This window comes from Botrytis fragariae (genome assembly GCF_013461495.1).
Source record: "Botrytis fragariae strain BVB16 chromosome Unknown tig00000223, whole genome shotgun sequence".
NCBI classification, from domain to species: Eukaryota; Fungi; Ascomycota; class Leotiomycetes; order Helotiales; family Sclerotiniaceae; genus Botrytis; species Botrytis fragariae.
This window is the reverse complement of record NW_023501001.1, coordinates 226794-774055: the sequence shown is the minus strand read 5'-3', so window position 1 is coordinate 774055 and position 547262 is coordinate 226794. Positions and strand designations below refer to the sequence as shown.

Genomic DNA, 547262 nt, shown 5'->3' with positions numbered 1-547262 from the left:
CGCAATCGTCACTTGAGGGCCACCTTGATCTCCTTCCGGCTTTGGTAAATCATCCTACGTCACAGCAGGATTAGCATATGGATCAAGAATATCTTTCACATGAGACAAGCCATAATGGTATACTATCATATTGGCTTCGAGCAATTTTCCCCATCAGAAAGAGTGAAACTTACCACCTCAAAAATAACTTTGATCATCAAACTACAACTTGGACAGACTCCAATGTCTTCGCCATCTCTCAAATCAGCAATACCGATTTCAAATCGATCGCCACATGGACATGGATAATGATAAATTTGTAGGACTGGATCATAAGTCATATCCTCGATCTCGATTTCGTCGTAAATATTTTCGGCCATATTTTCTTTCCTTGTGCAATGATCTCCGAAGCGTACAGTCGCTGGTTTTTTTTTAATGTGTAAGATTTATTTTCTCTGAGGGGTCATAACGTTGTGGTAATGATGGCGGGGATCACAAAATTGACAAAGAAAAAATTGGCTCGGATTAGGTAATCAATTGTTCGGGACCGTGGCCTCTGATAATCAGCCCCCGCTCTAGCTAGTCCGCCAACCGAGAATGCTTAGACCTCCAACTGTTGGTTTCTGTTTCCAGAATCAAAAAGGCCATCCTATTATACAACACAATGCCCAAACACTCAACGCATTCTTAGTTCTAGATGCTTTGGGCGGCTGTGTCTTTCAAAGCAAGGTTAGATATTACAATGTCACGCAGTTCCTCATATCATCGAATCCTCTGCATCTTATTGGGCATCCTTTTTATAGACATAGCTGTGCTAGTTATTTCTTATTTGCCTTGCTGTCAAACCATCATCTGATGCTCACCAAAGAGTTTGATGTCAAAATTTGTTATCAACGCCGATTTGAAATAGATCGGATAGGTCTCACAAACCGACCTAGCTCAGATGCAGAATATACACCAGTTGGTGCAAAGTCATTCAAATCTGGCAAGATTCTGAGCGGATTACAAAAATTCTGCAAATTCTCGTTGGCTTCTAAAAGACTGCGATTAGCATGCATATCTCATGGAACAACGATATTGGGAACTTCAACCGTTTATTTCTTAGGACAATTGCTTAGCTATCTTGGGGATTGTCTCTGTAGGTACAAGTATTCCCATCTTATTTTTCGATCATCTAATAATACACTTGTATTTTAAAAATCATGCAAGTGCAACCACTACCGAATGAGCAATCGAAACTTTCGTATGTAGATGAGATGAGAGCTTCCTAAATGTAGGAAATTCTGCTTATTTTCTCATTCGTCATCTATCCGATTAGTCCCTCCCCCTTGACATTAATCTCACTCTTGTCTGATATGCAGTACGCCACTTATGACCCCGGCATGACTATGTCCTGCACGCCCTTTCGTTGCGGCCCCAGAAGACTGCCTATTACCATGTCTAGTCCTGTCAACGGCCAACCATTGCGGCCTTAGCCGCATACCTCAGCCATTTTCAAGGTGGGTTCGAGGGGAAGTCTACGGTACATTGGCATTTAACTTTAAATATTACCTGCCAGTCCTCGCATGTTTTTCAAGATTTACAGTTTCACGAATTATTTGTTCAACGTCTCCAATCAAGAATGTCCGAAATGTCAGATTATGTCAGAAAAAGAGCTTCCAAGCCTAAAGTCAGATCAGGTTGCGTAACTTGCAAGTATGGTTTACCAATCCTTTATTTCTAGCACAATGTTGACTTGATATACCCAGATTTCGAAGACTTAAATGCGATGAAGGGAAACCAGCTTGTTTTCGATGTTCTAATTCTGGAATTCGATGTCGTGGTTATACTATACAAGCACCAATATCATCGAAAAAGAAAGAACCTGTTCGACAAAGCCTAGTTCCTATACGTCCGGCACCACCAACTTTACCAAATCATGAACCCTCTTACCTAAGTCTTAGCGAGCAAGAATGGCTATACTTTCAAGAATTTACATCTGCAACTTCTACCGATCCATATGGCATGATCGCGGACACAACACGCCGTACAGCCAGATCGATCGAGTCATTCTTTTGGACCGAAGTCGTTCTCCAGGAAAGCTTTTCCACGCCATGTATTCGTCATGGAATTGTAGCTGTTTCTGCTCTTGTGCGGAGCTTTCAGATGGACACTACCAGCTCGCAACAAATTCAAGATCATGAACAGTTCGCTCTTAAACAATACGGCAAAGCATTGCAGTCAACGAGAGACTTCATAGCAGATACAAAAAGTACAGCTGAACGTTCAAGAACACTCTTTATTGCCGCTACCATACTAGCTCACTTTGATTGTTTCTATGGGAATCGAGATCTAGCAACTTCTCATATGCAATGTGCCCGATCATTGCTTACGAAAGAGACCTCAAAACTCCTGGATTACAGGTTCGTTAGTATCTTGATGAGTCTCGATAGTGTCAACTACTCCACTATGGGCTTTGAATCGGAATTCTCTTATCGCCAAGCTATATTCGGAAAAGAGCAGATTTATATCCCGGAATTCTTCTCTAGTGTAGAGGAAGCAGTCAAAACTCGAAGTATACTGGTCACAAGAGCCAACAATCTCTATATAGAAATGTTCAAATATAGATTCACACCGAGAAGAAAAATTCCTCGCTCGGCCATCAAGCTGAGAGACTATTATGTAGCGCAATTAAGACAATGGGATACTGTCTTCCGTCGATCTACATGGATGTCCGATTGCAAACCTGATATTACTGGACATCCAGTGCTGAGGCCAGAATCATTGAGAATGCGAATATTAATTAGTATCATCAAGCTTGCCACAAGTCTCAACGAACCGCAATCGGTCACGGACGAGCTCCTGGAGCCGTTTCAGTATATTGTCTCTTACACGCGAGACATAATAGATTATGAAAAATATTTGTTGCGAAGTACTTTTTATCTTTCCTGGTAATATTGTATGATATGCTCACTGAATTCACAGGCAAACCATCGTTTAATTTCGACATTCGCACCACGATACCGTTATTCGAAGTCGCATTGTACTGCCGCAATTCGCCGGCATTACGCTGTGAAGCATTGAGACTGCTACTTTCTTCGCATCGGCGAGAGGGTGCATGGGATAGCCGTGTGATTGCAAGAATCGCTATATGGAAGATGGCTCTCGAACGACCAGGGATGGATGAATCTGGAACGATCCATGAAAATGCAAGATACTATGGAGAGTCTTTCGAGGTCGATCGATGGACTAAAGAAATTCGAGTTACCTGCAGACAGAATGACGAAAGTTTGCCTGAAGGCTACCGAATAGTGACAGACATACTTCAATATGGGGAAACAGCAGATGAGCTCTTTCGCTCGAGTCTAGACCAGGTTACACCTTCGATTTTCTCGCCATAATATCTGATTACTATCTCTTCTGAGATTGTTCTGTTGTATTCACGCAGATCTATCACTAATGTTAATGCCAATAAATTTTATAATCATCTTCGGGAAGCCGTAATCTCGCTTTCAGTCGTTGCCGTTAGTTCCATCTGCATTACATGTACAGTCCATAAATTTCAGATAGCTTGATCGATTCCCTGATCGAAGGGGAAGGTGTTGTCAGCATGACACACAGAACAAACCAACATTACTGCTTTTATCTTATCAGCCACCTAAAAGCTGTCAAGGTTTAACTTCAGTATATTGAAAGGGGTACATGTAAACATTATACTCGCAGATTGAATGGGGGGGGAAGTTACAGTAAACAATATAATCCGCCATTTTCATGATTATCAGCGTAGCTTTGGTCGGCTACTTATTATTAGCTGTTGGGATTTGATAGAAGAAAACGGTAATTAGCCTTACCCGTCTCAGATCTGTCGGTAGCAGTCGCTAAAGCTTGATATGGGCATCCACCACGGACCAAGATCGCTTCTGCATACGACTTTGTGGGTTAGAGAAACTTATGCTTGTCACAGTCAGACGCCAATCACCATTTGGTGTTATCGACATGGATCATAACTCCCATCTGGAATAATTTTAATACGCCAGATTACGAGTGGTCTTTCTCCAGTGTGCACATATGTCATTCTGTAGGATTTACTTATCTACACTGCCGCCAGAAGCGCCACATTTTGTGCTGTGCAAAGGGGAAAAAAGATCTGGGTAGAGCAGACCCCAAAACATACCATATGAACGCTTCATGAACTAACTCCTCGGTATGACAAATTTTGCCATAAAAGATAAGTTATTTCGGGACCGAACAATCGTCCTGCCTTTCAAAAGCCCAGAAATCAATCTAACTCTTGCAACCTGCAATCTCTGATCTGCAATTCTAGTATTGGTAGCACAAATGCAGTCATTTTCACATTGGGATGCTCCCTTATTCGCATGCCAGGTTTGCATACGCCTCTTACGCGCAGACTGGGATATTTTGATGGCTAGCTCCACAATAAATCACATCAAAATGGCATTTAAACGGGTGCGACGAGAGTCCGTAGCACTATAATTTGATGAACCAAAAAATTGCAACACAGCTAATCATTCTCTGAGTTGAACTATGATAGTCGCTCCCAATTTAGGACCTCAAATAAATCGTGCAAAATTGGAAGGGATTATCAAAACTACCACTTGAAAACCCTGTACCACTAGGAACAAAAGTAACATTGCTGACATCCGAACCCGAATCTATCGGCATGCCGATGGCTGTATTTGGATATAAAATGCAAGTTCACGCCGCAGCTGATCCTTACATTCAAGTGGCATCACTGATGACTCGAATACCACGTTCCATTGCATGTGGAGCTTTGTGAAATGGTTGTCAGCAGTAGACCTTGTGGAGGGCCTCTTTCAACATATCGTTTCATGTGGTAGCTTTATTACTGCTGGATAAATTGTCAGATGCATTTACAAGGTGGATCCTCGCTCTCAGTGTCCAAGTTTGGAACTATCAGACCACGAATTCGGACCCAGCAGTCTGGTTCACCTATTGAGTACCGAGCTTTTAGTTGAAGAGGGTCAACCATTCCAATTTTAGTACTCGTTCCCGCCTTGGCCACGTTGTCAAATCGGCCCCCACTTCGTCAGCGCTTCCGGGTAAATCGGACTGAGAATCCGGTTGAAGATGTATCTGGGGTTGAAATTATCACCTCAAGGTACTCCCTTCTAGCAAAATAACGGTTTCTACAAGCTAGTGTTTTTCATGTCATTGCCGTCTCGAAACATGGTTTTTTTGTGTATGTAATGACATTCGTTTTTGTTTCCGAATTGGATGAGAAACCTTGTGCTTTTGCACCCAGTTCTTGATCATCCCCTTTTAACTTCTGGATCCTTCCTTTGAATTCTCTCTGGGGTAGTATTGAACCTCCCCCCTCCTTCACCCCCGTACCCCATGCATATTATTTCCTTCATTATGTACATTTTCAAAAAGGCCATGTCTGACTGACAGCAGGCAGCAGCTGCATCGACTATTAAGCTGCAATCTTGTGATGGATGCACACAGAATTTCGCTGTCGATGTCATGCTGCGAAATGAAATTGGATGATACAGTATGATTGTCCGGATTGCGTTGATACCGATAGTTTGGTTGAACATCCAACAGTACACAGTTACGGACATGAACCTTGATTCGACACGCGACCGATCTAAAAATATTTTGCAGTTGGCCGAGAATTGGCCTGCTCGCCACCAGCTCTTATGATTCGGTGTGGTTATATTCTTCTTACCATTTAATGTTGGTCTTTAGGCTTAAGTAGTGTACAAACATACGCTGAGGTCACGTCATTCAATCACTAAGAGTTGTGTAGAATATCTGATGTAATCACACACTCTCCCGTCACATATAATTTCTCCTTATATTGACAAACAGCATGGATGAATAGAAGTCTTCAATCGTCACCCAAGTTGAATCCATTGTCATTCACACAGTGTATCGTCTGTTTCTAACTGTTGCGAATCTTGAGAAGAAGCACCCAATGGCAAACCTCTCGTAGATGCTGCTTAGGCTCGAGAGATTTCTCGAGCTGTATGGAATCTGACAAAACGGCTAGCACAGTAATAAAAGCTGTATATGCATTTGGGATCTCGGTCCTTCCCGTAAGCCATGTCATACTCATATCCCATTTCTAAGGTCTCAGTATTCTGGCCCCCCGCATCAAGACTTTTGGGATTTGTTCACCGTACTTTTCATGCCCTTCAGGCAGCAGTACATGCTTTCCGCCAGGGTACAATCTGACCTTCAATTTTGTATCGAGCGTATTCATCATTATACTTTTAGGTCAGCAATTTCGAACATGCGGAGAAACTTGCGCCTGCACCTTATAATTGGTCCAATCTATTCTAGAATCTTAGATGCCTCATTCCTTTCCAGGGGCAATTGTGTGGCAATGAAGATCCAACAACTCTCCTACATCTTCGTACTCTGGCCAATACTTTCACTTGATATCCAGCAGGTAGAACATTATCAGGCATCTAGGACTATACACTTATCAATCAACAATGGTAAGTGCACCCGATATCTCAGCAAGTTTCGGAAGACATCTCTTACCTCCGCGCTGCTGTTCGTAAAAATGCCAACAATACTCATACAAAATACGCTTGGGGTCGACGGTGTTGAAGAGACCAATATCTCACTGCTTTAGAATACATACACGCGATCGGTGGATTTATCGTGTTGGCTACACAGCCTTGTGCTTCCATCTCGTGTAACACGAGACAGAAGTCATCAATACGTCGTACAGAAATAGGCGCTACACCTCGGTTATTCTTGAGGCTTAGCCCTGCGTTTCCTGCGCAGATAAGCAGACAACGATTGTGGAGCTTGGGAATGCTTTCGTATTTCTTTTGTTGTGATTATTAGAAGTTGGATGTTGTTATCGCGATTATTCGCTGTTAGTGTGGATTCTGATTTCCTGATGCTCTTTCGGTGATTGCCCTGATCATTTCTGTACATGAGTCAATACGTAGTGAGAATCGATCAGAGACTTGGATGTCTGTTTGTATTGTAAATTTGGATGACTGAGATTTTACTATGGTTCTTTTTTCGTGTATGTTCTGTTGAACGCTGTACATTAATTCGAAGGATAGCTCGTGCTTATGATTCAAAGGCAAGCAAGTAAATAGCTAGTTCTACGCGTATCCATCAAGTAAAAAACCATCTCCTTTTCCACGAACCCCCGCTGGAAACCCAGTCACATCATCGATAATCCCCCCCATGCATCTCCTTAAGCGCCATTGAATCCTCTGCCATTCCCCCAACAGCCTCGCTCCAAAGCTTCCGCAGTCTCGTCCCAGCAACTCTCAATTTCACCCCCTTCGACATTTTGGTAGATTCTCGTTTGCCATTTCTCCATCTGGATTCCTACTTTGGGTGTAAATGGAACCTCTGGGGAATGTATGGCGTGTGATTGAACAGGTTCGGGAACTAGAGAAAAGATAGATAGTTGGAGCACTGGGACTGTTTGTGTCGTTTTGTACACGGGGTCAAGGGATGGACCTGTAACTTTGATAATTTATGATATTAGCATTATGATGACGTGAGTGTATGTATGAAGTCTATTGGTAGGACTATATAACTTTGGCCTTTACCAAATTTCTTTATTGGGGTTTGACAACAATCATGTGGTGTATAATCGTGAAGTTATTGAGTTTGAGGGTTCTTGGAATACTGGTAAAAAAAATGAAGGGCATGCGTTCTTTTACCGGGGATGCAAGTCACAGCATAGTCACAGCATATAGGATTCATAAGGTTTCGCTATCAATTCACTCCACCAATGACAGAAGCTGTTTTGAAACTGTGTAGCGTCATTGAAATTGTTTTGTAATTATAACACATCGTCTGCCGAGAGCCCTGACAACATTCGCAAAACTCTCATGTGAGAAATCATCAGCCTAGATACCACTTCCAATCTGTCATTGCAATATGTGAGTAAATAGCCGCCGTTCATGAACTACCGCGTTAGAGAAAGAAACTAGCGTGTGTCAGTTGAGTGTACAGGAACCTCGGCTTTCAAATTTTAGATGCTGAGATTGAGGGAACAGGTGAAATCGACTTACCAATTGAAAGATGGTGGTACAAGCCATACCGAGCTTTGGAAATTCTCATCTGATACTGGAATCCGAAGCTCTACCAGTCTTCTTCCTCTTCATTCCATGGGAGTTCCTTGTCTGTGATTTCCGTGCAAAGAAAATAATTTTTGAACTTTCCTTGACCTGCTCCAAGTTTAGAAGGATCAAGGATTAGATTACTAGCCAATACCTTAGTTAAAATCTTATCGATGTCCCCATCATAGTGTTTATCGTAAAAATTTCGATAATAAGCGGCGAGTGACGGGGAGTACTGGAACACAAAAGAACGTAGCTCTTGATGCATTACATGCTCTGGGCGGAACAATGCAATCGGTCTTAACAATTCATGATTTGCTGTAACAAGTTTGTCGCAAATATTTCCATATGCAGCGAGAACTCGGATTCGAAGATCCATATCGTCTTCTGATATGCAAGGATCGCTTTTCCACCGACCAGCAACATGAATCATGCATTCTTTGTACAAAGTTTGGTTTCTGAGTTGGTAGGCAATCTTCAAGAGAGAACCAGCATTATCAGGTATTCGCTCGATAAATTTCGGGCTTCGGAAAAATACTGTATCCAATGTCCTTGAAACGACTGGCAGGGCACCATAAAAATCTGCAACCTTGGCCAAAAAGTTGATATCATTAAAACTGGTGAGTGTGAAGGATTTCCCGTACATGCAATCAGTCATATGTTTAACAGCAATGTACCAATGATCAGATCCGGTGTCGACAGGCTTATCACCTCTGCCCTCGACCTGGCACCGGTTCCATTAGCCTCAATTCAAAAGTGAGATGTGAACTTCGAGGATTTTTCCAATTTGCAGCGATCAAGAGAATGAAAATGGTTGGGATAAACTAACTTTGGTTGCGACTTCGAGGCTTGGAACATCGTCAGAAGTATCTTGAATGGTAACGTATTCGTATTTGAAGGTTGCATTCGCAGAAGAGGGGGTTTTGTCTGCTGAGTCGAGGAATTTTCTGAAATAAGCCGAACCAAGCTTCAACATCAATGAATGACAATGGATCTCATGGCTGAATACATGGAGCTTGACGTCGACTTTATGTCCAGGTAGCTTGTAGACTTCGGTCATCTTGAAATCGAGTGACCCTGAAGAGTTGTTATGGAGCGAAAGTGTTGTCCATTAAATTTTGAGCGCGAAAGTGTTATGGGAGGTTACATCCAATTACCCCTCATTGTGAGGCCAATGGGGGCCCTTCTCGTAGACAGGGGTGAGCGAGAACGAAGAGACTCCCTATTGTGATTTCACAATAAATTTCACACCACTAAATGAAATATGTAAAAGAAAGCAGTGAAAATCATGTTTATGCAATTCAAGGGCTAGCACGGCAATGATAATGACAGGCAGTGATTTGTGAAGCCGGAAGTGAGGATGGGGAGAGTGCAAGGCAACTCAACTTCATCTCGGTATACTTCTAAGTCGCATTGAATTGAAATCGAACAATCTAATATTGTATTTTCGATACATCCATTGAGTTTTGGTAAAAGCAATTGAAGCACAATTGCATGGTATCTTTCTGTACATTTCTAAAGACACAAAAGTCGACTGAACTTTGAGGGTGCTAGGGACAAATATACATTGCAGACTCACCACACATCTCCTTTATGCATTCATCTTTTCCATCCTTACAGTCAAGCAAAACAACCACTATTCAACGGCTCAATCAAAGCATTGCCTGTTCAGCCACCCGCCGACATATTCTCTTGCGCATTCATTGCCTTATATCTGCGCCATACTCTAACAGCCACTCGATCCCCACCAACATACTCTCCAGGCAATGGTCGTGCTCAACCTCACCTCTACATCTATCACCTCTACATCTATATAGATTGGAGCATTGCCTACCTGTACGTATTCAGCAAGTAAGATCCGCACAACGCTTCTGTTTCCGCCCCTTGCAGCTCTAATCGACGAGGGGTAAATATCCGCAGTGGTCGGATCCTCCTGAGGGAGAGAATCCACCTTACACATTTGATGCTGAACTAGCTATATCAAGACGTCTTAGATTGCAATCGTCAAACCATGTGTCGTAGAGAAGAATTAAGCACGGGCGATATATCTTTCATCAGACTGGATGAGGGCAAATCGTCCAAGATTGACCGAACAAGTGATCATCTCCTTCTCCTGATGCTCAGTTTACCTTGTAAGACGTTCTGAACAGATACTTGGATTGAAGATGCAAGTGGGTCTCTCTATCCATTGGATGGCCTGTTCGTTTGCATCATCACGATTCAGTATGAGTCGGGAAGAAGGATAAGCAGGGGCATAACGACCTACGAAAAGAATAGTATACCAGCTAACATCTGATAGCAAGTTTAGAAACATGTCTGGTATGCTATGTAGCATTGCAGATGATTCAATATCGAAAACTCGATGATACCATAAAAGATTTCCCGGGGAGTGAGTAGGATACTAACATGTTGATAGTACACCTGAATTGTCACCGAGTATGATTTTTCAATTGTTGCTCATCGTGAGTTCTGAGTACAACATCAGACTTGGTGTTGATTTCATTTTGAAGGAGTGAAGAAAGCGGGTGTAAAACAATGGAGGGGCCATGCTTAATGTATGATCACGTGATATTAATCCTGGAAGACAAAAATTCGCTTAATCTTAGCCTTCACACTAGCTTCTCGCACCGTTTTCATTTTTGCAAAAGTTCGATTCGAAATTCTTCAAACTCTCACGACAAATTCTTCGACGACAACGATTGTAATTCGAATCCATCAGGTCAGTACTTTACCAACGTCTCAACGTCCATTTGTATTACGATCGAATATCGAGAACGAAATCGGAACCAGAATTTGCGGAAAAAGAGGGCTGTCGAGTAAAAAGAACAAAAAGATTGGGAATAGTTGCACAGTGGATAATTCAGATGGAGTCAAAAACCTTCTCCAATCGACTGCACACCATATCACATATCAATACTTCTTTCGCACATCTCCTCGGGCATTTTCCCCATCGCATAGCTGGTTGCGCATTCGATTCTTCGATAAGACATTTCAAATACTGGCATTGAGAACAAAATCACATACATATCGGTTCAAATTTGGCTAATAATATTCATACCACAGAATTAGCAATCATGGGTATCAGCCGTGACAGCAGACATAAACGCTCCGCCTCTGGCGCCAAGCGATCCCATTACCGTGCGTAGTAGATAGCCCATATATCTTGATTGATATATGTTCCAACCTGAAAACTAAGACTTTTACAGGGAAGAAGCGCGCTTTCGAAGCCGGAAGACAAGAAGCAGGTACCCGTATCGGAACCAAGAGAATCCATCTCGTCCGTACCCGTGGTGGTAACCGCAAATTCCGTGCTCTCCGTCTCGAAGCCGGTAACTTCTCATGGGCCTCTGAGGGTATTGCCCGTAAGGTCCGTGTGATCGTTGTCGCTTTCCATCCTTCCAACAACGAGTTGGTCCGAACCAACACCCTCACCAGATCCGCCATTGTTCAAGTCGATGCTGCACCATTCAGACAATGGTACGAGGCACACTACGGCCAAAACTTGGGACGTAGACGTCAACAAAAGGCCGGCCAAGCTGTCGAGGAGCCAGACACCAAGAAGAGCAAGTCCGTTGAGAAGAAGCACCACGAGAGATTCGCTGCCCAAGGAAAGGTTGACCCCGCTTTGGAGAAGCAATTCGAGGCTGGTCGTCTTTACGCCGCAGTCTCATCCAGACCTGGACAATCTGGACGTGTTGATGGATACATTTTGGAGGGAGAGGAGTTGGCTTTCTACCAACGCCAATTGAGAAAGTAAATCATCTTCTATGGGATTTGGGATGGGTTGTATTTCATTGGGATTCATGGCATGGAGTTCCTGATATGGAATCATGCGAAAAATGGTTCTCTACAATAGGCTATGATGAATTCAAAAGCAATAAGAATACCCCCTTTGCCATTTGCTCGTACAATTAAATTAAGCATTTGAATGTCGGTGCAATCGTGAATTGTGTGAACCCATTTTCAATGATTCTATTTTGACATTCTTCCTCGCCCACATGCCGATTTTAAATCATTTTATTGACCAACACCCATCCGATCTTCGAGACAATGTTTTCGATATGAATAAAAGCTGGGGAAATCGAAATGATCGACCTGGACCTGAATTGGCTGCAAGACCCTTGTGTAACCATATGTAACCCATGTTCCTCCCCGCATTTCTTATCAACCTCGTGATGTTTCTACTCTCAATGGCCTTCTCCAACCTGCCAGGAACGAATCCATACCATTTCTCTTCTTTGCATATCTAACTTGTGCTCTGTAATTTTGCCGTTCAATAAAACATCTGATAAGTGATAAAGACAGGAATCTACAGCTTGGTATTGTAAGATTACAATACACCGCCTCTCTTCATTCTCGACATCATATCCTCAATCGCATTATTTCGGCAATCCTTCACATATACCAATTCTTTACATAATAATGCCCATCTCCTCCCTCGCACCGCCACCTCCCGATATTCCCGGTCCCTCTTCTGCATCTTCACATTCGCGCTCCCACTCAGTATCCGCTTCAGTCTCCACATCAACTCACTCTCATGCTCAAAGCAACCCCTCTACCTCCTCTCTTCCACCATTGCCCCCCTCTCCAGAAACCACCCGTCAAATAGCTGAAGCGCGCACTGCTCTCAATGCATCCATCCAAAATATTTTCACGCCTCACGAACATGCGCTGAAACTTCGAGCGCAAAATCTCCATCAAAATAGCAGCGCATTGACGAAACAGGAAAACGAATTGAAGAAAGAGATTGGGAAGCTAGGGAAAGAGGGGGATAAATTGGAAAAAGTTGTTAGGGAGGGACAAAGGAAGGTGAAGGAATTGGGGAATGTACAGAATTGGGCGGAGGTGCTAGAGAGGGATTTTTTAGTCGTGGAGGAGGTCTTGAGGTTGGTTGATGGGGAGAGTGAGGGATGGAGCGGGAGTGAAAGTGATTGGAGTGAGTATGAGGGAAACGAAGGAGGTGAAAGAGAGGGAAGTGTAGGTTCGAATGAGAGTGATGGAAGGACTGGGGAGAATGTCGATACGCATATGACCGATGCAAATGCACATGGCAATACTTCTGCACATGAAACAAATGGTACCCACCCCAATGGCATTGGACAAGACAAGGGGAAAGGAAAAGAAGGAGAAAGTGGAAGTATGGAACATATGGAGGCCATGGATACCGAGGAGTCTTCTACATCAACGAATGTATCCAGGTCTGAGCCGTCCTCTAGTTCCATCCGAACTTCGGCTTCGGGGATGAGTTGAGTGAGATGTTAGAACGAGCTGATTTGGTTTGGGCTGGGTTTGTCATGGGGTTTCCTGGGTAGAGGTGTAGAGTGGAGCAATGAGAACACTCTGGTTATGGGTCGTTTTATACGGTGTGTAGATTATTTGGAGGAATGTTTGGCTTTAAGAGTTATGTTGCAAAACAAGTGTCTTGGATTTTTCATACGAGCGTGCTTTTTATCTATTATCGACTATTATGAGTGGTTGTGTTTCATTCCATGATCGACATCAGAATCTCCCAATTACACGAGCGATTTCCTTCAAGCAATTATCACACTCATTATCTACAATCATACAAATATATATACAATGCCTCTCTATACCAGGCATCCTCTCCTCTTCAAATTCTCTCCTTCCCCTACAAAACCTCAAAAGCATCATAAATCACCCTCCCTCCATTTCTCCCACTACTAGCAACCCCCACAACCCGATTCAACCACCCATACTTTCCTGCATCATCACATTCAAATGTGAGGTTCAAGCGCATCTTATAGTCATGAGCAGTATGCTTATCTTCTTCTCCAAGTGCCTCTAGAACATCTCGGGGACCAGTGCGTACACCGGTGGTACGCAGGTAGATGCAGTGATTATCATGAGTTAGAAGATTATAGCGGGTATCCAGGTGAGCTGTTTGGAGAGATTGGGAAGGAGTGTTTTGAATGGTTTCCCAGTCGCCGCCGCCGGGGAGAATGGTGCCCCGGAGATGAGGACCTTCGAAACGGCCGCCTAGATAGGGTAAGCTTTATTTCATAAGTTGTGGAGGAGACAAAAGGTGGGAAAAAGTTAGGAGAGAAGAAAGGACAAACCTTTGAAAATTACAGTAGCGCGATTACCATGTCCTCCATCACCAATAGGGTGAAATTCCTCCATGTCACATTCGAGATGGAAGAGGAATTGGAGGGAGGGGGTAGGAAGGGTGTATTCAGGTTTTGACCCTATATTTGCTTTATTAGCATGGGATATACAAGATTTTGACTGATGGGGTGGAGGCAGTATTGGATGCTAGGGAATGGAATTGTGAAATCTCAGAACGGACGAATACTTGAGGACAAGGAGGGGAAGGATGAAGTGAGAAGGGTGTGGTTTTCTTACATTCTGTATTTTTCAGAGTAGATATATCATGAGCCTTTTCTACCTCGCCGGCTTGCACTCTTTTTTCTTGAGGATTTGACATTGTTTCTTTTTTCCTTAATCCGCTTTAATTCTTCAAGAGTCTTTAGAAATCCTAGATATCCAAAGTGTTTCACTGGGTACTAATAAGAAGATCAATGTCGAGAATATTCTCTCCAACTATATGAAATAATATATCCAAGAATAGAGAATCTCGAAATATTTGATTCCCAAAATACAAAGTCAACAAGAAACTCAAGAGTTAAAGCAGTCATGACGTATCCTAAAGTCCCACTTAGCACATGGTCTAGATCCATTCGTATTGATCGGATCTCGGATGTGGCGGAAGGAAGCTAATGTCTGTTTTTCGGGCCGAGGAGAAGCTAATGTGGGATGTTTTCCGGAATCCGAATTTTAGCCTGTGGTGAGAGAGAGATAGGGGAGTTGGTAAGTATAATTGATATGCGCAGTTTCAATTTGAGGGGAATGGGAGGGAGTGGTTTGGAATATGAATCGATTTTTTTGTTTCATTCTGATCTTCGGAATAACTATACTGACCTCTTGGAGAAGCGCTTTTTCCTTTCAAGGGTACCCATAAAGTCCTGTCATAGTGCGTGGTCCTTAATAGCCATTTGCATTTGTACCCACCTAGCTCCGAGCCACTCCTACCGTTTTGGTAGCTTATATCAGCTTTGTATTCACGAACTATACAAGCAATATATCCACCCGCTAACGAAACACCATCCTCAATTCTTGAGCTCAAAATGTTCTCTCCTCCCCTTCGGTCTACATCACCGACCATATATTTCAAACCATCAGATTCATTACTTCTACTAGCAAATTTAACACTCCACTAGAATTAAGGACCTATAAACTTTACAACGGAGTATCCATGATTTCCATAGATACGATACCTCCAAGTCCAATCACTTCAGCAGACAAAAAAGCTTTTACTCGGTGCATCTTCGACTTCGCATCCTCAATCCCATCTAAAAATCTAACCTAAAAGTTTCTGCACGAAAAAACGCCCGATTCGTGATCTTCATATATCTCAGAAGCACTTTCCTCGTCAGACTCATCTTCTTATGCAGGTGTCGTGGCTCGGGAATAGATATAGCATTTTAGCTTGACTAAAATGTCACGTACTCAGAATCTCAAGGCAGCAAAAGGCGGGAAATTATGAACCGGTAACGTATCTTTGCCGAGAATTATCTTGCATATCGCGGACACTGCTCTTTTCCAATCAGGAGTTGGTAGCAAGATCATAATCACTCGGATGTTTAATTTTCGAGGAGTAGGACATAGATTAGCGGAGGGAAGACGTTGAAAAAAGGCATGAGACTTGTGAAGTTGGCTGGCGGTTATGATGAATGTGATATTGAGCAAATCTGGGAAACCATTTCTGGCTCCGAAGGCTAGATAGGATATGGGGATGGTCGTGAGCCAGAGCTTGCGGTTTGTGATGGGGATGAAGGGATGGCAGTAGTGGGAATGGTTTTGCTCTTATGGGTGACAACAGGATAAATGTGCGAACTCAGATGTAGATACGGACGCAGATAAAAGCCATTCCCTTCTAATATTCAAAGAACTGCACTATTAAAGCAAGCACTCACAAAAGCTCCATCACCATAATATACTACTCAAAAGTAGATGTGAGGAGCACCTCCCTATCCCCCCATGATAGAGCTTTACAACAAGAACTCCCCCCAAAAGATCTTTTCCCTCAGTCCACTCGGATAAGTAAATCCATCTATTCAAGACACCATTCCCAAAAATATAACGCCTCACTACTCACTCTCTGCCAGCTGTACAAATCCAGGAGAAAGAGCTCCAAACAATTCATAGCTATATAATACATACATGCCATCAAAATGACACCGCACAAAGCACTTTGATGCATTGCATCTATTCTGATAAACCCACTCACTCACTCACTCACTCACTCAACCCCAATAATCCATCTATTCAAAATTTCGAGGTCTCTCAGAAGTAAAATACTAACAGTATTAACAGAACCTCTTTCTTTGTGTGAGACTTTCTTTCCACCAGTGACAATAAGATATCAATGGCTATCAACGAACTACACAGCAGATGGAATAGATACTCAAGAATCTCAAAGAGAAACTTTCTCTCATTCTGAGAACTTCTCAAGATTCTGGCATCTGATATAAGATACTAGAGTCAACCACATCATCCCATCCCATCTCTTTTCTCTTGTCACAAACAAGAGACCTGAAGTGAGACAAGTTGTAATCACAAACAACCCCACACCACACAACTTCAAAGCAAGAATGTTATACTTAATAATAATAATAATTAATATAAAAATAATCTTTTCATCTTTATTACTTGATTATCGCCATATTATTCAAAACCAGACATCTCCCCAGACAATCTACTTAGTGATTCCCCATATCTCAACCTCCCTTTCCATCCCAATCCCAAGAATTTCTACCTACCTACCTATCTACTCATTATCACTTTTCGATAAACCTACCCACGATCAAAACTCAAAAGTTCAGTTTCTAAAACTGATATAAACTGCTGTTAACAAAGAAACAAATGGCTAGAGCTCCTGGAACTCCGAGATCGCTTAAGTCGAAATTTAAAGGTGAAGTTTGGAGTTCGGAGGTAGATGTTTTTGAGAGGGAGAGAGAGAGGTCTGTGAATAGTGTGACTCGGGTAGGTTAATACATACAATGTATCTATCTAAAAGATTCTATACTAGTTCATGTTATGTCATTGATAATGATGTCTTGTTATTATGAAATAGAGTAGTATGAGTATGAGTATGAGTATGAGTATGAGTGTTAGTGTTGTTAGTGTTAAAGAATTTAGATTTAATTTAGATTTATATCCACATGCAACACATTCACTCTCCTCAAGACAATATCTACCTGGGTATTTCCTTTAGACAACAATACCATACCATACAATCTCTCACACGTACACAAAACCCCAAGTACGACAACTCATCTAGTTTAGTAAATACAAGACTCCCATTCCATTACACTACACTACCCTACAATATACTATACTCTCTCCCAAACCCGTAAATACATACATAATAGATATCCTGCACAGAAAACCAACTCATTATAACTCCCATTCACTCCCCTCAAACTTCTGTCTCTGCCCCATCCATTCCATATCATCCCAAACCTCTCATCAACATCTATCAACCTCATCTCATAAAAACTTCCAATCACCATTTGAGCCACTCTTGTATCACCAACCAGACAGAGAGACAGCCAGCCAGCCAGCCAGCCAGCCAGACCACACTTATCTTTCTTTCTCTATTTCTTTCTTCCTTTTATATCACTCTTCTCCCTAAGAACCAAAAACCAACAACCATAAACAAAAGACAAAAGCCAGAGAAAAAGTCCAACCCTCATAGTTCAACTCCCAGTCCCTAAACCAAACCTCCCCTCCCTCTGCGACATCGGGGCTCTGATTGCCAAACCACCACCACCACCACAATTTTTGAATATAGATCCGAACTACTTTTTTTCGTTTCAGTATAGACTTTGAATAATTCCTCCCAGTTTGAATCCTATTTATTGCTGCACCTGCTGCTGTTCCTGCTGCACTTCTTTACAATACGATACAGTTCAATACGATACGATCCATACAGCTTCAAGATTGAACTTCTTTTTCTTCTGCTTGTTTAAATCCTGCGATCCTTTCAAGTATTCAAAAGAGCTTTCTGATTCTGGGAATTGAAAAGGTGGGCTTGATTACTGCAAGAAAGCAAGATACAAATACATACATACATTTTCAACATCAAAGAAGCAGAGGCGCAAGAACAAAATTCTTTCTATCTACTTACCTACTTACCTACTTCTCTTCGCAGCCCTTTATTTGCACCATTCAAATCCACGTCGATTTGAACAACACAAAAGATGGAACCGATCAAAGGAAACATCCAAGGCACACCCACCCCCCAACCACCAGCAGGAAACAATGCGATGTTGAAGCGCCTCCGAGGCAGTGGATCAAGCGGTCGAAACCGACCTGGTTCTAGAGCTCGCCATGCTCACCAAAACGATGGTACCCCTACCGCACCAGCACGACAACAGCCACCGTCTGCTAATGACTTTCCACCATTGGGTTTTAATGCTTTGCAGGATGGGAATGTTTTTGGGAATGTAGTCGGCGATACAAATGCTAGACCATCTATTACGGGTATCCTAGCCAGACCTACTGGTGCGACAAGTATAAGAGAAGGAAACCAATTGGGAGGTGGTGTTGGCATGAGTATGAACCAACAAGCTATAAACCGACGAGTCTTGAGAGCGAAATCTATCTCTGCGAATTATTCCGTTCCCACTGGAGAATTCATGGGTGGCAAGAAGGGAGAAATGCCACAAGATGGAGCTGGAGTCCCATCCTACACAGGACCTCCTCAATTATCTCGTCGTGGAAACCCACTTCCTGCTCGTTCGGACGCAAGTGGAACTTCGACAAGAACCAATAAAGTCATCGCTGCGTATCAGGCTGCAAATTCCGCACCGAATCCTCTCGCCATGACACAGGCAGCTGGAACATCCCTCACCCATCGAAGTGATACCTATGAAGTTGGAAAGAACTTCGATCGTCTCCGAATTCAAGGTACTCATCTTGGCCTGACAACATCACCATACTTTCCCAAATCCACCGAGGACTTGGTGAAGCATCGAGAGGAGCGAAAGAATGACGCGAGGGATGAAATGAACGAGCGAATTAAGAACAAAGAGGAGGTCATGAGATTGAAGAGCGAAGGAACTTATGTCAAGGTTAAGCCTGCTTTTAGAGGAAAAGCATTTAGTGACGAATTATCAAGCATGCTCGCTCGGAAGAGTATTTGGGGACATCCAAGCTTGGACGAGGAATCACCTGTACGAGCAGACTGGCCAACTTTGGCGGATTTCAAACAAGCAGGAATGAGAAAGGCGGGTTTGCCGTCTCCGAAGTATAATATTGGGTATGAAAATGGAATGGCGGGAGAGGAGATTACATCGTTCGCAATAGACAGAGTTGGATGGGGTGGGAGAAGAGCTGATGAGGACGTCATGATTGAAGAAGAGGAAATTATGGAGATCGGCGAGATGAAGGGTCTCTTCGAAGCGATCGATGGATAAACGAACTTCTAAGAATGGCGCCTATGTAACTGATTGGAAATATCACCCTGGCATGCATTGCATTTTCTGCACAGCGCGGACAAGCATTCAATCAATGACGATTAGCGAGCAATATAGTGAGGTACTGAAGCGAAGTAGCAAGCGGCATAGGCATAGCGGATGTGTTCATTTTCATTTTCTTCCTCTCTCCTTCCCCTTTCTTTTGTTTTGAATTTTTTTGCGTTTCTTCTCAGGATGGGCTAGAGGTAACAGGAAGACAGCGCGGGCATAGTGTATCTCACGAAAGGACATGGCTAAGGGTGACTCTTTTAACTTCCTCTTTTAGCAGAAGGATAGATACTTGTGGACATAAGCTATAGAGAAACTCGGGACGTATGATCTGTACCAGACAAAGCAGGCAAGAGAACAGCTAGCAAGCAGATGACAAGAAATAATGAGAAGATATTCAGACCATTTCCTTGAAGATGGGATGTTGGGAGTAAAGTGTTTATATACTTCTTGGTGGATGAGTTGTGTTCTGAGTTAGATGATAGAGAACTGATCCAAGTTTGAGACAGAGTTTGATATCAAAGTCATACATCTGAGATCGCCGAGACGATAGAGATATGTCCTGACTCCTGAATCCTGGGACTGTAATTTGAGAAAGATGAAGAGGTTCTTCAAGTAGATCGATCTCTCGATTTCCATAACTCATGAGTAATAAAGCAAATAGTAAATCAAGGTGCTCATCAAACATAAACTCAAAAGGAGAAGACTAGAAGAACAGATGACAATGCAAGAGGAGAGGCAGTCAAAAAAACCTATCGGAAGAATAGATTTTCCATAAAAGTGCACAGACCATTAAGTTCACCACTGGGTGCATGGAGACTAACAAGACATTTCTCAACTTTTGAAATTTGTAATAAATGTATTCTTCAATTATTTGATACCAGAACTTCTCTATTTATTGTTCAATCAGTGATGAATCATTGTTTCAGATTTTCAAATTATCTAAATCTAGACTTCGGAAGATATTAGCAACTAAGTTTCCTGTCCTGCACCCACTGGTAAACGAATAGATTGGCTTAGCCACAACCACCCATACCCGAATCCATATCTATACGCATAAGTATTTATATCCCTATCCATCTCAATATTTCGAATTCATTTCCACTCCAATTTTAAAGTCAATAATATACCATCCTTTACCTACCTAGATATCGGTATTGCTTTCCAACTGAACGCATAGGAAGCATTTACTCAGGTAACATATCAAGCTTCAATACTATTGAATCTAATCCCTAATTTAGGACAGTTTGTTAAATAGAGCTTCAATAAGTTCTGGCTGACTCACCAGATTTCGCAATTGCATAATGCTAATGAATCAGATATGAAAAAAAGGTTAATATAACTTGGGTACCTTGCCGGTTGAGACTCAAAGTGTATGGGCCTGCTAATTGCTAGCCAGACTACCTCTTTCACGTTCACTTCCACTTTCACTTCCACTCCCACTCCATTCCATTCCTTCTCCTTCCAGATCTAATATGAGAACCTTCTCCTCTATATCGACTCCCTTAACCCGTGCAATTTCCACTCCAGTTCCAGTACCACTTCCACTATCACTTCGCGTTGACCTTATCTTACTTCCCCTTACAACCGCTCCTCTTACTCGGCTATCCACTGCCTTCCAATTAGTCATTTCAGCACGCTTAGTATTCCGAGGCTCAATGAATAAATGCAACTTTAGTCTCCTCAATCGAATCAGAGCGGACTGTCTGCTGCAACATCGTTAGTCTTGGGTGTTTGTAATTGATTATCTCTTAATATAAGCGTAAAGTCGAGTATGAAATCAATGCAAAGCTCCTCCTCCCACCGCCGCCTCCCGTTAGCCCAGTAATATCTCAACAAGCGACTCCATCAGAAAAAAACATAACCACGCCCAATATCTGCGAACCAACAGCCAAAAACAACCCCGATTTGACATGTTGCAAGGGGTCAAGTAGAACCCTACTCTAGAAGTGACCAGGGTTAACAACCATGGGAACTCCCTATCAATAGCTCGAGAGCTTCACTTAAAGTTCTCCAGATTATCACTTCGTTTTCGGCCACTACGTTCCTGTTTGATCTTTGACTTGTACGACGATGATTTCAGATGGTGCAGTTCCCAGGAGTTTTCAGAAGATTTTAAGCCTTGCCGAAGCAGAGGGTACAAAGAGGTCGATAGTGTCAGAATAGGTCATGTGTGAATTGGCAAGACGATACTGGGTTGGAAATGGAAGTTGGCATTGAGGATTAGGTCATGTAGAGCACGGACCAACCATCAGCCAATTATCCAATGGTGTATGAAATTGCTTTTGCTGAACAATAGTTTGTAAGTAGACACTTTCTACTGCCCTTGATTGCATTGTTATTCCTCTTGCTTGTGAAATCAATTTTCATCTTGGTAAATCAAAGATTGAAAGATACAGCAGCAAATTAGAATCATATACTTGAGTGATAGCAGATTATACCAGACAATACTGCCACAAGTTTAATCTCACCACTTCTGATTTGTCAAGATAGTACGCCGCTTTATGTACCTCAATACAGCTTCCGAGCATGCAAAGTCTTATCAATCTTACGATAAGGGATAAGCAAGGGAATAACAAAGCAGATAATGACTGCTCTTTGCTTGTTCCACTACCCACCATCAGGCTTGAAAAAGAGAAAGTAATACAGTCCATCACATCAACAAGACTTCCAACACCATTATTAAAAGATCACTTCCTCTTATTTTCCAACAGTGTGATAAACTGTTTCTTCAAATTCTAATTCCTGCCTACAACTCTGGTTCATTGATCATTGATCGTCCTCATCTTATTCCACATAACACACGCATCCTTATCTAATCAAGCAAATATGTACGGAGTTGCAGCCGGAGGAGGTCCATTGAGAAGGAAAGGGGAAATGTATTCTGCGGGAAACGATGTATGTGAAATAATTCTTTCAGAACTCTCAGAACTTTCAGAACTCTCTATTTCAAGATCTCATTCACAATGATCAAATTCTTGATGAATCGAAGCAATCCATCAAAGTCAAAGTTTTGACTTGATCTACTCATTCCAATGATAAGATCGTGAACGCAAAGAAAGATGGTGCAATTATGCAACCATGCAACCAGACAGATCTTAGACTTAGATCTCATCCACGTGATGCAGAGTCTAGTTTTGGGAGTCTAGGTTTGAAGTGGCAAGATCAGCGGTGAGAAGAAGCCAACGAATGAACCAGGCGAGCCAGACAAACTTGCTGCATTTGAAGTAACTTGCAGGAAAAAGAATTTTCTCGACCTATTGGTAAAGAATTTTCCTGGCTCCTATACGAGTGCATCTGGGGGCTCAGGGAAGCTTGACACAATTGACACAACTATGTGCCAATGAGAAGACAGGACGAGTAAGACAGACCAACCGACAATCAAGAAGACCATTGAGAGTATGTTTTTGCGAACTTTAAACGCTCATTCAGACTTTGTGGGATGGGGTGGATGGATAAAAGCTAGCAAGGCCTTTTCCCGATGAACCCAACGTTTTGGGAAGAGGTTCTAGATGTCCCTGTATTAATCATTCATTCCACCATACATGACATGACCAGTAATTCTGGCGTGGTAGTTGTGATGAATTGAGGTCGTTGGTCTTGGGTTGTAATAAGAAGATGCTAGGTAGCGCATTAAATTCCGAAGAAAAAAGAGGATCTCTGGTGGAATAGTGGGAAGCCAATCCACAATGTGGTTTCGACCCAAATATGATGATTCTCCTTTTTTTTTCCCTTTACCCAACCGGCCTCGAAGCTATTTTTGAAGTTCTTTTCTTTCTTTTCTTTGGGAAGAGAGAATATGTTGATCCTGAAGAGAGTGGCAGATTAGCCGGTTAATAACCAATTCCCGAGGTCAATAATGCAATGCCACCTTACTTGTAAACCATTTTCTCAGATGTCAAACCGATCGAGGGGTCGAAACAAGCCTCTACATTCCTCAGCCTTGTGCGGGGTTGAATTATTCTGAGGTTACCTCGTTCATGGCCTACCTAGTACTGAGTGTCTGTCTACCTTTGCAGCATTTTCCAATTGCAGGAAGGATCAAATGCTCTTGTACATCCAGATTCCCAGTGGATGCAAAAGTTGGACTTGCCCTTATAAAGTCGTCATAGGATGAAATTTCTCGTACATTACGCATAGCACAGCAGACCAGACCAGGTTCAGCTGTTGTGATTAGAAGTGGAATTTGTCGGAAAACCGGGATTTTGGAGGGGATTCCCGATGTTTTAGAATTTAGAAGGGCCCAAGCACACACACTCAAGCATTACTTTAGGTACCCTACAGCCTACAGGGGCTCTTTCCTCCCCCTGATTCTTCATTTCCTTCTTTCTTTCTAGAAGGACAGGACAGGATAGGATAGCACAGGATAGCACAGGACAGCGCAGGATAGGATGAAATCATAAATTCCTTTTTCTACACTTTACCAAAATCAAACCTCTCTCGATATATACACAAATACCTCACATCCTTCATCCTTCATCCACTCTGCTTATTTCTTAGTTGACTTGGACACAAAAGACATCAAAAAGCACCATTCGGGAAAATCTAATTCTGCTTCTCCCCGTGTAAAAATAGCTTATCCCTCCGAACTCACCCGTTCCTTACCTACCTTAATAAACTAAAGAGACCGCCGTTGACAACCTCACGCGATCATCTTTTTCTCTCTCTTCAATAATTTGCCATTTGAACCTTTATTCTACTTCTTCCTTCTCTTCTTACGTTGAATTTTGATCTTCAAATCCGCCGATTCTTCACAGCAACCATGACGCGATTCAAGACAAGATCTAATGGCCTCGGTGTACAGGTTGAGGATACTCAAATCTGCGTGGTAATGGTCGGTCTTCCTGCAAGAGGAAAATCGCTCATTGCTCAAAAAGGTACGTACAAACTTCAATCGATTTGGGAATACACAAACGCTAACATCGCATACTTTACAGCTCAACGTTATCTCAAATGGTTATCCATCGATGCTCAAGTTTTTAACGTCGGTAACTATCGTCGAAATGCAACCCCAAATCCGACTGCCGATTTCTTCGATACAACCAATACAGAGGGCGAACGGATGCGTAGAGCTGCCGCTGAAGCTGCCGTCAATGATATGATCGATTGGTTCAAGAATAAACAAGGAATTGTTGCCATTCTCGATGCTACGAACAGTACAAAAGAACGCCGGAGATGGATCAAAGACCGTTGCGATGCCGAAGGAATCGAGACCCTCTTTGTCGAATCGAAATGCGACGATGAAGATTTGATCATGTCAAACATTCTAGAAGTCAAGACAACATCCCCAGACTACGCCGGCTCAGACCCGGAAAAGGCAGCTCAAGACTTTAGGAATAGGATCAAGAACTACGAGAAGGTTTACGAGACGATTGACGACGAAGAGAGTGATCTTACTTATCTGAAGATCATGAATGTTGGAAAACAAGTCATCATCAATCGAATTCAAGACTATCTTCAGAGTCGCGTGGTTTATTACTTGATGAATTTACACATTAAGCCGAGATCTATTTGGCTGTCACGAGTAAGAAATCATTGGATCTCATGAAATCTCATTTTGCTAATGATATATAGCATGGAGAGTCTATGTACAATCTCGAAGGAAAGATTGGTGGTGATGCCGAGTTATCCCCTCGTGGAGAGATGTATGCCAAGAAATTGCCTTCATTAGTACTCGAATCAGTAGGAGTATGTACTTTCTCATCGAGGTCTAGTTCTAGTCGAATCCCATGACTAATTTATGTAGGACAATCGCCCTTTAACGGTCTGGACTTCAACTCTTCGTCGCACTATCGCCACTGCTCGTCACCTTCCCAATGAGTATAATCAGCTTCAATGGAAAGCACTCGATGAGCTCAACTCTGGTGTTTGTGATGGACTTACTTATCAAGATATCAAAGAGCGATATCCAGATGATTTCGAGGCCCGTGACGAGGATAAATACAACTACAGATATCGTGGAGGAGAGTCTTACCGCGATGTTGTTATTCGTCTCGAACCCATTATCATGGAATTGGAGCGATCAGAGGATATTTTGATTGTTACTCACCAGGCTGTTCTTCGGTAGGCTTTGTTTTTCCGATTACTTATGATCTACTAACAATGTGTAGTTGCATCTACGCCTATTTTATGAAGAAGCCCCAAGATGAATCACCCTGGATGGCTGTACCTCTTCACACCCTCATTAAGCTCACCCCGCGTGCGTATGGTACAGAAGAAGTACGTTACGATGCACAGATCCCTGCTGTCAGTACTTGGCGTGGTAAGGGTAGTGTTGCAAAGCATGAAGACCCTATTCCTGCTTCGGATATTGCAACTAAAGTTGGTATGTATTTTTACGCCTATTTCAAGAATTTCGCTCATACCTTTAATAGTGGCAGACATTAAATGAGTTTCCAACGGCACGCCTTCGTTTACTTTCTGTTATACAACCAATCTTTTAAGCGGACTAGCAAGTCTCATCTACACTATGATTTTTGCCTAGGTTTTAATGCATAGCGATTTGGCGTTACATGATTCGATTTTCTCTCTGGACCTTTTGTTATAAACGGAATGTCGACACATTGTTTCGTCTTTCCTTTCTTTGGTTTTTGTTTCACGTCATATGGTAGATATGGACTCAGATGAATGGGTATTATTCGGAGGATTGGAGATGAAGACTTTGTCACATTCGTGGTGAAAATTCGGTTGGGCTTCGGCATCGGATTTTTTTCTTGTATCATGCTGTTGCATGGTTGAAATGGGGTAGATGGGAGGATCAATACGATAACAAGTGGTGATGAGGTACAAATGGGTTGAGGAAATTGCTTGAGCTTTGGGGAAAACGAGATACCAAAGAGCGAATTTAGGCTGAGCGCAGAGGAAGAAAGATGAAGGAAGAATCATCACAGTTGTCTGCAAATGAGATGAATCATCATGGCTTGTGATTTGAAAGCCATGAAGACAAAGCTTGATAGCAAAATACATTACAGGGTGGAGGAAACTTATAATTGATTCCTCCTTCTTGCACTATTTTCACTGGGGATTGAAAAATCGAGACAAAAGGTCAGAATGAAATCATGTGATGTCAATATAAGTATCAATGTGATTGAGTGTAAAATAAAACAACCTCGGCACTCATCGGTAGATGCACGGGTAAGGTAAAGTGATGGTTAACCGCCGGTGACCCTGGTCTACTACAGGGCTGGCTGGCTGTTTGTATCGGTATATTTTATACGAGTACCCATGAAATGCGGAAGTGTTTATTTGCGAAGTACAAAGTTGGAAGTTGGATGTAGAGTAGGTTGGGTAGGTTAGATATGCGCAACCGTGGATAATCCGTTGAGGGGTTAGGTTGGAGGGTTTGGGTGTGGGTGTGGGTGTGGATTTGTGATTGTGATTGGGGTTTTTGGGTGGTGGGTTTGGTGTTGTGGGTTTGGTTGTGGGTTTGGAGGTATATGGATGTGTGGATGTGGGTGTACGATTCTTGCGGTAGGCAGCGCGTGTAGATTGATTGATTGATTCGTGGATGTACTTTTTTTTTTTGAGGGGGGGGGGGAGGATGAATCGAAGTTGGGAAGTTGAGATGGTTTGTAGGGATGGGGGTGGGATCGGGTTAGGGAATTGGTGACTCTGTAGTATCATTAATACATACATACAACTGTTGATTGATTACTTTAGTTGAGTTGGGGCTGGTTTTGGGTTCGGGTTTGGGTGTTGGGTGCTTGGTGCATATTGTATGGTCATGTGTATGTGAGAGAGTGAGTGGCTCAATGCACAAAGTACTCGGCAGTGAAGTGAAGTAAATTGAAGTGCGCTTATTAGCTTGACTACCTTGGCCTAGCTTGATTGTGTTTTTGGTATGTAATCATAACGGTATGTTGGTATATTGATAGGTTTGTAGGTCTTTATGGGCAGTTGCTGGATTGTAATCTGATTGTTGGTAGACTGGGTGAGGTTACATTCTATGCACAGGATGAGGTATGTACCTGGCTCGTCTGGGGTGTATAAATATACATATAAATATAAATATTTAGGTTCATGCGCAGCACGCAGCGCGCAGCGCTTATGTCGGTGCGTGAGTGCATATTCTTTGCGATTTTTCTTGTGTATTATTGTATTGTACTATTGTTTTGGTAGTGTGGGTAGGGAAGGGGAAGGGATGCCGGTTTCAGAATTAGCCGCTTGGGACGCGGGATGTGATGGGTTGGGGGGTTTTTATGGGGGGTGTTGATGGGGATGTTGGTGTTTCGGAGGGTTTGTAGCTTGGTATGGGTTAGGAGGGGGAGGGTGGTATTGTGTATGTGAGATGGGAGATGAGATGTTGGAGACTGGGGGCTGGGGACTAGGTATGATGGATGAATGGTTGGTGAGGGAGATAGGTGATTGATTGATTGACTGATTGATCGACAGCTGGGGGAGAGGGGAGGGGGGAAATGCTAGTATGGTAGTATTGTAGTATGACGAGAGACTGAAGTAAAATAGATTAGGGTAAACAGAAAGAAAGAAAGTATATATACACGAGATGTTGGCAGGAACACTAAAGCTATGATATTGAATAGGTCTGTGTACGTTATAAAACCCTCCGTTTCATTGTGTTTCTTTCAAGTGGATATCCGTATCCAAACTCTATATACCACCAGTTTCGAGCGCGTTACATTTTTGGGAACTTTATTGTCGTATTTATTTCCTTGATTTTGTTTGTTTGTTTGTTCTTTTTCGGTTTATATATATATATCGGATTGTTTATTGGGGAAGGATTTGGGAATCTTTTGATATCGTCATTCGTCTTATCTTTTTTGTTCTTCTATTTCCATCTGATATTAAGTAGAGGAGTTCGGACGAAGGAACAAAAGATAAAATCATGTATTCGCATTCGTCATGGTCGAGTTTGGCGCTGCTGGCCAGCTTGTTGGGAAAGATGGATGCGTATCCTACACAATCGTTTCTTGGGATGAGTTCGCCGGAATGTAAGTTTTATATTTCTATACTTACACTTGTACCCTAATCTTTTATTTCCCCTACCTCTAGTCATCTCTCAAAAATAAACTAACATACATTCCAGCGCTCTCACTTTCCACCCACCACCAATCACAATCACAACTACCACCCCAAACTCCCCGTACCCTCTACACAACCCCATCTTCCTCCTCTCCAGATCTCCACCCCTCCCGCTCCGGAACCATAAACGTCCGTCCACCCATCTCCCACTTTTCCACCTCACCATCACCCATTTCTATCCCCTTCACTCTCACATCCACCTGTCCCAACCTTCACCTCGACTGGACCTGTCTCACCACCGATCTCCTCTCCAATCTCCTCCTCCTCTACCCCTCCGGCCCAACTTCTAGTCCCTATTACACATTTTCTCCTGGCACTCCCGCTCAAGACTCATCCTCATCCTCTTCCTCCCCATCACAAGACACCTACACCATCTCTTCCAGCATTCTCCTCCCCACCAAAACCGAAGGAACAGAATTCAAGTCTTCCCTCTACATCTTCATTTCCCCCGCTTCTCACGCAGGCATCGCGGGGATATCGAAAGGGGAATGGAGAAGTTTCATGGGGTTGCTTCATGGGGTTAATAAGGGATTGGAGAGAGAAATGAAGGGAACGGGATGGGGAAGTTTAGCGATGGAAGGGGAGTTTCCTTTTCTGAAAACTCCTTACTCTGAGAAGAAGGGACGTGGGAATAGAGGGGCGAGGAGAGAGAAGTTGGGGCCTTCGGATATTATTTTTCCTTCTTCTTCTTCTTCTTCTTCTTCTTCTACTTCTCCCTCGGAGAACGAAGAGGAAAAACCAGCATATCCACGTGATGTGGTCAAAAACTGGGAAGAAGAGGAACAGGAATTGAAAACGAAGAGAGAGGGAAAAGAGGAAGAAGAAATCTCCTTCTCGTACAAGATTACGTGGGTATACTACGGAATAACGAGAGATGAGAGCGGAAGGGAGATATTACGAGAATGTGCGCAGATGCCTGAGGGAGTAGAAATGGACTTTGAGAGTGAGGGGCCTGTGAAGAAAATGAGTGCTCCTGAGGGGAAAGGGCAAGAAGAGAAAGAGGAGAAGAGTAGGGATTCGGACGTGGTGCAACAGGGAGAGGAAGAGCAAAGATGGAAAATAGATTTATAGGGTACTATTATGACATTACTTTGGAGATTATTAGATGGGATAGTCAAGATCTTTGGGGAAGAAGGAGTATGGTGTACTTATTACTGGGTTTGTTATATACCCAAGTAAGGATTGTTATGTATTATGTAGGTAATGAGTAAAAGAATGTATCATAAACTGTATCGATCGCGATGTATATAAATAAAGTGGATATAAATATGGCGTATATGGGACGAGGGGATCTGGTTGGTGCATATCAATTTTTATGTCATAGAAGTGATCTACATCGTCTCTGCTAAATTCATGAGTTTTCAACCACAGCTGAGAGTGTTCAAATTTGTGTGTGTTCTAGCTAGCTTGTGGACAACGAAAGCTCAATGTTTAATTTTTTTTATACAGAAAATGAAGCTTTAATATCAGGAAACACTGGCGAGATGGCGTCTTAATGTCTAGGTAGATAATTTCCCTTATAGAAGAAATATGATATGAAAATGACAATCCAATTTCAGAAATGGGCAGATAAAATAGGATTAGTATATGTGCAAAGTATATGCATTCTTCGCTCTCCTCTCATTTGCCCCCCTTGACTGATTCCCTCCCTAAACTCTCACTCACCTCTTCCCAACATCAATTCCTCATACCTCCTCTTCACTTCTGGCATAGCTCTCAGATGCGCCTCCAACTCCTCTTTCTCGTCCTCCAATTTCAATCTCTTTTCCGCGTCCAATTTAGTAAAGATATATTTCCCCTGCCCGTCAAATTGCAATATCTTACTATGATACTTCCATAAACTTCTACGATGACTTACTGTCATCAACGTGATATCTAATGCTTTGGCATGTTCATACATGATTTTCTCCATCTCTAGAGTGACGCTACTGGTGCATTCATCCAGGATAGCATATTTGGGGCGATTGTAGAAGAGACGAGCCATAGCTACGCGTTGTTGAAGGCCACCTGAGAGGACATCACGCCATTCGGCTTCGGCGTCCCAACCATTGGGGAAAGCAGTCACGAGGTGATCGAGATCGAGGATTGAGAGGATGGAAAGGAGGTCAGAATCAGTTATGCCTTTGCTGCGCATAGTGCGGAGAGAATCGGGGTAGATGATTTGCTGTCGGAGGGATCCGGCGCTAAGGTAGGGTCGTTGAGGCACGTAGAAAACTTGGGAGAGAGGTGGTTTGCGAACGGTACCACCATAGACTGGCCATAAACCTCCGAGAATCCGGAATAAAGATGATTTACCACATCCATTTGGTCCAACTACTAGAACATGATCACCACGTTTCATGGAAAATGATAATTTTCGGACGAGAATACTTCCACCGGGAGTGATAATTGGCCTAAGAATTGTTAGCAATTGTAAATTTTATGTTTAGATAGAACATACACATCAACAAATTCAATATCTTCACTCTCAATGACAGTACCTCTGCCTCTCATCAACTCTAGCTGTTCTCCAGAATCATCGTCAGATACTAGAGTTTTATCAAATCGTCCAGCTTTGATATCGTCCATAACCTCCATGAGAGTTGCAACTCGTGAAGTATATCCAGCCAATTCGGTAACCTCTTTGTAAGAGAACATTACTCGACCGAAGGCATCGGAACTAGATAGCAGTAACCTTCGATTGGTTACGAAACTTTCCGTTCGGTCACCCATAGTTGCTGCAGTTGCACCTGGTATCTTAAAGAATACCGGAACACTACAAAGGATAAGCCCCAAAGCTCCCCATACGTATTTGATGACGAAATCCTATAGAAATTAGAACTGGCTTCCAAAAAAGAGATTGCGTTCCATACCTCCATTATCCCATGTGTGAATCTTCGTCTCAATATGTCTGTCGCGATATTAGTTGGTAGTCAGGAACAGCGTATGAGGATACTCACAGTTTACATGTTTGATAAGTGTAAAATAACCTTTATCCAAAGTGTCTTTTTCCGCTTCATGTCCATTATACAATGCAATCTCTTCGCTGTAATCTATCAATCTTGAATGCTGGAACCGGAATTCTCCTTCTAATCTTGCTTCATCTGCCACAAATTTACCAAAAGGTGGAGTCAATGCTCGCATGACATTTGCTGAAAGTTGTACCAGTAACGACATGAAAAGAAGCCCTTCGCCACCAACACTTTTGGAAAGAGAATAGTTGTAAATTGCCATATCTAATGCTGGTTTTGCAAGATTTCCATATAACTCCGCCAAACTATTCGCAAATTTTGATACATCCACAGTTATTAATTGATCTGCATTCTTTATTCGATCGTCGAGAGCGGAAAGTGAGTAAAATGTCATATTGGATAGATATCTATCGTGAATGTAATCTGTCAATCGTGTTCGATACTGAAGGGCAAGCTTGCATTGATGATATGAGAGCTGTAGGCATAATGTGTTAGCTTGATTACCGCAAAATGCAATATATCACATACCATAGAATTCGTGAATGTCGCAGGAACCGCGATCAACATCCACCAAACAATCCCAATCAAGAAATCCTTCCCTTTCCCTCTTACTAGACTTGAAACGAGCGCACCATCCATGGCAGCAACTTTCAGACTGATCAAAGTTCTAATGACAAGGAAGATACTGTGACTGACAAGCAATCGCATTTCCTTACTCCTCCATCCAGGTATACATATTCTCAAAAGCCGTATCAGGTTCTTGAAGAACTCCCTATTCAACTCGACCTTTTTTCTTCCGGCTCCCTGCGCGCCATTGCCTAGTGCAACTGGACCTCTTCTTCGTGATTCCGCATGACGAATAGCTGCAGCCTTTTGTTCAGAAATGGCAGAACGAATTCGATTAAGGAGAGCGAAGAATAGTGTCAAATAAACCGTCCGTGAAATTTTCGTTCGATGCTTAAGGTATAATGATGTGAGATCCGATATTATACTCTTGATCGTTCGATCGGGTGGCAGGAAATTGAGTTTGGATTGCGCAGCCATTTTGATGAGCTTGTAAATAGACTCCGGATATACTGTTGCAAGCAGCTCAACGAGTCTGCAGATTAAGTCGCTTCATGAGGAGGTACAATGAGTTAATGATCAAAGGCCCAGATAATATTTCAGGTATGATGTCGTCGCTGTGCATTTAAAAATGTTGCCATTGTTGTATTGCGTTGATGTTTCTGTTTCCTTGGGTCCTCGGCGCATCTTCACATGCCAGCCCGCTTCCGGGAATGGAGAAATCTGGGGTAAAGGTACCGAGCTACTGGCACGTGACTATAATTACAGAGCGTTTGTTCATGAACTATTTTCTCCTCCCTAGATCGTTCTGAGATTTTTAAAATTTAGCTAGAATGTGTTCCTTACTGTCAATTACATGCTAAGCTCATCAAGTGTCTATATAAGTTACACTTCTTGACGGTCTGCTATGATATTCTAATTGCGGCTATTCTGGCATCGATGAAGGGGTTCGAATCACGCGGAGATTTATGTTGTCTACTGTCTTTAGGATCCCAGCAAAGATCCCGTGAGAGACTCAACTCAATTCAACTCATTTCAATCGTACTTCAAACTGGCAATGAAGGAATTAATTCTTTCTGGGCTCATGACTTCGCTATCTAATAGTGTCGCCACATATCCACGAAGGATGCATTTTCTGGAGTCGCTCCACGTACACAGCCGTCCTGTAAGGTACTCACTCTGCCACAATCTAACACCCAACCAAGTGGCCGACCGTAATCAGCACAGTGAGTGTACAAATAGGTATTCTCTGACGTGATACCATTATTCTTTTGGAATTTGTGTCCCGTCAACTTTTTTACGATCAACTTCCACTTCTTTCGCTAGGATTCGAAACTCGTCCGCTTCATGGGTGTGTTCCTGTCAGCCACACATAAAGGTCACACTTCCATCCCTTGACACAATATATATCCTCAAGCAGAGCGGCCTCCCGTCATTTTCATTTCTTTTCCCGAAAACTTCGATATTATTCCCAACTTCCAATTATGGAAGCAATAGGAACCATCAGCAACATTGCTGGCATTTTATCCGCCGGAATACAAGTTTGCGAGGGGCTAATCAATTATTACAATGCCTGGAAAGGTAGTAAAAAGGAGAATGCCGAAATGATTAAGTCTATCGAAGGCCTTTTGGCGAACTTTGCGCTACTGAAAGCAGTCTTACAAAGTCCGGCTTTCGATAAGACAATGACGATAACTGTGGAGTCTAAGATTTTGGACTGTGAAGACAGTATCGCAGAGTTGGGCGATGAATTGAAAAAGGTCATGGTCTGCAAACCTTCTGTCGTAAATGCAGATGATCTGATCGTGAGAAAAAGTCATGACAACCAGCGCTTTAGAGACAAGATGACGGAACAGGGAAGAAGAATTTTATATCCGTTCCGGAAAAGTACATTGATGAGGTTACAAGAGAGCATCGAACACGTGAGGAGTAACCTGGTTTTTGCTATGGATATTTTGAATTTGTATATCTTGAATCCACTCAATGTTTCAAAAAAGCTAATCGCCGTCTAGGTCTACGGTATCGGCGACTGCAGAGAAAGTCGTCGACATTTCGAAACAAGTTACAACGATTAGTGACAGTGTAGACGCTATTATCACTCAACAGATGGATAAAGAGAGTTTAAAGGTTCTGAAATGGTTATCAGCAATAGATTGCCACTCCAAGCAACGTGAAACATTAAGTCGAAGACAAGAGGGCACCGGAGAATGGCTTTTTAAAAGCCAAGAATATCAAAATTGGCTAGGTGGAAAGGATAAGTTACTGTGGTGCTCAGGCTCCCCCGGAGCTGGCAAAACAGTGCTTACCTCTGCCATTATTGATGATTTGGAAACGAGATTTTCAGTATCGAATGTCGGAATAGCATTCATATATTGCAACTACGCAGAGAAAATAAGCATCGCCGAATATCTCACTAGCATTATACAGCAGCTTATCCGACAACGATATGTAATACCGGATTACATTCTTGATTTATATCACAAACATAGGTCTATGGGAACCAATATTAATGCCGCCGAAGCTGTTCACTTGCTGCACACATTAATATCCGAGTTCCCTCGCTTGTATATTGTGGTTGACGCCCTAGACGAGTGCGAGGAAACTAAGAAAACAAGGACGAATCTCATTCGGCAATTACAGAATTTGCCCTCGAATGCACATCTCCTCCTTACTTCACGTCGCCTCGGGGATATTGAAGAGAAGCTATCTGACTATCCGCATCTCGAGATTAGAGCTAGTGATGATGATGTTCGAGTGTATTTGGAGGCACGCATAGATATGGAGGAGAATATCCTAAAATTTTGCAAGAAAGATCCGACGCTACGAAAGACAATCGTTGGAAAAATAGCTGAAAAAGCTCATGGAATGTCAGTCAAGCCGAGACCCCCTGCTTCATGACATATGCTGATCTATCCAACTAGGTTCCTTCTCGCCCATATGCACATAGAAGCTATAGCTTCAGAACTGAAGGTCAGTCGTGTTAGAAAAGCGTTGACTGGCCTGCCAGAAATCCTTGACAAAACTTATGACGACGCCATGAAAAGAATCATGGAGGGGCAAGAGACGAACCGCAAAATCTTGGCCATGAATATTTTGATGTGGCTCTCTTGTGCAAAAAAGCCCCTGACTGTGCGCGAGCTGCAGCATGCTGTGGCTATCATGGAACTCGACCCTGATGAGAGCGAATTAGATGAAGATGATTTTTACGATCAAGATTTGCTTTTGACAGTCTGTGCTGGTCTCGTGGTAGTCGACCCAGAAAGCGGTGTTATCCGTTTGTGTCATTTTACTCTCCAGGAATACTTCGAGCGCCATCGTGCAAAGTTCTTTCCTAATTCTGGTGTGTTGATTACTCAAGCCTGCATCAGATATCTATCCTTGGACAACTTCAAAGAGCCCGAACGTCCGGACCGCGAAACAATCAAGACTCGACTCAAGGAGTATTCTCTATTATCATATGCGAGCCAGTATCTCGGTGTACATGCTCAAGGTGCAGCGGCACTAGAGCTCATGGACGATATTCTACATTTCCTCAACCAAAGAACGCTCGTTAATGGTGCATCTGCTGCTATGATGCCTTTCAGCATACGACATACGATCGAATTTCCTCCGCCAATTGTCGCTGCTGCTATGTTCGGTTTGCCAACAATCGTCGGCGAATTGCTTAAGGGAGGAGCAGATATTGAAGCAGTCTGCCCCAAGGACTTCACACCTTTGTTGATAGCAGCGGAATTAGGCCACTTTTCTGTGGTTCAACTTCTCATCCATTTCAAAGCCAACCTTTTCGCTAAAGATTATCAACAAGAAAATGCTCTCCACAAAGCTGCGCGAAAGGGACATGTAGAGATCGTAAAGCAACTTGTTTCTGCCCAGCCGTCTTTGATTGAAATTCCATTTGAAGAGCATTTCAACAAGACAGCACTCCATATTGCCATCGATCGCCGGCATGAAGGAGTTATCAAAGCTTTGATAGAAGCTGGAGCTGACGTCAACGCATCAGATGAATTGAGTTTGACTCCATTAATGAAAGTGGTAGTAGATAATCTTCCAGATGCCATTGATCAGCTTATTTCAAAGGGAGCATACGTTGATGCGAAAGGGTTTCGCGAACATGCTGCATTATCTATGGCAGCGACGGCAGGAAATATTGTGGCCGTCAAAAAATTGCTAGCAGCAGGAGCTGAAGTTGATGCTGGCAAGGATACTTTCTCTGGTACCGCATTGATTCGTGCCGTCAGCTCGGGCCACAAGAATGATGTCCTTGTTGCCAAGGAACTTCTTCTGCATGGTGCGGATGTAAATGCTGTATGTAATGGAGAAACAGTTCTCATGCATTCTGCTTTGCACCCTTCTGTCATGAAACTTTTAATAGAGGCAGGTGCTAATATCGAAGCAAAAGATGATGAGGGCGAAACCGTGTTACATAAGGCTGCAAAGGTTGGCCGTGATGATAGTGTACAAGTTCTCATTGAGGCGGATGCTAATCTCCATGCCAAGACTTTCGAAGGAAACACAGCTTTGAATTTGGCTAGGCAATTGAGAAATAGAGGTCCGCATCCAGAAGTCATTGCTTTGTTGAAAGGGGCGATGAAAAAGAATCCTCTTGGTACGGTCGTTTAGGCGATGAATAAAATGGGAAGTAAAGAATTCAACCAACAATAATAACGCAAACTGCAGAGAGCGCCCTCTAAGAATCAAGGATAAGAGAATAGATATCTTCAAACTTGGTCTGGCCGCGTTACTGCGTAAGCTGTTCCAGGCACTGATTTCTCTCCAACAACCTTCGAAACTCAGCTACAATTGGTATCTATTGCGGTCTCCCTTTATTGATCCAGAACTAGACAGGTCACGATATCTAAAGTATATAGTTACAGATGGAGACCGAGAGACTTAAGTCTGAAACGAATGGATGGCTCTAGTTGAACTAGGGCACTGTTATCAAAACAAAACATACAACAAAGCTTCTCAACAGTTTTTGAATTCTTGAACTGATTAATTCGAGTGCAAACAGCCTGTAGTCATTGGAAACCAAAGATGAAAAGTCCAGCTCAACTGTGAACAGTATATTGATTCTCATCTATGCCTCGCAAATCTTCCATTGCTATTAGCCCAGTATAATATTTCTCTTTATAAAAACCCTATGCTTCTAACAGAATTTCTATCTATACATAATGCAAAGCAAACTATCAAAGCTTCATAATAATAAGAGCTACACACTTCATCATCCGGCATCCTACATCAATCTTTTCTACGGTAAACAGTAAACCGTAAGCCAATAAAATAAGCCTGCCCCCATTAGTCAGATTCTCCCAACCAAATATTCCATCCCATTTTGTTGCACATCTACATTCGGCCCTTTTAGACTTCGGGCTCATTAAAAATATCCTGGAAAGTGAGAGTGAAAGTAATGGAAGGATTCTTTGTTGAGGTTGAAGGATCAGCAAGATTGTTTTGTTGCATGTCTATATTCGGGCCTTTTGTCACTTTTGGATATGGGATGGGCTGAAGTTGAAATCTGGGGTACAGATTGTTTTGTTTTGTTTTGTTGCACATCTGTATTCGGGCCTTTTGAGAGTTTGGGTAAAGGGTGAAGTTGAGGTCTGACTTCTAGATATAAGGAGTTGGTGTAATAATGGGGGATAAAACTTTCTGTGCTATGTCTCATATTTAGTATCTAAAAACCTCCATGACAAGCGATGGACATTTCTTCAAAGCAATTGAACTTTTGGGGGAACTTCGTCATTGTAGGTGTTTGAGAATTGTTTATCCTTGGAACCTTTCATGTTGTCTTTGATATATACCAAAATTTAAGATTACCTGTCTTCACGAAACTTTCTTATATTCTTGAGACATGTAGAGGATACCCATAAGCACCATATTTTCTGATTGAAGAAAAAAGCACAAATCTCTTCTCTTACTAAAATCCAAAATTGCACAATCTACAAAATCCCACCTCTATCCTCAGCCAACAAATCCCAAATTCCTTCGATCTTCTGCACCACTTCCTCAGACAGCGGTCCGACAGATATACTCTCAACATTCTCTCTTATCTGAGAAATTTTGCTAGCACCCAGAATAATCCCATCCCCATCTCCCAGTTTCGAATGATGATAAATCCATCTCAAGCTGGCTTCTCTTCCAGAGATACCTAATGGTGCTAAATTATTCTCTAGATCCTTCATCGCTTGTTGCAATTTAGGAGCTCCGTAGAGGTTTTGGAATGCTTTTCCGAGTGGATGATCGTCGCTGAATCTGGTGCCGTTGGATTTTCCCGCGCTGTAGTTTCCGGTCAGGAAACCAGCCGCTAGAGCTCTGATATGATTTTGATTAGTAGTAGGTCGAATAGGAAGAAGACAAGCGACCTGCCTGAACGCAAAGAAAGACATCGAATTGGCTCGGAAGATAGGGAGCAATTCTTTCTCCATGCCTCGAGTTATGAGATTGTAATCTCCTTGATATACAGACGGTTTCACGAAGCCATTTTCCTCGCATACCTGGATGAAATCTTGGAGTAACTTAGGGGGGAAGTTGGAGACTCCGAGCTTTGTGTAATTAGTATCTGGACTTGTTAGATTCATGAATGGTACGGAGAGCTCACTCTCTTGAAGGACCCATTTTTGAAATGATTGTTGAGGACTTCTGCTTGGTCCTTCAATGGAGTCGTCGGGTCAGGTTGATGACAGTATAAAATATCGACCTTGTAGTAAAATAAATCAATACCGTTCAAAGACAGCAATTATATCAGGACAATACCTGATCAACGCCCAAACGCTTAAAACTTGTATCAAGCGACTTCTTTATAGCCGAAGCTTCGAGTTCACCGCTCCCGTAGCCAAGCTTTGTAGCAAGAATTTTCGTACTGATAGAAAAGCCTTGAGATGTAGCTCCTACTCTTCCAAGAAGCTCTTCGGATCTTCCATGATTTGTGGGTGGATATCTTCCTGCGGTATCGATCTGGGAAATATTCAACTCTTTCAAAACTTCGAGAGCATCTTGGACGGATTCTTTGGTGCTGAAATCCATCCCAAAGGATGCAGCACCAAATATGAGAGAGGGATGACTCATGATTTTGTGCTGCGGTGGATATCACTAGATGATGTTGGCGAAGAAAGTGAAGTGTCTGATTGGAGCGAATGCGATAATATAACATAGGATAAAGTTTCAAAATTAACAATGAATATCGAGAACGATATGCAAATGTGGAAGTAAGAGAATACAGATAAACTCTTCATGAAGCACGTATGATATATTGAATCCCGGAATTTCTCTTTGAAAATCGGTGGAATATCAAACCGTTTCAAAAACCAACGATTGGCCAGCCCAACTGTTGGTCCAATTTTCATGTTGAATTTCCCGCTTCAGTTCTGGATTCTTGAGATGTTGCATGGAGCTTGTATTTCGGAATTATCGATTCATCTGTACATCTGTAATGGAACATGGTAAGAATAGTATAGAGTATTCAATAAGTCGACTGTGACTGTGGAGGGAAGTGAACAATGTAGTGGATCACTCGGTCGCTGATTAGTCAGTGCTTACACACATGTAATTCGACCGCAACATCATGAGTTCTCACCATATGCTACAAAGCCTTTTCTTGTTTGGGATGACTTCGAATGTAATTCTTGGTATCTTTTCTTCTTCACGAAACTTCGAGTTGCACTATTCATGCTTCAAGATTCAAACTAATTCATTGTTTATTATTATTCTGAAGATTTAGGATCCCGTTTGGATAAGTCAATTTCGAATTTGCATATGCAAAATTCCGTGGGATCCCAAAACCATGACATTGGCATCTCCTGCCTTCGCTAAACACTAATTACACCCATTGCGCCCATTACACATTATTTGTTCCGAAAATGGCAACAACTCCTTTTTGCAGTCCCGAGCATGTAGACCACGAAACCCATTAATGCAGCAACATTTGATTGCGCCATTTGACCTCGAGATGAATCGAAAAGCACACGATCCCAGTTAGTTATATATCAAGATAAACATCACTTCTTGCTACAGCTCGATAGCCCTCCAGATCCCTATCCCAGACCCTGCATTCTGGTAGGACATGTACCTCTCTACTCGATATCGAATCCTTCGCCGAGTCTTTGCCTGGTTTGTAAATCTTCGAAGCTGATGCGTTCAACTTTTGGTATTGTAATATGGATGAACTCTTCCTTTCTTGCAAGCCACTCTTCTTTATTGTCAATACCTGCAGCTAGTCTTCTCCACTCCAGTTTCAAATCATCTTCGGTATTAGTACCAGGCCTATAGTCCAAGAATCTCCACCATATCTTTTTGACCTTCCAAAAGTTTACTAATGTCATCATCCAGTCTGGGCTCCAGCTCCAATCCGATTCTCCACCAATAGCCAGAAACTTGACTTTCTCGGCCATTTCGTCGATAAAAGCGGTGTCTAAGCTGATATCATCTCTTTCTTTACAGTATCTTGTTTCAAAGAGATCGTTCAAAAACACATTGTAGTTTATATTGTATCGATCTCCATCTTCGTATCCCCACTTGCTTTTTGAGGCGATCATAATGGCTCGGAGTCGTCTACCGATTAATTCTCCTGGCTTTTGCGTGAAGAGTCCCCACGCACGACGGCTTCGAAAGTGAAGAGTATCAACGTTGAAATCGATGCAAACTGTCAATTTTTTGCCTCGGTTCAAAAATTGATAATGTTTCAAGGCTACTTGTCTTGAAAACGAACAAGTATGTAACAATGCTGGAATGTTCTGAATAGCAACAGCCCTCTCAACCTCCAAGATCATGTGGTGATCTTTCGGATCATGAAGTCCCTGCTTTTCTCTAAAATGTTTGTCCTCTCGCTTTTTCTCCCAGGTTTTCTGGGATGATTCTAGTTCCAGAGCAAGGTCATCCCAGATTTCAGAATCTTCCATCTTACTAATTTCAACATCGATGGTGATGATCCGAGGACCTGGTAAAGCGTACGTGAAAATCCTGGTGCTAACCTCAAGGGGAAGTCTCGAAAATGAGTCAGGTACTTGGGCAGCGCCTTGCGCATGACTTTGTGGTACTTGAGTAGACATAGTGATTGGCAAGCTTTATTTGATTTAAATTATTTCGGGTAGGAGTTATGAGGATATGAATCGGCCATAAAGTCTGGAAGTCCTAGGGTATGATCACGGTGAAGGGTGATCACTTGACAAGTAAAATAATATTAGGGTTTGGGACACGAGATTTCGAGCTCGAGGTTGAAACTCACAGTATTCTTGACACGTTGTAGAAATTTGGAAATTATGATACAGCTTTCGTGCAGCTGTTCGAACCTGTATCTTGGTTGATATGTTTTGATGTCGCTTAGAGTCTCAGAATGTAAAGAATGTTGCAAGAAATGCAATGATTTCGAAAACTTTGCCGGATTGTGAGCTGAGATTTTGGGGTGTGTTTGGTTAGAGAATATGAATTGAGAGAATATGAATTGAGAGAATAAAATAGATTGTGAGTGGGAGCTAATTTTTAGTATACCTCCACCAACCCCCTTTGGGGCTGACAAATACCGCAGTGACGTAAACGAGATAGATCTCTATAATGACACGTATTATTTTAATCACGAGGTTCTTTCCAATTCATGGTCCGCACATGATAGAAGATCAAGTTGGCATACATCACCTACTCATTGGAAAGTAGAATCCAACAGTGAAGAAGGCCTCGGCTAATGAGGTTGACAGGTTAGTTGGTATGTGTCAAGATTAGGAATCCTCTCGACATTTTCTTGAGCGGCTCTATCACTCCGTCGACCATGTGACAATGATGAAGGTAAGTTCAGGATTCAATCTTGCCTCAAAAGGCATCTTTCTGCCAGACACAGATAGAGCACAATGCTTCTGTCGAGGTTTGACGACGTAATCAAGGTCAGTAGAATGTGCGAACGAGGGTTGGAAAATATGATTGGATTGCTTAGAAATGGTCAAAATCAATCTGAATTTCCCTCCCATCACGAATCAAAACTGTAAATGTACGTCTAACCTCGAATCCTTAAGCTTTGCATTCACTTTGACCGAAAATATCACATCATTCCTTCTGGTCAGTTCGAAAATCCAATGCTGAGTATTCTTTTACTACTGTGGGAACTTTGTACGTCAAGCCAGTGGTTGGGCGTTCGATTAGAGACCTGCAAGACTTGCAATACTTCTTCAGAGCTTCAGGGTCAAATCTGTTCTATCATTTGGGGGCGTAAAGTGTTGATTCGAAAAAACCCAACTCTAAGCGAACTTCATCCATATGTACATACCATATACAAAAATACTACGTAGATATCCGCGTCACTTTACACCGAAAGGGGCAAAAAAGAAATTGCGGACAAACCAATGCAGACTCCATGTTAATCAACCCAATCCACCGCTAGCGTGAAGTGTTAGACATATGCCAGGGGTGTCTCAGCGAACGGTGTAGGCGGATACATCACGTATTCTTTCAAGGTTGGAAACTTATCAAGTAAGCCATGAAACTCATATCGTTGAAGGGCTGAAAACTTATTGACAATATAAAGGGCCAAAATCATTGGGTTTCTGATGTAGAATGCACAAGGGAAGAATGTATTCTTTACAATATAGGGTTCTTGTTGGTCACAAATATCTTTTGATATTCTTCTTAGAGGGAAAGTTTCTTGGATAAGTTTTCTTCACTTTTGATTTATACGTCTAATGCTAGTTCTTTGATCAAAAACTTCTTGAGCCTTCCCATGTTAGTAGACCATCCCGATACAATATTGATCTCTTCGTTAGATCTCACTATCATCCATCACTCCCAGTACTTACCAGCCAAGCTCAATCCGAGGATCCCTCTCTCCAAACCTCTCTATGAATTCCTTCTTCGACAAAAATTCTACCTCCTCAAACGCCTTGTATGTCAAGTGTCTCATGATATCCTCTTTGAACTTCCAGCGGTCTTCCACCCATTTAGGTCTTTTCTGATGTAGCGTATCCGAGACCAAATGACTATCCATTCCCAACACCAAACTATCGAGCTTATTAAAGCCCCAGTCCATGTATTGAAGTGCTTTTATTCGCAGTTTTTGCATTCTTTGAGTCTGTTTGACTGCGAATTTTTCGGCATTGATTTTCTCGGGTAGTCCAAACGATTCGGTACCAATTGCAACGTTTTTGATGTAATCATCTAGACGTTGTCTCGGATTCATGTCTAGACATTTTACACAGGGATTTGGACGATGCCAACCCCGATTATTATGTCTGCAAACGACACATCGAAGATGTAACGAGATATCTACCTCATCCTCGGGAATTATGACGCGACGGTTTGCTTCCATCGCAAGTCGGATGGATGTCTGATCCGTCTGCACAAATGCGAATTGTACACAGAAAGTGTTGAAAGTGAACCAATCCGAAAAATGAAGTGTATCCAGGTCCTCGCGAAAATAGACCGGTTTCTCGGTTTCGAGAATAGACATCAGGAAATGACTCTTTGAATAGAGTTCTTGACCAGCGTATTGACCTTCTTTGTTGACGTATAGGGAAGCGGGAATCTTGTACGATGGTGCGGGTTGTGCTGTCCATGGGAATTTAACACTCTTTTGGAAGGAACGAGTGTTTTGATCGTCGGTAAGCTCCATGTGATGTAACAATTCCGTAACGTAATTACAGCGTGAATTTTTCTTAGGATTCTCGCCGGTATACTTTGCGATGATGGTGAGACTGTGTGGTTCTCCAAAGTCTTCTTCATCTTCTGCGTGATATTTCCATATCGTACAGCGAACTTCTGCTGGAAAGTCGCTGGATCGATGGAAAGTTCCAGGCTGAGAAGATAGTTGTGCTATGTTATGTGCATAGTTTATGTTTGCAGAAGCCATGGCCGCTGTTATTGCAGGTCAGTTGAATGTCATTGCGAAAGAGAGAAAAGTGCGAGTTACGTACGTGTGATGGTCAAGCTTTGCAAACATTATTTTGCAGGAGATGTGCCATACAGACCATTATGCTGTCCACTTGATTAATATGTACATTCTGCGCCCTCGGCATATGCGGATTGATCCATTCCCATAGAAATATCATTGTCCATCTCAACTGTGTTGGTCGCATTTACGTCCTCACCAACCCCATCTATACCACTTCCATCGATATTCATATTGTCCATACCTTCCATCGCATGAGTACAAAGACTTGTACTGGCCATTTTTTGTCGAGTATTTGCCCGTTCAATGCAACATCGGCTGAGCTTGGTGAAGGACTTATTTTGTGTAATAAAACGTTGGGATTTGTGGGAGAGATCAAGTCACTGAAAATTAAAAGCGAAATAAGATAAAGTCCTGTACTAAATTACTTCTGTGATTGGGAATCATGTGATTATCCGAAAAGTATCGTCTGAATTGACAAGTATATTAAACGGGGATCCAGTGGCGATAGAATGAAGTAGAGGTGCATCAGGTAATGAAAGTACTGATGTAGAAGCACCGCACCAGACAGCATGATGAATCCAACCCTTTCAATACCTGATCTCTGGTTGAGCAATATAAGATTTGTCGTTTGAAACTCAAAATTGTGTTGGAAATATTGAAATTTAACAACAACGCTATTCCCAAAGGATAATGACTGGATTGTCAACTACACGCCTTTATTGCTGTCCAGCAGTAACACCATATCGGAAAACCACCCCATATAGATTACCAAGCAAGCCGCTCACCATTCTCCCAACCGCCAAATCTCCCAATATCATATCCATACAAATATAATCAGTCACCATCACACCTATTTTTATGCAGGTCATAATGCGCCTCTAGACCCCAGCAAAGATGTATAAAATCTTGCCAGCGGCTTCTCGAAACGAGTGATCTAGACTTCACATCTGTGAGAAAACACTCATCAGTATTGGAAGTATTTAAAGCGTTAAAAAACTTTCTCACGAACCTCTAGACAGAAGCGTATTGCCATTGCGCCGAATTTTGAGATCTATAGCATGGATCGTTAGTATTGGCAATGCCAAGATCAAGACTGGGTATACGGACCTGATTTTGTACCATGATATTGTTCAGAGTCTGTGGATGATTCATGTGGGTCGATATTTGTTGATTCACCTTCATCTGCATTGTCCCTACTCGAAGCAGCAAACTTTAGAAGATGTCCTGAACTCTCGAATTCGGCATGCTGTCCATTTATGCGACGGAGAAGGTCTCCAAATTTCTTGATCAAAACTTCAGCTACATGGTAAGAATTTTTGTGTTCAATGCTGGTGGTTACAACAGAAATGTCTCTAGGATGTGCTCGTCGCTTATAACTTGACGCGAATGGACTTGGCGGCAAATGTGGCGCACGATTCAGACCGCCAGCTGGTCCAAAGGAGATTGCTTGTACGTTGCTTGACATGATGCCAATACCGATCAGAGCTGGTGCATAGATACCTAGTGCCGGAAGGGTGGCTATAAGAGCGATATTTTGGATTGTTGGGAGAAAAGATAATGTTGATATAATGGAGGATTGCTTGAGGTGGGTAGTTGTAAGGATTCCAGCATGAGACTCCATGAAATTATGTGCAAAAGAAAGGCCGAGGCCAATAAAGGATAACGATAGTGGGAGGATGAATTTCATGTTGAAGGGTGCTTGATATACTGCTGTGGTAGAGCTTTTATTTATCCGTTCTTCGATGATTTGGGTTGTCGGATATGTTTCGGTTGAAGATTGAAAGTAAGAAAAGAATGAAGAAAGTGTCCTTGAAATAGCTCAATAAAGAGATCTCCAAAAGATTACATGTGAATGAAAATGATTCCGAATTCCATGATTTCTATATATTTTTTATTGCCTAATGCCTGTTGGTCCGTTGCTTACAGCAATTTGGTTTGAATCATAATTCAAATGGGATTTATTAATCATCATTACTTTCTTACAGAAAATATTTCGTAGATGTGACTGTGTTTCAATACATCAAATATAAAAGCATCATGGCATGAAGCGAGCTCGAAAATATCTGTCCCATTATTCACTGAATTCCATTCGTAGAACGAAAATCATTCGAAGAGTGCGCCCGATCTCACCCCAAGTCGAGATCATTCTGCACTGTCCATGGTTCCGTGTAAAAAGGTCGAATGGCTTCCCAAGCTAGTAAGATCAAAGTCTAAAGCTTCGGGAACTTGATTCCTGCCCCTATATATTGTTTGGCGAGGTGTTCACTGCAAGATCCCGATCAAGGACACGCTTGTTTTGTGGTGGTTCTCTGGTAATGCTATTGTACATCGAAGTACCAAGACCAAGTCAATCTTGGGCAAGGATTGTGGGTAATGAGAGGTCCACAGTGTGAGAGAGCTGAGTGGCGCGTAGTATGTCCATGATTTTTTTTGGGTATATAATCATGGTAATTGAAACGGCAATGTTGCATCGATTGCACTTGCTCTTTCTCGAGCGAATAGTTGATAACTCCAAACTTCAAGTGGTATCAGTGACCATAGCTCCTACTGGTTCTGGTCTTGTTGAAAATAGAATCTTCCATTTCACGATTTCAACGATTTCCAATTCATCCCCAACCTCTGACTCGGACTCTTGCATCGAGACATCACCATTTGTCTGTGATGATATCTTAGGGTCCCTCTTCCTAATAACAGCATAAGCCTTTGGAAGCTTCTTGACCTCTCCCGTGAGTCTTTGGTGCTTGCCCACGTAGAGATAGACACGCTTCATCCACTTGGGATTATCTGGATTTTCTGGGTCATATTCGGGGAATATCAGGCGACCAATCGGAGTCTGGAAACTTTGTTCTGAAGAATTTGAAATTTTCGATGGGTCATCATCCTCAATGTCCGGTTCTGGAAGATTTATCGTTCCTTGAAGCTCTAGCAGTGCGAGTCCAGATGGGGTTTGAAGAAGCCTCGGTAGTGGGTTTTGTATGGTTTCAATTGGTCGATCGACACTCGTATGAAGGGAAATCATGATTGAGACTTTTGAGATGATAGTTTGTGCTCGACAAAAGATTTAATCACAGTTCATTATTCGCGCGACGCAAAGTCAACAGCACAATTATTAAAATCTCAAGAAATTATCGAGCATGTTTGTAGGGCCTGGCAGAATGTTTGACCGATCCGATGCTGCAGATCACATGATCTCGGTTGTTGATCCACATTGAAATTTCGCGCTAAGGATACTAGCGTCTCGCACTGAGAATTTCGAACTTTCCAAAATTTCGAAGTCTTCATTCCTCTCAGCGACAAATCACCGACGACAACCTCGACCACTTGACCACTTACCACCGTCAAGATGAAGTTGGTATGTATTCCATTATGCTGGAATTGATTGATTGAGTATCTGCTAACAAACTTTGATTGATAGAACATTTCATTCGTACGTTTCGAACCCATTTAAATGAACACGATCGAAGAATTCGAACTGACAATATTCAACAGCCTGCCAATGGCAGTCAAAAGCTCATCGATATCGAAGACGAGCGCAAGCTCCGTGTCTTCATGGACAAGAGGTATATCTTTTTCGCGACACCGAACACACCGAAAGAATCTAATTTTTGTTCGACAGAATGGGCGCTGAGGTTCCAGGAGACTCCGTCGGAGACGAGTTCAAGGGATACATCTTCAAGATTACCGGTGGTAACGACAAGCAAGGTTTCCCAATGAAGCAAGGTGTTATGCACCCAACCCGTGTCAGACTTCTCCTTTCCGAGGGTCACTCTTGCTACCGCCCACGCCGAACTGGTGAGCGCAAGCGTAAATCCGTTCGTGGATGCATCGTCGCCATGGATTTGTCCGTTCTCGCTTTGAGCATTGTCAAGCAAGGAGAGAGCGACATCCCAGGTGTCACCGACGTTGTCCACCCAAAGAGATTGGGCCCCAAGCGTGCCACCAAGATTAGAAAGTTCTTTGGGCTCACCAAGGAGGATGATGTACGTTTTCCCTACATCATTCCGCCCATCACTCTCAACCGCTTCGTGCTGGTGCTTGAGGATGGAGTGTGAGAAGTAAATCCAAAGCGTAATGCTGATATATCTGGGTTAGGTCCGTAAATTCGTTATCCGTCGTGAGGTTCAACCAAAGGGTGAGGGCAAGAAGGTCTACACCAAGGCACCAAAGATCCAACGTTTGGTCACCCCTCAACGTCTCCAACACAAGCGTCATAGACTCGCACTCAAGCGTCGTAACGCTGAGCGTACCAAGGATGCTGCCGTAAGTTAAACCGTTATCCTTCAATAACTCGCCAACTGACATTTTTCCAGAACGAGTACGCCGCTATCCTTGCCAAGCGTGTCTCTGAGGCCAAGAACGCCAAGGTTGATGCCCGCAAGCGCAGAGCTTCTTCTATGCGTAAGTAGAGGGTTTTCACGATGGGTAATAAAATGGTAGTCTTTCTGGATGTTTGGCGAGTGGAATGAATTCTCAGCCGGGTTCAACAGGTCAAAAAAGCATTATACCAGGATGCTAGATACCAATTTAAAATGGACTGCATATTACTACTTAGGAAGGCGTTTCTGGAATGCAAATGATGTGCTATTAATATGTTTTGATGTTCCCATATCTTATCAAATGCAGTGGATGGTTCCTCCTACTGAAATCTTGTCCTTCGGCTTATCCTTTTTGACCATCTCCCCCTTCCCGACTCGCTTCACTTTGCACATATTAGTCCTACTCTTTGCCATTCTCCCATCCTCCAATCCTGTTGCTCTTGCCCACCTTTTCCTTGTCGATATTATGCCGAACTCTTACTCGGTTGGTACTGTTTGAGATGAATGCTAGGCCAGAATCTAACACATTGCCGAACTGGATTAGTATCGAATCCACATATTCTTCATTCAAAATCTTTTACTGACGATGACTTGAGGATTGTAACGCCTCCAAATGAAACATCTATTGGAAAGAGAACAAACGAATGATCTGTCTTTCCAATTTTGTTTGAAACTCCATCTTTCACACAATTATCATGGCATTTGGAAATTCCATTGCAACTTTGGAAAGGTTGCTTGCTTGTAACATGGGTTATAGAGAACATTGTCAAGTAGAGCCAAATACAAGGAGCCCAGACAGACAATCTAGATGTCGTCTCTTTTCTCTTCTCCCCTATCAAGGCACATGCGTGAGTACCTACCTAGTCACATACACATACACATACACACAGCAAGAGACCGATATTGATGCATTTACATTTTCTCTGATTCCCGCGCACCTATGTATATATGGAAAAGACCCCACGTAACATATTTAAACGTACCTATGTAAGTGAGTAAGCCCTCTACAGCCCCATGCAAAGCAGATGTTGCATTGCAAAAAGAAGAAAGAGAATACCATCTTCTGCAATCCGCACTGCTGTTTTTTCCTTTCCTAGTAAATTTCTATCTACATGCCTACCCACAAACCCCAAGTTAAACCCAAGAACCCGTTTTTTTATCTATCTTCCAGTGTCTTTGCTACCACATCTTATAGCCCCTTAATCCATAGGTGCGTGAGTGAACAAAAAGCTCACACTCTCTCCATTATGCGTCCTCCTAATTGCCTCAGCCAACGTCGCACTGATATCCATAACTCTCAATCTTCCACAAGTCTCCTCCTTTCCTTTTAGAGGAACTGTGTTTGTAACAACGACTCTGCTCAATTTACTCTTGTTTAATGTTTCGATTGCTGCTCCGCTCAGGATTCCGTGAGTTACGATAGCGACTACTTCCTTGGCGCCGTGTTCCATGACGGTTTCGGCGGCTTTGACGAGGGTGCCGCAGGTATCGGCCATGTCGTCTACGAGAATGGCAATTTTGTCTACGACGTCACCGACAAGGACCATGCGGGATACTTCGTTAGGACGAGCGCGCTCTTTGTGAATAAGGGCAAAGCCGAGGTCAAGACGGTCGGCGATGGAGGTTGCTCTGAGGATTGCGTTAATCATTTTGATCCTTGTTTAGAAAAACTTTGCCCCGTCTTGTCCAGATCCTGCATCTCGCAGATATACTGGTACCCTTTCGTAGAATATGAGAAGAAATGGCTCACCTCTTAGCACCACCGGCATCCGGACTAACAACCACACACTTGCTAACCTCCAAGTTCTCTCTGATCCATCTCAAAGTACTTGGTTCCGCATACAAATTATCGACTGGGACATTAAAGAACCCTTGAATTTGACTTGCATGTAAATCCATAGTAATAACATGATTACAGCCAGCCGTTTGCAACATGTTTGCAATAAGTTTCGCAGAGATGGGAGCGCGGGATTTATCTTTCTTATCTTGACGTGCGTAAGGGAAGTTGGGGATGACAGCTGTAATGCGACGTGCGGAGGCGGTTTTGCAAGCATTGATCATGATGAGAAGTTCCATGAGTCCATCATTGATATCGCCGGGTGCGGTGGATTGGAGGATGAAGACTAGAGAGTAGAATTTAGAAATTTGACTTGGAGTATGCGATGGGATGATGGACGAGGAGAACTAACCATCTTCATCTCTGACACTCTCTCCTACTGTGACGCTGGTCTCTTGATTTGAGTAGTTCAAGCTCATAGTCTTTGCAAGCTCAATGCCCAATCTGCGGAATGAATTTCGTTAGCATCTTCTTTTACATCTCAATCCTTAAGATTGGCACTTTAATAGCGCATCTCCCGTCAATAATTCAGATATTCATTCACAGATCCAAGCGCTCGTCATCCCACCATCCCGAAGCAAATATATTTCATCTGATCCCACCAAAACAACCCACTCATCCCCAATAACGAAAGCAAGAAATAAAAATAACCCACCTATCAGCAACCAACTTCGCCAACTGAGGATGACTGTTACCCGTGAGTAACTTAATAGAATTTGTCGCCATTTTATCTTCTTTTCTTCTCTGTTTCTTTTTATGCCTTCTATAATTCCTTCGACTCGTTGACTAACTCTCGCAGTCGCAGCTATAGACAAGCCTCCTCTCAGATGCGCAATCGTACTTGTAGTCGCAAATGCAGTCTCCAGACTAGGTAGCGCACGTTTCCTTTCGCTTCGTCCTATTCGTTGTCCGTTCGTTCGCAGATTCCGTGTAAGGTTTACAGTTTTCCTGTACCTGCACAATAATCTCTAATGCAAATAATTTTTTTCGAGTGTATATTTGTTCTGAAAGGATCAGAATCAATTTTCAACGTCCTATTGGATCCCTCCTTCTAATATGCGCAAGTTCGTCCTGTCGGTCGTATACAGAAATTCAATCAGTTCTTATGATTGAGAATATTCTTGACGTTACTGTGTGTTGCGTCGAAGTCAAATGTCTGAAATGCGAACTATGAAGAAAAAGGAAGCCGTTGAGTAAGAAATGAATGAACCCTTTGACATTGACATTTGAGAGAAATAATTTTTGCGGGGTTTCGAAAAAGATAACGTCCGTGCCGAATGATCGGCTTTTTCCGTTTTCTAGTCCTGTGGTAACCAACCACGGCCAATCAAAACTCCATAACATCATATTATGAGATTATGTACGAGTACCTATGGTAGAGGGATTTTCGTTATATACTAGGTAGTCACGTTATCTTATTTTCACATTTTCAAACCAAATACAGTCAACATCTTTCGAACTCATCAATCTATGATAATTCCGTATGCTAACTAAAAGCTATCTAGTTTTTACATCTGCCATTTTTCCCTTTTGGAAAATTTTGTCTCTGATGGGTCATCTATCTAATCCTCCTTCCCTGGGAAATCATCTTTTAAACGACCTGCACTTCGCTTTGAAAGAATCCTTCCCCGAAGATCTCAAACCAAATATAACCATCCATCCTCATCCATCACCTTATCTGTCTACCTAGTATCGCATAGTTTCATATCCTCCAACCCATAAAAAAGCAAACCTATCCTCCGTAGAACCATCGCTCTGGTTATTAGAAGACCACCTTGTCCTCATGAATATCGTCAAAAAAAGAAAGCTTGACGCCGCCAAATGCTGATCAAAAGCCTGCCATGCATGATATCATAATTAAAAGGAAAAAGATGTTTGACCTTGCAATCGATGTTTATGCAAAACCGAAATATTCACTGCCTGCTGTAATAGCAGTAAGAACTTGCGCGCGAAGGGTCTCATAACTTTCATATTCTGGAAGATCGAGTTCTAGAGGTTGGGTTAGCATATGACTAGATATATGATTTAGGCAGTGTAACTTACGGTTGAAACAAGTATGAGAAGATGGAAGTCTTTCTTTGTTGCCATAGTCTCGGTGAATATTGAATCGACTAAAACCATTCATACCCTCAAGCTCTTTGAAACCGTTAAGGGGTACTTTACTGGTTCCCGTGACGAATTGCAGCAACTTGGCTCGCTCTTCTTTGTCAAATGAGCGAATGGCACGCCAGAACCACTGAATTTGTGGAGAAGATGCCGAGTAATTGTGGTATTCAGTGTTACTCTTCCAGTCATCAACGTCAATTTCAGGTAGTCCAGAGATTAGCAACTCTAATTCCTGCTCGTTGAAAATCGAGACCAGTTCAGCAGGGATAATATCATGGAAGCCCTTCAAGAATTCATCTAACTGTGCTTTGACAGATCCTGTAAGTTTCCATTCGACCATCAATCGAACATACTCGTGCTTGTTCTCCTCCGTCACTGGAACATTGCGTCCATCTTCAATGAAGTCAATGGTCTCGACAACGCCAAATTTGTCGTTATCGACGGAGAAGGTTTCGGTAATGATATCCGTGATATCATTCTCAAGCATCCATATGAGTGACTTATAATAGTCAGGATCCAAAGATTCCATGTCCTTGACTGAAACAGCCTTGCCTAAAATGCGCTTGTAAACTGCTCTGCTGAAATGGCAATCGAGAACACGACCTTCATATAGTGCCTTTCCAATGATACGACCGATGAATTTGAAGAACATTAGATGCTCCTCGTTGATACTACTCAACTGATTTGGATGGAAAGTAGTACGATCAGAAGACACGGGGATGAAAAGAGCATAGCCAGGGTCGAACATTTGCCTAGAGAGAACTTGGAACCATTCACGAGTGACTCCGCCTGCATCTACACCCTCTTCTCCATGGAAACGGATGCTTAACTTGCCATACTTCATTTGATCAGGAGTCTGGAAGTAGAGGGATTTGAAAGAGTCGTGGAATACCTGCTCTCGACGAACAGACAATTGTAGTGGAGGAACTGCACGAGAACCTTGACTTCGGCTGTGAATGCTGCGGCTGAAGTAGTTGCGCTTGTTATCGAACTCCAGAACCTTAGGATTCTTCACCAATAGAGAGAATGTACCAGACATGAGCTTTGGAGTATGTCGGACTAGGTCGTTCAGAATCTTTCGATGCTCTTCAGTAAATGTGAAGAACAAGTTCTCCATTCGAGACTCCGGAACGGGACTAGCAAGAACCATTTCCTTACTCTTTGCACTTCGACTAAGTGGTGTGTCCTTCAAGGTAGTGTTCTTGCAAACAACCATGAGGGATTCGATCAAAGGCAAAAGAATAGTGGCGACACTAAGCATGTGATCTTGTTGCCTAATTGTACTGAGACAGGCACTTAACTTCTCCCACATTGGGCCAAAGGTGGAGTTCTCATAAAGGCTAGACACAAGGTCTTGCTTTTCAACAATCTCAGAGGAAACCTCTGCTTCACTGGCTGCATCGTCCTTCTTTTCGCGCTTAGGATCAAACAAATGATCTAGCGCAGTGAGAACACGTAGAAGTTTATGCTGGTCTGATGCCGGTGGCGAGAACTTGGCTAATGCGACACCCTGAATTTCAGTTCCGGTTCTGGCTTTCTGAATCTGAGGAAGAAGGTCCTCGAGATCTACTAATATGACTTCTCCCAATGCTCGAGCCTTGGCGATAAGTTCTTTTCCGAAAATGGCCTTCGCGCCAGGAATCGTTGAAAGATTCTTAATGGTTGATAATGTCTCGCGGAAGGTCTTTGAATTGCACTCACAGCAGAAGATATTCGTAACCAGGCGAAGATTGTGTTCCGGAACAACGGGAGGAGTGAAAACATGAACTTTTTTCTGTTCTTGCTTAGAAGCATCCTCGGGCTTCGAAGATTCAGTATCCGGAACGACAGAGGCCTCATCGGCATCAGCGCTTGTAGGAATGACGAGTGCCGGAAGTACTGGTGCAGATGTTGCGCCAGCGGAAGTATTTTCTACAGGAGCAGTCGCATCTGATACTGCCGGTGGTTGTTCAGTAGACTCACTCTCACCTGCGGTAACATTGTCAGGATTAGGTGCATCGGTGGAACCGGTGGCTTCGGCCGTTTCGGCCGTCTCGGCTGCAGTTGCACTCGCCTTGGCCTTTTCTGCTTCTTCGATAGCTTCTTTTTGCTTTCGTTCCAGCGCAATTAGAGGGCTAGTGATAAGATTAAGCAAGAGTGAAAGTTGTTCCATGATGGTTGCGCTCTCCATAATTAAATCACGATCTAGAAGACTGAGCAAAGAGTTAAGAGCGTATCTTGGGGCTTTGCTATCCTTTCCTTTTCCCTTCCGACTGAGACTTCGCTTGAGCCCACCAGATGGCTCGTGCTCGGTCAAGAAGAACGATGCGACATGCAAATTAGTTTGAGCAAGATAGACCAAAGCTGTCAAACATTGTTGGACTACCATGAGTGGCGATGCCTCGGAATTTGTCTGTGCGAGAGAGCCGAGACCAGTAAGTGTTCGTCGAAGAGTTTGTGTTGGAGTTTTTGGATCCTTTTCTCTTGGTTGCTTGGCTCTGACGGACAAATACGAAAAGCTTCGCTCAATTGCGGTCATGTCGGCACTGCCATCCTGAAGGATATGAAGAAGGGTGCTAATGAGCTCGGCACGGTTGTGCTTGTTCAATGCTACATTTTGCAGAACTGAGTTGAGTGTGCTTCGGAAACTGCTGTGTTGGAAAATGAACATCAACCGCAAAAGTGTTGCTACACCTTGTTTGTCCAACATTTGAACGATTGCCCGACGAGCTCTTGGTTGCTGAGGAGCCCCTCGACTTTCTTCACCAGGAGCTGGACGGCGAATAACGCCTACAGGTGCTCTTCCAGGGTGGGCAGCATGATCTGGCTGACCTCTGCGTAATTGGCGTGCTTGGGCAGCGAGGTCCGGAGGCAAGGATGCCATGAAATCTTCATCTCCTTCCATCAGAACTTCTTGTCTAAGAGCTGGTGGGAAGGTTGCAAGAATACTTGGAAGATCCATGTCTCCATTTGGTGGAGCTCCGCCAGCTGCTGCAGCAGCCTCTCGTCGTTCGTTACGTTCACGACGTCGGCGTTCTTGTGCTTCTTGCTGCATAATTTCCTCTCGAATATCATCTGGGAGAGCATCAAGGAATTCCTGTTCAATGTCGGTTGGCTGTGAACCTGTCGCAGTGGCTTGTTGACGTCGCTCGGCAACGGCAGCCATGATGACTTCCTCACGGATATCCTCTGGGAGCTCTGCAAGGAACTCTGCGTCGATGCCCAGGTCTGTGATATCATATGGCGTGTTTCGAATCATAGTCATAACTCTAGGGCGATCAGCTGCTGGAACCTCTGTTTCTTGTGCTTCTGCGCTGGTAGCTCCTGGAATTTCACTCTGGACACCCTCCATGGCATCAGTTGCGTTGGCATTATCCGCCTCGACGGGCTCTCCAACGGATTCATCGGCCTGAGCACTTTGAGCAGCCGCCATCTCAGCTGCAGCTCTTTCAGCTGCCTCTTTCTCTTCGGCCTCTTTCTTCTCTCTGGCTGCCTTCTCCTCTGCCTCCTTGGCTTCCCTAGCCAGCTTTTCTGCTTCTAGTCGCTTTTTCTTCTCTTCTTCCAACACGCGGATTCTTTCTAGTTCGGCTGCTTTGAGAACTTTGTCAGCTTCAATGGCAGGAGGTACGAGCGCTGCCATGATTTCATTCTTGAGCTCTTGAGCGTTCTCAACATTGCTGGGTCCAAAGAGTAGCTTAGACTCTTCTGACCATCTTGCAGCTGTACATTGAGTAGAGAAAGATGTAGCGCTTCCAGGTTCGCTGGTATCGCGGTGATTTTCGTTACGAGGACGACGTGTTCCAAACATTGCTTCAAGTTCTCTAGGCAACTGACCAGGACCAGCGGTAATATGAAACTGTAAAGCTTGTCCATTACGAGCGATTGATCCTGGGATACGTAAGGATCTGATCATGTCAAGGATTTGTTCAGGGCTATCACCGAAAGCACGTCCGCCAAGAACGCTACTCATGTCTATTAAGCTGCCGCCGGGTCCCGGTGCTTGAATCCAGCTGCCGATTTGAGGTCCTCGATGGCCAGGTCTGCTTGAAGCGCTTGGGCCATTACGTTGAAGTAGAGGGTTTGTGCCGTCATCCATGGAATATGGGGGTGGAGCGCCGGATCTATGTGCTCGGTAACGGAAATCTGGTACTAAAAGTCTATCAGTCCTATTCTGTCTTTGAGGGCCATCCTCGATTGCCGCCAGGTCCGAGACGGCTTGTCTTTCTGCGAGAAAACTGCTCATGAGTTCTGATTCTAAGAGTTGTAACCTACCACCAAGTGGATCGCGCGAACCTCCGGGAAGGAATGGGAAAGGACTGGGGAATGCATGGCGATGTCGGCCTTGATGTCCACGGTGGCTGATGACCATTGGAGGCTCAACATCTCCTTCCCAACCAAAGATAGGACCAGGGCCGTCCGCTTGATTTATTAGTTGGACCGTAGAACTTGGTCTGATATTAGACTGACCTGGGTATGCGTGCTCAAAGAGCATCTCTTCATCCATATCATCCTCATCGTCTTCATCTTCTGTAACAAGTTAGTAAATCTTCATGGGCGTATCTTTCCAGACGAAGCTAATTTCAAGCTTACCTTCTTCTTCGATTTCTTCCATGTATTCACCCAAAGGCTCTTCCTCATCATCTTCCGGATCACCGACGCCTTCTTCTTCCAGACGTTGAAGCATTTCAACGGCATCTTCCTCGTCACCAGCGCCGGCAAGCACACGAACAAGGTTTCCAATGGGGCCCATATCACCCATAGAATGAGAATGAACGTGTGCATCTTCGTTGTCTCCTCCTGGTCCTTCGTAGCCTTCTTCGAAATCTTCCTCGTCGTCTTCCTGCATGTCCTCGTCGTTTTCGCTTTCCCAGTCATCAATATCTTCGTCTTCGGCAAGCTCTTGGACATTTCCGGCTTCATCGAGAATTTCAATACGAGCATCATCTTCCTCCATACCGTCAGAACCATGCTCGTCATCGTCATCGTCATCTTCGCTATCATCGTCATCGTCATCGTCATCATCTTCATCTTCGTCTTCCATAATGACTTCGACGTCGACACCATGATCGCCAGAAAGACCTTCGATAGGACCCATTCCATCTTCATCGTCATCTTCATCACTGACATTTTCCTCATCGTCTTGCTCCATTTCCTCTTCATACTCCATACCATCATCGTATTCGCCTTCGTACATGTCCTCGTCATCTATAATTATTAGCCTTTGTACATTAAGTATGATAATTGTTTACGCTTACCATCTTCGGAATCAGATGATGTATCGCCCTCTTCTCCTTGCTCAAACATACCCAAAGTCGAGTTTCGGAATAGATCAGGGGTCTCTTCTCGGTCGTCTTCGAGATCCGACACTGAAGTGGCAGACTCAATGTCGTCATCGTCAGCTTGTCCTGGAGGTGAAGAAATAAGTGCGTTTTCACTAAGATAGATAGCGTGATGAGTGAGCTGCTTCAAGGGCCGCAGAATATATTTGACAGCTCGCTTTGCGCCAGGAAAGTTCAGATCAATGTCTGCGACCGAAGCAGTCAGGGCTGCAATGTATCCTTTCTCGTACATGATACGCTTGAGTTGCATCTGGGATCTCTTGCTGACAGAAGTATCTGCAGTTCCTAAATTCTCCTTTCCGGTCATAATATGCATCATGAGATCAGCAAGTGAGAGCATCCTGGCATATTTAATGTCAAGAGGTTCGGTAGAAGAGCTTGCGTCTTTGTAAGCCTTGAGAATATTCTCTAGGACAAAACGTCGAACGAACAAGAGATCGGGTTCATCTTCTCCATCACTTTGCTCTCGTAGCTTATCAAGAATTTGCTCTCCAGTCTTGTTCAACAGAGCAGTGATAACAGAGTCGGCCCAGTGCGATGTGGTTAGCTTCTTACGAATAGTGGTGGTTTCTGGGTAATCCAATGTTCCAATAGGTAAAAGATCAGAAAGAAGATAATGAAGCACACTGGATCGAGGCTTCGAAGGCGTCATTGCTTGTGGAGGAGCGCTCCGCTTGAAGTTAATGAACTCGATCTTAGTTCTATTGTAAGCAGCCAAAAGTTCTGTGAGACATTGCAGCAGGAAGCATCTGTAAATGTAGATGGGATGTTCCTCGCCTTTGAATTCCTGTTTCGTGGAATCCTGGGTAGATTGCCCATCTTTGGGCACCGGTGAGTCAGGTACGGATGGTGCACCAACCATGGCGACATCTCCATGTTCAGGCAATGTAGGCTTGTCGGCATGGCTGGTGGTTGGACGATCTTTGTCTTCCACATCTTTATAATTCAAGAGTTCACATAGTAGGAAGTGAATGACACCATCTGGATTCTCGACTACGGGTGTTTTGTACTCTGGAGACACTGCCTTTGCAACGTCCGGCATATCAGTATCAATAGCCTCAGTAGATGGTTTAAGATCTTGAAGAGTAAGGTCTTCTGTGGCTTGCACGGTTGGCTGGACGGCATCTTCAGAAACCTTGGCAGTGGATGGACTTTCACTTGGAGGATCACCCTTGAGGACTAACGATGGTGCCCGAGCTGTCGGTTCAGACGATGGGAAAGGCCATCCTGTATATTTGACCATCTCGTTAGTTACTTGAACAAATAGTGTCGGGGCACGATTGGCGAGGTGTTGCAATCCTCTCAAGTATAATTGAAGGTCAACTGGGGATCGCTGTGGTCGAACATTGTGATCAAAGAATGCCTTGATATCCGATCGCATGATCTGTTTAATAGTCTCGTCGTCCTCAACTATGTGTCTGAGGATGAGCAAAAGAGGGCTGTGAATGCGAGTTGAACTGGCCCCTGCAAGCTGCTTTGCCATAACAAACAATCGCTGGATGTTTTTCTTCTCACCCATGCCTTGCGCAACTGAGCGGGTACGTGTCAATATGACAAGGATTCGAAGTACAGCAAGTGCGAGGGATTCTTCTCTTCCAATTCGTGGAAGAATATCCAGAATAGACTCTAAAAGTTGGGATCTCTCTTCATCGGATACTGCGAGCTCTACATGCTCAAGGACAGGTGCCACAGCCTTTTCATTTTCATCTTTTGGTGGTGTCCACTTAGCCTTTCTTGGCTTGGCGTCTTCGCTCAAAAGCATTTCAACAATTAGAAGAATCTGTGCGATCCAAGGTGATGGTTCCTCGGCGGAATGCGAAGGGGATAACTTGACGAAACTGAGCAAAGTAGGGAGATTTTCCTTGAGCTCTCCCAGTGCAGCAGCGTAGAATTGTTTCTCACGCAACATTAACGCCAATAAATGAGCATAGGCAGCAATCTTACTACCCTCTGTGCGAACATCCTCAGCACCTGCAAATGACATTAGAGCGACAACAAGTGTTTCGGCGACAATCTTCCTCAGTCCGGAGTGATCTGGAGATTTATTGACCACGGTAGTAATCAAGTCAGATATTTCAAAGGTAACGTCGCCATGAGCATTGATGACATCTAAGCACTTATCAATCAAATTGTCTCGAATAAGCTTTCGTTCATCATTCAAGTCATCAACGGTGACTTGCTTGAAAGACGGCTCTTCGACCTTGATAGATTGCGTAGGCTTCAATGCAGAACTTTCGCGAGGCGCGCTTGATCCGGCGTCGTTCTCATAGCCAGGGGCGAGTTGGCTCATCATGCGATTAAAGCCCTGAGGAGTGAAAGGATCGTTTGCTGGCTCAGGGGCGCCTATTTGACCGGATGTCGGAGCTGCAGCTACTGTTTGAAGTGAGTTAATGATCGCTGTTACATCCGTTTGGGTGGGATCAGTGGCAATGGATTGCTCATTTGGGCTTGCTGTTCCAGTGGATCCACTTGAAGGTCTAGAGTTACCAACAGGCTCGGGAGCAACCTCGATATCATCGTCAGGAATTGGACAGCGCCCGCGAGTTCTTTCTCTCTTGTGTTCCTTACAATAGTCAGTTGAATTGGTAAGATTATTAAAGCAGCGATACAGGGCTTCCTTGGCCAAGTCTTCATCATAACCTTGTTCTTTGAGCGTGGCCACACTGTCAGAATTGATTTTGAAGGCCTTTCGGAGAAATTTTGGCTGTCGAGCCGATTGATTTTCAGTAGTTCTCTTGATAGCTCCAGTTTCGCCTTCAGTTGAGGCGATAGTACGAATTACTTCAATGAGTTTCTCTGATATTTGGCTCGGAGCTTTTTCAATCAAATCGGATTCCCACAAGCCTCGGACAGTAGGAAGAATTGCCATGCGGAGCTCTACCACGAACTGGCCGGGTGTGAAAGAGTCGGACCGAGAACGATCGCGATCTCGTTCACTGCGAGGTATCATAGCCACAGTTTGCGGAACTTCTATGATATGCTTGGAATTGACAAGAATTGCATACAGGGAAAGAATCTGTTTGGCACCAATGGTCGCCAACTCAAACTTCATGGTCTTTTCGGGTGTCTTATTTTCCCCTTGCTGGTCGCTTGAGTTGTTGTTGCCAGCACGGATTTCAGAAGTAAAAGCTTCTAGAATACGATTCAGGGTAGTAAATCCAGAACGCTCCTTGAAAGCTTGCAAGACAATGCTAATGGTTTGTATCTGACGATCCGCATGACGAGAGGCTGGAATGCATTGTTAGTCATGATCATGATTGAGGGAAGAACTAGAAATTGATACTTACAGTCGACTAACATATCTTTCAATACATGTAACAATCCGATCCAATAAGAGTAGTTGTCGATACTATTATCATCACCTGGACGTGCCAATTGTTTGAGCACAGACTCAGACAAAGCTTCGGCGATAGTGGTATGGTTTTGTCTGTAGTATGGATCAGGATTCCTCCTGCTAAGAAGGACTTTGCCAACGTTCTGAAAAAATGGGCCAATAACTCGAGGCATTCTACCAAGGAGGTAACGCAACGTTCCAAAGTTCCGGAATTGCGCAGAATTGTTCAAAGCTCCAAGGCTCTGAAGTTCTGAAGCGTTCTGGGTTGATTGACTCGCTGTCTTCGCGGGTGTATCCGAAGTGGAATTTGCGTTCGCAAGCTCTGTTTGCAACGCAACAGGCAATGCCGTAACATCAACAGACGGAGATGAAGAGTCAGGTTCGACAGTCGATGTTGAAACGTTTGCAGCGGGCGGAGGTGGTTCTGTACTAACGACAGTGTCTGGGATCATGTCGCTAATTCCATTGTCCTTGATTCGTGCTGATGGTATTTGTTGCCAGCTCTTTGGAACAAGTCTCTGTAACAAGATTTCTTCTTTGAGGGATGCGCCTAGGAGAGGGCCAAGGGTTTGAATCAAACGGTTGTAGTGATCAGCGAAATTCATAGAGTTGAAGCCGGATGGAGTGTTCCTGTGGCTGTATGGAGATCCCTGTATGGAAGCGGTCAAATTGGCAACTAATGAATGAACATTGACAAAAGCTTTCGCGAAAGCAGTGCCTTGAGCCAATGTGTTTTCGTCGGCATGGTCAAGGCTTTGACTGTCCACAAATGGAGCAAAGAAAGATGTGCTGAAATCGTGTTTGGCAAATGGCTCAAGGACATCTGCGGCAGCCTGAGCTCGCTTCAAAAGAGATGGAATCACGAGATATGGTTTTTGCTCTGCGAGAAGAGCAATAACATTTTGCAGATTTCGCGAAGAAATTCCGTCTCCAAAATTTGCTGGCAGGCTTTGAGATTCGGCGAGATCAAGCACATACTCGATTCCACCTCTAGCACAAAATTCGCTACGAACCGATGAGTTGTTTAACACCGTGGCAAGAAAAGAAGCGACAGAGGTAATGTATGGTGTCATGGAGATATCGGATTCTTTAGTTGATACTGGAGTGGACGCAGTGTCATCGGCATCGCGCATCTCAACATCACTGCCACTATCAGCGGCTTTCCCCTTCCCTTTCGCATCTGAGGGGCTGCTTGAAGCGGCGCCTAGTGGAATGACATTACCGACGGAATCGTGTTCCCACAATTTAGCGCCAGCTCTATCTTTCTCTGCCTTTGTTTTGCATAAATATCCAACTCGGACAACCATGACAAGGATGGCATTGATGATCTCACCCTTGAGAGTTGGGTGGTGACGTGCCAATTCATCGAAAGTGGCGCCTAAACTGGATGGCAACTCTCCATTGGCCTCCATACATTTGACATGCTCAGGGCTCTCGAATATCTCGAAGAATGAACGCAGAGCATGAGAGGCTCGAAACATCTTCATACCAGTGTTATTCAAACAGAGCGCACTAAATGCTTGAGGGATGATATTGATCGTCTCTTGGGTTGGCATGATGCCGCGGGCAAGAGGGCCATCGCGAGGAGCTTGAAGCATCGCTAGTGTTGGCGGTTGTGTGGTAGTGAGATCAAAAAGAGGTCCATCATCATCATCGTCATCGTCGTCGTCATAGTCTTCCTCTTCATCATCAGATGATGCGATATCCCCGTCAGGTCCTTCGAGAGGGATGCGTGCGGAACTACGCCGCCGCCTACTGACCTCCTTTTCCTCCTTGGGTTCCTTGGGTGGTGGTAACAGAAGTGGACTACCGGTGACCGCCTCGAGAAATCCCTTGCTCAAACCAGCCTCTGCAATGATTGCAAAACTCGTGGGCTCATTATTGATAAAACCATTTAGAATGCCAACGGCGTTAGTCCAGACAATGGAACCAAAGCAGCGGCCGTTTCCAATGATTTGACGCAGACTACCAAGCAGTTGTGAAGAATCGATGAGATTGCGCAAGATACGATCAAAGTTACCGCCGTAACTGTTCGCAGATGACATCATATGATGAATGAATTTGAACAGCCATTTCAAGATTTGTTGTTGGTAGAAAGGGACTTCATAATCAGTAGATGGTGAACGATGTTCGACTGGCATTACATTGCCGGATTCTGTGATGCCTGAGGCAACTGTTGTCTCGTGAACAATCAGATCAGAAACTCGATCAAGGCCATTTGCATTGACCAATATCTGAAAGGCTTCACGAGCACTATACACTACATTGTCCAGGAATGACAAAGTTTTCGGTTGATAACGCTGGGCCACAGTGGTGCGAAGTCCAAGAATTTCGATCATGATAGGTATCAAGCCAGCTGTGACAAGACCCTCTGCAGTGCGGGGGTATTGGCAGAGACTGGTCATGAGTGAGAATAAAGCGTTTCGCCACTGATCCTTTTCTGTCAATTTATCACCGAGGTCTTCCACAGCCATCTCTGCCACAGCTTTACGGATGACATACAACATTACTCCATGATTTATAGTAGTGTTCAGAGCTTTGCAGACATCTTGAAATTTTGATGAGATACCCGCGATAGCCTCGAGTGTTGAAAATGCCAGTGTTTGCATGTATGTAGAGACAGCGATGTCACCTTCGGCCGGTGGGTGCACCAAATCAGCAACTTGATAGATGAATTGTAAACGCTTTGGCTCGTCGCTATCTTGTTTCATGATATTCTCAAGAAAGACTGGTTCGGCGTAGACATTAGCCATGTTTGCAACGGCAAGCATTCTAATCACGAGAGCCTGTTGTCGAGTCTCTAATGAAGAGATGAGAGCTTTTGCAATTCGAATCTTTGTAAATAGCTCATATTGCAGATCTTGGGGAAGATCCAAACTATACTCCTCCATCAAAGAATAGATATCTGTGGATCTGAGCTTTGCTGAAGAAATCTCTATGACTTTAGCATCCTGTCGTTGGACGTCGTCCGTAGGCATTGTTGGAGTGCGTGCCAATACTGGGGATGTTTCTTCGGTTGTCGAAGATCTATTCGCGCGTTGAGCGTTCGGGCCAAGGTTAGATGATCTGCGAACAGGTGTTGGAGTAACGGGCGGTTGTCCAGAAGGGATAGAAACAGTCTCGACTGGCTTCAGAGCATTTTTGGCCGGCTCGGATTCAGTCTTGGCTTTAGGATAATAAGTCATTCTGACATCGCCCCATTCATCCCAGCTTGCTTGCGATTGAGGCGAAGCAGTATTAACTGAGCTCCTACGAGGACTCTTTGTGTTTGTACTGACCCCCGATCCGCCTTTGTATATGGAAACAAGATCATTTGCATAGACCACAGTTGTTGAATTCTTAGGGCTTACTGGAAGGTTGAAATAGGCCTTATCCTTCTCCTTGCCTTTGGCTCCAGGTGTTGTGGGATTGGGTGTTGTTGGGTGTCCCGAGCCTGGAGAACTAGTGGTAGTCTTGCTGAAAGGCAGTGCCAGCTGAAGAACTCTGTTGAGATCGATATTGTAATGCTCTGCCAATAAATGCTTGGTACTCCTAGCAGATCCGACGCGCTTCATAGCAGAGTTGTATCTCTGTGCTAATTGGGATGTAACAAGAAGAGTATTCTCGAGTAATGACAAAGACGTAGTATTGAGCAAACTCCCCAGATGCGGACTACTGGAATAAATACTGCGATTGCCACAATTTTCCAGAAGCATCTTTGAGAACTTCAGGATCGCCTCGATCAATTGCCTATCTCCATCTTCTCCATAGCCCAGCTCCAACAGGTCGTAGGTCTTCGTGTCATCCGCTGCTGCTCCTACATTCGACTTCAGCATCTCACAACCGAAGTCCACCTTTTGAGGACCATCTGCTAGATTATATGTTGTGCAAAATCTTTCAAGTATCACATCGAAGCGATTCAAGAGAGAGATCCAATGATAAAGGTCGCCACGAGGAAAAGGCCATCTTGTAGGAAATTGTGCGAGATGTTGTGGAAGGAGGGGCAGAGATATGGAGCAAGCGGTTTTTCCGAATTCGCTGACGAAAGGAGACTACACATATAGGGTCAGCTTGACTACGCAGATTGATCAAAGAAAAAAAGGCACTTACTAAGGTTTCAACATGCTTGGGCTGTATTGTCTTAATTATTCTGACCATGATGACGGCAGGCGCGGCAAAACCGCAGGTAAATGAAAACGACCCCCTCCACTACCTCTACAGGTATTATATTTCTTGACGACTCAAAAAAGGAGTGTGGCGATATATGGCAGGACCAACTGTAGGTAGATGGCGTTTGGTGCGTTTGCGCCGTGAGAGTAACTTGACTTTTGAGGCAACTATGTACAGTCGCGCGAAATGTGCGAAATGGGTAAGTTAAACAAGGCTAGTTACCTGCTCGCAGATAAACTTTTCGTACAAAGTGCAAATAAGAAAATAATGTTAAAAGTGTACAAGGTCGGGTTGATTCTTTATGTAGTGCGAGGTACTTGGTGAAGAAATTGAAGATACCGAAAGAGTGATGGTGTTGAAAGGTACGGTGCAGGCGCCTTTCAATACTTTGCCGTATCGATGAATGGAGATTTTTCCCGATTTGATGACGCTGGATGGGAAACACCAGACTGTTAATGGAACATGTATTAAGTAGTAGTAAAGAAAGTCTCTTCGAGTTGTTGAATTTTGAAGTTCCCGAGAATTTCCAAGAACGAAGGATTTAATTATTATGTTGTGGTGGTGGTGCTGGTGGTGCTGGTGGTGGTGGGGTTGAGGTGACGGGGGGATTGTGTTATGGATTTTGAGTTTGTTCTGGGTGGAAAGGAAGTTGGAGATGTGATGGGATTAATTTTTGATGAAGCTCTTCCTCGTTGAAGCTCTTTTGAGACCGCCGCTTTTACTAAGCCTTGGTTTTTTTTCTCAAGGCTGAATATTCACTACGTACCTACGATTGCTTAGGTAATGAATCACCACTACGTCAGTCTTATTAAAAACTTATTAAAATGGATTGAAATTCCTTTTGCTTGGTTGGATGTTTGAAAAGTCCGAATACATTTATTATTACTATTAAAAAGACACAAAAGAATTGCAATATCAAATTCTTCTATCAATGCTAACATTTAAGTATTGACTAAGCAATCTACTAACATAACATATAACATGAAGTGAATGAGGATTTTGTGATGATCTTTCTTTGATTCTCTCTGTTCTTGTCATCTCTCGTGTCATTTTTCAGAAGGCCTCAAGAAGCTTTATATTGGTTGGTAGCCTCGTCTAAACCTCGAAACAATTTATCGATTCAGCCTCGCTTGACAAGGCTTCCACAAGGTCACACATTTGGGACCAAGAACAGAACAGGGTACATGTACCAGGTAGGTAGATAGATATGGAGATGGAGTAGAGATTTGCAAAACCCATTAGACTTTGATATGCAAGAACTCAATGGATGAGGTACCATGTACCTTTTATAATCGGTGCTTTTGATGCTCTATCTAACATATCTCGGCAATGATGATCGATTCACATAGTCTGCCTCCACGGCAGTGGCCCTCGGAGAGCCAGCGGAGCGTTATTCAATCATTATATAATGGATACCTATAGATAATGTAGACTTTTGTTGTAGGTCAGGTGGTTTGACACGTCCCAGATACTCTCAGTACAACAGGATCTTTAACAAGGATCAAAGGGCTATAATAGAATTTAGTATAACTCTTTTGTTGTTCAGCGAGACGTTCTCAGAAGTGTCGTCAGTCCCGTTACTACTGTACGTAACTCTCAGGAAAAAAGAATTTGTATGGATGTACTAGATAGGCCGCAATGAGAATACATGACATAGCATAGCATTATTCATTTTAACAGTAGCTATCAATGACGCTCCGCTGGCCCTCTGGGAGCCACTGCCATGGAGGCAGACTATATGAATCGATCGATGATATACCTAGATAGAATTGATAGGTGGGTGGGTGTATTGTACGGATGAATGAGCGGTCGACTACTCCGTATGCATAATCCCGCTCCACTCAACAAATCGGAACAATATAAATTAATCAGAGAGGTTGGATCAAGGGATACCTACTAGGTAGCGAATTGATCAGGTCATTATCCGTACCAAAGTGAAGTCCTCGACCATTTCAATTGGATGCTAACAAATGGTTATGTTAACAAAAATATTCCGAAACATATAAAAATATGTTACTATTACCTGGGTAACACTATAAGCTGTCCAACCAAAAAGAGGAAAAGTTTCAAGTTTCATAAATCCGATCTAAAGATCCAAAGCTAAATTATCGATTAAGAAAGTTCTCCTTTAGAAAAGATCAAACGGATGAACCTATCAAATCCATTCATTATCTTGTAAGAGGCTTGGATACTCTACTACCAGCCTACCTAGCAAAATAGAAGATGCTACTATCAAACTAGAGACTAAATGAGCTAGATTAACCCCTGAAGATGTCGTTATGTGGCTAAACTTACATGGTTATATCCACCAGATCTTGGGAGAAATGTTGAGTTACGTATCAATTGGGTATAGTAGCCTCCATTCTTTCCCCTCCCCTGTTGGAATTGGAATATCCATAGTCTACTCTGTCTGTCTGTCTGTCTGTATGTATGTCTGCATGCATGTAGCAACTCAGTTCTGAGTGACTTGAAATTCGGAGAGTGAGGCATGAGAAAGAAGATATGTATGTGTCTTCCAATCCTGCCATCTTCTGAAATTCACATCATGGATGCCAATGTACGAGTCGGGAGATAGGGAGGGAGGTAGGGAGGGAGGGAGGTAGGGAGGGAGGGAGGTAGGTATCTAGCTAGCTATCTAGCTTTGATATCATGTTCTTGACTCCACCAATCTACCTCCTGTGTACCCAGGTAGGTATTCACATAACTCTTATCGATCCTACATTCCTATATCCTCCAAAGAGTATCGAGAATATCGAGAACGTCCTTCCCGCTCATTTGCGTTTGCCTTCCTTTAAACTCTCCTTCCCCCCTTCCCTCCCACTTAGCGACAAAGGAAAATAATTCTCCGAAGCGCGATCGAATCTTGTATCACCGGTACTTGGGTACTTTATATGAACATACCAAACGAAAGGAACATAGGATTCTCACACAACCACCAAGCCCTCCTTAACTTTGGAGATGGGAAATCATATGAATCATTAAGATAGACATGACTTATGTGATTCAAGTCAAACTTACTTTTTACATCTGCTTCTTTTGGACCCCTTGAAATTACATAAAAAAGAACTCCACAATTCATACTGGGTACAACGAATCCACCGGTCCCTCTTCGATATTGTACACGAGCCTCTTCCTGAGTTCCTATGCATTGATTGATTGATTGCTCTCACACATCTTGAGTTCATCTCCCAAAAAATACAAAGCGGCCGCATTTGGTTTCCACACACTCACTACCTCTAACTTCACCTACCTACTTAATATACCTTCTTGACATCTTTGATGGCATTGAATAAAGCACCTTCCTATTAAAACCACCTCAACCAGACCAGTCATTACTACCCTCCTCACCTCACATTACGAGCAACCTCCTTCCTCGATATACATTCTTCTCTGATATTAATGAAAAGATGTCGGATCACGAACATCAAAAACATATTTCCGATTCTGAAGAAGATTCCATAATGGATGAGAGAGAAGAAAGAGAGGAGAAAGTAGAGAAAGAGGAGATAGAGGAGCAAGAGGAGAGAGTTGATCAGAGTTCTGATCATGAGAGTGTTCGTTTATGTTCTTTATTTACTTTCAATCCCCTATTCGGCCTGTCCTCCAGAGTTGCACAACAGCTCTACCTTCGTTAGACTGCAACCAACCAATTTACTAACTCGAACTTTTCTGGTAGGACACCTTCGAGGATGCCAATGATGTTGAAGACATTGCCGACACTCTTACCTCCCCAGTTGAAAGGACCAGATCTTTAACGAAACGAAGATCATCATCCATTAAGAGCAATACACAAGATATTAGTGCCGATATCCCATCGGTCCCAACAGTACCACTTCCAGAAACGAATGGCGAAACGAATGACGAACAAACAGAATCCGATAATCCACTACCTAAATCTCCCCTTTTAACGTCTCATCGCATGTCCGCTACATCCCTCCATAATGTGAATCTCGAAGACGGTGATGATTTTGGATCGCCTCCACCGCCTCCTCCTGTTTCGAAAGGTAATTAGGCCCGCCGAATATTTAAACAGTGTGGAAGAGCAATACTGATACACAAGATTTTAGTAGCACCAGATGAGACAAGACCGGATCAGCCACCCGAATTACCTCCAAAGCCCAATACCATAACTCCAATGCAGGGCCTTTCTGGAGCCCTTCCAGATGTACCATTCTCACCGCCCCCTCCTCCACCTCCTCCTCCCGCTCCTGCCAACCTCCCTGCGCCAACACCCGTCACCAGAAAATTAACCAGTCCATTCTCGTGGCTGTCGAGAAATACCTCGGCCCCCAAAGAGAACGTCAAGTCACCGCCATTACCTCCATCTCACGCAACCGAACGTAGACATACTGCTTCTTCGATAGCAACCATTAGCAGCAATCCCGAAATGATGCTAAGCAAGTTGGAGGAGGGTAGTGACACAGATGCCGCGAATGGAGTTAGACGACCTGGGAGGAATAGTTTACGGGACAGATTTAAGCTCGTGAGAATGCGAGAAGAGGCTGGCATAACAGAGTTGCCTGAAGAGAAGGATGAGGCAGGCAATACAGCATTTGGGGGTCTCACCAGGCAGGGTACAAGTCTTGGTTTGGGATTTACCGCCTCACACGACGACAAAGACCTTTCTCCCTTATCTCCGGGTCCGCCTACGAGTCCTAATCCAGTCAGTGTCAACCCCGCATTAGCCCCCGGTACGGCATCTGGAGTTTCTGCAGGCCCTTCCGCAATGGGTGACCCAGAAGCACCGGTCGATTGGGATTTATGGCAAAATGTCGTCTGGGAAGGGCCAGCTGCAGTAGCAAGAACAAGTGCGGAAGAACTAAATCACGCTATTGCAACTGGTATACCGCATGCTATTAGAGGTGTGGTATGGCAAGTGTTGGCGGAGAGTAAGAATGAAGAGCTCGAGGTTGTCTATCGGAATTTGGTCAATCGAGGTACAGACAAGGACAAGGACAGGATGAGTACATCTAGTGGGGCACAAAGCAATGGATCAATAAAAGAGACTGTGGTTTCATCAGCATCATCAATACATTCCGAGAAATCTACTCCCGCTACGACAATCACCAATGGAATGAGATCTCCCTCTCCCCCTAGTGAGAAGGACGTAGCCGTGTCTTTGGCTGAAAAGAAGAAGAAAGCCAAAGAAGATGCGGCGGCGTTGATAAAACTCGAGAGAGCCATAAAGCGGGACTTGGGTGCTCGAACAAGTTATTCGAAATTCGCTGCAAGTGCTGGACTACAAGATGGCTTATTCGGTTTATGCAAGGCATATGCTCTTTATGATGAAGGTGTTGGCTACGCACAAGGCATGAATTTCTTAGTTATGCCTTTGCTTTTTAACGTAAGATACAAACCCCTTGTTTCCAAATATTCTCTAACATTCAATAGATGTCCGAAGAAGAAGCATTCTGTCTATTAGTACGACTTATGAATCAGTATCACCTCCGAGATCTTTTCATTCAGGATATGCCAGGTCTACATAAACATCTTTATCAGTTTGAGAGATTATTGGAAGACTTTGAACCAGCATTATATTGCCATCTCCATCGACGTCAAGTCACACCTCACCTCTATGCCACACAATGGTTTCTAACTCTTTTCGCCTATCGATTTCCATTACAACTTGTGCTTCGAATTTACGATCTCATTTTAAGCGAGGGTCTCGAGGCTATTCTCAAATTTGGAATCGTACTCATGCAAAAGAATGCAGCTCATCTACTTACCCTCAATGATATGGCTGCATTAACTACTTTCCTGAAGGATCGACTTTTCGATGTTTACATTGATGCTTCTCCTTCAGCGGGATCAATTCTAGAATCTGGTTTCTTTGGAAATTCAGGAGCGAGTATCGATAAGGAAGTTTACCGAGCAGATCATATGATTCAAGATGCTTGTGCCGTCAAGATTACTCCCAAGATGCTGGAAACTTACGCATTAGAATGGGAAGAGAAGACCAAGATAGAAAAGGATCGGGAAGCAGAATTAGAACACCTTAAATCAACAAATATCTCTCTTACACACAAAGTTCGACGTTTAGAAGAAAGAGTCGAATCTCATGATACGGAACACGCAGCTTTGGCGACCGAACTGGTTCGGACTAAAGTTGAAAATCAAGAGATTCATGAAGAAGCCGAAGCTCTTAAAGAACAAGTTAAAGAACTGAAAAATGTAATTGATAAGCTACCGGAAGAAATTGAAGCGAAATTACAGAGTGAGATGGATAGGTTGATGAAGAGAAATCAAGAAGTTCATGAAGAAAATCAAAAATTGGAGGATGAAATGAATGAAATGGAACAAAACTTGGTGGAAACAAAAATGAAATATGCTGAGGTATGTTGTTGCCCCTTGTGATGATTGATGATTGAAGTACTAACAAGGAAATAGATGAATGCAGCCCATGAAGCTCTAACTCGTAAATGGACGGATTTGAGGAAAGCTTTGGGTGATTAATATCGTTATTGAGAGATATCCTAAATTATTAAATACGACTTGTACAGTTCTTCTCAGTTGGTACCGATACCTTTGAAGTCTTTTTTAGGGGGAGGGGCATAAATGCCTATATTTGAGGAAAGAAGGAATAACGCTCTCTCTCTCGTTTGGAAGCTTGCTGGATTTCTTGCTAGATGGAGGGGAGTGGATTGGGAATAGATCAGATTACACAGGTACTGCAGCATTGGTACGCGAATGGTATAGGATTTGGCGTGGGTCGTAAAAGTACCGGAGAAATACTTTGGGTGCTTGCTTGCTTGTTTCCTCTTTTTTTTCGTTTCAGCGAGATGTTAGGAGAGAGGGAAATTAAGGACGAGTATGGATGGGGAAGTGGAGAGAGGAAGGGGTGAGAGGAGAGGTGAGAGGAGGAAAGGAGGGGAAGAAATAAAAATTAAGAATAAATGATCAATGATATCCCTATTTTTATGTGACTTTTTTGTGGACTTTGCTTTGCTTTGCTTTGCTTTGCTTTAAGTGGGTTTGGGTTTTGACTTTGATTTTGATCTTTGGTCTTGAGTGTGTGTGTTTGCGGAATTGAAATGAAGTGAAGTGAAGGACTTTTTAGCTGGACTAAACTAAATTGCTTAGGTGGCGAACGAGCGAGTTTTTAACTGAGTGAAGGTTTGGTTGCTGTTTGAGCTAGGGTGGGTTGGAGATTATGGATGGATGGATAAGATAGATAGATGGATATCGACAGAGTTCCCTGTGAGGTAGGTGTTGGGAATTGAGTATGTGTGTGTGTGTGTGCGGTGTGTGTGATATCTCTCGCTGTGTGGGGTGGCTTCAATTTGGGGATGAGGATTGAGATGGAAGTTTGATGAAATGGGAGATTAGGGGAATGGGAAAGAGGAAGGGGAAGGGGATGGGATGGAATGGGAAAGCTCGGAAGGATAGAAGTGGAGTGGAATGGAGTGCAGTGGAGTGTTGGGATTTGGGATTGTTGGGTTTAGCGGTGGGAGGTATTTATTTACTTGCTTGGCTGGGTAGGTATTTGGTTGGTTAGGTAGGCAGGTAGGTATTTGGCCAGGTGGCTGTTTATAAGTTCGTGATAATGTGTGATATTGAGTGAGGGGTGAGAGGTGAGGGGTGAGGGGTGATGGGGGTTAGTGTGGTGGTTGGGTGGTTGTAGGATTATGGTTGGGTGTTGAGATTTTGAGGTTTTGAATAGGGAGGAGGGAGGGCGTGAAAAGGGGAAGAGGAGAGGGAAGGGAGAGGGCGAAATATAAGTGTATCTAGGTAAAGTAGAATATGAGGCTTGGGCTAGTTCTGCTTCGAGAACTATGGTGTGATATGTATGGTATGGTGAGAGAGGTGGGTGTGGTGAGTAGTGAGTAGTGAGAAGTGAGAAAATATATATATAGATCTCGGAGATATAAAGAGATAGAGATGACTCTGCTAGACCTAGATATTTCTGTGTATATGTATCCATGTGTATGTAAAGGGAAGTATAAAGAAGATCATCGCTTGTGAGTATGATGTATGATGTGCGTATTTATTGGAACTTGAATTCTTAGATTTGGAACCTAAATAAATAATTACATGACCAAAGAATAAGAAACAAAAGATTAACAATCAAAATCGACTTCTTCAAGACTTGAATTTGAGTTTGAGTTTTCTACATCGGAACATGGTATAGTATAGGCATTACACAAGATCATTGAAACCCGATCGTAAACTCTTGATTAAATCTTTGATTTATCGTTTTGTCAGGGTACAGGTAAAGACTTATATAGTTCCATAAGGGCAGAAGAGCTATGGAAGAGAAAGGCCCTACTTATAAGAAGTAGGACATGTAGTTGGCGCCGTGACACTTTTTCTCTTTGAGTTTTCTTTTTTCTGCTAGAGTTTGTTTTTGTTTTCGACTATCAGATTGTCTCTCATTTCTATTGATTCTGTTGTTTTTTCTTGATTCTTAGTTTTGGATGGAGATTTGGATGGAGATAAGTATAAAGAGAAATATATACAAGTACGTATATGTAAATCTCCATCTCCATCTCTATCACCACCAACAAAACAAAATAAAATGAAATAACACCATCATCATCATCATCATCCATAATAAAATCGTCCAAATTGCCAAGTCTATCATCATCAATCAAATCTACAAATACACTTCTTTTCGGGAGTTTTCTCACAAGTGCCTGAAGAGTGAGCTGGAGAGAGGAGAGGTAATATTTGTCTAATTATAGTAGATCATAGATGATAGACATCAAAGGATGAGTAGATAGATAATACATTAGTTTTGTCATACTTGTATATTGAGATATACATGTATTTCTATTCATATTGTTCGGATTAGATGGATAATTCCTATATGTAAACCATTCCAAATTTTCCATGCACTTTTTATCCTGTGATGTTCACGCCATGAGACTCACCGGCTTGCCAAACGACACCAGAAGTGTTGATACGTTCTATTCCCCATGGACATGTTTTGAGGAGACTCAGCTCTAGTCACAAGTCAAAGATTTCATCAGGGTAAAGTAAAAGCTTCGGTGAAATTAATTCAATTCTTCATTGAGTGGCTACCATAATACTATAATCAACAATTGATCAAACGTACCAGATATTTCTAGCTGTATAGATAACAAAAGCATAGGGTATAATCATCCTCTTCTTTCTTGTTCTACCTCTCCTCTCATAATTCTAAACAATCATTCAAACAAACCCCCATTCTCTCCTAACACCTTCCCATTCCCCAGCCCCTACAATCTCTACCTCTTTTCCCCTCCCTGCACCCTTCCCTTCTAAATCCTTCCACCTCAGATCTACCTTCGCAGCCACATTTCTCTCCCCGTCTCTCTTCAACCCCTTTCTTCCAGTTCCAACTCCTCTACCAACATTCCCCTCCCTCTCCCCCAACACTCTCCCCTTCTTCACAACCTCCTCCTTCCAAGCCCTCCAATCCTCATACTCCTCTCTCTGTCTCGCAACCCAGTACCCTGGTGTACTCTTTGCCGGTCTCCACTTGCCCCTGTCCGCTTTTATGGCACCCAAATCATAAATTCTCGAATTTTCTCCCGTAGCCAACGTCAAGAGTTCGCTTAGCACATCTTGACCTTCTGCTATGACCAATGCTTTCCTCTGTTCCTCAACGGATTTAGATTTAATCAACGGTTCATCTAACCAAGACATATTTTCGCGTTCCGAAAGTTTAACCCGACGATTATCTTCTCGGAGATAACGAACTGCAGCTTGCAGACTAGCAATTTCAGTCTTGAGCGCATCCATTTCCCTAGCAGTAGCAACAGCGCGTTCCTGGCCTGCTTTAGAACCAGATACGACTTCACCCAGTGCTTTACTTTCATCCGCAATCTTCTTCCACTTCTCGCGATCAGCTTCCATAGTTGACAATTCTTTGTTTTGAAGTTCGATTGCTTCAGCAAGTTCTGCTTCACGATGCTTGGCAACTTCGATTTTGCGCTCGAGTTCATTAATACGTTCGTTTTTCTTGGTAGCGTCTCTCATGCGACTCTCTAAAAGTTCTATTTTAACAGATGATTCTTCGAGAGTTTGATCACGTAAAGCGATAAGACGGAGACGTTCATGATTGTCTTCTTTGAGACGACGGAGTTCTTCTTGGGTGTCAACGGTTACAGTCTTGGAAGATTTCAGTTCTTGAGATCTGAGAATCCAAGGGGCTGTTGCAAGCTCAAATTCTAGGGTTTTGTCGAGATCGGATGTCAAGGTTGAGAGATCGATTAGTTGATTGTTGAGAAGTTTAAGCTTATTCGAGTAAGTAGAGAATAAGTCGGATTCATCAGTTGAAAGTATGTTTGAAGTGGTCTGGTAGATAGTACTTTGAACCTCTACATATGTGTATGGCTCGGCTCTACCTTCTTCATGTAACACCGTGAACAGGTCGTTTCCTACATGACGTGTGTATTCTGTAAGTTGTTGAGTTGCCAATTCGCATTGCTCAAACGATTCGATAGTGTCAGGCATAAGTGATAATGATCGAGCTTTCATGTCTTCAATCTCTCTGACTGCTTTTCCGACAATGACCTTTGCACTGCGCGTCTGGGTAATGACTGCCTCGGTCTTCTTGGAGAAATGTTCAAAGAGCTCATCATCTTCCTCTTGACTGGGTATGATAGTTTGGACCATTGTTCTCGTAGATGAAATTGCTGCTGCAGCATTTTCCAGCTGGCTCTGCATGACAAGAGTACGCATATGAACTTCGTCAGCATAATTAGCAAGACTATCCCCAAGGTGAACCTCTGCAAGATGAGACATAAGAGCAATAGTACGTTGCAATTCGCTAGCACACTGCTTTTCCTTCAATTCGTCTCTTCTTAAGCCATCTATCCACCCATTAAGTGCTCTCTCAACAGGTTCAAGTTCGTATAGTGCGCCCTCGTATTTGCCGAATTCCTCTATTGAGCAGTGACTGATGGCATTGACAAAACGGCTACACATGGCACCAACCCATACGAGTTTGTCAAGAACATCACATCCAGCAAATATATCGTCCTCATGGCCGGTGGGTGGCTGTCCGTTTACTCTCTCCTTAACAAATCCGTGTAAAAGATTTGCTTTGAAAGCCACACGTCGGAACCTTAGCAATGCCAAAACCGAATCCCTCTCTGAATTAAATTGATCTGGTAAGAATAATTGAACGATTGACAAATGTTCCGATGCCTCCTGAGCATCTAAGCGACGTAGTTCTAAGTCGATTGTCTTCACCTGTGTTTTAGCGGCAGAAACTTGGAGCTTCATATTCAAGTCTTGCATTGCACGTGTTCGGCTGTTCAATTGTTCCGATTCTGTCTCTGTGACGGCGTGTGATGCTCTTATATCTTCCAAGTCGCTTTGTAGACTAGTGACTAGCTCACGGAATCTTGACAAGGTATATTCCATATCATCCAAGGTCTCATCTTGTTGGGCTGCTCGTCTTGCTTGCTCATTAATAATGCTTTCCTTGAAGTCGATTTCTTCCTGCATCTCCTTCTCGGTTTCGACGTGATTAATCTCGAGTTCATCGTTAAGTTCTTTCAAGCTTTCGAGGTCCTCAATTGTAACTTTCAGTTCCTCAATTTGCTCACTCATACTCATATTTCGATCAGTCAGTTCCTCAATCATGTCTTCGGCACCTAGAGCATTATCGAGTTGTTGGCGGAGATCTTCAATAATTGCTTCTGACTGAGCAAGTTTTCCCTTCACCACATCATAATGTTCCTTAACACTACCGAGCTCTCGAACGTCTTCTTGTAGACTCTTGATTTCGTCTTTAAGCTCGGCCTCAGCTTGTTGTGTCAGATCTCGAAGCCTGAGAAGAGCTTCCGTTAATCGTTCATTCTTTCTCTCCAATTGCAGATAACTTTGACTAGTCTTCTCTTCTGCACTCATTTCTCCTCCCAATTCTGCATTCTCTTCTCGCAATACCTCGACCTCCAACTCCAACTCTTCAGTCTTTTGTTTCAAGGCATCCAATTCAGTTCTGAGCACTTCGGCTGTTTCTTCTGCCATTTCCCTATCCAGGGTTGCCATTTCAAGTATCGATTCATGTTCGGCTTGCATACCTTCCACTTCCTCAAATCTAGCAGCAAACTCTTTCAATTGTTTTCTCAAGTCCGTTATTTCTTGTTGCTGAGGTTGATATTTTGTCTGCAACTTCTGAATAATTGCCTCGAATTTCTCCTTTTCAGCTTGGACATTTTCCAAACCTTTCAGCTTCTCCCTATCCTCCATTCGCTTCTTCTCCATCACCCTTAGCTTTGTTTTCAGGTCTTCAATCTCTCTGCTAGCCGCCGTGCTCGTTGCAACACGCTGTCCAGCTGGTGATCCTGCTGGCGAAGCTTCTCGCCCGGTCCTAGTAAATATGGGGCTTGAAGCTTGCGGAGACAACTGATCCGTATCACTCCTCAGTGAGGGTGACAGCAATCTATCTTCATCAACCGTGTCATGGGTACCATCACTGACTTGACTAGACCCTGATGGTGCGCGGTCCGGAGCAGGTCGAAGTGTGCGTTTAGGGGCCAAAGAGGTGGGACGAGAAGCAGTCGTCCTTGTCGCAGGTCCCCCTACCCTATTTGCCACACCACTACCTCCAGCTAATGGTTTTCCTCGTCCTCCAGGTGGAGGTGGTGGGCCCATTGATGTTCGACTCACAGATGATGGCCGAGGTCTTGTAACGCCGGCAGAGGGCGCACGAGAATTCGCAGGTGTTCCGGTTCGGGAAGTTGAGGCAACTGAAGTACCTGTGGAGTATAGTTGCTTTGTAGGGGATTTTGTGGGCGACTAGATGTAGGATTAGAACTTGTATGGCATCAATATGAACGTATACATACACGAAGGCCTGAAGGGCCAGAGGGATGTCTTCCCATGGGGCTTGGACTTGGAGCATTCATGCTTTTCCTCTTTACGCCATTATCTGGCACAGAGTTTGTTCTTCGTGCCGCCGGGGCAGCAACGCTGCTTGGTCGACCAGGTTTCTTTGCTGGCGCAGGTGCTTTTGGAGGTGGTGCAGGTCGATCGATAATAGCAATAGTAGAAGGGCGAACAAACATTCCTTTGCCCATCTCGCACTGAAAATATCGCCTTCCCAAGACACTGCCATCATTTTTACCCCCTCCATCCTCTAATTCAACTCCGACCCAGTCCCCTGAAGCAAATATTGGATCCGTCCCTATCCATAGAATAGTTGCTATAGCACCATTTCCAAGCTCCACTGTTTGGCCAATTTCGAGTTCGGCCATGATGTGCGAATCATCTGAGAAGTATTGAAACTGTAGTTGGATAGTATGCGTCTAGAGAAGCTGCGGGATTTATCGTTGCTAAGTAAATAATCGAATTATTGACAAATAATTGTCGTTGTCGCGTTCGCGTTGAAACAGTTTGTGGTTACGTAATCATGAAGTTGTCCGTGCTGTTGGTAGGCTCGAGGTAGGTGTTGTTGGTGCGACATTTGAGTGAAAGAATTCATAATATGCAAGTCAATAATAAATTCACTTTAATAATAAATTTCCCCTTTGGAAGATAACAATTGTAGGCAAATATTTCTTATTCAGTCTCTTTTAAAATATATTTCAAAGTGATCACATCATATGTGCATCCCCGCTCACCCCTTAATCAAGTCCCCCCGAATGCAAATGTTTACAATAACACATGTGGTTTGTCTGCATTATGGACGCGGGAATAAGTAAAACTTGTTGTAGTCGAAGACTATGGTATCATTTCATAAAACTCCGTCTCGTACAAAATTGTAAAAGAAAATAATCACATTCTACCCTCCGCACTTACACATTTCACCACACTATTCCAACTACAAAAGCATGATAGCAGCACCCACAACCGCGGCCACCGCACCTCCCAAACTATCTCCTCCAATCCTCTTCTCGCTTCCTGATGTGCCCGTAGCGGCACTGGGGGCTGTAGTTGTCGCCGTAATACCACTGGTGAATGGCGCGATTGCTGCACTAGTTGCGCCCGAAAAGGCAACAGGCTGCTCAGTCGCAGTAGGGTTTGTAACGGCAGTTGTGTTAGAGGGGTTGAGAACGTTGTCAATAATGTGCATGACTCCGTTAGAAACAATGATGTCGGCACCGATGACTTCGGCGCTGTTGGCGAAAATTTTGGAGTCTTCTGAGGTGACAGTGAGGGATTCACCCATGAGCGATGGGAAAGATTCATTGGCTAGCCCGGTGGAGAGGAGAGTGGAGTAGCCGACCTATGAATGGGTTAGTTAAGAAGTAAGGAATTGCGAGAGTTAGAGAGAAACTTACAGTGCCGTTGAGAACGTGGTATTCGAGGATTTGACTGAGTTGCGTTGTAGGTAGAGCAGCAGCTGTGTTCCCAATTCTCTCAAAAGCTTCATTGGAAGGAGCGAAGATAGTGACATCCTTGAGGGATTCGACTGGTGCTATGAGGGAAGTAGTTTTAAGAGCACCCGCAAGAGACAACAGGTTTGAGTCGATGGCTGACATGGATGCCGAAATAGGGATAGTAAGAACTGTATCAACGATGTGCATCACGCCTCCATTGAACATGATATCCTGATTCATGTTAGTTTGTTTTCGCAACAAGTCCAAATGACGAAAAGAATTGAGTAATTGCTTACAGTCTGTGTTGTAGTACTTTTCTCTTTTAATCCGGTAGTCACAACAGCATTTGAACCAACAAGCGCAACCTGTACTACCTGTCCACCTGTGACTTGGGTGTAGCTCTCATTCTTCAGAAGAGTTGGAATGAACTTTGCGTCCTTTGAAAACATGCTGGCTGGAAATGTACCGTTCAAAACATGATATTGAAGAACAGCAGCAACAACATCGCTTTGGCCAGCTGCGGCCTTATTTGCAGGCGTCGCAAGGAATTTCGTGAACGCCGCGTTGTTTGGTGCCAGAACTGTGATTCCTGATGAAGTATTGGAGGAGAGCGCGCTTACTAGTGCGGGCTGTTGTCCGAGAAGCACTGCGAATGTTAATATAGTAATGTAAGAGGAATACCATACAACTTACTGGAAAGAGTAGATAGAGTTTCGTTATTAGCTACGATCGCTTGGGATAACGTCATACCAGAGGTGCTAGCAGCAGCTACCGAGGCAGTATTATTTGTCGCTGGGGCGTCAGTGATCGATGCAGTGACGCTTGAGGCGAGGAGCGCCAGCGAGAAGAGTGATGGTGTATACATTATTCTGAAAGAGATTGGTAATAGAATCAACTATTACTCAACTATATTCTGCTCTGCAAGTATTAAAAAGGAATAAGTAAGACTGGATAATTATCAAAATCACCGAGCAAAGAAACAACAAGAGGGACGGAGAGGAGAGATATAAGAGATACTAGAGGGAGATCTCCCTCAAGGGCAAAGCGGAATTGGAAACGCTCCGCAGAGAAAAAGTGCACTTTCAAGCACATCTTCCCGACTAAAACTCTTGAGCTATAAGTTTTTGATGCCGGAAAATCACATATGTGGTAGATTTTAGCATAGGGAAAGTAGCACAGACACGAATTGAGTGTGACAACTAATTACAGTAACAGGGTTGAATGTTTGAAGCACACTTGCAAAACCCTAGAACCTCCACATAAGAGGGGTGGCGATTGTTGGTAACAATTTCTAATAGAGAAACACACACTAGAAAGCTTGAATTACAATATAAGGATAAAAAAATAAGGTTAATTGATAGCTAGAGTGTATGTGAAACGAGCTGTGGTCAGATCTCGAATGCGGGGTATGATAGGTCGCATGAAATGTCAAAGCCCTTCAAACACGAAGAGAAACCATTGAAACGAACAGCATTTGACTTTGGTCAAGGATCTTATTCGATTCTTGTATGCTGCTTGAAGAAGAGCCATCAAGAGGTATCTGAAGAGCAGATTGTATGAAAATGATCAAGAACTGCCATCAGTTTATGTAGGATTTTTCGAGGAGGGGAAGTTTGAGTTTATTTCATCCTAGCCGACTTTCAAAGATGCATTTGTTGCGAGCTCATTTTGGAGACCAGTGAACTGGTCGAGGAAAAAAGCTGACACCTAGATACGTTTATGATGTTGGGCTGAGCACTTGTCTCATGACGAAAGACTGAAGCATACCAAGAACATCGAGTCTTGGAATCAGCATGTTTGCGAATTAGTTGGGTCAAGTAAACGTGGCCATTTAGAGGGAGCAAGTAACCTATAAATAAGATTGAAAATCAAGAAGAAACTTGGTAGGATGATTCATAACATTATTGGTATTCGCCTGACAAGCAAAACAGTGTTATGTGCTCTAAAGTGTACTTGGAGTTAATCTTCAGTCCGTTCCAAAAACCCACTGGAAACGATGCTGGCGATTTGTATGAGCCCTAGGGTTTTCATCCCTGGCAAATACCGCCATACCATCAAATTTCCCATCGTCCTGAGAGATTCTTCTATCAAAATCTCAAGACCATTAACCAGTAAGTTCCTTGATGAAGGCTCCTGGGGCAGGAAAGAGAACATTTCTCTTCTTCTTGTACTTATCGCCGAAATCGACACGGTATTGCTTTTCCTTCTTAACAGCCCATTGCTGCATTTGTGCTGTCCCAACGATAGCGAAAATGACCGTACTCAAACTCTTAGTCACCAAGATCATACCAATCCACGCGAGCGTCTCGAAAAAATAATTAGGGCATGTTACCATGGAAAATCCGTAACCCTGGGGAATTCCACGTTCAGTCCCTCCCGGCGAGCGAAGGTTGGAGAGAGTAAGATGAGTTTTGAGATTAGAAAGCTCGCCAAAGAGGTATAGAGCCACTCCAGCCATATTCAGATAGTCAATCTTCGAGGATGAGAGGGCAGTGTAGGATGAAGGGGCATATATAAAGTAGGCGATGTAGAGACCGCTAAGAAGCCAGTAGTGAGCGCAGTTTTTGAAGATATTTCTAGCTGGCATTGTAGACAGGGAGAAACGGTGAACGAAGACGGTCTCATATTCGCGTTTAAGAAAATGAAGAACTATGAGCGACATAGAGAGCAGCTGAGAACTCGAGAGGGGGGCAATGGAGGTGGTAGGATGAGAGTAGATATAAGGGCGGAGGAGGGGAAATCCAAGGTGGATTAAGATAGGACCGAGGTATTCGATTATATAGACGGTACGCCAGCCTAATTGAGGACCTAAAGTAGATTATAAATGTAAGTTATGATGCTTAGAATCGAGTGATGAGTTGCAGATATATACCTAGGTCCTTGATCAAGATTTCCTTTCCAGTGATCACTTCTTTATGTTGAGAAATGAATGCTTTCCTGTCTTTTAAGATCTTCTTCTGTTCTGGATCGAAAATACCAAATCTATTGGGGTCCCAGCCGCCGGCTTGCTTAGCCAACTTATCTTTAACATCTTGAACCGTGGTCGTTTCGTCGATATCAATCGAGGTAGGGAGACGTTTGATGGGGTTTTTGGGAGCTTTGAAGATTAGCTTTTAAGAATGTTCAATGGCAGCAGAATGAACAACTTACAGCGATTTGTGACCTTTAATGTGACTGCCATCTTGGAAAAATCGACAATGTATGATCCGAAGGGATTGATCAAGATTGCTAAAGATTTGAGAAGACGGTGCTGAGCTCGGGGGAAGTAATAAGTGAACGAGGTGAGCTTGCTTGTTGGCTGTCGATCTTCAAAATTATTTGACTTTTGACTATTGACCAGGCCAATTGGTCCAGGCACGGAATATCCGCCACCAATTCACCGATCATGATGATGATCATCGTAGGGAGATCCAACGCACCCTGCCAACTGTACGGTCTAGGCCTAATTAAAACGATACTTTGGCAGTACTCTGTACTCTTGTGCTCGAGATACTTTGAAGTCTAATTAAACTCATGAAAGCAAAATTATAGACCAGCTCCCTAGTACCTCTCTACAGATCTATCTAGAAAGGATCTAGAAAGGTATAGATATCAAAATCAAGCTACATGAAAGCGGTGAATGTAGATCATTCATCACATGATATGGTAGACCCAAAGTTTGGTTTAGTATGTTTCATTCCAGTCTCTCTCTCTCTCTCTCTCTCTCTCTCTCTCTCTCTCTCTTCCCCCCCTCTCCCTCCTCCTTTTTGTTGACTCTCACTTGTTCTCATTGTAAATATAAATACCTATTTCAATTCGTTTCCCCCTCCTGTAACCCTCTCACTTCAATTGGATGGGCATATCATACCGAGTGGTTCAATTGGTTGATAAATCATGAGGTCTATCAAATACAACTTTACCTTGCATTACAGCCCTCCACAATCCTTGCTCTGCAAGCCATCTTCTCCTCACGGTTCTGCGAGAAGACAAATTCGGATGTTTTGAGCTTCAGCAGCCCCTGAAAAGAGGAGATTGAGGGGTTGAGCTGCTGCGCAGTAGCCAATGCTTTTTTATCCACGAAGCACTCAAGTGGGACTTCTTCACGTCCCTAGAGCTTCATTTTCAGTAGCATCAAAATTACACCAACACACACATCCTGCAAAGTAAAGCAAATAGTGTATCTGTTGTAGGGTTCTATGCCGTTGGCAAAATCCTCTCACTTCTCCAGATATCGGCTTGCGGGGTCGGGTACAATGTTGTGTTCTCAATAAACCAATCATATATTGGAGTAGGTTTCAAACTTTTTAATATCGTCTACCTTGTGACATGAATTTCCGTGTATGAGCCAAGCAAAACACAAACCTGAGAGATCGTTCGATTTTGAGATCCGAATCGAGCTATCGGAGAATGTTATAAAACTTTTTGTTTGACCACCAAATCTCGATCTAGAGACTCAATAATAATATCACGTCCATACATTGAATCTTTGGGATAATATCGAGTAGTGTGGCAACTTAATGATACATCAAGTGCAAGCATTTCCTATCAAGTAGCGCGCCATGTCCAAATCTGCGACTTTGCATACATTCAGGTCTCACTCAATCTGAAGATTGTCAACGCATTGTCCAATGAATTACTAATATTTCAGCCTCTGGGCATTTTCTGAGGTAACCCTTCAATTTGATATTCACAGGTTTTGATTGGGTTACAATGAAGGGGACATCAATTCCACTTTCTCTTCAAGCTGCAACACGGCAGGAGCTATCAAATCGAGGGGAGAGCTTCCCTTCCCCCTCAATTGCTTACCAGGTAGCTCAGCTTACAACCTCTTTCTTTTACTCCTTCTTACATTACTTTTCCTTTTCCTTTTACTCTCAAACAAAGCTATCTATAGCCTGTTCTTCTCCTCTCGTTCGAGGGTACAAATCATACATATACTTCAGTAGCACCTTGATTCAGCCCATACCACGCTCTCTCCTCTCTTAACGCAACTGATAATCAGTTGTTCCCAAGTAAGTAATAAACAGCACGATGCACTCTAGCTTCCTATTATATTGTTGTTTACATTTGTCGTGTCTTCAGACCAAAACTAACGCTCCAGTAGAGGCTAATCCATTGATCCAATTGCAATGATGAGACGCCTTTCGAGTGTTTTTAAAAGTAAAGACAAGGAAAACACTAAATCCTCACCTGCTTCTGCCGAAAATGGAGCAACCTCATCAAGCGGCCCAGCGCGTCGTTTGACTTTAGGTGTGACTAGAAAGTCCACTAGTGGTACTGCAAGCTCCAATCCTCAAGTATTCGAAGGTCCCGATCATAGTGTAAAACGCGCTGGTATCGTAGGAACTCTCGAGTCACTCGGGAAAGTCATTAGCACAGCCAATCGTCCTTTAAACACCGAGACTGGGGATGGCTCATACGACACAAAACAAGAGCAGTCGGGTTTATGGGATGATCTCAAAGCATTGCGAATTAAGGATTTGGAGACATTGCAGATGACTATAAAGCAAGAAATAGGATCTTCAAATCTGGCAGATGATAAGACCATGTTAATGGAGAAGCTTATTCAGGTAAGGCTGACCCTCGACTTTCGACATACAAAAACTAAGACTCGATAGTTGGTTGCCAACCTTCCTGGAACCTCCAAGACTCGAGTTAAGCTTACGGAAGTACTTGTTGATGAGCTATGGGGATCCTTGGAACATCCACCAGCTTCGATGCTTGGTGACAAATATAATTATCGACAAGCCGATGGCTCGTGAGCATACCGCCAGAACCATTCAGGTTATTTCTCCAACTAATCCTTATTCATAGATACAATAACATCAAGTTTCCCGATATTGGAAAAGCAGGCACAGCATACGCTCGAAGTGTTACTCCAAAAATCGTTCAGCCAAACCCAAAACCAGATCCAGGCCTCATATTCGACACAATTATGAGTCGAGAAAATGGTGGATTCAAGCCCCACCCGAACAACATTTCCAGTATGCTTTACTATATTGCAAGTATTATCATTCATGACTGCTTTCGCACCTCACACGAAGATTTCAATATTTCAATGACTTCCTCTTATTTAGATCTTTCTCCTCTGTATGGAAGTAATCAGGATGAACAAAATAACATGCGAACACTAAAGGATGGAGAACTAAAACCGGATTGTTTCTCTGAGAAGAGATTATTAGGCTTTCCTCCTGGAGTTGGATGTATTCTTATTGTAAGTTGCTTATATGAACCGTAGACCTGCAACTAAAGCGTAATAGATGTTCAATCGTTTCCACAACTATGTAGTGAAACAATTGGCGACAATAAACGAGAATGGTCGCTTTACACCCCCCAAGGACAATCTATCAGACGACAAGAAGCAAGCAGCCTGGAAAAAGTACGATAATGATCTCTTTCAAACCGGACGGCTTATTACTTGCGGTCTCTACATTAACATTATTCTACTCGATTATCTCCGTACAATTGTCGGTTTGAATCGGGTCAATTCTACCTGGTAAGAGTTGTTTGAATGGAGACAAGAAATGTGTATAGCTAAAACTCAATAGGACTCTTGATCCTCGGATCGAAATGGAAAGAAATAGCAAGCCCGGAACTGCCGCTGGAGTCGGGAATCAATGTGCCGCTGAATTTAACCTGTAAGCCTTGCTATTAATTGCCTTCTCATAATTAAAGCTAATTGTATGTAGCGTGTACCGATGGCATTCCTGTATCAGTCAACGTGATGAGAAATGGTCAGAAGAACTATACATGAAAATCTTTGGAAAGAGCTACAAGGAAGTCACTATGCAGGAGCTTCTCATTGGTTTGGGTAAGCTCGAAGCAATGACACCAGAAGATCCCCTGCAACGAGACTTCGCTGGTATGAAGAGAGGCACTGATGGAAAACTCAATGACGATGATCTTGTCAAAGAACTGACCGCCAGTATTGAAGACTTGGCTGGGTCATCAGGAGCAAATAACGTTCCCGCAGTCCTTCGTGCTGTTGAAATCCTTGGGATGGAACAAGCTCGTGCATGGAAGTGCGCAACTCTAAATGAATTCCGCAAACACTTCGGCCTCATACCACATGAAAAGTTCTCAGATATTAATTCAGATCCAGCCGTCTACGAGAAATTGAAGGTTCTGTTCGATGAGCCCGATTTGGTCGAACTTTATGCTGGATTAGTTTGTGAAGATGCCAAGGCGCCAATGGATCCAGGTGTTGGCATTGGACCGACCTATACAATTAGTCGTAGCATTCTTTCTGACGCTGTGACATTGGTTCGTGGTGACAGATTCTATACCACCGACTATCATCCAGCAAACCTTACGAATTGGGGTGTCACTGAAGTCAAGTATGATTTAAACGTCAATCAAGGTTGTGTTTTCTACAAGTTGTTCATCCGAGCTTTTCCAAATCATTTCTCGCATAACAGCATCTATGCCCACTATCCTCTTACGATACCGTCTGAAAATAAAAAGATTATGGAGAAACTTGGCCGTGCGAATGACTACAGTTGGGACAAACCAGTTAAGGTTCCAGAACGAAAGAATATCGTCACCTATGATGGAGTCAAGAGTGTTCTTACTAACGCGGAAGCATTTGGCGTTGATAATTGGCGCAGAGGTCTTGCTTACCTCATGGGAAAACCAGGTATTTAAGCTCGTTGCGAAAGCTACACGCTCAGTACTAATATGAACTTAGGTGCCAATTTCATGTTGGCTGGTGATGGCGACTTCTTTGCCGAGCGTCGAAATCAGATGAAGGAATGCCTTTATCAAGACAAATGGCACGAGAGTGTCAAGAACTATTACGAAAGCATTGTCCCAAAACTTCTCAAAAGATGGTCCTACAATATCGGTGGCACGACCAACCAGGTTGATGTCATTCGCGATATTGATAATTCCGGTGAGAATCTCGTCAACTTGGTCCCTTTTGTTTTTATCTAACACTGCCTAGCTCATGTTCACTTTGCCGCCAACGTTTTTCACCTACCACTCAAAAGCGAAGATAATCCCAAAGGTGTATATACCGAGCATGAATTGTACATGGTGTTGGCTGTCATCTTCATCGTAATCTTCTTTGGTGACGTCGACCCAGCCAAAACCTTTGCACTACGTGCTGCCGGTCTTCCGGTCACACAGGATCTTGGTCAACTAGTCGAGCAAAATGTGAACTTCATCTCAAAGACTAGTCTTGTATCAGGTATCGTTGATACTTTCATGGAAGAAAACAACGCGCTTAAAGATTATGGTGTGCACATGGTACGCCATTTGTTGAAGGCTGGCTTGGGTGTTCATGAGACTGTGTTAGTATATCCTTCATTCATTCATTATGTTTACTAATATTTTTAGTTGGTCACAAATTTTGCCAACAGCAGGAGCGATGGTAGCAAACCAAGCACAAGTTTTTGGCCAAGTTCTTGACTTTTATCTTGGTGATGGCAAAGAACATCTCCCGGAGATCAACCGTCTTGCAAAGCTCAACACAGCAGAAGCAGACGATATCCTGTTGCATTACCTGTTGGAAGGAATCAGTAAGCTATGTCTGTCTAATCTGTCAATACCACTTACTAACAATATATAGGAATGTACGGCACATTTGGTGCTTACCGCACATGTCATCAAAACATTACTGTCAACGATGGATCTCGCAAAGTCGATTGCAAGCCTGGCGATTCAGTCTTCGTCAGTTTCGTATGTCTCTCCCTCTGTAGAACTTATCAAGATAAACTAACAAAACCTCAGGTTTCACTGGCCCAGGACCCTAAAATCTACCCCGATCCAAAGAAAGTTCGTTTAGATCGTCCAGTTGATTCTTATCTCGTCTATGGCGTCGGTTCTCACGCTTGTCTCGGCGCCGAAGCTTCACGCGTAGCTCTTACAGCTATGCTCAAATGTATTGGCCGACTTGACAATTTGAGAAGAGCACCTGGTCCTCAGGGCGAAATGAAGAAGATCCCAAGAGAGGGAGGATTCTATGTTTATATGGATAAGATGATGGGATCTGAATTCCCCTTCCCGACGACGATGAAGATTTGTTGGGATGGAGGCTTGAATGAACCGGTACCGGTGGTGGAGAAGGGGAAAGGAAAGAAGAATGGCGCATGACCAGCTGGGAATGATGCTGCTGATCCGGAAGATTGGAATTGCTGGTGATGATTTGAATGGAACAGAATGGATAGGCTGCATTGAATTTGAATGGATGAAGAGGGGTCTAAACACGGACCTCCTGGGGATTATTTACTTGCAATTTCTTTCGCTTATTGGTCTGATGAGTTGGATTCGAATTTTGATTTGCGATAATTTGAAGGTTGAGGTGGCGAGGTTCTGCTTTTTATTTTTCTTGCTTCGTTCGATACCTTGCTATTTAATGCTGATTTTATTGAACTTTGGCGGAAGTACCTAACTTGGAGGAATTTAGCTAGCAATAATATCTTGCATTTTGGTTTCGTGAGACTTGTTCATTTGTAGATTGGTGAAAATTGAATATTTAGTGTTGAGTGTGTGGGTTCAGTATTGGGAACCTGGGGAGGATATGAAAGGAGCGGGGGATTTTCATCTTCATCAAGTCTTCATAGAATACAGGTGTGTGGCTCATATCTATGGCTGATTATTTGGATCCTGCTGTCAACGTAAACCAACTAGAGTGGCACAGATAGTCGTGTGTCTTTTTGGCATAGAGGGAAAAGTTTTATTGCGTGTAGGAGATCTATTATCTCGTTTATATTACATTACTACATTAGCACGCTAGTAGTATCTTACTAGGCGAGTGTGGCACCTAGTGCCGTTTCTAACACTAATACGCATCCGTGATGAGGTTTATGACTCGTTTGAAATTTTCTCTAGGTCTCGAGTGTGTGCATCGTGTGCATTTAGCTTGTTGGTTCGGATGAGACATGGATGCATCGGATTTATTCTTTCTGTTTTTACATCGTAGGGAGAATGAGTCTCGCTTGATTGATGATCTGTGGTAGCGAAATAGTTCGTCAGTTTATTGTGTAGGTGTTTTGTTGTGCTATGCCGGGGGTCATATAGAATGGAGATCCAATACTAGAGCGATAGAGAGTGAAAGATGGTATTGGTGAGATGCAAATAGCAAGGTCATGTGATTGTTATTGTATTGGTGTATAATGTCTGGCGGAGCCAAGGCTTTTGGCCTGGGGTTTGGAGACTTCCCTAGGAATATGAGGGTATTCTAAGCGATGGTCTTGATTATATAAATGCTTTCTGTAGGAAGCAGATCTGGCTTACATAGAGTTTGGGGTGGAAATACAATGGTCGATGACTTCGAAGAGCCGGAAAAGCAATTTTAAATACTAGAAGAAAATGATCAAAGATCTGGAGAATCAGATATATATGTCTACCCTGAAATGACACGGAATTTTATTGGTGTGATGATTTGGAAGGCATTTTCATTTGTTAGTTTCCGCTTCGAGGTGGGCAAAATAACGATTATTATGGAGATTGAACCACAAAGTGGAACTTTCGCGATAGTTGGAAACATGATGGTATTCAGTCGTATGTTTCAATACCAAGTTCAAGAAAAATGAAATATAAGCCCATCATCATCATCGTCATCATCATCATCATCAAGCTATCGTCGTACCTCATTGTCTCATTGTCTCATAAGTGATCAACCCATACCCAGCGAAACTTCTCACAACACCAATCCACATCAACTATCCAAGAGACTTGAGAGAAGCATATGTTTGGGCAATGCTAACTGCAAGTGATGCCATTGCTAAGAAAACACTGACAGCCCCGAAAATTATAACTCCCCAGAATGTATAATAATTGAAGGAATCTCGACTGTCTCTCCAGAGTTGTCGGAAACCTCGCGGTTTTTGCTTGTCCGTGTATTCTCGGAGTATTCGGACACGATGTTCAAGATGACCAAAACAAGCGTAAGGTATTTCAGATTCATTTCGTGCGGCGGATTCAATCTTTGACGAAGACAAATTGTGATACGAGTCTAGGAGGGTGTATTCTGACGAGGTTATGGAATCAGTATCCTTCCACATCTTTGCTGTTGGTTCTTCGCTGCGAGTACTTATGAGTCTGTAAAATCTCTTCGAGTCCTTTGAAGAGGTATGTAGCATAAACCAAGTTCGCTTAATGCTGTGATTCAATCCAAACGCATGGGAAACAAGTGATCTAGAGGATGGTTCTGGATCAAATACATCCCGTGTGTTCATGCTTTCAGATTGGTATGCGTCAGTAAATTCTTTTGAATCACACGAAGACAGACTCCCTTACCAATATTCTTCTGGACGCCCAGCTGGATACCCTAGCAAAGTATGTCTGATCCATGCGAGTAGTAACTCCTTACTTTCAAGATTGAGAAGAAGGTGCTCCTCTAGTACATCTATCCAGATTAATTTGATACCTCCGAGTTCTACTAAAGATTCTGTGTTTAAATCGTCAATCCTCAGGTGCTTTTAAGGGAGGCTTTCTAATCTGTGAACTGGGAGATTGATCTGCTGCTCACAGAAATAGATAATGATCATGAACTCAGTCAGTTCAAGCGCAAGAACGGCTTCAATATCGATATAATAAATCCACTCCTGGAATTTTGATTGAAAAGAAACTTGTTTAAAGACAGTTTCTAACCTTATGTAAGTATTGAAAATAGGAATGATATCTGCAAGCAATAAGATATCATGTAATTCACTACCTATCTCCCGATGAAGAACTCCAGAATCGTAACAAAACTCAAGCACGGATCCAGCTTTCCGTTCACCGGAACGACTGCCATATTTGCATAGTAATTCGGCACAGCAAATTCCAACGATAATGCAATCTTTCGAAGCTCTGATTGCAATCAAACGTCTTCGAAGCCATGTTTTTTGTAATGTTAGAGTCCACTGGCGACGGGCAACATTCGAGAATTCGTCAACCCAAAAAAGCTTTTTGTAATACTTCTCCCATGCTATTTCGAATGATCTTTCATAATCTTTGTCAGAACTGGCATCCCAATACTGGCGAAGAAGTTCACAAGTCGTGTCGTCTGGAAAGCCACTCAATTCATCTGCGTCAATCGTAAAAATCACGGGCGATTCTGCACTTATTTGTTTAAAGTTGAAAGGATTTCTCCGGGCTCTATCCAAAAATTGATCAACAATTTCTCCCTGGGCTGTTGTAAACCACGGCTGGTTTCTAAATTGTCGACTTGAATTATTGCTATATTGTCGACGAAGTTGGTCATCAGATTGTGACCCAGAGACTCTACCTCGTGAGGAAGATATTTCAACGTTTCGTTGATCTAGATACTCAAGTTCTGGATCATTATCTAATGCTTCATATTCTGGATCAGAACCGGCAGTCTTCGTTCTTCGCCGATTCTCCCGTAGAATTTGAATACCATGTTTCAACCACTCTTCTAGTTTTGCAGAGGGAAGCGTAATCGAGTCTTCAGCCTCGTTCTGCGAAAGTTTTTCGACACTGTTTGCGACTACCGATGATGTTAGATTTTTCGATGATGATTCTGGGATGTTGTTAGGAGAAGTATGCTGAGGTGTATGTGCATCTAGAAGATCAGTCAGTATTTTTGATAAGAACAAACATACATTCCGTCTATTTCCCCTACCTAAGGATGGTATCTGAATGCTTAGTTCGTCCTCGCCATCCCCATTTGGTATGCCTGACTGGCTCCGTTGGCTTACTGTTTTAACACTTGTCGATTTGATATCTATATTCACCATTCTGAAAGTAGCTTCAGTTGAATGAAGGAAGCAAAAGAAAATAAAACTCAATCTCTGAGAGCCTGATAACTCGCGAATAAGATGGTAACGTAACTCGAGGCTCCCATTGTTCACCCGCCTGCAGTGCAACCAATTCATTTCTTCAACCAGTGATACAAAATCCAGACTCTACATCGCATGCCCCTCAATAAACGATTGACACACTTCTTCAAGTACAAGATCTGCTCTAGAATGTAGGTGGGCAGATGAAAAGATGACCGGGAATATCTGAATATTCACATCTCAAACTCCAGGTACTCCCTTCTACTGCAAACCAAGCAAATCAATTAATACTATATCAATATACTATCACCCTATCGCAAAATCGTGTAGCTTGTGGCGTGAGATACATTTTGTTGAACTAATGAATCACAAATGAAAAGGTTCGTGGAAATTAGTTGTATTGACTAGGTTGTGTGAAAGAGGAGAGCTCTGAATAAGCTATTATATGCTTAGTCAGTTACTATACTGACGACGTTCAACACATTGTATCAAACTAATATCAGATAAAATCCAATATGCTCCACTTGAACCAAAATACGATTTCGAAGTGCCTTGTCGATGTTTGATTTTTTACTTGAGTGTTATGCACTAAATACATAATTATGTACAATATTTACAGTCCCCCCTCCCCTCCCAATCTCTCCATACCGCTCCTTTCAATTCTTCCTTTCCCCTCTCCATCACCTTCTCAACCTCCCAGTCCCTCATTTCCCAATCACCATCCCAAAATCCAAACCCATCCCCCAATCCTCTCAAAAAACACGCCCAAAATTACACCCAAAATTACACCCAAAAGAAACAGAAGAAAAAACTCAGGATACATGTACGCAAGTACATATGTATGTATGCATGTATGTACTCTATGATTATTAAGCAACTAATGTAAGTTATTTAGGTATGTAATGTGTGGTATCTCAACTATAGGCATTTCTCCCAGGTATATCGAGGACCTGAGTATTTTGGGTATTCAACTTCGACTTCTCTCGGGTATTTTCATCTCCTCTCCCCACTTTATTTTCTCCCCTTTCCTTTCCCCACCCTTCACTCCTTTTCGAAAGATAACCCTTCGCACGCACTAAGAACTAAAAAGTGTACAAAAGAACAAAAGGCATGATCACCCACTACGAACCATTCTTCCAGATCCACGCTCCAGCTCCGCGCTCAAGACAAATGTGACAAAAGAGAAGCCAGATAGCGTATAATATGTGCAAGAAAACTGTATCCGTCAAGGGGTGCGAGGGTCTCCATCCATCCATCCATATCCATCCATATCCACCCATCTATCCCTCGTAAAAAAGAAAAAAGATCCACCTATAACATAACATAATTGTTGGATCATGTTATGTTTGTTGTAGATCGTACCCAGAAAATCTCCCATTACTCTCTTTCTCTCATTCCCCAGTATCATGACATCTCTTTTTCTCTGTCGTCATCTGCACTTTATTCCTCCGTTAAATCTCCACTCAACCCACTTCCCACCGTACTCGCTTTTTTCCCCAACCTCAACACGCTAAACCTCTTCCTCACACTTCCACCAAATCCACTCCCATTACTTCCCATTCCAATACCCATTCCCATTCCCAGTCCCCCTATACCTTGACTGCTACCTGTTCCTGTGGTGCCTGGTCTGCGTTGAGAACTACTGCTTCTCCTTCCATTAGCTACGTTACTTGTAGTATAGTTTCCCTGAGGAGGCTGAACCGAAAGATCGCTCTGCGTTACCCATTCCTTGGAATCTTCCATGCTATGCGACAAATCGTTCTCTTGAGAAATCGCAAAATCATCTACAGCTTCTTTTCGGCCACGGTCCTTATGGGTTATGGAAATACCGTTCATACTTAATCCATTCCCACTAAAGAAGCTCTTGCGATTTTCTTTCTTCGAAGGGCGATTTTCTCGATCGTCGCTTCCATTTCGATTGAGGAGGAACGAACTGAGACGTTTAGAAGCACCAGTTGCGCGGGTGTGATCGGGACTATCGAGAATACTAGTATCGATAGTACCGTGTGTGAAAGATTGGGAATGAGGAAGTGCCAGATGTCCCTGTGAGTTATTCATGAAATCTCCCTTGGATGATGAAGGCGAAAGTGTCCAGCCTGGAACGAGGCCTGGGGAAGTATTTGAGAGAAGTGGTTGGGGGATTTGTAGAGAGGCGAGCTCGGACGCGAATGTTTGTTCAAAATCTGTATGACATGTAAGCAAAAGAAAATTATGAAGGAAAGATGAGGATTTACAGTGCTGCAGATCATCCTGGCTAAGAAGATTAGGCGATTTTGCAAACATAGCCAGGCATCTTTTGATCATAATTGCATGATCTATCAACGCAATTTTGAGGGCGTTTTCTATCGGCCCTAGCTCTACTGCTTCCCCTTCTTCGTCCTCACCCTGTATTGGATGAGGCAGCAATTCTCTATATCTCGCTATACTTGACTCAGAATTAGGATCCACGGATATACTTAATGCTTCGACTAAGAGTGGTGCAATGTCATCCTCGCCATCTGCAATCCTCTTTTCCACGGCAGTCATCTCTTGAGTTTTGCGAATGATTCGTTCAAGAGCTGTTTGATGAGCATCAAGCTTATATCTATCCACGGAAACAATCTCGCTGCGGCGAAGAATTGTTGGAAATGTATCTACAGTAGTATAGATTATTTTCTCAGCTGAATGATCACTGATTGGGCCTGAAGTAGTGCGACGAGATGTGGTAGAGAAATAACGAGGATTTGCGGAAAGTAGATAGTCTCGAATGCCTTGAGGGACTTTTGAACGTTGGAAGACGTGATGAGCAAGATCTCGATGCGGACTTAACGAGGATATTTGCAAAAATTGGCCCTCTACATCGTCCACATCGCCAGCAGTGACAATCTGAGCCGAAGGATGTTGCTCTTGCATGCGATCTGTAAATACCGAAGTTCGCTCATTAGGAGATCCCTCATACACAAATTCCTTATCGCGCAAGCTTTGAGGAAAACCCATTCCTCGGTAGATAACACGGAAGTACTTGGGAACGATTTTATCGGCCTTGGAAATTGATTCGTATATTGTGGCAATTGCTCGTTGTGCTCTAGCCAACTTAGAGAAATCGAAAACGTTCTCTTCGTATTGATATTGCAGTTCTTTGTATGCGGACAGAGCACTACTCCATGCCTCACCCTCTTCAAAGTTTTTGATCATGTCGAAATAAATTCTTTCCTTCCGATCGAAGTGAGATTGGGCAGGGAAATCTGGTTCGTCCAGTGGAGGCAGTATTTTTGAAGGATCCCATTGGTATAGGTCGGCATGAAGACGCAATGCAAGTCCGGCTTCAGTGTGGTTTCCAGCATTTGTTTGCAGCTCTGCAAGTTGATGGACGTATCGAATGAAGATATCCTCCTTCTGCATATCTCGAAGAAATTCCATTAATCGCAAGCGATGAATCATATGAGAAGCTTCACCAGTGACGTCCGTACTATTAACTGCAACGAGAAGATCGAGAAATTCATCAGTGGTACCAATGAGATCTTTTATAGCGTTGTAAAGCGGATCATCTGGATTTCGGGACAAGTTGTCAAACAAGGTGAATAGCTCATTGATAAACAATTTCTGTAGAATGCTTTCTGTTAAGGGCTTCGATTTGAAGAGCTGATCTAGGCACTCAATTATTCCAGTTTGAATGGCGCTTAAATCTTCACTCAAAGTCCATTCGCTGACAATCATGGTCTGTAGAACTTCCACGGCGACGCGCCTAAGACCTTCATGCACACTAAGGCACAGCTCGAGGATGGGTCCGACTAGTGCAGGCACATATTGAACTTGGTAACCTCCCATTTTGGCCAATGCGTATTTCTGTCGCTCTTCAGGGGTGGTATCCCAACCAGTGAACTCCCACGTTCGCCTCAGAAGCTCTGCGCCATTTTCACGCACATCACCGGCAATTATCCATACTGCTCTTCGTTTCTGCTCGGGGAAGGTTTCTAGTGCCAACGAATCACTGCCGACGAGTTTGAGTAAAGTAGTGAAAAATGCTTTCCACAATTCTGTGTTATACTCTTCCGCATCGTCAGGATGGGGCAAGAATCCGTCCAGAAGAATGCCGGCCAAATACTCGAGTGTTTTGAGTGTTGATTTGTGGTGGAAGATGCGGATGCTTAACCAGTTTTGCGGAAATGCCTCACATTCTAATATGCTTAGATGAATATTCAAGAGACCCTCGATTAGAGTTGCCATGTCGCCTTGTGCGAGCTCAAGCTGCATACCTGCAGGTAAATTTGAGATGGAAGATAGTACTGCCGAAAGCTCAACAAGTGCTTCATCGAATTCCGCTTTCTCAGCGATAACTTTACTGGGGAAAGGATACGCAGTGGGGAATAGCAACGACAAGCGAGTCTGCGACTTTACTTCGCCTGTACGAAGTGTAAGATATGAATCGACGATTTTAGGTATGTATACAGGAATTTCAGGGCCCAAATTATTCATTTGTATTGCCAAAATTGAACAGCAGAGTCGAACTTGCTCCCTCCATTGTTCGGTGACCTCTGTTGTCTTACCCCAATGCGGTAAGATCCACCTAGCCGTGTTCGCAGCGATAGCCTTCATCTGTTCGGGTTGAGTAAATAGATCCAGTCGAGAATAATTAATGATTAAAACAAGTTTATACAATATGAGTTTTCCCTTCACCAATGCACATGAATCCATGAAGTCAATGGCAATATGCAAAATCTGCTCTCTGCTGAGTAAGCCGGTAAGCTCTGGGAGCCAAGTATGAAAATGTTGCACAGCCAATGTTTGACTTCCTACCAAAATGGGTGCCGTGGTTCTCATCATCCCTTCAAGTGCCTTGAAAATTTGGCGGAGTTGGCGGCCAAACCCTGAACTCGAACGAGTAATCCCTATGTCTGCTTCCTTCACTTTCTGCTGCCCTCTCGCATGAGTGATGAATTTTAGAATATGTCGAACCACCTTAAATGTAGCACGTAGTTTCCTCGAGGTTTCTGGATCAGAAGGACTGGCAAGCAAGCGGGTGAAAGACCTTACGAGACAAGGTGATGCGAATGGGTAGTTGAATCGAGTTTCGGCATATTGATCAACCAAAGGGCCGAGATTGAATCGTCGATCATGTACAATGGAAAGGACTGTAACTAAGGCACTAAAAATGAGGTCTTCATAATCATCGTTTCCGGTGTGTTCGACGAGTATTCCAAAAATCGCATCGAATACATCGCTAAGTAACTTCACAATCTCAATCTCCGAGACAAAGACTAGTCGTTGTAAAAGTTGCTGCAAATCTCCTGACGGCTGATCTTTCCACTTGAGTATCCGTAGGAGCACTTTGTCCTGTGAGAACTTTGTACTGCACAGGTATGTTTGAATACGAAGAGTCGCGATCGGCCCAGTGACAGCCTCATCTTTCCCACCAGCATTCCATGGCAGGGTGAGATAACCACTTTTCCCAGCCGAACTGCCTCGAGGTAACATGGTTGTCTCATCGTATTTGTACAGAAGTAAACAATGGTGCCCGTCTCGCATGAAGGCCTGTTGATCCCAAAGTGGAATATGGCATATAGCAAGGGGATGATTCGGTGCATCCGCGAGTACCATCACCAGATGGCAATTTGGAACCTCTTGCTGTGGTATAGATAAGCGCAGTGTTTGACTCCATGCATCGCCTCGTTCGGCTGCTACTGACTCCCAAGAACTTTGTCCCTCTGCATTCGATGATGGGTAAATAGCGCCCTCTAGCCGCTCTCCGCTTGACTTTCTCACTTCCATAGTTACTTGAAGATTTGATCCTTCAAACGAGGAGGATACAGGCATCGCACTGCCAACCGATCGTGAAAGAAGAGCTTGTTTGGGAAGAAAGGCGTCATCGATAGTGACATAGATATCCGATCTTGGCTTTGTTGGCGCTCCTGAAAAGCCCATTTTATTCGTCTTCAAGATTCCTGATAGTAATGTTGGAGTAGACTTGATCAGTCCATCTGCGTCTGGGCTGTTGAATGCTTTCAGGTATACCTGTAGACGTTCCGTCCTTCGGGACTTTTCATACTGACCGGATTGGCTTGTCATTAAATCACGAATTACCTCTTCCCATCCGTCACTTAGACTTGGTTTCTCATGCCCAGAAGCAGCTGAAGGTGCCCATATACTCATGACATGCTCAGCTTCATCTTGATTTTTCAAGAGTGAGCTCAATTTCAGAGCTCCCATACCAACGGTCTTCGAGATAGTTTGAGTTAAGATTCCGGGCTTAGTGTCTCCACCATTTCGTGACGAAGAACTTTTATTGGCACCATCTCGACTAGAACGTGATTCGGCGCCGGTCTCGGCTTCAGAGAGAGACGTAAGCTTAGTCGCGTTGGATGGAGTCCTGGTCTTTCCCCACATCAAGCTCCTCCTACCTGCCTTAGATGCAGCGCCAGCAGATGTAGGTTTCTCCCGATCCTTGCTAGAACTGTCCCTAGAGAATGAGTTGCCCCTTGATCCGCCGCGAGAAGGAGGTTTGCCTGCTGAGACTTGTGACGACGATTGCACCTTGACTACAAGATACAATTCGCCTTCCGTAGAAGGGAGATCTCCGATGTCAGTGGATGCGAGGTCGGTGAAGAGAGTTCTCATTTGTCCCGATTTTCCTACACTTGCAAGAGAAGCACTAGGAGGTACGTCCACAATATAAGTTTCCGAAAGTGCCACACCTGCCGAACCCGGCTTTTTGGTAGCTAGGAAAAAGGATAGAGTTGTGGATTCCGTAGACACTCCAACGAAAGCCTTTACGTCCAACAAAAGATGGTAGAGTACCAGATTTTCGTTCTGAACCGAAAGTTGTGGTTTTTCATCCAACAAACTCATCATAGATTGAAGTCTAGTGACATCCACTGCCGAATCATCACCTGTGAGAACCCTACCGTGGGCAGCAGGATCTCGAACAATAACCTCCCCATTCAACAATTTGTTCCCCCTCACAAGATCCCATACTGTTTTCTCCCTCAATGACTGAAGCTCGTGCTTTGTGCAGACATTATGCAGAATTTGCCTTCTTGAAAGATCCAGAGTTTTGACCAAAGCCGACATCTTGTCCAACTTGTGATATTGTCTCGAAAGCAAAAGCTCGTGTAAATTTGTAGAGTGCCATTCTCTTAAACAGGATGCAATTTCGTCCACTAATGGTTCGGAGGCAGATGTTGGTGTCTCGTCTCCAATCTTCAGCATAGGTACTGGAGCTGGTGGCTTTGGTGCGCCAGGTTCTCGTTTTGCAACAATTGATAATCTGTTTGTATTTCCGTTCATAAAAACCTTGCTCTTCGGCTTCTTCTTCGCAGGTTGTCCGTTTGCGCCGTTGAGATCTGCGGATCGATTGGGCTGATGAATCTGGGCGCCATTGATAGAACTAGAGCTCTTATTTGCCAAAATGCCATTCGTAGATCCATGCCCATTGACAATGTCACCATCCTCCGTAGAAACCTGACTTCCACCCTCATCATCTCCTAGAACCTCCCGAACTTCTACGCAACTGGTTGGAAATATCCCAGAGAAGACCCTAGCTTCAAGAGTCTGCCCTTTTATACTTGTCAAGCCAGCCAGTAGATTGGGCGGAGCAACTAAATATCCTCGAAACCATTGTGAATCCTTCCCACCTTGTTCAATTATGTACAATTCATCCCCAAGCTCAAGTGGAAGATCTGCGGGCGAGGAAGCAACAAATGGGTATGTTGCGACGGCGAATGCGATGCGTGGAAGAGGTTGCCAGGGCATATTATCAACTGCGCATTGGGAAGAATGTGGAATGCGGTAGACGGCGCGACGAAGCTAATTAGCAAAGGTATGTCGGCGATAGATGGGAGGAAATCTGCTTCATCAGGAGAATTTTCTTCTTCTTATTTTTTTTGTTTCGCGTTGTTGATATTTCTTAGTAGAATATTGAAGTATGTACCTTATCGTAGCGGCAGAAGTCAAGGATCAGGAACGAGGAGTCGATAATTTGATCTAGTGGCAGTGAGGGACTTGAATATGATAGAGTAATAGACTTTAGGATTCAGGTCAGACAGTATCTGAATTCAGTAATTGATCTCGTTGTCAATATCATTAACTTTTTTCTGAAGGTCGGGGTAAGTGTTCTAGGTAAGGTTTGGAAGGGGGTAATCGTTATGGTGGTAGGTATATTTAATGTGCGCTCAGACGAAGATTTATTATTATATTTATTAAAATGCAGATAATGCAAGTCGGTGATTATTTGGAAATTATATCTTGCTATCTCGAGAGACTCGAGGTCACACTTCACTCATCACCCTCTTTTGTGTTCAGTGAATTAGGAATTACCTGAGATCTATTTCTATATAGAGCACAAGGCTGAACGATTTGTATTACGAATTTCTACGAATTTGCTTTTGATTTGTTGTCTCGCTATTGCTATTATCGTCTATGATTCATAATTGTTCCATGTAAATAGAGCCATTATATGATACATCTCTAGAGGGAGAGAGAGGTATTTACGGAAGGACAAGCTTTCTGTTATTACTCTGGACTGGTCTGAGATCTTGGGATACTAAAAGTGCTTCCCCTGAATATCTACTTGACCATTGTTGTATCATGCATACCGTTATTCAAGGCTGTTTATTCGATAGTATCTTCTGGTAACCAGTTTGATAGTACCATTGCAGTTAGGTATGCTTCCTGTAGTATACACTCGTTCGTTTGGTCGCTCGTTGCGTTGGTGGTTGAATATTCCGATTCGTTGGATTGCATTTTGTTCGCTGCCCACCCATTGCTACTCTGATCCATTTTTGTACCTGCTACCTGCCTAGGTAGGCACTTACTGGATGGTCAACTATACTATCTTCTCAGACCTATACATCCATGGCCAAGCGTCACAAAGTGATACATATTCTTGGATGCCCATTCCTTTCTACTATCCGCTTCTTGGGACTCGTATATGGACATTTCCAGAAAGAACAATGAGCGAACACTTTTGCTTGTGGCTTGTAGATACTCACTTTCGTCACATCGGCACATTTCCCCCCCTGTTCGGATAACGAATCCAACAACCTAGCAGCTTAGTCGAAAAGCCACTCTCACTAATTTCATGTCGTCCTCTAGCTGCAGGGGGAACCACACACAGACTGCAGAAGTAACAAGTTGTCAGGGACGGAGCCCTACTTTCTTAGTACCTGGCCCTCTTTCCTCCACGTGTGTGTGAGACCATAGCTTTGAGGTACAACATATTTTGGAACTGTACAAGAGATTAAGGGACGTTTACATCTGTTTCGAGAAGCTTTTGAGTTGGGTGGGTAATTAGTCCTCAGCTTTTGGTTGGAGAATATTATCACATCCACCAGGATAAAACTGTGTGGAGGCTAATCATATTGATCAACGCCAGGTTGACCTGGTACGAGAATTTGCAGACCGTTCTCGAAGCTGTTCTCCATCTCGGGTTGGGAATTGGTGTCGATCATGAAAATATATTGTTGAGAATATATCATCTGCGAGATTCATCCCTTGGATAGCTACACAAACAGACAAACACATTCATCTCTTCCTCAAACTAGTCCCTCAAGATGGAACGAGGCAATGAGGATAGAAACAGAACATCAGGAGGATCTAGAGAAGGAGGATTCCCACGTCCTATTATGGTGGGAATGCCACGATAGTAAAGAAGTTCAACATTAAGGAGGGACTTCAGGGAGGCTAATTCTTTGATTTAACCAGATAATCATATCGTACCAGTCGAGTACCTCGCTGTGCAATATTTCCTGCAAGATTCTATGTATGGATTTTCCGCAAGTAAACGGGGACTTCGGAAAACGAAACTCATGTTAAGATGTTCTTGACCATTTTAAAGATCTCTCGGTGTATACTAGGAACTAAATAATAGAAGATTATCATTGACAAGGAGACAAGTTCATGATTAGCATTGCAGTTGAAAATCACGAGCACAGAGGGCGTGTCATCGGGATAGGTACACCCGACTATAACCGAGGTTTCACCGTGAACCTCAACTATTTGCTCCCGAGCTCTCCGTTCAGAACAGCTTGCACGACTCCACAAGACAGCATCGTTTGCCATACTTTGAATCTTCCATAGATCTCAATAATCACTGCCAGCACACCCGATCTATCTGAGTATCATGGCTTTATCCGAAAAAGATGCTGCTACCAAAGCTCGCATCATCAAACACATGAACGCAGACCATGCTGGTTCTCTGTCCCACTACTTACAGCACTACTGTCAGCTCTCCAAAAGCGAAGCGTCCAAACCGACCCTTCTCGATATCACCCTCTCCTCACTCCGAATCTCTTCCAAGTCCGGTAAAACTCACACGATTCCCCTTGATCCTCCCATGACTTCCTACGCCGATGCTCGACCTCGATTTGTTGCTATGGATTCCGAGTGCCGTGAAGCTCTCAACATCTCCCCATATACCATTACTCGATACGAGCCCCCGAAGATTTTTTTCCATCGATTAATTTTCGGCTTGTGTTTAATGACGATGGTTATATTTGTTACGAAATCGCATATTGTACCTGGTACATTCTTCTATGACAATGTGTTGCCATGGTTTCCAGGCGGCCCAAAAATGTTCTTGTGGATTTCTGATAAGATCGCTCTCCCGACTTTCGCGATACATGTGGTGGAGGTTATTTGGATGGATAGAAGCAGACTCATGAAGTACAATATCGAGAGGGGAAGTTCTATGTGGTGGAAATGGATGACAAGCTGTTTGATTGAGGGGTATGGAAGTTTTGCCAGGATCGATGCTATGATCAAGCAACAAAAGAAAGAGAAAGAGTCTAAGGGAAATGGTGGACATTAAGATCTTTGCCAGACGACATACAGAACAATTCCACGGAACGGCGAATTCTATGAGCTGTAGGGACATACTGCGAAAAGAACGATGACCAACACAACATGGAACCATGGCCAGAATATGATGAGAACATATTTATTTTTTGAAATGGAAGTAAGCTAGATACCCTTGGAAGTTCCACAATCGACAATGTATTACTTGCCCTTTTACTTACCAGTGTTCATCTTGTCTTTCTTTCAGAAGAACCAATATCAACTATGGCTTTCACAGAAAGTTCATTTTCACCCCTTTGCTTTCTTGGTTTCGGGGAGGATCATATCGACGTTGACCTTTAATCCATGCGTCAAAGCTATGAGAGTCGCTATCTATGCCTAATGTTACATCAGTGTCTGATACCCACCCCCGCAAAAACTTCTTTAACCATGCGAGCAAATCCCAAAAGCATGTAACCATCCTACCAACCAACAGATCCATGTAAATTACAGATATCTTCATCTCCTGTTATCACGGTCGGTGATAGCCATGATTGCCTAAGTTATGGTTGAATTAGGATTCAATGCGGCTCTTTCATGGTTGGCGTTAAGCTCAGCCTCCATTTCGCGCTTCCAACAAACGAGAGATATTCTGGCTTTCTGAGGCTGTTGAAAATACTTGGAATTGACCTTGAAATGATATTAGAATCAACGTGTTTGGTGCAGACTCGCTGGTTTGCGATTACTTTCCTACTTTGTGTTTTCAGGTATCTGAAGTCTGGTACTTTCTTTTCAGTCGCTGTTGATATTTGAAGATTTTTTCTGCTCGTAGATTTCTTGTCACTCAGACTGCATCCGCTTCATTGTGATTGTTCAATTTCATTCACGTCATTCATTCATTTGGGTTCTCTATATTTCCTTCATACCAATCAGCACTTTTATACATGTCTTCACTCCTTACGACACTCTTCCGCAGATCCCATTCCAGCTACCACCCCAACTCCTCTTCGACATCCATATCTACTTCCTCAAAAATGGGTTCATGCCTCTCCCTGTCTTCAGGCCCCTCTCCAAAAAATAGCACCTTTACATCCACAGCCTTCGGGCGCTCAGCATACGTACAAATTGAAAAGCAGGACGAGGTCAAGAGATCGTTACTGTTAAACGAAGAAGATTATTATTCGGATGAAGAAGACGTGGGGTTCATGGATGTTCCCCCTAGGAAGTATAGATTGAACAGGGGAAGATTGCAGATGCAAGAACATGAGAAGACGGGGAGGAATGACCCATCACAGGATGATTTTCTTTTGAACAAGACACTCCCTCCTTCTCCGGAAGAAGGAGACGAGCCGCCTTTCGAAGGTATGATCAAGGTTTGGAGTTCGGAGGGAGAGGGAAGATGGATGTGGCCAAGGGGAATGGGGGTTCCGGTGGTGGTTAGTGATGATTATAGGAAGTGGAGAGAACAGAGGGATGAGAGGGTTGGAGGATTAAGATCTTAAGTTGCATTGGGCTTTGTGGTTCAAGAGTTGGAGGTGAAGACACAAAAGGGTTTTGGCACACAGGGCATTGATTGTCTAATTAGGCTTCAGCGTTTAGGAGGTAGGCTAATTTTTTACTCTGGGATTATTCAATTTTATATTACATGCAAACTTCAGTGGTTTTGGTTTTGGTTCTAGAGCGTATATTGTCATCCAATTTTGCTTGAAACAATTTGTTTTTTTAATTTGTTGTAGGTATACGGAGGCTTGCATTGTAATGATTATGGTATAAAGACTATGGAATCAACAGATATTTCTCTTGATGACGAATGCTAGCTAGTGTTCATGTAGCACAGTGAATCGTTTCAATATTCTCTATTTCTTTCGCATGTTTTGACTTTCTTACCATATTTCTGAATTCTGTTCGCTCGGACTTACCGATGGTAAAGAATGAATGCCACAATTTTCCAATTCATCAATTTCAGGTGCGAAAACTGCAGAGCCTACCCAGAGTTCTCATTCACGATGAAGCACTTGAGTAGACCACCTGCATCACTAAAATCATTTCTTGCAGGGACCAGGGCTATCAAATTTGTAACTTGATAAGAATCACGCCGTAACTGTATTAATCTCGCATAAAAGTTGGTGAGAGCGGTACGTTGACCCCGAGCGTATTCGTCTAGTCGTGACACAAACGAGAATGTGCTCTCGTTTTCAAAGACTACAAATCGCAACCTCTAACTACCTAGGCAGTGCCCACACTTCTACGGGAAGGATTATTCCTAAGAAGAATCGCGATCGTGATCGTGGAGCATTGATCTCCGAGGTACAATCTCTTTGGGCCTCTTCATTACTACACCAATCATGCTATCAATTCCTCAAACCACCCAAACCAAGATACGTCATAATGGAATGATTCTTGGGTCTACATGCGGGCAACAGAACACGAACACAGGTCAAGCGCGCGGTAATACAGTGTCAATCATCACGTGGGTCTCGGGCCGGACTCGACCAAGAGATGCCGGCCAGATGTGGCTGATGATGGAAAACCGAGTGCTTCTCTCGAGTTTCTGTAGGCACGCCGAGAATTTAAGGATGATATGAAGTAACTTTTTACTTTCAGTATGGTCGGTCCTCGTGACATCGTCCTCAGGGAAAATCCTCGGACCTCGAGAAATGGCGGTGCAGGAGTTGCTTTCCTTGTTGGTGGTATTAGATATCTGGGCTATCTGGGCTATGGGTTTAAGGGTTATGAAAGCTTATTGAATGAGTTTATAGTTTCTTGTGGATTCCAGTGGAATATTCAGGGATCTCCTTATATTGTTCGCTAAAATGCTTCCACATGGGTCCCGCAAATCATCCAGAACGCGGTCTCTACCACGGGACGGTCCCTCTTCTGGTGGGCAATCAGTGAATCATCATACAGCCTCGAGAGATGTTAGCTCCGAACGAGCAAGTTTCTTCAAAGAGTTTGGACAAAGCGTTGATCCAACCCACCGCAGACCTGTGTCGTCAAGTCCTTTGGAAAACGGATATCGTAGTGAGAGTGAGGGAAGTCGGAGCGGAAATGATACCCACGGGGGGATGAAATCTAGGGGTAGAAGTAGGGGAAGTCAGGACGGATATGGTACAGACAGAAGTACGGTATCTAGGGATAGAAGTAGGGGAAGTAAGAGTGGCTATGGTTCTGATGGTACCATTAGAAGTAGAACAAGGAATGATTTGCATAGTAACTCGGACTCAGCAAATCGTTCAGGTCGGGCTCAGAGTCAGAAACCACGATCATCTTCACAAGCGTCGTCAACTCGTTCTAAGAGAGCTGAATCGGCTACCTTGATACCAGGTCAAGTTTATCGTGAATATGACGTTCACAGTGAACATATAAGATTAGGAAAGGAGGCTATACCTCCTGACCATGGACGAAGAGCTGGGTCAAAAAGTCGTCAGGAAACTCCCGAGAGGGGAAGAAGTACAAACTCTCATAAAACCACTAGCGCGAGATCAGTATCATCCGACGAGGTGAAACACTCGAACGGTCAGCTGGATATACCTAAAAACGTAGCAAACAAGGTCCAGATCAACGGTAAGTTATTTCCAATCTTTGATCACAAAAGAGATATTCAAGCATCTAACATTCATACAGAGCCAGTCTATCACCCTGAAGGAGAGGCAGCAGAATTGTGCGGTGACGTGCAGGAGGAGGAACAAAAAATTAAACGAAAACCAATCAGGGGCACAACGCAATCACGAGGGGCAAATTCGAGATATACAGAACCAAAACTGAATCACCATCGAAGTGGCAATGAGAAGGGTTTAAGTGAAAAATTCAGTTTCGAACCTATCCGGCAACCTCCAGGTGAAGAGCAAACAAGAGATGAATCAAGAGATGGAGCGTGGCAGAGATTTGGCGGAAAGGACAGAACGAGAAACCAAATTTCTCCAGCTGATACAAACAGAGGGTCAGCAAAAAAAGAAGACTTTCTTGACATCCGTGAAGGATGGTTGAGAGGTAAAAGCCACCCAGATAGTACACCGAAAGGGCTAGTAAATCAAACGAAGTCGACACCTAAACGTTATTACGCAAAGAATAAGGGAGATCCAAGCCCCGCAAGCGATAAGGGTAGAAGTAGTTCACAACACTCAGAACAATACACTCCCGAAAAAGACCCATTCGCTGGATACGATGCCCCACCAGAGAAAACAAAGAAGAAGAAGGAGAAGAGTCCATCGAGGGTATTCAGAAATTTTTTCAATAGCTGGCGAACGTAGAAGGGAGGTTTGAGCAGGTCTTGAATTACCGGTGTTCTGCACTCTTTTCTGATTTCGAGAGACTGTCAGGGGATCTTGACACTTTTATCACTGTTTTACTTTTAGCTGTTGGGTTTTTTGTTATAAGCTAGTCTAGTATGTGTTGAGCGATTGGGGCACTGTTAGTCTATGTAGTGTAGTTGACATGTTTGATTCATTTTTCAAAAATTGATTGTTGGACTTATTGTACTTTTTCCCATCTTATATAGAGGTTTTGTGCCTTTTATTATATCAATGTCCTCAAAGTGAATAGATGAAAATTTCTGATCGGATTTCCTAGACCTGATTCATAATGTATACAAATAAACAGAATACTCAAGTAATAAAAACTGATGAGTCGTAGATGCACACCGCACTATTATTGAAGATATCCTCGCTTGTGCGATAGGAGAACATGACAAACTTCCCGCACAGAATTTAGAGAGGACGATTCTTCTACGTTAAAGGATTTATCATTCAATCATGTTTGATTGAGAGCTCTGAATCTCAATATTAACGAATGTTCAATCATTCTTCATATTCAGATAGAGATATAGGACTCAAGATTATAATCGACTTGATCTCATGTCGGTGACAGCTGTATCGAAAAGTGCCCAAGAAATCCATTTTAACTCAGGATTATTGACGATAAAAGATAAGTTGTGTTAATGAGGAGTGATGCGATGCTTCTGCAATTGGTTAAGTATTCACAACTCAGCTGTATTTGCTATTGTGGATGTGTGTATTGGATTAGGGATGTTCAAACAGACCGAGAGTGACTGGTAATGTACTAGGCTTAATCCGGTGAAGTAGGTTCCGAGTTTACTGAGTTTAAACGGTAGCAACGGCCTTCCGAGTATATAGATTCGAGCATTAAACAACTCGTGGTAGACAGATGATTACAAATTGATACCTAACCAAATTATCTAGCAGTTTACATACGCACCCCCGAAACAATTATCTTTCTTCGGGATTCATTACTGAGAGCATCAAGTAGAACAAGTTTAAGAACTATCTATTCCCAATATAAACCGAACTTCATATAAACATACATGGCCATCCACACGACCAAATTTGGAAGCACTGCGAAAGGATATAGTGTGAACTAAACTACATGATACCTGATTGATGGATACATGTTAATATTTTGGCAGTATATAAACAGAAACGGTTGACCTGCAAGCCACTTCAAAAAAGACGTGAAGCAATAACAAAACAACACAGAGACAATGGCATTACAAAACAGTCCGATAAATGCATCAATAAGAAGGAGGGTTATTAGCCGGGTTACCATTAGCCTGCGTTCTTGCCATGTAATCGAACTTTTCAATGATATTCCGCAACGGACCCCATGAAGCGTACCGCATGTTGTGTATGGGGATTCCTCTCGCAAGACCGTAAAGAATGAGATTAGGCTTCGTTATCCTGCGACCGATATCAAAATCGATTTTGGGGGGCACACCTCGATACCATCTCGCGCGATCGCGACGGGACAGCTCTTCCACGACTCCGTAATTGCAGTGCTTGGCAATGAGATTTTTGTATTGTGTAGATCCGCTCGTGTATCGAAAATTGTCGCTTTGCTCCGGCCACATGGGTGCTATGTATTGTCGACTTGGGGCGACAGCCAACTGGCCACGATGGAGCTCGAGAGCAATCTGGCCGCGGCGATTAGCGATCATCTGAGCTTGAGTCATGCCAGCAGGAATGTGTCTGAAAAAATCGAGGCGATACCCCATTGCGATCATGAGAGCATTATGACAGACCATTGCAGCACTGTTTTGTGCATCTATGACAGCTGCAGGTCCAGGAACCGGATTCTGAGCTGATGCATTGGTTCGCATCATCCAATGTTTTGGGTTAAATTCGTTTCCACTTATTGAAGTACCTCCCATGTAGGATGAAAGGAAGTTCAAGATATGACCGATAAGCTTTTGCTCAACAATATAGTGTCGTGGAAGTGGGGGAACGAGATCCGGCCCAGTAGATTGAAGTCCGTTGTAGTCATCCAAATAATCGATGGTTTTCCGTTTAGGTGAAATTACTATCAGTGTGTGATGCCTTAATCCTGGTCCAAATCGATCATCTACCTGCTCGTGGTCAGGGAGTGAGCAATTACAATTATTGACTTGGAAGAGATTTTGAAGAAAACGAAATAAGGAATGTGGGATTTTCATCTGGTACTAGAATTTTTAAACTAATTACGAACCACTTGCATAAATATATGAGATGCCTGAGCAGCGAGCGTTCTAGATCTTGCGGTTTCGTGAGAATGTAGCATCCTAGGAGTAACTCGAAAGAGACCGTTCAACATTCCCCCTTGAACCGCCATAAACAACCCTGATGTCTGTCATAGTCAGATTGTCAGTGGCTCTTCACCGGGGAATTCTTGAAGAGACGAGAAATGAGTACTTGTGACCAAACCAGGATAACAAGGAATGTATTTGGGGAAAAGAGAAAGCAGGGCTTGGGATCAGAGAACAGACTTAGGTATGATTGAGAGTAAAATATAGAAAAAGCTTACGAACATTATAGACCGTCTGAGTTAGTACATCCCATGCGGCCGGGTCACGAATGGTTTGTGCGGGATACGTTCCTGGAGGTGGCATCCAAAGCTCTGCCCCGATAAATGCACAGTAGGGGATGTCATTTACATCATTTGCCGGGCGAGGACAGAGAGAGTTCACTCTTTCGCAAAGCAATCGAAGATATTTGTTTACTGCATATGCTGTGGGTATCCACCATGGACCAGGGGGAATAGGGTTCCCAGGTACTCCGGCGTATCCAGGCCCACCCCAACCAGCAATGACCAGAACTTCATCTCGTGTAGTGACTTTTCCTCCCTGACCAAGATTATCCGGAGCGACTTGGACGCGGAGTGGTACATATGGTGGAATAGGAACAGGTGGGTGGATAACTGTATTAAGTTCCACTATCTCCGCAGCGGTCAATGGACTAAAGAGTCCTACTGGAGCCTGACGGAATGGCATATTAATCAGACAATACGATAGTTGCGCTTGAAGTAAGAGCAAACACGCTGGACGCGCGGAGTTGATTCATAATAGAATATCAAGGACAATGAATGTCGGTTCTCGACAAAGAGTTCGTGTGGCACATTGCCAGATTTAACAATGACTTGATCGAAAGGGGTTTACTTTAAGTCTAGAATGCCCGCATGTAGACCCGCTTCGCGAATGAAATTTGGTATCAAAGAAAAACTCGGAGAGGATATTGGTTAAATTGTTTAAATAACCATTAAAAGGACCCAAGGTCTAGTAAGAAGTGAGAATTGCAGAATCTTATTATTCGCAATAAGAACAGTGGGAAATGAGATCCAAATAGGAAGCAAAAGGGATCCAAATCAAAACTTTTGAACTTTTATAAGACGGCGAAGTGCATCATTGTCAATTGCTCTTTACCATGAACTTCATAGCTCGCAGCTTACAGGAGAGCGAAGAACATGCTTGGAACGATCTAGGCATGGTATTCGACAACCATCGTGTTCGATAGCTGGTACTGTAAACCTGCTTTGATAGAAGCACATTTTGTTGACTGAAAGAAACAGCAAAAAAGAACTCAACTGGGCGTTGGTTGTATGTTGTGTCGAGTATTCTGAGAACTGGTGGACCTTGGAAGATGAGTTAATCAGTAGTTTGACAGATACCTTCCGACAGTGCTAGGTAGGTATGTATACTGTAGGTCACAATGATTATGATGAGAAGATAGGAACGAGTGCAGCGAGGACTCAGGGTTTGTGAGCCCCTATCCATGAGACATTATATAGAGGGTAATACGTATACCCAGGGAGGTTTCCGATGTTGAAGCGAAAAGGAGCATGGGATGGAATACATTAGTTGTCACGTGAGAATAATTTAGTAACGACACAATTAGATTGATGTGAATCATGAAAAAGCAGAGCATCTGGAGAATATATGTCGGAGAGCTAGGTAGGCATGCTTCCGTGAACCTAGAACTACTATGTACTTCGTACTAGATTCGATGATTCGATGATTTCATATCATCGGAAGGGATTGATAAGATAAAGGAACTTTTTGTAAGTTAGTGACTTGGGTATGAATGGAAAATAAAATCAATTGTCCGCAAAGAAAGTTATCGGGGAATATTCTTCTTTTGTATGAATTATATTAAAGGTGGAATATAGTGGAACAGAAGTAGGATTAATAATGTTCGTCCACTCAAGTATCCCCTGTACTAAACCATCTGATTCATCAATTGGAAACAAGAGAAATCGTTGAAATTGGGTTGTCTACGCAAGTCTGAGTCTAAATTGAGCGATTGGCTGTTGAAATATCCGGATTGAGCTCTGAAACAAATTCTAGAATATCCCATAATCAATGCTTTGACATTTGACTGTTATTTACACAGCGAGTTGATGATCGGTCCCGAATACTGAACGAAATATCCGGATAATCATTTAGAATCTTACTCTATTAAGCTTTCTAATCACCAACATCAAGCTTGTTAGCGACTTGGCATACATGGCGGATCTAAGGAGCTGCGTTAATTAAGGGGAAATATCACATATCTGTTACAACACGAACGTACCAAGACCTGTCAAGCCTCTCAAGCCTTTTCTAAGCTTTGCTTAAGCATTACACAAGCTTCATACGAGAGATCATATATATGAAAGCCAAGTCGGGTGTTCAACATCAGGATCTCTTGTGCGCAGCGTATGCGTAGATCTCAAGCGTTTGAGATTGGCGATGTTTAACGTCTGATGAACAGCCAGCACAGCCATCACCGGTATTCAAGTAAAGTAGCATTTCAATAAGTTACGCGTACGCTGTAAACATGGTGGTTCCCATCAGCGGCTGTTGGAAATCAGGGGTATATTATCAACTTAACCAATAATGTGGTACAATTTCTTTCGAGAATAAACGGCAAACCAAACCCCCATACAAACAAACAATTAGAACCATGCCCCCCCCCCCAATAACTCTCCAAATGTGTATGTATGCAAGTGCATTAGATTCTTTACCCATTTCTCCACAACTTATATTAAAAATTCTTTTTGGGAGCAACTTTACAATCAATTCAATTCTCCGAAAAGCCTCCTGTAATTTCCTCCATGTAAGCTCCAGCGGTAGCAGACGAGTGTATCTATCCGATGACATAGACCCTTGTATTAGACAATTTCTTCCATCGTGCGTCTGTATATAACTTCTCATTTCTCCGAGCTAAATCATACCATCGAAGTATCATCACTCTTTACATTTACCTTCTTTTCAATTTCATACCTTCCTTTTCGTTTTACTATTAAAACAATTACATTCGTTGAACATAAACTTGCCGGTCAAAATGCGTTCTGCGATCATCCTCGGAGGCTTGGCCTCAATTGTTCTCGCTTGCGACAACCCAGATACTGATGCTTGTGCCAATGCTTTCACTGTTTCCTCAGCCGCAGCTGGTCCTTTCTGTGCTACTTACACCCAAGCTGCAAACTCAGCTTCCACTGGTCTTCCCGCTTTCGCTACCGCATGCGCAAACAAGCCAAAGAAATTGTCTAGCGCATGCAGTTGTCTTCAAGTAGCAACCACCTTGGCTACTGTTGCCGTAAGTACTCCCTTCCAGAAGGAAATACTCGTGTCTTGAAAACAGGGGCTAACTCGTCATTAGAAGAGCACAAGTGCCGCTGCCGCCTCAGGCGTAGCTGCCTCAAGCGCCGTCGCCCCAGTTGCTGCTAGCTCAAGTGCAGCAGCCGCCAGCTCATACGCTCGAAGCTCTTACGTCAAGTCTGTCACTGCCTCAGTCTCTGCTCTAGCCCACAAAGCAACAACTGGTGTTGTTGCCAGCACTTCGGTCCCAGCTGTTGCATCCGCTGCAGGTGCAGGTGCTGCAGCCATCACCTCGGCACCAGCTGCTCCAGCTGGATGCACAGCTACAGCTTACGCTGATATTGCTGACATCATTGCTTCTTGCACAAACATTGTTTTGGACAACATCTCTGCTCCAGCAAGCTCCACCATCGATCTTCAAGACCTCCAAGACGGATCCACTGTTACCTTCTCCGGAACCACTTCATTCGGAACCACTGCCGACTCTGACTTTAACCCAATTGTTGTCAAGGGTACCGATATTACCATTACTGGAGCTTCCGGACACGTTATCGATGGAAACGGAGCTGCATACTGGGATGGAGAGGGTTCTAACGGAGGAACCGACAAGCCTGATCATTTCTTCGTCGTCAAGGATGTCGTCAACGGTGTTATCTCCAACCTCAACATCCAAAACTGGCCCACTCACTGCTTCGACATTACCGGTGCCCAAGGTCTCACCATCTCTGGACTTACCCTCGACAACTCTGCTGGAGATGCTCCTAACTCTTTGTCTGGTGATGACCCAGCCGCTCACAACAGTGATGGATTCGATATCTCTGGCTCCGACTCCGTAACCCTCGAGAACTGTGTCGTCAAGAACCAAGATGATTGCGTTGCTGTTACATCTGGATCCAACATTCTCGTCACCGGAATGACCTGTTCAGGAGGTCACGGTCTCTCCATCGGATCTGTTGGAGGAAAGTCCAACAACACCGTTTCCGGCGTTACATTCTCTGATTCCACCATCACCAACAGTCAGAACGGATGCCGTATCAAGTCCAACGCTGACACCACTGGTACCATTGAGAACGTCACCTACTCCAACATCAAGATGTCCAACATCAGCGATTACGGTATCGATGTCCAACAAGATTACTTGAACGGTGGAGCTACCGGTGAACCAACCAACGGTGTCACTATCTCCGGCATCACCTTCTCCAGTGTAACAGGTACCACCACTGACGATGCATACAACTACTACATCCTTTGCGGAAGTGATTCTTGCTCCGACTTCACATTCACCGATGTTTCCATTTCCGGTGGTGGAGAGACTTCCACTTGCAACTACCCATCTACTGGATGCCCAGCATAAATGATTGATTTGGAGGAGTGATGAATTTGAGGCATGAAAAGCTCAAGCTTAAGTGAAAAGGAATTCTGGTGAGAAATCAGCCATTGATTGGCTGGAAAAACACGACATTTGTATATATATATATTTAGTTCTTGTATAACATTCGAGATTAATTCTTTCTCTTGAATATTTAGATCTATTGAAAAATTGATTGATTCTACAAATTGAATAATAAATTCCCTGGCCGATATTGAGTGCAAAGTGAAGAAAAGTTGAAAATGGTTATGCTAGGCCCACGAGTCAGCACAAATGACAAACCTCTATCAGCGTATCAACAACATTTTGTTATCCATAAAACAAAATACCGTCGATCAATAAACCCCAAATTCAAATCTCACCAATCACAATCAAATTGATTCACTCAATACTGCCTATCCATCTATGTACTTCCTACCTTCGTACATCTTATTCCCTCAAAAATCAGCAAACAAAGCCGCTCCCAAAAACCCCATTTCCAATCCAAACAACCTCCGAAGAGATACAAAAGAATAGCAATTTCCCAAGCCAAAAATTCCCTTGCCCTCCCTCTCCTTCCCAAACGGGAAATTAAAATAAATAAGTCATCACCCCAAGTCCCAAGTCCCATCTCCAAATCAAACCCCAACTACCTCCCACACCCACCCAGCAGCAAAAAAAGCAAAAAAATTATGACCTACGCAGGGATCGAACCTGCAATCTCTTGATTCGTAGTCAAGCGCCTTGCCATTGGGCCAGCAGGCCAGTTTATGATAAACTGTTTTTTGTTGAAAGGAGATACGGTGTTTTGTGATATAAAGAAATTTTTTGATGTGTGCGTTGAAATAGTGGGATAATTTTCTGCGACCAAGCGATCTGATAGGTGGGGGTGCGTCGGGTTTTGTATTAGAATTTTCAAAGATCCGTTTATCCGAGTTTACCCCTTCATTTTTCAAATTTGACGTTTTCATGATTGAATGTACGAAGTAACAAGTTATGTAACTACCTAATAGATACTATTGTCACAATTTCGAATGATTATCAGGCTCATCAATTTCTGATGTCTGACACCTGACATGGTAATGGTTTGTGTATCAATACCTAGGTAGTCACAGATTAAAATACTTCCATGTTGCGCTCCTCGATGATAATCACATGGCTTGAGTATTTTTGTGTTAAATGTAAATAGAGGAATCTTTCTTTTGAGGAGAGTATTGGCTGTCAGCAATTACAAGAATCGACTCAAAGATTCAGTCATCACAATCATCACGATTTTTGTAAGCAGTTGATATAGGGGTTCATGAGTGCCTCCGAGAAATAAGTCGCAATTTTCATGCATGCTATAACATATCAAAATTCCATACATACACATCATATTTGACGAGGTATATGCAAAGCTTTTGATATCCTCCGATATGGCCTTAATTTTTTTTATTGGCAATAATGTATTGTCATAAATATAAATGAATGTGTTTCCTGTTTCCTGTTTATCTACGAAAGCAGGATAGAACGAAAGATCTTTCTCAATCAGAGCTTCTATAAGCAGCTCATGCAGTAAGCTGAACATCAAGTCTCTTGAATCCACCCTTGTCAGCAACTTCCTGTTGCAAAACAACCATTCTCTTCTGGTCACCAGTCGGATCAGCCGAATCGCCTTCAAGCTTCCATTCGAGGAATTCGTTGGTGTAGTTGGGACTGAAATCTTCATTCAGAACACCAAGACGTTTACCATACTTGGTGACCTTTTCCCAATCACGTCGAACGTTCTTAAGATCTTTCGAGAAATATGCGTAAGAACGCTCAAAGATCTTACGGTTGACAGGAGAAGCCATTTCGGGCTTGATATCAATGTATGTCTTATAAGCGTCGGATGGAGAACCAAGAACGTGGTCAGTCGCTCGTTTGACGGCCTTCATGAATCTTCGAATCTTCTCTGGATTCTGTGCAATGAATGCGTCATTTGCTGTTGTCAATTAGCTAGGGACTCCAAGTGTTTGGACTGGAGAACGCACCAATATACAAAATGGAACAGAAGCAACAACACCCAAGCTCGGCGAGCTCATCAATACGGAGCATTTGAACATCGGAGCGGGGGCGACCTTGATTTGCGAGCCACTCTTCAAGTTCGACCATTTGTACGTTTTCCAATCCGATGCCGGCATGAATAGTTCCCTCGATGATAGCCTTTGAGACATTCATGCCGCAACGAACAGCTTCATAATCAGTTGGCTCCATTCCATAGTGCTTGGTCAACTCATCGATTTGGATCTATGATCGAGGCTTGTTAGATTGTTATCGCGGCTGGAGTATCCAATGCATACTTTTCCAAATTCTCCAACATATCCAATCTTCTTTCCTTTGAGACTGCGAAAGTCGGTGGTAATTCCACTATCCTTCAGATAGACCACCCCGGTGAATGGCTCATCAAGCAAAGAGCCGATTGAGGTAACAGGGAAGTCCCGAGCTTTAGCGGCAAGAGTATGGATCATGGCTTTGAAACCCATATCGACTTTTCCGGAGCCGATGATTTCGGTAACATCTGGTTTACTCAATTAGCTACCACTCAAATAAAATAATTCGAGTCTTTGATTGCTAACCACTAGGATCATTAGGCTCAAGAAGAGCTACTTTGATTCCTTCATCGGCGAAGTATCCAAGCTTTTGAGCAAGATAGACGGGTGCATGATACGGCGTTGCGTGCCTATTGAAAAACAATTTGTTAGATTTCTCCTTTGCTTCAAATGAGCTCTTCCAATCACTTGAAGCTACAGTTAGATTTATGTAGCCTACCAGTTCATCAAGAATGTGATTTTATCAGTCGACATTCTGTTGATCGGGTAGCTAATAAATGGTTAGAAGACTCGCATGGGGAGGGAAGGGGAAGCATGTCCTTTCGCTAGAATTATCTAGATCAAGTTCATATGTACGGTATAATCTCAGATCCAAACTCTATCCATCGCTGACTTGAAGCCATAGATGGGCAGAATTTGGAACACCCGCCATGCCTTTGTTACACGTTACCTTGATCTGAGGATGATTCATAGCGTGAGAGAGCCACGCTTCGATTCTTATCGAACATACTGAATCGATTTGATGCGGGTAAGGTAATTGAGAGTTGAAGTGATTGGAGTTGAAGTTGGAACGTTCGAGTTGTGAGTATTGAGAGAAAATAAAGGAAAGGAAGAAAGAAAAGATAGAAGGGTAACTCCATTATAAGGTACAGCTTGTGGTCAGCTTCGGCCCTAGTGCGGGGTAAAATCAACGTGCACCCACCATAATGCAGAAGCCAAGATGATCTATTGATCCCAACAAAATCAGGTCCTACCAATGAAAAGCTCAAGGTATGACTAAATCCAATTAAAAGTGCAAATCGAGAACATTTTGCCGGCTAAATGGATTGCCGTCACCGTACATAAGGAAGGTAGCTCCAGATATGAATTGTGAACGGCGTCCCGAGTACACATCGAAAACCTAAATTTGGTCTCGTTTACACGTGATGCAGGCATTTGGTTTTGATGCCCGCATGTGGTTCTTGCAGTGCTTCTGCTCTAAGTCCAGGTCCGCCACCTGAGGTCGTACTGCGTCGGGTTAGTGCTCGGAGACCGTTTTGTGCTACTTGTTTAAACATCGCATCTGCAGCAGCGATTTCAATGCTTCCTCCGAGCACACGCGCCTGGGAAGCAATACCAAGGGCGGCAGCTGAAGAGAGCGGATGAGTATGCTGGATTTAAGTCTTCATAGTGGTAGAAATGTGACACGCCTGAATTTGTAGAACCTGCGTTTATCGTGGTGCTGACATTACATCAATCCTACCACTCATTTCAGCGTTAGGTGAAGTAAACGGAATGCCCACACAAAATTTGCAGCTGACATAGTCTACCAACTCCTAAAGCAATAATCACTTGAAAGATTTAGCATTTCGGCTCCGTTGCAACCAGGAATATTGACTATCAATGACAAAGTAGCACCCCTTTGTTTCTCAAAAACTGCGTACTCATCATCTCAATTCGCCAACATACACTGTAGTATAACATTAATATAAGAATCCTCTTGCTGTCTATAAGGAATTGATTGTTAGAATCAGCACCGCGCTTTAAAAGCAAATCGACCATATCTTCATGACAGAATCAAGCCGCGACCACTAGAGGATTGCGATTCCATCTGTCTCCTATCAGCTCCGGCGTCAAGCAAATTTTGTACAATCTCCACATTAGCCAACCCTGCATAGTATCTTAATAAGTCCCCGGACTTGCATGGAATAAGCGAATCTTCAAAGAAAGAATCCGTATATTAAAAAGTTTCCCAGGTTTCGAAGTAGAGAGAAATAGATAGGTCAGCACCTGTATCTGATCTTCTGAGCACATGGCCATAGGGCTGGCCGCAAAAATCCAAATCAATGGAGATGGATCGTGCAAGCGAATATACAGCGAAACGGACCATGTTCATATCTCCTCGCAACGTAGTTTCCTTGATAGAGCCAGGCTCTGTCTTTGCTCGCCCCCGATCATCGTGATGTAGATAACGAGGTGGGATTTTTTCAAAACCAGGCAAGTGCTCTTAAAAGAACTTCAGCATGCTGGCATTTCTAGCTCATGCAGCAGGTTGTATTGGAGAAGGAAACACACCCACGCCGCTGACGGCATACTTTCTCCCACACCAAAGGACCAAACTAATGTTAAATAATCGCAACTGTTAGTGACATTGAAGATTAAAGCCAGTACCTTCATTTGGGCTCGATTCCTGACGAATCTCATGCCTATCGTCAATGATCGACGAGTCACAACAAGGAAAACCTGACATCTTGAAATTGACAAACGATTCCAAAAGCATGCCAAAAAAACCGGCCCTAATTGCTGCTACCGAGAAAAACACGGCAATTTTGACTCTGGCGCAGCTTTGATTTATGACGTAACAGGGGACAGTACGCAACATCTTACGGTCCATGTCAAGTAGATATGAGTGGTGTAGAGTTGCTGATAATTTATACGTCAGTCTGGCAATAACGGTTCTTGGATAATGAAGTCCTCATATGTTGAATATATTCTTCTGCTGAGCAATTTGAATCTCTGGGTTAGACGAATCTAGTGGCTTGCTTCTTCTCTTATAGTGAATTTCCCAGAATAATGCACCTTGTTATTTAATTCATTTCTAGGAGGGGGGGAATCGGCTTTCTGGCTTTCTGGCAAATCTCCATGTATTGATATCTTGCTATACTTGCATCTCTCATCTTACAATGCAAAGTTTGAGCCAGCACATCATTTGCAGAGGGAATTCTCGCGATTTTCTTCAGTAAATGATCGAGGCCTAGAACTGATCCATGAATGAGACTTTAATGTAGCAAACAGAATAGTGCTATAAAGATTTGACTGATTATTTTCAGACCGGACCTCAAAATGTTTCAAACACTTAGGTAGTGTAATAATTAACAAAAGTTTACTCTCGCTTCATGATGCGCAATGGAGTGATAACTCCAAGGAAACCTCCGGTCTTGTCTTACTGTAGATTTAGTTCCAGATTTAGGAATCTCAGCACGGCCTGGAATTCTGTGTTGAGTAACAGCACATAAAGTTAAACACTTTCCAGTCTATTCTATTTCATTAAAAAAAGTTAGGATTAAAGACTAGAATCGCGTATTGAGCAACGCAACGCGTATTCATCCAACTGTTACAGATACTTAGCGTTGACCCTAAACGAGGAGCGCCGAAATCGAATCTATTTAACCTAAATGGTTGATTCATAATTCAGCTACAACAATGTCGACTGTTCAAGGATATACACTTTTTCGAGCAAATGCCACTAACAGAGTGACCATAGGCAACAAAAATTTAAATCTTGAAACAAAAAGTCGCGTTTGCTGATTTGTAAATTCGATTCGACTTCCCTTTTGGACTTCACTTAGGGATAACTTGGCTTGCAATGGATTGTGTGCAAGGAAGCCAGTCTCGATGTGTGCCCTCCAGCCTATGTTCAGAACATCTTGTAACATAAGCCGGAAACTTGTTGCCTTGACTGATGAGTGATGTACGGAATGAATGTTGTCGTAAAATGCACAAAAAAGGTGGCACACTGGCGCCTTTTGTGAAACGAAATACAACTCGAACAGAGCCATGCGGATGAGCAATTTTTTGACACAACAATCTTCGTGTGAATTATAAATCGATTAATCCCAAGCTTAGAAATCCTCCTATCTATAGGAATTGTCCATGGTATATACAAAGCAAAACCCGCAAATCCCTCTCTTGATATCCATCGTTCGTATTCCAAAATCAGAGATGGGAATGTAGTCGAAGCCGAGTTCAAAAACCGGAAGTAACGCCAGGAATGTAACGATGTGGTCAAACAATTGAATGATCCACCAGTCGGAGAATAACGAATGCGGCTGTAGCAATAACGGTAATGGTACGACGACCCAAAGGGTGTTAAATATGTGATGTTGTGTAATAATACTGGTAGTATTCATTCGGTACCTGCCGGTGGAACATCTCCATCTTTTGTAACAATTACATAGTCAGCACTGGTCCTGTCCCGATCAACGAGTTCGTATTCACCTTCGCTAGCACCTGGGGTAGGTGGTAGAGCTCCTGGGATATGTGATGCTAGAGCTGTTGTGTATGATTGTTCTGGCTTTGGTGCAGCTGGCCTGGATGCGAGACTCTCCCCGCTTATTCCAACACCCCGCGACGTGATACTGTTTTCAAATTTTGGTTCTAAAGGGCTTATAGGACCGTCTGTAGACTGTTGTTGGGAAACCGATTTCCCTGGTGAGAAGCTTCCGGGGCTTGCTGCTGCTTGTTTGGCCTTTAGTCTTTCCTCGGTCGCTCTAAGTCTGGCTTCGAGTTCCTCGAGTTCGGATGTTTTTGTAGATATTTCATTCTTCCTGATAGATAAAAATATGATCTTAGTATAGTGTTGTTAAAAATAATGTTGTTGGAAAGAATGCAAGAATTATGAGGCCATACTTCTCAGAAACTATAGCGTCGAGGTCCTCGCTGCTGTCAAGCTTGAACAAATCATCCAATGCGAGAGCGAATGATCGTGCCATTTGACTAAATAACTATTAGTCTCATAACACAGCTTCCAAACCCATCAAACCTACGACTGTGGCCTGCCAGTTGGCACAAATTGACTATCGAGTTCGGCGTCGGACATGATTGATTGTGAAGTTAAAGTATCTCGAGCTATCTAGATATAGGGCTGTAGCTTAAAAGGTACCCCGTAATTGAGATCTTCGGGTACGCAGCACGAGATTGAAAGTTGGAGGTTGGGTATGGAATGTTCTTAGAATGGAAGATGGAAAAATCGTCTTGTTATGATAAGAGTTGGATGGTTTCTGGAAAAGTAGAAAACCTTAAGATTAACAGATTCCGACTTCTTCTTGTATGTGTTAATGAATCGTAATAAGTTTGATGCGGATCTCTTGATGCGGATCCTCTGCTTTCATAGATTGGAGGTTGGCACCTTAAAGAGAAATAATAGGGGCTGCTAGACTAGTGTCATGTGAAATTAATGGAGAAGCTTTTGGTTCGTTCTTTCCATCAGCTGGGGGTTACAAATGACGAGGAGTGGATATATATATGATCAAAATTCAGGAACAATCTTAAGAGCTTTTGGTTCATGACATTTAATCAAAATATGAAAACGTCTAACGAGGTGAAATTGTCTCGAACGAGAGTGGTAAGGGAGTAGTCAAATGGAATGTGAGGAATGAATGCGTATAAATCCTGTCAACTAAAGCCACTCAAGTAAATATAGATCTATGAAAATAGAATAATCAGACCAGCTCTATGCTGGTAAATTGATGTATTGAAAAATTAACAATAGCTAGATAACATTCAGATATTTGGCATGAAGATCATCATTAAGCAATACCCAAATTGGAAAAGGTAAGGTTTCCTATGAGGGGCAATATTCCTAGAAAGTTTTATCGGTTCATGAAGCAGATGAAAAGCAAGTTCGTAAAGCATTGATGTGGCTATCAACAACGCATAAAGGTATGTCTTCGGGAAAAGGATAAATGGATGGGTAGGATACTGGACATAAATAGGGCATAGATTGAAAGTATATTTGAATAAGATGACAGGATACCTCTTCAATGCCATGCACACATTAGAACACTTTTATTCTCCCTTTCTCGAAGAATTTCTCAAAGAGTTTAGACGACCCCTTAATGCTAATAAGAAGCGACAATTTCAACTTGGGGAAGCATTCTGTTGAAAATACAAAAGCTAATAAAGGGTGATAGGTAGTCTTATTGACAAATAGCAGAGTTGGGTAGGTAGATAAATAGGTAGGTATCGGTACTCGAAAACTTTATAGTTTACTCCAACTACGCTCATCGTCATAGATATCGGTAGATACCTAGGTACTAGATCGATAGTAACTCTTACTGTCAGCTCAAGGCGGTAGATAACTCTACCCGTCATAATCTGAGTTATTTGGGTGAATGGCTGAACGATCTACAGCGCTGTTTTAGGTTTATGAGAAGGGTAAAATCCTTGACACTGGTGACAATGCTGAACTCAGTACACTGTATATGCGAAGTAAATATAGTGCGGGAGTGTAGCCGGCTTGACCGTGAAAAGACTCGCGAGCTGGAAAGAATAACATAATCAAATCACTATGTCCATGTAATACACACTCCGTGGGTAGGTATGCAATCTTCTTACATACATAACTTCACATGTGTACACTGTACATCGCACCTTTCGAGCTATTGGAATGCTTCACCGACGATTTCCGACAGGAAAATCGCAAAGAACTGGGGGATCTTCAAATATACCTAAGTAGCCGACCGAAAGCTGGCTTTAAATTCCGAGTCCATTTCCATTTCCACTTCCACTTCCATGAGATCTGATTTTGCTTGGTTTTGTTTTTTATTTTGATAGAGGCACGTGACCTCCTCTAAAAAAAATTGGGCTAGGAAGCTACCTAGTAGGTATTGTTGTGTTCAGAACAGAACATGCGAATGTGAAATGGTATGAATAACCTCATACTCATAAATTTGATCATAAATCAATCAATTGTTGTCCCCATCAACCACGACCAAATTTCCTATCAGTCGCGATCAATTACAACTCTTGATAAAGATTTAATCCTTCAGTAGGTTTTCGCATCGTTTACATCGCTTTAAATGCATCATTAATTATTTGAAAAAAGGTGGTCTTGATACTCTGAACCTTTTATCAGTTTAATCGCGAATTTGATCCACCTAACTTTCCTCTTCTTCGTCGTGGCTCCTCTTCACCCTCCCAAAAGTCGTGGAAATCCCCTCGAAAGCTGGCGAGGAGGATACCGTGGCATGAATACTACTACAGCCTATACGCCTCTTGAATGTTTATTGTTATTTCAATCTTTAGTCGCATATGGCACCGATCCAAACTCATTTACTCAAATTTCTCAACTTCTGACCAATAATTCCCTGGTTAAGGATGGGGAAACATACGATGCTGGAAGACTGAGTGCGGATTTATTGGGGGATTTATATTTACGACTTCTGCGAGACGAATTGAAGAATGATACAGAGCTAGATGTGCAAGAGGAAACTGGACCGTCGCCGTCAAAAAACGAAAACTCTCGAGTCCACATTTGCCAACTATCAAAGATGCCCAACCTTATCGAGAAAAATTGCCAATTTTAGTGGAGAGGTTATATGAGCGGTACAAAGATTACATGGTACGGGCGATCAGGGAAGATGAGGAAAACTACCGGGCTGTTCAACGAGATATTGCGGCAATTGAAAGAGGAGATTGGGATGAGAGAATATTGAGAGAAGAACGGGCGGTCACGGAACAGAATGGGCACAAACAAGTTGCGGATGCTGGCATGAAGCCGAATGGTACCACTAGCAATGTTCCTATCACAGAGGAAGGTATATCGAAGGAATCCAAACCTTTGGATAGCAGACTACAGGATCCACGGCCGACAGAACCTAGGCGTCTGGAGCCCCAGCTGCCACAAATCAAGTCATTTGAGATAGCTATTCCTCAATCATTACCTCAAAATGTAAGAGAGCAATCAAGAACAAAAGCGTCTCCATCTCCCGGTCCATCTCCAAGAACCGAAGGCCGACCAGAAGGTTTGGCTATCAGTGATGTTTTAAACACTCAAAATTCCACCCCCGTTCCTCCCCCCAAAAATGTCACGGAACAACAGCCTCGAAATGGTATGCAACATGGGGTACCACCAATGGCTCATCAAAGATCAGGCAGTCATGGTCCACATGGTCCATCTCCTTTGCAAACCCAGGCTCATTCGCCACAACTTGGTCCTCCTCCTTTGCAATGGGAACCACCATTTCACCCCGGGGGTCCCAATCCTCCACAGTTCCACAACCCTCAACCTGGATCGCCGCATCCATCTCCACACTCTCAGTTTTATCCCCCACCGTTCCCTTCATATCCTCCTCATTCGTACCCGCCCCCTAACCATCGAAATTCCCTACCAAGTCCACATTTACCTCCGCCTCATCATTCTGTACCATCATCTCCACTGAACCCACAATATCAACAAGGCGTTCTCTTACCACCCCCTCATACAATGGGTAGACCTCCAAGTACTACTGGCACGCAACTAGATGCGTTAGCGGACGTTGCTGGGCAGCAATATCGTGCGAATTCTGGGTCTCCTATGGCTCAGCAAGGACCTTTACCTCCGGTCTCTTTGCCTCCGGGGTCTATGCCACAAATTCCACCTCACATGCCATACACACATTCATTCCCACCTCCACCTCCACAAAGACCTCTCTCCTCGACTGGCCACCCTCCTCCACAATGGATCCCTCCCTTCCAATCACCACCATACCCACTACCATATCAACTTAATGGACCTCCAAATGCACGACCGCCATTTCCCCGACCAGAGCTTGTTGCTCCGGAGAACAGGCAATATAATTCACCTTATAATGCAAATCAAAGTCCACGGCCTTCTCTACCCATTAATAATTCAGTGCAGCCAAGACCGCAACTATCGCAGCCTCATACTCCGTTGTCTCAAGCACCTCAGACATTCATGACTGGGAGTGGCACTAAATGGACACCAAGACCATCCGGTGCTACTCCACGATTACCCAGGGAGCCTTCTCGTCCACAAGCCGAAGCTCTTAGTCCTATATTAAAACCTAAAGTATTACCTCAATCAGTAGAAAAGTCTCCACAAAAGAAATATCGGCCAAAGCAGGATCCTGTAAAACCGGGCAACACCAACACACCGAACACGTTACGCAAGCGAGCTGGCAGTATAACCTCAACTCCCACTATTGGCCCATTTAGAAGAAGTCAGTCGGTACAATCACATGCTGACGAGCTCTCTCTGGATAACGAAGGTTCTGGTCTTCACTTCAAACAAGAAGTCGCAACACCCCGTAGCGTTGGTGATGTAGCCGATATAGCGACTGATGAAAGTACAAGTCGACAATCCAAAATCCCACAATCACCTCGTCAAGCAATGAAACGAAAACGTCTTGATAGTCCCGAACTTAGGGAACCCCGTGGTCCACCCCTGTTCGTTTTATGGACTCGTGCATTCCCAAAGATTAGTGTATCTGCCTTAGAATCAATTAGTGGTCATCGAAACGCGAGCACATTTGCAAATCCCGTCAAGGAGAGAGATGCTCCTGGTTATAAAGATCTCATTCTTCGTCCACAAGATCTTAAATCGATTCGAACGGCTATCACGGCTGGGCATAAAGCTGCGGCGGCTGCAGCTGCTGCTCTGGCTACGCCAGATGATCAAGGCCAATCAAGTGCATGGCTGCCTATCGCTGAAGATCTCGTTCCTCCAAAAGGCATAATAAATTATGCTCAATTTGAAAAAGAATTGATGCGTATGTTTGCCAATGCTATTATGTTTAATCCTGATCCTGATCGTGGATTTGGTAAAGCATTTGAGAGTAAGAGGAAAGAGTCCGAGAGGGGAGCAGTGTATGAGATTGATGAGAATTCATTGGTGAAGGATACAAGAGCTATGTTCATGGATGTCGAAAAAGACATTGGAGCACTGAGAAGTGCAGAGAGGAGAAGCGAAGAAGCTGCAGAAAGAGAAGCTCTTGGTGGACCTTGGGGTATCAGACATACAAATAGTCATGCTGCACCTGATGATGATGATGATGATGACGATGATGAAGTTGACGAGCTAGCCGGGGATGGAGATGGCGTTGTAGGGAACGGAAGTGGCACGGTAAAAAGAAGAAGAAAGGCTTAGGGTAATGACTTCGCTTTGTGGTGTTAGTCGTCCCTCAAGGGAGATGTAAATATTATTGTGCCATGAGACATACGTTAATAATGAAAATGAGAGACATTCTCATCGAATATACTGGTTTCTGAGTTTATTTGCTAGTAATACGGTGCGACTGGTGATCAATGACAATGTTTTTATGGTCGAGGAGAATTTGAAAGACTAAAGTAGTGTCATCTTGCATTAAGCTATGGAACAATGCGTAGAGATAGAATATGGGATGTAGGGGTCAACTATTGATGGGAATCTATAGATCTTTCCTAATAGCATGAAATAATTTACGCAAACCTCACTGGAGCCCCAATAAAGGAACCTCATGAAGAGTAGAATTAGAAGACTTAGTCAAGTTTTCGCTTTTTATAGAGATTGATGGATACAATGGGCTTCAATAATGAAATGTGATGAATTTATATTTCAGGAATCAGTATATCTGTTGCGGAATTGAGGAGCATGGATTAGGGAATATCAGAGAAGCGGAAATGTTAATTGCTTGTCAGAATAGGGGAAGAAGTATCAGAAGAGGAAAGATAAGTTCTTTCTCTTTGGGATCAGTTACTGTTTCTATGCTTCACCTAGCTGTTTCTGTATACTAGGCATATGTTTTGCTAAATCGTTATGAGAAAGTGATCCTGTGAGATTCGTTGATGGCCCCTCTTTTGAGAATAAGAGTTATTCGCGTATTGCTAAGCCCTTGCTCATCTGACCGAGATCACTCAAAATGACATATAGGATTTTTCGTCAAAGGAAAGATATGTCTTTTCAACGCAGCATTGGAAACCTTCGCACATCTATGTTCGAGACTCAAAGGGTAATCTGACATTACATTTGCCATTATACTATGGTTGACAGAATTAAAGACACAGAACATGTGGACTGCATCGATGTTTTGAAAGCTGCAACCATCAACGAAGACTTGCAAGGTACTATTGCCCTGGAAAGGTTTCGGGAGTAGCTTTTACGCTGGAAGTCTCAAGGAAATGTGCGTAGCCCGTTGCTATATGAACAACACCAAAAGCGAAACTAGCAGGAGTATTGTGATATCTGAGAAAAAAAAGTTTCGAGTACCTAGGTATGTAACAATTCGGCTCGCGAAATTTGTCCGCGCCTCTTGAATTTCAATTCCATGAACCAACGCCTCCAATACGTGAACTAACGCCGATGTCAAACTTGGACTAAGGCCTATCTAATACGTGGACTAAACGACAACGATCTTTCCAATTTAACCATATGTACTGCGAAGCTTCTAAGAAGCAATTCTGTAAATCTATACACTCGATCTGTGGAATTGCCCCCTCTCCGCACCTCTAAAATCAAAAAACAAAAGGGCATGGAAGCTTAGCTTTCCTCTGGCGATTCATGAAGTACAGAAAGCATAGAGCTCATTGAGCTGACATCACTACTATAGTAAGACCTAGTAACAATTAGCAACTACTCACACACAAGTTTACCACCAAATTTTTAGTGAAACCCACCTATCGTCACCTCTCCGGAACATTCTGCTATCCGGACTAGTTGCATAATCTCCATTTGCATCTCTTTCCCTATACCTTCCTTCATATCCATGTTCGTTCTCAATATCTCTCATTTCCCTTTCCATATACTCATTGTCACCTTCCAGCTCGCTTATATCCTTCTCCAGATCGCGTAGTTCCTCGGTATCACGATATCGTAAATAGTCTGCCTCAGTCATTACTTTCATTCGTGGTATCAAATCTGTTGTGAGATGTTTTCGTTCTTCAGATTCAGAATTTCGGCTCCGGCTATGACAAAGTTCTTTCTCTCTGTGCATTGCGTCGCGTGAGTTGGATCGTCCACGTTGGTTACTATATTCACTACCTGAAGAATGGATTAGCATGCACTTTCCCAGGGGAATAGTGGAGGAACTCGTCACTTACCAGACTCGCCAGAAATCATGGAACCAACTTCTTTCCCCTCATATTCCTCCTCGACCTTACTCGACCAGCAACCCATATTTTTAGGTATCCTGAAATTTCTAGGTATGGAAGAGTCTTTAGCTTTTGGGTATCAAACATATACAGTGTTGTGTTAGCAACGTGAATAAGAGGATCAAGCACCGGGCTTCAACTAAAGAGTCAAACATCTTCATGAGAAGCGGCATGAGAGATGTAGATATCACCAACATCATTGAGAAAAGGCTGACGCGGTTCAATTTGGGTCGAGACCTTAATCATGGTTGTTTATGATGTTGGATGTTGGGTTAATCGCAGTGTGGCGATGTGAACAAACGCTGGCCATTGTCACGACCTAATTCACCAAGATGTGTTCATTGTTATTCATTAGACCTCCAGTTATACATGATAAAAAATCGAATATTGATGGATGAGGTCATTGGAGTAATACATCTATCTATATGTCATAACAAGCTTTCGGAATAATTTATGAAATCGTCCCAAGATGTTTGTTAAGATTTACGAACTTTGGAGCTTGAGCATAAGGATAATCATAAGGATGTTGTCGGGGTCTAGGTTTGAATTTTAGCGCTTAGGTAAGTCGTTTTACAGGTGCCTCGAGAATGAACGGGCCCCTGAAACGCGCTAAAACTTGCCGATCAAAAGCCTACAACGCAAAACATTCATTTTTCACCGTTTGACTAACATTCTGTTCCAGCTTTCCAGAGTTTTCCGGTTCAACAATGAGGTCAAGGAGGAACGCATAAGAGCGAAATTTTGAGCAAGGACATTGAATTTCCTTCAAGGAATCGAGATTTGCCGCTTCAAGTTTGTCAAGCCACATCGATGCATCCTTGAATATAGAACCCGCGCGGCGACCAAGCACGATGAAGAAATTGGACTGGACGCGAATGTCATTGTCTGCAGAACTATTACTGTCGCGCTCTAGATCCGGGAAGGTCTAGAATTTAAATCATTCTCAAGATCTGTGCAGCTTGTCAAACATATGACAGCACGGATTATACTTTTTGAAGGTGTTGAGCAAAGGCTTTTTTATCTTCATCCGTGGTAGTTGCGCACATTTGCGCGAGTTTGTCACATATACTAGAGATGATAGTGGAGTTTAATCTCTTGGCAAGCTCTCCGTCCTCTTTTCAAATTTCTTTTCATTGGTAGTTGCAGCCCATGATGAATATTGTGGGGATTGTTTCCGATGAAAGTTTCATCTGGACTGATAATGTGCACTTGGTGATTTGAGTCAGTTTGGTAGTGGTGAGCTCAAACTTGCTCATTGCAATTGGCTGATGTCTTGGCAATGGGTTGATAATTGAAGGCTTCCTATTTCTCGAGCTCGATCGTTTACTTTTGATATTCGACTTCATTGCTGGCAATCTATCTTCCTCTTTGTAATACCGACATCCAACAGACATCATGGAGGCCATTGAAGCTCGCCATATCCAAATGGCGGATAATACGTCAACCATGGAACCACATTGGGGATATGTTGCTCGTGTATTGCCCTGTACGAATGATGCTGGTTCATGTGAATATCTGGACGCTGTCTATGTAAGTCATTATGCCAATTGCACTGCTTTCAGAACAGTATTCTATGTCGCTTCCGACAGACTATCTCTCATCCCTTCTGGCAATATGACCAATATCCATCATTTTGACACTGACATTCTCTAGCATGCACACGATATATCTATGCTCTACACTTTTATCTTATGGGCAGTAATAGGAGGCATTCTGGTTATACTCACTACTCTACATTTCATAAAACCTTCAGGGCAAGCTTCTACCAAAGCTAGAGACCCAGAGATACAAAGTAGCGCGGGCAATTCATCCTGGTACTATCGTGCATGGCGTGGAACAACGGCTGCTTTCCGACGATATCTTCTTCCAGAAAACTTTACCAAATTCTTTGGACATGTAACCAGGTTGCAGGTTTTGATACTAGCAATAATGTTAGGTTACTTACTCATCTTTACGTGAGTATTGTGCCCCTTTGAAGAGAAGTTTTGTACAGTAGTAATAATGTTCGACAGATTTGTTGGAGAGACCTACAAAACATGGATAACTCCTGTCAAAAAATCGACTCTGTTCAATACCCGATCTGGCCTCGGTGGTTTCTCCGACCGTTTAGGGGCATTCGCGTATGCATTAACACCATTCACGGTACTTCTTAGTACTCGAGAATCAGTTCTAAGTCTCGCAACCGGAATTCCTTACCAATCGTTCAACTTCCTACATCGCTGGATCGGACGTGTTATTTTCATTCAATCCGCCGTACATACGTTTGGCTGGACACTTGTCGAAGCACGTTTATACCAACCGCAACCGACTACATGGCAAACTTTCATTAAAGAGCCTTATATCATCTGGGGTTGCTTTGCATTATCATTCGTTTGCTTCCTATATGTTTTCAGTATTCGAAGAGTTATCCAATGGACAGGATACGAGTTCTTCAGGAAGACTCACTATGTGGTGGCTTGTTTATATATTGGTGCATGTTGGGGCCATTGGCAACAATTGAAGTGTTGGATGATTGCCTCTCTCGGATTATTCTTTATTGATCGAGGGGTGAGGATCTTGAGGACTTTGCTAATTCATGTTGGATATTTTGACGCCAGTGGTAACGCAGGTAAGCACTTAAATTTATCCCTGATCATTGGTTTCACTTGTTAATTAATTTAGGCCTCGGATTCCACCCTGCTCAATCGACCCTTCAGTACTTTGATGATAAAGACGGCGGCGTCATTCGCTTGGAATTCGACTACAAACACGCCCCATGGGCTCTTGGACAACATTTCTTCCTTTGCTTTCCAGCTCTTAGTATCTGGCAATCCCATCCCATAACTGTGGCATCAGTACCCTCAGATCATCACACATACATCATTCGCTGCCGCTCAGGCGAAACTGGAAATCTCAAAAAGATAGCCTTAGATGGTCAACTCACTACTCCTGTAATTCTCAGCAGTCCCTACGGAGAACAGTTGTTAAAACCATCAGAAGAACCAACAAACATCCTAGCTATAGCCGGCGGAACTGGTATTTCATTAACCCTACCTCTCGTTTTGGCGGCTACTGCCAGCGATGCAAAAATGTACGAAGGGCGAGCCATTGACTTTGTTTGGATTGTGCGACGGAGTTCGTGTCTAGACTGGATCCGAGAGGAATTAGAGGAGGTGAAAGGGAGAGCAAAGGATACGGGAATGAATCTTAATATTCATGTCTACATTACACAGGAAGAAGATCCCGAATCGGAAGGAAAAACGGAAGAGGCTGTTATCAACGATGAAAAGACAATCATGGAAGCGGGCGATAAAGCCATGGCAGACTCGATATCAAGTTTGAGTTCGGAAGGAAGTTCCGGGAGGTTCAAGGTTTCATACCTGGGTGGCTGCAAATGTTGTCATCCTGATTTGAAACAGGTAGTTAATAGCTTCATGCAAAAGAGAGCGGGGAATGCATATAGAACGAGGGTCATTGCGAGTGGACCCAATGGTATGGGAAAGGATTTGAGGAGTGCAGTTGCTAAATGCAATGATGGATGTGCGGTTCTGAGGGGGGAAAAGAAGGGTGATGTGGAGTTGGTCTGGGATGCGAGAGATTAATACCAGCACGTAAGGAAGTTTTGGGACAAAAAAGCATATTAATGGGGCGTGGAAGATAAAATATAGATATGACTTTATGCATTATGACTCTATGTATAGCTTGTATTTTCAAAATTATAGGAAATAAAAGTAAAGCAATTAATTTCTTCAAAACCGCGTCTATTTTCTTGGACCAACGTCCTTTGACGTGTGTAAAGTGGCGATCGCGCTAATAAAATGGAATCATGTCAAAATCTGCTGAACTTCTGAAATATACAAGTGCTCTCTCCATTGGCTGCTAGCACAAACCACTTCAGCCTCCTCCCAACAACAAGGTTACATTCCACCTACCAATGACTTCCGCAGAATCGGGAACGACAAACTTTTATTCGATGACTCAATATCACGTCTCAGGGAGATAAGCGATTACTAGGTATGCAACACACAAACCAACCTCCTCGCCTATTTTCAACCCATTTTAGAACCTTCAGGTTCACCATAGGGTCTGTGGGATTAATGCCGGTCTACCGGATTGATAAATCATGGCCCTTTACGAAAGTATCCGAGCAAGAGCCTAGATTCTGCATCGATTCCCTGTCTAATTACAGAAAATGACTGCGAGAATGGAAAGGTGTGGGGAACCAACATGCCCAAATAGGATTTGAGATGACCGCTTCTTCTCCAAAATGGGAAAAAGTTATTGAGAAATGGGTCTGGGGTTGGTTTGAGTCGTATTGATTCGGTAGTTTAGAGGGGATGGAGGTCTGGATGAGGGTTTGTATTACCGAATGAATGGGTTTTATGAGCTGGTGGGCAGGTGTGGTGGGGAGTGGCGATGGGATTTTCCGATGGTGCATTAGGATGGCGGAGAATTGGGAGGATATATAGGAGATTATCCTTAAGAAGTGGGAGCAGCTCTTGGAGTATCTGCTTTGGGCAGTCATCTTTGAGTTTCCTCCTCTCAAGTACTCAATTTGATGTCAATCTCATTACCGACTTATCATTACACATTCGCTATTGTTGAAACTTCTTCTTTGTGATAAACCACGAAAAAAGCCCACCTTTGAATCTAACTACACTTATAATCACAAAATGGCCGTCACTTGGAAAACACTTAAATTAACTCTCTTAACTCGATTCAGAACTACAAGGTAAATGATCCATTTTTCACTTCCCACTCACATCAAACCGCTAACACCCAATCAGCTCCTCTTCTTCCACATTCTCATTCTCCTCGTCTGAAGACAATGAAAGCACTCTCGATGATGAAGCCCAAGCACTAAGAAAAGAACGTACAGGACATAGTAAGTTCTATATTTTCTCTTCGCCAAGCATTGTGGTGATTCTGACGCAAGTGAAAATAGGCTGCAAGAAGAAGAGTCACCTGGAGAAATTGGAGAGAGTTATTATTTTCTGTAGTTTGTTTTGTTAGAGTTATTTTTCTTTTGGCTGGAGTGAGGGTTTACTTTCTTGGACCTGGGCTTGGGATCTCGATCTCGATCTGGAGTTGGGATTGGATGCGCAAAATTGAGATGATACTTGGCGCAATGGGTAGGCTATGAACGGCTAAGTCATTATGGGACATGAGGGATTGCATCAAACTGGCACGGCATGATTTAACAGGATATTGGAGTTTGGACTGGATGAAAAATTTGGGTTTCAGATTCCTTCTAGATCTGAAACTTCCTTCTGTGATTTCTCTCACGTCGGAGAATTTCTCAATGTATTTACATCCTCAAACCATCATTTTCTTGTCCCCCATGAATGTTGAAGTCAAAAAGCACTACTTCATCCTCTTACATTTACTTTGCGAAGGTGTTTATTTCCCTCGTGGCCTGGAAGAAAAAAAGAGAAGAAAAAAGAAAGAGAAAAGAAGAAGAAAAACTTCTCAACACATCAGTGAATAAATTCTATTCAATACGATGACCGGTGCTTCTCATTTCGGTAAAGGTTGTTGTATTGATTTTTTGCGCTTGTAGTAAACAACCTTTTTATTGCCTACCATCAACCTCCCAGGAATATACAAACAAAAATATCACGGTACAGCATATTGTATCGGATAATACGATCAAGCAAACATTGTTTGTTTTTTCATTGCACAGTCAGATATCCTGCCCACCATAGCCAGAAAGATACTTTTGGCAGAAAGTGTCGCATAAGCCCCTACCTGCAAGACCAATGGAGCCAAACAATCTTCACAGAGGTATGATTCCATCAATCCAGACAATGAAGTCGAGAGAAATGATCGATCAACAGGTCGGTGGAGAATCCTCAGTCAGAGGCTATCCTCTTCCCGTTGATCCTTCTAGCAAATTTGCATTCGATCATTCGACAAAGTCGCAAGCTTCTGTTGATGTTTGTCTCCCTAGATCTATTGACTGGGAATCAGTTGAAGGACGAGGCTCTAGACTCTTGGAAGACTCAGACATCGAAATGGAGATGGAAGTTGCAGGCCATGAAAATGGTGAACATATTGATGGGGTTGTTGAAAGTGTTAAACCACGAGTTCGATTTCCGGTAATGACACAAGGAACTATCAATCCCATGGCCATTACACAACTTCAAGATGAGCTTGAGGATGTCAATAGAAAATTGGATAAGCTGCAAGCAACATCTGTACCATTAAAGGATGAAATCACCCTACCAAAGAGAATGAGTCTGCCGCAATTGATGGAGATGTTTCCAGCAATGGGAGATCAGATCAATGCTAAGATGAACCAGGGGTTGAATGATGCTCGCGAAGAATACGAGGTAAAACTCAAGAGGTTGCAAGATGATCACAATGACGAGGTTTTGAGAATGGGAGCGATTGCAAGCGAGATGGAGTCAAAATTGAACAAAGCTGAAGAAAAATTGAGGGGCTTGGCAGTGTTTGGCCAGAGATCCCCAAATGAGTCGTTCGGTAATGTCTTGCCTGACATTCAAAACTCTCATGGCCCTTCAAGAAACACTACCAATAGCAGACAAGACCTTTGTCCACCCGCACAGATTGTCAATTCTCAAGCTCCACAAGCGTTTACTTTCGGTTCTCCTACAAACCCTTTCCGAAATAACGGATTGGTAAACAGCGATGGTTCTTCTACTCATTTTACAAACCCTTTCCAAAACAATGGATTGGCAAACGGCAATGGTTCTTCTACCCCTCTTATGAATCCTTTCCGAAACGAAGGATTGACAAACGGCGATGGCTCTCCTTCCTCTTTCGCAAACCCTTTCCGATTGGCAAACGGTGACGGCCAAAAAAGGGGATGCGACGAGCCTGTTCAACCCGAGTTCGGCAGAGATGTCAAGAGAGTGAAGAGAGAGCAGTTTTGATAACTGGAGAGAGGACTTGTGGCGATTTGGAGGAATACCTATATCAGGGAGGCAAATATAGTGCAAAAGCACCGTTCTCATTTGATATAAAACGGGAGTTTGGATAATTGTATCACCAGCTTGATGGTTCCTGCCGGCTTCAAAATTACATTTGATTATATACCACTAGCAAAGTTTGAATCTTGCAGGGATTATACAGCTGGGCCTAATGAGAGGTTAATGCTTTGGGAAGTGGGAGGATTTAATGAATGCGTAGGGCATCGAGAACGAGAAACCTTCTAGCTTGCCAACGGACATAAAAGTGGAGGATTGTTTGATCCAGATCGGGGTAGTTTGGCAACTTCGTCAGGGCTTCATCTGTCTCTACGTCTGAACAGCTCCTTCAATGTCTCAATCAACACAAGACAATCAAGTATTAGGACTCTCTCAATCAAATTGCAGAGTTTGTGTGATTTCATGACCGAGTGAAATGACATATCTGAGATTATCAATCGTGTAGCGTGCTTACTGCCTGGCTGTCTACTGTCTGATTCTAGAAACGGCAGGGAACCAGAATTTTGGAATGCGGTCCCATATGCAGATTGCCAAGTGACACTTCCCCTTAAGAATTATTCTCATGTTTCCCATAAGAGTCGTTCAGTATAGGGATTGTCATTAGCATTATGGTATGGGTTTGATGTATAGTTAGTTGACACGTGCAGTCGTTATGGGGCGTTAGTATATTGATGCTGCTTTAATAATGTGAAAAGAGTGACTTTAAAGCAGCCAGATGGGCTACCACGCCACGAAAATACCAAACATACAATCATTCTACAACGAAGGTATGAGATTGTGCAAGTGTACCATTGAGCCTTCGATACAATAAGACATGATAGATTCAAAGCAATCTCTAGTCTCACGTGTAAGAATAATGACCGCCATTTCGGATCTTCACCGGAGAACACAGGTGCTTTTCTGGCATTTCCTTCGCTCTTTCCATATTAACGGCATAGCAAACGTGAGTCTGTTAGACGTTTAGTCTTTGGGCTCTTTCCTATTGTAGTAATGGGACTAGGTGAAATGGCTTTCTCTATTGCGAAAGTTCATTTCTCATCTCTGAATTTCACATCGTTGAATCTATACAAACACCTTGGAAATGTATCTCGCATTACCTACAGCTATTCTTTTCCCTCTTCTTCACAGATAACATAATTACTTCTTTCCAGTTACTACTATTCATCCCTATTCCAACGTTGGATATAACGAATTGCCTATACATTGCTCACATCAGACCTGCCTCACCTACTTTCATTGTAAATCCGTGGCTTACTTTGCAAATCACTCAATCAAATTCTTATGAACTATCTAACTGAGTGCCTTCTATACGCTGGAGTTATATTAGGGTTTGAACCAGACTCCGTACTCACTCTTGAACAGAACGTGGAACCAAAATTGACTGCTGGTTTATATTCCGAACCAAATTTCCCCTTGACGACCACCTACAAGTCTTCAGCTACTAGCCCACCCCTTTCACATATTCAACCCTGGTCGTGGTTTCAATCTCAAACCAAAACGCATCGAAATTGTCCGGGGTAACTGGCCGTCTTGGACGATATCTCAAGTTCTGTAACGAGAGGATTTTGATCGATACAACACAAGTCATAATTCAAATGACGGCAATATCGCCATACCTCAATATTCGACCACTTAAACACTTTGCGCAGAACAAGTGCTTTCGTATCACTAGTTCTCACCCAACAACGTACCGTGCAATATATCATTTATGGTCAACACTAGCAACTCAACCAACGCCACGGCACCCATTAATAGTACCCTTCAGGCCTGGCATGACTTGCAAGGGCATGTTATCGACAAGAAATATGACGCTGGTTATATCTTATTATCATACTTGGTTAGCCTGGTGGGCGCCTGGACTGCATTTGAGCTGCTCAATCTGAGGACAACAAGAAAGGGTCGCTATAATTGGTATGAATCCACCAATCTCTTAGGAACCTATTATATTAAGTTGACATTAGGACGGTTCTCGTGTTCGCTTCGATAGCAATGGGAGGTGTTGCTGTTTGGTGTATGCATTTCATTGGCGACGAGGGAATTATTCTTGGTGGAGGTGATCCTACTTTACAAATTTCATACACTAAGTCTTCCACTTCTGAATCGTTCTTCCTACCAGTAATAGTATTTTTCATCGCATTCTGGACTGTTGGCTCCAACGAAACGATAGATCTGCCCCGCGTTGGTCTAGGTGGCACTTTAGCAGGGCTTGGAATATGCGGTATGCATTACCTTGGACAAGCTAGCATTTCGAACTATGCGTGCTTTTATAATATTGTATGGGTCATCATTTCCGCATTCATAGGTATTGCAGGCAGTGTAGGATCTATCTACCTATTTTTCCTGTGGCGTTCATCCTGGGCATCATGCTGGTCGAAGAAGGGTATCTGCGCTTGTTTACTTGCTTTTGCCATATCCGGATTACATTGGCTATCATCTGTTGGAACACACTACCGTCTTCACAGTCGCCCAAAACCTCCGATTTCGAATCCGACCGAGCATTTTGCTATAATTGTCGCTACAGTTTTGGTACGTTGGACTTCGCAGATTCTGTGGTCTATACTGATTAATTTAGACCATAGCCGCTGCCCTTGTCAACATAACATTGAAATTAATGCTATTCACCCGAAGACAAGGAAGCATCAACAGTTCTCAGAAGCTCACTTTGTTCGCAGCCATATTCGATAAACATGGAAATGTGTTGATTGGTCCACAAGGCAGTCTGCCAAATAGAAAAATCACCAGTTCTTTCATCGAGGGCGTAAGGGAACTCATGCTCTTTACTCTCGTGTTCCTAAATGCTAATTAATTTTAGTCATTAAATGAGGTTTTCAACACCTCGCATCCAATATTTCTGTGGATATTTAGAGCGGCGAACAATTGGCATTGTGTTAAACATATTATTCCGGCAATGCGCCTCAATATCAGTGCTCACATTGAAAAGCACAACCTTAGAAGTAGAGAGGAAGTTAGTCTTGTGGATGACGATGGCGACTTAATTAAGGATTATTCTATTGTGTTTCGAGAGCTTTTCTGCATTGCAGCTGCTGATCTTGCGAATGATCTTCGTATACCCATGGAAAAACTAGGCCCTTTGTACGACGATGTCATTGGTACCGGGCAGAAAGTTCCATTGTCAGCAATCATTAAATCTCGTGTTGCTATAGTAAGTGACTTGATCGAAAAAACAATTGGGGATATCCAGCACAAGATCAAAGGTGGTCGCCGCGCCATTAGAAGGCCGAGGAAAGACGTCGAAAAAGATGCAGGGGCAGGAACTGGACAACTACTTTTTCTTGTCAAGAAAGCTCAGCGACGTGAAGCAGAGGCTTTACAAGCAGCGGGATATCGGTTTGGGAAAATTGAACAGGTTCTATCGCTGCTATCAAACACCATGAAGATTAAGGATGAAAATCTTACCAAGCATCTTTCGGAATTATGGAAGTTTGCAAATCAGGATGAGATGTTGGATCCAGGTTGTCATCTTGCATGCTTCGCAATTCGAGCTTCTGTCCGAGGAGGATTTGATATTGTTGTCAGAAAAGATGCTAAGAGTCAGCTCCCGACTATGACCTTGCCTTTCGAATCACTGGAGCAATGGCAGATGGACTTCTTGACCGCTATGAACACCCTCAATGTAACGGAGTGTCAAAGGTTCTTAGCCAAAGCAGTCAAAGCAAAAGAGCTACCTACAAGGGAGAAGACATTTTCCAATCAGCTGCTCACCACGCTCCAATCGCTGAAATATGAAATCGGAGATCCCATCTTCAGTGAAGCATGTCTCATATCTAAACCAATCGAGGCTCCATGTCGTGGAGCTTCCGCAAACCACAGGCCTGGGGTAGGAATTCTAATCGCCTTTCGACTCATGGTACCTATTAATACTCGCCGCGCGCCAGGAAAGAAATGCGCGTTCGCGCCACTCACCCTGTTTAAATTGCAACAACGTGTTTACAAAAATTCTTTAGATCATTCTTTTTTCGTGCGTGCAATATATCGAGAGTTCTCACCGATATTTGCAGCAACATTTCGTGATAGGTCACAAGACAAAAGACTCCTATCACAATGGAGACCTGCCAGATCTGGAGAAGAATTCAAAGTTGAGGTAGTGGAGGAACATGATCCGTTCGGAAACTTTATCACTAGAATCAGGCCCAGCAGGGAGTTGCAATCACGGCCTACTATGGAACGATTGAGAACACTCTGGGATGTAAGTCTCGGCCGCTCTAAAGAAGAAAATGGTTCTAGTGATAGACCAAAACCAATACGAGCGGCTTCGTATCAATCCATGGGGATCCTGGTCAGTACGGAAGTTGAGAGAGATGTGAAGCTCAGCTCGGATAAGAAGGACAATGGAAAAGGGAGAGGGTTTGAGGCCAAGCAGGGAAATAGGGGGGTTACGGCCATAGTCACTGAGGATGTTGAGCCGCTGACGTTTGTGGATGAATTGTTTCAGAGTTGTGTCAAGAATACGGGGATGCCTCATTGATTACTTGAAGACAATGAGAAAGGGGGAGATGGGATGTATGGATGTGTGGGTGTATGGTCGTATGCATATCTTTCGTATTGTGGTACTACTAGATCAGATTAGGTTGCGCTTTTAGGCGTGAGATCGGAACGAAATTGGTATTGTACCTTGGCAGCTTTTACGAATAGAAACCTATGATTTTTGGAACTTCGAGTATAATATATTCTGAGAATATCCATCTATTTTCCTTCAAAATATCTTGATTGATGCATTTGTGTCTGTTACAATGAAACAAATGAGAATGTTGGGGCGATATCCGCATCAAGGTTCTAACAACAGTCAATGGCTCTAATTGAGCCTGGTGTGGCTATGCTCTCGCTAGATCACTCAAGACTAGTAAAAACACCATTTGGAAAAATAATTAGATAGATATCTAGAGCTGGCATGTCCTTTTCATCAGCACTGTGGAAAGGAGGTATGTTTATTTAGTGTTGGGGGGGACGGCATTTTGATATCATCGAGTACTGGGAACGGATTTATTAAATGCAGGTGGCACGGATGTACGGCACGAAGTAGGGAGATGAATATTCATCGTGGGTGGATTCCACGTGGCAGGTTCAGATGGAGTGGAATCTATGATGTGATTTGAATTGAGCACCTAGGTAGAGTTTTGGAGGGAACACACTAGAGATGGGTTAGCTGATGTATTCAAGTGAGGAAGTGGAGGATGGGAAGATTGGGAGATTGGGAGGTATTGATGGTTGGAGGGGTAGGTACTAAGAGGTGAGTGGGGGATGGTGTATTGATTTTGATGGTTAGGTGGATATTGTTGTGAGAGGTGTGTAGTGAGTTTGGGTTGGATGGGGTGGATGGGGTGGATGGGTTGGAAAGGTTGGAAAGAAGAGTTTTATCTAGTATCTACTAGATTGAAGAAAAGAGATGTGTATAGAATCACTGATGCTGAATAGCGCGAGAATCACAATAAAATTGATTGAAATTACAAAGTCCTAATCAGATTGTATTGAAGGAGTTGTATCATCGAAAAGTCAACATGTGCATCATGACATTAAAACATTATTGATGGAAATGTACGAAACTGAGCATGGAGAAACTTTATTGAATTGAATAAGCACAGTAAATTTATAAATTAAACGAAAATTCTCAACTCTGAATACATGATTTAAGCCTCGACATCATAATAAGAACTAGGGTAATACGCTGGGGGGGCAACAGCTCTTCGACCAGCACCCTTAGGAACAAATGGGGTGGTCTTGGGTCCTCCTCTTTTCGTCTTGTGTTTGTTTGCTATATGGCTTGCACATGACTGTTTTTGCACATAACCACCATCTTTTTCATTACAGTACGGGCAGAACCACGCAGTAGGTTTACCTGATGATGCTTTTGGTGCTTTTGATGATTTTGGTGCTTTTCGTGCTTTTGGTGCTTTTGGTCCTTGTGGCGCAATCATGTAACGAGGTTCTCGAGGGGGTGTGCGAGAGCGAGCATTTGCTGGTGGAGGGGATACCTCCTGCAAAGAGTCATCGGAATCTTGATCATCATAGCCTTCACTATGTGATTTATTGTAAACTCTCCAATATTCCGGCCCAGCCATGTCCAAACCAGCCGAGACGTCCCGACTTTTACGAGTACCAGGCGATTTGTAATCATCATACATGCCTCTCGCTGCGCCACCAAGAGGAGGATTAATTAAACCCAAATGTCCATCTTTTTTGCCCTGTTTTTCGTCGAATTTACGTATCATTTCCGATACCGTTTGCAACTCCTGTCTTGTTTCTTCATCGCTTCCTCCATGCGCCACAAGGTATATTCCCTGTTCTTCCAAGTCTCGATAATATTGCCAGCCCGCAAGAGGAAGTTCATTCTTCTTCATAAGAGCGCCTTCCCACCAAGCATAATCTTCCCACGGAAATCGCTTTGACATATACTCAAGATCTCGAGCAAGATATGTCATATTGTTGAAGAAAATTTTGTATTCAGTATCAACAGCAATTCGCCAATCGAGTCGTGGATTCTGTCTTTTCTTCTTGGCTTCAGCTGCCCTTATTTCATCAGGGTCTCGCGTATCCTGCCTATTTTGTTGATTTCTTTGACTGTCTCGCCCCATTATTCTGTCCCAAAAGGCTCGCCTCTCACTCGCTTCCTCTTCCTCTTTGGCTTTGGCCTCTTCCCTCTCTTGTCTTTCCCTCTCTTGTTTCTCCTTCTCTTGTTTCTCCTTCTCTTGTTTCTCCTTCTCTTGTTTCTCCTTCTCTTGTTTCTCTTTCTCTTGTTTCTCCTTCTTGTCTTGTTCCTGATTCTCCTTTGCCCTCTTCCGCAATGCCAATGCTTGAGCTGACCATGAAAATGCTTGTGGTATTTTCCCGTGCGTACTATGGATCAAATCATAAAAGGCTTTGCCCTCTGGCGGAAGATTCGCTTTCTCAAAGAGATTACCCTTCCACCAAGCCCGATCCTTCCAAAAAGTGGGGTCATTGTCAAGTTTCTCTACGGTGGTGTTTATGCCAGCATAGTTAACTTGGAAAGAAGGATCGCCGCGTATTCGCGGGTCTTCTTCAATATCTATGTTTGGATCCAAATCAAATTCGGAAGGCTGGGCTCTTACTGGAGATTTTGAAGCTCCAGAAGGTTTGTCCGTATCCCCCGGTGGTGGAATATTCTTGTCTTTATTGCTATCAACATCCATTGGTTGAGCACTATCTTCGTGACCCGCAGCTATTTCTGGGGTATTCGCTCTGACAGGTGATGCAGAACGGGCTCTTTTACGGCTTCTCTCTTCAACAGGCTCAGGAGATCGATCACGTTTACGAACATTTTGAGGTAGTAGTGTCTGTTCTCCCTCTTTACCACTAACGGCTGCCCTCTTTCGTGCCATTTCCGCAGCTATTTTAGCTCTCTTCTCTGCACGTTGTTTGGCTATTCTACGGTCTTCTTCTTCCTCCTCTTCAATTTGAAGACGGATTTCCTCTGCTTCAGCAGCCTCAATATCAATCAGTAACTGCTTTCTGGCTGCTTCTGCGGCCTCTGCTTGTCTCTGCATCTCGACTTGTCTCTCATATTCCAATCGTTGTTTCTCTCTCGCTTCTTGACTCTTCGCGCTGTCGGGAAATAGGAAGAAGCGTTTAAGCCATTTATCTGCTCTGGCTCGCAACGTCTCAGGCTGATCTGCGGGCGGCTTGTATACCTTGAGGCTCAGATCTGAGGGAGTGTAGTCATTAGGTTGCAATTCTTCCTGTGGTTCAAGAATTACGGCGGGATCACCCGGATTATATCGCACTTCTCCTGGCAAACGTTGTCTGTCAACGAGGTTCAATGCCTTGCCACTCAATGCTTGGAGTTCCTTTGCATCAATTCGATCCCTGGGGTGATATGAGAGGCATTGTAGAATTGTCCGAATAAGCGTTTTCGAATACTCCTGTTGTGTTGCGATAGGCTCTGTTATTAGATCTGCACCAAAATGAAGCTTCAGCCCTTGATCAGTAGGCGAGTCGGAGATGCCGATGTTCCAAGCACTTTCCCCGAGTTCTCTTCCTGTTATCATGTAATATAGCAGCGCACCTATTCCAAAAATATTACAAGGTGTACCAATGCTACGTCCCTCCATGCCGGGATATTTTTGCTCCTGATAAAAATGTAAGCGCGGGATCTCGTCATCAGGTGGTAATTACAAACCGGAGTTGCCCACTTTGGATCAGCACGTCCTCGGATACGAAACATCCAAATTTTATCCATAGGGTCGCTGGGAACTACTGCTGCATTTTCGAATTTCCCAAGCTATAATCACATTAGTGCCATTCTCTCACATGGATGCTTTTACGTACTAAAAACATTGTGCCAGTACTGTCATGCTCTCTGCTAACAGCCATTTTACAAAATACTAGATGACTTAATGCCTGTGACTGCCTCAAAAGATGATGAAATGCTTACTACTTTCCGGTCTTATATCGAGATGAACAACTGATTGATATTGTTCTCGGCCTCGATGATTTGCATCTTCCGTATGACCGTGCTCTAGTCTCATACAGATCTTCGCCATACAACCCATAACGCTCCATAGATCATTCTCTGAAAGATATTGTTCGCTAGGAAGACTCATTAGAGAGTGGAAAAACTAATAATTCAAAAGACTTACGCAAAATTGTTCTCTAGCCACTGATTGAGATTTCCTTGGTCATAATAGGTTGTGTATGTCCTTCCAACTGTTTCAGGGGCAAACTCGTAAACATACGCAGGATCGAAGTTATCATCCGCACCAGTACCCGCGTCTTCTTCGTATGGCCTAGTCGGTAGAATTATATGATCGGCATCGCGACCATGAGGTTCTCGTACGTGATCGAGAATGGACGCACCATTTTGTAGCCTTGCTTTTGCTTGAGCACTGGATGCTTGTTTTACAACAACTCTCTGATAACGTATAATATGACCATGGTCCTCGGTACGCCCCTTCTTGAAGACCGCAATGCCCTTCCCTAAAAGCTTGTCCGGGATCCATCTAGAAATGGGCAAAGTGTCGGCGGCCGCATTGATGTTCCATCCATAAACGCGATTCATCCATTCCTCCCCTCGTTTCTGATCCTTTTCAAAATCGGAGAATTTCTCCCACTCTTCAGTGGTTGGAGGTTTCCTCACACCCCTAAGGCCTCCCGGATTAAATCTATTGGGAGTAACGGCAGCCATGTCTTTGCGCAAATCTAGAAGAAAAGTTAAACTGCAAGCTCCCCTCTTAGATATTCTTAGAGAGCCATCGATAATGGAATTGATATTGGCCATGCATTATAACAAATCAATGAAAATTTAGCGAACAAAGGTCTTGAACTTGAAGGAAAGAAAACTGCAAATGAAAGAAAGAATTCTCTTTTCTTTACATTGTGATCTGAACCCGCATTAGGAAATTTCAATGAGGAGATAGAAGTTTGTCGAACAATAAATTCCACCGGAATTGGATGATTCTCAACCGGTGTCCATTTTTGTTGGTAAACATTCGTTCGATCAACATAAGTAACATTATCTGATTGGTGGACTCAAACTTTCAGACTAATTGAAGAACACTCCATGGACTATACATTGCTCGCATGTTGCATCCTGATTTGGATGAGCACAACCACTCGCCGTGCCAGAATTTCATTTGGACGAAGGAAATTACTCATTCTGAAATTGGGTTCATCTTAACATACGCACTCGCTGTATGTGAAACGATATACAAATCAAATAACTAACAAAGACATGATACGATGTTGATTCAATTCGAATGGCGTGTGTAATGGAGGTTTGAAAAAGTTGTAGTTGAGTTGAGGTCTTCGTGGGGGTTTCAAAGCTGTTCTGAATGGGGTTAGTACTCGACGAGTGATCTGATTGGACTTATCGAGGGCCATTCCGATCGAGAAGGCAGGTATTGTTGTTTTACCTCGTGACATGTCATTTCTGCCTCTAAAGTAACATTTGCTTCACTTCCAATTGTTGTAATCTTCTGGAATTGGGTTTGTTTATTAACTACTAGGTAGACTTTAAATTACTACAACTCCCCACCGAAACCCAATCATCAGATTTACCAGCGCAAAGATCAACCCCGTGCAACAAATTATCACCAAACTTATTAACCCGATCCCTCACCCAGCAATCCCACATCTGTGCTGTTCAAGCTAAACTTGTACTTCGCCTCCAAAACATATGGGCCATCTTCTGGACCCCAGATTTGTTTTCTGCCCCATTCAGGCTGATTGATACCATCAATCCAGTCCTCAACTTCCATGACCACACATCCATATTGCTGGATTGTACGTGGTCTATCTGAAACATTGAAAAGTCCTTGGGTTTCTTTGAGAGCCATGGATCCGTTTTGTCCTCCGCAGGAGTATACCTGGAAAGCATCTTGGTCGCTGTAGACATCGACTTGGATACCAGACCAAGCGGAACGGAGACGTGCAACGGGAGATGTGTGCCATGCAGCGCGAGTGGATGGATCACGGTTGGTAATATAGGCTGTATCATAGCCGGTACAGTTTGCGCCACAATTTCCTAGTAAATCTGGGTTGGAAAAGTTGGCTCCAATTTGTTTTGGAGTGCTCCAGAAATCGTTAAGTGATTGGGGTTGATTCGCGACAATGTCTCCAGTTGGAATGAGGATACTGTCTGTTCCGATTCGTTGTCCACCGTAGGGTAGATAGAGAGAGTGGTTGAGAGCAGTGGCCGTCTCGTTGTTGGCGAAGCCATCGAGGTTCCAGTATGTCTGTTGATATGTTAGACACTCGACAAAGAAAACAATAAAATTGTTTGGAACAGAAATAAACTACATACGTGCGAACTCAACATAATAGGAGTCTTCTTGGTGGTAGCAATAGCAATCATCTTGAATGACCAGGTCATGTTAGTCAAAGTGTAAGTGACATAACTAACAACCTCTCCTGGAAATCCTTGATCTCCATCTGGATCTGTGAATCTCGATATTAGTAAACCATGAAGATCCGAAATCTAAAACTAGAGGAAACTCACCAGTCAAACTGAATGTAATGGAACTCGTGGTATGAGCAACCACAGTCCAATTTCTCCAATCCCAACCATCTGGACCACCATGCAACGTATCAACTCCCGCCGGGTTATCCGCTGTCGGATTTTCATTCGGCAATACATTATACGTCTCTCCATCAATAACAAAACTCGAATTCTTAATACGATTTGCGTATCTTCCTGGTACACCACCAAAATGTGGATGTTGTCTATCTACTCCATAATAGCTTGCATTATCGAAACCTCCGACGATATCACGCTCGATACCAGAGGTATCGTTGATGAAGAGATTGGAGATGGATGCACCATAGGCGATGAAGTTTGCACGGATACCCGGAGCAGAGAGCTCGTATTTGCCATTGGCGTTGGGACCGAGGGAAGAGCCCGCGATGGTGCTATTTCCAGCTACTCCAGTGTAAGATTCACCGGGAGATTGAGCTGCAGTCAGGCCTGCTAGCGCGCCAAAGAGTATTGTCGATATCATATTCATTGGCGTCATATTGTAGAGTTGTTTTACTGGCAAACGACTGTTCAATTGGATGTGGAAGTAACAGCTTAAGAAGTGGCGTGGCTGCGATGAAGGAGCAGCTTTGGTGATGTAAAAGACGATGTTGTTTTCGGGGGGAGAGGCTTAGGAATATAAGACTATGTCGATTAAGCCGTAGATCGCCGTCTCCACAGTGAATTTAATCCAATCACTCAGCTATCTGGAGTGAATGATCAAAGAAGCTTCCGGTTGACGATATTCTCAATTGACCCGACGTCTAATGTGCACAGGATACTTTCTCGAAGCGTTGCGTCGCGTACTAGAATCGCACGTCAATCAACAAACACAAAAGTTTCCGAACAAAGGCAACCAAGCAATTGTTTGACAACTCGTCCTGAAATATGAGCGGGAATTACAACTCTTATATCGCATTGATACCCTAGCTATACGACTGTGGTTACTGCCTCACATGCATCTAACTACATCTACTTCTACCTATCCATAACACCACATATTTCTCCATAGACTAGCATGCAGTGAAAGCTAATCCTAGACAATTCACCTCTTCCCATTCACTTCATTCGTTAATTCATCGTTTCCTCCGACCAAATGATGCGGGGATATAATCGCTCACCTTGTACTGCAGCTGGTCGGTCAAAAGACAGACGTAGGACTAACCGTTTATACTTTCCTCTCCGACCTTCCCAGCCTGCTGCTATAAATCCTTTCCCCGGATCCCGAATTATCAATACACAAACAAGTTCCTATTTAACCATATAAATGAATCCAGGTACAATCCTTGGCTTACCTTGAAATCGTCACGCAAAAGCTTGACTCCTTCTCCTTGTTCCTGCCCATCCCAATTCTAAAATTTCATGTCGTCCCGATCCCAAGATTGTGAGTGGTGCGTTTAAACTTCCTCCCGCCATCTTTGTACTGTTTACTGGTCATCCTCGGTACTAAAGAATGCGGGGTTTGCCCAACCTTGTGTCGAGATACTGGGGACCCCAGATCACGCCAGCTACCAACAATTATTAGATTATAGAGAAGCTTTCATCCGTATATCTGAATGGCCAGCATTCCGTTCACATGTCCGTTTGGCATATTAGTGACCTGAAGCTTGTATCCCCGCATCTCTTCCCCTGTACTATTCGCGCGCATAAACTCCCCATCTTTTCTTTCTACCGTCCACGGAAAATCTTCTGACCGATAGGTCAGCGCGATCCAACAATTTGTACCCCATATGCCATGTACCTAGATATGCAGGTATGCGTTCATATACTTGTTATTGATGTTGTATCGCATGAGCGTCGTACCACACTGGCTTACGTGATAGTTGGAATGATGGACGAGACGAGTGACTTTTACTTACAATACCACCTGCAGTAAGTTCTACATAAACCATGCACGTATCGAAATAGACAAATATGCTAAAAGATTCATTGTAATCCGCCGCATCAACTTTCATTCTTTATAATATCTACACAGGCGCGCTCGATTCAAACAAAGCAAAGGATTTCCGAGAGATATATTTGACAAGACTAAACACGCCCTTATACACCTCTAGAACTAACTCTCCACTACACCTTCCCACCCAGCATATTCATGCTCATGCATCAATCAAATTCTCCTCTTGCCCATCTTTCGCCTTGCCTTCCTCACTGTTGTCCTTTGTATCCTTGTTGCCAGCACGTCCCTTGCCCTTGCGGTCAGCTGCAGATCGTTGGTAAAACTCGGCCAAAACCTTTTGTGGGATACGGTTGAGCAATTCCTTGGGGTAAATGCGGAGTAAGCTCCATGCTTGATCGAGAGATTCATAAATGGTTCTGGATTCGTAGGCAGATTGTGAAATAAAAGTACGCTCGAATTTCTCCAAGAACTCCAAAGATAGCTTATCCTCTGAAGACAAAGCCTCTTCACCAACGACAGCCTTCATTGATGCTGCATCACGACCAATGGCATATTTAGCGTACAACTGGTTAGAAACATCACCATGATCCTTTCTAGTGAGCTTCTCTCCGATAGCAGACTTCATAAGACGAGAGAGCGATGGCAAAACGTTGATGGGTGGGTAAATACCACGATTGTGTAATTGACGATCGATGAAAATTTGTCCCTCAGTAATATAACCAGTCAAATCGGGAATAGGGTGAGTAATATCGTCGTTAGGCATAGTCAAGATAGGAATTTGAGTAATGGATCCGTTTCGACCTTGGACACGACCGGCACGTTCATAGATGGTGGACAAATCCGTGTACATGTAACCTGGGTATCCACGACGACCTGGGACTTCTTCACGAGCAGCTGAAACCTCACGAAGGGCATCACAGTATGCGGTCAAATCTGTAAGAATAACCAAACAATGCTTCTCCAATTGGTAGGCGTAGTATTCGGCGGTGGTAAGGGCAAGACGAGGAGTAATGATACGTTCAATCCTATGAAATATTAGTCTGGTGGCCTACAGTGACAGAATTACATAACACTTACGTAGGGTCGTTAGCCAAATTCAAGAAGAGAGTGACACGCTCAAGACTTCCGTTCTCTTCGAAATCCCGGGTGAAGAAACGCGCAGTTTCCAAGTTGACACCCATAGCTGCGAAAACAATCGAGAAGTTCTCCTCATGTCCATCGTGTGTGCCTTTGTTTGTGACACCTTGTTTCTGAACCAAACCAGCTTGTCTACAAATTTGAGCGGCGATTTCGTTATGCGGTAAACCTGCGGCAGAGAAAATAGGGATCTTTTGTCCACGAGCAATGGAGTTCATCGTATCGATGGCAGAGATACCAGTTGAAATCATTTCTTCGGGGTATACCTAATATAGATTAGCCAAGAATGCGAAATCCAACATGCTCGTCTTACTCTTGAATATGGATTGATAGGACTTCCGTTGATGTCCAAATAATCTTCTGCCAACACCTTTGGTCCCTTATCAATCGCTCTTCCAGATCCGTCGAAAATTCGACCTAACATATCCTCAGAAACACCGAGTTTCAGACTATGTCCTGTGAATTCGACGGTAGACTATCAAATCATTAGCAATAGTCGCAGATATTGCTTTAAGAATATTGCCATACCTTCTTCACATCGATACCGTGAGTGCCCTCGAAAACCTAGCCGCTGGTTAGTATAAGTGTTGGTTTACGTCGAATTCTCAATTTCGTACTTGGACAACTGCTCGATCACCTGTAAATTTATAAAATTAGCAAGTAATTCAACACGATCAATGGCACAAGCATCGCATACCTCTAGCTTCCAACACTTGTCCTGACCTCTGTGTGCCATCAGGTAGCGTCAAGCTAACAATCTCATTGTATCTTGGAAATTTGACCTGCGACTTTATCAGAATACGCTCAAAGACCCCCTATCTATCGTCCTCCACACTCACATTCTCCAAAATAACCAAAGGACCATTGATACCACCGATAGTGTTATACCTGATTCGAGGCGTAACACTGTACGACGACGACTCTCTTGGATCTCCCATTGTGGCGATCTGGTAAGCGATTTAATCGAGTTGTAAAAAAGATAATTAAAGAATATGCTTCAGCTCATAAGAAGCTCCAGCGATGGTTATGCTGGTTGGTTTCGTAGATGACGAGCTTGGTTTGTTTGAGAGGTTGGAGAGCTTGAGATGCTTCAAAGTGGAGCTTAGCTTGTTTGAATCGAGGCAATTGCGATAAGCGACAAGGTTGGTCAGTATCACGTGATAAACTTGCTCCTGGCGGCAAGTCCAAGTGCCAAGTTCTCTCTTCATTTGGGTTAAGGAATCAATGAAAAGGCACTTTAAAGTAGGCAGTAAATGCTATTTATATTTATTTGAGGCCGTTATATCACTCAGCAAGTCGTATGGCAGTAAGCAATGCTATGCATGAACTATTTCACAATCGTGCTCCGTTTTCCCCAATTCCCACCGAACGCCAGTCATCCATCTCAATTTGTCATGGAACAGTTTTGAACCTTCTGAAGGTACCCATCGCGTTAGTTATGTATATCATTTACGACTTCTTGCACCAATCACTGCCTTTCCAACGCTGCTTGCATTCGGCTTCCCGATCTCCCCAGTAATCCATTGTCCAATATCAGCCAATGCATCTAAATCAACACCAGTCTGCATCCCCATGCTCTCTAATAGGTAGACCATATCTTCCGTGGCTACATTTCCAGTAGCCCCAGGACTATACGGACACCCACCTAGCCCCCCAACACTACTATCGAAAGTTCTAATGCCGTGTTCCAAGCTTACAACAGTGTTGATCAACGCCTGTCCATATGTATCATGAAAGTGCATCGCGATATCCTCATTCAGTATTCCAGCTGATTGCATGGTACGTAAAAGTTTTTGAGTCTTAGGTCCTGTACCCATTCCAGTTGTATCTCCAAGATCAATCTCATCTGCTCCCATTTCCAATAATTCCGTCGCTATTTCCGCCACTCGGTGGGGATCTACATTATCGCCTTCGAATGGACAACCCAGCACGACTGATATGTAGGCACGAACTCGCATTCCGGCTGCCTTTGCACCTTGTATGACTTCTTCAAATCGTTTTAATGATGTAGCGATGTCACAATTAAGGTTCTTTTGTGAAAATGACTCGGTTGCTGCTGCAAAAACGGCCATCTCAATGTATGGCCTGTTGGGAGACGACTTGAGATTCTCCGGGCCATCATCAAGAGGTACGTCGGCAGTATTGTATGCATTTCGATTTTGAGACAGGATATCCAGGGCTTTGACAAGACCCTTCCTATTAGGTGCCAGGAAGGAGTATCTGAGTGGACTGGTCGATTCATTATGTTTTTGCAGAACATGTTCGAGAATCTCACTCGCATCTGCCATCTGCCAAAATTCTATAGTCAGTTACCGTTGATCTAACTTTCAGGACTCAGCTTACTTGTGGCACCCATTTCGGCGCAACGAAAGAACCAGCTTCAATATCTTGTAGGCCCGTCTTTGCAAGCCTTTCAATCAACCTGATTTTCGTTGCCAAAGGTATAACTGTTTTCTCATTCTGTAAACCATCTCGGGGTCCAACTTCCACTAATTTCACCCGATTGTCACCATGTTGTTGATTCCCATTTGTTTCACCTACCAGAGGATCGACTGCTGTTGCGAGGCGTCGCAATTGATGAAGCTGTACGCTAGCATTTCGGCATCGAAATATGCGCCGTGATAACATCATGAATAAATTTGCATTGTTCAATTTACTTATTACTGGTGGTTTTGTTTTGGAAGGAGAGCTTGATGGTTCGTCTGGGGAATTGTGCGGGGAGAGCTTGATATATGGGCCGATGTTTAGCCGACAGATTTCTGGTACGGACCAGCCAATAGAGAAGAGAGGACTAGCATTTTATCTCCCATAATATTCCGCGAATAACCGCCCAGTTCTTCGAGTAGACTCTGGCACTACTTGTGTCTCCTTGCAAGATTGTAATAGCCTCTATATTGATGAATAATGTACATAATCGTGAATTGCCCTCGAATTTTGTATATTCGATCCCCCTTCACTGGATCTACTATTAGAGACGAGTCAATAAGTACTCGATATCTATCGTTAGAAGTCACACATATCACATACAAAAGCAAGTAACATCAAGATTAAAAAGGTATAAAAGTTCTATTTTCCATTTTCCATATCCATTAACTATAGTTAAACGCTTCAAAGTATCTCAAGAAACTCCCCCCAAAAGTTCAGCCAATCACCCATTACATCATTGCCGCACCATCGATACCAATAACCTTTCCGTTAACCCATTCACCATCTTGACTCGCCAAGAAGCAGACAACTCTGGCAATATCGATGGGAAGACCGACTCTGTGGAGCGGCGACCAGGTAGCGGCATACTCATCGACTTCCTCATCGCTGAGGTTGGCACCGTTGGGAATGTATTCGCGGCAGACTTTGTGGTACATGTCGGTACGGATTCCACCGGGAGCAATGCAGTTGACGGTAATTTTCTTGTCACCAAAGTCTGAAGGATTGTTAGTACGGTACTTGGTGTATGGGAGAAGAGACAGAAGATAAACATACCAATGGCCATGCAGCGGACAAAAGTCTCAATAGCACCCTTGGAACCAGAGTACACAGTGTGTTGAGGAACACCCTTAGCTTGACCAGTGATGGAACCCATCATGATCAAACGACCTCCAACTTCCAAATTCTTGTAAGCCTCTCTGGCAACGAAGAATTGACCTCTAGTGTTGATGTTCATAACACGGTCGTATTCCTCCTCAGTGACATCCTTGATATGTCCAAAGGTAACGACACCAGAGTTGGAGCAAACAATGTCGAGTTTACCCCATTGCTTCTTGGCTTGAGCAAAAAGGTTGATGATATCAGAGACGACGGAAACATTTCCTTGGAGGGCAACTGCCTCGGAACCGGCCTTCTTGATAGTGTTGACGACTTCTTGGGCAGCGACATCAGAGTTGGCGTAGTTTACAATGACCTTTGCGCCGCGACGACCGAGCTCACAGGCCATTTCGGCACCGATACCACGACCTGGTTCGCAATGTTAGAATAGAATTTGAGGAGGAAAGGTAAGATTGCATACCTGATCCAGTAACCAAAGCAACTTTGCCCTTCAAGCTGGCGCTCTCGAGACCGAGAGGACCTGGGACCTTTGTGTAATCAACCTTCTCCTTAGTGCCATTGGCGGCTCCGTTTGATCCGTTTGTAGCAGACATTTTGATTGATGTTTTGGAAGATTTGCTTTGTGAAAAGAGTACGTGAAAAGAATGGGTATCAAGAGTATTGCAAGATTAAAGCAGAAGACAATGAAGTAAAGATAATGATAATAAAGATTCTACTTCCTGAGAACTTACGGTCTCTATATATCATTTTTATGCAGCTAAAAATATCAACAACACAAGTCAAGTGAAGTCAAAGCAGACCTAAGGTAAGCCGTCACCTCAATGCGTAAACACAAGGATTGACACTTTCCATATCTGATCTCGCTCTATTCAAAGTCCGTGAGAAGCGAGCTTGCGAATAAGACTATAATTTCCTGCATATTAGAAAGTGTCCGTCGAACAGCGATGATCGTGCTGGACGTGCTGATACATATGCGATGCGAAGAATAGTATGGCTTGTGGTGTCAAAGTTTGGATGGTTTTGCGGCTGATGTGGCGGATCCGAGATGTGATGTTGTGCCGCCATGCCGAAATAGTAAAGTAGTTTACGGACTTCCAGCTTCAAATTGATGAATTGATAGATAAATGGTGAGGTAAGATTCCAATCATTAAGCCATGGCATATTATTGCTGGGGAAGTGATAATACAAGATGTAATCAGCTCGGCTTTTCCATATTGCAGAGTAACCGAGGTCACTCTGCAAAAGCCCCTTCATCGACGTGAACGAGAGAATTTGATCATTGGATATCCATATACTGACTATCTGTAGACTAGAAAAGAGTATACAACTGTCAATGTCGTGTACTGAATAAAAACAAAATAAAACTCCATTTTTCCTGTAGGGTCAAAGATAGAAGTTAGCGGGGGTCGATCATAGTCCGTGCATGGGTCCATTCCCACATGTATTATCCAATAAATAAGCTAATCAATGTTTCATGTATCAAGACCTTCTCTTTGGCTCTTCAAATGACTTGGTTTGGGTCAAACGCCCGCACCATCCTGTGGGGTTGTCCGATCAATTGAAGTTATGACAAGCACCACGCACTACACACTACTCGGATACACACTACTCGGATTGTTCGTCAAACGCGAAGACCGAAACCGAAAGAGAAAGAGAGGAAATGGAAGAGGTATGTTTCATGAGATGGCATTTTTGATGACGTTTGTTGTGATTTGGGTGTATTCTTCTTGCGATGCTATATTTCGTCATGTTTAGTTGCAAGGTGAAGTTAGAAAATTGTCGAGCTCCTCCATTCGAGACATTCATCCATAGCTGCAATTCCTCAAAAGTCATGTCTGTCATCTTCGATCCTTTGGCACCAGAGGCTGTGGTTCAATACAAAACATGAACGCCCCGGTTGTCTAACTTAGTGTATTAATATGATATAAGTAGATGCAAGCCAAAGAGCTCGAGTCGCGATACTTCGGGCTTCGTGTGTTCGTGTCATCAGCGCCTAAATACTCCGTAGTCTTGAATGATCCGAGCCCACGTCCACGTCCATTAGCACGGCCCTACGCTTCGGGTGCTAAGTACTATGCACACGACGAGATTCGAGCTTTCTTCTTCTAGAAGTCTCTTATAGAAGCTCTAGGTAATCAGACGACTTCTTTCATTCGTTTGACTTTGCCCTCTCCCGTATTTGAACTTGGCAACGCTGGGCGATGCTGGGCGGTGGAAATTGCCACGTGACGTGTGTCTTGGAGGACATCTAACTGGATTCCTAGGGAATTGGAGCTGTTTATGATGTGTAGACGACGTGTAAACCGGTTCATTTCAAAACTTTGAAGTAGTGTGTTGTTCAAACTTCACACAACTGTTGGCTCTGGATATATTGTGAAATATGGCTGACGCGTCTCATGAAAGCGTGATTTAACCCGACCATCTGGGAAAATCTCAACTGGTGCCCGTCGTCCCTCTTCAATGATTTCGATTTCGATTACACAAGGTTATCTTGGAGGTATAGATCGCCCACAACGTCATCGGTTGGTATGACTGTAGACGCGTTGGCGACACAACCGTCGTACGATGATACACATCGCGGCAATTCTGTCAAACAAGACACAAAAGATCAATCTGACGTAGAGAAATGGAGGCTAATAAACAAATAGTGTATTTTTGGTATCGTAATGTAGAACCAATCAGATATCCTAGTGCTGGTATATAGAAGTATGAAGAATAAATCCGTCTTCATGTGCTTTTGAAAATCCCCACCCATGGTCCAGTTCCCCCTGAAAAAAATCCTGCGATTGTTCATGTTTCGTTCGGGAAGGGCTTTCTACCCCATACAACATAACTACAAGGATTAGCATGGCATGATTTATGTGAAGATTAGAACTCACACAGGAATATATGCGTGGATATTCCTATTCCTCCCAGATTCCTTTGCGCTGAGAAGTAATTCCTTGACCTCTGCCTCATCCATATTTGTTCCCTCTACTACAGTCCGCGCGGTTGAATACAGCCATCGCTTTATGTCCTTTTGCATAAATGCACCAATTCTCTTCTCTTTTGCTCCTATCGGCCAATCATTTATCGGATTGTGGTAGATTGTCTCTGTTACCTCTTCGAACCCAATATCTTCCAACCACTCCATGTATTTGGGAATATTAGTCCAAGGTCTTTTGCCGACCTCGGCAGCTTCAACGCATGTCTGGAACCATTTGGCAATTCCACTACTTTCCATTGAGTCGTCAATGGCATCTAGCGGCAGTTTCGCATCAAGAATCTGGAAATAACCGCCAGGCGCAAGAGCATTATAAGCCGATCTGAAGACCTCTTTCTGGTCAGTGAAACACATCATCAGATCACGCATGTGGATGAAATCAAATTCTTGTTCAAAGTCCCAAGTTTCTTCGGCATCAGCAACAACGAATTTGCAATTTTCGGGTGTACTGTTATATATTTAGCCAAAACTCGTTAGTGTTGAAGAATTAACTTACCTTTCACGTGTCGAAGGGCTAAGGTCGGTTCCAATGACTTGCGTATTTGGGTACTCAGTAGCTGTCCTGGTTAGATTTGAATTCCGACAATTAAGCTTGCTATTACCTACCAAATTCAACTGCCCATATCCCATGTCCAGTCCCAACACTAAGCAGTAGTTAGTAACTGTAATTTATAGTTTCAAGATGGAGAATTCTATGATGATGTATCCGAGTGTAGCAAGACACAATCGGCGACTGAGTGATGGGGAACACGGGATCAAAAAATGATGGGCTTTACTGACTCTAGGACATGCTTCACCTTTTCTGGATTTATGGGTGCTAAGAATATGTTTTCATCCAGCATAGCTTTCAGCATCTGGTGCTGAAGATCTAGTCAAAGTGAGCTTCTGTACACCAAAACAAACACTCATATATGGTCAGAATGTACTCACCTAATCTATCTTGTTCGAACTAGCAAAGTACATCTTTCAGCCAGGGCATTCTTCGAGTTGGGGCACAACTCTTACCTTATCGATAGGTAATTTATATTCTACGAGGGTTACGTTAATATCCTGCATGGTGCTATGTACGGAGGATAAGACGTAAGACTTACTTGTATCTTTATCTTCATGAAACGTCCTCGTTGTATCCGCGCCATATTCTTCTTCACTATCGGAGTAATATGTATCGGCAACCTTGAAAGCATTAGCACGTCCTGCATATATTATGTAGCTGAACAAATCCGGAGGCTACGAACCGCGGGATCAACTTCTAGCTCAACGGCCGTCGTTTCTGTAACCACAATATCAAACCCGAACATGACGGCGAATTTTGTGTGTACTTCGTATTAATGACTAAAACAGCGTGCAGAAGTAACTTTTTGGAGGGAACACTTGATATGTATGAATGATATTGTGGATGCAAGAGTTTAAGAAGTTGACGATGTTTATCAAAGGTGGGATTTCAAGCCAATTTTCCAACGATTAGAGCAAGCGATGAAGATCCCCAAAATGAAAATATCGAATTCTAATTTCTCTTACTCCCACTTTGCACACGCAGCAAAAATAGAGTTTGAAGCTTTTGTGGTTCTCGAACGCTACCGATAAAAATATGTAAGACTGGCAACAGTACTGACCACTGTTCGCAATGCAATTAAGATCGAACATCGGTACTGTACTTACTGTATTTCAATCAATATTTGTGCCGTCTATGAAGAGACGTAACTTCCCGTAACCCTGGTTCCGGGGATGTATTTCCTTGCACCCCATGGTTCAAATTCGGTACTTGGCGTGGGCACAACGGACGCTCGAATCAAAATGGGCCAAAAAAATCTTGATAGATTCGTTATTTGAATTTTTGGGGATATAGACTAGTCATGTATAGACAATCTAGATACATTACTGGCCCAAGTAGTTTGCTCGTAACCGATCAAATTGTAGCCTTGAAAATTGTTTGGCGATGAGTTACGATACCACCAGCCCACCAGGTGCCATAGCACACTCACACTACAAGTTGTGGGGGCTCGAAGTTCTAATACTCAAAGTTAGGCACTAAAAGTGGAATCTATTATATATCATCTAAAAAAGACATGTAGCTAATGCTATGGCTAATGCTATGGCTAATGCTATGGATGGCTAATGCAATGTAGCAAAACGTGATCAGCCATGCTCGAGTTGTATGTATGTATTACATGTATGCATGCGAAGCAGAACGATGGAGGCTCTAATCAATCTTGCATGTCGTCGAATATATGCAGCCTCCAACTATCTAACTCTACTCGAGTAGGAGCACCTAGTCAGATAAGGCTTGTTAGGGGCTTGAATCGCTAGACCTTCCTTCTCACTAGATGCATTTGAATCACCAGAGCCACCCAAATATTTGATTGCTGTCAATTCCATTTCATTTATCTAATCGCATTAATCGCATTAAAATCGTCTAATCCACTATGGTTAACTCAATGAAGGTAAAACTAATCTATCGGATTACTGTACGATGAAATTCTTCCGGAAGGTACGGACGGAGTATACCCATCATTAGAACTGTTAATAAAGAATAAAAGCCTGAATAATCTCTTCTTTTTTTCTTCATCTCCTAACACGGGGTGATATTCTACCAAAAATGCATCATCTTATGTTCCAGTCGGAACCCTTCAGGATTCAAGCCCCGATTGTGGGCAGGACCGGTCAGCTTCGATCAATCAATTTACGGTAAAGCGCCACCATGCTGATTGCTTCCCGTCTTGTATTCTTTGAATTCGCCTCATTCTCAATCGACATGAACAACTTCACTCACAATCACGTATGTGGACAACACCATCGACTGTTTAATTGAATCTTGGCAACAAGGGAAATTTCGGGATGGATGCTTCCATGTATAGGTCTTTGACGATTGATCAATATCAAATACGAGTCGTACATCTCCTTCCAAAATTTTGCACTGAATCAGATCGTACCTTGAACGTGCATATTGAATGCGAATTGAGATGTGTAAGTTTTACCGACAGGCCTCCGTATGAAGCTTTGTCGTATCAATGGGCTTCACCACGAGATCGCCGGATGATCTTTATTAATGGGCAGAAATGTCTAGTTCGAGCCAATCTTTGGTCCGCGCTCAATCAATTAAGGAACGAACATACAGAACGGATCCTTTGGGTAGACGCACTCTGTATCAATCAATATGATACATTTGAGCGAAACCATCAAGTGGGGCAGATGAGCAAGATTTATGAACAAGCGACAAGAGTGATTTGCTGGATAGGCGTTGATGAAGGGGTAGAATTTCCTTCCGCTCACAATATCGATACGACGGAATTCGTTCCATCCATTGCGATCAGGACTCTTCAAGCTCTCAGTCGGTCAGGTAGACGATCAGACCAAAAATTACCTACCACAGGACTACCCTATTCGCTTTTGCCTTCAAGCCCAAGTCGCTCTCTGGAATCATTATGTCGATTGTTCTATCGCCCATACTGGAAACGACTTTGGATCATCCAAGAGTTGACTCTGGCCAAAGAGATATTGGTTCAGTGCGGCGAATATAATTTCGAATGGAAAGATCTCACGCGATGTTGTGATAACCTAGAACAAATCTCTGAACATTGGTTGACTATTCGAGACAAAAAAGTATACAGATTAGTCTGTAAAATCAAGGATAGTATCCCATGCCGGTTACACCGGCAAAGGAAGGAGAGACAAACGCACGGGGAGCAAGCACATCCACTTCTTGAGCTCCTCTTTACATACAGCGAAGCACAATGCGAAGATATTCGTGATAAAGTTTTCGGACTGCATAGTCTTGCCCATGACTGCTGTAAACGAGAAATACCTGTCGACTATGGAATCTCGATCCTGGAGATATGCTCAAGGGTTCTAAACCATCATTTTTCCGAGCACCAGTCACCGCTATTTTACACAGCTAGGCATACGACCGCGGCGCTACATAGGCTTCTAAAAGCGCCCAGACCAGATGAATATTTGCAGCGGAAAATGCTAAATTATACAGCCAAAGCTACACTGAAATTCAATGGTACTCTAGAGGGCACCATCTCATGGCTAAGTCCCGCATCTGATGATCTACCACTTACAGAATGGGTTCTACCCCATCAAGGCCATGAAACGATTATCACAGAAGTCGCTCAGATCCATGAAAAAATGAACGAATTCGGATTCACAAAAAATCTAGACACATACCGGCTCTCCCACATCGGCCTTGCCAAATATAGCCGCGCAATTCCACAAGGTAATTCGTATATCGAACTAGACTCGCCCATCACAAACAACATTTCCAGCCCAAGCGAAAAGCCACCTTCAAGTTCTTCCAACCTCGGGAACAAACTCTTGGGCTTCGCAAGTAGCAAGATACAACAAGCTATCAAATGGCGAGATCTCGATATTATGTTTCGTAAAAGCCTTGATTGGACTCCAATTATTGGAGGAACGGGCAGTAAAAATCGTGTGCGCATATCTATTTCTAGTGAAAATTTGCTGCATTATGTACCAGATAATGCAGGCACGGGTGATCTGATGTGTCAAATTGATGATAGTGATACGATACTAATATTGAGATGGGATGCTAATGGAAAGGAGGGGAATGGTAGGTATGTGGTTGTGGGAAGAGCAAGCGAGGTACCGCATGCGGGGAGGAGGGAACAGGAAATCTCGAGGTACGGAGCGAGGGAAAGGGTGAGAGTTTGGTTGGATGCTCCGACGTTGCAACTGTTGAGTTGGGAGGAGGGCTAGTTTATGAGAGATTTGCTTTGGGTATTTGGCTTGAGATATCTGATTCCTGGCTTTCAGCGGGATATGACTATTATATGTACTCTAATGATTGATGAAATAAGGCTTGGGGGAAAGTGTCAGTCAATCAGTGAATATTGGAAGCGGTGTTTACGTCAGGGTGAAAGTTCACAATTTTTCACTCAACAAATTATGCCTCACATTTCTCGTAACAAAGTCAAGAAATGAGAATATGCTGCAAAACCCCCCACCCTTCGTGGAGCATTCCTTCTGGCATTTTACCAATAACATCTCCCCACTACAACACCATACAACATATATCCAAATCCCACCCATCCCCCAACCCAACACTCTTAAACAGACCTACCAACAGCAATACCAAGCTACAAAGATAAAAATAAAAACGTCCACAATCTCACATATAAACATTCCAACAGTTACCAGTTATCCACTAACCATATTTAGTCGCTCGAAAATAAATAAGATGACCTAAATATAAACCTAGTATTAGAGTGTTAGGATATCGGAGTATCGCATTAGTACCCCATAGTCAGACGAGATATCGTTGGCTAGGTACCTAACGTAGGTAACATAACATACAGTTTATTGACTTGCTGACACTGCGCATGTGGAAAGAGAGGGAATATGCTGTATTTGTAGGAGGGTAGTAGTAATAGAGTGAAATATATATCCCACCAATCTCTCCAGGGTGGAGTAAAATACATGTTCCCTACCGTTCCGTGTCATCCACAACCAAGCAACCCCCCTCCAAAAAATGACCACCACCCCCTCCACACTCTCAAAACCGTCCACCCCTCCCCCTCATAGTCCTACAAACCGCCTCCTTCACCGTCCCCCCCAGCCCCGCCTCGCAACTCTTCTACGCCCCTCTCACCCCCACCCCCCCTCGCCCGCCGCGACGCCATCCGCGTGCTCACATCTCGATCATGGATGCGTCACTCGCTCGATAAATACAGTCGCTAGCTCTACGTAACGGACCCCAACGATTAAGACAAAATCGTGGGTGGAGGGTGTTGGCGGATTGTTGTTGAAGATGAGAATGCTAATGGGGATAGAGGTGAAGAAGCAGTTGATCCGTGGTAAATCCCGGAGGGAGAGAAGAGAGAATATGCAAAGGGGACTTTTGAGATTTGGGCGAAGATTAAGAGGAGAGGGAGAGGTGCGCATTGTGCTATGTTGGTTCTTATGTTTTGGGTGTTCCATCTTGCTATATGATGAGATGAGAGTGAAAAAATGGAAAAGCAACTAGTACAAACCCAGCCGTCGAAGTTATCTTCACCTCTCCTTCTCATCGCCATCTCGGAATCGGTAATTTGATTCTATCGCGGGGTACTTAGAAAGCGGATCAATTCGGTTTAGATTGTTGTGTGGAGGGATATGTTTCTTTATATACCACGCGAGGGTTTGAGAGGATTCGGGATGTGGAAGTTGAGCCGTACAAAGAAGAACATTTGAAGAGCGAGGAGTGGGAAAAATTTGATGAGGAGCTGGTGGAGGTTTTGACGGTTATGCGGAAGCCTTGTAGGAAGGTTTGATGATAGATTAGGAGAGACTGGTTATGGTTGGTTGTGGTGAGTTGCAGATTGAAGGTTGCGAGAGAGAAATTCTGACTGATCTGGCGAGAGTGAATATTGAATCTTTGTTAGCCGATGCACTTTACACTTGCGATAACGAGAACTCTAGGTGCCGTGAAATCAATAACAGAGATTGTTAGTAACAAGTGTTGTGTTCTCGTCGGACGATGAGGGTTAACTATAACAGCATTACTTTGTCAACCCCTTGATTTATTCATAGCAAAGTACTAGACACAAGAATCCGTGAATTTTCTCATACGAATACCTAGGTAGCCTTCACCATGGTACAAAACAAGAGATGAGCTGTCTATTTGGAAATATATGCTGGTCGCAATTTATGAAAACTAAGTAATATGATGGGCTTCACAATGAGATCACAGCAGAGATTATTTACCACGGCTGGGGAAAGTGTCAAAGTCAGAAAAATCCATCAAATGAGACCAATACATACTCGCATTTAATTAACATAATTATATTGCGATAAAATGCTATCGGTAGGTATATATCAAACATTCCAACCCATTTTGTATACGCTCAACGCCACTAAACGCCGTTCTATGCTGTATGCAAGCAATCCACTTGGGTACCATAAACTTTCAACACATCATTAATTTGGCGAATCTACTTCACCGTGAACCTGGGCTCCTTGTGGCTCCTCTACTGGAGAGGTAACGATCCTCATTGCTTCGGCCAGAATGCTGAAACCCTCTTCGATTTCTTGCTCGGTGATATTCAAGCTTGGTACAAATCTCAAAGTGTTGGTTCCAGCAGTGATAATCAATAAACCTCTCTCTCTAGCAGCTGTGACGATAGGTGTAGGGTCTTGGCTAAGTTGTAATCCCAAGTGTAATCCTTTGCCCCTAATTTCTTTGACCAGTTCTGGGTACTTGGATTGTAAGGCTTGGAAATGCTTCTTAAATATTTCTGACTTCTTGAGGACATCTTTTTGTAAAGATGCATCGGATAGTCGAGAGACAATGTAATGAGCTATCCTGGATCCTAGTGGATTTCCACCAAATGTAGTTCCGTGATCACCAACCTTGATCTTTTCGGTTACATTCTTATTGACAATTGTTGCTCCAATGGGGAAACCATTTCCGAGTGCCTTGGCGGTAGTAATGATATCTGGATGAGCTGATTTTGGCAATGAAGCATGGGCCCAGAAGGTTCCAGTTCGCGAAAGTCCACATTGAATTTCATCATAAATGAGGACTGCACCAACCTCACGACAACGAGCTGCGAGTGCGGTAAGGAATTCTTCGGTGGCCACGATGACACCACCCTCTCCCTGAATTGGCTCTACTATAACACCACAGGTCTTCTCCGTAACCAAATCCTTAATAGCATCGACATCATTGTATGTTCCATATTTAAATCCAGGTAACATTGGAGAAAATGGTTTTTGATATTTAGGGTTTGGGGTGGCAGATAATGACCCCATGGTTCGACCATGGAAAGAGTTCTGAAATGAAACGACTTCATGTTTGTCTCCTGATGGATCGACGACCTTTCCGGTCTTTCTAGCAAACTTAATGGCAGCTTCATTAGCTTCACTGCCCGAGTTGCAGATGAAGACAGCTTGGGCATCGTGCATTGAATTCGATTCGAGAGTTTTTTCAATGAGAAGTTTGGAGAGGGCCCCGGTCCATGGATTATGATATAAGTTGGAAGTGTGCATAAGAGTTGTTCCCTGATGTAGTGAATGGGGTCAGATGAGTCACTTGAGGGAGAGTGAGGGGCAGAATTTACCTGTTCTAACATTATCTTTGCAATTTCTGGATCACAATGTCCTAGAGCATTGACTGCTATACCCGCTGTGAAATCCAAATATTTCCTGTTTTCCACATCCCAAAGATGGCATCCGGCTCCCTTCACAAACATTGGTGGTGGTCGGACGTAGGTGGCAACCATATATGGAGCTTGTTCTCCGATGAGATGTGCTGTTTGCGAATTTGGTGAAGGATCTGGATGCGATATATTGGCCTCACTCTAGATTTCGTGTTAGTAAAGTATGAAATTACTGGCACATCATGGAATGCCTCAATAATGTGCTTAGATTCAGCCCTTACATTTGTAGCATAGGCCATTGCTTGTGAGGCATTTCTTTGTATATAGCCATTGATCACCGGCGATACATTTCCAGCTTTCAAAGCAGCTGTCACTCTTTTTGCAGATAATCGAAGAGCCATTGTGAGTTATATGAAGAGGGAGAAAAGAAAGAATGTTGCGTTGAAAATTATATGTGACTCCCAGTAACAATGAGTCGTACTGAAAATATATATATATATATATATCAAAGGATGAAAAATGATACCGGGGAGTCAACAATCTAAGCGTTATCGGAGCTAATCATGCAATGCAAGGATAAAAAGTTTACTACGGAGTAAGTCCCCATGGAAATAGAATTTTTACCTAAATTTATTGTCAATTAATATAGAACTCTGCAACTCCCTCATTTTAAGGGCGTGAATTCTGTCATTATATACATTTTATATGTCATTGCTCTCTTCTGTTTTACAAATTTCTACCGACACCTTTCTTGACCCTGAGATATTTTCTGCCACCGCCTTATCGTTGCTCTATCTACAATGGGACTAGTGTATCCAGCCCCACCATCCAACATTAGGTGAGGGCCTCGAGGGCGTGAAGCTAGAAGATTCAGGTGGCTCAAGCAGTAAAACCACATTCATCCCTCTCCCCTCTAAATTTAAATACCCCATCAATAATATACATTGATCAAGTATCATTCCACCATACGGAGAAGAAGTAAGAGATTTGCATGACTAATATCATCTTGAGAGGGTCGGTCATGTCTTTGTGAAGAGCAACTTGAGGAAGAGGAGGTTCGAGACAAGTAGGGGCTTGCTCGTTGTGCTTCTGGGAAAGAACGTCGATCTATGATTTCCTTATACGTCTTGGCCAAGTCCTCCATCTTGTCCTTATAGAAGTCGAGATTATGGGCTCTCGATTGTGGTTGCAAAGTAACTTCCACTAGTTCTTCATCGCTGTCCTCGAAATCCGAATCATTGGCGGAGAGGTTTTCGTCTGATGAAGCTGGTGAGAACAAGCCGGTATTTGAGGTCAATTTGTTTGCTGCTCCGAGATTTTCGAGCGGTTTAGGTTTTGATTTTGAGCTACCTCTCTTTGATGATGTTGAGAATGACGCAGAAGGCGGTTCTTCTCCATAATTTGATAGGTAATGTTGGAGTTGCGGGTTTTGAGCACTCGTGGAGAATCCATTGTAGTACAATGACTCTCAAGTGACGAGTCTAGAATGAAAGTATTGGTAAATGTGAACGGAGTGAGAATTTCGTGATACCGTCTTATTATTTCTTTATACACATTTTTACCGCCGCATGACAAACAGCGTTTACCAACATATGGACTGGACCCGTCGCGACCATAGCGCTGAACAAAGACTTCAGGCTTGTACCTTCTACAGCCACAGCGTCACCTCGTATGGTTTGAGCCTTTTTCATTACTGGCTAGTGATCGAATGGAATTTAGAAGCCTTCTATAAGGGCCAGGCTTCCTGCATGCCAGAGAAGAATGTCTAGTGTTAACCGCTTTTTTTTATATGTTTCATCGATCCCGCGCGTCAATGGCGGCCTCATTGGCTTCTCTTCTTGTCAGTAGCCGCGAGTACCCATTTTTTAGTGCGGCTTTGTAGAGCTTTTCGATATTTGACCCCGGATTGCCAGACCAGCCAACCTTAAATGCTATGAGACATCTTGATATCTCATCTGGCCTGTCAAAAATTATAATTAATCGCTCGCATTGCTGGAACAAACTCATTCAGACGCTTCCTTCAGCTTCATCATCGCACATGCCAATGTAAGGATACGCCAATCACTCGACGTTTAAAGCTCGCAGAGTTGGAAGCGAATTGTAGAATGATTGGCAATTCTTATGCCTGATCTATAGACGGTCTCAGGAGCTCGAGGCGGCAATCTATCTGACAACTGAGATCTTGACCAAATGTAACTTTGGGCTAAATAAAAGAGCGGCCTGCAGGTTATGTCAGATTGATCAACAAAAAAGTATTATTAACCAGCGGAAAACTATTTATTCGCACGATCTGTTATCAACCGCATCGAAAGGTATGCTTTATCGAAAGGTATGCTGTTTGGTAACACGAGGAAAACCCGTCTTACTCCATACATGCTCTGACACAAGGCTTACCCCGCATTCACAACTTCACCTCCAATAATGCACGCTTAGCCAATTGAAAGTTGTTTCTGAATCTTCGTGCCGAGCCAAATGCCGCACAAGGTCCATTGTGGCAGCACTTGAAGTCACACTCTGTTTTACCCGGTGTAGTCACCACTTGCACATCAAGTGCTAATTCCACGCCTAATAGAAGAACAGATACCACAATCTATCATTCATATAACTATTATGTTTAGCACTTTTTTCCGATCATTCAACAACAATGCCTGCCTCGTCCAACTTTCCAATATCCTCTTCACATGAAAAACAGTCTTCGATAACGGCCAAGAAAGTAAGCACGGCCGCAATTGAAGTCTCTACTTGCCAAGTAGATCCGTCAATTGAGAAATCTCTGCTTAGGAAGCTTGATCTCCATGTTGTTCTTCCACTCATGATCTTGTTTGTTCTCGCTTTTCTCGACAGGGTCAATATTGGTAATGCAAAGATACAAGGGATGACCCAGGAGTTAAAGATGGTGGGGAATGATTTTAACGTTGCTCTCATGATTTTCTTCCCGTCGTAAGTTCCTATCTTGGCTCTTACGGACCTAGCCCTGAAACTGCAAGTCAAATTGAACTTAATACGCCCAAAGATAGATATTCCAAGTTGATTCAACAATCAAGAATATCATATTATCGAACTACGTGAATGACTACTGCTAACCAAATTTAAAGCTACATCTTCTTTGAATTTCCCTCCAATCTCATCCTTCGTCGTCTCCCACCATCACTTTGGTTGACTATTATAATGACCCTTTGGGGAATTATAACAGTTTGCCAAGGTCTAGTGCGTAGTCAGAGTGCATTGGTTGGTCTGCGGTTTCTTCTCGGACTTTTTGAGGCTGGCTTCTCTCCTGGCGCTGTCTACCTGATTTCCATGTACTACAAACGTTATGAATTACAGTGGCGCCTCAGTCTTTTCTTTGCGGCCTCGATTCTTTCTGGGGCCTTTGGAGGTCTCTTTGCTTATGCTCTAGCTCATATGGACGGCATTGGGGGCTATAGTGGCTGGCGCTGGATCTTCATAATCGAAGGGCTTCTCACCATTGTTGTTGCTCTCTCCTTCAAATTTCTGGGCATCCTAGTCGATTGGCCTGAAACTGCATCTTTCCTCACATCATCCGAACGAGAAACCTTAATCCGACGATTAAAAGATGACATGGGAGAAGATACTCAGCTTAACACGCTGAATAAAAAATCGTTGAAGAGGATCTTGGGTGATTGGAAAATTTATGTAGGAATATTCATGTACATGGGAGTTGTAAATACTGGTTATGCTACTAGTTTTTTCATTCCGACAATCATTCAGGAAATGGGATATACAGCGATTGGTAGTCAGGTAAGAACTATCCCTATATATTGTGTGGCTGCAACTACGGTATATTACCCTCAACCCTCTTGACCTTGGTATCTTTTGCATGTAAATTTTACTAAACCTGCGTATAGTGTCTTGTGATAGCGTATTTGACCGATCGTCTTCAGCATCGCTTCGGCTTCACGATGGCTGGAGTCGCGGTTGGTATCATTGGCTATGCGATCCTTCTTTGCCAGTCGCATGTCTCGACCGGTGTTAAATATATGGCTTGTTTCTTCATAACTACAGGCGGGTATATGACGCAACCAGTCACTTGGGCGTGGGTTGCTAACGTATGCCGTTTTAACTTTTTAAAATCCCCTCTCTATTGACGTTCCTACTCAATCATTCCATTCTTATCACCTCGCAAACTAAACCAATGCTTACTAATCCTCAAAACAGAATATGGCAGGCCACTATAAACGTTCCATTTCCACCGCCCTTCAAATAGGCGTGGGAAACATCGGCGGTATTGTCGCATCAAATATCTTTATAACAAATCAAGCGCCAAAATACCCTGTGGGATATGGGGTTTCTCTGGGAATGTTGGTTATGTGTGGAATTATGTGTACGGTTTTCTTCTTCGGATTGAAGAGAGAAAATGGAATTAGAGATCGAGGAGGGAGAGATTATAGGTATAGGGAAGATGGGGAGAGGAGGAGGAAAAATATAGAAGAGGGAAAGGAAGAAGAGGGGAATTGGGGGGATGATTGGCCTGGGTTTAGGTTTGTTCTGTAGGTGGGTTGAAAGGGTGTTTAGCATGGGATGAGCTGTTTTTTTGGTTGACAATTTGGTAGAAAAATGTTGGACTTATGTACACCAGTATTCAACTGACAATTGTGCTGAAATACGCTCTCAGATGTTCAATAGATCATGTTGAAAGTATTTACTCTAGGTACCTATTCTTCGTAATTAAACATCTCACTATCTCCTTGTATGTTGCATCTCTTTCATCTTCTTCTCCCATCTACTTGCCTTTTGTGCCGAGACTCATCGCCGTGCCAAACTCACCGAAGGTCTTACAAAATATTTATTATATATGCATGCTTCCACTTTAAAGCAAGATGCCTATCTCAAATACCAACTCCGCCCCTGAAATTCAAGTCCGTGGATCACAGCCCCGTTTGAATTTGCGCCCGTTATCGCATTCCAAGGAACGTCTTTTTGGGATGCAAATTCTGTTTCGGGCGGAGAAAAGGAAAGAGGATGGAATAAGGCGTCTAGTAGTAAGATAGAGGTGGAGGTAGGGTGTTACTACTTGGAGTCATTGGGTTGGTGCTGTATGAAGAAGACGAGATTGTTGGGGAGTGAATTTTTGAATGGTGGGGGTGAGAAAGAGTAGGTGCCGGGAAGGATTGATACTTGGTGGATAGAGAGGGGATTGTGAGGAAAGAGGGGCGAGAGGGGTGAGTGTCGATTTGTTGTTGGATTTGCTTTTCTAATTTGTACTTTTTGCAGCCAAAAGGCTTTTTGGGTAGCTCAATATCGAATGAATTGGGGCCCGTAATGTTTGGGCAAAGAAGTAAGAGGAGGTTGCTTTTATATAAGAAGCATAGATACGAGGTATCAAGGAATTGGAGGTTGGATTCAAGAGAACAGCAAAGATAGTCGAAAACATTGAAAGAGAGAATAAGTGAAAGAATCAGGAATATATCTCAAAGGTTCGAGACAGGGAGATTTTGTTGATGAGTGATTTAATAGGTTTTGGGAGTGTGAGGTTCCGTCTGTGTGGAATTTATTCACTCTTTCATCTTGGTAAAGTGTTCCGTCCACGCTCATTTCAGGCTTGTAAATAGACATATCAACATCCTTTCACCTTTCATGATGCAATAATGACTTGACAAAAGTTTCCATTGGAAACTCTAAGATTCCATAGTGAATACAACATAATGAAACTACTGTACAATATTGTCTTTCGAATTCTTCAGCTAATCCTTTCTTGACAAAACCGTCACAAGCAGTATCATTCACTCATTGTTCGGCCCTAATACCTCCGAAATTACATGAAGTCACAAGATAGAATTCGAATTCGGCCGTGCTGGGAACCGAATTCGCACAACTGCAGTAAGTTCAAGTCTATTTAAAATTCGAGAAGAGACTTTGCCTTTTGGATTCGGAGTTCTCCAACAATACATCCTCTTTAGGGTTGAAATCGGAAAGTCTTTCAGCACAACTTACTCGATATCAGCATTCCTCGTGGCCATTATTCGAAGAGAGAAAGACTGTGGTCTTTATTGATAAATTTCAGCAAAGGGAAGATTTTCAGTAAGTTTTTTCCTTTCGCTCATGTGAAATTCTGCAGAACTATAAATTCCAGATCTGCTCGCATCAATCCAGCGCTGAAAGGTACCTTAATTACGGACCAATAAAGCTAACAAAGAATATAGTCGCTCATTCTTTTCACCACTCGAGCCTCACTCGTCAATCATTCATTGAGTTGAACTCCACACAACAGAACCTGATCCAATTTGCCGGATATCATGGCGGAAAACTTCAAAGGACAGGGCAAGAAGCCATGGATTCCGCCTAATCTTGCGGCAGTACCATATGGACCAGTACCAAAAACGCAATCGACACCAATTGATCAAATGCCTCCGCGGGACCTTTCAAATCAGCAACTCCAGCCTCGATTTGGCATGAAACCAAGACCCATAGAAGAGATGCAACCTCGATCCAGCATTCCAAGTCAACAAATTCAGCCTCCATATATCATGAAACCAAGACCCATGGAAGAAATGCAGCCTCAATCTAGCCGTCCAAATAGCCCATTTCGACGTCGAACTATTATGGAGCCAAAGTCTATGGAAGATATGCGACCTCAATCCAGGCGTTCAAGGAGCCCAAGACCACCTCGACGAACTGACAAAAACCCGAGGCCTATTGAAGAGATGCAACCTCAAACCAAGCGCTCAATTAGCTCACTTTTAGGTCGAAATTTAATGGAGCCAAGATCTATTGAAGAGATGCAACCTCAAACCAAGCGCTCAATTAGCTCACTTTTAGGTCAAAATTCAATGGAGCCAAGGTCTATCGACAAAGTGCAGTTCACGCCCAGATCTATTAAAGAGATGCAACCTCAAACCAGGCGCACAATTAGCTCACTTCGGCCTCTGATTGTAATGAAATCAAAGTCTATTGATAACACTCCAACCCCGGGCGAGATACCAAATGTTCCAAAGGTTTCACTCATGTCGTTAAAGGCCTGTCCAGCAACCTCTACTGGAAATGATTCCACAAAGCAAAAATCTGGAAGACAAACATTTTATATGTTTTCTGATCTTCCGTTGGAGCTTCAAATCATGATTTGGCAATGGTATGGAAGAGTCCACGCAGACAGTAATCCGAACGTCATCAAGATCTTACGCTGTTTCAGACCTGTGCTACAAAATTTCACGGTGAGAGAGAATCCATCAGAGCGGGACTCATACTTTGCTATAAGTTACAAGCTTCCTCCCATCTTTTATGTCTGCAAACTTACTTTCAAAATTGCGAAAGACTTATATGAGAAAGAATTCCAAGTAATTCCAATGATTAAGGATGATAAACAGTTGACATACTTCAATGAAGACAGGGATATCATCGTTTTGGAAGATGCTCATGTATTGAGGGATTGGAGATACAACCGCCAGACTGAAGCTGAATTCGCCGGATGGACGCAAACAAGCTTATCTCGGCCCGCAGCCGAGAGAATCACAAGAAGAATCAACATGAAACATCTCGTTATTGGTGGAACAAGCCTATCGCATATCGAGGCGAGGCAGCTGGCAAGATTTTATGATTGCGAGTCCATAATGTTGGGGGTGCCCTATTTGATTCGCAGCAGATTCTTCTCCACGGAGGATAGAAGCCAACCCGACCGTGAAGCTATCTCATTTCTTCGTGATCGACTCTTACGCTTCTGGAAGGAGGAAAGACGAGGTCCTTTTGTTAGGGAAGACTATCGCAGAAAGCCCACCCGTCCAGTGGTAGTTGAGCCAAGTTGGGATACGACTGAACGAACAATATCCAACCCAATGTTCTTTATCTGTACCGGTGACGAGATATCATATCAACTGGTATGTAATATACTTCAGAATATCCTCAGTTTCTTATCAGCTCTGAATTACTGACACATGTGTAGCACCGTTTACATCCTGCAATCACGAATTTCATGAGACCAGTCCCAGAAGCTAAGAGCTCTATCACTTTCATGAACGGTATGAAGTTCTCACATAAGCATTCTAGGCTATTCGAGTACCCATGGGAGTGCGTTCCAAAAAAAAATAGCTAGGGATTTCTTGAAGGTTCATTAGCCTAGGGGATAGTGTGGAATAGCAAGCGTGCTTGCAGACTTACCATCAGTCGGCTTCATTTACTTCCAATTCAAGTCCAACATTGCGGCAAACTTGAAATAACCCCGAGGAGAACAAAATGCTTTGGAGTTGAATGGATGTGGTTGAGTTTCCTTAGGATATCTCCCGAATTGGAGAGACTAATGGCCTTTCACTAAGTTTCATTCATTGACGGGAATAGCGGAAGAATTCTTTTACTGGGTAGATCGAAAGACCACAGCACGTCCTATTTTAAATTTGACACCCAGCAATCTGTGTGTTTGTTACCTGCGGCGCAGAAGACCTTTGTAAATAGCAGAATTACCTTAAAATAACTTTTTGAAATTGCGCTCGTGAGAATGCGATTATGACTTGAGCTTACCACACCTTCCAATCATTACTTATGCTCCAGTTATGAATCACCTTTCCTAGTAGTCCGAACTAAAAAAGGCTCAATAGATTCCATAGAGTGAAATAGATATTCCATGCATACACTCGAGTATTCAGACACGACTTTGCACGAAGCCTTGGTAGTTCTACGGCGCCCACTAAGGTGTGAAAGACATTTACACAAAGTGAGCCGTTCTTTTTCATTGAGCATGTTCACTGAAAAAATGTCTTTTGGTGACTCTTGTAGATGCATAGCTCTACGTTGGTAGCTATTGTGGTACTGCGTGAAATCGTTATAATGCGATGGGTGAAACATTATTCATATCTTTAACCAGAATATTCACTTCTTCGTTACAGCCCCGAGAGATGGTACAGCTGGTCATGGACTCATGGTAGGTATGGTTAGGAATATCCATTCTTATCATAAGATAAGCCATTGTTAAATCTGGGGGATTCAACTATTGCCCTTCAACAGTCTCGGCTAACAAACTTTGTTCTCATGTCAACAGTTTGTAACAATTTCAATCTTCTTGTTTCTCAACTCAGATTCTCCACACTTTTTTGACAATCTCAACCATCGCGCATTTATACATTGACTTCTCATACAGTGTCCACGACTTTACCTTTTCGACCCGACAAAGCCATTCGTCATAGCTAGTCACTATCATTTGCATTACGAACTTCGAACTTCATCAAGTTTTACACTATTACTTCCAACATGGCCATTCTCACCCCATTTACGGTATTCCCCAAGCTATCTGATGATTTGGAGAATAGTTTTCCTTGCGTCTCTTCCAACATATATGTACAGTCTTGCCATGGAGACTACAAAGAATTTCCCTCACTTGAAGTCACTCGTTATGAGAACCGATGGCATTCGCTCCGAAGCCGTTTTGTGCTACAGTGATGATTTTGTTACCTGGTGCAAGGTTTCGTTGGCCTTCTCTTGTAGTCCGAATGAATCAACCATGGCATTTTGATGAGTGGAAAGCAAACAGAGCTTACAGTCAAATGCCAGAATTGAGAATTTTGGCGGCAGATGGAATGTGGAATTCTGTAAGTTTGACGGAACATCTTCCTATATGGATGACAACCACTAACGTTTTCCAGGGCTTAGCACAGCCATTTGGTCCTTCCGATAAACCGCCCAAGCGTCGACGAAGAAATCTCAAGGCAGAGACAATTCAAACGCCACCAGTTCGTCGATCAGATCGAATCAAGTCCATGGAGACAAAACAATATCTCGACGACTGGATAAATGCAAAGAAAATGCTCTCATTCAAGACCTTACTTTACAAAGGAGCCGTGGACTTTGGATTCCGCGTTGCGTCGTACAATGTACCACTCTAGTGACCACTTGAAGCGTCTCAGAGCGACCTGTTATTTTGAAGGTATCCAGCCAATTTATTCAATAATCAAGCATTATTTCCTTGCTCCGCCTTCCTCATACAGCTATACCCACAGCACCTCGAAATATCTCATTGATTTTACTACTCGCAAATACAAAGAACCCAGCATTTGCGTGGTCTCGAGCCCTTCCAGACTTCCTTTCTTCGAAATTGTTCTCGTACCACTTGTAGCTGCCCAAAGGCTTATCTTGCTGTAGTTGTGTCTTCCATATCGCAACTCTCTTATTTGTGGTCGATATCTTTTTAAAGCTAGATCCGCTGGAACCCTGAGCTGAGGAATCTCTTTTCAATACGATATAATCCACGTCTCCTGGCGTAGAACAAAAAAAGTTTAACGGGTTGTTAGATTCAAAATTTCCTTGATAATCAAAATTGCATTCTACACATTGACTAAGTCTGTTGATGCGGCATATTTGATTGACATGAGATCATCCGGGCAATACACCAGCAGTACCATTGCAGATTCTCAACTCCTATTCTTGTATGTAAACTGAGAGATTTGCTCCAGAACTAGTCAATGAAACCAGGATCCATACTTTCGCGTATTATAAGAATGAAAACTGTATTTCCCGTCTATGTTGCGTTCCATCAAAACACCAAAAATCCCAGACCCCTCACATACACCCATTATTGTTTTCCATTCTTCGAGGCTCATCATATACACGCTCATACCCGAACCCATGAAATATGACGCCTTTTTCACTGCCACGACTTCTTTGTAACCACACATTGTTAACAGGTAATCCTGGAGCCATTCTCTGCAATCTTTATTCGTCCACTTTGTTTCTGGGGCTTCCTGAAATTTTCACCTGGGAGCTAGTATATCATATTAGTAAACTGGGGAGTTTTGGAAATCTTGGGCTAAAAGCGAAGATGTACTTTTTGATGGGTATTTACCACTTGGGGTAGATAACTTAGATGAGCCGGTATCCATGCTGATATTCATGTTTGAGAAATCGAAGATGGGCTTTGCACCGCCTGTTTGCGAGCTCGTGGGTGCAGTGGAGTGATAAGGGGGAGGATACGTAGGGTCTTCATTTGAGTCTTTGCGAGATGAGAATAGCTTGAATGGGCGGCGATTACCAGACATCGTGAAGAAATGTTTGTATGTTTTAGTAGGTGGCAATTGAATATTTGCTTAGATTTTACATAAAATTAGTAGACAGGAGCCAGTGTAAGAGCAGAGAAACGATATGGCACGTAAGGGGAAAGCAGACTTTTGAATGAAGTGATGTAGATTCTAGTTCTAAACTAACCCGAATCCAAGGTCATAAATTCATAGTGTCTTCCGAAATAGTGATAGTACATCACAAGATTGGCATACATAGTAGAAATTTACCAGATCCTAACACTTTCCAGTTCTACTCCAACACTACGCATGACGACGTAGGTGCTATGTGGTCATCTTCCCCAGAATTTGATGAGTTAGGCATGTATACTAGAAGAAAAACAGGCCGAAACCTTAAACTAGCATCGCTCGGCAAGTCTTTGGTTCAAAATTCATGATGCACTGCCATACCAGGGTCACTGAAAGACTCAGACGGGTTTCTTTCTTCGAAAATAACGGCCGAGGAGACGTCTCTATTGTGATGCGTTGTATTTTCGCGCGGCATAGGTATTTTGATTTCTTACTCAATACACCTGATGGAGCCGGGATCTTCACGTGATAGCATATCCCAAGATCGTCCGACCAACGTGTTCGTTAGCCTCTTGTACCAACATAGATATCCCACGAACGAAGACTTGGCAGTTCATAGTAAATAAGCTAGAATCTTTCCTTGGATCCTTGATGTCCTAGAGTCGTATGCTAGATTGGTGCATGAGAATTACCTCTCGAGTTTCTAAAGAAGACCATCTGGAATCTTTATATATAGCCAATTTCATGATCATCGGAATACATCATTGTTAAAACCCCTTTTAAATGAAAGCTGATTCTATACTACATAATTCCTGAACCAAAAGAATGCCAAAATGGCCCACACATGAGAAACATAGCCTCGACTTTCTATTCATAAACACGACCATCTATTTCTAAGGCTGTCTATGGGTAAAGCATTATTCCACCAACAACGAAAGCAAGTTACATTGTTTTTTTTGGTCTATGCTGATTCCAAAGCTTTCTTGGAAAGTTTCTTGGTGTTGTATGTAGATTCGACTTCAAAAACCGAGTCAAAAAAAGAAAGTGTCGCGGTTGTACTACTCCTAACCATTGTTAGTAAGTTGTGGATACAGAATGTTGGAAGTAGGGGGCTCTTGACTTACATTGATCGCTGCTCACCTCGTTCCACGGCATCTAGAATATCATCAAACTTGACAATACGAACTTCAGGGGATCCTGGAGTGGCAATCCCTTCCCTGATACGGTCAGCTTTGGCGTCGTAAGAGAGCCTCTTCACCTCCTTGTCAGACCAGATCTCCTTGTATGTACCCCACCAAGTTGGCGATCTTTCTGCAATGACTACACGCTTGATACCATCCCAGATGCCCAATATCTCGGTCAAGACATCTTCCTCGCTCTCGCCACTACCCCACCCGGCATTCATCGAAAAAACATTTTCGACTTTTTGGATCTCTTCAGAGATGACATCATCTTCCCCCGATAGAATTTCGAAATGCTCACATGTGCTACCACCAACAAGACTTACATAGTCTTGCTGATAATTGAAGTAGATAGGATTGCGAAGAATACCTTTGAATATAACTGAGTATCTTTTGAGTGCTTCTTTTCTAGAGTCGCGACAAACGTGCAGAACCACCGGCATAATATAATCACCCCGAAACCCTTCCTCTCCTGATCCATCCTCGGCGCAAGGTTTAACACGAACAATCTGTCGATCATCCGCAGCCGCAGCCCAGATCATAAGCTGAAGTTCCGCCGGTAATCTGGGAAAGAGACAGAATGAACGCCGGGCTTTGAAATAAGGATCCAAATTGTGGTCGACGCCGATAATGAGAGGATTGGGAGGTTCGAATAGCTGCATGTTGCGAAGACTAGTCTCCATTCGGAGAAGATCGAAGGTTTGTGGGTGCATCTCTATAATATTTTGTAATTTTCTGCAAGTAGTTGTTAGTTTGAAAAGAATGCGCAAGTGTTTATGGGAAATCCACGCGTTCTTGTACTTACTTTGATACGGCAGTACAGGGTCACAAAAAGCGTAGTAGGCACTCATCTGATTTGCTTCCCACCGCCGTAGTGACAGGATAATTGTTCTTTTAAAATATGCCTTTCTCCTTTACAGGTATATTTTGTTATGGAATTCAACGACTCTTCAAGTAAATAAGAGAGCGGCGGTGCTCTTATTGTCTGACCTGTCACCGAGGTTTCACCGACTCATAAACACGAGAGATCAAAGTGAATACATAAATTGATAAACATGAAGATCCAAGTGAGGCAGAGCAGGGATTAAAAGTTTTGATTCCAAAGGGCTCTCAAAAGTCAAAGAATTTCAGAGCCTCAAATTTACCAACAAACTTGCTTCACTATCAAGTTGGCACATCGGCGGTTGTTGTTAATTCGAAAACAACAACATACACAGATTTTACAGTTTCTTTGCAAGCCAAACAAGCCATGGCGGTCACTACACTGGAGAGATTCACATGTTTTCCCAAACTACCTCTCGAGCTCCAGATGATCGTCTGGTCCTTTTATCCCTATGTTGATAGACAGATCATTAATATCACAGAGGCACCGGAAGCAGTTTACGGTATAGGTCCATACACCAACCGCTCTAAAACAGGAGATAAATTGAATCCACTTGCAGTGGACTTCCCAAACGCAATGTTTATCAGTGTGAAGTACATCGTCCCCTCACCTTTGCAAATTTGCCAACAGTCCAGAAAGGTGGCTCTTCAGCATTACCGACGAGTCATTGCTACATATGGCGATACCAAGGAGGGTCCAGCGCCTTTCTACATTAACTCATATCAGGATTCTATTCTATTCGAGGACACACTGGCCATTTCACCACACTCCCACCTTCCAACGATTTCTTTTTGGATGTTTAATGGAAGAACTCTTTCAACTCCCGACGGTGAAAACATCTGCACTTCAGTGGCCACTCGTTGGGCTGGGAGCGAACCTCCAAATGTGGATCATCTTCTGTATACGTTATCCAGATTTCCAGAAGTTAAACAATTATACTTTCTTGATTGCCCTTCTGGACCCTTCCCTGTGTCACGTTGGTCGAACTGTAACATACAGTGGATGAGCAGGGATAAAATCAAGGAGCTTGTCAAGCAATGGATAGAAATTTTATTGGATTTCACGAAAGATGGAACGCTTTCTGATTGTGCACCAGACTCAATAGATTTAAAGAAACGAAAGGGCATCTTCCGGAGCAGTTGGGCGTTGCCACTAATAAGCTGCATTACCACCGAAGAATTCTTTTCTCTCAGAAACACGGAGGCTGAATGATTGAAGGTGAGTTGGATTAGCACTGATGAACTTAAATTACATCTCCACAAGACCAAATCTGAACTGACTATATCTAGTTAAAAGATCTCTCGGCGAAAATTAAAAACGTGGTGGGTCAAGTAGCAAGAGTATATTGGCTACCTCGTTTCAAACATGACTTCCGCGAAATCGTGGCTTTGGTTGTTTTTCAGTGTTCATCTTTTTCATCTTTTTTTCTTTTCAAGAAAATACTTGAATAGGAAGGGTTAAAAAGATTTTGTTTTCAACAATGGTTTGGTGCGCTAAATCTAGGGGGAGGGACCATACACAATGAGTGTGGCAGGCAAGTCTTAGCAAGCAATTTTTTCGGGAGCACAATTTGGAAAACAGAGTTGGGTATGTGGAGTTGCAGCCTGATACACCTGAATTGCTGAATAGATTCATAATTTGAAAATATAATCGCTGCACTTACTTTTATAGAATTGTGAAAAGTGAGACACATATGTTAATTTTTAAGCCTTTGAACCTCTCGACTTGTTTATCGTAATAAAATGTGATGATCCTATAAGCAATAATAGTTGAAGACAATGATTACGGCAGCTGGCTATGAGCCATTGTAGGGGCATGAAGTGGTAGTACAGTACTGCCAAATGACAAATGCGGATTTATGCACTTCTACGGCAAGTAAAAATGGTACCATGACTTCATCCAACATCCCACTTACTCAACGAACTGGACGTACAGCTGACTCTGAGTCTCATCTCCTTGAACATCATCTCAAAAAATAGGCGAGTCAATTTTTTTAGCTTGATGTACCCATTCAAGAAGAGATTTTTATCGACACTGTGTGTATCAATATAGAAACAAGCATTACAACTCAAAATGGCATCTCTGGCACATCAAATCAAGATTCGTCAGAGGGATAAGAGGATACGTAATTTCCTTCTGAAACAAAGAAGAAGAAGAGAAGCTGCTCTACATGTTGCGCGCGAAGAAATCTTCCATCATTCCTTGTCTGGAGGATGCTACTCCATTCCCGAGTACCAAGATTTCATATCTGTCCCCTCCTCTGGTCTACCTCTGCGAAGAGTCTTCGTTTCTATGTTCTACAAGAAAAACCCTTCATATCAACGCTTCTCGGAACGTTACCAGCCAAAATATAACTCATGATATGGGAATTTTCATCAAACAAGCCGATATATATGAGGCACCGATATAGACCCCATCAGAAAGAACTCGTTCAATTATCACAAGGATTAACTAGCATCTAAACTAGTAAAAGAATGACTTTTGCTATAGTGTGACTATGTAGGACATGATGGTTCGTGCCGAATGCAAAGAAAAAAAGGGGGGGGGGGTTCATTAATGACTAAGCTGAAAGACCCACACCGCAGTACTACATCAAAAACTACTCCCGTCTATCACCAAGGTATTTTCCGTTAACTGTTTCATCTTCCACGTATCTGGTCCATTCATAGTACTTGTTTATATGGTCTGGGATATTTGCGTTTCCTTCCTCGAACTAATTGACTCCCGAGGATATCGCCGCGTTACGACTTGCTATAGCTTTTACGCGATGATGAATGGCAGTGTAGGTGAGCTTGCAAGATGCAGTCGAATATGTAGGGTCGGAAGCAAGGTCAGAAGCCGATAAGACTAGCATGGAACGAAGAAGATAATCATGCTGGTACAATATTAGTGATCCACTCAAATATTTTAGCTAAAGAAGTGGCTTACATCTGAAGCGATGCTTGGTATCTCATGAGTCCACACGGAGTCATTCCAAATAGGATGATGCGGGTATGCTTCCTGAATGAAGTGGTGAAAAAGCCGAAAGTCTACCATGCTAAAAACTGGGCTGGTGGTCTGAATAGGGCGAGGAATTCGTGAAGCAAGTGAGGATCCATGTATTGAAATCCCAGAGCATGACCGGCCATTCACAATTGAGCCCTCTGTGGTCGCAATAGTCACAGATTGGATGATTTTCTTTGCACTGAAGCTCATATCAGTATAGCGGATATTGAGGAGGCTTCAGATTAATACTTTGATGCGGGCTTTCTTGCAATTCAGACATCCTGTTCTAGATTTCTTGTGCCCCTTGCGGGCCTTCCTCTCGCTGCTAACGAGTATCTGAGACGGAGCTTCCAGCGAAAAGTTTTGTGGAGCCAACCTAGAGTCACTCTTGTAATCTTCCATAGTCAAATACTCAACATAATCTGGTTATAGATATTTTGATGTTAGAGGTCTCTGTACTTGCAATGGTGAGGGAAGAGAGGGTACCGAGGCTTTGTGAACAATCGAAGCTCGTGTAATCTTGAATTAAGCTCTTTATAAGCATAAAAGCCGTCTAATTCTCCATATCATTCTACAATTACATAGTTCTCAGCCCCAGTGATAGATTATGCCGCCTAAAACAAGACGTGTCAGCTGGTGAGATGTTGTGGCTGCTTTGGCTTGTTTAGCGAGAACCACTCCAATAGGGGAAACACAACAAGGTTATTCCTTGCATCACATTTCCAAGTGACGCTAGTCTTCCAAGTCCACAACATTAAGGTCTAGATCCGTCAACGCCGAACTCAGAATTATAACAGAAAAGACCGAATAAACGGTATACGAAGTCGCAATTCCAGTGTCCGCAGCTCCCCTCCAAAATCACAGGACATGATGCTGAAAAACGAAAAACGATGATCACATGACTTGAGATCCGCACATCAATGCGAACATCACTTCGATTGGACTTTCCCTAGACATTTTAATCTCAGCGAAACTACACTATACTCATTGGCCAAAGATTTAGCTATGTTATACGATAGATCTGATAGCAATCTCTTCAATGGAGACTGTTAATTTTCGAACTCATGTTTTCCTTAATGCAGAAGTTTACATATCCGCAGTTGTTGAATCATCAGCTTAATTGTCGTCAAAACATCAAACATGCTGCTAGAAGACTACTAAAATTGGTGTTGATTGCTTGAATGCTTTCACTCAATTCTATTTTTGAGGTCATAGATATCTTCTCTGATGTTAGCTTCACGGAAGTCTGAGGTCTAGTTGACCCCTGCAAACAAATCACATTAAAAATGGCGGATGTACAGCCCAGTGGCATGTCTTGAATATAATTTCCTTTTCATCAAATTTCTTTCTAGACTTGAATGGCAAGCAAGAAATTACTCACTTTAGAGTGAAGAGATGAAAGAAGTTGGAACCTTTCTCAAGGCTTAGACGTCTCGTCTTGTCTCCAAGCAATCATATGCAAAATTATGAGGGGCTACCTTCATCTTGTCTTCTTAGTCAGTCATGTATACCTCTTAACTGTATGCTAAGAGGTTGATTCATTAAATGTATAGATCTAATCCCTACTTCAATACTTTGAAGCCTTCATGCCAAGACCTGATAATAAATATGTTGTTCTTCAAATTTTGTTTCTTTATGTTTGATAAATGAGCAAAATAGGGACCTAGCTCCTAATCCTGGCTGTATAATTGTTTCACAGTCCAGCGTTTTGGTATCCAACTGTTGAATTATCAATCATGTGTTCATGAAGAGGGCACTGTATTAGCTAGCGAGGCGCTAGCGCTTCTTATACAAGTACTAGCTCCCCATAATCAAGAATGCTCGAGAACAATTACAACTAGAAAAGACTAGAGGACTTCACACTTATCAACAAAATTGATACCAACACCAATATTTTCGAAAAATACCAGAGCTTACGTATTCTGAACCATCAAATATTTCCTCTCATAGTGTTTCAGCATAAACTCACCTTTTCAAACACAAGTGTTTTGGCAGAAAAGCCGAAAATCGACTCTAAATTGTATTATAATTTTCGAAATCCTCGAACTCTTACAGCTCTTTTAGAATACTATTGCCCTTCCTTGTACATTCAAGCTAGCAGTCAACTGGTCGACCGAAAGCCTACGCGAACAGACTATCACTGTTCTGTATCAATACGATCCATTCCTTCGGTGTGTAGAAGATTTACTAGCGCGGTAAATGTGAGCTTTAACCTTAAGTCTTGCTCTATTGATAAGATCTATACTTACGTGCCTAACTAGCAGCATGAATTCATAGCCTCTGCCTTTATCTCTGAAGCAGACAACCCATACAAACGGAGATTCATTGACAATCTTCCAGAGTCTTCCAACGGAGATGAGTCAAGTGATCTGATGGAGAGATCTATAATGTCCCTGAAATTGTGTTTGTTTGTTCTCAATGCGATCCAGATTTCTCCAAAGCATGTCAACGTTCATGATCTGTGGTTGGGATAGCTATTGTGGGAGAACTAGGGGGAGGGCTCCGAGGGGACTTATAAGAGGCTATTACACTTGAGTTTAAGGGGCTATTATGAGGAATGGATTCAGTTTGATAGGGCGAGCTGTATAAGCTTTTCTGTTCAGCTGTACTATTGATGTCAACCGTTGAGCAAAACATCCAGATATGCAATGTCGGCGTTTTAGAATTGATTCATAGCACTGCAGCAAAATAATTTTAAGTCATTTCAACATTATTGCTCCTTCTTTCCTTGCCATACCAATTTCTGCAAATATATCTATACAATCATCAAAGTAACTTTGCAGCTGTTGTTCCTCATTCCCAAACATTCCGAATAACAATATTTCTTCATTATGTCTTCTACACAACAAACACAATCCGAATCATCGAATTCCGCCAACACTGACAGCACTGGAACCTTTAGAAGTCTTCCTCGTGAGCTTCATGACATGATATGGTCTCAAGTTCCAGTAATCCCAGGCCGATCCCACTGGTCAGACCGGCGAGAAGCAATTCAAAATGAAAATCAAATATTCTGGAAACCCCAACAACCGATCTTTGAACGCAAGAGCCGTAATCCTTTCCTCCAACAGATACATGTTTGATCATAAGATCACAAAGTCCCAGGTTGTCAACACCGCGAAGGACACCTTTATGTTCAATGGGATCAGTTCAGTTAGACGAGCATAATCAGCATACGGGAGCTGCTATCACCAAAACTGGTGCGGTGGACTCGGAGCCTGCATGCTATCCAACAATACAGAACCTAGTCGTCACACCGTTGCTAGATTTTAAAAAACCCGGGCCCATAACCATATTTGATCTGGCTCGACCGTCTTCGCAAGGAAATTGATTTTAACAAGTTTATCTTGGGGAAAATCCTACGCGAGCTTCTAGAGTCTGTCAGCAAAGTACAGACTCTTAAAAAGACAGATCTTTTGACTGAAGAGGAGCAGATGCCGGGATCCGGACCTGTTGAGCAAACTGATGGTCGGCTCATGGATCTATTTGCAGAAGACGATGAGTTGCAAAGTCGCTATGGAGAGAGGCTTAGAATGCCAGAAGTTGTGTGCCTGACGATGATGGAATTTCCTGAGGAACTGGGGAGAGTAGATCGCAGATATGGTAGACCTTGAGGGTCTCATAATTGCGCTGGGGAGATTTGATGTAGTATGAGGGGTTTAGAGCTTTCGGATAGATTCTATATCTGATTTTATCATAGTGAAATGAAGTACCATCATTATGTAGCAAATATACAGATTTCAGAATGGAACCATATTATCTCGTTATTTCAATCAAGTGAATTCAGCATATCAAAAAATAGAATCACTAGATCGTGGTAAAAAGATGTGAAGCGTGTGGCGTGATATGTGACTCTCACCTCAATTCACTTGTAGATTACCATATTACAGCGAGCCCGCGTATGTATAAATGATCTAAGTATGCTCTGGGATACTTTATTCCTAAGATCTTCGCAACAACCAACAAAACTCCGCAAATGGCGACTCCAGTCTTTAAGTCGAGATGAAGGCTCGAATCCTGTCGGAATAACAGCATAGCTGGACCCGAAATTTTGGAGCCTCAAGAGCACCGGGACAAACGACGAGTTTCCTCCACAACTAATCGAAATCAAGAAGTACGATGTCAAATTTGAAGCACTTGCAAACGGACAGGCAAGCGATTACAGTAATCGGAGACCCTGGATCATTAATTTCGAGGTCAAATCCATTCGCAAATCACAAAACTTCCCAAAATCGGTCAACTTCATTCCTTGTGCTTTGCATCTTTCACCAAGTTGCTTCAAACTCGACTACAAGATTAAGAATCCAATGTTCTTTCGTCCTTCTTGCGACGTCCTCTTTTTTCGGGAATTTAGTCACTTGTTGGAGTATGCTGTAGCAACGAAAGGTATTGTTACTAATCATACTGCGTTGGGCCTGGTGACAAATGAGACTTTTCCAAAAGTCGAAAGGTTGGTGGTAGAATTCGAAGTTCGTAAGCCAATAAATTGGACTTTTCACGACGTTTTGGTGGGGCTTTTCCCAGTTATCAAGGAGGTTGGAACACTGAAGGGACTCATATTGTTGGTGGGACGACAGTCCCTTCGAGGAGGTGAAATAGGAACCTTTCGCATCGATGAAGACCTAAAAAAGCCCGTTGATGAAAGCCCTGGTGTATATTCACCCCCAGTAGGTGTTTATATGCCCAAGGTAACTTGTATGACAATGGAAACCTTCGAATCGACATTTGATTGGTATGAGTTAGGTCAAACGGACGGATGAATGGTGCTTATACCTGCACTTGGGTTAAGACTTCGAACACTTTACAGCACTAGAGTGGGTAGTGGTTACTTCTGAATTATGGCTGGGCGAGATTTGCAGCCAGAGGGTGATGTGGCGAGACTAGAAGTAAGAGATGATACGATGGTTTCCCTAAAAGAAATGATCTGGACTACAATTTATTTGATGTGCAAATGCCGTATATCCTGTGACTTTCGGATCTTTAAGTTCTTTTTGCAGAGGTATCGTGTACAAACTCTGGAACAGGCGTGGCAATGGACGACTCTCAAATCGAATAAATCGAGTGCCCATAACAAATTGAATCTTTTCAATGACCCGGCAGTCTTATCAGAACCAACATATACAGCATAATTTAAGCATATACTCTGTGGCTACTACTTTCCGGGTGACGTCAAGGTAGGCGTCTCATTTATGTTGTGCCGATTCGATGATTTGGGAGCTTCCGGATCCATCGGGTTCCATGGACATTTGATTACTTTCTTCCTTCACATTTTCTCGAATAACATTCACAGCAGACTGTGTTTCTTTCCATGTTGCTCTAAGATATCTTACAGTATTCCAAAGAGATACCGGCGGACTCCGGGGCAGGACCGGGGGAGAAATAGAGCGAGCAAGATCCACGCTTACAAAATCTCCACGAGTTTCCCTTTCAAGCTGCAAGATTGTTATTTGTCGTCTGCAATAATTGCTATCATATTCAATCTTATGGAAATTTTTATCTCTTCAAATCACCAAACTTTCCCAGGAATTTATATTGTTTCGAATATCAAAAGGCATTTGAATTTGAGTCCACCAGGTCTTAGTCATTGAACTACTTAGCTGACTAAGCCCGAAGAAACCCCTGCACGTACCTGTTTCTAAGCAACCATTGTTCTGTCTTGCTTTCGAGTAAACAGTATTCATTATCATCAAGCATATGCAGACTAAATCAAGCAAACTTTCAAGAGAACGATTTTATCGCTTGGGAAAATTAAGCCAAAGGAACTCAATCACAAGGACAACTACATAAACCGCCAATTCACCATACAATAACTCCGAGAGTTCGAAAATCTAAGAAATTATGTCTGAATTGGAAGCAACGTCTAGAAGCTTCATGAAAGTGCCAGAGATGCGACTTGCAATCTGGGAAGCCTTAGTCCCACCACCTAGGCGAATATACATGCAAAGATCCAGCATGTCTCTCGGGGACAATAGATGCTGGGTGGCTAAAGTCAACTCTGATTCCGGGTCTCCCACAATTCCAAATCCTCCTGTTCTAATTGGGATATGCGCTGAATCCCGGGATTATTTTATTCGCGAGAAAGGATACACTATATTTAGCTGTTGCCTCATGAGCCCAATATACGTGAATTATTCAAAAGATCAGCTTTGGTTCGAGTCTTTATCTCGTCTTTGGGGTTACGCCAGGAACGTTTCTTATCAAGATCGCCAGGGAAGGCGCAACAGCCAAATGAATGAAGAAGTTTTGCAATTATCCAGAATTAAAAAACTTGGTATGAGCTTGACTGACAAGGATAAGATAGGGCGGTTCTCTGCCCGTATAATGATTCATATAATCAAGAGGCTCCCCGAATTGGAAGAGGTTATCTTTGAGCTTCCAAAAGATAGATTTGACGATTACAAAGCTAACGTAGATGGAAAGTTAAGCAGTTTCGAGGAAAGGATACGGGGCCACAATATCCTCGATCCGAGAGCCCCTCCACGGCTTATTTTCATAATGCAGGAAGTTGTAGCTCCTCCTGAAGATATATGAGCGCAGACTTCTGGAATTCATGTGGAGCCTTAGAAATGAGAGGGGAGGATGGGATACCTCGTAGGTGGTGGGATGCAGCAGTGTGATGAGTGCTCAGAGACACTCAAGGTCTCGGATGAAATCATATCTTCAATGTGTGATGCACGATTGGAACGAATCATTCGAACAAGTAGGAAAACTTGAGACTATCGAACTATCCAAAGCAATTGATCCAAAACGCATCAGCAACGACCATAGCGAAGCATTTACTTTGTTTACCAGCCTTGGACCCGAACTTCGTATTGCCATGTGCGAGCTAGCAGTGGCAGCTGCAACACCTACTTTGTTGGAATTGATATATCCATTTCCATATGAACCAGAACACCCAGAGGATTGTTTAAAAAGTGCAAAATGGGCCTACCGCCAATTGATCACAACTTCAAATCTTTTGATGAATCTGAATACTACACGTTTTTCAAGAGTTCCGAGACGTGGCATTAAGATATATGGCCTATTGTATGTTCCAATTATCAGCCCAATGCTATTCCGCCCCTCAGTCGACTTTCTCAGTTTCCATGATATGCATGACATGAAAGAATGTACAGATATGGGCACACCATATAAGTTCTACCAAAACTCTGGGGTCAAAGTCAAGAGAGTTTCTATTGCTGCTCATCCAGTCTGGCCAAAATGACCCTTCCGCTCTAGTACCGTTTTTCGGCAAGAGCCCGTGCAAGATCCAACCCGAGAGATATGGAAGCTCATCTTGCTTTTCGAGGATCTCGAACACATTATCTTCCACTTCCTGGACATTTGGTTTTACGAAAATTCATGGAAGCAACATGGCCTACCCAGACCCCGAGTTGAGATGAGGTTGCAGAGGTTTCTTGGAGACCATGCGCATGGACAAAAAACCCTACCGATTAATCTATAAGGCTATCCGGATGAGCACAAATCACTGCCCGATAATTCAGCGCACCCATTACCATCACCGCGAATGCCAAAAATTGCATACATGACCTTGGATGAACTTTCAGCTGCTCATCTGAGGAGACAACCGTATATGTGATTGCTCTCGCGTTGTACCCAATTTGGCATGGTATTACCCCTCGTCCAGCGAAGACTTCGAATGCCAACACAGAGCTCATAGTAATTGAATTAATCATCAAGGACGCACTCTGCACGCTCTTGTAACATCTCGCTAGGTAGTTCTCGAAGCTGGAGGGTTTTATCGGGTTTATATGGGCCAGACTTCGAGGTTATCTATGTATTATAGTTCATATTTGATCATGTGCCAAAAACTAGTCAGGTGTTAGATAATGCAAATTCGTTGGTTTTCGACATGAATAGATATTCCATAGACTAAACGGCTCTTTAATTGTGATTGAACGTCTTTCTCGTGCTAGAGTGGACAGAATCTTTCGACTTGAGTGCTTTTTGGAGTAACACTGTTCAAGGTCTAGCGGTAGTCAGGAATACTAGTAAATATGGACCCAACAATGCTGCTACTATTGCAGCCTTCCTTGAAAGTAGGACTAGCGCCAGAACTTCTGTTAAGGAATATATGCTGGTACGTGATACTTCAGAAGATAGTTGGAGTCAAGGACATGGTGAAAGATAAAGAAAAGTGTTTGAGGATGTTTTGGGTACCTCTGTGAGTTGTCGGTCGAGGTAATGGAAGAGGCAATGCTCGAATTACACTTGATGACTGGGGGATGTAGAGCACTTCTACGGTTACAAGCTGAAGATCTCGTGAGACGAAGCTATAACCACACACATCATGGCTCGGATCTATCGCAACCGCTTTTCGCCACCAGCATGGCGCCACAATCTAGTGGTAATTTTTCATGTCCTCGGGAAGTTGGTGATGCAAGGCTCATCAATAATTCTACATGTCCCAGTGCTTTTCTTAGTATCAGCAGCCAAGAATAGAATATTGCTCTTTTTTAAAGAATTTCCTGCGTGATAAAACTTTCTGCCGTAGTATTTCGTCTCTTAACAAAGATTAGCTAGAGTCTTTAGAGAATTCGTTGCTCTGTATCTGCAGAAGAGCTTCTCGTCCATGTTGCGCTTCGGTATTATTGAGTTGAGCTCGTGGAAATTACAAGAAGCTTGCAGTAGATCTTCTGCAGACGAATGAACAGATCCGTATCTAGAACAGATATCCTTCATTTTATTGACATACCATGAGCAACAGATGCGATATCTTCAGCGTTCGCAGCAACCTTGTTCAACTTAACGTGAGATTCTTTAGTAGTTTTAATACTCTGCAAGATTTTGAGTTTGACGAAAGTTGCGACGAATGTATAGTATCGAAATGTTCCATTATGTTCGTTTCTGAACCCTACGACAGTAGGGTTGTTAGTCGGCTCCTATTGAATACCCCCGAGAATCTAGGCTCAAGTTGCGGCGGGAAATTTGGTAGTAGATATCTGGGTACAGTGCATAGTATATGGCCGACAAGCTATAGTGTTATCGCCCACAGAGTTATTGACGCGCATTGAATCAATGCATCTTCGCTATTGCTCGGAGTTCTGTAGACAGAATTTCACATTTGGTATTTGATTGTCATTCTGGGATAGTCTAGATGGGTCGTTTATAAGGAGTCTGCTCAAATATATACTGACGTGATGTTAGTGAGTACTCATGGTTCCAGGAGCAAAGAGTAATGGAGACAAAGCTTGTAATCTAACTACATTCGCGGTGGACAAAATCGACGGCAGATTTTGTAACTCGATGTAGAACAATGGAGATGGAATATGTGCGGGCAGGAATAGTGGACCAGACCCAGAATGCGCGAATCGGATTCGAATGATTTCGAGGAAGTAGTCTCGCAGTAGACGTCGATGAATTCCTGAAGGATATTTTCTTAAGAATGACTGGCATTTTATTGCGACTGGTCGTCCGCGTAGGAGGAGCATTGGGTTGAGTACAGTGTTTCATCTGTGAGAAGCAGTTGTCGTTGCTCTCGATTGCTGATGAAATTCAGTCGAGGGCACTAAACTGCCGCGAAGACTTCACGAATATTCAAAGCGTGTATTTCTTGAAGTTCCCGTAATACATTCCAAGATCCATTCATTCCGTATGTCTTTCTTCTTTTCACGGCTCTTATTATGATCCACCATGATTACTTCTGGTGCATCTCTTCATTTGCGTTAGCTGGGATGTTTTGAATTAACTACCTTTGTTATCGAGCTAGCTATCTTGGCAAAGCTTCCTGAATTTGGATACATAACTCCAACTCCACTACCCTTCGATATTTTTCCTTTGATCTTTGAGTAATAAAGTAAGTTCATACAAAGATCCACAGCTTTATAAATGACCTTTTTGTCTCCGTAAGGATCAAGCATAGCAATCAAGCGCATAGCAAGACTTCTGTGTACTTCCATGTGCTTTAATCAATATAGCACGCCACACCCCACTCTCATGATTGTAGGCTCTTCTAGTGCATCCATGATTCTCCTTATTGTTTCGAACAAGCCTACAAGCAATCATGTGCACATAGTCAAAGGTTTCGCGCATCTAGATCCGCGGTCTCTGCGAAGGTGTGGCATCTATGCAACAAAAGTCGAGAGTTCCATGGTTTCGAAGTAACAAGGACTCTATACCATCTTTTGTGTTGTAACCATGCAATTCAATCTGATTCGTCACACAAGTAATAATATGATAGCGCTTTGCTAATTCTGTTCATGATTCCTTATGTAGTTGAAGTCTTATTTTCGCTCTTATCCTCGTGAATTTGTCGTGGAGTCCATGGAGATCTGTAAGTTGAATTGTTAGTGAGTTTATATGAACATATTGCAGAAGAAACTATCAAAACTTCAAATATCCATGCATATGGCTTACGATAACGCTTCTTGAGACTTGGAGAGTCAAACACCAAGTGATTCTGTGAGAATATAACCTGCTGTGTAAGGTTCGAGAGCATCTAGGACTCTTCTGGTAAGTTCAATTGATAAAAGATGCTGACAACAAAACTGATCTCGGTGACATCTTCAAATCAAGTCAAAACGACCAAAACTTGGCTGAAGCTTAAAGAATTTACACTTGCGTATGTGTGTTTACAGGCGAAAGAACACTGAGCACCTTTTTTCTCTTAACGAATCTTTTGAGTCAAGTCAATGATATCTTACAATTTATACCTTCAATTAGTACTTGTAAACTCAAGTTCTGTATCATATAACAACTCTTGACTCTTCAAGTTAAGCAAATTGGTTGGTCTTTCAATTAATTTCTCGCTTCGAAAGGGGTAGGAAACATATCCAAACTGAACTACCCCAAACAGCATTAAATTTTAAATACAAACAAGATACACAACTAGAAATTCAATCAATAAATCAAAAATTTCCACTGATATACGAATGGGTACTAGCGCAATCTGACTCGGTTTCGCTCAGCCCTCGCACACTGTCAATTTTGAGTCCAGCAGAACAATCTTCCACGCCGACCGCTTTTCAAAACGCGGAATAAGCTATCGATTTCAACAAAAATCAAACACACGCGACTCTGTCTTTCATCTTAGCAACATCTCTTCTGCCTTACTGTATCAGATAAATTGTGCTCAGTCTAGATATATTCTTTAGAGGCCACTAGCTAAGTATAATAAGCCATCATGGATAAAACCCGTCAAGACTCCGTAGGTTCTATCTTGTTTATAAACGGAAATACTTTGTTTGTGAGGATATAACTAACTATTTAATGTAGGGTTCAAATGCCCACAGTGTTACTGGCACACCCACTATCCAACAAACCAGTCGAAGAACCCAAACAGGAGCTGCAATTAGAACACAAGTCGCAATTGCAACGCAGTCAAACTTTTTTGAGCTTTTTGGAGAGTTCCCGCCCGAATTGAAAACAAAGATCTTGAACATCGCCGCCCGTGAGGTTCCTCGTACCATCGAGATGATACCACAAGGAAACCATCGAGGATACACACCTGCGCTACTTGGAGTCAGTCATATGGCCCGCGAAGAGGCTTTGAAAGTTTACAATGCGTTGCTACCAGGATCTCCACAGCCTGTCTACTTCAACCCGGACAACGATACCCTTATATTGAATATTGCACTAACGATGGCAACGATTTTTCGAATAGCACCACCTGTGTTATTGTCAACTGCATTAGCACCACCTGCATTAGCACCAATCGTATTGCCACCACCTGGATTGACGCCAATTGCATTGCCACCAATCCCATTACCGCCAGCTGCATTGACGCTGATTGCATTACCACCACCTACGATGATTTCATTTTCATTAACAGCACCTGCCCTGGATAGATTTACGTTTGTCGAAATCCTTGACCCTAGTAACATGCCCGACGTCCCGGAATGGATGGCTTCCATGGGAATCAAATCGTTTGTAGTTAGGTTAGGATTTTGACCCGTTTTTGGAAAGATCTCATGGCTCTTGTTACACGTTGGGGCTATAAATACGAAAAAATCCAGCTTTTTCTGTCTCTTTCTTGCCAAATGGAGTATTCGGGAAAGCTTCGATCATACCTGATGGTCTCATTGGCACAATCTATCTTGCTCAACCATTCACCGTTCGTATTTCGATCTCAATCAGCACAATACCTTCATTCTTTCAAAGCAACGGTTGCTACCTCGTTTTTTCATCCCGAGCCGTGAAATATGTTTCATCTCTAATCAACCACGGCAGTGCTCTCCTCCTCTCACCAACTTCCAAAAGTTTTTTCAGTCTATGACTATTTGGATTTCCGGAAGTATCAGAGACTCACTGCGCAAGTTGAGTACTGGCATGGCAATTTAGGAGGTTCAAAACAACATTGCAGTCAGCGAAGAACATCCAGACAGTATTTCCAGGAAGATTCGATGGGAGAAAAGCATAGTTGGTGAGACTCTCAATACCACCAGCTTAGTCATTTACTTTTTGTTCTGGATTCAGCTTTCTACAACATAACATCTTTGTCGCTTCGACGACAGGTACCAGATATTCTACTTTCCTTGCTTTTTTGTCAATCATGGATATTTTTGCTCAGAGAACTTTTCTTTGTTGTGCGGTTTATGGTGCTAGAAGGCGTCAGCTAAACATCCTGTAACTTTCAAATTACACATGACAAGGCACAACGGTTCAGAATGAATAGGCCTTTAGCGTCTCGTTCTATTCTTTGTATGTATTCCATAGGTCTCAAATAAACATTTTAAAGAATTCATGCTTCCAATTGTGCAGCGTTAAAAGCGTGGCAGCTACCATTGATTTTGCGGTGTAACGTGAAAACTCAACGCATAAAAGCCTGCACCCTGTCAAGACTCTTGTATCGACAAATAAGTCTCTGGTTAATGCCACAAAGTCAACTTTTTATGTTCGGCTGCATGATGGAGTATGTGTATAAAAGGCTAAAGATCAGGCTGGGAGCTGCCTTCGGTGTATTTTGAGGCGAAGCACACGGGCGCTTGCATGGCATATGTTGCACCAAATATGCACATGCAATTAATGCACAAGGCTATGTTTAGGCTTCTTAATGAGATTATTTAGGCAGGCATAATTAAATGGCATGTATTAAAACTTGCTGAATAAATATTGAGCCTGAGAGAACAAATTGCGTACAAAATCGTGGATCTTCAAAATCCTTCTCGCTAAGCAAGTTGGGCAGCTTAGAGTTGTAAAATTTCGTGATTGTTAGAAGTATATGCATGTGGTTCGAATCGATTTCTGGTATCCCTGAAATTTCGAATACCTCTTGATCATGAGAGTATGCCCAATGAATACACGAAGAGAAAAATTTATTGGCATATACCCTGAGAGTGATAGACTTCCACCTCTTAAAGCTGGAGCTGCTATTCCCCTCCAGTTATTTCCATATCTATGGATATTGCGAAATCCGCGGCTCAAAATGACTTGAACTAGACGATCTGTAAAGTCACTCTTGTAGGTTCAGAGCTCTCGCTACGACTCAGGTCAAATTGGTAATATATGTGTTCCATGCTGGAGGGTTGGCTCATCACCACCGCACAAGCTACCAAACATGTTCATTGCCCAGTCCCTCACGCCTTACAAGTAATATGTTGGTAAGTTATGTGTGCCAAAACTAAGACCGAGTCCACAGTCCAGGATTATCGGAATCCATTGAGGAAGAAGAGTTGAAGATATCTGAAGAATCGACGAGAAGAAGTAAAACATGAGTATACAGCATCCAGGTGCCAGAGCGCGCTCCTGAGTGACTGTTAGTAAATGAATTAGTCAATGAGGAACCTAGACTTACTCGGTGATGTCCAAGATTCCCAGAGAATTCATTCCAGTACTCAAAATAAGACCGACAGGAAATAGGAGGAGCCAGAGGAGGAAGACGCTGTACGCATGTTAATTCCTTGATACGCTCTGCATCCCATAAGACGGGACTGACCAGACGGATACAAGGCTTCATCCTTCGCCCTCTAATGCCATCGTCCCTGACAAAATATTGACTGGGGCGAAGAAGCATTCGAAAAGGATGATAGCAACTAGAATCCCTCTTCTCCCTGGAGAAAGAGGATGAGTTGATTTCGGACTATCGTGAAAACACTCGGTATCGATATCTACTGAATGGCCTTCGAGTATGTTTTCAAGTGGAGGCAGAGATATTTCGGATATTGTAGCCATCTTTGAAGCTTAGCCGGATAGCAGCGAAGTTGCATAGGAGAGAAAGAATGCCTATAATCGCAAAATATCCGTCTAATTGATGTGTAATACGGGGATTGATGATTTGTGTTTTGTAAACAGCAAATATATGAATAAGAAGGTGGGAAGTCAAGGTATATGACAGGTCAACTACCTAGTAAAATAGATATAGATGTGTGTGTGTGTAGTTTATAGCGCCAAGATTTGAGTGAAATTTGATATCTTGAGTGCACAATTCTAGGTGACGGTTTCGTTCATGGGGAGCCATTCATCGCATCTATTGGGCGAAAGAATTCCTTATTGCTGAACTCGTCCGCACAATGATGCTGATAGGCCGGGGCTCAAATCAATGCGTCATGACTGCTCCTTGCCCCACTGCAGTAGGGTGAGAGATTAAACACAAGGCTTTCTTGGGTACCAAGAGGCGCCAGATCTTAAGTCGTGAAGCATCTCCCCTTTAAATATTCCTATTCTCGAGGCTCAGTGGTCGGTAAGGCTTCTGTCAGGTTTTACTACATAGTTCATGCTGTGTAAGTTTAGGTTTGCTCTAACACAGCGTCTTCGCACGGAACACCGCTCCAACACGTACACAAAAAGTATTGTCTCGCAAATTGCGGAGCCTTCTTGATTCATTCATATACCAGCACTACACCCCAGAGAGAAGAACAATATCAAGGAACCAGTGGAAACACAGAAACCGACTTCGATTTGCAAGCGATATCATCGAAACTGAAACGAGCAGTATTCCGTAAGGTCCGATAATCATTGATGCTGAGTAATGTTGTTGACTTTGTAGTAGTACCAGTTTAAGAGTCTTGCCCATGGGAGACCTAGAATATATGCTGAAGATGGAAAATGGGAAGGCAATGCACCAATGTGGTGGCTTCCATTTGTGTCAATTTTTACCCCTAAATGCATCCCTCTCCACCGAAAAATGGGCTTTGAGATCCGAGCCTCTATCAGCCGATATCAATTCAATCAGTCATAAAATGGAACCCCGGATACAAAATTCCCATACTTCGATTTTGACCATTGTTTCCCGCCGGCCATCATGCCATTCTCTCTCCCTCTTGACTCTCGCACTCCTAAACATCGACTCTTCACTTCTCATGAGCGCAACCTTCATCTGCCTGAATTATAGCAGAAATTTAGAGACACCCAGCTCGACTATGTCCACAGTAAGTCTTTCCCGAACCCTCACCAAAGAGTGACTCTAACAATTGCAGATCATCACTCTCATTTTTGACTCCTTAGACCTTCAATTCAATTCTTCACACGACGTCATCACATTCTGCAGCTTCATCCTCGCGACGGGTGTCTTTACTCTCACAACATTTTTATGGATGACACATGGACCCGACTCTTTATGTCCCTCGTGGCTTTTGCTAGTTCAAGCCTATGGATATTGGATAGGTTTTAATCCTGTGGAGTTGGTGCTATGTATCTTCCCCTTGAGTTTTAGCTTTTGGATGATGCTCAATTGGGCAGTGGACTTTCTCCAGAACCGAAGAAACGGACAATATCTTCAACAGGTAGAGGGTAACGATAGTGCGGTGTATTTAGTTTGAGGTGTTGTGGGTTTGAGTTTCTTGAAAACAAGGGCAAGCGTTCGGTTTTGTTTGTCGCCGTGAGAGGTTATGCTTATGAACGGGCATGTGAAACGCTCGCGGGACCAAATACCGTGTTTGACAAGTCTTCATGAATATATGTTGCGTAGAAAGGTAATTTAAGAAACTGTTTCGGATAGGTATGCCTTTTTGAACTTTGTGTATGAAATTTTTGTCTGGGTGTATCCTTCCGATTTCCCTGATCCGTTTCCTCTGACATCGAAAGTTTGAACGTGCGAATGAAAAATCAATTACTGGATTCCCAAACATGATTTGAACTTAAGAAGTCTTCATATTTCCCAGAATAAAATCTTCTTCCAAAAAGTGACCGATATAATTTACTCGGTCGACTTTCGTAAAACGACCTCAAGACCATCCCACCTACCAGCTCTCATAGGATCAAGCTTCCTCAATTCCGAAAGCCAGGCTTTACAATCTTGTATTTCATCATGTTCAGGCAGGCGCATTTCCATTTCACATACAGCAAGTGTGTACTCAAACAAAGCATCAAAAACCCACTTACAGTCCTCACCTCCATCAAGAAAATCCCTCAGATTAATAAGTTGCTGCTTGATATATTCAATACGATCTTCTCGAGAGAAGTTTGGAGTTATGGTTGCATGACCAACAGACTCGGTGAGAGTTGACATGAGAAATTGATGATAGAACCATACAGACTGATCATACGGATATGCATCATTCCACATAGCTTTAGTGATAAGATCAAACTCTGAAGAAATATTAGCATAACTTGTAACGCAATATACTGGACGTAAGTGTACCATCATCCAAAAACTGCCGCCTCTCAGTCGCGGTCGCCTGCCGCTCGTCGAGCAGTCTTGGTATTAGTTTACTTCGGTTGTGCCAAGCCGAGAAGTTTTTCAACTCCGCGTTGATCATTCTTGTAGTGTATGCAAATTCCGATTCGACCATGCTTGAGCCATTCAATTTGGGATCTTCTAATTGTGAAACAACAGTACGTCGGTATCCCCAGCCATGGAAGTTTCGACTATCTCTTGTCAACATCTTCCCCACTAAGACAAGTTCGCGCTGCCACAATCCTCTCGCAACATCGCCAGCCAATCTGTCATTTGCTTCTTTTAATAACCACAATCGATAGTTCCATATCCAATAGCATTTTGGCCAGCCCAACATCAATGGAAATATAAAATCTAAGTCTGCCTGTATCAGATCAAGAATCGTAGAATTCTTCCCAGGATTCAGGAGGTGCGGGTCTGCCCGGATCTTGGTCAAGTCCTCGGAAGACGCAGAGGTAGAGGAGGATGAGATTACGCCAGACGTCGAGTTCTCGGACAGCCCAGAAGAAGGCAATTGGGTATCCAATTCCAATGATGATTCCGATGATTTCGAGAATAATCCATGAATTAGCAAACGCCTGCGGATGTTCCATATCGTATAGTATTCGGGATTCTTTGATAGTAGTTTAGAAGTTAGGTCGAGTACCTCACGGGTATATTGGCGCTCTGCAACCTTTCTAAACATTAGAAATACCATCAGTCAGCTGAGTATTGACATACTTTGAGCTGAATTAGTTCCACCAAAGCTTTGTATTCTTCAATATCCTTTTGTTCCTTCAGCTGCGCCGTTATTGATTTTTGTTCAGTCGTCGCAATTCGTGGCATTCCATGCTATAAATTTAATCAGTCTCAAGTCACCACGAAGTCTTAAGAGACATACGCTTGCCATCTTGAGAACCTTTCCTTCTATTATTGGAGGCGACAAACTGGCTGAATGATAGTTGGCGGGCGGGTGGCTGGCAGTTCAGCCTTGTGAGATAGCTCTTGGAAAATGCGACTCATGAATTTGGAAAGTGGGGCCGGAGTCTTGTCATGTAAGCTCCGATCGAGTGTATGTCGGCTCAATATCGGTTCACGTTGTTAGTCCTTGCTTCCAATATTATCAATATCTCTCGTCCCATCTCGTCTTTTATTTTCTGATAGTTCTCTTTTCTTCATATGTCCAACAACGGGACCAGAAGGATTATCGCCATTCTTACAGTATTACTAACTTCAGCAGTACAGCAGTACATCATTGGCAATGCATGAATTGAATGTTTCTTAGGGTCGTCTTATTTGTGCTATTATCTCACCATAGGTTTCGCCGGTGCCCTTATCCGGTCAACGTTCTTTAGCCATTGACAGGAAGAAGACGTAGGGTAGCTTCGAGGAATTTTCCCCTGGACTACGGATCTACCTATTCCTCCCTTTTCTTTCGGGAAATCAGCGTGAGGTCTAATATTTCTATCTACTTTCCATTGTTCTTTTTCGCGAGAGAGTGTCGATAAGCCGCTGTTCCTTCGCATCTTATCATTGGCCTCCTCGATTGTCACTCTTCATAGCATTGCTATGTCTTCTTTTTATAATGATGGGTGGATCAACAGCTCTCCAAAGATTCTTTGTTCTCCGGACGACTCAGGTTATGACAGTTCATCTCCCAGACGAAGGTTAAGTATATTAAGTGGTGAGCGACTTGTCTACCTTTTGATGCATGTCATTGTCTTATATATTTGCAGACACTCATTCGACTCATGACTCTGTCCTGCCACGGTTCCGGGATGAAAATGGGAAAGAATGGAGAACGAGTCTTTCCATGCGGATCAAAAATGTGATCAATGGAGTTCCTATTGACCAAAATCTGTCAACCATTGCTCCAAATAGTCTTCGGTTTGATGGATCATCAGATAGCCCCAAAACTCCAACTACTTTATCCTCTTCTACAGTACCTCGACCCAATACCAAGTCTAGACCAACTCTTTCGAACACGCTTAGGGCTCGAACATCGGTCGACTCGACCCCAACCAGAAAGTCCACTAGCTCCTTGCATTCTCCCGATCGATTTCTTCCTGTTCTGAAAAGATCTGATTCTGCGGCACAAAGCTTTCGTGCTAACAAAGATCCTGGAAGTCTCTCGCCTTATGAAAGATTAATGAGACATAGTAGTGCAAGCCTTGATGCTTTTAACCCACGTCGACGTGCTACATCACCAATTCCACTAGCTTCTCGACCCGATTCCAGAAGAATTGTTTCTGCAAATCGTGGCCGAGGTATGCAATAGATCAGGGGTAACAATTGTTTTCCATTCTGATCATTTTATAGGTGCTACTGCCCTTATTTTTCAGAGAAGTGCTCCAACAACACCCTTTGGGGAGAGGCAGGTAAGTGCAAGTTTGATTTCCATATTTCCTATGCTCTCTTTCCTCATATTCAGCGAATAGCTATGCAAGATGAAAAATTGAGAAACATTCATCTTTTCTCTGCCGTACTGATTACCACAGGTCAGTGTAGGGACCGTATGGGCCGTCGGAGGAGTGGCTCCTGTGAGCGCTGGCATCTCAGATGGGCGCGGCGGTATGCTAGGCAGTGGGACTAATGCACCATTGTATACAACATCCTTCTCCGCTTCACGTCCAAAAGCACAAGAAGACTTTGAAAAACATGAAGACAGGCTGGCACAAGCATTGGATATTGACCGCACACAACGCGTTTTTGAGTTTCGAAACCCATTAGCCACTCCACTCATTACCCCACTCGATTCTAGGTCCAGGAGGCATATCTTTGACACCAAGACTACATGGAATGGAACAGAGTGGGTGCTTGGTGGACCGGAGCAAAGTCCGTAATTTTGTTTTATGCTTTCCATATGTACAGATTGAGATTCTGATGAGCATACAGAGCAACAATTGCCGCAGGAACCTCGCACGCTTCCTGTTGCTCCTTTCAAATAAGTTTTACATTCGCTGCTATATTGTCTTTACTGATGTTCAGCACAGTTCTGGATGCACCAAATTTACGAGATGACTTTTATTGCTCGGTTCTCGCATACTCTGGAACAAGCCATACACTGGCCGTTGGCCTGGGCTCATTGCTTTATGCATGGTCCGAAATGGCAGGAGTTCATTTGCTTCACGGCGGAACTTCAAATTCTTCTTGGTTGACATCGCTAGCATTTTCATCCACACAAGGAGCCAAATCAATACTTGCATTTGGCAGGTCTGATGGATCTCTGAGTTTGTTGTCACTCTATGATAGTCTATTGCCTAGATTCGAAGTCCAACAGCCCTGTCCTATAGCCTGCGTCACTTGGAGACCTTCGATAACAATGCGACCTTCGCGAAATCCACTTGCCCCGGGTATGATGGTGAAGACAGAAGATCTGATTGTCGGAGATGAACAAGGGAACATATATTACTATGTCGTTGAATGGCCTGATGCATGGGAAATAACTCGCGATGGCTGGTCTGGCTCTATGACACTCATTGCCAAAATCTCTATTCACACCCAACAAATATGCGGTCTCTCATTTTCCACAGATGGCTCATCATTCGCCACTGGAGGTAATGATAATCTTTGTTGTCTTTTCCGTACAAATGAAGTCACCCGGCCTTCTCGTGGTCAACTAGGCACCGCAGAAGAAGTATTCCTTTCCACAGCAGGTATGCGTCGCATACATAGCGTAGCGGGTCAAAGTCGTGTCAAAGAAATCACTTCCGGGGCCGAGAAACATCGTTGGGTTCATGGAGCGGCTGTCAAGGCTATTGCATTTTGCCCCTGGAGAGATGGCCTTATTGCAACCGGCGGTGGAAGCAATGATAAATGCATCCATTTTTTTCACACATCTTCCGGAGCCTGCCTAGCTACCATCAGTGTAGCAGCTCAAGTTACTTCTCTTATTTGGTCCACTACTCGTCGTGAAATTGCAGCCACATTTGGGTACGCGCAACCTGAACATCCATACCGAATCGCCGTCTTTAGCTGGCCAGACTGTAAACAAGTTGCTGCTATTCCATGGGAAGGCGAGCATCGAGCATTATTTGCGATTCCATATCCAGGTGGCCCAAATGAAAGCCATAGTAGTAGGGAAGGGGGAAGGGCCTTGACAAGAACGGCCCAAGAGGGTTGCTTAGTTGTGGCTAGTAGTGATGAAAGTGTTAAGTTTCATGAGGTGTGGACAAGTAGTATGAAGGCTACTAGTGGAGGTGAGGGATTACTAGGTGGAAGTGATATCTTGGAGGGTTTGGAGGGGATTGACAAGGAGGGTGCTGTCATCAGATAAATTTGTGATATGGCATGGAGATGGAGGATGGCGAAGCGCAGATGACTGTTTAAATAACGTGTAAGGAGATGACGTATACAAGAGTCTGTACATCTGTGCGAAACAAATTGAAATAAGATAAGGAGAGAAATGAAGAGGGATGGGGGAAGTTACTAGATGAAATAAACGATGAAATCAGAGAGATCAAGGGATGGAGAGATGAAGAGACGATACCACACCTGCTTTTCTTTTGGAGGTTGCAGACACGAGTACATACAAATTTGCGTATTCTTCTGAATCAAAACAAACAAATATTCATTACCTGAAACTGTACTTTTAACTTCATATGTCTGTTCCGAGAAGTATGAAAGAGAATGTTGAGAAAGTGCAAGAAAGAAAAATGAGACAGGTCACTGGGGGAGTAGATTGAGCGAACACATAACAACCTGATGTAACGGTGAGGGAAGCTCACCGGAAGTAGCTACAGAGGTGGATGATTATAATGATGATGATTACGACAATATTGATAAGGATAACAATGAGAGAAGATTCTACCCTTTAAAGGGTATTGCTTACCTAGGTAGGTAGGTAGGTAGGTAGGTAGATACTTACAGAAGGAGATAAGATAAGTACCATGTACTAGATTGTCAAGTTGGATTGGCATGTATAAGTCTATGCATGCATCGGCATCGATGCATCTCGATGTGACTCGGTGGGAAAAGCGAAATGAGAGAGAGGATCGGGATACTTTGATGAGAAGATGAGAAGATGAGAAGGTGAAAAGGTGAAAAGACGAAAAGGAGTATTGTATTAGTACTTCGGCACTTCATCACAGAAGGGAATAAGTACCAAGTACTGAATTCAGTATATATAAGATAGATAGTTAGTTAGTTACCTATTATATTACTCATTGTAAAGAAATTGAGATTTGTAAGTCTGTAAATCTGCGAATCTATAAATCTGTAAGGTGAAAACTCACCGGGAGGAAGTGGAGTAGGGTTAAAAGAAGAGAGAAAAGGAAGAGGAGAGAGGATGAGACAATGAGAGAATGAAGAAAGATAAAAGCAGATCAAAAACACAATAGGGATTCACCGGGAGCTGGAGGCAGGAGAGGTTGGAGGGGTCACGTGGTTTGTCACACATGATAAGTACAAACATCTACGCTAGTGTCTTGGCGGGGTGCACCGCACCGGGTTAGTGGTTTTCAAGAGTATACTCGTACTCAAACTCGTATTATCTATACAGCAGGCTCATCTTCAACGTTCGCTTTCACACGCCCACACATCTATCTCTATTCAACACACACCATGAACTTTTGATATGTTTTTTCAATTTTGTGTTCATCTATCTACGGAGGTATGTATCTCAACGCTTCGATCAATCGATCAGTAGAAATCCGCCAGATCGACATGTGCCTCTTGGGCTTACTTGCTGTACTAGCTTCCACTTTGTTCACTCCTCCACTTCTCCATCGGACTGCTGTACCAACGTACTATCTCTCCGTATTTTGCAGCAAGCTGCACTATCGACTGCTCAATCCCCAATCCCAGCATGCAAAGTGCTTAGCAAGCCAGTAAACATTGCTTGAACATCAAGTTGCCTTGGCAAATATGATGATCCGAATGTTGAACTCCAAACACCTTGCTCACGTGGAAAAACAACGATGGGTGGTATTTCTTGAAAGCAAAAGAAAAAAAGAATGTTAAAAAAGAAGAAAAGGAGGGAGAAGCATCCTCCTCGCAGACAGGTGTATGCTGAGAGATTTCTTGGATACTTCTTGTGTTCCGGTACGCCAGGCTGGCAAGAAGGACCCTGATTTGAGATGCTTGTAGACTGTTTTCTCGAGCATCTCTTGAGAGATTTGGGAGAAAGATCTCCCAATGGTAGTTTGGTCGTTGCTTTGCCCCTCGACATGCGGCATATCTGTAGAGACGCTATCCCATGTGTCGTGTTTCGTATGCGTAAAGTGGAGATGGTCATTGATAACATTTCCAGGGATTTTCGACACTGGATCGAATCGCGAGGAACGAATGCTCGGTATCATCGTTTTGTATCTGGAGGATTGAGTGTTCCTCAATCTAAAACGAAGTCGGTATGATGTCATCAACAAAGTCGAAATGTAAGTCCTGTAGTGCTCCCAGAATTGTTCCTGCCTTATGAAGCTTTTGGAGAGAGTTGTCATTCTGGATGAGACTGGCTATCTTGCCGCAGCTTTTCCTGCGGATTTGGAGAATATTCATACATTAGATAAAGCACATTAAGGTACGTCAATTCCCTCCGAAGATTACATTAGTTGTTTGCAGGAGCAGATGCAGACGAATCTGCATCCACAACTCCACCTGCGCCAGCATCTGGAGAAGAATCTCCACCAGTGTGGATAGTCTGCGCTTGGGCTTGTGTTTCAATTTTAGCCGCGGGGACTTCTACCACCGGAATGGCTTGTGCGGTGGTTTCCGGGCCCTTTGATTCGGCTGCAGTCGGGACGTTTTCGTCCTGCTTTTTGCTTTCTGGGACTGGTGTTTGACTGGGTTGTTTTGATTGACTTTCTGGCTGAGAGATAGCTTGATTTGGGGTTTGAGTCGATTCGACATCCTTGACAACTTCTTCTTCGCGACTTGAATCTTCCGTGGGCTTTAGGTCGAGATTTCCTGTTCCGGGTGTTTCCTTGGGCATTGAGGCTTGAGGAGCGGGAGCGGGAGCTGTTTCTTCAACTACCATCGGTTCTGGTATTGAGGCTGAAACTGGCAAATTATTTTCTCTGTTCAGTGGAGTACCGGGGTTCACAGCTGGAGCCTGAACACGGCCCCATTCCAAAGTTGAATTGGCATTGTATTTATTGTCGGAGATAGGTGCGGAATTTGAAGAATCTTGCGCAGTGTCTCCATTTCCTGAGGCATTTGCTTTGGTAAAATCCTGCTGTCATCAAGTTAGTGATAAATTCGTATCTGAATTCCAATGATTGAAAGAACACTACTTACTCCGCGGGCTAGTGAAGAGTATGAGGCGACTGGTGAAATTTCAACTCCTATCGATCCCACCGATGGTTGGGGAGCTGAATCCTCTCCGACGTTGATGCGCTTTGAAGAACCTCGAGAATTTCCCTTCCACCAACTTCCCATGCCGACACCTCTAATCTCCCCATCACTCAAAACATGCTGTGCATCTCCATCACCTCTCATGTTGCTTTCTTCCATTTCTAGGTCCTCTCCATTTCCATGGTCCATAATTCGCTTCCCACTTCCGTTCATTTTCGTTTCCAGCCACAACTCGCGATCTCGATCAACTTCCTGGTATTCTCTATCCATGTGGTGTTTCATCGCAACATTTCCGCGCTCCATTCCATTAACTCCTTCAACCCACCTAATGTTCATGATCAAGTAACTCAAACCGTCGTGAGCACGAGTATTCTTGCCTCCCCATTCACGACTCTTGATACCATAACGGATCGTGCTGAAGTACTTGTCAAGACAGCCCAGAACAAGTACTGTGACATGGAGATCGCGATTGTTACGAACTGGCATAGGACCTCTCGCAGGAGGGCGGTCAAAAAATTCATCCGGCCCATCAGCCATCGTATCCAGTTCTGGCTCAACAGATATTCCTTCATCTGCTTGATAAAGATCCAAAAGTTTGACATCAATATCGTCGCTCCATTTTCCGCAGATCCAACCTTGATGAATTAATGCCGCAATGATGTCCGAGTCATCCGAATAGACATCAGTACCCCATAGATTTTTCCGAGCTGTGATTTGTGCTCTGCTTGGCGGCTGAAGATGAACACGGGAAATCTTGACTGTAAATGTACAATTGATCAGGTTTTCGAAATTTGCGCTGCTTCTATTCGTACCAGCAAAAGCGCGATTGTAAGGCACTTCGCCGGTAGAGTTTGAACGGTACAATGAGAGATTTGCCTGGTAATATTCGCCACCAAGATGGCAACGAGGGTGCTGCGAAGCATCATCAATGATCTCTTGTGAATGAACTCGGTATTTGGGCATATGGAGATGGCTGTTCATAGGAGGAACTTTCGGTCCTGCAGAATTGTGATTTGGTCCTGCGGAATGGTGGTGATGGTGATGGTGATGATGAGAATGTGGATTTGAGAGATGATGATGCGGAACGACAGAAATCTCTCCGTGAGGTGGAGATACATCACCATTGGTTCTTTTGACGCTTTTAAAGGGCGTCACCGATTGAGATGAAGGTGGCGGGATGTGATCCAAAGCACCGGCGACTCTGTGTTGGTGACTAAACAGGTTAGATGGATCATTAAAAGAACAGAATGTGGGAATGTGAACATACGTATGTCGATGTGCAGCATGTTTTGTACGCTTTCCTCTGCCATTGGGAGTCTGTCGTCCAGTGCTGCTATCGTCATCATTTCTATCTTCCTCCTTGAGCTTACGGCGTCTACCAAATGGACGAGGCATTGTAGAGCTACCATTTTCAATAGGCGAATTATGAGCAGAAGGGGAATCAAGATCTTCACGGCGTGAGCCCGAGAAAGGCAAACCACCAGTAGTGGATCCCGCAACAGGACTAGATAAACTCAAAGCCACTCCACTTCCAATGCCAGGAAATATTTTACCAAACTCACTCTTGATACTAGGTTCACCAGCGGGACCAGGTTGCTGTGATTGTGCACCTTGTACAGCTTGAGGGATGGGTGAGACTCGACCTCCCCTGCGGTTGTCTTGAACACTTAGAAGTCCTCTTTGGTTCTGATGTTGCTGCATCATTTGAGGGGGTGCTTCTTCGACCAATCTTCTCTGCGGGGAATCATGCTGCGGGTATTGGGGATTAGGCGGCATTGATCCAGCAAATGCGGACTGTTGAGCTTTGACTTCCGCTCGCTGTCTTGCTGCAACTTGCTGTTCCTGCTGCTGCTGCTGCTGCAGCATTCTGTCCTCAAATGTTTGCTCAAAATGAGGGCCTGGACCCGATGCTTGTTGCTGCTGAGAGTGTGGCGGATAATGAGAGACGTGAGCGTAACGGGGATCACGTTGATCATTATTAGGGACAGGTTGATAAGCAGGGTGAATACCGTACTGAGGGGCCGCGCTTCTTGGCTGGTCGTAGACATTGCCATGTGGTGCATAAGATGGTGGCGGTCGCTCATATGTCGGTGGTTCAAACCCAATTCTTTGTTGTTCATGTCCAGGACGTACCCAAGTTGCTTGTTCGCGGGCGTCTGGTTGACGGCCATAGATTTGGGGATGATTTCGTTGAGACATCTGGTGTGGGTACTCTCCGTGTATGCCAGGTCGTGCCTGTTCCTGCATGACCATAGCTTGCTCCCGCTCTGAAGCAGACCTCTCCCTCTCCCTGTGATTTAACATCATGGCGGCTGCTGCTGCTGATTCCCTCTCCGCCCTATCTCTCTCTCGCTCTCGCTCCCTTTCTCGTTCTCTGTCGATGTGCTCAAAGACCGGGTCATGTCTACTGCTGAAACCACTGGGTCTCTGGTGGATCGGCTCTCCTCTAGTTAAAGTCTCCATCCCTCGAGGGTCTTGCTCTACTCTCCTACCACCCAGTTGTGGTTCGCCATGAAACGTAGAACGATCTCCAGGGCGAGACGTTGAAGAATGATATGTCATTGGCTGGCTGTTTGGTCGTGGAGGCATGTTCATGTTGCTACCTCTCATGCCTTGCGAGTCGCGCCGATCGTCCGGATGCTGGGCGATCGGGTTCTGAGAGGGTCTGTGACCGTAATGTTGAGGAGTAGCGTGTCGATGATCAGGCGTTCCATATTGTCCAGCACCTGGTGGTGATCCTGCAGAATTCGCCCGGTGATCTCGATGTTCATACCGTGAATCGGGAGTCCGAGGACGTCCAAAAGATGTATAGTCATTTGCCGCTGAGCTGACGCGCGGTGAAGCATGCGTCGCACTCCCATACATCGGAGGGGGTGCCGATGTAGTGATTGGGGACGTGTACTGGTTTGGCATCTGTTCACGAGTAGTCGGCGCTGGGCCTCCAAGTAATGATGAAATGGACATGTTACTTCCAGCAGTGCTAGGTGGTCTATTCAAAGGCGGTGGCAACTCTCGGCTACTTGGAAATCCGACCGGGGGCCCAACAGACACTGAAGGTCCTCGAGGATGTGGTGGTCCATAACCGTGTTGGATGGGTCCTTGGTGTTGTTGTTGTTGTTGCTGTTGTTGTTGTTGTTGTTGCGGCGAAGATGGTGGAGGCATACCCCGTCCTACAGGAGTCGAATGCCCAATCGAGGAAGAGCTCGGGTGTCTTGAATGACCTCCTCCATGCAGCGGCGGTCCTTCTTGATAACGCGGTTGAAAGTATTGTCCATCAGAAGTTCTTCGTTGATGATCCGGGTATGAAGGCTGGCCACTCGGTGGATGCGACGACGGTGGGTATTGTGAAGGCTGTCCGTTTGGCGCCGGTGGAAATGTAGAACGAGCGTATGGAGAGGCCGTATTCGTATTCCGCGAGAACGGTAACTGCGGTGGTCGACCTTCCATGACGCGAGGTTTGTCTATTTGTTATGGAGGTTGAGAGCTATTCGAGTTCTGCTTGAAATGCGGAAAAGGTGGAAAAGGTGGAAGGGGGTCGAGAGAGTTCTAGGTCCGAACTAAATAAGGAAACGCACAGGGTTAGTGCCGGTAATGGTTATCTCCTCTCAAGGGGCGAAGGTGGTGAATATGCCACTTACGATCTTGAATCCGGGAGGACTGACGAGGGTATCGAACAAGAATTGACTAACAAACAATGAACCCCGCTAATCAAGTACCCGTAGTGAATTCGCAAAGACGTATTTGTTGAGATCTGCTAATTAAACGGATGAATATTGTGCCACAGATAACGGTAAAAGGGGAATGATGGCGCAGGGACCTGTCGTGGTGGAGGGTGTTCAAGAGGAGGAAGACTTTTGAGGGTATCCAAAATAAAATGAAATGAAGCCAAATACCAAACAATCCGATATCGATCGCGTTTATTAAAAGTCAGTAGTATATTCATCCAGTGGAATATCAACCATGTTAATATTGAGTGAATTATAATCGAGATTGAAAATCGGAACCGAAATCTTCCTCTCCAGTGATGATGAAGGATGTTGATTTGGAGTGGTGAAGTGAAGTTAGATTTAGAAACCCAAGATCTCGGTGTACAAGAATCTTCTTTTCCATGAAGCTTTGATGATGAAAGTCAGACTAGTTTAATCGATTTTAGTTTGAGTTTTAGTTTTAGTTTCCTTTTTTTGATCAATTAGCGTCTTACTCAATTAGTGAATAATGGAGAGAAGCAAGTCTGCAGATGCCAGGATCAACTCACTAATGATCAGTGTGAGCTAAGCTAAGCATTGACCATTCCGAAATAGAACAAGCAGGAAACCCCGGGGGGAGGGACGTTCTCACGTCTTTCTATGAATCAGTCGACGGGAATTTCCACCTTTGGCCTTTGATTTCCATGAGATTGATGCCTGCTGAGCTCCTGACACCTGTAAGCAAAAGGGAAGTTAAGAGGGGGGGGCTAGACTGGATTGAGGTTAGACTTGAGCTTAAATCCTCAAAATGGGGTAAGGAAAAAAGGGCACTAGGATTAAATCCAATGATTTGTTTTTATTGTGATTTGGAAGGTGAGATTGATTATGAGTAGGGATTTGATCGAGATTCACTATGTGTTAAAGAATTATCTATTAAAGGAGGGATCTATTAAAGAATTATCTACTATAGGAAGTATCTATTAAACCAAGTCTCTTCTATTATCCATCCATCCAGGTAACCAACCTACTTGGGTAACTTGAGAAGGATATTGATTGCATTTCCGACCTTGCCGTTTCCTACCTAGGTCCCCAGACAGCCAGGTATCCCTTCCCATATGTTTCTTGACCGCACATACCCGTCATGTTGACACACACACTAGTCCGTACATTGCCTACACTACTATCACCTACTACCACCACCTACTACCACCACCCACTACCATCACCTACGCACTTCAAAGTTACAGTGTACATCCTGTCTTCACTTGACCTCACTTGGCCACAGAAGATCTTGGACATACCTCCCTCGGTAGAACAGCTTGACGTGTCTGTAACTTCACAATACGACGTATACCAAATAAATCTTCAAGTCGTTCAAATTCACACATCTACCAAGAACCGAATCAATAATAACCAATAAATCAATAAATCAATAAATCAATACACAACCCAATCTATCCACCATCAACTAATATAATCACCAAATCAATCGCCAACCGATCGTGCCAACCAAAACCTAAATCTACTCCAACATGCAAGCCAAGTACCCGCTCGCCATTCCCTTCCAATAAAGCGCGTCATCAATACTCCCCTCATCATTATGTACATGAAACTCTGAAACACATCTCAGCAAACAACGCTGCATACATATATACCTACATACATACATACTTCATCCCTACTATACAAACACACACCACCATTCCCCCTCATTCACCCTTTCCCCTCAAAAAGGAAAAGACATCCCTACAATCCCCCTTTCTTCCCACTTTCCTTACCCGAGCAGTGAATATCTGACATTCACTACCTACTCGCTAATCCGTAGACCAGCATTGCAACTTGGTTCCTGAATATTCAATGTGTTCGCTAAGGGTCGAGTGAATGTCTGGTGTCTAGCCGCGTTCGATCTATATGCAAAGAGAGCTACTGAGGATTCCCATTCAGAGAGCTCCTCACGGGGAAGAAAGTGAATTTTCATTGTGGTGATATGATATGATACGATATGATATGATATGATGTGATATCATGTGCGAGGTGGAAGTTTGACTAAAGCTGGGAGTTGTGATTTCTACATCGTATCGAATCTAGAAAGGAACGAAAAGAAAATGGTGAATAGAAATAAATATCATCATCATTATCATTATCATCAATCTGGACTTCTTACTTACTACTACCCAAATACAATACGGACGGAAAATGTGGAATTACCGATTATGTACCGGTACCTGAACATGCCACGCTTACCCTTGCTCACTCATCCGTCCATTCCCATTAAAAAATTGAGACCATGATCACAGCTTTCCAAGGTCCCTTGAGAAACTGCTAGGGGGATGGATGCGCTCGATACAACAGATAGATACCTTATCGCTACCTTATCCACCAAAATTCAAAGACATTCAATGTGAGACCTTAATCAGCAAGCATCACAAACATATTTGGGTTTGCTTGTACGATATACAATTGCAACATTTTCTAATCTTCACCATCATACTCGACATGAATGATAGGATTATCATCCAACGGCAATGAACAGATCTTCCTCATCTACCGGTCTATCGCTTCCACTTCCCGGCTCTCCAGGATCTTCATGGGCCATGTATCGAGCTAGATTGGCGGCGATTTTTCACGGCGCAGATACGTCGGTTTTGATCGCTTTTTGGTTGTTTGGTATGCGCACAACAGATTGAGTCGCACAATGATTCTTGGGTTGACACTTGTATAGGTCTGATCAACAATGTTTTGTATGTGATTATTTTGTCGGCGGCGTTGGATCTGGTTGGTATGTTTGAGTTGCTTCCCCTTTTTGACTGGATGCGCAATCTGAACTTTCCACTTGGATGTTTGGGATCGCAAGGTGTTTTTAGTCACTAACTCTTCATATGACAGGTCCTGATATTCCGAAATCTGTCGTTTTACTCGCAGACGTTCTACCTTCTTTTGTAACTAAACTCGTCGCTCCATATTTCATTCATAAGATTCCTTACTGGATACGCATCATCGTCTTCTGCTCCTTATCCTCGGGGGGTATGCTCCTCATAGCATTAACCCCTGACGACAAATCTGTATCGACAAAACTATTTGGTGTAATACTTGCGAGTCTCAGTAGTGGCTGTGGAGAATTAAGTTTCTTGGGTCTCACGCATTACTATGGGCATTTCAGTCTGGCAGCATGGGGGAGCGGAACAGGAGGGGCAGGTTTAGCAGGAGCTGGATTGTATGTTCTTCTGACAACTATCATTGGACTATCTGTCAAGATCAGTCTTTTAGCTTCTGCTTTCTTGCCTTGTATAATGCTTCTCTCATTCTTCGTTATATTACCTCAAGGACCGTTGAGAAGAGCGTCTTTGAGGAAAGATTACAACACACTCCCTGGAGAAGATTCGCTCAATCAACCTCTCACAACTTCAGATATCGATGATCTACCACCTGATTCAGCAGCGGCTTCTTTACTTGCACCTGGTCCCGCCATCGCATCAGAAGCCTACTCATCACACTCCCCCGTCCCTCTTCTCCGGGATTGTCTCATCACAAACCGAAATCAACATTCCTTTATAATCTCCACCGCGCCTCTTCTCTTTTCTTTCCTTACATGCTCCCTCTCCTCCTCGTCTACATAGCCGAATATACCATCAATCAGGGTGTCTCTCCTACTCTGCTCTACCCTACTCCTTCCTCGGGAAATCCCTTTTCTCACTACCGCTCCTTCTATCCCACATATGGATTTATCTACCAACTCGGCGTCTTTATTTCCCGCTCCTCTACACCTTTCTACCGAATCCATAATCTCTACATCCCGTCATTCCTCCAGATTGCAAATCTTTTCCTCCTCATTTCGCAAGCGTTATGGTTCTGGATCCCAAGTGTGTACATTATCTTTGTGGTGATTTTTTGGGAGGGACTTCTCGGCGGAGCAGTGTATGTAAATACGTTTGCGGAGATTATGGAAAAGGTGGGAGAGGCAGATAGAGAATTTAGTTTGGGAGCGACGAGTGTGAGTGATAGTGGGGGAATTTGTATAGCAGGGTTTGTGGGGATGGTTTTGGAGGTTGGTTTGTGTGAGTGGCAGGTTGAGAGGGGGAGGGGGTGGTGTAGGATGACTTAGTGGGGAAAGGGGATATGGTGAGGGCGGGGAGGATTAAATGATGAGAGAATGTAGAAGTGAAGGATGGAGAGAACTAAATGATGAGGGGGTCACCGGGGGTCACCGGCGTTAGGGATTTTTTCGTTTTATATCATGCATGCATACATAGATAGATACCTTTCAATTTGAGATTTTGTCACTTGTCCAATCATTGTTTTATAGATTCATCTTGATCTCTATCTTGTTACTTTACTCTTGCAAACACCTTGTATTTAACCCAATAGAGGTATAGTATTCACTCACTTGCTTGCTTTCCTGACATTAAGCTCGTGCTCGGTTGGTTATGAGGATTCACCACCCTCATCTCCTCGGTATTCTATGATTGCCTTGCTGGTTTTCTCTTTCTGATTTCCTCTTTGATTCTTGGGTTTGATATTCGGGTTTGATACCCTGATTTGATACTCTGGCTTGATACGTAGAAATTTAAATCATCCCGATGATTTGCAAGCGAAGCCATGTATCTATGGATGGATGAATGATCGATGTATGGGTGCAGGAGTTGGTGAGTTAGTGATTTAGTGATTTACTGGGGTGATATGGTGGTGACGATGGTGATGATGTACTGGTGGTGTGTTTTGAAAAGAGAAAAGAACTCTTGAATTGAGGTTTAGATTTGGAGTAGGTGTCAATATTGTCGTTTTAATGTACAGAGAGGCTAGTTTCCAAACTTGCGCCGCAAACTTGTAGATACAGAATGCTTATCACATGAATCAACAACCAATCGCTACCAATATTTGGGGTCTCAACTGTGATCTTCTTCATTGATGTCAAAACATTAGAGTTGTTCGCTAGAAGAAGCGTAGCTATCTATCTATACACAAGCACAATCATACAACACAACCCTCAAAACCAAACAAAACATGGAGATAGATTCCTCTTCAATCTCAATTACTAAGAATCCAACTGTTAGCAAAGGCTTAGATGTGACCAAAACTCCAATCCTACATGCTATCTATCCACCTCGAGTTACGCTCCCCAGATACATCTTCCCAGCCCAATGTTAGTTCTCCAATCAAATCGCCAATCGAAGTATAGTAAAAAAGGAGGATGAGGTAAGATTCATGAAAAAGACTCCAAGGTGTGATGTGAGAAACTAATAATAGTTTCCCCATCCCTGTGCCTCAGCCTTTAGATCTACAGCCCCAGCCATTCTAGTACATGGCACCTTTCAAAAAAGTCGATAAGCAAGTGTGATGTGTAACATCCAGATCGATTGCATCCGTGTGTGCGGTGCGGGCGGCGCTGCTTGGACAGATGCGATGAAACGACTATGTTTGATAAATAAAAGGGTAGGTGAGGTAACATAAAGGTAATTGATAATTGTCATCCTATATTTTTACTTTCATTCTCCTTTTTTCTTGGTCGTGCTTGTATCCTTTCCTTCTCTCTCGGTCTTACTTTTTCTCTCTGTTATTTGTTCGTCGCATTCGAGAATTATCAAACCCCTTACATATTACGATATTCAAAATGCGTTCAACGTTTCTGCTTCTCGCAAGCGCAATTACATGTATGCGATCAGCATGTGAAGCTGCGTATGTACCAGGAGCAGCTTTCGATCGATTCTTTACTATCTGGCTCGAAAATCAAGTGCGTTCTCATCCTCTTCTCCCATCTCCCCTTTATATCTCTCAAACCCCTAACCTCATTCTAGGACGATTCAAAAGTGGAAGCCAATGCCGATATCCTCAATTTCACCGCACAAGGCATTCTCCTTGAAAATTACTACGGACTAACTCATCCTTCTCAACCAAACTATATCGCATCAGTCGGTGGCGACTTTTTCGGTCTCAATCATGATGAATTTGTACGCATACCGCATAATGTGACGACGGTGGTGGATCTTTTCGAAGACGCGGGAATCACTTGGAAGGGGTATTTTGAGGGACTGCCAGGACCGGGATATATGGGAGAAGGAAGTACTGCGCAGGATGGGAAGGGATGGGATTATGTTAGGAAACATAAGTGAGTTTAAACCCCGAATTGCTTTCAATTAAATAGTCTGCCTCCACGGCAGTGGCCCTCGGAGAGCCAGCGGAGCGTCATTCTCTTTAGGGAAATGATCAAAAAGCCAATGCTAATATGAATAAATAGTCCTTTTGTAAGTTACGATAGTATAAACACAAACGGTTCACGACTTCAAAACCTCCTCTCCCTAGACGATTTTTCCACGACCGTTAAAAGGGATCCAGCGTCCTTACCACAATATGCACATATATCCCCAACATGTTGAATGATGGACATAATACCTCTCTAGCATATGGAGCCAATTGGACGCGATCATTTCTTACTCCTCTTCTTCAAAACGAAGCATTTATGAATAATACTCTCATTCTCCTTACTTACGACGAATCAGAGACCTATTCCAAACCAAATCGAATCTACTCCGTGCTTTTAGGGGGTGCTGTGCCAGCAGATAAAAAAGGAACTGTTGATACCACAATTTATTCGCATTACAGTATCCTTTCCACCTTACAAAACAATTGGGGTCTTCCTAATTTGGGTCGCTACGATGTTGGTGCTAATGTCTTTGATCTCTGCGCTTCGAAAACAAATTACACAAACATAAACCTCAATATGACGGTTCTCAACAACTCTTTATCATACCCTGGATTCTTAAACAACGATCCAGCAAAATGGGCACCAGTCCCTGTTCCAAATCTCCAATTAATAGGCGCAGGCGAAAAGGGTGTAGATGATTACACACATGCCGAATGGGTTAGTGCTAAATCAGAAAATACACCCTATGATGGAAGCGGAGAATTCTTCGACGGCGGAAACGGAGTAGCTGATGAGCGAAAACCGGTATATGCAACGCAAGGAGCGAATGTGATTGCTACAGCCACAGTAGCACAACCATATAGCGCGACTGCGACGCCTACGAGTGCTAGTACAAGTATGAGTAGTGCGAGTGCGTCGGCGAGCGCGACAAAGGGGAATGGAGCGGAGAGGAGTAGAAGTGTGGGGACGGGGTGTGGGAAGGAGGTACTGGGATTGTGGGTTGCGTTGGTTTTTGCGATTGTGATTTTGTAAATTTGATTTTGGTTTGATGGGGTTGCTAGAGGGTTCATGGTCTGGGGTGGGTATGTATTTTAGAGGAGTTTTCGGTTGTATATCTAGGGATGGGTTATGATGGGTAGATACCAATGGGAATGGAATTTAAGGCTCGTTTTCAGAACTTGGTCGGGAAATTTCGGTCTTTGAACCTTGGTGATTCTTTTCCCTCATTGTCGAAGTGTGTGATATGTTGCAGGACCGAACTGATTCGTGTCTTGTCTCGTTTTGTTTTGTGGTCCTGTGGTTCTTGTTGCTAGCGCAACCATCTTCCTCTTGGGGCGAGTTCCTCGAAGATTACAAGATCCGAGGTCCTGTACGTCTTCCTCTCAGGGGTCATCGCACTTGTCGAGTATCGCTTCTCGACACAGGATGGAGAGATACATCCTGGGAGTACATCCTGGGAGTCAGCATCTCAACTGTTTCGATCTTGGCGCTGCTCGGTCGGTACTCTTTCTCTCGTTTGGATTCTCGAGCTTGTTATTAGTGGGTGCGTGCTTTTCTTTTGCATGGTGGGGTGCTTGTTGGCTTGTTGGCTTGTGGGATTCGTGTGTTCTTTTGGGGTGGGGTGGGGTGGGGTAGGGATGTTGTATATGTGCTTGGGTAGGTGATTCTGGAGTCTACTTTTTGATGATTTGATTGTTTGGTGTTTGGTGTTTGCGGTTGCGGTTGCGGTTAGTGCTGTGTGTACGTGATGTTTGGTGAGATGAGATAGTTGTAGTGAGATGAGGTAGGTTAGTCTCCGTAAGACTAGACTAGGTGCCTGGGTAATCGTCATAGCCTTCTCTGAATTTTGAATAATAGAGTGTAGTACTGAGTACTGAGTAGGTTGTCGCTTGTCTATAACTTTATAGACTGATTTAGTTTAAGCTTAGACGCTTTTTATTTCGTTCTGTATTTCGTTTTTTGTTTTGTTTTGTCGTAGTTTGCTGGCTTGAGATTCTGAGATTCGAGGGCGTGTATGTATGTATGTATGTATGTATGTATGTATGTATATGATGTTGAGTATAAGATTCGTAGCTTATAGCTTGTAGATAGCTTATATAGATAGATAGTCTTTCGATGAATCTTCTATCTAATGTCCTATAGATTTTCTATAGTCCTCGTTGTTTTCGACTCGTCGATTAATCTTCTGTTATTCTCGTTCTTGTCGTCGACTAGTCTTCTATTGGGGAATATGAATGGATTCATTATGACTCGATAGTTTATTCTTATAATGCTTTCGTAATAGCATTATTCGATAGTTGGGATTTATGAGAACTCGACATTTTATTCTCTACTCCTTCGCTCGTTCCTTAAGCGTGTACCGCTTTTGTATCTTCTTAGAGATAGTCATTATATCGATCTTTCAGTCGAGCAATCGATTCATTTCGTTACGCTCTTTCTTAGTCTTGAGATATAATCTTTCGATATCTTATCTTATAGATAGTCTCGTCGGGATTATCATCTCAAGTGGTAGATACATCTATATTATATTACATATCCTCGTAGAATATATTATGTATACTCGTAGTAATATACAATATAATATAGAAGCGATAGAGCGATTTTAAGACCGATAGTCTCTCTCGTTTATCGACACTTCGTATCTAGATTACGTGGAAATAGATAGTAATAGTAGTCGTATTTAGAGGAATGCATTCTTATCGAAATAAGGATTCGGACTTACTCAACCGTTGAGGTTGAAGCCGATAGCAGTATGAGTTACTCTACTGGATGGATCGTAGGATCCGTATCGATTTCCTCGTCTTGGTAGTAACATCTTCGTCGATGATTTTCGTCGCTTTCGGTCTTGGACCCTCGGTATATTTATTCTCGTCATGTTCGCTTAATCGTGATATATCGAATCTGCTCCTGTTTAATCCTACTCCTATTTTCTTCATTAGTACTTCTAACTTCTCTTAAACTTATATACTCTACTCGATCTAATGAATCCTTATCTTCTGTGGTTAGTAATCTAGTAGGATGTCTCGATGGCTCTCTACTCTTTCTTACACTGCGCTTGTTTTCTTTCGATTCGTTGTCGTATAGTTATCTTCGATTCTTTCTTCGTGGTTTCGTGGTTTCGATTTTTCTTGTGGTCGTATGTTCGTATATTCGTATGTTCGTATATTCGTATATTCGTATATTCGTATATTCGTATATTCGTATTCGTCTTGTTGTTTCTTCTTTTCGTCCCTTTTCTTCTCTCATTTCCTGTATACCCTGTATTTCCTGTATTTCCTTCCTGTATACCCCTCCTTGTAAGCCCCTATATACCCCTATATACCCCATAGGTTCTATAGGTTCTATAGGTTCTATAGGTCCTATGTTCCCTGCATTTCTCATATTGTCTTATTCCCTATGTTACTTTCTTCCTATATCCTTCCTTGTATTTCCCCTCTACCCCTCTATCTCTTCCTCTTCACCTCCTCTTCACCTCTTTCACTTCCCCTTCCCTTCCTTCTCTTCCTCAACTCCACTTCCATCGCCCCCTCCCGTATACCCATAGACATCTTCTTTCTAGATTTTCCACGCACAATGACTTTTGTCCCAAAAATATTTTCCGACAAATTATTTGCACGTATTTTTTACATTGATTGGACCTTTTTTTCCAAGACACTCATCCTTGGAGTTCCGAATACTAAGATGTGAATGCCTCACCGGGGGTAATCTCTTTGATTCTATTACTCACCGGAGAGCAACATCATTAACCTTATTACTCACCGGTAGTAACATCATTAATTACCTTGCTCGCCGGAGGGTAATATCAATAGTCTCATTACTCACCGGTGACAACATCTCTGATCTAGGCACTCACCGGAGAGCACATCGTTAATCTTATTGTTCACCGGTAGTAACATCTTTGATTCGGTTACTCACCGGGCGTTCATCGCTTTGGATTCAATCTTCATTCATCGGAAATAATTTTTTGTGTGGGAACTTGCTTTTTTGGGAGGGGGGTAAGGGGTGGAAGACAATGAGGAGGAAGATTGGAGGATCGGAACTTAGAGAAGGGGTAGTGATGAGGGAGGTGGATGGAAGGAGTTTGTATGGCACTCGATGTGGTAAGCTTTTCATATCAGATATTCTGTTTGAAAGAGGTGGTGATTACTAGAGGCTTGAATCGATGATACGCTAAGTGTATGTTTCTTTTCGTGAAGTCTAGTTGTATAAGATACATAAAATATGCGCCTCATAGGGTTTGTATATCAGCTCTTCTACTCTTCCCTGTCCCTTTCCTCGACCCATCTTACCCACTCACCAACCCTCTAGGTCTCAACCACCATCCCCCAATAACCCCCGCACACCCCGCCATACAACACCCTGTGTAAATAACCATATCCCTATACCTCTCAACCCCATACCCTCCAAGCACCACCTTCTCCCCCAACAACCCCCCACTAATCGGACCAACCAATACATTCCCCACTCCCTGCAAACAAATGAAAATCGAATAAATACTCACCACACTCCCCGGGTCACTACAAATCAGCTTCCCCATCGCCACTCTCATCGTACTAAACCCATATCCAAAAAATCCATACATGATTCCATACGCGATAAGCAAACCCATTGATTTTGCAAAACCCCAGAGTACGAATGAGGAAATCGTCGCCATGATTGTGCAACCCACCGCAAGAGCATTGACGGAGAAATTCTTATCAGACAAGTAGCCACATGCGAATTGGCCCGCGACTTGCGCTACACTCATGACTGCCAAAATTGCAGCTCCTTGCGTACCACTCAATCCGATATTTGTAGCGAAAGAAGGGAGATAAACCCCTGGGTAGAAAAATCCCATTCCGTAAATCAGTGTTGCAGATCCATAAATATAGAAAAGTTTATTTTTCAGAAACCCCCAATTTGTGCGTGCCAATCTACTGCGTTCACTTGGTGGCAATCTCCCTTTCAACAGCGGCAGCAAAGGAACCGTCAAAATCGTAATCCCAACTGCGATAATCCTCAACGCGGTTTTGTATCCATATTTCTCGAGCAAAAATTGAATAATAAACGGCATTCCCGCGCCACTCACTCCACTCGCCGCACTGATCAATCCAAACGCCATCCCCTTCCTCGCAATCCACCATTCATTTATCATACTTATGATAGGATATGTGAGGATCAGGAATCCGCAACCGTACATTACGCCCTGAGTCCAGATCAATCCCTGCACGGAGTCGCAGAAGGAACCGGCTACGAGACCAAGGATGCAGATTGGGAGGCCGAGCCAGATTTGATGGGTTTGGTGCTTGGGAAATCGTTTGGTGAGGGAGGCGGAGAGAGGGGCACCGAGGTAACAGAGACCTTGGGAGATGGTTCCGATGAGGGCAATTTGGGATTTGGAGGTGGTGAATTGGGGGAGTGTGAAGTAGTAGTCTTGGAAGACTCCAAAGGAGATGGGGAAACCTTGAGTGGTGGATGTTAGCTATTCCTCGGTTACGACTTGATTAAAGCATGATAGTAGAACGAGCGAAGAGCATAGCGAGAATCGGTATAAAGTTCGAAAAAAGGAGACAGAGAAAAGAAAAACAAACCCCATAAGATTGCTTCGAACACAAATGCCGCGATCAATAATCTCCAAGCTGCCGGACCTCCATCTACAGGCTTGAGTTGTTGATAAACTCTTTCCGGATCCTCAGCTTGAAGTTCTGCTTCCGTGTCGCTTGTACTTCTAATTCCATCTCCTATCCTCCTGGCATCTGCATCTATGTCCGTTACATTTGCTGATTCTAAGTTTTCAACATTGGAATTTGTGAGAGAATATGAAGTTTTATGGTTTTGGTGCGGATTATCGAGCAATTGAAGTTCTACTGGTATATTTGATTGTATCGCTGGAGAAGATTCATTTTGATGATGAGAAGTATGTGACGTCATCTCTGGAAATCAATTGATGTCCTATAGTATCAGAATAGAATAACGAATTAAGAGACATTGAAGACTACATTTTGATTTTTGAGGATTGACCTTATCTATGTATTTTCGGCCGACTGATAGTAGAGCGTGTAGGGTTCCGATGACGGCAGACATGACTAGAATGGAGCATTTTTCCATTTAGCCCATAGATAGCTTTATTTGTGGATTGTTTGTAGGGCCGACAATATGCGTGGTGGAGTTCGTGGGGATGATGATTAATTGACATTGACACGCCCTTCATGAGTAATAATTTGTTAGTTGGTCAATGCGGAATCTTTAGCGAAGGGGCTCATGGAAATGTTTGTATGATTTAGAGATACATTATATTGAACTGTATATACCCTCAAGTATCTATATACAACAAAAAGATGGTGTATCTAGCTGTTTATCCAAAATTGTATGGGTTGTCATAGATGATAGATCGGTCCAACATATAGCTTCAAATAAGCGCCTCATCTAACACCCTACCTGTCTATCTCATCGTCTCCCTCATCGTTTTATCCAACATTCCAAAAGCTCTAATTGTAATCCGAGTCGAGACAGCAACGCTCAATATGCCTCATCTCTTCCCATTGATATGAGCTTCCCTCCCGAATTCGGCACACCAAAATGATTCATTCTTCCGTCGCGCTCCAGACTTTCTCAATCTTTTTATCTCCCAAATCATTCGATTCATATACTCCTCGTCTCCCCCCAAAAAAGCTATAACATTGTGTTCCTTTTAAGCTGTATGATTTGTGATACTATTTCGCTCGCTTGCAAGTTCTTTCTAAAAGGGAAGGAGCCCTTAAGCTATCTATCTACACATGACTTTGTTGATTGATCAGAATGGCACAATAACAACATGGCTTGATTGATACTTACTTCAATTTTGTAGCAAAACTTGGCGATAAAAATCGTTTTAATGTTAACCTTAAACTCCGCTTTCCGACATTTGCGATGGTTCTTCGTTATCCGTCTCATCAATCTCGTCATCAATCCCGTTATCCGTCTCGTCATCCGTCTCGTCATCCGCCTCGTAACCCCTCTCGTAGCCCCTGGCGCCATTTATCGCCTCTACCCTCTCAACACCCCACTCAACATCTTCATTCCCTTCTACTACCCTCGCCCAACGAAAACCTGCCAAAAATAAATGAATCCTATGTTCCTGGATGTAGGGTGTAAAAATTTCACGCGTTATTGGGTAAATAGCACATGCGTAAATCAAATTCTGCTCTACTTCTATATCCAAATCCAAGACGTCTTCTCCTAATTGGAGGGCCTGCTCAACTAGATAATCCCCTGGCGAACACATAAACTTGATGACTCCCTCGAGTTTGAGAGCAGAAGCTGGAAAGTCGGGAACACGATCACTTATAGCTTCCTCGTAACTTGGTAAATACACTTCTTCTTCATATGATGGTGGTGATGGAGATTGAATTGCTTGATTGAGGCCATCCGAATGCTGCTCGGTTGACGCGACGTTTTGCAAAGACATCGACATTCTGACAAGCGGTTTAATATAATTATTGCTAGTGGATAAAGATATATTGGCTGCTGGCAACAGTAAAGTTCGAAAGCAATTTGGGCGCTTTGATGCTGATAGATTGAATGATAAGAATGTATTTTGATGTAGTAACTATTCCGATTTTCGAAAGATGTTCTAAGAAGCTATATCGAATAACGATTGAATGAATTGCTCAATAGATACGGTCGAAGGATACGATTTTTAGATTCTTATTTCGTCAGATGATAGTATAATGTGGATATTCAAATGTTTGATATTCGAATGTCTGATATGTTGGATGATGGTAAGTAATGAACCTGGAGTGTTGATTAATCGAATGGTAAATTTGTGCTTTTGACAGAAAAAGAAAATTGCTGAGATACTAAGGAGTTCTTACAGGAAACGAAGTAAAGCTAGGGAATGCTAAGTTAGTATTTGATCTAGAGTGACAAGCGTTAACTAGTGGCTGATTATTACTACTAAATTTACCTGGAAAGTAACACTAGACTGCTTCTCGAGTCTTCCACCTCAATTAAGCTTTTAGGATAGTATTCCTATGTCACATGGATAGGGTGCATTCATACATTCTAAATCAGTAGTGAAGTAACAGAAGGTAGCTGTATGCCGAAATTGAAAATTTTGACGATGGAGTAGTAATAAAGGGGTGAAAGTAACAGTCAATATTTCACTCAATATGAGAGACAATCAAAGTATGGATTTACACAGAAGATACTATTCGAATCGTTGCTCAAGTACTTGACTCCAAACTTGAACTTCTATCTTCATTTGAACTTTCTCCAAAAATTGATTTAATATCTATTTTTAAACTTGTATCATTCTGGTGCGGACTAAGGAAATTTATTATCACAATTATTTGTTATCATTTGTTGAATGGATTCACTGTCCTAAATGTAAACTAGCTAGCATTAATCATGAAGAGATATATTTCTCTTGATTACATATTCTTAATATGATAGTCATTACAATGCAAGCCTCCGTATACCTACATTCTCGTTTCTTTCATTCGTCTCGAGGATTCTCGCTTAGAAGCTTCCGCTTTCGTCTCAAATCGACATTAACTCTTGAACCTTATTCACAAAAAGCGTCTTTCCTTACAATCACATCAACCTCCAGGTCGCTCTTTCTTACATCTTCTCAAACACCGGGGAGAATGATCATTATCACCCTTCAAAATGAGAGAGACTAATAAAATGGTTTGGAAGATGGTTTCGAATGACTTGAATAGCACTTAGCCCTTGGAGCTTGCAATTCGAAATAATTACATGTTTTCTTACTTCTTATCGTAAAATAAATGAAAAACGTCATAGGAGTTTAGCTGGACTACCTAGTAGATGAACTAGCTCAGCTAGTAGGTGATCTAGCTCGGTTAGGGATGTCAGATTGCACTCCAAGGGGGAAACTATTATTGCTTGTCGGGGGCAAATATCAATATCTAACAAATGAGATAAAGGATTATTTTACGAATAAAATGATTCAAAGGTTTCATTTGATCGCGATGAACATGAAAATAATCAACGGACACACAAAAGAAGCATTGAAACAATCAATTTATGGTCCTGCAACTATTCAGTACATGATCATAACCCCGTTGACTCCGGGAGTCATATGTAGTCACTCAAGCTTAGATGAAACCAAGGATCAAGCCAGAAAAAGGCATTTGCAGATGTGCAACAGAATTAAGAATTGGAGTAAGTACTGTCATCGGTATTTGATGGGGGCGGGGATGATTGGGCAGTCAATAATGGACTAGTTTACTGGCATGTCTCCCCGGCCGGACCCTGGCAAGTTCAAGAGATGGGTAAAGTCCATATTTGTATGCACATAATACCAACTCTAATCAGAACCTCTATCATAGCACTTGCAAGGATTATTTCACCCCCCGTGCCATTCTTTTTCTGCACTTCTCAAAGTCCAAAGATGACCTATTAATTGATACCAGTGCAAGATAATTTGGTATTTCGACTCGTCGACATGCATCGATCGATTAGACAGGTCAAAAATTGACGAACTGAATGGCACAAAATGGATGACATGCTTCGGATGAGGCAATGATAATTTACTGGCCAGCCATCCTTTGCATTCCCAGAAACTAACAATACGTAATTGCAGTCGCAGATTAATACTCAAGTCCCAACCGGTTCAGATATGGCAGTCACGCCTAATGAGCTCAGTGCAGATGCCAAATCACCAGGGATTGAAGGCCTATTACTATAGTAACTGCACCAGAATGAAACCACTTGCATCACATCTTGTGATTGAACTTGCAATCAGGATCATATGATAGAGCCAGCTTGGTTCATTTTAACTTAGGGTATCAATGGTTAAAGTTGAAGACCACAACGTAGGGGCTTATAAGTAAACAGATGTTTTCGTAATCGCAGCCAGAATGCTGACTCAAAACCTGGTCAGAATGGTAGCTTCAGGAAACAAGGGTGTGAATTACTATGATCGTTCTGCTTCTAAAGCATTCGTATTGATACCAGGGCTATCATCTTTATTTTGTGCTGATTGACATAGCTGCTACGAAATAATGGCATCATTTCTTAATCATGAGAAAAGTGCATGTGAAGAGACGGTATTTCAAGCCATTTGGGCACGTACAGAAGTGATCATGTGTCACATTTGAAGTGTGTATAATGAGCCTGCACGAGATGAAGTTATTCAAATGATTTCACGGGGAACTCCGTGTAGATGATCTGTTCCAACCCTGCAAATGAGGGGACTTCACGGGGTACATATGTTTACATCAACATCTTCACTTTACTAAATATTTGAAACCAGTTAATGTAGGTATGTCAATTCCATGGATGAGATGATAATTTCGATATTCTTATTCTGCTAATATCACGCTTCTTCATATATACCTACTCAACCTTCGTTGGCAATGCCATACTCGTGATGTTCTGTCGAAAAATAGGCTGTATGTCTGAAAATCCACGTTGTCTGTACGAATGTGCTGTATAATCGAACTACTAGAAGTGTTTAGGTTTTGATACAATTGTTTCAGCTGTCTCTCTATTGGATGCTCAAAGCTAACCAGTACTTGTTTCTAGCTAGCAGCGTGGAAGTGTTTCTTTACTCACCAGACTGGTACGAACGAGAGTGATATGGTTGAAATCAATACGTGCAGATTGAATTCAGATTGTCCTTGCTGGGCTGGATGGAAGACGAGTCGAACTTACCAATTACAGAATGAGCTGAACCTACCGAAGCACTCTTACTAAAACAGAGAATTCAAGCTTTTAGAGTTCTTGAAATAGAGCTGATCCTTGTTGTACTTCCCTTGGCTGCCAGTAGCTCCGGGTATAGTACTTTTTAATTTCTTGGGTGGGGGGTAGTCTTGATTCGAATAAGTTAGCGAGAGTCATATGTACTGCCAATCTTGGATGGATTAAAGACCTTTTCGAAGATGAGAAAGGGAGATGGGGAGTAACTGCACTGCATACCTCCTTGGCCTATTAGATATGCAACGAAACTGGTAATTTTCCGGCGAAGAAAAACTAGGAGTAGGTAAGCTTTTTCACTCGAAAGATCATGACAGAGTGATTGAGTGGCTCCAACTAGCTTGGCACTGATTCATGTTAGTTGGTTTTAGCGGATGGGGGATACGGCTGTGTAATATATATATTTATTGAACTATATCCCACCAGATTAAGCATCTTCATGAAAAGTCAACACACAATGGACCCCCTCGAAGATGGATTTCTGGGTCGTTATCAGCGGGACAAACAAGGAGATTTGTCCGACCTAAACGAATTACCCATTTCAAACCCACTTCATCCATTGAGACTAAATTCTATCCCATCACAGATTTCTGAACCGCCTCGCGTACCTAACTCAACATTTCTTCGGAAATTCATGGCCAGATCTATCCTCTTAGCTATCGCATCACCAATCATTCCTCAGACATGCCATTTAGCAAACCTACCCAAGGAAACATTTCGTATCATACTAGGACATTTACCCCCATCCTCAGCTTCGTCGCTAGCACTCACCTGTAAAGGGTTTCTCGCGGCAGTAGGAAATGACCCTTTCAAGGCACTGTCGAGGGATCGTTGTGAGACATATGTTCTTTTATGGTTCATTGCAAAAGACCTACCCCGTCAAAGTGTCTGTCATTCTTGCAATCGACTCCATAACAATGAAACCGCATTGAGATGTTATCGAGATGGAAGAAACGGATGTGGAGAATCTCAAAAGAGGCACAAAGCTCTGAAGTGCCGATTAGACACTCGTCTTGACTGGGACTACAAAGAGTTGATAGATGAAGATTTTAGTCCAAGGATTTTTAATATGGCTATGAAGCATTCGCTCCACTATCCAGATTGTGAGGAATTCTTGACTGCACTGTCTGGAGAGTGTAGAGCTAAGAGTGATTGGCGTGGTTGGATCGAAGAATCCCAAACAGATTGTCGAATTCTCCGGGGATCCTTCATTCATCGTACACAGATGGTTTGGATCACACCCACAAACAACCGAATGCCATTCGGTTTGACTATGGAACAATGTGCTCACACCAGGGTATGCCATATGAACGGGATTATTTACACAAGGTCCTATGGTCTTTCAAGTGGCGACGACGATGCAGATTCGCAGAGTCTTTCGTGCGATTGGGACTCCCCAGAGATTACTTTGAATGTATTGAAGTGCCGTCGTTGCTCTACACAATGCCAATTGACCATGAGACCCTTGCCCGTGGAAGGGTCAGGAATGGCAATTTACATTACTAGATGGGTTGATCTGGGATCCGGCACATTGGATGAGAAATGGCAAAGATATTTTCAACGAGGTAGATTCGAATTCGAATATCAGCAGCAACCAGATTCGTTATTTTTGTCTTCGGTATTCGAGAATGATGGTGGATTTCGAAGCAAGATAGAGGATCAACGCTATGCATCATTGTTCCATTCTCCAGTGCCCGAGAACTGAGAGACACAAGTATCAGTGGAATGAGGTGCAAACGCCACGATCTCTTCCAACAACCATGGTCGTGATTACTCATCATTGTCTCTTCAAATCCCGTGGTTTTGATTCGTCGTCGCTACCAGAATCTATCAGTGATTCTGTGCCGCGGGGTAGTTTTGGACCCAAACACGCCAAACACGCCAAACACATATTGGTGAAATCTGAACATTCAACCGTATCACTCAAACATATAATTGTATATAGTCAATAGATAGCTTCTCTATATATTACAGTTATTATTACCTATCTAGGTATATTCCTGGGTACTGTTATCGATATCTAATGTTGAACCCCCCCTGCATCGTTTTTGACAATGTGATGATTTCCATACCTATGCCCCGCCATTATATAAGCCCGTGCCCTTCGAACTTTGGGTCTTGAATTTTTGATAAAAACTTCCCAAACCGCAATCAGATCATATTCTTCATATTGAAAACTACTACACCCCCTTTATAGATAACAATATGGAGGATGACCGTGCAGAAGTCGATTTGGGGGTAGCTGTCGATGTGGAAAATATTCTCGAAGAGCCAGTGGCGCAACGCCAACCAAAGAAACGTTTCGTGGGAAGAAAGCAAGCTGCGGAAGCTGCTGCACGCAATGGCAACAATACAACTCCTGGGACAGTGATGCCATTCAAGGTCTGTAACTCAACATTCTCAGATTTATTTCCCTAGCTAATGTTACCCATAGTTGCGACTCCTAGAAGAATTCGAACATTAAATCAAGTGCCTCCCGAAATTTTGAATGATCCTGATATCAATGCTGCCATCGCTCTCCTTCCACCAAATTATTCCTTCGAAATACACAAAACTATACATAGAATAAGAATGAACGGATCAAAGAAAGTTGCGCTGCAGATGCCTGAAGGTCTACTCTTATTCGCAACCACAATTTCGGACATTCTCACACAATTCTGTCCTGGAATCGAGACGCTCATAATGGGAGATGTTACATATGGAGCCTGTTGTATTGATGATTATACCGCTCGAGCTTTAGGCTGTGACCTGTTGGTACATTATGCGCATTCATGTTTGATTCCAGTGGATGTTACAAAGATCAAAACTCTCTACGTTTTCGTCGATATCAGCATAGACACGGCACATTTACTTGCAACTCTGGAGAAGAACTTTGCCTCAGGAAAGACCATCGCCATGGTAGGAACAATTCAATTCAATGCGACATTACATGGTGTTCGAGCGCCGCTCGAGAAAGCAGGGTATAATGTTCTCATTCCTCAGATTTCCCCTCTTAGCAAAGGCGAAATCCTTGGATGCACATCTCCTCAACTATCAACTGATGGTGTCGATATTATTCTTTATCTTGGCGATGGTCGTTTCCATCTTGAGAGTGCAATGATCCATAATCCGTCGATACCAGCTTACCGATACGATCCCTATTCTCGAAAACTCACTCGTGAAAGTTATGACCACAAGGAAATGCATACTCTGAGAAGAGATGCGATTGAAACCGCGAAACCTGCAAAGAAGTGGGGACTCATCTTAGGTTCTCTTGGTCGTCAAGGAAATCCACACACCATGACAATGATTGAGAGAAAATTGGAAGAGCGAGGAATCCCATACATCAACTTACTTTTAAGCGAGATTTTCCCTGGAAAACTAGCTATGATGAGCGATGTCGAGTGTTGGGTGCAAGTAGCATGTCCAAGACTCAGTATCGATTGGGGATATGCTTTCCCCAGGCCTCTGCTCACGCCATACGAAGCATTGATCGTATTGGGCCAAAAAGAAGATTGGGCAAAGAGCAACAACGATGTCTATCCTATGGATTACTATGGAAAGGAAGGTCTTGGCAGAACCAAGCCTATCTCGAGTATTCCAGTTGCTGGCTGAAACCCTGTTTTTGCTACATACTCAAAACCTTGCCCTCCCTCTTACTGCACGATATTATATAGTTGGTCAAATTGCCCTCAATACTATGATAACGCTCGGTGAATTGGGTTCCATATATCTACCAATATACCCCCAAGGACACTCTGTGGTGCCATCCCATATCCGCTAGACAGCAATCGGCAAATTAAAACTGTCGCCATGTTTTGAGCTACCTCAACTGGTATACGGAAAATGACGAATCCGAAGGGTCCAACACGAGGGGCATTTTGCGACCAAATTTCCCCGAGAGAGGTTCAAAGAAGCTAGTTCCGAAGCTGTACCCCTGCCTTTCAGAAAGCTATTTACTTCCGCATATCGCTCGTTGTAATACCTCCGAGGTGGGTGAGACTACTTTACAGGAACAAATAAACTTGTTCCCAAACTTGTTAGTTTAAAGGAGACACCAAACATACCCACAACAGTATCTGCGCTATTGAAGATACTGCTATTCAATGACACTGTTACATCTGGCAATGAAAATAGAATAGTAAGGTAGAATTCTCGGGTCGTTGACCAGTTTTATGAGGCTTCAGGTCATTCAGTGAACTTCATGTTACGATGTTTGGATCGATGACTGGTTCATTGGAGGGCACTTGGGGTTAGGACTCAGACTTGGCGCTATTGCCTTCAAGACTAGCTACTGGTGTTGAAATTCCGAGATCGACATGTCGTGGGCTGGCTGAGCAGGCCGAGGACATGTTTGGAAGTGCATGTATGGGGATGCGAAATAGCATATAGTTAGCAATGAAGATAGAATAAGTATTTTATAATGTGATATATTTCTTGAAAGTTATGAACTTGAAATCCTCTAGTGCATAACAATCGATGTAGAAAATGCGGCTACAAGTATGCCGTGAGTACACAATCCAAATACACAAGTTCAATCTCTTCGAATAGTTTTTCTTTATGTCTGCTAGTTCTCCCTTTTTGATATGATGCTCGCAGTTTTATCAACTCGCAATTCGCGACACGGCGGCAGATATTCGTGATGTTTGCAAGAAATTTTTTGCGCCGGCTGTTGTGCAACGAGCGAGCGAACGAGGTTTAGGGGCCCGCTTTCATTTAGACAGATAACTGATTGGGTTGATGAGATGATATGTTATTAGACGAAGAAGATTACTCATTCGCAGACTTGAAGATCATGCTGGTCTTCGTATCTGGGGATTGGGGATTGGTGGTGTGGCAAAAGTCTTACTTGGATGCGGATTTTGAAGGAAATAGTCAGGTAGGTAGCATATGTTGTCAAAGGGGGGGTATGAGAAGGGATTCTGAATGATTTTGAGACGAGGGTCTTACTTGTCCTGTGAAAAGTGGAGAGTCTTTCACAGGGAAACTTAATGTGTGAATTTGAAAATGCACATATGTTCAGAAGACGGAAGTTCAAAGTTAGACGCTTGATTTGTCCAGTGCTCCGTACGTAAAGAAAATGATAAGTAACGCTAAGCCTCGCTATCAACCATACTTTCAGAAGTAGTGAAACGTCCTGTCTAAACTAGTGATCATCAAATCAAAGGCTCTTCCACACATAGCCGCATCCCAGAAACTTTTCTTTTTAGCCATCAGAGTGAATTCTATCCCTTCGATAGGCATCTTTCTCAGACTCGGAAGTGAGATCAGATGACCGGATAGGTGATGCCTCGAAAATGCAGAAGATTTCATCTCGATATCTTCTCTTCGCCAAAAAGCTCCAGAGATCTTTCAATTCATCTGGACTATCGACGGAGAATCTTTTCTCGGATAGCAGCATCAAGTCCAATGAGATATTGTTCCAGCATCGAGATGCCGTTTGATAGGCGTACTTTTCGGCGGTTTCTCCTGCCCAGTGGATGAAGATGGATATATCTCCTTCTATGCACGAAAAGTTTCGAGAGAAAGCTTGAGTATTGATGATCTGTATGAGCGTAGTCGAAATCGCTGAGAAGTCTGGTAGCGGAACGATTCCAAGAGGCGTATTGCAAAGAAAAGGAGGTGAGCCATCTGAAATATTCATAGCTCGAATTTGTATACCAGGAGTCATTGAGGATTGAACGCTTGATGAGGATTGATCAGACATTTCTGGAAAGAAATTTGTTAGGTCTGTGAAGTATGATTCAAGAGAGCTATAACTCACTGTTTTGAACTCCAGGGAGATGATAGATATCCCGTCAAAAGGATTGTATTGCTTTGAATGAGGGGTCCATGACCAGAAAATAGAAGAATAGGTATGATATAAAGCTGGAAAAGTATTCAGGACGCTAAGCTCAACAAGTGTACAGCCACAAATATTCACTAATACAGTCAGATTGCGTTTGCTTGACCCCGAACAAAAACGTACTTGATCCTACTGCTGAATGTTCTAAAACAATATAGAAAACTTGATTTAATGTTTCAAGTGGAGTCTGAGTCGAGGGAGGTTTTGTCAATAGAAATATTTCCAAGTAAAACATGATAAATGGTGCCTGGATAGTAAAAATATCCGGCTGCCTTCCTGATTAATTGCTTTAAAATGATGTATTCGCTACCCCTCGTGAAGAGTCTTGACATTGGATTTTTCAGTGTGGTCCATGAAGGCCATTGGGGTGTTTTTGGGGATGAGTGGCCTATTAAGAGAGCAATGTATCACGTCGCGATAATCCCTATCAGCCAGCAATTCGAGGAGAAACTCGAAATTAATCCTATACCGTGGACCTTTCTCAATTTTGTACAACTTCATTGTTTTACCCCAATGCCATTCCACCTCTTGCATTTCAACCATTCCGACCACTTCGACCATCCGTCGCATTCTGGTGGCACATCTCCATCCCAAACAACAAACACGTCGACGATCTCGGGACTCGCTTCCAAAAGAGGGACAAATTGAAGGTCGATAATTCGCTGGAGATTGTGCAGCATCTGCCGCCAGTCTTGAGGAGAGTCTATATCGAGAAGACTTTCGCAAAAGATTGGGGGCCCGCGACCCCTTCCACTATTGCAGCCCCCTTTCTCGACCAAAGTATCGAGCCAGACTTGCACTTTTAATCCACGATCAACGAATAGTGCCGATTGAGGCCTGGGTGAAAGAGACTTAGATGACGGAGATTCGGGTGAAAGAGGCTCAGATGAAGTGAACTCAGATAAAAGAGCCTCGGGTAAAATAAGCTTAGACGAAGGAGACTCAGATAAAATAAACTTTGGTGGAGGACTCTCGGGTGAAAGAGACTCGGATGGAGGAGATTCAGATAAAGGAGACTCGGGCGAAGCAGATTCCGGTGAAGTAGGCATATTTATGTTTATCGAGAGAACAATTAAGTAAACGAAAATGACTCGATATATAAAATGAAAGATTAAGATACTGTTATAAACTTTGTGATTGTTGAAAAAAAAAAAAACCACATCAATGGGATATTGAAGTAGGTGTTCTCAAAAATCCATAGTTTTCCAAGCATTGAATCGAGGCTTCCGATTCCGGGTGGTAACTTGCGCTATTGAGATCACCAACTCTAGAAAGATAGTTCTATAGCCATTTAGGGAAGGAATCAAGTGCAGCCTGACTCCCTCGCTATAAGCGTTGAGATTTCTACTCTTGCATACTAATATTCTGCGTCTTTGTGCCGGTGAATGTTTCTGATTGTATACTTTCGTTCTTCGAATTGTTTTGAATGATTCCTCTTTGAAATGAATACCATGCATGCAGACTTGATCAACTTTGTCGCTCTTTTTTCTTTGGTTTGGGCATATTCTCTGTGTCCCGAACAAAACAATAGCCTCGAAAGTTGACATACATGATCTTTGGTACTGGAATAAAAGCCAAGCTTCAAATAAGTTGTGGAGTGACAAAAATAACGAGCGGCAGCTTGGGAATGTGATGATCGCCGACATTGAAAAGACTCTGGAGCACCAAAATTTGAGTAAATTGCATCTGAATGCCTTCGAGGCGAGCTCAGAAAGAGCGTGATAAGGTATTCGTTCTTTGGCGATGCAATTTTCTCATCTCGGTATTGCGTTGTTTGAACCAGTAGATCGAGTAACATTGGCAAAAAAGATGGCCATAAAGTTTTTCAATCTCCCAGGACTATCTCGTTTTTCTTTATGATGATAGAAAATTTGGAATTGCATTATGCAATCTGGTCCATTCGAAGAAATGAATCATTCAACCTTCCAGTTTCCCTGACTTTTAAATCAAAGATGGTCCCATCTGAATTGTGGTCCATGATCCCAAGTAGTTCTGGTCTTTTCTTAGTAGGGAATGATCTCTTTGCCATTCACTTCCTCTGGAAAAGATACAGATTACTGGTTATGATGCGAGAGATTTCATGACTGAATAAGCCGGCATGCTTTATTTGTAGTGCTTTACAGTATGGTTCATATAAAATTCCCTGTAGATTTCTTCGAGAAAGCAAGCCATTTTGATTTTGGCCAAGAAGGATACCTCCAATGGGCTTGGCTGATCAAACTCCGGCAATGGGACACTACATCTGAACAGGTATGATTGACAACATTGGGCGCATCTGAAGAGCCTTAATTTGTCTATGATACACATCGACCAGAAAAGATTAGTTCGCTCTGGACTTACGAATTTGCCAGGTTGATGCAGGCCAATGGATCTCGACATTTGGTGAGCTAATGCTATGTGGTTCGCAGCTACTTGATGATCATAGAACTTTCTGGTAACAAAACTCTGAGGACTGTTAGACACACTCTTGTCCATCTGCGTGGGAAGTCCAAAAGAGATCAAGGCCTAAGCCCAGACCAAATATTATCACCAGTACTAAGGGCCGAATGTTTCGGGACAATTAGATTCACTTACCAATGTAAAAAGAGCTTGAATGCTGGCGGTTCTCGACTTAAAAAGTGTGTCCAAGATTGGGAAAAATATCTTGGCATTATTCAAGAGCTTTAACATGAGGTCTCCATCTTTTGAGCACCCCCCCCCCCTGCCATAATATTTGGATTTGGCTTTCTTTGCGAACTGTACTTTTGTGCAATCAAAAGAAGCGTAAGCGGAGCTCTGTCCATAGAATCTGTCGTCGCCAGCAGCATCCATGAATCTATGTGAAGATCGGTCATATCTTCTTGGCCGTGGGCCTGGTTGATTGTTTCCAAACGGATCATCAGGAATAGAAGCATGAATAGAAAAATCAATGGCCTCGTGATGTGGAGAAGCAGTGAAGGTGGATGATGCGATTGATGAATGTGTGCTATTTAAATGCTGTGCAATTTGAGAGACAACACTTTCGATACTAGCTAGCCTGGTATTTAGGCCATCAAAATCTTCAACCCGGTCCAGGTCAATTTATGTTCCCCCACGAAGGTCTGAAGGAGGTTGACTTACAGCTTTTTGGTAACATTAGGTCTTTTCTCCTGATTTGAAAATTCACATTGGCGATGAAACTTGGAACAATTTGTGCATTCCGGGAGTAAACGATCACATCTTACCTTGCGCTTTTTGCATTGATCACAGACTTGGCCACTTATTTGAGTGTTCCTCGTGCGCAATTATCCCTCCATCTCGATCTGCTAGCCACGGCCGTTTGTATATCGAAGATAGGCTCTCCCGTGTTAAATATGCGGTGAACAGTGTATTGGTATTGAGTGATAATATCACTATCTTTCTAATTTGACTTATGTTTAAGAGTAAACACATAAGAATCTGTGAGAATGACGTTATACTCAGATCCCGTGAATACCAGACGTGAAATCCAATATCATTTTTGCACTTGATATAGTTATTAGTATACTGGAGTTATAAGGGAACAGAAGTAACCTTTGTCATCATTTCATCATTAGCTAACCTTAAAGCCATGTATGCATAAAACGTGACCAGGCGACAATCTCGTTTCCCTCGAGCAACGTCGCGTCTGTGACCACCCCGCTTCGTTCACACTGTACTGCCACCTCTTACAATAATGTCGAGACTTGTATCATGTACCTACAAGGAAGCTGTAGTAGATGCCCTAAGCACTCGAATTTCTTATTTCTTATTTAAAATTCTTTCATACTACTTTTAATGATATCAAGAATCACAATAACTTGGATTGAAGTATACGTACCAGAACTTACATTTTCAACTACCAAGTCAAAATCAGCGAAACCTTCATTCAATACCCTACTGTTATTATCAAGCATCCACCAAATATGCCTTCACTCCGTCGCAGTAAGCCCCCAAAGTGTCCCCTCCTCGCCCTACCTCGCGAAATTCGGGACGAAATTCATCGATATGTTCAAATGGGACAGCGAATTGACAAGCCAAGAGTAACGAGCTCTGACTATCTCAAACCAGACGACAATACAATTTGGCCTAATGTTCATCAACTCCTCAAGGAATCCGAGTATCAAGAACGAAAAGATCTCAGGGAGGTTTTCCAGTCAGATGCCGAAGACATACTTATATTGGCTTGAACGTGCGAACAGCTTTACAAAGAATCAAACCAGGTTTTCCACAGTGAGAATGCGTTCTGGTTTGCTGGCACTTGGAGTTTGTATTGTTATCTATATATGATTGGCGAGGAAAAGCGACTGTGTATTCGCCATATATTTTCCGATTCAGTGGACTTCAGAGAGTAGATGCATTCAAGTTACTTGGCGAGTGTAAATCGTTGAGGACTCTCAAAATAGGAGTCGAACAGGATACGATGTCTGGTAGTAAGCAACCAAAGTTGGATTTATTGACGGCAAGAGGCCTTTCTACATTGAGGAAAATAAGAGGGATGGAAAATTTGGTGGTAGATGTGGTAGAATTGGACCGACCATCCAGACAAGCTTACTTGTTCCCCTACACAGGATCGCTGGACTTACCTTCAAAGGGTCCATATTTCAAGCCGGAAAAGGTTCAGGAATTTGCAAGGATGTTGACAGAAGAGATGAATTGGAAAGAGGAGATGCCGGAGCAGAACAAGATCTAGGACGTATCATTAGAAGAGGAAGAGATTCTGCAGTCGGAGCTAAAACCCAACAAGTCAAAACCATTTGAAGTTTCCAAAACTCGAACTCTACGCTCAAGTAAAGTCCAAAAGTCGACATCCACACCCAGGAGAAGAAAAGTGACAAAAAAGGCGAAGATAAGTGGAAAGGGGAGTTGAACTCGCCGCTTTGGCCTCTCAGGATTGATTGACCGTGGGTGGTGGGACATGGAAGTCTCAAAGAGCTAGCGATTAATGATCGTATCAACTTTCGATATACAATCTGCCGTTGGTCTTTCGTCTACATTTACTTGCCTCCCGGTATTGCTTCCACGAAGCTCCTCATCGACTGTCATTCATCACCTCCAACATTTCTTTTCAACCCATCGCTGTAGGAATGATTCGGACACGAACCTCATCTAACCCCCCCCCATGCTACGATCTTACGATCCCAAAGACTCACAATATCTTCAACCAGAAAATTTCCCTTTCTCCTTCAACAATCCACGATCAATCGATGCGCAAGCAAAGGTCTCCCGAGCCAATCCACTAGTTCCAACGATGAGGAATGGCGTCGAACAACGTGTAAGTGAATCACCAATAAATATCAAACCAAATACTATCTCCAATTCCACTCTTTGGTGAAGGCTATACAATCTCAACATATACGACGACATTAAAGTGCTAAATACTCTTATGATCTATGATCTCTTCTCGCTCATGAAAAGAGCCGTTGTATGTCTAAATTGGAATGCGATTAGACGGAACGACACACATAACTATCGCAGAAGTCTTCACGTGAGATTATTAAAACTGCAATCTCATAGAATGTCATCAAATTAATCATATCAACCTAAATCAAGACCCCTCTTTCACCAAACAGCCTCACGTCATACACATGACACCACAAACAAATACATTTCTGCACTAATGACGAATTCGAGCCTAATAATATCATCTCATTCACCATATATCATTTTGATATTCTCAAGATTCAGATTCCTATGTAAAAAGTATGTTGCAAAAGATCCCCAACGCCACAAAAGGGATATGTCTATGCCCAATCCGTTTTCCCATCATCATGCATGCAATGCGAAAAGTGAAGTTATATTTTCTAATGGACTAATCGACTAATAATCATCACCGCGACTGATCACCTCTTTGCAGTTTGGTCTGAGGACGATTGTCTATTTCTTGTTAGCGAGTGTTTCTTTCAACGGGCATGGAAGAGCTTACATGTTCAAATTGCGCGGTGTAAGAGCCCTTTTTATCGACAAGAGGTGGGTAATCTTGCACAATACCATGGGAGACTAATGCGTTTAACTGTTTTTGTTAGATGCTGTGCTAGAAGTATTGGTGAATACAAACTTACTCCGAGTAGGTATTTATCTTGGCCTAAACGATCCAAATATCTTCTGCAGAAAGGTAAGGTGCCAAAGTTCTTGTTGATAACATTAAGAAGTTTGCCAGCCGATGCGATACGTAATGGAACATTAGGGGCATCAGCAACCTTCGCGTAATGAGAACATTCGAGCTGTAACTGATTAATATCTGTAACCAGGAGGTTTTCATATATGAACTTACATCATCTCGAACATAACCATTTCCGGTACTGCCGAAAGTTTCAATGGCGAAAACCTCTCCTTCTTCCATCTTTGTCTGGTCATTGCTCTTAACAATTGGGACACTCTTTCCACCATGGATTTTCCATTGTAGAATATCATGACCATTCAAGTTTCTAATCGGCTTGACTTGATAAGTTTGACCCTTGATCTCAACCTCGTAACTCTCCATTGTCTCCTGAATGTGCTCGCCAATTTCTCCCAATCTCGCATCAATTCCGGCTTCCTTGATTCCGGTATTGGTAGCTTGCTTAACCGCCTCGAGAAGATTATCGTACATGGGATCAAATGCAATAGTAAAAGCACTATCCACAATCCTACCGTTGATGTGAACTCCGAAATCGACTTTCATGACATTCTCATAAGCCAAAACGGTCTTGTTTCCAGCGTTCGGACTGTAATGAGCAGCAATATGATCTAGATTGACACCAGTTGGGAAAGCGACACCACCCTTAATATTGTCTCCCTCCTCCAATCCAGGGTGACCAGTCAAAGCTCTCACACTGTCCTCGATTCCTTCCGCGATTTCCGTTAAGGTCTGCCCGGGCTTAATGTTGGCTTTAGCATATTGTCTGACCTGTCTATGAATCTCGGCACCCTGTCGATACTCCTGCAAGAAATCGTTGTTCATGCGATCCAAATAACGCTTCTCTTCGCTTGTAGTTCGATAGTTATTTTCGTCTCTATATTCGACTTCCTCTCCAACAGGGTACTCGCCGCTTGGAAACAGGTTCGACAGGAGAACTCGTGGAGGCGACGATTGGACTTTAGGGTTCGCTCCAGCCTTCTTCTTGGGCTTCTTCTTCCTCTTCCTCTTCTTTTTTGCTCCTCCTTCCCCGGCACCTTCACCATTTACTGGCTCCTCTTCATCGTCATCTGAATCTTCGGCCTCGGCTTCGGGTTGCGCGTTTCCATTTGCCTTTGCTTCGGCGGCTGACTCCATTACAGCATTGGGGTCCTTCACTGTAAATTTTGTTAGATCGTATTCCCCAAGAATAGAGAGTTATAGCGCAACCCCCCCCGAAGGAGGGGTTGATTTTTACTTACCCTTCAAATTCTTCAACGCGTCAGTAACCTGTGCTGCCATCTTGAATCACCTTACAACAAGACCCTCGAGTCTTGTTTCCAATGCTACAGATGTATGTAATTGACCTTTGTATTAATAACAAAAGTCCAGCCGTTGGCAAAATAATAATTAATTGAAAGAGAAATCTAACAATTGCTTTCCCCGCCAAGGTGGTGATGGGTTAACATCGGGATAAGATGTCTCGGTTAGTAGTAATGTTTGGGCAGACCCCTGTCAATCACTGGAAATCTATGCCGTCACTGGCATTCCAGGCTTAATATATTAAATGTAAAGTTCCCATGGAAGCTCTCTCATTTCATCATTTCTTTTCCCTATAATTCCCCAATTCAACGATGAGGAATGCCACTCTTCTTTCGCCCCTCTCCTTTTGTCGTCCCACGAATTCGACCACAGCGATTTTCTTTTCATAGTACCGCTATCTACAGGAACCCCGCTCAAAACCACTACGAGACTTTGCAAGTCGCTCCAGATGCTACACCGGCCGAAATCAAAAAGTACGATCGCCTCCTTTCTCATTCTCAATTGACGCCAATATACTAACTCAGTCTCCTCAAGATCTTTCTACGCTCTCAGTAAAGTTCATCATCCCGATCACAACCCCTCCGACCCCTCTGCATCAAAACGCTTCGTGAAAATCTCCGAAGCATGGGCTATCCTCGGTACTCCAGCCAAGCGACAGGCCTACGATCGAGAACACCATATACATTCTCATGCTCACGGTCACGGTCATAGTCATGGAACGGGCCATCGTCCACCACAAGGTTCCTATTCGTCTAGCGGGCCAGCAGGTGGTAGACCGGCTAGCGGGTTGAGTAGACGCCGAACCCAGTTTCGTGGGCCGCCGCCTAGTTTCTATAGAAGTGGAGGATGGGGAGAACACAGTGCGAAAAGACGAGCTGCGCAGGATAATGGTGCGCCAGGTGCGGAGGCTCCACCGAAGACAGAAATGGGCGGAGGGATGGGAACGGGTCAGATGCCATGGGGCCCGGAAGGAGATATCCCACACTTTGATAAAAGAGCACATACACAAACACATGATAACGTGGATAGAAGGAGGCGACGCCGGATGAGTGAACATTTTATTCCGGCGGACCGAGAAAGGAGCACCTTCGCGAATTTCGTCATTCTCAGCGCAGTAATATCTATGAGCGTCGCTATACCGTCATACATTTATGAGAGGGTGACGAGTGCTGGAAGGCCAAAAAAGATATAGTCACATAAACATTGACCCAAAAAATATACCATAGAATTATCTATCCTTAATGCACATATTTCGGTCAATTACAATAAAGACAGTCACTCCGTTGCAATGCTAAAATGCGCGTACCACAGAAAATGATATCAGAATTACACCTCTATTCTACTATCGTACGGCCAACTCCCAAATCTCGAATAATCCTGCTCTATGACTCGAATGTGAAGCTTGTACCGATCTTGTGGGTAGCTTGGTCGAGCTTTTGGGTATCGAAGGAGGCACCAAGACCAAGGGTGGCACCAGGTCGGAGAACAACGTTGTAGGCAACAGCGGCAACACCACGGTCGTTGATCTTGACCTATAATTTCCTTGCATTAGCGAAATTTTTGAAATATTTCTGCACAAACTGCTTACCTTGGCGAAGGAGAGTGGGTCAAGTCTGTACTTGCTAGCAACCTCGAGACCAACAGAGTTGGTGTTCTTGGAGTCCCAGGTAGCCTTGGCACCAGCCTCGACTTGAGTGTTGACCTTGTGGTAGTATGAAGCGGAGAAGACGCTCAAGTTGTCAGCAGCAGTGATGGCAGCACTGTAAGTGGGGGCAGTGTATCCAACAGCGGCAGAGTAGCTGGTGATAGCTGCCTTTTGGACATCATAACCAGCGGTGGCACCAGCCAAGAAACCATCTTGTCCGATAACAGCGTCAACGGTGGCAGTTGGGCCCTTGAGGAGATCGAAGAATGCGCGTCCGTGGAAGTTGGGTTGCTTGAAGTGAAGGTTGACCTTTGCGCCCTTCTTCTGGGTGGTAGGAGCGAAAGAACCGAGAATCTCAGCCTTGAGACCCTTGGCAATGGTGTCGTTGATCTCAATCTTGGTGTCGAGAGCGTTGAGGGTGTTCCATGTTTGAGTAAGAGTCAAGCCTGTTCCGCCGTCATACTGGATTAGTAACTGTGCACAACCGGGTTGTCTGATGAGAAAGAAACCAAATGGACTATGAACGGGGAAATATTGTAGAATAAATTGTTTAAAATATATACCAGTTGGCTTGTCTGTGAACTTGGCCTCTAACTGCACACAGGAAACTGTCCATCAGCGTTTGTCAAAAAATTTAATTATTTCCCGTGTTTTCGTACCAGACCACTTGTGGCATTGTCGTGGGTGCTCTTTCCAGTCACTTTGAATGCGACATTGTTTGGAGTATTCGACTTAACCTCAAGTGCGGCAGCAGTGAGGTGGTAGAAATCTTTGTTGAGCAACTGGTTGACATTGCGGTTAGCTTCAAATATTTTGTAAACATGCGCATCTTTAGAAGTATCTTACATCGTTGGACGCCTTGGCGATATCGGTGAAAGCTGGGACAGACATGATTGAAGAATTAGATGAACTGAATTGATTGAGCTTTGGGGATGGAATTCGACAAAGTTGTACAGATACGGAAGTAAACGAGGATGAAGTTGAAGAGGACGTGGTTTTTTGTTCCCTAAAGAATTTCGAATCGTGAGGAACCAAGCGGCAGAAGTCGGACATGGAACGTGGGATTGTTATTGGTCCAAATACTCATGTGCCTCCTTCCATATGCGACCCCCTGTAAACGACATCCATTCATGGTTCCGTCTTATGCAACAAACATCTTTCACCAAATGATGAAATCTCTCTCATTCAACAACGCAAAAGCAAAAAGGATGTTACAAGATCGACCATTTTCACGTTTTGGAGTGGTATTGGATTCGTTCAATCTTCAAATACACCTCAAAAATTGACGCCAAATGAGATTATCTGTTTGTTTATATTTGCAAGCTTGATTCGCAACTTTCTACTGCAATGGAGAGCGAAGGCAGTGACACTGAGGGGTTGTGAAACAATTCGCAGTTTTTTACTAGCATTAGAAGGAACCCGCAGTGCTCATCCATCCATGCCCCAACAAAGTCAAAGTATATTTAAGCCATAAAATAACATCAAACTCAAAATTCCCAGCACAGACTCAAACCGTTAACTGTGCATAAGATGGAATTTCGTGGGGATTCAACTATCTACTAGGTAGGTATCTATCAATGGTTTCATCCATCTATTTAACTCCACAATCTTTCCACTTTATTGGTAGCTCAAATTTGGAGTCCACAAGATGCTCGAAAATAAGTGGTTATCATTTTTGTAACCTTCCAATAGATACAACATTCTGAGAAGGAAAATCTTCACGCTACAATTACTCGTCATACTTTTCGTTGTGGATGGCGATAGCTCTTCCACTGGGGTCGGTTTGTTTAGACCAAGTTGGGGTCCATCTCATAACACTCTCTGCACAAGATGGTGGGAAGTGCTCATCGAACATTGTTCGGTACCAGTAACTATTACTCCTGTTAGTATTTCAGTTCTCGTTGGATAGAGCAGAGAACTTACGCTTCCTTGGTATCTGGAATATCGGATCCCCATTCAGGCTTGGGGTTCTTCATCATCTCATCGGTAACGTGTAGTTCAGCGTTATCCTTGAGAGCATCGATCCATCCGTAACCAACACCGTCACTGAATTGCTCCTTTTGTCTATAAAGAATGTGTTCTGGGAGGTATGGTTTCTGACTTGGATCATCTGATGTGTCAAAAGCCTTTCGGAGAATGTATTTCTCAAGACGATCCTTAGTGATCATCTTCTCTTGTGGGTCGATGTTCATAGAAACTTCGAGGAATTCCTTGTCGAGGAAAGGAACACGAGCTTCCAATCCCCAAGCGGAAGTCGACTTGTTAGCTCTCAAGCAGTCAGACAAATGTAAGTTTTTGATTCTGCGGACGGTCTCTTCGTGAAGAGCTGCCTTATCTGGTGCAGCATGGAAGTATAGGTAACCTCCAAAGATCTCGTCGCTACCTTCTCCACTCAATACCATCTTGACACCCATAGCCTTGATCTTTCTCGAGAGAAGGAACATAGGAGTAGATGCACGAATAGTTGTTACATCATATGTTTCCAAGTGGAAAATAACATCAGAAAGCGCGTTCAAACCATCATCAATGGTGAAAGTCATATCATGATGCTTGGTACCAAGGAACTTGGCAACTTCTTTCGCAGCCTTGGTATCAGGGGAGTTTGGTAGACCAATGGAGAAGGAGTTAAGTTGAGGAAGGTAGGTGAGAGTCGACAATTTGTTATCGTCATCAATACCAACAAGTCCTTCTCCTTGGTCCTCGTTTGCGGTTGGTGTTGCAGTTCCGCTTCCGCTCTCAATTGCAGCTAGCGTAGCGGCTTTTAGGCGTAGAGACTCTCTTTGAGCGATGGCAGCCACCAAACTCGAGTCGAGACCTCCGGACAACAAAACTCCGTAAGGAACCTCAGCCATGAGACGCTTACGAACAGACATTTCAAGTGTTTCTCTCAAAAGCTTGTAATCAATTGGGGTTGATGGAACGTTCTTTGGGTCCCACCAAGATGGCTCGAAATACCTTGTTGTCTTTTCGGTTTTTGAGTCATAAACATGTCCTGGAGGGAAAGCAATGATTTTGTCGCAGACAGGGTGCAAACATTTCAGTTCAGATGCAAAGTATACGGCTCCTGGTGTCTTGCTCGACCATCCTTGGTAGAAACTGGTAATGCCAATGGGGTCGCGTGCAGCAATTGTGCGGTCTTGCTTTTTGTCGTATAAAACAAATGAGAACATTCCGTCCAAATGTTTTGGCGCATCGATATCATGTTCCATGTACTAACAAATGTTCAGTCATGAATCCAACTCTTTCCTTCGAATTTCTCACCAGTGGTATTATGACTTCGCAATCGGAATGTGTCTTGAAGTGGTATTGGTTCTTGAGTCCCTTACGGATGACTCTGTGGTTATAAATTTCGCCATTGACTGCGAGTACGAGGGTATCGTCTGCGTTGGTGATTGGTTGCGCTCCACTCTCTAGATTATTGTCAGTCTATGTATATCAATGCAGATTTCAGCGGTGAAAACTTACCAACGCCAACGATACTCAAACGCTCATGCGCAAGAACTACAGTCAATCGATCAGTCAAAGCTCCTACAAGACCCATTTCCCTAGGCGCAACGTACTTGTGTTGTTGGAAATAACGTTTCCACCTAATTATTATCATCAGTCTCAAGTCCAAACATCCCTTTTCACCATAGGTGACTCACTCCAGTCTGGTCCACGATGACGAACTCTAGATTTCACAGTCAGTTCTCCAATTCCAGCTCCCTCCTTCGAACAGAATCACTCACTGCTTCGCCATTCGCAAGGCCGTAGGCTTGAAAGCCTTAACATCTGGGTGACTATACAATTGTTAATTCTCAAAATCCATCGCGGGGCCCCCACTATCATTAAAAAATCGCATTCCCAATTGTAAATAGAGACAATTGATACATACCAATGACAAGCAAAAATACCACACATCTTGAATTCGTATATGTAAATCCGTTTAATGTGAAATGTAAAATAAGCTCTAGAGAAAAGAAGTTCAAAAAATGGGAGAGAAGAAAGTTATGTACCCAAATAAAAACTGCCTGTGAGTAATAGTTTCGATGCTCAGTGGTTTTGGTATGTGCATGACTTACCTTGGCTCCAAAATATTACAAAATTACCTTAGCTCATGGGCCGATAGTCGGATGTGGATTGTGGCAAGGATACCGAAGGTGCATTATGTGGCTTGAGCCCTTTATTTTACTGATAGCGATTCAGTAGAACCAATGATGTTGCAGCATTGCTAATTTTGGTGTCAATTGCCTTTGGGTGAGTAACAGCTAGATGTCGAGGTTCTGGAATTTTATGATATCTTTTCCTAGAGGAAATTGCTTGGCGGGATACAGTCATAATTGTGGGTGGTAGTGTTTCTGGAATGCTAGACTATGGGCACATATGTATGGATCGATCGATGGATAGACGCAAGTAGCTTTCTCCACGAGGTGACTCAAGGGACAGAGGAGACTGGTAGATCATAACACAACAAAGTAACGAAGAGGTGGTATAGATTGAAAAAGCTCATTTTCTTCATGTTTTTCCCATGTCCCATTGAGTAGATAGATACTGTAACTCATCTAGGGTACTCAGTAAACTTCTTTGACCAAAGCGCTGCATCAAAGTAACGTATTTCCGCTGCTAGGTACGCCCGTATTGATATCCCCTTATGCTTTGAAAGATTATGTGCCCAATGAACGCCAATACTTCCCGCCAAATAAATCCATCGCCTTTACTATCGCATGTGCATTTCCCTGCCCCCCTAAGGAGCTGGATTGTCTTTTACGATGCGCTTGATCTTATTCTCGTACGCGGACTTGTCCTTCTTGAAGAGATTGTAGGCATCGGCTTGGGCAGGAGAATCGGGGTTGGGGGTATCGAGGAGTTCTTGGATGCCAAGGAGGATTTGCTTGATGGTGATGGCAGGCTTCCAGCCTTCTTCTTCGTTCAAAATCGAAAGACAGACTGTGCCAGAGGGGTAGACGTTAGGGTGGAAGAGAGGTGGTGTGAATTTGCCTGTTTGTTTGTTAGTTCTAGATCGGATGTCAAATATGGAAATAATGTGAAGTCGCATACACTTTGGAGGTTTGGTTGGGTATTCTATAAATTGTATATTAGCGCAGATCCATAACTATGTCGTGAATGTGAGTAAAAGGACTTACCATCTGGAAAGATAATATTCAGCTTGAAAAGACCTCCCTCCCATAGTGTGCCAGCCTTGCCAGGTACACCGCAGTCCCAAATCTTCATATCAATGGTGTTCGTGGCGGGGTTGCGAATAGGCTTTGCAGAAAACCCAAATGGATGATCCTTTCGCCATTGCTTACTGTAGATCCCATTAGACTTCGTTCCAGATTTCCAAACTGTGCAAACCTTACCGTTCCTCCGTGAGACGATTGAGACAGAGCGTCATTTTGAAGATGAGGCTGGATTTTGTTCAGGAAAGCGCAACTCAGAATTTGAGATTGGAGAAGACTTTGTCAAACTGGCTATCGATAGAGACCAAAAGCCCAAAGAGTTAATGCTACTTTTTGTATTTCTACAAACGCAGAAGAATAAGTTGTTATGGAAAGGTTTGGTGGTTGCTAGCTACGAGGCTCAAGATTCGTTAATTTATGAAGCGTCCAGACAAGGCAAAAGAAAGAAGTACAATTCACTAGCTCGGAGGACCCCCACTATCAACAATGCCCGACACCAGAATTGACAGCCTCGGCCTAGTCTTCTCATCTCATGATCTTCATGCCTAATGTACGTCGCAAGATGATTTAAATTCTTAGAACCCAATATTCAAATATATAAAGTCTAAGTTTTCGCTGAATATTAGACTACCTAGACATACCGTTTCCGGCGCAATCATACCCCGCACTTTCCACATACTGGCCGTATTCATTTCGGCCTGCAGAAGAATACCCACCTTTGAAGATCCCAGCAAAGGATTTATAGAGTTTCCTCTAGCATCTATTAAACATGGAGTCGAAACCTGGGGATCTCGCGGGACTGGCAGAGTCTTCGACAAAAGCTTTGGTTGGCGAATCAAGTACAGTTTCTGAAACACAGGCTGCGGATGCTACTGCGGCGTGGGAGGACGTTCCAGATCCGGACGAGGATGATTTAGATGATTTAGATGGTACATCATTTGATCTAATGCTAGATATGAAAATGAGATTCTGATAAATTCTTAGACATGCTGGATGAGTTCAACGCTGCGAAGCCAGAATCGAGAGCACCAGCACCAACCTCCACAACAGCAACCTCTGGTCCCGAGAAACCACCCGTCGCGGACGACCCTCTTCTCGGCGGCGGTGAAGAACTCACTGACGATGATTTCGCAAAGCAGTTACAAGCCGGCATGGCCGAACTAATGGGAGAACTCGAGACATCACCAGAAATGCAGGCACAGTTTGAAAGTATGCTGAAGGAGATGGGTGGATTAGGGGAAAATGGACCAGCACCTCCACCGCCATCTGCGCCAAAACCCGGACCTTCCAAGACTAAAACCGCCCCGAGTTCAGCTAGTGAGGAAACATTCCAGGAAACTATTAAGAAAACGATGGAAAGAATGCAAGCTTCTGGGGATCAAGCGACAGCTGCAGCAGCAGAGGACAACTCGGACGATTTACTAGCGGAGATGATGAAGGCTATGGGAGCTGGTGGTATGGACGGAGAGGGCAGTGAGGAGGATTTCTCGAAAATGCTTTTGGGTATGATGGAGCAGTTAACTAATAAGGAGATATTATACGAACCGATGAAGGAATTGGATGATAAATTCCCCGCGTGGTTGGAGAAGAACTCTGCCAGTACTCCAGCAGATGATCTAAAGCGATACAAGGAACAGCAAGTTTTTGTTAGGGAAATTGTCGCTAGATTCGAGCAAAATACCTACAAGGATGAGAATGCTTCGGATCGAGAGTATATTGTAGAAAGAATGCAAAAGGTGTGTATCAGCTGTCATATCATATCGCGGCGCGCTGCTAATTATTTACAGATGCAAGCAGCAGGCTCACCACCAGCAGATCTGGTTGGAGATATGGCTGCAGCGCAAGAAGCTTTTGGGGCTCCAGAAGAAGGCTGCCCAACACAATAAAATACCCATATCTTAGTGATAGTAACTCGTGTATATTAACAAACCAGTGATACCATGACCAATAATCTCAAAATCAAACACCAAATGATTCGATCCATTTACCATACCAAAACACCGACCAGGCCCTAGCCGTTTGAAACACCAACGCTAACAGCAAAACCCTCCAATCTATCATAAACAATATCGTGTCAATATGTATCGGTATGCACCATTATGTACCATATTCAACTCATCTCCGTGTCCATCATTTCATGGTCTCCTGACACATCCATGGACTGGTTATCTTGATACGAGATATACGATTCCTGTTGTATAACGTCCATGAAAATGGCGTCGTAATCACCATCGTCGCTACCAAAGTGGGTATCAGGCGAGGAACTATTGACATGTCGCTCAACATCCATAACAGTCATATTGTGTTGGTCTGAAAAATGTTGGAATTCTCCTCGCGCCCAAGCAGTTGCTTCCTGATCATCAATTGGACCAATTTCTTCGTCGAGTGTCGAGACATTCTCATACGCTTCATCCAGAGTTTGTCTTCTTTCGGCTTCGGTCATAGATGACAACAAAGCGTCTAATTCTTCTTCCTCGTTCCTTGCCACTTCCTCGGCCATGATCTCATCTGCAACCATTGTTAACCCAATTCCAGCAAACTCATTCATGAATAAAGTCTTAGATAGAATAAGCATACCGAGACTTAAATTTCCAGCGCCGTAATCCTGTTGCATCTCCTGCTCATCAGCATCAACAGCCCAGCCCTGCGCATCTCTAGCTTGTCTTTCCGCTCGCCTCCTTTGCTCTGCAATCCAAATAGTTCTCATCATCTCATCATCACCGCCTCTCGCTTTCCATCTTTTATCCTCCGAATCTTCTCTAACCCTTCTCAAGAACAGCTTTCTTCGTGTCTCTCTTCCATCGCCTTGTCCATGCAATAACGGATTCGTCTTCGTTATTCTTTTCGAAAATGCACCTTCTCTATTCGGTGAATGTTTGTTTGAATTAGAGTGGGTTTTATCAGGACTTGAGGTTTTGGAAGCACCAGATTCAGGTGACATCATGAAACTAGTTTGAAAATCTCCAGCCTGCTGTATCCTCGTTGGTAAATTCGCGTTGCGGGGCTCCAGCGGCGATACGGGCGGAGAAGATCGTAAAGGTGATGAGGATAATGGCGATGGTACATGAGGTGAATAATGGCGTAATTGCTTGTGTGCGCTCACAGGAGTCTGCAACATACTGAACATGATGGTGGGATGCTGTGTGGATGGAAATGGAACTTATGATGTTCTTCCATGCCAATTGATATACTAATGAGACAAAACGCGCCTGCAGGCGGACGCGACCCGCGTATATGGCCCGCACCGCTGATTGTCCAATTGAGGTAGCGATTGGTAGAGATTACGTAAGCGGACTCGTTCTAGAATTTCGGTCTGCTTTTATGGTCGCTGCAACCGCGGTTCAGATCAGAGGAACGATGTTGGAATTAATGTTGGAATTTTTGTGTTGAGGCTTCGCTATTTTCCCAGAAATGATTTCGACATCACCTTTCTTGCAATCGAAGCACATCTTAATGCCTAATTCTTTGCATCCATCGATAGCATTTGCTACATTTTTCTGATATTCAACAAGCCAGATATCTTCAAACATCCAGATATTCGAAGTTAACTAGAGGTCCCCCTCTATCAACCTGCGGAGAGCCTCGAACTCAGCCCTGCTGAAGAAATTTCCGCGCTCTTCTGATCAATAATATCACTCAGCTGTCTAGGCATGGTTTTCTCCAACCTACCCTTGCAGAGTGACCATAAAGATGAACCTCTGCACCCAAATTAGAATGGAACTACCTGGATGCCGAGCGATATTAAGTTTTTGTCAAATTCCTGTCAAATGAAGAGTTCTGGGCGCCTGTGGGGGGCGAATTCTCTTGGCTTCTTAGGCGGTTGGCAGTATATTTGTTATATCGTTATCCTTAAGAACAGGTCTTCGTACGTAGCCTTCCAACAAAGTGTCATCTTTTGGGGAAGCACTTCAGTGCTTCTCAAAATTCGCGCGCACTATACTCTTTATGCAACGTTTGCCGACGCTTCGAGCGTATTTGGCGATAGTCTATTGTCTGGCTAAGTTTGCGTGCTTAAGTAATCACCTAATCCATTGTGTATCTTGCTCTACATGTTTGATTTCTGGTTCATGTCAGAAATCGTGAGACTGTTGGAGACTGTCACTGCCAGTGTGTTATTGGCATATTTAATATTCGCTATTTTGATGATTTGCTGGTTTCTCATCCTGAATGGGTTCGGGGCTGAGAGGATGGTGACCTCTGAAGTCTGAAAATGGTAGACGATGAGACGGCATGAAGTACACAATCGATATCCGATTTGGTATCTCCTAGCCATAGCTCCTACCATTTTTCTTTGTACTTGCGTAAGTGGTTGAGGAGAAATTTGGTTGTAAGAGGTTCAGCAAAGTAACCCGGGGTGTATGTAAGTATCATATGGCAGAGTATTTGACTCATTGTTGACCTTCTATGCTACATATACCCAGGTTTACAATATTCTGCCACATACGACCATAGACTGAAGAGAATTGGGCATCCCGTCCGCTCTGCCATACACAAGCTTCAGATCGGTGGATTAGTAGTTGGGTGGGTGACCACCAGCGAATCCCCACTGTTGTATGTTTTTGCTTTTTTGGAATGATGGGTCTTTTTGGGTGGATTGCCAACAGAAAGAAGGATGAGAAGGATGAGAAGGATGAAAACAGCGGGTGCTAGAGCTCTGTTGCGCAACGGAAGGGAAAGCACTGCCAATAGCCCATCTGTTGCATACTATAAGGTTCTTGAGTACGAAATGATTGGTAGCTACTTGAGTGGTCTTTACTATTGCCGTTATAAGTGCTTTTTGTCTCGTCCAAGTGGCAACACAAACTCGGTCACTATGAAGAGTACTCAAATAGTGGTCAGAAGCATATTCTTCACATTTTCTAGAGGATATACAATTAATCTTTTGCTATGTATAGATGCAACTCCGACCATGGTACGCTGCATTGTCTGTTTTAAATCTCATTAATTATGATATTGACTAGGTAGTTAGATCCATCTTTCTCGTCTTCTGGTTCTATTGAATATGCCAACCCTATATCTTCCTCGTACAAGCGTCTCATGAACTATCACCCGGCCCGATACAATCTTGCTTGAATTATCACTGCTTTATGGCATAAGTTCTTCTATACACATCGTTCACATTCTCCAAGTAGTATGTTCCAGGAGCCAGGAAGTTCACATCGCCAAGAGGCTTGAAATCCTTAGCTCCGTATGCATTCTTCCGGAGAGAACAAGCCTTGTGTCAAGTTAGTATATTATCTAAACGGACTGAAAGCTAAAGTCTCACCTCTTCGTACTCTTCGGGCGTCGCGATGTGTCTTTGCTTAAGACGATCCATCAAATTGACTTTTTGGACCAGGTCTGTAAGATCACCGGTAATTTTCATACCAAACAGTGAGCTGGCAATGCCACTTCCAAACTAGATGGTGGATTCGGGTCAGTAAAATGCTTTGGGGGGTTGAAAAAAGATGAATCCATCTACTCACACTGAACAAGCCGATGGTTTTGCCTTCTGCAGCTTTGAGATCAATGTTGCTTATCAAGCTAATGAGAGAAAAGTACAAACTTCCTGTGTACATATTACCGCATAAAGAAGGGCCAGCAATGCACGGCTCGACACGCTTCTTGAACTCATCCTTTGTGATTGACACAAGAGTCTTTTCCAGCGTCTTATCCTTGAGAGACTCCGAATGGCTCAACTTGCGAAGTTCATCGGGAATACCTACCCACTCAGCATCATCGGTCGATATGAGACAGTCATTGTACTTAAGTCGACCGAACGATTTAGACACTAATTTGCAGTTTGGAGTATGGAATGCCATGTAATCGAAAAGTTCAAGAACCTTCTTGGGCACGCTGCTGGGCTCATCGCAGTTGCGTTTGCTTCTAGCCTTAATTCGCTCAAGTAGATTCTTGTGGCATGCATCCAAAGCGCCAATGTAACAACCGATAGATTCATGGCCGTTCACAATAGGAAACTCGACTTTAGTATCCGGCTTGTAGAAATCATAAGCATGAGTCATGTAGACACCTTTCAAGCCCGGATCGAGAGATAACAGTGCATTTGGACCAACAAGCATAGCAACCAGCTCCTCCAGTTGGTCGAGAAGCGGCCTCTTTGTAGAGGGCTATATCGGATGCAACAACAATGGCATCTCGACCATCCCATGAACGAGACTCTACCCAATTGACCGCATTGAATAGGGCATTCGTACCACCGTAACAGGCGTGTATCGTGTCGATTCCTTCGAGACTTGTGTTACCATGTGGCTCGAATAAAGTAGTGAGAACTGATTTGACAGATTTGGCTTTGTCGATGGGTGATTCAGTTCCGACTTCAAGACGCCCAATAGAATTTGGGTCAATGTCGAATTTTCGGAGGAGTGAAGAGACAGCTGTTAGAGCTAGGGAACAGACATCTGGTAAAATTCGTGAGTATTGCATGATGCTTGAATTGGCTGATGAGTTTCAATGGTACGAACTTACCCTCTCTATCGGTACAAAAGTTCATATACTGAAGGCCCAATCCAATGGTATATTTACCAGCCGAAACACCTTGATGTTTTTCAAACAATGTTTGATCCAAACACTTTTCTAATCAGCATCATGAAGTAACTTTCGTGGGAGTGCTTGGAAATTTACCTGTGCTGGGACATAGATTTCCATGGCTTTAATGCCAACGTTCTTGGGGTACGCCATTTTGTGACTATTTCAGCTAAACAGATGTTTCTTCAAGGTAGATTGGAAATATAAGAGAGATGGAAGTGTATGAATTTGAAATCTAAGACTTGAGCGGCCTCTATTAGTAGTCGTCGCTCTCCAATAGCACTTCTTTCATCGATGAGAGTTTTGAAGTCTGCTAAGCCTGAGATAGTTAGGCGGGACATGAGGGGGCTTAGCGGTCGTTAGCGCTGACAACGACCTCGTGGAGATACCCTGCCGATGCAGTATGTCTTTTCGGGTTTGGACCTATTTTCACTTGCAATAAGGTGATGGCTGGTTGAGATATGCTACTATTGTCAACAGGGCGGAAGTAGTATTCCAACATCTGCTTCATACGAGATTATAGATGAATGAATATAGAAAGTCGGAGATGTGATAGTAAAATGTGATTCCTCTTCTGAGTCATCAATCTACAAAGCGCAACATTTGAATTCACCAAATCCAGTCCATCCAAAAATATCTCTCCCATTCTGTTAGAGAATATCATATACAGATAAGAATTTACTTTTACTTGCTGACCAACTTCTCTTTTTGCACTGCCTTTTGCACGATACACCTGAACCAAACTGTACCCTGAATGAGATGAACATCTGTATCTTATAGTACATTGCAACATCCAGGAACCGTTTCAGGGGTCCGGCTCACCAATGATCTCCCGAGAGTACCGGACAACCGGATGAGCGGCTCGTGTGTTTTGTTACACATACCAAAAGGATTTTGTTGAGCTTTTCCAGTTTTTGCCTGTTCCTCAGCCATTGGTCAATCCATGACGCGCTGAGCCATCTCATAAAATATTGTGAAATAAACTCTCATGACGTCGCGATATACTCAAGGGTCAAATAATCCCTGGTCTGCTGAAAGATGAAACTTAAGTGGGGTCTTTATCCGAACCCCAGCCCCATAAAATAAAAGGGGAAGCTACCCCCGCCATCTTCGACACCTCAAAGAGGAAATCATGGAAGTGTGAACCAATTTATGAACATCCATATTGCATATCTCCAATCATTTCAAAGCTTCTTGAATAAATTGATAGGTCACGGTCTTTATGGACTCAGTTAGACTGCACACGAATTGAAATTCTAACGCTGTCTTTATTGTTGAGACGAAGAAGTTGTAAAAACAGCTCACTTAAAGCACCTATCACAAAGCCACGATTGTGCAGAATCATAGTTACTTATCAAATTGTTATTTAGCAGCTAATCTTATTACTGCTCGTCTCATATCCTCCAAGCAAATCCATAAAACGATTGCATACAGAGAAATGATTTACCAAGAAATATGCTCAATATATAGGCATAGCAAGACTCGAACACACATCTTCCGTACTCACGATAAAGCTCTCTGATAATCTGATCTTTGTCGTCATCAGCAAGGAGCTCTCTACATGTCTTAGCTGCACAAGACAAGTAGATTGCTTCGAGAAACTTCCTCGAACTTCAAACACTTGGGAAGTGAGTCATACTCAAAGCGGTTTTTTGGTTTTCGATCTATACTCCTGTGATCTGTCTGTATATTCGTACTCATCTTTGGTGATACTTGAGTTAATCTAGTCCAATGTACTAACAGTGGGGGCTAGGTGCAAGATCCCTAGGGTTAGGAAGGGATGTTGTGAGATTTGGGAAGGAAGTATCACCCGGAACACACGTCATACTTCTTTATTTGCATGGAAAGAGTTTAAGTTGATTGTATCTCCTATCCTAGAGACGTGAGATGATAAAATTGACAGTCAAGAGTATGGAGACACGATGAGACTAAGCGAAAGATGATAAAACAGAGCCTAGAAATCATGGTCAAATGACATATACTGCGTCAAATAGCAGTTGCATTGTAGAGAATCTCTTTCGAGTCTAGAATTCTTGATTTATAATACCGTATAAAATCTTCCCAGAATTTGTTTCCCAACAATGTATTCACATCTTTGATTCACAAGAGTGTGTTCCATATCGCATGAGATTGTTTAGAGCTATCAAGTTTTGGACAGATGAGACAATCACTTTTATTTTTAGAATGCTGCAAAAGTCAGACATAACTAGACTATTGCTGCATGCACGCAAAATATCTGCGATGAGTTCACTTTCAGTCTCGTTTCTACATTGCACTTCGCATATAGTATGCATTTTAACTAGACCATACCTTCTACCATTCTTTGTTTGATGTTTGATCTCAACATGCTGCATTCATTACATTGAATGACCAGGTGATCCCGTCATACGATTCAAAAAGTCTCGCATGATTAAATAGATGAAAGAAACAGATTGAGATTTCTCATTGTCAAAAGCCCATCCAAACATACATACATACTAAACAAAAAGCATTGAAATAGAAACCATTGAGCAGACCAATGGCAAAAAATGGAGATGGATAGAATCGAACTATCGTCTCATATTCTAAAGATGAAGTCACTACTCATAAGAATTGCTCGAAAAGCACATACCTATGAATTGTCCGAAAGACGCGCAACTTAGCTCGAAAAGCCCACCTCATGATACATGTCTTACCACTGGACCATATCTCTAATATATATTGATCTTCTCGTCAATATCGATCAATATGCCACTGGAAGGAGAAAAGCTTCGAAGCCTCGACTTGAAAATCTCAGAAGCAAAACCCCCAACTACCATCTATTTGGGAATACAAATATTCCACACCTTGGTGTCACGAGAAAGATAATAATAGAGATGGATAGAATCGAACTATCGTCACCTGTGCTCACGGCAGGGTCAGGACCCACGCATCCCGAGAGACTGCGCTGGCTCATCCAACCCAAGCTATGTGGCAGGTGTCTTAACCACTAGACCACATCCCCTTCAGCTTTGATATCCTTCTTTGGCTTGCGTTATCCTATACAACTTGGTGGCTTATATCTAGAATAAAGGGAAAGGGAAATAATAAAGCATTCTGTTGGTCTGTTAACTTGCCTCGAAAGGCAAATAAAACCAGCAGCCATGCACTCCACAATTCCCCTTCCTCTGCCCCTCGTTTCCATCCTTCGTTTCACTTTCCACCCTAGAATCTTCCTTAAAATCCAGTTTCAGAGGAGAGAGAAAAATAGAAAGAGAGATGGATAGATTCGAACTACCGTCAAATGATCTCACGGCAAATCTTAGAGAATCGTGCCGAGTCGCTAGTAGCGCCTTCGGCCTCTCTACCCTGAGATTTAACTCCGAGAAAGATATCTTATCCACTAGACCACATCTCTTTTCTAATCTCTTTGGTTTGTCGAATGTTCATAAAGTGTATGTAGTGTAAAAATGACAGCATCTAGGATTTTCTTCACGCAACTAGTAGAAGATTCCACCTTTGAAGGTCATGGTTTTACAGAAACATTAGTTAAGATTAAGCAAGTTTGACCTAAATACCCAGGTTTGTGTTGTCATGAGGCTCACGATTTTCAGAATATCATGCGGTCAAGACAAAGCTGTTGTGGTTTGCCCAGTTTCACCAAAAACACATAAAAGGTTATAGGTAGAATTTAATTCTGTCTCTTAAAGATAAAAAAAATTCAACATAGATGAAAACTGAAGGTTTAGAACTACAAATCCTCCTGAAGTATCTTTCTACATAACAAGACTACACAGCAACCTCGCCCCCCCCCCAACCAAAGTATACTTTTCTCACTTATTGAGAGTAGATCAAGTCTCACCATTCCCAGGCGTACCCTTCTCTTTCTCAACCCGACTGTCAAGAACAATGTTCGAAAAATACATAATAGTAGGAATTTGCTAATAGCCACACACCTAGCGACTAATTCAACAATCTAAATCTTGTATATCTTGCAGCGAATGAGACAAAATACCCAACTAATTCCCCAATCAATGGAAACACTATTGAGAATGAAGCGGCATTTGTCGCGGATGCCACCACTTGGCATTGATGTTAATTGTACAGTCGTCGCAATTGATTAAGTAGTCATAACAGACTCGTATAGTTGTTATCAGACGATAAAGATGAACTTATACTATTATACCAAGCAGATGACGTGTATCGATAATTCGAAGATATTTCTGTATTTACAAATAATCCTCCCTATTGATCTGTGAGTATACATAAATGTCTGAAAAGGGCGAAGGATCTTGAGTTATAAGTGGCTCCGTGAGTTTATTTCTCTCCAGTGTGTACCTAGCATAACTCTCGTCTTTGTTGTGATATTTACCAAACATAGCAAGTGCTTCTTCATTTTCGACGGGGAAGGTGGAGACATTCCACCAAAGACATTCCATGAACTCTGTCTCGAGGACTCGTTTATCTGACAATCCTTTCCAGATCCCCTCCACTGAACGCTTGTTCGAGTAAGTGGAATGAAGCTCTAGAAACTTTTCTATCAAGTTTGGCAGCTCCATACTGTACCAGCCGTCTTCTGGGAATAGCTCATCGGGCTCAACAGGATCGGTCCCTCCACCGGGGTAAAATCTACCAGTTTGCATGATAATAGTAACTTTCTTGTTAGAGACCCGCTGTCCCAACAATACAAGAATTTCCTCTAAAGTCGGGTTGATATTGTCGACGCAGCCATATTTGAAATCATCTATGAGGGTGGCAAAGTCTGGATGCCTAAGGTATATTTCTTCATTTGAAAGCTTCAAAGGATGGTGGATACGCTCTCCACAGTAATTTTGCCACACTTGATCGGGTCGCTTGCCACATACCTCCAGCATTGCAAGAGAATTTCGATTGTCAGTACCAATGGTCTTCAGCCAATGAACAACAGGATCCCAGTTATGATCTCCCTCAAAAGAAAGTGTGTTCCTATTATAGAAAACTATGGCGGGCTCGTGGCTCACCACCTTGCTACAGAGCAAAAGATCGATGGTGAGAGTAGAAAGGCTAGTGAATGTCTCCTCGTGGCTAACAGCATTACGAGGTGGACGAGGGTAATCAAACCCAGGAGCAATATATTGAGCCAATTCTTTGCAGGTATCTTGCTCCATGATATTGCAGTTGAATCTTCAAAGTCGTAGATCAGCTTACAGATTAACCGAGACGTAGCTTGAAGTGTAGCTGAGAAGCCATATTAGCACAGAGCAGAGATGATGATAAATACTACGCCGTATAATGAATAATAAATGTCAGTGGGTCTTAGTCCTGAGGCACGGTCCACCCAACTGTCACCCTTGAGGCTTGAACCCCTTGTACCCCTGAAAATCGATCCAAAGAACAGTCCACAAAGCTTCGAAAAGGGTACGAAACTAATCTGGTAGCGAAACGTAGTCTCGAATGATCGGTGAATATTATTTATCCAGTTTCTCCAGTTCAAAACACCTTTTATCTACAACACCACGCCACCATATAGCCATATTCAAAAAAGTTGTTAAGAGTGGCATAACAACAATCCTTCATCATGCCGCCAGTAGCTACTTCTACGATTACAACCTCGGGATCAACCACCCCACGATTAAGAACCAATGGAGCAGGAGGTGTTTCAGAAAAGAATGAAGATGCCCCTCCACGACAAGATATTGATGTGAAAGAACATGATTTCTTTTGGACATATACCGAGGAACCTCATCGAAGCAGACGTTTAGCTATCATTAAAGCTCATCCTGAGGTAACTATCTATCTCAATTCCCTATTATTATCCCTCAATCAAGAACAGATACTAATCCCATCCCTATAGGTAACTAAACTCTGCGGACCTGAACCCCTCACCAAATATGTCGTTCTCCTCGTTGTATCAATCCAGGTCCTCTGCGCCTACCTCCTCCGCAATACACCTTTCCTCTCCTGGAAGTTCTTCCTTACTGCCTATATCATTGGCGCAACCGCAAATCAAAATCTATTCCTCGCCATCCACGAAATATCTCACAATTTGGCATTTAGAAACCCAAATTTGAATAGGGCGCTGGCGATTTTTGCAAATCTTCCTATTGGAATTCCTTATTCTGCTTCTTTCAGAGTACGTTTACATCTATCAAACCCCTCCAATTTCCCAAAAACTAACAAATCCCCAGCCATACCATCTTACCCACCACAAATCCCTCGGCGTCGACGGTCTAGACACCGATCTCCCCACCCGCTTCGAAGCCCTGTTCCTCGATTCCCTCCTCGGAAAAGCCTTCTTCTGCACCTTCCAAATCCTATTTTACGCCATCCGCCCCATCTTCGTCTACGCCGTCCCTTTCACCTCCATCCACATCATCAACATCTTCGTACAAGTCGTCTTCGACATCCTCCTCGTAAAATCAACCAATTCCTACAATTCCCTCTACTACCTCATTCTCTCCGCCTTTTTGGCCGGTTCCCTCCACCCCTGCGCCGGACACTTCATCGCCGAACACTACGTTTTCGAGCGTCAGCCCCTTGCGGCCCGCGACCCAAAAACCGGTGTCGAAATCCCAGAAACATTTTCTTATTATGGTCCTCTCAATTTCTTCACCTACAATGTTGGATTGCATAATGAACATCATGATTTCCCCGCTGTTCCGTGGACACGTCTACCCGCCCTGCACGAGATAGCCAAGGAGTTTTATGCAGAGTTGCCAAGACATGAGAGTTGGATTTATGTGATATGGCAGTTTGTGTGGGATAAGGAGGTTGGAATGACGTGTAGAGTTAAGAGGAAGGAAGGAGGAAGGAAAGTCGGAGGCTGGACACAGCAGGAGATCCAGGCTTAGATTTCTACTTTTTATTTTCTTTTAGATTTCAGACAGAATGGGATTCGAGTTTTAGAGGATTCCTTCTACGAGTGGAAGGAGGGACGTAATCCTTGATTTGAATTTGTATATACGATTATGAGATGAGAAGAGATGAGTTATAGAATGCAGTTTTCGGCGTACACATACTTAAATTTCTTCAAATATACTAGAGATACTTGATATCAATTGTCACTTCTGCAATTGTCTTTCGCAACTTAACTGAGATTTTGTACCTTACCTCACTAACTACCTACTGTGTATCAAATGTAACTCGCTACCATTCATTCCAGCACTCCATTGTCTACTCGCTCTCTGTCGCTACATACATCCGATACCATATTACCGATTTGGTTCATTCCAGCATAACCCAGCCCAGTCCAGCCAGATCCAGGTCTTCTGGCCTCTTCCCCATCTCTCTTTCCTTCACCCATGTTTTTGGGCGAACACTTATGTGGAAGCCTCCACACACCGCAACAAAAGAAAGAAAACGTAAAGGAAAAGTAAACTATGTCAAAAGGCTGAACTCGTCTGAAAAAAGCAATAGAATACAAGTGGTACATTCGTAATGCAAAAGCTGTGGCGAGAGGAAATCGAAAACGAAAAGAAAAAATCAACAGCAAGGAAAATGTAAATGATTGGAGGAATCGTCGTAAAATTAGAGGGTTCTTCTCTTGTACTTATACTTTCACAAAAGTACAAGAAGAAGAACGAGGTCTAGAACCCAAGAAACCAGTACCTAAGAGCAACAGCACCCGAGAGCACCAGAGACACCCAATATTGATTATTTCGCTTCGTGTCTGTCCTCTTATACAATAATGGAAGAGAGAGGTGCAACGCTATAACCCATCAAAGCCAGAAACCACAACCCAAAAGTCAGAATGCGAGCAGACAAGCACACCCAACTTCAGGTTAAAAGAACAGGTATGCGAGTAAGAAGCTTAGCAAACATAGAGCTGCGACAATTTGTACAGGTACACCCTCTACACCTTGCAACTTGGTAGCCATTTCATTGACTGTCTCATTTGACGTTTCCCCATTTGCCACTTTTCTCATTCTCATACCACCTTGTTCGGCGTAGGATGCGATAGTCTTCTTCGCTTCGATGAGTTGGGCTTGGAGTTCCTCAACGGAGGTAGGCATTCCGGTTGGGGCGGTGACTGCGGATGCATTACTTTCTCTGCCGGTACTAGCTGCGGGGTTGAAAGCAGAAGAGCGAGCGTCGCCGAGGTTGCGAGTGCCGATTGGCTCGTCATTGATACTGACGGAGGGGGCTGGGCCTGAGTTCCCTGGTACGACACGGTTTGCTGCAGGGGTGAAATGTTCTTCGGGAGATACTGATCGATAGGCTGGAGGGGCAGTGTCTGGGGTTGAAAGCTAGAGATGTTGGTGTTAGTCAATTCCGTTTCCTCGGGGATGGTACACTAGGAACCAGAACATACCGCACTATTTGCTCCATTCACACCATTTCTCAAAGGTGTATTGGCTGCTGCTCCTGTCGACTTTGGTGGGAGGAAAACAACTCGAATCTTCTTCTCTTGGATATCCTTCTTATCTGCTCGGTCGACATGCTATATGAAATACAGTTAGTGTACATCCATGTGAGGGAAAGTCCCTATAGATTATATATCGTGGGTACTGTACGTTTGAGGGCGAATCAACAAACTCCTTATCTGGTGTGATCTCGACAGACTGAACTAGGAATTTATCTCTGCACTTCGCATCGAGAGGTGGCTCATCCTTCATTGCCTGTAAAAGAACTATGCCAGCAAGATTAGCCCGAGCCACGTCCTGTTTGCCATCCTAATCGGCGCATACCAGTGACATCTATGCTTCTTCCCGGCTCCAATTTACCAGAGTTTGGTCGCACGCAGTATCTATTCGCAAGTATTAGAACGATATTTCGAAGGTGTGAGGTGTAGTAGAACCAACTGTTTGGGCGCAGTGGTCTTGACCTGTTGAAAATAAACCACATTAGCACTTCTAGAACGGCCAACGACATAGTAGCAGATTTCCCTACCTTGAAACCAACAGGAGTACGATTAGGATTTCTGATTCTCAATGTTTGCGACACCTCAGTGGTAAAAGGACCTGCCACACGTTAGAATTCCCCATCTCGTGTCTTTCCTTTCCTCGGAGTAGAATAATTTATGATAGCGTACGGTGAAAGCCAAGCTCTTGCGAATCGATTTCGACGGACATGATGGGCGTATTACTATTGTTGGATCAAAGTGTTCAAAGTCTTTGTGAGGTTGTGGGATTATGCCAGAATAATATTTGTAAAGTTGAGGAATTATTTATTAGGATGGGGTGTGTTTCGCTCGAGGTGGTTGATATGTAATGACGAGGGTCCGAGAGTGACAAAGAAGGTGATGGGTGGTCGTTTGTCATTCCCTGTTGGATTATTGCGGCCAATACATATGATACATAGGTAGACGGGTAGATGGATAGATGAGAAGAGTCTCGTATGTAGGTATTTGGCAACTTTTCAGAAACAAATAACAAATTGTTAAGAAAGGGGTGAATGATGATTATTATTTGATTAGTTTGATTACCTCCAGCTACCTATGATAATACTGGATTGGCATTTATACCTGTTTTTACGAATAATGAAAAAAATCATGTCTTAATTTGACTCTAATTATTTTCATGAATTTTGCCATTCCTGTCGATCAAACTTCCAATGTCTTCAATCAATAGTCCAAGTCAAGCGGGCAAATGAACGAGCAAAAGTACCTGTAATGTATAGACTCTAGAGTGAGTAAGTATACCATTTGGCCGGAGATGAACATCTGGACTATTCGGCGATAACTCGAGTAGTGGATTATATACACTCAGCTACTCCGAGAAGTGTGTGTGTGTGTATGTGTGTGTATGTATATATGTGTGTATGTATATATGTGTGTATGTATATATGTGTGTATGTATATATGTGTATATGTATACGGGTAGGTGGAAATCTAACGTCATTGAAAGATTCATATCTAATCAATCAATTGGATCCTTTATAGCCTCTGTGCTATTCAAACATTCCATCACATTCCGGGTGAAGATGTATAGGTGCATAGATACAAGTGTATATATTGCTTCAATTCAATCTAGAACATTCAACTAATCCATTCCATACCTTATTTCTACCTGGCTTCGAAGCTTCCTTATTATTATCATTGATCTTCATATATAAATAAATACGGCAATTCAAAGAATTCCAGTCAGTTAATCAATCAAATAGATATCGAATACATTCACCCCATATTTAGTGCTTTCTAGTACGGCCCACCTATCATTATATTATTCCGCATAACCCTGAGCTCTTGCATCTCGTCATAATAATACTCGACATAATATTCCCGACACTTTTACAAAGACACAACTTTCATACAATTAACTTACAATAAACCAACAAACCGAAATACTCAGTAAAGATGTCTACACCAAGCGATCTCCAACAACTTCTCGACATGGGCTTCGACAAGGAAAAGGCCGAGATTGCAGTCAAGAAGACGGGCGGATGTATGTATAATTTCCAACTTGCATATCCCTTGTACATGATCTATGTAACCCCGCATACTGACTATTTACTACAGTAAACGGAGCTTTACAATGGCTTGAGGATAACCAGGACAAGAGCATCGAGGAAATCCGAAGTGCAGAAGCTGCTGCAGCACCAGAATCCGACGAAACAAATCCCAACATCGAGCCAGCGCCACTCAAGGATGGGGAAGAGGCAAAGTCGATGGTCTGCACCGATTGTGGCAAGAAGTTCCGTTCGATGATGCAGGTTCAGTTCCATGCTGAGAAGACGTAAGAGTTCCCTACCACACCTTTTCATGCGAGCATTTACTAATACGATTCCATAGTCAACATGAGAACTTTGAACAATCTACAGAAGAAATCGCCCCCTTGACCGAGGAGGAAAAGCAACAGAAGCTCGCAGAGCTCCGAGAGAAGGCAAAGGAAAAGAGGGCAAAGCAAGCCCTTGTTGACAGAGAAGAAGCTAAGCGCAATGAGGTTCGTTTCTTACTATTCCTAAAGATATCTCGACTCCACAACTGCCCCTCCACATCCATCTACCCCGCATCACACTAACACGTTATTCTCCACAGCAAATCCGAATGAAGTCCACAAAGGAAGTCTCGGACGCCAAAGAGAAGCTAGCAAAGGACCAACAGATTAAGGAGGCACAGGCTAAACGTGCCGAGAAAGCCGCTGATGTCCAGGCCAAGAAGCGCATCCAAGAGAAGATCGCCGCCGATAAGGAGGAACGTCGCTTGAAGGCCGAAGCTGCCAAAGCTCTCCGCGAGGGTCGTGCTCCTCCAGCACCAGCAGCAGCTCCAGTAGCCGCCCCTGCGGCTTCATCCGGCGCTCCAAAAGTCCACACCGAATCTCGATTGAGATTACAAACCGCCACCGGGGTTATGACAAAGACCTACCCGGTCGATACCACCCTCTTTGAAATCTCCCAGCAACTCGAGGCCGAGCTCGGCTCGGTGACTAGTTTCACCATGACCTACCCGAAGAAGACCTTTGAAGGTCCAGTCGATTTCGGGAAAACCTTGAAAGAGGCTGGGTTGATTCCTTCTGCTGTCCTGATCGTTAAATAAAGAACAGACTGAAAGGGGGCATCGGGGGGAGGTCGACGGCGTTCATGGAACGAAAACATGCATGGTTGGTGTTTGGGCGTGATGGCGTGGAACAATTATATGTAGAGTTCGTTAAAAGAGACTATTATTCTCTTGGTGCATCTTTTATACATAACAGATTAGGCACTTTATATGTCAAAAAGCAAGCGGAATTTGAATATCAGCGAGCATTTTCGATACTTCACTGCCCTGAATTTATGCAGAGTGATCTTGTGAATGATATTGTGCATAATGAATATGAACTTGCCTCGAAACCATCAAACTTGGTCCCGCATTTAACTGCCGGTATTGAGATGGCCAAGTTTCAACCTCTTATTGCACGTAGCAAGAGTTATGTCAGTGTCCTATTAATTTCCATTCGCATCTACAACAAGTGAGCATATGGATAAGTTTTGCAATCGATCAGTCAAAAGAAGCAACAATAACATGATATGAATTCTGCGAATAAACATGTCCTATGATATCTTAAAGCACTTTTCACAGCACAACCTGATGAATCCTTAACTTGGCCCTGATCGGCTACCAACAAGCAATGAGCGCAAAAGTGTGCTTGCCCAATGTACAAGAATACGCAGCGAACTCCAGATATAGACAAACCCCGTCATTGTGGAAAGTGCCTTGCTTGGCATGTCCATTCCATCCATTTCCAGCCCATCCTTCGACCCATCATAACGCCTCTGATACCAATCAACTACTATTTTCATTATCAGATCCCATCTCCATGTCGATGCCTCATGTACGTGTTTCGTCCTGCTATAGGAGCATTTGCTTCGAAATCTACATCCCATTCAACCTCTGTCTCTTCGCATCCCCATTCCCATGCTCATCCACCGCCATTCCACTACCATTCGTCTGTAAATCTGTCAGCGGAGCTCTATTCGCTTCCGGCATCGGCCTCTTCATCATCGTAGGTGGTTTATAACTGTTCCTATTTCCCATATTCATCGGACTCGGGCTACCAGGCGCACCAATTCTTCTCGTGGTATCTAATTGTGAATTTCCCAAATTTATATTCCTGTTTCCAGCGACAACTGGACGAGAAGCTGGCTGAGCTTGTGGTGGACCAGTAGTAGGAACTTGAGCCTGAGACGCAGGAACGGGTTTCAAGTCGCGGGATAGTGGTTTTGAGGACTTCTGGTCAACGCCTGGTGTACGCCGAATAGATGGTGATTCGAGGTTGGGGTTGAAGGCAGGGAGGTTGAGGTTCGCGGGGGGGCTTGGGAGGGTGTGTGTTCTTGAGGAAGGAGAGATGCAGCGCGAGCAGAGGTAAAACCAGCTCCTGGTGGAGGCATTTCATCGGTTATGTCATTGGTGCGAGATGGAGATGGGGGACCGGATGCTGTTTGGGGTTGAGGTTGAGGTCTATTGGGTTGGTTTAAAACGCGGCCAGGGAACGCGTTAACAAGATTAGCAGGACGATTGGGTTGGACTAGATCTTGAGGAGCCCGAGTATTAGGTCCTGCTGCGCTGATCGATCTTGCGAGACCTGCATTGGGTGTTCGTGGTGCCGGTGGAGGATGATTATTGCGAGTGATCATTGGGTCACCAGCTTCTGGTGGTCGATTTGGTTGAACTAACGGTCCACTCTTGATCATGGGAACTGGAGGTCCCGAGGGCCCAGAAGTTCGGCTTTGGTTTGGTAGCCCTGTATTTCCCGAGGGCACATTGTTACTGTTTCTGGCATTGTTGAGATGGTGTGAAGCAACCCGTGGGGGAGGAAGTGCAACTTCATCTGGGTGAGCATTCGGATCTGCAACGTTGAAGTCGGCATCGTCAAAGTCTGGAAATCATCAGCAATGTTTTACTTTATGTAATTAGTATCCTTCATACCTCCGAACTCATCATCTCCTATCAATGTGTCATCGCCTAATTCGATCGTTAGTTGTATATTTTGCCACCACATTTTCAAAACATACCTGATAAGCTTGTACTCGCCGGTCCAGGACCCTGAGCCTTTTCCGCGACCTTTGGTGCATCAATCTCTTTCTTCGCGACTATTTGTGGAGTAAACGTCGAATGTCTGTGTAGATTCTCGACGTCCCACTTGACAGGCTGGACCTTAATCTTCGTAACCTTGGCCAGATAATCCTTATCATAGATGCAATTACCCAACACATTCCCAAAATTTCTCAATGCCCTCTTCAACCCATCTGTCGTCCCCTCTTTCTTCGCCTTCTCAAAGGCCGCCGCCTTGCCCTTACAGTTCTCGATATGTCCATACCCACATCTTCATGGAAAGTGCCATCCTTCAACGTAACTCTAACAATGACCGAGAGTCCTAAACTAACTTTTAAAGTTGTAGCATTTTCGTCCACAAAGTCTACTTGTGTCTCGATGATCTGGCTCGACCAGCCATTGAATCCGAAAACCTCGTTGGCAAGCTGAATACATTTCTCCGCTGCGATATAATGCACCTTATTTCCCGACGGTCCTGCTCGCGATGATATATATTCGGGTCCTAGTTGTTTCTCTAGTCTACTTTGTAATGTAGCAATCTCTTGTGCTGTGTATTCTGATATGCGCGGTTTGACCTCTTCGAATGGGTTCGCGATCGCTCGTCCACTGTGCTGTTCGCCTGGACTGAGGATTGTTAGTTGCTGTGTCGAGAAACTCAATCAAAGATACGTACGCAGGCATTTTGATGATTAAAGCTCAGCAATCGTTTACTTGTCAAACTTCATAGGGGCTAGAAGGTAGATTAACTATGGTATTATGTCGCGACAAAATTGATGGTGTATTGTATTGTTGATGATGGCGATGGAGCTCAAAGTCGCGTCATACATCTTTGATACACGCTAAATCCACGGTATCACGTGTAGATAAATGCACCGGTCGGCAATTGGCTCTCACGGTCATATCAGATGATAAAAAGGCGGGACTTCAGATTGTTATGGTATTGTATGATCTCAAAATACTGACCATTCTCCCTATGTTACTAAAGTGAAAATGACAAATGAATTACGCCTATTGAATTATTGCCACCACCAAAGTATCCTCCACAAATGTACAAATGAAAAAACCTATCCCTCAAGTACCATAACTCCCCAACCATGCTTCCCGATGGACAGTGAAAGGAAATTGGGAATCTTCGTAATCTTCGTGATTATTGCCGTTTGTCGATGACCATGATTAACACAAGACGCCTGTGCGGTAAAATTCCCTCTAATGCCCCTAAGACTCATCGATCAATTGATATGACCTCCTCTATCCCATATGTACGAACACTCCTAGTATCAAAATGACCCGAACCAAGAAAATATGATTTGAGTCTACCAGCGAGCTCCTACTGGTACACTCTGATTAGCACCATAGCGACCTGAAAGGAGTTGATTGCGGATAGAATCTGGATCTCCAGAGCTACCTCCCATCCAACCAAGGTTTGTACCAAGTGCATCGACTGCCATCTGCATCTTTCCTCCACTCTGATCATTATGCCTAGCAAGTGTTTGGTCCCATCCACCAGAATGAAGCTGAAACCCTCCCCCACGCTTAGAGGCTTCACTGATCACCAAAGCCCAAGCCCTTGAAATTTCATCGTACGCATTGTCCTTGTGATGTTTATGAGACTGACTGTCCCAGTTCGGAAGACCATGAACAATTTCGGTGGCACTATCGAGGAAGCTGAGAGAAGTAGCGGTTTGTTGTTCGTTCGGTGGGAGGTAATGCGGTGTGAAATCGACCAAGGCATCAATAAGATTTGTGAGCTGTTGCTTAACTCGATCGTAGGCATAATCGGATCCAGGACTGCCACCGTAAGGAAAAGCTTCCCGTAATTCGTTTTGGTATTTGTGAAGGACGCCAAGAGTGGATTCTACAGATGGTCTTGGTGCTGAAGTGACAATTTCCGAGCCGATCTCTGGGTGTCTTTCGCAGATAGTTTGAAGAACCGCTCTCAACGACTGAGCATCTAGGGTTTCGAGAAGACGAGGGAGGTTGAGAGGTCGGCCGGTAATTTCGTTAGCTCGAACTTTCTTGGAGGGTCGGGGGATTTGTCGTGCGGCCAGGGCGGGGCTATTTGTAGGAGAAATAGACATTTTATCATCGAGTCCATCGTCATCGGCTTTTCGTTTTCGACTGCCCATTCTGAGGTTTGTGTGCGGAGAGACTGTAATTCGTTGTCAGTATTAAATGTGAGAATGGTCGCAAAAGGGGGGGTTCCTTACCTGGAGTGTGAATGGGGTTACGGTGAGGTGATGAAAAGAACGACGCTTGAGTTGGAAGCAAAACGTTCATCTTCGCCGTAGAAAAATAGTGATACAATTTTGCTTCCAGTCTGAGTAGCACTCTAGTTACTGGCTTTTTCGAGAAGAATATTTGATGTATGAAAGACAAAAATTGCTTTCTTGAAGATGTAAGAAAGTAATCGAGGTCTGTTGTTAATGGATTCGGGTAACCAAGACTACCAAAGAGGCGCTATAATAGCTCCGACGCTAACACAATTACACAGCAGCAAAAATGAAGTGTTCCCGGTGTCAGCACAACATATAAAAAATACCTCTTGTATAAAAAAGTGTGATTATGAATGTTCCAAGGTTTAAGATTTGCATTGTGTTTGAGTAAAATGTTGCATTATCACGTTATATTTACAAGATGTTTTATATAAACCTACCAGGTGGGTACGCTCACAAAGAGCCGTACTAAGCTGGCTAGTATCGATCCTAGTATCTACTAGAAGTTTAACTACCTACTCGGGTTCTTCTTCGTTCATCCATCCTATTCCAATTTCGATCACAAAAAAGAAAAAGTCTTCATAAAGGAGCAGACGAGAGGGATACTCGAGAGAACCTGGAAGTTAAGCCTGCCATTCACACGTGCTGTGCAACCATTCGTCCCCACAAAATGGGCTGCAAAAAGCTGCAAGCAAGCAAGCATTTTGATCCGATATTACTCCATCCTTTATTAGTGGTGCTTCTACCGTTCGCTCTATTGGTATGCCTACTAGGGAGGTAAGGTTAGGAATGAACTTGTTGCACATGGTGGCTACAGTATGTACCGGTTTCTACAATATGAAATTTCGATCTATTCTAGAATTATCAGCTTCCTTCGAGTTCCTACTAATGGGATCATCACCTGTTAGTGCACAGAGTAAGATCTGCGGTACGGTATCTACTAATTTTGGGTCGATGACCACTCCTCCTGAATCATCTAATTCCATATAAGGTTATCTAATAGATTCATTAGCCACCACTGCTAGGTAGAATCAACAGCATGGGCTCTACGCTCTTTTGTGGCTGATGAAAACCCTCATGTTGAAGATGTACGATGTACAACTTATGAGGATATTAGAAGACATATTCACCAACCGATGGATTCAATTTCTGTGATTTCTGACAGGGTCATTGTTAGCTAGATGGTGTATTTGCCACCCTTTCGATTTACGGCTAGGCGGGAAAGGAGAGGCCGAAAACACTCATCTGAGTGGGTCTCCTAGGACCTAGGTATACTTGAAATTCCTAAACATAAATCACTTCATTCGTCACTTCTTCACCAACGTTACATGCATTGGGAGCAACCGGCGAGAGATGCGGTATAAGACGCACTCAGAAATGCACGAGAGAAAAAGACAAGAAGCATCGGGTCTAAAAGGTGCAGTAGTTGGCATTCTTTGCAAAAACTCTGTCTGCAAGGTTTTTGTAAATGCTATATACTGCTTCACAGTCCAGTGTCGCCTCTAAAGACAGACATATTCAGAATTTGGGAATATGCAACGTAGAGTCTGGAAACTAGAAGCTCGAGATACTAATCAGAGGAGATAGTAGCTCATTGTGCTTATATCCCGTTCCAAAATCTTGTTCGTGCAAATTCATCTCTCCTTCACGAACTATCTTCTCGACCTTCTTGATCAAGTCCTGAAATACGACCTCCTCGTAGCTAGGAGACCAGAAGTGTAACACCACGCTTACAACCAGTGCGATTGTGACACCAGCAGGTATTACAGCCGCCGCCATACCCAAAGCTTCACTCAGACTCGGATATCGAAAAAGTTGAAATACAACAACACAGATGATGAAAAGAAAGATCGTATACTGTTGATAGGAGTGATGTGAATTCGCTCTGTACATTGACATAGAGCATATGCCGTACATGAGGACCACGTAAACAAAAGTTGTGGAGCTTGGATGATCGATACTTGGGAACCCTGTGAGATTGCGCTAGTATAGTGTGGGAATTTAGCAAGCGAACAACGTAAGTAACGGAACGACACAAAATAGACTTATGTTCTTACATGCAATATCGTCCCCTTCATCGTTGGTAATGAGGCCTGTACGATGTATCTCGACAATGCATACGACGAAACGATCAGTCCGGGTACTGCGCAAAGATTGATGCATATTCGATTCCTTCGATGATTGCTCTGCAATGCTGGAGTTCGGTAGGAACGCACAATTTGCCGGTGGTCGATATTGCATTTTGCATGTGTCGACGTATCGTGCCAACGGGCTTCGTTGTCTGCAAACCAATGTTTCTTCGTCGCAATAACTCTATAGACAGAACTTTGCAAATTATCCTTTTCTCCTTCCTGGTTTCCGCAGAGTTCATTTCTCCAGACGTTGATGAGCCTGATCAGGTCAGCAAAACGATTTCGTGGGTGTTTTCTGGCGATTAATGGAAAGCCATCGTTCCCAACGAAAACTTTCCCTGTGGAAGATGGATAGGTTCTTCCAATTTGAATGTATTGTGTGACCTCTTCGGTTGGTAGCAAGGCAGCTTTCCACAGGGATTTATAGGGGTTTTCAGTATGAGGGTATTGTAGGAGCTTTCCAGTTGAAAGCAAGGCAGTGTTTCCTATGAGGCCAGTACAGCTTCTTGTAGCATGAAGGTACCGAAGGAACTCTTCGGTTGGTAAAAAGGCAGTGCTTCCCATGAGGGTAATACAGTTTCTTTCAGTATCACCCTTAACAAGTGCAATGTGGATTCTGCTATATTGTTTTATTCTTTGTCTTGTGTTGTCAAAGTTAGCCATACCTCCTTTCGCATAAGAAATGGGTGTATGATCATGCGAGTGATGATATTCCTCTCCCTTCGAAGGCCAGCTATCACGACTTTGAATAAATATAACGACACGGCGCGATTTCAGGCAGGCAGTAGTGACGTCGCTGTTGCTCTTCTGGATAGCGAGCTGGGTAGGCTCCGTCCAAAACATCATGAACCCCAGGCCCATTCCCCCAAAATCTGGACACGATGCCTGACAATCTATGTTTGTCGATGGCAAATTGGTGAAGAGGCTCGACAAAATTGTGAATCGTTCTGAGAAGCAGTCTGCACGAACCAAATCAGTGTACACTCTTCACATTCTGTATATTCTCCCTATTGTCATTCTGCGGATGATAATTCCACGTACCAATATTCGATAACTTGCAAGGAAGAATCTTTGAGGATATCCTGATTCTACGATAGCTGGATTGTAAATCGATGCGAGAGGGTTCGAACGACTTGATAAGTTGATTACATATGATAAGGCTTGCTCAGCCTCAATGTTACCCTACCCAATCTAGTCGTTACCTCCAAAGATGCTGCCCACATTACTGACAAAACGCTCACCTCTCGCACCGGGTATATCTTCTTTCCACTATCATCTCCTTCACGCAGCATATAACCAGCTCACTCCATTGCTGCCAGTCTATTATTCATCATTTCATCAACTGCGTGACGAATCACTATATTATTAACAGCGGAATAGCCTCAAGCTCTTGCTAAACTGCCACGGCTGGATTTGGAGTCAAGGAAGACAACACACCCATCCACATCGGTATGCTTAGCATTCTACCAAATGCGTATACAAATCATCCAGGTATAGAGCTGATTGAGATTAGAAATGAACCGTACTAAACAAGACGTCGGCGATCCGTTAATACAACATTTACGAAGAAACACCAAGACAACGAAAACATGGGCTTGCATCTACTGTCCGGATAGGGCAATACTCCTTTCGAAATCTGATTTGTGGATGCATGCACAAAACAATCACCAGGACAAGCTCCCAAGCACACCAGAAAAGTCCAAACAATTCCGTAAATCATGCGAAGTGAATTCTGTCTTGAAATATCCCACAAGATTATGCGAAAAAGGGCATCTACACGATGAAGCAACAACAGAAGGTCGGTCAAACAAGAGGACAGCTGAAGGGGGTGGTATACCAGTCGATTTAGTATCACCGTTCCGTGAAGACTTGGAGATTCCTCCGCCTCCGCCTCGAAAATATCGTGCCAAACAGCGCCATGATAATGAAAGTCCCCACAGTGGGCCACGATTCCCGTTCGAAGAGGATAAATTCTATTCTCAGCGAGAAACAAGACCTATAACACAAGAAGAGCTCGTAGCAGAAGTCAAAGGTTTTTATGCTAATCTCGTAATGGTCGAAGCCAAGCCCATCGAGGTTGATGAAGGGCCGTGGCAAGCTCTCATTAAAATGCTTCATACTTTATCTGAACAGCCTCTTAGCTTCTTTAGAGGCTGTCATCGTTTTCCTGATATTCCTAATTTACGTAGACTAGCATCAGAATTTGCTATACCTGCTGAAGTGTGGCAGCGTGGTACATCTTCCTTGCTCAAGTTCATCGGAAATATGCCACCTATCCCATATGATACAACGCTTGTGTTGGAATTCATGACACTTTTCACCATGGCTAAAGAGTATGACCTGTTTGAAGATTTGGGTTCCAGCCCTGGTGACGAAGAGGAACACCATGAGCTGTCACTTAGCCTCAAAGAACGAAAAGAACGAACACCATGTAGAGCTCGTGAAATTCTTCCCAACAAGATTTGGAGCCACAATCTATCATCGCCCCGAAATAAACCAACGAATGAATCCACGAAACATCGCGACAATGAGGTTCACAATGCTAAGCTAAAAACACACTCAGGTCGAGCAAGGAGTAAGGAACCATCGCCAAAAGGTCTTCTCCTGACACTCACCAGCCTCCTGGGTACTTTGCTCGCCGCTCTTGGCCATAAAAAAGGACTTTTTACAAGTCTCCTCATGGCAAGCGTTGTCAGCGACGTATCGGGTAGGGCAATACCGCCCGAGAATAGCGAGACAACGATATCGCCGACATTTTCTAGCGATTCAAACCCATTCCAAAGCCTGATAGACAAGAACAAACTCTTGTTGGATTGGAGTTACGAAGCAGGTACCGCAATGTTTTTAATTATCGCATGCGCGCTTATCCGAAGATACTTTTGCAAAGAAGAGCAGAATCGACTTCTGAGCGCTACATGTATGGCTGCTTCAACATCTCTCTTCGCATATCTCCGCGATCGCGAAGATATAACGGGTGGGGTCCTCGCAGGGTATGTTGTTGGTAAAGAGTTTCTCTTGAATATTGTATAGCTGACTTGTGTTTGCCTCCAGTGTATCTTTTGCGGGAGCTGTCTTTACTTGGAACACATTTTCTATGGGGGTCAAGAAATATAATTTTGGTGCCCCGTATGTTCCTCCTGTTCTCCTCAATGTTCGTGGCTAATTTTTCCAAAGCTATATCATCTTTGGCATGATTCTTGGGATGGCAATTCTTTGGAGAGGATATCCGTACATACAGCCTTTTATCGGCTCTGTAAAGATTGATGTATTCATCTTACCATCCATCACATGTTCGTTTTCGATACTAGAGATGGTAGTGAAAATTCATGACGATATAATCCGCTGGATTAGACGGTAAAAATCCCATCATCCACCCATCACGGTTCGAATACTCGACAAATGGTTCCCCAGATTTCTGTAAAAGATGGCATTCTCAAATGTACGTCATGGAATCGAGGCATATCATGATACGCTACTTTGCTTTTCGTCACAGTGTGGTCGTGGGTTCAGGAGGTCATTTAGCTTATCCAGCTCGTACCACTGTAGCGACTTCGTTACTGCCTATCCACGATCTGATCACCTTCCCCTCTGAGTCTGAATCAAACGTATATGCCTCATACGGCATTGATTTTTCGCACCTGGCTCGAGGATATGGAAAATAAATGGCAAGCATGGTGGATTGGCGATGGGAAGGAAAGCCCCTCTGCTTGAGCGCCGGAAGCAAATACATTGTATAAAATCTAATCACAAACATAACAAAAATATATAGAAGCAACAAGTTGTACCATCATCGCACTGTAAGTATCCCCATAGTGACTTGTCATTCTCCAAACCAAATTTAAGCATATTACCAGCTACCAAAAACAACATTATGAAACATCACCTCGCTACTCCTCAGCCCTCTGTCCCCTTCCTCCAGAATCGAACCATCGCCTCTCACAGCTACCGACACCCGCAGCGAGAATTCTCGTGCGAGCCACCACCAGAAAAACTCGAAATCTTCCCCACAACACCCAAGTAACCACCCCAAACCACTTCCGAGAATTCCTAAAATCTCAAATAGACGAGAAGACTTCATTCCCGTATCCTCATTCCTCTTCCCTCTCCCTTCCCCCTTCTCCCACCAAACCATCAATTCAAATCTACGCACCCAGAACTTCAAGCCCTCGCATCGAAATCACACACAACCATCCACATCTTTTATTTTTTTTATTTTTTTTACCTACCCTCACACACACTCATACCCTCAAAAGACAAACGCAACATATTATTAACCCTTCAAATCCATCCCGATCCCGATTCCCATCACAACCAAACCCGCAACCTCCTCCGCAACAACCCAGTCATTCACTCCTCACCCCATACTCCCCTACCCCTTCTCTGCCATCAACACACAAACCTAACCCACTCTCCGTTTCTCACCCCCGACTCCATACCTTCCCCATTCCTATACCGAAATTTACCCTAACAAACACATCAAAACACCATAGATACCGCATAGCTTCCGATCTTCTATAATATCATAGATTCACAGTATACATATGGTTCATTTCCAAGTTTCTAAAACTAAATCTTATTAATGTGAGGGCCCTGAGGTATCTTAGGGAGAGCCTCGCTAGCGAGATTTACTAAGACTTGATTATTCTACTTGTTCGTCTCTGTATCACTCAATTGTAGATTTGAATCTAATATTGCATGGCCATTATTGGAACTGTGATCTCTAGGTGCCGAAAGAACTAGGACATCATGGGTGGGGAGATCTAAGAAGATACAGTTCACAAGGGGAGAAGGTTTCACGGTCAAGATGCAACATAGTGTTCCGCTGGTATATTTGGTATTCGATGTATCTTTGAAAATGCTATAAAAGTTCCTTTGGGAGTCTTCGCTGTGCCAGGGAGCCTCCCTTATTCATTCTCCAAACTCCTCGTTAAAATGCATTTACAATTAATATATCGCTACCTTGCCACATTTATCCTACATTCGCTTTGATGCCAAGCTCTTGTTGAGTCTGGCCTGAATGGCTTCTTGTTGCGGATTCTGACGATTGCGGACTGGGGACAAGACTGTTCTACTGACAGTACTCTCATTCTTCTGGGGGAAGGTGTGAAAACTGGCGCAGTAGCCTTCAGCACATCATCGCTATCTGTATCGACAGGTCTTCCATTCAACATGGTGGATCTGGAAGGAAACGGGCGAGACGGTGTGATAGCTACGGCGCTCTGAGGAGAAAACAATCTGTTATCTTGTGGCATGCTCGATGTCAACTGACTGTAGCTCGTCGTGGGAGTTGATTGTCCAGTACGAGATGAGCTTTTCAAAGCAGGAGCCTGGCTTGCCCATCTAGACGTTGATAATCCACTCGCGCGCTTCTTTTGGAGAAGCTCTTCAACTGTAGGGCTAGTACTGCGCTCTGGAACCGGTGAAACGTCGGCCACTGTGCCATTATCCTTTTCAGCCTTAAAGTCCAAATCACTAAAAACTTGGGCGAGTCTGTCGACGTCTGAGTTTGTCACAGTATGCTTACTTCTAAGAGTACCCTGTTCCACTACCTTTGGTAAGTTCATCTCATTTTTCATGACCTTGGCGAGAGTATTTGGATTAGTCTCTTGAGACTTAGACTTTTCAGTTTCGGAGGCGGAAGCAAGACCTTTAGGTTCATTCTTGGAAACCTCGGAGCTTTCAATGTTGGTCAAAGTTTCTCGTGGCTTAAGGGGTAGAGATTCTTGTTTCTTAACAACTTGACGTGCAGTAGGGTTGTAACCAGATGAAGCACGAAGAACGGTTGCTTGATTAATGACATCTGGCCTAGCGTACCTAAAAGTGCTCAGACCTCTGTTTGATCGAAGCTTGGGAGGACTATCGCCGCTTCTAGAGTCCATCTTGTCTTCTGATTTGTTCTCATCGGCCGCGGACAAACTCTTGGATAAATTAAGAGTAGCGGATTGAGGAGCGATGGGGCATTTTCCACTAGACTTATCAGAGTTATCCTGGTGATGAGCATCAAATGATGGCATTTTGACATCATTTTCAGCAGAAATAGACAGAGACAAATCATTTTCGATGCTTTCAATGTTATCGCCTGCGGAGGAGAGGCTCTTGCTGACGTTGATTGGTGTTTCATGCTGTACACTGGAAGACTCTGGAGGATTGGAGGCGCCTGATGAGGCTACAAAGCTGGTCTTTCCTGGTGCATGCTCATCTTGTCGAAAAGTCTGTGAAACTTCTTCAAAGCTGAGTTTGCTGCTGAAATTAGTTTTCAATTCAGAAGGTTGGAGTTTTGTAGCAGTGGCTCTGGGGGAGTTCTTGTATTGTAGCTTATGCCCAGAGAGGTACTTTTCGAGACAATGTTTTGCAGCGAGTACTTCACTGGTCAAGGTGGCATTTGGTCGCATCTTCATCATCTCCTGGATCGAATAAGCCACTCGCTTGGGTCTGGGAATAACATTCATGATAACTGCAGCAGGCTTGGCAGCTTGCGTAGGGCTGATAGTTTCGGTGGGTTTGGTAGCTTCAACAATTTGAAGAGGCTCCACAGGCTTGACAGTATCAACAATTTCAGAGACTTCAGTCAATTCGACAGCCTGGACAGAACTAGATTTCTCAGCGGGGATAGCAGTCGCCGATTGAGTACCGTTATGGAAATTTTGAGCCATGTCGAGAATTTTCTTGGCGATCTCCTTGATGTAGGCGTCAATAAACTCCTGAGGAAATCGTAACAATGTTTCAGATCTTGTTAAGAAGTCCGAAACAAGTCCTTCGGTGACTGACAAGATAGGCTTTGAGCTTGAATAACGAGAGGATGACAGTCCGCCAATGAAAACATTTTTGGCATGTTTCATGAAATGCGCATCGTTTTCAAGTCCTACGTTCTTGGCCAAGTGAAAAACGTGATCATAAAAAGAACCGCCGTGATTTGCATTCAGAACCTGGAGTGTACCTTCAACAATGTCCCCTTCCATCAAGCTCAAAAGATCCTGGAAGTGGGAATACTCTTCAACTTCATTATCCTCAGCTTTGCATTCCTCTTCATGGAGTGGGACAAGAATCTCTTCGCTATCAATCAAAGTAAGATCAGCAAATGTAGAACTGCTGATTCTGTTCTTAAGATAACTTTTTTCAGCATCGGTCAACTTTTTTTCTGCCGATGATGAAATGGGAGACAAAAGTACGAGTGGACCCTGGCTTTCTTGTTCTGAGGAGTGAGGAGAGTCACCGCTACGTCTCAACTCTGAGAGTCTGAAACTATGATAATTAACAAAACTCTTTGCTATACCAGGCAGCTGAAAATATAACTTCCAGGTGGGTATCTTTTCTGTCGTAGGATTGGCCCGATATGTGACAGTGTTCCCAGGTTTCCCATCCTTCATATCGACTTTGAATATCGCAGCCTCTGACAGTAACTCGTTCAGAATAACCTCGTTGCCAATTTGAACTTCGAGGATTAAAGGAGATTTCTCATCGAGTTTGATGAGTCTTGCAGTTCCGAGTTTGAAAGTACTGTTGTTCTTGCAAACTTTGACAGGTTTCTCAATGACCAAAGTGCAAACAATGACTGGTATGGGGTGGATCATTACATCATCTGTTATTAAAGTCAGGCGGGCGGCAACAGTAGCATGTTGAACAGAATTGGCCAACTCGGAAGCATTTGTTGGGATTGCTGGTGATACCGATCGAACAGAATGGCCAGACTCCGACGTGTTTGCACCAACAATTGGGATGATCTGTTGAGCAGAACAAATCGACATTGAAGCGTTAGAGTTAACGGCAGGTACGACTTGCTGAAGAGATGGGATTGACACTGAGGCGCTTGCAGTATTGGCATGTGTAGCAGATCGACTGAGGTCATCTGATCCAGACATGTCAACAAGTGGAGCTGAAGGCGATGCCCACCGTGAATCCGCAAGGCTACCTTGGGGTGCCAATTTAGAAGCTGATGGTGGTACCAAAAGATCATCATCGACTTTGTTTTGTGGTGCAGAAACAACAGGCTCGGGAGCTGTTGCAACTGGGCTAGAGCCGATATTATTGTGCGAAAGAAAGGTTGCAGGACTCGTGAGCTTGAACCTCGAATTTATAAGTCGATTTGCCAGAGGAGGAGCAGCACGAGCGACTACAGGAGACGCAGCTCGGTGAACTGGCTTTGTAGATTTGGAAGTCGATTGAGGCGCCTTGAAAGAGCGGCCTTCAGTTCGATTCTTTCTGCTGAACTCAGCCTCGCGTTGTAAACGAGCAATTCCAGCATCAACTTTAGCATGTGATTTGCCACTACGTCTTGCGTCGTTGTAGTAAGTTTGGCTGGTGACTTGTTAGTTCAAAACGAACAATTCGTTGTGGCTTTATAATTTGCAGGAAATACATACCCGGAACCAGAATTATCAGTATTTTTACCTCTTGCTGCAAGATTTCCGCGACCACCCCCAGATGCATGACCACCTCTATTTGAAGCTCCACCCCGACCGTGCCCTGCAGAATGGCCACCTCTGCCACTGTTGCTTAGGCCAATACCACCTCTGCGAAGTCGATATAATTGTCCACCGGCAATATCGTCAAGGTCTTCAACGCCAGGATCAGCTTCGTCGAGGTTGAGGTCTAAAAAGACAAGTCAGCATGCAGACAGATCAAGGACAAGGTTTCTGGACATCGAACTTACTATGCCAAGCGGAAGCAGGGTGTTCTGGCCTAACTTGTCTGTTGATGGATGACAATGGTACCATTGGGACGTTGGCAGCTCGATCTTCGAGTGGCAAGGCATCTCTGCGACCAATACCAAGCTCTTCCTGCAAAACAAAAGGATTAGAATGTTGAAGCATATAGCAACACAGTGTGATATAATAAAGGGAACAAGTACGCGAGGGCTTACCATCATAGCTTGCCTGATCGCCTCCATCTCAGCAGCTGATCGTTCTCTTTCCGTCATCTTGAAGATGATAATATGATCTGATACTGCAAGGTAAATTCAAGTTAGGCAGGGTTAACAATAATATACTGTTATTGGCCTCGATCTCGTACGCAAGCATGAATGTTTGGACATACCTTCAACAATGCGCAGGTTGGATGCAATATTTGAATCTGTAGGAAATAAAAAGGTGACGAGATTCTGGGGGAGTTTTTGAGGTCCTTTCTGAATTGAGTATGAGAGAGGTTGTTTGGATTTTTCAAATTACCAGGAAAACAAAACTCGGTAACCAAGTAAGCTAAGATTATCGAGATTATGATTGGCCAAGTTATTGAATGAGGAAGGAAGTGAAGTTGAGACGAAGGTGCAGGGGAAAGAACGAAGGAGAGGAAGGAAAGAATGATGAGTACGAGGGATGGTCAGCTGGGACTGAGCCCACAAAGTCATCAAAGTCATCACAATCTTTTCATTTCGTTGCAGTCTTTGAATATGCGTGAATTTTGTAATCTGCACGAGTCTCTCAAACTGTACGAGTCCCTCAATTCCTTCCAACCTCTATAATCCCTTTTCGTGTCTCTCTTGATTCAACCCAATCTGGGAATTCAATTAAGTCTCCTCATTCATTTCAACCTGAGGTCCTGGATCCATTTGAGTCTTTTGGCCTGCTACAATCTCTCATCTCAATTCACTCAAACCTCCAAGTTCACCCGAATCTCTACTAGTCCTTCTAGAATGCAGGGCTGAATTATGTGAGGTTCGAGAAAATTGTAGATTTACAACTTCATTCTCTCTCCCTTTACTATGATCAAAAATCGCATACGTACTACATTAAAGCAGAATAGAAGTGTAGGAAGTAACAAGAAAATAATGAGAAAATAAAGACAAAAATAACGCATGATATGTGTTATATCTGTTATCCTTTAATTGCCTTTTCTTCTTCTTCTTTTTTCTACACGTTACGGGTCTAATGCTAAGGGTGTCAAAGATACTTCTTTATTTTCGTCTTTCCACAAGCTTTTGTTTTCGTTCCCATACACAACATGACTAAGCCTTGATATACCTGAAAGTCCTTGTGAATCAAAAAATATCATTTCAATTATATGTTAATGCTCATGCTCCTCATAGGGTTGTGTATCTATCCATCCCAATGAGCGAGGAGCAATCGAGATAGACCACTGCTTTGCTTCCATGCTTATGTGCTAGCCACGTCTATAATTGGGCACCAGAGATGGACTACTCTCCTAGACTTTCTCTCGTCTCAAGTACACTCTGAGAGATTATTAAAGCATCCAAAGTGGAGAATGTATGGAAGACATTTGGAAGACAGAATATGCTTGTGACTCTGGTCTGCTGCCGGTTTCTACTTTAAACTCTGTCTTCACTCCCACTCTCTGTAATAAAGTTATAGATTGCTTTATCCTCCACTTCCTATGTTTCAAAATCTAGAACCATACAAGTGACATTCAAGGAAAGGGTTCATGCTTGATGGCCATTGCCTTCTTCATGATTGACTCTGGACAATTTCCACTTTCAGTTCCTTCAATACTTGAAAGGCTGTTGACACGCAAAGAAGGATTGAAAGGGTGGCATAGACATCTCATAGTGCCATTAATGTTGCCATCTGTCTTATTCTTTGCTGGATTGGTGACATAAAACAGGAGAACTACATGGGAAATGCCACATGTGTTTTGGACTCGTGACAATATCCCTGTGATATCTGGCACAAGGAATATAATGATTGTTTGCAAATCTATCTTCGAGAGAGCAAGTACATCTTGAGAAATCAAAGCCTTCGATCACAAGTTTGACATTGTAAAGATGTTACAACAGTGTTTTTGAAGAACAGGAGAGTTGTGAAGGAAACCTTTCGACTTGGGTGAAGTCTAGAGGAAGATTGTGGGGTGAAAACAAAGTTTCAAAGTGCTCGAGCCCCCTCTCGAGCCGCTTTAGTTCTTCAATAGTTCTTCAATGTCTCCCTCAGTTTGAAAATCAAGTCCATTCAAAGCAGCATCCTAGAATTCCACGAATCGGCTACATTCCGAATGTCAGGAAGAATTTCTTATTAGCGATATCGCAATTCTAGATAGAAGAATTCCTGTCTGCCTTTCTGTGAATAGTTTCAATCTCCATCCCCAAAACCGATGAGATTCGCAAATATGAGGTCGTGCGGGCTTCTCAAGAGCAGTGGTCTGGCTATCAGAGTAAATACACATTTGTTTCCTCAGAAATTCATACAATTGACTCATTACATAGAGGACTAATATCCCAACCATTTTAAGACCGATAAGCGGACGAACTTTGGCAACTGTAAATACAAGCACTTCTACATACAAACCTGACATCGAATCCCGAACTCCTCCTTACCCAAAACTTCTCAAACGACTCCATGAGGTTCGAAGAGTATTAGGGTCCTCAAGGAGTTTGACTCTTGCGGAAAAGATCCTATATTCCCATCTCGATAATCCCGAAGAATCACTCTTGACAAATACCGACAATGGACTTAACATCAGAGGAAATGCAAATCTTAAGCTCAAGCCAGATAGAGTTGCTATGCAGGATGCTTCCGCACAAATGGCATTGTTGCAATTCATGACCTGCAAGTTGCCTTCCACAGCTGTCCCAGCCAGTATTCATTGCGACCATATGATTGTTGGACAGAGAGGAGCAGATGTTGATCTTCCAGAGTCGATCAAGGGCAATAAAGAAGTTTTTGATTTCCTGGAATCAGCGGCGAAGAAATATGGTATCGAGTTCTGGCCACCCGGAGCAGGAATCATTCACCAGACTGTGCTGGAAAATTATTCGGCACCTGGTTTGATGATGCTTGGCACAGACAGTCATACTCCAAATGCTGGTGGATTGGGAGCTATCGCTATTGGTGTTGGTGGAGCTGATGCCGTGGATGCAATGGTTGACGCACCATGGGAATTGAAGGCGCCAAAAATTCTGGGAGTAAGACTCGAAGGGCAATTGAGTGGTTGGGCGTCACCTAAGGATGTCATCTTACATCTGGCAGGCAAATTGACTGTCCGTGGTGGAACTGGATATATCATCGAATACCATGGACCGGGAGTTGACTCATTGAGCTGCACCGGAATGGCTACAATATGCAATATGTATGTTCTCTCTTCCTTTTTGAACATCTATTTCACTTCGCTTCTTCATGAGTCATGGCTAACAACATTCATAGGGTTTGTTCTATCCTTTCCCGAATATCTACCTCCTTCTGTATGGTTTATCACTAATGATATTTAGGGCGCCGAGGTCGGTGCTACCACTTCTCTATTTCCATTTTCTAAACGCCACGTCCCATATCTCGAATCAACACACAGATCCTCCATCGCATTACAAGCCCAAACTATCGCAGGAAGTCCTTCGCTCCACAACTTACTGAGAGCTGACGAAGGTGCTCACTACGACGAACTTATCACTATAGACCTATCCACATTAGAACCTCACATCAACGGGCCAGCCACACCTGATCTATCAACCCCATTATCACAATTCGCTAAAGCTGTCAAAGAAAATAACTGGCCAGAGACCGTATCCTCAAGTTTGATTGGTAGCTGCACGAACAGTTCATATCAAGATATGGCACGAGCACAAAATTTGGTTAAACAAGCATCGGCTGCAGGGCTTAAGCCAGCTACTGATTTCTTCATCACACCTGGTAGTGAACAAATTAGAGCGACTTTAGAGCGAGATGAGATTTCATCAACATTTACCGAAGCTGGAGGTATCGTGCTTGCTAATGCTTGTGGGTAAGTTCTATCAATCCTTTTGTCGTACTCGGTGATTTAATTTCCCGTTACATGACTTGTTACCCTGCATTCTACTGTTCAAACAACTCGAAATCTCCAGTTCCACCCGAATTCTCCCCTTGATAGACCGGTACGGAAATTCAAATCTGAATTGGGGAGCAACTTTATCTGGAAGTCCAGCATTTGCGGGCGTTCTAGAATTTGTCGAATCATTCAATTTCATTGAGTGTCTATTCACGTGTCTTATCTCCTTCCCAAGCCGATCCGAATAGATTATTTTATATTATGGTTCTTTCGTGATGAAGTTACTAACTTAATGAAGTCCATGCATTGGCATGTGGAGCAGAACCGATGGAGTTGCTAAGGGTGAACCAAACGCAATTTTCACCTCATACAACCGAAACTTCCGAGGCCGAAACGATGGCAACCCAGATACCATGAATTTCCTCGCTTCACCCGAAATTGTTACAGCCATGTCATACGCTGGAAGCACTTCCTTCAATCCACTCACAGATTCTATCATTACTCCATCTGGCAAAGAATTCCGTTTCGAGCCACCTACTGGTGCTGAACTTCCTCAGGAAGGGTTCGAAGAAGGAAACAAGGAATTTTTGCCATCGTCAGGTTCTCCTGCGCCTGAAACGGAAGTTGTTGTTTCTCCAACCTCGGATCGTCTAGCTCTTTTGGAACCATTCGCTCCATTCCCACAAAGCGATTTGGAAGGACTTCGTGTTCTCTACAAGGTCACCGGAAAGTGTACTACTGACACCATTTCTGCTGCTGGTCCTTGGCTTAAATACAAAGGCCATCTTCCAAATATCTCGGCCAACACACTCATCACAGCTATAAACGCTGCTACGGGTGAAGTGAATGTTGCCTATGATGTGGATGGTAGCACTTCCGGTATCCCAGAACTTGCTCAAAAGTGGAAGGATCAGGGCAAAGAATGGCTCGTTGTCGGAGAAAGCAATTATGGGGAAGGTTCCGCACGTGAACATGCGGCTCTTCAACCCCGATACTTGGGAGGCCGAGTCATTCTCTGCAAGTCATTTGCACGTATCCATGAAACAAACTTGAAGAAGCAAGGTGTTGTGCCTCTTACCTTCGCTGACGGAGAGGATTATGGCAAGATCGACGCACTCGATGAGGTTAGCACGATTGGGTTATATGATATGTTGAAGAATGGCGGAAAGGGTGAAGTTAGTTTGCGGGTTAAGAAGCACGAGTCGGGAGAGGAAATTATTCTCAAGACTAAGCATACTTTCAGTCCTGATCAAGCTGGATTTGTTTTGGCAGGAAGCGCATTGAACTTATTAGCAAATGCAAAGAGGTGATAGGATTGTAGAGCTAAAAAGGAACTGAATCAAAACAAAAGCTAATTACCCCAGAGTTACGTATTAGTTGGTACTTAAGTAGCATGGCTTCCGGTCTTTGAATCCTTATATCAACCTTGAAACTTGAAAGCTGTAAGTCACTTGACATTTCGGAAAGTGTAAATGGGATATCTAACTAGATGTATATCAGTTGCCGAGTAAAATTATGTACTTAGAAAACAGTCAGGTACCGCACGAAGATGGCTATCCCCGTCCCATTTGAGCCTTGGATTCTAGGGCGCCTCTGTTACGTAATAAATTTCCCCGCAATCACCTAAACACCAGCCTGGGATAAAAATCCCGGCCGCCTCCGTATTTACCAATAAAACTTCCGAGGTCTGTTGATTCGGAAAACATCCAATCATATTTTCCATAATCATTTGAACAATTGGAGCCAGTGAAAGAGAGAGAAAAAGAGAAAGAAAAAAAGCTAAAACCTCGTCGCTCTTTTCTTCCTTACATATTGGTGTGTATGTATGGTGTCGGTTCCCGTTTCCTCTCAGCTGCCAAGTGCCTTATCAACTATTTATCAATTTATCATGTCTTCCTCAATGCCAAGGTCAAACGGAAAAGATAACCTAGGAACCATTATCTCTCAAGGGCTCCCTAGCACCATCTTGGCTCCAATTTTAACATCCACGGTATGGAATCAGTTCCACTGAGCTCACGAGTTGCACGATAACAGCTCTGGGCGCCCAGACGCTTGTTGCGTGCTACAACGTTGATATGTTGATATCAATAAAAACGAGTAAAAGGAGATAAAAGGCCCGGTTTTACCCCATACGGTACCCTTGCAAAGTGTGATCGGGGTGGAGTTTTTCTTGGTGAACCGCAAACATGCGAGGTTGCCCGAATCCACTCTGCTTCTATGGTACTTTGAGAATGGGATCTTGGGGGCGGACTTGGCGGGACCGTAATCTTGATTATTATGATTTATTATCAATTTTCGAGTGGTCTTAGTTCTATCAGTGAATAAATAAGCCATCGGGATGGTCATTTATTATACCTAGTGCGTACTAAAAAGTTTTAGGTCGACTATCATACGGCAAATCTAGACGTTGTTAATTCTACCAGGAGCCTCCTAGCGCATACCCGATGCTGTCATATAGATAGTTGAGATCTCCCACCCATTCGTTGATCTTCCTTTAGATTCTTCTGAACATCATCCTTCTACTCTCCTCCTTTCTCCACCTCTTCTTTCCAGACTTTGGCATCTGTCTGTCTTCCTTGCGAAAGGATTTTGATTTCAACAGATATTTCCAAAGATGGCGGCACACATTTCACGAGATTACTCGCCCTCGAGTGCAGAGAAATCAAGTTATCCCATCGAGCACGAACGAGCAGGCATTCAAGATGTCGGTGAAGATAATGATCCAAATCACAATCTTCATCGTGGTTTGAAGTCTCGACAGATTACTATGATAGCAATCGGTGGTGCTATTGGAACTGGATTGATTATTGGAACGTATGTATTTGCTTTCTTTTCAAAGAATCTGTCATTACTTCCTTGCATGATAAGTCTTGCGAGAGGCGTTGCTGACACAATGTTACAGGGGAAAAGCCCTTGCTCAGGCAGGTCCTGCGCCACTCTTGATAGGCTATTCGATTGTTGGGTTACTGTGCTTTTTGGTCATGGCGGCTCTCGGTGAGGTAAGTCGTTTGTGATAGCCTTCTGAAATGAACAAGTGCTGACAACATGAAAGATGGCTGCTTGGTTGCCTTTGGCAAGTGGATTTACCGGTTATGCTACCAGATTTGTTGATCCCGCTCTAGGATTCTGTTTGGGATGGTAATTTTAAAGTCTCCCTATGCTCAACTAGCATATGCTAACAAGCTTTAGGAACTATTGGTTCAAATATATCATCGTCACTCCTAACAATCTTACAGCCGCATCTTTGGTTATACAATATTGGCTACCAAGAGACAAAGTTAATCCCGGTGTCTTCATTGCTATATTCTTGATTGCCATCGTCTCTATCAACTATTTTGGTGTGAAATTCTTTGGAGAATTCGAATTCTGGTTGTCAAGTATCAAAGTTATTGTGATCCTAGGTCTCATCATCTTGAGTTTAGTCCTTGTATGTGGAGGAGGACCGGATCATCAGGCAACTGGATTCAAATACTGGAGTGATCCTGGAGCGTTCCACGAATACATCTTGAGTAAGCAGCTCATGTACTCGAATAGTTGAGGTACAATGCTAACATCATATAGCTGGAAACTCTGGTCGATTTCTCGCCGTCTGGTCTACTTTCACTACTGCCGTCTTCGCCTTCTTAGGTACAGAACTCGTTGGTGTAACAGTAGGAGAAGCTGCCAATCCACGCAAAGTGATTCCAAAAGCTATCAAGCTCACTTTCTACCGAATTCTCCTTTTTTACGTCGTGCTCGTCTTCTTCCTCGGCATGCTCGTCCCATACAATTCCAAACTCCTTCTCGACAGTAACACAAAGAGCAACAGTGCCTCTGCATCGCCATTCGTAGTTGCCATCAAGATCAGCGGCATTCAATTCCTCCCCGCTATCTTCAATGCCTGTATCCTCATCTTCGTCTTCTCAGCGGCAAATTCCGATCTGTACATTGCCTCCCGGACACTTTTCGGTCTTGCCTCCGAGGGAAAAGCTTTCAAAATCTTCAAACGCACCGATAAACGTGGAGTTCCCATTTATGCCCTTGGACTCAGTACTGCATTCTGTCTCCTCGCTTTCTTGGGTGTTAACACAGCTTCCTACACCGTCTTTGGCTACTTTGTCAATCTCGTCACTATGTTCGGTCTCCTCACCTGGATCTCTATCCTCATCTCTCATATCTACTTCGTACGCGCTCGCCGTGCACAAGGAATCCAGAACACCGAATTAGCATACGTAGCACCTCTCGGTATCTATGGCTCCTACGGTGCTCTTGTCTTCTGTATCCTCATTGCCTTTTTCAAGGGATTTGCGCTATTCTGCTACAAGAAGACCGCCAAAGCGGGCACCACACCCGTCTTTGATCACTCAACTTTCATCACGACATATTTGGCTATTCCATTGTACATTATCATGTTCTTCGGATACAAATACTCAATGAAGACGAAGATCTTGAGGCCTGAGGAAGCGGATCTCTTCAGCGGAAAGGCGAGAATTGATGCGCAGGAACAAGAATATTTGGCGCAGGAGGCAGCTAGACGGGGTAGTAATGAGGAAACAAGGTGGGAGCGAATTTATAGGTTAACGCTTGGCTGGGCCTTTTAGATTCTCGGTAAAAAGAGGACAGGAGTTGATTGGAAGTAAAGGGTGGATGTTTAACTATGATTTCCAGATATGGGATATGAAGATAATGAATTTTATGTAGACAGTGCCTAAAAGTATATTCTGTAATATAAACAAAAAGTCTTTATGCGAAAGTCCCAACAATGCGTGTCATTGATAGCTACTGTGAAGAAGAAAACGAAAATTACATCAGGACCACCTCACTAATCTGATAGCACACAAACCGAACTGCCCCCCTTTTCCTTCATTTTCGCATAATCCGAATACAATCCTTATCCTTATCCCTATCCGTACCCACACCAACGCATCTCACAAGGCCAAACCCACCAAATACACACCCCGTATTCGGAAGAAGGCTAAATCAAGTAACCCTGTAAAATCTATCCTCCCCCCCCTTCAGATTCATCCGGATGCTATCACGAGTCCCTATCTACACACATGCTATCCTAGCTGTCTAGCTAGGATCTCCCATCACATGGGATAAAAATCTCTTTGTTGCATATCGCATATCCCAGAATTACAAGGGGAATCCTGACGGGTTTGGGTGGGAGATGGATTGGATAATGTGTCGTGTTGGATGATGGGTAGCTTGATAGGTAGCTTAATAGGTAGCGTGGTGGGATGGGTTGGGTTAGCTCCCTTCCCTACTATCTTCCCTGCTCTATGTCACACGTTGCTTGCATATATTCTTTGGTACTGTTTATTGTACTTAGCCACTCGGGAAACAAGACTTGAATCGTGATTTCCTAACGGGAATTTTGTGTATCCGGAAGACTCGAATTGCGAGGTAACCTTGTACATGTACTGATGTAGTTAATATTCTCGATACGTATTCGCTTCCGCGAGCTCTTCTTCGCTTGCTGCACGTCATTTGTATCGGTATTAACAAGTTACGTCACTAGTTTAATATACTAGCACCTTCCTAAGTTAGAAGATCTTCAAGCAGCCAATTATATCTATCAGAAATTTGGGCTGCATATTGATATTCATGACCTCTTCTGCTTGAGTATATCTGGAGTATAGTAGTCTAATCTTGGACGAATTTTCCCCTTCTTACATGTTCCAGACCGTCTTGAAATTAACCAGCGGACTGGAGCTTGAATAATTTAGATAATCAATCCGATCAAGTTATCCAAGAGAGTGCCAATGTGGAATACGGAAGCGCAAGCGGGCGATGCGGTGATAGAAAGGGTATTTCAAGGATGAGAGGTGAAAGCTGAAATGCTTTGATCATAAACCATCGGTCAAGTCTTGAAGAGAACTTTTCCATTCGTATTAATACCTAATCTAAGGCCCATCACCCTCATAAACCTCGGCCATGAATCCCAGAGCCCTTGACTATGCATCAGACAACATAATCGTAGCGCATGATTCTCCTTCAGACTATTACCCAACGCAACACTCACAACGACAAATTCGCAAATCCAGCAAAAATCCCCACATCCTCTACCTGATCCCTCACTACTCCCGTTTCTTCAATTTTGGTCTTCTCACTCCACTCTCCCCTCACCGTCTGCCTCTCAATATAAACCCTATGCAACACATGCCTCTTCACATCCAAAATGTCAAAACCAAACGCTCCATTTTCTATAGCCATCTTCATGTTTTCCTCTGGAACATCCCTACATGTCTCTTCTGCAACCCGTTCTACGAATCCGTTTGCTTCTTCAAGTGTGGTATATACCCCGGTGACACTGGTTGTTGCGAGAGATTCTGCTGCGACGGGGACTGCGTCGTGGAGCACCATGTAGACGTGTTGTCCTTGGCTTGATTTTTGGGGAGACATGGAGGGGGTGCAGGTTAAGTAGCTCGGTGTTTGTGACGGAGATGGATAGTCAGATTCCGAGATTGAGTAGGCCATGCCGTCAGATTTGGAGGGGGTTGTTGTCATTGAGATGATTGCTTGTGTGAATTTGGAGTTTTCATTCTGCAAGTCGTCTTCGGAATCGCAGGCAGCAAGCACACGGCGGGTCTTCATCCATGTGTCGTTGGCGACATCTCTGGCCAAAGGCTGACCTATCCGATGCCAATCTAATCTCGCTGGGCGATGGAGACCATGGTAGGAAGTCAATGCAGCTGAGGGACGGTTTTCAGATAATGATACTCGGGTTCATTATATGATACTTCGGTGTCTAAAGATGGCAAGTTCTCATCTCCGGTTGGTGCTGCATAAGCTTCGTCATATAATGGGTTCAACTGAGCGCCATCCTTAGGGCCTTGCTCGATCGTATTATACAAATGTGGTAAATTTACTGAATTCCAATCCATCATGATGCCAATTTCGATAACCAAAAATGTATCAAAGAAGTATTATGTTGATGTTTGTGTATGAGTTGTATTTCGTTCGTGGAGGTAGCAGGTTTGAGATGTCATAATATAGCTTTAGCGTCCTTCCTTTATTGGGGTTTTTACTCATGGTCTCGCTATTTCCTTCGATTTGGAAGGTAAATTTTCTTTCCAAGTTGAGTTTTAGCTCAAATTTAGTCCTGGAAATGCTATTCTGATGAATAAAATCAACCGCATACCTTCCAAAAGAACCTCTTTTCCAAATTACAACACTCAATATCTTAGTTTTCAGCGACGAACAAGCTGGTATTAGCACAGTATCAATCACTCGCTAGAACCATGAAACGTGTGGCGAGAAGGATTCTTCCTAAATTCTCTTGCTCGCTCTGGGAACCACGATCAGAGCATACGTTGAACATCTGCGATTAGCAATTTGCCAGGAGGGTTGGATCAATTGAGAGGGTATATATGTAGGCTGGATACTCGTCTAATTTTCACTGATAAACTTCTCGTCAGAAAGTATAGATAACCGTGAGCATGCAGAGAACCCGAGGAGTGGCAGTCATAGCCCAGTTCTATACGAATTAGTCAACGTACGATCATTCCAAGAGACCAAACACTGGAAAACGGAACAAAAACCTAACTTAGGTAGTACACTACAAAACACAACACAAAATCAACTTAGGTAGTCTCTGCTTACTGAAATCGAGTCCTACAGCTAGTATTGAAAACAAATCCATATTGAGAATCCATAGTATTATGGGGAATAAGATTGTATACTGTTGTCTTCACTGGTCCTCGTATTCCTTGTTCCGGTTCGAGAGATTAAAGTCGAAATCACCTATCTTCTTCCTTCCTTCACGTACCCAAAGCTCATTAAGTCCATCAACCGTGCCATAACAATGATCATTGAATTAGACCAATAACGCCAAAGGGTTCATTCGAGTAGAGACCCACTTTTCCATTGCCAGACTAAGGGGCTAGTTGTGTCAAAAACGAACAAATTAACAATGAAGGACAACTTTTCTTGTCAGGTAATTGAGGTCACCCAAATATGAACCCAATTCAAAATCTTGTAGGAGATATTGACTGGCCAAAGCCCGAAATCATTTTGCCGTCGAATTACTCCTCCATATCCTCCACTCCCTCTTCTTCTTGTTTCTCTTCCACCAAGTCTTCATCGCCAGACTCAACACCCCATTCTCGCTGCCTTATCGAGCCCGGTGCTCGTAGACTATGCTTCTGCACATAAAGACTGACTTCTTCCCCTTCACCAGCATCACTACTATGCCACTTCACCAGACCATTACGCTCTGTGACCTCAATGCCCGCTTCTTCAACATCGTCATACAAGTGAATATACTCCCGATTGACAATTTTCTTCAACCCGTTCGTCGCATCTTCAACGGTTGAGAAGACGCCTTCCACAGCTGTATGATCGCCTCCAAAGGAAGTTTCATGCAAAACAACATAGACATATTGCTTGGGTGGGGCATCCGACTTCTTGGCGCGCTTTGTCTCGTGCTCATCGGAAGGTGCGTTTGTAGAGCTTGAAGCTCTTTTGGAAGAAAGTGTGCTGCTGGACATGACTGTGCCTGTATACTTGATTGACGGCGGAGTTGATATTATGCCTCAGTCGGAGAGGGTACAATCAAAGTTTGCAATATTTATCTGGGATGCTCATTGATGCACGGGCCAAAACTCACCTGTCTCACTCAGTAGAAGGCTCATCAGGAGAAGTATTTGTGGAACGTCTTCACCGGGGATACACTTTCTTTGTCAAAATCATCATGCACAGAGTACAAATGTTCATAATTTGCCATCCAATCAGCATGTTCGTATATCGATGTGCTACCAAATGTGGCTAGCGTTGATATGCGGGGTCCCAAAAAGTGCTTCGAAGCTTTGAGCACAACTCAGTGAAAGTTGGGAAGATAAACAATTAATAAAATTGACTCATGAATTGACTCACTATCAACATCACATACGTATTTGAAGTGAGATCTGTAGGTGAAGGAAGTTACTATAAATTATCTTGGGACTCTAACAAAAATCATCCTATTTACATTTCTCTTCTTCCTTCTCTCTCACTGAGCTCTGATTGATCTCCCAACAATTTCTACTCAATTGACATATCTCCTTACTCACCAACAGAATGACTCTCAATTCGCTGCGCCCTGGATCTCGAGCTCTGCAGAGCTTTAGCAGAGCCCAATTGCGATCTTACAGCCATGCATCAACGCCTCTCACCTCACCCTTCGCGCCCCGTCATCTTCTCTCCATTGCAGACCTTACTCCCTCCGAACTTACTACCCTCGTTCGCTCCGCACATTCGCACAAGCTCGCACTGAAGTCTGGCGCCGTTCCTACATCTCTCCTCAACTCATTGGCTGGTAAGGTAATTGCCATGCCCTTCTCTAAACGCAGCACTCGTACGCGTGTCTCTACCGAATCTGCGGTTACCACAATGGGCGGACATCCAATGTTTCTTGGTTCCGGGGATATTCAATTGGGTGTCAATGAATCATTATACGATACCTCAGTCGTTATTTCGAGTATGACTGCAGGTATTGTAGCTAGAGTAGGGCCTCATTCAGATGTTGCTGGTCTGGCAAAGTGGTCGAGTGTACCAGTCATCAATGCTTTGTCTGATGAATACCACCCCTTACAAACTATCGCCGATTACCTCACAATCCACGAAGCATTCCCCTCGCAACCTTCTAGAAGCTCGTCACAAACTACACCAACTTTGGGCTTGGAGGGAATGAAGATTGCTTGGATTGGAGACTCAAATAATGTTCTCTTCGACCTTGCAATTGGAGCAATGAAATTGGGCATCAACATTTCCGTTTCATCGCCAGAGGGTTATAAAATCCCCGAGTATATGCGCAAGATTATCCAATCTGCCGCAACTACAACAGATACTCCAGGAACACTCACAGAGGTTTCCGTGCCAGAGGAAGCTATTAAAAACGCAGATGTATTGGTGACTGATACATGGATATCTATGGGTCAAGAAGAAGAGTCAGCAAAGAGATTGAAGGCATTTGCAGGTTACCAAATCACAGAGGAAATGGCAAAACGAGGCGGCGCTAAGGAAGGATGGAAATTCATGCATTGTCTACCCAGACATCAAGATGAAGTCAACGATGCAGTATTTTACGGCCCCAGAAGCTTAGTCTTCCCAGAGGCCGAAAACAGAGTTTATTCTGCTATTAGTAAGTCCACACGTTACCTTTACTTTATGAATTCTGTACTAATCAAACATAGCTGCTTTGGAAGCATTCGTAGTCAACAAGGGTAAAATCGTATGAAGGCATTTGAGTTAGCATATATACCAAGGCGCTATCTGGAGTACAAAATAAATAGTAATTTAGGAATCACAGAGTCATATTATAATCCATGGCTCTTGTTTGAAAGGGATATTTTGATCTCATAATTATGCTACCCGCGCTCAACTTTCCCAAAGTTTCAACACCAAAACCCATCTGGGTCACACCAAAATAAAGCACGAGATCCATCAGTCGAGAATGAACTTGCCCATCCTGAAGGCTACTTTGTTACCGGTGAAAATCTCCATAGTAACCACCACATAAGTTCCGGTCAATTAAATAAATTCCACCACCATTCACCAGATAGGACTCTTCATCCAGCAAGTGCCCCGTTCCTAATAATTTATTTTCCAATCCCTCATCCCCCACCTTCACCAGATAATCAGCACTATCTCCCTCCGAGCACAGCACATATGTGAGCATTTCTCCTTTCATTGGGTTCCTTTTTGATCATAACTATGCTACTATGGATCAAAGACGATGACTGCAAAAGATGTAACCATCAGATGCTAAGGAGGCAAATGTCGTTGTTTCATTACAGTAGACTTGTTCAATCGAGCCATAGATGAGGGAAATTCTTTTAGTAGAGGTATTGTGACATTGTGTCTTGCGAATCTCTGACCCGAGACCAATAGAGTGGCATTTTTCTAGCCTGTATTCTAGGGAATCGGCCCTCCGGTTGAGATATTTGCAAATTGTGATTCGACATGCTGCGATGATCGAAGTTGATTAGAAACTTCAGAGTTCCATCCAGGTAACGTCGGTTCGCATGGGGAAGCAAGCCAGTGTTTGTGTTACCACTTTTAATGAGTATGTTTCAAGTTGGTATTTTCCGATATAGATGGTGTTACGAGTAGATTTAGGGGTCCGTTATATGAACACCCGTCCTGGTACAATACCTTGAGGCTGCCTGTTTCTCAATTGACCCAAGATAATTGTTTCATAATAGGTGTAAGTCCCTAGTGTATTCACTATCAATGGTTGGTAATCCTTGCAAGACCCTCTCGACATTCGTTTCTACAAAGTCCACCGTTTCCAAGAGCCTGATGGCTCTAGGATTGTCTTCATCAATCGATTCATCGCTAAACACATCGTCAACGTCACTATACACCTCAGGATGGTAGCGGACTATGAAATCATACACTTCCTCTAGGAGCGTGGTAGGCCGTCTCACCATCTCCACTCTCCATCTGTCAACCACTCGTTGATATCTTTGACGGGCTTCTGCATCGTCATCCACAGTCTCGTAGATTCCCAGGAGCTCGGCTACATTGAAGTACCCTTCCTTGCTCACGTCCCTATCTAGAAGTTTACTCAAGGAGCGATACCCTGCATCGTCGTCGTGGATCCCAAATTGCCAATTCCACACCCCTTCAATTAAGCCGGCTAGCTGACGGCCAATCCAGATCCACGGTGCGCGACAATTTCCACACGTAATGTCGGGCTGTCCATCCCGAAAGTTTGTGTCGGCCCAGGTCCAAATGCACTGCAGATGAAAGTTCTGCCCACACTGGCCTCTACACCACGTGATAGATCCATCGCCTTCGAGATTCTCGAGGCAGATGGAACAAGTTTCCTGTTCCTCGACCGACTTCTGTGTACAGAATTTATCTGTTGACACTGGACCCATCCAATCGATTTCATCTCCCATCATGCATCTGAGCTCAGCCTCCAAGAAGGCAGATTGGTGACGAAGTGGCGCCGGTAGATTCAGGAACTGCGTGAGGATCTACGATTGAGACTGTTAGTCATCGCTCATTTTTTGATATGTCAATAAATAAAAATACCTACAAAGACAATATGAACGCAGAGTATACCTCTATTGCCTTCATAACAATTGCAATTTGGCCTCTTTCCTATGATGACCACGTACACATTACAGCTGGTACCGAGAACAGCGAACTGTCTTGAGAACTCAACGTCATCTTCGTATCCTACAGAATACCATTTGTCAAGACAATGTAGCTTCTGAGTTTGAGCATCCTCAAGCAAGCGTTGGAACTTGACGGTAGGTTCCGGTAGAAACGGTTCGAGACGTTTCTCTTCTACCAACACAATTCTGTCGCCAATATACGCCTTGGACATGGTAGCTGCACTTTCTTCCTCATCGCTGGAATCATCAAACATGAGGCTAACAAATTTTGGGGCTGCGTTGGGCTGAGAATTTTGAACAGGTGGTGCTGCGACAGCTGGAAGCACACTTGGGGCTGGTGGCAACGCAGCATCATTTTCTTCTTCATCGCTCGAATCTTCCCACGTGAGATCAATGTATGGTGTATCTCTACGCATCAAAGCATTTTGATTGGATGGTGCTTCGATTGCCAGGAGCAAGCTTGAAACTGGTGATGAAGCAGTCTCCGAGCCCTGATGTTCGACGACTGAAGCTTCATTTGAAGCAGGTGGTGCAATAGCTCCTGAGTTCCAAGTTTCAACAGGGCCTGCTCGTGTGTGAACAGAATTTTGACCTTCGCCTCTGCGCCTGACCTTCGAGGGGCGTTCATCTCCACTAGTATCGGCATCATAGTCGGATATTTCCTCATACAAGCGGCTTTGCGGAGTAGACTCAGGAGATTGACGAGTTGTGCTTGCTTGAACTGTATGGTTAGCTCTTGAGGGAGAGCTAACTAGAACTGACTGGGCTGGAGTCTGAGAGGGGGCGCCAATATTGGCAAAAGTGCTCGAAATTTGCTCTTGCTCCTGCCTAGACATCGTGCTGCGACCAGAACGGATTCGAGATTGCCTGCTATGAGTAGGTGCCATTACGCTTCTAGCTGGCGCGTCGATAGCCATTCCAGACTCTATATTATCAATTGAGTTAGAATCACCGGCTCTAACCCTTTGGGCTTGTGGTTCTTCGTCATCTGAATCCAAATCTGAATTGCGCGAGCGCTTTCTAGTCTCTGGAAGGGGAGCCAATCGGGTATCGATGTCCATTGAAGGAGTGGTTGAAGAGGAACTGCTGACTGCGGTCGAATTGGAACTGCGACTCATTCTGGATGATTGAGAAGACATTTTTTTATGATGATTGAATCTCTCGAGACGAAGAAGGAGGAAGGAGATTATTGTTAGATGTTTTATTGGGAGAGATATCAGCGACTGAGTAACAACTTCTTGAAAGATGTTATCAAGAGAAAATTGGTATCTATCTGGACGTAATGCGAAAGTGTAAAATTGATTTGTAGAAGAATCTTAGTTGATCAAAAGTTGTTTATAGACGACTCTGGATGCTGTTCAGATACTTAGAATACTGTGTCAGAGAGTAGGAGGAAAAGAAACTTATATAAGACATTGTGGGAGGCCTGGTAGAGAAAATCATCAACTGACAGTACAGCCAGTGCTAGCGTATATGATTCATTGGTTCTGGTACGGCTAGCTATGGATGGAATATGGAAGACCTGATTGAAAGGTGAATATATAGAGGGACGGATGGCAGTAGATTTGCACATCCAGCCATATCTACAGTTGAATAATGCTACTGGTAAGTGAAATATGCCTTTTCTTATATTCTAGGAATTCAATCAGTGGTGACTCGGAACCGGACTTTCGGAAAACATCGTCTTCTCTCCTCGCTCAGATTGCAGGTATTTAAAATATGATTCTCCTATGGCGTCAGTTATGGTCGGAAGCTCTCGCTTTATCAAAATGTGCTAGATTGACTTCAATTTAGACATATGAAAGAGTAATCAGTTATGCTAAGAGTGATTTTGAAATTGACTTGCCCATAAACGTAAAATCGAGGTTTTTGTTCGCATCTTGCCAGGAGGCGCCATTGCAACGAGCGATCAGAATCAAAATCAGAAACGAATTGGCAACTATTTCCCCAACTTACTGCCAGTTGTTAGTTTCAGTAGAGCATTGGTATCTCGTCATCATTCTACAGTGGTTAGAGGTGATGTTGCACTTCAGGTGTCCAATAGGATGGCATTTTTGAGATTTACCATCATAAGGTTCTATTCAATGTGTGAACCTAGCAGAATTATGATTGTGACACTAAAGATACCAGTATGTGGAATGACTGATTCGCTTCTGATTTCATCTTTAATCTAATATATAATATGTATTTTAGACTCATATTTAATAAATTCAGTACCTACAATATCGATTAGTTTGTTCAGCTAACCTCATTGTCGCCGGTAGGGTTAGAGTTAGTCTAAAACCTATATAGTGACCAAACCTAGACAATAAGGAGCTTCCCAAATAATTTCCTCTACAACCAACTTGATGTTTTATTGTAATGATTCGTACCACCATCTCCTTTTCGAAGCGAACCTCTCCTTTCCTCCCACACCCCACCCGAACTTTTCCCGAGAAGGGCGTATGATATGCCCTCCACCTCTATCAATATGCACCGTCTCAATATCAAAACCCCACTTCTCCCCTCTTCATAAACCACATCACCATCCCCAATCCCAATCTCAACCGTCGATTATCTTCTCTCTCAAATGTCCTTCTTGCGCTTGAGGTTTGTACCTGGCAAATTATATCCTAAACAACTTACCTCTTATACTACCCGTCCATACCCAGCAGTAAACATTAGGAAGATGTCTTCAGCAGCAGCACCAGTGGAGAAGTTTGAGTGGTTGGTTGTGTTACCTGATAATGAGGGGGCGTTGGAGAGAAGAGTTAGTGTTAGACCGTGAGTTTTCCTGGGGATATGGTGGGTTGTGTGTGGGAAGTTTCGTACGAGAAATTCCACCGAGATGCTTTGTTTTGAGGGACTTTGCAAGAGAAAGTTGTGATGTGAGCTTGAGATGTATAGGAACTAAGGAATTGATAGCAAGCATTTTGAAGGTCTAAAGACCGGTCTTGAGTCTGGGTTCTGGAAGATGGGCGGTAGGTTTCACCGTTTTCTCTTTACTACGTCGTCCTTGAAGACATTCCGCTGAAAAACTCCACCAGGCGCCTTTCTCTCCGAGCCTCCCACCGGTGACTCTCCTCTGAAGTTCCAAGGAAGTTGCATGATCGCTCTTGCAAGCAGCAAGGAGGAAGTCATTGAGGTATTGAAGAAGGATATTTATGCCGAAAATGATGTTTGGGATTTCAGCAAGGTATGTTTTGTATCACTATCGCAAAGTTTTGTTATCACGGGTTACGAAGTTATGGGCATGGGATTGATTACTGATGTGTGTGCAGATCCAAATCTATCCCTTCAAGTGTGCATTCAGAAAGGAAGCGTAAAGAGTTAAGGTTGATTTAGTTGGGGCAAATTACTTATGAGGTTTTCGATCGAGCGCGATATCGATATTTGAGCCTTCTACAGTATTCAAAACAGCTAGGACAACAGAAGGATGTGTTGGTGATTTAGTAAATGAATCAAGCCATCATCAAATTTGCTGCGTGCCCTCTAGTAAAGGAACTGTATGGACATCACTCTTGAATGTTCCGGACCAAATTTTGCTTCTTCTTTTTGAATAACCACGAAGATTACGGCTGAACAGTCCGACGGCTGACAAAAGATGTAACATGGAACTAGTGTCCAGAGCGAAGAAGTAATGACAATGGATTAATGCTAGTAGGAAGATTAGGATATCCCAAGGGAATTTTGAGATAACACAAAATGTAAGAAAGATAGTCGCAAAGGGCGCCAGTGAGATGGATGAATGAAGACTTGTGAGATGATGAAACAGATTTGGAAGAAGTGAATGCTGTGCGGGATATGGGTGGGAGTAGAAATAACATGGAGTGCCGACACGTTAGTAGTAGTCAGCGAGGGCTTGTAGACAAAAGATTGCAGAACACCACGAGGTCGACATTGCGGATTGCTGGTGTAGTGTACTCATGCAGAAGACTTTTAGAAATTCCTGTTCGAAATTCTTGAATTGGATTCTTCGATCTGTGTCTCCAAAGTACATGTCTTGGAAGCCTCGAATGAGGCTAGTTTGATATCATTCTTTGACATCTCAGTCCACCTTCATCATACATAATCACGGCGTGTTCATGCACTCGGCAGTATAGATGGAACCAGGTTTTTATCTTTCGGAAGAATTCATGAATGCTTGCTGATTTATGGAAGCTACCCTACCAGCCCAATATTGCACCGAGGGAATATAAACCGTGGCCATGCATTTGAAAGTACGGAGAGAAAAGGTGAGATAGATATTTAATCGAAGAGACCGAAACCCATATCCTCGTCTGACTCCTCCTTGGCTGTTGAATAGTTAGTATATGAGATCTGCAAAATGCGCGCGGTTGTAAGAATTATCGTACCCTCTTCTTTCTCTTCCTTCTTCTCCTCAGCTGGGGCAGAGGCGTCACCGCTGGCAGCGGCACCAGCAGCAGCTGGAGCGGCTCCACCACCGGATCCGACGTTCAACAAAAGGTCCTTAACATCCTTTCCCTCGAGAGCCTATTAATTCCAACAATCAGCACTGCCCATAGTTGCTCATTCCTCAACTCAGATGTGTGAATTTCAATCGCATACCTTGGCGAACAATGAGGTCCAGATTGGCTCAACATCTTCAATACCGGCGGCCTTGATGAGGGTTTGCAATTTGTCGGCCTATTAATATCGAGTCAGCCACTTATCCACCCAATCGAGTATTCTCGTTTCTCAATCTCGAGAATATAGGAATTCGTACAGTGATATCGACACCGTCATCGGCGAGGATCAACGCGGCGTAAGAGCTGGCGAGTTCTGCGTTAGACATTTTGAATATCTAGAATTGATAAATTAGCAAGAGGCGCAGTAAATGAGAATGCGACTGCGTATATGCGACATACCGACAGATGGTTGTTTTGTCGGTAGGTTGATGTTCTTGAAGTCGTCGATGGAAAGGATTAAAAGTTTGTGGTGGGAGAGTTTTGGGAAATTCGAAAGTGTGCGTGACTAATATCATGTCAGGATTTAATTGGGCAGCAAGCGATAATTTACGGGGAGCCACTTTGACCAATGAAATACAGATGCAACTTGTTATTATCTAATCGTCTTCTATCTTTCATTTCTCCCATTTCCAACATAAAAATACAAAATACATAATAGGTAGGTATGCAGATAAAAATACTCTTCCATCAATCATCATGATGTCTCAATGTTGCTTCACATTCGTCGTCGCTTGTCAAGGTACTGTGATATGGTGATTTTACACAGAATTATAACATCTCTCAACGGTAGGTGTATGTAAGGTACACATGATATGCGATTTGACCTTATTGCTATCGCTGGTTTCACAAGCAAAAAATCGGTATCAGAATTGGTTCACCGTAAATGCAAGGCTTAGATTCTCTTTGTGGAACTTGCCCCGCCTTCCAAACCATCCAATAAGGGAAATATTATGACATAGCCAGTAGCTCTTTACTAAGAAACAGCCTATTGGGATCAACACTATTCTATCGATTTCTAACTTACTGATTCAACAATAGCGAATGATAGTAATCAGCTCAATCTACATCATCAGTACTTCGATTATTTGCAACTTTCTACAATACGAATCAAACGATTAAAGTCTTCCCACAAGATACAAGCAAGTCATCAAAGTCCAGACCTCAACTCAACCAACATTCATCATGACTGATACCCCATCTCATCCGCTACCCCTTGATCCTCGCGAGCAGCCTATATTGGAAGCGCTCACTTCAATACGGGACGAATTGACTCTTCTAAAGCAAGATAGAACAACGTACATCAAGGCTGCAGATGTGCTCGTCCTGCAAGGCAAAGTAGTTGAACAAGTTAAACTTCTGAATGAGATAAGAGCCGATAAGCCCGATGAGCAAAACCGAGGTTAGTAATGAGAGGTAGAAGGTTGACATATAATGCAGTTACTGATCGAGAACCTGACAGTGGATCGCGTGCTGGATGGATGTTTTCAACTTCTCTCCCTATTCTTCATGACCATTGGCAAAACCAACGAAGCACCCGCAGCCTATTCTCTCACATCCACGATCAAGCGACTACTCGACCATCTTACCGAAGTCGATCTGTATTGCGAGAAGGATTTAGCACACGTTGCGCAGACTCTTGAGAGGCTAGGAGGCATAGTGAAGAATGCTAAGCCGTCTTACTCCCCCTTCCTTCTCACTCTTCTCGGTAACAGAATCGATGTCTGCCAGCGATCATTGAAGAACTTGAGCAAACGACTAGAGCGAATCGGTGCAGACTTGTTACCCATTCACGAAAAGATCATATCGATATTGAGATCAATATCATTAGCAAATACTAGGGCTAAGGTGAGATAATTGCTATGGTGGTCCCCCTCTTCGGCTTGAGTGAGAAATCATTTGAACGCCATGCTGATTATGATCTGGGAATTAGTTTTCGACAACAGAGGTGACAAAGCTGCAAAATCAAATAAAAGAGGTTGATTCTCAAAGAGTTGATGGAAAGTTTGTAACAGCCTCTGGGGAAACACCTCCAGGAAATGATGAAGTTTGTGAATATCTAGAAAGGTGTTTGAAGTGGGCGGAAGTTGTGCTGGAAAGGTTAGTTTTCAGATATATTCTCAACCTACAGTTCGCTGACGATCAATCAGGAAGGGACAATTTCCAGAAGCCTTTCAAGGGCCATATTCCGTTCTAGTTGAGATTCGAAACAAACTAGAGAAGCTATCTTTGACCCAAGCCTGGTCATTGAGGGAAACTGATTTGTACGACTTTCAGCGACAATTGGACAGAATCGACGAGAGCAGAGTAGATGGTAATTTTGTTGATGCTGAAGGAAAATTTGCCGAATTATATGTCCAGCGGGTATGCACATTAACTACACTTATCTTTTTTTTTTTTTTAAGAAATGCAAACTAACCAAATTAGACTTTACTCTATTTAATTCGACGTAGCTATGCTTATATTTACTTTCTCATGGTGTCCTCCGAACCAGTTTCTGAAGCACTTCTTCCGGTCTATAATCAACTTCAAACTCTGAGGCGATGTCTCATTGAAGTCAAAAATTCCGGTGGAGTCAGTTCTCCAAGAGAATTGTATCCTTACAGCATGAAGGTAGGATATCCTCTAACGTTCCTGTGTGCCTTGACTTAGCTGACACATCACTCAGTTGAATTCAATCGACAACATGCGTGTAGACGGCAAATTCATGGTCGGGCCAGATATTCCTGAAGGCCAAGGCAGCGTCACTGATCTCCTTGCAGAATGCTTTGAGCTTAGTTATGACCTGCGTGTGGCCGCGGAGACTGAAAGTGATGCATAATAAAATAAGTATTGCTTTATCATTTTGGGGAGTCTGGTGGTATGCGCAGTGACTTTGACAGTCCCTGAGGCTGGGGGCGTTCCGGGTTATGATTTGGGGTATACTTTATCAATATTTTTAGGTATGGTGAAGTCTTTGTAAGATATCTGGATCAAATACAAGGTACAGGTGCAACACCAGGGAACTTATGGGGGATCATCAGTGTATGGAAAGTCACTTATGTGCAAATATGACAAGGCGTACAATGGATCAGATTTGATTTCATATTGATGGCGATACTAAAGTGAATTGATGTGAAGTACAATTGATACTTCGTAAAATATGGGGAGAGTCTAGGGGCTTCCGGGTTTTGAATACAACTCGGGTCCTTCAACTTCTACCCCTTCTTCTTACCCAGCCATCGCAACGACAGAGTACTCCCATTTCTGGTGTTGCCAACCACGTGATCCACCAACCTCAAATTCCATTTGCCGCAGAGGCGTACTTTCATTTCCATCGGTTTGAATTATGGATATACGGTACCATCTCTCCCATTTCTGAGATTTACAGCAAATCTTTCGATCTTTGATGTAACCAAAATTACTCCAAGTTGCTCAGAAAGCGATAGTTTGTTTGATAACCATCTGTAGCCAGCCCCGAGGGGGCTCAATATGAGGCTCCATAATCGCTCCCCGTTGCTTTCCAATTCTACTGGGACCAACCGGCCAACAAGTTTGCGTAGCATCACTATAAAGTCTGGAATCAAGCATGTTGTCATCCCAGTGCTTCTTCCACGAAGTCTGTGATTTGTGTAACTCCGTGTACGTATACCACAAGTTCCAGCTTTACGAGAGTTGAAAACCATTGAAAGAACCTCATCTAGCCCTCATAACACTAACATCCTCAATCGCCCCATCTCCACTACTTTTCGCCCCTCCTTGTCCTTGTCCCTCCCCAACCATCTTTTCAATAATTTTCGCTTTTGCCACCGCCCTTTTATACCTATCATCGAAATCACCGACCGCTTCTTCCGAATTCTCTGTCGACAAACTTTCTGCTTCCGCTAATGCATGAAATACCTTTACATGTTTTGCCAATCTTTCATTTTTGGCCAGTTCGGACAATTTGAGATCATGTGGTCTCTCTCCTTCCTTTGTCTGACTCTCCCGCTCGAGCTCTGGGCTTGAGGTTGTGGGAATTTTGGACTTTTGGAAAGAAGGAGTTCGGTTGACCCATACGATGGATTTTCCGTGTAATCGACCCATTTCAACGTATTTTTCAAATCCCTTTTCAAGTCCGAAAGTCCGCCCTTCTATGCGACCGGCGGTTATACCTTCGGAGAGTCCTTGATTGTAGCCGGTGGAATAAAATTCTTCCTCGAGGTTGAGAATATCTTCAAAAGGATCAACAGTAGCCATTTTGGTGCGTGATGTGATTTGATGCACTCTTGAGCAAATTATAGAAGCGGACGTTTGAGAATCGTATATCAAAACCCGCAATATATTACTTCGACTCAGGCTATGATTAGAACGAAACTTTTCCTTCTGATTTAGATGTGTGTTCTTGAATATTTTGAGCACTTAGACTATTTCCTGGTAAATTTGCTTGTTAATCGTGAGGTGAAAGAAAATGCGTTCTTTCGGATTTTCCATAGAAAGGTTGGATTATATAAGCAAGGGACCCCGCCACCAGTGGGTACACCCACTTGTGCGTCAAAGCCTGACTCACCCGAGTAACATTAATAAAATCCATAGCGGGGTTCTTTCTCTTGAGGTTTCCTTCCCAACACAACAACCAAAATGACGACTCCAAATATTATCCTACCCGAGAAGGGCAAGAACAACATCTTAATCACCAGTGCCTTACCATATGTGAACAATGTTCCTCATCTTGGAAATATTGTTGGCAGTGTGCTGAGCGCCGACGTATTCTCCCGTTATAGCAAGCTTAGAGATCGCCCAACTCTTTATATCTGTGGTACTGATGAGTATGGTACTGCTACGGAAGTCAAGGCTTTAGAAACAAAGCAGACTCCCAAGGAGCTCTGTGATGAATTTCACAAAAAACATAAGGATGTTTACGACTGGTTTGAGATTGGATTCGATTACTTCGGAAGGACGACTACGGAACAGCAAACGATCATCGCACAAGATATCTTCATGAAATTACATAAGAATGGGTACTTGGAGGAGCGCACAACTACACAGCCCTACTGCGAAAAGCATCAATCTTTCCTTGCGGATCGTTTTGTTGAAGGTACTTGCCCTAAGTGTCAATACGATGATGCCCGAGGCGATCAATGCGATAAATGCGGTAGTCTCCTTGACGCTTTGGAGCTTATCAATCCTGTTTGCAAGGTCGATGGTGCTACTCCAATTCCACGCGAGACGAAGCATATTTTCTTACTTCTCGACAAAGCCCAACCTGCGATTGAGGAGTGGTTTAACAAATCAAGTGAGGAAGGAGGATGGCCCAAGAATGGTATCAGTATCACGAATTCATGGCTCAAACAAGGGCTGCAAGGACGAAGTATTACTCGAGACTTGAAATGGGGAACACCAATTCCTTTGCCAGGTTATGAGAACAAGGTTCTTTACGTTTGGTTTGATGCTTGTATTGGATACCCATCGATTACTGCAAACTACACAAAGGATTGGGAGCTCTGGTGGCGCGATCCAGAGAATGTTAAGCTTTACCAATTCATGGGCAAGGATAATGTTCCATTCCACACTGTCATTTTCCCCGGATCTCAATTGGGAACTGGAGACAAATGGACAAAACTTAACCATCTCTCCACAACCGAATACCTGAACTACGAGAACGGCAAGTTCTCCAAATCCAGAGGTGTAGGTGTTTTCGGTGATACTGCAAAGGATACTGGCGTCCCACCATCCGTATGGAGATATTACCTATTGTCGAATCGACCCGAAACTGCAGATTCACAATTTGAGTGGGCAAACTTCATTCAATTGAATAATTCTGTCTTGCTAAATAACTTGGGTAATTTCGTTAACAGAGTTGTCAAATTTGTCAATGCAAAAATGGATGGAGTCATTCCAGAATTCTCTCCAGAATACAAGGACGAGAAGTTCGATGCCCCTGCTTTCATCGAGGAGATCAATGCTCAGTTGAAAGACTATAACAACGACATGGAAGCTGTAAAGATTCGTGTCGGTTTAGATCAAGTCATGAAGATCTCCACCAGCGGAAACAACCTTCTCCAATACCGTCTAGATAACGCCAACCTTGCCGAGCACCCAGAGAGAACTCACACCGTCATCGGACTCGCTCTCAATCTCGCTTACCTCATCGCATCCATCACATCACCTTTCATGCCCTCAACGTCCGAGTCCATCGTTTCTCAACTATCAGCCCCACTTATCTCCATCCCAGATAAATGGAACCCAGCTGTTCTCAAGAGTGGTCACAAAATCGGTAAACCAGCATACCTCTTCACACGTATTGATGAGAAGAAGGCCGAAGAATGGAGAAAGCAATATGGAGGAACACAAGCTTCTAGATTAGCGGAGGAAGAAGCCCAAGCAAAGAAGAAGGCGGATAAGGCGAGAGATAAGGAGAGAAAGAAGGCAAAGAAGGAAGCGGAGAGAGCGGCTAAAGCTGCTGGAGGCGCTGAGAAGAAGGAGCCAGCTGCTGGTGTTGAGACTGAAATCCCTTTGAGAGGAAAGGTTGCGGAAGAGCAAGCTCCTCCTCCTGCAGCTGCACCATAAAGAATTACCAATAGATGTTTATGAAAAGAAATGTGAAGTTATATTTAGCGAGCGATTCGGTGATGGGGGTGTGCAGATTAGAAGAGAGAAAAGGAAGACTCTTGAAACCTCTGATATTTGGTAGCGAAGTAAGGTTTACAAATCCGGTTTTGCTTGCTAGAGAGCAGAGAATAGCATTGGTTCACAACAACCATTGGAGAAAAACAAATGAAAGACTGTAAGAAATATAAAAGAGATTATAAATATTGTAAAGGGATTAATTTTACAAGAGCACCGTGAGCGAATGTGAAACATCTTAGATTGGATTGAAAGGTAATTTTATCATTATCATACAACTCCCATCATCATGCGGGCATCATTAACTAACTTGCGAAGAAAAGACCCCTTTCCTCCAAAGAAGTACCATTCCAAAACCATGCATCCGTATCCGCCATATAAAAAAACAAGTGACTATCTCTCGCGTCATGCGTTTGAAGCCATATCATCATTACCCATTAACGACATCACAATTTGATATTTTGCACATGTCTTAGCTCGCTTGCGAGCACAAACATCTCGTTCTTCTTGAAACAGTATTTGGGGTATTTATTTCCCGCCAAACCAGCTGGAAATACCGCTCTTAGCCTTGGCAGCTTCGGCTTCGACTTTACGGTCTACTTCGTCGATCTTCTTCATGGTGGTTTGGGCAGCGTCGTTCTTGTATTGCTCGAATTTTCCTTCGGCTTTGGCGAGCTCGGCGCGGGCTTGGTTGGTCTGTGGGTCGGGAGTTAGTTGTTTGTGAGAGTGAGGGTGAGAGAAGCTGTGTATTATGGGGGAGATAGTTTGGGCTAAGGGAATGAGAGGCTAGAAAGGTAAAGATGATAGACATACAGCAGAATCAAGCTTAGCACCAGCCTCGGAACCCCATTTCTCGGCTTCCTTTTGAGCTTGTGTGGTGCGACCAGGTATCTCGGACTTTACTTTTGCGGAAGCACGGGAGAGATCACCTATTTGGGTATTCTGATTAGCTATTTGCTCAGTGCGAGGCAAGAGAATGTTATGTTGTGAGATGAAGGAGTTTGAGTGCTTTGAAATCGTCGATATTCGGTGGCGATGTTGGATGGAGCGGAGGGGGCGTTATGAGGCAAAATGGGAATAGGAATACATACTTTCAAATTGCTTCTCAGCAACCTTGGGACTTCCGCCTGCGCTATACAAATAATAACCTACACCACCGGCGGCGGCAAGACCAATGTAGAGAGGAGCGCGGGAACTGCGTTGAGCCATTGTGATATGTTATAGATTGATTGAGATGGAAATTGAGTGTGTTTGTTTGTTGGTTGTTGAAGAAGTTCTGTTTGCGAGTACTAGGTAGATGAAAGTATTGTAATGTTAATGTTCAAAGGAAGTAGAAGGAAGAGGGAGGTTCTTGAAATAAGGGAAGGTGGTACGGGAGACTTTTGTAGGTGACGGTTTGATTGGTGAATTCTTGTTTATGAAACTATTACGACGTTGCTTCTTCTTTTTCTCTTTTTCTCTTTTTCTCTTCTCTTCTTTTCGATGATATGATGTTTCTTGGATGATGAGGGGGAAGTGTAACGTCATAGGTTAGCTATCCTGGTCAAGACTGGATGAAAGCTCGGGATGAAAGCGGCGTGGGATGTGGCGGTGCTATTTGACGGGGCTTGTGCTTTGGTAAAGGTTGTTGGTCTATTTGCTTTGTTCTTGTGCAAGGAGTGGATTAATGTCATTTTGGTTGGAAATGTTATTTGGAATACTATTTACTGGGTGGTCGGTAATAGATGGAGAATAGTTAGTAACTAGGTAGCTATCGACATCGATAGAAGTCCATAAATGAATACATCAAAATGAAGATATACATGTTTCATGCGCATTGCCGTCCCGCAAAAGCAGCATTCAATCTCAAGCCACTTTCCCGTTCGTCTCACTCATCAACCATGGAAGATCTGTACTGGGATCAGAAACAGATACGGATACCAGGATGCCAGAGTGAAGTATCCTAGCGCGTCATCAAAACGGGGGCGCGCAAGTATCAAAGCTACCTACCTACCTAGTACTTATTAGTAGTTAGCACCAATGATCTATCCCAATCCGTTCTTCCATCTTCTTCAATTGATCCAGACTGAGTCTAACTGCTGAGATAGGTAGCTGGGCTGGGTAGGTAGGTACTTGGTAGTTACCTGGTACACACTTGCTCCGTACATGGTTTTGGGACATTCACTTGAACACCGATTATTCCAACAAAATAACTTGGAACAGACGTGCAACAGAATTCCATTCAAAACTCTCTTTTAATAGAAATTAATCAAGGAATTGCTGCGAGATTTACTATCATTACACTGTGACCCATGAGCTTGGCCGAGCTATCAGCAATCTAGATTCTAGGTTCTCAATACGAGCATCTTTAACCAAAACAAGACCAGCTTCGATTTTAATTTTAATTTCAATTTCAAGGAGAGGTAGACGACCAACCATCCATCCAGCCAGCCAGCCAACAGAAGCGCAACTCAATCCAACGGCTATGCAGTTCTCGTGAAATCGAGAGAATGTCCATTTTTCAATCCAAGAATAAGAGACCTCAACCACTAACTGATGCTGATTATGATCATGAAATCGGATTAGTGGATCATACAGATCCAAGTGCGGTTCAAAGTCGGAGTCGGAGTCGAAGTCGTTCAAGAAGAGGGCAGGTCAAAACTGATGATCTGCCAGCGATAATTGTAACAGATTCATCGTCGAGGGATCGAGCTGATGAGCCATTGAGGAGAAAGAGGTCTTTGAGAGCGGAGTTGACAAGGAGGAAATGGAAGAAATATAGGGACGCGCATGTTGCTGCAGATGAAATCGAAGATAGTCCTGTTAAAGTCAACTCGATGGTGTATGCGATTATTTGATACCATTCATGTGTGCAATTTACTAACTCCATCTTTGCAGAACCATACCTGCAGAAGTCTATGATGCCGTTAACGATGAAGAAAATCGGGGCCGAAGTCGAAGAAGAACAAAAGCTCAACAGGAACGGGACAAACTGCCTTACGAGATTGATATCTTATATGAAAACGAACGAGGGCTGATTCTATGTGGATTGCATATGTTTTCTGGTCAAGCATTAGGGGTCCTGGATGCCGCGCCTTGGTCGAAGATTACGAATAAGCCCAGCTTGACAGATACTTCGAATGCTCAAGTCCCGGATCCAAGTTGGGAATGGGCGTGGCCAGAGTGGATTGTCAATCATGATGACGGGGTAAGCATATCTACAATTCGGGATCCGGATCACTAGGCTGGAATTTGGAAAACATACTAACTGTTAATGTGAATTAGGTCGATGATGAAGGGTGGGAATATTCTTTCGCTTTCTCTAAGAAATGGTCATGGCATAATGCCAAATGGTATAGCTCATTTGTTCGAAGAAGAGTATGGATTCGAAAGCGAGTCAAAAAGGGTCATATGCCACTACATGCTCACATGCTTAATGATGATTACTTTACTATACATCCAGTGAGTACTCTTTCATTGTTTATTACCGTCAATCAATTGAACACCGAATTCGAAATCACCACCATCTATAATTTTCAGCAATACTGACTTCATTCATCAGCCACGTAGCAGAAGTCGCGCGACAACTCTTACAGGCCCCCATGCTTTAGAGGCAGATGGTCGAAGTCGGAACAGTTTAGCAGCCTCTAGCCGCAATTACGAAACCGAGTGGAAGGTCGAGGAAATAAGTAATATTGCAACTCTAATGAAAGTGCTCCGAATTTGTCGAATCGATAGAGAGAAAATGGAAGCAGTGGAGAGTTTTATCAAACATGGGGGCGAGGAATTGCATTATCTAACAAAGCCCGAACACATGCACGAGATTATGAACATGTTTATCTTTCAGGCGAGTAGGCGGATTTTGCTGGCGAGATTGATGAAAGAATTTGAGGAAGCGGGTGGGGAGATTAAGGAGGGGGGAAAGGGGGATGGGGACGAGACTGAGGGCGACAGTGCAATTATGAAACAAAGACAACGTGCCAAGAATCTGGAAGCAGCACTTAAAGCCGCAGACGAAGAAGTCAAGAGATTGGAATATTGGAGTGATGTTCGACGTATGGCCGAGAAAGGAGAAACGATTGGGGCAGTAGATGATGAAAAAGGATGGGATGGAAATTGGGAGGGCTTGGATGGGAGTGGGCCCAAAGATGCGAAATTTGATGGGAAGGTTATGGAAGGGGAGGAGGGGGAGGAAGAGGAAGAGGGTAGCATTGAGGGGAAAGAAAATGGGAATAGTGATAAGAAAGACAAGGGAAAGGAACGTGCTCAAGATTGAACGGGTTCGCTTAATAGATATCGGAAGCGATGAATGGGTTTATATACATATGAATGGTTCAGTCAGACACACGAAATGACGGATCGGTGGGTCTCGGGATTGGCGTTTCTATCTCTTCAATACCTTCGATTGAATTGGAAAGGAGGTGCATAGCGTTTTGGGTTCTAGACTGGACTGTATATTTTAAGGTTGTTGGGTAGTATTGGATACTAGGTAATTCGATAGGAGTTCAAGGGGGAGGATGGCAAGGTGGATGATTGGTAGGATGGGAGTATGAAATACCCGGATAGGATTGAGATAGGACGAATGGAAATGAAAGCATACCTACTCTTATTTCAAAAACAATGATACGCTGTATAAGAAAAGTGTGGTATTCAATACATATATTCGTTCATTAAGCTCGTCTACAGCCCCTTTTATTTCGCCAAAAATTTCTGGAAAGCCTCATGCTCAATCGCAATATTGCCAACCGCCTTCAACTTCTTTCTTCCCTCCTTCTGTCTATCCAACAACTTTCTTCTTCTGCCAATATCACTTGCGTGTAACTTTTGCAACACATCTTTTCTAAACGGTTTAAGCGTTTCTCTCGCTACAATTCTTTTTCCCGCTTGCGCCTGAATAATAACCTCAAACATTTGTCTGTCAACATGTTCTTTGAATTTCGTAACCCATTGTCTACCTATCTTTTCCGTCTGACTTGTGTGTACTACTCTTGCCACGGCATCCACTGGACCTTTATTAACAAGCAGTTGGAGTTTCACAATACTACTCCTGCGGAAACCTGCATCTTCATAGTCGAGACTTGCGTAACCTTTCGTTGCACCTTTGAGTTTTCCGAAGAAATCGTCCACGAGCTGGGCGAGGGGGATGTCGTATTTGAGAATTACTTGGGTGGCGGTGAAGAAGGTCAGATCGACTTGTTCGCCGCGGTTTGATTCGCAGAGTTCAATTACTTTGCCGAGATATTCTTCGGGGAGGGTGATGGTGGCTGAGACGTAGGGTTCTTGAAGTTCTTGCACGCGTTGATGTGTGGTTTCTTGTTCGGGGAAGAGGGCGGGGTTTTGGATGATGGACTCTGTCCCATCGCGCCAGATGACTTTGAAGGGTACGGTGGGTGGCGTGATGATGATACTTGCGCCGTGCTCTTGACGGAGACGATCTTCGAATACGGAGCAGTGAAGAGTACCAAGGAATCCTAAACGCCACCCTGCACCAAGCGCTTCTGAAGATTCCTTTTGTAAAGTTACACTTCGGTCATTGAGGACGATTTGGTTGATGGAGTCTTCCAAATGATGGTAGTCGCTTTGATCAACTGGGAACGCTGCCACAAAGACCATAGACTTTGGCTCCTCGAAGCCAGGATATGCCTCGACTAAATGCTCTGAGCCAACAGTGGTATAGGTATCACCACTTAGAGCCTCTTGACTTTTCTTCATGCCAGGGTTGAAGTAGATGTATCCAACCTGTCCAGCTCTCAAAATAGTTTGAGGTGTCTGATCCGGATACATAATTCCTACTTCACCCACGAAATACTTGATTCCGGTTGCAAAACTCACAATTTGGTCACCAGCCTTGATCGTTCCATCGAAAATCCTAACCAGTAGAATAACGCCCTTATAGTTATCGTACCATGAATCTACTAACAATAACCTCAGTGGCTTAGTATGGTCGCCAACTGGTGCTGGAATTTGTTTAATAACATTCGGAAGGATAGCTGGAACATTTAATCCTGTCTTTGCGCTGACCAAAACTGCATTCTCGGGCTCTAATTCAAATGCTTCTTCCATTTGCTGTAATGCCCTCGGCGAGTCCGCAGTCGGTAAGTCCACCTTATTAACCACTGGCACCAATGTCAAACCCTGTGAGAATGCCAGATAGAAATTCGCAACCGTTTGGGCTTGTACTCCTTGACTTGCATCTACTAGTAACAGCGCCCCTCCGCAACTGGCATAAGACCTCGATACCTCAGCTCGAAAGTCCACATGTCCCGGTGTATCGACCAAATGTAGTAGGTAATCTTCCCCTTCATGATTCCATAACATACTACATGTTTGCGCCTTAACGGTAATACCTCTTTCCCGTTCCACTTCCAGCTTATCCAAGATTTGTTTATCGCCACCAGGTTGGATCGTGCCTGTTAATTCGAGCAATCGATCACTAAGTGTACTTTTCCCATGATCTACATGTGCTACGATGCAGAAGTTCCGGAATCGTTCAATAGGTATAGCTTGGATGCGACGTTCTAAATCCCCAACGATTTTCTTAGCAATAGCATATCGTGTTACCGATGTGGTGAATGTTCGAGGGAAGGAGAGAGGAAGGAAGTGGGATGCATATTGAGATCTGATAGTGCTGGGAAGCCTAAGCAGGTTCAATGGACATCGCTGCATTTGTGGAGTGGGCTTCACAGCATGAGGACGCGGGGTTGAGGATTGGGGAAATTTAATTTTGGGGATGCTTTGCTTGCGACGGAACTTTCCGAAACGGCGGTCGCTGAGGCAACCGATTAATTATTTTGGGCTCTTTACTTTCTTTTTATCAGAGACACATAGTTAAGAAGGCCCGCCAGGTTGTAGAACGAAACTATTTTCCCAAACTACAGTCAATATGTCGAGCACAAAGCCAACCACAAAAACAGCTACAAAAGCAACCACAAAGTCAAAAGATAAGTCTGACAAATCGGACAAGGCAAAAACTCATAAACTCTCTCTGAAAGGTATGTCAAACTCCGTGGAAGTCAATTGCAGGGTTAATAAGTTATAGGTTCTTCGAAACTCGTTGCGGAATTTGTGAGTACTGGATGTTCAATCTGAAGAGGGGAAACTAATCTGCCCAGTTCCAATACTCAATAAATACTATCCTGTAAGTTCTAGCTCATCTGCCAATGGTCTACAAATCACTAATAGTTTCACAGCTTTCAACGAGGTGTATACCCCGCAGAAGACTTCTCAGCGTTTGTCTATCCAACTCACATCGTAGTCGATGAACACTTGAACTAACCATCTTTTAACAGAGTCAAGAAATATGGCCTCACAATGCTTGGTTTGTCCTCCCTATACGATATTAACATTTCAGCCCCTCACCTCTCACTCCTCCATAATCATCATGCTATACTTCAGGACTAACTCCACTTCATCAGTTTCCTCGGATGACCAAGTCAAAGCCTACATCAAGAAAATCATGTCCCAACTCGACAAATGGATGGTAAATGGAAAGATTACCAAACTTATCGTCGTAATTACTTCCAAAGAAACCGGTGAAGATGTTGAACGCTGGCAATTTGATGTCGAAATCTTCAACAAACCCTCCAAGAAATCATCCAAATCTAAATCTTCTACTACCCCATCCACATCTGAAAACGCACCCACAGAGGGGGACGCACCTGCACCCGCACCCGCGCCCGAGAAAACCGAAGCAGAAATCCAATTAGAAATTCAGTCGATATTCAGACAAATTACAGCCAGTGTTACATTTTTGCCAGAACTAGATGGCGCATGCACATTTAATGTTCTAGTCTATGCGGACGCGGATAGTGAGGTTCCAATGGAATGGGGAGATAGTGATGCGAGAGAGATTGTGAATGGAGAGAAAGTACAACTGAGGAGTTTCAGTACGGCTAACCATAAGGTTGGAACGATGGTTAGCTACAGAGTAATGGAATAATGAATCGGGAAGGGACTGGGAAGGAGTTATGTGTGCTATATGAATGGATGGACAGGATGAATGGATCGGCTTTGGATTTTTGTCGTGGGTATTCGCGTGGGAACGATAGGGATCTGTAAAGTTATGGATGAGCTGGAGATGATATATAGGATAGCTAGGACTATCACTCTCCTTTACTTTCACCAATGGAGAAAGATTTTTAGGGTGCAAAAATATGGGGTTAGGCGATGAATATTATGAATCAATAGAACAAACGCACTTCTTACTTCCGAATCAATTTTAGATGTGGTTTTCGCCAGAAGAAAGAGACTATTGAGCTCTCACAGTTGTGAATCTGAAATATCAATATAGGAGATCTCGCAGACGCTACATCTAACCATCTCTACTAGCATCGCCTTTCATATAATATGGGAAAATCTCACTAAATTGACTTTTGAACCTTCACATCACTTCTTCACTTCCTTTAGACACAGTTATTTATACTCATTCCTTTGTCGCAATGTCGCATAGAGATCTATAATCCAGACCACCGATTTCCTTCAGAAACTCACTTGATATCCCACCACCAAATCTCCGAATTATCTCTCGTTATACATCTCATAATAACGACCACACGAGATGCTGGAAAAGCCTACAAACAGTCTACTTCATCTCCTCAACCTCTTGTCGCATATCTTATTTTTCAACGTCGTCCGTTGGAAAGGGATTTGCAAAAGTGTAAGAATCATATCTCTTATTTCCACCCCTCAGATCTGACGTTGCGTATCTCGATTGAATTTCAATTATGAGAAAAGTGTCTTTCCAGATTTTTCTGCTTCTAGAGAGGTCTTATATATCCCATCTCTCGTTTATCTAACCTGAAGACCGAGTATAAGAAGATACTCACCCGCCAGCCAGCCAGTTCATTCTGATTTCCTGCAGCCTGCCAAATATTGCATCACCATCCAGCCTGAGACGAGAGACGTTGAACTTCAGAAATTCTGTACCTCAATCAGTAAGTTGGTTCGCCTTGTCAGCTTGGTATACCAGATGGATTGTTATGGTGACCATGAAGGCGCATTTCTGCGAACATATGTACAGTATTTGCAGACCACGGGACCATTGCAGTGATTACAGGAGTACCTCAAAAACCGAAGTGAATTTTGTATTTTAATAATTTCATTTTTCATTTTTCATTTTTCATTTCTCGTTGATTAATAATGCTACGTTACAGTGGTATCTAGTTATGCTTTTGAATGACTCATCTCTTCGTAGTAGTGTTTTTAACTCTTTCAATGTCCCGTCTTTTACTGTGTTACAGCCTTAATTCCTTGGAGTAATAGACCAAAAACCAGACCCCGTGCAATATCTTCCCTTTGCAATGCATCAAACACTTTCCCTAATGCTTCTCCGGTAGCTGCTTGTCCCATCACCCCCATTAGGGCAATAGGCATGCCTCTCTCTAGTAGAAGCTTTCTTGCTTTAGTCTTCAACTTCTCTTTTTGCTCTGCAGTCATCTCTTCTGGCCAGGCTTTTAATTCGGCTTCTGTAGGTAAGCCATTCTCTCTTAATTTCTGAATGGAAGAAGCGATACCCGCATCGGAAGTATAGGCCGAGATAACGGACTCTTGTAAGAGACCTTGAATAGAGGATAAAGAAGGGTTTCCTGGACGAAGAAGAAATGTTTTCGCGGCAGTGAGGAGTGTGCGTCGGAAGGTCCAAGCAGAAGACAGTGTATATAGTTCTGTTATGATAGCGAAGAGGAGCTCGATTGCTACTTTGGTTTCCTCCTCATTCAGTGGGGCAGTTTTCTTCTCTTTTGATAGTATAGGTGTTTGGTTTTTGTCACTGCCCAGCATGTCCTCGTTTAATGACTTCTCGGTTAGGGCAGGCTTTTTCTCATTTGCTGGTGTAGGTGCAACGCTATTGTCATTGTTAAGCACATCTTGGTGCATTGACTTCTCGACTGGGGTAAGGTTTTTCTCATTTGGTGCTGTGATTGCGCCGTTATTCTCATTCTCCAGTCCAGATTGATTCAATGACCTGTTGATTGGGGTGGTATAATCATCGGGCATCTCAGTAGGTGGTGGCGGCAAATGTAACTTGGATGTTGATGGAGTTTGACTAGGCTCACGACTGTTTGACGGGCTGTAGGCGGTGCTCATATGGCTGCTTACAGATGATCCTCTGGTTCTAATACCAGACTCCTCCTCAGCGCCTGGAATAGAACCACGACTTAACTTTCGTCCGAGAGATGCAGTCTTTCCAGGATGTGAGACAACTGAAGCTGCTTTCATGCTCTCCTCGCTCAATCTACCCCTTTTTTGTTCAAATGAGGAACCGTTTGATGAGGCCATGCTATCCACTCTTGACAGAGCCGGTGTTGACATACGATTTTGGGATTGCAAGCTACTCTGAGATGCCATACTATCCACTCTTGACGGTGCTGGTGTCGAGATACGGTTTTGAGAGTGCAAGCTACTTTGACTGGCTCTCTTTTGTGCAAGTGATCCAATGTTGCTGAAGACTCCCGTGACCCCGGCAGCTGCCCCCTTCGGAGCGCTTTTAAGTGTATCAAAAACGCCTTTACCCATGTTCTCCAGAGAAGACGTAGGCCAGTTGAAGCCAGCTTTTGTAGCCGTTGCCGGCATTGTCCCTTGATCCTTTTCCAAGAACCGTTTCATGCCCTCGGTTTCAGCAAGTGGCTGGTGAGTGAGAGCATCTTTCAGATATTGTTCCAATTCACCGCGTAACAATGGTTTGGTGAGGGTCTTCCAGTTTGGTAAATCTTGGTGTTTCTCAATGAAAGTATTCGCACCCGAAACTTTAGCGATTCGTCCAAGTACCTCATGTAAGGTCTCAAAATCCGAATATCTTCGGACAATCATCCATCCGGGATGGATCGATGACTGTGGTTCAATTTGGACCATATAGTCCATTGTAGGTTTGTTCTTGATCCTTCCTTTATCGGAAGCGACCGAGTCATCATAAATAATGATGTTCGCATTATGTAAGGTTAGAGGCACTGGCTTGCTTCTCTGAGGCGAGGTTTCATTTGAGTATAATGCGGCAGGTGTGGGGGGCACGATCTGGTCGAAGCTGGTAAACGAGGAAGTGGTCTGCGGGGTTGTAGGCGATAGAGCTTGCTTCGAGTCAGGAGACATAGGGGATCTGCTGTTCGTATCAGATCCAGATAGAGAAGGTCTTGAATCTGTGATAGGGGTGTGAGGCGGAATGCCGTTTGTTGATGATACAGGAACCGATTCCGGTTGTATATTCTCTTTGACATTTTGATCGTCAACAAATTTATTTTCTTCGTCCTTGAAATCATCGATTTGTGCAAGTTTCTTTGCATCCTCCGCAGCAATCAACATGCTGAGTCTCTTCGCTTCTGCCATAGCTTCATTGTTGGCATCTTCATCCGATATTTGCCTTTGATGCCTTTGTTTCTTGGGGGATCTAGCAATACTAACATTTCCGACGTTGCCATCAATGTCGGAGAATGGATCGTGGATGTTTCTACGGTCCATGGCTTCATCAATTGCCTGTCCCAATCCAGGCTCTCCGTCTTCTAAGAGGTATACAATCCATCCGTTGATAAACTCCGGCTTAGAACAACTTTTTAAAGTCATTTCTAAGACAACCCCGGCTAAGATCTCCCTTAAAAAGATTCTGGCTGGTCCGGATTCATAGACTGACTTCTCAAGGAAGCTTCGCAGAAGATCGTCTGCTGCCATTGTAAACTTTATTTTCTGCTGCCTCTCATTCATAATGTTGGCCAGACTGCTATCTGGTTTTGTACTCAAATAAGCGGTTACCATCTCTCCGACAGGCCGGCTTGTTCCTGGGGTTGCAGAAGTTGCATTCGCCAACTCATTGAGAAAGACAATGGTAATGGAAGACGAGTTGGTAAGGAAATCGAGGAATGTGTCGGCAGGTCGCTTTCTCGACAAACGCTGAGACATCGACAGAATGAACCTCGTAAGGGTTGATTTCGCAGCAATGGGGAATGCTTCATCGTTTGGAAGTATTGGACTGTACCAATACTTGACATAATCCCGAATGACGGCATCAACCAAGTCGTTCAACGCAGTGGCAGTCTTAGGTCGGAAACTCTCGAAGTTGCTCCCTGTGCCAGCGTCAACCAATTCGTACTGAATGTCTTTTGACTTGACTGCTTCTTCTCGCACAGCCAAAGCACTTTTCTCCGTAAAAATTGTATGTAAGATGACACCGCCTAGGCCCCCAAGGAGGAGAAGAAACAGTCCATCGATTATTATGTATATGCCGAATGATAGGGCAAGAGCTGCCAAAATAAGCTGCTCGTTTGAAGCCGTAGAAACAAATCGTAGTAATCGTGTAGTTATGTGGTCGTCGGTCGCGACTTCCGCGACCTTGGACTCGTTTGTTGAGTCCATTGTGGGCATTCAAGTAGTTGTGTTATCTGACAGTATTGTGTTGTTTGGTGTTCTTATAAAGTTTGAACCTGTTATGTTGATTCAATGCTGCTGCGGCAAAAGAATCAGAAAGTGCGAAGTTCGAAGGAATGCTAATGCAATGTTAATCCAAAGTCATTCTACTCGCAATGTCAATCGTCATTGCCTAGTTTAGCGTAGCTTCTATCTCGAATAGCTTCATGTACTAGGGGTACTAAGATTAAGGACAAATGTCAAAAGAACAGAAAGAGTGTTCGAGACTCACATTGAAAAAGTAATGGGCTCCATTTTGAACAATAAAATGTTGGTTTTGGCTACTGTGTACCTTCTTTTTCGACCGCGGACTTTGAGGCTGAGTTGAAACAAAATGGCAACTCAATCTTGTTATCGCTGATAACACTTAGGACCTCGTACCTGCTCTCGAGCTGCTGTACTTTAGAAGTTGCAAGCCTTATTACAATTGCATACATCAATACTACCTAGGTATCTTTTCAAATGGCTTTTCCCTCCGATGTTCCATGTTTTTCCACACTTGATCATTCATTCCATCTAAAAACAGACATTCAAATTATCACTTCTGATGACTATTTTCTGTAGCCATGATCGAGAACATACGGTCCAAGCACGGTGGAAGGAAGCCTTTGAAACAAGAATAGAAACGTCTAGCTGGATAAATGTGTAAATATTGAGGTTTTGATGGATCGTCAGGGATGATTTCCCCTTCCCTTTCCCCAGCCCTGTAGCTAGAGAGGTAAGGGAAGGGAAGATTACCCTTTCCCTTACTAAAAAAGCTTGAGTGAGGTTAGGTACTACCCGAAACAAGAGAGATGCCGAGTATGGAAACTATGTATTTACCTATGAACAGAAATTCTATATCAAATCAACCGATCAATATATCGGTGCAAGATTTCAGCCTTTCGAGAGAAAACATATACTTCTATGATATACACCGACTTGGATGAGATCAAATCATTAGAGGAATATCAATCGAAATTTAGAAAGTGTCTTAATTACCCTTTCCCATCTTATTAGTGGCTATCGATCGGTCTCTGCTGCTACATATCCCCGTCGTGATGTAGATCTATCAATCCTTCCACCAAAATCAATTTACGCGCAAACGCGAACTCTCGTCTTATCTCACCTCAACGCGTCAACCAAATTCATGACATTGAAATCCAAATGAAATCCAATTCATCAAACAATCTTTCATCCCAAATTTGAAATTTAAACAAATCATCTCAATTACTTGATTATCTGTTATTGTGTCCTCTACTCTCTAAATAATCTCATCTTACCTTTTTACTCCAGAAGACCCCTCATTGATAAGCTGATTCATCACTCCCATACAACAAATCAGATTTCAATTTAATCCACATCTTTCAATCTCAATCTCTACGTCCCCTCAAAATGCCAAAACGAGCCCGCGCTGAACCTGCCGAGACTTACGACTCTGATGGTGGTTTCGTATCCGATGATGATGGTGCTGTTCGCAAGGTAACCCCTCTCCCAATCCCAATTCCAATTCAATCTAGTCATCCTCAATCTCTTCCATCCTTCTCTTTCTGGCATCATCCAACATCAATTCTGAATACATTGCCACTCTCTATTCGATCCCACCTCACAAATGTCCAACCCTAGCTAATACACCCCTCAGTCCAAAAAATCTAAGACCACCAAAGCTACCAAAGCCACTACAGCAGCTAAACCCACTTCCTCCTCCTCCGCCATCTCTCCTTCATGGGATCTCTCCACCGGTCGCACTCCTCGCAAAATTGAGCTTTCAGACTTCAAAGGTCAAACACTCATAAACATCCGCGAGTTCTATGAGAAAGATGGAAATGTTTTACCTGGAAAAAAGGTTTGTCTTATTGCCCCCCATCCACTCCCCTTCTCAACGCAGTGCCACAAACACTGTCTTTGCAAATTTTATATGTGTGAAATCTTCAGAATAGACAATTAGAAATAGGAAAACAAGTCAAAAGCTAATAAAGAATAAATAGGGCATCTCCTTAACAGTGGACCAATACAAAAACTTCCTCAAATCCATCCCCCAAATCAACGCCAATCTTAAGAAAAAAGGTATTGACGTTAGTCCTGATGAAGAGGAGGCAGAGGAAGACGAGGAAGAAGTAGAATTGGATGATGAAGAGGAGGATGAAGAAGAAGAAGCCGTAGAAACAGACTCAGAAGCCGACAAAAAATCCAAGTGCAAGAATAAAAAAGTCAAGCCAGAAGCGCAGAAGGGTAAGAAGGGCAAGAAAGAAAATATTGAAGCTACGAGTGATGAGGAAGAATGAGGAGTTCGAATCTAAGTTCAAAAGATTGCTTGGAAGGGATTTCTTACTTTCGAGAGACACCCGAGAAAGGAAAAATTGTCGCTTCGAGACATAGGGGCCAGATTCAAGGGATTTCGAGGGCACCTCTCGGAATTGGTTGATGTTGCAGATTTGCTAATGTTTCTGTTATTCACCTCACTTCATTGCCCTTTTCATATGACATCAAATCATGTGAAGTGTGCATCTTGCTATTAGCGACCCGAGGATCTTTAGAGTTGTGAACTCAGGAGCTTATCTTGAAATGCTTGGGATGGTTTCAAAGGAGATTATTTGAGAAACACACGCGCAAACATACGCACACACACTGTTAGGTTTCGATGAGACTGCAATGATGCAATGATACTGAACAATTTTATGTACCCTAATCAATTAATTCATTCAATCATAAAGCTCCTCTCATGTATCTCCATGCTCCAAACTTCCCACTACCACCACCTTCTTATCATCTCTTTCCAGAATCTGAGAGATCCTCTCACGACTGCCAGCTCCCACTAACAGTAGCAGTCGTAGCACAACCTGTCGGAACAGTATAACTTCTATTTGGATCTGCCTCCCAAGTAACCGTCCCATCACTTGCCACATTGATAAACTTATACAACACCGTCGTGCCAGCTGGTAGATTGACCGTTACGGTCCACAACGGATTACTAGCCGTATACTTCGCGGCGCTCAACGCAATCGCCGAAGCCGGTGTCCAAGTTCCCAATTGGGAGATGGAACCGGAGAGTTTGATCGTTTGGCCAAAGGAGGTAGTGACCAATTCATTGAAAGTCACAGCTACCGAAGTGGCTGTTGCGCATGAAGAAGTGGTGGTCGAGGTAGAAGTTGTCTTGGTAGTGGCGGATGTACTGGTTGTGGGTGTACTTCCTCCGCCGCTGGGGGTTTGCGATGCGGGCCAAGAAGTGGCCGTTGCGGTGGAATAGGTTCCGATGGCCGAGGTAGCGGAGCAGGTTCCTGGAACGCTGGAGGCAGATGGCTCGCCCCATGAGTATGGGACGACGCCTGCGCGACGGGCGGCGGCAGTGAGGAAGGCGGCGTAGGACCAGGTGAGGTCGTAGGCTGAGAGAGGGGCGCCGCCGGCTTTGTTGAATTGTTCTGAGAGGGAACCGTTGGTTTGTGCGTAGGTTGCGACGATGTTGACGTAGCCGTCGGCGTAGGTTTTGATGGCGTTGTAGAGAGTGGTGTAGGTTGATGTGGAAGATGCGTATGTTCCGGCTGTGATGGAAGAGCTGAAGTCCTTGAAGAATGCTAGGGAAGTAGCAGTTACCGTGATAGAGCCAATTCTATTCCAGGTGTACAATGCATCATATAGTTGTTCGGCGGCAGCAAGAGTATTGAGATACCAAGGATTACCATTATAGTAAGAATCTTCTGGGTAACGTCCAACAGAAACGGCAACACCTTCGGCAATTCCAGAGTTGATGCTGTAGATAGATCTGAAAGAATCAGTCACAACTTTGTGATTCGATAAAGCGCGGTCTGAGCATGGTTGAAATGTGGTGGCATCACATGCAGCAGTAGGATCAAAGGTCTGAATAGAACTCAAGATACTGTTTGCATCTTTTCCGTTTCTTCCGCTGTTTTGGTTGATATTGGAAATGATGTATCCCGAAGATGAACTCCAGAAACTCTGGAGGAAGCAAAGGACTTGTGGGGCTCTGAAAAATGGATTAGCACGTGTATTGAAACATGTTCTTTCATGTATACTTACTGAGAATCACAATAGGTACAGCTTTGACCGATTTGGGCGGCCAATGCACTACCTTCAACAAGGGCACGATGTTGAGCAGCAACAGTGAAGAAACTTGATCCTTGAACTTCTTCCCAGAGATCGAAGCCAGTTTGGTTCCCTGTAAATTGAGTCAATCAAGGGCTTCAAGAAAAGAGGGTCATCTATTTTGAGACTAGTTTAGTTTTCTTCACGTCGACTTACAATATTGAGTAACATAAGACAGATCATTTCTGATGATTGGCCAAACAATATTTTGCACCGTGGAGGTATATCCATTGGCAATCAACCATTTTGAATAGGTAATCATAGCAGTAGCACGTAAAGCGGGTCCATCTCGTTGAGGTCTTCCCCAAGACCCTGTATAGCTCACATGTCAGTCACCATCAGAAGAGAGTTCTCGAATTTTCTCACCTGTGAATGCCGATTTATCCGCATTGAACTTGGGCTCTCCCAGACCACCAGATGATAAACCACCTGAAGGGTTTGACACGGTTTGAAGTCCAGCTTGGGAGCTTATATAATTCTCAATCTCCTGTTGAAGTGATGCAGAATAACTGCTGCTGATAAATGTGTCAACGAGGGCTTTGAAGACCAATGCGGAGTCTCGAGTCCAAGTATAAAAATCTGTTTGCATATCAGAATTCCGTTTTTTCAAACAAGTTCATGAAATACTAACAATCTGGATTCACTTTATCAGGTGAAGCAATCACAATCCCCGAAGCTGCTCCTGAAGCACAAGCTCCATCTGAGCCGATATTACATAAAAGATTTCTGAAAGCAATGGGACTTTCAGTGGCAATAAAAGAATCTACCGAGCGTTTTAGGATCTCGGCGCGTTGCTCAACTTTACTAGGACCAGGTAAAGCATAAATAGTTTGGAGGGCAAGACTGCCAACCAAAAGGAGGGGGGCGAATGTATGCATAATGGGTTGAACAGCTTGAAGGATCGCAGTGCTGTTGAAAGTGCTGATGGAGTTGAGAGAGGTGAGGGAGGTAAGCAAAGAAGCCATTGCTATTTATATTGGTGAGAAGGACTTTCCGTCTAGACCTAAGTCATGGATAAACGTGTGTAGGACCGAATTGTGCCTCTGGATACTAGGTGTCTTGACGCATCCGAAGTCTCCAGGGTGTTTTTTTTGATAGTATGAACGGCAGGTAGTTGAATCAAGGTAGCACTGTAGGGATAAGATGAGCTAATCAAGGGAGGACAGAATTTTGCCTTTTTGTTTGTGTAGCTGCAAGGTACGGAGGCAGTCACGATGTTGCGTGCGGTACGGAGGTAGAACCGTTTTGAGATACTTTAGGCGCAACGTTATGCCGTTCAGTATGTGAGTTTTTGAATGTGCTAAATGCTTACCATGAAGTTGAATAAATTAAATTCCCTGATTTTCTCCCCTTCTTCTTAAATGCTCAGTAACAAGCTAGGGCCTTTTTCTCAGTTCATTGGTACGCATGTAAAAGTGGCCCCTGAAAGATCGTGTCTAGATGTGATTGAATGTACCTACCAAATAGTCAATGATTAACCGTACTTAGGTAGTCTTCAGACAGACGGGATGACAACTATTTCGTTTAGTGAAAACAGCTGAAATGTGCTTGAAGATCTCAATTGATACATGCGTTAGTCTGCAATTACTAACCTGGGCAAGATGAAGTGTGTATAACTTCATATTATTTTAAACCCCGCAGTCAGCAAATACATTCTATACCTAGTAGCTACAGGTACCAAGGTACGTACTCGCTCGTAGGTATTCGCTAGTCCGGGGTCCCCACACGAGCCATTCTCTATCTAATCGGGCCGTCCCTTGTCTGCAGCCACAGCCTGAATTCAACCCCGCGCTGCGCCTGAGCACGTTTTTCTGCTTTGCATTTGATGTGCGGTACCTACCGGTATGAGTTTGGAGATTGGTTGGTAAAGATCCTCAATGCAGGTGTATACATGATCTGGAGTTGGAGTTTGTTCTTGGAGTTTGTTCCTGATCTTGTGGGCGAGCTTAACAGATGCTGAGATTAAGGAAGAGTAGATTTGTCGTACCATTGATACTTTGTACTCTGTACAATATAAGTATGCAGTTGCATTTGAGGATCCTGCGAAGATCTCCACCACTCCTTAACATGAACCAAATGGTGGCTAGAGAGATCGGGTCCTTGAACGATTTGGAAGCGGCATAGACAATTGCGGGATCGAAGGATTTTCCGCTATCCGATCGAATGACGAGCCATGACGAAAAAACACCAAGTAGAAAGGCATTCTGCAAGACAGGCTCATCTGGAAAGAAACTAGCAAGTATACCGAGGTTGAACCCCGAGAATCAAGTACTTTCTTTGATTGAGCAATGTACCTTGTAATTGATACCCGAGGCACATAGCTTTTGCGTCAATCGAGAAGACTGGCCGCTTGTCGGGTACATACTAGGTATATTATTCTGCATGCATGATTGACGGCCCAGTGCTTGAGCGAACCATGGGCCTATTGCTGTGGTCATAATACAGATCATGCAAGCTCGAGCCAACCAGGTCCAGGTCCAGGTCCAAGTCCAGCTTCCATCTTCAGGATAGAGGTTTACGACCCGGCTATGAGAATCTCGTACGCCAACACAAGAGATTGTACTCGAGGTAGGGCGGAGAACTACCACAACGGTACGTGATCCCGATGCAAGCACGGCATTGCATGGGAAGTTACATGTCACTCGATGGAAGAAAGTTTGAAATTCAATAATTGATTATGTATCGGGCCTTTTCTCTGCACAAGCAAGACTATGAAATACGTGAATGTCTACCTAATACTCAACTTGACGCGCAATACGCATGTATATCATTATATTCCATTCGAGCGGAGTAAGAACCGGACGAGGATAACGCCTCTTCTCAGTGTCCTCGCAGATATTCCACCACTCATTTGTACCCTCCAAAAGTCTCTCATAGATCTGCGCAATCGCCGTATAGAGTCAGAAGTGTCGTAGATCGTAATCAAGTGTTGCTTCATTATGTAAATTCCCCAAGATTGAAATGTAGACGAGAGGGTTATTCCGCAACCTCAAAGGCTAACAGCCTAGGCAAACAGATTTGGAATCTGACGTCTTCAGTACACTCATCCACCGAATCAGCCGAAGCGACTCAGGTTTCATAAGGACCGATCATTCTGAGATTTGTCGATCGGATATTGACATCATAAATTACCTTGGTAGGTTGATGGCTCCATAGACGATCGAACTGCCTCAGCATGCAACCTTAAACCATCGCTGACGAGCAGTTCTGGTAAAGGGACGCTGGACACAAATCTGGTGTTTTTGTGAGAAGAAAACCGAAAACTTTTTGCGCAACGAAAAACTTTTGTAGCGAATCTATGGCGCTAATTTAGCGTGGCTTTTGAATCACACTAGAATGCATTCGGTTAGAGCTAATTTATCTGTCAGCCTCACGTTCCAACTTCAACTTTATTAATATCGCGAAACTCGAAACAATTATCATCAATCAATTTCTTCGACATCTCATATCACGTTATATCAAGATGGCGGACGCTATATCTATTGAGGAGACGAATCGTATTCGAGCTTCACTGGGAATGAAGCCTTTAGCAGTGCCAGGAGCTGCAGGTCCAATTTTTAAACAGGCTCCATCTGCACCAGTAGAGGATGCTGGCAGTACTTTAGAATCGCGACAGGCTGAAGGCTATGACAATTATCGAAAACTGCAAGAAGCTGAAGAAACTAAAAGAAAAAGAGAGGCTAAAGCGGAAGCCATCAAGAGAGCGCGAGATACAGCCAAACGATTTGCGAAGCTCGAAGGCAAAGGTCTGGGAGAAGCCGATGACGATGGCGATTTGGATGCCAAGGCATGGTTGATGAAACAAAAGAAACGACAGAAGGAGATCGAAAAGGCCAGAAAGAAGGAACAGGAACTTGCCGAGGCAGAAGCTGCTGCAGCCGCCGAATATACAGCCAAAGATCTTGCAGGCGTTAGAGTCGGTCATGAACTAGATACATTTATTGAAGGAGAGGATCAGGTTCTCACATTAAAGGATACCACCATCGATGAAAACGAGGAAGAGGGAGATGAGTTAGAGAATTTAGATTTGCGCGAGCGTGAAAAGTTGTCTGACAAGCTGGAACTAAAAAAGAAGAAGCCCGTGTACAACCCGAATGACGATGATGATTCTGGTGATAGAAAGATTCTAGCCCAGTATGATGAGGAGATCGATGGCAAGAGAGGAAAGAGGTTTACTTTGGATGGTATGGGTAGCACCACTGAAGCCGCAACAGTAAATTCTGCCTCTACCTCGAAATCAAAAGCCAAAACCTTCAGCCTCGATATTTTGAGTAAGTTTTAGGATCCCAACTACTTGAAGTTCTAAACAGTACAGCCGCTAATATTTCATTTAGAAGACGATGAGCCGAAATCCGATTACCTTGATATTTCAGACATCAAGGTTAGAAAGCCCAAGAAGAAGAAAGCTAAGTCAACGCGACAAAAGGCGGTGGATGAAGACGACGTGTTTCCAGAATCTGAACCGGCTGCATCCAACGGAGATAATGCTGATGCAATGGATGTTGATCAAGGCTCCAAGCCGATTGTCAAAAAACGAACTTTCGAGGACATGTCCTTTGTTGACGATGATGATTTGCAAGCTTTACTTGCTACCCAACGAAGAAATGCACTAAAGAAACGCCAAAAGTTACGACCAGAAGATTTCGCTCAGCGGTTAAGAGATGAAGCATCAGCAACTCCAGCAGATAATGAGGAAGGTAATGATTCGGGACTAGTTATTGATGAAACCTCGGAATTTGTTGCGAACCTTCAAAAGCCAGTCGCGCCAGAGCCCAAGAAAAGATCTGTATCTCGACCAGACGCCGTTACCTCCATGGGCGCCGATTCTGATGATGATGGGGATGTCCAAATGAACGAATCGTACGCAAATATCGAGGATGATGAAGATAGACTCGCTCGGATCAAGCGTGAAGAAGAAACCAAGGATGCCATTGCGAATAATGGATTGGAAGAGGAAGCCACTCTCGAAAAGGGTTTGGGCTCTACTTTGAAACTCTTGAGAGAAAGAGGTATTCTGAAGACTTCAGAGTCTGGTGATGTGGCCACAATCTTCAGAGAGAAGCAAATGTTTCTCGCAGAAAAACAAAGACGTGAGGCAGAAGCGGAGAGAAGAGCGAAAGCTCAGAGAGAAAGAGATCGTACCACAGGTCGTTTGGATCGAATGTCTGCTCGTGATAGAGAAGAACATGCCAGACAACAGAATACAATGCGAGACCAACAAGAATCGAGGCAACTCGCTGAGCATTTTAACAAGGAATACAAGCCTAACGTGGAGCTCAAATATGTCGATGAATACGGAAGAAATATGAACCAGAAAGAGGCTTTCAAACATTTATCACATCAGTTCCATGGTAAGGGCAGCGGAAAACAAAAGACGGAGAAATTATTGAAGAAGATCGAAGATGAGAAACGAAGAGAAGCGCAGAGTTCACTAGATGGAAGTCAAATTGGTGGTATGACGGGAGCAGCAGCACAACAGTTAAAGAAGAACAGACAAGCTGGTGTGAGATTGGCTTGATCAGATCAGTTCGAGCGGGGACTGAGGATATCTATCATGGTGCAAAGGTGCAGACTCCTATATTGTACTTAGATTTTATTGCAATGCTGACAAAGTTTTTGAGAAGATACGAATCTTGTGCCCTTGGAGCACACTGTTTTGTGATAAGATGGTAAGTCTATTTGTGATGTGTACTAACTCTAGTGTTCTTTTGACGTTTACTTTGTCAGAAACGTGGTAAGTTGTGTTATATCTTGTCTCCGCCTTGATCATTATATATCGACAGAAAGGGGCTTGCTTACATTTAAGCATTTCTTTCTGGGTTCGTCCCCTCCTCTTCGTTTCCAATCAAGACCTGATCGACCCATGACGTTATTATTATGTTACGTGCTTCCTCGCTAGCGAGGGAGAGCCAAATGTCTAGTGTGAAAGTAAATTTGTCTACGTTTTTATACCATGGACTCGAATCATGATATTAACATTGCACACGAATGTTCTGTTTACATATCTTCATTTGCATTCTCACCTTCAATACTTGGACCGTCTATCTTGACGATCTATATAACAGATACGTATCATACATATACACCGATGTGCTCTGGGAATTAACAAGTGCAACATAGCGGGTAGTATTAATATCGTCTAAATAGAATTAATTATACAGACACATCAAACTGAAGTTCTGCTCAACATCCTTTTTCAATCCGTCTCAACTCGCTCTCGGTTGCGAGTGGCAGTAGGTAGGTCCTTGAAGTGGTCGTTCATTTTCCTGAATTTGTATTATGTATAGCTAGCTGTGTTTGATAAGTTTGAAGGTTTTATGATGATAGATGGGCGAATCTTGAGATTTCGGTCTTGCATGGAAAGTCTTGAGCTGGAGGGGATACGCTGGGTTGGGGGTCCGTAGGCTAGCTGGGGTCTCTTATGCTGATGTATAGGTAACTGTAACTCATCCATCTATTTCTCTCCTCGTGAAATATTCATCAGTGTTATATAGGTGTTGTTCACATGGTACATTCCTAGGTACACATACTCCAAGGTCTCTTGACCGATTCCTCACAAAGAAAAAAGCTCATGAGTCTAGATATTGGATTCTAGATACCTACCTCCATGTTTAACACGCGGCAGAGCTACTCCATCTCCTACTCGACTGTAGCATCGTAGGTCCATACAATCTATACTTCACAATTCACTTTCGGGTTTCACAATTTGCTGAATTTGTTTTTGTATCAGCTGTCTAGGAGAACAATTGGATTGGTGAGTCTAGATGTTAGATATCTGGAGATGTGGAGATGTGTAATGGAAGAGGAGAGGTGAGGACTATTGGATACGATTATGATTTGTATTAGGTAGATTCTGGGGTGAGTTGTGGATCGTAGAAGAAAAATGGGATTGGGTGGTACTGTAAATGTGATCTCAACCAGGTATGCCGTGTTACGTTTTGTGTGATTCTGTGAACGCGTTATTGTTTAGACGCTCGAGGACATGAGGCGTTGGAAGATGAAGGTCGATTCTACGATACTGGAATCTGGGGTGCGAAAGCATTTTAGACGCGCTGTTAGAAATGCAATCTCAATTGTTGAATCATTTCATGTTTTTAGTTCATTGCCTGTGAAAGCTCGCACGCTCATTATATATACGCATCATGCCATGCCAGATCAGATCATGCGCCCAATTGCATTCTTCTCCACCGCCCATCTTCCTAGGTATCATTGTAACATCCTTCTGTTCTATTCTCTTCTCTCCATGCACACCTATCCAAGTCCTAACTTTCTCCCATAAATCGACGCACTGAAGCTCTCTCCGAATGTAGATATTCACAATTAAAATGGTATCGCGTTTGAGACCTGTCCATTGATGTCCACAGGTGCTCCTAACATTCTAATGTGCGCACTATTGTTAGTCGTCATCATTTCGACGTTGGCTTGTGATAGATGGGTGATAGATGGGTGGGGGAGAACCAAGAGCTGAGAACCTACTTTTTACCCACTTCCGTAGCGCAGCAGCCGACGAAGAGCGAGGCTGGCCAGCATACTAGCTATAGTATTTGTTTTGTCAGTTGAGAGCAAACTTGTAGTGGTTGCAGTGCTGGCTGTAGCAGGGAGACTTGTAGCTCATAAACCCGTTGCTGGTGTGGAATGAGGAAGGAGAAGGGGAGGGTATTCGTCACACTCACAGCGCTGAGTACTCCAACTCCGAATCCAAGTGTGGGACCGACTATCTTAACATGACATGGGTTTTGATCGGTACCACATTGGATACAGACAAATGGAATTCCAAAGTCGCACATTTTTGGGTTAGGTTGGGTTTGGATTGGAAATTGGAGGGAAGGAAAGCGATAGGATAAGGTGTGATGATGAACTCGAGCTAAATGTGAAACCTTCAGGCAATTCTGATTCGGGAGACTGGATCAATTGATGGGTATTATCTAATATGGATGGAAAGAGATGGGAATTGTGCAGAATTCGATAGAACGTAATCAATCTGCAGGAGGAGATGAGATGAAAAGAATGGATGAGAAGATGGGAAAGAAAGATGATCAGATTTGCATTGACTAGATGGATGCTGTGTATGTTATTAGTACTTACTAGGTATAGCTGAAGGAAGATTGAGTGTCTTGGCTATTAGAGCTCTGGAAGACTTGAAAACCTTGATGAAAGTAAAAATCATCGTATTTACCTACTTATTCGCAGGTGCCTAGGAAGTAGTATGGTATGCTTAGATCAAAGAGAGGTTTGGTGAATTGCATTACTAAATTTATTATTAGCTGTTCTTAGCTGTTCTTACTGACGTAGTGATCGGCCACTCTATTTTCTGTAATGTTTTACATCAACCGGCATCAGTTCGGAAGGGGTTTCATTGGTTGAGGAGAGCACAGGGCATTAGATCGGTCTGATTCATCTATTTCGTCTGAATGTCTGGGGATGGATGTGTTTCATCTGGGGATATGTTTCAAGGTTCACAAGAGGATTTGCCTTTCTTTTTTCTGTGCTCGAGTAGGGAGAAGCGAGAGAAGTAGATAGATGGGGATTTTCAATGAGAATGTGATCATGGGATAGAATTCAAGTCAACTATGAACATTTGTGAAGAAGATTACTATTACCCCAGCGTGACTATCTAGATACTATGCGGTAGGTAGGTATATACCGAGTAGCTAGTATGTAGTCCACAGGATGCAATTCCAAGGTTGGGGGACAACTAAGAGATGGATAAGAGGTGATGATCTGTTTTGCTGATAGGTAGATTGATATCTACTCGAGTACTCTGTACTATCTAGGGACCTAGGGACCTAGGGACCTACCTACCTTGAGTTGGTAAGTAGAATGAAATTTGGAGTCATCTATCAAAGAATGGGTGGACATTTAGAAACATTCGCAGCCATTTTGTCCAATTGCCCATGCATGATCAACAGAGAGTGTGTTGGTGATTCGAACATACGGACGACGGAGGTAAGTGTACACGGTACATTCTCTTTCTCTTTCTCCTCCAAAAGTGGAGTGTGAGTGAAATGGTTCGAGGGAAAATTGAAGACTGGGTACTGGTTAGATACTGCTTAGATACTGCTTAGATAGACCTCGATAACTTGTAAATTTGATAGATACCCACCTACTAGACCTGTAGAAAGGTCATTAACTTTTACCTACAGCCAATCAAGTAGCGCTATTCGATAAACTTTACCTAATCATTACAGTCACGTGATCTTATCCGGACCCTCTATCGAAAAATAAATCCCGATGTACTCCCCTTCCTTCCTTTCCGCATCAATTCTGACGTCGAAAATCGACATCTTCGCAACCCTCGCAACCTGCGAATCATTCGCAACCATACCGCAACGACACACCACCTGCATGACATATCGCTTTCACACTTCACATTAAGAAGGTGAACGAGTTGTTTTTAGCAGCGATGACTTCATCACAGATGGCAGAGGCCGTTCCTCAACCTGTCGCGCCCGTTGCATTAATGTCTACAGGCATTCACTTCGACCCTGATCATATCGAAATGTTCACATACCCCAAACCTTCTCACGATAATAACAGCCCCGTCTTTGCGGAACAAACCAAGTCTGTTGCCGCTGCAATGGATACAACTCTTCCTTCGAATTCAGCCCAACCATCGACAACAAGTCTCCTTCCCGAGATCAAAAATGCAAGCATTTCAGCAGAGGCACTCAATACTACGAATGAAATGGGAAATACAGGATCGGAAAACCATACTGAGAACAACATTTCCGCACAGCCCAAAGTGCCAATCGATTCCGCAATGGAGATGTGCAATGCGACAATCAAACAGGAGTCGCATGAGAAAGAGGCCAACGATACCAACCCCGAAATTTTTGGACAGGCTGGTCCGGAATCAACAGTTCAACCCACTCAGGAACAACTACCATCGTCAAATATTGGACCCCTTGCCTCATTTCCTCCTTATAACACGACAAATGCACTTGTAGACCCTGCGAATATATATGGAGCAGATATGAATTTAGATGGCAATGTATGGGCTTACGACCAAACTATGGACTTTCCAAACGTCGCGTCCAATCCAGACTTTTATAATCGACAACCTTTGATAGACCCGGGAGTGCAGTTGGATGGTTATGCAAAGCTGGCTTTTGATGATTCGGACTTTTATATGACCACACATGAATTGATCATTGGTCGTGATCAAAATGGGTATAACAATATGAGAAGATATGAGAAGGAACATGAGGCAATGAATACATCAGAATTCTCCTCGTTTAAACCAACCATGCAGATCGAAAGTCATACTGGTGGTATCATGGATCCTTGGGTCAAATTGGCAGACAGGCGAAGTCGCAAGGGGAAGAAGAATAAGGGCTCAAGGTCTATCAGTGGCAACAGTGCTACTGCTGGGTCACTTTTGCCTCCTGCAAATGGAAACATGTCACTTCAAAACCCCGATCCGCATAGTTGTCCTGTCCTCCATGTACATCCTCCATTCAACAAAGGTGTAGCGGGCTTCAAAGCTATATCCAGAGAACACGTTAAAATATTTTATGATGACCATCAAGATAGTTTCAAAGTAGAATTCCTTGGTAGAAATGGAGGTTTCGTGGACGACATATACTTCGAGCCCAAGCAGATAGCACCATTAGTAAGTGGTAGCAAATTGCAAATGGGTTTTGTTTTCTTTAGATTTCTGTTACCAGATGTCGTGATCGATGACACAGGGTTCCAGTACCATGAAGAACCCGAAGAGGAGGCGACGGCTACTGCGACAACAACTTATTCGGAAGGAGGGAAAGAGATGAGTCTTAGTTTTGATGATGCACCACGAGCTGGTGATCAGAGGTCTACCGATAGCGAATGCTCTTCAGATAACGAAAACGATTTCGGGGTGGACGAAATTCCTGATAACGAAGTGGACAGAGTGGAGGATCTCGATCCTTTGTACCCCTTAGGAGTAGCAATTGACGAAGAACAAGACGCCGAGGAAGCAGAATCCCCTGTTGACAACTTAACGGACAGTAGCCCACAACCTACAAAGAAACGCGGACCAGGACGTCCGCCTAAGAATGGTGTTATGTCCAAACGGGAACAACAAATTGCCAAGAAGGAAGCCCTGGAGAGAGAGAGAATTCAAGAAGAAGAACGGGCTCAAGAAGAGCAGAGAGTTGAAGAACAGAATCAAGCTACAGCCTCAAAAACTGTACCTGGTAAAAACAAAGTTGGTAGACCAAGAAAGCATCCACGACCAGATGTTACGGAAGAAGGACCACCACGACAAAAACGCAAATATACCAAGAGACAATCGGGCCCCAAGACCCCTGAGGAGGCTGATGAGGACAGATTTGATGACGATGGCAATTGCATACAAGCCAAGAATGGAAGCTCCAGAAAAGTCGCTTACGTTTTGAAAGAAGTTACACACAGAAGGGAGGACTATACCGCGGATCAACTTTCAAGGCCACCAAAGAATTATCTTCAGGTCATTTTCGAGCTTCTAAAGGAAGCAGAACAGCCTTTGTGTCTTCCACAAATCTATAACGAGATGGAGGTCCAGTATCCGTATTACGCCTTTCAAGAATCAAAGGGGTGGCAAAGCAGTGTGAGGCATAACTTAGGACAGCATGAATGTTTTGAGCGTACTAAACGTGCTGGTAAAGGCTGGGCTTGGACTCTGAAACCCGGTTCCAGTTATCTAAAGGAGAAGAAGAAGAGAGCACCCTCACCTCCAGTTGCAGGTGGAAATCAACCAATATATCAAGCTGGCCCACCAGTTTCTGGCTACGGTCAGCCTCCGCCTGGATATATGTTGAATCCCAATTTATATCATAATCAGATGAATCCACATGCACAAGGAGAGTATCAGCAATACCAGCCAGGCCAGCCGTACATGGGCCCAAATCCTCACTATTCTCCTTATCCTCCTCAGGGTTATCATCCACCTCAAGGTATTCAGCCACCTTTCATCCCTCCAATGGCACCTCAATTGGTACCTTCTGCGCCTGCTTCTTATAGCTCCCCTTATGCTCCGAAGCCACCTGCTGCTGGAACACAATCTCAAAGCACTCAACAGCAACCTCCACAGCAAAATTCGCAACAACAACCTCAACAACAGCAGTCTCAACAACAACAGCCTCAACAGCAACAGGCCCAACAGCAACAGCCTCAACAGCAACAGCATTCACATCAACAGCAACAGCATCCGCATCCTCAGCATTCACAGCATCAACACCCATATCCACAGCCTCAACAGCCTCACTATCAACCACCGCAGCCACCGAAAACGAACCAAGCACCAGTGCAGTCACAGCAATCGCAACCACCAACTGGCCACCAAACCCAGACAGCTGCTCATGCTGCACCACAAGTTACGCACGGAGCTTTACCAGCCGCAACTCCTCAAAAAAGAGTCATTCCTCCTAACCTGGTCGCTGCAATAACCGCATATCGTAACCATGTTGCCAACTTGATCCGAAAACGAGCTCCAAATGATGCTGAGGCAATTGTTGACAAGGCCATAAATCGAGTCTATGATGGTACCGAAGAAGATCGTTCTCTTGATAGCACTGAACATGAGATGAAACTTATCAATGGTGTTCTCAACATTCTCAAGTTGCCCCCTGTTCCTCGTGCACCTCCTGCCAACCAAAACCATGCTCAACCACAACCTGCTGTACCGCAACAGGTTCCCCAGCCGCCGATTAATCAGAACAAGCCTCAAGGCAACATACCTCAACAACCTGGAAAACCTATTGGAGCAGACCTTCCAAAACAAACGATCATGCGACCATCGTTTTTTGGAACCCATCAAAATCAATCCAGTAACTCTTCTGTACCTAGACCACCATTGATGACACCAGTCCTACAAAGAAGCAATTCGGGATCTGCTCCTACACCTTCCAGACCAAATACAGCCTCATCCTCTTCTGTGCCATCTAATCCCTCAAATCCACCACCACAAACCGCTGTTTCGGGCAACAATAAAATTAGTGGTACCACGCCACCTGTCGCAAGCACAGTCAATCAAACCATTGCACAGCCTGTTGATCAGAATGGAACAAACGAGAAGGGAGCTAATCAGAGTGGAACGACTCAAATTGGAACCAATCGACATGGAACAAGTCAGAATGGAACAAACCATGGGCTCAAAGCCGGTGAAACTTTGACAGAGGCGGGTTTCGTACGAAGTTTCCCTCATCCACCAATCTCCAGTTGATGGGACACGTTACATTACGTAACATTTCATTCAGATATAGAGTGAGTATCTGATAAAGAAAATCAGTTATTTCGATTCCACTCAGTTGGGCAAGCACGCCCACGTACGGAGTATATATTTGAACTTAAAAGTTTTTATTTCATTGCACAAGCACATGATGATTATACGAGAGGAAAGGGTTAATTTCAATTTTTAATGCGGTGTTGGGAGCAACGGGACAATTTGGGTCTTTGTCGCTTTCGTTGATTTGAAATGGATTTGGCCAGACTTGGCATTGGGATTGGACATTGGCATGGGCGTGGGTCTGGGCATTAACGTTATACGAAGTGATGCAGGGCGTATGCTTAGCGAATGTATTAGGGAAAGAGTAGGCGTTCTTATAGATATCCCATCCGCGAGATGATTAGCATATTCTAGCATACTCGATCCTGCATAGCAGCGGTGGTTCTTTTCTTTTTGGGAATGGGAACTTGGAGCTTAGCCACAAGCATATGGGGTGGCGTTTTTGAATTTTGTTTAGTTTTCTTTATCGTGTCGATTTGGTTGTTCTTTTATGAACAGATAGTATCGAATGCCTCTTTTGGCTCTTTACTCGGGCTTTCAGGTGCCGGTTTTGGGTATCGCACGTAGCTTGGCCGGGTAGCATCTAGCTCCGGATTGGGGCAAAGTGTTGACTTTGATGATTCTTTTGATTTCTTACCTTGTTTGTTGGGTCGATGACCCAGGCGATGAGAGAGAAATTGGAGAATATTTTCTCGAGGTCTAGCGGGTGTTTTAATACAGAGACATTATCTAGGTACACGTTTGCGAATAGGGAAGAGAAGAAGCAGAGACGGAATGGAATGGAACATGTACATATGAGTCAATAGGAATGTGTTTGTTAAGTTTTATGGTTTTCAGGGCCATATGAATCGTCTTGGGTGTGAGCATGTAATTGTGTATGTGTGATGTGTTTGAATGATGATGTCAAATTGTAAAATTTCCATCCTCATTTCCTAACTACTTCATACTGTTGTCTCTTTATGCCCTTCGTCGTTCTGAACATATATGATGGATGGTTTTTACTGCATACCTACCTACTATTTGAGACTAAATGTTTACTTCTCACTACTTTGTGGCTTTGTTACATGTAATGTTGTGGGTATTAATCATATGGTATTTTCTCTTGCAGGATGGGATAGATGAGTTTGTTAGTCTCAAGGAAGTGTTTAGGTGATTACTGGGCATATGATTGGGAGATGGGGAGAGGCATGGGGGAAGATGAAACGGGATGGGATAGAGTGAGACTTGAGAAAATGAGATAGAATGAGATAGCGATGAATCGGATGATGTAGAATATCTATAACCTTTAGATGTTGGAGGAGAATTTGACTGGAGTGGATATAGATAGATATAGGTATTCGATTGTGGGGTTGTGAGATGATGGGTTGGAGTGTATGGGATGGGATTGAGTGGGAGGGAAGGGAAGGGAAGAGATGGCATGGTGGGAAGTGATTATACAGAGTGTCTAAGTAGATTTATCATTTGTGATGGTTTATTTGGGAATTTTTGATTGGATTGTATGGTTGGATGGTTGGATGATGATGAAATGGGGATGTGAATTCGGCTAGGATGGGATGCGTACTTTAACTTTGAGAGAGGGAGTCGAATTGGAAGTTAGAAGAGGAAGCTAGAAATTAGAGGTCGGGAAGGTAATCAATGGAAAGTTGTGAGAAAAGAGCGGATACAATGCTCGATGACATGAGTTTGTATCATCTCTGAAGAATGAGCTTACTTGGTATATATGGAAAGGGTGATATAATAGTATGACACATATTACATCGTACGTTAGGTGAACACCTATTGCACACTCTTACTCACCCTCACCCACTGATCTCTTGATGCGCAGTTTTGAGCTTGCGTACATATATCAATCAGAAACCAGATCTGCTTTGAAATTTAGCATTTGTCTTGTTTTACCCTTCACAGATATTCATCGAAGCATTTGATTCGGATTATCCTATCCACTTCCGAGGAGCTATGTATTCGTTCTACTTATCTCTGCAACCCGAAACCATGTCATTGGTAGAAAGACAAGAACATTGCATTCTCATTACAGATATCGTCATCAAGCATAACAAACTTACTCAATCCATATGTACCACTTCATCAACTTATTTTTTTCTCCATCAATAAGTCCGTCCCCCTTTACCCTGCCTCTTCTCTCTACTCTTATCCTTTTTCTCCTATATTTCCCTACCTCTTCCGACCCGACCCGATATCTTACCTCATCTCACCTCATCCCGCCCCATCTTACTCTATCCCGTACGCTCCGAGATCAGAGTACCGACCCTGCATATGCATGCGTCAATGCCGTTTCTTCTGCGAGACGGCAGAGTCTCCGCACCAGTGGAAGGAGAATTGTATATTAGAGTTTACATGTGGTGTTGTGGTGTACCCTTTGGATTAACATTCTGTGCTATATTTGATTTCTTTAATGGGTGCATATACATTTTTGTGATACCGTCAGATACATAGAACAGATTTCCCGTGCATAAAAAGCTACGCAATAGGCGCGTAGATATAGTGCATGCATGCGTGCCGCGTTGGCTTTTGATTGCATAGATACATTTATACATACCTAGGTATGCAGTATGTACAGGGAGACGTGAAATGTATATGTACAACTTCCGATGAATAATATGTGATAGGATTTTTACTTTGCGGGGATGATTGCCCTTGAAAATGAATGGGAGTTAGCTACTTTATATACCCTGCATATTTGATCTCTATCGGTTATTCCATTACTTGTCAAGTGGCCTCGATGCAACAATACTTTGAATGAGATCGGATGAACGGAAATCCTTGGCATGGCAATCATATCGTGTTGTGGTTCATGTCGGTGAGTGCATTGATGTCGTGGTCGCTGCATGACGAGCCGCCATTGACTTTGCTGATTGCAGCGCTTCGAGACGGGTACCTTCGAAGTGGGCATCATAGTTTTTTATTAGAGCCAGCTGCATCATTGCTCTTTAGCCACAATTCAAACATCCTTGATCAATAAACGGCTTATATAGCCTGACAACCAATCAGTCAATTATGGGTTCTGGGTAATCACCTGACTTGATGCTTAATCTCGTCGTCAATTCAAACGCTGATCTGATTGAGACTACTAACACTGCTCCAAAGCTGGCTCCTGGAACCTGATCATCGCTATCTACACATAAAATTCTTAAACATATAACAAAACGATCTCTTCTCTTACATGATCCATGGTTTTGGAATGCTAGTATCGCTTTCCGTGCTATTTTACATTCTCACTCTACCTTCATGATGCACTCATATTTGGGGGCCAAAAATTGATGAAATGTCGTGGAGTATCTCGCGTTGCACCAAAAGAGACAGCTTGTCATAGGTGTAATTCCACCGCATAATTCTCGGGCGTAGCGAATTTCTGCAGAGTCAGATATAAATCCCGGAAGTCGGATCACACATGCATGGCCGGGAATTACTATGGTGTTGGGGAAGACCGGTTCGGTCGTTCATTATCCGCGTTGGCCGCGTGGAAGGGAGGAAATTTGATACGACGACATGAAAAAGAAGGGGTCGACTCAGACCCAACGATCAAATTCTCTGAGAACAACGCAAGTTCTGCGTTCAGTAATAGCTGAGATAGGAAGAATCTGAAGACATCTATTGGATGCTCGGATCCGGTCAAACGTATCACAAATAACTGTGTGTAATCCAATTTATTTGTGAAAACCGGCATTGAGGTATCCTGAGTTGAATGATCAGAAAAGTCCATGCTCTCATGGCCGGGCAAACCTTCCCATGATTTCCTAGTATGGCCACCTGATGATGCCAATAGAATAGGGCTCTGGATGATAGTTACTGCAAAAGGACAGAAGACCAATAGGGGAGCACTTCATCACGTGAATTGGGTGGTGTTGACAGTTCACAAGTTGCAAGTAACTATCTCCTCTCTCTGTGTACTGCGCGGAGAAAGCTTCGAAATTGTTATCGAACCCCCACGAACTTTGGGTTGATCAGTTGTCAAATACTTCTGACGAATATGATATCTATCCTGAGCTTCTGATGTTTCTTTAAACAGGCGAATAGAAAAGAGTGTTCCCTTCATAGACTACAAGATTCAGTCAACTTCGCCCAAACTGCATTGCTCAGGCCTGCTAATATGGTGAAGTGGAATTATTAGAGTCCCAGATAAGTCAGCAGGCATGGGACACCAAATAAGATGATGGAATGAATGTTTTGAGCTGGTATTCGAAAATAAAGGAAGGAATTAGGCGATCGATTTCCAATGGCCGCGAAACACCAACTTCGGTAGACAAGGACAAAGAAAGAATGCGTATCTATGATGGGCAAGTAATCAGGGAAATTGTGAAGGATGGAAGGATTGATTTCTCGTTTGAAACACGCTACCCATACAAGGCGAGACAATCTTCTTCGCCAATTCTCGAGCTTGAGTGATAGTTAGCGGATCTGCGATAAGAGAAAGAAACCCTCCGAGAATTAGACTATGATCAGCGATCTGCAGATATAATACCTCCTTCGTCGACTTTCTTAAAACAGGTATGCTTCTCGATCACTCAAAATTCAACATTTCGCTTTGAATCCCAAGAGCAAAATTCAAGAAACACCAAACTAAATCTGGATCTTCGATGGAACCCAACTTGATCGGCCAAAGAACTTAGGTTGCATGTGAAAATTTTGAGAAGCATTTCGTAGAATTTGATTGATGTCCTCGTGATATTGTTTTTTGCATTAAATCTTCCTGCTGCAGTTCTTCGTAACACGACTGTATTCTTGCTGCAATGTAATTAGCCTCATATTCCAGCAATGGAATGCCACGAGAGATACGCATCGGAGGCGGTTTATAGCGTTGTATTTCATTTGCACGGTTAGTAACCTTTAGTATCTTATGATTACTAGGGAGTATGTTGGAACCAATGGGGTATGAGAAGACAAGCTCGCCAGTCCGCCTCAACAAGGCGATTTAGATATTGGCTTCCAGACACCACTATTGCCCGGAATTTTATATTGTATGCAGACCTCTCTGCAGATAAGTGTAAGGTTGCTGCGACCTTTGATTCAGCTAGTCGACTTAGCAGCAGTCTATAAATCCACAAAATTGTCCGATTTCAATAAGACGTTAAATGAGGGGCGTTGATAGCTCCTGATATCTATTGCCGCCATCTCCTTAGTCGTAACAAGGCTCTTATAAAATGTCCGAACATTCATACAAAAGAGTGTCATAGACCAGTGTATATGGTGATACACAACCAGTCCATACCCCCTTAAACCTCTTGCTTTACACTCTTCTTCCTGTCATACCATCGCCAAGTGCAATGTCTTCTCAACTTAATCGATACTGGATACCCAATTTTGATATCAACAAGAGAGTCATCACCAAGGAGATCCAATACTATCTGGGACCAGAATCCACGTTGAGGCCATATACACGAGACGTACGTGATGATAATTTCAGCTGTCAAATAATCATGCTCATAGGGTGCATAGGGAGAAGACGGATATCTGATTAGCACACCAGGAGAATGCTTGACAGATGTGAGCACCATTATGTACAACAAACCATCTGAGAGTCTCGATTAATCTGGTATATAGGAACAGATAGACGATATCTGTATCAAGTCGAAGGAGCTCTGGGTAAAGCAGGCAGCGGCTCGAGCCAAGAAGGAGTCAGACAAGCAACTAAAGCGGCCTCTGCACCAGCCAGTTGTGATCTCACGGGGCTCAAAGCCCCGTTCCTCAAGATCTCATCGTCCGGATCATAAAAGATCTTGATAATCGAATGGCATAGACTTAAAAGAGGACGAAAACGATCCTAACGATGCAAATGTCCTGCGCGTGGATATTTCAACGAGAGCTAAAGAGTGTGGCATTGTACTTGTTCCATAGAACAAAAGGACTCGAAGTTTACTACAGGGCAAAGATACTGAACCGTTGCGGAAGTAAAAATGCATAGCGCTTGCATACATCTTATTGTTGCTATTGATATCCGGGTTTTTTATGTAGCCTTCTTCGCATCTTTTGGAGGTGTGCTTGTTGGCGTATAATCTGCATATCCCTCTACATATCTGCCATTGTTCCAGTATAGGAGAATTCATATGTTGGCACAATTTTCCTCGAGATGTAAGAGCCGTGAATAGACATCAGCATCCACAAGCCATTCTTGCCAATTGTGAATTTTTTTGACAATACAAACCAAAAGTGCCATTCCAGCCATGGAGGCGATCAAAACTCCTGTGACTGTTTTCGCCGTGTCTACCACTAGAGTCATAATCGCTAGCTATGACACTAGTCTTAGTCGTATTTGATGCAGCCGACATTAGGACTCGTTTGAAGCCTCACAATCCCGGACATCTAGGTTGAGATGAGGCTGCATTTCAAATGCGACCGAATAGCATGTTAGGCTGAGGTGATCTGCAGCCAAGAACGAAGCGAGACATTGCATGTACTGTAGTTGCAGCTCTTTATCCTTGTACTGAATTTGACAGAATTTGGCGACATAAATTTTGTAATAATTGTATTGGCAATGTAGACTTTCCCATCGTCCCAAGACAACAATTAGTGTTCCATTTAGTGTTGGAATTTAATCTTTTTTTTTAATAACGACAGGAGCGAATTCTCAAGACCGACTTAACGAAGCCTTTTGACCTCAACACAAACTGAACTCAAAACCAACAGTGACCACATGGGGTTTGGGTACTCGATGCCGTCTATTTTCTCATGTGCCCCTAGGGCACTGACTCACTATAAGTCCTAAGAACTTTGATCTGAATCAGTTCGTAGGAACAAGAATACTAAGACTCTGTATATGGAGACTATGCTGAGTTTCTCAGGAAAAAATTGCGATATCTGGAAACAGTGTGTTTTTCACTCGAGTTCGGGATGGCTTGTGAGGATCCTCATATTTGGTTCGAGACTCAAACAGACTTCAACAGTTCATTTCTGCAACACCGTACTGCAACTTTGAAGGTCCTACGTGTCCAGTGTCAAGGCGTAAGGCTTCTTTCATATGCATCGAGTTGAATGGGACCAGATGACCACAAGGCAATTGCTTGAATAGCGATATCAGTCCCTAATCTACGAGTTTTGATATCTTGTGGTTCATCTGTGTCTGCTACATAACCCAAGACGTTGACCCACTCTCCAACCCGGGTTTCATGGTGGGTTAAGCTATTCAGCAGAAGTTGAACATTGACAGAAGCTTTGATCCCGTTGCCAATGGGAAAGTTGTGTTCCAAAGTAAGAACAGCAGAGCCCCTGTTGTAACTTATCACACTATATAAGTGCAATGTCAGTTTATCTCTTTTTGAATTATGAACCTTTCCAAATTGCTCTGCCGAGTACTTGGGGAACTCTCCTTACAACTGGTGACTAGATAAGATCTGACAGAGAATGTCTGTTTTTTCGCATAAGAGAAAGGAGAGATTACTGATATACATTGTAGACAATGAAATTTTTGTTGAAAAGAAAGAGGAGTAAATTAAGAGGGATGTTAATCATACCATCCTAAGAATCGAACTTTATCCCCTTCTGAAAACTGTTGAAGGTCGGCAAGTAATATGAGCTTCGAAGGGTTGGGTCCCGAATATTGTTTTGACATATTATTTGTTCTAACAACCAACTCAGAGAAATTGTACTATGGGACTATGAAAAAAAAAGGTATTGGTGTTGTTGTTGATTCTTGTGTTAAAACTTTACCTGACATGCGTGAAACTCGAGATCACCAGATGGCTGGGCTAGAACAAAACATTACACGTGATTCCTGTTTGATCTTGCGCTAACCTGATATAGACGAGGGGACTAGCGTCATCATCGACGCCATGTTACCACACTTTCATCATTCACTTCAATCATCTATGCGAAACAACCGTAGACAACCACAAAAACATTTATAGAATTCAACCAACGAAACACACTCGACACTACTGATTCCATCTCTCACGGCCAGCCAACTCGTCTACTTGCCTTTACCGTCTTTGTCCGACAAAATCGAGCTCCCCACTATCAAGTTCTGATAGCAGGTCTTATCATCAAACCCTAATCATTAGCCGCTACTTCGATCGATTTCGAGCCTTCACAGTCTCCTCATAATTTGCGAAAAAGCGCTGGGGACTTGAAAGTCCTGCCAACTCAACGATTTCGAGTCTGCACAGTATCGTGAAATATGTCGGGTGTTTGGGGCTGGTTCGGGGGAGGGGGTGCGCAGAAAGCGAAGGACTCCCCGAAGAATGCTATCTTAGGACTACGTGCGCAGCTTGAGATGCTGCAGAAACGAGAGCGTCATTTACAAAGTCAGATGGATGAACAAGATGCGATAGCTAGGAAGAATGTAAGCACGAATAAGAATGGTATGTTCTATCTCTCCGGACCGTCTATATAGCAGCTGCTAACATTTGGCCATTTCTTAGCTGCGAAGGCTGCATTGCGCCGGAAGAAACAACATGAGCACACTCTAGATCAAACTATTGCGCAGATATCGACATTAGAACAACAAATATACTCGATCGAAGCAGCCAACATCAACAAGGAGACTCTCCTTGCCATGGAGAAAGCCGGCAAGGCAATGGCAGCTATTCATGGCAAACTCGATATCAACAAGGTTGATGAGACAATGTACGTTTTTTGTGGTTCGATGAAGATGGAGATAAAAGCTAACATATATACTTTTAGGGACAAACTTCGAGAACAGCATGCTTTGGGCGAAGAAATCGCTCAAGCTATTACGAGCGCACCTCTCGGCGAGCCTATAGATGAGACTGAGCTCGAAGACGAATTGGCGGATCTTGAACAAGAGCAGTTGGACAATAAGATGCTAAAGACTGGTTCCGTACCAGTCTCTGATGAAGTTCATAGGTTGCCATCTGTTGTGAATGGAGAGGGTGAGTTTCTAATACCATTATCATTCTCTTGTTGAAAGTTACTAATGGCTCATTTTTCAGTCAAATCCAAAGCACCCGTTCATGTTGAAGAGGATGACGAAGAGGAAGAGCTTCGAAGGCTACAAGCTGAGATGGCCATGTAATTCAAGAACAATAAATCCAATGTTGAGTGAGGGGGTCGTTGGGCTTTCTGGTTTTATCAGTTTATTTTGTGTATGGGGGGAGGCGTGCGAGATTATTTTGGGAGGGCACTGGCAGCTTCAATTTTCAATTTGCACAAGAGAGGATATCGGGAGTTTCGAATCCATTAACTGCGACGGCGTTTGGGATTTGTTGTACATCTGTCAAACGGACACCGAATACCTTCTATTACCAATAAACTAGAATAACATCTACCAACAATGTAATGATGCATGTGTTTACCAATACCTTCCTTGAAGTTCGCTCACATGATAGTCATTCACCGATCTGATACTGTGGATGGATAGACAGATACACACATACATACATAGGTACATGAAAGCTAAAGTAGGTATCCATCACGTCAGCCTCGCTTTTGAGTCATGTTTTACTCTCCTGGCTGAAACATTGGGGAGTCGACGACTAGCAAATACAAGTAGCAAAACACATCAAAATTCTCTTTGAGAGGGAATGCTGTTGTTCTTAAAGACTTAGATTCAGAGTTAATCCTAGTTGGCCCAGTTCCTTCGGATCAATTTTTAGTTGTCGAATTAATTATAGAAATTCTCTCTGTTCAAGCCGTCTCTGAATTTTTCTAGCCACTCGTTCTTGGTCTTTTTGTACCCACACCACCAACACAACATCTTGTGCATCAGTGCATCAGTGCATCAAATATATGTAAGGTCTCACCATAAGTTATAACCCCTCATTTTCTAGATGCTTGAAGCAAGTTGAATTGACATATCGGTATCATCGACGGAATCGCCAAAAGAGCTAGATCCTCACCCCCTTGAAGATTATCGTACATCGGATACCCGGGCACCCAAAAGGATGGGTACAGTAACTCAGTAAGTACTAGGCGATAACTTATGTAGGTAGGTACTTCATGTAATGTATCTGTACTGACAACTCATCACGTCGCAAACACTATTCTGGGCATCAGCACCAAAGAGTTCCACTGGTGTGGCAAAGGGTTACAATTAAACAATATCGTATGGATGACATTGGATGCCATTATTATTTATTGGGGGTCCGCAGAGGGGTTTTGCTTGTTGTGATTTTCTTACTTTTCTTTTGCTTATCACATTCTGATTTCTGTCTTAATTCCACGATGATTGACAGAGGATAAAGCTGGATATATAGGATGATCATTTGCTTGTTCGCTGGCTTGATTGGCTTCACTGGTAGGTAATCGCAAGCATCAAAAAGATGAGGCAGGTATATAAGGCGACTGACCACGTTGCACAACCCACCAGGTCAATCTGCACGGCGCCGCGAAACATTTTCGGGTAGCAGTCTCGTACATCAAGATATTCAATGAATTGATTGATTGATTTGACCAGTAGGCGTGGTCGCTGGTAGGTTATTCAATACAATCATCAATCATCGTCCCACATCATCCAATGACATCTACCCCGTTTAGTACGACGTAGACGTATGAATTGAATGGAGGCTGCAAGCAGCAGGGGTTTTGGCCCATTTTACCGGATTTATTCCTGCACATTACAATTTTTTTCCTCTGGATTTTGAATTTTCTGACTGCACGGTCTTGTCCACTTTCTCATCAATGTGCAGCTTGGTTGGGCTGCACTCGGGGCCCTGCAACATAGATCGCGGATTGCCTCGAAAATCACATTTGATTATTATCATTGATTTGATTGCGACGTGGCTGCAATGTATCATATTGGGCCAATAATGGTTGAGCACGACCATGATTTAGGCAAATTTCTCACAATGCTGTCGACAAACATTGGCAAATCGTGGGATTACCGTGGGACTTCTGGCCCATCTCTATCTTATGCTATGGGAAAAGAAGTGATACTGTACTCTCTTTTGTCAATGACTTCCTTCTTGTACCTACCAATGAAACTAATTTTCGTAGGAAATTCCGTTCTTGTTTCCGAATCTTTCTTTTAGTCTTGATTTTATTCATCATTCTATTTTCCTATAGGCGAATTATTTTTCGCCTTGCCATCTGCTGATATAAGTCATCTTGGATTCTTCAATTATTGTCCCGTTTTCCATTCCAACCACGTTGAATCGATTCTCGGGTGGTAACCAAACGTTTGTCACCCAAAGATTGGGCACCCGCATTCAACCGGAGGCAACCCCCCTCGTCATTGTAGACCATGGGAAGAAAGGATCAAAAGAACAATAAGAAGGACGTTCAATTCGTTCATCACGTAGAGGATCCTGCATCTTCTGTTGCTTGTGACGAGGTACACACACCCTCAGTATGAATATTTCTTTTTGTCCAGCCAGAACCACGGCCATTGGTAATAATTGGTCCTCAATCCAGACAACTCAGTTGGCGAAACCTTTAGTATTGGATACATCAAATATTAAAATTGCCAGATATTATGAGGGGAAGACAGGTAAGCTTTCCTGATTCCATGTCTGCATCTCGAAATTCCATCAAAAGTCTACAATCTTCTCCACAATTATTGTTTTTAATCAATCGAACAATCATGAATGTTCCACTTCCATTAAAAATGCAACATTGAATGCTCCCATAAATCTAGCTTTGCATTGCTAACCAGAAACACAGACGATGAAGATGACGAGGAGGGCGAGGGTAATGATAATGATAATGAGAATCAAGATAAATTAGAGGGAATACCAGAGGAGCCAATAGAAACACAAGAAACAAGCGATACCCCGCTGTCTGAAAGTGAGGATGGAGACTCACCTTCACGGGAGGAAGATATATCCAAGGAGGAAGGGAATGAAGATACATATGACTTAGAAGAACAACCTCGGTCTCCCGAAAGCGACAAGCCCCCATCGACAACAGGTGAATTGACTGACTCGAAGTTGATAGAGTCGACCGCGACTCCAGAAGAAAGTCTAGCGAATGATAATACAGAAGCAGGTATGGAAACATCTTATATCTTGGAGTATAAGTATCATCTTCACGTGTTCATGAACGCCACTTGATCGATCTCTTCTTTTCATACATAAGATTGCATTATTGACTTTGAAATAGTGCCGGAGCCAGAATCGAATGATAGTCTAGAAAATCCTTCCGATCCTACTCCAAATACATCAGATGACGTCCCCCCTTCCATTCCAGACGCTCCACCATCAGAAGACAAACGGGACGACAGATATGCACTTAGTAAAATAGAATCCTGTCAATCGCATCCGTCAAATCATTCAGTTCGTTTCGCCGACGACATAGCGTCAACAAGTTCCAGATCAAGAGACAAGAGGAGCAAGAGGAGCAGTAAGGATAGAAAGCCACCTGTGCCCGAAGTTCCAAGCAAACCCGAGTCTTTATTGAGTAAGAGAGTTAAAAGGAGCAGGGAAAGCTCACGGTCTACTGAAGATGGACTACGAGTACCGCCAGAAGTTCCCGAACCGCCCCAGCGGAAACATGCTGAGCTCGAAAAACATTCGAGGGGGAGAAAAGGAAGGCAAAGGACAGGAAAGAGAAAGGCGACGCTAAGAAAAGTAGGAGCAAAGGAAGGGATGCTTCTAAAATGGCATTAGTGTCAATACTGAAACCTTCGGAAACGGCAATACATGATGAGTCCATACCAGCTGAAAATAGTGGTGATGAAGCAGTCCAGGAGCCACAGACAATTCCAGATCTTGTTCAGCCAGTATCAGGTGAGTACTACTATTGCTTGATGAATTTTTGGAATATCCATCTGCGGTCAATAATCAGACGTTATGAATGACATGTACTAACTATCACCTCAAAAGATCCAGGCCCCCCACCCCTACCCGAAGATAACCCAAGTGAGAATATAGAGGCCGAAGGAATAGTACCAGTACAAGAGAACTTACCAACACAACTTGAAGAACATCCAGACACCGAGGAGACACCATCAACCAGTGATGTACCAGCTTCAGATGACGTAAAGGAAGAAGAGGGAAACGTTGCGAGCATGCAAAACAATCAAGCCGTCTCCGAGGAACATGTAGCTACAGAAGAGGCGTCCACAACTGATGTGCCAATAGCAGAAGATTCACAGGTGGGAGGTGGAGAGATTCCGAGCACAGAAGACAATCCCGATGCCATTGAGAAACCTCATGTTGATGAGGAAGTTCCTGTTACAAACGAAACGGTTGAAGTTGATGATGATAAGCTCATGACTGCAAATGGGATCGAGATCAATGCGGAAGAGCCCAACAGTGAGGTTGTTTCGGAAGCTGCAGTGGAAAGTCCTATCGATGACGAGGAGAGTTCTTTACCAGATGAAAACGATTCACAAGATCCTGAAGTAACTGAAAAGAGCTCAAGCAGCGAAAATATTCCAACTGGTACCGAGGAGATGTCAGCCCCTGGGGAAGAGGCCTTAGAACCTGTCGAATCCACACCAACAACTGTCACCGGCGAAGAAGTTCCAAGCCCCCTGCAGACACCTACAAAAATCGATGAGCCTCAACCAGAGGATAATACTCACTCTAGTGATGACCCGGCTATTCTGGAAGAAAGTGCACATAATGATGAGGAAGTACCACCTCCCTTCGAAGATATATCCGGGGACAAAGTTGAATCAAACTCCCAAGCCGAACTTGATGCGAACGAGAAACCAATCGAGGAAAAATCTTCTGAAGAACCCGTTTCTGAAGAAGCCTCCGATCCAAGCGAGCCAGTATCCCTACCTGCCCAGGAGCCAGTAATGATCGAAAGTGATGTTCAAGACGAGGAGAAAGAAGAATTAGATGACGCCAATCATGAGACTTTGGATACTCCAGAAGAAGTTGTTCCAGACCAAACAGGCACAGAAGATTCAAAAGATGAGCCTATTCAACCAACCGAAGCCGAAACGCCTAGTCCCGAAGAAGCTGGACCCGAGAGTGTTGAAATTCTGGAAGAGGCAGATAATCATACCGATGAAGAATCTAAGCCAAAAGAACCTTCTCCTCAGCCAACCGAGGACAACCAGGCGGAAACAGAGCCTAACAATATCGATACCAATATTCTGACCCCTGAGGATCCGACTGGGACTACCGAGACTAATGAGCTGGCAGATCACGTGGAAGACTCTAATGTCGAGGATGATGTCACTCAGGAATTAGCACAATCAAGCGATTCTGATGACAGTCCAGCCATTGAAAAAAAGGTTGCTGGAGATTCTACCGAGGAGAGTTCTGAAATCAGCCCAGATACAGAAAGCGTTGAAACCAACGATGACGTCCTAGATATTCCAGCTACAATCGAAAAGTCACCTCAGAGCCAAGAAGATGCTCTCGTTAACTCCGAAGCTCTGGAATCTGATGCAAAAGTCGAACAATTGTCAATCGAGAGCGAAAATGTTCAACAAACTCCAGTCAAAGACGAAGCTTCGGAAGAGAGTCCTTCGGATGATTCACAAGCCGTAATCGAGGGAGATTCAACACCAGAAACTTCCGTGGCAGTTGAAGACATGTCTACTGATACGGGAGAAAGCAATGAGAGTCCAGAAAACGAAGAAACGCCGATGACAATTGATCAAACCTCCAACGAGACAGAAAGTGCTCCAGACTTACCGGAATCTGAAGAAAGTCCAACAGAGATTGAGGAATGTCAAGAACCACAAGCGAATGACGATACGGTAAAACAACTCGAGAACGGCGCTGTACCGTCGGTGGTTCAGGATGACTTGGAGCCGGAAAATGTCTCATTAGGAGATGTTGAAGATGTTCATGAATCATCCGAGGATGACGAGATAGCAGATTTACTCATGCCTGAACAGGATCCTGTAGTGATTGAGGAGACATCCAACCATCCAGAAAACGTGCCGATAGAAGATGCTTTAGACAAGATAGAAGCGATCCAAGAATCTCCAGAAGCCGGCCTAATGCCTGAGGCTGACAATGAAACCATTCCTGTCAATACAGAAAATACTTCGGAACAACCAAGCGAGGAATCACAAGTTGAATCTGGAGAGGAACAGCTTTCCAATGAAACTCAAGAATTGCCAGCTAGCAATGAACAGCAAATGGAAATCCATCAAGATCCTCCTCAAGATCCGAATGAAAGTCTCGCACAAACAACTCCAGATAATACCAATCCCGAGCCAATTGAAGAACCTCGAACCGAGCTTCCTTCTACCGAGCATGATGACGAAATCGAGGTGAAAGAGTTAAAGGAATCCGATTCAATCGAATCGGAAAACGAGGCATCAAGTTGGGATGGCGATTCAAATGATGAAGATTCAGAATCTGATAACGAACACGAGGACGAAAACTCATCTGTTACCGAGGAAAATGGCCCTGAAACGGCAGGGAGTGAGGAGGAACATTTGCATGAGACGGAAGAAATAAATGCTCCGGTTCTCACCAACGAATCAGATGAAGTCCATGTTCCTTCCTTGGATAATGCACCCAAATCATTGGACGGAGAGGCTGATGTTCAACATGATGAAACAGCCAATATAGATAATACCAATAATCCTATTCCTGGAGAGGAATCCGTCGAGGACATCCCCGAGTCCGTAGAGGAGAACAATCAGCCAGCTGTAACAGCTACCGTTGGAGATCCCGATACTCCTGTTCACGAGGAAGAATATACCGAAGACCCGCAGGTACCCGTTGCGGACAACCTTTCCGAAACGGTGGTTGAGAAGGATGATGTTCAGCCAAGCGAAGATATCGATATTGCAGAAGTTCACGAACCCGAAAAAGAAGTTATCGAAAATACAGAGGCCCCTGCCATTGAAAGTCTTCCCGAATTAGTCAGTGAAGGAGATAAAGATATCGAGAAATCGGATACCAACCCATCCCCGGAAATTGACAATCCTACCCAAGAGTTAGGAGAAGACCCAGGAACACTCGTTATCGAAGGTGATACTCCCAAGGCAATTGTCGAGGAAGAAGGACTAGTACACTCAGAAGAAGCAATTCATGATGAGGAGACCGAAATTCCAGTGCCCGAGGGTGAATCTGACCAGAGCCCGGATGCCCCTGCCATGGAACCTTCCGAGCCAGTCAGCGAGGAACCCTCGGTTGAGATCATGGAAAATGTCCCGTCCCAGGAGCCTGACAGCCCTGTTTCTGAGCAAGGGGCAACTGAGGTACCAGAAGTCTCCGTCAATGAGGAAAATGAGCCCGAACCAGTTGTCGAAGACAAAGAACCTATTCAGCCCAAAGAAAGCGTCTCAAATGAAGATCACAACCCTCCAGTCCATGAAGAACAGCCAGTTGAAGCGCATGAATCTCCTGCAGGTAAGTTGACATTAAACTTTCTTCCGCTAACTCACTTGATTACGACAAGATACTAAGATAGCAATAAATAGCCCCGGAAGAGGTAGAGAGCGATGATATCACTGGTGATGTTGCTGCTAGTAAGTTTATCTACATTTTTTCTTAACATTGTGCTTCGTCTGGTAGGAATGAATCCAGGGAAATAACGAATTCTATTAGTCACAGAAAACGAGACCCAAGCGATCGATGACCCCCATCCACCCGTGGAAGAGGATAAGCAGATTATTGAGAATGTAGAAGCTCCAGTTGGTAAGAAGCCACAAGAGTTTGTAATCAGAATGTCCGGCGTACTAACAACTTATTGAAAAGAACCAGAGTCTATTCCCATCGACGCTACACCTCTTGAGACAGTGGCAGATAAAGAACCATCAATAGAAGCGCCCGAAGAGGAGGAAGCTCTAGAAAAAGATGCTGGTAAGTACTGCGTGGACTTGGGTATGTTGTATCATGAAATGTGGCTGAAAAAAATGTCTAGATCCCGATTCAACACATATAGAGACTGTTCCAATCGAAGAGCCTTTGACTGAAGATCTTCCTACTGAGGAGCCCCTTGCTGAGAATCCGCTTACTGAAGAGCCCGCTGCTGAGAATCCTCATACTGAAGAATCTGCTACCGATCCAATCCAGGAAAATCCAGCTGGTAGGTGTTTGATAGCTCATTTCTCTGCCATTCCCCCAAAACAAATTACTCACACCAAGATACAGAACCAGAGCCTGAGCCCACACCAAGCGAGCCTATTTCCGATCCAGCCGAGGAATCAGCTCCTTCAGAATCTCCTATAGAACCAGAAGCCAGTAAGTGTCCCGGAGGATTTGAATTCCTCTCAAACTGGGCTTTGGATCCCCTACGCCGAGCTTCCCCAGAAAATAACAAGCTTATCGATTTATCTCCAGCAGCCAGCGATCCCCCTTCAGAGCCTGTGGTTATGGAAGAAATTTCCCCTGGTAAGTTTCACTTTTTCGTCTCTTGTACACGTTATGATAAATAAATTAATGCGGGGTAATTAGAACCCGCCCCAGTTGATAATTTCGAGGAACCAGTGATTGAAAGCAATCCCGAGCCAGAGAGCGTTAAGACAGAAAGTCCTATTGGTAAGTTATGTGTTCTCTTAATATTGTGTACACATGCAACTCTGCATACGTATGTCCACGATCATTTGACACGTGTCGAATCTCATACTTCACGACAACGCCACCTATCTATTTTGAATATATTCAAAACTATATATTATACGGCGTATATTCTATTGGCAAATTTCTGAGTCAATCTGCTTCAAATAAATTTCCACAACCCCAAGATGTGTTTCAGAGGTCCGGAAATTTCGAGAACTTTCATGCCAAAAGATGACAAATCCAAAGTTTGAAAGAACAATGGGCGTTGCAAATGCAAATCGATCCAATAAACACCTCTCAGAGATGAAATAAAAGTGTCCTTACACACAAACTGACATAAAATGTTTCTAGAACCCAGCCCAATCATAAAAACTCCCCAAGCACCTACCAAACCCATTGAAAATTTGGAGGATGGGGAACAAGCACCACCTGGTACGTTAGATCTTGGAGACCTTGGATCCATTCTCGTTTTGGGTCTAGAATTTACAATAGCCCAATGTTTTAGAGATAGTGTGGCCCATTTCCAATTTCCCCTTAATCCTTCAGTCCCTGACGCTAAGTTTTATGCAGAGTCTGAACCTACACAACTTGATGTCGTTGAACCAACTGAGGAGATTCAGGGCGAGGAACAGGCTGAGGTTGTTGAGACAACAAATGGTGTGTTGTAATTACCTTTACGGAGTGAATATGTACTGACGTTGAATAGAAGATCCGGCAGCTCAAGAATTAGTCGTTGAGCAAGCTGAAGAGGCTGTAGCTCAAGAACCAATAGAAGAATTGGCTGTTGAGCAAGTTGAAGAGGCTGTAGCTCAAGAACCAATAGAAGAAGTACTGATTGAGCAAGCTGGAGAGGTTGTGGTTCAAGAACCAATTGAAGAAGAAGCTGTTGAGGAAGCTAAAGAGGTTACGGTTCAAGAGCCAATCGAAGAAGTAACCTTTGGGCAGGCTGAAGAGGCTGTGGTTCAAGAACTTGCTGGGGAGCCAGCTACTGACCAACTCCCCGATAATACCACTAGCGAGGCGCCAATACTCGATTCATCTACAGTTGAGACTGAAAAAGAGCCGGTTGTCCCGGAACCAACCATCGAAGCACCGATTGAAGAACCCGTCGTCGAAAGTGCCCAGGAATCAGTGGAGGTATCCAGTGAACCAGATCTCGAACAAACCGTCGAAGAAGCCAGCGTTACACCGCCGAACGAAGAGCCCGTCGCCCTAGTGGCTGAACAGCCGATTGATGAGACAGTTGATGCGGAAGCACTACCTTTAGAGGAGCCAGTGATAGAGGGCGCTGTTGTGGAACAAACTACAGAAACCAAAGAGGCACCCGAGGACTCTGTCGAAGATCTATCGTCTGATCCACCTGCGGCCCCAACAGTAGAAGAAGTCCCCGGGACTAAAGAAATTCTACAGGAAGTCATTGAGGAGTCCCCTGCTCCCTCAGATCCCATACAAGAGCAAAGCGAGTCTCCAAAGGAGGACAAGCCAAAGGAAGTCGAAGACTTTGAGGCTGTTGCCCTTGCTGGACTTGCAGGTGCAGCCGCAGGTGCAGCGGCGGCCAAGGCCTTGGACGACAAGGACAATGACGAACCAATAGCTGATCAGCCTTTGGTAAATGAGCCGGAACGCATTAAAAATCGAGAGGATAAAGGAGCTGAGTCTCCCTCAAAATCGGACAAATTGGATAAAGACAGACGCAGACACAGGAGCTCGAGGCACCACTCATTCAGTAACCACAACTCAACCAAATATGGTGAATATCCACCTTCCAGCAGACCAGAAGAACAGCCAAGACGCCGAAGACATTCTCACAGCCACAGAACCAGTGGCGCAACTAGTGATAGAGAAGAGGATAAAGAGAATTATCGTAGCCACAGATCTAGTCAGAAGGAAGATGATAAAGAGAGACCAGAACGTTCTCATCGCCGACGATCTAGCCATAGGGAAGATGAGCCCGAGCGTTCTTATCGACGTAGGTCTGGCCGTAAAGAAGAAAAGGAAGATAAAGAGGAGCCAACCCGTGGTATTTCTCCAGCAAAGCAATCTCCAGATCGTCGAGATAGTGCTATTGAGGGTGTGGACGATGAACGTGAACGTCGCCGACGCCATCGTAGAGACCGCAATCGAGAGGAGCAGGAAGAGCACGACAGGAAAAAGGAGGAACGCCGAGCAGCTAAAAGAGAGGCAGCAATCAAGGCCGAAGAAGCCTTCAGAGCAGAAGAAGCACGAAAAGCTGAGGAAGAGGCACGAAAAGCTGAGGAGGAGGAAAGAAAAGCTGAGGAGGCATTGCAAAAGAAAAAAACTGAATCCATTCCGTTATCCGCCGCTCCAAAGCGGTCAAGATCACGAAGAGAAAGCATTTCAAAGTCATACTCAGTCACTCCGCATGAAAGTGACGGTATTCGATCCCGACTTCTTAGTCTCAAGAAGCGTGTTCAAAGCGAAGTTACCAGTCCATTTATAGCAAACGACGAGCCACATATCAAGGAGAAGCTTACCCCCGTCACACGTCCCAGAAGAGACTCCATTGTTGATGAACCGGGCCTTCCTCAGTTCGATGTTACACCAGAACGCCCGAAGATGAGTTCTAATACGAGAAAATCATCTCGATCATATCCACATCAATCTCACTCGTCGTCTCGCAGAGAGTCTGAACGAACTCATAGTTCTAGGAAAGAGCCAAGTCGAGGAGATTCTACCAGGGAGAAGTATAATACGGAGGAGGAGAAGGAGGCAAGAAGGGCTCGCAGGGAGATGAAAAGACAAGAAAAACTTGCCAAGGAAGAGGCGGAAGCAGAAAATAGACTCCAAAGAGAGAAAGACGATGAGTTGAGGCGTCAAAATCGTGAGGAGAGACGAAGAAGGCGAGAAGAAAGAGATAGTGAGGAACGCGAGGCCAAGGAGCGAGAGGTTAGGAATCGAGAACTGGAGGAGAAAAGTGACAAATCATTGGAACCATTCCCCGAAAATGATGTCGACAACGGAGAATCGAAACCTAGCTCGAGGCCAGTCACTCGGGAAAGACGACCGACAAGACACCATTCGAATTCTTATAGTTCACGAGGCTCTCGTCCAGAAGTACCCACATCCCGAGGCTCTCGTACATCGGAAAAGCCAGCGGAAAAACCAAAGAGTGCTTTCAAGAGCTTTATGACATTGGGGAAAAAGGTCTTTGCTTCGGAAAAGCATTGATCATGATATGTATAACGGCCATGATGATATACGGAGTTCTTTTGTTCGATTATTTTGATTTCGATTCTTGATTGGTATTATGTTTATGATTGTGGAATACACATTTGATAAGTTCTGGCTGGTGATCTGATTCTTGCGACGATGTTATAATATGGTGGTCGATCTGTGTTTTCAAGTACATAATAGTGTTGAGCAAGATCTAATGGGGTTCTTGATTTCTGTCAGCCCTTTGTATTTCAAGTCTCCTTGGTCATATTTCATTTGTTAACTGTAGTTATTGAATGTACTTAACAATCTTTGGGATAATGGATATTAGAATGAATAGTCTTTTCTTTTCACATGAAGTTGAGCAGTTTATCGTTATGGTAGCTTCAATCTCTTGGTCATACTTCGTCTTCCTGTCAAAATTCAAATTGTGGCTCTTCGATTCACTTGTTTGTGCATTCAACCTGGATTCAAATACGAAGAAGACATTCGTTGCTGGTGTGGTACTTAGTGTTATTTGGAAGCCATTTCGAAGCAAAACTGCCTGCATCAGGGGGCCCTTGAAAACAAACTCCGCGAACTCCAGATTGATGAGAATGGACTAATGTGTGGCGAGGAGAGCAGAAGGGTAACCCCAATTTCATACCTAGTCTTTGGCCCTTTGATTATTTACAACCAAACGTTCCTATTTCTTATCTGAACGTAAAGGGATGTTTTCTTTCTCTGAACGTATTGGGAAAGTATCGGACGAATTGCCAATTATGTTAGAAACTTTAAGTATACTTTCATCTGATATCGCTTCATGATTGTTCTAGACCGTGCTGCTCAGGGAAAGAAAGAAAGTGGCCAATTTCGCGGAGTCTTGAATCAACACCGTCAAATCCACAAACCCACAACTCCACATATCCACCTGCACGTCCATTCTTCGTACTACGTTGACAGATTGAGATCATTCCTAGGACATAACCAATATAAGACGTTCTTTCTATTCCTTCATGATTTGTCAAGTTTCAATTATGCATGCATTTATCTGCTTGCTTCGTGCTGTTGCCGACGGCTATTGAAGAGCGACGGAAACCGACCCGTCCTAGTTCTTATCATCGGCGATGTTAACGGAGGAGTCATGCCTTTAATATCGCAATCTTGTGGATTCATTGGGCTCTTGGTTTAATGAGTTTAAACCGTCTTGTTGGTACACTGTTGGTTATGTCTCGTTCTCGTGTTCGAGTAGCATGTATATATATTGTGGCGGATTTATCATTTGCGCCGCATTTCCCAGCCGCCTTGCTTTCTTAATTTTTTCCCTCATGGAATTCGATTTGTCGTTATGCGTCCAGCGTCTGTTACCACTTGCATGGCTATACCCACATTCGTACGGATATGACATGTACAATTTTCTTCAGTTAGAGTTCATGCTTACGAGTTCTTTCGGTACCAAATTGTGTACCCAGTAGTGCCAGTTCAGTGTCACTGTGACAAGCGCTTGATGTTGACCTGGAGATGATTTTCCGGTATTGACCAGGGCGAAAAGGCAAAGGGGCGGAGAAGACAGGGCAAGACATATCAGCGCTTTGAGATTTCTCCCTGATCGTTCCGCAAGGATAAGTTTTGATCGTCGCCTCAATCAGGAAGTTAAATTGCGCTCAAATGGTCTATCCGGAATCCTCGTTTCATCCGAATTTTTACAATCAAGTAAATACGTACCATATTTGTTCCCCTGGATTCCGCTTTTCAATAATAAGTTGGAGATGACAGCTGATATTGCTTGATCCGTTTGTAGAAGGGAAAAAGTACGAGCACATTTTTGATATGTGTCCCAACATCTATCAAGCCACCAACATGCCTTATGCCTTACACTGAAATCCAATCCAACTCTATTGAATCCGGACTTCAAACTTTCAACCCCTTTTCGTTTTTCACCCAATACGATCAGATATTCGTCATTATCGTGATGATCTACAGTTTTCACTGACCATGCCGCACGTACCACAATCTTTACAGCGTCTTCACCACAAGGCCACCCACAAGCCTGGGGTATATAAAAGGATTGAATATTTTCTATCAAAGCTAAAAAGTACGGTCCGTCATAGATAGAGTCAATTTGTGATCACACAACTGACTATTGGAAAGAATTTCGGACGCTTCCTACCCAGGAAGATGCTCATATCTTAGAGCCATGTAATGGATTCTTCAATCTACCAGCGGAGCTTCGGCATGAGATCTACTCATATCTCTTCAAGAATTTAAGATGTCGAGATGATATCTTCTCTGAAGCAGAATGCCACGACTTTTTCGTACATGAAGGAGCAGTCTTATTCCGTGTGAACCATTGGTTCCTGAATGATGCGGCTGAATTCTTGTGTCGGATGAACCCTCGATTTATGTTATATCGACCTTCCCTGTGTCGTTTTGTTTTTTCCATCACATATGATTGTGTTCGATTTCTGAAGAGTCTGGAGTTATCAGTACCATCTCCCGAGACCAAACTACTGGAGCCGATCCTCGAAGAGATCATAACCTCTAATGCTCCATTGACCTCACTGACTTTACATCTCACTCCTACGTTTCCGGGAAGCTTAAGTTATCCATGGCCAATGTATATCATTCCTAGATTGCAAGTGGAAACACCAGCAAAGGAACATTTTTACAACATTCATCCTCATTATTTATCTATCGAATATCATTCGCAAGCTGCTGTGGATAACTGCCACCGATCCCCATTGTTGATAGGCAAATTACAGGATCTTCGATATCTAAAGATTACGGGTCAGCCGGAATTCGATGTCATGTTTGAACTTGCCATCGTGAAGCTTCATCTGGGAATGATGGCCGCCGCTAAATCCGCAGGGACATACCTTGCCCTATCACCGAATAATGGGCCTCGTGGTGAAGAATGGTATTATGAAATTTGGATCATTCCAAGTAAGTCATTCCTACTATTGGTCGACTTTCACAATCATCGTTGCAATACTTTCACTTGGGGATTAACATTTTTGATGCTGACATTGTGTATAGCCTCGCGTCACTCGAAACCAGCAAGTCTTGCATCGCATAAGCTCTTAGAGTGCTGATGTAGACATCTCAACTTGTACCGAGGACTTTTACAGACTTTACCTATGCTAGAAGTATGCCCAAGCATTATGGCTCTCACCAGTAGCCCATTTCCTCTGCCTTTACCTGGAAGAGATGAAATACTCTACATATGAAAGCCACTTTTGCTCTGTGTCTCTAATCACGTAAGACTAAAGAAATTAAATGAAAAACGCCGCTTCACAACTACTCGAGTATATCAACGATGAACTAGTGGGCTCGGAGAGTTCTAATTGCTGACCACTTCCGCCTTGGTTCATTCATTATGCAACTTTCGCTGATAAACAACAGATCACGAATCATCAACTGATGAGATCAGTCTGCTGATTTGCGCTGAACAAGATAATGAAAGCTTTGTGTCATCGGGCGCAACAGCAAAGTGCCTTTCGGAAGTACCATAAAATGTGTATATATTCTATGGTGCCACGTAAGACGTGAGCCTCATCTATACTTCGACAGATGACAATTGAAAACATCACAACCGAAGAAAGCCACATTTCGATAGGAAACAGCGACAACCTGGGAATGTGACAACGAATGAAATTCCTCTGAATCCTACACAGACCCGAGCATCAGTGTACCGATTTTCCATCCTAAAAACAGATTGCCATCCGAGGGCCGTCAAGCTGACCCGATTCATGCCGGATTTAAAGTCGACCGATTCCATCTTGAAAGATATCATTACCACCCTGCACCACCGAATCTACTATGCAATTCTAGTCGCAAATAAGCGACGACTTCATGAGTGTTATACGTTATTGACAGGGCAGATGATCGACGCAATATCATAACGTCATTATTACCCTAACATTAAAGGATATCCGAGAAGTTCTCGTTCTATCTCAAGTTCTCAGGAATCTTCGTTTCTTCAACCTAAGAAGTTATTCTTCACATCTATGAAGAAAGCTTCGCGCATATTCATCCGAACTTGATATATCTATCGCCTTTGATTAGCGAGACCATACCAAATGATATCTGCCGAAAATCAGGGGTGGATAATGATGAATTGGTTTCACGATATCATCTTTACGGTAGATAAAAGGGCCTGCTAAGACCAAAAAGACACAGTATGGACTTTTCAATATCCATGGTCATACTTGTTTAATTAGAATCTGCTCGGAATCTATCCACGATCAACTATCCTCGAATCGAGACTCGATGCCCAAAACCCGATACCAGCAACACTATCTTAGAACCATTCCACCGTTCGCACATACAACCTGTCCGGTACACCATTGACTATCACTCGTACACAACATACCTACAATACCCGCAATCTCAGAAGTATAAGCCGGTCTACCTCCAGCATTTGGCGCGTCATCTACCAAATCCTGATCATCCAATTCCGGCCTGATCTTACTTCCAGGAGTACTTTCAATCCAAGGTTTCAGCCCCCTCCTGAATTCTGCAGTGGTACCTGCCCACATATCCGTCTTCACTGGACCTGGATTAATAGAGTTTACCGTTGCGCGATCATGCAATTCGCGTGCCCAGGTTCGTGTCATGGCATCTACAGCTGCTTTGGTACCACCATATACCGTTTGGCCCCAGAAACCCTCGGAACTAGAGACGGAACCAAGATTGATGACGCGGCCGGATCTATCGTGGGGAAGATAGTCTAACGCGGCTTGTAAGAGAAGAAGGGGACCAAGCACGTTGATCTTGTATTGCCAGTTAAAGTCATCGATTGTGATGTCTGGGATGGGTGTGTTTTTAGATACACCTGCATTGTTTACCAGGATATCGATTTGGAATTTTCCAGAGGGGTCTGAGAAATGAGATTTAGTGTTGCTGATGATGGTTTCTGCGCCGGATTTCTCAGATACATCGGCTTGGACGATGAAAGTTTTGATGTTGTGTTTTTCCTCGAGCTTCTTGGAGAGCTCGGTGGTGAGAGTGGCGGAGGAATTGGATGTGTAGTTTAGGACAAGGTTGGCGCCTTTTGATGCGAGGTTTTCGGCAATTGCTGCTCCGATTCCTGGGGGTTTGTTAGTTGGTGTTGGTTTTATAGGATGTATCACTGTATGGGCAGGAGTGGAAAGAAGGCTTAGTGAATATAGAGAAAGATTTGTAGAATAGAAATGACAACAAGCAATTGACCCACCTCTAGAAGCACCAGTAATGATAGCCAGTTTCCCCTCTAAGGGTCTATTCGAAGCCATTGCGTAGTTTTTGATGTGAAGTGGATTTCTCGAGCAGTTTAGTCTTATATCACAGATATAGAAGTGATAAATGCACTTTTGTCTTTTGATTACTGGATCGCTTGATCAATCAATGAAGAAGTAAAACGAACAACAAGAAAGAAATGTCTACTCAGCCTTTATATATGTGTAACAAATAGTCCCAACTTCACTCCATTGACTACCTATTTACCTTCCTCATACCCCCACCACACATCACTTGAGCATTCTATGGTGGGGTTATACATAATTGTCGGCATAGAAATCCCCGGGGTCCATTTATCATTTCCTTAGTTCTTATCGGTTAAGCGCACCAGTTACGTGTGGTTTGAGAGGAAGCTTTGCATTACACAATACACCAATTGTTGACCTGTCAAACCGAGCTCTAAACAACCAACCAGCTATCCCATTCGAATCACTCACAGTCCTCCACCGAAAAAACAAAATTGGAAGAAAGGCCGTCGCATTAATAAATATGGATATCAGACTATTACGATCCTCGGATATTCCGCATGTTCAACATGCCAATATCACCAATCTTCCCGAAAAGTTCGTCATTGCCCTCCCCTCTTCCCTCTACCCCTCCAAACTAACCCTCTCTAGCTATTTCATGAAATACTATCTCTACCATGCCCTCTCCTGGCCACAACTCTCCTTCGTCGCAGTCGACGTCTCGCGTCCCCAGAAAACCCCCTACGATTACCCCCGCATCGTCGGCTACGTCCTTGCGAAAATGGAAGAAGATCCTGCGGATGGCGTGCAACATGGTCATATTACCAGTCTGAGTGTTATGCGCACACATCGTCGTCTCGGTATTGCCGAGAAACTAATGAGACAGAGTCGTATGTTCTCCCTTCTACTCTACTCTCATTCTCATCTTCATTCTTTACCCCCCTGGGAACTGGAACTCGGATGCAAGATAGAAATGAGACCCCAGCAACAAAAGCACAAAAGCTAACCATACCAACCCAACAGAAAAAGCAATGGTCGAAACCTTCTCCGCCCAATACGTATCCCTCCACGTCCGCGTCTCAAACCAAGCCGCACTCCGTCTCTACCGCGACACCCTCGGATTCCAGACCGAGAAAATCGAAGCAAAGTACTACGCCGACGGCGAAGATGCCTATTCGATGAACTTGGATCTATCGTATATACGCGAGCAGATACTCGATGAAGAGGAGGGGGATGAGGGAGAGCCTGTCGGGAGCGCAGGAAGCGCAAAGGATGTAAAGGCGATTGAGGAGGGGAAGGATGGCGAGGCGGCAGAAAAGAAGAGGAAGGTCAAGGTAGGGAGGGGATTGGGAGTGGGAGAGTTGGTGGAGAAAAATGAGGCGTTGCCTATCAGGGAGGGGAAGTGAAAGAGATGGCGAAACTATTTTGCGATTCCTCGTTTTCGAGAAAGAGGAATGCATGAGGGTTATTAAATGGATGTGTATGGGATGCTAGGACTGCATATATTCCTGGAGTCTAAAAGTCATTTTCATCATGCTGGTTTGTGGTGGCTTTATAGACGGTATGACGAAATACCTAGGAAAGGTGCTGCTCTTGTGGAAACATGAATTGCAGTTTGCATACCTAGTATATCATGGACGCCCGAGGGAGAGGGAGGAATCTTCTCTCAAGCAAGATTACTTATACAGTCTACATATAGATCATATGGATTGAGAATCAAAAATACTCGATATTTTGCATCGTCTTGTTCCTTTGAAATGTATATGAAACTGGCTCGTGAAAGATCAAGAAATGCGTAATAGCTTAGTCCTTGAGTCCTTATATGCCCTTGCTAAACTTCTGATATAGCTATATCGAAGAATGATATCACGAGAATACTTTACGCATCTGTATACTACATTCCATATATACATTTCCCTACTCAATCCATCGCAAAATGCAAAGCGCCAAAAATCCATTTTCCTATAAAATCACAGTACTGCTACACTATCATCACACTATATCATGACGAGAAATGAAGATTTCTGTCTGCTTGAAAACCCAAGTATTCATTCAACAGAATAATAAGAAACTAGAACTACAAAGATACCCCATCACCAGTGCCAATTTCTCCTGGAACAGGCGGTGCTGGGTCAACAGGTAGTATGGGGTCGGGTTTGGCGGCCTCAAGAGATTCGTTTGGTGGGGGAGCTGCGTTGATGGGAGGGTTTGCTTCGATGGGGGAATTGATTGGAGGGTCGTTTGATGGGGGTGGGATCGAGTCGGTTGGTGGGCTCACAGCTATATCTGTGAGTGGAGCTGCTTCGACTGGAGGATTTACCTCAGCGTTTTGAGAAGGTACTTCTTGGGTGGGAGGAGAATCCGTTTCCACCGTTGCTGGGTTTGCGGGATCTATGGGTGGTGTTGGGTTGGTAGGGGGGTTTGGCTCAGCAGGAGGAAGTGGTTCGGCGGGAGGGTTTGGATTTGCGGGTGGTAATGGATCCGTGGGAGGATTTGGCTCGGCGGGGGTAGCTGGCTCCGGAGCTGGAGGTTGTGGCGGGGGAGGAACAGGGTCCTCGGGTTTTTGAAGGCCGATATCATTTACTGGCTTCGGGGTATCAGATGGAAGTGGAGGCGCTGAACATACTTTCGGATCTTTTGCAAACTCTGGACCTTTGTAAATAGGGTTTGGGTCTTCTCCCAATACACTCTGTGATTTGATCAAGACTGGAATTACAGCTCCTGTCTTCAGGGAGAATGTTCTATGGCCGATAACTCGTAAGATAGTGTTGATCGCTCCAGAATGGGAACTGAGTGAGACGAATGTACTATTATCATTCATGAACAAATCACCCAAGAGAGCTTTGAATCTTCGGTTTTCTGCCTCATGGGTTTCTGAGTAATTGGCGCGCCAATAAGGATCTTCTTCTGGGAAATTGGATTCAAATTTCCAAGTGGGGGCGAGGGCGTGGATATAAGTTCTCGAGCGGCGTCGATCGCAAGTATGAGAGGAGATACCTTCACGGAGAAGTTCTTTAATAATAGGTGTGAATGGAGGAGAGGTGGGTGGAAGTGATAGATTGCTGAATGTAAGGGAACATGTTTCGAGACAACGTGTCAGGGGTGAGACGTAATAGGATTGTGGTGGAGATGCCTTTTGTGTAGTGATTAGTTTCTCCCAGAAATCGTTGGCCACCAGAGCTTGGGCAACACCAGTGGGAGCAAGTTGAGCATCGGCCCAGGTTGAATTTTCATCTCCATCCAAGTGAGAATAGTAGCACTATGGAGGTCAGTAAGGATCGCGTATTGAGGGCCAGATAGAACATACATCCCATGCTTCTTTTCCAACCTCCGTCTCTTTTATATTATGATAACCTTCCCCGTGACGCCCCACTTCAAACTGTCAGTTGCATATCATGTGATGGCAGTAGTGATCTTGAATACATACAGTAAAGAACTTTGTACTGAACATTCTTAGGAGTTTGATTGTTGAGTTTCACAACATGATTCTCAAATCTTTCCCATTGAGTCTTCTGTCTTTCCGGGTCAAATTCTGCATCCGTATCATATACACGATCTTTTAACCCAAAGTTCGACTCCTGAGTAGATAGCCATGTCAGTCTGAAATCCAACAACATGAGTGTGAATTATCTTACCGTGTAACTGAAGGTTTCCGAATTTGTATTCTGATCATCTTGTAGGAAATATCCTACTACATTTCTAAACTCCATATGTCTAGTCTTTGGTTGTACTTTGTTATTCATCATGTATAATGGAGTCAGAAAAAGTGTAGCTAAAAATAAGCAAGGTCTAGAGTTTTGATTGTTAGCTGATAGCTGATGAGCTTAATGATTCTCCGTAAAATAAGATGCAAATTAACACAAGCAAAATAGAATAGTAACAAAGAAGTACCTGGGTACACAATGGTCCTTAAATAAAGAAACCCAAACCCAACTTACACAATCAAAGATGCTCTCCAACAACCTGTTCGTCGATAAGCATATTGGTATGCATTGGCAATACTGCTTGCGCCCGACCTTTCATTCGACCTATGACCCAATAAAGACTCCTGGTCCTCCATATCTTACACCTTCACTCAACGCCGGCTTCAAAATTCACAACCATCCGAAATCCAAATCCTAAAGTAAAAACGAACACCAAAATGACATGATACGGAATCTTCGGACCAAGAGATAGTATCGGCGACAATGAGAAAAAAGGGGCTCTAATGCTTTGAACCAAAATTGAGTTTTAATGGGAAAAAAGTGCCAACCAAATTCAAATGAGCATCACGTGTCAAAGGAATGAATTGTGTTAAGTACAGGATACTGGTTTCACATTGAATATAATTTGATTGGTCTACGCTTGACGTTTCAGAGTTGTTAGGAGGAGTTGGGATGAGTGCTCTGGAACAGGAGAGGATTACTTCTAGGCGCGTTGGTATTTTGTACGTAACCGCAACGGCACAAGATTATTAGTGCCTAAGGCTGAAATCAAAGTGACGCTGTTTTATGATTACTGAACGGAAACTAATAAAGCGGCGGTAACTAGCCACAAAGTCAATTCAAAAACTCGTGATTTCCATTCCAATCGTGATCCATAACGCCACAATGTTAAAGTTGGAGAATCAGGTCCGTGTATGATGTCACTCCAGGATAAATCTGGTTGTGAATGCAAAAGTTGTGGGGAAATTAGCTCAGAGCTCTTTTTCAGAAAAGCAAGCTCGAGGCACGCAAGCAAGCAAAGCTTGAAAGTGGAGTGGAGAGTGGAACCAAATGAGGGAGAGCTCGGAGGGGAATCAGATCTAGACAGGTAAGGTACATCGTACATTGTACAGAGAGGAACGGGAACAGGAACAGGAACAGGTATGAAGTATACGTAGTCTAGCGGTAGTGTATGGGCCGGGACGACGAGTTTGAATTTTCATGAGAGATTATTGGTGGCGTCCAAGATGTGAGTGATTTGTTTTGCTAAGGAAAGTACGCTCGATCAATCGAAAAGGATTTGGGTTACGAGAGATATACTTGCATTGGATACATACTTCCATTGGATACATACTTCTATTGGATATATACTTTCATTGTAGATACGATTCTATTGGAGATATACTTCCATTGGATAACACTTCGTACCTCCAAAGGTATATATCCATCCTAAGATAGGTATCCTCATTGAATGTGTCAAGTAAACTGTATACTTGGTGCTCTACATCAGCTACTGCTATCTGTACGCTCTCGAGTCTTCACATCACATCCATGATCCATCTGGAATCTGGAATCTGGAATCTGGAATCTGGATTCTTTGTAGATTATTCGCAATATATTAAAAGGCTCCACCTCAAAATCCCATGCATTTGTGAACCCAGAAAAAGTGATTTCCCGATCATTCTCATATTTTCCACCTGTTTGTTACTCCACAATCATGCCAACCTCTCACAAACCCGGTCTTCATCTGCCTTGGAACTCTTTCCATGACGTGCCTTCCCAACTTTATCCGTAATGGCTTTAGCTTCCATTCACCCCGCTACATAAATCTATTCTTTGTCCCTCCCTTCTCTCAGATTTCTCCTCTACTCATCAATACAAACAAACAAATCAATCTCATCAACTCTCAATCAACAAGAACCTTTAATAAATCTTTTCAATCAACCACCACTTTACAATCACATCATGTCTCTTCACTGTACGTACTCATGCTCGGGACGCCTTTAATGGGAGATGGCTTGGAATGGAACTGGTGATGCTGGAGCATTGTGAGAGAGCTTTGAAATTGACACATTGAGCTTGGGATTTGTTCCATTGACACTTTCCAAGTTGAATGTCAAGAGAATATCCTCACAATGTATCCTCACAACGCATCATCATACCATCACCACCTTCCCTCACCTAGCTCCCGTTTTTTCTTTCAATTCCCCTCTACCCCACCAATTAGCTGCCACTAACGCCTACTCCTAATAGACCTCCCACCAGTTAAGCCATCGGCTATTGCCCTCGGTACCATCTTCAACCACGCTGCATCCCTTGCTGTCCTCGGCCCAGTCTTCGGCGAGACCTACCACAGAGCTCAAGCTGCCAACTCCAAGGAAGAATTTGTTAAGTCAAAGGAGGCTGCTTCCGCCGCTGCGGCATGGGGAACTTCCCTTGTCGGTAGCGCCGTCCAATCATATGGTGTTGGTGCTTTGATCAATGCCACCGGTACTCTCTCATACAAGGGTGCTGCATACTTGGGATCTTTGATCTTCATGGCTTCATCTGCTCCATCTGTACGTCATCCATCTTGAAACATCATGCATCAAGAACAATCTACTAACAACCTCATCAGTTCATTGCACAAGTCACCACTGAGAAGCGACCACTCGACACTGTTGCCGTTGGAGCTCTCGCCCGCGTTTTCGAGACTGTCGGTCTCTCTCTCTTCCTCACCTGGTGGGGAACCCACACCAACCCATTCGAGTAAATGTATTACGCTTTAATATTGGGTATGATCGTTGGGAAGGATTAACGGAATGGGGTTATGGCATGGGAAGGAAATGACGTGCGGATTGGAGTATTCCGTTTCGTCTGTGTATTATCTCGACTCTGAATCAATTCACTTTTATGACTTTATGATTTAATCGTCAATAATTGCACAGCTTTATTAGGCAGAATATGAATTTTTTTCAAACAAGGACCTCTTCTTTTGGGTGAATCATATATGGTTTTTTTTTTTTACACGTGTGAAATTTCGTTTTTTGACATCTGAAGTGTTTTCTGTATTCCATTTCTAGACTCAAAATGTTCGACTAGGTACATTGAACTGAATATACTAATAATTGCTAAGCTAGATGGTATCAACAAATCATTGAAGTAATGAACCTCTCCACTGTCACCACGCAGCACGCTCATAAGCTCACCCCTCGAGACCCTTCCAAATATATTCCCAAATTTTATTTTATCTGTCACATACGACCATAGACTGAAGAGAATTGGGCATCCCGTCCGCTCTGCCATACACAAGCTTCAGATCGGTGGATTAGTAGTTGGGTGGGTGACCACCAGCGAATCCCCACTGTTGTATGTTTTTGGTTTTTGGTTTTTGCCTCCCTTGCTCGTTGATTTTGTGTGTTAAGGGTACTCCGGTTGGTGGGTGTATTAAGGTAGGTAGGCAGATGTCTTTTGGACATTTGGATTTGGGGGGAGAGGGATGGAGTTGGGTTATCAGAGTGGAGCGGAGAGAAGGGGAGGGAAGAGAGGAGAGGAGGTGACTTTTTTTATGGTAATTAATTGATGGTAGTAGAGGACTACTGCTTTTTTGCGGGTGAATTTGTGTTGTTTGTTATTCTTGACGCGCGTCGTTGTTGGTTTTTTTTGAAGGAAAAAATAAAATATGGATGATATGATAGTGTGTTTGTTGTTAGCGGCATTGGGAAGAATATTTCTGGAGAGAGGGGGGTTCATCTTGGACTTGGGAGTGGGTGGGAGAGAAGGGGGAAGGGAAAGGGGATTAATAGTAATAGGTAGTGAGAAATTACAAATATAGATATTTATAAATACGAATGTCTACGTTTTTATGCTTGGGGTTTTGGGGGCTTGGGATGAAGATTGAGATTCAAGGTAGGGAGTATCTGGGTCTCGTAGAAAACTTCAATCGAGCAGTAGATTTCTGATGAGTAGTGATAAGTCAGTGGTGGAAATCTTAGGGATCACCGACTGCCTACTACTTACTACCTACTGCTATTGCTAAAACCATGATTCACGTAGTCTTGAAGTGGAGAAATGGGGGGCTCGCTAAGAGTTATTATATGTGCTGTTTGTTATGCTTGGGTTCGCTACCTACTTGGCGGGCTGGGAGCTAGGAAGAATGTATTGTGTATATATGGAGATGCTTTGGTTTTTGTGGAAGTTTGTTTCTGTTTAGCTTGATTGATACGTAGGAGGGTGTGATTTGATTGGGTTGAGATGTGTTTGTTGGTGGAGGTGAGGTGAGGTGAGGTGAAATAAGCTCAAAACGTGGGATCATGGACCTATCTGGTGTTCAATACATCCCCCACTCTGACCACTTGTCCCGCAAGGTCAAAATTGATTGACGACATGTTGATTGAGGGGAAGAAGTTTTGCATACCGCCAATATTGTGTTTATGGGTCTTCCCTTTTCTTCTAATGCCTGTGTGAATCTTGTCGTGACAAAGTGCATATACTGTAGCATACTGTTTAACCATCTGCATTTTGCTGGAACACTGACTTCGCTTGAGATATTTGATCCTAGAAACATGAGATTAGATTTGTAGAGTTGAGATTTGTCTTCTCGATGTTGATTGGGGTATAGCTTCTGCTGCGATTGAAATGATGACCCTTAGCAAGCGGTACATGTTAATATTCAATTATCAAAGCAAAAGATATTCTACAGGTATGGTATCATTATTGAACTTTGCACTTGCAAAAGAAGTCATGATATGAAAGTGAGAAATCAACTTCCATATCTTTTCATGATATCCTTCATCCCCGTGCAATATGCTCCGAGCATTGGAAGCCCTACAGCCAAGTATCTAGTGGAAATAAGAGCTAATGTATTGTAGATTGCTTAGGCATAGACATTTTCCATCGCCGTCCTCACTTTGCGCTTGCTAAGTAGGAGCTGTACTTGGGTTGAGAGGTAACACAAGATGCCTACCCGACGTATCCTTAAGATCTTGGTATACATTCTAATATATACATACTAGGTGTGATATATTACTAGTGCAAAATAGTGAACGGCTATGTTGCAAGTGAACAATGAATGTAATAAACGTATAATAAGTTTAGAAATCCGTTTGTTTTAATCCCAAGGTTACCTAAGCTCGGACCATTCATTTTTCCGGCTCAAGATACGTTTGACCTTACATCACCGACCAGACCCTCAAGTAGCTCCCAATCTCCAAAAAGACACACTCCCCAAAAGCACCTGGAAAATGCGTCTTTCAACTATCAGCGTTTGTTCGCTGCTCTCCCTTCTCCCCTCCACTCTCGCAACTCAACTCATCTTCACAATCCCAACGACTCCCCAACTAAACCCATCAACTCTCCCCCCCTCCACCCACGCAATCCTCAGTGCCCTTTCTCACACGCACACCGCGCCTCTCACACCATCCAATTCCTTCTCTTTCCGCAACCTTACTAGCGGCTCCTACCTCCTCACCGTTTCCTCTCCAGCTCACGCTTTCATTCCTCTCCGCGTCGATATCCATCCTGCATCCTCCGAGTCAAATCTCATTCCCATCGAAGCATTTACCACTTTCCGCGCCAACGAATGGAGCAACAAGGGAGAGATCATCCCGGTTTCTAAACTCGGAGATGATAAATACACAACGGAAGTCAAGCCACTTGTCGAGAAAAACTATTATCTTGAGCGAGTGGGTTTCTCGCCATTGAGTTTATTGAAGAATCCCATGATCTTGATTGCTGGATTCAGTATGCTTATTGTGTTTGGAATGCCTTATCTTATGGATAATAGTACGTATATTCTTCTTGAATTTCTGGGAGTAGGATTTCAGGCTTCACAATCATGGCATATAATATATTCTTTGTTTTCTGTGCTAACAGTACATCTTTTACAGTGGACCCAGAACTCAAGGCGGAGTTTGAGGAGCGACAGAAGAGTGGTGGTGGAATTACAGGCGGTGCCAATGGCGCCAATCCATTGCAAAATTTCGACGCGGCAGCTTGGTTGGCTGGATCTGGTGGAAAGAAGGAGGGGGGTGCTGCAAGTGGTGGAAGAGAGATTATTAGATGAGCGTAGTGTCTGCATCCGTGGAGTTTTGTTGATACTCTAGCTGATTGATGAGAGATGATCAACTTTTTGGATTGTGATAATACCTAGGAACCATGGACCGAACCACGACGCGAAAAATAGACACAGGAAAGATAGATTTGTTAAGACAACAGAAGAATGGGGTTTCTTATATTGTCGTTGTTTAAGCTTAAATTCCTCGCGGTATAGGGACATCTATATCAATTCCAGATTCATGCTTCGAGAAGCTACCAGGAGCGAGAAATCGACCCATCACATGAGATTCCATAGTGCTTTGACGCAGGAAAATACTTACAATTGCTGATTTATGATGCCGGGCGGCTCTCGTCAGTAGACCTACTCTTGTATCAATACAGTACTTAGTGAATTCTGGATAAACAACTCTCAATGCATATCTTACATTGCAGATCGTATCTTAAGTGGACAACGATAGAGCAGACCAGATGGCACTAGTATCAAGCATCCAATTCCAAAGGGTAGTATGGGTGATTCTGCAGTTTCTTATCCATCTTACTATTCATGACAGCGGCCGTTCAAACAAAGCTCATGCTGAGGCTACCTGAGTAAGCATTTCATACCTGGGCAATAATTATGAACCGAAGTGAAGTCCTCTTCTTCCATTCTCCTATCTCCTACTCATGACTACGAATCAGGCTCGCTAAAAATTGAAATCTTAGGGGGAACCCCCCCCCCCCCAATGATTTCAATGTATAGTGTTCAAGATATACAAACTAGAAGACTGGATTATCAAACATCAGAGTTTTCAGATGTGGAGTAGCGGTTGTGTTTGAGAGGATATGGAGACTTAGTGCGCTACTAGCGAGCTGGATACTATCCGTTAGCAGGCTGGAGTATACTGTTTGGGGGCCTGAGTCTTGAGGCGGAGCTGTTCCTGTAAAATCTTGGGATAAAGTATGAAGTTATTTAAGTATTTCCTATTTACCTGATCATCCCATTGAATTTCCCTTCTAAAATGATACATGATATCATCCTCTCCTCGGAATTTTGAATACCCACCCGGGACCTGGAATTTCAACACCTCAATCAATGATCATACAACAATCTAGAATCCAATCCCCAATGACGATATACCCCAAGATTTCCGCTTCCTGGAGGATCTTCGTAGGATCTGACCCGATGGATTGGTAACCAGATTGCTGGGTCGGCGGCTACCAAATCTGTATCTCCACAACTTTTTATATGAATTTTCATGTCTTAGTTTTACACTAAGTCATCTCTGCTTTGGTAGCACATGCATCTCTTTGCATTATAAAACTTAAATCTTGACTCTATCTCTTCGAGTCCCGGTACGTCAAAATTCAGAAACCCATCGTTTTGCACTACCATGAGTACTTTGCCGCAGCGGTCAATCTCTCGCGACCTCGCTTATCCTATGAACTCAACATGTTTTGTTCTTCTGAAACAAACAAAAGTCCATGGAACTCGACCGCTCAGCCTTCCTGAGGCGCTAAGAAGTAGCCGGGTACGGGGTTCTTGGGTATCGGATACGTGTCCCTGGGATTGGATAAAGGCACTTGGAGAAGTTGGTTATGGGATTTGTTAGCGGCGATGAGAAGGGTTTGGGTTTGAAAAATGGACACTGGACGTGCCGTAAGACGGGTGGTGGTATTGTGTTGGGTCAACTAACTTCTTCGTGATCCTTTGAATATTGGCCTGTGTATATAGATGAGGAGTATCTCTTGGTTCTTCTGCATTCATTTCGTCCTCTTCTTCTTGAGAAATAGACGTCTGTTCACTCCTTAACTACCCAGTCGCTCTTTTTGAATCTGAAAATTCGTCTTCTTTGAATTGTTATCTCAGCCTCTCAAACTCTCGAACTCTCAAACCTTCCCTACCACTTCGTTTTCCTCAAAAATCAACAAAATGTGCTGCTGTTTCGGATCCCGCGGGGAACACGTCGAGCCCGTCAAGAAAATCCCACAGCACGAATTCGATGAAAAGAAAAAAATGTACGCATCTAACAGTCATCGAGTAACCGTCCCTGCTAGCCTGGATCATTATAGAAATCGTTCGAGAAGCAGCAGCAATTCTGGGCGAAACGGATATCCAAATCGACCATCGCAAATCGGGCATAGTAATGGTGGATATGGCAGTGGTAGTAGCAGAGACTCGAGGGATTATCATGATAGAGATACTACTCATGGATATGGTCACGGAGTACGCCCGCCACCATCATTGGGGACTAGAGCGCTGGGGAGTGGATTGGATACATCGCGGGTCAGTGACTACCGGAGATGAATAGAACATGTTTGAGTAGTAGGGGATTCTCCATTTGTCTTTGCGAGAGGAGAGAAGAAGTCAAGAAGACATGTTCAGAGAAGAAGATACGATGCTGGATATCGATCTGCGATACTTCCATTCAAATCTTCGAGCCTCTCGGGAAGAAGTCACCACACCATCCACCCCTTGACTCCAAAGTATGGACACATCTGCAACACTGTCACCCACGAGCTGGAAACTCAGAAAGATATCAAGAATGAGAGAAAGAAAACCGCTTTGAGTGATGTCCGCATCAAGGATTATTTGGAGAATATGTATGTTAACTCCGCTTCTTACAATTTGTTTCATGGGAGACGATTGGAAATTTTGACGTACCATTTAGGAGATTGATAATATGAAGTAGGAAAGTTAGAGGGAAGGAATATTTTGTAATCAACCTTGTGAGCTTTTTTTTTTGCGTGATGATATATTTGCACTGAAGTCCTCGGATCAGCTTTTTAGGATTGAGGACGAAAGTTCGCAAGATTTGAGATGTTGATGAAACTTTCTTCAACTCTAAAGAAAAGATAGTTGTTGAAAGGAAGGCATTTGAGAGAAACATCAGATCTCACAAATCAATTACCCTCAATTCTTGAACAACAGCGTTTTATATAATATATAATTTTTTGACTAGCCCACCTTTCCGTTACTAGTACTACTTCTAAGTCTACCCGAACCCTTCTTTCTTCCTCCATCTAAACCATACAATCCACCTGCAAAAAATACCAAAAACGCACCCACCAAGGTCCCAGGACTAAGTCTATTTCCAAACAACCAAATACTCAATAATAAACTAGCTAATTTCCTCACATTCAACACAATCGTGACCGTAAGTGCAGAAGATGCAGCGGCAAGTAAGTTAACTCCGCGTATGCATGCATATTGCGTGAGCACGTTCATAGCAAGAAAGACGAGTTGGCTTGGTAGATAAATTTGTGAGAACTTGGAGACGAGGTCGGAGGGGAGCGTTTGGACATCAAGGAAGGGAAGGCTAAGCGGTGCGGAGGAGGCAAGCCTGAGAAATTGGCGATACATGGAGGGGAAGAAAGGAGCGAAAAGTGGCAGTGCGAGAATATGCGAGTAGAAGAGGTTTTCTTTCCAGTGGGGTCCGTATTCTTTGTAGGTTTCTTCCGTGTAAAGACCCATTATTGCGGAGAGCACTTGGGCAATAAAGAGGATAACGAGACCTGTGTTGAAAGAGGGTATGTCTGCGTCTACTTTTCCGTCCTGCGAGGGGATTGTTAGTGAGCTTCGAGGGTATGAGAAGCGTGATAATACCTTAGACTGCGCATCGAACATAGCTGCTGTGACCACTCCAATTGTCAAAAGAATGACAGCTATAATTTGTATTCTAGAGAATCGCTTCCCCCATAGATATCCCGCAGCCAAGGTTGTAATACTACCGCCAGATCGCAAGATGATGTGCATAGGCACTGATATATTATATCCGAATGCATGATTGTTCATGACATTGATTGTAAAGAATAAAACAATATTGATAATCCATCGACGTATAGGGACACGATTTGGTGTGAGGAAGAGCGGGGGTCGACTTCGATCGAATTGGGAGATGTAGCTGGTCACAGCTACAAAGATGAATTGAACAAATGTCATAAGAGTTCCTTCAGAAAATTAGAATGGCATTCGATGAGGTGGTGCATGGAGGGGATGTACCGCTATCTTTCTCGACTCTGTTTTAATCACTGTCAGCGGGGTACTCGAAACAATATAACGTCAAAAGCAAGGGAGTCAAAACTTACTTGACAATGGCTTCCAAAGCGAAAACCTAAGTATGCAATGAGCTCCTCATCCTTTCCAATTTTCTAAACGTGTAGGAGCACTCACATTTGAGCAACATCCTCCGAAAATCAACCCAAGCATAGCACCCACTGCCAGCCATTGCGGAATTGTTTCAATAAACATGCGCCCCGCCATTGCAAGCAATTTTGAGGACGTAGATCTTTTATCATTAATTCCATACATTTCGGCCTTTTCCAATGATGGTGCAGCATTAATAACCTTTGGGGCTACGACATCTCCATCGGCATTCGAAGCTTGCAAATCTCGAAGGGTGGAACGACGCCGTTGGGCCGGCATAGATGCTTGCTGCTGGCTGCTAGCAGAATCAGCTCTGCGTCTTCGAGCCATTCATAAATACGCCTTTCTGACTAACTGAATGCGATCAGGGGGAGGCGTTTCCGTGTTGGATTCTAAGAATGGAGGATTTTTGAATGTGATGTTCCAGAATTTTAGGTACCGATGTGACTGAAAGCGGTACGGTGGAATATGATACAAAACTGGATAGTGGCTCAGCAACAATGCAGTTGGCATCAAAAAGAAGAAAACAATTTTAAGAAGATGTTGGAATCTGACACGTAGAATAGAGGCACACTACTGTATTTTTATTTGCTTTTGATAATCCCCCAATTGCAGGTGCGCTCTGCAAGGATAAGTAGGTAGGTACTCCGTCGATTCTAGCTTTCAGGTTTTTTTCCCTATGTGCTGTCTAGGTAGTTGAATATTTTGTGGAGGTAAGAGCTCAAGACATTTATGCTAAGTAAACAACATTATAATCCCTATTATAATCCCTAGACTGGTATAGCTGAAAGAAGTAGTAAAGGACAACGTGGAAGTAGCTACCCTGAGTACCTTCAGCTGAGGTAGTAGCAGTTTAGCATGGTTGTTCTGGAATCTAGAGCAAATATACCCCATAAATAGTATCATGGTCCCTGTAAGTCCCCTGAAATTGGCGTCTAATTTTCAGCGATTGCCGAATAACCCCGGTAATAGCTTAATAAGGTTATTTAAAGCTCTTCAAGCTTAAGTACTGTTGAAGAATAATTGTAAAGTATTTTCATGTGCATAGGTGGTTAGATACAATCCCCTCGAGATTCTTATTCCACTGACATTTAACTAGCTGCAGCGGAAAATGGATGGAAGTCCATTCACAGTATATATACCTATCTAGCTGTATGCTGGGGATAAATGGAAATGCAAATTCTCCTCCTCCTACAGTTCAAAAGATCTTTGAAGAGAGTAACATTTCATCTATGAAGCTATTTCTGGTAGTTAGCGCCCAGTGAGCTAACAAAATTTGCATTATTATTTTGATACTTCGGGGGTTCTTCCTGATCAGGAGCAAGTGCGGCTAGTGCTACAACCTACGAATGTCACCATCTTCCATGAGCAGTCCCCAATACTCCCTCAAATATTGGAGCACTTCTTTCATCCATCAATGATCGAATGATCGAATGATCGAATGGGCTGACCTCAATGATTCCGAGAAAGTCTTCCCTTCCACAGCTTCAGACCATGTAATCAAGTGATGTTCAAAACTGCTCAAATATGGTTATCAACACCTCAAGATATCTGCAATATTTTCACACTCAATCTACCAAAAAACTCCGTATAAACCAACAAAATTTCATACAACACTTTTCCAAAAAAAACAACAAAGACAACCTGAAAGAAACCCCCTAAAATCTAACCGAAAATCACCTCAATTGAAACCCCTCTCTAAAGACATACCCATCCAGATACCAAAATCACACCACAAAACCATCATAAACATCACCCAAACACTTCAATCAAAGCCGTCCCTTTCTATCAACAATACTATAGTCCTTCCACAAATTAACCCCCACATTACCCACACCATCTCCCTTAATTCTCGAAGCGATGATTTGTTTCCGTGCTAGCCATTCTTCCCTGGACTCAGCGCTCCCTCTGCGGAGTAAATATGTACCATCATCATCCTCTTCGATGTTATTATCTGCATTTTTCAAAAGAGAACCATGCTCTTCGATAGAAGATGTTCGACGAGTGTGGGTATGGAAGTGGGAAAAGGGATTGGAATGGATGTGAAAGTGCTTGTGGGATTTAGTGGAGGAATTAGAAGAAGCAGGTTGGGAAGTGGAAGTGGAAGTGGATGTAGATGTGGAGGCTGGAGAGGAGACGGAGTGGTGCGATGATGAATTGCCCATTGTATTTTCTTTGTATGAGTTACGCTTCTGTGAATTGGATCAATAAATTCGAAGTAGATAGATATTATTCAAATACCCAGACAAAAATATCAACCAAAATACAGAAAGAAAAACAAGCATGCGCAACCTCTCCATTCCATCCCCAATATATCCCTCCCAAAACCTATACGTCCCCATCAAACCCCAACATCTGCATACATCACCAGCCATCCCAACACCCTCAAACAACATCAAGTTCCTCCCTCGCAACGCCCTCGTCCGGGTCTTCAGCCCTACAACCATCTTTTCACAACCACAACATCGCCAATGACCCATCTCTTATCACGCATGAATACTAAATTGTAGGGCTACAAGCGACCGTGGTTATATGAAGTTGGTCCGTAGGCGCGCGACTACCTGGTTGCACGAACGTCCCGAGCATGGTAGGAAGAGAGACCTGGCCGGTTGAGGGATCGCTCCAACACCTTTCTTCGATCGATAAGTACGATTTATACAATAGAGGCGGTGCAGATTTTCGGGGGAAAATTGGAGAGTAATGATATCATGCGAGTGTTCATCTGCGTAGCATCGAGCGAACTCGGTAGCTGTAGTGAAGGATTTACTTCTTGCGGTCTACGTGGTGTCTTCACACCATATACTTCTTTTCTCTTACTTGTGATCGATTTTCCAGATATAAATCTTTTTACATGGCATTTCTCTTTTCTTTCTCTTTTCTGATATTTGAAATAATAATGATAATCTTCTTCCTCTCCTCATTCCTAAAACTCAGACTGAACACTGAAGAAGACGATGACGAATTTGAAGAATGCCTTCTCGGGCATATCATTAATCAAACAATCTTTGCGCGAAAGCAAAAAAGAACTGGTAAATTGTAGTTTTGAAACATGTATATTATGCTCGGATTATAAACCTATACTCAACACGTGCGCATTTGTAGGTTATCCGATATGCTAAAAAGAGCCGTGGGTATAATGTTCCTTTTGAGCGATGAGGTCGCTACTCATTGATCTATTACACAGCGACGTCGCCAACTATCTCGAGGCTTCTTTGCCTTCGCTCCTGAGAAAGCCCTAGAGTGTCTACTACACCATGTTGCGCATGGAGACCTAACACCGAGAGAGTTTAGGGCCTACATGATGAAGTCTGCCGAGATCTGATCATCATACCGTTTCGTAGAAGCTCCCAGCCATAACGATGTCTAATGAACCCATCCAACGCCCGTGTACTCCCGAAGCATCGCTCTAATTCCGATACCAAGTTTATAGTCGTACCTATTACTCAGATCCTCCCGCAGTCATCGTCAACATTGCTGCTCCCAGAAGAACCCACCAATACCTGAAGTTCACATTATTAGTACATCTATCCATCCATCCAATTGGCCCCTTCGCAAAACCCAACAACAAAGAAGGACTCACTTCTGCAAAAACGACTTCTCAGGCACCTCCTTCTCCAGCTTTCCCTCCTTGCTCAAAACAACCTTAGGACCCAAAACTGGTTCCTTCCCCTCAACCATCCGTCTAATCTCCACTTTCGGCGCAAAGTCCCTCGTAGCACCCGCATCTATAACACCACTCTTAATCGTAACCCCCAACACCGCACCCTGCGAATCCAACGTCAAAAGAATAGTCGGTCTGTAACCCTTTTCGAAATTCGACAACGAGAGAAGAGAAGTGGAGCTTTTGAAGACAGAGGTGGCAGGATCGAATATGCCTATGCGAGCGAGATTTTCACTCGGGTTACGGGAGTCCGGTTCTGGAGATGAGGATATCTCGGGAAGAAGATCGGTAGGAGGATCGTAGGATGAGAGGGAGGCGGAGAGGGTAGAGGGGTTGTAGGATATACTTGCTAGCGGGTATGCGGAGGCGGAGAGGAGGGGTTGGATGTAAATTGTTGCTGTATCAGTTTGGTCTGTGATTGCAGCGGTCAAAGGGAGGAAGTGTGCGCAGAGCGCGAGGAGGAGAGTGGCGGGCTTCATGATGGTGGTTGGGTTATCGGATTGGATTGTTGGAGCGAAGCTGGAGATTTGAGATGAGAGCTTCGTGGAGCTATTGTCTGGGGAAGGCTGTGATTACGTAAGATGATAAGCGCGAATGTTCGAGATTCCATGCTGTGGATCAATTTCAACATTAGATGTATGGATTGTACGACACAATGTACGACGTTGAGAATTCATTCAGTTACGGCCTCGATTCAAGAAATTTGATATTTGCCTATAATGTTCCCAGACCATTTCGTGTTTCTTCTTTACCAATTCGACATAACAAGACTGTTTGCCTGCAAAAGCAACAGCTTTTCATAAGATTTGGCAAATAATGCCATTTGCATTTCAACTTGAGTATATACATGATTCCCTCATAAACAGACAAAACCGAGGCACCCCTTGATCTATTTATCAATGCCGTGTAAAAATACTCCTACCCAACGCCATAAAACCAAAGAATCAAGGCGAAAGAGAAAGGGGTATTATAAAACGCAATCAGGGTCCTTCTGACCGCGAAGACTCTTCATGTCCAGACTCTGCCTTATGATTTGGGGCATCTGACTCCTTCGTGTTACTCATATCTGCGTCAACTCCAACCTCGGCTTGCTCGGGGGTATCAGGCTCGTCGCTTTCTTCATCGTCATCTTCTAATTCATCAGAGTCATCCGTCGTATCTCCTTCCATTTTATAACGCTCGTTTCGCTCAATTAACCCTTTGTAATAATCGGTCAACATTTCTGGCTTTGGGATTATTTTCCAATCAACACGGTGTAGAAATTCAAGCTCCAGTAATCCTAACTCTGCCAGTTTGACACCACCAACTCTCGCATACGTAGAATTGTTCCAGAAAATGTCTGAAAGTCCTTTTGAGGCTACCGTCGCTGCTGTGATCAAAAATCGATGAACAGTCAATGTTGTAATTGTAAATGCAGGGTATGATGCGCAAAGTTGATCAATATAATAAACCATAGAAAGTAAAAGAGGAGGTTTCAGGGTTGCATGCTTTGCAAGCCGCGCCAGATAATCAAGAACAGAAATCCCAGGAGGTGATCTAGAACTCATTAGTAAAGAGGCATCCTAATGCAATATGAATATACATACCTAGAATGAAAGCGTGTTAATACCCCGCCTTGGGGAGGAAGAGCGTCATTTCTTTGAATCAATTCCGCGATCATACTAGCTATAAGAATGACCATATCCTCTTCCTCACAGTGCTCATACTGTCGAGGCAAAATCTTCACGGACGTTTGAGGTTTTACTCTCTTCGAGAGAGACTCCTTTTTACTGGAAGTATTCGCATCTTCAATTGCCGATTGGCGTCTCTTCATGCTTGGTGATTCCGGTTGTATTGGCGGGTTTATATTTCGTAATACATTGACGTTGGGTTGCTCTGGCGCAATGGTGGGTTCTGGAGGAGGATCTTCTACTTTCACTTCCGCGGACGGCGATGCTCCATCTGCCATCCTAGAAGGCATCATGGGAGGACTCCACTGCGTAGATGCATCAACATAGACCCATTTCTTTGGTTGCGACTGGGGTGTCGATTGCTGTTGTGGTTGTGGTTGTGATTGTGGCGAGGGAGAAGGTTTGTTTGCAGCCGATGTTCTGCGCGACAGTGAGGGTCGTGTCGCAGTAGGTGCATAGTGATAGAGAGTAGGAGAAGCTTGGGATCTGCTCAGTGATGGCGACTTCAACATATTCCTTTTTCAAACTGAATCATGATCAGTGCCTTCCGACTCTGGTCTAAATTGGCGGAGTGGAGTTGAGTGAGTGGGTAAGAACGATGGAGTGGGGTTATGATAGGGCGTGGTGTCAGAAATAGCTGCGATTCGATACTTTTGATGAACGTGGAAGGACCCAAGAGAGAAAAGTAGAAATGTACAGTCTCATAAGGTTTTGTGTATACCGACTTTGCGATGTATCTGTATCTAGCAAGGAGGATGTCAAGGGCCAAAAGAAGCAAAGGAGCAAAAGAAATAGTCAATAAAGAGAAAGAAAAGTGTTGACCGGAAAACTCTGCTCGAGAATGATTCCGGGTAATTTTTAAGTACCGTACCTGAATATGTGTGTGATAGATAGTAGGTGACGATGACTCGTGGTACAATAATGCCTTCTTCTCTTTCTCTTCCTATCGAGTATTTGGTATTTAATCTATCTGATCATTTTATATCATTTTCGTTATCTTATGTGAATGTTCCGTAAGATGCCTTGGACTACCTGCCACTACCACTACCTCCCTACCTCCCTACCTCCCTACCTCCCTACCTCCGATCCATGTGAAGAATTCCAATCCAATCCCACGCTTGAGGTCAACCCCAGACTCCAGAGTAGCGCGTCATCCATCAGTAATAGCAAAGAAAGGGTGTTCGGTTCAGAACATGGAACATGTCTCCTAGGCGATCTACCTGTCTTGTTCACCGTACCTACCAAGGTCTCTCCATATTGTAATAATTATTGTACATGCCGGATTCTTCTTCAAGCGATTGATTGTGCTGTTTTTCGATATTTGTCTTTCAACAATTGCATTGTTGTTATTGTTGTTGTTAACGACTTCTTTGTAGAGAAGGTAGGTATTGTGCGAGATACAACTCATTCGTCATTAACCTTAGTTCTAATGGAACCTTATCCTTATTAACAAATTCCCTATCCTATCTGCGTACAACATTCAAACATTCTTCTATCCAACCTACTGCTAATAAATCGACCACGAATCACACCATCTTACCTGTCGAACACAAATCAATTCAAAAATATTTCTTGCTACGTCTAATAACTTCCTTCGTCATCGGGTGCTATTTCGAGATAGTTTTCCCTACATTCACAGGTTTGAAAGTACGATATGGCTAGAAGTTTAGCCACACAAGGATGGCCGCTCTTGATTCGAAATGCCAGGTCTACCTCGGAGCAGATCGCCAACTTGAAAGGCCTTAAGAATGAAATCGTTGGACATGCTTTAAAGAAAGAAATGGTTGTAACCATGGGCCTTGTGGAACCTGTCGTACGCCTATGTTTCAATAAGTCGGTTCCCAAAAATCAGGACGGAAAGGCACACGACCATAGTTATGCGATCCGACCATCACAAGAAGAGGAGGAGGAAATGCTTCGACTGCAAGCTCTTCAAGTCTTAGGAAGCCTTGCATATGGTTAGCAGATTTACTATACTCATTGTACCTTTCATTAACATAAACTAGGTGGTCCAGCTTTCCTTGCGCCATTACACTATGGCTCTGCGCTCCCAGCTATCCTATCGAACTTTTGCCCATCGAATAACCCACCACAAACAGTTCTCGCAGCACTTCGGGCCTTAACCAATCTTGCAGAATCTGCAATGCTTGCCACAAGTGCACATCCTATCACCATCAAATCTCTGGCAGCAGCGTTATTTACACGCCCGCATCTTGCCTCGCTAACCCGCATCATTTCCCAAACATCATCATCACACATTATACAAAATCAGATCTCGTTGGCGGCATCACTTATAGCTCGAATATGCTTGCAGGAGTCTCACCAACAAAGTCTAGCAACCTCCGGCGTTCTGGATGCTTTGGCTGTGAAATTAGCCAGCTTTGTTGTGGCTCAGGGACTGGTTATTCCAGGTGCAGATATTATTGCGCATAGGGACGGACTACTGGAATACTTCCCCCAAGCTTCGCCCTCAAACGTCAGTTTTCCGGCAATTTTAGAGGCTCTAGCTAGTATTGTAGCCGAATCCAAGTTGAGAGCTTCACAACTACTTTATCACCCATCAATTATGGCCGTATTCCCATCGATTCCAGCAGGGGAGGAACCGGTCCCGCAACACTCGAGGGCTGCTTGGAATACGTTCAATACAGCATGTTTAGGCTCAAAGCAAGGCCAATTGAATGCTATTGATTACCTACTCCCGATCATTCCACAACATCCAATTAAGAGCGCACAGGCTTCCGCATTTCCGCCACTTGGTTCATCAAGCTCTCGGGAACCTCCCAATGGTCGTGGAAAGTCTAGTTCTGCCTCCACATGGGGCGGCGCCCCGGATCGCAATGGTTCGCCACCGGAAAGTCAAGTGGTTCCAGATGAATCTGAAACCCCCATGGTTGCATACTTGATATTTATCATGAGGTCACGACAAGGCAAGGAGAGACTTATGGCTGCATATCTGCTAACAGTTCTGTTTCGAGCTGGTCTTATCAACAAAGTCCGAGAACCGACATTAGCTTTGTTAGTCGTGCCGCTTCTTGTGCAGATGTTGAATGAACAGTCCACTCCAGTGAGGTCTAAGGATGCTTCTCATGATCATGAAACGTTGAGAATTGAGTGGTCAATCACAGAAATGGCTCCACGAATATTATCCTTACTGATTACGGATAGCGAACATCTCCAAAAGGCCACTTTTCAAAACAAAGCAATGCCCAAGCTATCTAAATTGATAAAATTGGCTTATGAGCCTGTACCAGACAGTGAAAATGCCCAATTCTGGTCACCTATTCAGTCGAATGAGACCGAGGATTATGTGGAACAAACCCCATCCTCACGTCTTGGCGATGCTGGTCAATCTGCTCTCCTTGTCCACAAAATAAAAGTAAGAGAAAGCGTGTTGAGAGCTATAGCCTCTCTTGTTCCTTTCAAAGAAGAACACCGAAAGTCCGTCGTGGATAATGGTATCATTCCTTATATTGTCGAATCGCTAAACCCTAGCCCCCAAAAACCATCAACCAAAGTCAATGATAAAGGTGACAAAACAGAAAAGAAACCCGAATCAGGCGACGTTGAGGGTAAGCAGGATGGTTACGGGATCAACCACGTGGGCGTCCTTATCGCTGCTTGTACCGCTACCCGCGCCTTGGCAAGATCGGTCTGTATACTTCGGACTACCTTGATTGATAATGGGGTGGTTGCACCAATTTTTCCCCTTCTCACTCACTCAGATGTCGAAGTCCAGATTGCCGCTACAGCTGCAGTCTGCAATCTTTTGACTGACGTTGCCCCAATGAGAGAGGTTTGTACACATCCGATGCTATTATTACTTCGTTACTAATCTATTCGCAGAGTTTCATGGAATGTGGGGTACTTAGGATCCTTTGTGAACAGGCGCACTCGACCAACGCAAAGCTTCGTCTGAATGCTACCTGGGCACTCAAACACTTTGTTTGTGGTGTCGGCAATGAGGCCAAAAGAAAGTGTTTAGAGGAGTTAGGTTCTGGGTGGTTAGACCACCTCATTTGTAACGATACAGAAGATGAAGCACTTCTCAAAGAAAGCAGTTATAGCACAGCCTCTGGGCATGATGATGCTATGGACGAAGATGTGGAGATGAGTCAGTTTGAAACACCAATGAATGGCTCATTCCCAGCCCATAGCAACTCCAGATCTAGTAGTAGCAATCGCAGCAAAAGCTTACAGCAAGCAGAAGCTAAACTTGCAGCTCTAAGGGAAGCTGAACTAAACCCTGCTAAAAAGGCCAGAAAAGACGATCTTGCTGTTCAAGAACAAGGTCTGGATTTCATACGAAATTTGATTTCAAGTGCAGGATCAGGTCATGGTGGCACTGCAGAAAATACTGAGATGATTGACTTTCTTTTCAATTCTTTGGGTCAAGATCGAGTTTTCGATATTCTGGCATCCAAGCTTCGACCAAAGATCATCAATATTCCCTCCAACGCTAATCGCCGAGATTCTAATGCACAAGAAAAGAAAGTCATCACCCCCCAACCAGAGATTATTGTCGCTGTCGTTTATATTCTTGTTCATATGGCCGCCAGCATCCCTCAGCATCGTCAAATCGTCATCGCCCAAACTGAACTCCTTAAACTTCTCGTTCCTCACTTCACTAACAAAGCTTACGAAGTACGCGTCGCTTTGTGCTTTTTGGTCTCTAACCTTACCTGGGTAGATGATTCGAATGATGGACCTGCTTGCGCACAACGCGTACATAACTTGAAACAACTTGGTATCCTCGAAAAAATTGAAAATCTGGAACATGATCCAGAATTGGATGTGAGAGAAAGAGCTAAAGTTGCTCTTTGGCAGATGAAAGCTCCAGTTTTCAGCTGATTGACTGAAAATGTTTTAGACATGTGTATATGGGGAATGGGTATTCGGGGTTTTTATAGCATAGGCGTTTGGAATGGGAATTATAAACCTGTGCATTTATGAATGGATGGCATCGGTTATGGAGCGTTTGTATTATCACGCTGGGATATGAATTCAAGGGAAGGGGAAGCAAATCATCAATGGGTTGTTGATAAGGTATCGAAATATTTTCAGGTTGGACTTGATCGAGAAAAATACGTCGGTTTGGTGAAATAGGACTTAAATTCAGAATTTTCTAGTCGAACTACCTCAGTAGGTATAAAACAATGACATCTGATGCAATGCTTTCTACTTGATGATTTGCGGATGTTAGAATAACTTGTAAGAGGTAGAGAGAATTGACAGCAGGGAGATATGGTAAACCTTATCTCAGGATCTCGATACGTGCCCTTTTGAAGAATGATACGTTGAGATAATGGGGTAGGAAGAGCATCTCGGGGTTTTACTCCATCGAATAAGTTCGACGAAGTAGGCTCGCGTGGCTCGTAGGTAATGATGTAGGTCGGATCACGTGCAAAACAAGCTTGGTGAATTTTTTTACCGACCCACAGAGTCCTTTTCTGCACAAACATGCAACCTAGTAAATATCTTGAGCTAATGATTCACAGACAAGAGTAACTGAGGCTTAACAATTAATAATTTATACAAGACGAGTGTCAAGTTACCTGGAACTGTAAAATGAATAAAGCACTCACTAAAAACAAGGCCGAGGCTTTGGCTAGTACATCAAGTGGTCTTGTTCCTCTTAAGACTACATTGGAAACGAGGGCTCGATATTCATTACTCAGTGTTTACATTACCAGCGTTCCAGCGAAAAAAGCTAGTGGTGTTCTTAAGTAAGTGTCAAACCTCATTTTTATTGAACTATGCACGTACTCATATTTTCTCAGTTTAACGAGGAAACTCTTTCCTGAAGATGGTGGTTATGATCTACAGCACATCAGGAGATTCGCGAAACATACGGACGTTCCAGGTCACGTTCGCACTTCTATGCTAGAAGCAAGAGCAGAGAGCGATGACCCAGCTGACATTGAATCTCCTGAGCTTTTTCTTCTTGTGGGAGCTGCAAATCTCATCAGCTCGGAAGAATTACGTAGTGCTCTTTCTCCAATTCTAGATCCAGCAACCATTTGTTCCATCAAGGTACCTTTATTAGCCCCAACATCGCAGGAACAAGCGAAGTCTTGGTCGTCTCAATACTGGCCGATAGTATATAAGAAAAGTAATCCGTTTGGTCCCCATCCAGCAATTGTATCTAGAGCAGAAGAAGAAGTACAAGGAGAAGTCGAGAAGTACATGGACTTAGCGGCTGAAGTAGCTCGTTCTTCAAGCACGGCAGGTATTGGAGAGGAAATCGGTGCTGTAGTTGTCGAGCGAAAAAACGGAGCTGCACGCATACTTGCGGTTGCTGGCGACGCGCGATGGATAAAATGGCCACGGGTTGGGACTGGTAATGTTACAGCGCATGCGGCGCTTCGAGTTATTGCAATGGTAGCAGATGGAATAAAAGTTCAAGAAGAACGCAAAGCTGGCAAAGAGTCAGAGGCAAAGAATACTTCAGAACAAAAATCAATTTTCCGAGATCAAGCATTGGACACCCTGGAAACAAAGCACCACAGCTCGGCTGAGTGGATCGACGGATATCTTTGCCATGAGTTGGAGCTTTACATAACACATGAGCCGTGTGTTATGTGCTCCATGGCTATCGTACATTCTCGCTTTGGACGGGTAATATTTGGGCAACGTATGCCAAAGACTGGTGGTCTCTGTGCAGACAGCGAACTCGGTCACGGACTATTCTGGCGTAAGGAACTGAACTGGTCGTTGCTAGCGTGGCAGTGGATATCTGGCGAAGAAGATACCAAAACATCCAAAGAGTCACAAAGCCCAGTGTCTCATCTTGGTATACACGCCTGATGTTCCGAAGAGGCTGCAAGAAAATGCCTTCTAAGCCCCCACGATCATCCGGACTTGAGCGTTAAAACACGACTCTGTCGGTAGTGGTTATTGATACCTAATATTTTGATTGGCAGTATAGCTTGAAGTCACTACTATGGTTGCAATGGTAAGCGACGGTTAAATCGGCACAGATGTCCCAGCTGGTTTGCAAAGATTCAAACTTACCAAATTCGAAAGCGCCAAGAGAGTTGAACATTTCAATATCACACTGCTTCAAATTGTTGGCTGCCCAAATTCAGCTAAAGTCTGAACGCAATAATGGCAGGGCAGATTACACGAGTAAAAAGGGAAAGTACTCTTGTATTTGAAGATTTTCAGTTGTCATAGATCGTCCTGTCTAAAGATCTCTTGGAAGAACGTGCTCCATGCCGAGCTCCCTTTTCATCGACTCCTAAACTTCGAGAATCCTTCTATAGAACTACGCCATCGCTTCTAGCATCCCGATTTAAATGCTTATCAATGCCAAGAATGCCTTGGGTCTGCAATACAGTGGCGCAGATGGCTCACAGCTAACACAAAGTAATTTCATATCTTATTTATTGTTATCTTGGGAATAGATCAAGATTGAGCAGTCCATTCGGCCCATAACGATACAAAACGGCGGGTCTATACTTCCTTATAGACGGCAACATCGCTGTTGCCTCGTATGCTACAGTATATGCTACATTATTAGGCTACACAGAAATCAAACCAATTTATCAATCAAATCTAAAACTGACTCGAAGTCTGATACGATGTCGTTGCTGGTAACACTACGAGTCCATTAAGCGAATCAATACAACCGCCCATGCTCGCGATACATTTGATAAATAGCACCCTGTAATACGTATTACAGGGCTTGATTGGGGAGGTTTGAGCAACCTTGTATCAACCTCTGAACCGGAAACGTGCTAGATCTATAACGTATGATTTGTCGTATTTTTAATTCTTCAATATCAGCCTCGTCGGCTGTAGCCATCATATGCAACACACTCTTCGTCACTCGTGAAGCCCGTTTCCACATCATAATCTGCAATTCGTTGATGTGAAAACATGTTTGGTACAACCACATTCACCACGCCGCAAATTGGACGGGAACCTGCCATATTCAGTGATTCCCACCTTGAGTAAGATTGTGAGATACGAATCAGTCACCAATTGAATGTTACCCAGTGGCTTGGCTGGCGCATTCATTCACTGCTTGATAAAGCTGACTGCCCTCGTGGGTATTTCACAATGCACCTCTGTTTCAAATCTCTTGAAGATTAGAAGTGATATAAGACAAGCATAAAGTTCAGAACTCTCTAGTACTTCAAAGCCATCTAACAATGGCGAGCACAGAGCCCTCAAGAGAAGCCGCGCTTCATCCATCAGCCCCCGCTGCACTTCATACAACATCCGGTGGAAACGCCGTTTGGCACAATTTCAACAATGATTTTGCTCACATCCAAGACCCCAATGAGAGGCGAAGACTTGCTCTAGCTGAAATCGATCGCGCTCCCTTCGGATGGTACCATGTTCGTGCGTGTGTTGTTGCCGGCATTGGTTTCTTTACCGATTCTTATGATATCTTTGCTGTTGGACTCCTCACCACTATGCTTGGAATAGTTTATTTTCCGCATAATAAAGGAGTCATGCCAACTAGTTCCGACACGGCAATCAAGGTCTCGACTAGTGCGGGAACGGTGGTTGGTCAATTTGGATTTGGCATCTTGGCGGATATTGTGGGACGTAAGAAGATGGTATGTGGTTTGATGATGGGTCAAGCCTCAACGCTTACACGTAGTCGCAGTATGGACTTGAGCTGATCATTATCATTTTTGCTACATGTGAGTACGGATGGCTCGTTAACTTTTTTGTTTCAACTTTGCACTTCTGTCGCTCAATTTTACCCTCCACTCGAGTGTTTCGCTCTTTGTGCTCTTCCTCTCCATGCGGCAATAATACTTCATTTTCCTCATTTTCCTCATTTCCTGTTGAATTCTGTACTTGGTGAGGATTACTGACCCTCCAATCTTACAGTGGCACAATCTCTAACTTCGAGTTCTCCGGCTGTGAACATCGTGGGGGTAATAATCTTCTGGCGTGTTCTTATGGGTATCGGTAAGTTAAGCTCATGATCTTGCTCTCCTCAATTAAATATGAATGAAATAAACTAACCCAATTGATAGGAATTGGTGGTGATTACCCACTCTCATCTATCATCACATCAGAGTAAGCCCCTTTTCTATCAGCTATCAAATCTCGGGTTCTGAAGTTGTGGAATCCATTCTGCTCATTGGTGAAAGACTGGCCGAATCATCATTGCATCATCGCAAAAAGCTCCGAGTAGTTATTAAACTTCCCTGAAACTTGCCGTCGTGGAAAATTCTCATTCAAAACCGAGTAAGGTCTAACAAGCACATAGATTCGCTACCACCAAATGGCGTGGAGCAATGATGGGTGCAGTCTTCGCCATGCAAGGAATCGGCCAATTCGTCGCCGGTCTCGTCATGCTAATCCTAGTCGCCGGATTCAAAGAATCTCTCCTCACCGCCAAATCCGCCGCAGTATGTCAAGGTGTATGCGGCTTGGCAGTTGATAAAATGTGGAGAGTACTTATTGGATTTGGCGCGGTTCCAGGTAAACATACTCCTGATTTTAGCGAAAATAAGTTGTCGGTCGAAGTATCCACTAATACCCGCTACGCTAGCTTGTGTGGCACTCTACTACCGACTGACGATCCCCGAAACACCTCGCTATACATTCGACGTTGCACGCGATGTGGAACAAGCACAACTAGATGTCGAAGCATATATAGCCGGTAAAGCGGAAGGTCATCCCGACGAAATAGCGCGAGTCCAAGGACTCCAAGCCGGCAAGTCTCAAATGAAAATCCCCAAAGCTAGTTGGAGTGATTTTGTCGCTTATTATTCGCAATGGAAAAACGGAAAAATCCTCTTCGGTACAGCTGGTTCTTGGTTTTTGCTCGATGTGGCTTGGTATGGATTATCGTTGAATAATCCTGTTATATTGACTGCGATCGGTTATTCAACGGGTCCGACAGTCTACAAGACCCTATTGAATACAGCGATTGGCAATCTGATTATTGTGTGTGCCGGTGCGATCCCAGGGTATTGGGTTACGGTTGCAACAGTTGACACGATTGGACGGAAACCAATTCAACTTATGGGATTTATTGTCCTTACGATTATTTTCATCGGGATGGGTTTCGGATACCATAAGCTTTCGGGTCATGGGTTACTGGGTCTCTACGTTGTTGCTCAATTCTTCTTCAACTTTGGTAAGTGCTCTCTTTTCTCCCCTCTTCCCTTTCCCTCCCTCTGCAACCCTGGAACCCCCAAAATGCCAATCCCACAACTAATCATCCCCCTAGGACCCAACACAACAACCTTCATCGTGCCCGGCGAATGTTTCCCCACCCGCTACCGCAGTACCTCTCACGGTTTCAGCGCTGGCATGGGCAAGATTGGTTCTATCATAGGCCAAGCGGCCATTGCACCCCTGCGTGTGCGAGGCGCAACTGCAAAATCTGCAAGTCCGTGGTTAGATCATGTTTTGGAGATCTATGCAGCCTTCATGTTTGCGGGGATATTTACAACGCTGTGTATACCCGAGACGAAAAGGATTAGTTTGGAGGTATTGAGTGGAGAGGATTATGGGAGTGAGGGGGTGAGGGATGGGGGGAGTGGGAGTGAGAGGGGGAAAGGGGCCGAGGTGGAGGCGAAGAGTGTTTAAGAAGGGGAACTGGGCTGGAGGGGAGGTAGGTTGTTGATTGACGGATGAGGATAGATGGGTGAGGGAAGGTAAGGGAGCAATAGTATGATGTGATATGATGATAATGAACAAAGCTGCCGGTATCAGCACGATTCTTGATTAATGCTAGGGTAGGAATGAAGTAAATGAAATTCTGACTGTAACTACCATATGAATGAGGAAATGCTTGAGAAATAGTCAAGCACTGAGTTAGCACTCTTAGACATCGCATTCCATTTGAAGAGTTTCGATCTTCTCAACTCTGATACTATTTACGTGAACTGCTCTACCACAGTAAATGCTGTCCTCAATGCACTATCCCCATCTCACCTTCTCTACAACTGCCTACATGTAAACAGAATACCTCGAAGCATATCCCAACATAGCTCAATAGGATATCTACTAGATCAAATTTCAGCTATTCAACACGCTAGACAGAGTTTACTCCTACATGGACTTCACCAACGGAATTAATTGCAAATGGGTCAAAGTCAGTACTTCGAGACTTTGTAGACACAACCTAAGAACTCACATGGAAGCATTAAGACATATTCCATGATTTTTGATTTCTCATTGCTTTCTAGGTACAAGTTTCTTCTGCTTTTCTTCGAAGTCAAGGCTCATGACCAGTCCAGTAGAAAAGGAAAGAAATAATAATGTCAGAAGATCTCTAGAAAGCTTCAAATGAACCATTTACCCATCAGATGAAGCACATTTTGATTCGTGCGTAAACGGAAGCAGACGATGCAATAACATACGCCAAGCTAGCTAGAGAAAGAAAAGAAGAAGAAAAGAAGCCTTGAGGGTTACAAGAAGAGCCTTTCTTCCCATCGGACAACACGATGTAGAGAAGAGAGATGCAGAAGAAAGGTGTGGGCACAAGATGTCTGCTCATGACTATCAAGTGAAAAAACCAATTGACACGCCAAAGAGTAACTAGAACCAGAAATCCACCGCTAGGAAACCAAATAATAAGGAAAATCGAGTCTATTGTCGTGGCCAATGCAGGTACAAGTCGAGCTGCGCAGTCGCTCATATTGTACCCTGCGCTAGAGATAGAAGGTGTCATATTGAATCATGCTAAGATCTTTTTTTGATCAAGCTGCTATGGTACAAAAAGGCTGAAGACTCGTAGGAAAATTTTGCTTCCGTAATGCACGCTATCGCCAATTGAAATTGAAAAGAAATAGGTATGCACGAATGTAATACCTCTAGAATGATGCTAATGTAACAAAGGGCCGTTAAAATCGTTTGTGAATACAACCATAGAAGACGAACTGTCCAGAAAGCTTCAATGCAAAATTGAAATCATATCAAAAAGATTCAATTATGAATAAATGCTAGATGAACTGTAACATCGACTGATTCGAAAATGAATATCGTTCCTCGTACCGTTACAAGCGTTGAAATCGTATCGTCATGCCGAAATTTCAACCAAATTTGATATGGAAAATTCGGGATTAAAACCAGTCACTACCTGCTCCAGGCTGAGTGCCAGGCTGAGCGCCAGCTCTACCATAATTGTATGGGTGAGCAGCGGCAGGTGAAGTAAGGCGACTGTTTGGTGGAAAGCCAGCTCCTTGCTGAGTTGGAGATTGGATTGCGGGAAGTGGTAAACCATTGGTTATGGGTGCAGGACCAATGCCATTTGGGAATCCTCCGGGAGAGCTAGCAAAGGGACCGGCTGATACATTGGACATGCCACGTTGGTGACGAGTAGCAAGTTGACCAGTCTCGTTATCGTTAGGAGTGGTGGGACCAGTCGAGGTATTTCCGCGGTTTTCATTGCCTTGAATCTTAGCTTGAATGCGGCGACCATAAGGTGTGGTGCGTATAGCTGGCAGGTGGGGTCGAATAGCCTCAATGAGACGTGTCTTCATGTTCAAATTGGCGTAGTCCAAGGCGGTCTGGATAACATAGTTGGCGAATGAGTCTCGCAAAAGACCGTCAAGCTGATTAGGTTGGAGCATTTCCTCAATCAACATGTCCTTGGAAGGTTCTTGGGCGCATCGAAGACACTTCTCAATGACGTTTGAACTAAACTTCTGCTTCGACAACTGTGCAACTCGGCCTGCAAACATAGCAACCAAAGGCTCGGTGAAGATGGGCTCGTTGAGATCGAGAATGTATTGAACCACATAATTACCAAAAGGATCCTGAACCAATACGTAAGCATTGTTCGAAATCTGTCTAATCAGCCAAGCCTTTTGATCGCCAGAAGCATGATCAATGCACCTTTGAAGGACACAACAGCCATGTCTGTGAGTTCCGACATCAACGCAGTGCTGTCCAACGGCATCAAAAATGAATTGGGCATCTGTTGGAGAGAGTTTGTTCAGACACTTCTGAATGACATGATTGCCATTCAAATCCTGGATAAGCTCGACGACACGGTATCGCAAAGCGCCAATAATTGTCTGAACCTGACCTGCTGTAGAGATAAACTCGATCATCTTTTGCAAGGCTCGTGTTCCATGTTGGTTCAAAGCAATGCGGACCAAATCGTGCGAGGCGTTTTCGATCAGGACAGTGCGTTCTTCATCGTTGCAGTATTCAAGCAACTTTTGACAAAGATAATTTCCAAAGGGATCGGTCATAAGCTCAATGACATGTTGGTTTGTCTCGAGCCAAATCATGTGAACTTGCTCGGGGTTGCGGTCTTCCAATTTCTTTTGCAAGTAACGGCAGCCATGTTGATCCTTGCATAATGCGTAGATCTCGCCACCAAGCTGCTCCAAGGCTACGTTTGCAAAACGGTTCATTGCTACAGAATGAGTTAGCTTACATCGATCATAGGGTACTCGAAAGCTTACCTTCTCCATCATTTTGACGACGTTGTTGAATGACTCGTGCTTGACTATCTCTCTGTCCACCATTATGTTGTTGATACATCGAATTGCCATAGTTGTTGTAAGAATTTGGAGGGGGGTACATTTGTTGACCAAGTTGCATGTTCTGCATTCCCAAGCTCATCATATGCATACCATAATTATTATAATAGCCCTGAACTGGTGTGGGGTAATTTTGTTGGCCGGTTGGAGAAGTCACAGATGGTGACATCTGAGCTTGAGACATGCCTTGAGCCATGGCTTGTGTTAAAGCTGGACCGAAAGGTGCAGCACTGGCTTGCAGGGCAGATTGGATCGATTGATAACCATTCTGAGCCTCACGCAGAGTGCCATTGTCTCCAGAAGTCATTTCACGACTAAGCCTGTTCATAGCATTTGGTGGAATGCGACCCAAGCTAGCATTATGATTGTGCAAGTGTTGTTGAGCGTGCGAATTAGGAGTATTGTTGTTGTTCTGCATGCCGTTTGTAGATGTGCGAACCGTTGGGACGTCGTTGGCAGAGTAGGATGATTGAAGCTTTGGTGGGGTAGCTTGAACGTGCTTTGGTGGAGATGTCACTTGAGCAGTACCATCCTGCGGGCCTTCAAAATACTTCAAATCCAAGGAATGACGATAGGATGGGCGAACACTGATGGGAGACTCAGCGGTGCTAGACTGACCAATAGAGGTTGTAATTTGTTGAGGAGATTGAAGATTATTCATTGGAAGGCTTTGTTGATTTGGTCGATGGCGGGCAAACGAACTCCAACCATTAGCGTTGGACTCTGGTGCAGGTGATTGAGATAAAGCTAAATCAAGTGCTGCAGAAGAAGCGGAAAGCTGCATAGAGCGGTCAGCACAAGCGAGTGAAACTTTTTCAAGATTGCATACCAAACCAGGGAACTCGTCGCGACGAACAAGAATAGGGAATTTGTCATCGGTAGCGTTCATATTCAAATATTTATCAACGCTTCCGGGTGCAGCATTCTCATCTTCGCCGAAGAGAAAGCGAGTGGTATTGGTTTGGTCAAGGGACAACATATCGTGCATACCGTTGCGAGATTTAGTAACTGGCATAGAATATCTATTGAGACTTGAGGTGTATTAGCAAGGGTACACTTGATTCGAGGTCCGTAGATCGAAGATGGAAGGTCAGAATTTAAGATTTGCGTGGAATTGAATGTGGAGAAAGAGAGAAATAGAAAATGCTGAAGATATTGAGAAGGATAATGTTGATTTTGGGTTTCTTGTAGGTTGGAGTCTTGCCCAGCAAGTAAAGAGGTAATTGTTAACGATCAGAAATAGAGAGGTTGTAAGTTTGAAAGGTTGAAGATCAAAAGTTGAAGGATATTTGAGGAGTAAGGAAAAGTCGGAAGGACAAGGGCACTAGTGGCCGAGGATATTGTTGAGGTAAAGACAATAGGAAAAATAGGCAGAAAAGTCAATCGAACCATTCCTATTCAATACAATCAAGTGAATATATCGGCCGATCGAAAGTGGTGAGTTGATTAGGAGGTATATTGAGAGTATTGAGAGTATCGGAAGTATGAAAATATTGAGGTCAAAGCGGTTGGAAGCGAAATAATTCGGATATACTCATGACCCCTCTTTTGATGGAGCAGATTCACCTTTACATTGTATACTGGCAATGTAATATGTCATGGAGAGAAAAGAAAGGGGGGAAAAATGCAATGATTGGCCTTCGAATAGCTTCCCCAACAGAAAAACTTGCTCAAGGGATTTCCTGCAATTTGCCGTTTCCAGCTTCAGTAGCTCCGAAGATGGGATCAGTTCAAGACTGATGTGCAAGTGCCCATACTTTGAGCAGCAACTAGGCGCAAGCCTAATGAATATTATGTTGAAATAGGAGCTACCCAATCGCATGCCCAGAGATGAAGAAGCCAGCCCGCAGATTCATTCAACGGGTACTTGTTCATTGAATGCATATAGAGATATACGGGGGTTCTTTGTATACTGCTTTGTGGGGAAAGCCTCATGATAAATGCAAACTTTTGAAAATAAATGTTTAATGGCAGTGTGCAAGAAGAAATTGTGCATATTAGAATTCAAGAGAATTTGATATACGTACGCATTGGTGGAACGATGGCTGGTTGGATCTTGTCTTACTGCTTCCTCCTTTTCATCTTCATCTGAATTGCGGCGTGAGCCTGGCACAGACTTTGAAGGTAGCTTGTCATCAATTATGAGTCTAGACTGCATGATTCCAGCTTGCGGCGATGTGAGTTGAGAGCCAGATCTTCCTGGACGGTTATAAAGACCTGGAGGAGAGGTAATGCTAGATGTCGAATATCTATTAGGACGAGAAAATGCTGAAGGAAATCCAGATGAGGATTCTCTGTATTCTGGTGGTGTGGTTGGTTCTGATTGATGGCCGGCGTTGTTATTATTGTTATTAGATCGACCAAGATCTTCTTGCATTTGCTGTAACTCTTGCTCGTCTCTTCGTTGTTGTAGGTCCAACAATTGCATCTCCGCCTCGAACCGCCTCTTTTGTTCACGGAGCCTCTCGTATTCGAGTTTCTTTTTCTCTAACTGATAGGAGTGTCAGCTTTTATCGGGATGGGTTGAATATCGGACGATATGAAAAAGCGCTTTGCACTGCAGGGAATATGCAGTTTTGCTTTTTGTCGAAGAAATAGGAGGTTGGAACCAGAATGGCGTGGTAATGAAGAAGAAGAATCGCTTACCAGTTGTACTTTATGGTACGTCTATTGTTGAATTGTCAGTAAATGCTAGGGTTTCAGAAGAAATTTTACAATAGCATGAAAAATCAGAAGAGGCTGTTGCAGGACAATAGCGATTGTTGTAACAGGGAAATTCAATTGGCTTACCGAGGGACCGTATTCCTGAGATTCTTGCGCGGTACGCTGAGTGGTGATAGAAGCAATTGTTGGAACTCTCCCTGAATCGGTAGTGAATCTTCTCGTCAGTCCTCCACGACTCTCTTGAGGTTGTAACGATTGTGGCATTCGGTTTCCATTTCGAGGAGGAGAAACAAGACCGAGCATGGACGCATCATTCCTCGATGCCTGTTGGCTACGAAATCGCAACTCGTCCATTCGATCACTAGTGCTATTCGAATATGCCATAGTGATAATCTATACGACTGTGATCGGTCAGGTCAGACTTGGAAATGCGCAATTCAAGGCTGGCTGGAGTGAGGGTTTGCCGTGGGGTGCAATGCGCAAAGATACTGATGGATAAAGCACTTATACACTTCACAATTTAACTCACCTACAGAAATATGAAAATAATCCAAAATATCCTCCTCGTCCTGGACGTCCAGGCGCGGGAACAGAAATGTTGTGTCAAAATGAGTGTATACAGAAGTTGGGGAGGTCGATGGCGCTAAACGAGGATAGACGCTACCACGCTAAGATGTGTGGACGTGCCCAAAGGATTGATTGCTTACAAGATTATCTAGGATTTTCATGGGTTATATCGGAAGCATGGTGGTATCTTTGGGTTTAACAAGATGTGATAGATTTCAAACACTTACATTGATGCGTTTCTCGAGTCAAATCAAATCTACAGAAAAGAGAATTTACGGCAAATTGAAGTGCACCGGTAATAGGTAGAAATCTATTGGTAAAGTGTCAAGCTCCCTTCAATTCATGCCAGCATCCAACCGAGTTTTGATCAGTACACAGTCTCGACGATAGAGTGTACGCACATCCACTTGATAACCTCGATAAGAAACAATCGAGTGGGCAAAATTGGATTGTATCCAGCTTGATCTGCTTGTGTTAATGATTATATATATATATATATATATATATATGATTTAGCTTCAGAAAAGTGTTTATATATACACATGTATATAACTATACATTCCATTTGAGTTTTTCCCCTTTTTCGTTTCCTTCTCACCATCTTCCCGCATTAATACTAAGATGGACCCTGATTCGATTCATTCGAGGGGTAATAGCTTGCTATTTTGACCAATCAATCAGGGGGTTTAAACTTTCAGTAACGTGCAGCAACTTCTGTATGTTGGCAGGCACTCAAGCACCTTTTTGCCCAACCTCCTCTACTTTATTTCCCAACGGTAACGGTGAGCTCTTGAAAAAGATTGATGAGACGTGAATGTGAATACGATATATCGCATTCTCGTGCAATGAGCAAAATGAGGAAATATCAAGGTAATCACGGGGCGCCATGATCCCTAATCTCAAATACTTTCGATACCACTTTGAGGCGGGGGCGTTGATGAAACATTTACAGCCCTCCCCCCAGTCTTCGTAATCGGGAGGTCTACTTGCACAATCAACCTATCAAAAAGCTCGATCTATGAGCCTCTCCAGCCTCTTTTCAATTTCGAAGCACAAACCCAATGCACACATACAAATTGGTACCATCTTTCTGTCGCTGTTTAATGATCTCATCTAGATCGACTGTTAATCCATCATGTACTTGAGTCTTGAGCACTTAGGTATGCATCTTCAGGATCCGTAGAACTCTAAATCCACAATTCTTCGCAGGAACAATCACTATTATCCTCTTTAAGTCCTTCTCTTTTTCCACCATCCACTCAATCAGTGGCAAAAGTCTTGATGTGTGGAGTACCAAAGCTACCTAATGCGTCTCCAATCAATTTTGGTCACGATCTTCTGCATGCAAGTCGAAATCCTCGAATCATACCGAACGTCAACTGCAGCTTGTAATGACGTTAGTCTCCTCGGAGCCTTGAAACACCAGCAGGCTCCTCTAAAGCACATTCCAGGAACTCATTCTAAATCATCAACATTCCTTTTGCAATTGCGCTGTGAGTCAAAAATCTTCTTATTCAACTCATCGCAACACAATATTACAAGTGACTGAGAGTGGGGTTGTGTCCTGTGGCGTGCAAATGATAGAGAGCAAAAGTAGCAAAAAGTAGCAAAAAGACCAGATCTAGCGGTGAGGCATGTGTTCCAAATTTAGAATCTTGGAAGAGGAACATTTGTTGATGCCGAGCAGCATCTCAGCATATGTAGAACGTTGCATGCAAGAAAAGATAGAGTCGTAGAACTATTGTAGTCGTGCCTTGCAGATGCAGTAATAACAGTATGCAATAGTGCGAAGAAGGGTAAATTCAGATCAGATATTCTATTACAATGGACTCTATACAACCACTTGATCGTCTCAACTTCAGTAACAACAAGTGATATGTATTATCAAGGAAGCCAAATACAGATCATATAGTGTGTAACTATCTGATCATTTTAACTATCTCGTAGCCTGACTATTCGTAGGAGAAAAACAGACCGGAATTGACCACTGGCGAAACCTTTCAACAACCCAATCGTTGTAATTCAATCCAGAAGATTGAGAGCTCCAATAGTATTATAACTGAAGGCTATTCAAGGATCTATCTAATACCGTTAATCCTCATAAATTTATTTACCGTTGATTTACTATAAGATTTATGATTGCGGTGATCAATTTTGGCCTCTTTTTTCTCCCACGTATAATCTGATAGGCTGATAAGGTTCCGGTAGCCTTGCATGGTTCATATCTCAGCCTTATCGTGCAATTGGCTGATTCTCGCGGGGTATTCGGCCTAAAATAAACTTTGACCGATTCTCATGGTGACCAACCCAATAAATTAATTTTTGAATCTTTTAAATCCGCCGACGAAATCTTGCTAGTACACATGTCCAGCATCAATTCAAGATGCCTCCCAAGAAGAAGACTGCTGGGCCAGTAGAAGCTCCAGCTGAGGAAAGCTCTGCGAAGAAGGTAAGCAAATTCAATCGTATTATCATGGCAGACAGCTTACTTTAAGTCTAGGCTCAAGAATCTGCGCCAGAAGTCGATGGACCCTCAGTAGAACCCGAGAATACCAAGCGCAAGAGGGCGACGAAAACTAGACAAGCTCCTGCTGTCGTGGAGCCTGCGCTTAAGAGAGATGATGATGTACAGATTCTTCCCATGCGATTCTGAATTTTTCATTGACGATCATGCTAGGGCTTTGCTGCTTTACTCGAACCATTCTACGATGGAAAAAGCTTGACAGATCCGATCAGTACTGCAAAGGTAGGGAAAGAGTTGACGGATTGCTGGAGTATTCTCTAATGCGCTTCAGGATAAATGGAATCTTGTACCGGCTTTTCTAAAAGTCAAAGGTCTTGTTAAACAGCATATCGATTCCTTCAACTATTTCGTCGAGCATGAAATCAAAGACATCGTCAAGGCAAACAAAAGAGTCACCAGCGAGGTCGACCCAAAATTTTGGTTAGAGTCAGTTGGAATGTTTTCCGAAAATATGCGTGTAACCCGCTGACAATTGGCAGATATACCGATATTCGTGTTGGCGAGCCGGAACGAATGGACTATGATGATCGCAAACCGCAAAATGAAATTACACCTAATGAATGCCGTCTTCGTGACATGACATATGCTGCGCCAATTAGAGTCGACATTAAATATATGCGAGGGCGGACTATAGTAGCTAGGAAGAATATCGCAATTGGCAGAATGCCTATTATGTTGAAGAGTTCAAAATGTCGGCTGGCTGGAAAGAATGATCGCCAGATGGCTCACATGAACGAGTGTGCTTTGGATCCTGGAGGATATTTCGTTGTTAATGGTACAGAGAAAGTCATTCTCGTTCAAGAACAACTCAGCAAGAACAGAGTTATTATCGAAGCAGACCCCAAGAAAGGAATCGTTTCTGCTTCCGTTACTAGGTCAGAGCATATTTTCCAACTGTCCTCTCATATCACTAACTTTTGAACAGTTCTACACATGAGCGCAAGTCAAAAAGTTATGTAATGCTTAAAAAGGAGCGAATCTCTCTTCAGCACAATATTTTGACAGAAGCTTTACCGATTGTGATTGTACTGAAAGCCATGGGGATCCAATCAGATCATGAATTATTACTTCTAGTCGCTGGATCTGATGAGAGATATCAAGATGAGTTTTCAGTAAATTTTGAAGAAGCCACCAAACTTGGTGTCCATACTCAACATCAAGCTCTTGAATATATAGGATCTCGTGTCAAAATGGGTAGCCGAGCCCGAGCACCGGGAGGGGGACCTCGGAGCCGCAGTTATGTTAATGATGCTCTTGAAGCACTCGCAAATATTATAATCACACACGTTCCGGTTGTTGGTCTAGACTTCCGCCCAAAAGCACTCTACATTTGTTTTATGGTTCGCCGAGTCCTCATGGCCATGGTCAACCCAACGCTCGTTGATGACCGAGATTACGTTGGTAATAAGCGTTTGGAACTTGCTGGACAACTTCTTTCCTTACTTTTCGAAGATTTGTTCAAGAAGTTCAACACTGATCTGAAGATGAACATTGATAAAGTTCTGAAGAAACCTAACAGGGGTATGGAGTTTGATGCATACAATCACATGCAGTCACACGGCAACTATATCACTATTGGTATGAACCGCGCTATTTCGACAGGAAACTGGAGTTTGAAAAGATTCAAGATGGAACGGGCCGGTGTTACGCACGTCCTTAGTAGACTCAGTTACATCAGTGCTCTTGGAATGATGACAAGAATCAGCAGTCAGTTTGAGAAGACTAGGAAAGTCAGTGGACCCAGAGCTTTACAACCTTCTCAGTTTGGCATGCTTTGTACATCCGATACTCCTGAAGGAGAAGCTTGCGGACTGGTTAAGAATTTGGCACTCATGACTCACATCACTACTTATGATGATGAAGAGCCTGTCAAAAAACTAACTTTCGTTCTTGGTGCAGAGGACATCGTTTCTATGAGTGGCAAAGAAATCTACGAGAAGGGAGCTTACGTTATTTTCGTTAATGGAACACCTCTTGCACTCACTCGGCAACCCAAGAAATTTCTCAACTCATTCAGAAAATTTCGACGTATGGGCCGTATTTCGGAGTATATCAGCATTTTTATCAACCATCACAGCACATCTGTTCATATTGCTACAGATGAAGGTCGAATTTGTAGACCTCTGATTATTGTGGAGAACCAAAAGCCTAAGGTTACGAAACGTCATCTTGAAGAGCTTAGAAAAGGAACAATGGATTTCGACGATTTTTTATACAAAGGACTTCTCGAATACGTTGATTGTAATGAGGAGAACGATTCTAATATTGCCATCAGAGAAAATTATATCAACGAAGCGACTACACATCTTGAAATCGAACCTTTCACTGTGCTAGGAGCGGTCGCAGGACTTATTCCTTACCCGCATCACAACCAATCTCCCAGAAACACATATCAATGTGCTATGGGTAAGCAAGCTATCGGTGCCATTGCATACAATCAATTTTCTCGTATTGATACTTTACTTTATCTTATGGTCTATCCACAACAACCTATGGTCAAGACTCGTACGATAGAGTTAATCAAATACGACAAACTTCCAGCTGGTCAAAATGCCACAGTCGCTGTCATGTCCTTCTCGGGTTACGATATTGAGGATGCACTAGTTCTTAATAAAGCCTCTTGTGATCGTGGATTTGGACGTTGTCAGGTGTTCCGTAAATATTCAACACAATTGAAAAAGTATCCTAATCGATCTCAAGATCGTATTGCAGATAGAGTTATTGGCGAAAATGGCAAACCTATTGCAAAACACAGGATATTGGGATCTGACGGAATCGCGTTGGTTGGTGAGAGAATCAATGCTGGCGAGGTTTATCTAAATAAGGAATCTCCTTCAAATCCAAACTCAACTGGAATGGGCAATGATTTCAACCTTAACGATATGAAACCTGCACCAATGGGTTACAAACTACACGATCATGCTTACATTGACAAGGTCATGCTCTCTCAAACAGAGAATGAAAGCGGAGTCCTTAAAGTTCAAACTCGTCAAACTAGACGACCTGAGTTGGGAGATAAATTCTCATCTCGCCATGGTCAAAAAGGTGTTGTTGGTATCATTGTTAATCAAGAAGATATGCCATTTGCGGATTCAGGAGTTACTCCCGATATTATCATGAACCCTCACGGTTTCCCATCTCGTATGACGGTTGGTAAAATGTTGGAATTGCTCTCTGGAAAAGCTGGTGTCATTAATGGCACTCTCGAATATGGTACTTGTTTTGGAGGTAGCAATGTTGACGTCATGGGACAAATTTTGATCGACAATGGATTTAGTTACTCGGGTAAGGATTTCGTCACAAGTGGTATTACGGGAGAATCACTACCAGCCTACGTCTTCTTCGGTCCAATCTACTATCAAAAACTTAAGCACATGGTTCAAGATAAAATGCATTCTCGATCTCGCGGTCCTCGTGCCATTCTCACTCGTCAACCTACAGAAGGTAGATCGAGAGATGGAGGTCTTCGTTTGGGTGAGATGGAGAGAGATTGTCTCATTGCCTATGGTGCAAGTCAATTATTACTCGAGAGACTTATGTTGAGTAGTGATGCTCATCAGGTGGATATTTGCGAAACTTGTGGATTGATGGGATACTCGGGTTGGTGTCAGACGTGTAAGAGTTCTAAGGGGGTGAGCACAATGACGATGCCATATGCAGCGAAGTTGTTGGTGCAGGAGATGCTGAGCATGAATGTCTTGGTGAGATTGAAGCTAGAGGATGAGTTTCCTCATTCGGGTCATGTGAGAGGATGAGTAGGAGGTGATTAGATGGAGTTCATGATGAGCTTGCTGAAATGGAAAGGAAGGGAGGGGGAAAGAATAAAATTTGATATCACGAGGGGCATGGGCGTAGGGGATTTAAGCGAAGGTCTTTCTAAATGCATAGCAATGGCGCATAATTAGGTAGTTGATTTGTAAAATACCATAGAGTTTGATCAAACATATTGATATTGATGTAAATTACATAATGTTACATATGGACTCAAAGATATATCTGCTCTCGATCCCACCCATTCGATATCGTCGTGCTTCTTCACAAAGCATCACTTCTTCCATTCATTCAGTGTTTGGATGGTAATGCTATTCCTGCAAAAACAGAATTCATGGAAACCGACATGAATAGTGAAGACAGCATAGCATAGGGTAGAATCATTGTAAGATTATTCTCTCTCCTCCCCCTTCTCACTCTATTTAGATATATGATAGATACTTGGTCTGCTTACCTATGTATGTATCGTTGCCCTTGCAATTTTACAGTTTACAGTTTACAAACCCCTATTTGTTATATTGTATAATATGATATTCTTGAAATTGTATTGACCACGTACCATGTATGATGTACGATTTACTATGTATATACTCGCGACATGTTAATAAATCAGTAGATTGAATTGAATTTCTACTGGGTATGGGTATCTAATATGGGTATGTAGATATGTATGTAGATATGTATGTAGATATAATCATCAGTGATAACTCTCTTGCTGCCTGTTCTTTCTTTTTGGTTATCTTCATGTTATCTCTCTCTCTCTCTCTCACACACACACACACACACACACACACACACACACACACACACACACACACACACTCACTCACTCACTCACTCACCTACACTAACCCAGGAAATCACAATACAAACACACAATCAGTTTCGTACAATACAACACAGCACAATACGCCAAAATACAGACAATCCAAGTATCTCGTATGTAAAATTGCATTTGTATAAACTACCTAGGTAAATAAAGACCTGCAAAATGACGCCCGGCCCGCGCGAAAAAGGTAAAGGTAAAGGTTAGTCTCCCTTTTCTCCTCTCCTCCCCCCAAAAATGCCATTAATCATATCCATGTCCATAACCGTAAAATTCGTATCGTGCGTGCTTCCATCCATCCATCTCTCCATTCTCGTGAATTCATGTTCGTGTCTTGTATCAATCAATCAGTCATCCATCAGCCCATTTTCATAAATCCATATATTTGCATCACATCTCAGCACATCTCATCTCATCTCCTCATCCTCCTCCCCATCCACCTCCTCCGGATGACCCAAAAGCCCCGCCACATTCGCCATATCATAATGTTTCCTCCTCATCGCCTCAAACTTCTCATGTTTCTCCCTCTCCTCCTCCGTCATGCCCCCCATTTCCGCATCCGCATCTCTGCCATTCCCCGCCACGTGAACCTTCTTCTCCTCTCCCTCTCCCATCTCCACTTCCCTCTCCGGAACCGCCTCTTCCGGTTCCCCCAAACTCAATCCCGGGATTTCCTCATCCCGTTGCTGATTCCGCTTGTGTCCCCCCTGCACCTTGTCCAGCTCATCCACCACAATCTCCCCCGCATCAATCGTGCGGATCTCATCCGCATCCTCAGCCGGATCGTAGTGTTTCGCATACGGTGTTTTCGGCTCGTTGATCTTCATCGTGGAGCTCTTTTCCTGCTCGGTTAGATACAGATTCGCTTCGTCCCATTGCAGACGCATGTTATTCGAATCGTCATGGTTGTTGTATGTGGATCCGGAGGAAGCACGACGGATCGGACGGCTGGCGGAAGAGGAGCGACGGTGTCCGGCGTTTTGGAGTGTGTTTTGGAGTGTGACGTCGTGGTCGGAGATGGCCGAGGTGGGGGGGGTGCTGGGGACGGCGACGTGTTTGGGTGAGGTGATGGGAGGGGCGGAGGTGGTTATGGGGGCTTGGAAGGGAGGAGAGCGGTGGAAGGAGTTTTTGAGAATGCCTGTGGTTTGGATGTTAGTTGATTTTTCTCATCTTCTCCTTCTCGTGTTTGATTCTTTTCTCGAACCGAATTGAAAAAGATCGTGGAATAGCGGGGTAAAATCCGCACGCACACGGCATTTTTTGGGAAATAAATCAAGAACATACCTTTAGGGCGTTTTACGGTAGGACTGGGAGGACTGTGAAGAACCTGTGCTTCTGAAGAAGACATAGTAGCAGCCATGATTATAAGCGTTTTTTGTAATATATCGATAAAAAGGATGTGTATGTGGTTGCGATGGTGGAAATTGGATTGCGATGGAAAAGAATGGATTCGATTGGGATTTTAACTTGATTTATTTGTTGTGGTTTCTTGTCCCGACCGGTAATGGTGATGGAACTTGCCTTGCCACCCACTTTCTTTTATTCAAGGGGTCGGGGTGAGAGTTTTCCGAGTTGGGGTTGGTTCGGTACCTAATGAACGCGAGCTATCTCATAAGGGTTGGTTGGGCTTCTGGAATAATGTAAAGAAAGCTGCGGCGGTAGATGGAGATGGAGATGGAGATGTAGTTGGAGGTGTAGAAGACGGAAGATGGAAGATGGAAGATGGAAGAAATTAGAAAATAAAGTGATCAAGCCAGCTTTAGATATACTCGAGTACCTAGTAGATTCCCCAAAGTACCTTAGCTATCTTCGTCTACGTCGTATTGATAAACACAAATTGATTCTCGCCAAAACCAACAAATGTTCGTGTGACTTCGTAAAATGAAATCAAGAGCAGCTGAGTATTATGTTTGGCCTGTGAAATGGAGGGGTAGAGTGAATGAAAAATGTGAACGTGAATATGAGTTTACCTGTGTTGGTTAGTAGAGAAATGTGAAAGACTCTTCACGCTGGAGGAAGACGATGTTATGCATATGGATCAAGTGGTGGATGGTTGGACATGATCGGGTAGCAGTATGAGTGTGACTGTGAAGTTAATCAAAGCTTAGAGTTACTACTAGTTGTACTACTGTACGGAGTTGTTGTCGTCGTTGTTGTTTTATATACTCCATCTCGAATTATATACTGAGGTGTTTACGGAATAGGTATCTCTGTAGATTTCACCATGAGCTCATCTAGGTAGGTATCTACTCTCAATATAGTTGCCATAGATCGCTTGATTGTAGCATGGGACACAGTCAAGTACCAGTAACACAGAAGTAGGTGGTTAATAGTTATATTCATCTATCTACTCTTCTATCTACTCATCTATCTACTCATTCATCTATCTACTCTTCTATCTACTCATCTATCTACTCATTCATCTATTCACTCATTCATTCGTTTCTTTGTTTCAACTTTCCATCTCCCATACCAATATCATTCATTAATATCATTCATCCATTCATGACCTACCTACCTACTAGCGCTAAATAGCTAGCTCCAAATATTTCACAAGGAAATCGCGGCAGCCCAATTGTTTTATTCTTACTCTCCATGGTACGATGATTTCCTAATCATGAAACGTCATCTTACAGCAGATCATTTTTCTTGGGATTTCTTTCTCGTGCATCATGCATGGAGTCGAGTTCCCAAAAGAGACTACTCTTATGGAGAGAGGGCAGAAAACAGAGAAGATGTGGAAGATGTGGAAGATGTGGATCGAGTAGTCCGTCGTAGTAGGTAGGTATACCGGTAGTCCTTCCGATGTATCTCAGATATCTCACGCATCTCACGCATCTCACATCAAAGTAGAGCCAATTCCTACCTATACAAGTCAAGTTTGGGCAAAACGGGAGCGGGGTAATTTTGAATCCCAAGTAAGTAAAGGAATCTTGGGTGCTGCTGACCTGTGCTCTGTCTGTGCTTTGTACTCACCATTACATCATATCGAGACATTCATCCATAAGAGGGTTCCTCAACTTTCTAAAATATGCAACAAATACACTTTTCTTTATTTTTGTATCGGAATTCGTACTCTCGTTCTTGGACCAATAAGATATCATATCATCGAGTTTCAAAATATCTGAAACATATTCTCCTCTAGATATGATATAGCAAAGTCTACTTTCGTAGTCTCGAGGCAGTGTCCCTTCAGTTTCAGTATCAGTCCGTGCACTTGGTGTGATTCTTCACATGACCTTTCTTCTCTTAGTAAGGCTCTAATCAGATTTCATACATCGTGCAAGTCATTCATTCATACGTATCTTTTCTTCAACCCTTTATTCAACACTCGAATGCTCATATATATATGTATATATATACCTAATGATAATACTCAAATGACGCTCCGCTGGCTCTCCGAGGGCCACTGCCGTGGAGGCAGAATAATCAAGGGAGAAATAAGTATTCAATTGTCTGTTCTGTCATAATGGGTAAAGTCCCTAGTATCCATCTCTATTCCTGCCACTCGATTTCCTCTTTCTTCCTTCCATTCCATTTCTAACAAGTACAAGATTGCTAACACCAATCAATATGCTAGATGTATTAAGCACGGGCAGCACGTGGAAATGACATTACTTTTTGATGCTTCTAGATTCGAGAGTCTAAATACTATTCCTACCACCCGATTTATCATTATGATTCCTTTCATTCTTTATATCACATTACTCTACATTCTTGAGGTACTGTTTGACGTCACTTTATATGATTTGAATTTCTGACCGGAAGTTCCGGGCGATGGCACATGATGTTTAGACTTGGATGGGATGTTTAGGTATTGTCCGAATAGGTATTTAAATCATGGGGCTTAGGGATTGAATCCTGTATGTGGTATTGTCAGTTTCTAGTATAGTGGCCGCATTGATGATTCGGTTTAGGATGTCTAGGTAGCTTTTCTGTGAGGCTGTGAAATTGGATGAAAATAGCTGGGTGTGATGGTGAGCTTTGGGGGTTTTCTTTTGGTGTATTTATGGTTTTGAGATGTGAGGTCGGGTGAAGATAGTTCTGAGTCTGGACTCTGGAGTAGTGGTAACTCTTGAGCTTTTTTGTTCTTTTTTTGATTTGTTTTACGGATATGAGATATGAGCGCGAATTAAGATAGCTAGGGGTAACAGTAACTCTCGGATAGTTTCTTTTTTCTTCGACTTTGCCGCTTCTGAGGCAAGGAATTGGATTAAGGTAGCTTTGAGTGATGGTTAACTTTGAGACTTCTTATTTTTCTTTACATTTACATCCTCTGAGACCTCTAATATTGGATGACGATAACTCGGGCTAGGTTATGGAGTGATGGTGAAGCTTGGTCTTTATCGTCTTTTGGGGGTTTACGACTTCTGAAATATCTTGATGCATCTGGCCTTTTGGCCTAATTCCTTCGATTGACTCTGCTCTGAGGAACTTGGATTCCTAAGAATTAGGACTAGGTTCGCAGCCTCTTTTTTGAAAGGCTTGTGAAGTTTGTTCCTGGGTTGGATATGTTTTTCTGTTGTGCCCGTTAATGACAAAAATGTCAGCAATGATGTATAGAATTCCCCTCTTTCGCTGTTTCGATACAAACAATACTCGGATTTCAGAGCAATACATCCGGATAACTCCAATGAGTTTATCTAATAGTTTGTTTCCACACTCGCAGTACTTGCTTGAGGCCAGTACGCCATTGAGATCATCAGTAAGGAAAGCTGGGATTAAATCTATCTGTTCGATTTTAATTTGGATATCATGGTAAGCTCTAAGTGGGAAGAAAGTGCAGAGTCATTCCTCTTGCTACACCGGCTATGAAGTGCACACGGATTCTTTTGTTTATGAGTAATCTATTTATCTGGTTCGTTAGGTACCTCGTGTACAATGGGAGGAGATGTACAACACATTTCATTAGTGGCTTTCTTGATTCCAACACGCTCTATCTCTCTCATGCACCGAAAAGAAGGGTAGCCAAACGGAGGTTCAAGAGACCAATCATACGTTTCATGCCCTCACCCCACTTTTCTTCTCGACTCTCCTTGATCGCTTCGAATGAGGCTTTTGAAAGGGGCGAACAAGAGATTGGGAGATTGGGAGATACTCGGGCATGAATGTGATCGTGGGTTATGTAATCTTACTTAATTCTGGCTCATCTCTTTAACCCATCGAGGAAACTATCGCATTTCGATTTCTTTGAATGGAATTGGTGATGCACAGCCACCGAGTACTAGTCTATGTCCTCGGGTCGAAGAATTTTCAGATTGATAAAATTGAGATGGGTGGATCGGGGAGTTGGATCATTGCGAAAATGGAAATGGGATTGGAATTGGAATTGGTAATAATAATAATAATATGATGAATAAAAAGATTCCGTATGCATTCATTCCCGTACCTGGCGAATATCTAATGGTGATATTTTGAAAATCGATGTTTGTGGTGTTGAACTATTGGGGATATAGCTAACGTCATCTGGGTAGAGTATTGTAGGTAGGTAGGTAGGTAGATAGGTAGATATTTGATTTGATTTGATTTGGTTTGTTTTATTTCTGCTTTGGTGTTTTGGTGTTTTGGTGAGGAGTACGGGATGCTGAGGAATAGGATTTGGGGGGATTTAATAGATGTTGATGGGGTTATTGTGGAGTTTTGGGGGTTGGTGAATTGGTGTGTTGATTTTGCGACGAGGGGGGGTGCGTTGAGGGATGTGTAGATGTGATATTTGTGTGTGTATATGTGCGTGTGTGTGTGTGTGTGTGTGTATGATGCTCCTAGGGCCAATCATAAGATATGCTGAAAGGATTCACTGTTCTACATGCACACTAGCTATCATTTTTCTACCTATTCATCAAAAGATACATCATCTCTTCATTCCATGGGTAGTCTTTACACGATTATCGAGTCATTATAATGCAAGTCTTCGTTTTGGATATCTATAATCGGATGGAAATTTCTTGCTCTTGAGGTTGGGGGCGCGAGATTGTTTGGGGAGGGTTTGTGGTCGGGACGTTTCGAGGTGAATTTTCTCTTTTGATAATGAGGGGGAGTGGGTGATGGGGATGCTGGTCTTGATATTGACTTGCTTACCCGTTTTACACTTTCTGGTACCTGAAACCCTAGTTTTAGCATGTGGTTGTGTCTTGAAAATTAGTCGGACAGGAATGTGTTTGATTATATAGAGAATTGATTATAGTGGTCTTCTTGAGTGTTTAGAGGGTTGATTTGAAGTATCTCTTTTTTCTTCTGGATGTAGTGTAGATGGAAGTTGTGGAAGGTGTGGAAGTTGTATTTGGTATGCCGAGTTTAGGTATATTGGATTGACGGGAGTGATAATCTAGTATTTATTATCTTGATTATGGATATGGATCTTTGAGGTTGGGTTTTGGAGTATGAGATTGGTGGGAAAGTTTATACTGTATCGTATTGATCTCAGTGCTGGGTATTGATGAGATATAGTAAGTTCGCTTCCAGATAGGGCATTGAGCTGAACGACTGTTTTTTTCTTTTTGCTTTACATTTTCTTACTCTTTATATATACATATACTCTCTTATAACAATTGGATTGAAGAGAGGATTCATGCTGCTTTTCATTTGAAATGATGCGTAGATTTCTTGGAAGAAATATCTTCCGTTGCAACTTTCGGATCTAATGTTTCACTCTTTACTTCAATGGGGTCAGAGAATGGACCTTTTTCCAGACCGCTATTGGTGTTGGTGTGGTATTTTGAGAATTGAAAATTTGAGGTTTGAGGTTTGACTTCTCAGTTGATTTATCATCGTCGTCGTCATTTTCCTCGTCGACGTCTATGGATAACAACTTATTAGGTTCGGAATTTTACTTTGGATTGTAAGTTCATGTAATTAACCAAAAAATTGTTTCGGAATGAATATCTATGAGCTGCTTTTCTTTCTTAAGGGAGATGACTTTGGTGACTGATTGCAGGTACCTAGGTAGTATAGTATCGCAGAAGAAGTTAGATGATAAATCTCGGATGGCAGAAAAGGAGGTTTCGCTATGAGTTGATTGTCTTTGTACCCCCTACCATCATAGGGTAGATGATTTATAAAGGAATATTCTTCAAGATTTATGATATTAAAGACGCGGAAGATTATAGTATTTCGAATTGACTGATTGTTGCTGAGTTTCGAGTTGATAGGAATCAATCAGCGGTTCAACGCGAATTAGTACTTAATCTAAATTCCTAGTCCTAGTTGTTACAGCCTCGAACTTGCTTTGGAATTTGATGCTTTTGTGGTCGGTTTAGTGTTTATTTTGAAGTGACGAAAGGGAAGCTTCGAATTCTATTTCGAACCTTTTACCTCTCCTCCACATAGATCCACACCGTCGATTGCTATAGCCAATGATGAATTGTTGGCTTCCTGATGAAAGTTTTTGAGAAGTTCTGGGAATCGATAGTATCACTGGTCATTGAAATGAGGATAGAAGAAAGGAAATCCTAACAATGTCTTCAATAATAAATGAAAATGAGCGCTTTCCATTTCATTTGAAGGATACGAATGATGATGGATGCGATGGAAAACACGTCTCTTTTTCGATCCCAAGCAGCTTCTCAATTTCGAGTTTATATCACAAATTTGTTTCATAGTATTAAGATTAAATAGATGGGTTTTAATATTATCAAGTTGAAGTGTAAATCTAGATCCTTCTAAGATACAGATCACAGAGTCGTACTCGAGCGAGCCAAATGAGTTTCAAAGGTCTTTTTTGATTACGGTAAAATGAATGATTCCAATCTCAAGAGGAAAGGAAAGGAAATGAGAGAAAGACTGAAACAAGAAATTCTGAGGAAGTTAGTCTTCTGTACCGGTCAATTCCTCCAGCCGTCAAATCAACCTCGGATCACACTACGCGATAAACTTGCAATAGTTCATGATGCGACTATTGCCTGACGCTAAGCTGCAGTGATATTCCCATCTTGCTTTTTACCTTGCTTTTCATTTTCTTTTACACCTTCTCTTCTATTCTGCGTGGTCTCTTCAGGGGACGATTTATCTTGCTTAACAAGGTCTTGCTTGGCAGGGTCTTGCATAGGAACCCACTTGATAGCAAAAGCGCCAACAACAGATACACAACTTAACGCCAGCGATACACAAAATGCCCGGATTATGGAATCACTAATGGCGGTCTTTGCTGTCTCTTCAGTTTCTGGTGGCAATGATGACAGGATTTTGAGTAAGGCAGACAGCAAGATAGAAGACGGGTTGGAAGACTGTTGCAGAAGCGGTTCAAGACGCTTGTGCATCTCCCCTTGGAAAATGCTTTGTGCTACTGCCACGAAGATTGAGGCACTGAGATTTTGGACAATTGTTATAAATGTCACACCGATGGGAACATCTTTTTCCGGTAATAGGGTTTGAACGATATAACTTAGTTGACCAAATCCAAACCCAATTCTAATGCCGTACACAAGTTGATAACGGGCAATTCTTGCTGTAGAAGAATGTAGGTTGATGGTAGTGAGTAAAGCAGCTCCAGCAATTGATAGTGCAATTTCAATGATCATGGCTGGATTGTATATAAGGCTACCCCGGCTGCGATTGATAGTGGTTTTAATTCGGCTGTGGCGTTGACAGCGCAGTTGCAGGCTGAGAAGCATGGATTTCCTCCATTGTATTAGGAGGTGTGGGAATGGAGTACTTAAGCTGCGTGTTTGTCGGTGGGATGTTTCTGTGTGGTTGATTTACATATGGTTTAGTTAGATGAAACAGTATCTGAGATAATTGAGCAATTGTGTTGTAAGTGTTTGAATTTTTAAGTGAATACTTTGTTGAGAGGATCTCTCACGTATTGTTTTATTCCAATATCTCAAATCCATTTTTGCACCTCGCTTGATTAGAAATTACACAAGGTACCTATCTATCTATCTTTTCTACCTCACCGAATTACTTCACATTATATCTCCTATATTAAACTATATCATATCATCTATCTATCCATCCCCAATACCTATCCATTCATCAAAGCTGTAAAAATAGGTTTAACATAATAAATTAATTAATCATCCCACAAATTCCCCATCCCACTCGACACCTCCCCCAAACTCAACTTCCTCAACGGTTCCACCCGCGCCCACTCTATCCCTCTCCATAATTGTGCAGTCTCTACTTCACTCTCATTCTTCGAAATTCCAGCATTCGCTCTCCCAAATAATCTTCGCTTGAAGGGGCGCGGCCCGAGAGGTGCAGGTTTGTAGAGAGTTTCTGGTTCGTCAACTTCGGGGGCTATGTTTGCTTGCTTCGCATTTCTAGGTTCTTTCGGTTTGAGTTTTACTTTCTCTTTCGCTTTCTCTCTCTCTTTTATCTTCTCTTTTTCTTTCTCGAGAACTTTTCCTTTCGGCCGCAATTTCAACGGTCTCACTCCCTGTGGCTTTTTCTGAACAATAGTTTCCTCTTCTTGATTTTTTCGAATTCAGGGGTCGAAGGAACACTTTCGATAAACGCCCCGGGAATTTTCATCTCTCGACTGGTGGGTCGTTTTTTTGTGGTTCCGGGTTTCGAATACTCGATAAATGCGCCCGGGACTTGGATTTCTGTGCTGCGTTTCTTGATCACGATGGCGGTGTTGGGTGATTTGTGGGGTGTCTGAGAGGGGATTTGGCTCCCGGTCTTCTTTTTGGGGGTGAGAGGTGTGGCTTTAGTGGTCGTGGATGGGGATACGGGCTTGATATTGTGATTATGATTTTGATTTCGATCAAGAGGCCCTCGTGCGATGTTGGGAAATACATCTCGAATGTTCGCTGTAGATCTTTGCGGTTCAAAACTTCCGCCTCGGTTGGGTAGAGAATCTTTCCATGATTTTAAAGATGGTCTAGGTTCTGCAGACTTTTGTTTTGATGCAGATTTTACGACGGGATTTTTGGATGGATGGGTAGTCATTCCTTGGCGTGAAGCGAGTGGTTTTCGTTCGATTTCGAAACTCCCACCTCGTACGGGAAGAGCATCTTTCCACGATTTGGGCGGGTGTTTGAGAATTTTGTCGCTTTCTACAGGTTTTCTTTTGAGGGGGGTGATAGGCGCATGAGGTGTTTGTGTATATCCTTTCGTGAATCCTTCTGGCATTCTGGAAGGAGCAGGAACTAATGGTCTTCTTATCATCATTTCGTTTAGGATTGCAATTGGTAACGGTTGAGTAATAAGAGGTTTTCGGGGAGATATTCGATCCAGTGGTGAAGAAACTCTGGTTGGAACTAAAGCCACATCGGGCTTGATGGCTATTTCTGGAGACTCGGCAGTTCTGAGCACTTGTTAGTATGCCTGGTTTTCTGAGAAGAGTAAATATATACCGCATGGTGGATAATGGAGATCGCATTGAAGCGTCGATTATATTACTACTCGGTGTTACGTTTCTTTGTCTTCCTATTCTCTGTGATATAAAGTTTCCGGAAGATTTCGACGCTGGATGCGCGCAAGTGCCGCACGTGGTACTGGGATTGGATGGGACGCCCAACGATATCGCTGAATCGGATTGGGTTACGCACTTCTCGTTATCGTTTGAATCCGTTACAGTACTAATGTTTGTGCTCGTATCTCTTGTGAGATATGACCAGCCGATTCCCCAGCCTTTGCTCTTTTCCTTCTCTTCATCTTTATCTTGCGATAATACAAGCGTAGATGAAGGCGTAGAGACACGTTCAGAAATAGGTGTATATCTCGGTCTTAACGGCACAATCCTTTCTCTTTCTTCCGGAAACTCCCCCGGCATAGAATTCACACTAACCTGGGACTCAGATTTTGGAAGTCCCTCTGCTATTGCTAGTTCAGTAGGCACAGGTTTCCTTTTGATGTTCGTCTCTCTAGTAATTCTCTCCTTCGCTAAAGCAAGCGAATAATTTTTCTCCCACTCTTCCCTCTCATTTCCCATAAACAGATAATCGTCAGGAAGTGATGGTATGGAATCAGCACTTGCTGATGCACTCGCCAAACATGACTGTAAAATATTGGCAGCTGAGGGATTGAGCGAGGTAAGATTACTATCCACGAGATCGTCGCCGAAAGAAGAAACTCGGCAGTTTATTTCTCCGTCTTGAAGAATATTGGTGCGCGTAGGGAGCTGGAAGGGGTATTGACAGGCTTCGAGGGCGGTGAGGATGGTTCCTGTTGCTACGCTGTAGTTGTGAAATGTTAGCTTGACCCAACAGCAATTTTCCTCCCTCCTGTATATTATGACGGTTCATGATGTCAATCACACCATACCATACACCATATCATACATAGAAAAAAGAAAGAACACAAACTCACAACCCAACACAGCTCAAAACCAACCCTCCAATCTGCACCTTGCAATCCGTCGTTCCGGAAACACACACTTTCGATTTCGATACGACGACGCTCGATACGATGATCGATAACATCCACGAAACAAGCGTAACGCGCGCAGCTATAAAGCTATACGCGTGCAGTTTCAACTCTGGAGGACGCACGAAGCCGATGGGATGGTTTTTGATACTGGCGGAAAAATGAAGGAGGAGATAGATGAGGGTGAGTGAGGACTGGAATGTGTTAGTTGTTGTTATACTGTAATGTGTTTTCTTTTTATTCTTCTGTTCCATTTTCACTCTCGTTTTCATTCATCCTTCTCTCGCTAAAATACAATCGAGTCCTCAAAACAAAATTCTCTCGGTGGGGGGAAGAAACACATCAAGAAAACATAACTCACCCCAACAACTACGAACCCCGTCCCAACTCTCAACACAAGCGCAAGCGCATGCCCGTCCCCAAAAATCTTAACCGTTAACACAATACCCGTCACAACACACAGCAGCAGAATAACCAATGTTGCGCACACAATGAGTGGTGTTAAGATACGTTGAGTGAGCGAGATTCGTGGGGCAAGTGATGGTGTGAGGTGTGGGAGATGGGTGATGGGGATTTGGCCGCGGGGCGCGAGCACAGGGTAGGGCTTTTTGGTCATTGTGGCGTGGAGCGTTGCTGGGGAACGGGTTGGATGGAGATGCGGATGGGTGGTTATGTCATCTGTAGTAAGATTTCTAGGTATGTATGTGTGCTAAACTATGGGATATAAAAAATAGAGAATGATTAAGAAGAAGAGATGATAGTGATGCTGCTGCTGCTGCTGATGATGAAAATCTTCTTAAGCATCAGAGTTATCTATAGCTATGTATATCTATATATCCAGTTGTATCCAAATGCAAATCTCCCAATGCATCACAAGAATCCTCAATCATTAATTGCTCAACCATCATGCCGATTTTTCAAATCCTATTCTGCCGCTCCTGGATATCAAAAATAAGATAGTAATCACGTTTTTCAAGTTTTCGCCGCATCAGGTGGAAATATCCTAGAGAGTAGACGGGGAAAGTGGCTGGGTGGATATCTTACTTTCGACAGAGAGAGATCAGAAAATAAAAAATAAGAAGGCAGGGGTCTTACGTTTATTGAAGATGATGAAGAATGTAGGGTTTTCGGCAATTATTTTATTTACCCAAGGGGCTATTGAGTTCCTGACATTCATTCCTAATCGTGGCGTTGGGACTCGGAAGTTGAGCTTACATTACTAAGGGGTTGGGCGTGGTCAAGCGAGATGGAAGGAATTTGGATGGCTTGCCGATATCGGGTGGTATGGATCTGTAGTTGTGGCTTACGCTTTTTTCCCCCGATTGGACTTGTATGATTATGGATAGGATGGTTGGCTTCTTATCTTGGCAGACATAGAATATGCTGTGAGATGAATGTCTTCGGGAAGAATGATGGGAAAAGGTGATATGAAGTTAATTATCTCTTGGGTTTTACTCGTATGTATCATATCACTTGTCTGGAAATCGGGGAATTTAAAATTTTATGGTAACTTCAAGGTTATTGTAATGTTTAATTATGTACGATCTATCTATATTTAAGGTCTGACATGCTAACATCATGATGGTATTGGATTTCTAGATTGACCGAAGATGTGTAGTGCCATGATTATATTGACTCATTCTACGCCCATATAGCGAGTGCAGAATTCCATACGAACCAGGTGTTACTGGGAGGGAAAAAGGATGAAGTATCACTTGTCAAATAGATTGTCGAATCGACGTAATGCATTGAAAGTGAATATATATATACGTACATACGTACATCCACCTCTATGTGTTCGAATCCGCAACAGATAAATCACACGGTAAAGAAAGGCAATGAGAAGGGGAAAAAAAACAAACGGAGGAAGTAAAAAGATATGAAGGGAGAATGGAGAGAAGAGAAGAAGAAAAAAGAAAATTGCTGAGGAGGAGGGAATTCTGGAAATCCCCAAAAGTCGTTTCCTAGGTCACACTCAAACAGAGTATGTGTATTCCTACGATCTCCCTAATCATGACTGATTTACCTAAATAAATCCGGTAACATCGCTTCAAATTTCTGGGCATTCAATAAGTGAAATTATTGCCTGATGTTTTTACCAGACATGTAGGAAATTTACCCAGCAGATCCCAACCCTTGAATCTCCACGTCTCCATATCGGCTCTGAAGTCTCCTTCTACATACTCACTCCACCACCAGCCCCTCACCCCAACGGAAATAACCCATGCTTCACACCCGTATCAGATACCTTGGGTTCGAATCCTAATTGTCTAAGAAACAAATTTCATATTTCGAATGTCATATACCCCCATATTCTCGTTTCAACGTCACGGGATGAGTTTCCAAGTCCTCAATAGCGAAAGTATAAAAGAGATGGAGAAATGATTTTCGTTTCGCAAATATGTGAATACGGACAGATAAGGATGTACACGAGGAAGACGAGGTTTCAGCAGATCAACAGGAGTTCATCCCGTTGTGTTTTGATGATTACATTTGAAGCTAATACTTGTTGCACGCCCCTGCGGCATATTCCTCGGTACTCACGAACTATGAGCATCTCGTCAAACGCTCCTACCAAGAGCCACTAACCTCAACTTGCATAGTCACACTGCTCTTAGGAGGGTTAATTCGAACACATCCTAAATTGGAAAGACGTACTTTTAAAAAATTTGAAGAATCACGATAGACTTGAAAAGCTTGGAGATATCCAAAGAAGTCACTTAACGTTGCAATTTCATTGCATATCCTCTATCATTCAAATTTCCAAGAGAAAGTCAAAAATCTCTTCAAATGCGTGTTGATGAGCATTGTGTTGTAAAGTACCAAAGCCTCGCCAAGTAACTGCCGTCCTCCATTTCGTGTCTAGATGGATCATATTTTGGCGTTAGCGCAATGGGAATAGTGCGGCTTCGCCCTCAGAGCACGGCCATCAAGGTCTCCAGGTCCCCCATCTCAAAGGGTTCAAAAAACTCTAAGTCCTCTCGACTTTTTCCAAATTGGGAATTAACCTCTCAACTTCCAAGGCCAAGCTAAGTCTTCGAGAGGACATTACATATTCTATCATCGAATTTGTATTCTTAGCAAATTCTCTCACAGAAATGAGCACCCTCAACTAATTTCTACGCACTTCTTTAAGAGAATTCAAACTATTGGTCCCGAATTTGCTTATTTCATTGTGAACGAAGAATGCTACACCAAACTCGTTGAAATGGATACTCTTGGAGATAGTATCATTTTGAAATTGAATAACAATACATAGAATTATAACAGATGTAGTGAGGTAAAGCCGAATTACGGATCATAAGCTTATCAATATTTGAGCAGCTCATGATCGAGAATATTGACAGATTGATTTGATAAAGAATTTGAATGTGTAAACTTTTGGTGCACTGGTTCTCTTCGTCCACGGCGAGCCTACCTCGGAATTTTAGCCCCAAGCTAAATTAAATCCCACGTTTCGGAGCTATCCGTCTTAGCGGTAGCTCATGAGCTAAGCTCGGTTAAGCTAGACCACACCACCGCTCGTCAAACGCTCTAGGCGCAACGAATCGGCAAACACCACCAAAGTCCAAGGCGCCAGCGAAGAATTACAAATGAAGAAACTATGCGATGTCATCAAACTTGTCCAAAGAAGGTATGTTCTGCATAGTTCTCCAAGCTTTAGCTAAAGTGGATCTTATCTTGATTTGGCCAAAACTAACCCCTCCTCTAGAAAATCACGTGACAACCAAGGTAAAATGGCACGGCCATCGAGCTATCGTGAAACCACTTTCGCAACGAAAATAACTCTTCACTCCTCTGTGAAAGTCCACCACAGAAATTCGCGAGCATTGCCGCCAAGATACATACCAATCCCTTTCTCCTCCAAAGTATTCATTTCACTGTGCCCAAGCAATCTTTAGAGTGGTAATAAACTTTTACCGTGTTTGCAAGGCAGCCTGGTTTTCATTGCCAAGGAGAAGAAGATGCTATTTTGCCATAGAAATAAAATAGAGTTCTCTTAGACTCTTCGGTACAGTATCAAGATGATTGAATGAGCGCGGTGAGTAGAGACTCTGTTCTGAACTACCTTTGTGTCCAGCATGGACAAACAAGATGAACTAGATGGATGAAGATGAAAGTTATATGAGGATCGAAGAGTATATAAACCTCTCTGGTTTCCCTCAAATTCGAATTATAATCATCATCATCATCATCACATCCATTCTATACTCACTCTACAAACAAACCAAACCAAACCAAACACTGTATTCACTTAACATTCGTCTTCAAATCCATTCTCTCTGTTCAAAGGAAAATCAATCACTCACATCCATCAAAATGAAGTTCTCAGTTATCACCCTCCTCGCTTGCGCTGCTATTGCACAAGGAGCTGCTCTCCCACAAGCGGCAGCTACAACTTCAGCTGACGCCCCAATTTCCACTGCTCCCAACAGTGTTGTTCCTGCTTCCACCGAATCCCACTTCAGTGGACAATTTGATGCCTCGGGATCATTGGTCGCAAAGGTTGACGATGAGCCCACCCAAGCACTTCAAAAGCGCATTGCGCCAGTTGTAGTTGTAGCTGGAATCGCCGCCATCAATGGTGTTGCCATCTTGACCAAGATCGCCGTTGAGATTGGTAGCCAAACCATTGCGAACCTTGGAAAATGGAATGATGTAAGTTGCTCCTCAAACATGGAGTCCCCAAAGAGATTTTCACATGCGAGATGGTACTAATAATATTTTCCAGGCCCGCGAGAAATTCACTCAAACAACCACTGCCAACATGTGGTCCAGAAACCCAGATTACAACAAATACCCCGCTGCCGTCTGCTACAACAAGGGATATTCCCTCAAAAACCCTGCTGGTATCGTCGGAAAAGTCAGCGCTAAGCTTTCTCTTGGTCTTCTCAACACTGATTACGACTGCATGTACATGACTGGAAACAACGCATTCTATACTCGATCCGAGGGTGGATACATCAACGTAAGAAGACTATTCCTGTCTGATAGTAAACAATACTAACACCTCGCTAGCTTTCCTACACATATAATTCCCGCTGCTCATTCGACGGAAAGACTGGTGATTTGACCTGCAATTAGAGAGAGCATCTAGTTTTCGAAACAGCAGCTCGAGAAGGATTAATCAAAGGTTGGCTCCATCGTGGACCTGCCATCAGACATGTGTGCTAGGTGGCCACCTAGTCCCTTGTCTTGTTTTCATATCTCTGTTATCATTGGGTGTTTGGGTCGTTCAGCTTTTGTTTTCCTTTTGTTTTTTTGTAATGTTAGTGCCTAGTTAGTCGAATCGAGCTCCTTTTCAAAATTCGCGAGTCCATGCATGCTACCTCTAATTTGATATACGCAATAATATTTTGGTGAGTTGACATACTATGGAAACCTTTCTATTAACTAGCTAGCTCGCTAGAACCACGGCAACGGGGACATGGAAATATCTTCGCTTCTGACAAGACAGCCCCGTGGAGCAAAATTTTCTTGTAACAAAGTTCAAACGTCACATATACGCTGAAGTGTGGTTCCGGAGAATCTAACAATTAGAGTAGTCAGCAAGCCTATCATAATTGCTTTAGCGCTAACCATATCAAGATTAGGAAACTCGGCTGAGCTGCAACACTACACACCACTAAGGCTTGGATATATAAGCAAACACATGATCCTGGGAGTCCAGCAATTGGTGTATTTAAGAAGCCCATGCACCTCACCATAATAACAACACTGTCTTTTTTCATATCAGAAAATAGTGAAAGGATCAAAAAGCATCATGGTGGCTATTCAAGCACGACGTCGAAATGATGTAGAGTCTATCCCAACTATTTTCGATGCATCTCAGCCTTTGGGACCTTTCATTTATGAGCCACTGGACTCGGATTCCGATAGTGACTCTTTCCGGCTTCTAATGATAGAACCGTCCCTGAAAGAGAATGATACGCTGTCGTGCAAGTTGGTCAGTACCAAGTTTGGCGAAAGACCTAGGTTCAGAGCGTTGTCATACATGTGGGGAGACGATAATGCGAACAAAACAATTATGCTCTCCATTGTTTTCGCAAATTGGGAATGCAGTTGCAGTTCTGGGTCGATGCGATTTGCATTAATCAAAACGATAGTACTGAACGTAACAAGCAACTGATGATAATAGAACGGATATACTTTCAAGCGAAATCCGTCATTATGTGGCTGGGGAAGAAGTACGAGAGATACAAGAAGTTAGCTAGAGCTCGAAATGATCGTGTTGTTTTTGAAAGAATATACACAGAAGGTCCGCAGGCATCAGATACCACCTCAGAGACTACGATTCGGTCGGAAGAAACGCTCGAATCGCCGAATATAGGGTAAAAGACGAGGATATCTTGATTGCGGACAATGAGGAACGAGAAATGGTTAAAGAGCTATGCGCTGATAGATATTGGAACAGGTTATGGATAATTCAAGAGATCGGGCGAGCACGGCAGATAGAAGTTCTTTTTGGTGAAATCGACATGTCTTGGAAGGCATTCATCAAATTGGTAACTTTGCACAATAATAGTGACGAGGGTGCTTGGAGGTTAAACTCACTGCTTCGAGAAAAATATTCTGGTGCCCATATTTTTCGTAAGCTCTTGAGTGACCATCGAGAAGCGTTATGCAAGGAGCCAAGAGATAAGATATACGGCTTAGTTGGTTCAGCAGCTGATACTATCGGATTTCCCATGGATTACGACAAATCTCTGGTCAAAGTATGGGTGGATACAATGAAGTTTATGAATCGTGGTGGGGGTCTTTCGAAAGACGATATTATTTCTGTTGGAGGGCTCGTTAAGAGTCTGCTGATCGGAGCGAACTCGGGGCCCCTTGAACAAGCTCTACCATTGAACCATTCGCAATCTACTCTGACCCTCTGCATAGAAGATACCAAAAACAGCAGTCCCGAAGTATTTGGACTCAAAGGCTATGTCGTCGGATGCATGGTAGCTGTCAGCCCTTCCCCTACCGAAATAGTTTCGAATATGCAAAAGGCCGATCGATGGGACTCTGAAATTTTACAAAATTTTCCAAAGGAGCTCGGTGAAGCCCACCGTGAGAACGATGAACTGACGCACTATATTTTAGAAGCAAAAAACTCCGAGCTAGAATCAATTGCTTTCAGTCACATGAGTAGTGTGCCTTGGAAAAATTCGTGTAACTATCACAGAACCCCAGAATTTGTTGACGAGTGCAAGATTAAACAACTGCAAGCCGAATACTCTGTTGCATCACAAGATATCTCAACGACGGCTCCTAGCTCAAATCTATTTCTCGTCAAAAACTACTACCGCAGAGAAACACCCTGGAAAATGGGAATTGCGACAAGCCTAGCCCGCCCGGGAGACCTAGTTTGCTGGATCAGCGGGGTCTCGAGAGCTCTTCTACTGCGTCAAATTGGAAAATCGGGAAACGCCAAAGTATGGCAGGTACTTGGCACAGCGTTGTTCACACGGCATCTTGATTTAAATGACAAAACACGCCATGTAACCGATCTGACTTCGTTTGACGAGGAGACAATGGAATTAGAGATGGACGCATCGACAATTTATGTTCTCTTGTCTTAAAGGATAACAGACACTTAGCATTGTCGATGAAAGTATATTAACGAAGAAGACATTGCAACAAGTTGTGCCAATCGAGATGTTTCCGAAAATTGAAAATGAAAACACTCTTAAAATCTAGACATCATATCTCTTCCAGAAGAATATGATAGTGCCAACAGCATCTCAGGCCCTCAAAATCCAAGAGAGACGCACGAGCGAGTGTTATATGATTGTTGTTACAAACATACCATCAAAAAGGCCATGCGACATCCCATATCCCATATGCCATACACCATTTGTCTGTTTGTATACCTAAATACCTACCTAGGTAATATGCATACCTAGTATACCTCATCCAACAAAAGAACCGACCCGGAACCCCTGCCAACAACAAACGAAACAAATAAAGCCCAGCCAATAAAGTTTCCCCGCCCAAAAAGATACCAAAATATATCAGATTCACTATCATTTTTGGGTCCGAGGTCAACAATAAAAGATTGGGAGCTTCACTTCTGGGAGGAAAAATAAAAGAAAAGAAGATAGGATAAGTAAAGTAAAAGATTTCAGTTTCTAAAACTGAGAATCGAAATCGATCTTTCTTCCCTCATCTCTCGTCTGAAAAATTTCTATCCTGCTGTTTTCTTCACAGCTTCAACAACTGAAAGAGCAACAGCTTTAACTCGTCGCATCGAATACAAACACGCGTGCGCAACGGGTTTATCCAAGATGTGTAAGTTACTCTGAATTCATTCTAGCATCTTCCTTTGAATCGATCTTTGCTTGCGTTGCAATTCAAACCTTTGCACCTTCTTCTCTTCCTACCCATTTCCTCTCTGCAAACCCCACCTGCGTCTTATACCAATCGAGCCTGATAAAACAAGAATCAAACTAACAATTCAACTCAAATTTGACAGCGTACCCAATGGTTGTTCTTCCCAGCAGCAGCGGGTACCGTCCCAATAAGGGCGTCAAACGTGAACATGATCCCGACCAAATTCACGATATCAGTTCCAAAAGTCCAAATGCAAATGGCACTTCAAACAATCACACACACCAGCATAAGAAAAAAAAGAGTCACCATCCTCAAAACCAGGCCGAACAAAGCGGAGGCGGAAAGAAGAGAAAGAAGTCTAAGCACAAGTCTTCTCAATCACAGCAACAAGACACATTAATGAGTGGAGGCTTAGGAGATATGAGCGTGGAGTTGGGAGAGCCGATCTTATCACCTCCTGACGATTCTCAAGATTTGACACCCAAAGTTGCTACAGCTATGGAAGTAAAGCATGCGAAAATGAACAAAGATGGAGGCGGTGGCAAAAAGAAGAAAAATAAGACGAAGAAGAACAGGACCGTACATTTTGAAGAACCTAGTAGTAACTATCGCCCACCGCACGTTGTTGATGAGGAAGAGGAGGCAGAAATCGAGAGATTCGAGATGAATCGTGATACAGCTGCGCGCGAAACATCTAACTTACCCGTTCGATCTCACAGCCCAATCTTACCACCAACATCCAGTCCAATTCTTCCTCCTACCCGACCAAAAAGATCCTTGAGCCATGGTCCACCACCTCCTATTCTCCCACAGGCTTCTCCAAGTCGGATGAATCCACTGTATGTTCCTCCCACAATCTCGACTCCGATCTTACCTCCAGCTTCACCTTTCAGAAGAAGACGTGGGTCAACTGATAATGCCTTTTCTCAACCGCCACCAACCTTCTCAACAGAAGCTTCCAGTCCACAGACTACTCAATCAACACGTGCCAAACCAACATCCGCCAAATCAGCCGCACCTAAATCTAAGGATGACGAATGGGAGTTTAGCACTGGAAAATTCGAGCAATGATCGGTGATCCAATGGAAAAGGACGCCCAAAGAGAGGAGAGTAAGTTGCATTCACCGATTTCCCATCTCGGTATCTCAATTATTGCTAATTCCTTTCTGCCCACTTAGACGTTGCATTTTCATCCAACTACATCCAATCCCCAATGCGACAAGCTCAAGGTATTAATTTAGGAGGCGTCAACTTCAACATTTGGCACATTAAAAACCGTGAAACCTTTATCTTCAAGAGTAAAAGCACTGTAATACAAGTCTGCTCTGTAGCTCAAGGTAGCATATGGGTATTCCTCGGAATCGAGAAGTTTCGCATATCGAAAGGTGGGATGTGGCGTATTAGAGAAGGAGAGATCTGCTCGGCCAAAAACCAAGATGGTCATGAGTGTGTCTTGCACATCACCTCAATTCCAAGTGCTTCTACATTGGTAAATCAGTGAAGGAAGTTGAAAGGAGATATCTGAAATTTCTCGCGAATTGGAGTTACACTTTGATGCACTTGCATTTGCAGTACATGAAACGGGGGTTTTCATTTAGAGAAGGCCTGGATTTTTTTTGGCGAATGCAGCAGGAAACCAATGATTTTTTATTGCACTCGCAGTCATGAAAGGGGGCATTATTTGTTTAAGAGGGTTGAAGCTCCGCATTAGGGAATTATATACATACCATGCTTTTCGCAAGTACTCCTCCACCAGAATCCTGCAAGGCAGAAAAAGCTTTCCCGAATCTATCTTGAGTCAGCCCATTCAGAAGATTATCTGCGGACTGAATGTGTTCGTGAAAAGAGAGTGCTCCCGTGTTGACCCCTGCAACCTAGAATGTCTCACCAACTACGGACCCGTATTCTCGTGGCGTTCACTAGTTTAACTGACAGCTGAAAGATTCCCCACCAAAAGCCCCCAAAACTTCCCAATCAGATTAATCCCCATCCCGCAAAGTGATCCTTTCAGGCTTAAACATTGAGAAGCTGGAGGAACCTTAACTTTATTCAGACGTTAGGCTTGAAATGGTACTTATTTTAAGTATGGTAGAAATTGGCTGCATAAATTGAGCCTCAACGTCCATCAATATCACGAGCTGATTTGATCAATTTTCTTTTGTGCTGTACAATAGGCAGTAGGATAGTAGGGGTTTTGTGCCGTTGAGAGTTTATTTGAATGTTCCTTCCCCTCTGAACACAATGCGTAAATTGTAGATCTTGAATGCCAGTCGCCCAAATCGTTCGTAGTGATTAAGTTTTGGTAGCACAAAATGATTTTTTCGTTGTTTCTGGTGGGCTCGAGTCTTTTGCCAGCAATTTTGGCGAAGGCGCTTCCCTGGACACCAGCAGTTCAAACGTCTACTGCAAACAATCGAGCACCGGTGCAAGGAGGGTGGAGTCCCAGTCCAACAGCAGCTCCGAACAATGCTCTGAAGGTGCTGGATCTATTGAAACGTCAAACAACTGCGAATAACACTTGCGGATATTACAATGGCATTCAATGTTAGTACTTCAACAGTCAACTTCGCATGCAAAAAGACAGATATAAACTAACAACATGAAGCGGAACCTTATACTTGTTCTGGAGCAGGCTACTGTGCCCATAATTCATATTCTGCTGTCGGATGCTGTACCGGAGATATCAATTCTTGCGATATATTCACCGCTTGCATTGACTACTCCTCGTCCTCGGCGCTTTGTGCTCTAGCAGACGGGTTAACAGGATGCTGCAACGATTCCGATTTTCCTTATTGTGCAACTTTCCTCTGGAATAACCCTCAAAGAAGCATGTATCGCTGCGTAACGTCTCCGGCATTTTATCTCATGTCTGACTACCCAGTCACTGGTACTGCTTCAACGACTGTCGCGTCTTCTGTCACTTTATCTCGAAGTGTCGCCTCAGTAGCGAGCAGCATTCAAAGTGGAGATGATGCTCAGGATGTAAGCAGCGCTTCTCGAAGTTCAGTGACCTCTGCAGGTTCGCGTAGCTCAGCATCTTCATCGTCACTAGCAACTCCATTCGCAGGCTCAACAACTCAAAAGAAATCCGGAGTTCCACTAGGAGCTATTATCGGTGGAGCTGTTGGAGGTGTGGCAGTAATTGCGCTTTTGATTTTTGCCATCGCTTTCTTTGTCAGGAGGAAGAAATCAAATCCCTCACCACCACAGCCTCCACCTCAAGTCTCAACAACCCTCCCTGATAACCCATATCACGGACCACCGCCAAATTCACCACCGCCCTTCTACGATAATCGTACCAGTATTGCAAAACCGGCTTATCCTGTACAACATACAACTGAATTGGCGAATACTGTGTATATTCCTCCTGCTATACCGGAGTATTATCAGCCACCGAAAGATGACGTCCCTGTTTCACCCGACTCCAACACACACAGATTTTCAAATAGTCAAATATATAGCGATCCAGGCCATCAATACTCCGAGCTGGACGCAACTGCTCTGAATCCTTTGAATGGGAATAGAGTGGAGTTAGGTAGTGAGCCGGGGAAACCAAGTCATGGAACAGAAACCAGTCCTACAAGATGAGAATGTTCAAATTATGATGATGATTCCGATCACAATTCTCCGAGAAGATTTTGGCCATTTATCAGATTCACAAGATGTTCGTGAGGAACATTTCATATGGAGTATGAGAGGTATCTCTTGCGAGGTGAGATGGAAATGTTGTATATGATAAGATTTTCCGATTTGCTCATAGAGTGTTTTTTAGAATATATCTAATATAGTTTATATAAATTAATGTTCAACTTGAGCCTTTTGCTAGTATATACTAGGTAGGTATGTTTTGGTGCTTCGACAAGATGATGTGGTTTATTTGTGAAAACTTGCCTTGGACGGGGCTCCAGTCGTAATATACCGGAAATCGATTCAATCCCTCTCGTGATATGGACGACAAAGAATATCTTGATTTGAAGTTGTGACAACAGCCAGGTGTTGATTTGACATCTTATAGAGTCTCTGCTATCACTTTGCACGATTTTCAAGGTGTCTGAGAATTAATAAGAGTGTTACATAACTTTCTGAGAGCACGGACCATCAACCAAAAACGACATTACAGTGAAGAAGCTTCATAAAAACCAAGCAAAATGACATTCATACATTGTACACTTTGATATACAGACAACGTGGAACAGATTTGATTCCATCAAGTGAACGAGATCGTGATCTTACATTGATCTCACGCGAAGTATCGTTCATCAAAGATAAGTTCCATAGCGAGATCACAGACATGCCCACCCCACTATCGTGGATCTGTGATGCGATACTGCATTTTCGGTTGTCGCCCTTCGTCAGGTTTGTTCGATATCAGGTATAACATTCATTTACTGTTGTAGATTGACATATTGGGAAACTACGAATACTCAATATTGCTGTGAGCTACTTTTGATCGTCACTTCCTTATTCAACTACTAGGTAATTCTTTCCCTCATCGGCCCGAAATTCTAGCAATTTCTTCCTTTTCTGAAAAATCCCGTTCTACCAAGATTCAATCTTTAGAAAACAATCCTTAAGTATCAGTCCCATCATTATCCGTCCCGTCAAGTATTAGTTCTATCATTCATCAGCCTACCAAGTATTGGTCCTATCGAGAAACATTCCTATCAAATTACTTGCCAATCATCCATACACACATCTCACAAAAATGCCTGAAATATTACGAGTTGGAATTATAGGGTTAGGGGAGATTGCACAGGTATTGTCATCTAGGAACGTCTGCAGCAAACGCAACTAACTCTCAAATACAGGTCTCACATATCACAGTCCTGAACAACCTATCCGACTATTTCACCATCACATACCTCTGTGACCCCTCTGAAGCTGCTCTGGAGCATTGTTCAAAAAAAGTTGCTGGGAACACCCCCAAAATAACCACAGATGCGGCACAGCTTTGTTCGTCTTCCGATGTCGATGTGGTTCTGATAACAAGCGCACACGGTTTCCATGCGTCCCAGGCCATACTTGCCCTACATAATGATAAATACACCCTAGTAGAAAAGCCATTGTGCTTATGTTTCCGAGATATTGAGCAGCTTGAAGAAGCCGAAAAGGGATCGGCAGGCAAGATCTTTGTTGGGTACCAAAGGCGCTACGCCCAGGCATTCGTTGATGCCGTAAAGGAAGTAGGTGGCCTGGGCAAGATCCAATATGCCCGTGTCAGAGATATCATCGGACACAACAGCAATTTCGTTGATCAATCGGCGACATTCCCTAAAAAATTCTCAGATTACAGGCAGGCGGATTCCGAAGCTATGTCAGCGGTTCTGAATGAGCAGATCATCCACGCCCTTGGGAAAGAGTATGGGATGGACGTAACTCCTGCGGCTAAGGAGTTTTTCGGATTCTTTTCAATGTAATATCCCCACACAACTTCAGATTTCATCAGTCACTTACTGATTTTCTAGTCTCGCTACTCATGATTTGAGTGCAATGAGAGAAATACTTGGTGGAATGCCTCAAAAAGTGCTAGGATCATCTCTAAGCTTACCATTTTGGACAGTATTATTCCAATTTGATGGCTTTGCTGTAACATATGAGTCGGGTGTTCATGGCGTCCCAACATTTGACGCACACCTAGAGGTATATTCGGAGGACAAGATCGTTCGGGTCAATTACGATAGTGGATATATCAAAGGGCTTCCCGTCACGATGACAATCAGGGAAAGAATTGGCGAATCGGGATACCAGGAAAGAACTGTGAGGAAAACGTATGAGGATCCATATACTTTGGAATTTTTAGATTTCCATGATTGTGTTATCAATGGAAAGACCCCTAAGACAAGTGTACAAGACGCGAAGCAAGATTTGGATCTTTTCAAGATGATCCTTCAATCCTCAAATTCCCTACAATAGAATACATACCTAGGTAGAACAATAAAACCCGACGTTTTCAAGAAGTCAAAGCGCAACAAGGTTTTCATCATCTACACCCAAGTTCATGGAGTCTTCTTTACCTTGCAAACAACGCCTTTGGAAATTTCAATGGTTTGATCCTTACCGAATGATGTTTGGTAAAGTTGCCTGCTACATACTGTTCTACATCTCATCTTGACTAACGCTGCTTCTGACCAATTTTTCAATACCGCTGTTTGTAGGATTCGTCTTTCGGGTCCGATTGAGCCTAGAATTCTCCCGTCCTCAACTATAATATATTAATTATCACAACTAGTGTGTGATACTGTTCGCTAAAATGATTTAATTCCCAGACAATTTGTTCCCGTTTCAGCACCTCATCGCTTGTCAACGTTCTTCCCTGAAACATGCCTTCAAACATTCGTCTTTAGGTCGTTCATGATGGAAACCAGTTTCGCTATTTGAACCACTTTTGGTAAAAACAGTTTTATACCTGGGACAGGAACTTCGTTTGTCTGTAATGAATCTTCTATATAGATTTTCGAACGAACTACATAGCCACAAGTGATTTAATAGAAACGACAAAGTTTGCTCATGTTTCGTCGTAGTGTAGATATTCGCCACGATTGGGCTTCATGATTGGGTATAACATGATCTTTGAATACTCCAAGGTACATGTCAGCTCTAGATCATATTGAACGGCAAGCCGCAAACCTTGTGAGATTGCAATCCTTCGACTTCTTGGCAAGCACATTGTGAATGTGCTTTGGTTGGTCCGGAAAAGCTGCAAAGTTTGTTTGTATTACTCGAGGTCTATAATACATCATGTACACGATAGAGGAATAAGTCATCCGGATATGCCAACGAGTATCCGCATCCTGTCTACTCGAGTAAATCATCAACGGAAAATATTCCCCCCGCATTAATGTGGGGACCTATTGGAATGGTTAGGGTTACCCCATGATCGTCTGCCGTGAAACTCTCATTTCTATGCTTGGCAATAATCTTCTCGTTCCACACACAAGTCATTTCATGTTTTCGTGAAAATGCGCACGGCTTTGTGATCTAGATTGAGCCCAAGTAGCGAGTTTGTGGTAAACAGAATAAAGTTTCATTTTTCATACGTGCATCATGGATAATGGATATCGTTTGCAGACGGGGACAGTTAGTCGCACAGACTCAATCTCAACACCAACCTTGTGTGAGGACTTCTCTTAAAAGTTCGGAGTAGGAAGGCGTTCGTTAAGAATGGAAAGGGAACTTGGGGTGGTTTAGATTATGAAAAGAGTTCTTCTCCCCATATTTTGTGACATATCGCCAATGTTGACATCTTACCCTGGCTCGTCGAATGCAAGTTTACTTTGCTGGTAATGTCTTCAGTAAGTCGAGCTTCATTCATTGCAATCTTCCTGTGAAGGCTAGTGCCCCTTTAAGTTCTTAATCCAACTTGCGTAGTAGCTGTCAGGATCAACCAGAAGAAGCGTGTTCTATAGCTTCGTTGTATAATGAAATACTAACGGAACATCAGGGCGATGAATTGAATGATACAAGAGTACATTTACTACTCGTAGGAACGATACTTCCAACAGCTTTGGGTACGACATTTGTGGCCGGACGTCTCTATACTCGGGGAGTCATCACTAGAAACTGGGGATGGGATGACTTTTGCATTGTTATAGCATGGGTACGATACTTCATTACACTATAAGGTCACTTTACTGTTGATCCTCTCTAATAACTGGAACAGATCCTTACCATCCTCGTCGCAGTCAACAATGCACTCTTCTGTAGCTATGGCGGCGGCCGTCATGTTGAACTCCAGACCCCGTCAGACATAGAGCCCTTCTTCATCCTCGCTTTCGTGTCTCGAATCCTCTACCAAGTATCTCTTATGACGGTAAGAGTTGCCATCTGTCTGGTCTATTCACGAATCTTCCAAGATCGACTGAGTAGAATCATCGTATACAGTCTATTGGCTTTCCAAATTGTATCAACGATTCCTCTTACGTTGATTGTCATTTTCCAATGCGATCCAATCGTTTCGCAGTGGGACCTCAGCGTGGAACAAGTTCGTTGTATTGATCCCTTGCCGGGAATCATTGCCTTTACCACTTGTAGTGTCTTCAGCGATGTGGCGCTTATTCTTTTTGTTGTGCCAAGAGTTTGTATGTATTATCTTCCTTACCCTCCTGTATTTTTCAATCGAGAAGAACGGTTTTTAACGATGCCAAAAAGTACCCCTCAAAATCAACAAACGTCAAAAGGCAACACTAGTCGCGATCGTCAGTTTCGGTATCCTCGTCATCATCGCCTCGATCATTCGCTTCATTCGCTCTAAGCCCATTTTTACCAGTAGAGATTATACGTGGGATCTGTGGGAAATCACAACGTGGTCGAGTATTGAACTTAATACTGCATTGTTCTGTGTTAGTGCGCCGTGTCTAAGACCGCTGGTGAGGAAAATGGTGCCCGATATTACGTGGTTGAAAAGTGCGGCGACTGCGAGTAGGAGTCAGGCAACGACAGTTGGAAGGAGAAGAAAGAGCTCGGCTGTGGGTTTGCAGGGGAATAGCGGGAATGTGAAGATAGGAGGAGAAGAGATGCCGCAAAATGATTTTAGAATGGCGTCGAGATTCACGGTGGGTGGATCACTGAGTTCTCTCAATAATGATCGACCTGGAATGGGAAGGAAAGAAAGGAGCAGAGGAAGAGGCAGAGAGGAATGGGAAATGAGTGTACTTGGTTCGCGAAAGGGGTCGAGAGCTGTAGTGGACGAGGAAGATTGGATTGGTCTTGTTGATGATGGGACAGATGAAGAGGAGAGAATTAGGGACAGGGTGCGGGAGTTGAGCGGCGTTCCGGTTGTGGGAGTTGGGACGTAGACTAGTACAAAGGGGTACTAATTCTTTGAGGTGGTTTGAATGGCGCAATTGTGGATAGATAAAGGGACGGCTGGATGCCAGGATACTTCGTGGAACTCGAAGCAAGGCGTTTATTATATATACCAACTATACCATTTTTTTTTTGGAAACGGAAAGGACTAAAAAGGGAAAGCAAGGGGGCGGGAAAGATCCGAAGAGAAGATACTTCCAGCTATGAATCTGGATTTTGAATTACCAAAAATTGACTAAGAAAATAGGCTCATAATTCATTACTGTGGCACTTATACCTATGACTTATCGTCTTACACTGCGTGGATCCTTGTCAATGCATGCGAATTCTGAGACTATTCTTCATCAAATGATTCTCTACAATACACAAAGTTGATTACAGAAATATGGAGCTTATCCAAGAACATAGATTTCGTCAATATCTCAATGGTCGATAATTCAAATATCTATCCCAGACAAATGGTTTCATTACCTGAACGCCGTCGCTTAATGCATACATTATTGACCTAGGTACCTTGTCCCCATCCGTTTCCTTCGTTTCTTGATGATGTACAATTGATACGAAGATATTACCTTCTGCCCCCTCTACCCGCTGGAGCGCCTCCCATCCCGGGCATTCCAGGCATTCCAGGCATACCGCCGCCACCCATCATTTTCTAAAGACAAGTTAGCAAGGTATCAATACTGAGGATAAACTAGAGGATATACCATCAGACTAGACATATCAGGCATACCACCGGGCATGCCTCCAGCACCACCACCACCGAGCATTTTCTATAACGATTGTTAGCGGTGATTTGACATCAAAATGGTTAGCAGGACATACCATCATGCTACTCAAATCTGGCATTCCACCGCCTCCACCGCCTCCCATCGAAGCGAGTCTCTTTTGCATGGCGGCCATTTGTTGTTGTTTGTTTGCACCTCCCATTGCACCTTGTGCTTTTTGCATATTCTTCATACTTCCACCCATTGTCTTTGCCATACCAGCCATCATCTTGTGTTGAGTTAATAAGTCCTCTATTTCCCTTACACTTGTACCACTGCCGCAAGCTATCCTCGTCATTCTAGTGGGTTGTTCGAGGAATATTTTTCCGTCTGAATCGAGTTCTTTGGCCGTCATAGAATCACAAATGTAAATCATACGTTTGAGTTTCATGGCACCATCCTCATCGTCCATTCCTTGCATCATATTTCCCATACCCGGAATCATACCAGCCATCTTCGAAAGAGGTCCCATCTTCATTATATTAGATAATTGATCGCGAAGATCACGAACTGTAAAAATACCCTCCACGATGTGCTTCATGGTGTCCTTTTGATCTAACTTCAAAGACTGAACATGCTCCATAAGTCCTTGCATATCTCCCATACCCAGTAGTTTGGAAACAAATTGTGTGGGTGCGAATTTTTCTAAATCAAGCATATGTTCTCCGGTTCCGATAAATATGATAGGTGTATGTGTTGCTGCAACTGCAGAGATTGCACCACCTCCGCTTGCATGCCCATCGGTTTTCGTGATAATAATGGCTCCAAAGTCAGCAGTCTCTTTGAAGGCCTTACTTTGTGCCTCAGCTTGCTGTCCTATACTGGCATCCATTACCATTACAGTTTGGTCGGGCTTCACAGCTGTTTGAATATCCACCATTTCTTGAAACAGAGCATCTTCTTGTCGATGTCTTCCACTGGTGTCCACAATAATAATCTCGAATTTCTCCTTCTTAAATTTATCCACACCCTCCTTCGCCACAACTGCTGGATCCGTTTGTGTGAGAGAACCGTAATATGGAATTTTAGCCTTTGTAGCGTTTTGTTTCAACTGATCGAAAGCACCTGCACGGAAGGTATCCGCGCAAACCAAACAAGCCTTGAACCCCCTTGATTGATACCATCTTGCCAATTTTGTACACGTCGTAGTCTTTCCAGCTCCCTGCAATCCAACAAACATGATAATATTCGCTTTGCCCTTCTTTGGCTTGAAAGGTTCGGCATGAGGATCGACAAGCTTGACTAGTTCATCATATACAGCCTTTTGAATGACTTTCTTCTTGTTGACAGCTGGGGCAAGCTCTTTAAAGTTCACGGAGGCTTTGATGGATTTTCGTAGGTTTCCCACTAACTTTACATTTACATCGGCCTCGAGCAATGCAGAACAAATCTCCTTGATCATGCCATCGAATGCCTAATTGATATTAGTAGGAGGAACGTTGAGAGATCTTGACAATTGTCCTTGACACTGACCTTTTCATCCAAATTGCTAGATCTTGTGAGATCTGTAACTGCAGCATTTATGCGCCGACCTAAATCTTGAAGAACCATGATTGTAATAGTTTATGCGACAGCTTTATTGACAGACTTCAATGTATGGCCCCAGATGAGATGGATGCATTTAATGATTTAATGTGGCTCGAAGGTGTGGGACAAATAAAAGCGCGGGGAATTTAGTGTACCGAAAGGTTTATCCGTTCTCCGAAAAATCCAAAAATTTCCTGGTTACGATAAGATTTAATTTTCCTATCAACTATTGTTCAAAGTGAAATAACTATCAATTCAATCACAACAACAACAATGGCAGGAAATGTTTCGAAGAAGCGTAAGGTGGAGGATGGAATGAAAGGAAAAACCGGTAGACCTACCAAGAAATTCAAGAAACAAACATACTACGAATCCTCATCCGACGAAGAAGAATCCGCAACAACTCAAGATTTTCAAGCAGTCAATTTACAAGATTCAGACGAAGAGGAGGAGGGACCCAATGATGCAATCACAGGCACTTTATCAGACGAGGATGATGAGCCAGATCTCAATGCCGCAGATAACGAGTTGGAAGAAGAAGTCACCGATGCCTCAAATTCCGATTCAGAAAATTCAGATGACGATTCGGACACAAATTCAAACCCAAATTTAATAAAGGCACGAAAGCGCAATGACCCAGAGGCATTTGCTACATCTATGTCCAAGATTTTGGGATCCAAGTTATCGGCGAGTAAAAGAAATGATCCAGTTTTGTCGAGAAGTCAGACGGCAATAGAAGCTAGCAAGGAAATGACGGATTTGGCCTTAGAAAAGAAGGCAAAGCATAAGATGAGGGAGGAGAAGAAGGCTGCAATGGAAAAAGGAAGAGTCAAGGATGTTTTAGGTGCTAGTACGGCATTTGATGCGAGCAATGGTTATGGAAATGGAGAAAATGTCCCAAGTGTACAGGCCACGATGGAATTGGAAAAGCGGTTGAGGAAAACTGCTCAAAGAGGTGTTGTCAAGCTCTTTAATGCTGTCAGAGCAGCCCAAGTTAAGGGAGAGGAGGCAGCCAAGGAAGCGAGACAAAAAGGAGTTGTAGGACAGGGAAGGAGAGAGGAGAAAATAAACGAGATGAGTAAGAAAGGATTTTTGGATTTGATTGCAGGTGGAGGTGGATTGAGAAAAGGAGAGATCGAAGAGGCCTGAAAAAGGATGGAATATGTTCTAATTACGTTTGGCATGGTATGGCGTTAGAGGTGGGATTTTACCCCTCATGAGGGTTTCGTTAAAGCAAAGTACCTAAGTATCCACCAACTCCTTGTCCATCATTGATATAGAGTATATGTACAAAGGACAGATACCCTTTTTAATATGTCCAACCTACAACCCAAATGCAATGCTTCCCTACACCATTATTTAGGGATAATGTCTCAAACCATTCGTGACCGTACATGTGATGAGGTTATGTCGCTCATCCACATCAACTCTTATTACTGAAATCGCTGGCTTGGAGATTTCGTGTCATAGAAGGAAGCCTTACGCGCAACCCATCCAACTCTTTTGACATCACAATTTGACAACCCAATCTTGATGTTTCCCTCAAGCCGAACGCTAAATCCAACATATCATTCTCATCATCATCCGGCTCGTTCATTTTATCGTAGAATGCTTCATCTTCGACTATAACATGGCATGTTGAACATGAGCAAGATCCTCCACATGCGCCTATAATGATTATCAGTTTATGGTCCAAGGATAATTGTCTTCTTAACCAACCTTCCATTTCCAAGTCATTGGCCTGTGCAATATCCAAAAGATTGTCTCCTGCCGATACCTCAAAAGTATGTTCATCTCCCTCCTTATCGAAGAATGTAACATGTAAGCTGCAAATCAATTAGCATTGGTATAAAAATAAATATTGACAAGTGAAAAAACCTACCCTTCCCCAGGCTTTGGGGGCGTTACATGCCCATGTAAAGCTTTTGATGTAGCTGAGAATTCTCGACGGGCAGCTGTAGATCTCCTGTTCTGTCTGATCTCGCACATCTGCTTCGTGCTGGGTCGCGACCCTGATATCGAGAAGGGACATAACAGAGCGGGCGCTGCGGGGGGTCTGCAGGAAAATCGAATAGGACTATCGGCCACTGTCGCAAACTCTCTTCGTAGAGATTGAGTTGTGGTTCTGCGAATGCCTGCAAAGGCTCGGCTTGTACTTCGAACTGCAGACATCTCGTCTTTATCGTGATTGTTGTGAAGAATGGGTGGGGTTGAGGAAGTGAGGAAGGTCCGGAGTTGAGGGTGGATAGATATGTAAGTGAGATGGATGTAGACTTCTTTTGCCCGAAGTAAATGTTTGATTTTTCAGATGCTTGTTGAAACTTCTTGACACTTTTAAGAATTGAAACAGTAGAGAATGTTCTTGCGAAGGAATCAAATATTTTTATTGTTTAAAATTATTGCAAGCTTTCCACAACTCTTTGCATCTTTAAACCAAAAGTTGGTGGCATTACATTTTGTACTCATATAAAAATATTCGTAAATCCGCGCATAACCAATCGGTGTATTGCGATTACTCCGAAATTTTGTGCGGTTCAGGGCGGTCGAACAAGCTGTGAGCAAGGCCTATTCACGGATAAGGCAGATCAGTCACCTATCACTCCAGTTCAGCCAGTTCAGCCAGTCCAGCTTTGGGGCCAATGTGATCCTTGTTGATGAACTCTCCAATTGAACATCGTAGGGAAAAAAAAGCTTGAATACCTTTACAAGGTAGTTCTTCCACCTTGCATTGACGGACCGACGTGGAAAACAAAGAGACGGCGACAACAACTACATAAGAGAATTTGTGTAAATTTTCTTTCCCCTCGTTTTTCTTCTTGAATGCAACATAACCCAAAATGTCGACCTCAAGAGAAGGTCCAAATCCGTTAAGACCATATTATGTTCCACCTTCTATCGGAATACCTCAAGAAGTACCTATCACGACTTCGGGAACTCATGGAGTAGGATTAAAAAATGGAAGTGCAGCTTCTTATGCATCTTCAGCTCGGGACATATTCTCAGATATTGACTACAGTGACTATCTATCGGATACCTCACCATCTACCATCGAATCACTCCAGAAGTTCGTTAATGAGACTTTTACCAACTATGCGGGGATATTGTGTGGGCAGCCCTTCGAGGTTGCAAAGACAATTTTGCAGGTAAAGAGTCAGGATATTGAGGAAGGGACAACACCAGCAGCTACAGTGGAGAAAATAAAACGACGACCATCAGAGTACAACGAGGTATGGTTTTCCAAGTGAGGGGTCGAGATGCGGAGCTAATCGGAATCTAGAACTACCCCTCCGACGACTCTGATGCGGACGAGACAGCTTACTTTACATCGGCGGCACCCCATACAAAGTCATCATCCCCATCGAGGCGTCGATATAGCAGCGAAGGATCTGGGTGGGAGGACAAGTCTGTTCCTAAAATAACACCGCCAAAGCCAAAGCCTGCACATCAATTAAACCTTAGGAGATCAGATTCTATAATGGAGGTGATAGCACAGGAATGGTCAAAGGAGGGAGCTTGGGGTGTATGGAAGGGATCCAATGCAACTTTCATCTACGGCTTTCTGCTGAAGACAATGGAAAGTTGGTCAAGCAGCATGATATCGGCGGCGATGAACATTCCGGACCCAGGTTTAGCAACACTAGCAGCGCAAGTTGATGTTACCGGTTCTCCTAGCCCATGGACGTCATTAAGTGTAGCAATAGCGGCAGCTGCTACTGCAGGTCTTATTCTTGCTCCTCTTGATCTTGTGAGGACGAAGTAAGTCATCAATCACTACTCTCAAGACATAATACTAATTCAGATAGGTTGATCCTCACCCCAACTTCAGATCCTAAAAGATCGCTCACTCACAACCTCAACACCCTACCCTCATATATATGTCCCCCATTACTTCTCATTCCTACTATTCTCCACTCCATAATCAAGCCCACTATATCACACTGCACCCCGTTACTTCTTCGAACTCGTCTCTCCATCGATCCTATTCTCACACCCACAAGTTACACAACGTTTACATTCCTTGCTCAAACACTAGAAATCTTCATTCGTCTACCAATTGAAACAGTTTTACGTCGTGGACAAGCTGCAGTACTCGCCTCAACTCAATACAACGAATCTCAAGACCTTAAAACAATTGTCGATATTGGTCCATACAATGGAGTGGTAGGTACAATGTGGTCTATTGCCCGGGAAGAAGGAGAGTCATCTAGTCCCGAGCCTATTGTAACTGTAGGCGCGGTGACACCATTGAGGAAAATTAAGAAAGTTCAAAAGAAGGGACAAGGGATCGAGGGACTCTGGAGAGGATGGAGAGTTGGTGTATGGGGATTAGTAGGAATGTATGGAAGTAAGGCTATGAGTGGTGTTGGAAGTACCGAAGGTGAATTTTAAGAAAGTCACAATACCTAGTCGTTGTCTATGACAATCATGTGTCAAGCCACTTCAAAACTTTGTGGGCATGATGGGACGGGGTGGCGTTGATTTGTTGTCATTTGTTTGGCTTGGGAACGATGGAATAGCTCTACTCACATATATAAGGCGCAAAGGAAACTGGCGTTAGGATAACGAAGATATGTGAAATGACCCAAACGTACTCACCTCTTCTTATTTGTTCTGTTTCCATTTCTGCTGTGCAATGCTATGCGATGTGTTTTACACTTGATGTTGATCTACATTTATCTGTTTTTCCAAACTGGTCTATTAGAGTTTCGCCAGTATAGTATGGTGACTCTCCATGCATCAATCCCACTAACTTCTTTATAATAGATAGCTGCGTGCGTCTCTAACGCAGCGGTACCTTTATCTGTTTCGCTGGAGGGCGGGGAATGCAGGCAGAGTAAGTATTGTAGAGGAAGTGAGATATTCAAAAGCGGCAATAGGAGATGCAGAACAAAGCGAGGGGTTGCCGTGATGCTGGTATACGAGATGTATTTGGAAGAGAGAAGAAAAGGCGAAGGGAGATCGAGGTTAGAGGGTAAAGCAGGTCAGCCGTGAAAATGTTGATTTTGCTGGGGAGTCGATTGATGGGGTTTTGGTTGACTTTGAGGGATGATCACAGAATTTGTGGGATATGTGTCAGGAAGTCTGGAGTAAAAGTTAAGGTTAAGGGGTCCCTAACACTGCTTATAATTCTTTAGCGATAGAGTCCCGTCGTAGTAGAATCCGGAAGTCAAAATCAATCACAAGCACAACCTCTTCTATCATCGTCCAAGCGAGCAATATAAAAAGACGCCATTGATAATTCTTTTCCTGCATTTACGTTTACATCAAATACTACTCGCATCGATATACATTACAGCAACAATTAATCCATTTCATTCTCAACTTATTCAACTGTCTTCCCTAATCCCCACTTCAAACTCCCACTGATATCTTGTCTATCAGATGTAACACCTGCAATCTTCAACCCCAATTCTGCTATTAATATTCCAGTCACTACGAGTATCAGAATCTGTATCCAAGTCACGTCTGCTGCGTGATCGTTTTGAAAATACAATAGTGGAGACTTTTGAATTGTTTCTTCGATGAGTGAAGACTTTTTAACGTTCTCTTGCTTGTTTGCATCGAGTGGCTTTTGCACCTTCTTAGCCGAAGAACTTTCATGTTCATGTTTGTATTCTTCATTTACGTCGAGTGGCTTTCGAACCTTCTTGACTGAAGAACCTTTGTATTTGTGTTTGTATTCCTCATTTGCATCGAGTTGGTTTTCTAGCCTCTCCGCTGCATCTAGCGGACTCTCGGGTTCGTTATGGAAAGGTAGATGACCACCGGCAAAAGGCTGTACATATTTTCCGCCCGCACCGAGACCTTCGCCCCATTTAGCACTTTTGACTGAAGGCTTAGCACGCACTGGATCTTTCAGAGTCGTGGTCACAGATTCCCGGGGTGGTCTCTGAAATGGCTTCCACCAACCCCCTACATCCTCATACCCTTTTGATTTTTCCGAATCTGAAGGTTTAGTAGGCTTTGCCTCATCTGCAGCCTTTGTCGAAGAATCCTGAGATTCATTCTGGGTCGGCTTCCACCAATCCTCCATATCCTCATATCCCTTCGCTTTTCCTTCATCAGCATTCCAGAGTCTCGGCTTATCCCAATCAAGTAGCTGAGATGGTTCACCGTATTCTCTATGTCTTCTACTTCTCTCTCTCTCCACTCTCTGGTACTCATTTTCAGTCGTACTTCGGTCTCCAACCCGCCCTACTCTCCTCGGTGCTTTCCTTGTCAATCTCCATGCCGCTAATTCTTCTTTCCTTTTGAGAATCGCTGCTGCTTTTTCTTTGTGGCGTTGCATTGTGGCATCTAATTCTGCATTTTTCTGCTTGAGGTGTTCAATATCAGGGTCGGGTTGTGAATTTCTCTTGTTTATTCTATCATTAAATTCAGCAAGCGAAAGATTCTCAGCAAGGAGTGCATCGAGCCAATGTACGCCTCCTTCTCCCTCTAAAGATTCAGTGGGAGATCCGTTTATCGTTCCCCATCCATGATCTGAACCGTTTCCCGACTTCTTTTTCGATGAATTCTGTCCTGAGCTTTCAGATCTTGGCAGTTTTTGAGAGTCAACGGATCCGTAATTTTTTTCGTAGTCACGTCGTTTGTCTTCCCATACTTTTCTTTCCAGGGAGATACGGTCGCGCCTCGAAGACGAGGTTGGGAAGTTTGGGGGGTTGGTGAGATATTCTCTGCGTTCATGAGATGGGGTTTTTCGCCTGAGGGTGTCTTTTCCGGATTGGGTAGCCATTTTGTAGTTCTCGAAGAGTGATGGCTAGGGATTTCCGAGGAAAGTTATTGACAATTCAGGGTTCCAGATTTGGATATTTGGCGATGCGGTTTGATGGGACAAAGGAGAATCATTTCTATTGAGATTATTACAATTGGAAGTTAGCTGACGCATGCAGAACATCAAAGAGAACATGACATAAGGAATGACATAAGGAATGACATAAAGCTTTTCAAGAGTAAGAAAATAGTTGCTATGATTGGATTTTGATAGGTTCATGGTATTGTTCAGAGGAAATGACTTTTCGGAAGCTGTGCTCGAAAAGCTAAATGGGTATAAACACTCACTGATCATGCTTTGATTCTACATATAGACTTGACCTCGAGAAGGGTGTTGTTTGCATTTTTGGGTTTCTCTACAGATTGAAGATTCTTTGTGATTAAACTCCGAAGTAGGTTTGAGCCCATATGTATTCACACCACCCCTTTCTTTTCGTGATCAATTATCTCTCGAGTCTCGACTGGCCGAACAAAGCAGCAGGTGTTGTCAAAAGACAATAAGTATTGTTCTTAAAGACAAAGCAATTTTTCGCGGGAAGTACTTGATTTCATGTACTTTATCCGTGAATTATTATTCAACAACTCTCCAAACATTTGAGAACAGTTACAACATTCCATGTATAAAGGTAAGAAGCTTGCAGTGGTGAAAGTTTCCTCATCAGCCTGTCAATATTTTGTGAGTTTGAAACTTTAGTCTAACTAGTATTCCGCAAACCCTCAAAAGACTTCGCAGAATTATTTCCAAATTTACTCAGACTTCCCACACCAAATTCCGAACACTAGCTGCAAACATGGCCTCAGAAGACCAATTTGTCGACATCGACTTGCACCCAGCTGGAGCTACGAGAGAGCAGGCAAGAAGACAGCACATCGTGAAATATTCCGTGCAGGGTAAGAAAACTAAGAGAAGTTGCTACCCCATCGTCATCTGCATCTTGATTATTATCATAGCGCTTCTTGGATTTTTCATTGGGTTCCTATTGATCCGTCCAGGTATCATCGGAATGCCATGCTCAACTCAGGTCAAGTCTCCCCAGCCTTCCTCTCTAGTTCATCGTCAGACCTTCACTCGTCCATTTTGCAATACTACGACAACGACTAAGCAATCAATCACGAAGACGAATTCGAAGACTCAAGCCACAGCCACAGGTACGCTAAGTGGCATTGATCCAGTAGTGATCGCGACTTGTCTCGGTGTTCTGGAAAATGCTTGCGCAACGAACAATTCACAAACAACCTTCGGCCAATGCGATTCATTATTTGTGCTCTTCTATTGTGACTTGACTGATATGATGGTCTTTCGAGATGCAATGAAGCCCGATGCTGATGGAATGAGTCCAGTCTGCCAGCCAATGAAGAAGTTTTGTTCGAGAGCTATCCCATTGAACAGAATTCCTCTAGTAGATGTCAGTCCTTGAACGATAAGTTCTGAGTTAAATGACAGGAACAGAGCAGTATGTAAGATAACGTCAACGATAACAGATATTTTTCCTTATGAACTTGTGCTTGACTTGTAAATGTGAGAATGAAAACGAGAATAAATGTGCACACATTTGGTTGGATAAGCATGGAACAAAACTAAAACGCGCAGAGAATCGTGAAAAGCCTATAGCTATAGGTCAATGAAGCTTTGCAGCTGAATTTCGAGGAAAGTGTCACTGAAGAAAGTCGTGGTAATAGTCATATTTGTCTCTTGTGTAAACCATTACCATCCTCTGGCCATGTAATCACTATATCTCGTATTGTCTGTGCGTGCGGCAAAGAGAACTCAAGAGGAATTCGTGACATGGCTTGGGAAGCCATCTGCGGTGCTCATCCACGTGGAATGGATAACTGGAGAGTGGTGAATATTCCCAACTAGGTTTCCATACAGCTCTCCGAAACTCTCCAGTTGTCATTTGATTGTTATCTTCGGTCAAGTAGTGTTGCAAACGATAGGACAGAATCATGGGGCATTCGATCTGAACTTTCCAAATATTGTTACACTTATTGATGAGAGTCCGCCGAAATCACTACAGAAATAAGTATCCAGTCGTCAATTTGAGAAGTTTCGAGGATTTCTCATTTGTAAGCAACCACAAAATTGTCGGCACTTGGGTTAGGGGGAGCTAAGACAGCTGGTTAGTGTTCCAAGCGTCTGGACCTAAATAATTAGCGAGTCATACTAAGAATTTAGTATCTTTACATTGAAACGACAAACCTCAAGAAGACACACATATATAATCGCTTGCAATACTTGAGTGCCATGATTATTATCCTTGGTGTGTAGCACAGCCACTTAAACAATATATACGTTCCTACGACGTGTATATCTTCCTCTTTAAGATCGAGATGAGCATTACTGTGTTCACTTGCTGACTTCAGGGCTATTCCAGGTTCACATGAACACCAGATGTTCTGGATGCTTTGTGCAACGATGGCGAATGAGGTACACCGAGTAGGAATTCCAGTGAGGTATCATTCTCGAACCTTGGCTGGCATTGTCAAACCTTGAATATACCATTGGCTACTGGGCAAATATATTGCTTAAATGGACCTTGCCCTCCAATTTCCAGGGATGTAAAATTCCAGATTTTAATCATATTTCTTACTGGAAATTGACAAGTCATAGTTCGTCATTTGGCTTCTGTAACTTTTGCAGTGGTAGGCCGCGCTCTGATTCTCCCGGTAGATGCATACCCGGATCACTTGCAGGCCCATACTGCATTTGAAGTGCATAAATGGACTCAAAGGTGGCCCTTCATTGGCACATGTCCACCAGAAATGTGTTTCGTAGCTCGTTGAGACGAGGCAAATTTTGTGATCAAAAACAAGGTAACCGTGCTAACGAGAAAAGGAATATGAACGCCCAGCTCAAGTGAAGTGTTTGAAAGGAGCAGTCGACCCATGACTGCATGGTTCACAGTGAATTAAAAATATATATTGAGGACTTCCCACCACGAAGAAGGTTGACTATAGTCGAAGCGATCTCGAATATATCTATAAAATCTACGTACTCCTATTTTCATGTGGTATGTATTCACATACCTTCGTACCATCTCCATGTACCTTGAACCTTCGGATCATCGCTAAATAACAATAGGCTACAGAACATATGATTCGTCCATCTGGCTATACATACCCACCAATCACCCAGCCGCTCACATCTGATTCCATAAATCATGTGTCGTTCAGGATCACACAAACGTGCCGGAGGTTCGCAATTATTCGGCGGAAAGTCCTCAACTTATAGCTCACGGCACTTCTTGCCCGAATTTTGAGCCTCAATACACAGTACAAATTTCTCACGCAAGTTTCAGACTACGCAAACAACCCTCTACCTCTCGGAGGTCGTATTTCCAAAGGAGAAGTAGATATACACTGCATTCAAAACAATATTGGTTTCCCTGGATTTCGTATTGTGCAAACTTGTTGACCCACTTCCTGATCAAATCTAGCACTCTCGAGATCGGTGGCAAAATACTCCTCTTGCCAAGATGAAACACATCGGTGTTCAATTAATGGTGTTATACAGCAGCCACTTTGTTCGTGATAGGCCTCATGTTCGCAACTAATACCACATCGGTAATGAACGAATCCTACACAAGTTTCTATCTACCAGGATGGTATATTGTGCCCCTCCCTTTGTCTAAGTGGACGCTGTGGAGCAAATACATGGATTAGTTATCGATAGTTATATTTTGCTCGTTGAATTCAACAGGTATTCTCAAAATGTTTACAAGTCTGAGAAAGGAGATCTGTAGTTTACACTCGGAGACGATAATATGACAATTCTTGGTTGTCTCGTCGTTTTTGATATCGGAATGACTCAAAGTGGAATGTATTACTATGCTTGAATATACATTTAGTCGCTATCATCCCATGGGGTTGCTGAAAGGTGCGTCGAATATGCATCGTCAGCCAGGAAGGGTTATGGTGCAAAAAAAAAAATAGGCCGACATCCAATCAATGTCCGTCACGAGGACTATACTAGATCTCCGTATACCCAGGTAATGACCTTGCTAACCTTCAGAATTGTCTTTGAATTATCACAAGTGTTCGTTTGCAATTCTTCACGACATTCATCCTGTCGCAAGCTGAATAGATACGTGCTTCTGACTAAAATCTATCAACCATTTGGTCAAAATTTTCACAGCACTCAGTAAGAGTTTGAAGAGAAGTTCATGCATTGATTTGTGAGACAAATGTGAGTTTGCTTTCTTCATGAACTTTCTGACACTTCCTGATTCGGAGTTCGACACAGAGACCCTCGCGACAACAAATAAACTAGGCACGCAAACTATTGATACAATGGCTCATCAACATCATACTAGCTTCCTCTTCAATGTGAATGAGCTTTACGTTAATGAAGATCCCGAAAACGGAGGTAGACCTCCGAGGGTAAACGAGAATGGACGATGGGTGCCACCCGTCTATAGAGATGGTTTTTTACCTCAGACTCCCGGGCGAATGTTTAGATGGAACAATGGAAATATCGAATATGCTGGGTTCAATTATCGATGGTCTGACGGGCAAGGTTTGACCTATACGAACAACGGAACACTTCAACATTATAGTAGTACAACTTTGTTTTGGTGTAATGAATTTACGCAGTTTCAAATGATAGAAGCGGACGCATCAACGATAGACATAGCAACTTCAGATTTCCCATACAACAGATGGTATCCCCTTACATTTCGGTATGAAAGAACACTTTCAAGGGTATCTGCTTCTGTGGAGGAGCAATATCTTGCTGGGAGAGACGGGGCTTGGATTGCTCAGCTTGGGCTTCAAGCCTACCGCAATCGTGAGAACCAACCGACGGAAGGACTAGCTGGCAATCTTGCTACCATTCTGGCATTGGTGGCATTCTCTTGCACTGATGATGACACTTTATACAATGTTCTAATCAATAATCTTGCATGGCGAGGGCAGTCAAGGGTTTACGACGCAGAACATGGAAGTAAGCTACCAGATCCAGGTCACACAATGATTATCAAGATCTAACCAGAATAGGACGTCCTGAGAGAGGAGTCGTGAGCAACATCTATCTAGACCCAGAGAATCCGAATGGCTCTACATATGATGCGCTCCGTCATCTCGAGTGGACGGACGGACCCATTATTTACTAATACTCGGTCCTGTAAAACAAACACACTTTTTCAATGCCTCACTACATCGAGTTTATTTTGTGAAGATTCGCGGATACTTGGAACGAATGTTTCTCTTTATTGTCCTGGAATATACCCCTCTATTGATGAAGTGGCTTGTATTTCTCAGTACTGATAATACGTTACGCTGCCATTATGGTTTGCAATGTTCTCTTCCGTTAACTTCAACTTTCCAAAATCTTTGATGCGCACATCTCAGGGCTTCATTTCATCCGGTGCTTGCTTATGTAGCAGTCTTAATTGAACTTTCGGAACTTATTCAACACCTGAAAATGTTCCATTTGGTCAAGAGAGCCGAAATTTGAGATGTGCTTCCAACGAACTCAGCGGGGTTCTCGCATAGCTGATTATTTGCAATGAATATCTATATCATGCTTGATTCTGTCTAATATACCGTTGATTTTACAATATTGCAATAATGAACAAACAGCCCTATATCACAACGAGCCGCCACGAATCAATCAGTATATCCCAAATAGCTGAATGAGAATGCGTAGAAATGAGATTTCCCATCATTGGCTGGATGCCCATGCACGATGTCGAGGTAATATGCAGAGTAACCAGTCTTGCAGCATCACATGTGGCTTAGCAGGCAACAGCCTCGTTGGGTATTGTATAAGATGGAACCTTTCGTCCTTGGAGTTCGGTCCCTCATCGCTGTTCTTTATCACGTCAATAGCCCACCATGTCATTTGGATGGTCTGCTGGGGATATTGCGCAGGCAATATCTTTGATTGTCAAGGTTGTAAAAGCCCTTGATGATGGAAGTGGGGCCCCTGATGAGTATCGCAAAATGGCTGTCTTTCTTGAGAATGTTAATCTCACATTAAAGAACCTACACGTCTTCGCTACATTAGGGCAACATCCTTCGTATGGAGATGAGATTCGTAAACAGGCTGAGAATATTCGTCCGCCTTTGGAGCGTTTTCTCAACATCATGAAGAAATTTGAACCACACTTAGGTAGCAATGCCACACCCGGCTGGTGGAAAAACATACCCCGAAAGATGTTATGGACTTTCAAGCATTCCCATCACAAACTGAAGAAGGAAATTAAGGAGTATTTATTCACGCTCGACAATCTTTTAAATAGATTTACATTGTGAGTGTTCTTTCTCAAAACCTCAACACTATTTGCAACACTCATACAATTACTAATTCATGATTACTTGAAGGGAATTCGTCCTTACTCTTCCAGACGAACTGAAACAACTATTTATCAATACTCTTACCCCCCAGGTGATTTCAGCTCTAGAAGTAATGGTCAATCCTGTGCGCAGCGAAATATCTACGATACGAAGCGAAGGGAGGAGGCAGCAAAAAGAACTACGTTCTAAAGCAGAGGAAATCATTATATTGTTGCAATTGCTCAAGATGGATGACTCCAAGTCTGAGAATAATGGTGCTTTGGATGCTGCCGTTCACAATATAAAAGAGCACATCACTAATACGCTTGGATCAACGTCCAATAATCCTCAAATACCCATCATTGACAGTTGCTCACGAATGGCATGTAATGCCGATTCACTTCCTGCAAGCAAGTTTTCGTTTCGGGCAATGAACGGAGATCCACTTGAAGCGAGCGACGAGGAGATCAAACAATCATTACGAAAAATGTAAGTCTTTCTGGTATTCTTTATAATATCCTACAATCTGATGTTGAACCCCGCAGATATTATAGCATTCCTCTATATGCAGGAATGTTCCTACGCAATCTATGGTACGATTCCGATTCTCTCACATGAAGTATCAAATATTGATTCTGTGTAGTTTATATCTCGCCAATAGGCTGAAGCTGTCGAGACCCTTGACACCCACCTTACTTGCGATGTATCACATAACTTTTCATGATGCACTTGGCCGTCCTCCAAGAGTTCTTCAGATTGATGTTTTTAATAACTTTCAAGTATGTATATCCTTACCAAACTCAACTTTTATTGAGGATATAGGTCTTCCAGGCATTTTTATGTCAGTCATTCTCTGATACAGTAGGGCAACCCTGGGTAGAACGAGGGTCATATCTACTCGCGAACAAATCAGAAAAATCTGCTCTGACGGCCGATACCTGGTCGCGTATCATTAAGCCAGGATGCCATATAGAAATGGCCATGGTGCTTGACTACAATAACAAACTAACAAACAGATGTCCTGACACCAATTGTTCGGGCGCCCTGATCAATATGACCCATTCCACATGGAGAAAATGGTTCGTAAATCCTGTCATACCCCAAAGTTCACCTGAAGTCAGCTAATTTACAAAGTCAATCATGTCAGAAAGAGATACTTGAACCTGACGTTGCCAAAAAGATTGAGAAATCTTATGCTCCTGTGTCGCAAGTGGCTACGGAACAGCACGAGACAAAAGTATCTGAGGCTATTAATAATGCAACTTTTGCTCGGTGCGTCTATCGACTAAATCTTCAATATCCGACTGCTCAATCTGCGGAGCCTCTGAAACCACAAAAGAATGATACAGAGCTTCCAACGATACAATCTAAACCTGCCCTAGCGCTGCAACGAAGCGAGTCAAAACCTGATGTGAGGCTTTCAGCTCGACCATATGCAGCAGCTTCAGTATCGCGGAAAGGCGATGTCTATACGTGGTCCTGTTGCTGGTGTCGAGATTATAATGGAGGCTACACACCCGTAGGGATGACAACTCAAATTATAAATTGTCCAGAGTGTTATCATCCAAGATGCAATGATTGTCTTGTTCAATGGGTTAAAACACGTAGCTATTATCACGATCTATAGATTACTCCAAAAGAATCAAATAACAATTAGCCATTTCAAAGGAAAAACAATGAGTCCAACATTTTCGACATATCCTCTTATATTCAATACACAGTATTTGCTCTGAGCTTGGATGATGGGGCGCCAATGTTCCAGTGTGCCTTTACCAACGAATATATAACTCTGATATAACCTCATCCATTGGATATAGGCCTGGTGATCAACTTGATTCTAACATCGAGAGTCATGATCTACTTATGGGGATAAATCACATTTGCTACGGGGTTCCACAATCCTCGAGTCTCGATTGTTCGTGCAACATGAGAAAAACAAGACTTTTTAAACGATCGGACTAGAACCATCGGCCAACATCTTCTTCTCGAGAAGTTGATAATAAACTCTTCAAACATGCATGTAAACAAAGATCTTGCAGTGACCACTTATCAAAAATAGCCACAAGCCCATTCATCATTCCCATCGACTCCACCAGAACATCAGCAAATACCTTTCAACATGACTTCCCCAAACCACAACTCACCATCCTCCACCCGACAATCTGCAGGTAACCCCGCAAATAACCATTCACCCTCTACCACAGCCACGTCTCTCATGCGTCCCCCTCGCTTCTACATGCTCCGAGCCTTCACCAATCGTCTCCTCCCTCTAACACTCTTCACAGTCTTCCTCATCACAGGCACAGTAATCCTCATCTATTCCGTTATAGACAAACGCGTTATACCTTCGAATTTCATCGCGGGCTCGTATATAACTATCGGTGTTATCATTATTCTATGGTGTCTATCACGTTTTATACTTTTCATCAGAGAAAGTTTCGGGGAGCTGGGAGTTGATGAAGCGGAGGCTGGGTTGCAGGGAGTCAATAGAGTACATGTAAGAGGATTGTGGGGAAGGGAAGAGGGGAGAGTAAAGAAATGTTTGAGGTGGTTGATAGAGACGCCGAGGAGCGATGGGTCGAAATCTCCGGGTGGGGGAGATGAGGTTGGAAATCATGGTATACGAAATCATCGAGGAGTTCCAACCCAAGATCCACAAGTTGCAGAGGAGGGGACCGAATTGAGAGATTTTGAGATTCATGATCAAGATTCTCGGATAGCTTCATCGGGACTTGCACTTCCATCTTTCGAACTTCTCTCTAACGTTCCAGCTTATCCATTCAAACCCAAACCTCAGCGTCAGCCAAATGGTCCAAATCCCCACAATCCAATACAACCACGTGCAACATCTCACCAACAACCCCCCAGCCAAACCCAAAGAACCCCCACCCCATCTCCCCAAGAAACCAGAAACCATCGAGGACCAACCCTAAATCCAACAATCACCACATCTCACGACACATTAACAGTACATCACTCCACACCACCTAACCCTTCCCAACCCGTCTCATACACAGACGAATCACGAGATGTGACTTCTCAGACTCGCTTAACACCGAATATCTTACCATTATCTCTACAGATTAATCCTGGTTCGACACATCCTGTACCGAGGTCTCGTCCTTCGAAAATAACAAGACCGCTTACGCAGAGTTCGTGAGATTTGTGTAGGTTTGGTTCATACTTTTGTTGGAAATTGGGTTGATTGATGTATCTGGGGACTACGCAATCATTCAGAGTAGGTAGGTAGGTAGGTAGGTAGGTATGTATCACCACCCCTTGAAAGTATCTACATCTATCCATCCTCCAAACATTCAATATGTTTCTCACATCTTATCATCTCCATCCAATCATTCTCCATCTCTCGTCCCCATCCTCACCCCATCAACAACAACCACACCTATCTCCATTCCCTCATTCATTCAAGACTCTCACTCCACTCCATGTACACTCCTCTCAACTCTCAACCTTTCAACCTACAATACCCCAACATCACCCATATGACAAGTAAAACCTTCTACGCCTTTCCTCGAACTGACTTGGTACGCCTAAAACCGATCCCAGGATCCACACACCTTCAAATTCGAATCAAAATCTCAATCGCAAGATATTTCAGAAAGAAAGATTGATTAATCATCACAGGTATTCATGTAATTACTTAAACAATCAACCAACTAACCACCAAATACCATAGGTAGCTTTAGCATCTACTATATGCCCTGCCTAGCCTAGGAAGATGGGTAGATAGATGTATAGATATCTAGATTCATAAAAAAACAAATCCAACCAAATAATTAATCAAGCAACCTCTCACTCTCATTCCTGCTCTTTCTTAATCTTCAATGGACAATGAAAGATCTTCATCATCCAATTCTATAAGACAACTACATCCTACAGATACCTGGATATCCATTTGGTATCTTACTATAAAAGCAAAAGTGGAGTATGTCACTACTTTCTACCTCCTTATCCTCATTTTCATATAGAATGTATTCTCATTTCACTTGGGAAGAAGAATGGTATCAGAGAATACAAGAGATACATAGGTAGAGATCTGTACGAAACCAAACGCGTGATACCAACTAAGTATCTAGGCTAATAGATAGCTCCATCAGCCCGCTCAGACGGATCATATTCACACATGCAGTAAGAGGTCCAAGCCAACATTGCAACGGAAATCTAGAACATGTTCATTCCTTTATATCGATAAATATCGCTCATTCCGAGTGCAAACAACAAAGTTTCACAAACCCTTCTGTAGTATCAATCTCTGTCACGAGTATCAATTCCTTCTGTGAACCGTATACGCAGAGATATAATCCTCACTGATTTCCCAATTCTCCTCTTCCACAACCTGACGCCCTTTGTACCGTCAGATTCCAATACGCCAAGCTTTAAAACTTTCCAATTCCATACCCTAAATACTCCACCACTTATAGCCATATGCGCATACTCAAAGAATGTCCAGACCAAAAGAGTGATAATACTAAATCCCAAACTCAAACAAGTGTAGGTCTCTCCTCACCAAATCCTGTATACCCCATTTTGACATCACCGCCAACAACTGGTAAAACTTCGTCCCTTCCATTTCTTCCACCATTCATCGTTTTTTTATCATGTGGAGTGTTTGTCTCCCTTTCTTCCCTTTTCTTTCTCCCTAATTTTTCGCACCATTCTTCTGCACTGACTATTGTTCCGTCCAAAACTCCTGATACTTGAGTCATCATGTCCAAACCCTCTTTTGCCAATACCATGACTCTTTGTGCGCCTTCCTTGGCATCACTATCTCCATCCCGATGACTTTTGCTTTCACCATTTGAAACGGAATTTGCGATTTGAAATCGTCGTGGCAGGGATGTCAAGTGCTTGCGTACGAGATCTCTTGCGTTTTCGGGAAGTGCACCACCAGCATATTTAGAGACAATATCTACCACCTCTTTCAAAGTCTTCAAGACATCCTTATTCAACTGCGCAATCTTTGCAGTCAAGGCTGAGCGTTGATCATCTGTGTGAAGCACTATTTGACGTTGATTGTTGTCAGCTCCCTTTTCGGAGTAGGGGGTGTCAGCAATGGTTCCAGAATTGTCGTATTGTTCCAAGACTGATGTCAATGCCACAATGAGTTTCCCTATGTGCTCATTTGCCCAGCGAATCCAACTGAGGCAGTATTTTAGACTTCGGAGCGACTCTTCCGACATTGCGACACTAAGTCCCGAGGTCGAAAGGACGAGACGAGATTGCCATGAGCTCCCAGGAGATGCAGATTCTTCAGATCTTCGGTTTGATGGTACTAACGCTTGCTGTGAAGCTTCGTAGCTAGGACTACGTTGATCATCATACGCAGGGAGGCTGTCTGTTGTAGAAGCCTGGCTAGGCCGACGGCGGCGCTGTTGATCAAATTGTACTTCAAACTGCATGGGCTGACCTTCGAGGTCGGCCGGAGAGGAGGTATTGACTTTCCGTCGCTTATGAGAAGGGGAATCGGATTCGGTGTCGGACGGTCCATGATGGCTCGGCCGGCGACCACCAAGGAACCAACGCACACCCCCTTCCACTCCAGTAATACGGTTGACAGAATTAATTGTATTGACAACCGGAGTAATCCTTCTTTCCACGTATTCTGCACTAGACTTGAAACGCGGACTATAATTTTTGGAAGCCGAGTATGCGGATAGTGATCCACCTATCGCATTGCCAATGAGGGGGTGGGATGTTGTGAGAAGTGAAAGGAGGGGTTCTGGTTGTGTAGAACCACCTTGTCGAAATCGAGGTGAGTGTGAAGAGGGAGCAGTACGCTGACGGGGGGAAGACTGTATGAAATCTGCAACAAAATTAGTATAGAATTCTTCCAAAAATTCTTTGCAAAACATACCGGCGCGAAGATCTCCCAATGCTTCAGCAGCAAGTCGCACATCGGGATCGTCTATAGATAGGACACTTCCCCCCCTCCTTGCTCTGTTGTCTGATAAATCTAAGTCCATACCGTTCGGCGAATCTGTACTTCTTCTAGTCGTTGTTTTTGGAGATAGCTGTGAGGGGCCCGGCTGATAATATGCGGTTAAAGGATTTGAGGACGGCCATGTCAATGGTACTTCTGCGACTGGTTCTTGCCGATATTTTGATTCTGTAGACATAGGAGGTAGAGGGGGCAAGACTCGTTCATGATGAATCGGTGGGGGGTCTGCTGTGGGTACAGAAGGCAAACTTATGGTTTGAGGGTCGTGAGATGCGTAGGATGGGGGGCATTCCCTTAACATGTGATCGTGTTCCATTTCGATAACAAACGCCGACGGCTATATGAAAATTGTTGAAAATTGATTGTAAGTAATGAGACTATACCATTAACACTTGGCATATGTGTACTGCTGAAAGAAGAACAAAATTGGTCGCGGTTCCAAAGGGTTTGTACTCGTTGAATTGGTGAATATTCTGGGAATTTTTTTGCTTGTGATACGATGATCTTCAAATATTGTAAGAGAGTACTTTGATAGAAACAAATAAAACAAAATGATTTCCTCGAACTCGAAAAATAACCAAAACTCCAAATCCCGTTGAAGGGTATATTCTCTTTCTGTTTCTCTTTCCTCTTTTCTCCCCTTTTCTCTTTAGTTGTATATGATCCCAGATTTACATGGCGCAAAACAATCGTATGAAGTTCGGGGATGATGTAGGTACTCGTAGAAAAAGCATTCACATGTGACCATCTTGCTTGCTTTTGGCTGGTTCGGTAAAGGCGAATTCATGGTGGCGTGTCGGAATTAATCTTATGAGTATCTCTATGAAGACTGAAATTTTGATGTTGATGCTTTGGGAAAATTCGGGTCAAACGATTGATGGATGGTCTTTCTGATATATATGGCCAATTGATCAGCGGAATGGTGTTGGTCTCGAAGACGTTTGGTATCAGAGTATATCACCATTGGTTTCAGGAGGTTATCATGATAGCGAAGGAATGTATTCTTCCCGCATTCCGCAAGTCATCTCACACTGCGGTTGTTTGGCATATGCATGTCGCATGGAGATGCACTCAGCCCAGTATCAATAACTTCAATAACTTCAATCATAAGCAAATATCACACATCACACACATATCACGCATGAACAAGCGAGTGAACGTGGTTGAAATCGCCGTCATGGCTTTTGAATTTTGTACTGTATCTTGCCACAAAACAACCACTTCTCTTTCAACTTCATATGTGTGGTCCCTCTGACGCCGCCCAGGCAACCTGTTGTCCAAAAAGACAATGCCCGGCCAGCTCTTATGGTACCGTTGGTATTGGTCTCCGCGCCGCGAAATCGCTAACTACATCAATGGGAAACAAGATAAGTATCAACAGAATGTTGACACAAGTTATATTTATGTGATTGAGTTGCACTGTCTAAAAGGGCGCGTTGAAGAAAAAAGAAGAAGTTTTTCTCCAAAGTGAAAGATATTTAAGCTTCGAAGATTCTGCCGTTCTGAGGCTAGTACATTTTAAGTTTAGTCCCGTCCTTAGTAAGGGAATCCGATGTTGACCGCCGAGACTCACTAGTTTGGGACCTGGAGATCTATCAATCCGAAGGGGGAAGCTTGAACGTGGGGCTGCTATTACTATTATTCAAGTGAACAACACCTACAAGGCAACTAATTCATCAATCCCAATTCAAAATATCAAGAGGAATTCAGACCAAATTCACGAATGATAACAATTTCCTTGAAGATATAATACAAGCCAACTTGGCACATACTCTCCATCCTTCAATACTATCGTCTCCTTTCTTTCTTTGATTATCTGGCAAATATGGCATCTGCTGTCTTCTTTCTCGATTTAAAGGGCAAGGTATAAACAATACTTTCTACTGCCTTTACTTCTGAATCATGTTGACGCAATACTACAGACTCTCCTTGCCCGAAATTATAGAGGAGATATTCCTATGTCCGCGGTTGAAAAGTTTCCAATACTTTTGAGCGAAGCAGAAGAAGAGAGTTCCGCAGTTCCACCATGTTTCTCAGACGAAGGAATAAATGTACATCATCACCCCTTTCTATTTGCGATCGCAGTTTTTAACTTGTACCAAGTATCTATACATCCGCCATAATAACCTCTACCTCCTAGCCCTCACTAAACGCAATACAAATGCCGCCGAAATCCTCCTTTTCCTACACAAGATAGTCGAAGTCTTCACCGAATACTTCAAAGAGCTTGAGGAAGAATCCATCCGAGACAACTTCGTCATCATTTATGAACTCTTGGACGAGATGATGGACTTTGGATATCCACAAACCACCGAATCGAAAATCCTCCAAGAATACATTACACAAGAATCACATAAATTAGAGATCCAAGCCCGTCCACCTATAGCGGTTACGAACGCAGTATCATGGAGATCAGAAGGAATCCGGTACAGGAAGAATGAAGTTTTCCTTGACGTGGTTGAATCGCTCAATTTACTGGTATCCTCGAATGGAAATGTGTTGAGGTCCGAGATTTTAGGCGCCATAAAGATGAAGTGTTACCTGTCTGGTATGCCAGAACTGCGATTAGGTCTTAACGATAAAGTAATGTTTGAAACGACTGGACGCGCAACTCGAGGAAAGGCCATCGAGATGGAAGATGTGAAATTCCATCAATGTGTCCGTCTTTCGCGATTTGAGAACGATAGAACTATCTCCTTTATTCCACCCGATGGAGAATTCGAATTGATGTCATACCGTCTAAATACTCAAGTCAAACCATTGATCTGGGTTGAATGTATCGTGGAATCGCATTCTGGATCAAGAATCGAATATATGTTGAAAGCGAAAGCGCAATTTAAACGTCGTAGCACAGCCAACAACGTCGAGATCACAGTTCCAGTTCCAGAAGATGCCGATTCCCCACGTTTCCGCACAAATATTGGATCGGTACATTACGCACCAGAAAAGTCGGCGATAGTATGGAAAATCAAACAATTTGGAGGTAGTAAAGAATTCCTCATGAGAGCGGAGTTAGGATTACCGAGTGTGAAGGGTGATGATGAACATGGAGGTGGAATGACAGGAGGATTTGGCGGAAGTATGGGTGGTGTTGGGGGTAAAGGGGCAAAGAGACCAATCAGTGTGAAATTTGAGATTCCTTATTTTACAACAAGTGGTATTCAAGTCAGGTACCTGAAGATCATTGAGCCAAAGGTTAGTTCTCCTTTTCATTTTTTGACTAAGTTCTTGTCTAATATTTTCGATAGTTACAATACCCATCCCTCCCCTGGGTTCGCTACATTACCCAATCAGGTGATATAGCAGTCAGACTTCCCGATGTAAGCTAAGACTACTGAGATCACTTTTGCATCGATATATCCACAATCGAAAAATTATACTCGGAATGGAAAAGATAAGATAGATAGATTGGGAGATAGGGAGGAGTGTAGCAATTCTGCATTATCAGGCGCCAGTGCTATGGTTCGGGGTTGGACTTGTTATTGATGAAATAAATACTACTTTTTTTCGCCATATCTTGGCCCGATCAAATCTTGATAATTTTATGAACTTTCTTTATTCTCTTGCATAACAGTCAAGGCTATTAGAATGCTTGTTCAAATCATGATGAAGTTGTTGTTCGCTGCATCGTATACCATTCCATTGATACCTAGGTGGTGGATGTGATATGAAGCGGTCTCTACATGCAAGTGTCATGATTCAGCGAGTATGTGAGTTGCAGACTTACAATAGTTTAAGAAAACATGTTATAGATTACTCGTTCAAATACTCGTATATGTGAGTTTCAATTTGAAGTTTATGATATACCTAATGAAAGTTGCTGGGTCGTTTGTGTGTGTGTGTGTGTGTGTGTGTGAATTTTAGGGTTGTGGTTTTTGATATGTTTTTATTATTTTGGGGGAGGGGGGCTGGTTTTGAGATTGGTTTGTTGGGGATTTAGAGGTAAAGAAGTAGATGGGATCATTGGATTCTTGTTTTAATTTTTGAGATGTAGTAATATGAGATTGAGATTGAGATTAAGATTTGGGATTATGGTTTTGTGTATTTGAGAATAATCATTGAAGGTATGAGAGCCTGTTGTATTAGAAGAATGTTGTTTTGAGTTTCGAAATAGGCTTTTGTGTTTGATTCCTTGGAGTTGTGCATTGGGATTTTGGTATATGATATAGGTTCTGGAGATCATTTACGTATGCTGGAATTATCTTGAGAGACAGTGATTTGGTTGAAGAGTTGCTTAGATTAAATGAGACTCTAGACCATATTGTTGATATAAGGAATTCTTGCAGAGGCTTTGGGGTAAGTGGTGTATAGAACAGGAATCATTCGAGAGGTTGTACGTGAGTTGTAGACCTGGGATCTTGCAGGACTTTTGACTCGAATTCGGTATCGAGGATTTTGAATGACTGCTATACACACTCGGAAGCATTCAAGATACTATTGGTGAGTGGCGAACCCATGGTTTTTACAGGACTTCTGACTAAATTTGTCATTGGGGATACATAATCATTTGGTATACTGTATATCAATAGTAAATCTAACATTTTTACACATCTATTGCACCAGAACTCGTCATCGAGTATTCCAAATGACTGCTATATATACTCAGAATCATTTGAAGCTCTTGAAACATCTCCCAATCCCATGTTTTCCACGTTTTTCCTCTGGAAAATCAAGTCATAAATCCCTCACGATGATTTCCTGCTCACACGAATACTGTATTTAATACTCATTCGTATGCATTTTGAGAGCTTTGGAATCGATCAAATCTTTTATATATCTTCCCGTTCCATGTTGTCCACGTTTTCTGTTTGCAAATCAAGTCATAACCACCCAAAAATGACTTATAACTCATACAGATACCATATTTAACACTCATTCGTATGCATTTTGAAAGGTTTAAAAGCGATCAACTCTTTTATACATCTCCCCATCTCACACTTTCCACGTTTTCATCACGCAACCCAAGTCACAGACTACCTCAAATGACTTCTCACTCATGCAATTACTATATTTCACGCTCATGCCTATGCATTTTGAGAGCTCTTGGAGCGATCAGAAAAGACATAAATAGTTTCGATATCCCCCTCGTTTCGTATACTTTTTTTGGAGCATCAAGACGGCTTCGATCAAACTTTGCATTATAAATATCTTCAAGAATCACAGTTTCTTTTTGATAGTCCTACGCATTTGCAAATCTCACGAAGATTCAATAAGTCTCAACAAGCTTCGATAAATTTTGATATTATTCTTTTTTTCAAGGGAGTTGAAGGATATACTGTACACCATGTCTACAAGTACAACTAGAAATGGTAACGCGGGGAACAACAAGAGTGGACAGCAGCCCGAGGACGACAAAAAATATTGGTGGCGCTGTAGAATGTTGAGAAGGGGCACTAAAGAAGGCAATACACCTTACTACAGTGTAAGTTCCTCTCCATCGCGCAAGAACAGCCATCTAACGTGTCACAAATAGTGTACGGCAATAAATGAAGCAGGACCAACCTCGTGTGGTGAATGTGGAAAGAACAGGATCGGTGGTCTTTGGATGGATCTTGGAGAGGACGAAGATACGCTAAGAGGACGTGATCCGTTTGCCATTTACATGGAAGTGGAATGGTATTTTCAGTATGAGAGAGAGGGGAGATGGCCTGCTCCTGCTTAGGGAGTGGGCTTAGAAAGGTATGTGGGTGACTTGGCATGGTATTTGATACTCGCTTCAACGGCACATCTGTTGTTCAACTCCGATTCAGATATCGTAAGTTTTGATCGTTCCATATCAAGTACGGCAATCTACTCCTCCTCGTCAACTAGACCCTTATCTCAACCGGATGGTCTTTCTCATTCAAATTCGATTTCTTTAAAGCAATTTCCTCTTCGATACTTTCTTGATACCTAACAGTTTTCTTCTACCACAGCACAATCTCATCTCAACAAAGACACGGCTACATTCATTTACAACAATTTCTATTTCTATATTTTATAGTTTTATTATCTTCGCATGGTTTTGACGGCGGTCCATTACACGCATCCATTCATTATATTCGAACACCGATCTCGATCTTTTCTTTGTTTTCTTTGGCTGGATGTTGAACGTCAGATACCGGTTTCCATTTGTATTTTCCTTTTTCGGTTCGACCTCGCTTACAGAATCTCGACATCAGGTGGTAGGGTAGAACTCGAATCGGAGTTTTGGATCTAGGTGCACAGGGCATACATTCATCTTCTCGTTATTGCATGGCTTTTTTATACAATCAATTGAGATGGTATTTCGATTTCCATATTTGTCTAGGTGCTTAGGCGCATGACTGGTTCTTGATACAATCATTCAATTGTACATAGAGGGAGTTATTGCAGCAAACGTGGGAACTTTAACTCTCCTTCTATTGATGGGTATTGGAGCATTATATACCTACTTTAATCCAAATAGAAACACATATATATCGTTACAATTATGTCTTGCCGATATACGATTTCCGTGACTTTGTAGACTGACAGACAGGGAATTAGGGAACTGCTTAAAAGACAGAATCGTCGAGGTCCAGTGATCGTTGTGAAGCTCGAAAGTGATCCTACGGTATGCTCTGTGATAGCTCCTCCCTCCCATATAATCCACATAGCACAGCGTGAATAGATAGTCTTCTTTTGACAGAACAAAATGAAACTAGAGGCTTGCAAGCAACTAGAATATAAGATTATACAATAAAATTCCAGTATGCGAGCAGTTTTTCGAAGTACTCGTTATCGATTAAACTAATTACATCATAAATCTTTTTATATCAAGAACATAACAGTTCAAATAAACCGAGATTTAATATTCTTAAAGCTGAACTATAATAGCTCTGTGCTATCTGCAATACATTTTATTCATCCTGTATGCCCTAATAACCTCCATGTGCAACTTACTGCAGAGACGTTGCTTTTCCCGAACCTGTCGAATCGGTTCGTGACGACATTTTATAGGGTATGTTAGAGACGCTTTCAGAAGTTGCTAGAGACTCGTTTGTGATATATCCTGGAAAGTGTTTACGATTTGCCTAGAATAAGGGGATTGGTAATTCCGAGTTGGTGGGTTACCTCACATAGGTGTCTAGTAGTCTCTTCTTGTAGACGACTGAAAATTACCTCGACCAGAAACTTGATTGTATCCACCGCCTTGAAATCCTGGTATATAACCCCTGGCTGACCTCTGCGCATCAGCCTGCTTTTTTGACTCGCAATTCCAAACTGAATGGCCAGATTTCTTGCAGTAGTGGCAAAGGCCCAAGCGAAGTTCTCTTTGTCGTTGCTGTTCTCTATTCTGTGTACGGAATGCGTTTAGTCTGATAGCGTCATTAGGGGAAGTGGGATTGACAGGAGCCGGAGCAACAGATGGGCGAGGATAGACCGATGTAGTAGGTGAGGTATTGTAGTATTTATGCTCCCGACAATTCTGGTACCAAATCTGAAATTTCTTTCTCCAACCATCCAGATCGTCGTTAGCACATGGGTTGACGTCCGTCATGATCATGAGCTGCAATTCGTCGGTGACTTTTTGTTTCATTGCTAATACCATTCCTCGGGGTGACTTGTAGCAAGCATTACCGAGGTATTCTAATTGTGTATAGAACGCCGAAAAATCCTGTTTCTCTTTCATCCTGAGTTTGTCGAATTGAAGTGCAGCCTCGCGTTCCCTTTCGTCTGGAATATAGAGACTATCGAGCTTCTTGAAGAACAATTCGGCGGCTGTGTATGCTGATTTATCTTGAATAATATCATCAATATCTTGGCGTTGTTCTTGGCGTGCATTGCCTTTAAGCAAAGAGACCATGTGAAGAAGCTTCGTTCTCTCGTTATCGAAAGCGGTCGAGTCTACAGCCCAGAAAATTCGTAAGTCTTGCTTCCAGGCACAATACTCGTCCCGTAGTGTGAGAGCGCTTGCAGTTTCCGCCTTGAATGGTTTTGGGGGTTGACATGCTTGTCGTCGTTGATAAAGGTGTCTTGGTTCTGCTGTTGAATCAGGGAGCTGGGACAACTGTAGCTGCAATTTTGCAATCAGTTGTGCTTGTTTTTGTGGTCGACACTCTAGTGTTTGTCGAGCTGCTATCTCATTTTGTAATTCTGCATCGAAATTCACTTGAATATCGTGATAAGCACCAAGTGAATCGTTAATTGTATTGCACATATAACCAAAATATACTTGCGCCTCTCCTGGTAATTGAGAGACTAGAAATGGGTCTCTCAGATCCTCATCAGCGATCTTTGAAAGCTCATTGGATAAAAGTGGCCAGTCCGCAAAAACGGTTCGAATATGTTTTCTCAAACCTTCTGGCGTTGAAACATCCACTGGGGTTGTCGAAGAGGGGCGAGATGTATCAGCCATCTTTGAGCACGAAGGTTGAATAACACAAAAATGAAGATATCAACGATGAGAACAACGACGGGTAGGGACAAAGGCAAAAACAAGAGCGAAAATGAAGACGAAGACGACAACGAGAAGGACATTCAATTTTAACCGTAATATTTCTCAAGATTAGATTGTCACAATAGCAACGGAACGTTTGTTGAAGGTAGGTTATATTATCACGGTGCATGAGATAGAACATAGATTGGATGTGTGATATTCTACCAGTAGAGAAGATGGTACTAAGAAGAACGCCAAACGTATAGACGTGGATACCTTAGGCATCTGCGTTAGGCTAAGCTAAGCTATGAACCAGTGACAAAAAGCTTTCGAATAATTTTAGAGACTTTCAGGGCTTAAGCCTGAAATCCAGACTATTAAGCGTCTCGTTCAGTTTCTTGACATCAGCCTTGATATTAACTCGCATCGCTCCTAGTTATAACAGGTCTAAGAGACTCGCCGCCATATATAGTTACTCTTTACCTTCAACGCTCGTAATCCAAGAGCAGTTATCGACCACCGAAACGACTAGAATATGATTGATAGACCCCGCAAATCGGCTGTATCGCTGTACAATATTGGTACATGCACGCTTGATATTTCACAGGATATCTAGGAGTAGAAGCAATCGGTCTGCATGTAGGCGCTCAAATCTTGCCAATAATACTTCTGAGCATAAAGTAAATGCTCGACTAACCACACCGTGTAAGTTAAAGCTGACGCCAAGCGAGAGATTATGCGAGCGATGGCGTAATGGGCAAAATCCGAGAACTCCCTTTTTGTCTTCAGTGTTCGGCTCTGCAGTTTCCGGATTTAACCGTCAACAACAAGATTGGATATGTTGGAGATCCTTCTGATTCAGTTGAGCGCTGATTTAGCCTGATGATGTTGTCGATTGCCACGACGACACGTGTTATCCACGTGATCCTTTACAATTTGTATTACTCGTGTGCATCCTTTTTTATTCCATCACGATATTGATGTCATCTTTTGATGACCTAGGCCAGACCATTCTCTGCAATGCATGTCATCCCTCTCTCCCTCCAATTATCTGTCTTGCTTGTCTCGAGCTGAACGGATTTTCTGTGCACACCAAATCATCAAAATTTGAGAGCATGCTTGTTTGTATACAATAGATAAGCGCAATCCGTTCCAAACAAAACAAGGCTCAGGCACAGAATCAATTATAAGTCCTCAATAAATGATGTTATTCAAGTTGGTTAATTGCTTTTGGTGAGTACAGAATTTCTTCAGCTCTTGTCTCATCAGCTCTTGTCTCAACAGCTCTTGTCTCAACCGCTTTGCTATCATGTCCTTGATCTACTCTACGCTCGGACCCAATCTGCAGCTGAAGATATAAAGTTCCCCGCGTTGCCAGAAACAGTTCGATTTTCCACCATTAACCTGCCAGGATCCGTGGATTAGCGTGCGGTACTTGTACATCCAATTGATTATCTTCATGAGAAGGTTTAACCGGCATAAAATGACTCGATGAAAAAGGCTGAGGAGACAGAAGAGGATTTGTCTTGACAGAAAGTTTCACTCGAGATAGTTCAGGACTGTCGCCACCGCTTCTTTCTCATGATTCGACCTGGCTACTATTTACAGAGTCCAGTTTGATCATACTACATTAATGGCATTCCTACGTATTCCACGCGGCATGAATATCTACCAAGAGATTACCTATCTTGAATTCGTGTGTAATCGAATCCATCCTTGGAGATAAACCTTATCACATCATGATAACCGTACAGGCCCAATAAAATTTCAGCATAGAATCACTATCGCCTACCTCAGAAAGGTACAATAAATGCAGGAAATTGCTTCTGCATTGGTTCTAACTTATACTAAAGGCTGGTCATACCGAGTGCTTGGTATAGTCGTCCCTGTGTCTCATTACCCCCGCAAATGTCTCCCAATCAATTACGGAGCCCTCGACGGTGAATTTATATATCGCGCATGAACCCATCCTAATAAGATCCGGTCACTCTTTCGTATTTTATACTAAATCGTGAATCTCTTGACCTGGGAATATCAGGTACTAAGGGTTCTAAGTACCTCCCGCGACAATGAATACGACAATGATTGACGAGGAAAAGAAAACCTCTTCGACAACTTCTCCCCCGGACTCAAATGAGTTGGATAATCTCGAAGCTCTTGGATATACTGAAGAGCTTCAACGAAATCGATCATTATTTACTCTTCTTTTTCAATCGCTTGCAATTGCAGCAATACCTTATGGAGAAGGCGGCCCGCTGATTAATGCTATATATGGAGGGGGGCAGCTTTCCATATTTGTTGGCTGGATTGTGGTTCTTATTCTAGATGAATGTGTGGCTTTATCATTGAGTGAACTTGCCTCGAGGTATCCAACCTCGGCTGGACCTTACTATTGGTCTTTCCAGGTGAGGAAGTGTTTGATTATTCTTAATCCTCCGATCCGGTTTTGTAGACGTTGATGAAGTGATATCTACCAAAGTTTTGACGATACAGTATGGATCATAAATCTCGATCAAAGCTAATTCTTGATGATTGTAGGTAGCAAAGAGACACAAGACCATACTCTCATTCATCACAGGTTGGGTATGGCTCATTGGAAATTGGACAATCACGTTGTCCGTTAACTTTGGATTTGCTTCGATGATATCTGCAACCGTTGCCATGTATCATCCAGATTTTGTTGCATCTAGCTGGCAGCTCACCCTCATCTTCTATGCCATTTGTCTCATCACATTAGTAATATGCACATTTGGCAACCGATTCCTACCTATGGTTGATACAATATGCGCTGCTTGGACGGCCATTAGTATCCTCATCATTCTTATCGCTCTTTCAGTCTCAGCGAAGGAAGGTCGACATAGTGCTAGCTATTCTCTTGGAAATTACGATACCTATTTCGCTGGATGGGGAGGCTTCACTTTCTTCATCGGTCTTTTACCAGCCGCGTATACCTTCTCTGCAATTGGCATGATCTCATCAATGGCAGAAGAGGTTTCCAACCCCACGATCAAAGTCCCAAAAGCAATAGCACTATGTGTTCCTGTTGGTGGAATAGCTGGTCTGTTCTTTATCATCCCTATCTGTGTAACGATGCCACCTCTCGCTGACGTCATCGGTGCACCCAATGGCCAAGCAATCCCTTACATCTTTCACAGAGTCATGGGCTCTCCCGGAGGTGGCCTAGGCCTTACATTCTTGGTACTTGGCGTTACTATGTTCTGCTCAATTAGTATCACAACGGCCGCATCACGCTGCACCTGGGCATTCGCTCGCGACCAAGCAATCCCCGGCTCTAAAATTTTCTCAATTGTCAACAAATCTTTAGGCGTGCCAGTAAATGCTCTCATATTCGTCACTATTGTTCAAATGCTCCTAGGTCTTATCAACCTCGGCAGTAGTAGTGCCTTCACTGCTTTTGTTTCAGTAGGCGTTATAGCACTTTCAATTTCGTACGCTATCCCAATTGGTTTATCATTACTATGGAATAGGAGACAAGAAGTATCTCACGCACGATGGAATTGTGGGCATATGGTCGGAACAACTGTAAACGTGGTGGCCTTGGTATGGATTACCTTTGAGGTGGTTTTATTCAGTATGCCTACGGCATTACCTGTTACAGAGGTGTCGATGAATTATGCAAGTGTAGTATTAGTGGGATTTATGGCAATAGCGGCAGTTTGGTATGCTGCTTATGCTAGGAAAGGTGAGTTCTGCTTTGAGATTCGAGCTTGACTTTTACTAACGGAGCATAGTGTACACAGGACCACCAGCTTCAGATGGGTTGTGAGACTTTATTCACGACGTGCACTGATTTAAAATCTATTTTTATTTTAGTTCTTGTTTTCTTAGAACTTTCCTATGTACATAGCTAGTCGCTTTGCATATAATATCTTACCTATATAATAAATGAGCTTTATATCTACCCAATAATATTGCTGATGTTTCCAAGCGAAAGTCCCCATGTCTTCCAGTATCACTTCACCTTTGATATCCATTGTGCACACTTCTCACAATAACAATTCTCTCTCGCTTATTAGGTTCATATTCACTGGGAATTTGACAATGGAGTCCAGAGCTTTATTGTCTAGAAAAACCAGCTAAATATTTAGGGAAGCTATAGCATTCCTTTTGTCCTTTAGATGTGCCGCTACTTCTCTCGTTCAGCGTTCCAGTATTCCTCGAATCTGAGTGATTTCCAACACTCTCACCCCAATAAGATAGCCCTGTCACAATCGATACCTCAATTCTCGGGGGGAAAAATGTCAGGTCGAGCCTCTCTCTCGCCTAGCGCCGCTGATAACGAACCAGCTAGGTGAGTGATTATTCTTTGGGTTTGTTCCCAAGACAAACGGGCTGACAGTGTCTGAAAGTCGTCCACTTGATGGCCATGCCAATATCGATGAGATAGCAGAAGCAGAACCTCCTCCGGAAAGTCCTCAATCACCAGCGCCAGCACCCGTACTCACAAAGAAAAAACGGAAGCAAAGGCAAAGCCAAAGGAAAAAGGGACAACAGCCAACCCGGCGGAGTGCACGAGTCAAACAACAGCAAGTACAAGCGAGAATACAGTCCACTCGGCAGGCGTTGGCTAGTGGAGATAGACGATAGAAGCGAACTAGAAAATTAAGTTAACAGGGGAAAGAATCCAGAGACTATATAGAGAGGGAGCATGCAGCGAGGGAGGAAAGAAAGGAGTTGGCGGCTGAAAAAAGATGGAACAGCGAAGCGAATCGATTGAGCAAGATGATGTTCAAGGATCAGAAGCGACCAGCAAAAGTTAAAAAGAATTCTGAGATAAAACATTTACATGCTTGCTTTAAGGAGTAATATGGGTTTTGAGTGGCATTGTGGGATGGTTGATTGGAGTATTGTTTACGCGAGGTAATTTGGGAGTTATCCCTCGAAGGTGTGGTGGGCAGTTGATCAATAAATCATTTCTTTCATTATCACCCCCTATTTTAGGCGTATCTTCCAATTCAGTTTATTCATAAACCTAACATTTATCTGAAACTCGGTACTAAACAATAACCCATAATATCTGAAGCCCTCTCGAGTTCGGAAGTTCGAACCACCAAACAAGTATTTTTAAATTATTTCTTTTATCATTGCTCCTCTGCAATTCTGTCACAAAACTTCGTCTTGTAGATATATCTAAGTAAGGTTAGGGCAAGATGCAATAGTGATGATGTCAGCAAGCTGTCGATCTTGGCAATAGTGCTGTGGGGTCATTCTTGAAGACCGCCCCACCCACTTTGTTGAGTTCTCCATCGTGCAACATTTATGTTTTCGTTTGAACGGACACGACACTTGTTGCGATGAATTTATTTTTCCTTTGTGCTGCAGACGTCTTGCAAGTGTCTTGGGATCTGCTTATTTTGGTAGCAAAGTCAAATTTGGACAAGAAGCACAATAAAGATGTCTCCATGAATTGTTGCCTTTGCAATTCCTCAGCATTCCGAGGAATTTGTTTATGAGATTGTTCGATGGGAGTTAGGTCGCTGATAGTGCCTTTAACGTCTCTTCTCCGCAGCCTTATTTTACTCCTCTCTTCGTAATCTTCGTTTCGTATGTGGTTGAAAGAACGCAGATTCGCAATATCGTATGTGGTAGTATCTCGAGAAGTCTCACTTTTCCACAGCGCACTTTGAGATCTGAGTATCATCAAATCCTCTAAAATTTGTTCTAAGAGACGGCATAGATGCACGGATGTTGTGGTTTAAAAGTCTTTGCGTGGGCTGTAAATAGTTTAGCCTCTAAATATCTACTCCACTCTTACCCGCTGTCATGAAGACGACATGTCTTCCTTTGCACAAAGTATCTTGAGCTCATTTTGATACGATACACCACTTTCTCAGCTCTGCAATGGCTGCTTTAAAGCCAGCACATGAATTGCCTATGGGTTCGAAGTCGTAATCATCAGCGCGAATCCCGTCGTCTCGAGAACTCCAGGGCTCATGACGAGTGGCGAAATACCGCTTTATTATCCAACCTTCGTTTGCGCCCCTGTACTTTTCGATCGTTTTCGATTTTCATCTTTAGGATAGCATATTTGTGTTCGGTGTCGAGACTGTAGCGATGCTGGCACATGTGGTTCTTGGGTATGGCTCGAACAGGCAGAGAACATGCACGTGTATTTCATTTAACATCTGCCAGATTTAGGGATTAGTTACCTATGAAGCCCGATTCCAAGTCATGTCTTCTTGTGGGGGTGTAGAGGCTGCCTTGTAAGCAAAGATTGCGGAAGGTGACCTGATTGAACCAAGCTCAGGAATATACATTGCCTCTTAGTTAAGGTAACATCAACTACCTTACACATCATCTATAGGTATCTCATCAATTGTTGTTAGATAGGTCACTGTGCTGCTGTGGTCTTGTTACATTATCGGTCTTTCAACCATAACTCCTTCCTCATTAGACACATGAACTGCTAGATAAGGGACTTATTTCATCTAGAGACTAGCAAGAATCACACAACACTAACACCAGTTTATCTTCACAACTCCCATGTGATTTGAATGATTTGACTCGTGTGCTTACTTTTGTCTATTACATGTAGAATTTGATAGGCTATATCATATAGCTTCCTGTCGCATTTATCCATCGCTCCTTCCCTCCTTTCCATGCCAACAGAATTCATATCTACGCGTCGCGTAACACTATCGGCGAAATCTTCCGTCAGTGCATTTAGGGTTTACATTTCGGTATTATTACTGGTCTTGCCCTCTCGGTTAGATGATAGAAAAAATCTAAAGAGACGCTTTTAGAGTCTAAGTGACAAATTCTCGCCAAAAAAACACGCCAATTTCCGCACTTGCGAAAACGCGTCAGAGAATTGATACATCTTTCGTTTCAATTTCTGTTCCTCGATTTTCTTTTTCTCTTTCTTCTTCCTACCACTTTCACATAATCACTGCTCACTACAAGCTCACACATTTACAATGTCTCGCTTTCACTCTTCTTCTTCCACTGGCAGTGCTCCTGGGGCTGCCAGTTCCAACTCTACAAACATGTCGGCCCCTTGCGGTCGTGGATATCAAGTTCCACAAACCTCTCACTCTCTCCATCCCCCACCCATCCATCCTCTCCACGTCCCATACGTGTGTGACCAACAAATGGAACTCTCTTTGGATCCTTCAAACATCCATCCACCATATAACAGGCCTGGAAACCTATCTTCTTCCACAACTTCAGCCTCTACGCAGGTCAAAAAAACCAAAAACAATTCTCCTTTGTCATTGCGTTTGATTTCTTCTTCTTCTTCTTCTGCATCTTCATCTAACTATTCAGACTCCTGTGGATCTTACGAGTCGATCGATTGGTCGGCTCTTGAGATCAAACCCCATCCTATGGCCTCCAAACGCTACAAGTCCCCCACGATGTATTCTGACTCCATCCAGGAGGAACATACATCCTCTAACTTCAGCACCGGATCCAGCGATCATTTCCACATCGGCTCCCCTTGCATCAACATAGGTCTTCTACTTGATGTGAAGGCCCCTCCCCCCAGGCCCTTCGTCACTGACGATACATCGGACTCCATGGATTACCCCACTGTCAAGGCTCCTCCTCCCAGGTCCTTTGTCGCTGACAACCTATCGGACCCCTTCTTGGATCACCCCATTGTCCTTCCCTCTGGATCTGGAATTCCTCCCCCTCCCCCCAAAACAAGGTATGTATTCCGTTCGGCCACCCCTAGCCCAGGCACCACCCCATCTTCCAGGGATTCCTTTTCGGCCCACCACACTGTCTCCATTTCCTCCGGATCCCCTTTCATGGCCTCTATTTCCTTGGACCCTTTCAATGGCCTTTCCTGTTCCTCTTCTGTCTTGACAGAAGATGGTTCAAACCCCCCTTCTCCTTCTCCTTCTCCTTTTCTTTCCGCTTCCCCCCAGCTGCCTGTAGTACACTTGCAGCCCCGCTTATTCAGGTTAGCCAGACCCAAAACTTTCACCCAGCTATACCTGCAGCAGTCTCGCTGTTTCAGTCGAGCTAAACCCAAGACTTTTACCCAGCGGTGGTCAGAAACGATCCTTGAAGAGCAAGTCCTCGAATCCCGAGCCCATATCATCACACCAGTTCGACCTTTGAGTCAAAGTCCGATGGCAGCATCAGACTCTGGTTGTGAAATTGTCGCTCAATCTCCTTTGTCAGACCCCTTCTGCATATCCCGAGAGCCCAGCCCATCCCCGGAGCCAATTCCATCCCCCAGTCCCCAGGCCACTCCCAGGAGAAACATTGGTAGGTTTCACGATGCACGCCAACTTTCATCCTCATCCTCATCCGAGGATGAATCGGACACCACCGCGGATTATCCCTCCTCCCTAGACGACGACCCCTTGGACACACCGGAGCCAGAAGCCACCCCATGGACCATTGCCCCAGTGCAATCCTGGATATCCCGGAACGCCTCGACCATTAAAACGGTTGCCAAATGGACCATTGTTGCAGCCGCAATAATCCTTCCAAAGATCCTTTGGAAATGGTAAACGACATCATCCCCTCCCCCCCCTCCCCCCCTCCCCCTATGCAAGTGAACTAACAAGCCAACTAACCACTAACCCTCAGCACCCTGATTTTTTGACCGAAAGAAATGAAAAGACACACATAAATCACCCTGGACTCCTGGACCCTTGGACAATAACGCAAGTATATCCCCCTGCCCCTCACTAACTACTAATCTAGGTGGCCAGAAATGATCCACGTCCTCGTCGTTCTGGCTGGAAACCCTCAAGTGAGGGGCTAACGGATCAACCCCACACATCTCTCTTGAACTTTTGGTAAGTTTTGCGCTTTTTTCTTATTTTTTGAATCATATGCTAACTTTTCTCTCACAAACCTCTTTTTTCTTTTCTCGTTGGCGAATTCTTCGGGAAATCTTTGGGAAATGCTGGAAGAGGCGCCCTACTTTCAATCGAGGCGTTGAGAAGATTAGAACGGATCAATGAGTCAAGTGTTATGGATGTTAGAGTATGGATTTCAGATTTCGATTGTTAGCATGGTAATCTGTCAGCAGAACAGAGATGTGAAACATGAAGGTCGTAGCTAGAGATAAAATATAAGCGAGGATGAGAAGGGTAGCAATTTCTAAAAAGAAACAATGTAATAGGTGATTAGAGATAATACATGAAAACCTTATGTCAAATCTAGAGAGCATGTACAAGTGTAGAATCTTGATTAGATTGGTGACTGCGCGGCTGGGAACTCAGCCTAAATTCTTTTGTCCTTGTCTTGTTAAAATCTGTCATTGTGTGGACTAGTGATATTCTAATTACATCTTTTCCCTCGTCGTTGCACTCGCCCACGCTCTCCAAATTTCCCCAAAATTATCCAGTCTTGTTAGTTCTATCTATTTTCTCATGTTTTCTATGTTCTATTACACCCTCATTTTATCTAAATTTTCAATTCTAAACCCACGCTCCTAGTATCATTGAAGTACGTTATCCCATTTGCCACTATTAAGATCATTTCCAAGGTATCCAAGCCATCTCAATCGCACAGAGAACGTCAATAACAATTTTCTCAATGAGTTGAGTATATATCTCCATGCCAGTCTACCTTGGCACCTCTATATCAGGATCTCTCTGTCTCAGATTTCAATATCTTGGGCCAAATACCGTTAATACTCCACCCTCAAACTTGCTCGGGCAGCGCACTAAAACTATTGAACCACTCCACTATCGCCTTCGGTGCATTATCCTCAAAGATTTTCTCCAAGTTAGTCCATGTATCTTCAGCATTCTCTTTCGCCCTTACAAACATCTTTATCTCATACTCTCTCACAGCATCCGAGATCGAAGTGCCCTGTTTCACAGCCGAAATAATTCCTTGCGCCAACTCTAAAGCATCTAACATTGCCGAATTGACCCCCTCTCCTGCAAATGGCGTCATGAGATGTGCTGCATCTCCTACTAATGTCGCGTTGGCTTTATGCTCCCACATGTGATCAGTAGGTAACATATGCATCTGCAGAAACTTCGGGGTTTTCTCCTCCTCCAACCCTTTTTCAAGCAAATCCTTGACTCCTTTGCCAAAATCAGCAAAGATACCAGATTCGCCAAGAGTTTTCTCTTTCAGCTGCTCAAGGTCTAAAGAACTCAAGCCTGCATCATTGCAATAGTTGATATCTTCGTTGTGTACAGCAACATACACTCTTGCTGAATCTATCGAGCCCCTCTGACTCAGAATAAATCTCTTTCCACCCAGTGCCCAGAAGGTTCCAGTTCCAATCATCTTAGCTATTTCTGGGAACCTCTTGGTGATATTTGGAATCGTTAACGTCATCCAATGCACACCACTAAAATATGGTTTCACATCCGTCAAGAGTGGGCGAACCTTTGACCATGCTCCATCCGCTCCAATTACCAAATCACAAGACTGAGAACTCCCATTTTGGAATGTGATGATTTGTTGGTGGGGATTTGAAGGATTTGGAGAAACGGATTGGATTTTACGTTCCCATTGAATGATATTTTCGGGCAGTGAAGACAAAAGCAACTCGATCAAACTATTTCTTGAAATTTCAGGTCGCTCTTCGTTGTGATTGGGTGCCTCGAATTTTATGTCTCCAAAACGATTACAGATGATGTGTTCTTCGCTACATTCTACGGTGAGTGACCGGAATGCTTGGAGAAGCCCACATTCTGAGAGTGCGCGTTGCCCTGATTCGACGTGAAGATCTAGGGAGCCGGATGGGATATTAACAAGACCTGGAGAGGGACGAGATCTGAGGTCGTAGATGGTGAAGGGTATTTTACTGCGGTGGAACAGAGAAGCTAGGACTAGGCCGGATGGCCCTGCACCAATGATGGATATTTTTGGAAGCATGGGTGGATGATTTGAGGTTCTAAAGTATGTATCGATCTCAAGCTGTGTTTGACTGTTCTTGACTGGTTTGACAAAATGATATAGATTCAGTACTTTGGTTGACTTATGTATGTTCTTTAACCAGCCTCATATTTGATCTGACACGATCTCGTGCAATGCCTTATATGATCATCTGCCCATGGAGTATGGTTTCAGAAGCTTCGGACTATTTAAGCCATTCATTAGGTCCCGTCTGAGAAATTGAACAGCGGAAATCTTTCCCCTAGAAGATCCGCCTGGTGTAAGGCTCATTGATACTACCATGACGGGCCCGACAAGATATCGGGCCCGTCTAATTCCCGAGATTGCTGACTTGGGTATGTTGCGCTGCACACATCAGACAACTGATAGTCAATTATTTCTAACTGTCTTAAGAGAAATCTGGAAACACACATCTACTGAGATAGCTTGTCATTCTCAAAATTATGAAACGGCAGTATGGCAGGAGTGTGTTGAGGGGTACAACAGAATTACTTCGGCACGGAGTAGGGGAGACTGTCGCCCTTATAAACGCAACCATTGTAAACATTAAGAAACTTGCCAGTGTTCTTTTCTCATTTCGTGAGGTTTGATGCAAGACTGTGGTGCTATCCCAATTCTTCGCCGTGTACTCCTTTAGTTTTTGTACATGTCATTCAAAACTTGCGGCGGAATGAATGATTGGCAGATGCTGATAAGCCCGATTGAACCTCGGTTCAGGGGTCGAGCATACAACCACCATCATAACAGTATCATCTGGAATCGAGATACTTATTGAGACAATGCGCATTGCCATCGTGAATATGTGAGAAAATTAAGATACTGGTATTTCACATTAGCGACAATGACAGGAGCACCACCATTGACAGGCGTTCGCGTTCTCGAATTCGCAGGCCTAGCTCCAGGTGAATGCCCCCCGCATTACCCCAGATTCCATTGCATCCCCATTAACATCAGTTGCAGGACCTTTCGCGGGACTTCTTCTAGCAGATTATGGAGCGTCCGTCCTACGTATCGATCGCGCAGTTCCTAGTCTCACCCACTCTTCCTCAATTCCTCCACCAACCCCCGATCTCCTTACCCGACACAAATCCTCTATTGCAGTCAACCTTAAAGCAAATGCGGGAATATCCTTCGTCAAGTCTCTCGTTGCGCATGCTGATATCATAATCGATCCATTCCGCCCAGGAGTTTTGGAAAAATTGGGACTTTCACCAGATGTTCTCCTCAAACTCAATCCTCGCATCATTCTTGCCCGAATGACTGGGTTTCGTCGTGATGGGAAGTACAAAGATATGGCCGGGCACGATATCAACTACATAGCAGTTTCGGGGGCATTATCACTTCTTGGGCGAAAAAATGAGAAGCCATTACCACCGGCGAATATACTTGGGGATTTCGCGGGAGGAGGAGCTACGTTGTTTCAGGGAATTTTACTCGCCTTGCTAGCGCGAGAGAAGAGCGGAAAGGGGCAAGTTGTGGAAGCGAACATGGTCGATGGGAGTGCATATCTTGTAACGTTTCCAAGATTGTTGATGAAGACTCCGATGTGGAATAAACCGAGAGGAGAGAACACATTGGATTCGGGAAGCCCGTTCTATGATACCTATGAAACAAAAGATGGAAAATACATGGCGGTGGGTGCTCTAGAACCACAATTTTTCAAAGAGTTGGTTAAGGGGCTAGGATTGGGAGAAACTAATCTGGAAGAGACGAGAATGGATAGGAATACATGGCCAGAAATGAGGGAGACTTTCACTAGGTTATTCAAAGCGAAGACGAGGTCTGAGTGGGAGACTATTTTCGATGGAACTGATGCGTGTTGTACCCCTGTTCTCGATTATGATGAACTCGAAAATGACACCGCCAGAGAAGGTGATCAAAGACCAATCGTTACACTCGGAGAGACACCAGCTCTTGCAATATTTAAAACTAATATACAGGACCCATCGACTGGCCAAGGCCCTGGCATTGAAGGGGGAAGTTACACCGGAAAACCGTTATATCCTGGACAAGGAGGAGAGACAACACTCGAGCAATGGCTAGGATGGAAAAGAGGAAAAGACTATGATATAGAGAATGGTGGTTTGATTAAGAAGAAACATTCGAAATTATAATCCACCATTATATCCCATTCTAAGCACCTCGACTCTCTTGTTCATTACCCCTCTGTTGTCATCTCTAAAACGCCCCAAACAAATGTCTATACTCCAATATTCAGGACCAGAACCAGAATCAGAACCTCGAGCCGTCCCCGCCTACTATCCCTATACCAACTCCGTTTCCATACCCCGATCACTGATGATATGCTCCCAAGCGAATGCAGCAAATTTGTAGCTCGACAAAACTCCAGCTTAGGCTTCGAACGTAGAACCATCTTTAACAGAATTAGTTCAGTATTAAATACAACTAATGATCATGAAGCAGACTTACAACTCAAATCTTGAAATCATCATCATCTAGCTCAATAAGCATCGACGGACTTGGAGGTGGGTTTGGAGGAGGAGATGGCGGATCATCTCTCGACATATTTGACGACGAAACGAATTCAACTTTCTGATGATGAGATACTCGTCGGTGAGGTGCCCCGACTTGTAGAACTCCGAGTGATAGAGCTGGAGGAGCAGCTTTACGCTGACGCTTCTGAAGACGCGGAGAGGAAAGATTTGCTTGAGCAATAGCCATCTTTCTTGTCTGATCCGAAAGAAAGATTATGAAAAATGTATAGAAATCAGGGGAAAAGAGTTTATGATTAACTCCGAAATTAGATATGAATAAGGTCGATTATCTCCCGTAAGAAGAAATATGATGCTCGAAAAAGTAAATCTAGGCAAGCAAGCCACTTTCGGAGAATTACCTAGATGGAAGCTGAAAGTCTCTAAAAAGCACTTGGGTCAAGGAACCACTTTCTTTGCCGACCTTCCATTGTACTTAAATACCTTGTGCTGTTCCTCCTATATTCTAGATCTATCATAAAATTCTCACATGTTCCATGGGCGCCTTCGATACCCGCAAAATGCTTCTACCTGCCTTTGTCACACTGAAGCCCTGCCTAGACCCTACATACAACCGTACTCCCGACGGCTCTTGGAAGCCTCGAGAGGGCAGTGACATTCATTCGGTCTTGGCTATTGTCCTGTTTTCCAGACCTCATTTCCAATAGATAGATACTCGTTGAACGAAGCCTTCCAAATCTCGGGAATACACACACAGAACGCTCGCAATAATAACACACCGCAAGAGAACCAAAAAAGAAGAACAACAACAATCCATTACCCGGGAAGCGGGCACCAGAGAAAATCCACGCGTTCCAGAAGCAAACATTCGAAAATGCGACAAATCACATTTCGCCAATCTCATTGTTTGGGTCCCTTCACCACGCATAGAACAGGATAGATAGAAAAGCGATATCGGGGAAGACTCATCGCTTCGCATTGCATGAATACTCAGTATGTCTGCATATCCCTCCTCGCAACTTTTCAACCTACCAGCACCAGGATCGCTCATCTCCCTCGGCACGTTGCACCCCTGATTTGTCTGCAAGCATTTGCACCTCTCTATTTCCTCGCACAAACAAACATCTTATTCTATCTACCTACCCTTCGTACGTACAAACACCTAAAAGCCTCACGAAGTACTAAACCAACGTCCCTCCACACCACAATACCACCAGCACGGTACTCGTACACTCGTGCACTCCACTCATCCCTCCACCCATTCTCCACCAATTCAAGGACCCGAACATGAAGTCCGTCAGTACCACACCTTCCAAGAAAAAAAGACACATACACAAACACCCTCTCTCTCGCTCTCCCTCTCCATATTTCCCTCACCGACCAAGAACACTCCCAACTCACACCAAGAAAACAAGCATCGCTGAAGTATTTCCGTGTCCCCGCTTCCCGTTTGTATTCTCAAGAGATCTTGTGTACGATCTGGACATTCTCCCGATACGCGGGTGTGACCTCCTTCCATTTTCTCGAATCGGTCGTTGTCCCCATTTCCCCGCATATATGCTTCATTTCGGAGGAGAAACAACCCCAGACAAAGCAAGGCAAAGAACGTTATTCGAGGTTCGGGTTACATCCAACCAAATTTACGCAGCGATGTCTTACGGAAGGTAAGTTGATGAAACACTAACACTCGATACGAGCAAATCTTACGATTGTGTACGATTCCGCCGGTGTGGTAGCGCGAGCACGTCATGTTGTGTAACGTCCCACTTTCAATGCACAAAAATCATTGGTAGGAATTAATTCTCTCTTTCTTTGCAAATGGGGCAACTAATCTAGATACTAAGTTATGTCCTTGAAACTAGCTGTAGGCACCAATAAACGAGGCGGAAAAAGATTGAAGAAAAAGAACTAAAGAGTTACAATCATTTCGCTGTAAACAACATTAAAGTCAAGCTTGCCATTCATTCATTCGCCTTATGCTTCCAAGCCAAGATATTCTCGAATCGGTGTATTCTCGGTACGATCTTTCCCTTTCACGTCCATCACCGCGTCCATGTATTCCACACATCATTATGCTCCACGCCAAAGAAAAGTAGGTATCGTATGTGGTTGTGAGATAGAAAAAAACGAGTCTAAGGTAAATGGGCCAACACAGTACTTGCGGTGAGTATCTAATCAACGTTTCTCGGTTGCTTCCCTGCCTCGGACTTTCTTGACCCGGAAGGATCGCTGCATTTAATTCGGACAGTAGCTTTATTGTACTTGACTAACAATTTCGCTCGCCTTTGAAAGTGATTCAACCATTTGTTGACATTCCTTTCTTCTTCGAACGGTGTAGTCGCTTTCTTTGAGCAAATCATCAAGAGTATCGGTTCTGTACATGTTCTCGAGAAGCTCTCTTTGCATTTCATCCTTGGTGTATCTATAACAGGTTAATCACATATAAATTGCAAATTACTCAGGGGTTCTTACTGGACGAGGTTAAGCATAATGGCTTTTGGTACCATGTCAATCATGGTTCGCTTTACGATGTTGTAATACGAATTGATGAGTAGTTCTAAAAGAAGTTAGCAATGTCAACTGAAAGTGTATTGAAATTAGACTTACTGATAATCTCAACTTCTGTGCCTTCTCTCTCTGACAAAGTTCCAGAAGCCTTAAGAATTGGTGGTGGGGCTTCCATGGCAGCCATCTTCTTCTTATTCTTGGAAGCAAAGAAACTTCCAAAGAAGCCTCCATTCTGTTCGCCCATTCCATCAAGTGTTGGGCTTGCTGTACGTGCAGGCGTTGATGGAATTGGCTTTCCTGACTTGGGATCAACCTGGACGGGCTTTGATGCATTATGTCTCTCACTAACAATAGCCATAGCCTGTAAAATAAATTAGTAGAAGTTATAAAGTGATGAACATCAAACTTACTCTGTGACCGTTGAGGAAGTCGGGATGACCAGTATTGATATAGCACGATTCCATTGCCACTAAATCTTTTACGAGTTTATTGGCAGGATCCATGGCTTTCTTAAAGAATGAAATGACGACAGCATGGAATTTCTCCTTGAGTTGAGGATACCTGCGGAATAGCGGCTTGGCAAGAAGTTGAGTAAGGATCCTGACCAGCTCGTCGTATACCAAAGAAGCGCACTTCAAACTGGGTTCTTCCAGGCGCTTAATTTGTTGTTTAACGATTAGCTCGAAAGCAGTGGTACCGACAAAAAGCGCGGGCGAAGAACCAGAAGAGTTATAAAGTATAGTTCTAATGTCAATATCCTTAACTTGATCAAATGGATCCACAGCCTTAACACCATTCGAATAAAGTTCGTGGAAGACAAAACTGATTCTAGCACCACCTGAAAGTTCGATACTGGAGAGCTCCTGGTTATTACCCTCCAAGACCGTCCGCCATTCATTTGTGAATTCTGTAATGATATTGAGCACAATGTTTGCACTATTTCCAAGCATCGAATCTCCAAGACCTGCCAACTCTGCAGTGTACTTTTGTAACGAAGTCTGAATACGAGCCTTAATATCTGGGAGAGTTTGCTTGATATGCATCATCAAGATAAGGTTCAACTTTCTGGCGAGGTATGGAGTTCCGCAATATGTGCTCTTATTCTTGTATGCTCGGTGGTTTTCGAAGAAGTTCTTCTCGTTTTCCAATGCCGCGGTAATCTGCTTCTTATTGTCGATATCCCTCTGACCTCTGTTGACGACTGGAACATAACCTAATCTCAGGGGAATAATTCTTCCAGCCAAAATGTCCACGACATCAGTTCCGTCGTCCATCAAATCGACCTTTGTCAAAACACCAATAGTTCTTTGACCTTCTGGGTCGACTTCTCGCGCAAGCTTCAATCCGTCAGAGTTAGCCAAATCGGTATTTGCACCTGTAACAGCAAGAATGATAGCATTTGGTTTGCTAATTTGCTTGAGAACCATCTCCTTAATCTGCCTTTCAATATCTCTTGGTTGATCTCCGACTGGAACCTTGGTCAAACCAGGCAAATCGACAAGAGTAAGTGTGAGGACATTTGGGGAATATATGCGAAGATTGATAGGAGCTGGGGAGATTCCCGCATTCCGACCGGTTTTCGCCTCAGTTTCCTTCACAATCTCCTCTCTAATCTTGTTGAAGTCATGGAACTTTTGCCCGGGAATATGAAGGAATTCGCCCCATTCATCAGCATTTGCTTCTTTATCACCTCCAGCGGCCAGTTCCTCCGAGTCATTGACCCCGTTTGATTTCGCGGGAGCTGGTCGATTGATAAGTTGTAAGATAAGGGGTCGTCTAGTAACAATACCGGTTCCTCGAGGTAAACTGCGCACCATCATAGATTTAGCATATGTATACACTGCGGATACGTACGTGGCAGACTCACAAGTCTCTACCAACTATGTTTTCTAAGACCGAACTCTTTCCACTCGACTGACTTCCCACCACTGCGATTTGAGGAAGATCTATGGGATTTTGTACACCGACGGTCGTGAATACATCCTGAAGCTTGTTCACCAATCTGCAACATCTGTTAGCTATCCAGCGCAATGAAATACAGCTTAAGGAGGTCCCAACGTTATAAGACCGGGGTCAGAGATACCGCCTTGTGCGGCCATGATTGCGTGTGAGTGTTGATTTTCAAGGGAGATAGATAGTTTGAGGGTATAGCGAGATCTTTCGGCAAGCTTGTCACTTGTTGGTATTTTCTGATTTTAGGAAAATGGGAGTTGGAGAAGTTCCTGTTTTAAAATGCGACTCCTGTTGATATTCTGTTGTTTAAAACAAACAGGCGTGCGAGGCCAACTTCCACGAGGTGAGGCTAGTAATATGGCCCGTGCTCAGATCCTCAGCAAGATGGATACCTTTGATGCAGAAAAGTGTTTGGCTTGGCTTGGCTTGGGTTTAGATTATCATATGATTGACAGTATCTTGAGGATAAAAGTTTGATCGTTTTTGACACTTGCTAGTAAGAAGGATTCTTAGATTTCGGCAGTGAGTAAACCCCAAGCATCCAAGGAGAATCTATGAAATCACAAATTATTAAAATGTTTGAATGGACGAGAAGTCTCTGAAATCCAGTGGGGGCGCGGGGTTGATACCCAAGCCAAGGAGGGTGTAGAGGAGTCAGAAACAGCTCACATATATTAGGTACTTATTAAATCATAGCAAAGACATTTACTCATCTATTGATCTCTAGCTCAGTGAATACTTCATATTACATACACAGCAAAAAGCAAACAAGCTCATTAGCTTCGTCATCACCCTTACGACGCTTTTTCGCCAGAGCATTAGGCATCTGTATATCATAGCAGGCAAGCACGTGCCTAACCCCCTTTCCAACATTTACGAATACGCGGATAACTTCCACCACCCAATCCAACCATGTCGCCAAAGATTATCACCGTCATTGGATCTCTAAATACCGACCTCGTAACGCTTACTCCCCGCGTTCCCACTGGCGGCGAAACTCTAACCGCTACGTCCTTCAGTACTGGTCCTGGCGGAAAAGGTGCCAATCAAGCTGTGGCATGTGCTCGTCTCTCAAGACCCAATCCCGCTTCCGCTCCATCTCATACTAGCGATGTTTTGATCAAGATGATTGGTGCTGTTGGTGATGATGAGTAGGTCTTTCATTTATTCCTTACCAAAAATCGCTGTACAATTTCTTATTTTACACACCTGCCTACAAGTGGGTTTCTCTCGTTCTGTTATCTCCATGTATTCCAAGTCAAGGACCTTATGCAAGGCTTCTATTCTCGACTTTTTTTCTGCGCGATTGGTTTTGTAGTACCAATTCTCGTCAGTTATGTGGAAAAAGTACAAGCTTCGGGATAGTAAAAGATGATCAGCCTATCCTCTTTTTCAAATGGGCTATTCACCTGTTCCACTTGTTTTGACATTTCAAACAATCAATATGAGGTCATAGGATTGACAACGGCAGGGGAAAACCCCCCCTTTCGCCCAAGATTATCAGACTTTCCCTATTCCCCCAAGCCCCCTTTATACAATATCTGATCACTTTTAAATTCACCACCTAACACACACCAAGATTCGGTCCCTCCCTCATCTCCTCCCTCAAAGACTCTCTCATCGACACAACCTCGATCCAAACAATCCCCGCCCAATCCACCGGCGTAGCAGTAATCCTCGTGGAATCCGACAGCGGCGAGAACCGCATCCTCCTCTCCCCAGGCGCAAACCACGTGAGTCACCCAACTTTCATCATCCATCATCCGTCCCCTTCCAGATCCAACACCATTCCAACCCAATTTCACTCCCCAATTTTCTTTACAAGCAGCTGCACACTAACCACAACCTAGTCCCTCCTCCCCCCCGCCTTCGCCACCCCCTCCTCCCTCACTTCCCCCCTCCCCACCCTCCTCGTCCTGCAACTCGAAATCCCCCTCCAAACCGTCCTCCAAATCCTCACCCTCGCCTCCAGCCTCTCCATCCCCATCCTGCTCAACCCCGCTCCCGCCGTCAAACTCCCCGACTCCGCCTACCCCTCCATAACCCACCTCATCCTCAACGAAACCGAAGCCGCCATCCTCACTTCGCGTCCCGTCTCCGCAGTCGAAGATCCTGCTTTTGATTGGCGCGTCGTCACAGATGAGTTTCTGAGCAGAGGCGTCAAGACGGTCATTGTGACGCTCGGGTCTAAAGGTTTGTGCATGTTTTTTTCCCAGCCCAGAATTTCTTCCCTCCTAGTCCCCCCCCTCCACCCAAACCCCAAACTAACCCCCCTCCCCCACCCCCTAGGAGCCATCCTCGCCACCTCCCAAATCTACACCCACATCCCCGCCGAATCCAACATAAAAGTAGTCGACACCACCGCCGCCGGCGACACATTCGTCGGCGCCTACGCCGTCGATCTCGTGCGCCATACTTCTCCAACCACCGAATCCACCGATCAAGACTTCGAGAAAATTCTGCTCTCCGCCGTCCAAAAAGCTTGTAAAGCAGCCGCTCGAACGGTCGAGAAAGAAGGCGCTCAGAGCGCGATTCCCTGGGCTGATGAGATTGATGTTAGGAGGAATTAGTCTTGACTACTTAATACCTAGGTACTCGAATTTACAAATCTATAGAAATTCAGATATACTTTTCCCTCCATAGAAGAGAACGTCAAATGTATACTAGCAGAGAATTCGACATATCAAGATTTAAGGCTTCAATGATACCATCTAGTTGGTTCGCAATCAATGTATTAGATAATATCTATCATTTCATGCCATGCATTTGCCTTGCCTTGCCCCGCCATTCCATCCAGCCACATCTCATTGAATAGCCCTGACTCGATTTACTCGCCATCAATCCATCAGCGTATACGTAAAGGTCTAAAGCATTGAAAACAATTTACAAAAACGCACACTGACTAAAACTCCATCGCCGTTACCGTATGTTATGTCCCAAACACCATTGATGCCTACCCATATGCAATCCTTCCTGCATTCCACCGATTCGCCACCCCGAGAGTTGTATGTAACGTGAATGAATAAGAATAAAGTTGATGAACGATGCAAAACAATGAAACGAGAAATTATAGCATCATTTCTCATAACGCACTACGAGATGCCCGTGCAATGGCGTGAAATTTCCAATTACCAGCCATTAGATTCACGCTGCGAGCCATTGAATACACTTTGTTTAGAGACTCCCTGAAGGCTATTTTCGCTCGACCATCTGATACATTTGTTAGCTCGATTCATGCCTTGATCAGATGATATGAAACCTACATCCGAACTTTGCCGTCATCACCAGCGGAAGCGAACATTCTTGGATTCACTGGGTTCCAAGAAACCGCATTGCAGCAACCTTTCTTGTGAGCTTCTAGTTTTTCTACCACTGAACCGTTCTCTCGATGGTATATCACAACATTGCCTTCTATAAGTGAATGCGTTAGTAATGCAGGCGTGCAACCCAAAATCCGAATCTTACCTTCACTTCCGCTAACCACAAAACTTTCATTGGCACCGCCGAAAGAGCTTCTGATAATGAATTCACCCCCTTTATCCCCAGATACGAAGGTTCGAATTGTTTCGCCGGTGTCTATATCCAACATGCGTGTTTCTCCAGAGTTACAATGTATCAGTAGGTGTCTTGAATTATCGCTGACGCCGATCGAACAAAGCTGAACTTTGAGGTCCAGCTCATATTCAAGCTCGCGAGTTATGAAATTGTAAACATAGAGATGGGTCAAGTGTTCGATGGCCACTAGTCGGCTCCCGTCTGGTGTGAGTGCTATGTCTCGAATACGATGATCTCGGCCCCAATCATATACGAGCTCTCCATTGAGATTCCACTGGCATAAGTTCTTTGTAGTAGCCAAGCTGCCTGTGATGAAGGATTGTCCATCCGATGTCCATACACAACAGGACACAGGCTCCCCAAAACGGGGGAGCTTCATCAACAAATCACTAGTCTAAGAAATCAGCGAGAGAATTTTGAATACGGAGTTCTAACTTACTGCAGTATTCCACAGCAAAGCTCTGTTATCACGGCCACATGTGACCATTCTCGTGTCATCAGGACTCCAAGCAAAAGAACAGACTCCACCTTCATGTTCAGAAAAGGAAGTATGAACACTGAAAGCCGGAACATTATAAATAACAAGAACCCCATCGCTTCCACAGCTTGCCAATAGAGTTCCATCATGTGAGAACTTTGTATCCCATACTTCACCAGCATGTTTGGTAAGGTCCATGATGGGCCGCAATGGAACGTTACTTCGGTCGCATGTGTGATCTTGGTACAGCGAAGGTGACTCATGTGTGTTGTGATAAACACATGTCGATATCTGATGTTGTTTTACTTGGTCAAAAAGTGTGGCCAAGCGATTCTCAGGTAACATGGCTGATGGTGAAATACATCCTAGGAGAGTGTCAGCATCACGTATTGACCGATGTCATTAATGAAAATCTTACTAGACAGTTGTGAGAGGAGTAAATGCCTGGAGTCTCCAGCGGCCCCATCCCAATTAGCCTTGACCTTAAGATCCGCAGGCGTACACATCAGTAAGCTAGTACAGGTGATCAGTGCTTAGTCGAGATAAAGATTGTAGAAACATAGCAACAAAAACATACCTTGAGAGAAAATGCAACTTGGCGGTATCTTGATATAGTGGAGTAAGCTCAGATCGCAAAACATTTATTGCTCTGCCCATGTCTTTTCGTTCAAGTAATTCCAAGAACTTTTGCTGCCGCATCCAAAACCTCATAATGTTCTTATCCACACCATCTCGGAGAACCAATCCATTCCCATGAATATTAACTCCGCCTTCCTCTATAGGCCTCCCGAAAAGCAGTTCTTCAGCTTCGGTCCACTCGCCCTGTAAGACTGCATTTCGGAAAGCTGCTACAATCGGACTTTCAAGATCATAACCACTTTCCTGACTTAATCTCGCTGCAGCACCATTGTAACCCAAATTCGTCAAAGCTTGGATCAAGATCCTAGTGACTTCCTCTCTATCATGTCCAAAATATGTAGATGTTGCTTTGACACCTGCATCTGAGTGCCCATTGGTGCTTGATCCATTCATGGCTGCCGAGGAAGAATGTGCACCATTGGCAGAGTTTGAGAGGGCTGCCTTGTGTAGACGAGATGTCCCCGCTCCATTTGAGAATGGTTTAGAGCTACCATTCGAGGTACTATCCTCCCCTTCAGATCTCATACTAGCACTTTGACGTCTTCTTTTGTTGCGGTGTTCACTTTCTAGGTTTGAAGGATTCGAAGAGTCTCCGGGACTCGAAAAAGTATTTAATTGTTCCCCTCGGCCAATAGTATGATCTCGACGTCTACGACCGAGGACTTGATCTTGAGCACGTCTCGGCCGGAGCTCAGCTTGAGGTGTACCGCGAGTTCTAGCAGCTTGCCTTGTCGTGGGATCTATGTTATATCTCTCGAATGAAGACGGAGGGTCGATTTGATCTGTTCTGTGGTGAGATGGCGGTAGAGGGGCTTGGGCTGAGAAGACAGTGCTGGTTGATCGTGGAGGGGAAGTCGGGATGGGTGGGTCGTCGGGAATGGATAAGGATGGTGGTGGTATATGGGGGTTGTCGTCTGCCAGGACGAAATCTGCGGAAGTGCCGCTGGTTGAATATAGATTCTAGAGAGGGGCCTCAAGAATCTTATGGGGTTTGTTAAATTGAAGCACCAAGATGCAAGTTGTTGTAATGCAGGCAAAAGTTAAAGTAAACAAGTGTAGAAAGTCTGGGATTGTCGTGGTTAAATGCTTGCCTCTGCATCTGTAAGACGAACAGAAGCTCGAGCGAAGTAGAAGCTGCTAATAGAGTGAATGATTAGAATCAGCCAAAGAGGTGGGTTCGAACAAAACTTGTGGAGTGAATTCGAATGTTCATAGAGAGAGATGGAATGGATGAATGAATCACAAAGGATCTTATTAATGTTATTCACATACTTATTATTCGCTGCAATAAGTATAGAGTTTGTGATGATTTAAAGTAGAAAAATGATTTATAAAGTCAATCAAGCTCTCTCTTCATGTATGTAGGGAGGTGTTTCTCATTGTAACTGTAACTTCGTAATAGAAGGATGTCGGACAGGTATTTGGGGTTCCAGCACATGAGGTATGGATGATAGCCAGGTGGGTAGGTATGTATGTGCTTGGATTAGGAATACGGTGGACCATTCGATCTTTCCAGTCAGCAACAGTCAGTCACCCTACCACCCACCACCCTATCATGATTCTTATCAACCTGGGAGCACTCGTAGATACGAAAGCGTGAGCTATTAGACTTTTAGAGAACATGTGCTACATGTAAACTTAATCTGCCACCAACCCACTTTGAGACTGCGAATCTGCAACTGGAACTGACTGGCGTTGATTCACATTGTGATGCTAGGTTGAGGAGGAAGTGAGTGCATGTAAGAAGGGATATGTGACCTCATCAAATGGACCACGCTGCATTCAATTTATGATTAGAGAGGGGGGAAAGGGAAAAGGAAGATAAGATATATAATATAGCACCGGCGAGTCGCTTCATAGGTAGTATTCTTGAATAAGAGCAGGCGACCATAATCTATATACATACCTACCTACCGAGGTACCTACCTACTCAGGTACAGTACTGGACACATTCATTATTACTACGGAGAGCTACAATTGTGATAAATGAACCCATCCTTCTTACCATTCTCGCCATTATCCGCCGTCGCCGCTGTCCGTACCAATTGGAAGCGTGTATCAAGTAAGATCACCAATGGTGGGGGAAACTTGGGATAGGAATGAAGGCGTGGATCTAGAGCGGTGCGAGCGGTGTTTAGTAAATACATATTTCGCACGCTCAGTCAGGTACATAAATACCACATACCACATACCTATTACCTATTACCTAGGTGGCTCGTAAGGAGATACCAGGTAGGTGTACCCAGACCTTCAAATCGCATCCGTGAGTAAAAGCTTCAAGCTTGTACGTACTCTTGAGGTACTCTCAGGCTCCTTCCGTTGACCGACTGATATCCATATCCACTTGCTTTATCATTGATCTCTCTGGGTCTCTCTACCATTGATCCTATTGACATGTCATGTACTCGTACATAATACATACATCGTACATATTCCACTACCACCTAATTTTCACTCTGTAGTTGGTTGGTTATTAATTAAATTCCCATCGTCTCCATCCTTGATCCTTTTATGTCACTTGGTCTTCGTCCTCGTTTGAAAGCTCGGCCCTCATTCTTAGATCTCATCAAAATCCAACATATTGATACCTTGTCAATAGCTCCAGTCGAGCTTAATCAAGAGCCATTACCACAACTTCCTCTATCACCCCCTCCAACAACAATCCAATTCATAGTTCCCAATACAAGCAAAGAAATCGCCAACATGGCTCCTCAAAGAGATGCAGATGGAGAGGAACAATTTGGTTGGTCTTTACCTGTTTTCCCTATCCTACCAACATAATTGCTAATCGCCTGCCGACAGGTTCAATTTACTCCGTATCAGGGTTTGTGAAAGACTTCATCAGGATGTCTTTCTTCAGCTAATTATCTTTAGTCCGGTCGTGGTGGCAGAGAATATGATCGGAGTTGCCATGTACGAGTTGGTAGGTTTGATTTGCCAATTTGACCCAATTATTGTGTTGCTAACTTATGGATAGGTTAGAGTCGGTCACGATAATCTTGTCGGTGAAGTTATTCGAATCGAAGCGGATAGAGCGACTATTCAAGTATACGAGGAAACAGGTATGGGAAAACATATGGCTTTGGGTTGGAATTATAACTGACTGTTGGGTATGAAGCTGGTGTTACTGTTGGAGATCCCGTTGTGCGTACTGGAAAGCCTTTGTCCGTCGAGTTGGGCCCAGGTCTCATGGAAACAATTTACGATGGTATTCAAAGACCTCTCAAAGCTATCGCAGACAACTCCAACAGTATCTACATTCCCCGTGGTATTTCCGCTCCAGCTTTGAACAGAGAAAAGGACTGGGACTTTAAGCCGATTATGAAGGTTGGAGATCACATTACTGGAGGCGACATTTGGGGTACAGTCTACGAGAACTCCCTCCTGGATGATCACAAGATTCTTTTCCCACCCAGAGCTAGGGGTACAATTACTCGCATTGCTGAAAAGGGAAGCTACAAGGTCGACCAAAAGATCCTCGAGGTCGAATTTGATGGCAAGAAGACCGAATATAGCATGATGCACACATGGCCTGTACGTGTACCACGACCAACTACCGAGAAATTGGCAGCAGATAAGCCATTTATCGTTGGACAACGTGTATTGGACGCTCTTTTCCCTAGTGTTCAAGGAGGAACTGTTGCCATTCCAGGTGCTTTCGGTTGTGGTAAGACGGTTATTAGTCAATCTGTTTCTAAGTTCTCGAACAGTGATATCATTGTATATGTTGGATGGTAAGGTTTCGTCTTTTCTAAATCACGGCGGCATTATACTAATATCATATATAGTGGAGAGCGTGGAAACGAGATGGCTGAAGTCTTGATGGATTTCCCAGAACTTTCCATTGAAATCGATGGACGTAAAGAGCCTATCATGAAGCGTACCACACTTATTGCCAACACATCCAATATGCCTGTCGCCGCTCGTGAAGCCTCTATTTACACGGGAATTACGGTAGCTGAATATTTTCGCGATCAGGGTAAAGATGTTGCCATGATGGCTGATTCTACATCTCGTTGGGCTGAGGCACTTCGTGAAATTTCTGGTCGTTTGGGAGAGATGCCTGCTGATCAAGGTTTCCCCGCTTATCTTGGAGCTAAACTTGCTAGTTTCTACGAACGTGCTGGTAAAGTTCAAGCTCTTGGTGGACCTGATCGTGAAGGTAGTGTCAGTATTGTCGGTGCTGTCAGTCCCCCTGGTGGTGATTTCTCCGATCCTGTGACAAGTAGTACTTTGGGTATTGTGCAAGTTTTCTGGGGTCTCGACAAGAAACTTGCTCAACGTAAACATTTCCCTTCTATCAATACTGCAGTCAGTTACAGTAAATATACTACTGTTCTCGACAAATACTACGAAAAGGATTTCCCCGAGTTTCCTAGACTTCGAGACCGTATCAAGCAACTTTTGACCGATTCTGAAGAATTGGATCAAGTCGTTCAATTGGTTGGAAAGTCAGCATTATCCGACCCTGACAAGATTACCCTGGATGTAGCTGCATTGATCAAGGAAGATTTCTTGCAACAAAACGGTTACAGTGACTATGATCAATTCTGTCCTATTTGGAAGACTGAGTGGATGATGAAGGCAATGATGGGATTCCACGATGAGGCCCAAAAAGCAGTCGCACAAGGTCAAAGTTGGGCTAAAGTACGTGAATCTACCGGAGAGCTTCAATCCCAATTGAGAAATATGAAATTCGAGGTTCCAAGTGAAGGCGAGGAGAAGATCACAAAGAAGGTATGTTTATCCATAGTATTCATTTGTCTGATAGTATATTTATCTAACATCTTTATAGTACGAGGATCTTGTTCAAGCTATGACTGATAAATTCGCTTCGGTTACCGATGAGTAAAAGGAAGCATAATAGGCGATTATTTTGGGGGAAGCGGTATGGTGGTTTGCATTTCTTACTTTAACTTGTATCAAAGTTTTGTTGGGTGATAGATATGAGATTGTATGCATATAACGAGCGAATGGACTTCATAAAAATGAATTTTCTTCAACAACCTTGTTGATGTGTCTACGTATAGTTTGACTGCCAACTGTTTCATTACACAAATGGCAGGCGTTGATGTCTTTATATTGTGATTGGTGAGTACAGATAAAAATGTCTGACAATATACTAAACTGGCACTCATTTCTCTCCCGAAACGAAAGCCTTTGGATCGTTCATTGAGCTCATTCGAAGTGACTCCATCGTTTTGACCTCGTTCATCTATCATTCTCTGATTGGCTGAGTAAGGAGTTTTCTTGCTGAATAATCTCGGAAAAACCTCGCTAGTTCTTTCATGACAAGAAATTATACTGAGAAGTAATTTCGACGGACCACTGTGATGCAAAACTCAAGACATTTTATTTGGGGACCAAAAGATTCCCGTCTGTAGTATATCGGTAATTATAAAACAATAATCTCCAACCTTTTGCAAGACTGACACATGATTAGTCATTAGATTTCCCTCTGATGGAAAGGTAAAAAATCATCACCAAAAAAAACACATTCAATCCCTGCACGTGAAAGACTCGGAGCATTGAAAACATGGGAAGCACAAATCCTCTTCCCACTCCCGATCCCCAAGATCCCTCCATCCAGCATTGGGAAAATGGATTGGTACTCTACTCCAACTTCATCACGGCTGAAGAAGAATCCGAAATCATCGCTTCGATCCAGAAAGATGATCGTTGGTGCGGAATCGGTAAGCGACAAACCATGCATTACGGTGCGCATTTCGATTATACCACGTTCTGCGCGTCGGAAACGTGGACGGATGTCCCAGATTGGATTGAGCAATTGGTGGGGAGGTTACCGTTTAGAGAGGAAGGGGGCGTGGATCAATTCACGGTGCAGTATTATCCCCCTGGAACGGGGATTCCGCCGCATGTGGATACGCATTCGGCGTTTGGAGAGTATTTGTATAGTCTGAGTTTGGGGTCGGCGGTGCCGATAGGGTTTAAGAGGTGTGGGATTAATGAGGAGCGGAAGATGAGGAGGCCGAAGAGGTCGTTGGGGGAGGCGATTGCAAATGGGAGGAGGGAGAAGGCGGAGGAGGATGGGGAGGAGAAGTGGGAGGTTTGGTTGAGGGAGAGGAGTTTGTTGGTTATGAGGGGGGAGGCGAGGTATGGGTTTGCGCATGGGATTAGGGGGAGGAAGTTTGATGTGGATGTGGAGTTGGATGAGAATGGGGAGGGGGTGAAGAGGAGGAGAGAGGGGAGATGGAGTATTACGATGAGAAGTGTGAAGAGAGGTGCGGAAATGGGATGTGAGTGTGCGTTTCCGGGGGTTTGTGATGCGAGGATTAGGGAGGAGAGGGAGAGGGGGGAGAAGGAGGAGGAGAAAAAGAAAGAACGGGAGATTCGGGAAAAGGGTGAATGTATACCTGAAATTACACCTAGATAAATATATTCATCAAGCCCACCATCTTAACATACTTAAACCCTAATTAATTTTAAGCGAACCCATTCTATTAATCCACCAAACACAAACTCGGAAAGCTCTCTTGAGTTTGAAGAATCTAGTAGTACTAGATCGATAGGGTGAAGGGTCCCTATCTACCATGAAATGGTTATGTCTACTAATCATTATACAATCAGCAGTTTGAGGGTCCTTGATACATCCCTTGAAACATTCCATACCACATGAATGAACATCAAGCAAATAAACAGCAAATAACTGACTAAGTAAATAAGCGAATCTATCTTTCAATCTCAACAGAAGATCACGTTATACCTAACTCTCAAATAGTAATCTTACTGTATCACAGATACAATGCCCGAATGCCATAATACCATAATACCAACATGAAGAGATACAGAGACAGAATCGAGGAGGATATCTCTATTAAATGAGAAACTTGGTATAATTTGATGTTTGTGATTGTATGTGTAGGGTGCTTGCGAGTTTTATTTTGTGATGTAGGTTGAATGGATGTAGGCAGGGGTGGATATGGATATGGAGAATGGATATGGAGAATGGATATGGAGAATGGGTATGGAGAATGGGTATGGAGATGGAGATAACAAGAGTCACTTGAATGTAGTTTGGTAGTGTTGGAGAGGAAGGGTTTGAAATGGGTTTGGGGATTCGAGATAGAGATGGAGATGGGGAGTTAGTCCCGGTGGTTGGAGTGTTGGCTGGGTAGATAACTGTGGACACCTAGATATCTACTGTATATGATTAGCTCATATCTACAACTCTATGTTAATTGATACACTAAAATGCAATGAGTATGAAAATTGTTTGATTGTTTTCATGCCCTGTGGATTTAACAATAGACAAGATAGGATTTTCCACAGTGAGCTGACAATATATCCCCTTTTCCTCCTGCCTGGTTTTATATACGAGCTGTCAAGTAGTCCAATATACTCTCTTGATATAGGACTGCATTTCCATATAAAAATCATTCATTTATGAAAAGAAAATAAGAGATTCATGTGTAGCTGGGTGATGAGGACAGCACCCGAATTGCCTACGTCCGAGTGCCAGTGACACATTTCTCCAAATCATGGTCAATCTGAATATCTCTCGGCTTTCCGATTCCGGTTGTCATTCTACCCACGGAGAAAAGAGCTACTGGAACGGTTTTTCTCGGGCTGGAGTTATTATTAGGTCTGATTCGAAAGTTTTTAACTTTTCTTGTCAACCATTCCCATTTCCATACTAGAACCATTGATGCTATCGTGACAGGTATGCTGATAGCAAAGTATAGCCAAATATCGACACCAATTCCAGAATTGAGTTCCGCTACATTCATACCAAAAACGCCGGCAACGAATGATGGTGGAATATACACCGTTGCAAAGACTGACAAAGCCCCGTAGTTTGTCAGCATTGCGACACGGTAGTAACTTCATGATATTTTGCAACTTACTTGACGTCGTTGGCTTGCTGTATTGCTTTTCTACTCTCCTGAACAGCTATAATTGCTGTGAGTATTGGTATGCTGGCACTGTTTTGCTTCATTTGGATCATGACTTTGTTTTCAAGGAATTGATAGTCTTTCAATCTTTTGCTGCGACTGTCAGCAAACCAGTGACTGGTTGCCATAGAATCAATGACACGGAGGTTCATGTTTAGCATACTCCATGTCTGTTTAAGATACTCCTCGAATGACTCTTTCTCCGACAGCCTTACTTCAATGGTGGCGAGGTATTGAGGCTTTGAGACCCGGAAGCATACATGGAAGCACGTATGCTTCCTGCGCACGGATGACGGTTTGCCATTCATTGCTAGCAAGCCGTAATGCTATCAAAGACACGTTTGCTCTTGTAAATGCATGGGCCCCCTCAAGGATATATGTCGGCTCAACTCTTGAGAATGTAGTTCTTGAACTTGGTTTTCGAGTCTCGAACGCATGGTCAGGGAAATATCAAAGTGATCACTGGATTGCTTGGGATTCCCATCGCAGATGATCAAAGCTATGCATGTAGGAAATAAGCCCAGGTCACATTAAAGAGATAACAGAAATTCCAATACTTTGTGACGATGGAAATCATTGAAAAACAGAAATAACAACATACAAGTGAAAGACTTTTTGCTTCTTCGTAACGCCCATATTGTGACGTGTTCCTCCGAAGAAGCCAAATTACCATGACAAAATGTACTCCTTTTGTTTTGGACTTCGCAGATAAAATTAGCAGAGCTGCGTCTATAGCAACGTTGATAGGGTATGACCACATGATCCTGGATGTAGCTTCTACTCGGAAGTAAAAACGCGACATCATCGCTGGCACGCTTAAAGTGGTCTCGAAAAACATCGATACTACAGCCCAACAATCGGCTAACTATTGGCGATGCATGGATCGATACGTCCTGTAAGAAGCATAAACGCGCTGACAATTGTTTGACTGGAGTTTGCTTTAGATACTCCAATAATTTCTGTGTCCTTGAGTATAATCTTGAAAGCTTTTCCCGAAGATTCGAATTCCAAAACATGCATATCAATGGACAGCACTTCTTTATGAGACTCGGTACGAATATTGGCAGAGCAGTTTGCCGACACCGAAACCTCCCCGGCTTCAAAGTTTGATAACTCTCCCATGGGGTCCCAGTAGAGGTCTTCCACGGTTTGCAGTTTACTATGATTGTGGTTGAAATCATTTGTATCTTGTAGTATACTTTTGCGACATTTCTCCAACTCGATACGTTCAATCCTGGGCTTAGCAACAGCATCGATAACTTTTGGCTCCCGCCCACTGACCGAGTCATCGTCCCGGACCTGGGCTGGAAATGAACTACTTCTCTGAGTGACCTTTGCAAATGAACTCAACTCATTGCCTGTATCATACGACGCATCCCGGCGTGCCGCGCGCTTGGTAGTAAAAAGATTAATATTAGATGTGGCCATAATGTATTTTGTTTAATGTTAATTTGGATACCGTCGGCGTCTTGAGGTGCAAAACTCGAGTGTCTGATGGGATAAATGCACACCTGAGCTTTCCAGCATGCATTCGGCCATAATTAGCATCGCAGATGCCAGTCAGGCCTTGTCAGCGCGAAACCTCCATCTAGGTAGTACTCGATAGGCGGTCCAAACATTGTTCCCCCTATACTCTTTTAACCGTATCAAGATTTGCAAGCGAATCGTAATTGAAACTTTCCAACCAATACAGCATTTACAAATACAAGAAAAACATGTGCTTTGTTGAATCTTTATGTGATGAAATGATTATGTGTATAGCGCACGATAATGGGACTTTTTGGCAAGGCATGTAATGATCTTTTTTTTAGCACGTGAAAGACGAAAACCGTGGGGTACTATAAGCTCACGGGCCATCTCTTCCGACAAGAGCTCTAGGAGAATGTGTTTGAAGCTGTTCCCTATGGTTTCAGACCTCGACGTCGAACAATTGATCATCAACACCAAAATGTGTTTGAATTATTGCTACAAATATCTATTGCTTCATTCCCAAATACTAATACATCAGATTCACTAATATCAGAATATAGTCATCATGCCTAGTCTATTTGGTAACTTTAATCTGTAAGTTAACCCCTTCATCTTCTCCATTACTCGAAATCCGCATTCTAATATCTCTCCCTCTCTAGTCCCACCGATTTCCTCGGTCGTTTCTTAAAATCGCAGTTCAAGAAACTCCCATATCCAGAGACCTCATTTGCGGGCCAAACAATAATCATAACTGGCGCAAACACAGGACTTGGTCTCGAAGCCGCTCGACACATTGTTCGGCTCGGTGCCGCAAGAGTGATCCTCGCATGTCGTACCATTTCTAAAGGCGAAGCGGCCGTTGCTTCTATTTCCGCCTCGCTTCCTAATCACAAAACCATCATCGAAGTATGGCAAGTAGATCTCACTTCTTATGCCTCCGTCAAAGAATTTTGCGTCAAAATAGACCAGCTGGACCGGTTAGATGTTATGCTTGAGAATGCGGGATTGGCAGTGCCGAAATACGAGGAGTTGGAGGGAATGGAAAGCACGGTTACGGTTAATGTGATGAGTACATTTTTAATGGCATTACTGGTACTGCCCAAATTGAGAGAGAGTGCTGCGAAATTTAATATAGTGCCGAGATTGACGATTGTAGCGAGTGATGCGCATGAACAGGTATGCTTCTACCCCTTCATCTGCTGTCTAGATTCTCAATAGTTCAATTTGGCGAGGCGTTAGCGATTTCCGAACTGCCTACTGACTATGAAATCACAACAAGAATATTCAAAGACTAACGTAAATTCACTTTTAGGCCCACTTCAAAGAACAAGCCTCTCCTCTCATTCTTCCAGCCCTCAAGAATCCCAAGCTTCAACAAGACCGCTACAACGTCTCAAAACTCCTCGAAATCTTCATCATTCGCGAACTCGCTCCCCGATTATCTAAATCTGACAAAGAACAAATAATACTCAATACACTTACCCCCGGATTCTGTCATTCTGACCTGATGCGTCATGCTGTATTTCCTTTGAATATCTTGGCTTGCATTGGTAAATCCTTGTTAGCGAGGACAACGGAGGTAGGCAGTAGGACTTTGGTTGCGGCAGCGGCTGCTGGGGAAGAAAGTCATGGAGCGTATATGGTCGATTGCGAGGTCAGTGAACCAAGTAGGTACGTAAGGAGTGAAAAGGGAAAGAATGCGCAGATGAGGGTTTATACTGAGGTCATGGAGGCGTTGGAGCAAATTGAACCAGGGATTACGAAACATATATAGGAATGTAAATAATTAGATCCAAATTTATATCTTATGAGCTTATATACCAATCATACTCACGACATCTTTAAACCACCGATTAATCACCCATCAAAATCGCTTCATGATCCCAAAACACCCTCCAACTCATAAGCACCACTTCCCCGTCTTACAGACCCCGCACTCCGTTCAAAATATTTCAAAGCTCCCTGCGTAGTCGCACAACTGCTAATACTACCCCCGTTAATATCCGCTCCCACAGGTGTCTTCTTCCCATCCTGCACTCTTCCAAGAACATGGAAGTAATACCACACCTCACTGAACACCGTATATCCATTATCTAAACTACCCTTTCCTTGCTCCGTAGCATTATATCTTGGTCCCGAACATCCAATATACGGCACGGCACCGGCCTCCTTCTTCAACGCCGATTGCAGCGAAGACAGCGTATACGTCGTTGTATTGGAAGGAACGATATGATGTTTGCTCAAAAAATCGTAAGTTGGGAGGGTGGAAAAGTAGGAGAGAGCGGTGGTGTAGAAAGAGATCAAGTCGGAGAAGGGAGTGGAGTTGTAGGTTGGTCCGTAACAGGGAGTATCGAAGGTGGAGAAGCAGGTGGCGTGTTTGGAGAATTCGTGCGCCCAGAGGTACCAGTTGGGTTGGTTTTGAGCAATCCAGTAGCTGGGGTTGGGGTGTTAGTCTTGGAAGGGGGGAGAGGGGTAGGAGGGGGAAAGGAGAGCGGAGATTTACTTGTTCATGTAGGCGAGGAGATCATATTTTCCATAGCTCTTAATGATTTCCGAAATGGGCTTTCCGGTGTAAGGAGGCACAGGTGTTCCACTTGCCGTTCCGGTTGTAGTATTAGGAGATGGAACTGGATCATATTGACGGCTACATATTTCCAAAATTAGTTCTATAGTTCTTTCTCTTCCCCAATAACTTCAGACCACAACGAAGCAAAAGCCACAAACCTCAAATCGCAATACTGCGTATAGCTCCCATTACAAAAATCGGGCCAAAGTCCATGCAATGTCCACGAATTCTTGGGTAACAATTGTCCCTCCGATTCGTACCCAGTATACGTATCCCAGAATTGGGTACTGAGAACTAGACCTCCAAAGGTCTCGGTACAGCAGGAATCGGTGAGGTCTGGAGAGGCATTCTTGGAGCAGGAGAGGTAGGGTGTTTCTTTTTCCTTGTTAGATTTTTACTTTCTTATAGGAATGTAATTGCGATTGCGCTGGGGAGGGTAAACACGCACTTAATTCACAGGTGTGATTGAAACTACTTTCTCCATATAATGATGCTTGTACACCTTGGAATGGGAATAGCAGAGGAGCGAGAAACGCAGCAATTTTAACAGCCTGCATCTTGAATTCTTTCCAAAAAACTCGAAGGGGTGATTAAGAAAGCGCAAGCAAAAAGAAATGTGTTCAAGAAATATTTGAACTTACTCTAAAGCTTAAATATAAGTAAAAAGTATTCGACCAAACTTTTAGCTCACCTCGGTCACATCGAACATGCATTAATCTACTTTATTACCGTATAGGAACTCTTACCGAATTCGAGAAAGATACTACCCCGACAGCCTAGTATCGTGCAAATTCGAAAGGACTAAAAGACGGCAACTTATCAATGGCTTGAAATTATAGAGAAGAAAGGGAAGGAAAGGCAGGTGCTCAGGAACGTGCTGCAGTGTAACCAACGACCCCTCCTTGATAAAATCTTACACGTGGGGCAGGTAATGGATCGGAAAAGATAACTTGGTATCGGAATTCCCCAGGAACGGTTTTGTTGTATTTACACCTGCCCTTCTAGGAAAGGACAATTGATCGCCAAGAATTGTGGATACTTTGTGAGTATTTCTCAGCTGTCATTCGTATATATGACCGTTGGAGTGGATATGTGCATTGCATTTGGTATATTAAACTAAACATGTACATGAAGGTTGGCCAGCTCAATGAACGGTGCTCCAAAAATCCAAAAATGTCAAATCGCTTATGCTTTTGTTTTATGCTTATGCATATCCTGAAAATATGTACAATAAAATATGAAGTCATTCGTCTTCATGAGTCGTAATTAAGGCTGGGTATCTATAATAAAACTTTCTATGGTCTTTAACCTCTTCCGAATCTTCGATCAAAGAGCTTGAGTACACCCATAACACTTGCAGCCTCCACTTCCATGGGTGCTCTACCAGCATGTTGGAGCGGTGTAGCATGAAGACGACCTAACCACGTATTCAACTCATCACTGGCTTGATCAAAATTCTTGTGGGTAGAAAGAGTCTTGTAGGTTTCTGCAACAGATAAGCTTGGAGGTGGTTCTGAAGTAGATGCCGGCTCCATTGTCTTGCAACAGCCACCGCCGGAAGAATTGCCACCACAGCATCCGTCAGGTGGAGCTGAGCTTGAAGAAGCTCTCATTGCTGCGAGTGATCGACAGAATAGTCCTGCCTTTGGATCACTTATACATTGTTTACAAGTACCAGGGCCATTGGCACAAGAATTTGAAGCTGGCGCGGCACTAACTGGTCGATGCATATGGTTGGGTTGCATGGATGGAAGTTTGACCTGTGTGTTTTCAACATCTGTATCTGATGGTGGAGGTGTAACTTCATTAAGTAGAGGTGCAAGACGATTCTCCTGTTCTCTCTCAGCACACGGGCAAAATGTTGATTGATCACAGAAGCCGCATGGTTCTATAGGTCGTGATATGATCTGAGGTGGAGGCGATGGTTCACGGATGATGGGCTGTCGTCGTGAGAACTGGGCAGTAAAATCAATCTCGAGAGGACTGGAAGGACTGGATGGCCTAGATGACAAACGGACACGCTTTTCCGAGGCGCCATCAACTGAAGGAGAATGTGCCCTTTTCAAATCCATACCGACATCCTTAAGCGTTTCTTCCAAGCACTGACAATGAGTGTCAGGACTACAATTGCCACAACCCTGAGTAGACATAGCAATGACTTGTTCGGCACAAGCACATTCGCCCAAAGACTTGCAACCGCCACAACCGATTGCTTCACTTGACACCTCAAGGTCTGGAACAAAGGGGGTTTGTTCTTGGCGTGGCAGTGGTAAGGGCTGTGTTTGAGTAGACTGGCGATTCCGGCGTGGTGGGAGAGGAACAGCTTCAGTGCTTTTGCTTTGAAGTCCATTTCTGAGATATGCTAATTCCTTGAGTGCAGTTTCCTTTTCTCTCTTTTCGTAATCTGCAATTCGATCAAGGGTCTCGCATCGTAATCTCCATGATTGAAGTTCGCCATTGAATCTAGAAACCTCTGCCTCAAGTCTAGTAATCTTCAATCTCATATCATTCTCCCGCCTCTGTTGATCTTCCTTTGCCTCCTCGAGTTGTTCCTCTAATTCACCTACTCGTGCAGCACGTCGTTCTCTAAAAGCACGTTGAGCGGCTCTGTTCTGAGCCTTTCTCTTTGTTGGTGGGGTATCAGTTGCAGGCTTTCGTCCGGGTTTCGGTCGTGGCGGAATAACCCATTCCTTAGTTGTCATGATAGTAGGGGTAGAAACACCCGATGTTGGCGACATAGTATTCATGCTTGATAGATTCCCAGTTTTGATGGCGAGAACAGGAGGAGCTGGAGCAAGGGCTGCTGGGGAACCAGCCGATGATGGTGTTGATACCGCGGGTGAAGCCATGATTCGGGTCAACGAATAGCCGATTGGCGAATTCAAGTTTATCTACCTATCGCAGAAAAGGAAGGTCACGAGATATAAATGAAAATAACTCTTTGGGACCCGACTGTTTCTTCAACACGGACTGATTGATGAATATACAAGTAAATCTTTTGTAGTGTGACAAGATTGACTATCTTTGTGGGTAAGAGAAGATTATTAAGAAATCAAGTCGTTACTCATCAGAAGAGATTATTATGAAGAAATTGAGGGCAAATATTGAACAATCGTGTACCAAATTAAAGGACGAATGAGCATTGTTTGTAAGATCAGATTAGAAAAAGAAAAGGGAGGGGGGAATAGAAAAGTGTGTGAGAGATCAAAAAGATTAGATTGATAAAAATTAGCGTGAAAAATTAGTGTCACAGTGTCATCAGTTTACTTACACAAGACGCTACTTTCCGAGAATCGGACTTTATTGGTTTTCCCTATTTTGCAGGCATCGAGGTGAATCTTAAGTGTCTGTCATATATCCTTCTAACCTCTTCCTAACCTTCGACTAACCTGACATATGATTTCAATTGTCAATCGACGAGATATATCCAATCATACTCTGTAACACGGTTGAAAATCCCTTATGCCAAGAGATAAAAGAAGGGATCTTTCATCCACGATTATCATATCCTCGGCTGTTGTCCTGGGATTCTGGCTTGACTTTGCCAGAGCTTACGTTCGTCGTCTGGGTCCTGTTATGTAAATACCGACCGACAATCTGCTCATGATTGCCTGATCAGCCTTAAAACGAAGAACTACCTGGGAATTCCAACGGAACAGGTGAGGGCGGGTGCATACAGCAGAGCGTCAACCACAAACATATCAAACGAAAAGAGCGGAACTCTCAACAATAAGATATTAAAGCTTGTTCAAAGACAATATCATCTGAACGCTCGTACTCTTACTTTCAGAACTTGATTGATTCAAAAATCTGTTACAATCATCAAACATGAGTAAATTCTACTTTGGTGGAGGATCGGGTGATGTTTCCTCAGACGATGAAGACAATCTTCCATATCCCGAAGCCCTTCCCCGATCTGATTTCTTGGCTCCATCTTTTGATGCACCAACTTATCTATCTACATTATCAGATCGTCACCAGACCCTCGAGGATTTACGTTCCGACCTTCGTGAGCGTTCACAGGGTCTTTCCAAAGAATTATTGGATCTGGTAAATACCAATTATGAACAATTTCTAAGCTTGGGCTCGGACCTTAAGGGTGGAGAAGAGAAGGTTGAAGATGTTAGAGTGGGCCTATTAGGTTTTAAAAGAGGTGTTGAGGATGTAAGAGGGAAGGTTAGAGAAAGGAAATTGGAAGTTGAGGGTCTTCTTGATGAGAAGAAAAGTGTTACTAAGGAAATAGCTCTGGGAAGAAAATTACTCGAGGTCGATTCACGACTTGAAGAGTTGGAGGATAGGTTAATGGTTGCATCCCTTGGTCGGTCACCAAATGGACTTGAAGATTCCTGGAGTGAAGACGAAGACGAGGATGAAGATGATCTTGCTATTGATGGTGTTGTCAATGGAACGAGTACGAAGAAGCTTCAAAGATTTGTGCTAGACTATCGTAACGTTGAGCATCTGTCGATCACGATCGGATTGGATCATCCGTTCATCGCGGCTCAGCAACCTCGATTACTACGGCTGAAGAACACCATTGTTCTGGATTTAAATAATGCTTTGAAGCAAGCACTGTCATTGAAAGTAGAAGGTAGACCGCGGCTGGTCAAGATCATGGGCATATACCGTGATTTGGGAGTTGGCGACGAAGCAGTAAAGATATTAAGAGATTCCAAATCGACATAGCAATTGAGCCATGTATTGTAGAGCTTCAGGAGTTTGTAGTAACATACCCAGCTAAAGTAAATGAATTTTCATTATACAGTTAAAGTACAAATGTGCATGTCATAATATGTTGTGTTATGAAGTCGACAAATCTCGAGGGGTCAAACTCGAATTGAGATCCCTGAACTCCCCATTAAGAATGAACCCAGGGCCATTTGTAGAGCTCAAAACCACTTCGACCATCTCTTTGTTGATCTTGTCACTCAACTGTGCCATGTCCTTCTTCACAGCCTCGATGAAGGCCTTGACATTTCGCTGCATTTCCTCTGGTGTGAAACCGAGTTGACCGACCGCCATTCTTACAACACCCAGACGTTCTCTATATTCAGCACCTCCAATGAGATCCTTCAAAACTAAACTAGGATCTTTCACAACGGTACCCGTCTTCGCGCTGGGCATCAGTCCTTTAGGACCCAAAACCCGACCCAATCCAGCTTTGTTCATTTTCGCAAGGGAATCCGTTTGACAAATACATCGATCGAACTCGATTCGGCCAGCCTTGACGGCTTCAAATATCTCCTCTTCTCCAACTAGTGTCGCTCCGGCTGCTTTGGCAGATTCCGCATATTTCGAGTCTGGAGGGCAAATGACGCATATCCTTAAATCAGTTTTGACTGGGTGTGGAAGTCTTAATCGATTTCGTACGACGGGACCGTTCTTGAGCGATTTCATCTTCAAATGTATCTCGTATTTAGAAGAATTTGGGGGTCTCCCAACTTCGAATGCTCTTAGATATCTATGCGCTGCATTAGTAAATATGTTGAATTGAATCAAGAAAGTAGACTAACCGCATGGCTTCACACAACGTGAATGTTTCCGCATCTTTTGGGTCATATTGTCGATATGTAGTCCTTGGCTTCTTCTTCTTCTTTTCCGTTGTCTTCCTTTTAGAAAATGATTTGGTTGGTCCAGTGAGAGCGCCTGACTTTTCCTTCTTGGAAAGAATCCTCTCTTTGAAGCCCTTATGTCGGACTTGAACTATAGGTATCGAGGCTTTTGGTGCATGTAGTAAGGTGTGTCGAGCAGTAGACAAAGACAGCCTGCTCATTTGAGCTAGGCATAATCCTGGAGCTGCCATATTGTGTAGATCGAGGCGTAAACTATTTCAATATTGGTCGAAGGTGCTCGTAATTCGAGATCATCCATAATCACTAGCGCCAAATCATAAAATTTAGCTTCCGCTCGGCGCCCGGTGAAACCCTTTCCGTGCCACCCCGCCCTGAGTCAAACAAATTCCCCCACTACCCTCAGAATTTATCTCAGGACATACTCAAAGCAATTTATTACTACTCAAATTATACAAAAAAATGAAGTCCGAAGAATTGTCTCAACTGGCGACGAATCTAGCTCCGCTAGACTTCAAGGCTATAGAGCCACACTTAATCGCCTTGGATAAGCACCTTACCCTTCGCTCGTATATTGACGGATACACGATCACTGATTTGGACTCAAAAATATGGGTCACACTTCGCACAAACAGAGTTGCTGCAGCTTTTCTAAAGAAGGGAACTTCTCTCAACCTTGTCAGATGGTATCAATTCATCGAGCAAACACATCCAGAGATTCAAGAGGAAATCAAGCTTAAGGATGAGGCCGAGAAGGCAAAGAAGACAGCTGCTAGCAAGGCGGGAGCAAGCTACAACATAGCTTTGCCTAATACTGAGAAGGGTGTTGTGACTAGATTTCCACCAGAGCCATCGTATGCCAACCGAATCACTTGCACCTCAAATTTATGGAACTAACGTTGCTTAGTGGATATCTTCACATCGGTCACGCAAAGGCTGCACTTCTCAATGACTATTTTGCACACGAGCTTTACAAGGGCACACTTCTCCTCCGATTCGATGATACCAACCCTTCAAAAGAGAAACAAGAATTCCAAGATTCTATTATCGAAGATTTAGCACTTATGGGCGTCAAGCCAGACAAGAAGAGTCATACTAGCGATTACTTTGAAGAGTTATACCAATATGGTCTGAGAATCATCAAAGATGGTAACGCTTACGCAGATGACACAGACCAGCAGACTATGAGGGAACAACGAATGGATGGTATTGCAAGCAAGAACAGAGACAAGAGTGTTGAGGACAACCTCGCCATATTCGAAGAGATGAAGAACGGCACAGAGGCAGGAAAGAAGTTCTGTATCCGAGCAAAGATGTCTGTAGACAACCCAAATAAGGCAATGCGCGACCCTGTTATCTACCGATGCCCCAACGACGATCCCGAGACTGGTGGCCCCTTGCCCCATCATCGCACCGGTACTACTTGGAAGATGTATCCTACCTATGATTTCGCATGCCCAATCGTCGATTCTCTCGAAGGAGTCACACACGCCTTGAGAACAACCGAGTACAACGACAGAAATCCTCAATATCAATGGTTTATTACCAAGTTGAACCTTACACCAGTACACATGTGGGAATTTGCTCGCATGAACTTCGTTCGAGTCTTCCTCTCGAAACGTAAATTGGCCAAGATGGTCGATGCTGGAAGAGTCTGGGGTTGGGATGATCCTCGTATGCCTACAATTCGTGGAGTTCGAAGAAGGGGTATGACAATTCCCGCTTTGAGAGATTTCATCTTGAAGCAGGGTCCAAGTAGAAATATTGTAACCATGGATTGGACCAATTTCTGGGCTTCGAACAAGAAGGAAATCGATCCAATTGCACCAAGACATACAGGTGTCGATATCAAGGATCAAGTAAAGGCAATTGTCACCAATGGTCCAGAGTCCCCATACACCGAAGACAAGCCTAAGCATGGAAAGAATCCCAAGGTCGGAATGAAGAAGGTCACATATAGCAAAAACCTCATTCTTGATCAAGAGGATGTCAAGTTATTTAAAGAAGGCGAAGAAATCACTCTCATGAACTGGGGTAATGCATTCGTGCGCAAAATCAATGGCTCTGGTCCAATTACAGATATTGAGCTGGAATTGCACTTGGAGGGTGATGTCAAGAAAACCGAGAAGAAAGTTACCTGGTTATCCTCCGACCAAACCCTTGTTCCAGCAGAGGTGTACGAATTTGACTACATGATCACTAAGGACAAATTGGAGGAAGATGACAACTGGGAAGATTTCCTCACACCAGATTCCGCTCATAAGACAGATCAGCTATGCGATAGCAATGTTGCCGATCTCAAAGAGGATGATATCATTCAGTTGGAGAGAAAGGGGTATTTCAGAGTTGATAGAGCGGCCAAGGATGGCAAGCCAGCCGTGATGTTCGGTATTCCTACTGGAAAGACGAAGTGAGGTTATGAAATGATATAGAGGAAACGAAGAAACGATATCAAAAGACTGGCAGTTATAAGGACCGTGGAATGAATAGATGAATGATATGTTGCACATTTTCAACCTCCTTTCCCTTACCGTTGTAAATTGCGATTTGAACACTTACTTCCCACACCTATTTGGCTGGAATGACGAGTGCATTTGAATGATGAGTTAAATTTCAACATTGTATTTATCTAGATTATTAAACATGATCGGGATATTGCCGTTGTACGTACATCTTATGTGAGGCTGATCTATATTTAAGATTTTAAGGTTAAAAGCTGTGAATTGGTTAAGTTTACATAAGCTTATACAAGGGTTTCAAACAGGGCTCTTCGTACAATAATGCACCGCTATAACACATATATTAATGTACGTACAACATCCTCAAACTTGATTGCGGATCTCCCACTGGATGGCATTTCGTTTGCCGCTGGAAGAACCAGGGCCTGAAATCCCTCGTAACCACGATACTATCAGTCCAACAGCTAGCAGTCAAATTTGGATCAAATTAAGCAAAGATCTCTGCGAGTCATACAACTGGCAGAGATATCAGCTTCGTGCCAAGAAATGGCGATAATATGATCCATCTTGATCACCATTGGGTATCCTTCACGGCCACGAAAAGCGATCATCTATATAAGGATGCAGACGCAGTCGCTACCCCACTGTATAGATTTTACTTAACGAGTGAAATCTCCACGTTTTATTTCGTGTGAAGTTTCTTTCTCGCCCTGCAAAAGCTTCGCATTTTTTTGGATCGATGTCGCGAGAGCTCTCCTGGAACTTCCACTTCTGGAAACGAGAGCTTGCTTCCCTCTTTTCCGGAACGTTATGCTTCATAGCTCTAGCTGCACTTCTGTGTGCGTTTGATGGAAAGTCTTTCTTTCGTTGGCATGGCATCACACTTAACGCCTTAGTATCCATTCTTTCAACCGCTGCAAAAGTTCTTGTTCTGTATTCCATTGCTGAGTCCACTAGCCAGTGGAAATGGCTCCATTTCTCAGAACAGAAGCATTTTTTGATAGATTTCGATAAGATCGATGCTGCAAGCCGGGGGCCATTGGGTAGTTTCAAACTGTTATGGAGGAAAAACCGGGAGTAAGAGTTGTAGTCTTCCATATACGATGCAGAGATGATACTCACATGAATAGGCTCATAGTACGCATTGGTGCTGTGACGACGGTTCTTGCGTTGGCTGTTGATCCTTTTACACAACAACTTGTCCAGTATCAACAGCGTCAGGTTCCTCAAAAACATGGAACTGCCGACGTTCCCAGAGCAGATCGTTATTCTAGGGGTCGATTGTTCAATACGCAACTCACGATGGTGTCAAGTAATTTCAATCCTTCCGAAACTCCAATAAAGAATCAAGACCGCTGACCCATTAAGGTGATCCGCCCATTACACAGGCCTTCGCTGACGCGGATTTCCTCATGCAATCAGCTGTCTTATACGGTCTTACGCAGCCTATTGGAATGACCACTCAACAACTTCCTCACACATGCACTTCTGGAAATTGTACGTGGGATTCATTTGAGTCCCTTTCGGTTTGTAATGTTTGCAACGATCTTAGCGATAAAATAGTGGAATATCGAGATTACAATTTTCTCTACACAGACTTGCAAACTGACAATGGTGTTGGAATTCGAGAAATGGGAACTGCATTCCGACTTCCCAACGGCTTATTCATCGATGGTTTTGATGGTTGGAACTATACCACCAAATATACATCTTTGAAAATTCCAGGTGGCATATTTATGACGACCTATGGAACTGGAAATGGCAGTGAGACGGTATCACTACAAGACATCGATACGTTGATATGGGCGATGACTTTTCTCAAAGTGCACTCCCCTCAAGATGGATCAAATCAGACGTGGCCAAACTTAGAAATCGAAGCACGAGAATGCGGCCTTTACTATTGTGTCAATCGGTATAATTCTACAATTTCTAGCGGCACTCTGTCCGAAGACATTTCCGAGGTTACTAGTGCAAAGCGAGATCCGGATTCGTGGCAGATTACAAGCTCCAAGTGGGCTGCTGTTCTTAACTCATCGACCGTATCAAGTCTTAATTTTGATAGTAAATTATCCGCGGCGCCTCGATCCGACCTATCCATAGGTGGAAAGTATAACGTCTCACAAGCGGCTGCCAATAGTGTTAGTAGCTACTTCAGCGACTTTTTTTCGACCAACCTGAACATCACGCACAATGTCACCGAGACACAACAGGCAAGATTGAATGGCTACATCATGTCCGATGGCAATCTTCAGTATAAGCCCAGCTCAATGCAAGCTTTCAATACGAGCAATGATCTTCCAGCTACATTCGCGTCTCTTGCAAAAAGCATGAGCAACTCCATCCGTGCTAACGACGATGGCGCAAAAGTACAAGCAGGTACAGCTCATGAAATATTGACCTTTTATAAAATTGAATGGGAATGGATATCATTGCACTGTTTCTTTATCATTGCCGCTACTGTTTTTATCGTTCTTACAATCTATCAGACGAGCCTCCGTGGAACTCCTGCTTGGAAGTCAAGCTCACTCGCCGTTCTTTCTAGGGGACTTATGGTAGGCCACACGTTTAGAGGCGCGGAAACGATGAGTGATTTGACTGCGAGAGCAAGAAGTGAAAAGGCTTGTTTGTATGGAAATTATAGTGAGATACAAGAATCTCGTGAAGATGTCGAGTTAGAGGAAATTGTTATGGGCCCCTCGGATGTCCAGAAGATATTTAGAGGGGCACGGTCGATAAGATGAAGACGGATTGTATGTTTGCTAAATTTATGAGAATGGTCATTGTACTTAAATTGGAGAAAGTGTATTTACAAATATAAGAAGATCATGTATTCTAGTATCCCGTTTTGAGCTTTGTGTGTGTTTGATGTGTTTTCGGTCTGAAATTATTAACGTTCAAAACAGTTTTTGATTGATTGCAATACGGAGGGGAGGTTCCAATGATATTCTCCCACACTATTCAAATAGTCCCACTGTAAGTATTCGGGGTCGTTTGTGAGATTTCAGCGTCTGACTGTGTTTTTTCTGGGGTTTTTTGTTTTGGTTCATGCATCTATTTACAAAACTAGTTAGTTAAGACAATGGATCAAGTAGGTGTAGAATGAGTGGTGGGGCTGCCTATTGGTAAGTTATGTTGGGTCTCATGCATCTCGAGTCCAACTGTTGATTCCTAGCGCGTTAGCATCACTCGCATAACTTGTTGAACGAAAATAGCACAATATAAAAGCTTTTTACTGTATTCCTTTTCCTCTGAAAATTCAATATTTGCAATTTTTCCTGAGATCGATAATTCATTGATTGAAGTCCACCTCATCCTCTAAACCTCTCATATTTAAATCCATCGTTCACCGGACTGTCATGGCAACCTCTTTACCTACAATCGTCCTAGTACATGGCGCCTGGCATACCCCTGCCAACTACAAGAGCTACAGCGACGCTTTAGAAGCACAAGGATTCAAGGTCCTCTGTCCACAACTACCTTCATGCAACGACAAATCTCCTCCTATCTCTTCATTTACAGAAGACGTCGCTGTTGTCCGCAATGTTGTGAAGTCACTCGTCGAAGCTGACGAGCGAGTTTTGATGGCTATGCATTCCTACGGCGGAGCAGTCGGTACCGACGCTGTCGAAGGTCTAACATTTGCCGACCGCGAGGCTGAAGGAAAATTCGGAGGAGTCATTCATCTCTTCTACATGTGCGCCTACATTGTTGCTCCCGGAACATCTGTCTGGGACATCTGTCAAGAAGCAGGCTTCGCCGATCTCTGGCCTCAATTCATCCAGAATTTCGATGATGGATCTACATTCCCCGTCGACCCATCTCTCTCGTTTCTTGGCGGTGTAGAAAAGGATATTATCGATAAAGCACTACCGAATCTTGTAAGATCTCCAATGTCGGCGTTTGAGTCGAAGACAAAGGGAGATGCTTGGAGGAAAGTTCCTGTTACGTATATCTTGACGCAGCAGGATTATTCGGTGCCAAGGCCGTACCAAGATCTTATGCTTGAGAAGGTGAAGAGTGAGGGGATTGTGATTAAGACGGAGGATTATGAGACGTGTCATAGTGTCTTTATTACGAAGGAGAAGGAAATGGTGGATGCTGTTGTGGTGGCAGCGGGCGACGAGAGGAATTTGACGTAGTCTGCGTCACAGAATATGCAGAGTGTCGGGAATATGATATCATTATTCTGTCAATTCAGATTGGATGGTTCATATTCTGACAATTGTTTTATTCGATCACTTTCAGAGAACTCCCAGACTTTGTCGAAGCTTTCCCCGCTTTCTAATTTTCACACGAAATGCCTGCTGTCTCGACTTAAGTGATTTATTTCGATGGACTTTAAAGGTTGTTTACCAAAAGGAGTGACCATAACATGGAACTCCATTTATTTCTCTATTGATAAGTGAGTATCAACTAGTAATGCATGGCCCCACTACGTCAGCTTGGCAACATCTCCTCCATAACGCGAGCTTGTCATACAAAAAAAGACGTTTCCAGTTGCTGTCATGAAAATTGCCTCAAGAAACCACCATTCCTCATCTGTCAAGTCTCCTCGAGCTGCCAAAATCTCAACTTCCTCTGTTATCCACGATTCCACTTGCAATTGATACGTATATGCTGCCACCTTTGCTTCCGCACTGGTTGGGAGTGATTTCAGATGCTGGAAAACCGCGACAATATTTATCATGTCTTGGATCTCACCCTCTTTTAGGGCTCTAGATTCCTTCTCGTAAGAAGCCATGTCATTAAAGATCCCAAGGTGGTCACTAATCAACCTCAGATACCTGGCAAATCGAGGGTCCTGCACATCTACACTAGATTTGATTGTGAACTTTGCGGCCGCAATGACAAACCTACGTTAATATCAGCTCCTCGGAACTTTTTTTGGGGGGGGGGGGTAAGGAGGGGTGTTTACTGTACACCCACGTTCAAGCGTCGAAAGCTCAAATATTCTTCCAACGAATGAAAACCTCCCTTTGGATGAACGCATGGAAATGTTCCAAGCAATGCCGCGATCGTATCTTTCCCGCCGTTACCCGATATCTCGTCTTCATCCGCTACAGCGCGCACGGTAAACTCCAAGTGACGATGGAAGTCGCTGATGACTGAATCCGATGGTAGTATATCATTTGGACTTCTGAAATGGCCAAGAAATTGCTCCCTCGAGTTCATGAGCTTCTCGTTATTAGTACAAACTTTATAGTAAGAGTTTTTAACACGTACTGGTGTTCCTTCCGGCGTTTCTTCCATTTTATCTTTTTCCAGAAATTTTGGTCTCAGCTTGCAGGGTCCTATCTGAGTAATTTATGCAGGGGCTTCTCTTACCGTCAAAGATAAAAAGTATCAGCATTATTACGGCGATTATTCTAGCTCGCCTCTTGCCTGCATTGGGGTACATGTAAGATGTTGCAAGCACCACCCTATGTGCCAACCCCGGGCGCAGTTCTTTCTTAGCAAGCCCGGCCAGCGTGAACCCATTCCTCATTTCCATACTCGTGCTAGGACTATCCACAGCGATTAGTTCGAGCATTTTCCTGGTCTCGCCGAGACTTGCTTTCCAGTGTTTGTTTCCGCGGATAAGCTCAAATCTCGAACGATACGGAAGTCCTGTAGCGCGGGGATTCACGCGCACGCTATTTATACTTGTACAGTCGTAATCTGTTGAAGCTTATCGTGGAAAAGAGAGGGGCGGCAAGTTGGCAAGACGGAAAGGAGCCTCTGGTACTGTATCATAAACATATTCAATGGGAGAGATGTAAGAAAGGTCTTCAGGCTTGGCGACTCTCTTCAAGTCTCTCTGGTCTTTGGGTATTGACGGTAACGAGATAAATGGTGATGATTGGGAACCCTGATACATTTCGTCCTTGTTTTGAATTTTCCAGTCAAAGGAAGCCAGAAAATCTGGTAGAGATGTAGCTGAAATCATAGTTTGGACAATTCTTCAAAGTATCAATATAATCTACGAGACAGGTTGTGAGACGAGAAGTGAATGGCTGTTCAATATCCCAATTCTATGACGCCAGTCCCCAATTCGGTCGAGTCGCTTTGTTAACGTTACCAGGGAAATACATGGTACAACGTCACCTGAACACAGAAAATATGTTTCAATGCCAAGATATCATGTGTATGAGATTTTGGGAGCGAGATTCAGCCCCTCAGCACCAAATAAGAAAGCTACTGCAGATTCATATGCTATCTCTTGGAAGGTAATCTATACACAAAGTAATATCACTAGAGCGATCAAGTCATGAGATGTAGATGTATCCACTCTGTGGGTCTTGAACAACCAATACCAGTAACTAATCACAACAGAGCTTTCCTTATTCTGTTATAAAACGCATCTTCGAATGTAACCTAGTTTGGACTATATGAGGTCTCTGTTTGCATCAAATGTGGCAAACAACATCTGCGAAAATCTTCTGAGCTGAGCTGCAGCAACCAGGATAAGTGATCATCTCTTTTAATGGCACAATTAGATACATCCAATTCAATAAATGAAAGCTTGAGGAACCCGCTCCAGTCTTGGAAATCAAGCATTCTATCACGATTTTCTACCAAAATTTGGATGGCAAAAGGTGGTCTGCTTGATATGAATACTGGAAATTCCAAAATGGACCCCCAAGAGTAGTTTGAAACGTCTAGTCCTGAGCTGAATGCAAGACTCACAAGTCTCTCCTATTTTAATGTCAACTTTACCCAGTCTGCTTAGGGACCCCGCAAGCTATCACTCACGAGTCAGATTTACCCATGAAAGCACTTACGACCTCATATGAACCCACTCATGAGAATCCAAATTGAGCCTAGATCAATCTCTTGTTTTCCCAGCGCTGAAGCAAAAGTGATCCTGGCTTTAAAGGATTGTAAATCCTCCAACCAGAAACGGAAAATAAAAGAAAATAATGTTTTTTCAGGCGGGCTGAAAATTTCTTATAATCAAGCTTACATGGTTGCAAACTAGCACGAATGCATCGATTTATTGAGTGAAAAATAGAGGAAGGTCAATCTTGATCCCCAGTGCGGCTTGGTCGATTTTGATACTATTGCAGACTTGGCGCCTATCTCGCTTTCTGAAGCGCTCCAACATGATCGAAATTTGTCAAGTATTCTTACTATGTGTAGGATCGCATAGAGAAACGATTCTTCGGTCTGGTAAAAGAGTCGAAGCAAGTTAACAAAGTAAAAAGAATGTATTACCTTGCCAATCTTTCAACATCACAAATGGGCAACAACTTGCCAGAAATATGACCATGGAAAGCAAAAGTGACAATGATACGGATGTGGATGCACTCATACCGACAATATTCCAAGACAAGCTCACGTCACAATCGCTCGGGTGAGCGGATTCCTAGACGTGCTCGCTAATTAAGTGTTTATGGAAGTGTTGTACCATCTAAGCTACAATCCTTTCTATAGAAGAAAAATGGCAGTAGAAGCCTTGGTATATAAAATCGTTTAAGCTTATACAATTTGGAAAAAGAAAGTTGATGCACGTTTGATACTTGGAGTGGAGTCACTACTTTGTGAAGATTGACTTCGAGAGAATATTTCCCCATTAATATCATTAATCTTTGGAGTTAATAAAACAAATCTACCTTAGACTGAACAAGCATTCTGGTTTAGTTGCCTAAAAAGAGTGTAACTGACCTCCTCGCTCCAGTTGGTGCATGTGTTTGATGTTTGAGTTTTACAAAAGAACCCTACGGGCAAGTGCCCGCACACATCCAGGATTTAGCACTTTTGAACAGAGAAAGAGAGATGACAGTTGAATAGATATAATTGACAATCCGTTTTAAGAGACTAGTTATTTGAAGAATTCAACTGCAACTTGAATCGGAGATCTTGCAGACCCAGCGAAGTTCTGTTTGTCACTGCCCATGCGACTGAGATACTATGGCGATCGAACTTTTGATAGTTTGTCAGCTGACGTCTGCTGCAAGTCTTCTAGTATTCGGTTGATGGTATGATTCAGACATGAGAACCTCAACGAGATCTATTTGAAATGCACAAACCAATAACTCTTTGGCCGTATTCGAGGTGTACTTCGAGCTTCTAATACTCGACATCATTTTACCTTTCATATGTCAATTGTGTAGAATTTGACTGTCTTAATTTCTTCTGACACATTTTTGCGTTTGTAAAGTTGTAAAAGTTAGTATGTAGGTTCGAAGGCTCGCTGCAGGATGGATGAATATCTAGGCATTCTTATTGGTGAACCATATCCGTGCTTCCAGAAACTTATAACTTCCTCATTCCAACAAGAAGACATGCTATTACATCCTCCCATCTGCAATCATTCATGAGAATCAATGGCATAGCTACTTTGATTTTGATACTGGAATAGTAATATTGAATCATTGACCAGAAATTAGTAAAGGCAGAAGTGATAGTAAGTGGAGTTGATGTGAGTGTGTGGAAATAAGGAGGCTTATTATATGGAGAAACGGACATCTGCATGTACCCCGCAACTGAACGGGATGATTGGAATTGATTTGATGGCCAAAACGTGATTTACAAACAAACATAGATGTCTGCTTCAAAGAGGGTCCCACCAAATATTCTGGACTTTTACTCCGTTGAAAATACCAGGAAAGAAGAGGTTCAAAAAAGTAAAAAGAAGTTATTATAATACCTCCCTTATAGAAGGTTAAAATGGAGAAATGAATTAGAAGCCGTAAGAACCGAACTCACATCTCACACAAGCGAAAGTATTCAACGAGAATGGGTCGATGGATGAGCAGTGTATGCTATCGTGCCCTTAGGTGTGAGATAATTGGATTCGTGGTGCGCGTTCTTGCCAGTTGAACCATGCTCCCTATTTGATTTAAGAGTAGAGATCCTATCTCTGTATTTATAGTATAGTGTCTTTCGCTATGGATACTTGAATGATTGGTGGTGCAATCTTGATGGAAGGGAGAGTGAAAGCTGCATGAGACTCGCAACGGGGCTTACCATCTACTCAAGCTCCCTGAAAAGGTTTGAGTTCAATCCTCACTGCTTCTATGTCAGGTCGTAAAATAAAGGAATGATATGAAGGCAGTGAGGACTGGATTCGGATTTTAACATAGTTCAGGAAGCTTTCGGAAGTTGCTATTAATTGACCTCCAAATGATGCATGGCGAGTAACTTGAGAGGACAAGGAATTTGAGATCCATACACCAGATTTATGCTTTCCATCTGTTTTGGTAGTGTAGCATGTTATTAGTCTAATGCTTTCGGATTCCTTAGTGAACGTATAATGAAGATGATTGGTTGATGAGGCGCGGGCAGGTGTTTGCAGCATGAGTCCCACAAATGAGATGGCATCTCTGCATCTCATCTCCAATCTTCGAAAATAACAAAAAGATCGATTACCAAGAAGAAGAGATTAGCAAAAGATTGATGATCTCGGAACAGTGAGAATCGAAGTCACATTTTACACATGCAGTCAGAGAACCTCATGAACCATCACCCCTGGTGCACCAGAGTTATAATGAAGATCTGGGCAATCTGCCCTCTCAGTATAGGTTCTAACCAATTGAACTATGCTCCCATTTTTGCGCAGAATTTGCATGTATGTTGGTTAGATGAAACGCTACTGGGCTTATGTGTGAAGCCTTAAGGGTGAAAGATCACATGCACCCATCATGAAGTGTTTTCATTTTGCAACACTTGAGACCCGAAGCCGGCTATCCAATGGAAACTATGTGAATTTGTTTGAATATTTAAAAGTACCGCAATATACGCCAAGCTAGATTATTGCTGTGTAGTTGCTGTTCAATATAAACTTTTGAAGTATCTAAACGTCATCAGGCTTGATAAGTTTTCTCAATTTTGTGGGATAGGTTCTCCTATTTTGCTTTCTGAATATGTATGTATTATATGGTAGAAACACAGATTTTCGGGGTAAATATGTGCGAGATTCTACCGTGATTCGGTTTTTGTCATCAGGATCTGCCATTTCTTGGACAGGGCTTCTCGGACATGAGGAAATGCAGTAAGAAATTCGATTAATTGTAGATTTATTCCTTTCAACCTTGTGGATAATTAAATCTGGCACTAATATCTTCAATTCTGAGGCTTTGACCCAATCTTATATCTGAATCATAGATACCGGTCAATTCTAACTGGTTCCTCGATGTTCGCGGACACGCAGACCCTACAAGTGGCTTCCGCTGATGACTTCTGACCTCTTAACGATCCGTACATAAGTATATAGTTCTTCGAATCAATGAAGTTTACTGTCGTCAGTCTGCGATGCTAAGAACCTGCACAGATTATATGCTGCATTCGGCACATAGTGGTCGATATAGACGCAGAAAAGATAAGTTTCTGTTGTGACTCTTATGGGAAAGGTGAATGAGGCTATAAGCGCGAAATGAAAATGCAAGGTGAGAGCAAGAACACGTTACCAAATCTTGAGAGCTACCTATGCACTTCTTAAGGGTCACATGTGGACTATCTACTGCCGCATGTGGCCGCAATCGACATTTCTTATTGGAGATCCTTTTACGAAAAAAGGCTGATTACTAGGTAAATTCAATTCAATCAATGCCCCAACCAACCATAAGAAAGCTTGAATGTAACACCTGCTGCCTGTGATAAGAATGGAAGTTCCCGCCCCAAATTCACTATGTTGATGGCATGTTCTCATTTTATTCCCAGCCAGGCGCAACACGTTTACGGGTATCTTCAGCGTCAGTACAAAGAGTGGAGACGTAATCAACTGTAAAAGACATGTTATTATTTGAACCTCTGATAGTGGCTCATTCAATGAGTCATTTTCAAATGTACTTAGAGATGCCCTATCGTAAGAGTAAGATTCAATCTAAGAAGGGTTGACTTCTACATCTCAAGTCTGTCTGATAACAATGCATTGTGGGGTAATTCTTAATAAATGATATATATCACTGTGTATATTATTACAAAACAAAGAATTTTGATTGGTTGTTCCAGGTAGTTAACCAAAGTACTCAGGAGTTCGAAGCGAGTTTAAAAATCAAGTGAGCAAAAGTCAGGATTGTTGTTATGGCCCCTGAATTACGCGAGAGGCAACAGCAACAGCTTTTTGCAACTATCAAAATTCGTTTGAACCCTAAAATGAACTATTCCTCGACAATTTCAATAAGAACAAAAAGGTTGTAATCTTCACACAATGGAGCTAAGGCAAGGCAGCGTTAAAGCAGCCTGATTTGGGGCGGCTGGGAAAAGACCCATGTCAAAAATAACCCCGATTGAGAGCTAAGAAGTGAATTACAATCGTGAAGGTACTCAGTTTGTAGTCTGAAAAGTTTTCCATAGAGTAAAAGTAATTCCCCGCCAATCTTTTCTAATCAAGCTTGAAAATACACGCACAATTGATAGATAATTCTCAAAATCAATTCATTTTGCACGCATAACTCTCAAACCACACCAGAGTTTCCTATTTCTTCTTCAAACAGTATCATCCCTCTCATATAAACTCCACATATTACAGGTGATCTATCATACAGTTATCAGCAATGAGCATCCAATGGTCCACAACCTCTTCTGGGTCGTGGGACGAGAAATACCCGCAGCTGGACCCCGCCAACCTCGGCCTGCCATTACCTATTCCCACTGAACCAATTGTCTATCCTGAGAATCCTGGTGATCTTTATATTATGAAGCCAGTATCTCACAGCTGGGCTGATGTCTCTGAAATGATCTTACACTGTGTACATAGCAGCTCACAAGACATCAAATATCACCCTGTTTGCGACCAATTGTACCAATTGATCAACTCCATCCGAGACCCCAACACTGTCCTTGAACATTATGCGAAGATCTATAACCATTTGTTCTTCGGAGGAATGGTCAGAAGCTCTGTCGTGGAAGATTCCGCTGACGACGAGATCAAGATTATCTACGACCTCGAGTTGGTCTCCGATGATATTCGAGCCGGGGAGGTCAGGTTGAATTTGGATAATAACTTGGGTCTCACCAAGGGCATTTTCGACGGCAGAATCAACCGCGTAACCATATACATCTTGGACGTACTCACTTTACACCTCGAACGGGACTACCACGAAGTTGTAAGTGAAATGTTGGGGACCCTTGCCCATGAGATGATACATGCCATGCAATTGATGTATACAAAGTATCCAGGAGACGAACTCGGAGTTATTTACGCCACGCATGGTACCAATTTTCAAAAAGCTGCGCAAGCCATTGAGCAAGCAACTCGTAATCCTTCGGGAGGGGAAGGGTGGATCTACCCGAAAATCGAAGTTGGCAGATATTGGGGGGTATTTTACGACATCCGCTTTGAAAAATACAAGGAACCGACTGATACGGAGATTCGGAACATGGGGTTAGATGTCGAGAAGCTTAGGGGAATCCTCCGGATGCGCTTAAATGCCTAAAACGATGAGATCGATCGATCAACCGAGCAAGTTCATTTGGAAACCCTCATTATCCCACTTCCTCACATTGATAGTTATCCGTCTCGATCCTCGCAATCACCTTACCGTCACTGAACAGTACCAAACGGTCCCATCATTCGCCTCTCTTTCGTTTCTGTCATACCGCAACCTCGTTCCTGGGCAACTAAGAGAGCTGCTGGCGATTCTTCGTGCGTAGTTGGTCCTTGAGACGTCTGTTTTCAAGTCATACTACGCGAAAGGTCGTCTCAATCTTGTTGAGCCAATACGAGTCTTGCATCTCCTCTCGCCCTCCGCCTTATCCTCCTCCTACTTTAATCGACAATCCTCACCGATATTCTGCTCTCGAGAAGGCTAGAAGACGGTCCAAGGTCTGACTGAGAAAGCTGTGGATGATTCTTCATGCGAAGTTGGTCCTTGTGAGCTACTTATGATTGATTGGGGCTCTTTCCGAAAGAGTAGGTTCTCTTCGCAAGGCACACAACTCGCAAAGTTGCACAGTTTCTCCAGATAAAACAATTATATTTCTTCAATCGACAAATCACACCGTTCCTCCGCTCGCGAGAAGACCCGAAGACGGTCCAAGGTCATTCTACAATTCCTACTGTACTACCGTACTCCCGAGAAGCTCGGATACACAGTCCCTGGAAATATCTACTATCATCTCCTCCCTGTAGCTCTGGCAAAACTTCAGGGCAGCTTATGACGTGTTTGCGTTTTGGCATTCACACAATCGTCTTTACGAGAAACTAGACGACTCTTTACGCTTTCATCACGTTGTCTCAAGAATTTGGATCGTTCCTTTCTTGGTTCTATCGCACGTACCAACTTTTCATTCTCCTTCTTCTGGTGTCGATTATTTCTCCTCCCTGGCGCCTTTAAGACACGGATAAGATACTATCTTTGCTTCTGAACCCTTATCGCCCTTAGAGATACGACCCGATCACTACCATATCTTCTGGTCTTACTCCTTACATTGGAGCGATATTGTGCACAAAGCTACCAGACGAATTCAGCAGACTTTCTTCTTCCACTGCAGCACTGAAACCTCTTGCTTTAGATTTAACAGGCAGTTTCTGAACAATTTCGTATTTATTTATGCCGTTGAAACACTTCTACTTTCGAAGGTATCGGGAGAATCGATTATTTTATCATCTTCGTTTTGGCATGGAACTATTTTCGCTTTGGGGGTACCAGACGAGTTTCATCTTATTCTCGCTGTCACACTAGTCTTGCAACAAGTTCCACCTCAAGATTGATCAATTTGGTCGAATTAATTCTAGTTTTCTTGAAAGCATTTAATAGCTCGTGCTATAGAGGTACCAGACGGTTGCTACCCTCCTCTCACTTTGCTCCAATTCTACAAAAGGGCTTGTCTTTGAATTTGCTAGGCTATTCTGACATTTTCTCCCATGCTCTCTTGTTGAGACTTATTCTCGTTTTGGAAGTGTCAGATCGATTCTGCTCTGCTCTCGCTTTGCAACAGTCTTATGAAATATCTTGTCTTTGAAGCTATCAGGCTGCTGGACTACAATATTTCCTCCTCTAGCATTGGAAACTGCTCGTCTTGCAGACACTAGAAGAGCTCCACCTTTTTCTCGTTTCCTTCCGGTCCTGAGGAAGATCTTGTCCCCGAATTGACCAAGTCGGTCGACTAGATCCTCTCCTCCCTTCCATCACCCAGTATAAATCATCCTTCAGGCCCATCAGCTGAGGCTTAGGCCATTCCCATTGCCCTTGCGATCGGAAAGCTTCTCATCTCTTGGTATCTGGTTCGGATCCCTCATCTTTTCGTCGCCATTCGAACGGTTTCGACGATTTCGTCTCTGGATTTTACTATACAATTAGCAGTCTCCAATTCTGTACCTAGATATCAAGCATATACTCTCTCTGCCGCCTACCAAATGCAAATCGAATCAATTTTCTTGTCCTCAGCAATAGCACGATTTCATCCGTCAAGAGGACAGAACGATCAAGCATTACTCGATATCATTACAGCAGTATAAACCACTTCGTTATCAGTACAGTGTTGGGCAAAGCAAAGTCATCTTCCAGATTCAGCAATCGAGCTTGTGCTGTCCCTGAGAAACCAGATAGATCGACAATTTCTGTCTCTTATACTTGAGAATCGCAAAAAATTTCTCTCTAACGCCCGTTATGCGCTGGTTGGTCTACTCTTCTTATTCTACGCAATGAAGAGTAGCCTCTTTTGGCAGCACCAGACGGATCAAATGTGCCAGACGGGGTGCCCATTTTTATAGTTTACTTACAACAATGGAAGGAACATCATCTCTAGTGCCTACCTACTGAACGAAGGTTAGATGTCTATTCTCGTCATCAACACATGAGCTTTTCTCCATCCTCGACACACATATGCTTTTAGCCATTGCTTTACTTTATTCCCGATAACTGAAAGATTCATATTTCTGTTGCTTGTCAGATATTGATCGAATAACTTTCCTTGATTTCAGCAATGGAGAATCTTTCACCCCTCACTATAGCAGATAGTTCATCATTGTTCCTCCTTAGCCTTACATACCGAAAAGCCTTGTTTCCAGGAAGTATCAGACAAGGGCTAAAACACTCTTCTCGCTCTCGGAAATGTGTTGGTTTGTCTCTGAACTACACCGGTTATTTGGACTTTCTCCTCCCTGCTTTCTGATATCGCATGTTTCCCGACCTCGTGCCTATTCGGTGTTTGCCAGATGATTCCAGCTCCTCGAATGCAATAAAAATCAACATTTTCCCCATCTTCCCATAGCTCTGAAGGCATTTCGACCCTGCCACCTATCTTCAGCGGGTCAAATCATTCCCTCCAACTCCTGGAGCAGGAGATGATACACTACGTACCTTCGGATTTCAGGTTTTCTTGATTAGATCATTATTCTACTATACATCTACATAATCATCTCTCAATCCAGAGGGCTTGGATTCTTGGGGGTAGGGTCAATGTGGCGCGCCCTGTTGATCTTGAGCACCTTTGGGATGACCAGATGCTTCGCTGCATACTCAGTGCCTTTACCATCGCGCAAAACTAATTGTTTACCATCCTCCGACATATCTGTCAATGCTACGGCCATGAACAAATCCTTGTCATCGCCTGGATGTTTGGTGAAAGCTGATACCTTATGCATAGCATCAATGGCTGAGCCCACCACTTGACCTTCTACGAGAACATGTTTAACTCGAAGCCCTACACCTTCTTCAACCGTGGGAATAATGATAGATCCTGGATGAGTAGGATCCTCATACACCCGAGTACAGAAGTACTCCCACTTTGGTAATGTCAAAAGCACCTGTTCTGGAATCACGCCAGATTGCTTTGGCATTGGGACAACCTCAAAATCTTCGAAAATTGTCCTCTTTTTGTTCTTGCCAGACCACCAAGTACGAGTATAGCACCAAAGTCGTCCCAACGCTCGGAATTTTCGTTCAACGTTGATGGATAATCCCTCCTCAAAATCAATGAACCTATCGATTGGTTTGATCTTGTGTGCAAGTTTGAGACCTTGGTCTGGTTCCGGGTTTATGAAGACTCGATCTCTGATACCCTTTGCAAGCAAGCTCGCCGCCTTAGGTGTGACTAAGTCTAGAAGACCTTGATACTTTATCGTTTGAGATTGTGGAATGGGAAAACCTTCTTGACAGAGAATAGCGCCATGATCAAATCTGTGTGGATCTAAAGTTTGAAGTGAGACACCAGTAACTGTGTCTCCGTTCATGATAGTATGGTGGAGTGGAGCAGATCCTCGATATCTATATATCATGGTTAGCCTGGGTATATATAGGTGACGTTGGAAAGATTTACTGTGGCAGAAGTGAAGGATGAACATTGATTCCGCCATATTCAGCACTGTTGAGAATGCGTGGTGGAACGAAGAGGCCAAATGAAACTGCGACGACAAGATTGATTGGTTCTCCATTTGTTTTCGGTAGCTGTAGATTTGGTCATCAGTCGAGGCTTTTAAAGAATGAAATGCAGATCCAAAAACTAAAACTTACATCCCATCCCGTGAATGTATCTCTCTCATGTATGCGGAGGTTTAATTCTTTGGCCAATTTCTTCAGCGGTACTGATAATGATCAGCATGCATAACGAAGAACTGACGACAAAATTTGAAGCTTACCCTCACGAGTCTCTTTCATGCCTCTTCCAGTTTTTTTACCTGGTCGAACGAGAACATCGATAGAAGCAATTCCTTTTGGATCTGACCTCTTCTCTGCCACCAAGGACCGAAGAGATTCACAACTAAACTCATCAGAACCACAAAACAAAATTCTCAAAGGGGCTGAGAGTTTCGAGGGTTTGGAGGTACTGTTGATTGTGAAAAGTCGAGAATGGAATCCATGGATTGAAAATGGCTTCGATGGGTGTACAATCCGTCCCAGTACAGCTAGGGATGTTCTGGCTTTGAGCTTCATGATTGTGAAAAATTGTGGTCAGCACAAGTTCAATTTACGTTATACATGGATAATCGTCGATGTTGAACTGACGACTGCTTAAATCACGATGCTCGAGCTGATTCCATTATTCCATCAATTTTCCTATACTGATCTTTTTGCATCACGTGCCGTCAACTCTCGATATTTTATGTAAGCCGACCTAAAATCGTATGTTCTGTGCCATGCATTCGACCCACGAATTACATCACCTTAGACATTAAACTTCCCCATAGTCGTGACGTTTACTTCCACACCAATTTGAGAACTGACCGACGCGATTCAATCAATAAATGATCTACAATACATTTATATCCTCGTCATTCTCTCATTGAGTACCTCCATCATGCAATGTCTGAGCAAAACCGAAAGGTAGTACCCGCGCAATTAGGCTTTCTAGCCATCTACAATCCTTCCTTAGGGTCTACCGATGATACACTCGACAATCAAATTGTTTATTATTACCCCTCGATTAAGCAAAATGAACACAAAAGAAGTGTCTTTACGGATACGAAAGAGGCGCGCGCTTTTGCGAAGGAGCAAAAGAATGAACAATTGAGACAGATTGGGCTTGCTCAAGGAATGGTAGAATTTGGGAGGAGTTTTTCAGAGGGTAAATCAGTGAATACTATAGAGACTGAGAAATCTCGCATTATTCTTCATGAATTAGAATCTGGCTGGTGGATATTAGCTGTTAGTAACTTTCATTCTCGAGTTTCTTCACTGTGCTAACATACATAGTCGATCAACCTCACGATATTGCCGAGCACAGCAAAGACACCAGTCAACAACGGAAAATCTGCCGAAGAACAAGGAACCGTCGAATATTCCTCTCGAGAAGTTAAACCTGCGATACTACTCCTGGCAGACGTATTAAGAGCACACTCGACTTTTCTCCTTCATCATGCTGCTTCGATGAGCGCTCTCTTTGTTCGAACGAAGCGCTCCAAATTTGTGAGCATTTTGGGTAGATATTGGGATACATATCTCTCGACATGGAATGTACTTATGCATGGAAACCCTGCCAACAATTTGTATGGGGGGATAAAACTTGCTGCATGCGGGGAACTTGGGGTAGGAGTCGGAGAGGAGGAAAGGGGGAGTGGCGAGAGAGAAGCCCTCGAAGGATTCGTTGGACAAATGGATGGGCTTGTGGATGTGATGGTCTCAAGATTCGGAGACGCGCGATCTAATTCGAAAGAAGATACCAGTAAAGGCTTTACCGATCGTCCCAAACAACCTGCTGCCTGGCTGGGTTCTGGAAATGAACCCGCGGCAGAGGATGGTGCAATTTTCCTCGGTACTGGAGCTTTGTCAAGGAAATCAGTTAAAGATATTTCACATTGGGTTGAGGATCTCTATAGATGGGGTCCGTATACTTATGGAGTTCTCGATAATCCTTCTTCTACCCGTCGCGCAAAAAGACAGCCTAAGCCCAGGCCAAGACTTGACTCAAAACTTGGAGATACAAAAAATGCTGGCCGACCAACATCTAGTCTCAGTAAGGAGATACCTATTCATGATGGACTTAATGATGGACCTAATGATGGACCTGTGCCTAGTCGATCTTCAAGTATCAGTACGGTCGAGCCCAGGCCAGTAGTGGAACAAGATGATCAAATTGATCAACCCAAACTCAAATCCATACCGCCATACCCGAAAGTTCGCAGAAATCCTGCCAGTCATACAAGTACCGAAGGCACTGAAAGCACAGATGGTGAATCGAAGGGTAAAAAGTTTACGCAATACTTGAAATTTGGTTATGGAACTCATTGGTCTTTAGGTGGATCTTCAGCAAAAGAAGAAGAGCGTAGCAGACCCTCGAGTAACACATCTACTCTTGTTTCTTCGATTGATGGTATTGTCAATACAACTGGAACATCAACGCCCACACAGGAGTCCGACGATTCTAAAGGACACTATTTAGTAGGTCTAATGGGTGATATGGACAGTGAAACGACTTTACTCGTGGATTCTAACGACGAAGACGAAGATCTCGAGAGTCAAAGCCATCGACTTGTACTCCGTACCTTAACAGTAGAATTGGAACGCGAAGAAGATGCTCGCCAGGAAGCTGATATCAGTATTGATTATTCCAATTTTGGCACTTCATTCAAAAACGCTAGCGGTTCGGAAGGTACAGGTCATTCTCATGGTTCATTTGAAAGCCAAGATCGAAACAAAGTGAAAAAATTAAGAGTCGTGGCTTATGCAAGCAAACCATTCATTTTCATTTTCCTTTTTGAATTACGAGCAGATACCTTGGCTTTGAAGGGTTTATACCGTTCTCTTCATAAACAACTCCAGTCTCTCATCAAACCTCTTCTTAAATCCACATCGTTTCGAGCTCCTAAACCAGAAGTTCCGATTTCTCCTCTTGCAAATACGAAGAATCCAACAGCTCCCATATACGATCTTCTCTGGGACCCAAAATTTCTAACTCTTGACTCAAATATTCCCAATATACCCGATCCTCAACAAGTTCAAACACAAGAACAAGCGGATAGTCTTCCTTGGTCTCGAATTGAAGCGCTAAATACACATCTACAGATTGTGCATACATATATTGCTGCGACTACTGATAAGAATACATTGGAACGTACGGCTAAAACATCAAGAGGTTATTGGATTCTTTGGACTCGCATTCCTGCACCTCCCCTGCACCTCCCGAATCGATCACAAATCCGACTTCGAAAGTGAAAATTCCGCCACTTATACCGGAGAACTCGGCGGAAAGTCAGACGAGTAAAACTTTTATGGGAGAACTTAGTGATAAGGGTAGGAAGAATAAAGATATGGATGCGAGCATCAAAGCAAATAGTAAAGCGCAAACACAGAGTACAGTAGTCAGTGGGCCTGCACATCCGTTTTTGGATGATGGTGCCGCTGAGGAAGGGGCAGAGGAGAGGAATATGGATAAAGAGATTTTTCTAATTAGGAGGGCGAGTGATTATGTGGAGGCGGGACAAGGGAGAGGTTACGGGTATGGGTATGCGGGGTGGGGAATGGGTGGTCAAGGAGCAGGGACAGGAAGTACGGCGGATGCGGGGTGGGGAGCTGCGGGATTAGGGTTAGATACTAAGAGGTATATTGAGGGGTTGTTAAGTTTGAATCGATAGTAATAGGATACTGGATTGATGGTTTCGTCTTGGGTTTAATGGAATAGGATGATTGAGAAGAGGATGCGAATGATAATGGAGATCGAGTGGATCGGGTGGATATAGAGGATTATGTGCATCCTTAGTTTTTAGTTAATTATACCCGTTTTGTTTTGGTGTCAGAGCATTTTGATTTGCGCAGTGATACTTGTGATTGTAGTGTAGCTGTAAACATGGCATAAATGCATTCGCTGGTTTAGATGATATCTCGCTACCTACTTGGCTAGATACGGTAGGTACTCAGTTATATGTATATCTTTCTTCGAATCTTCAATCTCCTCCCTCTTTCCTCCTTTTGTGTTTTGTTATCCGATTCGGTCCGTTCTATCCTTCTATGTTGTATAGTATGTATTGCTTACTTCTTGTCTGCTAATCAAGTAAGTAGCTCTTTTCTTTTTCCTGCGCTGTCATGTATTGTGTATTGTCCTTTTTCTTGGTGGGGTGAGATGAGATGAGATGAGGTGAAGATGTGGAAAGGGAGATAGACGGGGGTACAGAGGGGGGAATAGAGAGAATGCGGATGAGGTGAGGTAAAGATAAAGATGAATATGTGCAGGGGAAGAAGGGTGGGGTAGAGAGGATATGAAGAGAGGGGCGGATGGAGATGGAGATATGAATGGAGATTGGGATGATAGGGTTTGGTGAGGGAGTATTGACATGCTGGATGGGATGAATGTGGGATGAGTGGAAGTGATAAAGGGATGTGTGAATGGTGAGGTTTTTGTATTTTGTATTTTGTATTTGATACTTGGTGGTTGGTTTTGGTGCTTTCTTGGTTGGTTATTTGGATGGATAGGTAGGTAGGTAGGTAGGTAGGTAGGTAGGTAGGTAGAGGAGTAAGAGGAGATAGTAGATTGTCAATAGTAGATGGTAAATAAATAGATATCCGAATAAACAGACAAACAAGTATATAAAAATAGGAAGATAGAATATGAGAGTAACGAGAGATAAAAATGACATTTCATTGTTTAACAACCCAAAAACCAAACCAAAAACCAAATCTAAAATATAAAAAGAAAAGAAAAGAAAAGAGTATCGAGGACCTCTAGATTAAATAACCAAAGGAAATCTCAAACTTCAGAAAGATATCAAATGTTGAAGCGAGCATATTGGAGCATACACCTACCTCCTCCTCCCTCCCTCTCTTCCTCTCTTCCTCTCCCCTCCCACCTTCGCATCTTAAATACCTAGTACCAAGGTCAAATGAAATCATAGCAAAACCCCAGCCCCTTCAAACTTCAACCCAGACACACAAACACACGCAGAGATCGCCTTCCCTCTTCCTCAGAAATTCCTTCCCTGAATCTAAATCTGAATCTGAATCCCTGCGATCAATATCAACATCACACCTTCTCCCGCACCCTCACCTTCTCCCGCACTTCCAAGTCAGTCAGTCAGTTAGTTAGTCAGTTAGTCAGTCAGCCAGCCAGCCAGCCAGCCAGCCAGCCAGCCCGGAAACGATAGCCACAAAGGAGGGAAGGAAGGAAGCAAGCACAGAACGCGCTGTGCAGAAAAGGTATAAGTTATACCTACCAGCCTAATATATCCATCCCATCTATCCATCCATTCATCCAATGTCACAGACCCTCATCCGCATTATCAAAATTGCGATCAGCAGGTCGGTCAGTCAATCAGTCAATCCCCACGTCACCAAAACATCAAATCACAATCAACTCAAAGTCCAATAAAGCGATATGTGTGTATGAAAAATCATAGCAAATTTCGTGTTAAATCAAAACACTAAGTCTATCGTAAAGTAATATGTATGTACAAGAAGCTATTTCCTTTCCGAAAGGGGTTTCATTTTGTTTTGTCTCTGAATATATCTCCATTTTCATGTTGCTTTTTTCAAATTTTGCTTTTCAATATGAAACATCCACCCGCCTTCCTTTGCCTCAAGCTTTTATCTTTTCCATTGCATAACATAGTTATGGTATCGCGAAATGCATGTGCTCCTTTTTCCTCCTGAAAGACCGTATGAACGTAAAGTCCCATGGCGGGGTTAAAAAAACGCCAAGCCAAACAAGTAATGCGATGATTTGACCATGTTCATAACCATTCCATGCATAGATATTTCCCCTCAAACTCTCGTAAAATTCTCCAAAAATCAAAGTATGAACCAGACCAACAACCACGAATAAAAAGCAACCCAATGATGTGATATCCCAAAGAAATTCGTCGACTATCTTTTTCAAAAAGAAGCCATGATGCAAAAGCCATAGATGAGAAAGAGATCTACTCTTTCTGTTGTATCAAACTGGCGATAGTTATATCCAGGAGAATAAGAATTGAGTTCTTGACTTAATTTTGAATATTTGGAGGAACCAGAATATCAAAGTTGTGAAAGTCGAGAAAATGGGGATTGGGTGATTTATTCGTTGAAGTACCAAGTGGCTTGAGTACGGCCGACAGCTTCTTCGGCAAGTTGATCAAAGGCGAAGTTGGTGAGATCGATGGAGTTACCCTCACATCCCATGCACTTATCGATGACGGTTGCTTGGGTAGTCTTACCAGTGGAGGTACACTTGATAGTGATTGTCTTTCCACAGTATGGGTTGCTGTTTGAAAGAGAACCCATGAGACCAACTGGAAGAGCAACACCTGCAAAGCTGGATCCATCAGTGGTGATTCCGCAAGCTCCGAGGCCGGCTTCGTAGAAAGTGATATCTCCAGAGCAAGGAGAGCCGGGGGGGCAGACTCCAGAGCTGGATCCAGAGGAAGAGCCCGAGGCAGCAGAGCTTGCTGCTGGGGCAGCCGCGCTGGTTGAGGATGCAACATAGACTGGAGCAACAATGCTTGAGACTGCGGAGACGACTGGGGCAACAACGCTTGAGACTGGAGATACGACTGGTGCGATGCTGGTTGAGGATGGGACGACAACTGGCGCGACACTAGAGGTGGTTGGGACCACGACTGGTGCGACACTGGAGGTGGTTGGAACTGGTACGATGGAAGTAGAAGAAGTAGTTGGAACTACAGCCTCGGAGGTGGTGGATGGAGCAGCGACGGAAACGACGGAGGAAGAAGATGGCGCGACATATGGTGCGACGTATGAGGAACTTGGTTGTTGGTTGAGAACAGCGCCTTCAGAGCTACTGGCTGCGGCAGTAGACTTTGGAATATAAGTGGAAGAAGCGGCAGATGACTTTGGCTTGGTTGCCAAAGTTGTAGGAGTAACAGATGGAGCGGCGCTGCTGGTTGCAGCAGCTACTTCACCAGAAGAAACCCAGACGGTGGTAGTATAATCGATAGTCTCGGTGACCATTTCGAGTTCTGTAACCCATTCAACATCGCGCTTTTCGTGTCTGGCGGCATGTTGATGACGAGCGTGTGGTTGAGCTACAACGGTAGCGGCCAAGAGACCAGAAAGGATAGCAGTTGTATACTTCATTTTGACGGTGATTTGTTTGTTTTATTGTTCGTGAGGGATTGTTTATTGGGTATGGGTATCTGTGGATTGAATCTTGGAAACAAAAACTCAAGTTTGAAATTCAACTGAAGCCTCGAGGGAGTGTGATGTGAAAATGACTTGCAATTTCAGTGATTTGATATCGATGTTTAAAAGGAAGGAGTGAGAAAGCTGATATTTCTCGGTGGTGAGTAGGGCTGAAGTAAAGAATGTGGAAGTGAGAAGATGTTTGTTTGACCGTGATGTGGTTGTGGAGGGATATGGATTCTTTAAGAAGGCTTCAGGCTGACTTGCAGTGAGTGGGAAGAGTTGAACAGGCTGGCTGTTGTTTTTAGAAAGGGAAGAAGGAGTGTAATGTAGTATTCTGAAGGATTGACAGATACTAATCAGATTTGAGATATTGAGATCTTGGAAAAAGGAATGAGAGGGAGTGAGAGTGGTGTGTGGTGTATTATGTATGAAAGAGTGAGTGAGAAGAAAGAGATGTGCCGATGATGAATAATATTCACTATTCATTAGGAAGAAGTCTAGAGTTGTGTAAATTATGCTAAGGGCCGTCTTACCACAATGGGTTAGTGATCATGATTCAGAGGAAAACACGAGGGAAGGAAGGGAAAACAGTGGAGCGACAAGGATAGAAGCCGTGATTGACCAATTATAAGTGGAGCTGTGCACTTGGGCAGTGTGGTCGGGGATGTGTGGAAGACTGGGAGACTGGGAGACTGGGACTTCAAACCTAATAAGCTAGGATGGATAGGATGAGAAAAAAAATGAACAATCATCACCCAGGTGCGATGTGGTGAAATTGGATTGTATGGTAAGGATTGTGAACCAATCAAACGTCAGTGTTTTATTCCAATTCTTTGCCTTTTTTTTCTTTCTCAAATATGGATCCAGGAATACTTAACACCCAGGCCGCAATTTAACTCATTCCAGTTTAAACGCTTCCACTGGGTCTGACAGACTGACTGAAGACTGAAGACTGAAGACTGAAGACTGGAGACTGGAGACTGGAGACTGGTTCATACCATCGGCATTGTGTCGGGTTCCATGAGCGGCACTGCACACTATTGGCATGAAGGACATCACCACTGACAAGCTTCAAAGTGTCTCGCCAGCCATGTAATGACCCAGTTACCTGACAAGCCTTGGGAATGTACCTCGATGGAGGGAGGCTCAGCATGTTCCTCACATACCACGATATGAAATGACAATTTCTTTTTCTTCCATGTTTTAGATTATTCGCTCAACTTCTAACACCAGGAAATTCCCGAGATACTGATTCCCATAATGATTTCATTCTTCTCCATTTTCACTCCGTTTCCACTCCACTTACCACGAGAAGAAAATGCATTGGACCCAACTTTCTCCCAAGCCTCAGTCAGTCCGTCTGTACGAAGATGCTGGAGGCAGAGGACAAGAGTCAGCCAGGTACAGCTTTTATTGATTAGGCAATTGCCCCTGAATAATTCCCTCCTGTCCGTTAGTGATACAACCGTCCAAAGTTTAGTCCAATAGGAGAACAACATTACCCAGATATTTGGTCGTGAAAAGGCTTAGCCAGGTACGAAATATCCCGTTTCATCAGGACCTTCCAATCAGAGGTCGTCATCAGCCTCCACCGGGAATCCTCAGCACCTTAGTGAGATGTATGTGTATGTATGATGTTCTAGGTGTGATCTCCCCTGCATGATGAAAAAGCAAAGAGAACTTTTTATCCATAGCCATAGCATGGCAGGCTCAAGCTAAAACGCCAGCGAACTGCAAGCAACGCATTTCCGTGAGCTGAGTTGTCACGACTCGACTCACGACCCAAGATTTAACGAACTCAATCTTTTTATGCAGACGTATAGTTTACGAAAAGAATAATCCACGCATGCAAACTCACTATGCACAGTTACATACGTAGGCAGGTACCTAGGTATCCTCTTATTCTAGCCTCTAGCCTCTAGCCTCTAGCCTACCTAAGATAATCAATCCTTCCATCAGACTTTGCACACCTGCATCTGCGTCTGCATCCCCGATAGTATGAATCGTCATGCTATGTGATGCCAATTTCTAATTCATCCCATTCATTCAATTCATCCAATCCACAACGCCATGTTCTTCTTTCAAACTTCATCTAATTCCCGAATCTCCCGAGAGAGAGGTCTTACGGTGCGTGAAGATGACTTTCTCCAAAAGTTCAAAGCCCTATCAAAGTGTTGTGAAGCCACCAAACCACCAACTACCCTTCCCCCCATTTCACATATGTCCGTGTTATCAACATTTTGATTATCGATAAAAACCGCATCAGGGGTTCAAAGTTTGCGGGAGATGACTTGTTTCTCTTCAATTTCATTTCGCGGATTATCGTCATGATTGACAATTTGATTCATATTGAAGCTCTCGTCATCTTTCAATCAATCAATCAATGTGCCGGTGGTATTCTTACTCCTCGTATCATCCACGAGAATAAAAATAATCTCAGAACGGGTACCTTGCATAATCATCAAAGTAGATTGGGATGAACACAGCCATAACTTTATTTCTGGATGGTAAAACCTTACTTTGATTGCGAATAGTCCTCTGGGTAGGATTATCTTCCTTCAAAGCCTTCAATGGATGAACATTACAATTCGATTCTAAGATAAGGGTTTTGAAACATTCCTCTCTCTCTCTCCCTCTCTCTCTCCCTCTCTCTCTTTTCAAAGCTCAAGCTCCTTTTCTCATCTGATCTGGTCTGATTTCCCAAATACGACGCTGAGAAACATGAATGAAATTGACGGCTTGTGTGTTTCTTGTCATGCTCTGCCTTGGCCCATAGCCCACGAAAGCAATACTTTTTACGATGCCCAGAACTTGGAACATGTGAACATCCGAAGACCTACGTACGGAGTCCGTCAGATCAATCCATGTCAAGCATTCTACTCTATCAATCGACTGGTCAATGATTGCCCCGGAATATGCAACAAGACTGCCCGGCTACATATCAGCTACTCTGCCGTCTTTCAGCAAAACGGTAAGTAACACCGCTCGTGCTGCTACTGACACCGATTGGTTTCATCGGTGGTCGAATGGTCGAGACCGCGCGGAAAAGAAACTTCATGACAAACAGCAAATGGTAAGTAATATCACGTGTAAAAATGAGACGAGACTCACATATCGACCACAACAGCATTATCAAGCACACGCAAACTCCATTTACAAACTTTCATCCATGGTAAAATCACAATTACAACGTCAATCCCATTCATCTTACCCATGCCTTAAGCATTACTCATCAAATATCCAAACACGATCTCAAAATATCTACATGCAAATCATGTGATACAATGCAAAGTTCGCACAGACCCGAATATTATCCGCTGCTAATGTTAGGTACGAGAAAATCCTCTCTGTGCAGAACCAAAAAGACCCTCTCCATCCTTTCCATCCTTGAAAGCTTAACTCCGCCACCTCTCTTGCCCGCGTATTCTTCCACTTTGGATTTCAAGCTTTTTGTGATATCGAAACTTTTTGAAACCTTTTTCATCCTTTACGAGCAATTTCCCAAAATATCTACAGTGGTATTGCGAGAATCATGGCTCGGGGACTGGAGTGAGAAGTCCAAGTATGTGTCTATTACCTAGGTAGTCTTAGGATTGGACTACGCGTAATGTATACTGGAAGTTAGATGCAAAAGACACAACTTTGAGGCTACCTTGCACAAATGTGGAAGATGCTCGGGTTCCTTTGCTGAAAAATTAGGAATTATTTGCATTCTCTCTATGTGAACGCGGAAGTTTCCGAACTTTCCAAGAATTTCTTTCTCGCATAGTACATGATGATGGAGTCTAAAGGAGGAAAATACCTTGGACCCGAGAATATCGCACACCATTCGGATCCAAGCTTTGTTTTCCGCATACATACAAGTTGTCCACGTAGTGCGTAGCGCCTGTTTAGTATTTACTTTATTCCGTACATTGTCCTGTCGGGTAACCACTAGTAGCTTATCAATTAGGTTATCGATTAGATTATCGATTGTGCGATTGAAACGGCTCGAGTGGTGGGGTACGTTTCGACACTTAGCCCAATGGCCACATGGCACATGAACTACTCGGTCTAGAATTACAGATTTTCCTCAACCGAGGGGGCCCCCAAAACTGGGAATCTGCTCACCGAATGCCAAACAGTCAAGTGTCGGCCTTATGGAACTTGATGAGGGTAATTGTGGATATCCGGATGCTGGCTAGCAATATCCTAGTGTAAGCCCTACTGCAAGGCTGCATGACAGTGCATATCTTCTTCGGAATCTGGAAGAATCATTCCAGGAAGAAAGTTTTTTTTTTTTTTTCTTCTTCTCTCGCATCTCTTTGTGGGGAGGGCATACGTCAGAAGTTTGGGGAGTAACGGTGTTGGTATTGGTGTTGGTGTTGATCAGTTATGCCATACCGGCTTTTCTTTCTATGATGTAGGTGTTGAACGTTGAAAGTTTGAGAATGACAAGTCGATCTTCATGGAATAAACCGTATACTAAAATTGAGGTCGTAGTCGTTCTTGCATATCGCGATTGCCACTGTTTAGTTTGTAATACTCGCTCTTGGCTCTTGCGTATGATGTCGGATTGCTCCCGATAATCGGGTTGGGGAGTGTTGAGAATGAATGAGTGTAGATCGCTGTGTGATAATGGGGATGGGGATTGGGATGGGGATTACTTCACAGCTAGAAATTTTCTTGTCAGGCTTGAGTCGGGGTAGTTGGTGTCGGTTGATACTCTGAAAGTAAGAGGAGGATTGCCTCTTCCATTTTCCTTCTCTTTCCGCCTCTAGAAACACCGATTCATGCTTGTGTCACACTCTTCCTCTATTGCCATGTACCACAATTTTCCACGCTGGATTTAACATGTTTCTTCGGTAGTAAAAACATACGTAGAATAGCTATCACTTGACAAATGAGATTTATCCGGTATCGGATATGAATTGCTTGTGTTACCAAAATCTATCATATCCCGAATACTACCGGTATACAATCATTTGATTTCACCATTCATCTCCCCTCATCTCTCGCCCATCTATCCTAACTCCCTCCTCATCCCTCATTTCCATTCTCATCCTCATCTACAAACTCAAATTCACGCTCAAACTCAACTTCAAAAATTCCGTCCGTTGTAGTAGATGATATGTATTAGATATCGACTATTCATTTCACGTACAATCTATCATATTTGAAAACTCAAATCGATGATTTTTGTATAGATAGATTGATGCTTGACAGCCGATCTACTTGGTATGAGGGAATAGGAATAAAAGATTTGTTAGCGAACTTTAGTTTTGGGATTGTTGTGGGAGGTCTGGAGGATAGAGTTGATTTACTTGTATGTGTTTTTTGGGTTGAAATGTGAGCGAGATGTTGGTGTTGGTGGTGTGTTTGGTGGTGTGTTTGAGAGTTAGATTACATTAGATTATATTATATTATATCATATCTCTTGAGTGGGAATTAGAAAGGTACAATGTGTATATGAACCTATCACCCATTGGAATATCAAAATGGACGGGTCTTCATATCTTCCAATATACCCCGAAGAGCCTGTATTCTCTTTCCTTTCCTTTTCTTGTTTTTTTGTCCTTCTGTTTTTCCTCTCTCTATTGTCTGTTGGCTGAGGATATCAGCGCGTGCAAGTCACTCGGAGGAATCACCAAATAGTTCTGGGGAGATTGTAGCTCTGGGCGGGGATTATCTCGATGGTTTCTGTGGCTCGATGGATGTGCTGGGGAAGGAGAAGATCGAGGGGGATTATACAATCCGTGTTCTGCTTTCTCTCGGCGGAGGAGAGGTAAAGGAAAGAGAGATAAAGAGAAGAATGGGTCGCGATGGATTGCGAAGGCTGGGTGTATTCTCGATAGTTGTTGTGGAATTTCAGGTGTAGATGGATGGGGATCTTATGAATGGAGAGGATGATTTTTGGGTTCTTGATGATGAACTTTTTTTTAAAAAAAAAAAAGAAGAAAGAAAAGGTTGGCGATTAGGAGTGTCTTGTGGTATAGATATCTAGAGATGGGAGGAGGTAAGAAGTGGGAATGTGGGAGGTGGAAAGGGTGTTAGTATTAGTATTTGGGGTTTATTTGTTCGAGGGGTTTCTTGTCGTTGTTAGTGTTAGATTACGGTGTTTTTGTTTTTGTTATTGTTTTTGTATTTTTGGATGGTGATCATTGGAGATGTCAATGCTAAAGAATCTTTCTTGCCTATGATGTATTTCCACAATAGCACACTGCTAAATTCCGCGGCATGGTGCTAGTGGTAAAAGCACTGCGGATAGATAGACTGTAGTTCGTGTTTCTTGGGTGTGAATCTGAAATCGAAATATTGTATCGATCTTGTGGCTTCTGTGAGAAATGGATATAGATCAGTGAGGGATCTTAACGTGGGTCTATTTAAATTTTAGGGGGAGGTGGAATTTGGAGTCGACTATTAGTATGAGAATGGGCAACGGGAGGGGAGGGGGAAACGAGACGGTTGAAGGTGAATTATATAATACTGGTAGTGGATGGGTCAGAGCAGAAATGGAAAGAGTCTCCCGAGCGAATGAATCAATTCCGAGATATTGTTGTCTTGAGTAAGCGAAGCGGAAATGTTAATCCATATCACGAATATCAAGATTGTCGTGTATATAAGCTCTCGAGCTCGCCAGGAATCAAACGCTGCATAAGGTGTAGAATTTATATCAACTTGATACTACACGCGAAAATTACACCCTGGAAGCTTTTCAATCACCAGAAAAAGAAGCAACACAGCAAGATATTGATGGCAGAAGTTGAATTGTTGATGATTATAACGATGGTGTTAATCAAGTTCTAGAAGCAGCAATCGGGATTGAAGGCTTATTTTTTGTTGTCAGGACACTTTCCATCATGGTCTTGTTGTCACTTGTATGCTAACTTCATTCTGGTGGTATCTTTGTCCAACTTCATCGTCCTTTAGATTTCAATTGTTGCCTTCCTCGTGTCATTAGTACTTCTTACATTTTTCTATCGTCTATACAAGAACACTGCACAGCTAATACGGCGAGAGAGATCACATTTCTTGGAACATGAGTGCAACACTCTGCTCGATTTTTATGTGCGGTTCGTGATATCTATGAAGATAACATGATGGGGAGGAAGTGAGCTTTTTTATAGATGGGAAGTTGGAAATCGGTGTTGGTTTGAGAGGGGAAGGGGAGGGACATGGTGGCGGAGGTGGATAGCCTAACCTGCGGTCTAGGAGGGGAAAATTACCTAGATGATAAAATCATAATACTATATCGGTAAATATTCAAGTGAATAAACCCTTCATATATCTGTCTTAACAAATCGATAATTCTTACCCCCTCCCCGCCTTTTTCCCCTACTTCGAACATCAACACTAGGACCTATGGTGTCTACAGATACCTATTTAGACACCTAGACAGTCAGTGAGTTAGACGCAGCACATCTCTAGAGAAGCAAGTTCAGCATACATTCTCAGACATATAATCTAACAATCCGTAGTCGACAACTTAGGGTTGTGCAAGTGCAGAACTTAGTTTCGTCGATAGTGATGGTACTTGGCAGTGTTGTGGTGCTTGGATATTTATCATCTGAAAGTTATCAGTATGACAGGGAGTTTTGTTGTCTTTTATCTGGTATAAATTGTTATCTGATTAAGCTCTCATTCAACATAAAACCATAGCAATCAATACTTTTCTCAAATCATCCCGTAAAATTTTCATTCCGTATCACTAGTTGTCGATCTATCTCCTTCCATTTTCCTACTGCTACTTTTCTTTCTTGCCAGTTTCCTATTCTTCCTATCAGAAGAAAGTCAAATTATGCTGCGAAATCCATCGGAGGTACATTTTGGTGTTCTCTGGTTTAAGAGATGGCGAGTGTATCATACATCCCAAAGCATATTTAATTTAAGAGATTGACGATTGAACTGACCTAGGACACTCCATTTTGCGGAAACCATCATATTGGGACCTTGAACATTCATCAAAACGTGAGTGTACGTCTAACTCTGCCTCTCCAAGTGAGGGGAATGATGTTAGGACTTGATATAGTGGGAAGAGAGGAGAGGGACATGATAAAGGAGTAAGACTAACTTGTGAATACAGAGGCTGCGGTAGTATCAGGCTGTTCACGCTTCCCATCTTCTCCTCTCTATCATCCCCACTGAAGTCAAGAGAAAGCAAGCCATTGAATTAACAAGCACTCCTGCAAGTGAATACTCAAACTTTTCAAGATAACGCGAACCTCGGTTGGGCTCGTGTCATGTCCTAGCATACAGAATCTTGGCTTATAAATGCTGTGATTCCGACAATCTTTGTAGGAAGCAAGTTGTGAGCATTCTTGGTACACTGTGTATCACATAGGCATGGAATGGAAGACTGTGAGGTGGCTTTAGGTGACGTTCACGAGTCATTCGCTCATGGGAATATAGTTTTATTTTCAAATCTTCTGACATCTTCAATCGCAAAATTTCCTATTTCTCGTTCCATCTCTCGTTCCACCTCTTGTCTTATTTCAAACTCTCGTCTCCTATCTCGCCGCAACTTATATTTGAGATGATATAATGTGACATATCTTGACATCAATACTCAAGCCTGCTTTTCTACATATTCTTTCTAATCAAATGGACACCTCTATCCATCTATTGTAAGATATCTGGCTTTGGCAGGGTATGATTCGATTGCGTTTAAAGCAAGCTTGATACTGAAATGAAATATTCATTTACAAACTCAAGTATCTTGTTGCTCTCTGTTCGCTGTCGAGTTTTCCAGCCGTTGTCTTCAACCTGGTTGTTATATCGTTTGCTTTGAAGTATTGCTTTGTTGATCAATATGGAGCAGAAAGTAGTGGACATCTCTTGAGACTTGAATGAATCGATTATTTATGTTCTCACGGCTTCAATGCTCAATTTGCTATGGGAGTCGCGCAGAAATGGGAGGTAAGGTGCGGAATATTGCTTTGATCTGATAATCCCCATCGGAGCCCAATTTTGCTTTGATATACTCTACTGTTGTGTACTGTACCATCCTTCTTTTTTCTCCAACCTTCTTATTGTAACTCTTAGACACTCTACTGCTCTCCTCTCTGCAAGAATTGTTCATAGGATATAGAACTTAGAATATGTAAGGGATGTCTTGAGTAGAGTAGCTAGAAGCAGAGATCCATGGGGTCTGTGAATTGGACGAATATCTTCGTGTGGATTATGGGGCAAATAAGCGCAGTCTTGGCCTAAAATAAGATTTCAAGAAGTGAATAGAAAGATTCATATCACTGAGTAGTGATAACTTCACCAAAAGGCGTCGCCGATCTGGTCTTTCCTCGAGATCAGCAGGTAATCCTCTTGGCCTGTTTATAAAAGCGTTTGACGTTGGCTTCGGTGCTCCCACGGAAGAGAAATCGTTAATTCCTCCTCCAACTATGACTAAGGTTCCTCGTAGAAACTTCTTCCATATCAATATCAGATGAAAATCTGAGGTATGAGTGCATGACGAATATCGTTGGGATCGGTTGTTTTGGAATAAACCGAAAGTGGCACTTTTCATTCCTTTTCATCCTATAATATCCTAGGTCTAATCTATTTCATCTTATATATCATTGAATTTTCACCGTTTCATTGTACATACACTTTCGATTTCTGTGCGATATTCCTTCAGGGCACAATAGATTATTTAATCAACAGGTGAACAAGACACGACTAAGGCGACACCAAAGCCGACCAATTGGACTTTTCTCCCAAAGTTGTCAGGAAATGCTTTGGAAATATTGCAAGGAAGAATTGCTGAAATTGAGAGCGGGATGAAAAGCGAGCCTAAATCTGGGGTAAATTAGACAATCCTGTAGTTTGAAATCCTGGTGAGTTTTGACAGGGGGTGTTGATACCTCGTGCGACATCGACTTTACTTATAGACATCATCCGACATATCATGGGAAACTTTCGTGGTATCTAGATCAAATACAAGATAAGATTAATTGCTAACTTGTAGACTGACAGAACCAGGCAGGCAATAATTGTTCAATCCTAAGTCTTGTTTCTTTTCTTGGTATTGCTTTTTACCACATAATCCTTCTGTTGAAGATCGATGATTGGAAAATACAATTGGGTCTCCATCAAAAAAAGGATGTTTGGATCTTGGCTTACATTACTCCAAGGAATTGTCCTCATTGGTCGCCTAAGAGATTATATCACAGTTTTCACCAATCAGATAATTAGCCGAGACGCATCAGATCCTTTAGTACTACCCCAGAAGAGACTTGGCATTTTGGGGCTGCGGCACATAAAGTTGTCTTATCACAATCTTTAAGATGTAATCAGCTTGTTGTTCTTCATCCGCGTCACGATGGTTCCTAGATCAATAGTATCTTGATTTATATTATATGATTTTTGACATCAAGGATTGAGTACTTTCCGGCTCCAAACTTCAACATTGCGGGGTAACAGGATCGTTCAGAATGACGCAACCATGGACAACATTAGAAGCCGATGAAGCGCAATTTACTGCAGTGAGTAGTTAAGATTTGAGTTTGAAGAACTGAATACTAATCAGTCGTGCGTGAAAAGGTGGCATATTCAACTAGAAACCAAGCCCCATATAATGGAGCAGGGCTAGAAGTTTACGACAAATCTAGACCTATTCAAATCGAAGGCAAAAGGATCTTTGGAGTTCTTAGAAAGACAGTGGTAATGGTTGTTAGCGTTTTCCTCATGGTAGTGTGCGTGGTCGTTGGAATTGGAGTCGGAGTTAGTGCATCAAAAGGAAACCACAAAAATCAAAGGTAGCTAGCTACATCTCTGTTCTAGAAGATCCCACAATGTCGAGGCTATTGCTCACATATAATCAGTGAAGTCGCAGCCAATTCGAACACGACTACCATTAAGTCTACGATCCCACCCTCAGAGACCGCTATTATTCAATCGGCGACGGACTCGGAGATACTCGTTACTGCACCCACGGGATCTTAAATGCATACATTCAGAAAGTGATGGACTAACACATCCGGGCCTGGAACTGAGTTCAGTACTTGCATCGACGACGAATCTCGAGTTTCATTCTAGTCCTGCCTCCTTCGGAGACAAGTGGGCTGTCAAATGAATCCGACAAACCGAGGAGAGGGTCTTTACAGTTTATCTTTAAATTAAGGTGGCGCGTCCTAATACTGCTTAAATTATGGCACACATCCTCCAATGATCAATAACATAGGTGGTTATCTCGGCACTGACTTGAACCATCATCCTGTTGATTAGAAAACATTTTCCAGGGCGCATATGACGAGCTTCTAAGTTTCACCGAGAGCACATAAATTCTTCAATTATGAAGACCAGTGGACTGACACGTCACGAAACATTGCCAATTGTCATACTAATAATAATGACAACATTATACAACCATACGAGAAGCCTTGGCTCGGTCACTGTAATTTTACAATACTGAAAATCTTCGTTTATGCAAATGAATTCTCATCCACGTCCATAGCTAGTACGGCAACAGCGTTGGGAGCTTCATCACGTAGTTTTTTATGTTCCGGTGTCCTTTTTCCCATCCTTGTTTCACACAAGTTGAAGACAATTCTGAAGGTTCTAACAATATCGAATAAAGAGCTCACGGTAGATTCTTATTGCCAGTACTCTCCGGTCTGGACAGAAGTTCGGTGATAGATTGGCGAAACCAGTCGTCTCAACGGGCAATAAGAGAGCAAGGGAAAGGCAGTATATACTTCAAGCCTTTGAAGGCTGTTCGACGTTATTATCTTTCCATCTTCTCTCCGACTCTAGGAAGCGGCACATCAAGTTTCCGGAATGACTTATTTATGTCAGAACTTCGACTTCTAATGATGATGGCCACTCCTGGAAGCAAAACTGAGCACGATTGATAAGTCGCAATCAATTAAATGATCTGTTTCTATACTTTCCGGCTCTAACGGCCTGGAGGGGCAAGTACATCAAACCTCAGCATTCGTATCATATACCGAGCCAGTATACCAAATTCACTCATCAGACTCTCCATTGATCGCCTCTCTTACCTCGCTTTCTATTTCGAGAGCGCGATTGCAAACATTTGATTCGGCGTCTTTATCACCCAACGCCGAACAGTTATATTTACTCACAAAAGTTTAAGGAATGCTTCCTTCGGCTAGATACATTTATACTGACAGGCTATGAGCTGGATTCCCTACATCTGAAGCAAAGGAAAAGAAAAGGGAGAAGAATTGTATTATAGCAGTGCTCAATGAGATAAATCTATGGTAGCACTTGGTGATATTTCAGATCAATAATATTGGGTGATAATAGTGATGGAAGATCAGACGAGTGAAAAATCACAGCAACATGAATCAAAAAGAAAGGCTTACATGAAAACGAGTACTATCAGACGACAGTATACTGTACTGTCAAAACAAATTTATTAGCATGTAAAAGATTAGGAGTGTCATAGTACGCACTTATTGTGTTGACAGAGGTATTCAATGCAAGGTGAAAGAAAACTGCTCAGATCCAGATGCATTGAAGGCTATGTGAAATGCAGTTTCTTGGACTTGTGTGTGTTGAAGGCCTGAAGTAGAGCATCTCTTTCCAATACTTTATATAGGGATCATGTTTATAGATCTATTCTCTTGTGCCATTTCCGTACAGGCTGTAAAAAGCCTCGCTTGTTCATGACCTCGCACCTACCATCATCGCCCCCGCTTGACTGGTCAAATAGTTAGTCTATTTTCAAGTAATTCAAGCCTATATCTCCAGAGGAGAGTGGCCGTAAAGTCTGAATATACAAATGGTAATGGATTTATGAGCTAAGTAGCCTTCAATTTGAATTTTTCCTCTTTTTGGAGAAAAAACATTCGGGAGTAAGAGGAATTGGTTCTGGTAAAGGATTAAAGTATCTATACGATTACATGGTTGATCAGAGAAGATAGAATATCACTATTTATGAAGCTACATTGTCAGAGATGAAAAGAGAGGATGAAATGAATCCGCAATGAATGACAAGAGTAGACTAAATTGTGAAGCTGACTGTTCGGGAGACAGGACCGGATGGAAAGTATGATTCGGATGATAAAATAGTCAATTAGTGGACAAGATATGATATCCTGCAAAATTGATGAGATATTGGCTTGACATGACATAGCCATTGAAAGCTGATAGACACCAATCCAACGATCCAATAATCTTGATATTTTCAAGGAGCACCGATTCGTGGCCCTTTTAAGATTTCCTTTCATCTACTTATTAACTTTAATCACATATCTATAAGTGTCTGACCGCTAATTTTCATGCCCATACCTAAATACTGATTCGCTACTTAGAGGTGAATCTCGAGAATTTAAGTATGCATCAATACCAAGCACACGAAAGAGCCAGTGAGTCATTGACAAAAGAATGAAACTCTCGTCAGCTTCTTAATGTAAGATTTCTCGCTCCAAGCATATAAAGGCCCCCCTGAAGCTATAGTTTATACTCTAAGCATAAAGTAATGCAAACAGACAAAGCTAGAGAGAACAATGTCCAAACTACAATAAAAGGTGCTAGTCTATCTTCAGAACGAAAAATGCCTAGCATATTGGGGGAATGGGATAAACAAAGGGAATATGTGGAAATCTTCTCAATGATAATGCAAAGCTAAGGATAGCATAGACTCATATCGAAAATGACAGCGATAATTGACATCAGTCAAAGAAAATCACATCATAATAGAATTATAGGAAACGACAGCAAAGACTGGCTTCAATCAAAGAAATCGCATCACAATAGAATTATAACAATATAACGGTATCTATCCCTTGAATCTCCAAGGAGCCAAACTTAGATATAATTCCGCGTTCTCGAAACGAAAACAACTCAAAAGGAGGGAAACTAACTACCGAGACTCTCCTCTCCTGATCAACTGATATCTTTACCATTTCACCCAAAAGGTCCCCCCTGAATTCCCGAAATAGATTCCAATCCCACCACCATGATATCACCCTTCCAAGTTCAATGTAAACTTTGCTACGCGCTGCCAAGCTTCAATATGAATTTTTAGGCAACGATTACGAGTTATGCTCTAGAACATCTCTATTGATTTCGTACTCATAATGACATTAGACATGAATATCTCGTCTAATATTTCTGAAGGGGGTGCAGATGAAATGTAATGAGTATTGAAGAATAGAAATCCAGAGCCGGAGAGCTGGAATGAGGGGTTATGTAGTAGAGATGTGCCAAGAGCGTTGATTTTGATGGAATGGTGGATGAAAGAAAGAGAGGGAAAGCTTGCGAACTTGGGGTGTTGGGTATTGCATTGCATCTTAGTAGGAATGTATTGGGTAGACGAGAAGGCAGAAGAGATCTACGATTTGGTAAGTTTCTGTGTGTTTCAGTATGGAAATATCGTCCGTAGGTTAGATGCATTTGTTCATAAAGAATAGCAATAGTACCCATGTTTCAAAGCTATGGTGTAGATGGTGAATACGACTAGATACCCGAAATAACTGTCGCGCGGTCATAATCAAAGTAGTCTATCTCTTTCAAGTAAATGAATATCAACACAGAGCCATCAGCTTATGGACATAAAGAGAAACCCAACATGGGCCAGGCAAATATCATTCCGCCTCTCGAAAGCGCTACACCTGTTGAAAACGAACCGCCCAAATTCCAGCTAATAAAATGACAAACTCCGAGTCCCTTGAAATCAAAGATCCCAAGTCTACAGTCTAACACAACTCCAACCATCAAACAAACCACCCTCTAAAACAAAACATACGAAAGCCTCAACCCAGAAGCTAAGCCTCCCACCACCATCCATCCTCACATTAACAATCTCTCACTCGGAACCGCCGATACATACATACATACGCAACCACTCTCAGTCGCCCATCAAATCCCCCCTCCCCGACATATCCGCGCAAAACGAAACCAAAATCTCCCCTCTCCACGTTTCACCCCGGAGACTATACCCCTCGCGCTCACCGAACTACGCTGCGTCATGACTCATCCATGTTCCCATATCCAACAGTTGGGACCCGAGAACTCGGTTCCTCACCCTTGATTCGTCGATCGATCAATCAATCTAACATCTTATACCTTTCATTTAAATTATAAACATGACAGGCTACCGAGGTATCTCGATAGCGCCCTCCGACTCGTATACAGCATTCCATTAGAACCTTGCAATTTATTATTCCCTACACTGAGAACGTTTAGTTTACCGGGTTTTTGCATGTGCATGTTATTAATATATCAACAGTTACGTTAGTTGGCTTATTAGTAATCCCAATCCAGATTCCAAACGTACACACAACCAAGAGAGAAACTCTTGCGAAGCTGCGGTACCGTTACTATGGCTCTGCCGCTTGCGGAAGAACTTGGCGCGGGGTAGGGATGTACGGAGTAGAGTATGTATATGACACTTCATTCGACAACGGTGAGAACCCGCAATAACATAACGGCGTCCAAACACAAATTTACTGCATATGCACATCTCGCTCTCCCACCTCCTCTCCTCAAATCATTCTCGGATATACGGGTACAGTAAGTAATAAGTCATACATAAGCAAGCACACTGGATATAGGAAGAATCAGAAATTACCAACACTTAGACGGCGATTACCAACACGCTCCTTACCCTATTTGCCACGTTTTCTGGCCGGCGCGCTGGTGCGTTGGTGCAAGGCACCCGTATGCAGTCAATGGATATCGCACGTTGTGTCTGCTTGACGCTGATATTGTTCCGAGGGTATGGATGGTATCGGCGGTTCCGAGAACGTGCGAGGGGTCAGTAACGGGTCTGTCGGGAGAGGGTTTGGATTTTAGGGATCGGATTGAGATGACTTGTGGGTTGTTTGATATTTTGTTGGAATTTGGAATTTGGAAGGTGCAGTGGAAGTCGATGAAACTCTGAATTCTGACTCATCGAGACACTGATAGATAGGGAACATGAAATGTTATCGAATGGGTAGAGTGCTTAGTACTTACCATACTATCTCATCTGGAATTGTTCATTATGAAGTCTTTCCCCATTGGGACCGGCACACTTGTGTACTTTTATCTACCATCTGAGACTTCCTATGCCCTTTGTCATTGCTGTCGTATCCATACATCATCACCGCGATAAAAGGGCGGTCCATTTCCGTTTCTTATTCCCAATGCCCTGGCCTCGGAATTTTGTTTCGGACTTAGGATATACCATGCGCGTCTGGATGTCATGTAATGGTCTGCTTCTTAGCGTCTCGGTATCGCAGTCATCCAAGCATCTCGTCATTCCATGCAATTAGTAGATATCCAACCAAGACCGTATAACACCTTTGTCTCTCAATAGTATAGAAATGAGATCGAATCTGTTATGATCTACCCATTACCCATCCAAGTATACCCACCGAAGTACCCGAGAACACAATTTCCCACCCCTCCTGTGCCACACTCTCGCATCTTATCCTCATTCTTATTCTTATCCACGCGACCTTCGCACTTGGCATCTACTGTGCCTCATCTACTGTGCCTCTCATCCACATATACTCTCTCTATATCTTTCTCCCATCCCTGCATAACATCACCTGTCACGTCACTTGACTCCACCGTGATCCCTGAGCCAGTGCCCCAATTGTACATTTCTCGTACTGTCCGCTCAATGACATTCTATTCCGCGGACTATACGGAGTAAATGGCCATGGGAGTGAATAGAGTAAATCAAGGTTGGTTAGAAGCTCATGAAGAAAGTATGTGATATCTTGGTCTTTGCGTTTGTGATTCGTAACTTGCGTGTGCGTGCTGCAAATATGACATAGATATATTGCTAGCATAAGATGTATCACCACCCATGTATTTATAAATACTTCGTACGCGAAGATCCAATATATGCAAATGTCAATACATAGAAGCCACACCACACACCTGCATAAAATCTCCTTCCCTCTCTCCCCTGTCTACTCGCGCCCGCAAATAACACCTCAGATCTCGGCACTTATATCTACTTGCCCAACTAGGATCGTAATCCTTAATGCTAATTCTGATGTTGCATTCCCATTCTCGTTTATGATGATCTACGAGGTATGGGTCTACCGCCGTACGTTTCCTTTTTCGACCTTTTCAGTGTTCGGCCTGGAATGTACATGGATTATTTTTGGATGGAGAAGGATCCATCTCGTCCTTTGGGACGGTTGCATATAATAATTTCAATAATCCTCAATGCATCATGGGTAAGGATAAGTTTAATCCCAATTCTCAATCTTAATCTCCGAGAGATCTATTGAGGGTTTGTGATGGAAGACGAAGCTAAAATGCGGAAGACATGTGGAATGACCATGAAATAGACGCTTGCATATCTTAAACTGATAAGTCTATTGAAAGAAAGAAGAAGCGCTAACCAATTAAATCTCTCGTTCGACTCATGCATCTGGAAAATATCAAAACTTCCAAAAAAGCAATGAGCAAGTAGAACGATCCAGCCCTTTCCAAAAATACTCGGCAGAAACGTGAGAAATAGATGGTCCACTGTTTTCAGTGCTTAGGGCGGAAAAACTGGTTCAGATACTTCATACGGTGAACTTCATGCAATGATATTATTTATAATTGCGGCAAATAGGTAAATGTAAATACCTGGGGAAAGGTAAAGAGAGGATGATTGAATACGTGAACTTGAAAGGCGGTGATGAAATTCATGAACGAATGATTGGAGAATTAAACATCAAGAAGGTATGGTGTAGATGCTGAGACGCTGGCCTGGCAGATTTTCATGAATATATGTGTATACAGATATATATGCGTATGTGCCTGTGTATCTATTTTAGTACGCTCGTTTTAAAGAGTACCTGCCATCTTTCACTACCGATACACAATACCTCCACACTCTACCCCTCAACCCCAAACTCCAAATTATGTTTATTAGTAGGATGGCCAAATGTTTTCCCCCGGAAGGAACGAAGGAACGAGGGGAAAGGACGCAAATGTGTGACAAGAAGGATTGGACGACAAGGTAAGAAGTCCGATGTACAAACTATGCAACAGCCTTATCTTTCTTTCATCAGCATAGTCAGCGCCATAAATATAATAATGCAATTATTGCAGCAAGTATCAAACGTGTGCAATACAAATCGAACAATATGCTGAGAGTAAATAATAAAATGTCCCCAGCGCTTAGAAGTCATTCCTAAAACATGAACAAGAAAAAATGGGCGCTTAGACAGGCCTTTCAGCGCTAATCTTAAAATTACACATAATTTGATTTTTGACTTATGAAATCATTCGTAGAGAAACTTTTCTAGTATTTCACTTGAAACCTCTTAAAAGCTTGATTTTCGATGAATGATGATGGATTGAATGGTGATTGAATAAATGATACTTTTCTAACAACAAATTAAAAATGTAAACTTTAAAGTCACATCGCATGTACTACACCTACCTAGGTACCCTTTCCAACCCATTCCCAATATCTCATCACGAAGATTATCCCGGATCCCGCGGTCGGGACGCTTGCTTGCTTGCTTACTCGAGTATACTTTCACATTTTCACAGCACCATGAATCATGAGGCTTATTAGTCCATCAAGTGATAATTCTTGCCTCGACGCCCGTGCTTTGATATTGTTATCCTGTCCCATCTGCCCTTGCGCCTTCGCAAGTTCCGTCGTTTTCAGGACACTAATTTCTTACATGCAGGCCTGTTGCAGCTTGCTTGCAAAAGCCTACAACGCCCGCATCGCGTCCATCTTGCGCATTTAGGCAACCGAATAAAGTTGAAGGCCATAAAATACAATTAATTGGTATTTCAATTCATGGATGATGGGACATGTATCAATGGCAGGTCAGACGGATAGAAAGGAGACGAGAAGAATGCGTTGTGATAAAATGAAAGTCGTATAGCCAAGGATCCAGGCTCTTATTCAGTAGGATACGCATTCTCCGCGCCAAATGATACACTGCACACCGTCGGCTCAATTAACCCCCCAAGCGGATGATCTTATTCGTCTAACTTTGTCCAATAGGAAGAGTGTTTCCACATCGAGTTGGTACTACCTCGGTTCAGGACTCCACTGTTCACAGCGATGAAACATACGCTGGACGGCAAAAGAGAGTGGCAAGCACCGTCTAGCAGACGCAAGTGGATCATCTCATCCAAGTGCTCCTGTGACACAGCTTTCTGATGTTACTAGATGTGGTCTGAGTATCCAATGATACTTTCGAATTCAATGTCTGGCATTTCTCTTTCCTGTTTCCAACTTCATTGCCGGCCTATAGAGGCCATTCAAAGGATGAAAGATGATAATCAAGTTTGGAATGCATGGAGGTATAATAGATATTAGTACTGATTTAAATAAGGGTGCTTACGCAATCGATTTGGTCTAGTAGTACGATTATAAAATCTCCTATCCATCCTTGGCGGCTAAAGGATTGTAACGTGCGTCCGGTTGCAACAAAACAATGCGGCACCGGTCGCTTGAAGCCTTGGATGTATGCACCTGCAGCAACCGGGGAAGCGCATTTAGGTGAATCACGAGGACACGCCCTCCCAAGATTAAGAACTTTCAGCCATCCTAGCTCTATACAGAGTAAGATGTAAGATGTGGACCAAAATATGCAAAAGGATTTTGTAGAAGGTACAAACCCCGCCACGTCGTCGTTGGCCGCCTTGAAATCACTCCTTCGTATATCATCGGACAACAATTAATCATACACCGATATTATAGAAGCGATCAACAGATGAGTAACGATCGAATGTGTGATTATTTACCTTGTCTCGCCACATCTTGCTTGCACCTGGTCGGATCGGCGAGATGATTGCTGCTGGCTATTGCTGCGGCACAAATTGATGTAACAGCTCAATTTCGCGCGGGTGGATAACAGCGGTGAACCCCAGTTGATGTACTTTACGATCGGGTATCATCAAAATCGAAAGGCGCACAAATTGATAATCTCGTCGAGTTCGCGTCTAATACTCTTTTGATTGTGTTTGGTGTATAGTGATATCCGGAATCATGCGGGCGAAAGTAAATATTCGTTAGTCAATACGAAGCAATAATTTGACAATGATGTGTCCTTTCTCAATTTGGCGAAATTTTACTCCGGATTGAGCGAGCAACGTTGGAAAGGCAATAATGAAGAGGTTACAGTAGTATGTGACCGGTATCTACCGGCAGTGATAAGGCTTTCCTTGATTTCCTTGGTACGAGCCGTGATTTCTTCTTGATTCATGATCAGAGTCGGAAACAAAACCATGGATCCAGCATTTAATCAGAAGTAGAGGTAACCTTAAGATTCTTTTTGTCGAACACCTGACATTGAAAAGTATATTTTAGTTGCCGCGACCACCTTTCTCGACCTTCTTGTTGAAGAAATCAAGCCATGGAACAAGGTACGACATGATATTGATGCACGCTATCTGTGATCGACTTTAGTGTGGCCGTTTCTGAGACCTTCTTACCCAGGATCTAATCAGCGCTTCAAGCAAATGAAAGTTACTTCGTATAGACGCACGCTCGGCAACGTAACCTAAAATGATGTCCATGTTAACGCTTCAAGCGGGTCAACTCTGCCTGACCAACTCAATTGGTTTTGAACTTGGCCCAATCTCATTGTAGATTCCAGACTCTTTTTAAAGTTCTGTGCCTCTTGTGCCACCGAAGAATTACCAAATTGTTGTGACATTCTAAGGAACGTGATATTCCTGGAAGCTATCTATATTCCTTCGCATGTTGTATCTTTTCCTGAACATTCCCACTTTGGGTCGACCTCTATCGAATGGTTTAAGGCTACAATTTTCACTAGCAGGTGTGAAG

At 43.3% G+C, this 547262-nt stretch overlaps 186 protein-coding genes across 186 annotated transcripts in view; 98 read left to right on the top strand and 88 right to left on the bottom strand.

Moving 5' to 3' along the window:
* Bfra_010985 (putative diphthamide biosynthesis protein 3 protein) overlaps positions 1–359 on the bottom strand; it is a gene marked incomplete at its 5' end in the record, with an annotated part of 680 nt that extends 321 nt beyond the window's left edge. Inside the window, 2 exons of the mRNA XM_037341314.1 lie at positions 1–54; positions 174–359. The exon at positions 1–54 is cut by the window's left edge and continues 321 nt beyond it. Of these exons, the coding sequence (XP_037188733.1) occupies positions 1–54; positions 174–359 (240 nt within the window). The remainder of the gene's footprint in view (positions 55–173) is intronic.
* A 1241-nt stretch (positions 360–1600) lies between these two features.
* Bfra_010984 (putative transcription factor cys6 protein) lies at positions 1601–3359 on the top strand (the record flags this gene model as incomplete). The annotated part of the gene is made up of 3 exons (XM_037341313.1): positions 1601–1674; positions 1728–2890; positions 2944–3359. 3 exons carry the CDS (start codon positions 1601–1603, stop codon positions 3357–3359), a joined length of 1653 nt encoding a protein of 550 aa, XP_037188732.1.
* Positions 3360–3520: 161 nt separating this feature from the next.
* On the bottom strand, positions 3521–4033 carry Bfra_010983 (uncharacterized protein; the record flags this gene model as incomplete). The annotated part of the gene is made up of 3 exons (XM_037341312.1): positions 3521–3594; positions 3810–3888; positions 4001–4033. The coding sequence occupies 3 exons, from the start codon at positions 4031–4033 to the stop codon at positions 3521–3523; spliced, it is 186 nt and encodes a 61-aa protein (XP_037188731.1).
* A 4034-nt stretch (positions 4034–8067) lies between these two features.
* Positions 8068–9105, bottom strand: Bfra_010982 (uncharacterized protein; the record flags this gene model as incomplete). The annotated part of the gene is made up of 2 exons (XM_037341311.1): positions 8068–8769; positions 8875–9105. 2 exons carry the CDS (start codon positions 9103–9105, stop codon positions 8068–8070), a joined length of 933 nt encoding a protein of 310 aa, XP_037188730.1.
* A 1475-nt stretch (positions 9106–10580) lies between these two features.
* Bfra_010981 (putative 40s ribosomal protein s8 protein) lies at positions 10581–11968 on the top strand (the record flags this gene model as incomplete). The annotated part of the gene is made up of 4 exons (XM_037341310.1): positions 10581–10600; positions 10652–10764; positions 11109–11183; positions 11252–11968. 4 exons carry the CDS (start codon positions 10581–10583, stop codon positions 11800–11802), a joined length of 759 nt encoding a protein of 252 aa, XP_037188729.1. The 3' UTR covers positions 11803–11968.
* Positions 11969–12467: 499 nt separating this feature from the next.
* Bfra_010980 (uncharacterized protein) lies at positions 12468–13295 on the top strand (the record flags this gene model as incomplete). Its single annotated transcript, XM_037341309.1, has 1 exon — positions 12468–13295. One exon carries the CDS (start codon positions 12468–12470, stop codon positions 13293–13295), a length of 828 nt encoding a protein of 275 aa, XP_037188728.1.
* Positions 13296–13674: 379 nt separating this feature from the next.
* On the bottom strand, positions 13675–14490 carry Bfra_010979 (uncharacterized protein; the record flags this gene model as incomplete). Its single annotated transcript, XM_037341308.1, has 3 exons — positions 13675–14042; positions 14123–14251; positions 14409–14490. 3 exons carry the CDS (start codon positions 14488–14490, stop codon positions 13675–13677), a joined length of 579 nt encoding a protein of 192 aa, XP_037188727.1.
* Positions 14491–18328: 3838 nt separating this feature from the next.
* Bfra_010978 (uncharacterized protein) lies at positions 18329–19546 on the top strand (the record flags this gene model as incomplete). The annotated part of the gene is made up of 1 exon (XM_037341307.1): positions 18329–19546. The coding sequence occupies one exon, from the start codon at positions 18329–18331 to the stop codon at positions 19544–19546; it is 1218 nt and encodes a 405-aa protein (XP_037188726.1).
* A 4810-nt stretch (positions 19547–24356) lies between these two features.
* Bfra_010977 (putative fructose bisphosphatase protein) lies at positions 24357–25981 on the top strand (the record flags this gene model as incomplete). The annotated part of the gene is made up of 5 exons (XM_037341306.1): positions 24357–24471; positions 24532–25118; positions 25169–25282; positions 25341–25657; positions 25705–25981. 5 exons carry the CDS (start codon positions 24357–24359, stop codon positions 25979–25981), a joined length of 1410 nt encoding a protein of 469 aa, XP_037188725.1.
* A 2455-nt stretch (positions 25982–28436) lies between these two features.
* On the top strand, positions 28437–29704 carry Bfra_010976 (uncharacterized protein; the record flags this gene model as incomplete). The annotated part of the gene is made up of 2 exons (XM_037341305.1): positions 28437–28542; positions 28638–29704. 2 exons carry the CDS (start codon positions 28437–28439, stop codon positions 29702–29704), a joined length of 1173 nt encoding a protein of 390 aa, XP_037188724.1.
* Positions 29705–30290: 586 nt separating this feature from the next.
* Bfra_010975 (putative abc fatty acid transporter protein) lies at positions 30291–32628 on the bottom strand (the record flags this gene model as incomplete). Its single annotated transcript, XM_037341304.1, has 5 exons — positions 30291–31026; positions 31074–31438; positions 31486–31523; positions 31573–32059; positions 32113–32628. 5 exons carry the CDS (start codon positions 32626–32628, stop codon positions 30291–30293), a joined length of 2142 nt encoding a protein of 713 aa, XP_037188723.1.
* Positions 32629–33632: 1004 nt separating this feature from the next.
* Positions 33633–36768, top strand: Bfra_010974 (putative ankyrin repeat protein; the record flags this gene model as incomplete). Its single annotated transcript, XM_037341303.1, has 3 exons — positions 33633–34111; positions 34161–35015; positions 35070–36768. The coding sequence occupies 3 exons, from the start codon at positions 33633–33635 to the stop codon at positions 36766–36768; spliced, it is 3033 nt and encodes a 1010-aa protein (XP_037188722.1).
* A 1319-nt stretch (positions 36769–38087) lies between these two features.
* On the bottom strand, positions 38088–39213 carry Bfra_010973 (putative aldo keto protein; the record flags this gene model as incomplete). Its single annotated transcript, XM_037341302.1, has 3 exons — positions 38088–38690; positions 38747–38845; positions 38902–39213. 3 exons carry the CDS (start codon positions 39211–39213, stop codon positions 38088–38090), a joined length of 1014 nt encoding a protein of 337 aa, XP_037188721.1.
* A 1004-nt stretch (positions 39214–40217) lies between these two features.
* Bfra_010972sa (uncharacterized protein) lies at positions 40218–41192 on the bottom strand (the record flags this gene model as incomplete). Its single annotated transcript, XM_037341301.1, has 1 exon — positions 40218–41192. The coding sequence occupies one exon, from the start codon at positions 41190–41192 to the stop codon at positions 40218–40220; it is 975 nt and encodes a 324-aa protein (XP_037188720.1).
* A 1727-nt stretch (positions 41193–42919) lies between these two features.
* Positions 42920–44292, bottom strand: Bfra_010971 (uncharacterized protein; the record flags this gene model as incomplete). Its single annotated transcript, XM_037341300.1, has 2 exons — positions 42920–43977; positions 44121–44292. The coding sequence occupies 2 exons, from the start codon at positions 44290–44292 to the stop codon at positions 42920–42922; spliced, it is 1230 nt and encodes a 409-aa protein (XP_037188719.1).
* A 733-nt stretch (positions 44293–45025) lies between these two features.
* On the bottom strand, positions 45026–45701 carry Bfra_010970 (uncharacterized protein; the record flags this gene model as incomplete). Its single annotated transcript, XM_037341299.1, has 2 exons — positions 45026–45065; positions 45118–45701. The coding sequence occupies 2 exons, from the start codon at positions 45699–45701 to the stop codon at positions 45026–45028; spliced, it is 624 nt and encodes a 207-aa protein (XP_037188718.1).
* Positions 45702–46532: 831 nt separating this feature from the next.
* Positions 46533–47033, bottom strand: Bfra_010969 (putative sister chromatid cohesion protein ctf8 protein; the record flags this gene model as incomplete). Its single annotated transcript, XM_037341298.1, has 1 exon — positions 46533–47033. The coding sequence occupies one exon, from the start codon at positions 47031–47033 to the stop codon at positions 46533–46535; it is 501 nt and encodes a 166-aa protein (XP_037188717.1).
* Positions 47034–47357: 324 nt separating this feature from the next.
* Bfra_010968 (putative 40s ribosomal protein s6 protein) lies at positions 47358–48829 on the top strand (the record flags this gene model as incomplete). Its single annotated transcript, XM_037341297.1, has 6 exons — positions 47358–47366; positions 47504–47574; positions 47631–47994; positions 48107–48274; positions 48325–48412; positions 48531–48829. 6 exons carry the CDS (start codon positions 47358–47360, stop codon positions 48827–48829), a joined length of 999 nt encoding a protein of 332 aa, XP_037188716.1.
* Positions 48830–49529: 700 nt separating this feature from the next.
* Bfra_010967 (putative ribose-phosphate pyrophosphokinase protein) lies at positions 49530–50893 on the bottom strand (the record flags this gene model as incomplete). Its single annotated transcript, XM_037341296.1, has 4 exons — positions 49530–49959; positions 50081–50453; positions 50520–50611; positions 50823–50893. 4 exons carry the CDS (start codon positions 50891–50893, stop codon positions 49530–49532), a joined length of 966 nt encoding a protein of 321 aa, XP_037188715.1.
* Positions 50894–52053: 1160 nt separating this feature from the next.
* Positions 52054–65062, bottom strand: Bfra_010966 (putative ubiquitin-protein ligase protein; the record flags this gene model as incomplete). Its single annotated transcript, XM_037341295.1, has 6 exons — positions 52054–52156; positions 52211–56779; positions 56843–57457; positions 57508–60819; positions 60879–64956; positions 65015–65062. The coding sequence occupies 6 exons, from the start codon at positions 65060–65062 to the stop codon at positions 52062–52064; spliced, it is 12717 nt and encodes a 4238-aa protein (XP_037188714.1). The 3' UTR covers positions 52054–52061.
* A 3419-nt stretch (positions 65063–68481) lies between these two features.
* On the top strand, positions 68482–71527 carry Bfra_010965 (putative gtpase-activating protein gyp5 protein; the record flags this gene model as incomplete). The annotated part of the gene is made up of 5 exons (XM_037341294.1): positions 68482–68628; positions 68751–69078; positions 69142–70418; positions 70466–71407; positions 71462–71527. 5 exons carry the CDS (start codon positions 68482–68484, stop codon positions 71525–71527), a joined length of 2760 nt encoding a protein of 919 aa, XP_037188713.1.
* Positions 71528–74224: 2697 nt separating this feature from the next.
* Bfra_010964 (putative cap-gly domain-containing protein) lies at positions 74225–78264 on the bottom strand (the record flags this gene model as incomplete). Its single annotated transcript, XM_037341293.1, has 2 exons — positions 74225–77806; positions 77857–78264. 2 exons carry the CDS (start codon positions 78262–78264, stop codon positions 74225–74227), a joined length of 3990 nt encoding a protein of 1329 aa, XP_037188712.1.
* A 566-nt stretch (positions 78265–78830) lies between these two features.
* Positions 78831–80194, bottom strand: Bfra_010963 (putative beta-ig-h3 fasciclin protein; the record flags this gene model as incomplete). The annotated part of the gene is made up of 4 exons (XM_037341292.1): positions 78831–79235; positions 79291–79560; positions 79626–79975; positions 80023–80194. 4 exons carry the CDS (start codon positions 80192–80194, stop codon positions 78831–78833), a joined length of 1197 nt encoding a protein of 398 aa, XP_037188711.1.
* Positions 80195–81433: 1239 nt separating this feature from the next.
* Positions 81434–82510, bottom strand: Bfra_010962 (putative 3-oxo-5-alpha-steroid 4-dehydrogenase protein; the record flags this gene model as incomplete). Its single annotated transcript, XM_037341291.1, has 3 exons — positions 81434–82137; positions 82202–82426; positions 82480–82510. 3 exons carry the CDS (start codon positions 82508–82510, stop codon positions 81434–81436), a joined length of 960 nt encoding a protein of 319 aa, XP_037188710.1.
* Positions 82511–84437: 1927 nt separating this feature from the next.
* Positions 84438–88401, top strand: Bfra_010961 (putative fatty acid oxygenase protein; the record flags this gene model as incomplete). Its single annotated transcript, XM_037341290.1, has 11 exons — positions 84438–84878; positions 84927–85066; positions 85123–85522; positions 85569–85804; positions 85857–85946; positions 85998–86944; positions 86996–87199; positions 87251–87599; positions 87646–87827; positions 87878–87987; positions 88039–88401. 11 exons carry the CDS (start codon positions 84438–84440, stop codon positions 88399–88401), a joined length of 3462 nt encoding a protein of 1153 aa, XP_037188709.1.
* A 1571-nt stretch (positions 88402–89972) lies between these two features.
* Positions 89973–91994, bottom strand: Bfra_010960 (uncharacterized protein; the record flags this gene model as incomplete). The annotated part of the gene is made up of 4 exons (XM_037341289.1): positions 89973–90489; positions 90550–90691; positions 90782–91819; positions 91880–91994. The coding sequence occupies 4 exons, from the start codon at positions 91992–91994 to the stop codon at positions 89973–89975; spliced, it is 1812 nt and encodes a 603-aa protein (XP_037188708.1).
* A 1482-nt stretch (positions 91995–93476) lies between these two features.
* Positions 93477–99764, bottom strand: Bfra_010959 (putative sh3 domain-containing protein; the record flags this gene model as incomplete). Its single annotated transcript, XM_037341288.1, has 2 exons — positions 93477–94219; positions 94271–99764. 2 exons carry the CDS (start codon positions 99762–99764, stop codon positions 93477–93479), a joined length of 6237 nt encoding a protein of 2078 aa, XP_037188707.1.
* Positions 99765–102132: 2368 nt separating this feature from the next.
* Positions 102133–102819, top strand: Bfra_010958 (putative integral membrane protein; the record flags this gene model as incomplete). The annotated part of the gene is made up of 1 exon (XM_037341287.1): positions 102133–102819. The coding sequence occupies one exon, from the start codon at positions 102133–102135 to the stop codon at positions 102817–102819; it is 687 nt and encodes a 228-aa protein (XP_037188706.1).
* Positions 102820–103819: 1000 nt separating this feature from the next.
* On the top strand, positions 103820–104287 carry Bfra_010957 (uncharacterized protein; the record flags this gene model as incomplete). Its single annotated transcript, XM_037341286.1, has 1 exon — positions 103820–104287. The coding sequence occupies one exon, from the start codon at positions 103820–103822 to the stop codon at positions 104285–104287; it is 468 nt and encodes a 155-aa protein (XP_037188705.1).
* A 1311-nt stretch (positions 104288–105598) lies between these two features.
* Bfra_010956 (uncharacterized protein) lies at positions 105599–107035 on the top strand (the record flags this gene model as incomplete). Its single annotated transcript, XM_037341285.1, has 2 exons — positions 105599–106349; positions 106410–107035. 2 exons carry the CDS (start codon positions 105599–105601, stop codon positions 107033–107035), a joined length of 1377 nt encoding a protein of 458 aa, XP_037188704.1.
* A 1277-nt stretch (positions 107036–108312) lies between these two features.
* Positions 108313–110043, bottom strand: Bfra_010955 (uncharacterized protein; the record flags this gene model as incomplete). The annotated part of the gene is made up of 3 exons (XM_037341284.1): positions 108313–109143; positions 109263–109400; positions 109582–110043. 3 exons carry the CDS (start codon positions 110041–110043, stop codon positions 108313–108315), a joined length of 1431 nt encoding a protein of 476 aa, XP_037188703.1.
* Positions 110044–112372: 2329 nt separating this feature from the next.
* Bfra_010954 (putative polygalacturonase 3 protein) lies at positions 112373–113983 on the top strand (the record flags this gene model as incomplete). The annotated part of the gene is made up of 2 exons (XM_037341283.1): positions 112373–112627; positions 112691–113983. The coding sequence occupies 2 exons, from the start codon at positions 112373–112375 to the stop codon at positions 113981–113983; spliced, it is 1548 nt and encodes a 515-aa protein (XP_037188702.1).
* A 1541-nt stretch (positions 113984–115524) lies between these two features.
* Bfra_010953 (putative thiamine biosynthesis protein) lies at positions 115525–116802 on the bottom strand (the record flags this gene model as incomplete). The annotated part of the gene is made up of 5 exons (XM_037341282.1): positions 115525–115940; positions 115990–116245; positions 116299–116516; positions 116575–116678; positions 116768–116802. The coding sequence occupies 5 exons, from the start codon at positions 116800–116802 to the stop codon at positions 115525–115527; spliced, it is 1029 nt and encodes a 342-aa protein (XP_037188701.1).
* A 1465-nt stretch (positions 116803–118267) lies between these two features.
* On the bottom strand, positions 118268–118921 carry Bfra_010952 (uncharacterized protein; the record flags this gene model as incomplete). Its single annotated transcript, XM_037341281.1, has 3 exons — positions 118268–118533; positions 118603–118646; positions 118794–118921. 3 exons carry the CDS (start codon positions 118919–118921, stop codon positions 118268–118270), a joined length of 438 nt encoding a protein of 145 aa, XP_037188700.1.
* Positions 118922–120433: 1512 nt separating this feature from the next.
* Bfra_010951 (uncharacterized protein) lies at positions 120434–121126 on the bottom strand (the record flags this gene model as incomplete). The annotated part of the gene is made up of 3 exons (XM_037341280.1): positions 120434–120854; positions 120937–121023; positions 121074–121126. The coding sequence occupies 3 exons, from the start codon at positions 121124–121126 to the stop codon at positions 120434–120436; spliced, it is 561 nt and encodes a 186-aa protein (XP_037188699.1).
* A 2520-nt stretch (positions 121127–123646) lies between these two features.
* Bfra_010950 (putative wd domain containing protein) lies at positions 123647–126175 on the top strand (the record flags this gene model as incomplete). The annotated part of the gene is made up of 1 exon (XM_037341279.1): positions 123647–126175. The coding sequence occupies one exon, from the start codon at positions 123647–123649 to the stop codon at positions 126173–126175; it is 2529 nt and encodes an 842-aa protein (XP_037188698.1).
* Positions 126176–127543: 1368 nt separating this feature from the next.
* On the bottom strand, positions 127544–129200 carry Bfra_010949 (uncharacterized protein; the record flags this gene model as incomplete). Its single annotated transcript, XM_037341278.1, has 5 exons — positions 127544–127607; positions 127681–128044; positions 128104–128158; positions 128813–129079; positions 129144–129200. The coding sequence occupies 5 exons, from the start codon at positions 129198–129200 to the stop codon at positions 127544–127546; spliced, it is 807 nt and encodes a 268-aa protein (XP_037188697.1).
* Positions 129201–129549: 349 nt separating this feature from the next.
* On the top strand, positions 129550–131735 carry Bfra_010948 (putative ferric-chelate reductase protein; the record flags this gene model as incomplete). Its single annotated transcript, XM_037341277.1, has 4 exons — positions 129550–129684; positions 129808–130109; positions 130167–130762; positions 130816–131735. 4 exons carry the CDS (start codon positions 129550–129552, stop codon positions 131733–131735), a joined length of 1953 nt encoding a protein of 650 aa, XP_037188696.1.
* Positions 131736–132806: 1071 nt separating this feature from the next.
* On the top strand, positions 132807–135029 carry Bfra_010947 (uncharacterized protein; the record flags this gene model as incomplete). The annotated part of the gene is made up of 4 exons (XM_037341276.1): positions 132807–132865; positions 132921–133018; positions 133079–133132; positions 133843–135029. The coding sequence occupies 4 exons, from the start codon at positions 132807–132809 to the stop codon at positions 135027–135029; spliced, it is 1398 nt and encodes a 465-aa protein (XP_037188695.1).
* Positions 135030–136791: 1762 nt separating this feature from the next.
* On the top strand, positions 136792–139569 carry Bfra_010946 (putative mhyt domain signaling protein; the record flags this gene model as incomplete). The annotated part of the gene is made up of 4 exons (XM_037341275.1): positions 136792–136994; positions 137045–137609; positions 137656–137841; positions 137896–139569. 4 exons carry the CDS (start codon positions 136792–136794, stop codon positions 139567–139569), a joined length of 2628 nt encoding a protein of 875 aa, XP_037188694.1.
* A 1159-nt stretch (positions 139570–140728) lies between these two features.
* On the bottom strand, positions 140729–144240 carry Bfra_010945 (uncharacterized protein; the record flags this gene model as incomplete). The annotated part of the gene is made up of 5 exons (XM_037341274.1): positions 140729–143185; positions 143236–143337; positions 143385–143440; positions 143491–143645; positions 143696–144240. 5 exons carry the CDS (start codon positions 144238–144240, stop codon positions 140729–140731), a joined length of 3315 nt encoding a protein of 1104 aa, XP_037188693.1.
* A 916-nt stretch (positions 144241–145156) lies between these two features.
* Bfra_010944 (putative aldose 1-epimerase protein) lies at positions 145157–146566 on the bottom strand (the record flags this gene model as incomplete). The annotated part of the gene is made up of 3 exons (XM_037341273.1): positions 145157–145789; positions 145858–145991; positions 146053–146566. The coding sequence occupies 3 exons, from the start codon at positions 146564–146566 to the stop codon at positions 145157–145159; spliced, it is 1281 nt and encodes a 426-aa protein (XP_037188692.1).
* A 1597-nt stretch (positions 146567–148163) lies between these two features.
* Positions 148164–150039, bottom strand: Bfra_010943 (putative vacuolar atp synthase subunit b protein; the record flags this gene model as incomplete). Its single annotated transcript, XM_037341272.1, has 7 exons — positions 148164–148989; positions 149042–149367; positions 149415–149576; positions 149630–149665; positions 149719–149738; positions 149799–149883; positions 149941–150039. 7 exons carry the CDS (start codon positions 150037–150039, stop codon positions 148164–148166), a joined length of 1554 nt encoding a protein of 517 aa, XP_037188691.1.
* Positions 150040–150546: 507 nt separating this feature from the next.
* On the bottom strand, positions 150547–153237 carry Bfra_010942 (putative hydroxymethylglutaryl- lyase protein; the record flags this gene model as incomplete). The annotated part of the gene is made up of 5 exons (XM_037341271.1): positions 150547–151389; positions 151445–151691; positions 152261–152522; positions 152582–153052; positions 153105–153237. The coding sequence occupies 5 exons, from the start codon at positions 153235–153237 to the stop codon at positions 150547–150549; spliced, it is 1956 nt and encodes a 651-aa protein (XP_037188690.1).
* Positions 153238–155434: 2197 nt separating this feature from the next.
* Bfra_010941 (putative methyltransferase type 12 protein) lies at positions 155435–156925 on the bottom strand (the record flags this gene model as incomplete). Its single annotated transcript, XM_037341270.1, has 9 exons — positions 155435–155477; positions 155524–156075; positions 156124–156184; positions 156234–156271; positions 156408–156495; positions 156558–156576; positions 156633–156655; positions 156719–156800; positions 156863–156925. 9 exons carry the CDS (start codon positions 156923–156925, stop codon positions 155435–155437), a joined length of 969 nt encoding a protein of 322 aa, XP_037188689.1.
* Positions 156926–157131: 206 nt separating this feature from the next.
* On the bottom strand, positions 157132–157633 carry Bfra_010940 (uncharacterized protein; the record flags this gene model as incomplete). The annotated part of the gene is made up of 3 exons (XM_037341269.1): positions 157132–157242; positions 157325–157474; positions 157502–157633. Coding segments are annotated over 3 exons (393 nt in total), but the record flags the coding sequence as incomplete, so codon positions are not given.
* A 1183-nt stretch (positions 157634–158816) lies between these two features.
* Positions 158817–160343, top strand: Bfra_010939 (putative het domain-containing protein; the record flags this gene model as incomplete). Its single annotated transcript, XM_037341268.1, has 1 exon — positions 158817–160343. One exon carries the CDS (start codon positions 158817–158819, stop codon positions 160341–160343), a length of 1527 nt encoding a protein of 508 aa, XP_037188687.1.
* Positions 160344–162542: 2199 nt separating this feature from the next.
* Positions 162543–164124, bottom strand: Bfra_010938 (putative acetylornithine aminotransferase protein; the record flags this gene model as incomplete). Its single annotated transcript, XM_037341267.1, has 3 exons — positions 162543–163625; positions 163685–163924; positions 163957–164124. 3 exons carry the CDS (start codon positions 164122–164124, stop codon positions 162543–162545), a joined length of 1491 nt encoding a protein of 496 aa, XP_037188686.1.
* A 554-nt stretch (positions 164125–164678) lies between these two features.
* Bfra_010937ia (uncharacterized protein) lies at positions 164679–165414 on the bottom strand (the record flags this gene model as incomplete). The annotated part of the gene is made up of 2 exons (XM_037341266.1): positions 164679–165188; positions 165310–165414. 2 exons carry the CDS (start codon positions 165412–165414, stop codon positions 164679–164681), a joined length of 615 nt encoding a protein of 204 aa, XP_037188685.1.
* Positions 165415–166367: 953 nt separating this feature from the next.
* Positions 166368–168235, top strand: Bfra_010936 (putative mfs transporter protein; the record flags this gene model as incomplete). The annotated part of the gene is made up of 4 exons (XM_037341265.1): positions 166368–166663; positions 166819–167482; positions 167590–167790; positions 167900–168235. The coding sequence occupies 4 exons, from the start codon at positions 166368–166370 to the stop codon at positions 168233–168235; spliced, it is 1497 nt and encodes a 498-aa protein (XP_037188684.1).
* A 1151-nt stretch (positions 168236–169386) lies between these two features.
* On the top strand, positions 169387–169735 carry Bfra_010935 (uncharacterized protein; the record flags this gene model as incomplete). Its single annotated transcript, XM_037341264.1, has 2 exons — positions 169387–169397; positions 169507–169735. The coding sequence occupies 2 exons, from the start codon at positions 169387–169389 to the stop codon at positions 169733–169735; spliced, it is 240 nt and encodes a 79-aa protein (XP_037188683.1).
* A 242-nt stretch (positions 169736–169977) lies between these two features.
* Bfra_010934 (uncharacterized protein) lies at positions 169978–171767 on the top strand (the record flags this gene model as incomplete). The annotated part of the gene is made up of 2 exons (XM_037341263.1): positions 169978–171552; positions 171618–171767. The coding sequence occupies 2 exons, from the start codon at positions 169978–169980 to the stop codon at positions 171765–171767; spliced, it is 1725 nt and encodes a 574-aa protein (XP_037188682.1).
* A 1300-nt stretch (positions 171768–173067) lies between these two features.
* Positions 173068–173547, top strand: Bfra_010933 (uncharacterized protein; the record flags this gene model as incomplete). Its single annotated transcript, XM_037341262.1, has 2 exons — positions 173068–173253; positions 173308–173547. The coding sequence occupies 2 exons, from the start codon at positions 173068–173070 to the stop codon at positions 173545–173547; spliced, it is 426 nt and encodes a 141-aa protein (XP_037188681.1).
* Positions 173548–174435: 888 nt separating this feature from the next.
* On the bottom strand, positions 174436–174696 carry Bfra_010932 (uncharacterized protein; the record flags this gene model as incomplete). The annotated part of the gene is made up of 1 exon (XM_037341261.1): positions 174436–174696. The coding sequence occupies one exon, from the start codon at positions 174694–174696 to the stop codon at positions 174436–174438; it is 261 nt and encodes an 86-aa protein (XP_037188680.1).
* Positions 174697–175705: 1009 nt separating this feature from the next.
* Bfra_010931 (uncharacterized protein) lies at positions 175706–176638 on the bottom strand (the record flags this gene model as incomplete). Its single annotated transcript, XM_037341260.1, has 2 exons — positions 175706–175808; positions 175869–176638. 2 exons carry the CDS (start codon positions 176636–176638, stop codon positions 175706–175708), a joined length of 873 nt encoding a protein of 290 aa, XP_037188679.1.
* A 536-nt stretch (positions 176639–177174) lies between these two features.
* Bfra_010930 (uncharacterized protein) lies at positions 177175–178020 on the top strand (the record flags this gene model as incomplete). Its single annotated transcript, XM_037341259.1, has 1 exon — positions 177175–178020. The coding sequence occupies one exon, from the start codon at positions 177175–177177 to the stop codon at positions 178018–178020; it is 846 nt and encodes a 281-aa protein (XP_037188678.1).
* An 861-nt stretch (positions 178021–178881) lies between these two features.
* On the top strand, positions 178882–179169 carry Bfra_010929 (uncharacterized protein; the record flags this gene model as incomplete). Its single annotated transcript, XM_037341258.1, has 1 exon — positions 178882–179169. One exon carries the CDS (start codon positions 178882–178884, stop codon positions 179167–179169), a length of 288 nt encoding a protein of 95 aa, XP_037188677.1.
* A 352-nt stretch (positions 179170–179521) lies between these two features.
* Positions 179522–180003, bottom strand: Bfra_010928 (uncharacterized protein; the record flags this gene model as incomplete). Its single annotated transcript, XM_037341257.1, has 2 exons — positions 179522–179683; positions 179737–180003. 2 exons carry the CDS (start codon positions 180001–180003, stop codon positions 179522–179524), a joined length of 429 nt encoding a protein of 142 aa, XP_037188676.1.
* A 2621-nt stretch (positions 180004–182624) lies between these two features.
* Positions 182625–184553, top strand: Bfra_010927 (uncharacterized protein; the record flags this gene model as incomplete). Its single annotated transcript, XM_037341256.1, is given in 6 exon segments — positions 182625–182741; positions 182752–182898; positions 182948–183043; positions 183135–183380; positions 183684–183812; positions 183831–184553. 6 exon segments carry the CDS (start codon positions 182625–182627, stop codon positions 184551–184553), a joined length of 1458 nt encoding a protein of 485 aa, XP_037188675.1.
* A 1078-nt stretch (positions 184554–185631) lies between these two features.
* Positions 185632–187175, top strand: Bfra_010926 (uncharacterized protein; the record flags this gene model as incomplete). Its single annotated transcript, XM_037341255.1, has 3 exons — positions 185632–186300; positions 186389–186961; positions 186984–187175. The coding sequence occupies 3 exons, from the start codon at positions 185632–185634 to the stop codon at positions 187173–187175; spliced, it is 1434 nt and encodes a 477-aa protein (XP_037188674.1).
* Positions 187176–190915: 3740 nt separating this feature from the next.
* On the top strand, positions 190916–191682 carry Bfra_010925 (uncharacterized protein; the record flags this gene model as incomplete). The annotated part of the gene is made up of 2 exons (XM_037341254.1): positions 190916–190939; positions 191008–191682. 2 exons carry the CDS (start codon positions 190916–190918, stop codon positions 191680–191682), a joined length of 699 nt encoding a protein of 232 aa, XP_037188673.1.
* Positions 191683–193351: 1669 nt separating this feature from the next.
* Bfra_010924 (uncharacterized protein) lies at positions 193352–193902 on the bottom strand (the record flags this gene model as incomplete). The annotated part of the gene is made up of 3 exons (XM_037341253.1): positions 193352–193484; positions 193526–193612; positions 193718–193902. 3 exons carry the CDS (start codon positions 193900–193902, stop codon positions 193352–193354), a joined length of 405 nt encoding a protein of 134 aa, XP_037188672.1.
* An 839-nt stretch (positions 193903–194741) lies between these two features.
* On the top strand, positions 194742–195488 carry Bfra_010923 (uncharacterized protein; the record flags this gene model as incomplete). Its single annotated transcript, XM_037341252.1, has 2 exons — positions 194742–195098; positions 195147–195488. The coding sequence occupies 2 exons, from the start codon at positions 194742–194744 to the stop codon at positions 195486–195488; spliced, it is 699 nt and encodes a 232-aa protein (XP_037188671.1).
* A 377-nt stretch (positions 195489–195865) lies between these two features.
* Bfra_010922 (putative protein prenyltransferase alpha subunit repeat protein) lies at positions 195866–197334 on the bottom strand (the record flags this gene model as incomplete). The annotated part of the gene is made up of 4 exons (XM_037341251.1): positions 197226–197334; positions 197066–197176; positions 196310–197018; positions 195866–196257 (listed from the first exon to the last, which is right to left on the bottom strand). Exons 1-4 carry the CDS (start codon positions 197232–197234, stop codon positions 195866–195868), a joined length of 1221 nt encoding a protein of 406 aa, XP_037188670.1. The 5' UTR covers positions 197235–197334.
* Positions 197335–197893: 559 nt separating this feature from the next.
* Bfra_010921 (putative wd domain-containing protein) lies at positions 197894–200600 on the top strand (the record flags this gene model as incomplete). The annotated part of the gene is made up of 5 exons (XM_037341250.1): positions 197894–198008; positions 198061–198591; positions 198644–198702; positions 198823–199163; positions 199220–200600. 5 exons carry the CDS (start codon positions 197894–197896, stop codon positions 200598–200600), a joined length of 2427 nt encoding a protein of 808 aa, XP_037188669.1.
* Positions 200601–202868: 2268 nt separating this feature from the next.
* Positions 202869–207061, bottom strand: Bfra_010920 (putative histone deacetylation protein rxt3 protein; the record flags this gene model as incomplete). Its single annotated transcript, XM_037341249.1, has 3 exons — positions 202869–203495; positions 203558–204827; positions 204882–207061. 3 exons carry the CDS (start codon positions 207059–207061, stop codon positions 202869–202871), a joined length of 4077 nt encoding a protein of 1358 aa, XP_037188668.1.
* A 2764-nt stretch (positions 207062–209825) lies between these two features.
* Positions 209826–211402, top strand: Bfra_010919 (putative golgi integral membrane protein; the record flags this gene model as incomplete). Its single annotated transcript, XM_037341248.1, has 4 exons — positions 209826–209967; positions 210023–210079; positions 210187–210800; positions 210938–211402. The coding sequence occupies 4 exons, from the start codon at positions 209826–209828 to the stop codon at positions 211400–211402; spliced, it is 1278 nt and encodes a 425-aa protein (XP_037188667.1).
* A 1506-nt stretch (positions 211403–212908) lies between these two features.
* Positions 212909–214471, top strand: Bfra_010918 (putative acid phosphatase-like protein; the record flags this gene model as incomplete). The annotated part of the gene is made up of 4 exons (XM_037341247.1): positions 212909–213028; positions 213093–213403; positions 213533–213539; positions 213623–214471. The coding sequence occupies 4 exons, from the start codon at positions 212909–212911 to the stop codon at positions 214469–214471; spliced, it is 1287 nt and encodes a 428-aa protein (XP_037188666.1).
* Positions 214472–217724: 3253 nt separating this feature from the next.
* On the bottom strand, positions 217725–219349 carry Bfra_010917 (putative mfs monocarboxylate transporter protein; the record flags this gene model as incomplete). The annotated part of the gene is made up of 2 exons (XM_037341246.1): positions 217725–218881; positions 219010–219349. The coding sequence occupies 2 exons, from the start codon at positions 219347–219349 to the stop codon at positions 217725–217727; spliced, it is 1497 nt and encodes a 498-aa protein (XP_037188665.1).
* A 952-nt stretch (positions 219350–220301) lies between these two features.
* Positions 220302–220871, bottom strand: Bfra_010916 (uncharacterized protein; the record flags this gene model as incomplete). The annotated part of the gene is made up of 1 exon (XM_037341245.1): positions 220302–220871. One exon carries the CDS (start codon positions 220869–220871, stop codon positions 220302–220304), a length of 570 nt encoding a protein of 189 aa, XP_037188664.1.
* A 3705-nt stretch (positions 220872–224576) lies between these two features.
* Bfra_010915 (putative diphthamide biosynthesis protein 1 protein) lies at positions 224577–227713 on the top strand (the record flags this gene model as incomplete). Its single annotated transcript, XM_037341244.1, has 4 exons — positions 224577–225737; positions 225811–225970; positions 226317–226501; positions 226538–227713. 4 exons carry the CDS (start codon positions 224577–224579, stop codon positions 227711–227713), a joined length of 2682 nt encoding a protein of 893 aa, XP_037188663.1.
* A 1591-nt stretch (positions 227714–229304) lies between these two features.
* On the bottom strand, positions 229305–230992 carry Bfra_010914 (uncharacterized protein; the record flags this gene model as incomplete). The annotated part of the gene is made up of 3 exons (XM_037341243.1): positions 229305–230020; positions 230067–230130; positions 230453–230992. 3 exons carry the CDS (start codon positions 230990–230992, stop codon positions 229305–229307), a joined length of 1320 nt encoding a protein of 439 aa, XP_037188662.1.
* Positions 230993–233845: 2853 nt separating this feature from the next.
* Bfra_010912 (uncharacterized protein) lies at positions 233846–234109 on the top strand (the record flags this gene model as incomplete). The annotated part of the gene is made up of 1 exon (XM_037341242.1): positions 233846–234109. The coding sequence occupies one exon, from the start codon at positions 233846–233848 to the stop codon at positions 234107–234109; it is 264 nt and encodes an 87-aa protein (XP_037188661.1).
* Positions 234110–234342: 233 nt separating this feature from the next.
* Positions 234343–234612, top strand: Bfra_010911 (uncharacterized protein; the record flags this gene model as incomplete). The annotated part of the gene is made up of 1 exon (XM_037341241.1): positions 234343–234612. One exon carries the CDS (start codon positions 234343–234345, stop codon positions 234610–234612), a length of 270 nt encoding a protein of 89 aa, XP_037188660.1.
* A 1127-nt stretch (positions 234613–235739) lies between these two features.
* On the bottom strand, positions 235740–237318 carry Bfra_010910 (putative methionine type protein; the record flags this gene model as incomplete). Its single annotated transcript, XM_037341240.1, has 5 exons — positions 235740–235796; positions 235846–235932; positions 235982–236143; positions 236194–237194; positions 237279–237318. The coding sequence occupies 5 exons, from the start codon at positions 237316–237318 to the stop codon at positions 235740–235742; spliced, it is 1347 nt and encodes a 448-aa protein (XP_037188659.1).
* A 339-nt stretch (positions 237319–237657) lies between these two features.
* Bfra_010909 (uncharacterized protein) lies at positions 237658–238531 on the top strand (the record flags this gene model as incomplete). The annotated part of the gene is made up of 2 exons (XM_037341239.1): positions 237658–237812; positions 237874–238531. 2 exons carry the CDS (start codon positions 237658–237660, stop codon positions 238529–238531), a joined length of 813 nt encoding a protein of 270 aa, XP_037188658.1.
* Positions 238532–238594: 63 nt separating this feature from the next.
* Bfra_010908 (putative outer mitochondrial membrane protein porin protein) lies at positions 238595–239880 on the bottom strand. Its single transcript, XM_037341238.1, has 4 exons — positions 239831–239880; positions 239644–239766; positions 238928–239578; positions 238595–238871 (listed from the first exon to the last, which is right to left on the bottom strand). The coding sequence occupies exons 1-4, from the start codon at positions 239873–239875 to the stop codon at positions 238722–238724; spliced, it is 969 nt and encodes a 322-aa protein (XP_037188657.1). The 5' UTR covers positions 239876–239880; the 3' UTR covers positions 238595–238721.
* An 833-nt stretch (positions 239881–240713) lies between these two features.
* On the bottom strand, positions 240714–242884 carry Bfra_010907 (putative asparagine synthetase protein; the record flags this gene model as incomplete). Its single annotated transcript, XM_037341237.1, has 8 exons — positions 240714–240855; positions 240908–242196; positions 242246–242394; positions 242450–242485; positions 242545–242571; positions 242629–242654; positions 242713–242763; positions 242859–242884. The coding sequence occupies 8 exons, from the start codon at positions 242882–242884 to the stop codon at positions 240714–240716; spliced, it is 1746 nt and encodes a 581-aa protein (XP_037188656.1).
* Positions 242885–243707: 823 nt separating this feature from the next.
* Positions 243708–244358, bottom strand: Bfra_010906 (putative sumo conjugating enzyme protein; the record flags this gene model as incomplete). The annotated part of the gene is made up of 4 exons (XM_037341236.1): positions 243708–243961; positions 244022–244045; positions 244108–244271; positions 244324–244358. 4 exons carry the CDS (start codon positions 244356–244358, stop codon positions 243708–243710), a joined length of 477 nt encoding a protein of 158 aa, XP_037188655.1.
* Positions 244359–244912: 554 nt separating this feature from the next.
* On the top strand, positions 244913–246029 carry Bfra_010905 (putative pex19 family protein; the record flags this gene model as incomplete). Its single annotated transcript, XM_037341235.1, has 3 exons — positions 244913–245072; positions 245128–245879; positions 245931–246029. 3 exons carry the CDS (start codon positions 244913–244915, stop codon positions 246027–246029), a joined length of 1011 nt encoding a protein of 336 aa, XP_037188654.1.
* Positions 246030–246253: 224 nt separating this feature from the next.
* Positions 246254–247270, bottom strand: Bfra_010904 (uncharacterized protein; the record flags this gene model as incomplete). Its single annotated transcript, XM_037341234.1, has 1 exon — positions 246254–247270. One exon carries the CDS (start codon positions 247268–247270, stop codon positions 246254–246256), a length of 1017 nt encoding a protein of 338 aa, XP_037188653.1.
* A 1503-nt stretch (positions 247271–248773) lies between these two features.
* Positions 248774–249104, top strand: Bfra_010903 (uncharacterized protein; the record flags this gene model as incomplete). Its single annotated transcript, XM_037341233.1, has 2 exons — positions 248774–248977; positions 249039–249104. The coding sequence occupies 2 exons, from the start codon at positions 248774–248776 to the stop codon at positions 249102–249104; spliced, it is 270 nt and encodes an 89-aa protein (XP_037188652.1).
* A 116-nt stretch (positions 249105–249220) lies between these two features.
* On the bottom strand, positions 249221–250821 carry Bfra_010902 (putative hydroxymethylglutaryl- synthase protein; the record flags this gene model as incomplete). Its single annotated transcript, XM_037341232.1, has 6 exons — positions 249221–249358; positions 249410–249541; positions 249609–250153; positions 250197–250541; positions 250609–250711; positions 250765–250821. 6 exons carry the CDS (start codon positions 250819–250821, stop codon positions 249221–249223), a joined length of 1320 nt encoding a protein of 439 aa, XP_037188651.1.
* A 4034-nt stretch (positions 250822–254855) lies between these two features.
* On the bottom strand, positions 254856–255773 carry Bfra_010901 (uncharacterized protein; the record flags this gene model as incomplete). Its single annotated transcript, XM_037341231.1, has 1 exon — positions 254856–255773. The coding sequence occupies one exon, from the start codon at positions 255771–255773 to the stop codon at positions 254856–254858; it is 918 nt and encodes a 305-aa protein (XP_037188650.1).
* Positions 255774–256183: 410 nt separating this feature from the next.
* Bfra_010900 (putative dihydroceramide delta -desaturase protein) lies at positions 256184–257456 on the top strand (the record flags this gene model as incomplete). Its single annotated transcript, XM_037341230.1, has 3 exons — positions 256184–256390; positions 256460–256738; positions 256794–257456. 3 exons carry the CDS (start codon positions 256184–256186, stop codon positions 257454–257456), a joined length of 1149 nt encoding a protein of 382 aa, XP_037188649.1.
* A 930-nt stretch (positions 257457–258386) lies between these two features.
* Bfra_010899 (putative msp domain containing protein) lies at positions 258387–259676 on the bottom strand (the record flags this gene model as incomplete). The annotated part of the gene is made up of 7 exons (XM_037341229.1): positions 258387–258851; positions 258917–259045; positions 259119–259234; positions 259293–259351; positions 259407–259429; positions 259495–259565; positions 259637–259676. The coding sequence occupies 7 exons, from the start codon at positions 259674–259676 to the stop codon at positions 258387–258389; spliced, it is 903 nt and encodes a 300-aa protein (XP_037188648.1).
* A 1223-nt stretch (positions 259677–260899) lies between these two features.
* On the top strand, positions 260900–262078 carry Bfra_010898 (putative ubx domain-containing protein; the record flags this gene model as incomplete). The annotated part of the gene is made up of 4 exons (XM_037341228.1): positions 260900–260987; positions 261062–261278; positions 261335–261485; positions 261581–262078. The coding sequence occupies 4 exons, from the start codon at positions 260900–260902 to the stop codon at positions 262076–262078; spliced, it is 954 nt and encodes a 317-aa protein (XP_037188647.1).
* A 3308-nt stretch (positions 262079–265386) lies between these two features.
* Bfra_010896 (putative nuclear envelope protein cut8 protein) lies at positions 265387–266350 on the bottom strand (the record flags this gene model as incomplete). Its single annotated transcript, XM_037341227.1, has 2 exons — positions 265387–266222; positions 266281–266350. 2 exons carry the CDS (start codon positions 266348–266350, stop codon positions 265387–265389), a joined length of 906 nt encoding a protein of 301 aa, XP_037188646.1.
* Positions 266351–267840: 1490 nt separating this feature from the next.
* Positions 267841–269261, bottom strand: Bfra_010895 (uncharacterized protein; the record flags this gene model as incomplete). The annotated part of the gene is made up of 2 exons (XM_037341226.1): positions 267841–268269; positions 268344–269261. 2 exons carry the CDS (start codon positions 269259–269261, stop codon positions 267841–267843), a joined length of 1347 nt encoding a protein of 448 aa, XP_037188645.1.
* Positions 269262–269933: 672 nt separating this feature from the next.
* Positions 269934–271776, top strand: Bfra_010894 (putative telomerase-binding protein est1a protein; the record flags this gene model as incomplete). The annotated part of the gene is made up of 3 exons (XM_037341225.1): positions 269934–271408; positions 271470–271544; positions 271593–271776. 3 exons carry the CDS (start codon positions 269934–269936, stop codon positions 271774–271776), a joined length of 1734 nt encoding a protein of 577 aa, XP_037188644.1.
* Positions 271777–273373: 1597 nt separating this feature from the next.
* Bfra_010893 (uncharacterized protein) lies at positions 273374–277335 on the bottom strand (the record flags this gene model as incomplete). Its single annotated transcript, XM_037341224.1, has 4 exons — positions 273374–276713; positions 276779–277007; positions 277069–277195; positions 277279–277335. 4 exons carry the CDS (start codon positions 277333–277335, stop codon positions 273374–273376), a joined length of 3753 nt encoding a protein of 1250 aa, XP_037188643.1.
* Positions 277336–279470: 2135 nt separating this feature from the next.
* Bfra_010892 (putative aconitate hydratase protein) lies at positions 279471–282409 on the top strand (the record flags this gene model as incomplete). Its single annotated transcript, XM_037341223.1, has 4 exons — positions 279471–279515; positions 279568–280434; positions 280570–281075; positions 281398–282409. 4 exons carry the CDS (start codon positions 279471–279473, stop codon positions 282407–282409), a joined length of 2430 nt encoding a protein of 809 aa, XP_037188642.1.
* Positions 282410–283713: 1304 nt separating this feature from the next.
* On the top strand, positions 283714–285679 carry Bfra_010891 (putative dicarboxylic amino acid permease protein; the record flags this gene model as incomplete). Its single annotated transcript, XM_037341222.1, has 5 exons — positions 283714–283913; positions 284002–284098; positions 284152–284237; positions 284289–284608; positions 284661–285679. The coding sequence occupies 5 exons, from the start codon at positions 283714–283716 to the stop codon at positions 285677–285679; spliced, it is 1722 nt and encodes a 573-aa protein (XP_037188641.1).
* A 1305-nt stretch (positions 285680–286984) lies between these two features.
* Bfra_010890 (uncharacterized protein) lies at positions 286985–287965 on the bottom strand (the record flags this gene model as incomplete). The annotated part of the gene is made up of 3 exons (XM_037341221.1): positions 286985–287030; positions 287104–287708; positions 287822–287965. The coding sequence occupies 3 exons, from the start codon at positions 287963–287965 to the stop codon at positions 286985–286987; spliced, it is 795 nt and encodes a 264-aa protein (XP_037188640.1).
* A 1140-nt stretch (positions 287966–289105) lies between these two features.
* On the bottom strand, positions 289106–289714 carry Bfra_010889 (uncharacterized protein; the record flags this gene model as incomplete). Its single annotated transcript, XM_037341220.1, has 2 exons — positions 289106–289578; positions 289690–289714. The coding sequence occupies 2 exons, from the start codon at positions 289712–289714 to the stop codon at positions 289106–289108; spliced, it is 498 nt and encodes a 165-aa protein (XP_037188639.1).
* Positions 289715–290138: 424 nt separating this feature from the next.
* Bfra_010888 (putative ornithine carbamoyltransferase protein) lies at positions 290139–291297 on the top strand (the record flags this gene model as incomplete). Its single annotated transcript, XM_037341219.1, has 2 exons — positions 290139–291201; positions 291254–291297. 2 exons carry the CDS (start codon positions 290139–290141, stop codon positions 291295–291297), a joined length of 1107 nt encoding a protein of 368 aa, XP_037188638.1.
* Positions 291298–292255: 958 nt separating this feature from the next.
* Bfra_010887 (putative ring finger domain protein) lies at positions 292256–294327 on the bottom strand (the record flags this gene model as incomplete). Its single annotated transcript, XM_037341218.1, has 2 exons — positions 292256–293044; positions 293107–294327. The coding sequence occupies 2 exons, from the start codon at positions 294325–294327 to the stop codon at positions 292256–292258; spliced, it is 2010 nt and encodes a 669-aa protein (XP_037188637.1).
* Positions 294328–295757: 1430 nt separating this feature from the next.
* Positions 295758–296493, top strand: Bfra_010885 (putative dimeric alpha-beta barrel protein; the record flags this gene model as incomplete). The annotated part of the gene is made up of 4 exons (XM_037341217.1): positions 295758–295951; positions 296093–296148; positions 296215–296363; positions 296449–296493. 4 exons carry the CDS (start codon positions 295758–295760, stop codon positions 296491–296493), a joined length of 444 nt encoding a protein of 147 aa, XP_037188636.1.
* A 584-nt stretch (positions 296494–297077) lies between these two features.
* On the bottom strand, positions 297078–298071 carry Bfra_010884 (putative 60s acidic ribosomal protein p1 protein). Its single transcript, XM_037341216.1, has 5 exons — positions 298036–298071; positions 297894–297971; positions 297737–297814; positions 297523–297661; positions 297078–297462 (listed from the first exon to the last, which is right to left on the bottom strand). Exons 2-5 carry the CDS (start codon positions 297960–297962, stop codon positions 297416–297418), a joined length of 333 nt encoding a protein of 110 aa, XP_037188635.1. The 5' UTR covers positions 297963–297971; positions 298036–298071; the 3' UTR covers positions 297078–297415.
* Positions 298072–298818: 747 nt separating this feature from the next.
* Positions 298819–300454, top strand: Bfra_010883 (uncharacterized protein; the record flags this gene model as incomplete). Its single annotated transcript, XM_037341215.1, has 6 exons — positions 298819–299035; positions 299096–299481; positions 299567–299733; positions 299784–299997; positions 300061–300246; positions 300302–300454. The coding sequence occupies 6 exons, from the start codon at positions 298819–298821 to the stop codon at positions 300452–300454; spliced, it is 1323 nt and encodes a 440-aa protein (XP_037188634.1).
* An 854-nt stretch (positions 300455–301308) lies between these two features.
* On the bottom strand, positions 301309–301851 carry Bfra_010882 (putative duf1715 domain-containing protein; the record flags this gene model as incomplete). Its single annotated transcript, XM_037341214.1, has 1 exon — positions 301309–301851. The coding sequence occupies one exon, from the start codon at positions 301849–301851 to the stop codon at positions 301309–301311; it is 543 nt and encodes a 180-aa protein (XP_037188633.1).
* A 381-nt stretch (positions 301852–302232) lies between these two features.
* Positions 302233–304161, top strand: Bfra_010881 (putative methionyl-trna synthetase protein; the record flags this gene model as incomplete). Its single annotated transcript, XM_037341213.1, has 1 exon — positions 302233–304161. The coding sequence occupies one exon, from the start codon at positions 302233–302235 to the stop codon at positions 304159–304161; it is 1929 nt and encodes a 642-aa protein (XP_037188632.1).
* Positions 304162–304746: 585 nt separating this feature from the next.
* On the bottom strand, positions 304747–305511 carry Bfra_010880 (putative calcofluor white hypersensitive protein; the record flags this gene model as incomplete). The annotated part of the gene is made up of 3 exons (XM_037341212.1): positions 305310–305511; positions 305032–305147; positions 304747–304914 (listed from the first exon to the last, which is right to left on the bottom strand). Exons 1-3 carry the CDS (start codon positions 305425–305427, stop codon positions 304747–304749), a joined length of 402 nt encoding a protein of 133 aa, XP_037188631.1. The 5' UTR covers positions 305428–305511.
* A 1196-nt stretch (positions 305512–306707) lies between these two features.
* On the top strand, positions 306708–308473 carry Bfra_010879 (putative meiotically up-regulated 65 protein; the record flags this gene model as incomplete). Its single annotated transcript, XM_037341211.1, has 4 exons — positions 306708–307039; positions 307096–307405; positions 307483–307659; positions 307760–308473. 4 exons carry the CDS (start codon positions 306708–306710, stop codon positions 308471–308473), a joined length of 1533 nt encoding a protein of 510 aa, XP_037188630.1.
* A 416-nt stretch (positions 308474–308889) lies between these two features.
* Bfra_010878 (putative gtp-binding protein guf1 protein) lies at positions 308890–310863 on the bottom strand (the record flags this gene model as incomplete). The annotated part of the gene is made up of 1 exon (XM_037341210.1): positions 308890–310863. One exon carries the CDS (start codon positions 310861–310863, stop codon positions 308890–308892), a length of 1974 nt encoding a protein of 657 aa, XP_037188629.1.
* Positions 310864–311080: 217 nt separating this feature from the next.
* Positions 311081–312136, top strand: Bfra_010877 (putative mitotic spindle checkpoint component mad2 protein; the record flags this gene model as incomplete). The annotated part of the gene is made up of 6 exons (XM_037341209.1): positions 311081–311189; positions 311237–311262; positions 311310–311335; positions 311388–311426; positions 311487–311515; positions 311613–312136. 6 exons carry the CDS (start codon positions 311081–311083, stop codon positions 312134–312136), a joined length of 753 nt encoding a protein of 250 aa, XP_037188628.1.
* Positions 312137–313422: 1286 nt separating this feature from the next.
* Bfra_010876 (putative px domain-containing protein) lies at positions 313423–316533 on the bottom strand (the record flags this gene model as incomplete). The annotated part of the gene is made up of 1 exon (XM_037341208.1): positions 313423–316533. The coding sequence occupies one exon, from the start codon at positions 316531–316533 to the stop codon at positions 313423–313425; it is 3111 nt and encodes a 1036-aa protein (XP_037188627.1).
* A 1425-nt stretch (positions 316534–317958) lies between these two features.
* Positions 317959–318848, top strand: Bfra_010875 (putative transcriptional coactivator p15 protein; the record flags this gene model as incomplete). The annotated part of the gene is made up of 3 exons (XM_037341207.1): positions 317959–318045; positions 318206–318409; positions 318552–318848. 3 exons carry the CDS (start codon positions 317959–317961, stop codon positions 318846–318848), a joined length of 588 nt encoding a protein of 195 aa, XP_037188626.1.
* A 511-nt stretch (positions 318849–319359) lies between these two features.
* Bfra_010874 (putative glycoside hydrolase family 15 protein) lies at positions 319360–321629 on the bottom strand (the record flags this gene model as incomplete). The annotated part of the gene is made up of 5 exons (XM_037341206.1): positions 319360–320545; positions 320599–320737; positions 320821–320976; positions 321031–321243; positions 321296–321629. The coding sequence occupies 5 exons, from the start codon at positions 321627–321629 to the stop codon at positions 319360–319362; spliced, it is 2028 nt and encodes a 675-aa protein (XP_037188625.1).
* Positions 321630–324127: 2498 nt separating this feature from the next.
* On the top strand, positions 324128–326182 carry Bfra_010873 (putative dna binding protein sart-1 protein; the record flags this gene model as incomplete). Its single annotated transcript, XM_037341205.1, has 2 exons — positions 324128–324935; positions 324999–326182. The coding sequence occupies 2 exons, from the start codon at positions 324128–324130 to the stop codon at positions 326180–326182; spliced, it is 1992 nt and encodes a 663-aa protein (XP_037188624.1).
* A 1802-nt stretch (positions 326183–327984) lies between these two features.
* On the bottom strand, positions 327985–328451 carry Bfra_010872 (uncharacterized protein; the record flags this gene model as incomplete). The annotated part of the gene is made up of 3 exons (XM_037341204.1): positions 327985–328128; positions 328152–328199; positions 328338–328451. 3 exons carry the CDS (start codon positions 328449–328451, stop codon positions 327985–327987), a joined length of 306 nt encoding a protein of 101 aa, XP_037188623.1.
* Positions 328452–330067: 1616 nt separating this feature from the next.
* Bfra_010871 (putative forkhead domain protein) lies at positions 330068–333844 on the top strand (the record flags this gene model as incomplete). Its single annotated transcript, XM_037341203.1, has 1 exon — positions 330068–333844. One exon carries the CDS (start codon positions 330068–330070, stop codon positions 333842–333844), a length of 3777 nt encoding a protein of 1258 aa, XP_037188622.1.
* Positions 333845–338680: 4836 nt separating this feature from the next.
* Bfra_010870 (uncharacterized protein) lies at positions 338681–338962 on the top strand (the record flags this gene model as incomplete). The annotated part of the gene is made up of 2 exons (XM_037341202.1): positions 338681–338725; positions 338774–338962. 2 exons carry the CDS (start codon positions 338681–338683, stop codon positions 338960–338962), a joined length of 234 nt encoding a protein of 77 aa, XP_037188621.1.
* A 227-nt stretch (positions 338963–339189) lies between these two features.
* Positions 339190–339646, top strand: Bfra_010869 (uncharacterized protein; the record flags this gene model as incomplete). The annotated part of the gene is made up of 3 exons (XM_037341201.1): positions 339190–339309; positions 339362–339409; positions 339467–339646. 3 exons carry the CDS (start codon positions 339190–339192, stop codon positions 339644–339646), a joined length of 348 nt encoding a protein of 115 aa, XP_037188620.1.
* Positions 339647–340857: 1211 nt separating this feature from the next.
* Positions 340858–341471, bottom strand: Bfra_010868 (uncharacterized protein; the record flags this gene model as incomplete). The annotated part of the gene is made up of 2 exons (XM_037341200.1): positions 340858–341146; positions 341374–341471. The coding sequence occupies 2 exons, from the start codon at positions 341469–341471 to the stop codon at positions 340858–340860; spliced, it is 387 nt and encodes a 128-aa protein (XP_037188619.1).
* A 393-nt stretch (positions 341472–341864) lies between these two features.
* Bfra_010867 (putative vacuolar-sorting protein snf7 protein) lies at positions 341865–342893 on the top strand (the record flags this gene model as incomplete). Its single annotated transcript, XM_037341199.1, has 4 exons — positions 341865–342219; positions 342280–342484; positions 342542–342750; positions 342811–342893. Exons 1-4 carry the CDS (start codon positions 342036–342038, stop codon positions 342891–342893), a joined length of 681 nt encoding a protein of 226 aa, XP_037188618.1. The 5' UTR covers positions 341865–342035.
* A 2273-nt stretch (positions 342894–345166) lies between these two features.
* On the top strand, positions 345167–354429 carry Bfra_010866 (uncharacterized protein; the record flags this gene model as incomplete). The annotated part of the gene is made up of 13 exons (XM_037341198.1): positions 345167–345305; positions 345479–345802; positions 345917–346269; positions 346332–346542; positions 346639–350088; positions 350160–350207; positions 350287–350376; positions 350437–350541; positions 350603–350767; positions 350833–351072; positions 351136–351219; positions 351592–351897; positions 351947–354429. The coding sequence occupies 13 exons, from the start codon at positions 345167–345169 to the stop codon at positions 354427–354429; spliced, it is 7998 nt and encodes a 2665-aa protein (XP_037188617.1).
* A 1959-nt stretch (positions 354430–356388) lies between these two features.
* Positions 356389–357485, top strand: Bfra_010865 (uncharacterized protein; the record flags this gene model as incomplete). The annotated part of the gene is made up of 3 exons (XM_037341197.1): positions 356389–356448; positions 356505–357336; positions 357430–357485. The coding sequence occupies 3 exons, from the start codon at positions 356389–356391 to the stop codon at positions 357483–357485; spliced, it is 948 nt and encodes a 315-aa protein (XP_037188616.1).
* Positions 357486–358688: 1203 nt separating this feature from the next.
* Positions 358689–359666, bottom strand: Bfra_010864 (putative 3-oxoacyl- protein; the record flags this gene model as incomplete). Its single annotated transcript, XM_037341196.1, has 2 exons — positions 358689–359482; positions 359609–359666. The coding sequence occupies 2 exons, from the start codon at positions 359664–359666 to the stop codon at positions 358689–358691; spliced, it is 852 nt and encodes a 283-aa protein (XP_037188615.1).
* Positions 359667–360159: 493 nt separating this feature from the next.
* Bfra_010863 (putative n-terminal acetyltransferase a complex catalytic subunit ard1 protein) lies at positions 360160–361042 on the top strand (the record flags this gene model as incomplete). The annotated part of the gene is made up of 2 exons (XM_037341195.1): positions 360160–360526; positions 360660–361042. The coding sequence occupies 2 exons, from the start codon at positions 360160–360162 to the stop codon at positions 361040–361042; spliced, it is 750 nt and encodes a 249-aa protein (XP_037188614.1).
* A 671-nt stretch (positions 361043–361713) lies between these two features.
* Positions 361714–363696, bottom strand: Bfra_010862 (putative phosphoglycerate mutase family protein; the record flags this gene model as incomplete). Its single annotated transcript, XM_037341194.1, has 5 exons — positions 361714–362895; positions 362944–363008; positions 363064–363214; positions 363272–363425; positions 363575–363696. The coding sequence occupies 5 exons, from the start codon at positions 363694–363696 to the stop codon at positions 361714–361716; spliced, it is 1674 nt and encodes a 557-aa protein (XP_037188613.1).
* A 529-nt stretch (positions 363697–364225) lies between these two features.
* Positions 364226–365089, top strand: Bfra_010861 (uncharacterized protein; the record flags this gene model as incomplete). The annotated part of the gene is given in 4 exon segments (XM_037341193.1): positions 364226–364252; positions 364270–364427; positions 364453–364480; positions 364778–365089. 4 exon segments carry the CDS (start codon positions 364226–364228, stop codon positions 365087–365089), a joined length of 525 nt encoding a protein of 174 aa, XP_037188612.1.
* Positions 365090–365203: 114 nt separating this feature from the next.
* Positions 365204–366257, top strand: Bfra_010860 (putative upf0591 membrane protein). Its single transcript, XM_037341192.1, has 3 exons — positions 365204–365297; positions 365573–365877; positions 365937–366257. Exons 1-3 carry the CDS (start codon positions 365285–365287, stop codon positions 366069–366071), a joined length of 453 nt encoding a protein of 150 aa, XP_037188611.1. The 5' UTR covers positions 365204–365284; the 3' UTR covers positions 366072–366257.
* A 2284-nt stretch (positions 366258–368541) lies between these two features.
* Bfra_010859 (putative upf0480 protein) lies at positions 368542–369362 on the top strand (the record flags this gene model as incomplete). The annotated part of the gene is made up of 2 exons (XM_037341191.1): positions 368542–369082; positions 369187–369362. 2 exons carry the CDS (start codon positions 368542–368544, stop codon positions 369360–369362), a joined length of 717 nt encoding a protein of 238 aa, XP_037188610.1.
* A 1902-nt stretch (positions 369363–371264) lies between these two features.
* Bfra_010858 (uncharacterized protein) lies at positions 371265–371639 on the top strand (the record flags this gene model as incomplete). Its single annotated transcript, XM_037341190.1, has 1 exon — positions 371265–371639. One exon carries the CDS (start codon positions 371265–371267, stop codon positions 371637–371639), a length of 375 nt encoding a protein of 124 aa, XP_037188609.1.
* Positions 371640–372290: 651 nt separating this feature from the next.
* Positions 372291–373808, bottom strand: Bfra_010857 (putative udp-n-acetylglucosamine transporter yea4 protein; the record flags this gene model as incomplete). Its single annotated transcript, XM_037341189.1, has 5 exons — positions 372291–372887; positions 372939–373282; positions 373335–373351; positions 373421–373446; positions 373506–373808. 5 exons carry the CDS (start codon positions 373806–373808, stop codon positions 372291–372293), a joined length of 1287 nt encoding a protein of 428 aa, XP_037188608.1.
* A 3109-nt stretch (positions 373809–376917) lies between these two features.
* Positions 376918–379321, bottom strand: Bfra_010856 (putative nuc-1 negative regulatory protein preg protein; the record flags this gene model as incomplete). The annotated part of the gene is made up of 4 exons (XM_037341188.1): positions 376918–376978; positions 377059–377658; positions 378136–378675; positions 378726–379321. The coding sequence occupies 4 exons, from the start codon at positions 379319–379321 to the stop codon at positions 376918–376920; spliced, it is 1797 nt and encodes a 598-aa protein (XP_037188607.1).
* A 1142-nt stretch (positions 379322–380463) lies between these two features.
* On the top strand, positions 380464–383657 carry Bfra_010855 (putative armadillo repeat protein; the record flags this gene model as incomplete). Its single annotated transcript, XM_037341187.1, has 3 exons — positions 380464–380767; positions 380816–382602; positions 382653–383657. 3 exons carry the CDS (start codon positions 380464–380466, stop codon positions 383655–383657), a joined length of 3096 nt encoding a protein of 1031 aa, XP_037188606.1.
* A 717-nt stretch (positions 383658–384374) lies between these two features.
* Bfra_010854 (putative cytidine and deoxycytidylate deaminase zinc-binding region protein) lies at positions 384375–385613 on the top strand (the record flags this gene model as incomplete). Its single annotated transcript, XM_037341186.1, has 2 exons — positions 384375–384532; positions 384587–385613. 2 exons carry the CDS (start codon positions 384375–384377, stop codon positions 385611–385613), a joined length of 1185 nt encoding a protein of 394 aa, XP_037188605.1.
* Positions 385614–386962: 1349 nt separating this feature from the next.
* On the top strand, positions 386963–389372 carry Bfra_010853 (putative phosphate permease protein; the record flags this gene model as incomplete). The annotated part of the gene is made up of 7 exons (XM_037341185.1): positions 386963–387376; positions 387427–387463; positions 387657–387737; positions 387806–387848; positions 388042–388256; positions 388327–388917; positions 389011–389372. The coding sequence occupies 7 exons, from the start codon at positions 386963–386965 to the stop codon at positions 389370–389372; spliced, it is 1743 nt and encodes a 580-aa protein (XP_037188604.1).
* Positions 389373–390850: 1478 nt separating this feature from the next.
* Positions 390851–395329, bottom strand: Bfra_010852 (putative rna-binding protein; the record flags this gene model as incomplete). The annotated part of the gene is made up of 6 exons (XM_037341184.1): positions 390851–392154; positions 392204–393059; positions 393111–393312; positions 394309–394772; positions 394928–394948; positions 395072–395329. 6 exons carry the CDS (start codon positions 395327–395329, stop codon positions 390851–390853), a joined length of 3105 nt encoding a protein of 1034 aa, XP_037188603.1.
* A 1489-nt stretch (positions 395330–396818) lies between these two features.
* Positions 396819–397119, top strand: Bfra_010851 (uncharacterized protein; the record flags this gene model as incomplete). The annotated part of the gene is made up of 2 exons (XM_037341183.1): positions 396819–397005; positions 397055–397119. 2 exons carry the CDS (start codon positions 396819–396821, stop codon positions 397117–397119), a joined length of 252 nt encoding a protein of 83 aa, XP_037188602.1.
* A 776-nt stretch (positions 397120–397895) lies between these two features.
* Bfra_010850 (putative dna-directed rna polymerase iii subunit rpc2 protein) lies at positions 397896–401791 on the top strand (the record flags this gene model as incomplete). Its single annotated transcript, XM_037341182.1, has 6 exons — positions 397896–397961; positions 398013–398138; positions 398190–398258; positions 398308–398462; positions 398516–398911; positions 398962–401791. The coding sequence occupies 6 exons, from the start codon at positions 397896–397898 to the stop codon at positions 401789–401791; spliced, it is 3642 nt and encodes a 1213-aa protein (XP_037188601.1).
* A 1249-nt stretch (positions 401792–403040) lies between these two features.
* Bfra_010849 (putative glc8 protein) lies at positions 403041–403993 on the bottom strand (the record flags this gene model as incomplete). Its single annotated transcript, XM_037341181.1, has 2 exons — positions 403041–403771; positions 403918–403993. The coding sequence occupies 2 exons, from the start codon at positions 403991–403993 to the stop codon at positions 403041–403043; spliced, it is 807 nt and encodes a 268-aa protein (XP_037188600.1).
* A 1257-nt stretch (positions 403994–405250) lies between these two features.
* On the top strand, positions 405251–405761 carry Bfra_010848 (uncharacterized protein; the record flags this gene model as incomplete). Its single annotated transcript, XM_037341180.1, has 2 exons — positions 405251–405414; positions 405509–405761. The coding sequence occupies 2 exons, from the start codon at positions 405251–405253 to the stop codon at positions 405759–405761; spliced, it is 417 nt and encodes a 138-aa protein (XP_037188599.1).
* A 4776-nt stretch (positions 405762–410537) lies between these two features.
* Bfra_010847 (putative major facilitator superfamily transporter protein) lies at positions 410538–411461 on the bottom strand (the record flags this gene model as incomplete). Its single annotated transcript, XM_037341179.1, has 2 exons — positions 410538–411313; positions 411431–411461. 2 exons carry the CDS (start codon positions 411459–411461, stop codon positions 410538–410540), a joined length of 807 nt encoding a protein of 268 aa, XP_037188598.1.
* Positions 411462–411640: 179 nt separating this feature from the next.
* Positions 411641–414556, bottom strand: Bfra_010846ia (uncharacterized protein; the record flags this gene model as incomplete). Its single annotated transcript, XM_037341178.1, has 5 exons — positions 411641–411890; positions 412004–412879; positions 412929–413750; positions 413884–414134; positions 414302–414556. 5 exons carry the CDS (start codon positions 414554–414556, stop codon positions 411641–411643), a joined length of 2454 nt encoding a protein of 817 aa, XP_037188597.1.
* Positions 414557–417542: 2986 nt separating this feature from the next.
* Positions 417543–417771, bottom strand: Bfra_010845 (uncharacterized protein; the record flags this gene model as incomplete). Its single annotated transcript, XM_037341177.1, has 2 exons — positions 417543–417620; positions 417661–417771. The coding sequence occupies 2 exons, from the start codon at positions 417769–417771 to the stop codon at positions 417543–417545; spliced, it is 189 nt and encodes a 62-aa protein (XP_037188596.1).
* A 489-nt stretch (positions 417772–418260) lies between these two features.
* Positions 418261–419025, top strand: Bfra_010844 (uncharacterized protein; the record flags this gene model as incomplete). Its single annotated transcript, XM_037341176.1, has 3 exons — positions 418261–418599; positions 418673–418909; positions 418960–419025. The coding sequence occupies 3 exons, from the start codon at positions 418261–418263 to the stop codon at positions 419023–419025; spliced, it is 642 nt and encodes a 213-aa protein (XP_037188595.1).
* Positions 419026–419704: 679 nt separating this feature from the next.
* Positions 419705–421508, top strand: Bfra_010843ia (putative het domain protein; the record flags this gene model as incomplete). Its single annotated transcript, XM_037341175.1, has 3 exons — positions 419705–419887; positions 420080–420146; positions 420208–421508. The coding sequence occupies 3 exons, from the start codon at positions 419705–419707 to the stop codon at positions 421506–421508; spliced, it is 1551 nt and encodes a 516-aa protein (XP_037188594.1).
* Positions 421509–422409: 901 nt separating this feature from the next.
* On the top strand, positions 422410–423330 carry Bfra_010842 (putative ribosomal protein l27 protein; the record flags this gene model as incomplete). Its single annotated transcript, XM_037341174.1, has 1 exon — positions 422410–423330. One exon carries the CDS (start codon positions 422410–422412, stop codon positions 423328–423330), a length of 921 nt encoding a protein of 306 aa, XP_037188593.1.
* Positions 423331–423341: 11 nt separating this feature from the next.
* On the top strand, positions 423342–423760 carry Bfra_010841 (putative ribosomal protein l27 protein; the record flags this gene model as incomplete). Its single annotated transcript, XM_037341173.1, has 2 exons — positions 423342–423369; positions 423438–423760. The coding sequence occupies 2 exons, from the start codon at positions 423342–423344 to the stop codon at positions 423758–423760; spliced, it is 351 nt and encodes a 116-aa protein (XP_037188592.1).
* An 811-nt stretch (positions 423761–424571) lies between these two features.
* On the top strand, positions 424572–425847 carry Bfra_010840 (uncharacterized protein; the record flags this gene model as incomplete). The annotated part of the gene is made up of 2 exons (XM_037341172.1): positions 424572–424803; positions 424865–425847. The coding sequence occupies 2 exons, from the start codon at positions 424572–424574 to the stop codon at positions 425845–425847; spliced, it is 1215 nt and encodes a 404-aa protein (XP_037188591.1).
* A 1117-nt stretch (positions 425848–426964) lies between these two features.
* Positions 426965–428172, top strand: Bfra_010839 (putative nad binding rossmann fold oxidoreductase protein; the record flags this gene model as incomplete). Its single annotated transcript, XM_037341171.1, has 3 exons — positions 426965–427015; positions 427068–427672; positions 427725–428172. The coding sequence occupies 3 exons, from the start codon at positions 426965–426967 to the stop codon at positions 428170–428172; spliced, it is 1104 nt and encodes a 367-aa protein (XP_037188590.1).
* Positions 428173–429542: 1370 nt separating this feature from the next.
* Positions 429543–431054, top strand: Bfra_010838 (putative integral membrane protein; the record flags this gene model as incomplete). The annotated part of the gene is made up of 4 exons (XM_037341170.1): positions 429543–429551; positions 429701–429856; positions 429920–430337; positions 430408–431054. 4 exons carry the CDS (start codon positions 429543–429545, stop codon positions 431052–431054), a joined length of 1230 nt encoding a protein of 409 aa, XP_037188589.1.
* A 578-nt stretch (positions 431055–431632) lies between these two features.
* Positions 431633–433382, bottom strand: Bfra_010837 (putative signal recognition particle 54 kda protein; the record flags this gene model as incomplete). The annotated part of the gene is made up of 4 exons (XM_037341169.1): positions 431633–431719; positions 431772–431837; positions 431890–433245; positions 433305–433382. The coding sequence occupies 4 exons, from the start codon at positions 433380–433382 to the stop codon at positions 431633–431635; spliced, it is 1587 nt and encodes a 528-aa protein (XP_037188588.1).
* Positions 433383–433631: 249 nt separating this feature from the next.
* Positions 433632–434507, top strand: Bfra_010836 (putative rrna processing protein rrp15 protein; the record flags this gene model as incomplete). Its single annotated transcript, XM_037341168.1, has 1 exon — positions 433632–434507. The coding sequence occupies one exon, from the start codon at positions 433632–433634 to the stop codon at positions 434505–434507; it is 876 nt and encodes a 291-aa protein (XP_037188587.1).
* A 274-nt stretch (positions 434508–434781) lies between these two features.
* Bfra_010835 (putative 2fe-2s iron-sulfur cluster binding domain-containing protein) lies at positions 434782–435530 on the bottom strand (the record flags this gene model as incomplete). The annotated part of the gene is made up of 3 exons (XM_037341167.1): positions 434782–435026; positions 435078–435184; positions 435241–435530. 3 exons carry the CDS (start codon positions 435528–435530, stop codon positions 434782–434784), a joined length of 642 nt encoding a protein of 213 aa, XP_037188586.1.
* Positions 435531–436195: 665 nt separating this feature from the next.
* On the top strand, positions 436196–437747 carry Bfra_010834 (putative mitochondrial fusion and transport protein ugo1 protein; the record flags this gene model as incomplete). Its single annotated transcript, XM_037341166.1, has 3 exons — positions 436196–436585; positions 436636–437114; positions 437162–437747. 3 exons carry the CDS (start codon positions 436196–436198, stop codon positions 437745–437747), a joined length of 1455 nt encoding a protein of 484 aa, XP_037188585.1.
* Positions 437748–438681: 934 nt separating this feature from the next.
* Positions 438682–440094, bottom strand: Bfra_010833 (uncharacterized protein; the record flags this gene model as incomplete). Its single annotated transcript, XM_037341165.1, has 1 exon — positions 438682–440094. The coding sequence occupies one exon, from the start codon at positions 440092–440094 to the stop codon at positions 438682–438684; it is 1413 nt and encodes a 470-aa protein (XP_037188584.1).
* Positions 440095–440923: 829 nt separating this feature from the next.
* Bfra_010832 (uncharacterized protein) lies at positions 440924–441550 on the top strand (the record flags this gene model as incomplete). Its single annotated transcript, XM_037341164.1, has 1 exon — positions 440924–441550. The coding sequence occupies one exon, from the start codon at positions 440924–440926 to the stop codon at positions 441548–441550; it is 627 nt and encodes a 208-aa protein (XP_037188583.1).
* A 2785-nt stretch (positions 441551–444335) lies between these two features.
* Positions 444336–445243, top strand: Bfra_010831 (uncharacterized protein; the record flags this gene model as incomplete). Its single annotated transcript, XM_037341163.1, has 2 exons — positions 444336–445074; positions 445128–445243. 2 exons carry the CDS (start codon positions 444336–444338, stop codon positions 445241–445243), a joined length of 855 nt encoding a protein of 284 aa, XP_037188582.1.
* Positions 445244–445967: 724 nt separating this feature from the next.
* Positions 445968–449568, top strand: Bfra_010830 (uncharacterized protein; the record flags this gene model as incomplete). The annotated part of the gene is made up of 7 exons (XM_037341162.1): positions 445968–446383; positions 446457–446897; positions 446954–447001; positions 447052–447187; positions 447231–447487; positions 447543–447927; positions 448468–449568. 7 exons carry the CDS (start codon positions 445968–445970, stop codon positions 449566–449568), a joined length of 2784 nt encoding a protein of 927 aa, XP_037188581.1.
* A 1339-nt stretch (positions 449569–450907) lies between these two features.
* On the bottom strand, positions 450908–452680 carry Bfra_010829 (putative transcription factor opi1 protein; the record flags this gene model as incomplete). The annotated part of the gene is made up of 2 exons (XM_037341161.1): positions 450908–452229; positions 452281–452680. The coding sequence occupies 2 exons, from the start codon at positions 452678–452680 to the stop codon at positions 450908–450910; spliced, it is 1722 nt and encodes a 573-aa protein (XP_037188580.1).
* A 1509-nt stretch (positions 452681–454189) lies between these two features.
* Bfra_010828 (putative ap-1 complex subunit mu-1 protein) lies at positions 454190–455693 on the top strand (the record flags this gene model as incomplete). Its single annotated transcript, XM_037341160.1, has 4 exons — positions 454190–454228; positions 454287–454415; positions 454468–455559; positions 455613–455693. The coding sequence occupies 4 exons, from the start codon at positions 454190–454192 to the stop codon at positions 455691–455693; spliced, it is 1341 nt and encodes a 446-aa protein (XP_037188579.1).
* Positions 455694–457648: 1955 nt separating this feature from the next.
* On the top strand, positions 457649–458026 carry Bfra_010827 (uncharacterized protein; the record flags this gene model as incomplete). Its single annotated transcript, XM_037341159.1, has 2 exons — positions 457649–457786; positions 457838–458026. The coding sequence occupies 2 exons, from the start codon at positions 457649–457651 to the stop codon at positions 458024–458026; spliced, it is 327 nt and encodes a 108-aa protein (XP_037188578.1).
* A 1425-nt stretch (positions 458027–459451) lies between these two features.
* Bfra_010826 (uncharacterized protein) lies at positions 459452–460723 on the bottom strand (the record flags this gene model as incomplete). The annotated part of the gene is made up of 1 exon (XM_037341158.1): positions 459452–460723. The coding sequence occupies one exon, from the start codon at positions 460721–460723 to the stop codon at positions 459452–459454; it is 1272 nt and encodes a 423-aa protein (XP_037188577.1).
* Positions 460724–462813: 2090 nt separating this feature from the next.
* On the top strand, positions 462814–464531 carry Bfra_010825 (putative amino acid protein; the record flags this gene model as incomplete). Its single annotated transcript, XM_037341157.1, has 3 exons — positions 462814–463149; positions 463283–464447; positions 464497–464531. The coding sequence occupies 3 exons, from the start codon at positions 462814–462816 to the stop codon at positions 464529–464531; spliced, it is 1536 nt and encodes a 511-aa protein (XP_037188576.1).
* A 472-nt stretch (positions 464532–465003) lies between these two features.
* Positions 465004–465352, top strand: Bfra_010824 (uncharacterized protein; the record flags this gene model as incomplete). Its single annotated transcript, XM_037341156.1, has 2 exons — positions 465004–465056; positions 465115–465352. 2 exons carry the CDS (start codon positions 465004–465006, stop codon positions 465350–465352), a joined length of 291 nt encoding a protein of 96 aa, XP_037188575.1.
* A 2330-nt stretch (positions 465353–467682) lies between these two features.
* Positions 467683–469738, top strand: Bfra_010823 (uncharacterized protein; the record flags this gene model as incomplete). Its single annotated transcript, XM_037341155.1, has 3 exons — positions 467683–469226; positions 469427–469475; positions 469661–469738. 3 exons carry the CDS (start codon positions 467683–467685, stop codon positions 469736–469738), a joined length of 1671 nt encoding a protein of 556 aa, XP_037188574.1.
* Positions 469739–470374: 636 nt separating this feature from the next.
* On the bottom strand, positions 470375–471568 carry Bfra_010822 (putative salicylate hydroxylase protein; the record flags this gene model as incomplete). The annotated part of the gene is made up of 1 exon (XM_037341154.1): positions 470375–471568. The coding sequence occupies one exon, from the start codon at positions 471566–471568 to the stop codon at positions 470375–470377; it is 1194 nt and encodes a 397-aa protein (XP_037188573.1).
* An 862-nt stretch (positions 471569–472430) lies between these two features.
* Bfra_010821 (putative alpha-methylacyl- racemase protein) lies at positions 472431–473703 on the top strand (the record flags this gene model as incomplete). Its single annotated transcript, XM_037341153.1, has 2 exons — positions 472431–472491; positions 472550–473703. The coding sequence occupies 2 exons, from the start codon at positions 472431–472433 to the stop codon at positions 473701–473703; spliced, it is 1215 nt and encodes a 404-aa protein (XP_037188572.1).
* A 319-nt stretch (positions 473704–474022) lies between these two features.
* On the bottom strand, positions 474023–474271 carry Bfra_010820 (uncharacterized protein; the record flags this gene model as incomplete). Its single annotated transcript, XM_037341152.1, has 1 exon — positions 474023–474271. The coding sequence occupies one exon, from the start codon at positions 474269–474271 to the stop codon at positions 474023–474025; it is 249 nt and encodes an 82-aa protein (XP_037188571.1).
* Positions 474272–476295: 2024 nt separating this feature from the next.
* On the bottom strand, positions 476296–478649 carry Bfra_010819 (putative vacuolar dynamin-like gtpase protein; the record flags this gene model as incomplete). Its single annotated transcript, XM_037341151.1, has 6 exons — positions 476296–476464; positions 476515–476599; positions 476650–476911; positions 476961–478356; positions 478418–478552; positions 478609–478649. The coding sequence occupies 6 exons, from the start codon at positions 478647–478649 to the stop codon at positions 476296–476298; spliced, it is 2088 nt and encodes a 695-aa protein (XP_037188570.1).
* Positions 478650–479415: 766 nt separating this feature from the next.
* On the top strand, positions 479416–481073 carry Bfra_010818 (putative ribokinase protein; the record flags this gene model as incomplete). Its single annotated transcript, XM_037341150.1, has 4 exons — positions 479416–479654; positions 480083–480236; positions 480354–480696; positions 480793–481073. 4 exons carry the CDS (start codon positions 479416–479418, stop codon positions 481071–481073), a joined length of 1017 nt encoding a protein of 338 aa, XP_037188569.1.
* A 524-nt stretch (positions 481074–481597) lies between these two features.
* On the bottom strand, positions 481598–484311 carry Bfra_010817 (putative wd domain-containing protein; the record flags this gene model as incomplete). The annotated part of the gene is made up of 7 exons (XM_037341149.1): positions 481598–481713; positions 481767–481914; positions 481969–482452; positions 482498–482901; positions 482955–483049; positions 483114–484135; positions 484288–484311. Coding segments are annotated over 7 exons (2259 nt in total), but the record flags the coding sequence as incomplete, so codon positions are not given.
* A 1375-nt stretch (positions 484312–485686) lies between these two features.
* On the top strand, positions 485687–488126 carry Bfra_010816 (putative vacuolar atp synthase catalytic subunit a protein; the record flags this gene model as incomplete). The annotated part of the gene is made up of 7 exons (XM_037341148.1): positions 485687–485918; positions 485978–485999; positions 486050–486098; positions 486153–486237; positions 486294–486909; positions 486964–487912; positions 487971–488126. The coding sequence occupies 7 exons, from the start codon at positions 485687–485689 to the stop codon at positions 488025–488027; spliced, it is 2010 nt and encodes a 669-aa protein (XP_037188567.1). The 3' UTR covers positions 488028–488126.
* Positions 488127–488711: 585 nt separating this feature from the next.
* Positions 488712–489569, top strand: Bfra_010815 (putative alkbh6 protein; the record flags this gene model as incomplete). The annotated part of the gene is made up of 1 exon (XM_037341147.1): positions 488712–489569. One exon carries the CDS (start codon positions 488712–488714, stop codon positions 489567–489569), a length of 858 nt encoding a protein of 285 aa, XP_037188566.1.
* Positions 489570–490638: 1069 nt separating this feature from the next.
* On the bottom strand, positions 490639–491240 carry Bfra_010814 (uncharacterized protein; the record flags this gene model as incomplete). The annotated part of the gene is made up of 2 exons (XM_037341146.1): positions 490639–491017; positions 491041–491240. The coding sequence occupies 2 exons, from the start codon at positions 491238–491240 to the stop codon at positions 490639–490641; spliced, it is 579 nt and encodes a 192-aa protein (XP_037188565.1).
* Positions 491241–491417: 177 nt separating this feature from the next.
* Bfra_010813 (uncharacterized protein) lies at positions 491418–492784 on the bottom strand (the record flags this gene model as incomplete). Its single annotated transcript, XM_037341145.1, has 4 exons — positions 491418–491587; positions 491690–491953; positions 491979–492480; positions 492722–492784. The coding sequence occupies 4 exons, from the start codon at positions 492782–492784 to the stop codon at positions 491418–491420; spliced, it is 999 nt and encodes a 332-aa protein (XP_037188564.1).
* A 339-nt stretch (positions 492785–493123) lies between these two features.
* On the top strand, positions 493124–494332 carry Bfra_010812 (putative retinol dehydrogenase protein; the record flags this gene model as incomplete). Its single annotated transcript, XM_037341144.1, has 3 exons — positions 493124–493152; positions 493218–493734; positions 493871–494332. 3 exons carry the CDS (start codon positions 493124–493126, stop codon positions 494330–494332), a joined length of 1008 nt encoding a protein of 335 aa, XP_037188563.1.
* Positions 494333–494433: 101 nt separating this feature from the next.
* Positions 494434–495681, bottom strand: Bfra_010811 (putative ribonuclease t2 protein; the record flags this gene model as incomplete). The annotated part of the gene is made up of 4 exons (XM_037341143.1): positions 494434–494992; positions 495062–495202; positions 495283–495499; positions 495573–495681. 4 exons carry the CDS (start codon positions 495679–495681, stop codon positions 494434–494436), a joined length of 1026 nt encoding a protein of 341 aa, XP_037188562.1.
* Positions 495682–496428: 747 nt separating this feature from the next.
* Bfra_010810 (putative bzip transcription factor protein) lies at positions 496429–497973 on the bottom strand (the record flags this gene model as incomplete). The annotated part of the gene is made up of 1 exon (XM_037341142.1): positions 496429–497973. One exon carries the CDS (start codon positions 497971–497973, stop codon positions 496429–496431), a length of 1545 nt encoding a protein of 514 aa, XP_037188561.1.
* A 979-nt stretch (positions 497974–498952) lies between these two features.
* On the top strand, positions 498953–499810 carry Bfra_010809 (putative oligomeric golgi complex subunit 2 protein; the record flags this gene model as incomplete). The annotated part of the gene is made up of 1 exon (XM_037341141.1): positions 498953–499810. One exon carries the CDS (start codon positions 498953–498955, stop codon positions 499808–499810), a length of 858 nt encoding a protein of 285 aa, XP_037188560.1.
* Positions 499811–499924: 114 nt separating this feature from the next.
* Positions 499925–500927, bottom strand: Bfra_010808 (putative mitochondrial 54s ribosomal protein mrpl1 protein; the record flags this gene model as incomplete). The annotated part of the gene is made up of 2 exons (XM_037341140.1): positions 499925–500585; positions 500638–500927. 2 exons carry the CDS (start codon positions 500925–500927, stop codon positions 499925–499927), a joined length of 951 nt encoding a protein of 316 aa, XP_037188559.1.
* Positions 500928–501156: 229 nt separating this feature from the next.
* Bfra_010807 (putative glutamyl-trna synthetase protein) lies at positions 501157–503108 on the top strand (the record flags this gene model as incomplete). The annotated part of the gene is made up of 2 exons (XM_037341139.1): positions 501157–501548; positions 501602–503108. The coding sequence occupies 2 exons, from the start codon at positions 501157–501159 to the stop codon at positions 503106–503108; spliced, it is 1899 nt and encodes a 632-aa protein (XP_037188558.1).
* Positions 503109–503892: 784 nt separating this feature from the next.
* Bfra_010806 (uncharacterized protein) lies at positions 503893–505894 on the top strand (the record flags this gene model as incomplete). Its single annotated transcript, XM_037341138.1, has 3 exons — positions 503893–504230; positions 504284–504465; positions 504522–505894. The coding sequence occupies 3 exons, from the start codon at positions 503893–503895 to the stop codon at positions 505892–505894; spliced, it is 1893 nt and encodes a 630-aa protein (XP_037188557.1).
* Positions 505895–506509: 615 nt separating this feature from the next.
* On the top strand, positions 506510–507292 carry Bfra_010805 (putative prolyl aminopeptidase protein; the record flags this gene model as incomplete). The annotated part of the gene is made up of 1 exon (XM_037341137.1): positions 506510–507292. The coding sequence occupies one exon, from the start codon at positions 506510–506512 to the stop codon at positions 507290–507292; it is 783 nt and encodes a 260-aa protein (XP_037188556.1).
* Positions 507293–507585: 293 nt separating this feature from the next.
* Positions 507586–508683, bottom strand: Bfra_010804 (putative sesquiterpene cyclase protein; the record flags this gene model as incomplete). The annotated part of the gene is made up of 4 exons (XM_037341136.1): positions 507586–508006; positions 508069–508328; positions 508377–508433; positions 508510–508683. 4 exons carry the CDS (start codon positions 508681–508683, stop codon positions 507586–507588), a joined length of 912 nt encoding a protein of 303 aa, XP_037188555.1.
* A 5947-nt stretch (positions 508684–514630) lies between these two features.
* Positions 514631–515512, top strand: Bfra_010803 (uncharacterized protein; the record flags this gene model as incomplete). Its single annotated transcript, XM_037341135.1, has 1 exon — positions 514631–515512. The coding sequence occupies one exon, from the start codon at positions 514631–514633 to the stop codon at positions 515510–515512; it is 882 nt and encodes a 293-aa protein (XP_037188554.1).
* A 2930-nt stretch (positions 515513–518442) lies between these two features.
* Positions 518443–519952, bottom strand: Bfra_010801 (putative methionyl-trna formyltransferase protein; the record flags this gene model as incomplete). The annotated part of the gene is made up of 4 exons (XM_037341134.1): positions 518443–519286; positions 519339–519466; positions 519533–519603; positions 519658–519952. The coding sequence occupies 4 exons, from the start codon at positions 519950–519952 to the stop codon at positions 518443–518445; spliced, it is 1338 nt and encodes a 445-aa protein (XP_037188553.1).
* A 369-nt stretch (positions 519953–520321) lies between these two features.
* Positions 520322–523089, top strand: Bfra_010800 (putative vacuolar fusion protein ccz1 protein; the record flags this gene model as incomplete). The annotated part of the gene is made up of 3 exons (XM_037341133.1): positions 520322–520663; positions 520712–522523; positions 522589–523089. The coding sequence occupies 3 exons, from the start codon at positions 520322–520324 to the stop codon at positions 523087–523089; spliced, it is 2655 nt and encodes an 884-aa protein (XP_037188552.1).
* A 2410-nt stretch (positions 523090–525499) lies between these two features.
* Bfra_010799 (putative extracellular cellulase allergen asp f7- protein) lies at positions 525500–526519 on the bottom strand (the record flags this gene model as incomplete). Its single annotated transcript, XM_037341132.1, has 1 exon — positions 525500–526519. The coding sequence occupies one exon, from the start codon at positions 526517–526519 to the stop codon at positions 525500–525502; it is 1020 nt and encodes a 339-aa protein (XP_037188551.1).
* A 4080-nt stretch (positions 526520–530599) lies between these two features.
* On the top strand, positions 530600–530987 carry Bfra_010798 (uncharacterized protein; the record flags this gene model as incomplete). The annotated part of the gene is made up of 2 exons (XM_037341131.1): positions 530600–530763; positions 530882–530987. The coding sequence occupies 2 exons, from the start codon at positions 530600–530602 to the stop codon at positions 530985–530987; spliced, it is 270 nt and encodes an 89-aa protein (XP_037188550.1).
* Positions 530988–536973: 5986 nt separating this feature from the next.
* Bfra_010797 (uncharacterized protein) lies at positions 536974–537484 on the top strand (the record flags this gene model as incomplete). The annotated part of the gene is made up of 3 exons (XM_037341130.1): positions 536974–537024; positions 537083–537297; positions 537364–537484. The coding sequence occupies 3 exons, from the start codon at positions 536974–536976 to the stop codon at positions 537482–537484; spliced, it is 387 nt and encodes a 128-aa protein (XP_037188549.1).
* A 7962-nt stretch (positions 537485–545446) lies between these two features.
* Positions 545447–546232, bottom strand: Bfra_010796 (uncharacterized protein; the record flags this gene model as incomplete). Its single annotated transcript, XM_037341129.1, has 3 exons — positions 545447–545611; positions 545815–546114; positions 546218–546232. The coding sequence occupies 3 exons, from the start codon at positions 546230–546232 to the stop codon at positions 545447–545449; spliced, it is 480 nt and encodes a 159-aa protein (XP_037188548.1).
* Between the last annotated feature and the right edge of the window lie 1030 nt (positions 546233–547262).

What these genes read in the sequence shown, in the direction of transcription:
- Bfra_010908 (XM_037341238.1), bottom strand. Translation starts at nt 239,875, where the DNA reads ATGTCTGTCCCAGCTTTCACCGATATCGCCAAGGCGTCCAACGAT. An exon ending in ACAATGCCACAAGTGGTCTG is followed by an intron (nt 239,579 to 239,643) that starts GTACGAAAACAC and finishes TCCTGTGTGCAG; the next exon opens with TTAGAGGCCAAGTTCACAGA. An exon ending in ACCCACTCTCCTTCGCCAAG is followed by an intron (nt 238,872 to 238,927) that starts GTAAGCAGTTTG and finishes AGGAAATTATAG; the next exon opens with GTCAAGATCAACGACCGTGG.
- Bfra_010884 (XM_037341216.1), bottom strand. Translation starts at nt 297,962, where the DNA reads ATGTCTAACGCAGAACTCGCCAGCTCTTACGCCGCGTTGATCCTCGCC. An exon ending in ATGACGGTGTCGATATCACT is followed by an intron (nt 297,815 to 297,893) that starts GTACGAATTCCT and finishes CGATATTAATAG; the next exon opens with GCCGACAAATTGCAAACCCT. An exon ending in GGACCTCATTGTTCGCCAAG is followed by an intron (nt 297,662 to 297,736) that starts GTATGCGATTGA and finishes TGGAATTAATAG; the next exon opens with GCTCTCGAGGGAAAGGATGT.
- Bfra_010860 (XM_037341192.1), top strand. An exon ending in TGGCTTCATCTGCTCCATCT is followed by an intron (nt 365,878 to 365,936) that starts GTACGTCATCCA and finishes CAACCTCATCAG; the next exon opens with TTCATTGCACAAGTCACCAC.